Source organism: Anthonomus grandis, chromosome 3 (assembly GCF_022605725.1).
Source record: "Anthonomus grandis grandis chromosome 3, icAntGran1.3, whole genome shotgun sequence".
NCBI classification, from domain to species: domain Eukaryota; kingdom Metazoa; phylum Arthropoda; class Insecta; order Coleoptera; family Curculionidae; genus Anthonomus; species Anthonomus grandis.
The window spans coordinates 40367850-40944565 of NC_065548.1; the positions used below are offsets into that span (position 1 = coordinate 40367850).

Consider the following 576716-nt stretch of genomic DNA (forward strand, 5'->3'; position numbering starts at 1 on the left):
TGTAAAGGTGGGTGATTCTAGAGTTGGCAGAAAGGAACGTTTTAGGTCTACTTCCCCCACTTTTACTACTATTAGTACTACTACTCATTTCTGTGAAGAAATGACAGGAAAGTGGAGGATGACTCCTAAATTGCTTAAAGATAATTGATTTACTGACAAATATATATTTTTTAATAGTTCTATTAATAAACCTAACTATAGGTTATGTTTATTTCAAATACGCTAAAACAAATTATTATGACTATGACATAATAATAAATAAACTTTTTAGGAAAGGCTGTGTCGATGGTTCTTGCGTTAGTGTTGCGTGACCCAAAAAGCTAAATATAAGACAAGTATACATCGCATATTATTGGACTTTCATTAATTAATGGTAATTTTAATAGAGAACTATATTTGAAAATATTTGATATCATTTGTCTTCTAATAGTTGAACCCATAGAAAATCAGTTAGATACTAATGGAAATAGGAACCTAAACGAAGATCTAATATATTTTGAAAAAGATGGGGAACGAAACCTCACATGGAAGAAACCTCACATTGTTTTTTCTGTGAGACAATATTTTAACAATATATTTCCAGATTAGTAAACTCGAAGAAAAGATCCAATAGAATGGCCACCAAGATCAGCACATCTAACACCTCTCGATTTTTTTTCTAAGGTCAGCTTAAAACACAACCAGATTCCGTTAATGACCTTCGTCAAAAAAATCAACAAATTATAACAAAATAAACATTTATTCTCAGAACAGTATTTCAAAATATACGAAATAAGTAGAAGAAGATTGAATTTTTGTTTTGCTTAAAATTGAATGTGTAAAGTAGGTTAATAAAACACACCGTTTAGTTTGGTTGTCATCTATTAATTAATTCGTGTTTGATTATAATAATCGTTACATGTATTCAATATTGCTGAGTAGCAATGTTCCACTTAAGCTATTGCCTAAAGATTCAACAAATATTAGAATAACTAATAATGTACAGTGTGTTCCCTACACCTACCCTTTTTTAGAGAATAAACTTCACTAGTGAAGGAAATTCTGATTGTAAAATCTAAAAACTAATAAGTAAAAGGTGAAAATACAACATATTTATACAATCTTAAATAATTACATAATTAAAACAAAACCAAACCATTTTTAAAGTAAATAAATCCCCATATTTTAAAACGAATGGAACGTTCTTAATAGTAAAATAAATAAAATATTTATTGACCTATATTTCTATGGTATGCTAAACTCATTACCCAAATATAAAATTATAAACAATAGAAATCGCTAAACATTATTGTTTACATTAACAATTAACCATTAAGTATTTGTTTCCTAGAAGAAACTTCTTCTAGAAAATATATTTATTTCACAATATATCAGTTATTACAATAGAATGATATTATTTAATTATTTCAAAAATTAAACTATAGCTATATCTAATACAAGTCTTAGTACTCAACACCTAGATGTAAAAACATCTGTATGTGCGTAGTAAAGTTTTCTAATAATTTATTACATTTATTTGTAATCTTATTCTACACCGTGAAATCCAAAACAAAAACAATTCTACTATAACAATTTGCATATACAATCAAAAGATTAATAATGTTAACATCATAGATCTCTTAAATCTACCCAAATAGACATAAAATCACAATAACTAGTTCAAAATCCTTACAAATTGATGGTGATTTTCAAAGATTACATTTTTTGTTAGTAATTTAAATCTTTTCATTCTAGAACATATTTTTACCTGGAAGTATAACACTATTTTGTTGGGTTGCACTTTGGTGTCTTTGTGTCCTTAATTCTACACTGATACTTAAACTAAACAATATTTACACCTATAATATGCTGAAATAAACATTTTTACAGCGTGTTATTATATGGTTTTAGACGATTTTGATGTACCGTCATTTGCTTACCTTTATCATTTTTAATATCGCAATTAACACCATTTACCTTGACAACAGTATAAGGTCCTTTGAACCACGGATCTAATTTTTGTCGTCCTTCGTTCGTAAGTAATACAAGATCACCTGATTTAAGAAATAATTCTTTTGAATTTTTAGTGTCGCAAATAGCTTTGCGATTTTCCTTTGCCTTTTCCAAATACTCTTTAGCTCTCTTATGCGCAACTTGCAACCTATACCTAACTTCTTGATGATGCGCATCTATATTATAAAGAGGATCTACACATGATCCGTTTAGGTTTTCTGGTATATTAACTTTTCTACCAAACACTAACTCGAAAGGTGTATAGTAATAATATGTACTGGGGGTTGTGTTGAAACAAAATGAGAAAAATTGTGTCCATATATCCCAGTCTGTACACGCATCATTAACATACATCCTCATGAACTCATTAAGAACACGATGATTTCATTCACATCCGCCTATAGACTGACTATGATAAGCGGTGGACATGTTATGCGTAATGTTGAGTAGTTTAGAAAGGCTTTGAAATAGTTCGTTCTTATATTCTGTCCCCAAATCTGTCCTGTTGATTTTCATGGGTCTATATACAAGAATAAACTTTAAAAAAACTCTGGACGCTTCTTTATTGGGTATTGGTTGTATAATGACGTATTTAGTTAGTTCGCATTGTATTGTTACAGCATAAGCAATTCCTAAATTCGACTTTTGGAATGGACCTATAGTATCAACACAAACTATGTCAAATGCTTTTTGAGGCGTTGGTATCAACACTAGAGGCTTCATATGTCTCGCGGTTGCTTTATTTATTTGACATTTGTGACAATTTTTACAAAAATTCACGACTTCATGAGACATTTTTCTCCATTTAAAAGAAGACGTTAACTTTTTAAGCAAACGTTTTTGTCCACAGTGACCTCCGAACAAGGGGTCGTCATGAATTTTTTAAATTAATTCGTTTCTTTTTTCTTTGCTTGTTATCAATTCCTGAGAATTGCAAAGCACAATTGTAATATTTTGTATTATTTCATTAACTTTTTCTTTAAAATCATTTATAGTGCACCTTGTAAATATATTATCATTCATATATAATTTAATTTTTGAAAACTTGCAATCACCAGCCATTTTTTCTAGCTGAGACAATATTTGCTCTAATGCAAAATTATCGTTAATGATTTTCAGTTTACCTTGAGCGCTCATTTTTCCTTTATAACTTATTAATATCTTTATATAATTTTCATAAATTTCAAATTTCAGTAATGGTAATTTAATGACGTCAACGTTATTTAATGTCTCAAAAATTTTAGATTTAAGAATATTCTCATTGCATAGTTGCTTTTTTGTATTATTGTCCTCATTAAGTTTTATATTCATTGACCTTGTTATAGCAAAAACAGAACTTACACAATAAATTTCTTTAAGACTATTGATGCTTATTCTTGACAATGCGTCCGCACTGACATTATCCGTACCTTTAATATATTCAATATCGAAATTAAACTCTTCTAAATCTAAACACATTCGTGTTAATTTAGAACTAGGATCCTTCATAGAGAACAAATAAACTAATGGTCTGTGGTCAGATTTGACTAAAAATTTTCGACCATATAAATAGCACCTGAAATACTTAATAGCCCAATGAATTGCTGTTAATTCTTTTAAAATTGTTGGTTTATGTGATTCTCCTTTCGTGAAACTTTTGGAAGCATATGATACAGGGAGCTCAATTCCATTATTATTTTAGCATAGTTTAGCATAGCACGGCACCGCATGCAATGTTTGATGCATCGGTCACCAATATGAATGCTTTAGAAAAATCTGGGTATTGAAGTATTGGATGACTAATTAAGGAATTTTTTAGAAGATTGAATGAATTGTCGCATTCATCTGACCATTCGAACTTAGCATTTTTCTTTGTCAGCTTGTTTAGTGGATATGTAATAGTTGCAAAATTAGAAATAAAGCGGCGATAATAGTTGCAAAATGCGATGAATCGTTTAACCTCGTCCGATGAAAGGGGAGTTGGGTATTTGCTGACTATATCATATTTTGATTCGTCGAGCAAAATACCTTTGTCTGTTATTTTATGTCCCAAAAAAGTTACCTCCTTTCTGAAAAAATTACATTTTTGTGGTTTTAATTTTAAACAATATTTCCTGCAAGTGCTAAAAACATCCTTTAAATTTTTTAAATGATGATCCTCAGAACAGCCAATTACAATTAGATCATCCATGTACAAAAAAGCCTTTTCTGGAGTGATACCTGCAAAAGCTAAAGACATCATTCTTTGAAAACTGTTTGGACTAACAGATAATCCAAATGGAAGTCTTGCGAATCTAAAAGAACCTGCATCGCTGCTAAAGGAAGTAATGTCACTTGATGTTTCATTAGGAGGAATTTGATAAAATCCAGACATAAGATCTACAACCGAAAACCACTTAGCTCTGCCGAGCTGATCTAAAATATTGTCAATATGAGGAAAAGGAAATTTATCTGCCACAAGGGCCTTATTAACACAACGAAAGTCTATACATAATCTCCTAGCTTTTTTACCGTCTGCGCTTTTTTTAGGTACTAATAATACCGGACTATTATATTCCGACACCGATGGCTCGACAATGTCATTACGTAGCATTTTCTGAACTTGCATATTTATTTCATCTTTTAAAACTTGTGGTTATCTATAATTTTAAATATACATGGGTCTATTACTACATACTTTTAAATCTTGCTTATAAAAATTATTCACCGTTAACTGATCCATTTTTAAAGCAAATATATCTGAATATTCCCTACACAATTCGAATAGATCGGTCCTAACAAAATCTGGTACATCCTGATTAATTTCAGACATAAGTTGAGTATGTCGGTTTTTAGTTTCCGCTTCAATTTTATAAATATTAAATTCGTGTAAGCTAATTGTTTTCAGCTGTGGTGATTCAATATGTAAACTACTAGAAGTTGTGTTTATTATTTTGACGAGTTGGTTTTCTTTCGATACAATTGTTCTTGCGATAAACACTCTTGACACAATTTCCTTATTAATCACCACGGCATCCGATTTCAAACTTTAATTGATCAACATGTCTAATTACTTCGCACCTAGGTGGAATATAAAGAATGTTATTTTATAAACTATCAAAAATAGGAATAATTTTTATTGTACAATTTTCTAATTTTAAAGTCATGATCCATTGCGAATAATCTATGACAGCATGATATTTAACCAAAAAATCTCTCCCCAATATTCCATCACTGGGTATTGGAAAGTCATCATTAACTATGTGAAATTGATGATTAACTGCAAATTGTTCAATAAAAATATTTGTCTTGGTAGTTCCTAAAACATTTGTTATTCTATTAGTTACCACTTTTATTTTACCTAGATTGGAACAATTTAATCGTTGATCAACTCGTACCTTTGTTTTCTTAAAGACCGATATATCTGCGCCTGTGTCTACTAAAAGAGAATTTTGCATTCCTGTCATTTCAATATCCAAAAAAACAAAATTTGACAAGGACAAGTTAAAGGAATATACGTTTTTTACCGATTCATCATGTCCCCTAACACACGGTCCTGCTGGGGGTCCATTTGGTTTCCCGAATCGTTTTCATTGGTCATAACGCGCACGTTATTTCTGGACGAGTTATTGTTATCATTGGAATAGTTATTTCTGTTAAAGTTATTATTTCCCCGATTATTATTGAAATTATTACCTCCACGGGTATTATGGTTGTTGTTACCATTTCCACGATTACTATTGTTGTTAAAATTTCCACGATCGTTATAATAATTATTGTTAAAATATCCATGGTTATTACCCCTATATCTTCCCCGATTTTGATAATAGTTATTATTATCCTGTTGGTTTTCAAAATCATTTCTCGGGCTGAAATTTCTTGGTTGGTTAAAACGCGTAGAATATCTGTCCGTCTTGAGATGAAAGATACCATTGCTATTGCTTGCGGCCGTTAAGGAATTAACAAATTTGGTCATGACCTCCTGAGTGGTCGAAAAAGTCCCGACTTCCATGATGAGTTTAGCTCTTTCATTATTTGTATTTTGAGTAAGTGCACGAATTGTAGTTTTAACCGTGTAATTTTCAGCCACTTCAGAAGGGACTCCTTCATTTACATATGCTTGCCAACTCCTCAATTTCCAAATCGTAGGTTACTTCATCTTTATTGTTTTGTTTACAATTTCATAGTTTTGCTGCTAATAAACGAGTACTTTCTTTCTTTATTCCCGTCCTAAGTTTAAGTATTATTTCGTCTAGAGTTCCCTCATTAGTTATTAAATCTCTAGCTTTACCGGTCAGACGTGTTTTTACTAACGCTACCGCATTATCACGAAAGTCATTTGAGTTTTGTTTTAGCAACTCTACCGCATCTAAAAATGATCTAAGGTTATCAGGTGAACCATCAAACGAGCTCGGAAGAAGCTTGCTTGCAAAGTTTAAAAATTCAATTGGCGTTAAAGGCATTGTTTCCGTTTCAGTGTTTATCTCAAGATTTACTTTTTCTTCTTCGTCTGTATCGTTTGATTGTTTCTCCTCAACAAATTCCTCGACTACGACCGATGGATCTATTTTTCCAGATATATTAACGGGTACTTTATAATTTACTTTTAAAACCGTAAACGCTCTAATTACCTTATTCCTAACTTTATTAAATTGTTTTTTGCAAAGGCTCTGCTCTAAGAGATCGAAAGAGTCCCAATGGTTGGCAAGAAAAACGCTGAATTCATTAAATAACTTAACTAACTGATCGCGAACATCATCATGTATAACTTTATTTTTAGGTATCTCCTTTTTTAAAACTCGTTTCGCTTGATTTACGATATCCCCATATTGTCTTACTAAAAATAAATTTACTATTTCATTAGATGTATGCATCTATTTTGTATATATGTTACAATATAAGGATATTTAGATTAAATCGATGATAGGCAGCTAAATGATATAGGTACACAAAAAATCGACTTACATTATATTTATTACTGCTACACTGGAACCCACAAAACTTATCACCTTCATTATCACTTTTTCACTTACTTCACTCACACCATTTTCCATTTACGCCATTTCACTATAGTTTATACAGTTTTTTTTTTATAAGTCTTTTCTTTTAAATGTCTTAACTCGCGGCTATATATTTCGATTGTCTTTACATTGCCGGATTCACGGTGACTTTACTCAAGTCTGTGTTCGACACGTATGTAGATACTTGTGCAGTCAAATGTCTTCGGGCTTGGTTTTTCATCCTCTTATGATAAGCTCTAAGTAACCTCATGACTAGGATAGCAAATAAACATGCAAGGATCAGGTACATAACTACTTTGACATCCTAAGTAATATTATACTCCTGTTCTTGCACAATAAAATTAGAATTTACAACACCATTTTCTTGTACTTTTTGCTCTGTTGATTTTGATTGACCCATAAGGCTGATAAACTGATCAGACTGTTTTAATTGTACCCATAATTTACCGACGCACACCCGATTTTACCACTTCGCCTTTAACTTTCATAAACTTTTTTTAACACTTTTTTTATATATGGTAGTTTTTCTTCCCTTACCTATATAATATTTGTATCAAATTTAATTTTTCTAACTTTTTTAATTTTAGAGGTATTTGCAAGAAAATTGACACCCTGTATGTGAGGTAATAGATCCCAGATAACGCAAGACATGCTAGAAACAGACCATTTAAGTACCATTTTTGACCCAGTGTTTAGGACATTTTTCGTACATTCTTGCAAAGATGCTGCAAATAAATAATTTTAGCTATCAAGTTTCTGACTAGGTGTCGTCGAAAAATTATGAATAAATAATCTAATATAAAACCACTTCACCACAACATTTCGTTTAAATCTCTACTGATATATTCCAAAACTATCCCTAAATTATATATTTAAATAGAGCCATCGAAATTATATAGTTATCTTTAAATTATTGTAAAATGCAAATCCTGCACTCTCCCTCCACTTATTCATTAAACATTTAGTTATTTAAAATTCCCAACTTGTTTCGGACACCACTGTATTTAGAATAACTAAATGTTTAATAAATAAGTGGAGAGAGACTGCAGGATTTTCATTTTACCTTAACCCACTAACAAGCATGGACTATTTCTTCTTTTTTAATTATTGGTTGAAACTAAAAGACATCAGATTTACGTTGGCAGTACTGGCTGTAATGAAGCTATGAACGGGTCGTAGGCGGCAGTTTTTATCATCTTAACCGGCTAAAAAATATCGAATAGAAATATTAATCTATGGTTTAATATTTCAGATTTTAACGGTGTAATATCCTGTCATTTAGTTTCCGCGCTTGTGAATGAAATTAGTTCTAGTAGTTATAAGGACTTAAAATTCATCTATTGCTTCTGCAGGTAGGTAACACTTCTTTATTAATTAGGGGTGTTTTAAGATAAAAAAAATATATTTATGTAAAATAGGTGTAATTTTTGTTATGTGTTGTATTGTTAAAGTATATATAAAATACATTTAATGCTGTCAACTAAAGGTAAATATTTACAAAACGGTTTTCAGCTTTTTTACCAATAAAAGGGATATTTCTTGTTTAAGCACTTTGTGTTAATTATAAAGTTCATAAATGTGCTGGCGAAAACACGAATTGGCCCTTTTTTATAAATGAAAGTCCTTTTTTTTAATGAAAAAAATAATCAAACTTACGGCTCTTAAAGTAAATGACCCTCTTGAGTGGCTTAAAATCATATTTTTGGGGCACTTATTCACTAAATGACAATATATTTTTCTCGATTTTTCCTAAAATATTAGGTCTTACTTTCATAAATACTCTAGAAAAATGTAGACAAGCAAAAAGTTTTAAGTAAAATCGGCAAAATGGTCGTTCTGATTCTATCTATCTCTTTTCTTCTTATTATAATTATAAAGGTGTAATTACAAATGTTTTACATTACATGGCTATATGATTCTAGACACGCCGTTAAAAGGCGCATTTGCCATGTCCCTTTTGGTACTTTTAAGAATATTTTCTCTGGGTATATAAATAGAGTAAAGCACACATTAGAAAAAAAGACAATTAAAAATAAACTCAAAGTAGTAAAAAACTATCTTGAAATATATAATTGCTGAGTGCTTTTTAGAAAAAAAAAATTTTTTTTAGTGATCACTAAAAACACCCAATCGTTGAAAACTGGTCTATTTTTTAGTGAACCATGGTATGTTGATAAGATCTACATCTAACTAACTATCTACTAACTCTAACACGTATGGTTCCTTTTGTAGAGATATTTGTATTAAATGGATCACCGATAATTCTACAAAACTTGGAGAACCAGGAAGAGTTATAGAAACAGATGAAGCAAAATTTAGAGAAAGAAAATATAACAGAGGAAGAAGAAAGGTCATGTAGTGGGTTTTTGGAGGCTTCAAAGGGGAAACCAGAAAGGTGTTTTTTGTACCTATTCAGGATAGGACTCTCAAAACCTTTTAAGAAGTCATTAAACAATGGGTAATGCCTGACACTACCATATTATCAGATTGTTGGAAATCCTATGAAAAATTAGACCAGGAAGGATTTGAGTATTTTACTATCAATCACTTAATTAATTGTGTGATCGTAGTGACCCGTACTTAAAATGTAGAACGAACGCGGAAAGTTCGACGAATAATTCCACTATATAGAAAAAAAAAAAAATAACATTTTGATGGATATTTAGCAGAAATTTGTTTAAATCAAGTAATTTTTAAGACACTGATATTCACAAGTTTTTTATTGAAATTGGTATGATATATCCACCTGTTGTTTAGTATAATAAAATAAATAGAAATAATATTATAATTAAGAAAATATATATTTTTTTTATTGGGTTGGGCTATAAGTTAGTTCTCTTTTAGTTTAATAAAAAAATAATTACTATAATATCTTCACATCTTTAGCATATTCAATGGATTCTACTACGTGTGTATTGCTCATATGGACATGATTCAACACAAATTCATTGTAAAACTCTGTAGTGCAGTGATAAACTTTTCGTTTTTAAGCGACGGCGACTATTTTCTGGATCCATTGCGAATAATCTATGACAGCATGATATTTAACCAAAAAATCTCTCCCCAATATTCCATCACTGGGTATTGGAAAGTCATCATTAACTATGTGAAATTGATGATTAACTGCAAATTGTTCAATAAAAATATTTGTCTTGGTAGTTCCTAAAACATTTGTTATTCTATTAGTTACCACTTTTATTTTACCTAGATTGGAACAATTTAACCGTTGATCAACTCGTACCTTTGTTTTCTTAAAGACCGATATATCTGCGCCTGTGTCTACTAAAAGAGAATTTTGCATTCCTGTCATTTCAATATCCAAAAAAACAAAATTTGACAAGGACAAGTTAAAGGAATATACGTTTTTTACCGATTCATCATGTCCCCTAACACACGGTCCTGCTGGGGGTCCATTTGGTTTCCCGAATCGTTTTCATTGGTCATAACGCGCACGTTATTTCTGGACGAGTTATTGTTATCATTGGAATAGTTATTTCTGTTAAAGTTATTATTTCCCCGATTATTATTGAAATTATTACCTCCACGGGTATTATGGTTGTTGTTACCATTTCCACGATTGCTATTGTTGTTAAAATTTCCACGATCGTTATAATAATTATTGTTAAAATATCCATGGTTATTACCCCTATATCTTCCCCGATTTTGATAATAGTTATTATTATCCTGTTGGTTTTCAAAATCATTTCTCGGGCTGAAATTTCTTGGTTGGTTAAAACGCGTAGAATATCTGTCCGTCTTGAGATGAAAGATACCATTGCTATTGCTTGCGGCCGTTAAGGAATTAACAAATTTGGTCATGACCTCCTGAGTGGTCGAAAAAGTCCCGACTTCCATGATGAGTTTAGCTCTTTCAATATTTGTATTTTGAGTAAGTGCACGAATTGTAGTTTTAACCGTGTAATTTTCAGCCACTTCAGAAGGGACTCCTTCATTTACATATGCTTGCCAACTCCTCAATTTCCAAATCGTAGGTTACTTCATCTTTATTGTTTTGTTTACAATTTCATAGTTTTGCTGCTAATAAACGAGTACTTTCTTTCTTTATTCCCGTCCTAAGTTTAAGTATTATTTCGTCTAGAGTTCCCTCATTAGTTATTAAATCTCTAGCTTTACCTATCAGACGTGTTTTTACTAACGCTACCGCATTATCACGAAAGTCATTTGAGTTTTGTTTTAGCAACTCTACCGCATCTAAAAATGATCTAAGGTTATCAGGTGAACCATCAAACGAGCTCGGAAGAAGCTTGCTTGCAAAGTTTAAAAATTCAATTGGCGTTAAAGGCATTGTTTCCGTTTCAGTGTTTATCTCAAGATTTACTTTTTCTTCTTCGTCTGTATCGTTTGATTGTTTCTCCTCAACAAATTCCTCGACTACGACCGATGGATCTATTTTTCCAGATATATTAACGGGTACTTTATAATTTACTTTTAAAACCGTAAACGCTCTAATTACCTTATTCCTAACTTTATTAAATTGTTTTTTGCAAAGGCTCTGCTCTAAGAGATCGAAAGAGTCCCAATGGTTGGCAAGAATGGTCTTTATTCAGTTACAAAAAAATGTATAAAAAAACAAACGGTAATTCTTGGAAAATATTTTCTGATAATCCATTGCTCAAGAAGGCCAATAATCCAATTGTGGTAAAAGTTTATTAGAATTTACTGGTGATTTTACTTATTCATTTAATACATTTTTTTCTACAGAGAGCCCAGCAATTAATTAGACAAATATATAACACATGACATCAAAATGGGGGAACAGATGGATGTTATATACCTGGATTTTAGCAAGGCTTTCGATCAATTGAATCATAGTTTAATTGTTGATAAGCTTAGTAATTTTGGATTTTCAGCTGTCTCTCTTCAATTGTTTCGCTCATATCTATGTGGTAGAAGTCAGTAGGTGGAGTTACAATACGGCGAAAAGTGAAGCTCCTATGATGTAGTTTCTGGTGTCCCGCAGGGATCTGTGCTTGGACCGCTACTGTTTAACTATTTTATTAACGATATTGGTGATAAATTAGATTACGATTTTTTACTTTATGCAGACGATATCAAGTTATATAATAAAATAAGAAATCTAGCAGATTGTCATAGATTGCAGTATAATCTTGACTTGGTAAATGCTTGGTGTGTAGAAAATGGTCTAAAGTTGAATGTTTCTAAATGTAATGTTATGACATACACCAACAAATTAAAACCGTTATTATTTAACTACGCTTTAAATACGAATACATTAATACGCACAAATTCTTTTAAAGACTTGGGAGTGTACTTTGATACCAAACTGTCTTTCTCATACCATATTGACACAGTAGTCTCAGAAGCGTCAAAATCATATGGATTTATTTATAGAAGCACTAAGGATTTCAGAAATCCAGATGCCATAAAAACATTATATTTTGCATATGTACGATCGCGATTGGAATATGCTTCGGTGATATGGTCGCCGGCTTAAAATGTACACATTAACAATCTAGAGCAAGTGCAAAGGCGCTTTTTAAAATACTTATGTTTTAAGTGTGATAATGTATACCCACCTCAGGGTTTTCCATATGATGATCTGCTCCAACGTTTTAATATTTGTTCCCTAGAAACTCGACGAACCTTTTCTGATCTTATGACATTGCATAAATTACTTAATTATCTAATCGATAGTCCGCCATTAGTGTCAAAATTATATTTTTTTGTGCCTCGTCTCAATAATAGACATCATACCACGTTTCATCTCCCTACTCCTAGAACAAATCTACTTAAATTTTCACCAATTTATACCATGTGTAGTATTTACAATAATGATGCTCATTTTGACATTTTCAATATTACAAAGGAAGCCTTATGTCGCTCACTTGAACACTAAGCCACAAGTAACCTGAGTTTGTATTAAGCTATTTTTTGTAAATAATATAGCCATTTCCGTTAATAAAAATTGAGGTTTATAGTCAGCACATTAGGTTTTGATTGTTTTTGTTACTTATTTTCTATGCCTCTTATTGCTTTTTATGCAATTTTTTAGTTAGTTTTAGTTAACTTAGAAGATTTTTGTAACAAGTTATATATACATTTTTCTTAATTAGCATAAGTTATATTTATGTATTTGAAGGTCTTTCCTGCCTTGTAGATGGGTATTTATTTACCTGTAAGGCTTGTATTGTAAAATTAATAAATAAATATAAATGAAGCGTATGAGCTTAATATAGCTTCTAGGGTCGCTGGATACTTGCTACACATGCCGCTAGTCTGGAAGCTTATTTTAATCAGAAAATTACATAAACATTATAGAACTCAGGAGACGGTGATGTTGTTATTACGGAAAAACATCTCTTGCTATTAATTTATATTTATTCGAAAATTCTCATTTTATTTTCCACGTGTACTTCTCCAACACTCAATACGGAGCAACCTAATACGCGCAAAAATGTCAAACAAAATATGAACGTTCCCCTACCATCTAGCAAGTATGCGTCCTTCCGCTATGTACACGGCCATATGTGTGGCCATACATGATATTTAATTTAAGTCGTCAATTGAACGCTCCGCTATCCTCACCGGTCTGCTGCGCTAACCGCCTTATGTGTGGCCTTACACGAGTATTGCAATTTATTTTTTAAAATACATTATTTATTAAAATATTTCGGAATATGTTGGATAGATTAAAGTCAAATTTGACCTACTTTTATTATTTGGAAGGAGTAAAATAAATATGATATTTATTTTACCATTACCATTAGATGGTGCATCATGCACAATATTGGTTGACTAAAAAATTGTCATAACTTTTTTGACATCCCTGTATGCACACTTGTAAGTAACTATCCAGCATTTAATTTTTGCCAAAAAAGTATACGAGGCTGGGGTAAAAAATGTTCTGGTTTAATAAATGTATTGTTTATCTATAGGCGCGTACAGATGTGTGTAATTCAACGTGCAACGCAATAAGCAATGCAATATGCAATATAACAATAGGTATTTATGTCATTGCTGCAACTTTCTCTGCAAATAAATGTATCTGTATTTGAAACGAACATGTTGACCAATGAAATTATCCGGTCGGGCTCTTTTTTTTGTTTTAACGTGATGTTTGCTAGAAAAAAGCCAGCCTTCGAAAAGATATCATCGCTGTTATTTAAAACTCAGCTATTTAATAAAAGAAATGGTACGGAGTTGTTTCATGTTTTAAAATCTCAAGAAATATGTGGATAATATAAAAATTATACTTTATATTAGGGAAAAAAACAATTAAGGTTTTTGAGAGGTTCTGTTTACAAATACAAAATAAAAAGTTTAAATGTAACTTAAGTTACATTTAAACGTTAAGAATTTAAGATAGTTGCGTTAGATTTGTGATTTTTCTTGTACTTCTTTAAGAATTTCATTAAAATTTACGAAAAAAAGTAATCCTCACTTAAAATGGGATAAAGTTTTAATTAATTTGAAATAGATGCATGCATTTTAAAATATTCGTTTTATTATTATACTCTTAAATCTTGAATCTTATAAATCCTAATATCATCAAAATGATAATATTCATTTAAATTTTTGCTTGTATTTTCTTAACAAATTCAGTTAAAAACACTTTTATTTTCTTTCTATTTTTACTATTATGACTTTTACTTTCCTTCTGTAAAGTGTTTCCACATTAATAGGTATAACCATTTATAAAAATCAAAATATAGATGATTTTATAAGGGTTTGTAATTAGCAAGGGCTTATATAGTAAAAATAAACTCATATTATTCTATCATAAACAACACAGACAAACGACTCGTATGTCACTTATTGATTTTAAGCTTTTAATTACACTGATTGGACCAAAAATAGGAAGATGTGATTGATTTTGACATTCTATCTCACAAATCATTCCCAAAGTTTGTTTGACAATAATTGGTGCTTTGAAAGAAATTATACAGGTAAGTTTTTTTAGAATTTTATTTAATTTAAAAAGTAAACCACAAAGGCTAACAAAGGTCTTTAGAAATCAACAACATTAGTAAAGTAATGAGAACGTTCATTTAAAGAAGGACTTCTAGAATAAACGAATCATGTGAGTCAAATGAGTGGATTGATGCAGCCGGAGATGGTTCAGGTTGGGATGCCAAGACTTGATAGGTATTGGGTAGTTCTGAAAAAAAATAATTTAAAATATGAGGTTGGTGTTAAGCTGTGTTGATAATATTTTGGTTAAAAAAACCTTGCTCAGCCTTAAAAATTATTTCTTTTAGTGCTTTTTCTACGCGACTCCTAATATTTCGTGGATAAGTCTTTAGCTTTCTATCAACCAAATTGGCAAAATGCTTATATTCGCCATCAGAAGAAATCGTTGGTTCATTCTGAGAAGTTGACGAATGTAAAACTCCAAAAGCCTGGGATAATTTTTCCATGTTTTGCATTTCTAATATTTCTTCTGCAAGTGTCGGGGATCGGGATACCCAGCATTTGATATTTATTGCTTATTTATATATGTACTCTTGCTGGCTAAATATGTTGTTGAATTATTATTAATATTATATGTATTTTTATTTTTAATAATTTTTTGGGAAATTTGTTGTTTTTGTATGTAGCTATTTATGCTAAATAAAGATTATTATTATTTTGTTATTCTTTTCGGTCCTTTTAATAGTGGAATGAGAGAACTATTTGGTTAACTTCTTTTATTATCGAAGACATATTTTCTTTAGCCTGATCATCGTTTGTAGTCTGAAAGAAAATTATTAATGTTAATTTCGAACTTAGAACATCGACAGACTAGAATTACTAAACCATAACTTTGAGTTCAACATGTGCACAAAGACAAACAGGGTGTTTTGTTTACACAAATGTTCATCGATTCTCTATTGTCAAGTCAAGTGTAGAGTAATTTCTTGTCGAATAAAATATTTATTGAACCCTTAATAATTCAAATTCAAATTCAAATTCAAATTCAAATTCAAATTTATTACTCATTTTGGTTATATTATAACAATTTTTAACTTAATTATATTCAATAATAATAGTTAACAGTCATTGTCTTTAACATACACCTAGATGTTGTAACATCTGTTTGTGTATGCTGAGAAATCACAAAATTTTAGTAATAATATAAAATATAACTAACCATAATCTACAACTAAACAAAAATTCTCCAATAAAATTTCCCTTCCCAAAACTATTTAAAAAAATTAAATTTATCTATATTTGAATAAATAAATTTTCTACAGACCTTACTAAAGTTTTTAATATTATTTATATTTTTTAAGCTGTTTGGTAAGATGTTATAAAATTTCGCGGACAAGTATCCTAAAAATCGTTGCCCTATAGTTTTTTTTATGTTTGGTATTTTTAGGTGTCTGTTTATATTATTTCGGGTTGTGTAGGAATGACTAACATAATTCTTGATTTTTTCTGATTTATGTGTATAAATGCATGTTGACAATATGTAAATTGAGCGTATATTAAAAATTTCTTCAGAATATAATTGTTGTGTAGGAAATCTTTTTTGTTTTTTGTATATAACTTTTAAAATAAAGTTTTGTACTACATTAAGTTGTTTTAAACAATTCTTGTATAGACCTCCCCAGACAATCACCCCATACCTTAACAAGGACTCAACCAAGGATTTATAAATTAAAATTAGTAGTTTTTCATTTAAGATATTTCTCAAAATATGAAATCGATAAATAAGTTTACGGATGTTTTGTGTTAATTTTAGAATGTGTTGGTCCCATTTTAAATGTTTATCCACAATGATACCCAGATATTTAGTAAATGAAACTTCCTTGATATCAATTAATTCAAGTTTAATTTGTTGAAAGCTGGGGCGATTAGCAGCTGTTATAGAAAATGCAATATAGTTTGTTTTTTGACTATTGAGACTTAATTTAAAAGAATCCAGCCAGTTCTTGACTGTTGCTAGACCAAGTTCTGCAGTTTTTTTTGTGTCTCCCCAAGAAATTCCGTGAAACACCGCAACCGTGTCATCTGCATATGATATCAGTGACCCGTCATGAATTTTAAGATTGGTAAGAGCGTTAATATAAGTTATAAAGAGTATAGGTCCAATAACTGTTCCTTGTGGAATTCCAATTTTTATATAAGATGGTTCACTAATCTCATTATTTATTTTTAAAGACTGTTTTCTGTCCCCCAAGTAACTTTCAAAGACCCTTGACACTGGACCTCTAATACCATAAGATCTTAAAGTATTTAGCAAAAGCTCATGCGGTACAGTGTCAAAGGCCCTTGCTAGGTCCAGAAACACTGCCAAACACTTTCTATCATCATCAAAAGCCTGATTCACTCGCTTTGTTAATTCGCAGACAGCATCGGATGCGCTGAGCCCCCCAATGAAACCAAACTGATTTTGTGTTAATATGTTATTTTTTTGTAAATAGTCAATAAGTCTATCTTTCAAACATTTCTCGAAGAGCTTGGAAAAATTATTGATCACACTTATAGGACGATAGTTACCTATTTCACATTTATCACCTGATTTATATATTGGAGTGATTATTGATACTTTAAATTGAGTAGGTACTGTTCCTGTTTTAAATATTAGGTTGATAATGTGAACCAATGGTTCAATAAGGTAAATATGAAATTTTTTTATAAATTTTGAGCTAATAGTATCTATCCCAGGCGCTGAATTGTTTTTTAACGAAAAAATATGTTTAATTATTTCATTCCTATTAGTTGGTTTTAGAAACATTGAAGATACACTGTTATGATTAATTTTGAATTGTTTTTTTGGTTTTTTTATTTGGTTTTGCATATTTACTCCTACGTTTATAAAATACTGATTACAAAAGTTTGCCATGTCTTTGTTATTTGAAAATTCTTTGTTATTATTTTTTATTTTTATTATGTCATTTCCTTTAGTAGTAATTTGATTTGTAACCTCATTTATAACCTTATACATTTTGCTCATATTATTCTTAGATTCCTCAATTTTTGTTTTGTAATAGTCATTTTTACATTTATTTATTATTTTACCCAATGAGTTTCTGTATGTTTTATATTGTTGTTCTTTTTCCAAACTATAATTTTTATTCAATTTTCTTTTCATTTTGTCCCTATTTTTTATTGAACATATAATAGCAGCAGTTATCCAAAGTTTTATTTTTTTAATTATTTTTTGTTTTAATATTTTTGTCTCTTCACAGCTTTGTATAATATGTTCGACAACATTATAAAAAATTTTGGTTGCAATTTCGACATCATTAATATTTAAGATAGTGTTTTCCCAATTTTGTTTTATAAGTAAATCTTTTGCCTTCTCATTGTTTAATATTTTTATAGTTTTAATTTTTATATTATTGGAAACATTACCTGCCCGAACCTCGTCTCTAGCAAAATTAAGCAACACAGGATAGTGATCGGTAACGTCAGTTTCCAAAATAAAAGAAAGATGTTTATTTTTGTTTTCCAAAAATTTTTTTTTAAGGAAAATGTGGTCAATACAGGTCCTTGATGTTAATGTGACCCGTGTAGGACCCGTTATAAGGGAGTAGAATCCGTAAGACATCAAGAGAGCTAGGTAGTTATTTGTATCAGCTGAATTTTCAGATAGAGTATTTATGTTTATATCTCCCAGAAGTATTTCTGTTTGGTGATTACATTCACGTAATAAATAATTTTCCAGGTCATCGAGAAAAGACGATACTACCGTCGAGGGAGGTCTATATATACACGTTATGCCATATTGTATATCAGTTATAGCTAAAGTTATCCTAATCAAAGTAATTCCCGACCTAATAAGTTTTATATTTTCTACTTTGTTTATGTTTAAATTATTTTTTATATAAACAACCACCCCATCATTCTGGTTACAGTCTTCCCCATTATAATACATTTTAAAGCCCTCTATATTAAATTCATTACCAACCAATTGCCATGTTTCACCCAAAACAATAATGTCGCAGGATATTAAATTATATGTTTGTAGAAAAACTATCATTTGATCAAAGTTTTTTTTTAAACTTCTTATGTTAAAATGAATGATATTAAAGAGTTTGGAACCTATGTTAATTTTTTTGCTTACATAATCACAGTCCGTACTTTCTTGATCCGCATTATCTAAAACGTCCAGTTCTTGTAGCACTTCTACCTCTTGCCTATTATTTGCCATAACTTCCATCATAGTCAATTTTGTTTTTCAAAAGCGTGATTTGATGTTCAAAAGACGGACAAGTTTTGTCGTTTGCGGCATGATTTATATTGTGCTCCAAATTAAACTTTGCGTTTGCATGAATACAATTGATGCATTTTTTTTGGTTTTTTGGGCACTCCTTAACTGCGTGTTTCTCCGAACAATACTCACAAAAGACCTCATTCGGACATTCCGTATTTTTGTGAAAAAATCCTTGGCATTTAAAACATCTGGGTACATTTATATCTTCAAATACTGGGTAACGCTGCCATCCTATATATAGTTTCTTTACTGCAATTAACTTATGAAATAATTTGGCTGAACAATTTCCGTAGATAGTATAAGAATCTTTTTTTTTATTGAGTTTAAAGAAAGTTATTTCTAGGTGGTCCATTGCTTCAATAAAATGATTTTGTTCCCGGATTCTGGCCTCTACAAATTCACTATTTAAATCGTCTTTATCATTTATTTTATAGTCAATTATCTTGAAGCGGGGATTTCTTAGTTTTGTCACCTCTATGTTGTAGCCATTCAATTTTTCTTCTGCTTCCTTTTTAAGTATATCTATATCATTTTTTCCCTGGCATTTAACTAGAATATAGCCGTTTTTTGTACTTTTTATACTATTTACACTAATCTTTAATTCGGCAGGATTTATCTTCTTTCTCAAGTCTTCCTTTATTTTTTCAATGTTCTGGTGTTTTTTTGGCCTAATAATAAGGCTAGGAATATTTGTTTGTTTTTGATGATTTAATGGCTTTTTAAGGATATCACTGTATTGTAAGGAACTTAATACATGAGCTTCACTTTTACTGGATTCAAGACTTTCTATTTTTGGTTGTAGTAGGGCAATTATTTCTTCTTTGCTTTCTATTATTTTATTTTTATCCTCTATTGTTCCTTGAAGAAGTTTGTGAGGTTTAAATCTTTGACATTCAGTGCAATCAAATCTTAAAATTCTCTCACCTTTTAGTTCTAGGACCTTCACTTCCGATGCTGACAAATTCCCACAATTCTTACATATTCCTTTTCTTCATGTGTCACATTGGAAAAGTGGTTTAATTTTAGTTTTACACACATCACACTCCATTTTTAATCAGCTTTTTATTTTTCGTAAAGTTCAGTAGTAAAAATTGCTAGGCGCGGCAACACCAACAAACCAAACTAATTTTTTAAATTGATATTCCCTTATTTTCGTTTGCAGTTGAGCCCACTGTAAATAGGGACATTAAGGGACCTAATTTTTCAGGCTATTCTCAGTTGTGATTGTCTGGAACGGCAACACTGTTACTCTATAATTGTACTAGAAATTGTACAATTACAACTCAACTGAACAACCACAATAATACAGTCCGAAAACAGGCCCAGGAGCCTAGCAGAAACACCTGCATACCATATTTATCTGGGCAATCCGGTCAACAATGGAAAGAATTTTAGCACGATACACACTTTAACTGGCCATCAAGCTTCTTTTGTGAATATTAAAGAGCACAAATGCACAATTTGCTTATCAACACTTCCACTAAAACTGCCGACTTTCAAATTTCCAATGATGTAATACTCAGACATTAAAACTTACTGTGAGCGCAGGAAAAGCACAAAATATGGAGAGCAAAATATATGTATAATATAATTGATTTCATTGTTAAATGTTCATTGGAAATAGAAAGTGGACCAGAAAATGCTACATCCTGCTCCGGCTTGTATTTCTTTTCAAGTTAGATTATTGATTATGGCATGTAAAGAGCTAACTACTTTTTTGTTCCTTTAGTTTCCCAGCAATTAAAGTGAGTTCCTTCTTGTTTTCCTCATGGGAATCATAAAAAGGAATTTGCTGTGTATTCTATATAGCAATTTTTATGCTTTGGATTTAAATTGACATTCGAAGTTACAGTCGATCACCAACTCTCGATCTCAACGCTCGATTGTACCAGTAAGTCATTTTCCCTTATTTTCCTAGAAGTGCCCCATTAGGCGAATTTTGTTATCGCATTTGCATTATTTGCCTACTTCAGAATTAGTGAATTTTTCTTTTTTTTTTTATTTGGAGGCTGACAATACTAGATCATTCTTAGTTTGCTGGGGATTGTAATAATTGTCAGCGCACGTTGTCTTTAGAATGTTTCCAAATTTTATTCTCTATAGAGGATAAAAGTTGATATTTAAATATTTGGACTCTTGCTTGGAAACCGTGATTCCACCCGGAAAGAGATTTTATTAGTTAGATTAGATTAATACCCAGAAATTTAGACCAAATCCACTCCGTCACATTCCTATTAAATCAAACAGTTGCATGTTTTTGGTAATCCTCGTTGGTTTGCGAGGTAAAACTAATGATTTTTTTGTTTGTTTTATTTTGGTTTTTTAATTCATCCTGGACTTCAACTTAGCATTTGGGTATCACCTTTTATCTTCCTGGATACTAACATAGATATCTGATATACCTATCTTGACTGTTAGTTAATTTGAACTCTGGGCTCCTTTAGATTTTCATCACTAGGTCAACTAATCATGGATTCCTATTTCATTTCGCCAGTTAAATCGAATGATGAACTAAGACTTAAGCAAAACCCGTTAAATCCCTTTTGAAATCGATCTTAAAGTCAAGTAAATAGAGCAAAACCATATAAATCCGCAAAATAAAATTGCGATTCATACTTTCCTTTTTGTATAGAAGTTAAAGTTTGACTTTGTGTTAAGAAAGTAAAGAATTTACATGTAACCATAATAATAATTACGTTTTTATTTTATTTCTTTACAAAGGAATGTAATTTAAAAAAGTCCTATTTTTTTTACTTTTTTCTTGTTTGTAGTAAAAAATAAATGTGTGAACATATATTATTGTTTTATTTTTTCTTATAAGTAATTTAAATAATATTTTCATAAGTTCACGCATACCCTATTAGCAATTGGAATTTTATATAATGCATTTATTTGGATTTGCCCATCATATTACCCTTGTAGTAGTAGCACACTGCAGGAGAGGTAGAAACGGGTTTTTGCATAGTTAGATCAGTTAAGTAACTAGTTCTAACTAAATAAATAACGTTTTATTTTACCTTTTTTATCTACCTATGATTTCTTTTTATAAATTAATACTGTTGATTGAGTTTATGTCTCGGCTTTGCTTTATGAAGTGTACTATAACTACAACCTAAAAATCTACTAATTTTATTATTTTTGTAATCCTTCTTTTTTTTATTTATAAAGCGGTTTTTTTGGTTCCTCAAATATTGCCACTATACGTCTTTAAATGGTCTCTCTGTATGTAATTATTAATACAAATACAAGCGTAAAGTTACATACTTGGTCATGTGATAAATAATATAATAGTCGTTTATTAACCAGTCAATTATTTTTAAACTCAAAACTGCTTGAAAATTCCAACAACAAAGTGAATGACATTTGTATAATATAATATACTAAAAAATACATAATTAGATATAGTTCTAAAATCACATAATTCCATTTAACCACTTGTGTACAAAAGTGACTTTCTTTTCTAAGTTAACATTTTAAATTAAAACAGATTAAAACTTTAACGCATATTATACGCTTGACATAAAGGTTTAGCTGCTGTGGTGCTCCAATTCAAATAACGGCAGTCATAAATTAGTAAATTATGCTTTGGCTCCCCGGTTTGTACATTTTGAGTGGCAGGGTATAAACAAACATTCGTACATATTTAATTATCGACCCGTGTTTAAAATCTGACTAAGCCACTAGCTGCCAAGTTTGATATTAATCCTCTACCAGATTTTGTAATAGAAATTGCAACATAGAGCAAATGAAATATTTGTGGAAAACAAAAAGTAGTTTCAAATCATTTCATAATATGTATTTATATAAAGTATTAAATGCAACAGATATTCTAAACAATGCACATGAACGACATGTTTGCTTAAGATTTGTAATAGAAATATAGCTTAAAAACATAAGGAAAAAAATTAGATTGGAAACTTAATAATTGATTAGTTTTAATTAAAAAAACAACTTAAATGCTTTCGAAAAAAACTTTATTACTCTTAATTTTTTTTTGAATTATATGCTTTATTCTTAATATGGGTATTGAAAAACTTTGTAATACCGTGCATTTCAACCTCTAGAGAGCCTTGGAGACGCCATACTTGCCCGTACTGTCTATGACATTGGAGATATGTTGTTGAGGAATATTGCGCCATTCTACGCGGGGTTCGGGGTGCTGCCACTGCCCTGCAAAGGGAGTCATGTCTTGCGATAGTGCAGGCCTGTCAAACCGATTGACGCCTTCCCATTCCAGATACTCATTTATAGCTCGTGTGCGGTGAGGCTGGCGTTATCATCCATAAAAGCTGAAGCTTCACCAACAGCTCTAACCATACTGGGACATAAAGGTCTAGAATTTTCCTCATGTATCTGCCACCAGTATAAATTAATTTTGTGCGACCATTAGACATGATACCAACTCAGAATATAGTACTTCTACCTGCAAAGGGTGGTACGGGATGTGCATGAGCAAACTGGTCAGCTCCTGTTGGTTCCTCCGTACCTGTATCCGATGACTATCCTGTATCAAACAAATTCTTGTTTCGTCAGCAAAAAAACCAGTTCAGAGTTCCAAAATTCTGCAGGTATAGTGTGCTTTGGTGCCCAATGTAGTCGACGAACGTTGTGGTCAGTTTGTAATTGGCATACTCTTAACGGTCGGCGATGCCTTCAATCTGTTGCTAGTATATTTGAAGTACTGGTATTGTCATTGTTATGTTTATTCGGATGGTTAAGTTCTTAGGTAACGATGATTAGTTACACGCCAGCATGCAGAAACCCATCTGGAATTATACAAGAGCTTGTTGATGCTGGTCGGGAAGAATGCCACTTCTATGCTTTAGTAACCACAGGTACTATTGTATTATCTATCTTAACCACAAAGTTTTGATAAAGATGTTCTGTTATTTCTATTGAATTTTAGAAATAAAAGACACGACTTTAAAGCATTAAGTTTCAAATTATGAAATAACATTATAAATATATGTAATATATACTTATGAATATATGTAAGCTATTTAAATCGGAATTAAACAATCTATATGAGTGTAGTAAGGAATTTAATGACAACGATATATAAATTTGAGAATAATCTACATATTGTTGCAGTTTGGCATGATATATAGTTATTTTTATATCAGCTATATATAGGGTATCTCGCGAGAGACAAAATTTGACTAAGTGTTTTTTAGGTAAATCCAAGTCGAAAATGTCCGATGTACTTGGGTTATTTTATTATTATGCCCAAAACTAAAATGCTATAATAAAAATTATCTTAAGTATGACGTTCTATCAATATAAAATAGGACGAGTGCCATGAATACTTGTTTTTCTTTTGTTTGTTGACGAGGATACTTCTTTCGTTTATTATTCTGTTACAATAGTTGCGTTAGTTTCACAGAAATATGCATAAATTAGTGTAAAAGATGTAATACTGAATAGTGCTGAATGGTCACCATCAACTAGTGTTCGCAGAATATCACGTCGCACTGCTTTCACCCGAATGACTGTATGGAGAACAGTACATAACTTTGGTTTATACCCATTTGATCTGCAATCAGTCCAAGCTCTGTAACTCACCGCTCTGGGCCCTCGTACGTAGTTCTGAAATTAGCTCATGGCATGTCGTAATTTGGTAGATAACATTTTGTTCACTGATGAAGCTCCATTCAACCGAGATAGAGCTAATAATTTAAGGAACTCCCATTTTTTGGCAGCTTGAAAATCTCTATTCAACAATCAATCGAAATTTTTAACATAATTTTTCGGTTAATGTTTGGTATGGTTTTTTGTGGTTGTTTGGAGATTAGCTAGTCTGATCTGTCGTTGGACATCTGCAATTTACCTTCTGTTCTTAGAGGAGAAACTCTCTTATTGTTAAACTATTATCCGATTCAAAGAAGACAACAAATATGGTTACAGCATGATGGTGCTCCGTCCCACAGTAGTAGAAATGGAACTGAATTCTTAAATAAGACTTTTCCTAGACGTTGGATTGGGTGCAGGGGCTCAGTCCCCTAGCCTCTTGAATTTAATTGTTGAACAGAATTCCATATCTTGAATTTAAATCCTTTACCAGATTTATACTTAGCTTGATTATGCTTGTGGGGGCATATGAACAGTTTAGTGTATGCAGAAAAATTACATACCACGGCTGAACTGCTTCGTAAAATTAATAATATCACTAACTTAAGCTAGGAAGGCTATTAAATTTAAATCATATCTTGGTAAGGAAGCATTTGCGGAGCCATGTTCATAGAGCAATTTCGACTCGAATTTACCAAAGGAACATGTAGAGAAATTTTGTTTCTTACCTCCCGAGACACCCTGTATAATAAGAATGATAAGGGTCCTAAAAGCCTGAGATGCTTCAATAGTAATAGCAATAAATTTAGATTGGACCAAAGAAATTTAATTTAGCTAGTAGCATGACTTATAGTGCAAATGCCTTACTTAAAAACACTAAACATACGGTTAATTGTTTTTGTTCTTTATAGTGCCTAATATAACCCATACGATTTACAAGTCAGATGGTTGTACTAGACAAATAGTTTGAGGGTTTAAGAAAGTCAACATTAAACCCACAGGTATGCAAGGTACTATCTAAGGCTAAAGGTTTGTATTATAAATGCGACTGATATACACTCCCACGCTGCCTCCTCTTCTAATAACTTTGTCCGTCATTAGTAGCTTATAACCGTTATATATCTCTGATTTATACCTCTGAAGATTTTGACTTTAGACAAGCCATGTTATATAATAAGGACAAAAAAGGTTTATTGACTTAACAACAAACTTAACTGCCTTTACAAATTATGGTTAAGTTGAAATTTTCACATTTTGAAACAACTAAAAATATGCAGAAATGGTTTTTGTATACCAGTCTTGTAATTGTAGTGTTCATGTTGCAAAATATGAATAAGAAAGAAGATTTTCCATTACTCAAATTTATTTTTTTAAAAAGGCTGAGATTTCCTAAAGAACATAGTACATTTTACGCAGTCAAATTAGATAAACATCAAAAAAGGTGTCATTTAGATGTTGAAGAAAATATTATGGATTTGGTTAATAATAATCCAGAAATAAGCACTAAAAGAGTAAATAATCTCTTAGATGTGCTCAATATTACTACCCTTATCCACTATTATTATTTCTTTCACATTCAGTTTTCGAAGTGTTATTTTCCCTGAAAATTTTACTAAGATTTGATCTCTATTTTTTTTTTAATTCTAGTATTTTTAAGTTTCAGGTAGGCCATCATTAGTAAAGATTTTAGAAGATTTTAAAGATAGTAGAGAATTTAGTGACTTTTTAAAATTCTGAACATGTATTATTTTGACCAAATCACTTCAAAAAAGGATTAAAAGAGACTCCTTCCAGATGTGTGACCTAGAAAACGACCAAAATAATAAAGCAACACTTTCGAATGTAAAATAAGGCTTTATTAGAAACCCCGCAAAAGAATTGAAAAACTTGGCTGAGGCTTGCTTCAGTCAGAGAATTTAATTATTCTCCCCAAAGGTCGTATTTACATGAATGAAAACTTTAACAATAAAAAGCAAGTCTACTTTTTATGTCTAAAGTGATGCAGTTCCCGTATAGAACGTTGCTGACTAGAATATCCTTAATGACGCAGATTGTGGATACATTTTTAACGAAGTCAGTTAAATCCTTTACTTATATTTTTTATATTTTTTATTTACATTTTAGAGGGTGCTTTATTTTATGCGAATAAATAGTAACAACTAGTTAGGTATATAAAAATAAAATACCTTTTTTTTATTAAGAATTAGCAAGTAAAAATTATTAAAAATTGTCGGGACCGTTCATCATGTGTCTCTTGCCATTCGTCGTTTCCTTAGTCGCCCTCTTGCCCATAATTAATTATTAATTACTTATATTGACTTTCAGCCTACACTCGTGCTAATCTGTTGTTGCTCTTGTTGTAATAACTTATTTATTTTGATGATTTATTTAGCTTCCTTATTAATTAACTTTAGGTTGATGGCTTCTCCCACTCTTGGCTTCTTTTGTCAGTAGCTAAAGAGACTTGCTAGAATGGATTACTGGTGAACTGGACAAAAATAGGTTTGTAGTATATATTTATTTGCAAAAACCTTCGATACCGTGCTTCGTAAATTATTTGAGAAACTTCAGAATAACTGTACAAAATGGGCTCTCGTGAAACTTGCCTTAAACGTTTTTGTTTGCTGAAGGCAGTGTTTTGATATACTCTGCTGAAAATGAGGATGATTTAGAAAGAACTATTAATATCGTCCCAGTAAAATATAGTATTCAAAAATTCAGGGCCGAGTCTAGTGTATTTGCCGCCCGGGTGCAAGAGCTATACTCTATTTCAGAAGTGTATAGAGCAATAAAATGGGGAATTCCGTTCTGTTTGGCTACATTTCGTGGTAGTTCATAGGCGCAGGTACTTATAATATTTATGAATTTAATTTTCACGGATTAAATGCCTTTATTTTGAAAGAGATTAAATACTAAATAAATATTTTTAATCCTTTTGTATAGGTACCTATCTTTTAACGCTTTGTAACATGCAAAAATGGGGTCAGGTAATATATACAGACTATAAATACTTTTAAATCATATTTTAAACGTTAGTAGTCACTGCTACGCTGTATTGTAATCACAATATTATTATCCCAATATTTAAAAAATGGAGGTATTCAGTCCAACGAAAAGATGTACTAAAAATTCTCCACTATCGCTGAGTGAAAAAGTTATTATTTTAAATGTACATGATTGCATAAAACACGATTACCCTAGTTTTACTGTGCAAGAAATTGTTGAAAAATGTTCTCGAATGAGTGGAATTGGAAAGTCCACTATTTTCAAAATGTTGCGGGAAAGAAAAGTAGCAGGTCAAGTGGAATCTCCCAAGCAAAAGCCAGGACGACCTACAAAAGTCCTTGATGAAAATGCTAAATGTATAATTCGAAGAAAAGTTCACTCTTTTTATTTTAAAAAGGAAATACCCACCCTAGACAAAATTTTAATGGAGCTTGGCCGAGATGACAGTATTCCGTTGATAAGTAGAAAACTTTTATGGAAAACTTTAAAAAATATGGATTTTGCCTGGGAAAAGCATAACCGCAAAGCACTTTTACTGGAGAGCGACGAAATTGTTTGTTGGAGACGACAATACTTGAGAAGTATCAAGCAGTACCGCAGGGAGCAAAAGAAAGTTTTTTATCTTGATGAGACGTGGATTAACGAAGGTTATATAGTCCAAAAAATGTGGCAAGACAAAAATATAACCAGTGCTCGCCAAGCTTTCATAGAAGGCCTGTCTACGGGTATTAAAGTACCTTCGGGAAAAGAAAAAAGACTTATAATCACACATATTGGAAGCGAAGAGGGATTTTTAAAAGAAGGTCTGCTAACCTTTGAGTCGACTCGCACAGAAGATTACCATGAAGACATGAACTCAGACGTTTTCGAGGACTATTTTGGTGAAATGATAAAATTTCTTCCGGCTAATTCGGTGGTGGTTCTGGATAACGCATCATTCACGAATAGAGACGATTCACATCATCATTCGAATAGAGACGACGCCAACTTCAAGCTGGAGAAAGCAAGAAATTATCGAAATTTGATAAAAAAAGAACTGCTGGCAATAGCAAACTTACACAAAACTCGTTTCATGAAATACGCCGTGGAAGATATAGCCGAAAAATATAATATAACTGTAATGCGCTTACCGCCATATCATTGCGAACTAAATCCTATAGAACTGATATGGGCGCAGGTAAAAGGATTTGTAGCAAGACAAAACACGACTTTTAAAATGAAAGATGTTAAGCTACTGTTTGATCAAGCCATTACGGAAGCGACACCAGAGAATTGGCGAAAAGCAGTCTAGCATGTAATTAAGCAAGAGGACAAAATGTGGGATCTTGACAACCTCATCGATCAGACAGTCGATCCTTTAATTATAATGTCAAGAGGTGATGACAGTTCGTCAGATGACGAAGAAGACTACAATCTATTATAATTTAAAATTGTTATACACTGTTCAAAAAGTGCCAGATCCAAAAGTGACATTTTCAAATGTTTTACTCTACATATTATGTTCAATAAATTTGTGAAAAAAATATATTATTCCATTTAAACAAAAGTAACTTTCTAAAATAAAATAGCATTTAAGTACATTAATTATAAGGTAAAAAACAAGTCCCAGTTGCACGCCTTTGGCGAACCGTTTTCAATGTTTATCAGTGGGTAACAATGGGCAAAACTCATAAATTGACCCAAAACCGGGTGGCACTACCTGCAATCAACGAACAGAAAGAATTTTACATTGAAACTAATACCCAACTAAGGTAGTGGCATAAAATATTGGTGGATCACCAGGTACCACTTTTGCATACCTAATGAGGTTTTATTGCTCTACACACTTCTGAAATAGAGTATAATTTTGCCGCCCCTTCTGCAGTGATTTTTATAAAAAGTGTTTTAAAAAATGCTCTTACCAAAGTACAACGCTTAAAAAAAAGGGTGTAATAAAAAAATCATATTGAATTAAATTCCAAACACACATATATAAATCAATATATCAATATTATCTATACAAAAAATATACATAAAAGCATATATTATTTATTTATATAAGTATTTCAATATTAATATGTAATTACATCGATATAAACATCTAAAGAAAATATATTTTACTTACATACTAATTTAAAGAAATTAAAAAAAAGTAATTAGAACCCTGGTTTAAATGCTAACATATACTTTTCTTGCCTTTTTATATGCAAATTCCCTAATTAGGTCGGTAACATCTAAATTAGAAACGATGTCTTCCTCAATACTTATTATTGATAAATTTGATAGTCTTGATTGGCTCATTGTGAATCTTAAGTAGTTTTTTTACTAATTTTAGTTTGGAAAATGAGAGTTCCCCATGAGCTACAGTGCCTGGCATTGTTAAAAATATTCTTAAAGCTACGAATAAATTTGGAAATATGCCTTTCAAATCGTTAGCAACCAGATATATTAATATTTCTTTGGCCGAGAAAATATTTCTATCATTAATGTAAATTGATAATATGTCGATTTCATTATAGAGGTCCAATCCATTTATGTCCATATTTTTTGTTTCAGGGTCAGTTAATTTAGCTTCTAAATTCTTACAATAGGTCATTATTTCGGGTTTGGAAAATGCTTTCAAATTGTTTAAAAAACCAAATAATTCAATATATTTTTGTAAATCGTGAAATCTCTCAAATCCAATTTTGAGGTTGAAATATCGAGAATATTTAAAAAAAAATTACTTTAAAATTTATTTCTGGAGATTGGATTGGCTCATCCTTGTGTTCATAATCAAAAAACGTTTTTTTTCCTTGATCTTATTGAGTGAATGGCTGGAAAGGAAATTTCGGCATCTACTTTTTCCGCAATTTTCTTCAGATTCATTTATCATGTCTAAAAACCCGTTTTCCGATCTCAGTTGTGTCAAAAATAATTTGATTTCTTTTAGCATCTATACAGCTTTTGGTAAAATAATATTAGACTTTTGCAGTGTTTTGCTTACTATATTAATTTTTGCCAAATGTACCAAATAACTAACGAACAAATAAATTTAAATGATTTTATTTTATTTTATTTATTGGGGACATTGCAATATTCTTTGTTTCATTATCTCTGCTTTCATCATTAAAAAGCGTAAAAAAAGCATCATACACTTTTTCTAACTTAAATCTAAGAGTTTTTATTGCCTCAATACGGCTTTGCCAGCGGGTATCCGATAAGGGCTTTCGTGTTAGCCTGGGCAGCTCTTTTAAGAGAGCATTCCATCTGTAAGTTGAGGCCGAAAAAAGACATATATTTTCTGAATAGAGCTAAAAAAATTAGTTACTTCTAGAGAGCTTTTTGCTGCATCATTAACTACTAAATTCAAACTATGGGCGTCACAGGTTACAAAAAAGGCTCTAGGATTAATATTTAATTGTTTTTTGTAGGCCATTCTGCTTGCCTTTCATGTTTGCTCCGTTGTCATAGCCCTGAATATAATGGTAATTCGTAACAATAATGATAATTTGTTCTTGGTGACGAACGTCAGGTGTACAGTCAAGAATAATTGAGAAATATTTGCATAATTTTAAACATTCAACAATACACTTTTTTACTTTTTCTCCTATTAAAAAAATCAATTCATTTTGTATTTTATCTCCCAAATAATGCCGCATTTTATTCCAATCTTTTTGGACTCTATCAATATGTTCGGCCATTACAGAATCAAATTTTGCAATCGTCTCAATCTCAATTAATTTCAGGAAATTACCGTTACCCTTATCAAATAGTTTTTGATTATTACCCCTAAAAGCTAAATTTTTTCCAGCTAAAAACTGGATAACAGATATTATTCTCTAAAATCTAAGTCCATCTTTTTTTTTCCATTTGAAATAAGTTTTGATTGGTAGAGTCTATAGTTAACCCTTTTTCTATTGATTTTTTTAATTCAAGCCATTTCCTAACACTTTCAAAATGCCCCTTACTGGTTTCGTGTCTTTCTAAAGTCCGAGATAAATGTCACCAGTCACTACAGCCATTCCCCTCATTAAAACTATTATCAGAAACTTTAAATAATTTACAAGGAAAACAGTACATTGAATCTTTAGATTTTGAGTAAATAAGCCAGGTTCTAGGAACTTTTTCATTGTTAGTTATTTTTTTTTCAAAGTAAGCAGCGCTAAAACATCTATTTAAGTTATTAATGGGATAATTAATATTTTTAATTTAAACAGGTCCTATTCCTAAAATAAATAATCTAATATTATCCGTTAATATTTCGGCCCAATATGCTGGATCTTTAAATCGTTCTTCATTTACCTGAATAGCTTCAATGTTCTTAGTTTGCATATTTGCTGGCGTATTGGTCGAGTGATCATCTTGTTTCAGTTCATCTCCTGATGGTTGTTGATCTCCATCATTTGGTTGTTCTACATCGGCATCGGCTTCAGTTGACGTCAAAGGTTGAACATGCCGGCCTTTGGCTTGTTGAAGGTTGAGGTTGTGCTGGTTGTGGGTTCGTTGATGACGCAAAAAACTTTTTTAACGAACCTGCTAATCGCCTGTCATCTTCCTCCTTTTCTAGCTTCCTTTTTCGGTATTGGGAACCAGAAAGCCTCTTTCGACCATCAGCCATCTAAATCAACAAATATCAGACATTACTTTTTTCAATGAAAAATTGCTTAAGGCATGAAGTTCTAAATATTTGGAAGATATTAATAAAATATTTTAAACTTACCGTTAACAACACAAACACAATTTTTATATAAAATGTATTAAAAAGAAACACTAATCGACAAGTCGCTTTAAAACTCGCAAATTAAAATAAATTAAAAACAAAAGGGTGGGAATAACTAAACATTACACCCCCGCTTATTTCTGCAGCTCCAAAATACATATTATTTATTACCCAAAAGTATTGAAATTCCACAATAAATAAATTTCGAGGAATTAATATTGGTGGTACCACAAATGTAAATAGCTCCGCATTTAGCTTCATTTAGCTTCCGCATTTAGCCGCATTTGCGGAGCTATTTACATCTGTGGGTGGTACTTTAGGCGGCTCTTTTAATTACGCCGCCCTTATAACATCATCAGCACCGGCGCCGCCCTGGCTGAACCCACCATAATTGCGGTGCTATTGTTTTTAGTACCTGGTCCTGGTACCTATTTATTCATCTGTATAGATTATTATTATTATAGCAACGATTCGGGGAATAATGCTCGGTTTCAGTAAACATTGTATTCTGTTGGCGCCTTAATTATAAGTTTTAAATTTTATAATTTTTGTTATTCATAATTTTTTTTTCATTACTTGGCGCTTTTTTATTTTATTTTTCGGATATTTTGCCGCTCCAAATGAGCGCCGCCCGGGTGCGGCAAAATAGGGGTATACGCGGTTTAAAATTGCCTCCAGCTAGCCCACGAGAGTGGTGTGCGTAAACCTTACTAAATATGTCTTTATAAGCGCCACCTGCCTTACTACCCTCGTGCGATGATACCCTTACCATCTTGCTTTAATATGGCCCTGAATGTGGCCCCGAACCGAAAGCAGGAAAATCTCTAGATAATTTAAACCACACCTAATTTGGATCCGCAAAAGGAAATATTAAAAAGTAATCCGTAAATTCAGCTTTAGTATATTGACAAATAACCTAACCTCTAATTATCAAAGTCAAAGTTCCAAATATGAATGTGTCAAATGCTAAATAAAGAAATGGGTATTATGATAAAATGAAATTTATAAGTTTTAAAGTTCACTAGAGTTTATAAAAGCAATTTATAAAAGACAAATCAAACAATAACAACCGGTGGTTTATGGTTAAGTAAATATGGTACAACTTATACTATACCTCGCATATACGTATATACTCAGTTCCGAACAAAGATTATAGCAACAAGGTGCCTCAAAAATTAAAGTAAACTTGTAAATATATATGCGATAAATTACTCACATAGTACTAACTATGGCAAAAATAATGTGTGTGGCCTTTGTTTTACACTTCTAAATGGTTATATTATTCTGTAATACCTGTGGTCCTTGTTCTCGCCTTGTTGATGATTATTATTTGTCTTTATTAGGTTTAGAATAAAAAATTACCGTAAAGGTCTTGGCGCCAGTTGTTTTGTAACTCTTGTAAGGTCTGGCATAAAGTGTCAAAAAAAAGTTTTTCTTTGGCTAAATCAGCGACATTAACTGTGGCAATAAATGCGCTGACCGTGAAGCAATTTTTTAAGATTAGTCGTTGCTCATTTTAAACCAACTATGCGAATATCTCTGTAAAAACGAGTTATATCAAAAATTGGGGGAATAAAGTAACGATGAACTTAAATTTTACTTTGGCGATTTTGTTTCTCTCTAAATCCGGCATCAAAAATAGGACGCTCTATTTAAGAGTAAAAGTAAACTACAATGTTAAATTTACCGGTTTTTATATATAAGTGCCAATTATATACCGCTTGTCTTAAGAAAGTGGTTCGCTCCTATAACTTTTTTAATTTTTAAGTTGAAAAAATTAAGTTTTGTAGGTGGGTGTAGCATCCAAATTGGGATTGGCTGACGTATTTAGTTATTTACTGTCAGTTCCGGTTTAACCGGAAATGATCCTAACTTTCTTATTTTAAATAGGACTCCCTAAATTTTTCACCATATTTTGATAGGAAATTACACTCAACTTTTGACATCTAACCTTTAAATTATTTATTTTTTTAAATTTCAATCTAGAGTGCCATGAATATTGAATAATTTAAAATCGTTAATCGTTAATCGTAGTCCTAGAAAACTATAATTGACTCTCTTTTGTTTTTCACAGCTATCCTAGATCCATCTAAAGTTTGCAAAATCGTATTTTCGGCTCTAACTCAATTTTTTCAAATAGAACTAGGGTGGCTTATTACTATAGTTAAAAAGTGTATTATTTTAGAAATAATTTGGTACAAGATAATCGATAGTAGGTACCTTCAAAAAACTAGCATTTTTAAAATTTTATTATTTATCTGTTGATATTGGATTGATCGCAGCACCGCCGTCGCGTCACTGTCGACTGTAGTCATGCCTGACTAACCCAATAAAAAAACAAGTTAATTATTTGTCAGTTGACATGTCAAATAAATTATTAAGGCACAAAATGCCTACCTATTTGATGCTGGCAAAATTGTCTGAATAAGGTAACTGAACCAAATAAGGCCACCTTAAGACGTAATCTTTTTTTCCCATTAACATTATTTACCAAAGCCAACAAAAATCACAAAAGCTAAAAGTATTCTGCCACTATTACTTAAATATTAACCACTTATTTGTTTATTTTTTATAAAGTGATGGTTATTGCGTAAAAGGAAAAGGCTTACCATTGGCCTTATTTGGATCACTATGTCCATAATAAGGCCACCATTCAAAATAATTTAAATAATATAGAATTCATTTAGAAAAATATTTTTTATTAAGGGATGATAAACGAACAAAAAATGATAAACTAACAAAAAATAAAACTTCAACTTTTTAAGTAACTTTAACATTCTAAAAAATAATAATAATTTAAATACATGATGGTAACTCAAAATGGTCTAAGACGAGCAACGAGGACAAACGAACTGCAGCTTTTCTTCTTTGGTTAGACCGACACACGCTTCGTGCACATAGACGGAGCATAAACAGCATTTGCGCATGTCCAATACCTCATCTCTGTCGCAAAGGAAGCAATACCATGATTCTTTAGCTTCGTTTTTCTTTTTACCTGATATTTTATTCATTTTCATGTTACCCTTTTTAAAATTTGTTGCAGACAAATTCGTTTTGCCTTTTTTGGAGTTTATGGCAGACAAATTCGTTTTGCCTTTTTTGGAACTTGTGGCTGACAAATTTGTTTTGAATAAATCCCTGGTAACAAGTTGAGCAGATGAGTTCAATGCTTTGCGTCTAGGCTTATCTGAGGTTTTGATCTCAGGAGTTGGGAGTAAATCCGAGAAACTGGAAGAATTCAGTAAGTCATCCGTAGATGGTTCTGGTGTAGGCTCTCTGTCGGTATTTTCAGGCCAGTGTGAGCATGATGGTTTTGGTTCCATATGTGGATTATTAACTTGCTGATAATTAGCAGGTGTCTTATTTGGTCTAAGATTTTCTCGTTGCTCTTGTTGATTTTCTCCTTGATTTCTCAAAATCGAGAGCGGCAGGACGTCGGAGTCTGACCATTCGGAGTCATCTGTTAGAGGATTATCTTCCTCTGCTTCTGCTCTCTCTTGAGATTTTTCTGTCAATAGACTAGGTGCAAAGGCCGCCTCTTCAATAGCATCCGGATTGAACGGGTATATCCCTGTTACTCGAAATCCGGACATTAAATTTTGTGGTGACATTGCTTTTGGCCAAATTTTACTAAGGATGTATCCAAATCTTCCTTTCGTAATTTTTCGATCCGGTTCACGCATCCAGTAATTTAAAACCTCCTCATCCCAAAACTGTTCGAATGAGCGAAAAACGGATTTATCAAGAGGTTGCAATTCATGGGTAGTATTACTTGGAAGACATAACAACGATATTTCAGCAGCATCAGCAACTTCAACAATACCGGCATCTAAATGGGAGGCAGCTCCATCAAACACCAACAAACAACGCCCAGGTGCTTTAAACTTAGAAAAATGTTTTACCCATTTGATAAAAATTGCAGTGGTCATGCTTCCTTTAGCTGTCATTTCTATGACGGATCCTGGAGGCATAGAATCAATCCATTCAGGTTTTTGGCGAACTCCTTTAAAAAGTATCATAGGCGGAATAGCTTGGCCTAAGGCATTTCCACACGCAACCACGGTCACATTTTCAGCATGCTCTGGTGCAATTAGATGCACCCTTTTAATCCCTTTCCTTGTGAGGACTTTTTGCTGGTGATGCAGCGTCAAACGGCACCCTTTTTCGTCCATGTTATAAATGCATTGTGGACGATTAATTAAAGAAAAATCTACCAAAGTCTTCCGAAGTTTTTGAAAATAATCTGTTACGATATGTCTGTTTAATTTTAGTGCTCTTGCAGGATTTAAAGCTTGTGCTTTTCTTTGAACAACCTCTGGATGTCTTTGATAAAATAAATGCATCCATTTTCTTCCAGCCATCCTCGTAGTTTGAGAAAATCCGTGGTTAGGAGAATGTTCTTCGGCAAAGGAAAATACACTTCTTCGAAGAACCCTTTGAGTGAGTGGCATTCCAACTTCTGCCAACCTAAAAATTCGTTGACACAATTCGCGTTCTTGTTCAGCGTTTAACAAGCTATAACGCCCCAACTTTTTCTTTTTACTTCCAGTTGCAAGATGGTTTCGTAGAGTCCGGCGAGGGATTCTGTATTCTCTCGATGCTTGCAGTACGGGCATGCCATAATGAATAGCTTGTAAGGCTTGCTGAAGGCTTACTTCAGTCCACAAAGCTCGTAATCGAGGCATTCCTAAAAAAAAACATTACAATTTGGCATCTTTTTTTTTTCGAAAACACTGATCCTAATAAGGCCACTTTTCGATAATTTGTAAAAAACGTATTTTAAAGGAAATAACATAAAAACAAAATGTAAAAAAATTCTAGAAATGTTGTTAATCCATGACAAAAATTATACAACATACCCAGAATCATTACATATCGGAAAAAATATATGTTCCAAATAAGGCCATTATGCCTAATAAGGCCAATTAAACATTTTCCGTATGGCCTTAATAGGAACATCATAATAAATTAATAAACACATGTCTAAAGTATAAACTCAGTAAAATATTTATTCTGTACTTACTCTGTTGCTTTCGTAACTTCTAAAGTTTTCTCGAAAAAATAGTACTCGTTGCTTGCACACGTAGAACGTAAATAAAAGCATCAACATGCTAACCTCAAAGTTATAAGGTGACAGGTGGGAAAATGCGGTCGCGCATTTTTCGCCACCTAGCGATGGGCGGGGGAATTTTGCTTTTATTATGAGTTCGCATTACAGTTTTCTTTTGAAATGTTTTGTAGGATGTAAATAAATATTTCAGTATTGGGCACTAGAGGGCACTGGCCTTATTAGGTACATGGCCTTATTTAGGACAGGTACCTTAACTATTATTATTGAAAAATGTCTGAATAACTCGAATTATATCAGAAACTGACACTGACCGTAAGGTGAGAGTCCTCATTTATCGTTAATCTTGGATTTTTCATAGATGTTACGCAAATGCTACTAAATGCTAAAAAGTCACTACAAAATCTATTTAAAACGGAAACAAATATTTCAATAATTCACAGCAATCTTTGGGTTTTTTAATTGGGAAAAACTAGGTAGGTATGCGGCACTAAACTGTTTTTTTGAAAATTCAAACTTATTAGAATTACCAAATATCGATTGTCTAGTATCAAATTATTTGTAAAAAAATACACTTTTTAATTATGGTAATGAGCCACCCTGGTTTCATTTGACAAAAATGAGTTATAGCTGAAAATACGGTTTTTCAAACTTTAGACGCATCTAGGAAAACTGTGAAAAATAAAAAAAATAAAGACAGTCAATTATATTTTTCTAGGATTACTTGATGTAAAATTAACGATTTTAAATTATTCATGGCACTCTAGATTGAAATATAAAAAATTAAATAATTTAAAGGTTAGGTGTCAAAAGTTGACATATGGGGTACTATTTTTCTTAGAATGTCATTTTCTATCAAAATATGTCAAAAAAATTGGAGAATCCTATTTAAAATAAGAAAGTTAGGGTCATTTCCGGTTAAATCGGAAGTAACAAAAACAACTGAATACGTCAGCTAATCCCAATTTGGGTGCTACATCCACGAACCAAATTTCATTTTTTTAACTTAAAAATTAAAAAAGTGATAGGGGCGAACCACTTTTCTAAGACACCCGGTACATATTTATATATCACTACCTGCAGACGGTACTCTGTCACTACCAGCAGACGGTATTTTCTTTTCTATATATATATATATATATATATATATATATATATGTCTCCTGGTGAAATTTTCGACTATTCATGGTAATCTAGGTTTGGACAGTTTGCCGCATAGAAGGAAGGTGACGGACCTGACTCTGTTTTATCGGTATCATCACGGTAAATGCTTCACATAGTGTGACAGGCAGATGCGACTCATAACTCTCGAGTGCATCTGCAAAGGCCTAGAATGTCGTTAGATCGGGACTTCTTTTCATGAAGAAGCGCAACTCTGTGCAAACACATGAAACACGTTTTAGAACAAACATGGATATTCCGTAAGCCTGGAAGCAGAAAAAAAGGAAGGAATGGTACCTGCTGACATGTGCTTTTGTTTATTGGCTTTTTCAGAGCAAGGCAACCAAAAGAAAAGCGGGAAAAAGAGATCATGACCAGGAGCGAACAACCAATATGTGTAATCAGTTTAAATACGTCCGGCATTAGAGGAGAAAATACTGCATCTATGCTAAGGATACATAATCTGCCTGTGTGATAAAGCTTTTAATACAACAGTTCGTATATAGTAATTACATTTAATACTGTAACCTATTTGTATATTTATTTACTCTTTTCATTTAGTCTTCATGCTTTGTTTCTGCTTCTCGAATTACCAAATATTTCGACAAACCTTTTTTTAATTAACGTTCCAGTCTAACATTCTTTTAAAATTATAAATAATGTAATGACTGCTATGGACTTAAATAAAATTTTGTAAAGCACATATTAATTTTATATATCTACGTGGAAACATACTTTCAGATATATTAAAAAAAAATATATATCAAAATTTTAGTTCAGTAAGTTAATAACTATTCTAGAATGAACATTCATACATATAACCGATCTAATATGAAAATATACATAATAAAAATTTGAAATGATGAAAGCTTTGAACAAAAGCTTTTTTTCCATTTATTCAAAATTAACTTAATGCATCAATATTTTTTGTTATCTTAAGAAAAGAAGTAATTTATCAAGAAAAATTTGCGACACGTATGATGATAAAGGAGAGTGCGGCATAGCTTATATTTTGGTTTGGTTCGACTAGCTCGTCATAATTTACTCTGATCGAGGAAATGTGACCTGAAAGAAAAAAAAAGTAATATCGATTTTTGTCAACGTCAAGACGTTGTAAAACGAAGCTTCGCTGCAAATTTATTGTGATATTTCAAGGCACGTCTCACCTGCATTATGTTATATACTGAATAAAAGCTTAGCTGCAGGAGTCGGCTATATTGGAAAAGTCGATTATAAATTCTGCATTAAATATAAATACTTTGATTTTTTTTAAATTATGACATGCATTAATTTAAGTATTGTTTCTTATAAATATTAAAGAGAACTGAAGTCTGCATTACCATAACTAGATATTAAAAAAAATACTTCAATTAAATATATAATATTTCCATATTATAAAATATTATAACCTTCTTCTCTTTTTTGGATAAGACATTATTTCAGAATATAGTGAACTTTGATTTTTCTTCTTGTTTAGGTGCATAATAGGTTAAGTTTATGAAGTTTTCTAATGCTTTTTGTTAAAGGATGGCTGGAAAATCTCTTTGGTCACCGGGGCTCCAATTAAATTATTATTTGGGGAGTCGGTCTCAAGATTTATAGTTTGAGATATTTTCTATTGTTATTAATTTCTTTATTTGTTTTTGTCTCAGATACTCTGAGCAATTTCTATCGGTAATTCTGTATGTGTTGGTGCAGTATGCACAAATTCGATGGTTCTCTATACATTCCTCCTTTTTAGGGTTATCGGTATATATGTGGTACCTCTTATGTGTTTTCTTTTAAAATTTATATCATAATAGTTTGTAAAGGGGAATATTGGTCTGAGATCAACCATGACTCTTCTAGTGATTCTTATCATCTCTATGATTTTAGCTCTCGTTTTATCCTTCGGAGTATTTTTTCTCCCGTTACTTCTGGAAATGCTATACCTTTAGCCGAGAGCCATCTGGGATAAAATTGTTACTCTTAACCCACTTGATTCGGTCCTCACTACTTGACTGAATGAAATATATTTGCGTAATGTGTACTTACTTAATATGGGGACAAGTACTTCGCGGCGCGGTTGGCGTATACAACATCTCAACCGGCTCGTCGAGTACTCTCACATTACCTATTACACCTATTCAGCTACTAGTAGAACGCTACATACCGCCATGTCTTGCGATATACTGGTTTTGTAACGCGTAATCAATATAGTAATCAATGTACTAATCCTGTTACAAAGGAATATTATAATGTTACCTATAGCTCAGTTCAGAGATCTATTTGAATCTTTGATATGCCGCGAATAGTCCGTGTGCCGGTGTTGCTTGTAATGTCACATGACATGCATATTTAAATCGCAAAATTTTATGTGAAAAGCGTCATAAAGTAATATTCTAAGCGATATTAATTTATTCCATTAAATAAATAAATGTTTTAAGCATTTTTTCGGAATTTATACATTTGATTCGTAAAATTTGACTACATGCGCCCACGTACTATTTTGTTAGACGTCTGACCTCAGTAGTCACTCAAGCGTGAAAAGTTGCACAGGTCCGGCCTTAAAATATATTTGTATTTAAGACTTTATTATTCGGGATTTTTGGGTTTAGTTTTATTAAGTTAGAAATTGAATATAGTTGATAGCAAGATAATATTTAATTCAACTATAAGATTTAAGTACGTAAAATAAGTTTAACCAAAAATTTTAATTTAATAAGTTTAGTTTTTAGCTCCATCAGTGGGGTGTTTATAACAAGTGATGAGAGAATATTGAGATTTATTTTTACTTGGTGGTGATTATTAATGGGGATTTTGGCTGCCATATTCAATGTCCTTTATTATTGTTTTTTTTTTAAATTAATATATATTATGATATATTATTATAATATTATACTCATAAAAACCCCCCTATTTATATTTAGTACCAACTTCTTTTGATAAAAAGTAATTATGTAGTCAGAAAATTGAAAGTATATTTTTTAAAATTTTTTTAAAATAAACTTTTACATTAAAAATCATCTCTAATATATATCTAAGATAGCTGTCTATATCTTATGCATGTAAAAGACACAAGTTTTACTTATAAAAAAGATACACACTTTACATCCTGTAATATTATTAATTTATTTGCCTCATATTTAGTTATTGTGCATATTAGGAGAGATTAGATGAAAATTACTAAAAATAAATGCTTATACTAAAAACTAAAAATCTTATACAAAACACTACATTTACAAGTATACTAGATCCTAAAACTACAGTGAGGATACTAAATACTTTTATAAATTTAACCACTCATTTGAATCTGGTCCAAAGACTTAATACAATTTTCTAAATTCTGTTTTTTTGCCTTTGTTCTTTAGCAGTTTCTTCCATTAAGGAAGGAAACAGTTTCTCTGTTGCCACTATGGATTCCAACTTCATATCGCACATCAAAATATGGATACTAAAGCATTATTTTATATATACTTTATTGTGTCGCTGAAGGACAAACTGGGGCAGTAAGCTGAAGAAAATAAAACTTTAAACTTGTTTAATTAATAAAAATAGGGTTTTCTTACTATAGCAAAAAAGGGACTTTTCTCCAGAGAATGGAGGAAGAAGCAGTCTTTATTCTGTCGCTAAAAGACAACAGGGGCAGTAAGTTGTAAAAAACAAATTTTTAGACTTATTTTTTTAATAAAAACAGTATTTCTCTTACCATAGCAAAAAAGGGTTTTTCCCAGAGAATGGTGGAAGAAGCAGTCTTCATTGTATCACTGAAGGACAAACAGGGGCGGTAAGCTGTAAAAAACAAAATTTTAAACTTGTTTAATTATTGAAAATATGGTTTTCTTACTATGGCAAGAACGACTTTTTCCCAGAGAATGGAAATCATACATCAATCATAAATGTTTTTTTAATTTTCTTCAAATATTCTATACACCAGCTGACAATTCCATTACAGTAGCTCTTTTGTTAACCATCTTAAGCTTAAATCCAAGTTTTATCTGGTATCTCCGCAAGGTTGAGACTGAGAAATGTTTGTTCCTTACCGATAAGGTGATTTTAATCATCTCTATGGTCAGAACCTCATTGTTTTATATGTAGAATATACACCTTTCCTTAGCAATTTGGCAATATCCGTGTCAAGTCCCTTTGATTGTCCTGCATCTTTCCTTTTTATTCTGTCTTTAATCCCTTTTTTTACAGACGTATTGTACTATAGCGAACCCCTGTTAAAAACGTTTTTTGCAAAGCACTACAATCATTTGTGAACTGAGGATCATTCCTTAGATTGTTATTGACAATAAGATAAATTTGTTTGGCGTCTGTACCTAAAGAATTACGTTTTAAAACTGCTTGATTTTCCCCTGTAGCTTCTACTTCCCTTGCTTCCTCAACACTAGAACATGAACTATCAGAACTATGTGAGTCTAAATTACTGTCCAGATCACTCTTATTATTTTCATCACAAATGTTATTGTCTTTTTTGTGAACCCAGGGTCTCCATAAGCCCACACAAACACTATCCTCTTCATTTGCCAAATTTTCCTGCCTATTTTACCAGGGTCGAAACATTTTAAGGTCTTTAGGTATAATACCAAAACAAATCCACAAACACAAATAAAAAAAACACACTTCCTCACAGTAAAAACTTCAAAAAATTTAAACGAATACAGGCCAAATTCTAAATTCCCCACATTCATAAACGTGTAAAAAGCAAAACCGGCAAAACTCATTAAATAATAATACCCTCACATGAAGGGGGGCCCAACTATTAAAGGTGATAGACCCATCCAACAACTATTTTAAAGGCGATAGACCCATCCTTAAAGATCTCTTTAAAAACATGACAAAAGTAATACAAAAACAGGCCAAAAATTTATTTGGGTACGGCCCCGTAATCTTCAAAATCAGTGGGATAGGGAGAGATACAAAATCACTTGCACAGGCTGAAGTAGGAATCGCCAGAACGCAGGTGTTTTATCTTTGTTTAATAGACTGGCTAAAAAGAGGTGACAAGTCTGTGAGTGCTGGAAGTGTTTAAAATATTTTTTAAGATCCTTGGATTATAGTCCGCGGTCAATTTTTTGATATTATTTTCTTGTGATAATATTTTCTTTCTAAAAATGGACATTTTCCAAAGAAAAATAAAAAATATAATAAAACATGGGGTTTTACATATATTTAAAATGATGTCATCGATAAACAATATAAAATTTTGCCATTTAAACATGTATATCATGCGACAATAAATACGACATAGGCGCACGGACTAGTTACTGCGGCATCTGCGACACATCAAAGATTCTAATAGATCTCTGAACTAGACTTTAACTCGCATGTTACAGATATGTCAGTATGGCACATTTAACCAATTCGAAAATATTTATTTATCCTCAATATAACATTTTAATATTTCTCAGATATTAATAAACTCTATTACAAGAAGATTACGGATTGCCGCGTTCCAACCTCAGTTTGACATTTGAGTGAAATTAGAGAAAGACTTATGGAATGACCAATCATAAAACATGGCTGATCAGAGTTCAAGCATTCTGCAATAAATTCTCTTTTAAAAGATCTAATAAAATTTGCCCAAGAAATAATATTAAGAACCGCTATCATGGTTATTTATTAGATCGAGAAGAAATTATTTGCATATATGATAATACTCACATCTTCAAAGGAATTCGAAGTAATCGTTTAACTAAAAATTTATATTTCAGGAGAAATAATACCAGGGATAAAGCCATTATATCCGGAAAATGGTATCAATGAAATTCCTAAAATTTGTAATAGGAAAACTAGAATTGGTCGTGCCGCAATAAATTATATTGCTGAATTTGTTTTAAAAAAAAATCTAAAAATATTACCACTTGTAAATTTTGTTATTTCAACATAACCAATATTACCAAAAAAATTATTATGAGGACTAAATAACATGGGATTAATAAAACATGGATGATTTTATGCTTGGTCGTTCGCGGTTCCTGGTCGAGTTGAGTTTGTTTCCATCATGTTTTACAGTTTCTCGGGCACTTTTCTGTTTATGTGTCTCTATTTCTGGATTTTTGTATTGATTAGCCGCCAATCGACGTCTGTGCCATATCAGCTGGTGAAAGTTGAGGTTATGTTATATAAAGGGTATTTTAACTAAACATGTTTAAATTTTTAGCGATATATTATATCCTATAGTGAATATAGTTTGCTTAATTGCTATAGTACCGATAAAACAGTTAAGTAGAAAATTGTGTATCTGATTGTAATACATAAGGTGTTTATTTACACTTTATATAAATAATATAAAAAGATGGGGTAGTTTTTGAGTAAGATTTTTAACTTGGGTATTTTCAAATATCAGTTTTCATTTAATAGCAAAAGAAAATTGACAGGCGATTTGGATTTGAATCTATAAAGATACGGCAATCTAAAATCTTTATGAAATTCATAACTATCCAACATTTATCAAAATTAAACAAAATAACAAATATTATGATCAGTTGCTTTGTAATTAGGATGGTATTAATTAGGATAGTATTAGCTGTTTAAAATTTTTAACAGCTAAAATTGTATTAACATTTTTATGACGTTAATTAAAGAGATATGGAAAAACATGAGACACTTTGTCATAATCACTTTTTAAGCTCTTCAAAACAGCGTTCACAGATTTTCCGTTCGACGTTTCGTTTAGGAGAAACCATGATCAACTTTATTTTCTTATATTCTAAAATACTAGAAATGGGCACCTTTATTCTCCATATAATATTGCAGATTTTTTCTCAAAACTTTGCCACATGATCTAAAGTACTTTAAGTGATTTAAAGGCAATTTACAATTCTGTTCTGTAAATCGTTTTAGGCAGTAGGTTCAGTTTCTGGTTTAGGTTTAGATTTTGCTTTTTAGGTGGCGTTAAATAAAAAAGTCTACAGCTGATAAACTTGGCGATCGTAAAGGCCATTCAATAGCCGCTCTTTTCCTAATCCATTATCCTGGAACCGTCTGATCCAAATATAGTCGAACGCATAATGTGGTGAGGCACCATCCAGCTACCTACCTCTCCTCAATATATCTAGCATTATGATTTTTCGAAGCACACAATCACATCCTTTTCTTTAATTTTTTGAATATTACGCCCACTAACACCCGTTCATTTTCCAAATGACTGGTCCTTCACGTAGGATTTCCATTAACAATGCATAGAATGGTAACTTCCTTACGGAATTTTCAATATTGCATTTGCGATTCGCAACTGATCTATTTTCTAATAACTTAGAAACAAGTTCTAGTGCATACATTGGTTGCACCCTACTGTTCTCATGTTGCATGTTAAATAGTCGCCGTTATTTTAGCACATACATTATTTACAAAAAAGTATTTAAAATTTCTACTCCTGATAAAAAAAGTAATTTCACAAATATTTTAAATACAATTTTTAATTCAAAAATCAACAACAATTTTTTTTAATCACGTATTTTTAATTATTGATTTTCATACAATAGCGAAACGTAGACGCGATTTGGATTTGAATCTATATAGAGATGGAAGTCTAGAATTTTATTTAAATTTATAAAATTCTCACCGTTTATTGAACAAAGTAAGTATTTAATTTTTTTTTCATGTTCGAATAGTTTTTCTAACATCACATTAGTTTGGTCTAACATGACATTACTGTCTCATAGCCATATACCTTCAAATGAGCGTAGTTGCGAAAATTCGGCACTCGCGAATCTGTCTATATTACTTTATAAGTATATCGCGCAAAAGGTATCTTAAGTATCTTATCAATATCTTAGGAAAAATTTAAGAAAATATATAATTGTTCAATAAAATTATTGCATAATTCATTATTTAAGTCGATCAGAGAAATTTTATGAACTGTAAATCCCGGGAATTTGTATGGTTTTTAACAATATTTAATAGCAGTTTATTAACATTTTTGTAAAAAACAAATATCAAGGATATAAATAACTTTTATTAAATATACCAAGATGGAATAGGTATTATTAGGTTTCAAAGAGTCGCACAAGGAAGCAAAAGAAAAATATATAGAGGTTCATTTCAAGGAGAAAATTTAATTACTTTACGAAAGAGCAAAATAGGTATAAAGAGAAAAGACCGTGGCTGCAGTAGAGTGCGGCGTGAAGAGGTGGTTATTATGTGTTCATGCGGCAACGAGGATTTTAAACGTACCTTTTATAAAAGCACGCTGGTTTTCTGTAAATATTGTGGTAATTTACCATTTTATGTTGACTTTAAAGCTACTCTTGCTCTAAAATGGGTAAGTGAAAATATTTTTATTCATATTCGCTTACCAAAGTAAAGAGGACTTAAATTATTTAGAAAATCCGATTTAAATATAATAAATTAAGATTTGTCGTGTGTTTCAACTTTCTCGTGGAGCAATAATTTGAAATAATCCTATCAAGTGTTCTTTAGTGTGTTTTTCTTCATAAAATAAGAACAAATATTCAACTGTTTGTGGGAAGAACCCAGTTAAAAATAGTTAATAACATTAAAAATTTTTGTGTAATTTTCGAGAAAGATTTGAGATTCAAAATGCATATTTTTAACGAAATGAAAATATCTCATTTTGCGCTTAAACCATTGTACGCTAATAGAAGTATCATTAATAAAACTTCAAAATAAGAAATAAATTATGCGAGTGTTTAGTACTTTCTATTATGAACTGTAACATTGTTTATGTTCCTTGTTTAGATAAAGCCATCTTGTATCGTTTGCAGAGAATTCAAAATCAGTGCTGCAGATTCATTTTTACTTTAAGAAAAATTTGTAATCTTGGAAAGTTGTGTGTAGAGAATCTTTATTTTCATCAGTTGACCGTTTTTGTGCATCGATTGCTTGATACATCGTCCCCTGCTTACCTTCGTGAAAAATTCAGTTTTCGGAAGAGATGTGCACGACCTCAATCTAAGATACATAAGTAAATGTTTTCTTTTTAATTCTATTTAGGTGTATAATAAACTTCCAAATTTATTTGAGTGCATGTCCATTACTGGTTTTAAAGTAGAACTAGAATCGCATTGTCTCACGTTATAGATGATCTTCTTATAATTTCAAAATTGGGCGGCCGTCGAAATACGACGCCATTTGTACGTACGAGTCCATTGTATTTAAGGAAGAAGAAGAATAATTAAAAAAAAAAAAATGTGATTTTTTTAAAAAAATTATATTTTTGCTTATTTTCCAACTTATAGATTTCATGGATCTCACGGGTTTCCTATTATCTTTTTTTATTTTTTTATAACTGCTAATATTATCTTTTTTATATATTTATTATTTGTATATTTGAATATTTATCTTATTTATTTATTTATTTATTTATTTATTTAAGTACAAGGCTCTTCTACAGATAGACTAAGCAATCCAATAACAGGAAAGCACAAAGTATCTTATGAATTTAAATACAAGTAAGCGCTCTGCCAAACATTACATTTCACCAAACCTAACAAATACACCAAGCAATATAAACCTAACTAACTTATTTAATAGTATCTCTTATAAACAATAAAGAAGCATATATACATATGAATAATGACAATAGGGAAAAAAAGGACAATATTTATCGTTTTTTACGAAATTAGGTAGAATTTTTTAAGTATCACTTAAATGAAGCCATACTGGACAAAAATATATCATTATTCAAATTAGTTTCTTGAAAATTATTAAAACTGCGGGAGCATCTGAACAATGGAGAGTTAGACAAATAGTTTGAAGAATATCTTGAGATGCTAAAGGTCGATCTATTACGCAAAATATAAGGATTAACGTTGATATGTAAATTTTCCAGACAGAAAGGGCAGTCTATTAAATTATTAATAATTTTATAAATCAATATTAAATCAAAATTGTTTCTAAGACTCTCTAAGGGCTTCATACCATAAAATTTTAAGTTATCATAGTAAGTAAAAAAATGTCTCTGTCTATTAAAGCGAAAATTTACTATATTTACAAACTTTCGTTGAACTCTTTCAATTTGGTCAATATATTTGTGATACATCGGATTCCAAGCCACTGTCGCATATTCTATAGTAGGTTTAACGAACGCATTATATAATAATATTAATGGTGATTGATTACTAAAACTCTTTGTAATTCGAGTTACAAAACCTAGATTTTTTAGAGCTTTCTGAAAAATGTTTACTATATGAACGTCGAAGAGCAGTCTGGAATCCAACGTCACACCTAAATCCTTAATAAACTCCACATACTTCAGGATAGTGCCCCCGAGATAGACATCACATTTGTTTTGTGTTTGAGATAGTTTTCTGCTAAAAAGTATAGAATGACATTTTTCTGGATTAATAAATAATTTATTTAAGATACAGTACCTTTCAAAATTTGCAAGATCAGATTGCAGGGCACGAAAATCTGATACCTTCTTAATTGTTGTAAAGATTTTTAGGTCATCTGCATATGCAAGATATCTACAGGTAGAGAAACCTTGACCAATGTCATTTAAAAAAATTGAGAACAAAATCGGTCCCAAATGAGAACCTTGCGGTACTCCTGAAGTTACGGTTATACAAGAAGACTTTACTCCATTTACAACAACGTACTGAGAGCGATTTGTTAGATAACTTTTAATGAGTTTGAGCAGGGCCCCGTGCACACCGAAATTCTCCAACTTCACGAAAAGTGTAGGATGATGTACCTTATCAAAAGCCTTGGAAAAGTCGGTGTACACGGCACAAGTTTCCAGACCACTATCTATACTTTCGTTTATACTCTGAATAAATGGTATTAAGTTGGTTATTACCGATCTTTTTTGGAAAAAGCCATGTTGGTTAACATCAATAGCTTCTTTGACCTTAAAGAATAATTGTTTTAACAGCAAAGATTCAAAAAGTTTACCAAAGTGACTAAGTAGGGAAATAGGCCTGTAATTCCGTACATAAGTTTTTTCTCCAGATTTAAATACTGGCACAATTTGAGCTGTTTTCCAAATATTAGAAAAAATGTCTCTGGATAAACATTGATTATACAAAACATGCAAAGGCTCGCACAAGCTAGGACAAGACTTCAAAAAAAATGAAGGAAAACCATCTGGGCCAGGTCCCTTTTTAGGATCCATAGATATAAGTGCGGACTTAATGTCATTTATATCAATATTGTCAACTACAAAACATTCTTGACATTGACTAGGCTCAATTAAAGTTGGTGTATCAGAAGGTTCAAATACTCCACTAAAATACTTAGAAAAGAGTTCACTAATGTCAACACAATTCGAAGCTTCCTGATCATTAAATTTCATTTTTATTGGTAAGCTTTTAGTGTTTTTTTTTGTTATGAAAAAATGACTAGAAATATTTAACGTCTTTGACAATGTTTATTTCTGTTTTATAAATATAATCTTTGTAATCATTGTGTATATTAATCTTTACTTTTTTGCGTAAATTTGAAAAGTTGTCGTAATCAGATTGTCTTCGGTACAGTTTCCACATTTTATGTGCCTTTAATTTATTTTTAATTAGATTGATGGCGTGTTTGGAAAACCATAGAGGGTATTGTCCCTTATTAATCTTAATTCTAGGGATGTGGTTAATAACAATGTTATCTAAAACTGTATAAAAACATGCAATGTTAATATTTACATCTTTAGATAAAAATAATTTGTCCCAATGAGTAGAAATAATAATTTCATTGATAGTGTCGTAATTGGCTTTATTAAATTATAACTTGGTATATGAATTACTAATAATGTTTTTCTCCGACATTAAATTAACACTTATATCCAAAGACATGTGATGGCTATCTTCAGGCACAAATGGATCCATACTTTTATTTACAATAACTTTTGTAGAATTAGAAATAATAAGATCCAGAATTTTATCACGAGCATTAAAGACGTGATTAAATTGCTTTAGATTATTAAAGTAAAAAGCATCAGAAAATGTTTTGCTGCAAGGATCAGTGGCGTTGATAGGCAATAAATCCTTAACATTCGGTTTTTGTGACCATATTAAATTAGGTAGATTAAAGTCACCCATTATTAAAAAATAACTATTAATATTAGTGCTTATAATATTTTCTAGTTTAGACAAAAAGTTTATATGGTTATTTACTGCCGCATGAGGTAGAATATAAACAGTGCATAAAAATAATTTTCTGCCCCCCTTTAAAGTAACGCTCACTCATATGTCTTCGATTATTGTGTTAAAATTACACGACTTAGAGACAAGTTCCGTGTGGTATAAGTCACAAATCGCCAATAAGACACCGCCACCATCACTTCTGCCACTAATGTTAGCGTTCCTATCAAGTCTAAAAACGTTATAGTTGTCAGGAAACAGCTCCGAGTCCAGAACGTTGGGATTTAACCAAGACTCGGTTATTGAGTTACAGTCGTATAGACAGGTGCAGGCAGACTGATAAAAGTCTACTGTCTTTGTCCTAAGGCCTCTGGTGTTTTGGTAGTAAATAGAAATTGCTGAGACGAAGTCATTAAAAAAAAAGTTGTAAGTTGCCACAAGAAATTACAAAAGTACTAATTAGAAGATATGGTTTATAGTGATGCTAGCACGGAAGACAGAGTGTGCTCATTAATAATATTAATGGCTTTGCTGTTCTCGTCCCTCTTTATGAAAACTTTCATTTCTTTCACCCAGCAAAATTTGAAGTTAGAATTTTTACAAAATTCCCTAGCTTTCTTGTGAAGTTGCTTATAGTAGGGTGAAAGGTGTTCGTTAACAAATATTTTTGGGCCATGTTCAAATCCTAAGTCTGTTGCCTTTAACCCGTGATTTCTTTTTAATTTAGCGGCATTAATAAATTTGTTTCTTTTAGCTACGGATGAGAATTTGACCACTATGTTTTTGGGTTGGGTTGAACTATTTGTACCCTTAGCATATCTGGCAACCTTATGACATGACACGATATTGTCATCTCGAATGTTACTCCCAATGAAAGAACCTAACTCCTTTACGAGAGTGAGGACGTTTTCCTGTTTCTTCTCGGGAATGCCACATAATTCAGCATTATATTTACGACTATCCTGCTGCATTAATTCAATTTGGGACCTCAAAGACATACACTCCTTACGCACTTCGATCAATTCGTGCTGCATGTTCCCCACAGTCTTAGATAGAGTATTTACTTTCTCCATTTGGGCTGAGAAATCGTCTATTTTCCCACTAAAAAAGTTTAGCGAGTCCATAAATCCCGACTGAGCTGATTTTAAAGCCGCTACATCAGACATAATAAAGTTGGCCTTTTTAAGGAGCTCCTGGAGAACCTTTTCATTGGCCCCCGTAGAAGCGCCAACGACCTTGGTGTTAGTAGCAGAGCAGTCCCTGCAAAACCATTTAATTCCTGAGTCCGGTGATAAATCATTGATGGTCGCCGGAAGCCTGACGCACTTGAGATGAAACAGGCGGCCGCACTGACTTCGACAATCGATGCCCGGATTTGTTCGATTGATAACAGTAGAATAACCGGAACACGAGCCGCTAGGCATGGCGTATTGAAGTAGATGATTTTAATAATAATATAAGAAATATCGATTATAACTTAAGTTATTGCTCACGCCCTCGCCGGAACTAATTTTTAGACACTGTTACGATTCGAATGGTGTAACTTATGGTTATTATTAAGTAGGTACTGTGTGAATATAAAAATGCCAATAAAGACCGGAATAATTGTACGCGCGTCTCGCTTACTCGATGTACTCGAAACTATTATTGCTATTATCTTTTTTGTTCAGGTAACTATAGGTTCAGTTGATTAACCCTAGGCTAGACTTTACCTTTGTACATTTGGGATAATAAAGACATTATTTAATAATTTATTTATTTAATTTCTATAACATACAGCTGAATACTTTTCAACTTTGATAGAATAAACAGAAAGTGCAGTAGTACCGTAACAAGTGTTATTTTCTGCTCCCATATTTTTTAACAAATTTAGTGGCTTATTAACGTTTTATAAGCTAAAATTGGTATCGTTGTAAAGCTGTTTTTTCTATCTATAAGCAGAGTGAAAAGGCATTTTTCTGAAGGACTGTTTTCCCTAGGAAAATACCAAAGTACTAATGCTATTAAAATAAACTGTCTATTAGTGATAAATACCAAGGTCCATTGTTAGGCAGAGGATTAGCCGTTGGAATTTGCTGAATTCTCGCGAAGTGCTGAGTGTATGTGAATAGAGGTACGGATTAAAAGATATAGGTTGTGTAGTGGAGTTGTGTGTGTAGGATGTTTTGTTTTGAAATTTGACTGAAATAAGATCTCTGTCAACATGTCGAGCAGCTGTGATATTTGTTCAGTCAAAATTACCAGCACACGAAAAGTAATTAAATGTCTAGGAAGGAGCTGTCCTAATGTATGTCACCAGAATTGCCTAAAGGGACATTTAGATGATTGGAAATGTAAATCATGTTCTTACTGCCTATCACAAAGGGATCTTTTTGAAGAGATGCAGAAAATTTCCAAGTGAAGAAATGGGAAAATCGATCGACTTTTGTCAAAGCTCAATTGAAGAAAATAATAGTTTAATAAAAAAAACAAGACAAAAAAATCTCAGAATGTTTGGATAAAATAGAAGCTCTTCAGAATAAATGTATCCAGCTGGAAAAAGAAAATATTGCCCTCAAATCGCTCCTTAATGATCAAGAACAACATTCAAGATCTAACAGTGTTGATATAGTTGGCGTCCCTGAACTAAGGGATGAAAATGTAATCTCTACAGTCGCTAAGATTGTCAGAGCCTTAAACGTCAATATTGGGGTCACATAGATCACTAATATCGTATAGGGGAGGTCCAGGAAGAAAAACATGAACCTCGTTCCATGTATGTGAAGTTCATCTCAAAGATTAAAAAGGAGCAGTTTCTTGGTGCTAAAAAAATGAGACGGGATCTTTGTGTGGGCAATATATGTGAGGGTGTGTAGGGGGTTCACGCGAAAAAACCCGTGTACATCAACGAATGTCTAACAAAGTCTAATCGTGCGTTGTTTAAGAAGTGCCGTGACTATAAAAAGAAAGAAAACATAAAATACTTGTGGGTGAGGGATAAAAAATGTGTATGCGAAAAAATGACACTTCGAAGAAGTTTGTAACCTATATAGAAAATTCATTGATTGATGTTAACTGAAAATGAAGGTAAATATTTAAAAATTTACTATCTGTTCTATTCTTCTCGTCACCTCAATTTCACTTTATTGACTAGTTTAATACTTAGTTTTTTATTTAGTTTAGTTCTATAAGTTATATTCTTAAGTGCATTCAAAGTATCGCTTCTTGCTGTTAATATTTTTTTGTTTTACATAATGAATGTTGAGTTGCCTTATTGCCTCACCTCTCCCTATAATATTTCCTTACTTGCTATTCTTTACTTTTACTACAAACCTGGTACATACCCAAATAATACGTCACACGCAAGTACCGAAAAGACTGACGCGGGGAATCGAGGTGAAAAACACTCGGTACTAGATCGTCTTACTGTTAATAACCATTTTTACGACCAGTGTTCGCGCGGCCTTCCGCAAAAACTTCCTGTGTTATCCTGATCCTGACTGACCCTTAGGTAAGTCTTGTTACTTTTAATTTAATTCAATCACTTTTATATTTTTCGTGCTAAGTCAGCAGGTGGTGGTGTAAAACCGTCCAAAGGTACATGAACCATTGCAACCTATAAAATTTACAGTCTATAGGGTCTCAATTGATTAGAACCCTTTTCTAATCAATGGCACCCTTTTAAACACACTTATCAAAACTGTCGAGGTCTTAATTCTAAGTTATTTAATCTTAGGCTATCAATCTCTTCTTCAGATTATGATGTTATTGTCTTGACGGAGACTTGGATCCAGCCATCTATAACCGCGAGTTTATCGATCAAAGATATATAGTTTATCGAGAAGATCGTGACCTAATTCGATCAGGTAAAGGAACGGGAGGGGGAACCCTTGTCGCCGTCAACACAGAAATATCATCCCAACTGTTACCTATATCGTGCAATAATAGTAAGATAGAGGATTTTTGGATTAAATTATGTTTTTCTTCTCAAAACTTGTATTTATGTAGTACTTATATACCTCCAAGGATGTCATATGACACTTATAGTGAATTTTTTGATACTGCAGAAAGGTATCTACAAGGCCAAAATAATAAAATTCTTATTTTAGGGGACTTTAGTAGATGTAGAAAATAGGAATATTTTTAATAACATAGAAAGTAGATATTTACAAATGGTAAACCTGTTAGACTTGCGACAACATAATAAAATTCTTAACAACAGAAATAGGGTTCTTGATCTTGTTTCGAGCAATTTTTCTTTAACTTTAAATAGAAACGACTCTCCTTTTATAAGGGAATATCCGGATCATCCCACTTTGTTTTGCAAACTTGAATTTAGCAATACTTCTAAGGGTTATCACCGACGCGTTTGTCTCGCATTTTTCTAGTATTGTTTAATCAAATCCCTCTGGCTACACCCTGGATTTTACTCCGGCGGTTCCTCTGACAAATGCGATTTTGTTCATAAAGGGTATTATTGTGGAAGATATTAGGGTTCCCGTAAAAAAATTAAAACCTAAAAAATCGGTCGGGCCAGATTAGATACCACCCTATATCTTTAAAGCATGTATTGATTTTCTAACTGAGCCCTTATTAATAATATTTAACCTAATATTGGAAAAAAAAATGAATCCAGATTTATGGAAAACCTCAAAAATAGCTCCTATATTTAAAAGTGGTGACAAGGCTGATATTTCAAATTATAGACCTGTAGCATTAATTTGTTGTCCAAGCTAAATTTTTGAATCAATATTATATAACAAATTTAAAAATCTCATCCATTCTTCTCTAAGAGACCAACATACAAAATTAACGAAAAACAAATAAAAACACAAAGTCACGGTCTCACAACATGTAATTAAACGGGCTACACGTGTTTCGCTTTAGTTAGAGCATCATCAGGCCTAAAATAAAAATACTACGTAAACAAAACTAAAAACTTACATAAAACAATAAAAAACCTTTAAAAGCCATCCACACACTTCACAGTACATAAATAAACAATAATTTTAAGTTTATAAATTGTACAAAGCAGAAATTAAAAAAAAAAACAAAGTGGAACGGAACAACATAGACTCAACGAGAATCGAACGCGGTACAACAAGGTTATAAGTATACATTTTTTTTCCAAACATTTTATTTATTTCCTATAAATTACATTTCGAACTTAATTATACTACTTATTCGTTACTACTTAAATAGAATAGAATTCTTAAATATCCTGCACGCAGGCAGGCGTGTTATTAAGAAAAAACCCCTGGGAAGGGGGACCGTTGTTATGGCCTTAACAATAGAAAAGTAGCATTCAACCAGTGCCGATACTGTATCCCACCGCCTATCTAAAAAGATTTATGAGGGAGCTTCCATTGGTGGTAAGCGCGATGCTCTTAGCACTGAGACGCAAGTAAGCCGCGGGTTGTTATCAGGATGCGTGATGTTTTTTGAGGAAAACTGGCACGAAAAACCTCATTTAAATTAAAATCAGGTACCTCGTAGCAAAAAAGGTTATGCCCAAAGCCTTTCAAGGTAAGTTATTCTACTGTAGTCTAATGCAGCAGTAGAATAGAGCCAGTAGCAAGTGTGGTACGATATATCGTGGAGTCTATTTAGATGGTTGTGTGTTTATGTATCATACGTTTGTGTAGTTTCTGTGGGTTTAAAATTGTGAGTGGTATATTGAGGAGTGTATCTAGGAATATTGCCAAGGTCAAGGAACCCGGTAATAAATTGGTAATCTTTTATATATTGGCCCATGTTTTATGATTTCCTGATTATTAGATCTAATGTTTGTGATATTTTGCGTCATTTCCGACCCCTGCACGGAGAAGGTGAAGAATTTTTCTGATATATCGTTGATATAGTCAGAGATATATTCCACACCACTACCCTCATGCAGATCGCGGATCCGCGTGTATCTGTCCGCTGATAAGACGCCCCTCAAAATTTTATTTTGAAAAATTTGAAGGCGCTTTTTTTGCGTATCGGATATAATGTTCCAGACTGGAGCGCCATACGTTAAGCAAGGCCTGATTACTTGTTTATAGATTAGCAATTTATTTTCTGGGCTTAGGGGTGATTTAGGACAGATTAAGGGGTAGAGTTTTTGTTGTGCTGCAAAAGTCCTTTGCAGTACTGAGGAGACATGGGGGATAAAGGATAATCTTTCATCAAGCATTATTCCGAGATACTTTGCCTTTTTGGAAGAGGTTATGGGAGTGTTTTTTATGACAAGCGGGGTTATTATACGGTGATTGGTACGTTTTCTAGTGAATGTTACGAGCTCAGTTTTTGTTGCATTCACTGTTAATTTCCACTTTGCGTAGTAGGAAAGAAGTGTTGATAAATGGTAGGAGAGGGTTTGTTTGGTAGCTTGGGCGTAGAAGGACTGGGAATAAATAGCTGTATCGTCAGCGTAGAGTGCTATTTTGGTGCTTGGAAATTTGGGAATATCAGATGTATACAGATTATATAAAAGAGGGGATAGGACCGTACCTTGGGGGACGCCGGCTTTTAGGTGTTTGGGAGTTGAAAGACTGTTTTCTATTTTAACTTGAAAGGTACGATCTTGGAGATAAGAAGCGATTAGGGATACAATGTGCAAAGGAATATCAAGGAGGGCAAATAGCTTGAAGATCAGGCCATGGTGCTACACTTTATCAAAAGCCCTTTCGATATCTAGAAGCAACATAGTGGTGTTCATCTTTTTATTAAAACCATCAAAAATGTCTTGGACAATGCGTGTGGTAAGCAGAGTCGTGTTATGTCGAGGCCTAAAACCAAACTGCTCCCTCGGAAGTATCTTTCTGGCTTCAACTACAGTGCTGATTCTGTCCAGGAGAATCTTTTCAGTCAGTTTGCCCATGATGTTCAAAAGGGAAATAGGGCGATAGGAGCTAGGCAGAGATGGATTTTTGCCGGGTTTGGAAAATAATATGACTACAGCCTTTTTCCACTCAATGGGAAAGTGTTGCAGTCTTACTATTGCATTAATAATATACATTAGTTGTACAAGTGGTTTTCGTGGTAGAGACTTGAGAAGGCGATACGGAATGCCATCGGGACCTGGTGCTTTGTTATTGGGTAACCGGCGAAGGTATTTGCGTATTTCTCTTGGAGAGGTTATTAGGTTTTGAAGAGTATGTGGTGGTATTGGAAATTTCTGTACACTAAAAGTGGCGCCCGTGTTGCTGATTTGCCTTTGTCCGTTGTTGATGTCAGGTACCTGACTATGTATTTCCGCCAAAAAGTCTGCGAAAACTTCGGATTTCTCTAAATCTGTTATATAATCCCGTCCGTTATGTGTAATTGTCGGGACTTTTATATTTTGTTTTTGCATTCCTCTTGCAAACTTCCACAGGGAATTATCCCTCGGGGTAAGTTTTCGGAGTTTTTCTGTCCAACACGTGTTTCGGTGAATGGCAATTTTTTGCCTTATCGTGTTGGAGAGATCCAGCATTGCCTGTCTGTCTGTTTGTCGCCTGTAGTATTGCCAAACCTTCCTAGTTCTGTTTCTGGCCCTAATAAGGTCTAGAATTTCGGCAGGAAGATTTTCTTGTTTGGGCCTTTCAGGAACTTTTTTGGCAAGTCTAGCTTGTAATGTTTGTATATTGTTGGTGAAAGTCTGTACTTCCTGCTCCAACTGAGCAATTGTGGGTATATCACCACTAATATTGGTCATACCATTAAGTTGTTGCCTGAAAGTTTTATAGTTGAAGTTTTTGTAACTGTAGATTGTCCGTTGGGTGTTAAATAGCCCTTGACCAAGTTTCCAGTCAATGACGACCGGTAGATGGTCTGAGTTAAGATCATCGACTGTAACGGGGTCTGTTAGGTTTCTAAGTCCTTTGTTTATAATTAAATCAATGTAAGTAGGTGTTGTATTATTTAAAGGGTAGTGCGCAGGTGAGTTTGGGCAAAGTAGTTGTAATTGGGGTTGGTTCTGGATAAAATCATAGAGGACAACACCATGTTGGTTGTTTCTATGATTTTTCCAGGCTTTATGGCGAGCGTTTAAGTCCCCAAGAAGTAGGGAATTGTATTGTAGGGAAAAAAAGGGTGAAAAGTCTTGTTCTGTAACTAGTTGAGAGGGCGGGAGGTACGCTCCACTAATCAGCACGTTGCCTTCCAACAGAATTGAAACATGTTCTATAGACGTGGTAAATTGACGCATGCGTTTGTAAGCGTGCTTAGTGTTGATCAGTATGGCAACACCGCCCCCCCTCGCGTGCTGTCGGTCAGTTCTTTCCACCTGATAATTTCTAATTCTCAGGCGATCGACATTGCGCAGTCGTGTTTCGACTAAGATGGCTATGTCGATATCCCGAGAACCTACGAAATGAATGAATTCGCTTTGCTTCTCGCGTACTCCATTGCAATTCCACAGTAGAAATGTGAATATAAATAAAAGTAAAAGTGAAAAATTTGCTTAGATATTGAAACTGGGTAGTTTTTCCTCAAAAAACACCCTGCTTGCATTAAACTTTTCCATTTCAGTTTTGCAACCCCGCAGCATACTCACGTAACAGCAGATTGCATCATGTAGGCCATCTAGGTTTATTAAGGATTGAAGTTCCCCTAATGCATCTTGAATATTGTGCAGTTTATCTGCGGTGACGGTTACAGCATCGGCACTAGTTGATGCCATATTTGTCCGAGATATTAGAGTATCAGGAAAGTGCCTGTCGTAATCGCGCGTTGTTATAAGTATAAGTGTAAAACCTCTCGGTCATACGGACCTAATACTAAAACAACTTAACACGTTAGCTATGTAAATTAAAGAAAGTGACTACAAGGAAAATGTTAAACGATACTTAGCTAAATTAAATTGTTAAAAATTAAATTAGGTCAAAAGTAAACACGTCATTAACACACACGAGAACAGGACTCTTTTTAGCTTTTGTAATTTCCATTTTTTCCAGACCTAACTAATTTTCTTAGTTTCGTAAATTCCTTACACCCTAACATTTCATTCACAATCGAAGAAGAAAAGGATGGTTGTTTGTCTTTTCTTGGCCTTCTAGTTAAGAAATGCAACAATAAACTTATTTTTGAAATATATCGTAAGCCGACTACTATCGATAATGTAATTCAGTTTTCTTCAAATTCTCCCTACTCATATAAATTTGCCTCCTTTAATTCATTTTTCTATAGATTGTTTAATATCCCCTTGTTAAAAGAAGCTTTCGCTAAAGAATTGAATATTATAAAACATATTGCTCTCAACAACAGATTTCCCCTTCATTTAATAGACAAAATTTATTACAAATTTTTAAATAAATATAAATTGACCTACAATATTGTTCATAATAACAACTCAATAAGTTCCTTTAGATCATTGACCTTTTTTGGTTCTATCTCCGTAAATTTAGTAAGATTCTTTAAATCCCTTAATGTAAAAATCGCGTTAAAGACAGTCAATAATTTAAAGAACCAATTAGTCAGTAGAGTGGACAAGGCAGGCATCCTTTCTAAATCGGAAGTTTACTCTTTAAAATGTGACGATTGCAACGCAGTATACATTGGCCAGTCTGGAAGAAAAATCTCTACACGCATTAAAGAACACGTAGCGCTTTTTGAAAAATTTAAAAATACCAATGTCAGTGACACCAAATCAGCGTTTGCGAATCATTTGCTGGCCTCTACTCATAATTTTTCTCCGGGGGTGGGAGCTGAAATGCTCCATGAATGCCCTAAAGGTAAGAAGCTTGACCTTCTGGAAAAAATTGAAATTACAAAAGCTAAAAAGAGTCCTGTTCTCGTGTGTGTGAATGACGTGTTTACTTTTGAACCTAATTTAATTTTTAACAATTTAATTTAGCTAAGTATCGTTTAACATTTTCCTTGTACTCACTTTCTTTAATTTACATTACTAACGTGTTAAGTTGTTTTAGTATTAGGCCCGTATAGCCGAGAGGTTTTACACTTATACTTATAACCTTGTTGTACCGGGTTCGATTCTCGTTGAGTCTATGTTGTTGCGTTCCACTTTCTATTTTTTTTTTAAATTTCTGCTTTGTACAATTTATAACCTTAAAATTATTGTTTATTTATGTACTGTGAAGTGTGTGGATGGCTTTTAAAGGTTTTTTATTGTTTTATGAAAGTTTTTAGTTTTGTTTACGTAGTATTTTTATTTTAGGCCTGATGATGCTCTAACTAGAGCGAAACACGTGTAGCCCATTTAATTACATGTTGTGAGACCGTGACTTTGTGTTTTTATTTGTTTTTCGTTAATATTATATAACAAAATTTATAATCATATAATCGGTGTTATCACTGACAAACAGTACGGTTTTATGAATAAGAGATCAACAGTCACAAATTTAACCATATTTTTGCAAAAGCTGAATGGCGTGGTTGACTCTGACGGACAGGTAGATGTTATATATACCGATTTTTCTAAAGCCTTCGATAAAGTCAACCACGACATTCTGTTAAGAAATCTAGATTGGTTTGGCTTATCGTACGATCTTCTGCAGTTGCTTGCTTCATTCTTGCAATCAAGGATACAGTATGTAGTATATAGAGGGTGTGCATCTCGAAGTTTTGTCGCTTTGCCAGGGGTGCCTCAGGGGTCTAACCTGGAGCCATTGTTTTCTTATGTCTTATCAACGATCTACCATTGTGCTTAAAATATTGTGATGGTGAAATATTTGCCGATGATTTTAAATTTTATAGAGCAATTAATAGTATTAAGGACTGTGAACTCCTTCAGCATGACCTGAATAGAGTAATACTTTGGGCAAAACAAAACAAATTATATTTTAATGTTGAAAAGTGTATTACAGTAAATTTTTCTAAAAAAAAGTGCCAATTAATTACAATTATAAAATGGGTACTAATGTTTTAAAATGTAAAACAGAAATATAAGACTTGGGAGTTGTTTTCGACAATAAGTTGCATTTCGATGCTCATATTAACACAGTAACTTTACTAATTTAAAGACCATTACTAGTCTCTATAATGTCTATGTTCGCAGCATATTGGAATATACCTCGATTGTTTGGTGTCCATTCTATTCGGCTTACGAACAAATGTTGGAAAAAGTTCAAAAAAGGTTTTTGCGGTATTTGTACTGTAAAAAACATGGTGTGTATCTGATGGATATATCTTATGAAAACCTTTTGACATAATTTAAATTAAAAAAAAAAACTTACTTCCAGAAGAACTGTGGCCTGCTTGTTGTTTACACATAAGACATTCATAATAATATAGATTGTTCATTTCTTCTCGAAAAACTGCTGTTAACGGTAAATATTCATAACAATAGAGATTTAGGAACTTTTTATATAAAAAAACAAATACCAATTTAGGTAAAAAGTCGCCCATTTTTCGAATATCCAGTGCCGCCAACCTACTATTTCATATTGACATATTTTACGAACATTTGGGAAAATTTTGAAAAAATATATCTAATGTAGAATATTTTTAAGTTTTTTTTTCTTTTTGTTTTTTTTAAGTTACCTATTGTATTATCTGGGGGGCAAAGAATCTATTTTTTTTTAAATTTTGTAATATGTAGTGCTTACTTACTGTGCTTATTAGTCATTAAGGACCAACTGTAATCATTTAATGGACTTTGTGTCTGTAGATTGCATAAATGAATGAATAATTAAATTATTTAATTTTAAATTAACATAAAAAAAATACAACAGGTTGAATCTAAAGTTATACTAAAAATGTCTCTTATACGAACAATATAGTTTTGTCTAAATTATGCTTTCGCTGCCAAAACAATATTATTTGATGTTTCTGTTTTTTTTTTTAAAGTTTAAAAAGTTTTAAATAAAACAAATATCATATGGAACTCCTACTCAAAACAGAACAAGTAGAAGTAATAATTTTTGAATTATGTGGGTAGGGGTCATCTTTATTTACATTTTGTTGTGGCTATTTAACATATATATGCTACATACGAGTATTTTATTCTTAATGGTGACAAAATATTATTTAATTATATGACTAACAAGAGTATCAATAACACTAAATATGATTCTCAGTCATTTACCTGAATGTCAATTCGCAAAAGTCAATTTTTTCGAATGACTACTTTTTCAAATTGCAATTGTCCCGAACAAAAATTTTATCGAATCACTGTAATCCTGAAAAGAATTTTTTCCTAAAGCACTATTTTTACGAAAATAATGTCACTCAAACTCTTAAATTACTCGGTGGTCAATAGAAATAAGCGTTTTTCTTTAAACAAACGAAAATAGTCAACTAATTTATTTATACTCTTAGGAAAACACGATCACTCAAGACTAAAAGAGATATTTATTTTTATTGTATTTATTTACAATCATTTGAATTTTGCGCCAATATTCCGAATCCTTTTTCATTGTACTGAACTATCGGGGATAAGCCTTTTTATATATTTAGCTGAACGCTATTCTAGATGATTCTTGCTAACCTTCTCCGACGTCGTTCGGTGTGATTCTCGGAGAATCAGCCTCCCTAAGCTCATTTCATTCTAAAATGATTTCAAAGAAAATGAATATCGATATTGGCAGAAAGTGCCTCTCAATTGGATTTCTTGGGGAAGTAATAGCTTAATAGGGAGCATAACAGTACACTAATAGGCCTGAAGACCACTTTTAATATCCTGCGACTCGTTCTCCAGTCCAAGTTATCGAGTCTGCATGCGAGCTTGGGCATTTAAATTTCTCACATACTCGACCAAACGTCGTTATGGGTGGGCTTCTAGTCTGACGCGTCTTTGGAAGCCAGGGAAAAGATCTTTCTACAAATCTCTTTATCGGTTATCTTGAGTGCTTCTCCGATTCTGAGGTTAGACCGACGCAGCTATTGAATTTTTTCCAGATAGTTGTAAATCTACACAACGTGCCAAAGAATTTTTAGCTGAAGCAGTAAGAAAGTCTTGTTGCACTTTGCAGGTCATGCTGTACCGACTCTTTTGACCATTAGAATGATAAGCGATGAATCCATCTAATGCAAAATCCGATTCTGATTGGATTTAGTTGAGTTAAATGTTCTTCAATAAATGGGGATCGTCGTCAATTCGCTGGCACATCACTTCACAAAATTGAATTCTCCTATCAAAATCATCTTCTCCGAGTTCATGAAGAATATGAATTTGATAAGGAAAGAACTTATTTTTTTTTAAACTTTATGTACGGAACCAGTAGAAATATTTGTTAGTTTTGCGGCCTTTGGTATAGACAAAGTTGGATCCATAGCAAATTGTCCTAGTACTTCAACTTGGCATGCTTCATCGACAACTCCATTTTCATATTTTTTCTTATTGCAAATCGATCCCGTCTCTTCAAATTTTCGTATTAATTCTAATACGTATTAATGGCTCACGTTTTTATCTTGATACCTTTCATTAAATGCTCTCGCGGTTCTGCGAGCACACCGATCTTGAGCTCCATAAAGGAAAATTATTTCTATTCTTTCGGCTAGCGTATACACCATTTTATTAACTCACTGTTTTAACTAAAATTAAAAAAATTGCACGCGTCAAACTGACAGTTTTAACAATAATAAATCGCCTGCTTTTTAAACGCCTTAAAAATGTAAGGTATTGCAGTGTTTTTTTGTACCTATTAGGTAGGTTTCGCAAAAAATATAAGTGAAATAAATACACATACAAAATTATAAGACTGCAAAGATTTTTGCAAAAAATTTGAAGACACTCTTTTTTCTCGCAAATAACGGTACACATTCTTTACTTAAAAAAATAAATAATTTGCTTAAACTAAATGTACTGTTTGTTACCACACATTTTAACTTCTAAATTGCTTGTATTTTTTTTGATGATCTATTATAAAAAATGTAAGAATTTTAAAATGACATAGGTACCACACTAAAAGTATTCATTTAAAATACCAAAGTTTGGCGTAAATAAAATATTCATTATTTCTAGACATTTTCGCTAACTATTTGCTTACACATTTACCGATGTCATTTTTTTTGGTACCGTTGAATAGAGAATTTTACGCTGCTTACTACGATGTATTACACGATGGGGGTTCCTATTTGGTTCTATTTTTTTTTTTTTTTTTTTTAAGATAGTTATTAAGGGTGGATCGTTTTGAAATGAAAGCACTGTATAGGTAGTTTGTTTAAGTACATAGAATGTTACAAGGATTTTTACTTTCCATTTTTATACATATTTTGTTGTTTTTTTTTAACTGCTTTGCATGTGCAGAAGTGCTACTTCACCATATTTTTATTGATAAAATTCTTTCCTGTAATTGGATGACAAACCTGTTGGAAATAAATGCCTTTTTTTATTAGCACTTTGTAAGGCACACTTGATGACAGACCCTTCCATCTCTTAGTGTCATAAAGCCAAACCAAGTCACCGTTGTTGTACCTCTGGTATTTCATATTGACGTCATAGACTTCTTTCATCTGATTGCTGGCGTCTTAAATAAAAATGCGCACCCATGTCTTTGGTGGCTAGAGACTACTTTGACCAAATATCGATTAATAATCCTATTCATTCGATCCACCATACTATCTGACTGCGGTGTATTGTAGTTGTTCTTGTTTTCTTGATTCCAAGTTCCAAGTTGTTCTTTTGTAATTTGGAATCCAGCTTGTTCTGGAACAAGCTCTAAGGATTCCAAATTTCGTCCTTGTAGCTGGATGTAGCTCCAGAGGTACTATCGATAGATCCATTCTTTTATTAAGATGTCGGCGATAGTAGAAGTTTGCTGCTTTGGTAGAGGATACGGCTTAACTAATTTGCTAAAGTAGTTCATTACGACCACGATGTAGTTATTCTCTGTTTCTGATTCGGAAAACGAACCAGCAATGTCAATAGCAATCTTTTTAAAGGGAATTCCTACGTTGTAGACTTTGTCTAGCTAAGAAAAGGTACAGCACGTGTTGTTCGGCTCGATTGCGCAGTAAATTTGTTTACGCCGCTGTCAAAGCAACGGTATCGATCGCCCCCATTTGCATATAAACAGTGCCGTTGCGTTAATTCTTATATTTGTGTTCTGTGCCTTTTAGTGTTTATGTCTTATTAGAGTGAATAATTTTTATATTATTTTTTCATAGTTATTTTTGTTTGTAATTATGGCTCCAAAAGGGATTGATGTGAAAGGAAAGGTTTTACATAGCCAAGCAAGAGAAATTATTTATAATATTTCCAAATTTATGGAAAGAGAAGCAATGGAGGGAATTCAGATCTAATTAAAAAATTACCGGTATGTATTAATTTATCTAATATTTTTGCAGGCAGCTTATTCTAATAATTAATTAATAAAATTCTTAGGCTATTGATACTTTAAAACATTAATAATTAAAATTAGTGTTTTGTTTAAGTACGTAATAATATCACTTTGAGGATATTTGCTTTAATTTCATCACAGTTTTTTTTTCATTTTTAGAGAAAGAATTTTGGCTAACTACACAAATTGGCAAAAATTGCCTTCAGCGAATTAAAACGGAAGGACAGCATGTAGATAACAACCTGGCCAGTACTTCTTTTGGAACTCCAACTCATAAAAGCGTTAGACCCAAAGGAGTCATAAAAACATTGTACCCCGGAGATATTGAAGAGATTAAAAGATCACTTGATGAAAATGTATTATTTTTTAGATGACTAAAGAGAATGGAGGACCGGTTTTTTAAGACTCGATATCTGCAAAAACTTTTTTTTTCAGGATAGGTGCCTACAAAAAGGCACCTATCCTGAAAAAAAAAGTATTTTTTCTGTATCAACCTAAAACAGATACATGCAAAAATGTAGTTTAAACTTTTATTTATTGAAAAACAAACAAATGAAAAGAAAACGTAGTTTTTTTCAAAAGTCGACAAGTACAAATGCTGGTTCTGTTGACAGTCAAAACGAACTTTTATTGTATTTTCTTTGTGACTGTTTAAATGTTTAAAAAATGCCTTTGCTCTTATTTTAGGGAATACATACATTGTGCGTAGTTCAGTTTTTATTTAGCATAATATTTTGGTTCCTTTTATTTCAAAGAAAAATTCTCTACAAATGAACCATCTGGTTTTCCAAAACGAAGATTAAAGTCTCTATAAAATATTTTCTTATATTTAGACAAGGAACACTTTAAGTTTTTACGAGCAATAAATGCGTTCAACATTTTTTGCTTTTTTTAACAACTATTAAGTTCTGGAGGCAAGTTACTTCTCTTACATTTTGCGCGAAAGTAATGACTTTTCCTGCATATGTAACTACTTATATACTCTTTTATTCCATTAGTTATGTCTTTATCAGTTTGCTTTTGTATGCGCTCGCCCCGTTTTTCAATCAATAGTTGTCCCGCCAAAAATTTCTTAGAAATAGCAGCAAGTCAATCTTTGCTTGCTCCTAAAATATGCTTAGCGTTATGACATCTAATAAAACAGAATAGGTTTAAAATAGTTACCAGTTTCATATTGAAAAGTAGATAGGCAAATGGGCATTTTTCCCTTGCGAATTATAACATATACTTTACTGAAATATGTCTGTTCCTCTTTGGGCTTGAATCATCATTGACTATAACTCTTCTTTTCAGAATGTCTATACATTTTAATAATACTGTATCTTATGCAATCTTCTTTTGGTTACGTGAATAGGTATATTATTTCTCTCAAAGCCAAATTGATTTTGTTAAACCTTACCTATTTAGACATAAGTAATCTCAAGAAATACCTATTCAAATTACAGAAAAAATAATGGAAACCACCGTCCGGTATCGAAAATGCCAATATGTAAAAAGTTGACCCTTGAGCCTGGCGTACATGACCAATGGGCAGAACAAAGGACAGACAGATACGAAACTCACTTTAGTCAGCGAGAGAGAAAACAATCTGTACGTAGATTCCGTGTATTGTCGCTTCTACCTGTGGAATGCTATGGTTGATTTTCACATGTAGAGTCAAGATGTAGCCGAAAAGCTATTCCGTGCATCCCTTGATTCCGATTCGGGCGAAGTCTTTTTTGTCAACAAGTCTTTTTAGGCATAATATCCATTCTAAAACAGTTTGGGTAAATTTTAGGTATTTTTATATTGTCTCTACTTTTTTTACGGATATTTTGTGGTTATGATTAAAAAGTTTGCTTATGTTTATAATTTATTAATTTGAAGTAATTTATTTTAAAGTGATTTTTTAGAGTTATTCGTAAGTTTACTTTTTAAAATTAAAACATGAGAGTTACTGAGCAACACTGGGAAGTATTCCTTAATATTTGTGAAAAACATCCAAGCTTGATTACTGGAAAATTCAACGCCTTTTAAAATAAATATCTGTAATTTTATTAAAGCCAATCACGTCCATATATGTAGAGTAGAAGTACAGGTAGGTATCCAAACTTAAATTATTCTTTTATTAAAGTACTATAAAGAAGTGAAGTTTAAGATACCTCAACTTACCAATATATTCCAGGAATTCACTATATTTATATAAAAAACATTCTTCGCATTTATAAGTTATAATAATTATGACATTAGATTTTCCTTAACATAATTCTTATTGTACCTATGGGTTTTTAATTAAAGGCAAGAAAATAAGACCATGTATGAAATTGGTAATAATAAAAATCTATTTATTAAGTCAAAAGTGTGACATGATAAGACTAAATTTAATTTAGATCAATAATGTTAATGGTCATTAAAATAAAATATGATAATTAAATCAAGGTAATGAACAAAAGTAGTAAGTATTGATCATCCAAATGTCATATTTCTAATACATAATTATTTTTAAAATAGTTATTCATAATGCTCCTTCTGATGGCTTCACCTTGCCTAAAGATATTTGCTTGATGGTCATTTTGGAAATCATCATTGTTTAAGTTTTCTTCACCTACCAGTTTTTCATTCAATTCAAAATTTGCCACAATACTTATGTTATGTAAAATGACACACGCATTTACAATTTTTCCAACTTTAATAGGTGAATACCTTAGAACTCTTTCTCGCAATAAGCACCCAAATCTTGATTTTAAAACTCCATTACAATCTTCAATACAATTTTTCGCTTGTTCATGAACATTGTTGTATCTTCCTTCTGTGGTATTTCTGGCTGGATTCTTCTTCTGGAATCATGTAGTCACATTTAATCCCAAAGTCATACTCACAAACCTTTAAAAAAATAAGAAAAGATAATATACAAGTAACTCCTTTAAAAAAATACGATGATATGTAATATGTATTTGTCAGATCAGTCAAATGAAGAAAGCAGAAAGATTTTACATGAAAGCTTTCTGGGCGGTTTTTTTAAATAGTAACAATTTAGAAGCTATTTTGCTTTTAGGCTTTACAAAAATATTTATGCTTTTTAAGATATTAACTCTTGAAACCCAACTTTTTTGCTTTTTTTTAACATGACATAAAATCAATCCAGCCAACAGCTTAAAATAATAACCAAATGGTTTGACTTACTTAAAATTTTAAGTACCTACTTACCAACTGTATATTTTTTGAATGGAAATGTTTCTTGTTTGGGTAATTATGCTCCTCCTCATGTGGTAGTAATATAGCAACATTAGTGCAATCTATTGCTCTCAAAATATCTGGAAAACCAGTTGCTTTCATAAACTTAGCTTTTATTTCCATTTTTTCTACCATGGCTGCTGGAAATTTTACCCATGTAGCTCCCAACCTCTCTTCGACAGCAGTTGTAACTGTTGGTATTGTTCTAGATGTAACTAGTTGTGAGAAGCATATATTAAAATTTTGCCCAAGAGAATATTGATATTACCCCATAGCATAAAAGTAGAGAGTGGCAAAAAATTTTAAAAGTGCAGGAACTGCCACATTGTTGTTGGTGATATCTATATCTTCCACAATTGCATTATAAACATACTGGGCTAATTCTTTATTATATCTAAAGCTCTTTTTAAAAATAGTATCGTTTAGATCAAAATGTGTTCGCTTCCTGTCTCATTCTCCTCCTATCAAGATAAAATAACCTAATTGCTGCTTGGTGCTCCTCTCTTTGCAGTGTAAGGATATTATTCATAATAACAGGAAATATCTAAATAAAAAAAGGAGCCTTTACTTCACATGAAAAACCATAAACTTATTCTTTAAAAATATAAGCAATTATATCCATTAAGTCAAGGTCAATTAACATTAGCTTGTTGAGAAATTGTTTCGTCCAATATTATGTATCTGAAACAACATTTTACACTGCTAGATTTTGAGCTATCACAATTTAATGATTAACTGTATATTATTTACTCTTACCTTTAATGCGAATTAATAATTCCTGATATTTTACTATTATTAAAACAAACGAAATTACCATCAAATTGTAAAGCACGGAAAGCAAACATTCCAATTTAATTTAAACTGTTAAAGACGTTATTGGGAAAATGGGTCGTATAAAATGTTAAATCACCAAAAAACCCATGGAAAGTCGTGTTGATTAGACAAGTCGACACGACTCGACGTGTTGTCTTTGAGTCGTGTAGAAAACGGTACACGAAATGTCAAAATATCGAAAACGACATGTTGCCTAGATATCAAGGGTACACGGAATTTGCGCCCTGATTCCAGTGAATTGTGTTAAATTAAATTCAAAACCAAGAACAGCTATTGCCATCTAGGAGTTCACAAGTTTCTAAGTCATTAACCGACTTTAAACTAGATATCATTATTAGTACTACCCATATAATATTCAATTATTACATTGTAAAAGCAAATGTACTAATTTTTAATGTTACTAAGAATATTACAAAAATATCTTGTTACTGAAACACTGTTGAGTCATATTATGCAAACTTCGAGTCAATTTATGGTAATGATGCCATTATTGATGAGATAGTGTTAATCCAGAAAAGGGCTCTGCGTCTGGTTTTGTATTTGAACTACCCAGACAATCACACGTGATAATATCGTTATAATAAGCTCACCAAATGACGAGAAATGACGAGTTACATCACGAGAGTATCACGTAAAAATGACCTCCTAATGTCTCAGACAAAATACGTTATATTGAACACGTCAGTTTAACGTATTTTCATATAACGGAAAATGAAGTCATTACTACGTAACGTTTTGGGAACATGAACAAAAATTAAAAAAGTACATTTATAAACAAACGTTTTTATTTAGAAATATTCGATTAAAACAAAAAAATAAACAAAATATTAAAACATTCTAAACTCAAAAAAATGTACTTTCACATTTGCTTCTAAAGCAACTCCGCCAAGATACCTGAACTAAGTACTGTACAACTCGAAAATAATGAGGTTCAAATTAGATTTAAAATTCTTAAAACAAGCGTGAAATTCTATCATACAATAATTATTAATATTATAGGTGTTACACCAAATATATGCACTATAACCTTAATATTAAATTTTGTTTTTTGTTTACCCCATTATACTATGTATAATAGGAATAGCAACACAACCTTTTTGCCTAAATGGTAAAATAAAGCATTTGCCAAAATTGTCATTAATTGAACATTGAGGGATAGGGGTATGAATATAAATCAGAATAGCTAATAAATTCTTTTCCAACAACATAAAGTTTATTGCCGTGTGCTTTTAAAATGTTATGTATTTCAACAAAGGCCTGATATACTTTTAAATAAATTGTTATACTATGGTTAAGACTACCACAACCAGAATCTGCTCTTAGGTTAGGAAAGTAAGGTGGTCTTTTTAGTTTTTTGCTAGGCTCCTCGTCCTCACTGGTAAAATCTGACAAGCATCTCTTAGCTTTTAACCTTTTTTTACACGTAATGTTTTAAAGTCCAACTCTGAAGATTGTATATCTGAAGTTTCCTCCCACTTCTTTAAACTCTTTCTGGCCTTTTTCAGGATGTCTAAATTAAATATACTTTATCACTAACAAAACATATGACAATAGTTAAAAAACTAAATGTATTATCATGGTACAAACACTTTTTTTGTTGGTTTTGGGGAACAGGCGAAAAACTGTTCTCAAAAATATTTTTAAATACTTATTGAACAGATATATACTGATTTACTTATGTATACATAACAAATTAGTAGGTTAACAAGTACACACCATAGTAAAAAAGCAATCTTTTGATAGGATACAACTTCCAAGGTTCATCAGGTTCTTCGGCATTAGTAAGAAATTTATTAAAAGGCCCTCAAGTTTTATAAGGGGGCCAAAAAGTATGCCTTTTTGTAGGAGTGAGCCATTTTGAGTGAACCAGAGCTATTTCACTATTTTCGAGAAATTCTATTCTACACCTGCGTAAGCCTCCATATTCACTACAAATAGAAATAGAATATTTTAACAGAAACCACTTTTTGCTTTTATGATATTGTTTGGTTATGGTTTTCTTGCCAATAACAAACCCTTATTATAACCCTCCTTAGAATATCGGGTTCTATTTATTATAAAAAAGAAAAAAAATGAAATTTTTAAATTGCACTAATTAGTAATTTGTTTAGATGTTACTTCTAAACCTAAATTATGTTCTTAAATAATTCATCTTTCCTGGCGCCATATAATTGCAATAAATATATTTTAATTAATTTAAAAAAAAGTTACAAATGTTTACGCATGTACTGAAGTCATGGCGTGCTTAGTTTCTCGCCTAGACTGTTCGATTAGTCCAGTGGCTTGGCTTGTAGAATTGCATTCTAAGGGTCTTGGGTTCAAACCCCCACAATAGCAATTTTTCTTGTAATTCTTTAAGAAAAGAATAAAAATAGTTGAGCAAAATAAATAAACAATTGCATGTCTTAGTAAATTTTGCTGAAAAATTTTCGCCGCAAAAAGAGCTTTGAATGTTTTTTTTTTTTACATAATATGCGTAATAGTTTATTTGTACCTAATGAAAAATAATTAATTTCATAAAGTTTTATTATAGGTAAAAATGACAAAAAACGTCGTCAAAATATCGTTATTTAAAGTACGTCACTCTGACGTTATTTACTTGACGTCATTATCTCATGTCTTTTTAGTGATTTTTAGACCACTGACGAGTGGTCACGGGTTATCACGATTTAATGACGTTAATCTGACGAGCTCTTGCTAGCTGGGTAGCAGCAGTTTTGCAGGGGACTCTTTCGGCAGCATGAGTTATAATCATAAATATTTGTCTTTCACATCACTTAAATTGAAAAGAAAGTAGTTTATATTATGTTTAGGTTTTTCAAGGGTGATACTCAGGTAGCAAGATGACGTTAGACGTCAGTGAAAGAAGTCTTTATGCCGTCCTGATTGGGCATTTCAGGTTAATTAGCGTCTAACTTTCTGGTCTTTAAAATGAGTTTCTTTTACCACAGGTAAATATTGAGTTTTTTTTATTACATAATTCATTTACAAAATCAAAATTTTAAAGTGAAAAAATAAAATAGAAAAGACAATGTCGATAATTCTTGCACTATATTCGCTGTACAACAAACAGAAACTAAAGCGGCTGGGTTTGTTAATCCCAACCCAAACCCTAATGGGGTTAACTTTCAGTAATCTATCAAGTGACTTAAACTAAAATATATAACTGGTGGTACAGGTGGTGCTGGTGCTGGCTCCACCATCGGTAAAGACCGACGACCGGCATTACCGACAATCCGGTTTTATAATTGTTTGGTGTTGTATTTCCTTTTTGTGTTCTGTTTTTATTTCACGTTTTGTGTATTAAACATGCTTACCATCTTAGCAAATAGCCAAACAGCCCACATCTTTTTTAATATTTGTACTTGCTTCTGCCATGTGTTCATGCACATGCTGAGCGGCCATATTGTGCAATAAAACTTATTTATTTTTTATGGCTTTTTGCAACAACAGTCCCTATAAGCCTCGTTTGTTGAAGGAAATCATCCTTTTAACGGTTTCTTATTTGATTTAATTTAATTAGATTTATGACTTGAGGAATCTTAACTTAAGAAATAAAAGCATTCATTTCTAGTAGTATGCCTTGTTTTATTTATGTTACATATAATTTTTTATATAAGTAGGTATATGTAAAAAACTACAGTGTTTATAAAAATATGATATATTTACTACTTGATAGGTATATTTGCCTGAAATATTATAAATATTAAAAGTTGTCAGTATATTTGGACCGAATGTTTCGTTCGTGGAAGAAAATTAAGTGAAGAATGTTTGTATTATTTTGGTATACTTACAAACGAATAAATAATTATATATTTGGATTTTAAGTAAGAATGCTTTTTTTTATATTCAAGAAATCCTCAAAGTCTTCAAACGTCATTCTATATAAATATTTGACATCTTCTAGGCGACTTTTTTCATTTCATTTAAGACGTCTTTTAGCTTTTATTTATGACATCTCGGCGACGTCTCTTAAGACGTCATTTTAGATGTGACAGTTGTACGTCACGTTAGGGTCATAAGGACGTCAAAATGACTCGTTATATAGACCAAAAAGTACGAAAAACGACCTACTCAAGGCGTCATTTTGCTAAAAAATAAATAATTACAAGACTTCTCCCATTTAAAATAATGTAAATAAATTATTGACTAGAAACGGTGTATCACCGAAGTAATGAACATTTTATGATAAAGTACTATTGCTACCTATATAGCATCTAACCGCATATAGCATATGTGGTAGACGTAAATTTTTCTTTTTAGCCCAGTTTTAAGCTGTAATTTTAGTGACTGTACGATTAAGCATAAATATTATTTCAGTGGATAAATGTAATTGAGCTGATATGAACTACATTTGTAGAAATAGTCCATACTTGCAGTGGAGTCGTAGATTAAGGTGAAATGAAATCCTGCAGTCTCCCTCCACTTATTATAACATACTGAGTATGTATCTTAGCATACTATTCGGTCCTTGTCAACAACAGAATGTAAAGAAAGAAAACTAAAAATAATAAAAATAATAAAAAAACAATAGTAATAAATAGAGAGTTTTTTGGCATGGAATCAAACCCTGGGGCGCTATATCTGATACCAATTTTAAACCTTTTATCCTCTGATGATAGACACCACTGTGTCCGAAACATGTCGGGAGTTTTAAAAAACTGAATGTTTAATAAATTAGTGGAGGTAGACTGCAGGATTTTCATTTTACCTAAATTACATTTATTGATATCTTTTATGAATGAATAAGTCTTTTAGCTGAAAAAGCAGGAAACCGCTTAACTCTCTCTATTTATACTAATAGTCAGAGTCCAAACGTATGCATTACAATTAATGTTTTATTGCGTGAAAACAAACAATCGTGTAATTTCACCCGGCACAGTTGGGCACGTTACGAAACTAATGTAAAATTTAAATTTTCCTGTGCGCGGATTATTGCTTGCTAAAGTGATATTCGCAACATTTTGGAACAAACATTAATATAGAAGATTATATTAAAATCCCGGCTGATTACAAAAAAATACGTGCAAAATTAATACGTGATTACTGTACAGTCGATTGATACTGTACAATATTGTACATCTATAAATGCATTTAACGAATAAGGTCAAACCAAAATATGGAGAGAAAAAATCTTAAACTTTTGCAATTATAAAGAGGCCTGCAACAGTGCGTCGGCCTTCCATAAAGCGTAAAACACGACTCTCTAACGTCTAAATATTTTTTTATACGTGATAGCGCATGACTGGAAAATATTTTGAAATATACAGGGCTTCAAAAAATTGGGGCGATATAAGCGGCATTTTTTAAAAATGAAGTGTCATTCTTTTTGTTTTATTTTTGGGCCATCTTTGGCTATTTAGTATATGCGCTAAATATGACTACTTTGGCACGCGCAGTTTGACTGCAATAATTAAAAAAAAAAAATAACCACTAAGTCAATTAAATTCATCATGGATTGGGTATAACTTTAACTTAAACGGTTTCTTTTTGTCATATACAGGGTACTCACATTTATCATTTAAATTTTACGAATTTCAAAGTCATTTTAAAATTTTCAAATATTTTTAATGCATTTAAAGAATTAATAAATAACTATATTTTATTATGTATCATATTACCTATCTTTAGTTGTTTTTAAAATATTCACGATAATTATCTGGAGATATAAAATGTTTAAATAAGAACCAAGAAATATGCACTCTTAATAAAATAGATAGATATTTTAATAGTATTTTTGGTTGTTAAGCAAAATATTTCGATTCTTTTACTAAATAAATTTTTGAAATTTTTTGTTCTGACATTTTTGATGACAATATGATTTTTGTGTGTTTATTATCAATTAAAGATTCAGTGATTTAAATTTTCGTAACTTTATTTCTAAACGAAGTTTTGTTCAAAAGATTTCTAAACGAAAATTGCATATAAAATGAATTTTAGCACAGATGAACTTGTTGACATGATATTTGTGTTGTGTTAATTTGAAAAGAATTGCCTTTTAGCCTCTCGAATGTATGGGGCGCGTTATTCTGATTGGAAATGTCCAAATGAAAAATCTTTTAGAAGGTTATTAGCGAGATTCGTGGAAATAGGAAATGCTTGTTAGCCAAAGGTAGAAAGAATGAGGCCGATTACTAATCAGGAGCAAGACTTATATATAATAAACGGTAATTAAAAATCCTCACCTAAGTCAAGCAAATATTAGAAGAGCAGTTGGAATAAGTGAAACATTAGTGCAACTAATTTTAAAAAGGAACCATTTTCATCCATATCTCCTCCATGAACATCAAACACTTTTTGATAGGGATACACAATACCGATTTGAATTTTGTACTTGAAGCAGAAATAAATTACAAAACAACTTATTTACAGATGAGGCAACATTTTACAAAAATGGATCAGTAAATAAAATATAATTTTCACTATTATTCATCCGAAAACCCCCATTCCATGCGACATATTGACTACCAGCATAGGTTAAATTACCAACAGTAAATATATGGGGTAGAATTATTGGAAATAGTATTGTAGGTCCCTATTTTTTTAATGGTCATCTTAATCAAGAAATGTACCTTAAATTCCTACAAAATTAACTGCCTAGATTACTTGCCAATGTTCCATTAAATACTAGAAACCGAATGTGATTTTAACAGGTCAGAACTGCACATTTTTCGTGTAAAACTCCACAAATGTTACATAAAGTTAAAAGAAGTTTTTAGGAACGTAGTAATTTATGTTTTGAATAATATGGAGGACATATTGAACACTTGATTTGATAATAAGAAAATTATTAGTATTTTTATTATACTTGGTTAATTATTATCGTAAATATTTAAAAAATGACTAGAGTAGGTAATATGTTTATATAATAAAAAATGCCCATTTATTAGTTCTTTATTAAATGCGTAAAAATTAATATTTCTGATAGCAAGAAGAAATAAAATGTTGTATTGATTGTTTACGCTTTTTTGTAAAAAAAATGTTTGCAGTCAAACTGCGCATGACAGAGTGGTCATATTTGCGCATGTGCTAAAGAGCTAAAGATGGTCCCAAAAATAAAATAACTAGAATGGCGCTCCATTTTAAAAAATGCCGCTTATATCGCCATACTTTTTCGAAGCACCCTATATATTTAAAAATATTTTGCAGACATGCGCTGTCACGTCCTTAAAAATTTTAAGAGATTAGAAAATGTTAACGCTTGTTTTAGGATTTATGGAAGGCCGACGCACCCGTGTTGCAGGATAAGATATACCGTGAGAACATTTGTTTTGGACACAAATAATACACTTTCGGCATATTAAACAACGAACTTGTTTTTGCGGTCTTAAATTTCACCCTATTCATGACTCGATCGGGTATTAACATATAACGAGTAAATTAGATTTACTAATAGTCAATTCTATATTTCATAAGTCCATCCCAGAGGCATAGCGGGCGTGTGTTTCCGATGTGATCGTGTCACTTGAGTCCACTCGTAGTTCAGAACCCACGATAAATTGTAGGTATAAAACGAAAGAAGGAAACACATGCATGCATTGATAAATTTTTCTTATTTTCTGGTTTAAATAAGTGTTGGAGTAAGACTTTCTAATCAATTTGATCAAAAATAGGGTATCTCGCAATGTAAAAAACAACATTTCAGTACAAGTTCTTAAGGTAAATTTAATTAAATTCGAGTCGAAAATATTCTATTCTCTAAAGATCGATCGGCAATCTCGCTTAATTTATGATGATGATGCGTTGGTGTTTACCTTAGACCATTATTGTAAACAGGTATTTTCACAAGGATAAATAATTTTAGTTAAACATAATTTACAAATAATTTAAATTGCATTGCAGTTTTCGTTTTACTAACATTGTTATATTTAAAAAAATATTCTCCCGATTTACGGAAACATGTTAATAGGACATTTTCAACTTCTCTATAAGTCTTCAAAAGAAGCAACCAAGAAAATCTATTCAATTATAAATTAAGATTCTAGCATCGGATTACTAGAAATGAAATTGAAATATCTTAGATGTTAGTCAATCAGCTACCAAATGCACCCATATCATTTTTACTATTCAGCAATGCCACTATTTAAGTATGATGAAATTGATTAAAACATGCTAGATTTGGGGAAAAATCTTAGGGTTTTATCTATTTGGTCGGATTCAAGATTTGATGATTTAAAGTGTAGCTTGTGGAGGTTGTTAAATATTTACTCTATCAAGCCATCAGCACATGGAGATTATTAGACCGCGTCTAAACTTGCAAAATCTATCAATCAAATAGTTTACAGGATTGGCAATCATTTAGATAAGACAGAAAGCCAAAAAGTTAAAACAAATTTTCACATGCTCCAGGCAAAAATCTTTGTAAATTAATTATTATGATAAATTTAAAAATTGAATAATATGAAAACACATGATATAATTAAAAAACGGAAAATTTGTTTTTGTTTTAAAAAGGTTAATTAAATATGTAACAATCCATCTAATCTGACTAATTACCACAGCCTTCGATACATATTAACCTTTCATGCAGCCCGATAGTCACCTTAATAAGGTCAATGCAATGAGTGAATACACATAAAATATAAATAATTGATGAAAAAAAACATTAAGATAGAAGTTCTTTTTCTAAATTTAAAAGAGAAAGAGTGAATTTAATTATTGATCGCAATTATTGAATAATCTTAAAATTTTAAAATAATAAGTAAGTGCTGTCATCATAGGACTACTTATCATTTAATGTGTATAAAACTAATTTCATTTAAATTGAATATATTATAATAAAATTAAATCATTTTATTACGCCAAGAAGAAAGGATCTCTTGCCTCTTGTTTCCAATATAATTTATCTTTATTGTCAAGGAGCTCTTTTTCATAAATTTCAAGATTAGGATCAATCGAATCTTAGTCATTAACTACTGTAAGGAACAGAGCATCAGAAAATATATCTTCTTTCCCTTTTCGATAAACTACTGCAAAGTTAAATTGTTGAAAACTAGGCACCAATGACCGAACCCGTGTATGATTTTTCTCTCAGTAGCACTATCTTTGTGTGACCTAAAATTCTTGAAACATAACACATAATTATATTTAAGGTTGTCTTAAAACGTTGTAACAGCATCAATGCTATAAGAGAAAGTATCAGTTTGCAAATTAATTTCTCATCAAAATTTGGACAATCTAGAATTAGAGCACAAATTAGAAAATTTTTAGTTTTTTATAAAGCTTTTTCATAGCTCTTATTCCAGTTAAACTTAACATTTTCACAAAAAGGAATTGTCATAAAAGTAAGAATAATTAAGAAAAAAGATGGAATACATTTTCCAAAACCAAATCTTTGCTAACTTCGAACGTATTTGCCAGTTGCAAAATCTATATATTTAAGAGATCAACTCCTATGCATATTTCTTATCATTGAAAATAGAAAGCTATATTTTAAATTCTCATTGAACGAATGGTACTCTCGGTTTTAAGTACAATAAAGATCTTTTGAGGAAAAAGTTAATATTTAAATAATTCTAAAATATTAATTATAATATCCCATTGGAACATTTACACAAGGTAAAACCTAAAGGGGGTGTTATACACATAGGTCCCCTAATGAACCCGTTGTGCCCCACTGAGTATTATCAGTGGCCAATAACCCTGGAAAAAACTGAGGAAAAACTAAACCACAGGCACTCTGTGTAAAAAAACACGCTGGGTAAACTGTGCGTGTTGATATGTTAACCTAGCACACGTGAGCATAGGGCGCTAATAACGTGGTCTGTAGTTTCTTCCTAACAGCAACGGAATTTCGGGTTATCCACAAGAACTATGGTTTAGATATGACGGCTTAAAGAACGGTTAAAAGACCTGTCAGTAACCGAATTTCGCCGGTCCATCTATGAGCGGCTTAGTCTGCCTCAGGTCAGGTGCTTTCATTTATCTCCGAAGGCTCCACTTGTCCAGCAGATTTTTTATTGATACAACAGCTTCCGATATACTTAATAAAAAAGTAAAGAATTTTGGTCATCTGCAAATAGTCTAAATGTATCTTTTAGAAATAGGGTGTTTATTGTGCCTTTAGATATAACAAACTCTTAAATATTTAATAATCATGTTAAAAGCCACAATACTGTTTCTGATACCACTTCTGATGGCAGAATTATTTTTTATAATTATAATAAATATCCCTGCGTAAATACCGAATTGAATTTTTAATTAATAGATACGGACATAGGTGATCAAATAATAGGCACAAACTCAATCGATTAAGATTGTGTATCAGTTAGAAATTTGAAATTATGTAACCTATTGTAAAAAAAACATCGAATGAATATTTTAAATACATGCGTTTTAGAAAAAGTATAGCCTGATATTTGAGAAAAAAGCGATAATAAAACCTAAAAGGCCTAAAGTTTGCTATCTTTATGACTCAAAAACCTTAGATATATTAGTTTATTGCCAGTAATGCTAAAAATCATTGAGAGGCACATCTACAAACAATTAATTTTTTTTACAAATATTTACAATATAAATTGGGATTCTGAATCGGGCTTTGTTTCAGATTTTAGCACAATTATTTACACAACTTATTTATTAATATAACGAACGATATAAGAGCAAATAAGAATAAATGGGAGATCACCTATTTGTATTTATTAAATTTTAGGAAAGCGCTTTATACGGTAAATCATAATATACTACGATCTAAACTTAGCTGCTTTGGGCTATCAAATAATTCAACTAAATCTATGGAGAATTTTTTAATCAATAGGTCACATTGTGATTCAAGTAAAAATTGTTTGATTTAAGATAAATTGGAGTAATTGAAATGAAATGAAATGAAATGAAATGAAATGAAATGAAATGAAATAATCTTTTATTTAGCACTTGGCTACTTATATCTAATTAACAGAAAACAAAAAATCAATTTTGATTGCGTAAATAAACAAATAGTCCCCTATTAAACATATGTACACTTGGTGCATTCTTTACCTCCTCAGGCAACTTATTAAACATGCACAGTCCCTCGTAAAACAAAGTTTTTTGTAACGCGGATGTCGTTACCTGCCTAACGTTAAAGTTTTGCTTAGATCTAATGTTATAGTTATGGAATTGTACTCTTCTTTTTAAATAAACGTTGAGATACCCTGGCAATAAGTTATTTTCCATTTTATATACGATAGAAAGATTTGCCTTTTTTATGTTCTGCTCAACATTTAACCAATTTAAAGAATTTAACATGTCTTTAGTCGGCACATATTTGCTACAATTCAATAATACACGCATTATTTTATTTTGCTGTATTTGTAATTTTTGTATCTCTTCTTTGTTGCAAGAAATCAATAATGAACTACAATACGTGAAGTGAGGTAAAATTATAGTTTTGTAAATTAACATTTTTGACCATTTAGAAACAACATACGATATTCTATTAAAAAACCCTACTTTTTTTCCTATTTTCTTACATAAATAATTTACATGACTTGAAAAATTTAATTGCGGATCAAGGATTACACCTAAATATTTCATTTCAGTTACAAACTCTATAGGTGAACCATTTATGAACAAAGACAATCCTAAATCAAAAAAATATTTACATTTTGTTACTGATCCTACTACCATACATTTAGTCTTTAAAGAATTCAGTTTTAATCTATTTTTACATAACCAATCATACAACACATTAAGCTCACTATTTAATATATTTACAATTTCTAAATAATCTTTTCCAGAGACGGATATGAGGGTATCGTCTGCAAATAAGTGTATAAAATATCTATTTAATATCCTATTCAGGTCATTTATATAAAGAATAAACAATAAGGGCCCCAAAACACTTCCTTGGGGTACACCCAGTACACTTTCCTTTTTTTGAGATACCCTATGTCCTATTTTTGTCCTTTGAAACCTGTCCTTTAGATAATTATCAATCCAACTTAGAGCATAATCATCAATACCATAAAGCCTCATTTTCTTTAAAAGAATTCTACGATCAATGGTTTCGAACGCACGCTTAAGATCTACGAATACACCAAGAACTATTTCACCATTGTTCATTTTCTCTCTCCAATTTGTACATACATACTGGATTGCAGATTCGCAGGAATGTTGACTTCTGAATCCTGATTGTCCCTCAAACAACAAATGATTTTTCTCAAGATAATCCCTCAATTGATTACAAATTATAGTCTCTAAGATCTTATCTACAGTTGGTAAAAGATTTACAGGTCTAACCTCCGAAGGAACAGTTGGTTTATTCACTTTGGGGATTGGAATTACAACGCTAGTTTTTAGGTCATAAGGTACCTTCCCAGTGACTATTGAAGTGTTAATTAAATATAGTAGAGGATATCCAATCACGTCAAAGAATTGTTTTACCAATTTAACATTTAAACAATCATCACTTGAGCCTTTGTTTTTTAAACCATATACAATTTTTTTCAACTGTGAAATATTAATTGTTTTAAATTGAGAGAGTTTTGATTTAATATTTAGGTCTGGCGCCTCCCAGTCTCTATCCTCTATACTTTCAGAAACTTCATTTAAAGAGTCCAAAAAAAAGTTGTTAAAGTTTTCCTCTAATAAGCCGTTGTAATTTTCAAAATTTAGCTCAGTAAACCGCTCACTGCCCTGCTTTTTTGTTCCGACTAAGTCCTTTAAAACTCTCCACATTTTTTTACTGTTCCCTTTGCAGTTGTCAATAATTGCCACTGAAAGCAGGTTTACCCTAAGGGCCAATTATGAGGTCGCTCTTGTTTTCTCTCTATGTAGCAGATATAAGAAATGTGGTTACTTGTGCTAGTCTTCAACAATATGCTGATGGTTTCCAGTTGTATGTATCGTTTTCTAAAAATAATATACAAGAATCTCAATTAACCTTTAACTTAGATTAAAAATAAAATGAATCAATGTGCATCTCAAATATTTGTTGGCAGAATTCTTTTCATTGGCAGCAGCATCAATAAAATTAAGCAAATATAAAATAATTTTATTGTAAAAATAAATGATATATTTTATACCCGTGGTTACTAAAGCTAGGAATCTACCAAATTTAGGTATTTATTTTAATAGTATCCTCCCAACCCATATTAGGAAAAAAATTGGCATACAAGCGTTTAAAAAAATTAAACCACCTAAAAATATTTTGTCGTCTAAAACCAACATTTTCCACACTTTGTCTTAGTTTTCATACACTTTGTCGTATTCGAAAAATTGAAACACTTTATTTAAAATGACTTGTATAAGGCAGGAGTATTCATATCACACTAGACTTCAAAATAATTATAAAATACCCCATCATAAAACAGCTAACTTCAAAAAATCTTTTAATTTTGTTGCAGGTCAGCTATGGAATGAGCTTCCAAAAAGCGTTTATACAAATAATTTAAGTATAGAAAAATTTTTTGCTCCTTGCCACCGGGCTGCCCCCTCGGCCGCGGTATAAGTCCTTATTTGCTTATATTATCATTTGTTATTACTAATGCTATTTTTTAAATATTTAATAAATAGAAACTTACATAGCCGTTTTGCAAATTCCAGTCCAGCAAGAGAGGCTGCCTCCTTCATTTCCAGCATAGCCTGAGTGACAGGGCACCCAGACAAGCTAAACCCTGCAGTTCATCTTCACCAGTTTCTTCAGGACCTTTATGCACTCTCAGTACCAGCTTGGAGATCAACTTTTTGGCAGTTTTGGCCTTAATGGAAGCCTTGCTTCCTGAGCATATTGATACGACTCTACGGCAGTATCCACATTTTGGGATTTTCGGCACATTAAAGACTTCAGCCTGAAGGACAGGACCGTGCTCTTCCACCAAGTAGGCCCTATTGATTTATGAAGAGCCCAGCACTAGCTCTATTGGTTATTCGGGAGCCATCTCTATATCCAATGTAGGTCCACTGGCGTCTTGCTACGCCACAAACCATAAAATTATAGGTCAAAAAACCCTTGCAACCCACACTGACTTAGATGCCATACAGTCACGGCCCATTAGAACGAGAGGACTGTATGGCCGGCTTGTGATTAGATTTTTGCATATTTTCATAACCAGTCTCACTAGACCGTAGAATGTCCAAGACATATAATAGCCTATGCGCAGTCCTCATTGCCTCGAATAGCACCGCAAAGCCAGAGGCGGAAGGCTCAACAAAGTTTCAAGGGCTTTAATTGTAGCCGTTCCCATGGAACCTTTAAGATATAGTAAAACATATCAAATATTTTTGCACTAATTACAAAGAAAAAAAGCATTTCCTGTAGGCATGTCAGTATGTCTTAAAGTCGAGAAACGTTTATTCCAACTTTATATATTTTACTTTATCTTTTCACGTATTAATTTCTTAATTGTATTGAACAATAAATTTAAAAAAAAATCCCTAAACTCAGCATTTATTAACTCATTGCAGTAAATTCCGATATTTTTTATTAAACAAATCTTCCATTGCACTTTAAAACTAAAGATAAAGAGATAAAATGTACTTACTTATCAGATATGCAGGAGTTTCACATAGTTTACTATTTTTTTCAATTAACATTTTCTAGACCGATTTGTCGCCACTACACTTTTGACAGATCTTCTGAAGTGAAGTTGAACATTAATTGATTAATTGAATCAGTAAGTTTTTCACTAAACAAACTTTTAGTTTTTCCTCTGATGATATTCTTTTCCTTACGAAAAGGACGACAAAAAGATAGAAAAAAAGACTAATAAGTTTCTAAAGATTTTCGGCCATATTTTGAATATCTTCGAAAAGTCAGCATAAAATTCACAAAAACGTCGGAGATTGGCATTAGACAGAATAGATTTACATTAAACCAAACTACATTTGTCTCAAGTAAAAATCTGTATTTTATTCCCGTACAAGTTGAAGTTTGTAAGGACGAAGTTTGAGATTTTGAAGTACCCTGATAAAGTAAATGTCTCAGACACTCCTGATTTTATATTTAAGTCATAAAGTTTATTTAGAATAGATTATTGCATCGCATCATTGGTAATACCACCACATTTCTCTACATTAATTTCAAACAATTAATAAACCCTGTTCAAAAAATACTATTCCTTAAAATGCAGATCAACGAACTAAATATACAATAGGCGATTAAATACGAAATTAAAATAGAAAAAGCTTGTATGAAAAGCATGTTTGCATTTTTAATGTTTGTTTTTATTCTTCTATAATAATTTTAATTATTTTGGTCTAACCATATTTTAGTAATAATATTGAATCATGATTTTTATCCTTTTTTAGGTTAAGAATCTGTACATCTTTTCACCAGTGTCTTGTAGAAGTTTGCAGGTGAAAGAGTGATTATTTAATAAAAAACTCTTCTTATGAAAAGCGGATCGGAAGTACCACTTTTATTTTGTAAAGTAGACAATTATTTATATAACCAGCGTGTTCTTTTTAATTTGTCATATTTAAAACTGAACTATATAGGACACTAACTAATGTATATTATAAAGCTCCCAAAAAAGGAAAAGTATAAAAGCAAATATTAATTCAAAGTAAAGTTGAATAATTTAAAGTTGAGTTTTAAAACTCAATATATAAAGTTTAATGCACCTATGCACCTTTAAAACATTAAGCGTCTTAAATAAACAACTCCTATGCAACCAAATTAAATAAAGCAAACAGGCTTCGTGCATGACCCGGTCGATTAAGTTTCGTGTTACGTGTCGCTAAATTAACCTTGGAAATGAGCGATCATTTTATTTTATGTGTCGTATCTGTATTAGATCGCGCCACAAAACAAGAACCTGACTGGAATAATACCAGCCCTTCAAATAATAACACATTATTTTTAAGTTAGCAGCAGCGGCTTTTTTTATATTTTAATGATTTTGCATAGAGCGTTATGAACGTTTTTAATTATAAACTAAATTATGTCGTCTTGTTTTGCAGGCTCCATAAAAACTATGAAGAAAAGTAAATTTTGCCTTAGCATATTAGTTTGATCTAGAAATATTTTATCAACACGTTTTAGTATAAATTATTTATTTATTTACATTACTCAACAAAGAGACTCCAATAATAGAGTGGAAACGATGTATATAAACATGAAGTCATCTTATCAAAATAAAATTAATATTACAGATATGATAAATTATTAATAAATATATAAAAAAAAAGTAAACAAGATAATCCAAACTAAGCGAATTCTTTTAATTTCGGCTAGGCTACTGTTAAATATGTCGCATTGATTCTGTATAGAGTTGTATGTATTGCAAGCTCTACGTATACGCGAAAATTTTGTAATGTTGGTTCAAGGTATTGAAAGGTAAAAACTTTGAGAATTGCGAGCTGATAGCTGAGGAGTGTGTAAATTGAGAAGTTGCAAGATCTCTTTTGTATAAATGGCATTTAATTTTATTCTCGAACCGACGAAAGGTAATAGTCATAGATATATTATGTACATTATATTAAAAAAATTATTTTAACATTATTTTTAAACATATAAACATAAAATAATAAACACTGAAACTAAAATAAATAGATAGAAAATAAAAGCAGAAAAATATATGAGATTATGTTACGTTATTTAGATTACTTTTTTTAATTACCTTTCTAGGAGTGCCAAATAGCGTAACCAATTTTCTCCATCTGGAAAAGTCTGAAGTGTAAAAAATCAATACACTCGTTGTCTCATGTTAGTTGTTAGTGATATATGAGGAAAACTTAATAATAAAAATATGTATCTTCCCCGTTTCTTGTTTTGTTCAAAATTATGTTTTCTTTACAAATCGTAATAATTTTTTTGGTTATTTTAATTTGTAACGTGGAAGTTACTCAATTTCGGTAAATTTGGTTTAATTTTTTTTTGGTTCCCCAATTTTATAAATTCTACTATTTTTTTGTAACTTGCCTCCTCCCCCTCTCCTTCACCCCATTGGTTGTATAGCTTTACTCCCAAGGATAAATTGCAGAGAATCTACAGTGTGACCCATTTGTTTTCGAGTCACCCTGATAAAAAGTTTATTTTTGGTGCGATTTTGCTCGTGTTTTTTTTTAGATGTTAGGTCTAGAAAAACTGCATTATTATAACAAAAATAAATTCTGCCATGCAAATTCCAAGGCCTACTAATATCAGTTTTTAAGGGCAAAATTTTAGGAAACCATGCTAGGCATTTTTTTAGCAAAAAATCGTGTACACCACTGGATTCGGCATCCCCCAAAACGGCCTTATACCAAATTTCACCAAAAAATATTAAATAATAACAATTTTATGATAAAAAAAAAGAAATGCGCTTTACTTCTAAATTGTCTCTAAAAATTATTGAAATATTGAACTCTATTGTATCTAAAAATTATTGAAATATTGAGTTGTCACATTTGACATCTAACTGTCAAAAGTGGTAATAGAACGTGTTTAGATAGTATTAGTAATCTTGGAAAATTTAAATTTAAGAGAAAAAATTGAAATTGTTCGTCTTGTTGGTGGTAACACGCGTTCGATGAGAGAAGCTGCCAGAGAATTTAATATTAGGCATCCTGATATACCAGTAAGTCTAAGTACTGTGCAAGTTGTTAATAAAATTTTTAATGAATCTGTTTCGAAAAATCTACTTAAAAAAAGACATAATGGACGGCGTGGGCTCAGAAGAAATGAAAATTACATTTTGGAATATTTTAACGGCAATCCTCGAAGTAGTGTCAGAACGGCTAGTTTGGTCCTTAACATCCCCAGAGAAAGTATAAGAAGATGTTTGCAAAAAAATTACATAAAAGCATTTAAGCCAAAATTTTTGCACACTTTAGAGGATGGTGACCAGGCAAGAAGATTAGAATTTTGCTATTGGCTTCAGGGAGAATATTTAAACAACAGAAACTTTCTAGACGAAATCGTTTTTAGCGATGAAGCCACTTTTACCACAAATGGCGTAGTCTCCAGTCAAAATTGCCGCCACTGGTCCGTGCAGAATCCAGAATTTATAATAAATGCAAAGAGACAGTATTCGCAAAAAATTAACGTTTGGTGTGGAACACTAAGCGACAAAATTATTAGCCCTTTGTTTTTAATGATAATTTGAATACAATTGAGTTTTCTTGAGAATGAAATTTCGAACGCATTAGAAGATTTACCCTTAAGATATCACCTTAATTTGAAGTTTCAATTAGATGGTTATCCTGTCCATAATGCTCGTTTAGTAAGAGACTGGTTAAATCAACATTTTGAAAACTGTTGGATAGGACGAAACAGTCCTTTCGTTGAGTAGCCACCGAGATCCCCGGACTTAACGCCACTCGATTTTTTTCTCTGGGGCTTACTTAAAAAGTGTACAAATCAAGACCTCAGAATTTAGAAGATCTACAAGTCAGAATAATCCAGGTTTGGTCAGAAATTACTGCAGAGCTTTTTTTTAGTCCGTAAAGTTATTTTAAATGTAGGCAAAAGGAATGTAATATGCATAGAAAACAATGGTGAATTAGTAGAAATTTCAAAAATTTAGTAGCGGTTAATTTTTAATTTTTTTGTTTGTTGTTTTTATTTTATTTGTATTTAGTTTGGAATTGTTATTTGCTTGTATTATCTTTGTTCAATTTGTTTTTTTCATGGCTATCTACACATTTTTAAATAAATGCATAATTTCCCTTTTTATTTTTTGTTATAAAATTGTTATTACTTAATATTTTTTGGTGAAATTTGGTATAAGGCCGTTTTGGGGGATGCCAAATTCAGTGGTGTGCACGATTTTTTGCTAAAAAAATGCCTAGCATGGTTTCTTAAAATTTAGCCCTTAAAAACTAACATTAGTAGGCCTTAGAATTTGCATGGCAAAATTTTTTTTGTTATAATGATGCAGTTTTTCTGGACCTAACATTTAAAAAAAACCCGAGCAAAATCGCACCAAAAATAAACTTTTTATCAGGATGACCCGAAAACAAATGGGTCACACTGTATATATCTTTATTATTTATTTTAAATATATTTCTGTACGACCATAGCCAGAAAATCTCAAAATCTCCAAAAGAATTCCAGCATGTGGATTAAGATTAAAGAAGAAACGAGTTAATTTCAGTTAAATTTCATTTGGCAGGTAGTGGCTAGCCAAGGGGGTTGTAGTATATATAGGTTTTCGGTGACCAATAAGGCGCTTTGATCAGAGAAATGTTGGAGGTCTCATCATTTTGACGACACTCTTTTCTGGACAAAGAACTACGAGGTCGTCAGCAGAGTCCTGCGTCTTTAGGCTTGCCCTATTTAGATCACTAATTACTTACTTTATTTTAATTTCTGCATAAAGATCATGTTTATCATTGCTTCAGTATGTAGCCCTAAATAAGGCACGCCTTGAATAATTTGTATAATATGAGTATGTATAATTCGTATTGATAGAGGTATGTAATGAGCTATAACTTATTTATTCCCGGAGATTGAACGGGGGGAAATAGGAAGCCGAGAACAGGATTCTGAGATCATTTTGCCTGGAAAGCAAGTGCGCGCTGCGCCATAACTTTTAAGGTTTCTCGTTAAGCGCCACAGTAACATTAGTTGAGTACTAGGATCAATGGAGAATACTATGTAGAAGAGTGCAACCGAAAATGTAATTTGTTCATGGGTTTATAATTTATTAAACAGATTATAGAAATATGCGATAAAAGTACAATCTAGAGAGGGAGTGTAAAATAGGTATCTTATATTTACTGTGAAACCCTCCGGTATCGCCAAAGAATGAAAATAAGTGATCGGAAATTAGCGGTAGAAAAGAGAGGAGTATATTAGAAAAAGGATCAAAAGTACGACCTTTTACGGTGGGCCAGCTAATGGTCATATTTAGGCTTTTGGCCTGTTGGCTAAGATCAAGTAAAATCTAGTTATTACCAGACAAGTGAGTTTTTACTTAGGCACATGGTAGAGAAAACAAGGATGAAGCTCATAATGTGTTTCTTTTTATTTTAATATTGTATTTTTATGACTAATTTTATAACAGTATATCTACACTATTAAAAATGACTTTATTCCTGAAGATAAGTTAAATTTACTAACTTAGTAATTTTTTTTCTTAAAAACTCTATAGTCTCTGGCTACGCATAAGTCGTTTTTTGTAATATTTTAAGAATTAACCATAGTAACAGGTAGGAGCGCCATTGATAGAGATTAGAGCTTTATAAAAACACATAATTTAATAACAAGTACAACTTTTACAAATAGTAAATATAATAACATGTTTTTCTATGAATCTCACAAATTTCTTTAATTCCCTCTGTGATATTTTAAAACCGATTTAATCTACAGTAAAAACTGTTATTAACTGGTTATGTTAACTTAAAAAAAGAATGTAATACATATATTTATTTTAAAAGTAATTATATTGCGAAGGGCTTTTGTTGCTTTTCTAAGGCATTGATATTAGTGGCACCCGAGTCGAATTTTACTTTGGATACCTCATTTTTAAACCAGCCTTACAAGCAATAGTTCAGTGGTGTAAGGTCTGGAGATCTTGGAGGCCAACTAATAGGACCACCGCTACCAATTCATAGCCCTAGAAAGTCTTCGTCCAAATATTGTTGAACCTGACGAACGAAATATGCGGGAGCTTTATTGTGTTAAAAATACATTTGGATTCTGATGTTTAAAAGAACTTCTTCTAATAAGGCTTTTAACTTATTTCGCAAACAAAAATAGCTTTCTCCTGTGAGACAATCTTCTGACATCTGTGGGCCAATTAAATAAGTATCGACCATACCACACCACAGGTTTATTAAAAACTTGTGCTGACAATTAGTTTCGACTGTTGCGTTTTCGTCTGATCATATATGGGAGTTTTGAGTTTTATTGATGCAATCACGGGTAAATATTGCTTCATCGGTAAAATCATCTTCATGTGCGATACAACAGGACGATTATTATTTATCCAACCATAAAATTGCATACTCCTAACATAATCCTTCACTTGTAGGTGCACTACACGATGTACATGGATATATAGATATAAGCCTTGGTCGTGGAGCATGTTGATTACTTTCTTTTGTGTGGAATGATTAATTGAGTAGCAATTCTTAGTGAGCTGATCGTTGCGTCATCTTTTACCAAATTCAGAATATTTTTTATTTTCTCAAAATCTTGTCGAGTGGTTCGTTCAGATGTTAGTACTGAGCAAAGTTTCGGTTTCGCCAAGTTTGTTAAAAACTCTGACAAATACGTTTTTGTCCGGATTTCCTTAGTATATAAATCGTCGATAAAATACCTAAAGAGTATAAACAAAAATCATATTTGCATATTCTAAGTGTAACATATTCTAAATGACCTTAATCGAATAAACTCGAAAATAAACGCGTAGAATACACTGACACTGACACTAATTCATGTCATAACAACAAAACGGACCAAACAATCGATACCTACAACTAGAGATGGGTTGTTATTTAATGATTTGTTATTTTTTAACTATTATTCCTCAACAACATTACGCAACTGTTGTCGCTCGTCTAAAATAACAGGTATAAAATAACTATAGAAGTTGAGATATGCAACCGTTTTTAACCTTGTAAACATGGTTGTAGCATAGCAAAAACTGAATGGGAGTACATGCAGTTCGTAATGAAATTACGTTCTGCGCATGCAGCCGACCCGGATTCAATCCCTAAACTTTTTAATAATTTTCTCAATAATTTTTAAATCCGATGGTGAACTTAAAGTTATTAAAATTGAAATAAAGAGCATAGTTGTCAAAAATTGTAACTAACTTTAATAACCTGTAAAATAAGGAGCAATTGGTTACACAAAATAAAAAACATAATTACGTATAGGAAAAAATAATATCTAACAAAAAATATAGAAACTTGAACTCAAAATATAAAAATAATCGGTATAAATTCGTATTAATCAGTCAGGATTACACTAATCGTCATTTTGATTAATGAACATAATGTTTTTTACCTTTGTACTTGATATTCTATTTCGGCGATCGCTTATAATTTGCCCCGTTTTAGAAAATATTCTTTCACAAGGTACAGATGTGGCTACTGTACCAAATTTTAATTTTATTAGTTCACTTAGGAAGGGGTAGTTATAACTATTGTTTTTCCACCACTTTAACGGATTTTCGGTACGTTCTAATAATGGCTCCTCCAAATATCTTTGAATTTCAATAATGGCACGTGCTTGTGACGAATGACTCGGATTTATATTTGCAGCTTTCTTGTCAAATGAATTCCAAATTGAAAACGGTTGTTGTGTTTCCGAAACCTGTTGCCTTTTTTCTTCCAAAGTGATGTTTTTTTCTTGATTTTTTTGCTCTATTAATGCGGTAATTGCATTTGTTGCGATCTTTGTTGCTTGGTCTCCAATTGACTCGCTACTGAATCCAATATTTTTATATCTCGGATCCAAAAACGTACTTAACAGAAGAGTGGAACTATTTTGCAGAGTCCTGAATCGAGTATCGCGGCTCTCAAGAAGCTTGTACAAAACACCTTTTGTCATATCAGAAAACTGACGTTTTCTAAGATCTTTGTACAAATCATATAATCCATTAGAAACCATGATAACGGATGAAAGCGTTACTTGTTTTTCTGTGCTCATAAACACGGTCGTTGATTCAAAGGGTGAAAGTATTTGAATGAGTTCATCAATATACTCGAACTCCTGATTTGTGAGCATTGGCCAGTTTTCTTTTCCTAAAGCAGCTAATGTAGTTCTCACTTCTTCTTTAAGTTCCAGGAATCGTTGAAGCATATAAAATACAGAATTCCAATGAGTCACTACAGATTGGATCAACTTTTTCGGAGTTTTACCATTTTGTTTTTGATAAGCATTTAACTTACACTTCGCAACTGCACTTGTTTTGAAGTGTGAAACAATATTAGAAACTTTAGCAACAAGCTGATTAACAAGTTTTGTTGGATTTCTGTTGTTCGGATTGACAAGATTGACATGCATCCTGAACAATTAAGTTTATTGTATGTGCTAAACAACCTAAACATTTCCATTTCAATTCATCACTTATTGCCTTTTTAATATTAGCCGCGTTATCCGATATGACTAATAAAATTTTACTTTCGATTTCCCATTCATTAGCGATCCGTTTGAGGTCCGTCGCGAGATTTGTGCTTCTATGGCTCTCACTACAAGGCCCAACCTCTAATAATACTGACTTTACTTCAAAATTTGCATCAATAAAATGTGATGTTACGGCTATAAAGCCATCATTATTAGAGGACGTCCAACAATCGGTGGTAATTGTTACTGCCTGGGCTGTTTTAGGTTTTTCTTGTGCCTTAATTAACACTTCTTCGAACTTCGCTGGAAGTAATGTATTCGATAGAGTTTTTCTACTGGGAAGACAATACGATGGGTTTAGGGCATTACAAAACTCTTTAAAACCTGCATCTTCAACTATCGAAAAAGGTTGAAAGTCCTTGATTATTAATTTTAGGAGTATCATCAATGCTTTTTTTTGCGAAAAACCTATCTTTTTTGGGACGGAAAGCACAGCTTGTCTAAACTTTTTTGTATGCTTTTCATTTATATTAGTGTTGACTGATAATGCAACAGATGAAATAGATGAGGCAGGTGAATCAGGGCGTGTTGAAGTAGTTGATGCGGTGAATGAACGGGTGCTGATGACGTGGATGGAATAGAGGCAAAAGCGGTAGATACCGTTGATTGTAAATTACTACTGGATGAATATGAAGGAAAATTATTTGAAGTTGTTGTAGAACCATTTTCCACTAACTTTATTGACGGATGTTTTCTTTGAAGATGTTGCCTCAAATTACTTATAGATGATTTGTAAGATAACACTTGACGAGTACAGTTACATCGGGCAACAATTTCATCCTTTGGTGTAAAAAAATTCCAGATGATTAATTTTTCCCCTTTAGAAGGTTTTTTGCCTCACTTGACCTGAAAGACAAAAAACCTAATTTTGAATTTTGTCTACAAAAATAAATGAACTAGTTTCTAGAATTCTTGCAATCATTGCAATTCATTTTCCTACAGCCCACAGAATCGTTAATAAATAGCGGAAAAAAAATTGCTCTTCTATGTTCTATATTCCATGGTCGAATTCAAGAGCAGGGAAATTAAAAAGTCTTTTAAAAATTTGTTTTTAATTTCTCTGGTACCGGCGTTAATTATTAGAAAACATAAATTTTCTTATACTATCTCTTACCTTTCCATTTATTACAGGTGAGATATCTAATTGTTCTTAAATTGGATAAGTTTCTAATAATTGGTTCAAACAAATCATTTACTACACTCACACTAACACTCAAAAAATTTACTATTACGAAATTTAACTAGCTTTTAGCTTTAGATCTCACAGCCCATATACACAATTCGTGTTTTGTTTTGACTAGTTTGACGTTTGCCGGGGAATTACTGCGGTGGGACCCATTGATGAGGTTGTGTGCGAAAACAATGATTTTAGATTTTATTGCTAAATAACGCTATTAAAATGGAGGTTTTTATTGAAAACCAGAACTTTTAAACTTAAGTTCTAAATGTAATTTTTTTAACTAAAAGGGTATTAAAACAAAATTATGGGGCATTATATTCAAAAAGTATAGTATACATAACAAGTAAATATCAAAATAACAATAATAACAGAAACCTGTTATTTTAAACGGTTGTGAAAAAATAACAATAACATTTGCAACTGTTATCAAAAAATAACAGTTTTGCCCATCTCTACCTACAACCTTTTTGATAGGAATCGGTTAACTATTTAAAACATTGTAATTCCACTATAATTTAAAAATAAATGAGAATCGGATCGGAAGAACATATGAGTTTTTTAAATTATTTTTATGTGTACAATACTCACCTTTAGTGCGTTCCTCCCAACAATAATATCATACCCTGTATGACAATAATATTGCATCAATCTCTAGACTAATGCAATAATCAAATAATCAATGAATCGATTGATACAATAATAAATAGGTGTCCCGTTAAAATATTTTTTTTAATTACTTAACAACGTGATGTTTAATTGTTTTTCTCTTTTCACTATGTTACTCAGGAGAAAAAATGCAGTAATTTGCTGATCTAACTATTTTTATGTTTTCAATAATAAAGAAAATAATAGTATATGTATAATATAAAAATTGCGATATATTGCAAATTGCAAAATTATGGCTGAAAGTCAGTGCTTATCATATACTACTGATTTAGATTTCGCTAATGCTGTATACCATAGGTAAGGCTCAGCAGCAGCTTGCTGGTTTAATGATTTACGTTTCTGTGCTATAAATATTTTTTTAGGCTACCTCAGTAATTATTCAATACTGATGTTCAGTCGGTGTGGTAATCTCTCATAGAAAATAAAGATACAGGGTGGGTTTGCAGAAACTGCATCGATGACTGCAAAATGCATTTTTGTACCTCCTTCCTAATCATCCTGTATTATTGTTTCTCCAAATATTATCCAACTGATGATAGACATATTTAAATTAACGAAGTTGACATCTACATTCGATACGACCGGAGATGCCAAAACTATGTTGCCGAATGTTCATTATTTTCCTGTGTATAGTTTTCATATATTATATCGATGCATTTCCTGAAGAACCACCCTGTATAATTATATTAATAGTATATCCGAATATTATTATTAACTTTATATTATTAAACTGCATTTAAAATTAATACAATATTATTATATTGCTGACGGTTAGCATCTAAAAAATAGTAGAAAAAACATATTGCGTCCAATAAAATAATTGTTATTAATGATGAACCCCAGGCGTATGATTTTATGTTTAAACGCAATATAATAGTGTGAAGAATTGTAAATAAACTAATTACCAGAAAAACCTAATAAAAAAATTACTAGGTTATCGTAATGAAATTATAAGCTTTAATATCCAAAATTTTAATGGTAATCCTTTCAGAGTTTTAACACTTTTAGACAAAGCTTTAAGCCACGTAAGTTTTAAATAATGCGATCGTTCGAGGTATTGTATATTTGTAATTTGTATAAATATGCAATACAACATTTTTGGCTTGGCTCTTGCTAATATGATTTGCTAAAATACATATAGTAGTAAGTAATGATTAGGTAGTAACGAAAAATATCGTTAATTGACGTAAAACAGAGCAAACTTTATTTTTAGTAACTACCTCAATAAATAATATCTACTTGTAACAATAAGTTCCTTCAAAATAGTAACTCCACATAATACCATATTTTTAAGGTTAAGTAAACTTTTAAGTAAAGTCAAAAGAAATAAAAGAAATGATCTAAAATATTAACCATAAATAAAATTAAAAATGTGTATATTTTAAAAGTACAGAACTCTATCAGCTCATGTATTTTCATAGTCCCTATATCGGTATATCGTATTTGTGGAGCAGCTATAAAGCTTATCTTCAGCTCGCTTCAATAAAATTCGTCTTTTCCGTCAATTTCGTAAACGCTAAATTCTTACGATATAGGAATTTATAAATTTTCGATGGGACGTGGAAGTATCTGCTAAATGCCAAAATGTTAGTTTTATATCCTTATATTATACGAGTATTGCAGCTTGCATATCGTATTTTAATATTACTTACTAAAGAATACTGGCCATTTCCGTTTAGGTGTTTCACACATCTAGTTAATGGAATTTAAAAGGTTAGATACTTATTAATATTTTATCGGATAATAATAATTATATTAATAATAATAATAATGATTTTGATCCATCTTTTTGGATATTAAATATCCAAATGGTGCGTCAATGTCCATTTAAAAGTGAAAAGTGGTAATATCATCACTAAAACAATAAAAATACAAAGAAAAATTTTTCCTGGAGACTATTTACGTTTATTATGGTTCTGCTTGGGTCCTTATCCATTGATCTAGCTTTTAAATAAACGACTTGTTTGCTGCCTGTTAGATCATGAAAAAAACATGAGGATTACTCACTTACCAGTTCTATATAGAAGATCATTACTTTATGCAATAAATCTAGTCTAAATGACCTTGAGACTAACCTGAATAAAGAAAATATTTTTAGCTCTCAATACTTATGCGCTATCTGCTATTTTATACTCGTCCAGTATAACCAAGTGGTCACCAACAGATTAAAAAGAAATGGATAGAGAAATTAGAACACTACTTACAAAACATAGCTATCACCACTCGCCAAAAACTGTTAGGGTATATTTACCAAAATAGAAAAAAAAGTTTTAGGAGGACAGAAACTTTTAGCCTTTCAATCTATCTAGTGAGTCGCAAACATTTATTAGATCGGTAGTTGGAAGAGGAATGGTCCAGCAAAGCGCTGCAAGGTAGGTAGGTGCTGTATCCTGAGAATTAGAAAATTAAAATCGCAACCCTGCGATTAATAATAAAATACCGCGATAAATGGACAAAGTTGTTCCATTGCTGACCTACAGAAAACACAAAATACGTGAAAACAACTTGCCTCAATATAAATGCAGAAAATCCAAAGAAGCAATAGGAAGTATTCCTATAATCGTGGAATATAGTAAGCTTGCACCGACGAAATATTTGGAAAGGCACAGCAACACATATAAAGTATATCACAAAGCATTAGCACTCTCTGCTTTAATAAGCAGAGGGAGTAGTAACTTACACTCCAAAACCAGAGCTTCAGAACACTGAGTGTCCCAGTACAGTTTAAACTCTACTGGGACACAACAATAAAAACAGACAGAACAATGACACATAACAAACTAGACGTTATATTTATTAACAAGGAGAAGAAATCAGCTACAATTAAAAACTTCATAATCCCACTGAAAAAAGAACCCACAGAGGGTATATACTGAAAAAAAATCGAGTTTAAAATAAAGCATGTATACAATCTGAGTGACGATACGATTATTTCACTGGTAATATCGGCAATCAAACAGAATACAAGTCAAAATATAGTGTGACTGCATACCTCGTGGAAAAAACAGTGTAACACTGAAATTTATAAAAAAATTAAAGGGAATAAGGAAGTAATCGATAAGAAAGAAATAGCAAATATCTTTAATAAATATTTCTCTGAGATTGTTGAAAGACTATAAGACAGAAAAGCAGTAAGGCCGGTACCTGCCTTACTCAAAGCAACTATACTGAATTTAAGATTTCTTGAACTAACAGATGAGATGAGACGAGTGATTATATTAGTTTGAATTATATTAGAGTGAATATTACTGATACACTGAAATTTAAAAAAAAAACAGGTTTAGATAGAATTACTACCAAAACATTCAAAAAATTTAAGAAACAGAGCGCAAACCCTTTTATATCATTAATAAATAAATAGGATGTTTGTTGTTGAGATTTTTTTTAATATCTTTGAAATAGTTTAACTAAGCCAATATTTAAAAAGAAAGAACATAAAGAGGCTGACTAAAAACCAATATCGCTTATATTAATTACATCTAAAGTTATAAAGAAGACGCAGTTTCATATCTCTAATAAGAGATATAATATTGCGTATATAATCTCTAATAAAAAAGTTAATTGCGTTTTTCTAGACTGGGCTGAGGGTTTTGATCCGATACGATACTGGGTCTGATACTACTCAACATATACATTAATGGACTCTTAGAACTGGGACGTATGTCGCGACGTCTCGTCTTTTCTGGATAAATCTGTCATATTATATAAGAGAGACTCTTGGAAAAAGGTGAACGAATTACCAAGAGATAACTAACCTTGTTAAATAAAATATCTCTTACTATTAGAAATTAATGGCATTCAGTTGTAATAAAAAGGACCAGTGTGTAATAAAATTAAAAAGTGTCCAGGGTGATATTTTATGGAATAGGCCAGGAACATAAGATACCTAGGTCCGACATTAATTACCCAAAATAAGTTATTCATATAAATAATTCGGCTAGAAATGTAAGATATATTTTTTGTACGTTTAAGCAACTGAAAAAGATTCTAGAATTAGCACTATTTGTATTCTACATACTCTAATTATATATAAAGAAGAAGGGTAATTATCTTAAACATACTAAATCCTTAGAAACAATACAGAAAATATTATTGAGGCATAACTTACTCCAAAGACCTGATTAATAGGGAGTCTGTGATATCTGATATTTGACACTTGTTAGATATAAAAAAGAAATAAAGACTAGAACATCGCAAGAACCAAGGTCACGAACAACAACATTGCAAGGCCAAAGATGATCAAGTTGATTTTTGAAGCCATACATATACAGATAATATGTATTAAGGAATGCAGGTCAATTCACAGTTTTACAAGGCAGTGGATTTTTAGTAGGAAAAAGTAGATTTTTTTAATTCAATTAAATTAAGCAAAAGATATTAAGTAATTTTTTAAGTATTCTATATGTTTGCATATAGAATATTGTTCCAAAAATTTGCAAATTACGTTTTATAATTTGTTGAAGTGTATGAATATATTAATAATTTCTGTATTTAATGTTTTTCTCAAATTATGTTGCAAGGTTATTTTATTTTAATATGTTAATTAGTATTAGTATTAGAGAATTGTGTTACATTGTATCATTTAATTGTTTATAGGTCAGACTAACTTGCATCTTGACTTTGATTTTTTTATTGTAATATATTTTGTTTTCTTAAATTTTATATTTAATAAATTGTAGCAATACTTTCCAAAATCATTCTTGGTTTTGATTTAAAATAGTAAACGCCTGTACTAGTCTTAGGATTTCTGTTTGTTTCTGTAAAAAAATATAATTAACTGATGTATATGTAAAGCCTGCACCAGAAAAATATTTTAGAAATACTTGAATCTTCGCGCAATATTTTGCGAAGTCTTATTAACAGTAATACAGTTTCACCATCAAAATCAGACGCTCATTAACGTCGTAATAAAAAATAACGACGCAGCCCACAAAAAGCATGCGTGCGCGTTGCCATATTTCGCTTTTAAAATAACTAACTAAGCCTGTCTATGCGTAATGATCGATTCCCCAACCTATAGTAGCTGCCCGAGAATGCAAAGAATTTAGAAGAAGTAAAAACCAAGAATATATATCAATCAATATTATTTAACTTTCTAGAGTTAAGCAGAAGATTATGTTCAGACGTTAATTTTTGATAGAGTTGATGATATCGATGGTATAACGAATAGAAAGTAAGGAGCCTAATATAAATTTCTGTGAAATGCAAGGTTTATTTAAGGTTACATCAGACGATTACCCACCAATTTGAAATTTGAAATCTATTTGACAAATAAGAACCTAGAAGCTTCACTAAAGTATTTTGAAAAGCATCAAATTTTAATTTTGAGCAGAGCAATCAAGAGTCTTGAATGTTTTGGAGAGGGTCAAAGGTACCAGAATAGAGACAAGACCTTATTAGGATGACAATTTTATCTAGCACTAAAGCCAATACGGAAGCTATACCGTCCTTTCTAACTATCTACATTGCAATTAAATATGCGAATAAAGATTATTATTATTTATATTCCCTTTATCATAATATAATCATTTATTTGCTCATATAAAACTCTTTCAAATATTTTAGAGATAAGTAATTCATCGATTGTGAGTGATAAATAGTGAATGAGAAGTGAGTGAAAGAGAAATAATTCAAATGTAAGTCGAACTTTTCTTAAAGTTTGGGACAAATTGTCTAAATTTGGGTAACTTTCCAAAACATGATCATATTTTCAAAGAGAGTTATTAACATTTATTTTGAAGCCTTTGTAAAGTTACCCTATTCTTAATAGCTACTAAATAGCAGGTAATACTCGTTGCATTTCGCAGAAAGAAATAAGTGACAAAATAAATGAATCTCAAAGTCTTAACTTAATTGGCGCAGAAAGTATCTTTGTGCCTTTTCTAAGCCTTAGGACAAATAATAAATAAATATACGTTTATATAAGTAGAATAGCATTTATTTGCCAGACTTTGCCAGACTTTTTAATTTTCATTTCTTTAATATTGCAACTTTGTGTGGTCTGAGCAAAAGCCTTACTTATATCTTTATTTATTTATGTCTTACCTCAAGCTTAGAGATATGTCTTTCAAAAGATCTACTAAATTGTTTTTTGAAAATTACAAATACTGATCATAATGACTCATTACAAAAATATCAATTAGGCCCCACCAAATATTAACAAAACATTCACGCTGAAAATATCATTCTTTTGGTAAATATGGATTTTCATGGGTCTAATGACGATTATTTCTTTAGTTCAAAACTCCGTGCCTAGTTAATGTTGCTTTGTCGGTAAATAATATCTTTTCAGGCATATAGGTTTTTCGATTCCTTTAATTTGTACGTTTTGGCAAAACTCTAATCTAGCTAGTAAATCTTTGGGCAGCAAATTTTGAATATGCGTAAAATGGTAAGAGAACGATTTTTCCTTTAAGAAAAATATTGAGAAAGCAGATTTATTGTTTGCATAGATGCTTTCAAACTATCTTGGGATTTTCCACAGTACAAACTAAAAGTTAATCTTGTTGTACCGGCATACTTTTGGGTCGCTCATTAGCCCTGTTTCGCCTAACTGATTAAAAATTCTTGAAAAAAATGCATCGGTCTGGGATATCTCTATTGAGGTAGAACTTTGCATACCTTCTTCCTATAAGCACGACTACTTTAATTTATTTGTAAATAAACGCAGAGGATATCTCTTGAATTAAGATTAGAAAACTTATTAAGTCGAGGTGTTCTTATTATATAAATATTTATACCAACAATAATGTCAACATAATATAATTTGCCAGAACAGATATGTAAAAGAACAAGTTCTCATTGCGACGTATTCTGTTTTCTTCGCATTCATGCCAAACTTTGTTATTTGCATCTTTTTCTAAGAAAGTTTCGCAAGGTTTAAGATACTGACTTTGACTAAGAACATGTTCTTTACGCGGAAATAACTACTCTTTTTAGTCGAGGTTAAAATATGTGTATGCTATGCCTGTTAAAAAAAATGCAGGTGTTCAATGTTTAGTTCAATGTCTAGTTTGTCTAGGAACTAGATTCAAAATAATGCCAAGCCCAAATTATCGTAATATTTTTTAAATTAAATAGCTGTTAAAGAGTTTCATTTTTAACAACCTCTAACTTTTTAACAACTAATATTTGCCCCCACATTTATGAAACAAATATTTTTATATTAATCCCTAGTATCACCTATTGCACTCCAGCGGAGAAGTTATTAAGTTATTAGTTTAAGGGATAAACAGGGAACAAAAACAAATATAAAAAATTTTTGGACCTAAATAATACGTTTGTGGAGAACATTTTGTTTTTTTTTCAAAATTAATTTTAATTATCCATTTGTAGCGTTTTATTTTTTTGGTTGCTTTTGTAATTTAATATTGTCTGAAGATAGTAATGATCGCGGCATCTAGTGTAAAGTGGCTTAATGATATTGTAAAAAAAATAAGAATTCCTAGATGGCGTTAGCTGTTCTTCGTTTTGAATTTTAAGCAATTTACTGGAATCAGGTTGTTTTTTTTTCTCTCTCTGACTAAAGTGATTTTACTATCTTTCTATTATTTGTGATTGGCCACGTACATCATGCTCAAGGATCAATTTTTTAGGTATTGGCATTTTCGATACCGGGCTGTTGTTGCCATTGTTTTGAAATTTAAATACTTTCTTTTTTGGGATTAGATTGATTTCCGTTGTACATAATTGAAATCCAGCGCTCGAGAGGATTTTAGTGACTTGTTCCGAAAACTTTAAAGTAATTTCAGTTCACTACTAGTTGATTAAAGGTAATCATCAATATAGAATGAATTTTTGATTGACTCACGAGCTTAGAAATTCATCGACTACTTAAAAAGCAGTATACTGCGAGATATGGCACTGAAGCCGTTTTATATGTAACTGTAGTCCTCAGGATGGAACATTCAAATTACGAGACAGTTTTATTACTACCCAAAAGTTTTTATTTTATTTCCAACACGAAGATGCTAACATCGTTAGTGTAACACGTCTGGAGAGTAAAATAGAGAGTTTTAGTTAATGGTAAAACTCTCTGGTAACTTGATATGTAACTGTGTTTAACTCATAGACTTTTAAACCATTTGCTGAGTTTGGTTGCCCAAAAATTCCTTAATAACATCGCTACTCCTTTTGTATTAAGATCATTCGGTTCATTTTAGAAATATCCGCTCATAACAAACTCGTGCTTTCTAAAGTGAAGAATAATTAGAGATATATCATTTTGCAGTGTTGAACCTGCAGATTCAACACCTTTTAATGATTTACCTGAGCTTATTTTTACAGAAGCATCAAAATACAAACAAATAAATGCAAATAAATAATATATAAAAATATGAATGCAAATCAATAATAACAAATAATAAATACAAACTGCATAATCTATCAGGCAGTAACTAACTCCTAGAAATGGATTGTACTCTTTACTACGTAGTTGAGGGTATATGTTACGTACTGGTGATACCATAGAAGTCTGACATATGTGTCCTAAAGTGACTGATATTTTCGTCAAAATGGTTGTATTTTTCCTTAAAACAAGAATTTTTATCTAACCTTCGCTCTTATAAACATTATCTCTTTATTTTCCTGCATTTACCTAATTCCTGAAAATTATCTGTAAAAACTAATAAAACAATTAATATTTCATCGGCATCTCGCTGCAAATTATTTACAAAATTTGTCTCGTAAAATTGCTCCTCATCGGTTATTATCAACCTGGAAATATTTTTCTGAGAGAATTCGATTTTCCAGAACTTAAATACAAGTTTATTTAGAAAACTCTCCTCATTACAAGTGACAGAGAAACAACTAATTGACATCTGGATACAACTAGACAGCAACAACAACGCCTCCAAAAACAAATTGAGAACACATTAATAAAATAAAAAATAAAAATAGGGATATGTAGAGAATAAAATTATATTTAATTTAAGGCATTACTCGACCTCTATTTCCATTTAAAAAATTGATGTTAGGGCTCTGGGGTTCGAGGGAATGACATCAAAGAAACGCAATTTCTGTCAATAAATGCAAATATATAGGTAAAATGCTTAGTAGCGTGGACAAATCAAATTTTCGTATCTGCTCCGCCACTACTACCGTAGGGGTTCTATTTTGAATGTACAAATAGAAGAACTTTTTTACCAGAGGCAACCGGATCAGTCTAATTTTATTCGGATATACTTTAACCAAAACCCTGAGCTACTTTACCTTTATTTAGGCTCGACTGCAACTAGCAAATAAAACACCAAATAATTACATTTGTGAGAATATTTATTTGTTATAAAATAAATATCTTTGTAGTCACCCAATCAGTGTTAAAATAAGAAAACTGGGGTGTATTTCAACAAAAACAAATAATCTTAAATTTAAGTCATGCGCTCATCCATTCATGCTTTTCTTAACTAAATTAACAACAGTAAAATTATTAATATAGAACAAAACAAATTATCAAAAATATCAGCAAAGTTTGATACCTTTTTTTTACATGAATTTGGTATCAAGTTGTAATTCAATTTAATTTAAATATAAGGAGAGCGATTGAAAAACTGTCTCTTTTTTCTATAACACTTATTGAGACACTAATCCACCAGTACTCTAGGTTTAAATCAGGAAAGCAACACACTGAATGTTTTTGTTTTGTGGGTACTTTACATTAATTACACGTAACTTTATGAAATCCGAATAGATTGGTCAGCCATAGAGTACAATAAACTTAAAAGGTTACCTTGTATGGTTTTCTCACCATCGGAACCCAGAACAGGTAAGTATCAATGCACAGATACCACGAGCAGCAGCCATCAACATCAGACACAAGTAACGAGACAGCGTCTTACGTCGTCTTATGTTATCAATTGGTTTAATTACCGAGCCAAAAATAACTATCATACAGATATTTTTGCACACAAAATGTTACTTAAATTGAGCACACTTCGCATAAAAATATATAGGTTTAATATAAAAATCGTTATCTTAACGATTAAGAGCAAATAAAATATATAAATTGCAATTTTTCTGCAATTAGAGCAAATAATTGTCACTCGACAATTTGTGGCGAGAGGAAAATTTGAGCTAGAAACAAGAGCGATGTGTCTTTAAGCGAGTGTGAAATGTGACTGTCGCGACGGGGGACGGGGGCTGTAGTCAATCGTTACGTACTTGTCGGCGCCGCATCTAATTTGCCCCGATTTCGGGAATTTGGCGGTCTGATTGTGTTAAAGAGGGACGAACATACGCAAAAGATTTCTTTGTCTAAAACACAGTGGCGGCACAATTTTATTTGGGGTTTAACTTGTTTGGAATGTGTTTTCCAAACACATAGAATATTGAAAAACTAAAATTAGTAAAAAACAACTTTGTTTGAGTTTAACATGTGCTTAGGGGCAAAGGGGATGTTTTGTTTACAAACATATTCACCGATTCTCTGTTCTCAAGTTTAAAGACATTTTCAAAAGAAGAAATTTTCAGCTTCATATTAACACATATTATGTTAAATTAACTTGTGGTGCTAGATTTTGGATTCAAAATAAAAGGTGAAGATAGACATGTAAGCGCTTAAATAACATCTTTAAAGCAAAAAAAAAATTATTAACATTCTTATTCCTAAATCCGCTTTAAATTTTTTTTTGTAAACTATTACGATGATAAAAACTTTTGCTGTAGTATGGAAAACAGCAATTAAAGCCGATCCTTGAAGAAGTAACTATCGATACTTTTATAACATCACATCATAGGGGAAGCGTCTTCATAAAAGTAGAATATAGGATCGGTAGAAATAAACCTAAATAAAAACTCATTAAGAAATCTATAACAATTATAAATAAGTTAATTTCCATAAAAATGCTTCTTATTAGATAACTATCTTTACTCTAAAGAAGTACTTTAAAAAACGCAAATAAGAGTTCCTAAACGGTAATAATTTTTATAATTTAAGGGCTAATATATTATTAATAAATATTTATCATGTAAATGTTTTTTGATGACTTCACTGTTAAAGATTTCTTGTGTCGGTGGAGTCAACAATGCGATGGAGCGGCTTTATTTTAATATACGTTTTCTGCATTCATTTAACTTTGAATATTGACTTTTTTATAGAGTATCTCATCACATTTTATTTTAAAAAATGCTTCGTTTTTTATTAAAGAGGAACAGTAGTATTGTTTTGTGCCTGTCAAAATAAGTGACACATTTTTATGATATTATAAAGTATTTTTTGCCATTTCTACATAAGCATTTGACATCATTGCATCAGAAATATTTCAAGAAAACAAACTGCCCATAGCTCCACGGCAATACTAATTCTAGCCTTTCAATGTTCTAAGATAAAATGCGATTTTCCACTAGTTTAAAAAACTTCCTATAGCAAGAGATTTGTCAATAAAACAGGGGTATTATCTAGTAGAACGAGAAGGCGAATAGTCTGACGGCTAAAGCTATCTGTAGATGCCACCTTACAATTTAATTAATTATTTGAAGACATTTACTGCATTTATTTTCGAAAAAGCTAAACTTAAACAAATATTTTTATTTTGTTTATAAATTATGGAAATACAAGTCTGAGATTATTAAAGAAATTAATTTTTATAAAAGTAAGTCAAAGTAAAACTTACAGTCACATTTTTCCAGATCATTTGGTGTCAGTATTAAATTAATAACTTAATTAGGCAAACGTTTCTCTTTAAAAAGAAAAGTTCTTGCTAAATTGTGTATTCATCACTGACTCTTTAAATTTGATGCATACTTTTCAATATTGCAATACAAAGCAAATAATTCTATATAGATCTGGAATCATATATTTTATATTTATATCTATATAAAAAAAAACAAAATTAAAATCACTTTAAATGTCAAATAAAAAGAGAACTAAAAATAAATTGAAAGGGGTTTACCTTAAGAACAAAGTATTTTCGCGATTCTATTTGTGAGAGATGCTAACAGTTAAAAGCCGAGAAACTGACTTAAAAGTTTAAAAGTTTAGACAAATGTATACAGTCGGGATGATAAATGTGGAACAAAAAATTCAAACTTTTTCGCCAAATAAAATGCCTTTTCTTTTAACGTTCCTTTCTCGCGACACAATCCAAACTTTTCTCATCAGGTGGGAAAACTGCGCCTCTTGTATAAATCTTTGATATTTTAATAAGATAGTAGCCTAAGTTCTTAGAGTTTTTTTCCAATAAAAAAAGAATTTATAAAGTTCTTTTATGGTGAACCTTATAACAAAAGCTAGGACAAAAACTAGAATATTTCAAGAATTGATAGTTTATAGAGACACATAAAAAATTATTTTTATTAATACTTTAAAGATTTTAAACAATTAAAATGTGACAAATTTATTAGGAAATTGATTAAGAACTCAATATTTCTAACCAATTATTAATAATATAATATATAATTAAGAATAAGTAGAAGCTAAGAATTTATTATCTTTTTAATATTTAATAAAAAATATCCTTTTATTTCGGTATTTAGCCTTTTAGCTACTTTGGCCAATAAACAAAAATAAACACCGTCAAGGATTTTGCCCAAATGGTTCAAGACCTTGTAATGGGATTTTAATCCTGGAGTTCGAAGGTCAAAGGTTTTTTAGTTAAATTTTAGTTAACGAAGCTTGGATCTTAACACTTTCAATAATAAAAACAGAAACAAAATTGCCAGCAAAGAAACAAGGCAGTTGTAATCTTACCTTTAGTAATAAAAACCACTGACCTGAATTAAAACTTTTTAATGTAATCAAGTCAAAAACGCCACATCTCTTTACTAAATGGTGTGAAAGGAAGTTATAATCGTAGAAATAATCAAAGCGTACTTGTAGATTTCGAGGAGTGTTGCATTGCCACAAATAAAGAAAATATTTAATCCGTCCGATGTTTAAACTATGTTAAAAGTAAAGGTCGTTCCGCTACAACCTAAAAAATTAAGTGATAAGGCATTATATATTTTAAAAGAACTGATATGAAAATGCTGGTAAGAGAAAACCCGGGGGATTCATGTGTAACTGAATTCAAGAATTCCGAAAACTTTGGCAGCTCGCACGTCCATCGGCAATAATTTTTATTGCAATAAGCATGCAGAATACGACACAATTTCCTCATGTACTTCTCAACCGAGTTCACCATCCTCAGGAATGACGAACTGAACAAAACTGCGCAGTTTTGTCCCTAAGAGCCAAAGAGTATTCTTCCAAAAGTTGGCGGTAAATTGGGTTCCGTGTTTTAACGGAAATTTCAACCCTTAAAAAATCAGCTCGGGTAAATGATCCTTAAAATCCACTAAACTTGTTCGAAAACATAATACGCACAAAAAACACCTCACGTCTCCAATACTACCTCTTCCTACCTTAACCATAAATGGTTTAGTAGATGTTCTCAATCAATCCCAGAAAGTGAAAAGTCGTGTTCTTCCCCAAGAAGAAACGCGCACCTCCGACTCTTCTTAGATGGAGAGACTCCAAACTCCCCTTGGTCAACACAAGCAAAATACCTGTAATCTTTGACAGAAAACTTTCATGATCTCGCTACGCCAAATTCCAAGCACGAAAGCCAAGAGGCTTTCAAACACTTATGCTCTACTTCATACCCGAAACAAGCATTCCTTTTAAAACGAACCTCTGTCTATTCAATACCTACGTCCGCGTCTTCATTCACGTAGAGACATTGAAGTCACTGAGCTTTAAGGCATATAAATCACAATAACAAGCTAATCTTCGACTATAATGTCCTAAAGTTAAACGAATACCCTTTTAAGGCGATACAATGACATCTTTCGAAATTAATGTCCTTATGAATTGTTAATAGATGTTGCTTTTTACTTCTTTCAGAGGTAATTACACAATTATACAATCATCGATCAGACACCTTTATTAGAAAACTCATTGTATTGTAATGTAATGTAATGAGACAGTCTTTAAAGCCTACGAGTAGGGCTAAAGAAAGGTTGGTAATGTGACCAATTGAGACGTTAGCCTTAGACTTTTCAAAAATCGGAAAGGATTTCTTAGTACCTGGACACAGTTTTTGGTTTTCATGTCTGGTTCTGTTTTTAAATTATAAATTTAGATGGTCTGAATTTAGAATTATATTCTGAAATTTGGGACTAGAATCAAGAAAGGGATGGTATGATAAGTTAAAACGATATACCATAACAACTATGACATAAAAGTTTGTCATGAAAATGTATTCAAATTTCTCTTTTAAGGTTCTTTCACCAAATATCAAGGTCAGGTACTACGTTACATGATTTGAGAGAAATATACTGAAACAAAACAGGTGGTTAGTGGGAACCTTGGGGTATAAACAACTTTAAAATAATTCTTTTTGACACTTGCCCATACAATTTACATATTAGATGCGATAATTTAAATATGATTCTATGAGATACTTGGTTGTAGTTTTAAAAGGTTGATACCTAGAATACGCCTAAAATTCTCCTTTCACATGCTCATAAAGTTCTGGAATACTGCCAAGTTAGATATGAAAGATCTTCGCTTGAAAAATACAGGTCCCTCGACAATCTAATGGTTTAAATAGATTAGTTGCCATCGGTTTAAATATCTTGGGAATTATTGATATTAAGGTTACTTTACGATAGTTCAAAAAAGTCATCTTTTTCCATAGTTCGGAAAATGTATCTTTGTTAAAAGGAGTGAAAAATCTTAGAATGTAACCGGTCAGTGCATCTATAAAGAATTTGGATTTTTAAGTGTTGCTGAAAAGGAATTAATAATAATATTAGGCAAATTCTTTAAAAGCAAAGTAGGTTACATTTTATTTATTATAAACATTAATAGTTGGTTGCAATAATTAATCGACCTAGTATAGGAGCTATTTGCAAAATAAGCTATATCGCGGCTCGTGTCTAATTAGATAACTGTGACGCTGTTCAATTGCTTTTTGTATGGAAATATTTTTCAATTCATTCAATAAATAGTTTTAGATGGGGAATCTTCTTTGTTTTACTTGCCCTTAGTACCCGGCTATTCCTTATACTTATTGGATGGTTATGGATTAAGGTAATAGGACATTTCGTATTTGCCGAATGTGTTAAAGAACACATGTTAATTAAGGCTTTTGTTTACTGTCTGAAATAAATATACTTTTTATCATATTATCCGAAATTCGGTGGTCTTTTCACATAGTTTATTTTTGTATCTAAGCAGTTCTTTAATTCGAGAATTTCTTGAGCAACTTATTACTGTCTGAGAATTTTCTAAATAACGTAATAAGCCTTAAATGAAGCATGGAGTCAATATCCGAATCTTCAGTAATCAAAGACAAGTCGATTAAGTCTGTTATCTCTAGACCATAGGCATAATCGTTTGAGTATAGTTTTCGACTCACGATGCTGATTTATCACTGTAGGTATTTTCTCTTTAAGTCTGTCTAGCCCGTAGCAAAGAAAATAGATCTAAAATTCCACGTTAATTTTGACAACATATTAGTTAACTTTTAAAGACCTACTTTCTGCATCTTTCTTCTAATGTTCAATAAAAAATAGTTGTTTGTAGCAAAGTAGGTATTAAAATATTTATTGATTTAGAAAATATACATTTGGTAATTTAGTACGGCTGTGCTAGTATATACGTACTGTTTTGACAGACTTTTCAATAACATTATTATATATGCACTATAACATTCATATTCTGTATACCCAAGTGGTGGTTTTTTGATACAGCATACCACAGCTGTATGCAGTTATAATTTATGTACTTAAAGTTGATCACACTGTATACTATAATGTATTTGTAATAAGTAATTGGTGTAAGTAGGTTAGTGAGATTGTTATTATATTGTCATTCCTAGGTTTGCACACGGTGGAATGTATAAAAATATTTTGAAAGATGCAACCGCACCTAGTAACATTTTATGTTGGAAAATAGATAGTTTCTAGCTTTTCTTGAAGTGGCATGTTTCATTTTCTTTTACTGGCTTGAATCCCTATATATTACACAGCGTCTAAGTTAAAGCTTTATTTGCATAAATCTGCGACTTATATACATACTACAGATTACCCTATAGCCAAAAGTAAATTCAATTCTGGTTAAAAAATCGGGAAATAGAACGATCAGAAGCAAACTTGTTCAAGATCGTCAATCTTTCAAGGGCAGTATGACAAGCGACACCCTTCTACTCAAATCATATGTCGTTAAGATCAAAAGCTTTTTAATAAGGCACAGAAAACGACCTCTGAACGACCTCTACCAGATCGTATCGTATGTTTCGCATCACTAGCCGAACCAGTATTTTCCAATTTTTTAATTATATTTTTCACAGTAGATAAGTTAGGGACATTTTTTTGACCGAACATTGGACGCATTTTACCAATAGGGATAATTTTTTGTATATCTAATTAAATATTTAAAAGTAATATAAAACTTTAAACAAAAATATAACCTGCATCTATAAATTATAAGATAATAATATAATTGCCATTGCCAAAACTCTCTATAATGGTGATTGATTAAGTGAAGGTTTTTCAACTTTAATCAATTACTACCCTGTTTAAAAGTCATGAATAAAAAAGCATCGTTTTTTATTTGCGGAAAAATTATGAAGCTATTGAAGTTCAAGGTATGAGATTCATTAATTTTCATCACGTTATCGAAATTAGATTATGAATATTAGCCGGGCACCGCCGATGTTAGGCAACAAAATTAATTATCCAGTAAAGTTTGTTTTAGCTTTACTTGAATAGAAAGTCTGGCATATTTTAGTTTTTTGTAACAGTTTTTTAAACTATTAAATACATTATAATCAGTTTTATTTAATATATATACAGGGTGTGACATTTTTTCCTTGAAACATGTGTTCTAACATGCAACCCCTCAGAGCTACAGACCGCGCAAATTGCTTAAATTGAAAATCACTTATTTGGAACCGTGACTACAGTTATGTGTCAAATGTCCTGAAAATTTACCACTCTCTGTTTTTTGGTTGCTTTTTTAAATTTGCTTCCGAAAAATTGTGTAAATCTAAATTTTAGGGGAGGATTTAGGGAAGTTTACTGTTCTAATGACCTCTATCTTATGTTTGCAATGAGAAATTTAAAAATCTAGCAACACCATCTCGTTAGTCCTAAATTTTTGTCCTTTGCCTTTTTTCGATACAATTAACTGTTTTCGAGAAAATCGCTGGTAGACGAAAGGGGAGCATTATTAACCCCGATCAAACTGTTAAATAAGAAAAAACAAAGTACTAAATCAAATTAATTGAATCAAAAAAATGCAAGAAACGAATTAGGTTTTTTCATGGCTAACTAGATGGTGTTCCAGATTTTAAGAATTCTTACCGGAAACATAAGATATAAGTAATCAGAAAAAAATATGCCATCTTGAATTTGGGTTTACACCATTTTCAGGACCAAAAATATCATGAGAACCCAAAAAAAACGGAGACTTTTTAAAAGATTAAACCCATAACTATAGTTACTGGTCGAAATAATCTATTTTCTTCGAGCAATTTGCGCTAACTGTAGATCTGAGGGAGTGCATTTTAGAACACATATTTAGAGGAAGAAAAAGTCTTATTTTGACGCCAAGCTCTTATAAATACATACGCTCAATACGCTCTTAAAATATTGTTGTATTTGAATTTTGTTACACCCTGTATATATTTATTTATTTATTGGCTTGAAAAAAAAGCAATAATAAAAACAACTTAATAACACTAACTTAACATAATTGACAAGAGAAAAAAACTAATTAGAAATAAAAGAGACGACATATACAGGGTAGTCCATTTAGATATATGCACCCACATTGCTCCGAAAGTAAGCGAGATACAGAATAATATTTAAGACCAAAGTTGTTCAGGACAGAGGAGAACATGTATCTTGTAGAAGTCATTTTGACCTTAAAGTCGTTTTAAAAATATCTTTTATTAACAAAAATGTCAAAAGGTAATATATCTGCAGAGCGGTTTTTAACAATTACCAATAAAGATTTAGCCATTAGGCAATAATAAATAAAATATCCACTTTCAAATATACTGACAAATTTTAAAATACATAACATTATTTAAAAGTTTTGAGCACAGTATAAAAATGTAAAAAAAAATTTACATATCACAAAATAATATATCACAAAATTACTACAGACTGACTCATCACAGCTTACCACTCCTGATTAAATCATTTAATTTCTTTTTAAAATAGGGACAGCTTAATGTTTCAAGATTCTCAGGTATTTTCTTGTATAAACTAGCTACCTGATATATGAAACACGACTTGAAAAACTCTGTATTATGCCTGGGAATATTCAAACTATTTTTTCCCCTAATATTTACTTCATAGCATTCACCACGAAGCCTAAAAAATTCTGCTAAATAATTGGGTTTAGGATAGTGATTTTATGCACCCATATGCACTAATTGCCGTTACTTTATGTTGGTTTTGAAAAGCTCCACAACATGCTGACTGATATGCTCTCTAAGAGGTACACATCTGACTTATCTGGCACAGCTGTTTTGAATTTTTTTAATTCAAATTGACTATATTATGTGAGATATGGTCCATAGAGAGTGTCTAGGTTATCAGGAATTAAAAGAATTAGAGATTCTGTAAGTCTTTTTTTGGTTTCTTCAGGGAGAATGTATTTGTATTCGTGAATTGATTTTAATTTAAAATAGACCTGTCTACATACATTATTAATATGAAAATCAAATTTCAATGGTTGGTCCATGTATAATCCAAGATTTTTTACTTTTTTCCTGCCAATCAACCACACTTCCATTAACATGTATAATAAGATTATCAGTTTCTATATTGATTTTGGAAAATAAAATTGCAAGTTTTTTTTTAGGGTTAATCAACAATGAGTTATGCTCCGCCCAATTAGAAATGTTGCTCAAGTCATCATTGATTTTTGTAATCGCTCTGATCAGATCTTTAGGTTCACATAAAGGAAGATGTATCTGAATATCATCATACATATGGTACAGGCAATTATTTATAATATTTTCAATATCAGAGGTGAAAACTGAAAACAAAAGAGGTCCATGAATGGAGCCCTGAGGTACCCCAGTCTCCACCAGCTGAAAATTGGACATAAGCAGATTACCTAGTTCTGCATGCAGGCGAACAGCCTGGTTTCTCTTTGTTAAGTAACTCTCAAAAAAACTATTATACCCGATATTGCAATATTTTAATTTTGCCAGTAGAAGATTTATATTGAGTGAACCAAAAGCTTTTGACATATCAATTAAGACTGTGAGGCAGCAACCACCCTTATCAATAGTTTGTGTGGTGTCACTTGTAATTTTAAGCAAAGCAGTAGAGCAGCTATAACCTTGACGGAACCCAGATTGGTACTTAGGTAAAATATTGTTCACTTCAAGATATTCGACCATTTGTGATTTTACTATTTTTTCAAGTAGCTTTGAAGCCGCAGGTAGAATGCTGATTGGACGTAAATCTTTAATGGTTGGATTGGTTTTCTTAGGAATAGGGGTGACTAAAGCTTTTTTTCAAAGTTCAGGTACAATTCCCATTTCCAAACAGTAGTTAATTATATTGGTAAGAGGGGCTAGACAGTGAGGGGTAGACAATTTTAGCATTCTTGCTGTTATGTTGCCAACTGCATTGCTTTTTACTTTATTAAGGCTATACAATATATCATCCTGAGTTATCAGCATAAATTTAAAAGGTTCACTAGCAAAGTTATTATTGTGAAAATTTATTAGTAAGTTTTCATGTATGGTAGTTTTAGGGATATTTGTTAAGAACACTTTATTAATTAGATCTAAATTAATTAAATTTATAGGCAAGTTAGAGGGTGTTTTTTGAAAATTTTATATTTTTTTTTATTTTGTCTCAGAACTCTTTGCTATTATTTTTATTATTGAAAGAAAATTGTGAAGAATAAAATGCCTTTTTTTCTTGTTTAATTGCAGATAATAAATAGTTTTTAAGATCTAAATAATAAATTTTTTTTTGAGAGGTGGGGGAGTTTTTAAACTGTCTGTAAAATTGTAACAAAAGTTGTTTAAGTTACGATATTCTAACTCTACTTGTGGGAGCTTCGGAGTGGCTATGTCAAAATAGCAGTAAACTGCTCCATCATCAGTGGAGATGGGATCACACGGAACCCCACTATTCTTTACCAATTCAGGGTTACTGACAAAAATTGAATCCAAAGCTGATTTTGTTGTTTTCGTTATTCTTGTGGGACTGTCTATTAGCTGAGTAAGGACAAAAGTATCTAAGATTTGTAAGAGATAGTCATAGTTCGCAGTTGTTCTATACATAACATCAATATTCAGGTCTCTTGTACATACGCAAAGATCACAGTCTTGTAACTTTTTAGGCATAATATCATAAAGAAAAGTTAGATTTTTATAGGAAACACCAGGTGGCCGATTAATAACTCCTATGACTATGGAAAGTTTATTTACTTTTAGTTGTACCCAAAGTGTATCAATTCCATTTTGCAGTTGCTGAATCTCAAGAGTTTTGGGTCTAAAACTACTTCTCACATAAAGACCAACCCCTCCCCCTCGCTCAGTTCGGTCATTATAAAAAAATGTATAGACCTCGATGTGAAATACTTGAATGTCCATTTCTGGGACCAGCCAGGTCTCAGAAATTGCAATAATGTCAAAGTTTCCAACATTTATGAATTCCCTAATATCCATAAATTTGTTGGACATTGATCTGGGATTAATTGTGATCGCTTGAAGACTAACCAAGTTTCTTTTTGATTGAAGTTGCTGGAAACCTGGTACCTCATGTAAGGGCGGCATTGTAGGTTGAGAAAATGGTTGACGCTGACTCATTCCGGTCAAAAATCAGCATTCATCACTTTCTCTTTCTGTCTGTGAGGGACCGAGACCTTAAAAGAACTCTTAATATCATCTTTTCTGGTGAGAACTTTTTCTGTGGAGCTCCTGGTAATACCCTGAAAGTCAAGGTACTTCTTTATGTCATCTTGAGTGGTATCTGGTTTTAAACCGGTTATGAAAAACCAGAAGTGATAAAGGCTCTTTGTCATCCCAGGTTCTACTACCGTTAATGGGGTCTGGTCATTTTTCCTGGCTGCTTTGGTCCTACTTTTTCCTTCTGTCCAATTACCTTTTGAGTAGGTTTTTGTTAAATATACCACTTCTTCGGTATTCATAACAGAGTCTGTTTCTCATATATAATTTACTTCAACCTGTTCGTAGTTTTTGGCCAAGTTTTGTACCCTCTTCATTATATTATGTGATTGTGCCTCAAAAATAGCACTGCTAACTGCTTTTGAACCAATCACTTGATTTTTGTTATGGTTAATACCACTGTTTAGATTCTCTAAATTGGCCCCATTGACTTGGTGCTTTATTACTCCACTAGCATCTGAACTACTGCTACCGGTTGTCACCAAGACCTGTGTACTGCATGTCTTTTGTTTATTACCCTGATTACGCACATTTTCTGTAGTTGAAGCTATCGTTGGTTTGCGGGCATTTGACGCTTTATCTTCTGTGACCATGATATTTTGCTCCATTGCAGCGCGAGTTTGGGAGCCAGCTCCATCTAAACTCACTTCAAAGACATTGTTTACTTTTGGGTCTTGCATGACCTTTGGTACATACACATTTTTGTTTTTTTTTTCTTCAAGTGTAGTAATGAAGGTTTTTGCAGGTCGACTGTATATTTTAATGAGGAAAGAAGCTTTTTGGAGATGTCGTACTCGACAACTAACCCCGTAATTCTTAAAAAACATGATTGGTGATATATTCCTTCACACACACAACAGTTTATTATCACTGTTTTCACATTTGATTTACAATATTTAGTTATTTACACTTTCAAGCATCAGCGTCGGTCGAGTCATCTTCTCCGGGCGCCATCTTGGATCGATTTTCAGGGTTTTTCAGGGTCAGAGTAATTTTTCCTAAATGGGTCCCATATTTTCTGTATCGGATTCGAAAAGCGTCACAAATTTTATGTTTATAATGATATTTCGAACTTTGTTATCGTAAACTTAAAGTCAAATTACAGAACGGTGTTTATTAATATTTCTGTTTTAATTATACATTTTAAAAATATTTTAGCAGGTGGATCAACCAGAAATATTAGGTTAACCTTAAGCATCTTGACCTTGAGGTCAATTATCAAGGTCATTTTCAAGGTTGGAATGATTTCATTCATTCAGAACTGACGATGTGGACATAGTAAGTTCTGTTTCCTTTAGGGTGCTTGATTAGCGTGAGTCCCCTTGCCTTTTTAATAGTTTCATAAGGGTTATTTAAATTTTAGGTTAGTTTGACAGTCCGACCCTAAGTCACTTGTTTTAAAAATTTAAATATGACAATTGAACATCTTTAATGGCTTTTTATTTTCCTTAAACTCACCAAAGATCAACAAATGTAGATCAATTTTAATTCCAGTACAAGACAATTTTTAAGACAAGTTATAAGCATCAGAAAATATGTTTATCTTTTATAAAGACTTACCAACTTTAAAATAGGCCGATATCTAATATAAGCTATAATCTAAAAATAACCTAATCTAGCCCCAAAGTTAGGTAGGACGCCCATATATGGCCTTATATGGCCTCAATGAGAAGCTAAATTTGCTGAACTTATTCACCCGATCACCCCACATGATCAACCCTATTAAAACACAATTTGTCAAAACAACATTTAACTGCTCTTCATTATCTATTGCCCTGGCAGCTGCCTTAAATGCTGCAGTTGCTAATAGCTGAGACTTCTTGTCAGCTATTTATAAATAGCTTAAAAAATCATGGTATAAAACATTGTCAAAAATGTTAGCAAGTGAATTGAGAACTCTAATAAGGCTATAGTTATCAACTAAAAAATTATTTTCTTATTTAAAGACTGGAGTAACCAAAGAAAATAACTAAAAATAATTTCTAATGCAGTGCACAAGATATTAGAACAGCTCTCATAAATATATAAGGATATCACCATTGCCAGTGATTTTTTTTTGCCATTAACTTCTTAATGGGTGCCTAAGCCTGATGACTTGTATTTCAGAGATAGTAAAAGGTTACCATGACCACTAATAGTATGTTATAGCATACCTCAGCTGGACTTTCAGGGTTTTAACCGCTTAATCCTAACAATGATCAACTCGGTAACTACATAACTAACAAAAATATTCTGAAAAATAAAATTGTTGATTTTTACGTTAAGAAGATAACTTGTGTCATCTTGTATGATTGTAACTTTTAATGATGAGTAAATTTCCAGATGTCTATGATTTTCAGATTTCACTTCCGAAAAGTGTGGTTGAAGAAGGGACCATTCTCCAGCCACTCTGTTCTTTCTGGTAGCCGTAACTGCTTCTTCATTTTATTAACTGTGTGAATGTCTGTGTGAGGATGGCCTAATATTAAGATTATTAAAATCAAAAACCTGGGTTTTATTTAATCTCAGATCCAACTCATTTAGTAAGAAGCATAAAACATATTTGTGTTATAAAAAAACAACAATCTGTTTTCGATTTTAACTACTTTTATTATTAGCATCATCTTCACCATTAAATATTTTGCTTTTTCTCAAAGGTATACTATTAGGAAAAAAATCAGCGACTGGTCGCTATCTATAAATAAGAGGATAGCTTTGTAAGCTGTTATTGAAAACTAACTTTCCTAGGCCTTATGCTACTGGAAAATGATTGTTTATCGATAGTAACAACATATTAAACCAAACGGTCGATGACAATTTATTCTTTACGACTTGACCTCATTTAATTGCTTACTAATTATTAAATATTTTGAAGTTAATACTTTATTTTTTCTATTTCAGATTGAGATAAGATTAAAATTAAAAATGAATTTAATGATTCTTCGTAAAACTCTTAATCATTTTCAAATCTAGTAATAAGGCTATTTTGATTTTTTAATAAATCCTTTTTTTAACCCATAAAATCCCTCTCGACGACAAGGATTTATTTCGCTACACAAAAGAATAAAATACAATAATTTTATGGTGGTGTACACTGACTAATCTACACATCAAAAAGTCGGCTTTTCCTGGCAGAAGCAATATTTTCTTTAGAAGATGTAATCTAAAATACGTCTTGTGCGAATTCTATATAAGTAAAATGACAAGGCGTGCCTTGCAAGATTCATGTTACAAGAGAAAAAGGATTATGTTAAAAGGAACATAAAAAAGTACATTTAATGATTCGAAATGGATGGATTCTGGATTACTGAAATAAAACTGGCGTGTAAAAAATAATTGGAATTTGTGACTTTTTATTATTCTTGGTGAGTGAACGTAAAAAATATATTTATTTAAAAAAATATATAGTATATTAATTACTGAAACGTTTTTTCTTAAATATGAAATGTGTTTTATATTTCGCCTCAATAATAAAATTTTCATGTAGATAGTCAATGAATATTAAGGTGAGCTTTCAAACTTAAGCTAAAAAAATATTTTTTAAGTATCAACAGTATATTAATTGATAAATTATATTTTATGTAGTATAGCAGCAGTGGTTGAATAGCTTTGCCGATATCCAAATCAAAGAATACCTAATAGACGAGTATTTGGAAGAATTTTTAATCAACTGACAGCAACAGGAGCATTTTCAAATGCTTCTGTCATACATCTGACCAATATGTAATACTGAATAGTGTTGAACGGTCAAATAGTGTTCGGAGAATATCACGTCGCTTTGGCTTTACTCGAATGATTTTATGGAGAACAACAGTCACATTTCTACTACTATAAGACGGTGCTCCGACTCATAGCAATGGCGGCTTTTCATTAAGATTGCAGATTTGCGCAATCCCGAACCAAAAAATAAATACAAACAAAAAAAGGAAAAAAAGAAACATATTTTCCTTCACCTTACGTCTTTTGTGATATTTAATTAACCACCTTCACCAAAACATCATAAAAAAAAAACAGTAATTTTTGTACTACGTCACATCGGGTGGCGGTGTGCACACCAAATGCAAACCGCTGTAATATATTATGGTGCATAAAAAGTTGCCTACCTCGGCGGAGGCGACTAAATTAGCTTTCATAAGGTGCATGTGGTTGCAATAAAAGTGCAAACCTTGTGTATTTTATAAAGCAACAAATACCAAGAAATCTTATAAAATCTGATCATTTAGTTTATAGCGCAGTGCTGCGTTATTGTGTTAAATTAATTAACTATTTCATCTTAAATTAATTAATATAAAAAAATTTTAGTTTAAACAAGTTTTAGTAGTAAAAATGATCGGTGCAAAGTTTAATCGCAAAGCCGTGCAAGAAAGACACCAACATATATTACTCAGCGAAACCAACAGGGAGATGGAATATGGGAAGCCATACTAGAAAACGACGAGAAGCTGAAAAGTTTAGGAGAGGCCAGCCATATTTATTTTACGAAGAAATATTTTAACCAAATTAATGTACTTTATGAAAACCTTAAAACCTATATGAAGACGTGCAAAAAAGCAGAAGAGGAGAAGGAGACGAAGCAGTGCTGAAAAGAAAAGAAGTAGTGATCCAAGAATTTCAATCCTGATTGAAGAAATTCAAAATGAACTTCGTAGAAACAAATCTACAACTCGATATGAATTTTTAAAAGAAGACACCAGACATCAATGGGAGCCCATTCAGCAACTTCACAACGAGATCCTCTACAAAGGCACCACCAGCAAAGAATACTTCATCCCACACTTCACAGCCCACCGCCTAGTCAAAAGTTCTTACGATAATATTGTGGCGCAGCTGGAAGAAAAAATCAAGGAGGGGCAGGGTGTATTAAACAACACATCTATTTCAACAATGAACATGCCGACATTTAGCGGATTGTACGAAGAGTGGCCCACATTCGACAATCTCTTTACAAAAGTTATCCATCAAAACAACAAGTTATCAAATGTACAGAAGCTCCAGCACCTCAAGTCCTTTCTTCGAGGAGAAGCACACAACACCATAAGACATTTACTCACAACAGATGGAAACTACGATGCCGCATAGAATCTATTGAAACAGCAAAATCAAAACAAACGACTCATTGTGTCAATTGTGTCAAATGTGTTGGTGGACAAGATCTTCGAGTTCCCGAAAATTATGAACGAGTCAATACATAAACTTAAACAATTATATGATGTCACCACCGAATGCTTGGAAGGCATTAAAAATCTAGGCTTTGACACTTATCTTGGTATCCAATGGTAGGAAGAATCATATCCAAAACAACAAATCCCAAAGAAATCTAGTATGCCAACTATGCAATCGAGGACACTCTATTTGGCACTGAAATTTATTCCTGTGCCAATTACTAATGGGTCGAATGAAGATAATAAAAGACCATCAACTATGTGCCAGATGTTTAAGCCATAATTCGAGAGATAGATGCACCAAGATAAGTAAGTGCAGAGATTGAAATAGGTATCACCACACTTTACTATATAAGGACCGGCACGCCACGTCGAACGCTGGAACAATGAACCTCACCTCAAGACCAAATAACTACCAAAATAACAGCGTTAGGAGAAATTACGAACCTAGCTATACGCCCAGTACAGTCAATCCAAAATATAATGATTCTAACACAAGGAGTCCTAATTCAAGAAATCACTCTCAGTCACTCACCATGCAGCTGAAAAAAGGAAAAAAGAAGTTCTACTGGCTACAGCACTAATCCAAGGTAGAGCAAACGATGGCACGTCTTATTTACTAAGAGTACTAATTGACCAGGGTTCTCAGTCTTTATTCATTACTGAAGAAGCTGCACAAGCTTTAGCATTACCAAGACAAAAAATACGTGCCGAAATATCAGGAGTCGGCGACAATGAATCAAGTGTTTTCAAGTCAAAAGTCGAAGTTCAATTACGGTCAAGATTTCCCAGCAAGTACACACTCACGACTGAGCTACTTGTGTTACCCAGGAATACAAAGGCGCTCCCCACTGAACTGTTAAGCGAAATAGACCTAAAAGAATGGCAAAATACGATTCAAGCGGATCCTACGTTCAATCCAACAGGACTCATCTACATACTATTAGGAGCAGAAGAACACCAGAAAATAATACTGGAAGGGCTCAACAAGCAGAATGGACTTATAGGGCAGAAAACAGAATTTGAGTGGATCATCTCTGGGACAATGAACATCAGTGAAAAAACTAAACAACTACAAATAAAGAGCATGGTATTAAAAACAAAAGAAGAGAATTCATTAACCAAATTTTGGGAAATAGAAGATTTCACACATCAATAGTAGATCAAGCCAGAAGACCAAATGTGTGAAGAGTTCTTCTAAAAAACAATAGCAAGAAACAATGGCGGAAGTTACACCATTTAAGGAGTTGCTAACATTTAAGGAGTACCCAGCTCAAATAGGGGAATCAAAGTCTCAAGCCATAGCAATATTTCAACTATTAGAGAAAAATTCACGAAAAACGGGAACCTTTACGACCAGTATAGAAAATTTATGAAAGACTACCTGAGGCTCGGGCACATGAAGAGATTGCCGAGATATGCGAACAACCAAGGAAAAAACTACATACCCCACCAAGCTGTCACAAGAGAAGATAGTACAACCACAAAACTAAAGGTAGTATTCGACGCATTATGTAAAACAACCAACCAGCAGAGTTTTAACGAAGCAATGCATACCGGATCCAGGTTACAAAACGACCTAGCAGATATCATACTACGCTGGCGAAAACACCGAGTTGGATTTATAGCAGAGATAAAAAAATGTATAGGCAAATAAAAGTGAACACAGCAGATCAGGAATACCAACGGATCGTATGAAGAGAGCATCCAGACGAACCATCACAAGAATTCTGATTGACCACAGTATCCTATGGAACAGGCGCAGCACCATTCTTAGCCATAAGAACCCTACACCAGCTAGCCTATGACGAAGAAAGAAACTTTAAAAAGCACCGAAAATTCTCCTGGAAGATTTTTATGTCGATGACGTACTCTCTGGTGCCAACAGTATCACAAAAGCACATGCACATTACAATGATTTAATTAAGCTGCTAAAATCTGGAAAGTTCACACTAAGGAATTGGTCCAGCAATTCCAAAGGATTCTTACAAAAAGTTCCAGAAGAATTAAAAGAAAAAAGCACCGTGGAAATTGGTCAAGAAGAGGTGAAATAGCCACTAGGAATATTATGGACTCCAGCCGACGATAGCTTTTACTTTAAGGTCAATGCAACAACAAGAACTATCAACACTACGGCAAATGCTGTTAATAATTGCAAAGATATTTGACCCATTAGGATGGTTAGCGCCCTTTACCATTAGAACAAAACTAATTATTCAGGATCAATGGTTACAATAATTAGCTTGCGATAAAATTGTCGAAGGAGAACTCTACAAGAAATGGCAGATATTTCAAGAAGAAATGAAAAGCATTTCAAAAATCCGAATTCCAAGATGGATTCAATACGACAACAAGGAAATTGAACTCGTAGGATTCTGCGACGCATTAGAAAAGGCATACGGTTCAGTAATCTACAGTGGAATAAGAACTGGAAATACAACTAATATTACTATGCTGCAGGTAAATCTAAAATAGCCCCAGCAAGGAACCGAATCACCCTTCCAAAACTAGAATTATGTGCTGCAGTATTACTTGCTAAGCTAATGGACAAAACGAAAAAGGCCCTCAAAACAGATTGCTCAAAAATCTATGCATGGACGGATCAGGTTAGGATGGATTAAATGAGATACTACCAGATGGAACACGTTCGTCGCTAATCGAGTCTCGGAGATAGTGAAACTAATACCACCTCAGAACTGGAACCATGTCAAATCTCAAGACAACCCAGCTGATGTAGTCTCAAGAGGTATCGACATTATCGCTCTCAAAGAATTACAATTATGGTGGAAAGGACCAAATTGGTTGTACACCAAAGAAGAATGGCTAAAAAATATAGGAATTCCCAGAACTGAAGACGGGCTAAAGAAAACCAAATATCATCAATCATGTGTCACCACCATACAAAAACAGGTATGGAGTCGTTTTTCATCAATGACTGAAATGCTGGGGATGCTTTCAATATGCAGAAGAATGAAAAAAGGATCTCCAAGAAGAAATTTATCTCCAGAAGAACTACAGACAACATTGGAAACTGTCATCCACTGCGTACAAGATTTAGAATTACAGAGGAAATGAAACTACTCAAACACCGCGAAAACATTGACAAAAGGATTTACCTACAGAACCTGCACCCAATATTGGATCAAAATGGAATGATGCACGTAGGAAGAAGGCTCAAGAATGCTAATATACCATTCTATCAAAAACATCCACTCATCATGCTCAGAAATTGCCATCTAACAACGCTGAGCATAAGAGATGCCCACGAAAAAACATTACACGGAGGTAACCAGTTAACCTTAACCTACATCAGACAAAAGTTTTGGATCATGCATCAAACGAGCAATTGCAACTATGATAAATAAGTGCATAAGATGCATCAGATATAAGCAACAAGCAGCGCAGCAGATAATGGGAGACCTGCCAAAAGAACAGGTCACATCATCACTCCCCTTTTCTCACGCTGGAATCGACTACGCAGGCCCGATATTTGTCAGAACAATAAAAGGGAGAGGTCACAAATCATACCGGGAATACATAGCGATTTTTGTGTGTATGGCAATTAGAGCAATCCACATTGAAATAGTAAGTGACATGACCACCGAAACCTTCGTGGCAGCGTACAGAAGATTCACATCACGAACAGGACAATGTACAGATATATACAGTGATAATGGTACTACGTTCGTCGGAGCAGCGAATCACATAGAAAACGAAATAAGAAAGTTAACTGAAACCCAAGAAGTTCAAGACGCTATCAGCACCGCAGGGACCAGATGGCATTTTATTCTGCCCACCTCACTACACTTTGGAGGACTTTGGGGGGAAGCCGGAGTTAAGTCTACAAAATATCACCTATAAAGAGTCATTGAAAAAACCACATTAACATTCGAAGAATCGTCAGCATTGGTATATCAAATAGAAGCGTGCTTAAACTCTCGGCCACTTTGTGCAATAAGTGACACTACAGACACTGAAATCATACTTATGCCAGGTCACTTTCTAATTGGGGGACCACTAGTAGGTCCATGTGCCTGGTCCGAGACAAATAGAGACGGCCACTGTATGTCTCAGAGATGGAAATTAATCCACAAAATGAAGAGGGATTTCTGGAAAGTATGGTCCACAGAATATCTAAGTAGGCTACAAATGCGGTGCAAATGGAAAGAAGAAAAGTCAACCTAAAAATTGGGACAGTGGTGCTAATCAAAGAAGATAACGTTAATCCATCAATATGGCCGTTAGCAAAAATAACCAAGGTGCATCCGAGTGAGAACAACAATGTTCGAGTAGTCACCCTCCAAAAAGGAAATACTGAAACGAAAAGGGGAATAACAAACCTAATCCCGTTGCCCTGTGAAAAAGAACAAGATAATCGACAAACCGTGCAGGCAGTACATAGCAATATAGCCATTGCAAAGAAAGGTCCAAACATTCAGAGTGGTCGACGTCCAAAACATGGAATTACACTAGTACACATTCTACTATGTGTTATATCTATCATGCCAACCGGTGCAGCAAACTACACAATCAAGCAACCAGCTAAAAGTTTATTTATCGAACAGTTGGAAATCTCAAGAATAGAGAGAGGAGAGTTCAGGCTTTAACACAACGTCAACTAAAGTCGAATTGATGATGGCAGTGAAAAAAGTCTCACAAGTAATAGGATAGTTCCAGAGCTTATGCGAGAAAGCAAAGCAACTTTCGACAGCAATTAAGTGTCAAACCTTTGCACACCATCTCCTAGATAAAAAGAAATAGAATTGCTTAATAATGGAATATTTGGAGTTCGCCGCAAAAGAAGAGGCCTATTTGGCCAATTTCTAAGATCAGTTTTTGGAGTAAACGACGAAGTTTATAAGGACATCGACAGCCTGCAAACCAACCAAAAAGAACTAATCCAAGCCTCCAAACACCAAACCAAAGTAAAGATCTCTGCCATTTCACAAATCAATGAAACAGAAGTCTTATTGGAACAGCACATAAATCGCTTTCAAAAAGAAATAAGCATGGAAATTGTTAACAAGATGAAAGGATACAAGCGCATAGCAGACAGCAATGAAGTTAACATCTATATTCTGATGGTTTATCAGCTGGCATCTAACTTCATCACTGAAATAAGTGGTTAGTACCTGAATCCTTTCCAGATACTTTTCGAACAAGGATCGATATTTAACATCCTGTCACCAGCCCATGTTCACAATATCCTTCAGAAAGCCAACGCGAAGTTACCATCCCATTTGAAAATAAAGCAGATACCCATAGGAATATCGCTACAAGAAGAAAGAAAGGAAATTGGCAAATATGTTCACACATTTTGCCATTGAAGATATTTCCAATTTCAACCTCATGAAAGTATATCCAACAGCCCTTCATGTTGAAAACAATTTCTACTGGTCTCTGGAAATACCTAATAAGATTCTGGCAGTCGACTACAACAATCAACAGTACTTCGAGCTGTCACACGATGAATTAACAGCATGCATACGCCGAAACAACAAATACATGTGTTCCAAATTGTGTTATTGACGAAATATATCTACGACATCAAGGGAAGATCAAGGGTGATTATATCTTACTGATATTTTTGTATATCTTGAATTTATAGCTAAAAAAATCCTAATAAAAAAGCTAAAATTTAATAATAAAAGAATAAAACTTAATAAAAGAGTGGATCTGCTGATCTGGTGTATCTTTGGAGCTAACTACTCCTATACGTCTCGTAATGCTAGGCTCTCTAGATGGATGTCTTCAAGAGGTTTACATATGATGTCAATGCCAAAGACCAGAGGTACAACAACTGTGACCTGGTTTCGCTCTATGACCCTAAGAGACGCAAGGGTCTGTTACCGAAAATTCAAACATACTAGGATGGGATATACAAAGTGCTGGAAGCTATTAACGATATTCTTCACAAAATAACAAGCCACTGAGGGGTAAAGCTCGAGTCATTTACTTTAACCGACTAGCTCTTTATTTTAAAAATCAGGAAGACTGTGCCAAATCCAACCAGGGTTGGATTTGACATTCAAGAGCTGCGTCGGTCTAACCCCAGAGACGGGCATGCACTCAAGATAACCGATGTGGAGACTGATAGAAAGATCTTCTACCTGACTATCAAAAATGAGTCATACCAGAAGCCAACCTATGAGCACGCTTTGGGACGCTGCGTGTTCTCTAAAGAAGGAGTTTTCTGACTTTATAAATTTTTCTGAAGCAGTTCAGCCCTGGTATGTGAATTCTCTCCACACAGTAAACTCTTTATATGTCTTCACGACTAACAGTACAAAGGATTTAAATTCGGTGAGCGGGGAAGTTGCTTTGCGCATTATTGTAATAAAAATTACGCATTATTGCGCATTTTATTTAAATATTCAGTCACAATTCTACTACTATGAGCCAGTTGCGGCTCGTGCTTTACAAATATGGAGGTTGAAACTTTAGGGGCTAGTGATCATAAATGAAAGATTGAAAAGCCAGTCCCTGCGGAAACGGAAAAATTTTAGTACTACTAGACTTATGATTATTATTGGATTGGTGGACTGTATGCTTGAACTTGTCTAGATAAATCATTATCATAAATCATTCTTATATAAAATAAATAACTTTATTAATCAAAATTGACAAATTAAAATGAAATTATTGTTCCGACCCGCGCATACATAGTCGTCGTTCTAGTCTAGCTTGATGCTTGCTTCCTACTTCGTACTTGGATGCTGGGCTCGAGCCGAACTCTAAAAGGAAGAGGACAACTCTTCTGAAAATTCCTCTTGATACATTCATTGCTTATGAGAATGGAAGCAATGCGGGAAACTCCATAATTACCAGGATGAAGTTCGACGATTCGACCAAGTTTCCATTCTGTAGGGAGTGCTTGATCATCTTTGATTAGAACTAGAGTGCCCACAGACAACTGGCCTCGGCTAACTTTCCACTTCTGTCGTTGTTGCAATTCAGATATGTAGTCTTGTTGCCAACGTCGCCAAAAAATGTTGACAAATCTTCTGGACTTCAACTAATCTTGATAAACGGTTGTCCTTGATGTCTTCCAAATTCTCATCTGGAGCAGCTATGAGGGGTCTTCCAATGAGGAAGCGAGTAGGGGTTAACGGGATTAGGTCATTGAGTTTAGATGAGAGAGGACAAAGAGGGCGAGAGCTTAAGACAGCTTCGATTTGAGATAAAGTAGTAGTGAACTGCTCAAAAGTACGGTGCGCATTTGCAAGGACATGTTTTAAATGATACTTGACGCTTTTTACGCTGCTCTCCCACAAACCCCCCAGATGTGGAGAATATGGACAAATAAACTCCTTCTTTAATTGCAGTTTCCTTTAAATCATTTCGATATGATTTCAAAAATGCTTTTAGCTCACGGTATGCTCTCACAAATGTTGTGCCGCTATCACTTACAATTTTAGAAGGCTTTGCTCTTCTTGAAACGAAACGCCTTAAAGCTAATAGAAAAGAATTGGTAGTTAAACTCGACATAAGTTCAAGGTGCAATGCCTTAGTGGAGAAACACACGAATACTGATACATTTTTCTAGCTTACAAGCACGAGACTTACTTAATCCCTGTCTCACCAAAAACAGACCTGCATGATTAAGTCCACTGACATGAAAAGGCGGAGAGGGAACAGTGCGGTCGCGCGGTAAATTTGCCATGATTTGCTGTAAAAAGTCAGGTTTAAATCTGAAGCATCTAATACATTTTTTGACCGTACTTCTAGCTAAATTACGTCCTGAAACTGGCCAAAATTCGTCTCTTATTGAGGACAACAAAGCTTGAGGTCCAACGTGGAATAATCTAATATGTTCATATGTAAAGAGCAATTTAGTGAACGGATGATTTGAATGTAAAAGTATTGGATGTTTTTTGTCTGGTGAAAACTCACAAAAACCTAATCTGTCTCCAACACGAATAAGTTTATCCGAATCTAGTCGCTATCGCTTATAGAACGTTTTTCGAGTAAACACAAAAATTTGTCTGGAAAAGATTGTCTCTGTGCGGCTTTGATTAGACATTTCTTGGCAAGATTTATTTCTTGAATACTAAGCGGACCTATATCTCTATCAGAAATAACCTTAAGACAATTATTTTTAAATCGCAAGATATATGCCGTAACGTAAATTAAACGAGAAAATTGTGAAAACCTTTCGAAAGGAAATGGGTCTATTTTAGTTACTGGTATAGCAGTGATTAAAAATGGTTTTAACTCTGGTACAGTATCCACCTTAGTTAACGAAGTCGGCCATTCATCAGGAGGTGCCTTTAAAAACTTGGGTCCATGCCACCACATATCTGTTTCTAGAATTTGTTGTGGACATAATCCTCGTGATACGTGGTCGGCTGGATTTTCTTGGGTCGGTAGTACATGCCTCCAGTATTGATTATTAGCTAGATTCTGAATTACTGCTACTTGGGTTCCTACGAAGGTCTTTAACAAATTTGGACTAGTTTTGATCTATGCTAGAACTATCGATAAATCGGACCAATAAAAATAATTTTTAAATATTATGGTTAAAGATATCTTGACCTTATTTACTAGACGAGCAAGTAATACAGCTGCACACAATTCTAACTTGGGTTTGCTTAGAGTTTTGATAGGTGAAACTTTGGATTTTGAACATATAAGTTTTACGTGTACTTGATTATTTTTATCTAAACTGCGCAAAAACAAAAATACGCCGTATGCTCTCTCCGAGGCGTCAGCAAAACCATGTAACTCGAATATCTTTGCCTCTTGACACGCCACATGTCGTTCGATCGTTAGCTTGTTTAAAAGAGGTAAGTCATCCTTAAATTTTCGCCACTACTGAGCTAGATCTACTGGTATGTGTTCATCCCAGGACACTTTTGTGGACCATAATCTTTGCATTAGATCTTTCCTATAATAATACAAGGACTTAACATTCCTAAAGGATCAAATATGCGAGCGATGAGAGACAACACTGATCGTTTTGTATGGTTCTGGTAATTGTGTACATCAAAGCAAAATGCTAACTTGTCGCTATGGCAGGACCAAGTCAATCCTAGAGTTTTCGTGGTTTCATTTGGACCGAATGTTAGTATGCCGCAAGTCTCGTCTTTGGTTTCTATTCCATCTAGCACCCGTGAGGCTTTTGAATACCATTGGCGTAACTCGAAACAATCACTTTTCAGAACACGAGAAATTTCTTGACAAATTTGGTTGGCATGTTTAATGGAGTCAGCACTAAAAAGTAAGTCATCGACGTAAAATGATCGTTTGATAATATTTGCAATTTCAGGATTGGAGTCGGCACATTCGTTGTCTAACTGGAATAAACAACGAATTGCCAAATAACTGGCGCTAGCTTGCCCATAGGTATCTGTTTTTAGGGTATAAGCTTTTAATACTTCTGTATGACTTTCTCGCCATAAAATCTTCTGAAGTTTTCTTTGTTTTGGATTTATAAGTACTTGTCTGTACATCATTTTGCAATCGGCAGAAACAACGTAACGCTTTTCCCGAAATCTTTATAATATTGAGAAAAGATCGTCTTGCAAAACTAGACCAATGTGTTAAATATTATTAAGAGAGATTCCGTTACTTGATGGTGAACTGGCATTAAAAACGACACGAAGTTTCGTTGTTAAGCTATCCTTTTTCAATACTCCGTGATGAGGCATGAAGTATTCTATCTCAGAGGAACTAGTATTCAAATCCGTAACTGTCATGTGATTGAGTGATTGGTACTCCTGAATGAAACTAACATATTGGACTCTCAGAGACTCATTTCTCAGGAGCCTTTTCTCGAGGTTGTAAAACATTTTCTCCGCTTGACTGTTTTAATGGTAGATTTACTATAAATTGACCTTCATGATTTCTAGTTTATATATGAAAATATTCTCTCACATTCTGCTTCTTCGCTAGATAACGGCATATCTTGATTTAACTTCTCAACTTCCCAAAATCGTGCCATTAAATCTCGCAAATCTTGGTTGATACTTAAGTTGCACGAAACAGCCATCTTTTGCTCTTTGGTATAGGTGCTTCCTACTGGACCAGCTACGACCCACCCAAGTTCAGTTTCTTGAAGCGTACTTGCTACCTGACAATCGACCTGCCTTTAACAAACGCCAAAATAATTCGCACCCAATCAAGAGTTCGACTGGTTTGTTGAATGTCTCATCGGTGAGGTGTAGAGTGTGCGGAATTTTAAATGAACTTAGATCAATCTCAAAACCTGGAGTAATATTTGTGATTTCTGGGAGAATATAACATGTTAATCTTGCATTAAAATCATTGCATTAAACTTCATTGAGGGTATTGTCAGCATGTGGAACCTGGGATAGAGACTCGCCTTTATCCTCATGTAATAAAGTATTATGCCATGAATGACATTTTTTGCACGGACCTAATTTACATTTTTTGGGAGGATGTTGACGCAAACAATTTGTGCATAATTTAGCCTTGTTGACGAATTCGATCTGCTTCTTAACAGATGTTTTAAGAAAATCTTCGCAAACATAAATCAAATGATCTTTCTTGCAAAAGTTACATGAAAGAGTAAAACTGGAAGATACTAGTGACCTGGAGGCAAAACGTTGCTTGTTATCTTTTATAATTTTATGTTTGTTTTGTACTCTAGAGTTTCTAAAAAATCAGCTCGATTTGTTAGAAATATTTTTAGATCTTCTAATGTAGGCGTATTCGATGTAATCGAATATTTTTCCCATTCGCTTACCGTATTTTGATCAAGCTTGGACGTTACCATATAAATTAATAATAGATCCCAATATTTAACTACTTGATTCAATTGCTCTAGCGACCTAAGATGCTTTGATAAATCTTCTATTATTTTTCTAATTTTGACTGAGGATTCCCTTTGAATGTTTTGTAGTGTAAACAAAGCTTTAATATGGTTATGAATTAGTAATTTGGAATTATTAAAACAATTGTTTAAAGTTTCTTAAGCTACGGTATATCCATTTGACGTAAACTCAATTGATTTTAATACTTGCGCTGAACTGCCCTCTAGAAAAGCCCGTAAATAATGATATTTTTGAATTGCTGATAAGGACTCGTTTTCATGAACCAGTGATTGGAAAGTCTTCTTGTACTCTAACCATTCTTGAAGTAACCCGTTAAACTTTGGTAAAGGAATTACTGGCAATTTAACTCCACCCAAATCAAAATTTCCATTGATAGATGACCCACGACTAGATCTTGCAGTTGAATGCATTGAGTGTATTGACTCTGTGTCTTAGTTTTTAGCAGAAAATCTCTGTCATTTTTATTTGTAAAATAGAACAATTATTAGAATCGTCATAGAAACTTATATGTTAATGCGCAAATACCTTGAACCCTAACACTTGATGGAAATAGGAAAAATGAATTAAAAACGACTCACCATGTTTAATTCTTCTTTCTTGCCCCTTGCACTACTAGTCAAATACCTGCTGTCCGGTGCTTATTAACCAAAACCCACGCTTGGCTGCTTGCTGGTGACGAAAATAAGCCGGTGTTTTAGAAGGAAAATTACTGAATGCACTGGTTTTCCTTTATCTTGTTGATGCGGCTCGTTAGGACCATGATTATTATTGGATTGGTGGACTGTATGCTTGAACTTGTCTAGATAAATCACTCGGTTCTTGTATAAAATAAATAACTTTATTCATCAAAATTGACAAATTAAAATGAAATTATTGTTCCGACCCGCGCACACGTAGTCGTCGTTCCAGTCTTGATGCTTTCTTCGTACTTCGTACTTGGATGCTGGGCTCGAGCCGGTTGTTAGGGATCGTTGCTAATAGCAACGGACGGAAAACTGGTGCGACGCGTCGGTTGCAATATTGCCAAACTTAACACAAAATAATATAATACATAGTGTTTATTCACTGGCGTAAACAACTTAGAATATTAAACTAGTGCTATATTGTCATATCTATAACTTATTAAAAAAGAAAATCCTCAGCAAATTTATCAAAAACTCTTTGATTAAAATCAGGAATTCTTTCGATAAGATTCCTTTCTTTGGAAATCATTGCCAAAGCTGAAATTCTTGACTCATGGTATTCTGTAAAAAAGTTTTTATCCTCTTGGGGATGCTCTAGAAAAGCACGGTTCTGCTTCTTTATAATTAATTTATGTTATAAAATAATGCCTCATTTGGATATTTTATTTAGTAAATTTCAAACCAGGCAAATTGACGCTACTTTTGCAAATACCTATATATTATCTTTTAAAATTAAGTTAATAGAGATTAGGAAAGTTCAAACGATGTAGGCTGAGTCAATGACAGTAATGAGTCAATTCCGCGAAGTTAAGGAAGTATGTAAGAAAGACATTAATATTTGCCGAGGAAAGGAGCGATTCAGTTTTACTGGATACTAAGTTGCCGCTAGTCTTTTTTTTTAGAAAAGTATAACCAATATAATATTAGTTTTCCAGAACTAAAATTTAAATAAAATGTTACCCATTTTTCATAGAGCAAAAGCTCCGAAACTAAAAGTCATTTATGAAACACAAGAATTTAAATCAATCTCGGAACTACTTGTACTCTTTATAATATAATAATATATGTCTCAAAATAAAAATACTATAAAAGTTTTAAAAATTTTAATTATCATCCGATGGTTTCAGGTGATGCAGAACCGTGCTTTTCTGCCTTCAAGAGGAAAGGACTGAATATTTAAATAAAACGCGCAATAATGCGCAATTTTTATTATATATAATATGCAAAGCGGCTTCCCCGCTCACCGAATTTAAATCCTTTGTACTGTTAGTCGTCAAGACATCTAAAGAGTTTAGTGTGTGCAGAGAATTCACATACCAGGGCTCACTGCTTCGGAAAAATTAATAAAGTCGCAAAAGACCTAAGTAATAACCACCGTGTTATTGGGAACACACAGCGTCCCAAAGCATGCTCATAGGTTGGCTTCTGGTATGACGCTTCTGTGATAGTCAGGTAGAAGATCTTTCTATCAGTCTTCTCATCGGTTACCTTGAGTGGTTACCCGACTCTGGGGTTAGACCGACGCAGCTCTTGAATGTCAAATCTAACTCTGGTTGGATTTCCCACAACTTACTGTCTATGTGGTTTTTAAAATAAAGAGCGAGTCGATTAAAGTAACTGACTCAAGCTTTACCCCTCAGCGGCTTTTTTATTCTGTGAAGAACATCGTTAATAGCTTCCAGCACTTTGTATATCCCATCTTAGTATGTTTGAATTTTTGGTGATAGACCCTTGCGTCTCTTAGGGTCATAGAGCGAAACCAGGTCACAGTTGTTGTACCTCTGGTCTTTGGCATTGACTTCATATGTAAACCCCTCGAAGACATCCACCTAACCGTTCTTAGCAAAGTTTTACAGGACTGTCGTGAAAATATCGTACCCGAAGACACCGGTTGCACAAGCACATGAGACGTATAGGAGTAGTTAGCTCCAAAGATACACCAGATCAGCAGATCCATTCTTTTATTAAGTTTTATTTTTTTATTATTAAATTTTAAGTTTTTTTAGATAAAATTTTTATTAGGTTTTTTTTACCTATACATTCAAGATATACAAAAATATCAGTAAGATATAATCACCCATTATTTAAATTATGACAGTCGGTTTAATAATTCTTGGACACCAAGTGTCTTAATAAAAAATTTATAGTTGTTTTAACTTTTAATTAACATGTTGTCCTTAATATTGCTTCATTAGAACCAATACTATTACCCTTTAAGAATCATCTATCTAAATTATCAAATCTTTGCGTGATAGGATTTCGTTCATTAATAACACTATACGCAGAGAGATCGTTTTGGACACGGAATTATAGGCATGGGGTCTTATTTATTCCATTGCATTTCGACCTGTGCTAAATTAAGCCATGTTTTATACTTTTGATGCCTACAAAGGTGTTATCGAGGGCATTGCCTGACGGCCTCCGGAAAAACGGGGAGAAGATTTATTTGGTTAAGTTGGTTACTTAGCATAATCTACAGCAATGGAAGTTTTTAATTTTTTTTTTAATTTAATTTTCTAAACAACATAAATAGATAATATTAATAATATTATACTAATATAAAAAAATAATAAAAAAAATTATAACTAATAATTATTAAGTTTTACACTAAACTTAACTGTAAAGGATACGTTAAAAAAAAGCTTTTTTTAAATTCTCAATATGTACCTATCTGCTATTTCATATTTCTTTGGTGTAATCACGTAGTCACCAACGGATTTAAAAGAAATGGATTAGAACACTACTTACAAAACATAGCTATCATCACCCCAAGACGAATACCGCTAGGGTATATATTTATCAAGATCTCGAGGAGGAAGACGTCCGTGCAGAACTATCATGAAAAGGATGTTAAAATATAAAGAAAACACTTTCTTACTTAAAATATATCTGCGCTCTGAGCAATTTGTTCAGAAAACGGAAACTACGCGCCTTTAAATCTATCCAATGAGTTGCCAACAACCTTTAAATCAGTACCAGAATTGGAAGAAGAGTGGTCCAGCAAAACGCTACATGGAAGCTACCCTTTAAATCTAAAAGAAAATATGGCCTACAGAAAATTTCTAATACGTAAAAACAATTTCACTGATAATAAATGCAAAAAAACAACAGAAAACATTCAGCATATAACGGCGGGATGTAGAAAGCTTGACGGGCGGAGTATTTGGAAAAACAAAATAAAATAGCTAAAGTGTATCATCAAGCATGAGCATTGACTACGAGTCTAATAGCACAGGGAGTAGAAACCTATAAATGCACTCCGAAACCAGTGCTTCAGAATACTTCAAACTCAAAGAATTCAAACTATACTGGCACACAACAATACAAATAGATAGAACAGTAACCTATACCAGAAGTTGTGCTTAATAACAAAGAGAAGAAATGAGCTACAATTATATGTATACTTCATAATACTACTGGGTAAGAAAGTTGACAAAAGGCATACACTGAGAAAAAGAAAAATGTAAAGATCTGGTTTTTAAAATGCAAGCAATTATAGCTAGCAAGCCTTAAAGATACAAAATCATGATAGACAGCCCCAGGAGAATAAAACAAGAACAGTAACAAGAAATGCCAAAGAAAATTAAGAGCTTGATACAAAAAACCCTTCAGTAAACAGGCACTTCCTAGTCTAAGTTCCTTCCATAAATTAGCACTTGTTTCTTGAAAGCGGCAATATGATTTTAGCTGAATACGTTCTTCTTACAGCTACAGCATTATAACACCAATACTTAATGATCTACAGTTTTCAAGAACAACACAGAAAATAGGAAAATGCAATATTTAAACGCTCAAAAAAATGTTTTTTCGAAGACTTAACCATTCTACTTCGAACCAGAAGAACAGCACATAATTATCTTAAAAAGACATTGCGAAATCTGGAACTGCTCATTCAAAACTTCACGTGTTTTCATTATATGCCAGACAAGACTTCAGGCAGTTCATTTCATTATATGCCAGAGAAATAATGAAATGGAGCACAAACCGTTCACCGTTAAAGAAGTTTCTAATATTATTAGGTAACTACATAACTGAAAAGCACAAAAATAGATAAGAGATTCTGATATATCCCGATCACATTTAAAATTATTGAATAATTAAACTGTGGTAGCAAACCACCTAACTGTCCTGTTAAATAATGTCCTTTTAAATCCACAAAATATGTCGAAATTTATCAGTCAAGATCTATCAAAATTTAGACCTGCTCCATTGTCTGAAAAGAACAACCGTTTACCGCAATCAGGTCTATCACAATAAGAAGAACGTTTTTGCTATTATTATAGAAATACTTTTATTTAAGTTTTTTTTAATTATATTTATTTCATAACAATTTAAAATAATGTAATATAGAATAGACTCTACTTTACGGGCAGTCACAGAAAATATTACCAGTACCTCTCGAACACAGAAGCAGTCGAGTCGAGTCGAGTTTTCTCAGTTTTTTACAGACAATCAGCTACTTTTCAGTCAGTGTTATCAGTCAGTTTTGTACATAATTTTGCATTAAAATTATTATCAATCAAGAACATTGTGTATTATTAAAATACGCAACATTTTGGCGACCGTGACAGGACAGAAACAGCAGATTTTTCAAGGTGTTCAATTGGATTCATTTGCCGTTTGTAACCCGCATTCTATCAAAGCAGCCATAGTTGGCTCCCTGCTTCGACGCTAGGCTGGCGGTCGCGTGGGGGACGACGGACATCGACAGAGCGACGTTCGAAAGATTTCAGCGGGCAAGCGGTGATTGGTCGGATACGAGTCAGGTGATCAAGCAGCTCAGGTGGCGTGCGCCCCGCGACGAGGCTATTTGGTTGGTTAGCAAAGGACAGAAAGCGCTTCGACGCCAGGCGTCGCGTTGCATTTGTATCAGGGAATCTAAAGTTCGTTCCATGAGATAAGTTGAGGTATCCTTTTTCCGAATATCCTATTTACCCTTACATGTTTTGATTGGTGTTGTTGTTAGTATTTATTTATTGATTTGTTTGATTGTTGTTATATATTTTTGCAGGAATTTGAGGTTTTCTATAACATATTTATTTCATTTTTAAATTAAAAATGGCAGACGAAAATACTTTAAAAGTCAAGAAAACCTCTTTAAAAAGTCAGTTGACAAGATTTTGTAATTTTGTTGATAATTTAGACACAGATCGAACGAAGGCAGATCAGCTGCCTACCAGATTAACAAATTCAAAACAATTATTATCAGATTTTCAGTTAGTTTGTATTCAGCTTATGGCTTTAGATGATTCACAGAATTTTGAGAATGAGTTAGATGATTTTGAAGACAGATATTATAGTTCAGTTTCTAAAGCGAATATTTTAAATAAAGAGTTAAATGAAAATAATGAACAAGTAGTTAATAACTCTACGAATTTACCAGTGTCACAAGATGTAAAGCTTCCACCCATTGATTTGCCTAAATTCAATGGAAACTCAGAAAAGTGGTTGCAGCTTTACGATACTTTTACCAGTTTAATTGGAAATGATCCAAATTTGAGTAACATTAAAAAATTTTATTACTTGAAACCATGTTTAACAGACAATGCTGCGGCAGTGATTTCTTCTCTGGAGGTTACAAATGATAACTACAATATTGCATGGGCAATTTTGACAGACAGATTTCAAAATAACAAAATGATTGTGCATTCGCATGTTCGTGCTTTGTTTAAGTTACCGGTTATGCAAAAAGAGTCATTTACTCAACTCAGAAAAATGATTGATGAGGTTGATAAAAATTTAAGGGTTCTAGAATCTTTCAAACAGCCAGTTAGCGAGTGGTCAACTCTTTTAATATATTTATTAACATCTAAATTAGACCACAATACCAAGCGACAATGGGAGTCAGAAAATGTTTCCAAAAAAGCACTTCCAACATACACAGAATTTTTAAATTTCCTCACACAGCGTTCACTTCTTTTAGAAACGTTATACACAAACAGTGACAAACACACTAATTTCTCTCAGCAACAAAATCCTCACAAGCCAACTTACAAACCCAAAATACAAGCTTTTAGTACAAATAACCAGAACAGTCCACAATATAAATGCTTTTATTGCAAATAATTACACTCAATTTTCTTTTGTAATAAATTTTTACAAATACCAGTGAAAACAAGAGTTCTTGAAGTGCAAAAATTAAAGTTATGTTCAAATTGTTTGAAAGGAAAGCATGACATTGACAAGTGTATATCTAGGGGTTGTAAACTTTGCAGCAAAAATCATAACACTTTCCTACATTATCCAAACACCTCAAAACCACAATCAGTTTCACAAGTAAACAGTAGTAATACCAATGTTACTCTAGAACATCAGGAAACATTTGAATTTAAACCAGACATACCAGGTCCATCAAATCAGTCTTTTCAATCAGCTACACCTGTTGTTCTCAGTTCAAATACGGCAAAACTTACTTAGCAAAACGAGGTTTTATTAGCCACAGCTCTTATAACTATTGCAGATCGTTCAGGTAATATGGTTGAGGCAAGGGCATTACTTGACTCAGGTTCACAATCTAATTTCAACAGTGCTGATCTTTGTGAAAAATTAAATCTCAGCAAAATTTGCATAAATATGCCAGTATCAGGTATTAATGACAAACGAACTTTGATAAACTATATAGTTACAACTTGCATCAGGTCACAAGTATATTCTTATGAATACAAAAGTTCGTTTTTAGTAATTGATAAAATTACAGAAAATTTGCCTGTAGTCAGGGTGAATGTAAGTGAATTTAATGTCCCAGAACATATCATATTAGCAGATAAAACATATTTTATTCCAGGAAAAATAGATATTTTACTCGGTGCTTCTATATTTTATGATTTGCTATATATTGGACAAATTAAAATTAATAATTATTCACCAGTTTTACAGAAAACCACGTTAGGGTGGGTAATTACAGGGAATGTACCTTTTATTAGAAAAAATGAAAAAACAATTTGTAACGTTGCTCTTAATGACATTAATGAACAACTCAGGAAATTTTGGGAAAGTGAAAGCATTGAGACTATTAAAGGTATTAACAGGGAAGAGGAAGAATGTGAAGATGAATATAAAAAATCTGTAATTAAAACTAAAGATGGACAATTCGTTGTTCCGCTTTTAACGAAACCCAATATTCAGAATTTGGGAGATTCTTTTCAGAGAGCTAAAAATCGGTTTTTCTATCTTGAAAGAAAATTAAATAAAAATCCAGAGTATAAAAAGTTATACACACAGTTCATTGACGAATACTGTAATCTTGGACATATGTCACTTCTCACAGCAGACGACTTTAAATATCCGTCATACTATTTACCACATCATGGTGTGTTAAAAATGGACAATACCACAACAAAATTAAGGGTCGTCTTCGACGGATCAGCAAAAACAACTACCAATTTATCATTAAATGATTGCTTGAAAGTTGGACCAGCTATCCAGAGTGATCTTTTTTCTATTTTAATACGTTTCAGATTTTTTAATGTTGTTTTAGCAGCTGACGTCGAAAAGATGTACAGACAGGTTTTGATAAAGGATGATTATCAAAATTATCAAAGAATATTATGGCGTAAAAATAGTTCTGAAGATATTCAACGTTTCAAGCTTAAAACTGTCACATATGGAACTGCAAGTGCTCCATATTTAGCTATAAGAAGTCTGGTGGAAGTAGCAAATGAATGTGAAACTTTATTTCCAGAAGTAGCATCAGCCATTAAGAAGGGATTCTACGTTGATGATCTTTTATACGGCTGTGACAGTGTTGAACAGGCTATACAATTAAAACAAAATTTACATGAAATTCTTGGAAAATCAAAGCTTATCCTAAAAAAATGGATTTCCAATGAGTGTAACATATTTTCAGATACAGAAAAGAATCAGACCAATGTAGAATATTTTATTTCTAGTAAAGAAGAAAATAAAACCCTTGGGGTTTATTGGCATTCTGGTCATGACAATTTATTCTTTAAAATTAACAGTTACAAGGAAAATAACAAAATTTCAAAAAGGTTTGTCCTTTCAACTATCTCACAAATTTTTGATCCTTTAGGTTTGATAGGACCTTGTGTTATTCAGGCAAAAATATTGCTCCAGAAATTGTGGAAATTAAATGTTGGATGGGATGAATCTCTTCCTGTGGAACTTCATACGAGTTTTGTTTTATTCATGAACCAGTTAACAAACTTAAATAACATCAACATTCCACGTCACGTTATACTATCTCAAAAAACATACTTAGTATTACATGGGTTCTGTGATGCCTCAGAGGCAGCTTACGGAGCTTGCGTTTATATTATCAGTCAATATCAAGACAAAAAACAGAGTAAATTACTTACTGCAAAAAGCAAAGTAGCACCATTAAAAACGCTAACTATTCCAAAATTAGAGTTATGCGCAGCAATAGTTTTAACAGACTTAGTAAACAAGATAAATTCTTGTTTAGATATTGATTTTAACAGGTATACCTTCTGGACAGACTCAACGATCGTTTTGCATTGGACAAACAGCGATTCTCATGTTTGGAAGCCTTTTGTTTCTAACAGAGTCGCTCACATTCATGAGGGTTCTAAGATAAATGAATGAAGGCATGTTCCATCCAAAGAAAACCCAGCAGACCTTATTTCTAGAGGAGCCAACCCTGAGGTCTTGACAACTTCTTCACTATGGTGGAATGGACCTTCCTGGTTATTGAAAGGTGAAGCAAAAAGCAAAAAATCTTCTCACCAGAAGAGATTCCAGAGAAAAGACCTAAATATCAGTTATCAGCTCATATCAAACAAATTAAATCTTTTGATCTTATGCAAAAATATTCGTCAATAGCAAAATTGCAGAGATTAATTGCATTAATCTTGAGATTTAAACATAATTGCTTAAATAAAACCGAAAGGCAGTATGGCTCACTTTCTTTAAAGGAGCTGGAGTTTAGCATAAAATTAATTATTAAGGTTGTCCAACAGGAATGTTTTTAGGCAGATATTTCAGATATCTTAAAAAACAAAAATGTTAATAAAAATAGCAAACTATTGCCTCTTACCCCCATCTTAGAGGAGGGTATTCTCAGAGTTGGTGGTCGTATCAACAACACAAAATTTCTAAGTTTTTCTCAAATGCATCCTATAATTTTACCCTCGGTTCATCATATTACTACATGTTTAATTCGGGATGAACATTACAAAAACTTACATGCGGAACCACAATCATTATTAGCCACATTGCGAACAAAATACTGGATTTTGTCAGGTTTAACAATAGTCAAAAAGGTTTTGAGAAAATGTATTGTTTGTTTTAAGAATAAACCTATTTTAATTAATCAGTTAATGGGTGATTTACCCGAGAATAGAATCACTCCTGCTAGAGCATTTTTACATACAGGCTTAGATTACTGTGGCCCTTTTCCAGTTAAGGCTAATAAATTACGCAATTCAAAGGTTATCAACATTTATGTGTGTATATTCGTTTGTTTTAGCACGAAAGCTACTCATTTAGAAATCGTGTCAGATTTAACTACTGAGTGTTTTTTAAATTGCTTAAAACGTTTTATAAGTCGTAGAGGTAAACCTTTAACTCTTTCATCAGACAATGCAACAACTTTTGTTGGTGCAAGTAATCAACTAAAGGCCATGTATGATTTTGTAAAAACTTCACAGGCTGACATTAATAATTTCTTGACAGTTGAGTCCATCAAATGGAAATTTATTCCTGCTCGATCTCCACATTATGGTGGAATCTGGGAGGCAGCTGTGAAGTCATTTAAATTTCATCTAAAAAGAAACATTGGTAATTATGTTTTCTCATTAGAGAATTTTGCTACTTTAACAGCACAGATTGAAGCATGTCTTAATTCCCGACCTTTGACTCCTTTATCTTCCAATCCAACAGATTATCAAGCACTAACCCCAGGACATTTTTTAATATTTTCCCTATTGACAACCTTCCCCGAACCTAGTCTAGTAACTTGACTTACGTGAAGTTACTAGATTGAACAACGTTCAACACATGACGCAAGTACTTCAACATTTTTGGACAAGGTGGACCACAGAGTACTTAGCCCAGTTGCAGTCAAGAACAAAATGGAGAACAGCTCAGACACATGATATTCAAGAAGGACAGTTGGTGTGCCTTAAAGAGGACAATTTACCTCCTCTCCAATGGAAACTAGGACAAATCAGTGAAGTGCATCCAGGCAAAGACAATAAGGTTCGCGTAGTGACGGTTAAGACATCTAATGGTGAAGTAAAACGTGCGTTATCACGAATTTGTATATTACCAATAGATGTATAATTGTAAGTTAGTATTAATCTTAGTTTTTAAGCAGTAGCAATATTCAATGTACTTTAATTTGTTGTAAATACGTGTACTATTAAAGTAATTGTTAAGTTGGTAATACATATCATTGAAACCGTAGTTAACTGTTTCAAGGCTGGCGGCATGTTGTAGAAATACTTGTATTTAAGTTTTTTTTAATTATATTTATTTCATAACAATTTAAAATAATGTAATATAGTATAGACTCTACTTTACGGGCAGTCACAGAAAATATTACCAGTGCATCTCGAACACAGAAGCAGTCGAGTCGAGTCGAGTTTTCTCAGTTTTTTACAGACAATCAGCTACTTTTCAGTCAGTGTTATCAGTCAGTTTTGTATTAAAATTATTATCAATCAAGAACACCTGTGTATTATTAAAATACGCAACAGCTATTTATATCAGATCCGAAGCTATATGATTATCACTGTACTTAGGCTACACAGGGTAGACAAGCGCATAATTTCCTTTTTAATGATCAATATGGCAACTTAGCGCACATAGATTGGCGTCTACTTTCCCACTGATTACAAAACAACTAAACAACAAAAATTCGAATTATATATAAATATAAATATTAAATCAAATAAAAATATGGAGTTAATTTTTTATTTCTGCATAAACGTTGGCATTTATTAAAATAGATATATTAATTCAGCAGTTATATATGGTTGTTTTCCTCTCCAATAAAAATGCATTTAGTTCATTTAATAAAATAAATATTAAAATAATTGTTTTGTTTTTGTTATGTGGTAACGATTTATGTAATCTGATAATAGTCAGAAAAAGGTTGAAATGCATAATACGTTTTATTCTATTACCCAAATGCATTTTATATTGGGATGAACGACAACCATACACAAGGTGTTTTATTAAGGGTGGCGTGATATCATATCTCAGCAACGAATATTACAGAAACTTACAATTAGTTAAAATTGCTTCATCATTCCGTAAAAGCAAATTGGCCATTTTTCGTTTCTTTTAGTTAACAATAATATTCAGACCCGATCAGTGTCTGAAAAATTTTGGTATATGATTAAATGATAGATTCAACTTAAAATCTCTTTATAGGCCACTCTTCAAATGCAGCTTAGGTTCCCCTTTACGAAACTCTGTACCACAACTTACACCTAAGTCTCAAGCAATCATCCTTCCAAAATTTATAATAATTTTATCTTAATTTCTTAGTATACATCTTTTTATTAGCAGTGAAATAGCAAAATGCAACTTGCCAGTTATAGCCACGCCGAGTAATTTATTAGATCACTAAATTTTAAAACTTTAGATAAAACTCTACAAAGATACAAAACTTAAAAAATCTCTCAATGATCAATTATAAGCTCCTTACAAATCTAACAGTTATTATAACGTTATTATAATGTCTAACTATATTCAGACGGCAGAAGCAAAATCTAATTTTTATTATGTCTCAAAATAATAGTCGGAAAGCATGGCCCATGCTTAGCAATCTAAATATCCACTCTGCAGATTGAACAAAACGGAATTTACCTCATCACGTTTCTGATCCTGATGCTATCAACACTTATTTTGACATTTTTTTCAATTTGTAAATAACAACTGTCATAATAAAATTTTAAAAGTTCTAATCTTTTAAAAGCAACTTATAAAATATTCCTTAAGCTAATATTAATACAGAGTTGCATCTCTATCTTCCAACCCTAAAAAATTTCCTAAATGTCGTCTTTGTAGCCAATCATCGAATATTTTCTCTCAGTGTTCTCTATTTTTGGATAAGTCACCACAGAAATATTTTAGTTATGTAAAACAAAATCATGCATCTTACTCATATGCTTAAAGATTGTTCTTCGACTTTTAACTGTCACTACTGTTGCTCTCTTTTCGCCATTTGTTTTCCCACGCAAAATAGTACAAAACAAATCTCGACTCCATAGTCATATCACTGCTAAAGTATCTCGAATAGTGCTAATATTTCTCGGCCTAGTTCGCAACACATCCCAATTCCTAATAAAGACAAATTAACTATGCAGATGCACGCTTTAAATATTTTGCATCTCAAATTACTGTACTTCTTTCAACCATTTACTCTAAAATTCTAGATAATCGAGAAAATTTCCAGAAGAGCTACAACGTTGCAAAATTAAAATTAGGTGTCAAGGATTTTATTATTCCTGCTTCAGTGGATAGGTTTCTCGAAGCTATTGTGTTTTCGCAGGTTTTAAAGTCAGGTTCTATTCTCTTAGAATATCTTTTTAAATACCTCTTTCCCTCCTCTACAAGTAATTGAGCAACAATAACAAAAGTCTCATTTTTCTTCTACATAGCCATTTCTTGATCAAATTCTTCCTTAGGACATTGAATACACTAGATTAAACATTGGCTGTTTTAGATTTAGCGCACCATCTACCCAGGGATCAGAGGAGATATTTTGTTGATAAGCATGCTTCTCACGTTGCCAGTGATTACTCAATTTTAACAATAGAAAAAAATTTTATAATAAATTTTTGTAATTAGCAAATTTGAAGCATTATTTATTATAAGGCAAGAGAAAGATTAAAATTCATTTAATAACCAAAACTAATATGTACTATTTTAACAGTTATCACTAATAATAATGAATATTTATAATTTGGTTTCTTTAAATCGCCAAATTTCTGCACAGAATGGCACTGCTGTAAATTTTGGCCGGAGATAGTTTCTCAATAAAGGTATTTGGCAACTGCGCTCGTTGTTTACCTTTGGATGGTGTACCTTTCGTGTAGTACTACTATTAAAAGGATATTTTAAGTGCGTTTTTTTTATTAATAATAAAATTAAAATCTTCCTTTTTGATAAAAATTTTAAAGAATGAGAAATCACATATTTTGGGAAAAAGAAAATTGAAATCGTTCCTTTCACAGGTAAGTTAGCTGTCATCTTTATAGCTTATTGTTTGCTAGTAGATTGGTATTAATTAACATCTCAATTTTTACTTATTAGTTAAACTGTATAGATTGTTTTTCTGATGATTTATGGAATATTACCATTTCTGGTACAAATAAAACACCAAAACTCTATTGTTGGCTCTTATTCACTCCTAGCGTAAGCCCTTACACTACTACTAGTGCTAGCGGTACAAGCCAAGTAACAAGAAAAAGGCGCTAATATGAACCTAATAGATTGATTTGACCCGTAGTTCTTAAGTTTTCATCCCTTAGGATTTTGGTTTGGGGGTAGAGGGGGTATATTTTAAAAGTAAAATATTGAATTGTAAAATATTGGGGTATATTTTAAAAGTAAATACATCTAGACAGGCGTGTATAAAATGGTTATCGCTTTATTTGTACCTTCGTAAGGCAATTCTAATGTCTGAATACACATTCACCGGCAGACGAATTACAGCACCATTTTTCAAAATGGCGGCGAAAAAAGTAACATTTGTCAACATCTCCAAATGTTAATGTGTTTGGTATCATTTCATAGGTTTTTGAGGTCGCTGAATATGTTTTTAATGGTAAAAATACGATTATTTACGACCTAAGTATGTAGTAAAATCTATGAAAAAAACGAGGTGTAGAGTACCTATCTATGCGCGCAACTTTCCGAATTCAATTTGCAGGTTGCCGCTTGCATAGTATAACATTCTGCGGCGCAAATGAGATCGTTGCTCAGTTTTGTTTGTTTTAGAATTATATGCAGAGTGTTTTTAGTTTAGTTTGTTAAACTTATACTTATTATGTGTTATTTTCTACATAATAATTAAGATTTAGAAGTAACGATAGATCTGTTTATCTATACAAGGTAAGTGGTGCGTTTTTTTACGATTTACGTAAAAATAGGATTTATAGTGTTAAGTTTTCATTTAGTTTATTTAGTTCATATTAATTCATGTTCTTTTATCACTCGCTATTTTTTCTTTAGTTAAACTTAATGCCTTTGGTTGACTCACCTTGTTAAGGAAGTATTTCATTTGTTTAAATAATTTAGTTTTTTGTTTGTTTTGAGGCCTTAAACAGTGCGCGTTTCATTTTCATTCGAGCTCTAATAGTCAAATAGTTTAGAGTCGCGACTCAACACCGAAAAATCGCTAGCGTGAAAGTGTAGATAATTCGTAAATCTCGGCCACCGATAATAAAAGGTAAGGTCTCACAACAGCTTTTTCCAAGTTTTTAGTTAATCTCATTAAGTGTTTACAGTCCACTAAATTACCTTTTTTTTCTTTTTTTTTCATCGTGAGTTAACTAACTTTTTAATTTTATTCTTTTATTTGAACTCAGCGCATTTAATCAACATTATTTTTGGTCACTTCGAACCGCATTTTTTGCTATTCACACTTTGGCCTTTTGAAAATTAACTTATAATTTTATAGAATAAACCGCCCGTTAATTCAATCATATAGGCTTAAAAAGTACAATTAATTAGTTGATTAATTTTCTTCTCTTTTTCAATTTCAAAAATACATTGCATTATTCATTTTATCTTTAGTTGGTTTGCGGTTTAAATATCGATCGCAAACATTTCATCGCATTTTCAAGAATTTATAAAGTATCGTTTAAATCAACACAGGTCGTTTTTCAAGTTGAATTCTTTTGCAGGATTATATCTAAAGGTAAACAGTGCACATATTTTTTTCTAACGGGTTTCATTTTTATATTGGTTTTAACAGGGTGTCACAAGTACATTCATTGGAGTTTTTTAATTGTTGCTTGTATTGTATACGCAACATCTTTCTCGTTTTCTTATAGTCGGTCTAAAGTCGGTCTTGAGACTCCGTTTCTTGCCTTGAAATTTTCTTCTAAATTCATTTAATTTCTTCTGTTTTCTTCGTTTTTTTTTTTCGGATATAGTAGGATGTCCGATAAACTGAAAAGAGCCAAAGTTCTTAGACAAACTGAATTTAATCGTCTATCGGATATTCTTAATATATCGAGAAGTGCTAAAGAAGACACTTCCCAACACATAATCTTTAAATTGAGTTATGATATTTTGGAATCAATTAGAACTGCGTTTTTCAAGCAGCATAATGTTGTCATTAGTTGCATTCTAGATGATGAGGATCAATTCACCAAACAAGACGCGGTACGAAGCTCATTTGAAAAAGATTTTTGGTATATTAAATCGATTTATTTTGAGCTGTTTGGAGAATCATTGACTACAAATATTTCGTCTTCATCGTCTAGTAATCAGTCCCATGTAACACTGTCAAAATTAGAGATTCCATCCTTTTCTGGAAATATTACACAGTTTGCCACTTTTAAAGATATGTTTGATGCTTTGATTCATAATAACAGTACTTTGCGTAACATAAAAAAATTTAATTATCTTTTGAGTTTCTTACGTGGTCAGCCTCTGACCTTGATTCAGAAGTTACCGATGACCTCTTTCGAGTTAGCTCCGAGTTACCTCCATCATTTCAACAGCTTACAACCTATCTACATAAGCGTTGTGCCGCTCTCGACAATGTTTGCTCAGCCCTTCATGAAAAAGATAAAAAATCACTTAAGAGAGAGGAACGCTTCTCAAATTCCAAGGTTACTCTTCTAGGCACTGAGCAATTTAAAACTAGCAGTTGTGTTATTTGTAAAACAGCACATTCTGTTTCTCGTTCTCTTATCTTTTTAACAAAAACTCCTAATGATAGATACCAACTTGTAAAATCGCTGAAAATGTGTTTAAATTGCCTAAGTAGTAGTCATTCTGTCAAAGAATGTAAATCGCCGCATGTTTGTCATAAATGTAGACAAAAACATCGTACCTTACTTCATTTTGAGAGAAATTATTTTTCTGGTAGTAGCAGCAGTACTACACCACCCGCACTCTCATCAACCAGCTCCATCCACAATGATCAACCATCTAGCTCTCAGGCGGACTCCAGGTCTACCAATTCTTCGCATCTGGTAGCGAGTAGCCTTAATAATTATAATTCTAGTAATGTGCTGCTTTTTACGGCTCTTATAGATATGTTAGATGGGTCAGGAACATTTCAGAAAATTAGAATATTGCTTGATTCTGGCTCGCAACTTCACTTTATCTCACAAAATTGTGTTAAACGTCTTGGACTTACTTCCTATAAGACGCCTTGCTCCGTTTAAGGTATTGGAGAAGCTCATGTACAAAACTGTGCAAAAAGTGTATTTACCAAGATTCGACCTTGTAATAAATTCACTCCGAATTTTGATTTGGAAGCTGCAGTTCTTCCAAAAATTTGCGGGCTATTACCTAGTCATCCTATTTCTACCGCAAACTGGCCTCATTTACGCAGCGCGTCCTTGGCTGACCCTTTCTATGATACTCCTAGCTCTATTGATGTATTAATAGGTGTTCCATTGTTTCCCTATATTTTACTGGAGGGTAGACTTATTGGTGACTATAATGAGCCAGTGGGAATTAACACTGTTTTGGTTTTATATTGATGGGTAAAACGGTTTCCAACTCTTCACCTGTCGCTACACAATCGCTTCTCTGTTATCAGGCATCAGTTAATGATACTATGCAGAAGTTTTGGGAAGTTGAAGAAGTACCACATGTCAAAGTTTTATCTCCTGAGGACGAGAAATGCGAAAATATTTTCCGTAAAACTACGTATCGCAATCGGGATGGCCGATTTGTGGTTTCCTTGCCTTTCCGAGGTGATGAGCCTATTTTTTATGGAAGTAGAGAATTAGCTCTTCGCAATTTCTTATCGTTAGAATGCAGGTTACAGCAAAATCTGAAGCTTTATGCAGATTATGCTGCTTTTATAAAGGAATATTTAGATCAGAACCATATGGAATTAGTATCTTCAGATGTAATCCCAAAAAAGTCGTTCTATATTCCACATCATTGTGTTTTAAAGGATTCAAGTCCCACTACTAAGCTTCGTGTCGTATTCAATGCCTCTGCCAAATCATCAGATGGTATGTCACTTAATGATCATCTTCTGTCTGGTCCGAAATTGCAAGCTGATATTTTTGCGTTGCTTCTTGGTTTTAGAATTCATCGATTTGTTTTCCTAGCGGATATTCGTCAAATGTTTCGGCAAATTATCGTTAACCCTGCCCACACTGATTATCAGAGAATTGTTTGGCGCTTTTCTAAAGATCAACCTATAGCTGATTACCGCCTTCTCACGGTAACGTATGGACTAACATGCGCGCCTTATTTGGCTATCAAGTCATTGTTTGTTCTGGCTGAAGAGGAAAAGGATAATTTTCCTGAGGCCTCGCAAATTATTTTAAATTCATGCTATGTTGATGATCTAACTGGAGGTTCATCAACAATTGAAGATTCTAGAAAACTTCAAAAGGACTTAGTACTGATGCTGCAGAAAGGAGGGTTCGAACTTCGAAAGTGGTGTAGCAATGATCCTCGCTTGCTAGCTGGTTTACCCCCTTCTTATTTGTATAATGAGGACATTTCTCTGAATTTTGATTCAGAAAGTCCGCTAAAAGTTTTAGGTCTTTATTGGATCTGACGTGTTTCAATTTTTTGTTAACTCTGTGGATAGGGGTTGCACTAAACGCCTATTGTTATCTAATTTGGCAAAAATTTTTGACCCACTGGGCTTTCTTTCACCTTTAACGTTTCTCGTGAAGTTTTTAATTCAGCGTTTGTGGAATTTAAAGTTGGATTGGGATGCAACGCCTCCAAATGATATTCTTAATCTTTGGAAACAATATGTTAGAGATATTTTAACCCTTCCTAGCCTCAAAATTCCTCGCCTACTATTTCCTTATTCTCCTGTTGAAACTTTGGAACTACATGGTTTCTGTGATAGCTCCGAAAAGGGTTACTGTGCCGTTATTTACTTTTGTAGTTTACTACCTAACGGTCAGGCAACCACTCGTTTTAGTTGTGCAAAATCAAAAGTTGCACCACTAAAGACACTTTCTATACCACGTCTAAAACTTTGTGCGGCCGTGCTTTTGTCTCGTTTGCTATCACATGTTTACGATATTTATAAAACATCTTTTGTTATCAATAAAATATACGCCTGGAGTGATTCTACAATAGCACTTTCTTGGATTAAAGCCTCTCCGCATCGGCGGAGTACTTTTGTTAGCAACCGCGTTTCTTTTATCCAAGAAAGATTACCTTTATCTTGTTGGCATCATGTTTCATCTGAGAATAATCCAGCCGACCTCGGTTCTAGAGGTTTGCTCCCTATGGAGTTATGTAATAGTTCGCTTTGGTGGGCGGGTCCTAGTTTTTTAATTAGCTCAACTCGCAACTGGATCCCCTTCATAAACACTCCTTTAACTTCACATGATTTACCTGAAGAAAAGAAAACATGTCTCTCAATTTTTTATTCTAAGGGTTTTCTGGATAATCTTATTTCAAGGTTCTCGTCGCTCGATAAACTGAAACGCATTATGGCCTATATTCTTCGCTATAAGCATAATATTTCATTGCCCCGCGAAAAATATGAGGGTAACCTTACTTTGGTAGAACTCCACAATGCATTAATGCTTTTGGTTAGACATGTTCAGTCGCAAACCTTTTTCTCGGATATAATGTTAATTCAAGGAAATAAAATACCTTCGAAAGCGTTTAGAAAATTGAATGTTTTCCTAGATAGTGCTGGGATACTACGTGTCGGTAGTAGACTAAAACATTCTTTAAGTTTTAACAATAACTATTCCGCTCTCCTACCCAGTAATCACGAGTTTACAAGGCTTGTAGTTACTTTTTTCATTTAAAGTATTTTCACGCTGGTGTGCAGAGTGTTCAGTTTCGTATTACACAGCAATTTTGGATATTGTCATCTAAAGCCGTTATTCGTCGTATTCTTGGTAAATGTGTTAGATGCTTTAGATGTAGGCCTCAGTTAATTCAACCTCCTATGGGTGATTTGCCTGCATCCCGCGTATCACATGTAAAACCTTTTCTTCATACCGGCGTTGATTATGCTGGTCCATTCAATGTCATGATGTCTCGTTACCGCGGCTGTCGTACCAGTAAGGCCTATTTATGTTTGTTTGTTTGCTTTGCGACTAAAGCTTTGCATTTAGAATTGGTATCCAGTCTATCTACGGAGGCTTTTTTAGCTGCTTTGAGACGATTTGTAGCTCGCCGAGGTCGCTGCCAACATTTGTACAGTGATTGTGGTAGCAACTTTATTGGTGCATCCAAGCAATTAAATAATTTTATGTTAAAATCCGCCGCATCTGAAGGTATAACATGGCATTTTAACCCCCCCTCTGCGCCCCACTTTGGAGGATTGTGGGAGGCCGGAGTGAAATCTGTAAAAACTCATTTATACAGAGTCATTGGTATGCAGTGTTTGACCTATGAGGAGCTAAATACTGTATTGGTTCAGATTGAAGTAATGATCCCAATGATATGACTGCTCTAATACCGGGTCATTTCCTGACCCTGGAACCTCTGGGTGTTCCTCCTGAATTGGATGTCACCTCACTTCCCGTTCGTCAATTGGATCGTTGGCAAATGCTTCAAAAAATGCACCAAGATTTTTGGCGTCGTTGTTCTGGTGAGTACTGGCATACGTTGCACCAACGTGCTAAGTGGCATAAATCCAGTGGTAATCTTTCACCAGGAACTTTAGTTTTAATTCGCAATGATTTGGCCCCTCCTCTGCATTGGTCAATGGGCCGCATAACTGAGGTACATCCAGGTTTAGATAGAATAGTGAGAGTTGTTACTGTTCGCACTAGTAATGGGACTTTAAAGCGACCTGTGGTGAAGCTCTGTCCTTTGCCACTTTAGGAGGACTGAAAAATGCAATGCATTTTGGTGGGCGGTATGTTAAGTTTTCATTTAATTTTCATTTAGTTTATTTAGTTCATTAATATGAACATGTTCTTTTATCACTCGGTATTTTTTCTTTAGTTAAATTTAATGCCTTTGGTTAACTCACCTTGTTAAGGAAGTATTTTATTTGTTTAAATAATTTAGTTTTTTTTTGTTTTGAGGCCTTAAACAGTGCGCGTTTCATATTTATTCGAGCTCTAATCGTCAAACAGTTTAGAGTCGCGACTCAACACCGAAAAATCGCTAGCGTGAAAGTGTATATAATTCGTAAATCTCGGCCACCGATAATAGAAGGTAAGGTCTCACAACAGCGTTTTCCAAGTTTTTAGTTAATCTCATTAAGTGTTTACAGTCCACTAAATTACCTTTTTTTTCCTTTTTTTTCATCGTGAGTTAACTAACTTTTTAATTTTATTTTTTGTTTGAACTCAGCGCAATTAATCAACAATCTCTAATAATAATGAATATTTATAATTTGGTTTCTTTAAATCGCCAAATTTCTGCACAGAATGGCACTGCTGTAAATTTTGGCCGGAGAAAATTTCTCAATAAAGGTATTTGGTAACTGCGCTCGTTGTTTACTTTTGGATGGTGTACCTTTCGTGTAGTACTACTATTAAAAGGATATATTAAGTGCGTTTTTTTTTATTAATAATGAAATTAAAATCTTCTTTTTTGATAAAAATTGTAAAGAATGAGAAATCAGATATATTGGGAAAAAGAAAATTGAAATCGTTCCTTTCACAAGTAAGTTAGCTGTTATCTTGATAGCTTATTGTTTGCTGGTAGATTGGTATTAATTAACATCTCAATTTTTTATTTATTAGTTAAACTGTATAGATTGTTTTTCTGATGGTTTATGGAATATTACCATTTCTGGTACAAATAAAACACCAAAACGCTGTTGTTGGCTCTTATTCACTCCTAGCGTAAGCACTTACACTACTACGTACTATATTTACCTAATATGATGCAATATTACCCCATAATTTGCGCCATAAAAACTAAACTAACAGCAAAGCATGTTTACTTTCCGAGAAAATTCCGGTCGACTACATGCTGCTGCCGCAAACAAAATTAACTCTGACTAAATTGACGAATGGAGGAAGATGAAATCTGATTGGTTGATTATTGGGATGTCTTCGTTGCACTGATAATTCCATTGGCCCGGTGAAAGTTAAGGCACTTACAGGTGCACGCTCGGGTATGCGCTTAGCATTTCGTAGGTTAAAAATTTATTACATGTTTAATTAGTATCACAACAGTTATAATATTATAAAAGACAAACCAAATATTTCTAAAACATCTATTGAGTATGGGATATCAAACCCTTTTTCGCTTTAAGTATTATTAGAAATATGTAGTTAAGTATATTATTATAATCTGGCAAATTTGTCGCTTATTTGAACCAGTAAATGCCGCAAAAAAGACAACGGAAAGTGGCAACAATTGATACTTCAAAAAATTGAAAATTTGATTTGACATCATTGTCGGAGAGATGGTGAACTCAAATACCTCGCCTATGGTTTTGCAGCTAGGCTTATTCTAGGCAATCAATGTTTTACAAATTCTTCATAAGTTTTGGGAACTAGAATCCAATCCGACTAGAACTTACATATCGCCAGATGATCAAAAATTTTAAAATATATATCAAATCATAGTCTGCAAAAAAGAATCGGGTCGTTTAGCTAATCGCTTCTTTTTTGTCAAACTGGGAGTAATTTACGACCTACATATTCAATTTCTTAAAGATATTATTATTCTGTAGTATTTTCAGCTGAAACAAAGCAAATATATCTACAAATTTTATTAACCCTTAGTCATAGGAATTTTCAAAAATTGATTTGGCGTTTTAAGCCTTTAGAACCTCTTTAAGAATATAAGTTTAATACCATGATGTTTGGCATATGTTCAAGTTCTTTTTTGACTATTTGTTCGATTCAAGACTTGACCTCTTGTGAGTGGAACAAATATCCCACTGCATGTGAGATGTTACGTAATTAAATCAATGTTATCAAATATTGTTCTCCCTAGATATATTTTCACTAATAATCGTTTAAGTTGTTGTTATTGAGCCAAATCGGCAATTTATAAAGGGTATTTTTCCTCGTTTCACCTTCGAGAATTAAAATATTTCTTCCATGTTTCACTAGACTATGCAGGGTCTATTAATACACCTTTAGGCCGATATCGCGATATCGGCTATATTTTACATCGCCTATATTTTACATTTTTGTCTATTGTGCTGTAAAGGCAGTGCACATTAAGTTTGTATCGGATCTGTCTTCTGATGCCTTTAAAGCAAGTTCTCGACGTTTTGTCGCGAGGCGCAGTCGCTACTCTTAGTATTTATATTATATTAGTATTAGCGATTGTGGCACAATTTTATTGGGGCAATTACATAAACTTTCAAACCAAGCCTCTGAACAATTACCTAATTCTTCAATCTATCAGATGTGCCTCATTTTAATGGTCTGCAGTAGAATCAGTGAAATTTTATTTATTTGTCATAATGGGAGGTCAAATATTAACTTATGAAGAACTTAATACCTTGCTCACGCAAGTAAAATGAATACTTAACTCTCGTCCGCTTTTTTTGAAAAGTTCTGATCTCAACGATCTTATCCCAATAACATCTAGTCACTTCTTGACCATAGAACCCTAGGGTCTAGATCCTACGTGTTCTAGCCCTGAACATTAAATTAAACAGGGTAGCAATTAATCCAACGTATGATTTTTTTTAACAAGATGAAGAGATAAATATTTGCATACACTTCAGGAACGTGCAGACACCAAATAAAATTCAATTAAATAGTGCTTTTTAGAAATTAAACTAAACACCCGATGAGTAATTCACTCGCCGGAATTGTTGAGATCACGGCATGATGGTCATATGAGAGTAGTTACTGTAAGACACAAAATAGACTTTTTTGTATTAAAAATTTTATTTAAATTAAATTTGTTCTCGATGTTGATTACTAAAACATTTGTTTTTGTGGGTGAAAATGTCGGTGCAAAATTTTTTAAGTTAAATTTTTTAACTTGCTATGATAGAGAGCGCATAATTTTACGTTTCCAAATTTGTAAATGCATATTTTTGTTGGTATTACAATTTATAAGCTTTCGCGACAACACATTTTTACTTATTATTCACTTGTACGTCAACCGATTTAATTTTTATTATTGGTTGAATAGACAAATTTAAAATCTATCAAAAATACATAGAATTGTAGTAAATTTATAGCTATTTTTTGTAACAATCACACTCCTTAACGGCAGAGATTAGAACAATTAAGCAAAAATTATTTAAAACTATTTTTCCTGTCTACTTTTATTAACCAATTTTTTAATTCCTAAAATATATTAACCTCTATCTGGATTCCTTGAATAATGTAATGCGCGTGATACAGTTTGCGTGTTTACAGATGATAATTAAAAGACTTGAATATGAGCTCTTCATATAACCATCAGTACTTTTGATAATATAAATATTTCAAATTTGGTATTTTTGAAATATTTTATTTTAAGCTAACGACAATACTAATAGGCCTATTTATTTTCCATTAGATTATTATTCACTGTCAGGCCTCTCAGTGTCATTAATAAGGGGCAATTGTGTTTTATTTTTGGGAAAGTCATAAAGCTAATGATTTTCCCATTCTTAAATCCATTAATTTTCGTTTTGTAAGGGAAAATAGATATCGACTGCTAAACGTCGACTGGTGCTGGGGCAAGAATTGATTACCCGGAAGATTAGACCCTTAAAAAAGCAAAATATGCAGATTTATAAAAAGCTTTTTCATATTTTTTACGAAAAAAATATATTGTTAAACATAATTATACATAACATGTATAAACCTATAAAAACATGCATATAAATAAATAAATAAATAAATAAATAAATAAGTCTTTATTTCCAACGGTCACCCACTTACAGGAAATGCAGAAAAAAAAATACATATCAAAACAATAATAACAGAATAAAAATTAAATGCAAAAAAACAAAGTAGTAAAGTAAAACAGTTAAAACTAATTTAAAGAATAAACAAAAAGAAAAGAAAAATAAAAAAAAAGAACCACACTTGTGGTTCCTGCCACACTTCTAAATAACAAACAGCATTAGACAGGTACTTACAGGTTGTAATACTAGGTTATTGATTGAGTAGCCTCAGCACAGAAGATAGCGTATCAACAAATAGATCTATGTTGTAGTTACAAAGCGTATTAAACAAATTACATATGTAAAAAATCGGAGCTCTCTTGAAAATATTGTTTAATGCTCTGTTGCAATAAAAAGTGCGAGAATTTCTGGAGTTTATCCTTGGGACAATGTACCGAATCTGATTTAAGAGTGAAATGCAGTCTATTTTGTTGTTTACTAGCTTATATAAGAAAGTTATAGCCGTTGTCACACGACGATCGAGTAAGGTTTTCATATTGAACCGTCCAAGCATGACATTTTGGCAAGTGCCTCTGGCTGGATAAACGCCATCTTCCCTATAGTGCAAATACTTTATAAACCTGCGTTGTATATATTCAACGTTTTTGATTTCAGTTTCATATATTGGATGCCATATAAGTGACGCATACTCGAGTCTTGAGCGTACAAAAGATTGATATAATAATAGTACCACGCTGGTATCGTTAAAATTACGACAATTTCTAATAATAAACCCCAAAGACCTGGATGATGATAGTACAATATTCTGAATGTGGCTTTTAAAGTCAAAATTTTCATCAAACGTTACACCCAAATCCTTGATTTCATGGCATCTTGTTAAGGAAGATTCTGTATATGGTAATCATATTGTATAGAAGTTTTATTTCTACAATAGGAAACAAGAAAACATTTTGATACATTAAGAAAAAGTCTGTTATTCTGACACCAGCTATTAATACTATTTAATACTTCTTGAAGATGTTGGCAGTCGGCTAAACAGTTAATTTTAGTGTAAATTTTCAGATCGTCGGCAAAAAGCAATTTATAACAAGAGATGATTGATGCGAGATCGTTAATAAACAATATAAACAACAAAGGACCCAAATTTGCTCCCTGGGGAACTCCAGATTTCACTATATATTGAGAAGAACGAAAGCCGTCGATCTCGACAAACTGCCTACGCCCATTGAGATACGAGGAAAGAAAACTTAACAGACCTGTGGAACAGCCCAGATAATCCAGTTTTTTTAATAAAATTCTGAGATCTACCTGATCAAACGCCTTCTGAAAGTCCATGTAAAGGACATCTACCTGACCTCTAGCATTAAGCGCCTGACACACATATTCAGAAAGACAGCTCAGGTTTGTGACACATGATCTCTGCTCCACAAACCCGTGCTGATCGATAGAGATGAAAGATTTAACTTGATTGTACAGTTGTTTATGAATACAAATTTCAAAGAGCTTGGAAAAATTGCATAAAATAGATATAGGTCTATAATTTCGAAGCTCCGACTTATCGCCCTTTTTAAAGATTGGTATGACTCGCGCTATCTTCCAGCAAGAAGGAAATATACCTGTGCGTATGCAGAGGTTAAAAATGTAAGTCAATGGTTTCGCCAATGCCGCAATACAGTCTTTCACTATGAAGCTCGGAATAAAGTCTGTACCGCAAGTTGACTTGTTTTTAAGTTTTTTGGAGGCTTCAATAATATCAGACTCATTTAAATAATTTAAAGTTACATCACTTTGACAATGTTTTAGTGTAGATGAAGTAAAGTTGTTAGCGTCAGACTCAATGTAAACACTCTGAAAAAAATTGGCGAAAGCATCAACTATCGATTGTGGATTCGAAAACTCATCGGCACCATCCCTTATAATACCCGGTATTCTAGAATCGCCCTTCCTCATTTGAATGTACCTCCAAAACTCAGAACTATCCCTGCAAATATTCGTTTCTATATTACGTAAATAGTTATTATATGCGTTTGTTTTTACTGTTTTGAGAGTAGTTCGTATGTTTTTAAATTTATCATAATGGTAGGTTGTATTATATCTTTTATAATTCTTGTGGGCTGATTCTTTACTTTTAATTAACTGTATGATCTCTGAGGTAAACCAGGGAGGATACCGACGCCTTCGATCCTTCCTCAAAGGTACAGTGTTCTGAAACATAACGTTAAGAGAGTTATATAAATGGTCACAGGCTTCGTTGACACCCAAACACTTAAACAATTGTTCCCAATTTGCATGCAATATTGAATCGTATAACAAAGGAAAATTGGCCCTTCGAAAATTGAACGTCTTGGGTGCATTTCTGCATAGTTCAAATGATGGTGATTTTTCGATTTTTAAGTTATTAACATAGACGAGTAGCGGGGGGTGATATTGATCAACCCTCGAAATCGGCATGTCTGATTCTATGACCGTACAGTCAACATTCGAAATTACCAAATCCAGGGTTCGGTCAATAATATTTTTGACATTGTTTAATTGCTTTAGATCTAAAATATTTAGAAAATAATTAATAAGTGCACATTTATTATCAAGTTCACTAATACCAAAGAGAGGTACGTTGAAATCACCCAAGACAATCAACTTCTGGTTTAAAACTGCATCATGCAGGCATAGTGCCTCAATAAAATTTTCCAGATAATCATAGGATAAAGACGGCATAAGATAAATTATAATTACACCAATACGAAAATGAGAGTTAATATTTAGTCTACACCCTACAATATCTATTAATGCAAAATGTTGATTTATATGGGAAAAGTCAATAGGCACAGCCCTGAGTTCCCCTTTGATGGCCAAGAGTACACCCCCGCCCCTTGCGACACTATGAGACTCGAAGTTACGGTCGGCGCGATAGACGTCATAATAAGTTGGAAACAGTTCAGAACTTGAGATGTCATCTTTTAACCACGTTTCAGTAAGTCCCACAATGTCACAAAAACCCGTAGATAATGAGTTATAAATTTCATGAGTTTTACTATTACAGCCTCTAGAGTTTTGATAGTATAATATAAGATCTTTGCTTAAATTCGTATCGGAAGGGGGTGACCTTATGAGTTTAAAGATACAATTCTAGGAATTCCTAGTACATATTTAATTGTAAGATCATGTTCACCCTGATCTACCCTAGCATTAAGTTGCGCCTTCACATCTTTATAATAACTAATTTGTTTGGGAGTTTTATCGTAAGATATGGTTACATTTTTATAATATTGCGAATCACGAAGTTTTTTGCTGTTTTTTATTAGTTTATGGATCGTATCTTCTCCTGGGAGTGACACTTTAATTGGTCGCGGTGTGTTTCTTCCAGGATCATATTTGCCCAACCTGTGCATATCGAAATCATTGATCTGAGTGTCGGGAGTGATTGTCTTCATTATATTCTTAACATCCTCTCGCTCTTTGCGAATTCTTTGTTCTTTACTTTCATTAGACGAGGGTTCCTTTAGATTAAATATGATCAAATTTCTCTTACGGATATTACGCTCGTTGACCTCCGAAATAATTTCCTCAAATTGGGCTGGTACAATGCTTGTAGGAGCGCCACTATTGGTTGAACTGAGTTCTCGCAATTTACTTTCGAGCTCAGTAATTTTGGCCATAAGTTTGGATGTTTCTTCCTGAATGATAGATTTAAAATTAGACAGATTTTCCATTCGGGTCTCACAGCGAGCGCAGACAAATTTCAAGGCCCGTGCTCTTTTCCTCGTAATGCGGGTATAGTCATCGGTTGATAGCCCGGCGCAGGACGCGTGCATGGTGCCTTTGCAGGCATCGCACTGAATTGCGTTGCGTGCCTCAACACGGCTGGTGCAGTTTGCGCAGTCCATGTATTCTACCGCTCGAGTAGATCGATTATTTGAAGCAGAAGAAAAATTGTGCACAGCGGCAACTCTGCCCGGTGTTCGGACGCAAGGATCCTGGCAGCAGTTCTTAGCTCGTCAAGTACAAAGTTCAATCGGCGGATTATGCAGTGTGTTATAAGGTAAGAATATGTGTTAAAAGATTAGTTTATTGCCTATTTACCATCGAATTCCACAGCTGTATGATGGTTTCTTGAAGATTATGCAGTCGGTAATAATAAATTCATCAATTAAAGCAGTAAATCGATGATATTAACCAGGAGAAATTTGTAAACAATACTTTACGATTTGTTGCCGCGTTGCCGCTATAAGTACTCGTAAAACGTGTTGTAATAATGTAAAAAATATATATCTATAGATAATTAATATCGTATATCTTTTTAAACGTTTAAATATTGTATGGAACCCTTTTAAAGCAAATTTAAAACCATTAAATAACTGTATTGTAATGATATTGGTAAAACCGTGACCATTATCTGTGCCTTGTCATTCCGGAATTATCGCGGTTACACAAGTCAGCACATATATCGGTCTCTGGAGTCGCATGGAAGGTTAGCGAATCTTCCCGAACCATGGTCTGTCGAGTATATAAGAGTATAGAGCCCGTGCGGCCGGGAGACAAGGTTAGGTAAGAATATCGTCGCAATATAAATAGATATAGATAGAAATAAATAAATTTTAGTAGCGATATAAATTGATATAAATAGTAGTAAATAAAGACAGTCTAAATTATCATTTCTAGAAATTTTAGGGGATGGTGTTAAGTTAAGTTTATACATAAATCAATTGACTATTTTTGTACATCGAGTATTTAAATTCACACACAACAACCGGATGAAAACGCTACATTAGTGCCAGGTGTGAGGTATGAATTAGCATTGATTAACTGGACATTAGTGACAAATTAATAATAGTAAACTGAAATAAATCGGACTAGATTGTGTGAAAATGCCAAAGCTGGTGGATTTAAAAATTGCTGAGCTGCAAAGGGAGCTGGAGTAAGGAAACTGCAATGAAAAATAAAGCGGAATTGCAGGAGCGGCTTCCTAACGCTTTAATTTTGGATGAGTCTGAATGACCCAAAAAAGCGACATCGGTCAAATGTTGCAGGGCCTAGAAGCTAAATTGCATGAAGAGTTGAAAGTCGATGATAAAGTAAAGTTGTAAAACAATTCTAAACCTAGCCTGCCAACCTAGAAAGACAAATTGCTAGAAAATACTGCAAAGTGGGAGAAAATTCTCCAAAACTAGAAGAAAACTCTGCGACACTCACCAGTTTAAAAAGTAAACCTTAGGACAAGCTAATAGAAGCTTATTCTAGGTTGAAAGAAAAGATTCAAAAAAAATAATGTCAATTTAAAAGTGGACATCAGAAAAGATTTCAGAAAACAAGAATGAATTAAAAGAAGAAATTCTTTAAATAATGAAGGATAGAATCCAAAAAGTTCAAAACAAAATCGCATAATTTGACAATCCTTCAGCAGTAGACTATAAGAACAAGCTTAAGCCAATATAGAATCTGTTGGGCAAATGTGCCATAAACCGTCTTAATTTAATGATACTACATTATGGAATATTTATCAGCGTCTGACATAGACATATTTCAGGTGTGACTGAACATAACGCATCTCTAAATGCCCCACCAGGTGGTTGTAGATTCTTGAGCTTCGGACGACGTTCCTTGTAAGATAGTGGCAGCATCTCCTCTCAATGCCAACGTAACACATGGAGTAAAATTACCTTTGCATCTGTAGTAAGTCACCTTACGGATGCCTCATCTTGGAACACATTTTGCATGTCAGAAAAACCGTTTTTTTAGGCCAATGATCTAAATTTTTTCTTTTTATGTCTGGAGTAAGCTGGCTGGATATATTGTCAGTTCGCCTGCTGTCGTTCCTATGTTTTGTCATCAGATCTTTCGCTTCCATATTTTCGCTAACGTTTAGTAACGATTTGATAAGTTGATCTCTTAACTGAAAAAAGCTGTAACTTTTAGGGTTAAGAATACAATATTTACGATAGATGTAAAATGCGTTCCATGCGCATATATATAAAAGGTGAAAAATTTCTTCCATTTGGGAACATAAACTTGTTTTTTGCGAACCGAATACAGTTTACCCTTTTTTACTTTGGGGGTAGTGTAACAATATTGGCAACGCCATAACCAGCTGTACTTTGAAATTCCGGAATTATCACGATGATACCATTGAGCGAACCGCACAATATTTCTGCAGACGTGTAGAAGGTTAGCCAATCTTTCGAAACAATGGTCTTTCGAGTATATCAGGAGCCCGCGCCGCCAGGAGACAAGTTCAAGTAAGAATATTGGTGCGATATTAAAATCGACATAAAAAGTAGTAAATAAATACAGTGTCAATAAATATTTCTAGTAGTCTTAAGTAATTGTGTTTAATAATATAAGTGCGTAAATAAATCAGTGGACTATTTTTGTGCACCGAGTGTTGTACTTCACACCTACCTAATAAGTAAAAATGCTACAGTATTATTCTTTTTAATAATGCCATAGGGTGATTTTGAATTTTATGGTAATTTGTCTTGATTGCTAAGGTTATTAGTAATACTTCTAAATATTTTTTCACTACCTTATTAGGCTAGAAGGTTTTAACGTAACATACATAAGAATATATGCATCATCTTATATTTATTTTAAGTATTTAAATAGGTATTGTTATACATTGGGCTTATTGATTATTTTTATTATGCTATTATATACTATTTATTATGTTTCCTTCTTCTTCTTCTTCTTCTTCTTCCTCAAATACAATGGACTCGCGTCGTATTTCCAGGGCCGCCCAATATTGTTGTTTATGGACCTACAGTTTAACGTGGGTTCCGAACCATGTCATGTCAATTATTTACTTACTGATAAATATTAACAGTTTTAAGTTTTAACTTATCTTTTGTATTTTATTATTCATTCAAAGTGTAATAAAGCAATTTAGATAGTTTACGAGTTTCATTTTATTTAGTGCATTAAAAACTTAATATCTCGAAAAGGGTTATTCGTAGCGAGATTTTTGACGTACCTTTTTTAAGCAAAAAGCTAGCAAAATGCATATTTAAATATCAAATAAAATCATGCCAACCTCAAAAAAGTAACGGAATTAAAAAAAAATAACAAAATGTTGTTGATGGCGCCCTCTATGACTTTTGAAAAAAAGGTAAATTTTTATATTTTCCATAAAAAAAGTCAATATTCTAAAAAGTAATAAAAGCAAAAAAAAATGATAAATTTATGGGCAACATTCAAAAAAATTACATCAAATTTACCATCTTAGTTGTCTTTGACTTTCAGACCAGGAAATTTTAACTTAGCCTCATTTTTTTTTTAAATCTGCTGTTAAATTATTTACCATTATTTATGAGACATCATATATATACCTATAAGAGAAAGCTAGATAGTATTCCACAAACCAAAATTATAAACTTTAAGTTAATATTAAATTGATATATAACATAATCTAATTTTGTCAGTATTGTTAATTTTTGGGTTCTGATAATGAATTAGAATTTCTGCCATTTTCTGGATCATTCATAAATAAATTGCAAAAAAATAAATTATGCTACTTTGCCAATGTTAACCGATCTTGTTTCTTTCATTTTCCAATTTGGGATACGCTGTATATATAAAACATTACAAACCAAATTTGTTAAAGAACTTTAAAAAATATCTTCTATCAGTGAATGAAACTATTAACAACTCTGTTCTGTTAATTTGTTCATGTAACAAAAGTTAATTCAAATTATCAGTAAAAGAGAAAGGTTAATCGTGAAATGGCGTGCTTTTTTGTTGTCCCGATATCGGCCACTAAAAATTCAGCATATTAGTCAAGATAAAGATTTACCCTTTAAGGGAAAAAGCAAATAAGCCTTTTATATCACTTCTGTAGATCTGTTTTTTGTTAGTTAGGTAATTATAAAAATTATAATTTACGGTAATAATATATTTTTTTAATGTAAGTACTTTTTTTAGTTCTGAAAATGCTTTGCTAAAGTTTGTTTTTTTTTTGCTTAATTAGAATTTCCTGAAAACTTCGTCATACAATATAGCTATTTTCCCATAATTATACTTGCGTCTACCACAACTACATCTTACAATCTGTAAAAAAAGCAAATACATTAGCACATCTATCTTATTTTAATTAAACCTTGAAAACAACACATTGCGGCAACAATTAGACTCGCTATATTATTAGCTCAAGAGACTGACAATAATGAGCTTAGAGGTAAGACTAAGAGAGAACTGCAGTAAGTTTGGTTAACAGCACTTTGAAATAAAGTTGTGATGAAATCAAGTCTGCTTTTAGGAACCAGAGTTAATTCTTGTAAAATCTTATAAAGGATGTTATTTTTTACATATTACAATACATAAAAAAATATTTCATAAAATATTACATAAAATATTTCATATTAAATATATAACACATATACACGATCAAAGTTATGGATACTGCTTAAATAAAAATGCGTCATCTAAATAAAGAGTATTAAAAAAAATATATGTGTGGGAAGTAAATAGTTAAAAATATCTTTTAATTTTTGTATCATCTTAAGGTAAATTTTCTAGAGATTTCTTCCTTGCTGTGACCGGTCTAATTAACCTACTTCTCAGTTTCGATTCTTTAAGGCATATACATCAAAATTCTCTACATATATTTTAAGAGCGTATTCCTGAGGTCACAGTAAGACTTTTTTTTCTTATAAACATGGGTCCTAAAATGCACCCCCTTCAAGCTACAGCCATCGCAAGAAATGTAAAAAAAAATCGATTTTTTAAAACTGTGTCTACAGTTTTGCATCAAATTTAACGAAATTTAGAATACCCCCGTTATTTTAGGCGGTCTATTTACTCCTTATCTTAAAGAAGGCGTAAAACTAATTTTAAGGGGTAATCTGAGGGGGTGCACACTTTTGACCGCCAAAACTTTATGTGTACATAATTTTTTTTAAAAATTAAGCTAAACCAGAATATGGGCCATATAAAAATCTAAATTTTATGTCTTTTGCATTTTTTTGATAATACGAATAGTTTTTGAGAAAATCACCGATTAATAAAAGGCTACCAATAACGTAATAATTAAAATTTAAACAGATAATATAAAGTAGTAGGCTGTGACTATTTGTTTTAGCACATTTTTTAAGCGGCACGACATTTAACAATATATAGGTAGACTAATTGTTGAAACTTTGTTATTGAGGTTTTTTCAATAAATTGATGAACAATTATTTACATTAAAGAATGACGGTTTATAAAAATACAAAAATTGGTTAAAAAATTATTTAACATTTGTTAACATAATAATTAATTATTTTTTAAATAAACAATAAACTTCTGAGAAACAAATATTTTTTTTATAAAAAGTGCTCGAAATGCGCACCCCCCGCTGCAATACAAGCCTCCATTCGTCTTCTCATAGATTGTCTTACTCGCTCTAAAATTCCGGGAGTATTTCTTATTGTTTCAAAGACATCAATAATTCTTTGCCTTAGGACCTCGAGCGAAGGCACTTGACCAGGATTATAGACGAGGCTTTTTACATATCCCCAGAAAAAAAAATCCAGAGGATTGCAGTCCGGGGAGCGTGGAGGCCATGGTATTGGGCCTGCTCTACCAATCCATCTCTCAGGAAACACAAAGTTCAAATAGTCACGCACTGTTATACGGAAATGAGGGGGGCACCGTCATGCATAAACCACATGTTCGCTCGCACATTTAAAGGTACATTGTCTAGTAAACCATTTATATGGTGCTGTAGAAAGTCTAAATAAGTGTCGCCAACTAAAATTCTAGGAAAAAAGAAAGGACCAATTAACTCATCTCCCACTAAACCTGCCCATACATTAAGGCTAAAGTGCTCCTGGTGGTGAGATTGCCTAATTTCGTGCGGATTCTCTGCTGCCCAAACATGCACATTGTGAAAATTCACCACCCCTTCCCGCGAAAAATGAGCTTCGTCTGTGAATAGAATACTTGATAAATAATTATTATCTCTCGCACATCTCTGAAGTAACCCCTTGCAAACTGTAAGCGCCTTGGGAAATCTTGAGGTAGCAAAGCTTGAACTCTTTGAATATGGTATGGATACAAGCTATTTTAGTGCAAAACCCGCCAGACAGTTGCATGAGAAACATCCAAATTCTGACCTATTTGTCGGGTACTTAGGCCAGGATCGTCGTCGATGGCATTCAAAATTTGCTCCTCTGTCACTGGGTTTCGTGCTTGTTGCGGTCTGCCTGCATTGTTCCTGGGGGTCCGAAAACTACCGTATTCCCTAAGATGCCGATGTGACTCTGAAAATGTTCGTACATTCGGGAGTCGGCGATTAGGAAACCTTAACTGATACAATCTTTGAGCTTCATACGCGTTACCATCAGCAAGACCATAAACAAAATGAATGTCTGCAAGATGTTCGAATGAATAACGTTCATTTTCCATTTTAGCAATGTTAGCCTCAAAAATAAAAATGTCAACATTTGCGAAACACAGCCTACTTTCTAAATTTATTCTTTGATTTTTAATTTATGATATTGCTATCCTTTTATTCACCGGCGATTTTCTCAAAAACTAATAGTCGTATAAAAAAAAATGCAAGAGACCAAAAATTTAAATTTTTGTATGGTCTATTTTTTGGTGTAGCTTCATTTAAAAAAAAAGTGTGTACACATAAAATTTTGGCCGTCAAAAGTGTGCATCTCCTCAGTTTACCCCTTAAAAATAGTTTTACGCCTTTTCTAAGATAAAGAGTAAAAAGACCGCCTAAAATAACAGGGGTATTCCAAATTTCATTAAATTTGATGCAAAACTGTAGACACAGTTTTAAAAAATCGATTTTTTTTACACTTCTTGCGATTGCTGTAGCTTGAAGGGGGTGCATTTTAGGACCCATGTTTATAGGAAAAAAAGTCTTATTTTGACCTCAGGAATACGCCCTTAAAATATATGTAGTGAATTTTGAAACACCCTGTATATTCTTTTTTGGACATTTTTATAGTGTCAAATTTAACAATAATTTTTATTTAAAAACTCTTGTGTATATAGAATGAGTTTCATATAAAACATATATACAGGGTGTTCAATTGACAACTTCCCACCACGGAGTTATCGAAAACCAGTGTTTAAAAAAAAACGCCGAAATACGTCAAAAGGTTTGTCAAAGGGGACAACTTTCTAACCTAAAATTACTTCACCCTCTGTCCCCCAGGGTCATCCCCTTAACAATTTTAAATGGCAAGGGGTATCGAGTAATAGCTTGTTTAAAAGGTCTTTCGAAGTCTTTTATTTTGACGTTTGATTTTTTTAAATCGGTCGATTCGTTTTCGAGAAAATAAGAAAAATCTTTGTTTATGTTAATTTGTTCAGATAAAAATGAAAAACATGAAAATATCAGTTAATAAGTGTTAAAATGTTGCCCGTTTTTGGCCAAACAATGATATAGGCGATATTCAAATTCCTGACGGACATTTTCAAAAACATGTTGTGGGATATCATGGCAGCTATCGATGATGCGTTGACGAAGTTCATCCAAACTTTCAGGTTGGGGAGTAAACACAATAGATTTCAAATGACCCCATAGAAAAAAATCTAACGACGTTATGTCAGGAGATCTAGCAGGTCATTCTATAGGCCTCCTTTGTTCTATCCATTTATCTGGAAACTCATCATCTGAAATATATTCCCAGCAAGACGGCGCTGCTCCTCAGTATGTTCTTCCCGTTCGGCAATGGCTAGACGACGAGTTTCCAGAAAAACGGATAGGGCGAAGGGGGCCTATAGAATGGCCTACTAGATCTTTTGATATAACGCCGTTAGACTTTTTTCTATGGGGTCATTTGAAATCTATTGTGTTTACTCCCCAACCTGAAAGTTTGAATGAACTTCGTCAACGCATCATCGACAGCTGCCATGATATCCCACAACATGTTTTTGAAAATGTCCGTCAGGAATTTGAACATCGCCTATATCATTGTTTGGCCAAAAACGGGCAACATTTTAACACTTATTAAAATAAAAACTGATATTTTCATGTTTTTGTTTTCTATCTGAACAAATTAAGATAAACAAAGATTTTTCTTATTTTCTCGAAAACGAATCGACCGATTTAAAAAAATCAAACGTCTAAATAAAAGACTTCGAAAGACCTTTTAAACAAGCTATTACTCGATACCCCTTGCCATTTTAAATTTTTAAGGGGATGACCCTGGGGGGCAGAGGGGAAAGGGGGACCTTTTGACGTATTTCGGCGTTTTTTTTAAACAGTGGTTTTCGATAAATCCGTGGTGGGAAGTTTTCAAATGAACACCCTGTATATATAAAAGTTAAAATGGCTCGAGATCTCATTAGACGCATAATAAAGTTTATTCAACAAGCAGGGGTTGAAATTATTATTACTTGCAGGATAATAATAAGATCGTGCCAGTTATGTATTTAAAAACTAAATACGAGTTATATATTAATATATAGAAAACGTACTAAAAACTCATACAAGTGGCAGGTATTTAAAATTCTCTAGTTTCTTAAATATATAATCAAAGAAAATAACGTATATAAGAATTTTATTGAGGAAGACATATTGGGTAGAATATTAATTATCGAGAGCTATAGGCTCCCAATTCCCCTATACTAACGCGTTAAAAAAATCTAATCAAAACATATCAAAATTCATACATGTATGTTAAGGGTATTGTAGTGTTCGTCATAATTCTAAGACCGATTTCCCAAGGTAGTATTTGTAAGAATGTTTCCCCGGTGATGCGGGTAAGATTAAGGAATTGGAAGTCAGTTGAATACGGAATAACTAAGAGGACAGTTTACATTTCCTTTGTTTTATTTATGGCAACTACTCTACGGATAAAGGAAGCAGGTATTTAGTGAAGAAAGGGTAAATTATACAGGTATTATAATAGCAGACCTGACTGGAGCCCTAACTACATCTGCATATCTCAGGCGTTGTGCCCAGTCCGCTGTGCCCTAGTTGAACGTGACGGAGGAAAACGGTTACGATTTTATACCAGAATGCGAAAGAATGAACTTATATTTTTTTTTAAATTCAACTTCCTTTAAAAAAGATCTTCTTTTTTTAAGCTATTTGCCATTCACCTTCATACAATAGTAAAGCAAATGTGCAAAATGTTCCCGCAAACTGTGAGAATATGTAAAATTACATATGTGAAATGTAATTTCACATATTTTTGGCAATAATTATTAATGCGACTCCGTAAACCTTCAGACTACTAAGGATTCAGACTACTTCCAGATCTTATTTCACCTTTGTTTAAAATATTGAAATAATTATGATCGTGCTGTCAAATTGTGAGTATTTATTGCTACTTCTATCTATTTTTCTTTTAAGTCAACTTCATAAGATTAAAAACGCAAAAATATGGAAATAATCTCAAAATTGTACGATCAGATTTTTCAGATATTTTGAATTGGACCTTTTTTGCATTTTCTACTTAATTTTTTTCATCAATAATAAACAATAAACATTCGGAGTGCACTTAAGAGTAAGCTTTTACTTAACCTGAAGACTTATTTCACCAAAATATCTATCTAGTCTACCCAGCCTAACAATTCGTTGTCCTGAACTCACCTGTACAGGTCTTTTGCGGCTGTGGCATTTAGTTCTTTTTGGTATAGTGTGTCATGTCCTTAGATTTGTTGGCTTCTGTGATACATCCCTTCTTAAGTTCAAGTTATCTATTACCCAGTTTTTAGTCAGGTCAGGTCTCCCTTACACAAACTAATTCTATCAAGGTCTTCCTTAATTGTCCTGTGTCCCATTCAAAGCCCTATAATTATTCTCAGTTTATTCTTTATGAATGTTAGCAGATTTGTGGCGATTTAATTGTATATTGAATATTTTATAAACATCATTCCCAAAAATCGTTCAATTGAAGATTGTTATCCCTCCAGTGCCGGATGATCATGGTACCGTAAGTAGGTGGTTCAGGACCCAATATAAAAGCATGCAGACGCGTTCTGAATCGAGCATATGATTAGATGACGTTGTAAGCTCGTTGTCAAGAAAATGACGCACCGACTTTTTAATTTCGAAAGGTAGAGGCTTTAAATGGGTAAAAATGATTGGGAAATGGTAGTGACGATATGCCGAAACTTTGAATTTTCCCAATATGTGCATATAGAATAGTCTTTATTGAGCCGGACAAATTCATCGCGTTTTGTTGTTTTCAAAATTTACATCTTTAAGGGCAATGACTGGCAATGAAAGAATAATGAGATGACTGTGACTGTAAATCGGGCATCAAAACAAATTAGGTTGATTTTGTACAGGATAATGAGTGGAAGTAGGATGGTAGCCTGGAAGAAGGATAATATTATCTGGCAACAATTATAAATACGTTGTATTTGTCTTGTGACGTTACGGGCTATGTAATTAGTTAATTGTTGAAGATATGGGGATAATTTTAAACGATTTTTTAACAAATTATTAGGATAATTAAAATAAATTTAAATATTAATAAATATATATTTCTAATATACAGAGGGTATTGATGTTCAGGAACATTTATAAGGATGATAATAGAATAGTAGTAGAAATATATTTTGGGTTTTAAAGTTTAGGGCATATTATATAAGGAAAATAATAACTATATTATTAGTCATAGTAATATATAGGGTATTTTAAAATTTAAGGTCTGGTTTAAGGTCTAAGATAAAACGAGTTAATTTCCAAAATTGTGAATTTTACGTCACCAACTTCTTTGCTATTTGTTCGATTTGCTTGAAATTTGATATTTGGGGTTGATTTAGGATTCAATTAATGAATTTCGACAGATAATTAACATTTGAGTTACGGATCACGTGAATTTTTTGCTATTTAAATTACGAGACAGTTTTACTGCTGACCAAAACTTTTTATTTTACTCTCCTACACGTAACGTTTCGGTAACGATGTTAGGCGTGTTAAGAGTAAAATAAAGCGTTTTGGTTAGTGGTTAAACTTTTTCGTAATTTGAGTGTCACACAAGGTTCCAACCATAGGATTATTTTTTGATATTGCTCTGCTTGGGTTGATATTTGATATTTTGGGTTTATGCAATGATTAAATTTTGACAGATAGTTGACATTTTAGTTCCATGTTACGTGACTACCATAGTTTTTTTGCTATTGGTCCGATTGGGTTGAAATTTGGTATTTGGGATTTATTAAGGATGCAATTAATAAATTTTGACAGATATTTGACATATAACACACTCTGCTGACATGCAAAGCTATATAACACGTTATGGTTCTTTGAACCATGGTCCCCTCTTTCCTTTGCGGCTCCTGTTTGACCTCCCTCTCCTGGACTAACCAGTTTTAAGCAGATCTGATAATTTGCTGTTTTTTAAAAATTTCCTTAAATCTCTTCACTGACAAGACCTAATGATTTCAAAGTGGTCCCCACAGACCCAAAGTAAAGAAGCGAAGCGACTATATTTGTTTATATATCGCTGTCTCTGTTGAACTTCCTGCTATGTAAGCACATTGGTTTTGAAGGAAAAGATTATCAATTAAGGCTTTATTCTTAATGTATCTGTTTAGCAGTTTATTGAGTGTCTTCAGAGCAAATAACATTTTGCTGCCTACTTTAAGGAAGTTTGAAAATGATCTTTTTTTTATAGATAGATAGATGTTTCTAGGTAAGGCAATCAGAAATAATTCAGCTAAATTTTTTTTTTCTGTACTCTTTTATTTACAAATTTAATTTATAGTGCATCTTTGTTCATGTTGCTTGTGTAAGTCTAGCACACCCTGTGGTAATGCCTCACAATACTTCTATTCTTTTATGATGCTCTATTCTCTTTTCTAATCTGCGTATTTTATTTTATCAAGAGTTTTCTATATATCTCCTACCTATCAGAAATTTTTACCTTACTAATATTTATTTCTTATTGTCTTTATCATCTTTTTAACTTTTCGTTCCACCAGGTCCTTTACCTGAATCAGTTTCTTGTACTTTTTGGACAGTTATCTTCGTAACACTTAATGATACGATTGTGTCTATAGCTAACTTCTCCACACGGTCATTTAATGCTCTCATAATATCTCTTAACTTTTTAACAACTTGCTAAATTACTAGATGCATTTAGATTTACGCCATATACGAGTAGCTCTCCAATCGGATTTCGGTAAGTTGTGGTTTTTCCGCCGAATACGGTTAATGTTGAAAGAGATGTATCTATAATTTTAACAACTGTCTTCAGTTTTTCATAAAGCTTAATATAAAACCTTGATGACGAACATTTGAATTATATGCTGGGATTAGCTCAGTCCCTGAGTCTTCAATTTAACTATAGTAGCTCTTAGCTAGTTAAACTACATCATCATTGTATATTCCAGAGTTTCATTTTATTCTCCGAAGGCTCCGTAAAAGACACCCATTAGGTCCAATACCATTCATACTATTAGCACGTAAGGTATAATATCTTGAGATTTGAGAAAAAATACTGGAGCTATTACATATAGGTTGTTTGCTCCTGTTCGTGATTACTTATATTTTATGGATGGCATAAATTTAATAAAATCGAATTAAAAGAAAGATTAATAAAGAATTAATTCAATAAAGGAAAAGGTGTTCTTTTAATATCCTCGAACATGTCGATTTTATTTTTGGATCGAGCATCTAGCATCAGTAACAAATATAGAGGGTGTCGCACGAAAGTCGAAAATGCATAAATATTCAGGAAGTTCTATTTCAGAAAAAAAATCTATCACACTGTATATTTACATTTGATTCACTCTGTATATTAATATTTCCTGTTAGAATATGCTAAAAAAATACGCTTCTCCCTTTTAGTGAATTTATCCGTTATTAAATCACAATTCTGTATTGATTAGGTACACACAGGTAGCTTATGTTCACACATTTTTGATGATTTTCCGCGTTAACTTCTTTTTTTTAGGACTATATAAGCTTAGGTGGTATGTCACAAAAATATCTTGTGTTTGTGTCGTGTAAATACTGCATCTTACCTCCAAAATCTAATATCCTTTAATGCCTCCGATTAGAGGTTTTATAGGAAGATTTACTATTTATTTTGTTCACTCCTGTTTTTAATCCCTTATGCATATTTTCTCTCTTTCTTTGGTATTTTAGTTGCTTTGCTCTAAAGAAACCAATAAGCAGAAACACGTATGGGGAAGTACAGCCAGTTTTCTACTCCGGACCACCTAACCCGACAAACTTATCCCTTTTATCATATAACTTCCTGTGCTTAAATTTTCTAAACTTTTAAACTTTTTTATAATTGATTATAACAAGGTATCCTCAAATGTAAGTAAATTTATCTAAAAACACCTAGTTAAGTGTTTTTATTCACGAATCATAAATAATCCTCTATCGAGATCCATATTTGTTTAATTTAACAATATATAACTCGTACATAATTAAATTTATATCCTGACCTCCCCGCTCACCAGATTTAAACCTTTTGGAATATTACTTGTCCCTAACCTCGCGAAGACTCCTTTATGAAGAGAACATTACATATAATCCAAAAAATATCCCTATAAAAGAATAATTTTTATATTTATTCAACACTATTAAAGTTTTCTTTAGCTTTGCTCGCCAAATTCTAAAACCAAATTGATAAATCTTTTAAAAACAGAGAAGGAAAAATCATTTTCAAACATTATAAATCAATTCTCCAAATATAATATCGAATATCCGAAGCAGGGCTTCGTAGTAGACATCAAAACTACATATTACCGAGCTCGGATTCGGAAATATATTTGTTTTACTCAGCTTTTCTGATAACTTAAATGAAATATGATGTTTTCTTCCGCCTCTGGTGGTTTAAAAATAGGTTTAAATCAGCGATGGGACGCCGAAATTGATGGAATACACTTGATGTAGCTCTGTTGTGGATAACCAATATATTGCATGGCATTTTTGTGATGGAAAAACACTATGCTCATAAATTACATTTATGTATTTCGTATTATTTTTGAACTAAAATTCATAGAACATTAACAATATATTTAATCATTACAAAATAATTGCAAAGCTTATTACTGGAATTTAAAATATTAGGCTTTATTTTTTTGTATTCATTGTAAAAAGTGACAAGATCTTAAAAAAACATTTATAACTGTCGGAATAATATAATTCTACCTATACCTGCATCCATCTATATAAATATCACTTAGGCTTGACGAGTCTTTCAACTAAACATAGTTTACTCAAGCTCATGTTGCATTCTTTAAGAAAAATATATAAATATTAAACTCAAATACAGTATAAAAACAGTATAAAAACATATTTATTATATAGGAGCGTCTGCGACTATATTATGCACGCCACGACGGGCCCGAAAAATCGTGTTTTTTTGGAAATAAAAATTCATATCTTTGGCTGTATGGCTAGCGAAACGATGAAATTTGGCATAGGGTCTCTCACTACATTGGGCATGATGGATCCGTAAACGAATTTTTTTTCGGGTACCATCAAACGGAGCGGTACTGTCTCAAAGTCAAAAATTCGTAAAAAAATTGGTAAAAATCGAGTTGAAATCGAGGAAAAATCGAAAAGACTTCGTTTTATAAGAGATTTAACATACTTGGAGCTTTTTTTGTAAAAAAATTATTTTACGAGTTCTGGCATTTTCAGTTTTTTGGAATTTTCTGCCAAACGATACTTATTTTGGGAAATTTTTTTTTTCAAAAAATAACTTTATCTTTTACCTTTCATATGCCATATAACCGAAATTTTTGGGAACCATACAGGGCGAGCAATAATGAACTTTACCCATGAAGGTCCGACTCAAAAATCACATTTTATTTAATAACTTTTTCGTACTGGCACCTGGACCATTTATATTCTCAGGCATTAAATACTTTAATAACCCCATTATTCGTGTAAAATTACAATCTTCCAACTTTAATAGGTTCTGAGCAATTCGAATTTTCGCGTTTAATTCATTTGCCGCGTCCCTGTACATGGTGAAAAGATCAAACAACATCTAAAGGATCCGAAATTTTGTTTTACAACACATACTAAAATTTCAGGATTCCAGCGATAGTACAAGTACCCGAAAAATGCGATTTTATGAAAAAAGTACATTTTTTTGCGTTTTTGCAGGTAGTTGGAGGTGTCAACCTAAACTCTAAAGAAATGGCTAGTGGGAACAATACTTTGACGCATGGTGGGTAAAAATTTTTTGCTCGTGACAGGTGGCCGGGACTTGGTTGGGTTTTTTGTAAAATTATGAATGAAAATGAACCAGAAACGATCAGGGAAAGGAAGCACCGAATTAGAAAATGAATGGGCTTTCCGAATCTGTGCATATCAATTGGGGAAATTGTGTATTGCGCCCAGGAAAATTCGGCAAACATTTTGACGTCTTCGAAAAATGCCGTTTTTTTGAAAAGTCAGTGGTTTTATACCGGGGTGAGACGAAATGAAATTTGCCTGATTATTTTATTAAAATTATTCGAATATATACACGGGTCAGTCGTAATGATCTATTTAATTTAAAATAAAAATTTAGATATTAGGTGAGTTTTTACTATTTAGTTTATTATTAATATATGTTAATAATTCTTAAACATTGCTTTTGGGTTATAAATAAAATTTTTTTGAAATTATTGATTTTTAAGGTTAGTCGAGTATCATAACCTTTTTGGTATTGGTGCGATTTGGTTGAAATTTGGTACCTAGTACCTATTTCGGATAAGATTAATAAATATTTACAGATATTTGACATGACTATGTTTTAAGGTCACGTGACTATCAAAACTTTCTTCCTATTTGTCCGATTTGATTGAAATTTGGTATTTGGGGTTTATTTAGGATGCAATTATTAATTTTTCACAGATATTTGACATTTGACTTCCAGGTCACGTGACTATTGTAACTTTTTTGCTATTGGTCTGATTGGGTTCAAATTTGGTATTTAAGCTTTATTTAGAATGCAATTATTAATTTTTGACTGATATTTGACATTTGACTTCCGGGTCACGTGACTATTGTAACTTTTTTGCTATGAGTCCGATTGGGTTCAAATTTGGTATTTGGGCTTTATTTAGGATACAATTAATAAATTTTGACAGATAATTGACAAATTATAGTTTAAAGTCACGTGACTTTCATAATTCTTTTGCTATTGATCCGATTGGGTTGAAATTTGGTATTTAGAGTTTTATTACGATGCAATTATTGAATTTTTACAAATTTTTAAATTATTGCGTTTTTAAGTCACGTGACTATCAAAATTTCTTTCGTATTCGCTCGATTTGATTGAAATTTCCTATTAGATTATATGTATATATTTATAGATAATATTTTGTATTACCCTATTGCTTTTATCTTAATTAGTTAAATTGTTTCTTAGATTTGCCTTTGAAAAAAAAATTAAAAAATTATCGGTTCGGTATGATTTAAAGGAAACTTATCTTCTTTCATAATACTGTAGCATTATTATAGATTTTGAAAATTTTTGTCATTAAGCTTTTTCATTACTTTTTGAATGGTCTTTGGCCAGAAAAAAGAAATTTTGAATTTGGAGCATGTTTTGAAAAAACTTTCATTTTGGGCCGGATTTTGTTTGAAAATCGATAAATGCAAATAAATAGGTTTTCTGTTCATTTAAGAGTCAAATCGATAATAACCTTTTTGAAAGGTATCCTGAAGTAGTACAAGATAGAATAATAAAAAAATGAAATTTTTCCATAGGGCTCTTATTAATTCGATATTTATGAATTATAGTTTTTTACAATTTTCTCTAAATCTGTAATAGCTATAATCAATTACTTTTAACACTCGAATACCTCGTAATATTCCCTAGAACTTTTATTTAAGACAAAAAGTTGTCAGAGTTATAGTTTAGTTAGAAAAAAATAAAAACCATTTTTTCACAATTTTTCAGGCCTTTCGATTTTGGAGCAAAAAAATTTATTTTTTTTCTTAGGTTTTTTTTACTGCCAACTTAGGGCTGACATTATAATTTGTCAGTTATCATTTTAAGAAAAAAAAAGCTACCGTGGGGAAAAACGAGTTTTCTCTCATTTTTTTTCAAATTTTTACTAATATCTCGACTTCTATAGCTTCGATTCAATTCATTGATGGTTTTTATTATTCCTTATTATCCTCCTGTTAATTCTTTTGATATTTTATTACAATTGCCTTTCGAAATAAAACTGAAAAATTTAAAAAATCGACGTAAAAGCCCGGTTGTCTTATTCCTGTACATAGGCTCTTATGGAACCTAATTTTTCCCTTTATATTATGGCACTCGTATAAATCGTGAAAAATTTTGTCATAAAGCTTTTTTATTAGTTTTTGAATAGTCTTTAACCAGAAAAAAAAAAATTTTGAATTTGGAGCATATTTTGGAAAAATGGTCATTTTGACCCCGGATTTTGTTCGAAAATCGAAAAATGCAAAGAAACAGGTTTTCCGTTCACTTTAGAGTCAAATTGGTAATAATCTTTTTTAAAGATACTCTGAAGTAGTACAGGTTAGAAAAATAAAAAATTGAAATTTTTCCATAGGGCTCTTGATAATTCGATATTTAGGTTTAATAGTTTTTTCCAATTTTCTCCGATTGTATAATAGCTAGAAACGATTCGTTTTGACAGGCGAATACCTCTTAATCTAGCGAAGAACTCTTATTTAATACAAAAAGTTGTCAGATTAATAGTTTATTTATAAAAAAATAAAAACCATTTTTTTGAAATTTTTCGTGGGTACACACACCCCTTTCGATTTTCGACCAAAAAAAAAATTTTTTTTTCTTGGGTTTTTTTAGTGAAAATTGCCAGTTTAGGGCTAAAACTAAAATTTGTCATAAATTATTTTAAGAAAAAAAATGATACCGTGGGAAAAAACCAGTTTTCTTTTGTTTTTCCCACATTTTTACTAATATCTCGGCTTCTATAGCTTCGATTCAATTCGTTGATGGTTTTTTTTATATCTTATTCTCCTCCTGTCAATTCTTTTGATATTTTAGTACTATTACTTTTCAAAATAAAAAGAAAAATTAAATCAAATCGACGTAAAATCCCTGTTTGTTCTATTTCAATAAATAGACCCTTATGGGAACTTCTCTCTGAATTTGGTATTTATGGTTTATTTAGGATACAACTAATAAATTATGACAGATAACTGACATTTGAGTGTCAGCCTAGGTCACGTGACTACCGTAACTTTTTTGCTATTGGTCCGACTCTGTTCGAATTTGGTATTCAGGCTTTATTTAGAATACAATTAATATACTTCGACAGATATTTGAAATATAAGACAGTATATTGACTCACAATACGACTATATAACAAATTATGGTTCTTTGAAGCATGATACCCCAACAACTGGTCCTCTCTTTCCTCGGCAAGTAAACGTTAGCCTCCCGACTCACCTAAGTACACCTGATAATTTTTGTTTTTTTTTTTTTAATTCCCTTATGGCTTTTCACAGACAAGACCTAAAGGTTCCAAACTGGTCCCCACGGACCAAAAGTATAGGAGCGAAGCGACTATACTTGTTATTAACTCCGAACACTGGTTCGCTCTTTTATACATTACATAATTATATAGTGTTTTTTTTTGTTAATTAAAGGAAAGAAAACGCAATACTTTTATAAGACATTCGATATTTATCAGCAAGTTTGTTGAAAACTGTGTGGGTCAACCTTTTATTTACATATGTTAAATACTTAGCGCATAATTAAAATTAAGACTATGCCTCGATTATATTTATAAAACCATTACAACAGACTATACAGGCTAATAAATTGAACCGCTATTTGCTGTCTCAACGGCAGGTCTCATTTTGCTGTGTGACTGACTGTATGCCAAACTGTTAAACTTTAAAGCGCTATTATTTTTTTTTTAAATTATTATTACTGTTTATACTTTCAAAGAGTTGATATTATTAAATGGTTTGTTAAAGGCATTTCGGTAGCCACATGTAGCCTTTGGCCGTATCCCAAGTGTTGGAGACGAACTGGGTGTGGACCATAAAACTGTTACCCGTATTAAAAATATGGGTACAAACGTTTCAAATATTCCAAAAATCTAGAGATATTTCCCGAAGAGGAAAATTGAATTTTGTGAAACCACGATGAAAAAAGCAAATATATGTATATACACACTTTACCTTCATCAAAGGTAACGTCGTACTGAAAAGCAACGACGTTGCAGACGAGTAGCAGGGCCCAGATGCATGCGTTAACGTTGCCGTACGCATCTCTCTAAACATAACGATCGATTCCGCAACCTTTATATACATATAGATTCAAAAGTTTTGCATTAACTTGTTTTTATACCAAGAAATTTTTTAGGGTCCGCAATTTTTTTAAGGCTTATTTATCAATGTTTATCTTTCGTATTCGTCGCCTATTTGTTGCCCGACAAAAATGTTAACAATATTTTTCTTGTAAGTTTTCCATTTTTGGTTCTATTATTAAGGTCAAAACAGTTATATTTTGTGAGTATACGTGAAAAGGTGCCTCGTTAAGTGAGGTTGACCGTGCAAGAATAATATATTTACTTGAAGAAGGCTACTCTCAAATTTGTGGCTGATAGAGTTGGAGTTTGGCAAAGTGATTGGAATTGCACTTGGAATCGTTATCTCCAGAACAATTATCTTGAGGATAGACTGAGAATCGGCAGGAAAAATCTTCTACTTTTCGCAGTTGTAGGCACAAAGCTATTAAGACATAAACCTTATCATAAAGTAACTCCACAGTAGTGTTATTATTACCATTAGATTCTAAAATTCTTCAATCAATATTAAGAAAGCTATCATATAATAAACTAAAGTCAGCTTTTTTCCAGTTATAAAAGGTATTATAAATTTTACCACTATTTAATTTTTTGTCTGAATTGTTTTTGAACTTAATCAATAAAGATGGATGGATATCCTCCTGCTCAATTAAAAAATCGTAACATCTTTGCAATATGCAAAAGTCACATCTAAACGAGATCTATGAGCCTCCCTTGGTTATTTTTAACAATATTTAATTGCTTTCAGTCAAAAGATCCTACGAGATTAATCAGAATATTCACCCTATAGGATGAGTGTGCACCTTCTTTACATAGGATATATTCTAAAATATTGAAATCTCCCAAAATTATTTCCAAAAACCTCGGACTTAAGTCCCGGTGGAATGTAAATTAGTATAATACAGAGGTTACAATGAGTAAGTATAATTTTTACGGCTTTAATGTCAAAGAATCGGAACAGAAAAAGTTTATTTAATTGCCAAAACAACACCACCTCCTCTATTCGCACTAATCTCAGCATAGTTACCAGCGCAGCGATATACTGTGTATTCATTAGGAAGTTGGTCAGAATTATAAAACCCATCATGTAGCTAAGACACAGTAATAGCAATCACAAGTTAGAATGGCATTGAAAAATGTTTTGGTTTTCGAGCAAAGTTCTTTAGCATTTTAATATACATCTGGTGCTGCTTCTGGGTTGACTGATTGCCACTGTTCACCGTTGGTTTAAAAAGAGATATTTTAGAGAAGTGCGAATGAAGAGCCGAATGATCTTATTTGCTAAAGAGTGGACCCGAAAATTTCCGATTTATATTTTCCATTAATTTGTTTATATGTATAACAATCATATTTCCATACAGCATGATACTAACACTAGTTTTACAGTACTTGCTAGAGTGAACCAAATTCTTGCATTTATATCAACATATATTGATATTATATTCATAAAGGTTGAATCATAGATATGGCCGCTATCAAGACCAACGACAATTTGTTCCTAATTGGTTATCTGCTTAAAAGTGACTAGGTCTAACTGTAAGGCAGCCTAAAATACGTTTCCCTCTTTCTAATATTTTCATTCTATCTGCAAGTCTAGAACCGGTGGTGATAAGCTGTCCTCCGGCAGCAATATGTTTGACGTGTTGAATATGTATATATTCGTCAGCAGGCTTGATGTATTTTAAAATATCTATTCTCGTGCGATTATTATCTTGCTCCGCGTTCTTAAGTTTTATGATAAGTTTTGATCTCTGGTTTTTACGGCATCCGCATAAATAGATCTAGAAGGAGGTATCTCATTAGGACGAAAAGCAGAGAGTTTTTCATAAATAGTCATCAAGAATGAGTCTTTTACAAATGAAATATTTAGTTAAATAGACTCTGTAATAGTCATCCCAATGCGCTCCACAGTCAAAGTACAACATGACAGACAGCGCCATATTAAACTAGGAGCAGATGAAATTAGATGTGCTGCTTCACTTGGTATGGGCATGAAGTCTATGTGATATCATTTCAGGTAATACCCAGCACAAGAGATATATAGCTTACTGCGATACAATCCGGCTAACGTGTTGCAAAAACCACACAAGGGCCTATTGTATCTTTATAAGTTTGCAGCGGTGTGAGATCACATTTAATTTTTTTTTATGTTTGATATAACAGGTAAGTGAAAACAGATCACTCACCCTGTAATAGCAGTCCTCGAAGATATTTCAGAAAGAGTTTTAAGACTTTTGATGTGGAAATGCAATTAAAACTAGCAGTCGGAGCATATTTTTGGCTTATTCCGAATTTAATATAATATTCTATTTGGTAGACCAAAGAAAATTCAAGAGTTAAATATTTGAGAGGGAGAAATCTTAATCTTGTATCTAAAGCATTTGATTATATGGATGATCATAGAATACTGCTGTCGAAACTGAAGAGATATGGTTTTTGAGGCTTAACCTTGGAATGGTTCGTGATAACGTTCCTTACAGGAAAGGTAAGTTTCCACTAGAGTTCCCCAGTGTTCTGTCTTAGGACCACTACTCTTCCTATCATATATTAATGACTTGCGACTTCTAGCAATAAAAGGCAAAGTCACAATGTTTGCTGCCGACACCACCATTTTATGGCATTAGAGGAATTTGACAGATCTTGAATTGCTTGTGAACGTTGATTTTAAAACAACTAAGGAGTGTTGTGATGCAAATAATCTTGGTTTTAATTCTTCGAACACAAATGTGTTGAGTTGAGTGTTTTATGAATAATGTTGTATTAAACAATGAGCCTATTATAAGGCAACAAATTTTTGGGCTAAACAATTGATGAGAGGCTTAAATTTCAAGACCATATTACCAAGGTATTAATAATTATTGTAATGTTAATAAATATTTATTTTTTTATTTTTACTTAATTTAATAAGTAAATATATTATTTATTAACTGAGTCACGACTGGTTAGCCAATATTTTTTTTAAAGTTTATAATCACTTAAAGTTCTTTCAGTTATATGGTGCCACGGGACTACTTCAAGATTAATCTGCCATTTTGCTGTGAAAAAAAATGAAACAAGTGAAGAGAGTACTGTATGTCAAAGTCTTAAATGTATGTTACATACTTAATTTGAAACATCTGTGAATCTACTTAAACAAAAGAAAAAGAACTAGAAAATGAAAATTTTGAATTGAAAAATGTTAATAATATTACATCGTGATATAAAGTCGAAATTCAAAATGCAGCATTTAATTTACATTTTCCATTGCCATTGCACTGACCCCTCATCAGTCATTACAAAAAATTAAAACAATTTTCCTATATCATTCGATATGTCCACGTTCGCCGTTCATATGTTGGATGTGCTCAAGATATTGTAAGTGTGTCTTTAAAATTATATCCGCCTCGAACTCTTACAAAATTGTGCAGAATACTGTATGCCTTTATTATTTTAATAGATAGCGGTAAGAATACGTTCAGTGGTCTATGGAATATTCTGCATTTATTTGTTAAGATTCCAAAGCCGCTTTTCACATATCTTCTAGTCCTACTCAAGTGGTAATTAAATATATGCTTTTCTTGATCTAATATTTTTCCGGAGTATGGGCGCATTAGATGATGGTGAGTTCCAAAAACTTTATCACCAATGAAAACATATGGAACACTTTGTTCTCCATATGGTAGGGATTTTAGTTTAGGAAGAAGTAGTGTTTTGTTACATATGTTTGAACCAAAGTTGTAATTCCTTGAAAATTGTTAAATCGCAGTCTTTTCTATATGCTCCAATACCATACAGTGAATATCATTTTACCAATGTAAAATGATATTCACTGTCGATAACAGCAAGCAGAACAATTAAGAAATAATCCATATAGTTGAAAAAACAACGATCCACTATGTTCAAGTTTATTGATTCTGATATGTTTTCCATCGACTGTGCTGACACAATGAGGGAAATTAGTTTTGCTTATAAAATCCGTTGGCAATACTCTTCAGACTTTGTTCTGTGAGTGGAGGCATACACTCGAGACGTAAATTTTCCCACACAACATCACAAACTTCATTGAAAATTCCAGAAATAGTAGACATTCCAATTCGATAAACATAGTGAAGGTTCGTAAAAGTGTTTACTTGTGAGTTACCAGTTGCAAGGTACCTAAAAAAACTGAGCTTGAATATTTATAAAATTAAATATTTCATAAACTCAAATGGAAACTCATGAACCCATATCTTCGTTATATCCCCTATAACAACAAATACCACGTCTTGTATACAAAGTAGAACATCACAAACTAAATAAACATTTACGCACAGCTCATTATTTTTTTTTCAAAAATGCTTGGACATGTCGATTTCCGTTTCGAGAAGAACACTAATTTATTTTTAAACAACGTTTATACTTACAGTGCTCTAGGCTGAGGTGGTGACACCAGTAAAAATCTTAAAAAATATAAAGTAGTTTGAATGGTACCTCATCTTCATGGTCCTACTCCAACTTACTATTCAATACCGCTCAGATATGAACGAGATTTTATGAGTTTTTAGTGTTTTGCTTGAACACAAAATGTACATTCCGGCCATCCATGATCGCCGCGTAAGGCCATCATGGCTAAGTGGACAAATATTCGAGACCGTGATGTAAAGTACCTAAAAAAAGTTGAAGAAGAAAAGAGAACTGGAAATGCAGCAAAATCAACTACGAAACATATCTACAGTGAACAGTTATGCTTCTTAAAAAACACAAAGAGACCACAGATAGCTTTTTGTATGGATAGTGAGACTAACAACACTGCCAAAGAATGAAGATTACCATGGAAATCCAAACGTTGTCACGACTGATGATGAAATATTTCGTTGTTTACTTTACTTTCAACCTTCCCAGGCTAGAAAAACACAAAAGCGTGTAGATATTGACAAGATGGCCTTACAAAAACTGCAAAAGCCTGATGACCGGCATCTCAATTTCTTTAAAGGCATTCTTCAAAGTCTTCAAAGCTTCAACAACACCGAAACAATAACTCTCTAAAATGAAGTCTTGCAGAATCTGCAAAATATCTACAGATCTCGATCAACTCCTGAGCATGTATCACGGTCTTCATATCAGCAATAAAATGTCCAATCCCATCCTTAAAGTTACAGCAAGTCGTTCGATTGATGAGATGGCATCACTCATCTTGCTATTCTCCAGTAAAGGACCCAGTCGATTGTTAAGTTCATCGAAAATTGAGATCGACATCCGAAAGTAATTAAAAAATGTTCTGTTGTCGAAACGAAAATGCCTGCAATTGACCTCTGAAGATTTAAAAAATACTCCCACGTCTTTCTTCTCCGTGAAGAATTTCTACTTTTCAATTTTTCGCGGTTGTCCATAATGTTGAAGCAGATACTGCTTAAATGCACGGCTATAAGCCATCGTAAATTTAAGACTGCATGCGGCATTGTTCTATGATATGCACGACACGGCGAATGGCATAAAGTCTGATCGTCTGAAAGAGGCCTTAGAGTAATTTCTTATAGCGAAATCCGGGAAAAGATGTAGCACGAGTGCGGAGCCAGGGCAAAATTTACAAACCATTGGTGTAATTAGTGCAGGTTTGTGTAATTCATTGGGGCACTAAGGTGACACTTTTTGCCCTGAATGCACCCAGTTCTGCATGAGCTATGGGAGCGTCGAGCTAGTTCCTATATCGTAAGTAGAAAACACGGCGGTTATTATTTATGGAATTTGATAAATAATTGCATATAAGCGAAACCACCGTCTATAGATTACAACAAGTCAGACCACTCAAGCGGCCCTGAAATCGATTGCCCCACCCCCCGTTCCTCACCTCGCCATGCATCGGCTGGGTAGAACCCAGGTTTAGTTTTCGCAAGTACGTTAACTTGTGTGCATCCATTTCGCGAGAGAGTTTTTGCTTGTAGCGTTTTAGACAATAATTTGGTTACAGTTCGGTTTGTGAATTTTTGGTGGCTTTAAGTTGTTATTTACATAAAGTGGCAAAAGGTTTTTTTTATTTTGGTTTTGTTTTTTGAACTGTTTTATAATGGCATATGCTGGATACTGTTCCGTTCCTAACTACACGGTTCGTGTTAACGAAACTGCAGTTTTTCGATGTTCGAAGGATCCAGTAAGGTAAGTTGCAAATTTGAAATAATCTTGTTTAATATTTATAATATTGGGTTTACATTTATAAGAATGAATAATAATTATAGGTATCTTAAAAATTATAATAACTAACTATAGTCATCTCCTAATTAATTCTATATTGTTGTTTTTAATAATATATAAAATAATATATTTTAAAGAAATTATAATTTAAAGGTTGAGGATTTTTCAATATATTCCACATAATTTTTTACCTATTTATAAAAATATATATTAATTAAATAATAAATAAATTAGGCCTTTATTTTATACTCGGCAAAGGGCAGCGATGCTGATTTGTTTTTTTTTTCGTTATTATTTTTATTTTTGTCTCTATTATTTTTCTTAAAACATAAATAAAGTGTGATGTTTTAGTTGGATTAGAGTTATATTTTAATTTTTAAAATAATTAAAGTGATCTGATTTTGTGACTGTGTAATATATGGTTAATATGTTGCACGTACTAAATTTTATTTTTGTATATCTATTGCAGGTGTCAAGAATGGAAAGAAAGTTTGGGATTTATTGGAGAACATAAATATGCCAATTTAACTCCTGAAGAAGCTTTTAGTTGTATAAGAATATGCAGCTTTCATTTTGATGACAATAGTTTCACTCCCTCAGGAAAACGACTATTAAAAACAGCTATTCCAAAACTGACAAGGGAATACCGTCATATTATGGGTTTAAGTATATAAAATTTGTACAAAAGTTAATCAACTTTAAAAACATTATATTTTTGGTTTTAGGTCAAACTTCTGGGATTAATGTGTATAATGAATAAAATGATTATATTGTTTCTCCAGCTCTTCCACATCTAATAGATGAATCAACTCAAACGGATTCTCAGTCAGGTATTCATTTAAGTATATTAATTTACTCTTTTACTGCCAATTCTTAAATATAGTTTAAAATATTTAAAAAAATTATTAAAGAAAAAAAATTTGCTTTTTACAAAACCATAACAGTTAATGTTAGTGCAGTTTCTAAATGTGACGCATCTACCCAAACTGGAATTTATGAAGAGTTTGCTCAAGGTTAAAAAACACATAATATTAATTATATAATTATATTAATTTAGCTTTTATTTTAGATATTTATTGCCAAACTCCACAGCACTTATCACAAAATTCACCGCGAAAACAAAGCTTGAAGAGAAAACTAGAAGAAATGCAACATTCTTTGAAGTGTAGGGGCTGGTTAAATGTTGATATTACAACGTCAGATATGTTGCAGTTTCTAGAAGATAACTATCCGGAACACTCCACCATGCTGATTAGATATCAATTATTATTGCTTGATAAAGTCAAAAAAGGTGCAAGATATTCTGAAGAGTTTAAGCAATTTGCTCTTACATTATATTTACTAGGACCAAAAGCCTATAAAAAATTATCTAAGGTTATAACGCTGTCTTCTATAACAACCCTTAAAAGAATTACCCAAAGTTGGAGCATTTCTACCGGTTTTAATGATTTTGTTTTTAAATCTTTAGAATTAAAAGTGTCTGTAATGTCCGATAAAGCAAAAGATTCTATTTTATGTATTGATGAAATTTCAATTAAGTCAAATCTATTTTTATAATCATTCTAAAGATACAATAATTGGATTTCAGGATTTACCTAATAGTAAGTCTACTGATATTGCTACCAGTATTTTAGTAGTAATGGTTAGAGGAATTGCTTATAATTGGAAACAACAATTCGCCTATTTTTTTTCGCCTATTTTTTTGCCAAAAATAGTACTAGTTCAGACAATTTAAAAAACATAATATTTGAGTCGATTCGAAGATTAAAGGGTATAGGTCTTAATGTTATAATTTATAATAATATTTATACGTTGGTTAAAAATGATCTTCAATTGAATTGGGAAAATCCAACATTTTTTGTTGATGACTCACCCATATTTTATTTATTTGATGTGCCACATCTATTGAAGTCTACTAGAAATAATTTTTTTCCTATATTTTTCTTTTGGAGAACGGATTGACAAACAAATATTTTTTAGACAGCATGTATAATCTTGATAAAACAAAAAACTATAAATTGGCGCCAAAACTCACCAACGAACATCTTAATCCCACAAGATTCCAAGCAATGAAAGTGAAATTAGCTGCTCAAATATTTAGTCATTGTGTTGCAGTTGCTATGCAAACATATATACATTTTCAAAAGTTACCGGAAGAAGCTAAAATTACAGCGAATTTTATTGAAAATATGAATCAGTTATTTGATCTCCTTAATTCTGGTAACCTACAAAATAATCATGCTTTTATGGGCACTTCAAATCAATTACAATTTTTAAATAAAATGAAATCCCTTTTTGCAAATTTAAGGCTTTTAAATGAAAATGGAAAAGACGTCACCAGCTCCGTTAGATTTATATTTGGGTGGAGATTAACAATTTCGTCTATTATAGGGCTATGGAAAACTTTAAAGGAAAAAAACTATTCATTTTTACTTACTCGACAATTAAATCAAGACTGTCTTGAAAATTATTTCGGATAAATCAGAAATGCATGTGGAAGTGCGAGAAATCTAACTCCCATTTAATTTTGCAGAGCATTTAAGAAAACACTTGCATTAAAATTGTTTGACCCAACAGAAGGTGGCAATACTCTTGAAGATGCTGCCGACATATTGATGGCCGATTTATTAAAAAAAGCAAGTTTTTTGCAAAATATAAAAAAAAAACAAATAATCATCAACCGGCGTTGGGAATTCAGAGTGATGATTACCAAAATTTAGGTACTGTAGAGGGTAATGCTTTAGTGTATGTCGCGAGATATTTAAAAAAAAAATGTCATTCATGTGATATTTGTGTAGGGTTTTCTAATTCCTCTGAAAGCAATAGTTCTACTGTATTTTGTGAACTAAAGGCTTATGAAGGTAAGCAAAGTTTATTTGGTGGTCTAAGAGTCCCTCCTAAACCATTCATAACATATTTACAGTCTTTGGAAGACATTTTTATTTTATATTTTAATCGTTTTTCTATAGAAAGTATTGTAGGATATAAGCTTATGCATGAATTTTTAAAAATCCCATTTTTGCATCCTTGTGAAAGCTTTCCAAAGAAATATTTTATATCTCTTTATACTAGAGTTAGAATCTATTATACTCTAAAATTTGCAAATAGAGAAATAAAACGTCAATTGCAAAATAAGGAAAACCATTAAAAATATTAAAAAATTTGTAAGGTAACTGATTTGTTGGGTAAATTCTGATCAACCATCTCTTTTAAATTGTTTATACATTTTATAAAATAAAATTGAATTCGTCATAACTGTTCGTACGTGATAAGACAGATTGATTATCATTGCCATGGGCAACTTAATTGTTTGTTTGTTGACAATATAATGCCAGATCATTTTTTTCAATATACATTTTTAAAAAACCGGGGTTAAAATACGTTTCTCATTTAATGAAAACGAGTAAAAGTAAATGAAAGCTCGTTGCTAAACTTAAATAGCAGGTTATAATCCCTCAGGATGGATGATCAGAGTATACTACTTGTATAAATATAATTACCCAATAATAAAGTAGTATGTATTTCATCCCTATATGTTAAATATTTTGTTCTGTATTTTGTGTTTTACATAGAAGCATTACAATCTTAAAAAATAGTTTATTATTTAATTTATCCCCCTAATGTTACTGGAATAGTTTTAGCCGATTTTACAACCTATTATCCCAAACCAACGCACCCCACTTCTTTCTGTCGGCCACCAATGTCGGCGTTTAAGACTCGGTAAATTTTGATAATTTAACATATTTTATATATATTTACTATATCCACAAATGAATACAAATTATATAATTTACAAAACTACTTACTTAGCGCTTATTATGATACTTGTTTGTTATTCTTTTGCGCTTTTGTATTTTTAAAACGACCTAATTCAAAAATTAAAATAACCCATACCGTATTAAAATTATTTTATATTTTTTAGTGCGTTTAATTGTGTTTTTTAATTGTTTATTTATTTTAACTTTAGATTTATTTTTTGAATATTCATCTCTAAAATTTCAACAAATATTAAGTAAAAACTTGTATTTTTTGATAAGCCTCCTAAAAATGTAGCAAATTTAAACAATTCAACAAGTAAGGTTTTTTTCAAATTCACTTTTTATATATTATATTTGACTTAAAAGGCAGGCATTTTGAATCCGCCATATTAAACGCTTCCAATTTATTTAAAAGTTCAAATTCATTAAACTGATCAAAACTTCTAGATACACCAATTTTAGAAAAGGGAAACTCAAAAACATTTTAAAAACTGTCCTTGTTATCGAAAGCCAAGCACCTACAAAATTTGAAAACAATCTGACAAGTAGAAGTTATAGTTTAAATAGAATTCTTAGATTTGTTATATACATACATACAAACATTGCTACATAAAGGCAAAGAAGTGAAGCTAATATAAAAAATGTGTAAAAACGTTAATAATTAAGAAACACTGTCATATAAACACATTCTATTCCAGTCCTATAAAAAAAGTTCTTATTTTATGACTTAAAATACTTCTTATGAATACTCCTCGTATAAAAATAATCAGCGCGTCTCAGAATTTGCTTTCATCGATATTTACGATAAACCCTGGTAAACGCTCGTACGCAGCAAACAGCGGGATTCAAGGTCAATTTTGCTTTAACACGGGCGGTATAGGAAGTGGTCTGACTTGTTGTAATCTATAGACGGTGGCGAAACTAAATTTTAAGAGAAGGTAGCGTAAAACATAACTTCAACTAACAACAGGCAACTTTTAAATTTTCTCCTTAAGGCTTAAGCCAAAACCATTGGCAATGCAACAGTGTGGCTTTTTCCCTGAACTGAACCAGTGTCGGTGCCGCCCTAGTGCCACGTTTTTTTTCCAATGGATTTCGCTATTAAAGTTTAGACTTTGATATTGCACAATTTGCTTATCATGCACTTGTGAAGTCTCACTTGAGCTATGGCATATGTTTTTGGTGTTCATGTGCTCAATATAGGTTTAACTCACTGTTTATACTTCAAACTAGATAAATTGGCTTTCTGTCTAGAATAGAATATTGTGAGTCATGTTGTCTTATTTTTATAAAATATAAAATTTTAACAATTTGTCCCTTATGTCATTTATTCATTCAAGAACGACTTTCTGTACTCCGTGATATTTGTATTTTTATTAGGATTATTTTACCTTATAGCAAGGTTTTGTCAACAACTCTGTTTGTTGAGAGAAAGATAAATGGATGTTTTCAGAAGTGCTTATTTGTCATTGGTCATTTCCTGAGAAATTATATTGTGTCAGGTCAGATACGTTCTTATATTCACTTATGTTCGAAAAGCCAATCGTTATTGGTTATTATTTGTAAAAACCGATTCAAAATAGGTAAAAATACACAGGATGTTCTATGGAACATAGAACATCCCTTAAAAAAATATAACAATCATTCTTCATAACTTTGTGGGCGAGCCTGTATATTTGAATTTATTACCAATATGTAGATTTTTAATACCCTTACATTTTTTATATAAGACCTTTTTTAATAACCCCTATATATTTTAAAATTATCGAAAATTGATAATTTTTTCCAACCCAACCCAACCCTATATATAAAAAGTAATAGATATAAATAATAAATAAACTATATCGCTAATATTTTCTCCTCAAGAAATAACTGGTTTTTAAAATTTGCACCCAACTTTTTATTCTAAGCCAAGCTCCCTTGAAAATAGTATATTTCAAATTAATGCTGTATAAATCCAGCAGACGAGGATTTTGACATGCAACATTATTCTGACAGGACGTTACAAGTAGCATAAAGTTTATTTCCCTAGTGATAAAGAAAGACAAGTTTACTTTTGCTGAATAAATGAATATTTCTCTGGCTAGTGGTAGGCTTATTTTAAATATAGCCGCGTCATTGCCAACAAGTTTTAAAACGTAATTCTGAAAGAGTACTGACGGTTGATTTATTTTATTGATGCACAGACAAATTTCCATGAACCAACACATTCTGAGAAAAGGAGTATATTGGTATGATATTTTATTATAAACTTAGAAACACTCCCTACTAATAATTTGCACCCAAGAATAGAAAAATCTTTAAAAAGTCTTAATAATATGGACCTTAAAAATTATTATTAACGTAGCTAACAACGATAATTTGTTAAAAAAAGCTAAAGGAAATATTTATTATTCTGACGAAAAATGGCTTTTATATTAATTTATATTATTCTTGTAAATTTTTTTTTTGTTAACTTAGCATTTTAAGAGTTATATTTTCTTAACTTCACGAAAAGATTATCTAATTAGCAAAAAATACAGAGAAAAAAACCTTAAATTAAAAAATACAAAGGGCATCATAAAAAAATATTAATGAAGGAAACAACGAGAAATAAAACAGTTCCATGATTAAAAAAAATATTTAATTGCCAAACTTAGTTTTTTAGAAATTAGATATCTTTAAAAATAATATATCAAGACCAGAAAAAACTCAGAAAAGGACTGCAGAAGAGAATAAGGATATAGAGAATAAAAGAGACCAACAGACAAAAAGATAAGCTAATAAATAAATTCTTCTTAAAAAACACTCTTTCACCCTAGATCTTTGGATACTTTTACTAATGCAGTTGAATTAACTACAAATGAAAGTGTAGAAATTTATTACAATTTGCAAACTGTCGGTGGCAGAGTGCTGCTCTATCATGCAAAAAGGTATACCTTCACCTCAACCCCAAGAATGGAGGCCATGCTCCAACAAGAACATTCTGAAGGTGCCGGAGGTACCTAAATATAAATCTAGTAGAATAGAGGGTGGCTGACCAGAGTGGTAATTGACGCTAATTTATACAAGCAGCAAATCTGAAATAGCATACAGGATACCATACAAAACAATGACAATCTACAGGTTCTACAGGTGAATAAAGACTTAGTACTAGCCAAAAATAGTAGAAGTTTGAGAATAGCAACTTGAAGTTCTCATCGAAAACAATGAAAAACTTTTGTCCATAATACTCCTTGAATTTATTAAGGGAAACACAGCGTTTTTAAACCTACAACATTCAAACAACTACAACTAATATGCACACTGCGGCTACTGCTATTATCAACATATTGTGGAGTTTTTACCTGTTCATTAGGTGTGAATCAAAACATTTGATGTACAAAAATAGTCAACTGATTTATTTACATGTGTACACTTAAGACTACTAGAATAATTAATTTACACCTTATTTATTTAATAACAATTATGTCTGATTTAAATATTGCGCCAATATTTCGAACTTCTTTAACTAAAGTATTAACTGTCTTTGGCGATTTATACTTCCCGAAAAAAGGTCTAAACGACATTCTAAACGACATTTTTTAAAAATATTCTACATTTTTTGGTAGCTTTAAGTATTTATGCATAATTATATAAAATTGTTTATGTTAGCCGGTCAAGGGGTTTGCGATGGATTTTAGGCTCACGTTTGCTATAAGTTCGTAAGGTCGTAATTAGTAAATAGTTAAAATTATGATTACGATGCTCACCTCAATTTGTATAATTACCTCGAATTGTTATTTTATGATTCATATAAATAGTTGTTAATTTTTGTGAATAAACGAGTATTGAGTTCTACACCCAGTAGTCTCTTATTTCTTAACCTACTACGGCCAAGCCACCTTGTCTTAAACCTATGGTGAGGCTGCTATAGGGTAGTAGGGAAAAAAAGGTTTAGGGAAAAGCCCTAGATCTTTTCACTAACCTTCCACGCATCTACAGAGATCTCCTGCGGTGTGCCCGCGTTAATCATTCCGGAATGACGAAGAATAGCTAGTATTTGGAGCTTTGCCAATATCACTACACTGAACGCTCCTTAACTTTATTTCATCCCGAAATGATTCCAAAGATGATGAATGTCGATATCGGCCGAAGGTTGATCTCTTGCAACTGTATTTCTTGTAGAAATAATAATCAGGGCTCTTTTTGATGAGGGAAAGTATAATAACACACTAGAATTTGCACGCCAAGAGACCTAAAGGACTTCTAATATTCTCCGAATCGTCCTCCAGTCCTAGGTATCGAGTGTGCGAGTTTAGGCTCGGCTTCTCAGATCCTCGGCAAGCAACTCTTTAAAAGAATATAAATCGTTCCAAACGTCCTTATAGGTTGGTCTCTGATGTGACGCCTCTTGGTAACCAGGTCGAGGATCTTTGCTAGTCAACTATTTTCCGCCGCAAGAGTCCATCCAGATTAGGACTATCTGGATATTGAGATCTCTTGGTCTTTTATAAGAAACCCATGTTGCCAAGTATCATCGACAAAAGTGATTTTGATAAGTGAGCATCTTTCTCTTCTGCCCACTGAGAATAATTGGGATGTGAATAGGGCCTCCTTGGTAAATCGGTATTTCCTTAGATTCTCCCTGCTCGGTATTCAATCTTAAAATCAAACTTCTGTAGCTTCTCTATCCATCTTGCCACTTAACCCTCTAAATTTTTAAACTAAAGAAGGCATGATAAATTCGCAGCAAGAACCTCCTCTCATAGAGGTACTTCTTTTTTTCTCTGCCCAACTTTTTCTTCTTGGTGATTGGGACAGCACGGCTCCTATGCCTACATTGCTAGCGTCAGTATCTAGTACAAATCTTCCTTTAAGTAGAGGATAACTAAGGATAGGTCACTAGCTTGTCAGAACCGCTTGTCTTTTAGGTGATCGAAAGCTTTTTGGCAGTCTTGGGACTATTGGACTTTCCGTTTTCCTTCTGTCAGCTTGATTAATGGTTTTGCGCTGTTGGAAAATCCCTCCACATAGCATCGGTAGTAAGTGCGTAATCATAAAAAAACTGTGAGGCTTGCCTTTGGAAACTAGCCAATCTTTGACAGTCTGAATCTTTGCCTTGTCAACCGCAACTCCACGGCTGGAAACGACGTGACTTAAATACTGCACCAAAAAATGTCATTCTTCTTCAAAGGACTGAAAGATGACATTTTTTGGGCTTAGCTTTAATCCAAACCTTGTATCCATAGGAGCATTTCTTCTAGATTTTCGCTCTGATCCTCAAATAAGAATTTTCCTACCACAATAATGCATACCATCAAGTTAACCAGACAACACTTAGTACAAGTCTCGTATTCTTCCTATCTTTAAGGGCCAACTAAACTTGCCAGTAACCACTTTTCAGATCTAGCATAGAAAAGAGCTCCGATCCAGCCAGTGTGTTCAAAGTGTCAGCGGAAGAGGATAGCTGTTCTTTTTAGTCGCAGTATCTACCGGAAATCTACATAAAATTTGGTTGAGCTGTCCTTCTTCTTTCTCAGTATCACGGGTGAACACCACGGCTAGATGCTTCTATGATTCCTTTCTTGACCATAATCTCAACAATGTTGTTAGCCTCATCTCTCTTGGCCAGTCTTCGAGCTATCTGCTCAAAGAAGGGCAATGAACGGGTTGACGATCTAGCAGGACAAGGTTCCGTTAGCCCTTTCGTAGGTCTTAAGCCGTGTCTCAAAATTAGTAAAAACAAATTTCCCAGGAACTTAATAATTGGGCACGGGAAAAAACAAAGAAGAATTGAAAAAGAATAATAAAAATAATAATAAATCGTCTTTTATTAGATACCACAAAATACATAAGTAAGTAGTATAAAACATGAATTTAATATTTTAATGGTATAAGTGCAAGCAGTGGCGAAGTCTAGCTGCAGTAGCTATTCATACTCATACAGGGGATTAAAAAAAAAACGTGAAAGACTTGGTGGGAATCCATCCTAACTGAGCATAACTGCCTAAAAATGTAACTTCTTAGTATAAGAGAATGTTCGCTCTGTTTGAATCGCGGTACAAGAAAGGAAACCACATATTAGGAATATGTGATAAGTGGAATTGCCTGAGAAGAAAAATTATTGGAGCAACGATACCCTAACAGGAAAATCGTACTGACTGACTCAGACAACGTGCAAACCTTTATTTAAGCATTTTTTAGGACGGCCGACTCAGTGAAGACCTTGCATTGGAAATGGGGGGTTGTGGTGGGTATTTTTTGTTTGGCGAAAGGGACTTTTACGCCTACTTGCCATGCTCTAGGTTCCTCACCTTTACACTACTACTACTACTACGGCGAATAATATCCCTTAATTTTTTATCAGTCTAACTATTCCTGATAAAAAAAGGCGACAGAGACGACCCTCTTTCTTACATAAAGATCTACAAGAGTCTCTTAATCGAACACAGATACCTAACAGCTCTTCTTTTGATCCATATTAAATAATTATTTGGTACATGAGCCCCAGAAACAAACTGCATATTTCTGGCGGGCTTTTTTGATGATAGACCTGTTCACTTTATTAAAAATTATCAAGTAATGATCGCAAAGCAATTACTATATATTTTGGAGATAAGCTGTTTAATGTAGATTTTAAATTTTAGTTTCTTATATCCAAGAATTGACACATATTATCCAGTACATCATTATTATATACAGCATAAGTAATGCTACTCACGCGAGTGCATTTTAAAATTGACTAGAAAAATTTTTTTTGTTCATCTATACTTGCCATCGACTATTAATTCAGACACAAATGAGGATTTTTAAAAAACTATTGAAATTACAGAAAGTTCGCAATAATTTATATAAGTTGGGTATATTGTATATTGCAAAAGATAGTTGTTATGTTATAGTATTAAAATTATAACTTACATATAGGATAGGTATACTTATTCCTTACATTCAGACAGTGAGTGGTGGCGCGTGCGCCATTATTATACGATATGAAAAAAGACGTAAATGCAAAAGTTGAATAGCGTATATCCCAAATAGTTAAAAAATACTTACATTAGTTAGACTAGTTTTAATTTAAGTAATTTTTAACTAGTGTAGCTAGTTAAAAATTACTTTTTAATTTTGCAGGGATATCGCAAAATTAAAAAAAAAGACAAAAACATCGTAAATCCTTAAGAAAACATCCTGTTGGTTAAAATCAAATTCAGTTGGTATTTTTTTTAATATTGTTATTTGGCTTAGGAACCTTATTATTTTGGTGGATAATAAAAATAATATTGATGCTAAACCAAATGTCATGTAAATCATAATATAATAAATAGTGATGGGATAATTTAAATTAAAATACATTTCAAAATCCGATTATAACAAAAACAATTTGACTTTATTGCCAGAATTAAAAAATAAAAAATATTTTAATTAAATATTATTGCGATTAGCGGCAAGCGATTCGGTTTTAGAACTTTAAGTTGCCAATTCTAATTACGAATAACGAGTAATAAATGATGAATGACGAGAAATTAGTCGCCTTGCGATAATGCAAATGCGTTCTCCAGAATTATTATGAATATAAGTAATTTATAATTCAAATTATAACTCGATTATTGAAATTATGGTAAAAAAAATGTCGATCTCATTCAACAATTGTGTGACATGTGATTTTTCATAAATTGTTAATAATTAAGTAAATTTTTCTATATTGAGCAATAAAAAAATACATAAAATATAAAAGTATAATAATTCTCTAGTTTATTTTCTAAATATAAATAATAACCGTAATTTATTTAATAATCTGTACATGAGTTTCATTGCAGGAGTGTCTGCGTCAATAATTTCTAAACTAACGCTTCTTTTTATTTCACTTGTTTGATCCCTTGAGATTTGAATTTCACAACCAAGATAATTGGTTGGTGTACTTGTTCACCAGAGCTACTTCTTCATCACCAATGAGAGCTTACTCACGGGGAACTGAATTTGTCATATATTTAGTTTTTCAGTTATTGATTTTTTGACCTTCGTCACATGTCTTTTATAGTTCTTGCAGCATAACGCATAGCACATCTTCAAGGTTATCTGGATAGCAAAGCGTAGATAACTTTCAGGTTTATCAAAAAAAAACTTTAGATCTTAGATAACCCCATAGATAAAAATCCAATGGTATGCATTACATTTATTAATCATTATTTCGCAAAACTCTATTCTGTGGATGTGATAATTTGCAATAAGCTTCTGAATTAAATAAATTTTATATGGATGCGACTGATCTACAGCAACTTGTCGAGTTGATTTATGTGGCTTTTCTTGTAAATTGTGCAAAATATGTAACAATTTTCATTTGGTAACATCTTCAATTTTGCTTACTACCGAATGTGTAATAGGCCTCTCCGGGTACTTATTATTAAACAGATCGCAAACTTTGGCCTCTGTTCGAGTCTTGTCGCCATATCTTACCATCATCAAACTTTTAATTCTTTGTTTTTCAGTTAAACGCGTTATACTTTTAAACTTTGCAACTGCACTTGACAGTTACTGACATTTTCGTAAAGTAATACATACTGTTTCCATGCGATTAAATGGAGACAAGGTATCAAAAATTAAATATACCTATTAAAAAACTATGAAAAATCTTGTTTGAATATGCTCAAATGACCCAAACAATTGCAAATGTATTATTAATGTTAGTATTACTTATAAGACCTGGTATACATAATATACTTAAAATTTTATGCAGAATTCAAAAATTGAATAAAAAATATGTGTTTCGATTAAAAAGATGGTCGTTTCTTATTTTTGGTTCACCCTGTATACATGAATTCATCATCAAAAAAATCGACGTGTCCAAGCGTTTTTTTGTGAACACACCCCTGAATTTAAAATGAATTTGTTCCAACTTGCGCGTCCACTGTATACTTCTTGTACCATTCCATTAACTTCTACACTTTGCCTCTTACTACTAGATAAAGCTCATTTCTTTTTTTATAGTATATTTTGCTTTTAAGCTTTTGGGGTTTTTTAGTGATTTGCGAATCAATAATAATTTTCTTTTGTACCTGCGAACCTCCGTCTTTTTCTTGTGTTTCTTCTAAATTGTTTGTACTCTGGCTGACGTCATTTATTTAGATTTTTTCAGCCTCTTCAACACCACATTAATCATTGATTTCCCGAAAAGTAAAGAATGCATTTGATTAAAAACTACATAAAAAAACTAAATATATTCAAAATTACAAATAAGAACTTTATTTTATAATAATAATAATAATAATAATAATAATAATAATAATAATAATAATAATAATAATAATAACGTTTATTATTTACCATGGAAATTACATAGAATATAAACTTACAGGTGTATTCAATAATTGAGGTAAATAAAAGCCAATGTATCAGACTCCATTGAAAATGCAGGTTCTGTTCTACCTACATAGCTACAACATAAAAAACTTTTTAAACTAAACTACTTTTTAAATAAAACTAACGAATTAAACTAACAACTAGATATAATGTACATACATTACATCTAGGTAGTTGATGATTTGGTACAGATTACAAAAATACAACAATTAAATACGGAAGAATATATCTAAAACTAGCCATTCAAGTACAATTTATAAACAAGAAAAATGAAAAATAAATCTTCTAACTCTAATATGCATGTTACTGATTATCTAATAAGATTTGCCTTACTTTTGTTTTGAATCTATAAATGGAATTCGAAATATCAGTTATATCGGGTGATAGCGCATTAATGATATGAGAAATATTATGAGAAGGATTATATTAAGAGAATAATTAAGAGAAAATATTAAGAGAATGATTTTTTGAAAAATTGATTTTTGTGTTTAGGAATAGTTAAAGATTTACTTCTTAAATTTAAGTGGTGAATGTCTGTCCGAAATGTAATTTTGTCGTATAGGTAGGGAGGACTGCGGTATTTAATAATTTTATAAAATAGCACACTGGAATGCAGCTTACGTCTATTAAACATATTAAGCCACTTAAGATCATTAAGCTTATGTGATACATGACCTCGCCTATTAATACCATAAATAAAACGAATACAAGAGTTTTGCATTTTTTGAACTCTATAGGAGTCTTGACCATCTAGACAAGGTCCATAAACCACATCACAATGATTAAAATTTGACAACATAAAGAGTCGCATAGCTCACGTTTAATATTCAGATCTAAGTAATGTCGATGAGGGTACATGGTTTTTAGAGCACAATACGACTTTTTAAGATTATTTGATATGTGTCCACTAAACTTTAGCTGTGAATCGAGTGTTAAACCCAAGCTCTTGGTGCTCTCAACTACTTGAAGTTTTTGATGTCCAACAAACAAAGAAAATTCTTCATAAATAGTCCTTATTTGAACGTTACTTCCAAAGAGAATAACTACACATTTTTTAGGGTTTAATTTTAACATATGCTTACTAGAGACTTTAACAAGTGCATCAAGATCAGCATTTATATGGTTCAAAGCAGTTAAATAATCAGAAGGTGCAAAGGAGTGATACAACTGCGTATCATCTGCATAGAAGTGATACCTACAGTATTCAAGATATTGAGAAAAGCATGTTGTATAAATACTAAATAGTAGTGGCCTCAATATACTACCTTGAGGCACCCCATTAAGAACTGAAAGACGACTTGAAAAGGTTGCATCAATTTTTACCATTTGAGACCTATTACTTAGAAATGACTTTATTAAAGCTATAGCATGATTTGAGAATCCTATGTAGTGCAGTAAGGCTACCAATATTTGATGATTTAAAAAATCGAAGGCTTTAGTAAAATCTAGCAATACCAGAGCAGTGATTTTGTTATTATCTCGGGCACGAAAAATGTCATTGGTAATATCTGTCATTGCTGTTGCGCAACTATATCCACTGCGAAATCCAGATTGCTTAATGGGTAATATTGAAAATCTATTAATATGGTTCCTTATTTGTACATCCAATACGCGTTCTAATATTTTAGACATAGTTGGTAGCACACTAATGGATCGAAAATGTGTATGGTCAGTAGGATTACTTATTTTTGAAAGGGGTAAGACAATGGCTTCCTTCCAACAATTGGGAAAATAGTTAGTTTCTAAGCATTTTCTAGTGCGTTTAAACTGCTGAAGAGCTGCATCTCTTAATTTCTGCATTTTCTTAATATTCTCTGTAATCCAGGGTAGGAAGGGTTTTTTAGGCAATGTAATTGTTTTAAGAGGAGCGTGAATATCAAATAGGCTAGTTATAGCATTGTTAATAAATACGACTTTTTGATTAACATCAACGATATTGTAAACATTATTAAACGGTATCGAATGAAGGTCATTTTTAAATAGGTTATAGTTTATATTTTTTAGATTTCTAGAAATGATAGTTTTTGGTTTATAATTTAATTTGGCCATTTGTATCTCACAATAGACTACGAAGTGGTCGGAAAAATCAGAACAGATAACACCAGTGCATTTAATTTGGTCATAATTAGTGACTATTAAATCAATTAGGGAAATAGAAGATTTCGTGACTCTGGTTGGCTCCGTTATAACTTATTTTAAATTAAAGGGCTCAAACATCGAAACTAACTTTTTAGTGAAAAGATTATCGCATTGTAACATATAATTGTCCTCTATTCTGTTTAAAAACTGCTGAATATTCGATCTAGGTGGTCTATAAATTATTCCAATAACAAAATGTTTTTTCTTTATTGTAATTTTTGCCCAGATACATTCTAAAAACTCATGACTCTCAGAAAAGAGAATTTCAGTTTTAAATTGATTTCTAATATAAAGAGCCACACCGCCCCCGCGGCCATACGCCCTATCGCATCTTTTTAGGGTATAATTATTTAGTTTTATACTATTGTTTGGTATATCTGGATTTACCCAAGTTTCAGTCACACCAACAATGTCGAAATTATTGTTGAAAATGGTACTTAAACTCATCCAAATGCGGAACTAGTGATCTAATATTAATTTAAGAAATACGTAAAGACATATTGTACCTACCCTAAACAACTATTTGAAGTGAGACAAAAGAAAACCAGAAAAAAAATCTTTAAACTAAATACTTATCTTAAAACTAAGGTTTACTAAACTAAGACTTATTCTGTTCACAAAAAATAATGTATACCTTTATTTTGTTTTTTTGCTTTTTGTTCCTTTTTCTAAACTGGAGGTAGAAGTGGTTCTAGCGGCAACAGCTTTGGTAAGAATACGATTTAAAACCGTAGGAGTGCTGTTTATGACGATTTCCTGGCTCTTTCCTGATTTATCTTGATTCTGATTAACCCTGACTGGTGGAGCTACCTGGGAGGTCTTAAGTGGTGATTTGTCCTTTTCAGTATTGACACGGGATGGCGTTAAAGGTGCACTATTGTTACGAGTTAGCTGTTTCTTATTTATAAAGAATTCTGAAAAGGAGACCTCGTCAGCCTCTATCAGATCGGTTACACTAAACACTTCTTCGTTAACTATTAGTTGGTTTTGTAATATTTTTGCCGTGAAACCTTTACTTTTGGCTAATTTAAAAAATTTGTAAATAATTTTTTGCTCTTGCTGTTGTTGGGCAGTTAGATCATTGGCAATTGTAATCCCAGTACCCTTTAATTTATATAAGTTCTTCAGTACCGATTTCTTATCTAGGAAACGAGTAAACCTAATAATAACTGGTCTATTGGCCTTTTCTTTTTTGCCAACTCTGTAAATATTGTCAATACTTTGCAGATTTATTTGGACTAACAACGTGTCACTTAACAGTTGATAAATTATGTCTTCCAAATTATCTTCGTTTTCTTGCAGTCCAAAAACGATAACTTGATTCCTCTTACTGGATTGTTCAATCCTTTGCAATTTTTTACTAACTTCCAATTTTTCCACTTCCAGTTCCAAGATCCTATCCTCCAAAGCTTCTATTTTTTCTTTAAAATTCTTTAAATCATCCTTTATAGTCTGCACATCTATCTTAATAGCATTACTTTGCAGCTTCATCTCTTGCAATAGTTGAAAGATTTGTTCATTAGTTATGGGAGACATTTTGCTTTAAAAGTACTCTAAGAACTAATTCGTGTTTTATTTCAGACTTTTTAAAGTCAAGAAAAATGGAATAAACTTAGCAATGACCTCAACAAGATTCAGCACTTTCTATATAGCATGAGTGCAACATGTAGGAGGGAAAGCATATTGTAATCGAGGCACTTACATTCAGTGAATTTTTCAGCTATAAAGGATCTTTCAGTGTAGTTCGTTTTGCTGTTGTTGATGCAAATTATAATTTTTATATTCAAATGTTGGTTGTCAAGGACAAATTTTTGACGGAGGTGTTTTTAAAAGTACGCTATTTTATAAAATATTGGTTGAAGGAAAACTAAATTTTCCAAAAAAATTTGTCTTCTTCTTGAACGGGAAAAAATTCTTATATTTTAGTCGCGTATGATGCGTTCTCCCTTAAACGATGCATTACGAAACTATATAGTAGCCATCAAAGGATATAGAATGTGCCTTCAATTACCGAATTTTACATACTCGGAGAATAGTAGAAAATTTATTTGGCATTTTAGCATCTGTGTTTCGAGTGCTTCGCAAAGTGACTTTGGCAAGTATTTGTTTGCATAACTATCTAAAATGTGTCTTGTCGAAATATTTATATAATCTAGCAGGAAGCTTTGATACAGAACATATGGTATTGAGTTATTCTAGAAGATGCCGCATGGAGAAAAGTTCAACAAGCTACAGTTATTTTTTAATCTAGAACAGACTGCACGAAAATTATCTGTAAAAGCTATGGAAATAAGAAAAGAATTTACTGAATATTTTGTGTATGAGCAAGATTAAGTTTCATCGCAGTTAAAATAATAATTGATTAGGAAAAAATAATAAAATGTATAATGTATAAATATGTGCATTACTAATTACACATAAAGAAAATATTTACCTCTATGTTCGTTAATCTGCCTATATTGTACTTCATTTTGGTTTATTTTTATCTTTAAAAAAAACTTAATAGTGAATATGCAAATCACTTTGAAACAAAAGTTTTTCTTGTTCCGGATTTGTTTAATAACTGGAAATTTTTGTATTCTCTTTGGTAATGGCTGTTGATGTTTTTTATCTTTCTGTCTCTCTCCTGTGAAAAAGCATCACATATTGTTCCGGCTTCCTTTAAGGCATTTGTCTTTTTATAATGATTTTTATAATCTGGGTGTCGGGCGTCCAATTAATTACATCTTCAGTAGTTCAAGTAATTTACACATATTTTGGACACTCCATTTTATTGTTTTTCCGGACGTAGCAATTTCTTACATTAGGACAGCTACGAATTTTTATTTTGAAATACTTTTTGTCGAATGTGTACATACTAGACCAACTAAGTTGCTATAAACTCAGACAAAACATCAATACTTTGATCTTTACCACCAAGCGATGGGAAAATAAAAGTTTACCGAAAACACAACAAAACTAAATTTTTGCTAAGTGTTTCCATTCTGTTGGCCAATTGTTAAGAAATATAAAGCTGTTTATAAGACGGCGTCCACCTCTTCCTAAGTGATAAACATTAAATAGTTGCATACAAAAACGAAATATAGTTCATTATATTTTTACATAAATTTGTATTAAAGAAACTAGACATGTTAAATTGAAAATAAAAAAATTCTCAATCGACAGCTTTATTAATATATATTATGAAATAATTTTAAATTTAAATTTATTCTAAGTGCAGATATCATAATATAAAGCAGGTATTTTTTTTTTATTAATAGTAATTTCTTATTTATAAATATATGAATATAATATACAATATTAAAACAATGTTTTTGCAACATTTCTTGCAGTCTTAGTTTTAAGTGAAAGTACGCTTTTTATGATCAGATATTCAGCTTTTACTTCGAAGTCAGATAAATTCTTTATGCTTTACCTTTATACTTTTTATAATGATATCCAGTAGTAGAGCAAAGGGCAATTTTCGCTAAAACCCCATAAATTCTTAAAAGCAGCCGCAAGTGAAGCCAGAAAGCACCTTATCTTTATATTAAATTTTTAGATGTCGTATACCACCGAGCCCGTATTATTTCCCTTACTTTACTTTTTCTCACAAAGACGACTTCTTCTTCTAATAAGCAATTACCAAGAGAGTAAAACGAACGGAAAAGCGAATAAGAAATTAATAGTAATGCTTTTTACAGTTTAAAGGCATTAGAAAGCATTTGTTGGTTTCTTTAAAACATACAAAAAAGTTTAATTGAATTAATTACGTCAAGTCTAAGGATAGACAAAGATTAGTTTCACACAATAAGCTTTATATTTTCTTTTATACAGAAATTTTTATTTCCTGGATAAAAGTAGAATTAATTTTGTACAGTATTCATAATAATATGCTTATTACTGATAATTCGTTCAGTCTTATTTAGCAGCAGAATATTTCGAAGTAGCTCCCTAGGTTCATCCTGGTACTATTTGGCTGTAAAGCTTCTATACAGCATATGAACATATGAACATTTATGTTCTAACAATACCCAAAAAAGTGTCACTAGGGCAGTATTGCTCTTGATAACGTACTAGCCTAAAAATTTAGTAACTGCAAAATAGAATGAAAGTAGAATTCAAAGACTATATAATTTATCTTATAATAGAATATATGAAGTCTACTCCCGTAGAATACGCTTTTCTGACTGGTAAATCCAATATTTAACAAAGACTCCTAATTGTGAATAAGGTGGTTGGATAGTAATTTTAAGTCTACATAAGTTATGGTTTAGTAGTCACCAAAAAGAGGACAGTAGCCAAACAGCTTGAAGAGGTGATCTGGTATACAGATGAACCAAAAAACCACAAAGGTATGGGTGCTGAATTATTTATTAAAGGATCATTATAGAAAAATGTAATGAAACTTTCTGAAAAAATTCTTTAACACATATATCGGCCTCAAATGGAAATTTGCTTGAATCTAGTTTTAATGCCGTCTTTTTATGCAGTTCGAACTTCATAAAACCGCCAAAAATGTTTCTAAAGCTATGTCTTTTAATTAGTGTCAAAAAATGAAATAATGACGAAATCCGAGGTTCTTTGCAGCAGCGTGAATTTTGGGCATCTTTTATACTTGACGAAAGTTTTACCTTATTTTTATCAGATTTTATGTTAAAGATAGCACAAAAAAACAAAAAAAAAGAAACAATGTTGACTTAATTGTATTTTTTTTTTGTTTTGTGCTGCTCTGCTCATCATACGAGAACGTTAGTGCTGGTATGGTATTGACTTGTGAGTGCTATTTCATAGCGTCAGTCGTGGGCGTACTAGTCTAGCTATTTCATACGTAATAACTACGTATAAATCAACCTTATTTTGTTTTCAGAGTGAATAAGAATTTGAGAAGTTATAAAATCGTATGGAAGACAAAGTTTTAAACTGAAGTTAAAAATGGTGCTGCAAAATAATATTTTAAAAATAAGCTTACGATTACTGCGGTCTATTAACATTTAATAATTACATATAAAGGTTGGTGCAACGATCATTACGCATAAACAGGTTCTGAAAATTGAAATATGGCAACGCGCATGTATGCATATAGTGCGCTCCGCTACTCGCATACTACGTCGGTAATTTTCAATACGACGTTAGTAAGCATCTGACTTTGAACGTCAAGGCGTTTTTTGTAATGAAAATAAAATATATAAATGAAAGATAAAAATAGAACAATTTAAATACTATACAAAAATAAAATTCGTTTTTTTTTAAGAGTTCTTAAGAATAAACGTAACAAAAATTAATTCTTACTAAATAAAATGCTCAACAGACAGACAGACCTTTGGCTAAAGAGTAAGTTAACGTTTTATACAAGCCATTTTGTACTTCCAATAGAGTTTCTGGTGAAATGGAATTGGAACATTTAACAAATTTCTCTCGCAACTCCTTTGAATTTGTTGGCCTCCTAAATTCATGTTTGTCAATGGTCTCTTTAAGAAAACCCCAAAAATAAACTTTAAAATAAATCTAGAAGGGCATTAAAATTACCAGTTCCACTAATAAAATGGTTAGGAAAAGTATTTGTTTAAAACTCTTTTATCATAACCGCATTATGAGTAGGACAGCCGTCTTGTTGAAGATATATTTTGAAGGCTTATCGTAGCACACCGTAAACAAATGAAACATGGTTATGTGGTGATTGTAACGAAAATAAAAAAAAATTTCAAATATTAAAATTATTGCGTAGGCAACTGAAGTTTGCATAATATTCGTTTTTCATAATCTCAATAATATTCAAGTATTGAATACTATACAAGGCATACTGTTCCGTCAAAGCGGAATGGTTACTTATTTATATATATATTTTTTTCTTTATTAGGTCTTGTGTTTAAATATAATTAACATGAGCTTTATTGGTTTTAAATTCTAATCTTATTCTAATTACTTTCGCGGCCTTTTATCGCGTCATAGTGAGACAGCCTTATTCTTTGACCGAGAAGAGTCGCACGCATCACCAGGTAGTACTGCACCGAATTTGATGCAGTCAGGAGAAGCGCATAAACCTTGAACAAAATAGGTTGCTCTCAATATACACACATATTTTTCGCGAGTGAATTCCAAAGACATTAAGTGCCGGCACGTCTTTAAGCAAAACAACCCTCCGGAGGTGAACCTGTGGGACAAGCAGTTTGAATTGGATAGAAAAAGAAGCGACAGCAAGGTAGGCCACCACTTTAATAGGGTTGTCTTAACCGTCGTTATATTTCATTCCACCTATAAAAATACAGTCCACTATTCTAATTTTATATTTCTCCAACATTTTTGGTCACTTCGATCGCGGATTTGGATTTAGGATTTTGATTGCATACCTACATTTCAGCAAAAAATTACATCCAAAACGTGTAAGAGCATACAAAATTATTATTCGGTATTGCTATGTTGGTAAACCTCATGTTAAAATTGTTTAAAATTTTGGTTAATTATAGAAATTCCATTCTCGAGTCAATCGGACAGTACCGTCTATCTATCTCTCTTCTCACATTTAGCGTCTCAACGCGTCGATAATTGCATATCGCGTCAGTTGCAGCGCCGCTGGTCCCTCGTCCGTCTCTTATTATATTTTTACAGAGTGGAATAGTAAATCAACTCGGTTTCGGTGGCTTTACTTAATATTATTTCCTCTCTACGCCCGGACTTATAATTTGGTTTTCGTTGTTGGCTTGTCTAGTAATATTACTTTACAATAATATTGCTGATAAAATAATAAAATTTTTTATTGACTTTTTGGTAAAAGATTTGGTAATTAATCTTATTACCCCCAAATATTAAACCCCCTGGTTTGCCAAATCTTCTCTCTCTCTTTCTCTCTTTGTGATACTCATAGGCGATATTTGCCTCTCTCCTCTTATATATGTTATTATTTGTAATATTACTCATAATATCTCGCATAACTCCCTCAATTGTTTTGATTATATATTGTGACAGTTTCTCTTTATTTGCTATACCTTCTCAGAAATTTGTTGCAATTTAGTGTATCAAAACAATTTCATTTATATGGTCTCATCCATTTCTCCTTCTCTTTAATGCTTTTAATATCTCTTGATCTCTCTATATCTCTGCTCTTGCGTGAACAATTTTATAACTAATTTAATCAACTATACCCTTCACGCTTAACGTATAAAATAAATATACAAGAATAAATCCATTTTTTTGAATCTCTGAGTTTATAGCTCTATATCAATAGGTATAAGTAGCTTGGTTAATTTCACCTTATTAAGCAATTTTTACTGTTTAATCAAAATAAGAAATATAATAAACCCCCTTTCTCATTTTGTCTAAAACTTTGTTTTTTGCTCAGTATTGCTTTATCTCGGATTAAAATATTTAAATCCAAATTTAATTTTTCTTCTTTCGCTCACGTTAATATGGCTGATAAAAAGCTAAGAGGCCTTATTGCTCAACGCGATAGTGCTGTTAGCCGCTTAGAAGAAATCAAAGTAGTTGCTGATAATGCCATTAATAATGTACGCCTTCATACACAGTTAAAAATTCGGGTCAAACACCTTGAAGGGATTGTTACTGAATTCAATAATCATCACGCCTCCATTTTAAATATTGTCGCTCAGGGTGATGATGATGATTTGGCGAATCAACAGGCTATTCGCAAACATTTTGATGAAAATTTTTATTCAATCCAAGCAACTTGCTCTGAATTGTTTGATAATACTGATCAAGGGGCAGAAAGGGCAACCCCCAGTCATGTTAAATTACCTAAGCTGGAACTAAAAAAATTTAATGGCACTATAAAAAATTGGAAGACGTTTATTGACCTCTATGATTCTATTATTCACAATAATTCAAGTCTTTCCAATGTAGAAAAATTTACATATCTTTTAAATTCCTTAGAAGGACCCCCCCTAAGCATTGTTCGGTGTACTCCTTTAACTGATAATAATTATAACATAGCTTATAATACATTGAAGGGTAGATATGAAAATAATCGATTAATTTCGGTTAGTCACTGGCGTGAGATTGAAAAGACTGTGAAGCTTTCTGATGAGCATGATGCAAAATCTCTTCAAACCCTATTAGATACATTTACTGAACACTTAACTGCAATTGAAAATATGGGTCACCCTGTCTCACAATGGGATTTCGTTTTATTTTACATGCTATTTGATCGCCTTGATTCAAGCACAGCCACGAGGTTCGAACTTGAGTGTGGTAAATCTCTAGACGAAATTCAAAATAAACACAAACATTTTGAAATTTTATTAGACTTTCTTAAGAAGCAGTGTATCGCATTAGATACCGTCTCAAGCTCTTTTAAAGATGTAAAGCCTAGTACTTCTAAATATATAAAACAAACAGCAATGCCAAAGAGAACTTTTGTTGTTAGTGCTGCGTCATGTTACTTTTGCCACAAAAATAATCACTCAATTTATAAATGTTCAGAATTCTTAAGTAAAAATTCCCACGAAAGATATAAAATTGCAAAAACTAATAAATGGTGCACCAATTGCTTAGGTTTAAAACATAACTCGTTTAATTGCTCATCTCGTCGCCGCTGCGAAAAATGCTCCAAGCCTCATCATACCCTTTTGCACCATGACACCTTTGAAGCTTCTCAGCCACCTGCCGTTGAGCAGGAATCTTCTACAAACTGTGAAAACAGATCTCAACCTGTTGCCTTGACCAATATCAAACCATACAAAAATACTGAAAGCTCTGTTTTATTGGCCACGGCACAGATTCGGGTTCTGGATTCCCAGGGTCAATTTATCAATGCGCGAATCTTATTGGACAGCGCAAGTCAAGTGAATTTTATTACAAACAAATTATGTAAACGTTTGGGCCTAGTCAAACGACCTCTTTCCCTGTTTGTTAAAGGTTTAGGTGACACTGTCTCAAATGTCTCTCATGAAGTCACATGCACCTTCACGCCTAAAGGTTTTACAAACCCCAAATTTTCTCTAGATTTTGCCATAATTCCAAAAATATGCGAAAACCTTCCCTCTTCAGATTTACCCACAGATTGCTTCACTCAGTTTTCTCATCTCGAGCTGGCAGACGAAAGTTTTAATGTTTCGGGTCCTATTGACATGTTGGTTGGAGGTGATGTTTTTGGTTTTCTTGTGAAGCAAGGCCAGATATCGCAGTCCATAGATAAGCCTGTCGCTCTAAATACTAAGTTAGGGTGGATAATTATGGGTCGTGTGCCTCACCAGGAATCTATTTCTCGCTCAATTCCTAATAGCCTTTGCGCTACTGTGGGCTTCACACTTATGGATATCGTTAAAAGATTTTGGCAACTGGAACAGATCCCTAATTACAGTCCTCATTCTCCTGATGAGGTTGCTGCAGAGGAATTTTTCCAGAGGACACATCCTCGAAATTCCTCAGGAAGATACGTTCTTCAACTTCCTTTCAAAAAATTGGAACTGCCAGTTTTTGAAAATACTCGAGATATTGCTCTGCGCAGATTTTATTCTCTTGAGCGGCGTCTGGAGTCTAATCCCGAGCTCCATGATGAATATCGCGCTTCTATGCAGGATTTTCTTGACACTGGACATATGGAAATCCTACCCTCAAATATAGATATAAAAAACTCTTATTATATACCCCATCACTGTATTCTTCGTCCGGAAAGTTCAACCACGAAACTTCGTGTTGTTTTTGACGCCTCCGCGAAGGCCGCAAATAATATTTCTCTCAATGACACTTTGTTAGTCGGCCCCAAGCTTCAACAGGATATATTTCACTTGCTGTTAAAGTTTCGCATCCATGCTGTTGCATTCACTGCTGATATTAAGCAGATGTTTCGACAAATTCTCATAGATCAACCCTGTAGAAATTTTCAAAGAATTTTATGGAGGTTTTCAAAGTCTGATCCTGTGAGAGACTATCAACTGAATACCGTAACCTACGGTGTAGCTTCTTCACCCTACCAAGCTATTAGAACTCTCACTCAACTTGCTAGGGATTATAAGTTTAAATTTCCTAGGGCATCTGAAGTCTTAGAGAATGAAATATTCGTGGATGACGTAGTTAGCGGTACTGATTCTATCGAATCAGCTCTTGCCCTTCAGCAAGAACTAATTTCGTTGCTTTCTCTTGGTGGCTTTGAATTGCGAAAATGGGCGAGTAATACGCCTTTATTAATATCTCATTTAGACACCTCTTTGACACAGTTGAACCCCCTTTCCTTTGATAAAGAGACTGATTCCATAGTCAAGATTTTAGGCTTGCAATGGAATCCTCTTAGTGATTCTTTTGTCTTTAAAATAGAATCTATAGTAAAACCATGTACAAAAAGAAACATTTTATCTGATTTGGCTCGTATTTTTGACCCTTTAGGATTTCTTTCTCCTGTTACTGTCTCTTTGAAAATAATTATTCAACAATTATGGTCATCTGGACTAGACTGGGACCAACCTGCTCCTAACTCTATTAAAGAATACTGGTCTTTATTTAAAGAAGGTATTTCTACCCTATCGAGCCTTTTATTACCTCGAAAGATTATCCCTTCCCAGATGAAATTGTGTGAGATGCACGGCTTCTGCGATAGCTCGGAAAAGGCGTATGCCGCTGTGGTCTATTTTCGCATAATTACTTATGATGATAACGTTCAGACGTATTTGCTATGTTCTAAGAGTAGAGTAGCTCCTCTTAAAACAACCTCGATTCCAAGGCTAGAGTTGTGCTCGGCTGTCTTATTGGCAGATTTAATGTCATCAGTTAAAGAAGCGCTTGCTCATTCTATAAATATTTCGTCATTGTTTGCATGGACTGATTCCACTGTAGCTTTAAGCTGGATAAAGTCTTCTCCCCATAAATGGACTACTTTTGTAAGTAACCGCGTATCGTATATTCAGGAAAAATTATCTGCGGATTGCTGGGCTCATGTTAAGTCGGAAAATAATCCCGCTGACTGTGCAACCAGAGGTCTTCTTCCCTCCGAGTTACTTCACCTCAAAAAATGGTGGGCTGGACCAGAATTCCTTACGTCTCATCTTACTGAATGGGTTAATGATCCCTGTATACTTGACGATAGTATAGACCTTGAAAAAAGAAGGATTGTTTTATTGACCTCGACTCCAGTAGTTAGCTTCTGGGATAATTTGATATCCAGATTCTCCTCTTTATCAAAGATTATTCGTATTGTTGCATATGTTTTACGTTTCTGTGCATATGTAAAGGCTCCAAAACTCGTTGACAATAAAGGTCATGTAACATTGGCAGAATTGGATAGAGCTCTCTTACTTTTAATCCGAGAAGTTCAGAAAGTTTCATTTGCTCAAGAAATGGCAGAACTTTCGAAATCCAATCCTAATCTAACAATATTACCGAAATATATTCGGAAGCTCTCTCCTTTTTTAGACAAGGATGGTGTTCTCAGGGTGGGCGGACGATTGAAGCACGCTTCACTTTCTTATAATCATAAACACCCCTGTCTATTGCCCAGTGATCATCGAATTACCTCTCTCATCATTGAACAAACTCACATTAAATATATGCACCCTGGTTTACAAACTACCCAATTCCTACTCAGTCAACGCTTTTGGATTCCTTCTTCAAGAAGAATTATTAAAAAGGTTTTGTCTTCCTGCATGCGTTGCTTTAGGTGTAACCCTTCATCACAAATTCCTCTTATGGGTGATTTACCGTCCTTCAGAGTAAATCAAGTAAAATGTTTCACCAAAAGTGGTGTGGATTTTGGAGGGCCATACTTAATCACTATGGGCAAGCATCGTGGCAGCAAAACTTGTAAGGCTTATATTTGCCTTTTTGTCTGCTTGTGCACAAAGGCTCTTCACCTGGAACTGGTTACAGAGCTATCAAGCGATGCCTTTCTGGCCGCATTAAGGCGCTTTGTTTCTCGCCGAGGTCGTGTCACAGACATGTTTAGCGATTGTGGGACGAATTTTGTGGGTGCGTCAAAAGAGTTGATGCAAAATATGCGTAATGCATCGATCCACGAAGGCATAGTGTGGCATTTCAACCCCCCTTCAGCCCCAAATTTTGGTGGAATTTGGGAAGCTGGAATTAAGGCCGTAAAGGGCCATCTACATCGCGTAGTTGGTTCGCACATCCTCACCTATGAGGAGTTTAATACTGTCTTGACCTCAATAGAGGCAATCCTAAACTCTCGACCTCTCTGTTCATTAAGTAGCGACCCTAATGACTTAAACCCTTTGACCCCTAGTCATTTTTTGAATTTTGAACCCTTAAATACCTTCGTTGAATCCGACCTAACAGAGATTAAATTGGGTCGTCTTTCGCGCTGGTAACTTATTCAACGTATTCACCAGGATTTTTGGAAGAGGTGGCATAATGAATATTTACACACCCTTAATCAGAGGTCAAAGTGGTATGATACAAGTAAAGCCATTGAAGTTGATTCGTTGGTATTAATAAAGGAGGATAATGCTCCACCCCTTTCGTGGTTGTTGGGTCGTGTAATAGAATGTTTTCCAGGCAGGGATGGCATTACGCGTGTTGTAGCGGTAAAGACGCATAAGGGGATACTGCGCCGTCCTGTCTCGAAGTTATGTTCATTACCGAACAATTAGTTTTTCCTGCGGAAAATTTATATTTCGCGTTAGAATTCATGCTTTTTTTAATTTTTGCTCTTTTTTTTTACTTAAAATGTGGGACATTTTAGGTGGGCGGTATGTTCCGTCAAAGCGGAATGATTACTTATTTATATATATATTTTTTTCTTTATTAGGTCTTGTGTTTAAATATAATTAACATGAGCTTTATTGGTTTTAAATTCTAATCTTATTCTAATTACTTTCGCGGCCTTTTATCGCGTCATAGTGAGACAGCCTTATTCTTTGACCGAGAAGAGTCGCACGCATCACCAGGTAGTACTGCACCGAATTTGATGCAGTCAGGAGAAGCGCATAAACCTTGAACAAAATAGGTTGCTCTCAATATACACACATATTTTTCGCGAGTGAATTCCAAAGACATTAAGTGCCGGCACGTCTTTAAGCAAAACAACCCTCCGGAGGTGAACCTGTGGGACAAGCAGTTTGAATTGGATAGAAAAAGAAGCGACAGCAAGGTAGGCCACCACTTTAATAGGGTTGTCTTAACCGTCGTTATATTTCATTCCACCTATAAAAATACAGTCCACTATTCTAATTTTATATTTCTCCAACACATACTACATTACAAAAAGCCGCTTAAGTAATTGCTTCAATCAAAATTGAAATTGGTTAGCGAGCTGTTGCTATTGGATATTACATACGCAGCGGTTCGCAAAGTGTACCAACGCTATGAGACTGAATCCTTTCATAGGCGACCTGGAACAGGCAGCAACCGCTTCGTGATGACCGCTTTATTGTTTCAACAACATTAAGAAATAGTCACCTTAACGCCGATCAAATGCAACGACTTCGTGAGGTACGAGGAGTGGCACAGTAAAACGAAAACTGCAGAAAAATAACCTGACCCCTAAACCACATGCGATTATTATAAAACTTATTTGCTACTGCTTAGCGATAAGCAGGCCTAAATTTTACAAAGGATCATCTCTGTTGGACTTTGGAAAAATGGTGATCTTAGCTGTTATCAGATAAGACCAGAATATGCCTCCATGGTAGCTACCGAAAAAGGAAAGTGTACCGAAGATTAAGAGAGTGATTGCTATTTTGAAGAGCAAAGTGATGGAGGTGGTTCCTGCGTGATCTTGGGTGCAATATCTATAGGAGTACAACCGACTCTGAGTTTATTCATAAGGGTGACCGTATTCACGAAACAAGAGTTTTAATGGCTGCTAGATAAATCGAGGAGATTTTAGCAATTCATGTGGTGCCTTACGTCGACTACGTTAAAAACGAAATTACCTTTATGCATGACAATGCGAGGCCACACACCGGAAGAATCGTGCATCGTGAAGATTATATTGCAGAAGTCAGATTTAGGGTTATGTAGTGACCGCCAGCACTAACCTAAATTTGACTGAGCATTCATGGCATCTAAAACAAAAAATTCGAGATCGACTTTATACACCAAACTCGATCTCAGAGCTTATTTTTACAGTAGAAGAAAAGTGGCTTAACATCCCACAAGAAAAATAGCAAGTTGATTAATTCTATGCTCTATCATAGAAGAGGGTTACTAAGGCAAGAGGAAGTCATACCCATTATAAAAAATTAAGTGTTAAGTTTTAAATTGTCACTAAACTTATTTATGTTGAAAATAAAAAAGCTTAATATGCTTAATGCAATTATTTCACTATGTTAAACATAGGTAGTGGAAATAAGTTTTCATAAATATATACTCACAATAAAGCATATTAAATTGTCATTCGAATAGCATATTTCTTTTTTGATATTTTTTTTAAATATAGTCAAAATAAAAAAATTACAGTGGGCTGATTTATATGCACATAAGTTTATATCGTAAAATCTGTATTATTAAGAAAATTGTACGTATGCGCGGTCACATAAAAAAATAAACTGTATAGTTTAGAAAATCAGCAAACCGAACTTTGTTTATTTCTTTGCTTTTAACAATGCAAAGAAATGAAGCTTAGTACATGATGTAACAGACTAACGAGGTATATAGGCTTTAGTCATTAAGCAAGCTTGTAGCTGTATATTTTACCAAATACATTAATAATCACAACTAACAAGTTAGTATAAATCACTTATAATAATTCTCGCAATTATATCTACGTTACTCTAACTATCTGCTAAACGATCGATTTTCATTCGGATTGTCCGCTATAATTTACTAAACTTTTGTAACTTTTAGAATTTATGAAACTTAAGGCCAACTAATTTCCAGTAACCGTCTTAGAAATAGCTGCAAAAGAATTTTAGTTAATGATTAGCTCTTAAGATAGAGAAGTTAAAAAGTAATAAATCCTTTACTTAGCAATATTGATTATAGTTTAGGATATAAAAATAAATGTTGTATTTGAATAGAAAGAGATGGAAAAGATAAATAACGTCTTATTTAAGTTTTATTTTCAAACTTTTGTTAATTATCTTTAAATTGGATACTATATGAAATAGAAAGAAAGAAGAAAGGAAATGTACTATATTACGTAAGAATAATCTTGTGTACAAGCATCCTACAAGCCAAAAAAACAAAACAAAAATACAATTTCAAAAATTGACAAAACAATGAACAAAATTTAAGACAAGAAGACAAAACTTTTGGAAGATACTTGAATTAAAGATAATTAAATAAAACATTCAATTACTAAATTAAGGTAAACTTGTTGACAAAACTAGAGAAGAAAAAAGGAAAAAAAAACTTTGGAAAACTAGGAACTTGCAGCACTTTATTTTGCAAGAGGGAATTTTCGTCAAACATCAGACCCTGAACATCGCACTTAAACCCCATAATAGACGTCTTTCTTACATCAAATACGAGCCTGTTGGAAGCACACCACCCTGATAAAATCTGAAGGTCTTTAAGGATACAAGGATAAGTCTTAATATAATCAGAATTTTTACGGCTCCATAGTATGATGGTATCATCAGCAAACTGAACCACCTTGCCCTGCAGTTTCAATGAACTCAAGTCATCCACATACAGTAAAAATAACGGTGGTCCCAACACTGAACCCTGGGGAATGCCGCATTTTAGGGATCTAGAAGCAGACAAACGCCCTGACACTGTAACCTTCTGAGTACGATTTGATAGATAGGACTCAGCCATTGCAACGCTACGCCCCTAAAACCATATTTATCGAGCTTAGATAACAGTATTCCATGATCCACACAGTCAAATGCTTTGGATAGATGACAAAACACTGCCGCCGATATCTCTCCAGAATTCAAGGACACATAGACGCTCTCCAAAAAGCTAAAAATAGCATCATGAGTCCCTTTACCGGCTTGAAATCCAAACTGATTTGCAGATAAAATGCCATTATGATGTAAAAAGGACAAAATTCTGCTTTTTGCAAGTTTTTCAACTATCTTAGAGAGGGTAGACAAAATAGAAAAGGGACGGAAATTACAAGGCTGATCCAAATCTCCACCCTTATGAAGAGGGATAACCACTGCCTCTTTTAAACATGAAGGAAAAATGCCAATATGTAAAGAATTGTTTATGGCAGAAACTAAAGCATTTAAGGCTGAATTAGGCAAAAAGAGTAACAACCTCGAAGATATCCCATCAGCTCCAGATGATTTATGGTTTTTTAGGCGTTTTATTTCATTTTTTACTTTGGTAAGATCGACAAGATGAAAGAAAAATGAATGCTCAACCGACACTTGGTGAAGATATTAATATAAGGGATCAATGTTACTACGAATGCCCTTGAGCAAGATTACAATACAAAAGAATACAAAACAAAATTTTAGTTTACCGAATTTTTCTAAGAAACAAGATCATTAATACATCGGTTCTACTACTAACTTAGCATAATTTGGATTAAAAATGATAAAAGGAGATCATACGTAAATTAGTTATTTTAGATGTGGAAATGAACGACCTGAATATCTTAAGGCAGCTATTAAGATTTGTTTGGAGATCATTTTGGCTCACATATCTTGTACTTATAATATTAATATAATAATGAATGGCTCAAGCTACTATAGATTAATACTTATGTTCATTTTGTGGGCAGAGTCTATAAAATTAGGCAAATCTAATTGGAGATTAACGAATAGTACTTTCATAAATCTTAATCAAATATTATTTTAGATTTTAGATATGTTTTATTTTTTAGTTTTATTTGTAAATTTTCAAGCTTAACAAATTTTAATTTTTAGTCATCCAAACTTTAAAAAAAAATTAAACCACTCACAATAAATTTTATTCCTAATAAATGAAACTAAAAAAATAAATGAGATCTTTGTTAATATTATTCTAAATTGATTGTGAAATAGTCAATACTAGTACTAGTAGTAGTTTGAAGTTCATACTTATCACAGGAGTGGACGGTCACGCAAGGTTGTGGTCCACAATAAAATGCATCTTTAAACTAATGTATTATGCATTCCGAATATTGTCATAGACATTATCAGATACAGAACTATATAAAGGAACTCTTGTTAACCAGGAATAATAATAAAATCGAATTCGATATATACAGGAAACCATCCACAACTGACAACATCATACAATTCACTTCTAATTCACCACATACCCACAAGTTTGCTTCATTTAACTCTTTATTATATAGGATGTTTACCCTTCCTCTATCCAAAGAATCTTTTTATAAAGAATTTAACATAATAAAGCAGCTTGCAGTTAATAACGGTTTTCCACTTTCTACCATAAATAAACTTTTTTTCGTATACATGAATAAATATAAATTCTCCTACCACATCTTACACTCCAATTCTTTAAATCTTAACAAATTCAGATCTTTAACATTTTTTGGTTCAATATCTCTCCAACTTGCAAAACTCTTTAAAAATAATCTTAATCTTTCAATAGCTTTTAAAACTACAAACACTTTGAAAAAGCACTTGATAAACACAAAGGATAAAATGGAGCAAACTTTAAAATCTGGGGTGTATTCTTTGAATTGTGGTGAGTGTTCCGCTGTGTATGTTGGTCAGTCTGGTAGAAGAATTTCCACTAGGGTAAAAGAACATATAAGTCTTTTCAACAATTGTAAGGACACCGATATTCAAGAAACAAAGTCAGCCTTTGCAAATCACCTTTTATCGACTGGTCATAACTTTTCGGTGTCGGATGATGTAACTATATTACATAAGTGTGGAAAGGGTAAAAAACTAGATCTCCTCGAAAAGCTGGAGATTACAAGAGCTAAAAGAAGCCCAATATTAAATTGTGTCAATGATATCTTCAATTTCGAACCTAATCTAATTTTTAATAATCTCCAATAAAAAAAAATTTTAATCTTGTCTCATATAACGTAATTACTCGCATGCTACATCATTACCCCGGTTTGGCGATAAGTTATATGCTTCGGACTTTAGATCCAATGGTCTCTGGTTCGATCCCTAAGTCTTTTGAAAAACCTTTTTGTATATTTTTTCTTTCATAATTGTATTTGTTTTCATTCTTTATAAAATAATATGTAAAGAATTTACTGGATGTGATATTTGGCGTTTTATAATTCATATTTTAGTCAATAACGATACACGATGGTATAAACTTATTTTATTTTTATGTTAGTGTGAGTCAGTATGCAGTTTTTTGTATTTATATATTATTATAGGTATGTCTTTTCTGTTAATTAGCGTTCTGCTCCATATTATTTAATTTTGTTAATTTTACTTAGGTCTGATGATGCCCTAATGCGGCGAAACGCGTAACCTTTAAATAGACGCTTGATTATGAGACTTGGACTTTGAGTTTACTTTCTCCTCCCCTTTATTTAAAGGAAATCACAGTTTAGCCTTCATCAGATACAAAATTGTACATTAGTTGAATTACATAGTACATTAGTTTAAAGATATTTTCCATTTTATTGTGGAAAGAACGACAACCTTGCGTAACCTTTAATCAATATTATTTGAATATCCACTTACTTTAATAATCCTCCAAATATGCCTTTTCAAATTAAGGAACTTTTTATATTAAAAAATTTCAGGTCAAAAATTAAAGCAACGATAATTGCTCTTAATTTTCCGCTAAAAAATCTGCTTTTCTGTTATAAAATTAGTGAAAGAAATATTGCCTCTAGTTAATAAATGGAGGTCTGTGGGTTTCCAGATTTCTCTTAGTCTTTAAGTCTTAAAGACCATTGGCATTTATGTGCTTAAAAAAAGAAGTTGTAATGTAAATGAGCCAATTTAGCTCAATATTTATATTGCCAATTTTATCTAAAATCCTTGACAACTGCATTACTGAAAAAATTTCGGAAAAAATTAGTATAAAACAGCCTACTACCTAATTATAAATTTGGCATTGAGTCAGGACCATGATATAATAAATACTGCTTCTGATATAATAAAAATAGAGTATCATATTTTCTATATGATCAATTTGAAAATAAGATATGTAATTACCAACTTTATGGCGTTAAAATATGGTCAATATAGTTATCATTAAATACAAATAATTAAGTATTACTAACCCACGTTCACGGGACGACTGCTGTTTTTTTTTTAAATCTGCTTTATTTATTTTAAACTTTACAAGTTATAACAATCAAACTATTTTACTTACAATATCTTTAGATATAACTTTAGCTACAATATAAATCAACTATACCATTCTATATGTTTAATATTTTCAGATACGTTGTTAAATGCTTTACTGGCTTGTCCCACTACATTGTTTAGGCTTATATTTGTTCTTACAGCCACCCCATAAATATTTTCTTAACATTTTGTATTACAGTTATGAATAGTATTTGACATAATAATATATACATACAATTTGTTTGAGTGCCATAAAATTTTATGAATTATCTTTACTTGTTCTAAATTAAATATAAGATCAATTTTTCGTATCTTCCTTTTTCATATAAAGTATCTGACTACCCAGTCTATCATATTAAAACATTATTTGCAAAATTTTATTTTGCATTGCTTGAATGTTATCAAAATTAGTTTCTCCGCATGTTCCCTATATTGGAAGCAAATATAATTAAACAAATATAAAATATTATTTTATATAGCAGTTATTTATGAAACAAGTGTAAAAAATGATCCTTTTTAATAGTATGTAATGCTCAATTTTCATGAATAAAAATAAGGGATTTTACATACAAAATTTTGTAGTGTACGAATTTTTTTATCTTACACTAGTGTGTAAGTTGAACCTGGCTCCTATAAATAACATATAAGTGTGAAAATCAAAAACCACCTCTAAACCGTGAAACTCGATAGATTTCGATAAAAGTTTACTAAAATTGTGTGTAAAACTAGCGTCCCGTTGAAGATTCCTTTATTATACTACCCAATAGTATATTTGTTTAAATACTATATTAGCAACCTGTTCTGTTATGAATGTGTTTCTATATTGGAATAAGTGGCTAAATGTGCAAGGATAAGGCCAAAAAGCGAAGAAACAAAAGATTTATTGGTTTTGCGTGATATAAATTATTTCCAGGAATCTTTTTTTCTTCCAATGTTGCTGCTTGCACAAAATCTTTGCTCCTATTAAATGTATGTTGTATTTTGCTATTTATGATTTGAAAATCTTGCCTGTTCTGATACATTTTTTTTTATCCTTTTTTTTAGTGGTCTCTCCTATGTATGACTCTTCACATTCATAGGGAATTTAGTATATAAAGTGCTTGGTATCCAGTAAGCATTTTGATTTGGTCTTCGATACAAAATTTCGTGTGGTTATTTGAAGTGAAGGCAGTGTTAATGTTGATTTTTTTGCCAATTTTCCTATTTTCTCTTTCCTTATTATTTCTGCTAAATTCCTAATAGTTGTCTTAATTAGTTTGTTTCAATACCCATTCTCTGCTGTATGTCTTTGGTGATTTTTTCTATTGCCCTGTTGAGATCGACGTTGTTTGTGCATATTGTGGTAGCCCTTCTAGATCTTAATGATTGCTACCACTGTTGAACCAGGACGCTTGAAGTTGTAGTACGGGTATTGTTCTGTGTGTGTTACTTTGCTACCTCAGTTTTTACTTTATAGGAACATTTAAGAAGGGGAGTGCTAAATCAGTTTCCAACTCCGTCGTGAACTTAATGCTTGGTCTAATGTTATTAATATGCTCCAGAAAGTTTACTAGCTCTGTATCGCTATTGCACCTTTACAAAAATCTTCAAAATCACAAAAAATTTATCTTCCACATATCGAAGCCACACCTTGAGTTTGGATTAAGATGTCCCTATAGCGAACTCTTCTAACTACTTCATGTATATCTAGGCAATTACTAGAGATTTAAGTTCTGAGCCCATTGAAAGTTTTTCCTGGGCATAAAACCTATCTTTGAACTAAGAAGACAAACCTTCAAAAGGTGCATCACTCCCTCCAGTGGCCTTATGCAAATGTTAGGTTTAAGTCGCATTTCATTTATTATTTGGGATAGTAGGATCTTTCATTATTTTTTTTCGCTTAGCCAATCTCTCAACGCAACCTGAATTATTTGGCGGTTTGCGTTTATAAACATTTTGGAATCTTGAAAATTGTAGGTATTTTAAGCATTGCCATGGAGATCTTCGAATCCTCCCTCAGGCATCACAGAAGTTTATTAAGTGAGATTTTCTTTTTTACCCAACTAAATTATATGTGTAATACAATATATCATACATTGAGCGGATTAGAAAACGGGACCTTTTACATGCAAATCGGATCTATAACAACTAAGTTAGGGCAACTGACAAACCAATTTTTGGAACCTTTTCTGTAACTTCTATTTATGTTTAAAATATATCTTTCTTTCTCAATAAAAATATCTTTCTCAATAAAACACCCTGTATAGTAATTAATAAAGCTTTTAAATATAATATTAAATAGAACCTGCAAAACTACATGAAACAATTAGAGCGTAATAATTATAAATCCCTACTCGGAACATTAATTATCCTACCCCAACCATAATCTCTTTCTCTTTGAAAAGTACAAATCTCTAAATAAAGCGCTAAATATATTTTAGGCACACCTGTTTCTATTTCATTGCCAAATGTGCCCTTATGAATATTTGTTAATTAACTACATAGCGAAATTAATAAAGGATAATAAATAGTGGGTCTAGTGTTTTAGTCTAGTTGTAAGTAAAGTTCGAATTATGCAAAACTTATTAATTGGTATATTTTAAAACAATTTTATCATTGATGGACAGATGTTAAACTCGACCACTTCTCAAAAAGGTTTGAACTATACCTAGCAAGTTATTCATTAAAACAAATCGTTCATCTTGCTCAAAAACACTGTTGCAGGTTCTAGTTTAATAAAAACTTAAAATAAAAATGCAGTGCCAAGAAAATTATAAATAGGTATTTTAAGTGATTAGACGATAAATTTTTTATTTAAATAATATTTTTTATAGGTAGATATTTTGTAAACTATATATACTAAACGTGTATAAATTAATAAGATAGTTATTTATGTAACAAGTGTGAAATGTTACGTTGTTAATGGGAAATTGCGAAAAAATGACAATTCCCATGAATGAATTTCCATGAAATTTTTTCTACAAGCAAAGAAAGCATTAAAAAAAATCAAAAATACTAAATTGCTTTCCGCATTAGTGCATAAAAAAATTACTTTAGGCACTAGTAAAAAGCAAAACTTTATGAATCGCGGGAAGTGTGTAAAGTGAGTATTTTTTGCAAGATAGTAGAAAAAAGCCATTATAAACATTGTAACAATTTAATATAGGATTTTTTGATCCTAAGACGACCTGTAAGTACTATATCACACTAGGCAACTTGGTCGCGCAACCGGTTGCTCAACACTGGTCTCTCGGGTTATTTACTGGGACAACCAAGTCGGGCAACCATAAGCGATTTTGGATTTAAAGAGAAAGAGTTGTTTCACTTTCAGTGTCAAGATGTACGTTGAAGAGGTAGCTGTTTTATTATATATGAGGCGACGGAAAAACCTGTTAAAAAAAAGAAACAAAGATGCTGGACTCATCCGGCCATTGCTATATGCACTATTTGTCCTTAGTTTGAGGTTAGCAGGTTTGGTTGCCCAGTATTTTACATTTGCAGATGACACTGCTCATTTGTATTCAGACAATGACTTAGATGTTTTAGTTAATCAGGCAAATAACGATCTATTTAAATATAGTCAATGGCTGCTCCAAAATAACTTAAAAATTAATTTAGATAAAACGAAGTACATATTGTTTAAACAAAAAAATAAAAAAATAAATCAAATAAATATATCTCTAAATAATGTTACACTAGAACAAGTAAGTAGTATAAATACTTGGGTCTCATACTGGACGAAAAACTTGGCTGGAATCCTCATATTGAACATGTTTATGACAAACTTATACCTTTTATGGGAGCACTCTACCGCTGTAAGGATTTTCTCAGTATTTCAGCTAAGTATCAAATATATAATGCGTATATTTTGTCTGTACTAAGATATCTTATTCCGGTGTGGGGCACATGTCCAAATACTAACTTTCAAAAAATTAAAATCTTGCAAAATAAAATACTTAAAATCCTTTTCGATCTTGACTACTTTATGCACACGAATGATTTATATAAAAAGCTAAAAATATTGCCCATTGGAAAAATTTGCGAGTTGGAGCAGGCCAAATTAATTTTTAAGATTTTACATAGACTACAAAAGTCCAATCACACGATTGTATACTCAAATGACATACATTCATATGAATTAAGAAATAATAATGTTAGACTAAATAATGCGAGAACCAATATAGCTCTGAGAAATCCTATTGATGAAGCTTCACAGGTATTTAATTCTTTGCCTTCTGAAATTAAGCAGGAGACCTCTTACTACAGATTTATTAAGAAGCTCAGGATCATTGTTAGTAAATATGAGGATTGATTTTTGAATGTTTAGGTGTTATCAAAATTAATGTAATGGTTGTAAACAAAGCTACACGTGTTGCGGTTTAGTTATTAATGAAACTCTGGTACCAATGCTATAAATGCATTGTTTAAGATTTTATCATTTATATTAGCTTTTAAAATCTGTATTAATTTTTATATAAATTCGTGTATTAATTTTTATATAAAATTGTAATATCTTGTATGTAACTTATTGCACTGTTTCTCGCACAATGCCTAAATGTGGGTTCCAGGGTTATGATTATTAGCCTTTATTAGGGCACGCAAAGAAAACGCAGCTTTATATCGTTAAGCCCAGCTTTAGTATTGAAAGATAAATCAATGTCATAATTGACAACTAATTTAATCTATAACCTCAATTCAAAAAAAATAAATACAAAGACAGTAATGCTCTAATACTTAAGTTATAATTATGAAATTTAAAATTATGAGAAAGAAAATAAAGTAAAATTTAGCACTTAATACATATTCAATTGTACATCTGATAATACCTCGCATATACGTATATACTCAGTTCCCAATTTCAAACCAAATCAGTGATGGTGGTTATATAAACAATTTTGCTAAATTGAATTTAAAATCTGCGATCATTTCTACATATTAATTCAAAAAAAAAATAATCTATAAATTGCGACGAACCGATAAATGAATACCTGAAGAACCAAGCCAAAAAGAAAAAGGGGCTACCTGAAATTCTGAGTCTCTCCGACTGGTAGCAGGGCCCACCTGATCTGAATGGGGCTCCTTTGTTGGCAGCTATACGTTTGGGTCAAAAGAGGCAGCAGCAGATCGACCAGTTAGGATGCTTCCAGAATGTCTAGCAGGTAGTGGAGGGCAATCGGTATTAGGTGTAGCCGATTGGAAGGAATGCAGGTTCCGGAGGTGATGATCCAAGCGACTTGATGTGGTAACACGTGGAGTAGCAAGTGAGGTGGAAGCAGTAACAATAAAAATGCAGCAAAAGCAGAAGCAGAGGATAAGCAGAAGGTACAGGAAGGCCTAAAAATGGGGACCACACATGAGGTTCGACATGGCTGTCAATTTTATGGCATTGTTGTGTGGGTAAGTAAGTTAAATTTTATAAAATTGCTCTCTGAAAAGTTGGATGCATTGATGTTCTTTTGAGTTAAACCGAAAAGTATGCAAATAAGAAATTAATTAGATGAAAAAAATAGGAAAATGACTTAGGCATGTAACATGTGCTAACTTACCGAAGATGGAATGTGGCCTTTTCTGGGGTTTATTTAACACAACAAAAACAAGGAGCCCTATAAACTCTTAGGCCTACTTAGAAAATCAGCAATTAAGCTATCCTAGCACATACTAGTAACTACAAAAAAAATTAGGCTAAGATAGGGTCTACCTTTTCACATCCGCATTAAGCGAAACTATCTGTCATACTCTAGAACCAGATAAAGAATGAATCTATTAAAAATAGGATTGTCAGTTCCCTCCAAATTTTAAGGAATGCATTTATCTGTCAAGTACCTAGGTGTTGACATGCTGGGTTTAACTACTGGGTACTATCTGGTACCAACATTGGTTTAAGTAATTTGCAACTATGGAGCAATCTATAACTTGAGGCCATGGTTTAGCAACAATAATTTACAAAAAAAACTGACAGACCAGATTGACATTAACATTCTTATCACTATTGATCCTTATGATTTGAACAAAATAAACAATTAGTTAATATGTGCTCAGTATTCATTAAAATCTAAAATAGGCCAAATTGACCTGCAAGGTAAAATCAATGCAAAATCAATGACAGTTCTTAATTCTATTCAATCAACAAAACAATGAAACAATATCCCATATCATTATTTACTTTCCTCATCCAATAATGGTTTTCCTTGCGTTTCAGATCGGGTATGTTAGGAGGGACCATCTTAACGGTATCATATCTGTGTAGTATGTATATTTATGTATGATTTTTAAATAAATTATTTTATGAAACTATGGTTGCGATTTACTTTATCTTGGTAAAAAAAATTAATAAATCAATTAATATATCTGTTGGAGATTAAACCTGTAACACACCCCTCCTTCCTGAAAAGGAAGTTTACCTGAAACTTGCAATGGAAATTCAATCCCTAATAAAGAAAAACTAATCTAACTAAATAACTAATAAAAGAAATCCTAACTTGAAAATACTTAATATAATACAACATTATAAGAACCCTCAAAATAACTACAAAGAAACGAATCTATTATAATAATTAATTTACGCTGACTTATAACTTAGATACTAACATTAGATTTGATCTTGAACGTTATTATCAGGTGGATGTGCCTTTAAATCTTTAGCATGCCAAACTCCACGACAGCGGCCTGTCAAGTCCGAAACTTCGTAGGACCATGGAGAGAGAATTTTGCTGATCTTGTAGGGCCCAAGATATTTAGGCGCGAACTTTGAAGTAAAGTTTTTGGCAGCATTAGAGATAACATAATTTCTCTGCCATACCTCCTGACCAAGTTGAAAACGCTCATCGCGATGCCGTAAGTTATAACGCCTACTACGTTGCTCGCAAGCCCTCTTCAGTCTTTTCTGAACATCGACAAATACCTTTTCCAATGGTTTCGATCGCAAAGTTGGATCGGAATCATTAGGGTTAGATGGAGAAATTAAAGTCGGGGTGGGACACAGAAATCGAAGTTCTCTACCAAAAATTACAAAGTTTGGGGTTAGACCCGTAACTTCGTGTCTTGCTGATCGGATTGCACATCCTGCCTTAGCCAAAATTAGATCCCACGTCCTATGATCCTCATCAACATAGCTTGAGATGATGGTTTTTAGAACACGGTGGACACGCTCTACAGGGTTAGCCTGCGGGTGGTAATTAGCAGTATAACGTATTTGGATACCATACTCTTGCATTTTATTTTGGAAAGCCCCACTACGAAACTGAGGTCCATTGTCGGCAATGATTCTATCAGGGATTCCGTAAACCAAAAGTACATGGTCCTCGAGCCATTTTAATATACTGCTGGCGGTAGCCACTCGTAAAGGAAAGAAGAGAGGATACTTACTGAACAAATCATATACTGACAATACGAAGGAATATCCAGAACGAGAACGAGGCAAGGGACCCACAAGGTCTACACTGAGGATTTGCCAAGGTCTAGTCAGGGTTGGTTGTGGACTAAGAAGGTGGCCAGAAGAGACTTTTTGAAGAGGTTTAGTCCTTAAGCAAGTGTGACATCGGGCAATATACCTAGCTACGTCACACTTCATATTTGGCCAGTAATATTTCTGTGAAATACGGGAAAGAGTCTTAAACACTCCAAGATGACCACAGGTGGGAGGATCGTGATGTGCCTTTATGACATCAGATCGTTGATTTCGTGGTACAATCTGCAACCAAGCATCGTCAGGATTATCTAAAGCGGGGTATTTTGACTTAGTGCGCTTATAGAGCTTATTATTAGAAATCCACCATAGTGGGTACTTAGATGGTTGCTCTTTAACGCGTTTTAGCATGCGGGAATACCACTTGTCGATCAGGAAAGAAGAATCGTTCGTTGACATGTCATTCAGAGGTGCTACCTCATCTACCACTGGTACCGAACGAGATAATGCATCGGGGACGATGTTGTCTTTACCCTTACGATGAACTATGTCAAAATCGTACTGTTGTAGCCTTACAGCCCATCGAGCAATGCGACCAACAGGATCTTTGATTGAATTAAGCCACTTCAGACTATAGTGGTCAGTTACCACTGTAAAATGGCTACCTTCCACATATGGTCTGAGTTTTTCGATGGCGAAAATGACAGCCAAACATTCCTTTTCTGTTGTGCTATACCGACGCTCGTTTTTGGTAAGAGACCTACTTAGGAAACAAATAGCGTGCTCTTCGTCACCTTGAACCTGATAAAGGACAGCTCCAAGTCCAAAATCGGAAGCGTCACATTGGATAATAAAAGGAAGATCAAAATCTGGACATGATAAAACCGGTGCGCTGACCAGTTTCTCTTCAATAGTATTAAAAGCATTTTCACATTCAGGACTCCATACAAACTTTACGTTCTTCATGGTCAATGAGGTCAAGGGAGATACTATCGTGGAAAAATTAGGGACAAACCTCCGATACCAAGATGCGAGTCCAACAATTCTTCTAATATCAGTAACAGTCTTGGGGGTTGGGATACGCAGAATAGCTTCAATCTTATCGGGGTCCACCAGTAGACCGGAAGAATTAACAATGTACCCCAAATATTTTAACTCGGGTTTACAAAAGGTACACTTCTCTCTGTTAAGAGTTAGACCTGCCTTAACGATCCTCTGTATGACCTCACGTAAAACACGAATATGTTCCTCGAACGACGGGGTGGAAATGATTACGTCGTCAAGATAGACGAAGACGTATGGCTCCAAGTCAACACCAATAACAGAATCGATCAGTCTTTGCCACACTGCAGGGGCATTAGTCAACCCAAAGGGCATACGGGTAAATTGGAAAAGTCCTCTAGTAGGGACTGTAAATGCAGTAAGAGGGCGAGATTCTGGTGCAATAGGTATTTGCCAATACGCGGACTTAATATCCAACGTACTAAGGAACTTGGCATCTCTTAATTTATCTAAAGTGGCAGAAACAAAAGGTATGGGATAACTGTCTTTGATGGTTACACGATTTAAAGCGCGATAATCGACACAAAAACGCCATTCGCCAGTTTTTTTCTTAACCATTACTATTGGAGATGACCAGGGTGAAATAGATGGTTCCACAATACCATTGGCAATCATTTGTTCCAATTCAGTATTGACATCCTTTTGAAGGGCACGGGAAAGAGGATAATAGCGCTGTTTGATAGGTGCTGAATTTGTCCTGATTTCTAGCTTGACCAAATTAGTACAACCCAATGTTGAACTCATGTTGGAAAAGACATCCTCGATAAGTCGATCGAGAGTTCCTTTTTGTGTTGGAGTCAGAGTATCAACGGATTGAATTGCGGCAGTTTCGTGACAGTAGTATGGAGCAACATCTTTGAAATGCCATTCCCCAGTGTTAAGGTCAGGTATGATCCCCATACGAGTCCAAAAATCAATACCTAAGATCAAGGAATGGGGTAGGGAGGGAACAACCAAAACATCCATAAGGACTACGCGAGTGCGAAGCCTCATAGGTAAGGTCACAATTCCTTTTATTGAACATTGTTGTCCATTGGCTACAGTGCACTCAGTGGCCTCAGATTGTTTAAGGTTGCAATAAGTAGACAAAACAGACCATCCGGCAGAACCAATAATAGTTCGAGATGCTCCACTATCAAGTAAACCTAATAGTGATTTTCCAAAAATGTCTATGTGCAGATAAGGACGCTCATCACCTTTGGCATGTGCCAAGACGAAATCAAGGACGGCAGAAGTACGAACATGTTTGGATAGACTAATAGCCGATTGCGATTCAAAAGATAGGCAAGAGGGACGGCCTATGCTCTTGCCGATGTCTCGTTTTTTGAGCATGTTGGACAAGTCTTTGCACTAACGTCTCTCTTTCCGCATCGGAAACAAAAGAACGTTTTGGGCTTAGAACATTTACGAAAACGATGTCCGCTGTCACCGCAATTCCAGCAGGTTACAACAGAAGAAACTGCATCTATAGAAGTTGAATAAGCCGAATGATTATTAGGAATAATCGGCTTAACATCACTAGGCTCTGAATAAGACTCAATTGACGCTACGTGATGACTGGGCTTTCTGTAAGCAAGTTCAGGTTCTAATAGCTGTCTAATGTTTGTGGGGGGTGGGACAAATCTCTGCACTCTGGCTTCGGTCTCTTCAATTGCTCGACTTAACCTAGTCAACTCGTGAAGATCATGGATTTCATGGGTAGCAAGCCTACTTTGAATATAAGGAAGTAAATTTCGACGAATAAGGTTAAGTTTGACTGATTCGGAGGGACTTTCTGAAAGTTTTCGAAATAGACTCTCCATTGCAACAATAAACGTAAGGACGCGTTCTTGTGATCCTTGGGTGCGCCTACGTATTTCATCCCACAAACCATATTCATAGTCATAAGGCCGAAAGGAATCTTCCAATTTAGTTACTAAATCATCCCAACTGGCAAATTTATTGGTACGATACCAAAGAAGGGCATCGCCAGTAAACAACTCTGGTGCAGACCGGAGTAACTGCTCCTTAAGTACACCTCGAGATAAACGTATTTCCTCAACTCTCTCTAGAAAGTCGTTAACACTAGTCTGTCCATTAAACTTAATATTCCATCGAAACACATCATGTGTATGGTATGAGGGATGCGATAGTTGTCTCGGCTCACGCCCGTAAGTTCGATTCGATGTGTCCGTCGGAGAAAAATTTACTTCTTCCAAATGACGAACTAAGTCGTTGATTGGTATGGACTGGGACAAGTTGTCTCCATGAGCTGTGGAGTTTGCTGGAGGAGATGCATGAACCACGGGGGGTCCAAAACGAACCTGTGATTGACGACTCATTGATTGAGACTCATTTGCTGAACTCACTGGATAATAGTTAATTTGACTTACAGGAGGTTGTGATATAGGATTCGAAGATATTGAGGACTTTGCATTAAGTTCATTTCCGGAAGACTGAAAGACTCTGGATCCGTCGCGCTGCATGAAACGACCATAGAAAGGTCTTGACTCAGATGTACTTGACGTTCTCTGCTGAGGATTAAAATAAGGACAACTGCTTTGAGCAAGCTCCAATAAATCCTGGAGTGGAGGTCTAGACTGTTGTGTCAAAGACGGATTGGAAGTAGTCCCATAGGGTACTGCATCGCTATGAGATTCAATCTGAGGCAACTCCCTATTAATAGCTGAATGTGCAAAGGACGTAGAAGTACCAGACTGGAAATTATTCAAATGGATCGACTGCTCTGCAACCTCGCATTGTGAAGTCGATGCGGCAGCAACATTGGAATTAACACGTTCCGCTTCAAGTTCTTCAACAGGTGTAGATTCCTCATCACTCAAAACAATTAAGTCATTTGAAACTACTAAGTTGTCTCCTGTATTTAAGGATTCATGGGGTTCGTGAGATGGAGTGGCTCCTGTTACGGTAATGGCTGGTGGTTTGTTGGCATAAGAGCAAGAAGGCATGATACCTTGAGAAGCAAGATTAAGATCACCAAAAAGTTTAGTGCATGAACTTACAATCTCATTTTTTAAAACCGACTCTACTTCTGACACAGCATGGACTCGATTGATACGCTGGTACAAATGCAACAAGAGGGTATTAATCCGTTTGGATTCTCCATCACAATAATCCTTTCCGAGAGTCTTAATATCCCGTTCAATAGATATTAATTTACTGCGACAAAGGCAAAGCTCACTATCTGTGTCGAAGGCAGTGGAACTAGGAGGATCAATGTGTTTCTCCCGTTCCAACCGCAAGGACTCACGAAGACTGGTCCGTTTTTGAGCGAAAGAACCGGTTAATGGGAGACCTCGAATGTGTAACTCATATTTTAGTTCCTCACCACCTAGATAATTAACATCCATTTCAAATGTCAAAATAGAGGGACAAAAAAATATATATATTTATAGATATATTATATATAGTTTAATAACGTTAATTAAATAAATAAGCTAAAAAAAAAATTAAAAGGAAAATATGATTAAGTATCCAAAGGACACCCCCACCCTTTCCTAAGAAAGAAAAAAAAAATAAAAAAAAAGGAAACAAAGTCCAACAGCAAATACACTACGTATAAGAGCAGTTAAGACTATAGTTATATTTATCATTCAGACCTACTAATAAGAAGTAAGAATAGTCAGGTACTTCAAAAAAAATAAATAAATAAATTTAAAAAAAAAACAAAAGAAGTCTTAAAAATCAATCAAAGGTAATACCAGTAAATAAGCTTATTATACACACTTACTACAGTAATGCGCATGAACAGATTTAAAAAAAAATCAAAGAAAAAAATATAAAAAAAAAACAAAATATTTAAAAACTTTTCGATTATGTTAATCACTCATAATTACTTCAACAAATAGATGTTCGCATTAAAAACATTACATAATCAAAGTTCCAACAATTTATCCAAAGCAAATCAAACTATAATAAAAGAAAATGAAAAAGAAAATATATATCTCTATGATACTTTATAAAGTACTACTTCTTCTCGACAATACCTCTATTCAAGAATTTAAAAAAAAAATGTTTTTCCTTTTCTTCCCTTTTCTTTCTTTTTCCTTTCCCTTTCTTTTTTCACCTTCACACCACCCTGTAATCCTATAACACTTGAATCATTTATCCTTCCCTACAACACCTGAAGATATTTCCTTGGTTTTTGGTAATTGGTCACCAACCTAAATAAAATTTGATAATTCTCTTTTTTTTTTAAAATGAGAAGAAACACTGAACTGATGAAAACGTCAAAAAAATAAGAATGGTAAAGTCAACCTTCTAAAACAACTAATCAAAATTAACTGCTAATGTTTAATATAATCAAAAGTTATTAGAAAAAAAAAAATTGGTAAAGCATGAACTGACACGTTAGGCGCCAAATTTATTGCACTGTTTCTCGCACAATGCCTAAATGTGGGTTCCAGGGTTATGATTATTAGCCTTTATTAGGGCACGCAAAGAAAACGCAGCTTTATATCGTTAAGCCCAGCTTTAGTATTGAAAGATAAATCAATGTCATAATTGACAACTAATTTAATCTATAACCTCAATTCAAAAAAAATAAATACAAAGACAGTAATGCTCTAATACTTAAGTTATAATTATGAAATTTAAAATTATGAGAAAGAAAATAAAGTAAAATTTAGCACTTAATACATATTCAATTGTACATCTGATAATACCTCGCATATACGTATATACTCAGTTCCCAATTTCAAACCAAATCAGTGATGGTGGTTATATAAACAATTTTGCTAAATTGAATTTAAAATCTGCGATCATTTCTACATATTAATTCAAAAAAAAAAATAATCTATAAATTGCGACGAACCGATAAATGAATACCTGAAGAACCAAGCCAAAAAGAAAAAGGGGCTACCTGAAATTCTGAGTCTCTCCGACTGGTAGCAGGGCCCACCTGATCTGAATGGGGCTACTTTGTTGGCAGCTATACGTTTGGGTCAAAAGAGGCAGCAGCAGATCGACCAGTTAGGATGCTTCCAGAATGTCTAGCAGGTAGTGGAGGGCAATCGGTATTAGGTGTAGCCGATTGGAAGGAATGCAGGTTCCGGAGGTGATGATCCAAGCGACTTGATGTGGTAACACGTGGAGTAGCAAGTGAGGTGGAAGCAGTAACAATAAAAATGCAGCAAAAGCAGAAGCAGAGGATAAGCAGAAGGTACAGGAAGGCCTAAAAATGGGGACCACACATGAGGTTCGACATGGCTGTCAATTTTATGGCATTGTTGTGTGGGTAAGTAAGTTAAATTTTATAAAATTGCTCTCTGAAAAGTTGGATGCATTGATGTTCTTTTGAGTTAAACCGAAAAGTATGCAAATAAGAAATTAATTAGATGAAAAAAATAGGAAAATGACTTAGGCATGTAACATGTGCTAACTTACCGAAGATGGAATGTGGCCTTTTCTGGGGTTTATTTAACACAACAAAAACAAGGAGCCCTATAAACTCTTAGGCCTACTTAGAAAATCAGCAATTAAGCTATCCTAGCACATACTAGTAACTACAAAAAAAATTAGGCTAAGATAGGGTCTACCTTTTCACATCCGCATTAAGCGAAACTATCTGTCATACTCTAGAACCAGATAAAGAATGAATCTATTAAAAATAGGATTGTCAGTTCCCTCCAAATTTTAAGGAATGCATTTATCTGTCAAGTACCTAGGTGTTGACATGCTGGGTTTAACTACTGGGTACTATCTGGTACCAACATTGGTTTAAGTAATTTGCAACTATGGAGCAATCTATAACTTGAGGCCATGGTTTAGCAACAATAATTTACAAAAAAAACTGACAGACCAGATTGACATTAACATTCTTATCACTATTGATCCTTATGATTTGAACAAAATAAACAATTAGTTAATATGTGCTCAGTATTCATTAAAATCTAAAATAGGCCAAATTGACCTGCAAGGTAAAATCAATGCAAAATCAATGACAGTTCTTAATTCTATTCAATCAACAAAACAATGAAACAATATCCCATATCATTATTTACTTTCCTCATCCAATAATGGTTTTCCTTGCGTTTCAGATCGGGTATGTTAGGAGGGACCATCTTAACGGTATCATATCTGTGTAGTATGTATATTTATGTATGATTTTTAAATAAATTATTTTATGAAACTATGGTTGCGATTTACTTTATCTTGGTAAAAAAAATTAATAAATCAATTAATATATCTGTTGGAGATTAAACCTGTAACAAACTGATGGCTAATAAATGACGTTTTCAAAAAAAAAAAAAAAAAAAAACATCTCGTTTAATTTCCGGAGTATTTCACACGTTATATGATACTTAAGAAAGTATCCTGTGAAATTCTTTAATTATGTTAGAATGTCGGTATCGTCATTTGATGAGTTATTAGCTTTGTGCAAGGAAGACCTAACAAAACAGGACACGATCTGCGAACGTCTATACGGCCTGAAGAAAAGCTTTTTGTAACTTTAAGGTAAGTATTATACATAGATACAAATATACAGAATCTCTAGAATTCAAATTCAAATTCAAATTCAAATTCAAAAGACTTTTATTACCACTTAAACATTGTACATAGAAAATTACATTTTTTTTATTACAAGAATTTACACAATGCTAAGAGTAATGCGGACTGAACTGCGATTATAAAAACAACCGATAACACATACACGGGCTAGCGCGCATGTGCTGCTCAGACCGTTAAAACATACTAACCTAATTACAACTAAAAGAAGAATAAAGACTTTCCCAATTATAATTATTAAGAAAATAAGTCATTAAACCCTAAAAACATATAAAAGATAAAAACAAAAAAAAAATATAGTGTAATAATTTACTATATCAATTACATTAATGTAGGTACCATCTGTGCAATAGACAGAGAGGAGGAAGGGCGGCAAAAAACACGAGCCGAGGCTGGAAAACCAGGGCAACACGACGCAAAAATGAATAGATATTCCAAAATGAACCATTTAAAATTTTATTTTTATGCCTGCAAGATCAACAAGACCAGTGTTGATTTAAAAAGTAAAAATTCAAAAATAATATGGTTGCAATTAAATAAAAATAATTAAATTATATTTTTAATAAGAATTTGATGGCGTGAATTTGTTAAAATGCCTATGTTAATTGAGAATCAAGAAGAATTTCTTTAACATATGCAATAAATTTCTTTGGTGAACTATTTTTAATGTATTCCGGTAACCTGTTCCACAAATGAATGCCTACATACTGGAATGATTTTTTGAAACCTGATGTTCGATGAAATGGAATTCTAATTAAATTTGGATTTCTTACATTGTGTATATAATCATGGTGAAAAAATAAGTCTCTTAAATATGGCGGCTGACCTGATTTAATTATTTTGTAAATTAAATTATACATATGACACTTCCTTCTATTTCTCATATTTAATATAAAATGTGAATTTAGATAAGGAGTAATGTGGTCTCTATACGATATATTAAAGGAAAAACGCATACAACTATTTTGCAGTTTTTGCACCGTCCTTGACAGAGATACGGTTAGTGAGTCGCCATACACAATGTCCGCATAATCCACCAAAGACAGTACAAGCGAATTGCAAAGCAAATATTTGGTGTTTGATGGTAACTGATTTTTGTATTGATATAAGTTTTTTAAACGACCGTAAGCAATTTTAATTTTGTTCTTAATGTGGGAGGCAAAGCTGAGATTTGAATCGAATATAACCCCTAGATTACGTTTTTCCGCAACGGTTGGTATAACTGTTCCATTAATATTAATTTTAAAATTTTCCATGCAATCTAGAAGATGACTTTTATTTTGTGAAAAAAACATTGCACATGACTTTGAAGCATTTAATTTGAGGTTATGGTTTTCAGCAAACAAAGCAATCTGATTTAAGTCGGCGTTAATTTTATTCTGTGCCACCTGACCGTCTGACATTTTAAAAGAATTATAAATTTGGGAGTCGTCAGCAAATTGGTGCAGCTTAGAATTTTCGATGCACTAATTCATATCAGCAACATATAAAGAGAAACGTAAGGGGCCTAACATGGAACCCTGAGGCACCCCTTTTTTAAATGACAAAAACCTTGAAAATTTAAATTCACCATCATTCACCGTTCGGACACAATGTAACCGATCTTTAAGATAAGAGCTAAAAAAATTTATGGCATTTGCCGAAAAACCATAATAGTGCAGTTTTGCCAAAAGCATTTGGTGATCTATGGTATCAAATGCTTTACTTAGATCTAAAAGAGTTAGGCAAGTTATTTCCTTTGAATCCTCTTTAAACCTGATATCATTAACAATACTGATAAGACTTGTTATAGTACTATAAGATTTACGAAATCCTGACTGGCAATCAGGAATAATTTTTAAATTATAAACATAGTTAGCTATTTCGTTATATACGTGACGTTCTAAGATTTTTGAAATGACAGGCAGAATACTTATTGGCCTAATGTCTTTATAATCTGTTGGACAAGGTATTTTTGGTAAGGGAATGAGTATCGCTTTTTTCCAATCATCGGGGAATTGGTTTTCTAAGATGCAGAAATTTAAAATATTGACTAATGGCTTAAGACAAAAAGGAAGACATAGTTTAAGATCTCTAATGGAAATTCCATCACCATCTATTGCATTTGACCCTATTTTATTTATAATATCGACAGTTTTATTTTCAGTTATAAGACTTATATTAAATTCCGTCTCAAAGTGACTAAATGTATTTGAATTATAAAAGTTAAGTTTTTCTAATGATGTTGAATTAGTAGGGCCCACGGTGTTCGAAAAAAAATTATTTAAGTCCTCGGGTAAATTGAGATTTTCAGGAATAGAGTCAATCTTTTTTTTAGTAAAATTAAGTTTTTTTGCTTTGTTCCAAAATTCTTTACCCTTTTCTGTAGACATTTGCTTGAAAAAAGTAATTTTTTCGTGATTAATTGCGTGTTTAGTATAATTCTTTAATTGCCTGTAATATGACAAATTCACGAGAGTTTTTTGTCGAGTATATTTTTTCCGAGCTTTGTCTCTTAATTTAATTAGATGTTTAATATTATTAACTGTTTGGAATTTTTAAAAGTTTATAAATATTTATCACAGTATTTGAATAATCAGGGCCATAAACAACTTTTATGTAACTCATCAATCTCATATCTCCACGGTTGATGACATCCTCATGTTATTTATTTTTATCTTGGACGAACAATTTAAGTAGGTATCAATTATATGTTTCTCTGAGTTCTTTTCGCTTTAACTACGAATACAATAAAAAACTAGAAGAATATACTTCTACAGTAACATCTTTATTCAAAAAATCAAAAGGTTTGGTTAAATTAGTTAAGTAAAAAATCAAATAATTAGGCAATGTACATGATTGAAGCAACACTAAAGATTAAAAAGTTCTATAATACTGTCAGAATTACTTGAATGTGAACCAGCTTGTGATATGTCTGATTGAGAGTGGATAGAATCGGTAGGAGATAAGAGCGGCTGAGTAAACTGAGTTTGATGATGACCTGATTGGTAGCCATGCGGTATTGAGGGCTTTTGATATAACGGTTGTGAGGCTTCTTGACTTGTCATTTGTTTGACTGATGGCGAATCTGTCAATAATGTTAGGGTTGTAGTCGAGCGCTGTTGGAAACTATGGTGTCCTTAATAGCTTTGAAGGACAGTATTTTATTTTGGCCATTGATTAGTTGATTGAGAATTGGACTGAGTTAAGTACCCGTAATCATATGTCTTCGAAATATTATTGTGTTGAAAGCTAGAATTTCTGCATTTATTCTCTGTAGCTTCATTTAAAATTGTTAATATTTTTATCTTAGTTGCCATTTTCCTTTCCTCAGGTACCCTTTTTAAAGAGCCAAGAAGAGATAAGAGAAACATACGATCCTCATCAGATTCTTCTTGTAACTGACGCTCGCGAGAATCTATGGATTTTTGTAGTGTTGATATTAACGGGTCATTTTCTTTTTCGAGCTGCGTGCCTAATTTTCTTTTTATTGGTCTTTTTGCCGATCGATCAACTAACACTTTCCCACCTTCAGAAACCTGCTCCTGATGAACTTGCTCCTCCTGTTCTGGCGTTTCTCTAATAGCGGTAACTTTTTGTAGAAACTGTAACTGCCTAAAATACAAGTACTTACTTTTTCGATCAGCTCCAGACCCAGACTTTTTTTGTTTTAATCTTCTCACTTCTCGAGTATAGCATGATCTCAAATCTTTCCATTTTTTTTGCAGTGATTGACCTAAAAAAAATTCGAAAAATTACATTATTAAAGATTATATTTAAAATTCTTTCTATTAAATACTACAAAACAAAGTTAATAAATGTGCCACCAAAAATATTAATCGACGTGCGCGAGCATTTTTTCAAACACGCCCTGATTTACCTTATATTGAATTTGTTACATATTTTTGCCGTTCACTGTATATTCTAAAAATATATTTTAATTACAGATATCTTGGGAGTGGCTGCTCGTTCATGGAAATCCATTACTACTATCGCCTCAGACATTCAACAATAGGTTCGATTATTAGGGCTGTATGCGGAGCGATATGTAGGAATCTAGAATCCTGTTTAGAACTACCCAAAAATGAAGATGAATGGAAATAAATAGAACTTGGCTTCGAAAAACATACTAACTTTTCACATTGCATCGGTGCCATAGACGGAAAACATATAAGACTTATTAGGCCGACCGATTCTGGATCACTATACTACAACTATAAAAATTACTTTTCTATTGTTTTGCTAGCAGTTTGTGACGCCAATTATAACTTTATTTACGTCGATGTGGGTGCCTATGGCAAGAGTAACGACTCAGCAATTATGAAAGATACTTCGCTTTACTATAAACTCAATAACAGCATGTTAAATATTCCTAAACCCATAAGTTTATCAGAAAATTATCAGACACATTTTCCGTGTGTTCGTAGGAGATGAAGCTTTTCCTTTACAAGTCAATCTTATGCGTCCATACGGAGGAAATACTCTTAGTTATAAAAAGAAAATTTTTAACTACAGATTATCTAGAGCTCGACGATATATAGAATGTTCCTTCGGCATTTTATCTAATTAGTGGAGAATTTTTCACAGACCATTAAATGTGACTATAGATTTAGCAAAAAACATTGTTAAAACATGTTGTATCTTGCATAACTTTGTGCGCGCTCGAGATGGATATTCTTTTGATGATACTTTGCAAATAATTGGTTTCGAAAACTAAATTGTGGAAAGGGAGTTAACCAGAGGAGGGCGAAGTGCGCTTGCGACCCGTGATGCGTTTGCCGACTATTTTAGTTATAGAAATATACCTTCTTGGCAAAATAAGATGATTCAATAAAATATAAAATGTGTATAAAAACTTACCCAAGTCTTTCTTTTCGCTAATATTATGGAGTTCTGCACCTCCAAAAATATCTACCATTTCTTCCCAACTCTTCTTTTTTAAGTCGCGATTTGAATAATCACTTGATGATGAGTCCCATATTGACTGGCGATTATGAATTTCAATTATGAACCTTTTCGTATCAAACGCCATTGCTTCAGGAAATGAACAAGTCCAGAAAAGAAAAAAAGATCAGCAAAAAACTTCCTTGCTCAAGACCGGATTTCAGGCAACTAATCGCGAAGTGTGACAACGCTCAATATACAAGCATGCATTTTCACTACTCGCAACCAGACGCGCGACCAGGACTATCGGGCGACCAGACTGATCACAACGATGAGATTTGGCTGATCGACCGACTTAACTAGTTGCGCGACTGATTGGCAACCGAGTGTGGCAAGCTCCATATAACTGTACGTAATTTCACTGGTCGTACAACCCGTTGCGCAACCAAAGTTGCCTAATGTGTTATAGCACTAAGGCTTGACAACAAAAACTTCCAAGAACTGTGATTTTATTTACTGATTCAAAATAAACGCTTACAGCATTAATATAAAATAATATAACAGATAGCCATAGTAAAATACAAATATGTAAAAAAAACACTATTAAATAAAATAACAATATCATAGGAAAATAAATATTATCATATTTAGAAATATAATAATCAATAACCATTATTCTTATTGGGTAGAATTATTCTTGTATATATACCCAACTCACAGAGAGATTTAATTTATCACGGAAAATCTTTTTAATTTCTTGAAAAACATCAATTTGAAAACTTTCAATGCAAATATATCTCTGAAACTAAAAAAGTTAGAATAGCGCACTTGGGTACAAATGTTATACAGGTAAGGGAAACAACACCCACCATATTTGGTTATAGGGTGAGTCAGCCCTTGGGCACGATGCACCCCAACCCCAAAATTTTCAATGGCACCACCCCTTTTGTAATACCTTAAATTTCCAGTGTTATTGTTTCCATACTCCCTAACCAGAGCATGTTCTGTGCGAATTTGTAGAAGAGTGCCTCAGTGCCAATAAGTAAGCCTAGCCTTGATTATGCCTGATATAGTAAGCATAGCTAGATTGAGTTAGGGTTTAACACGTTTAGTGTGTGAGCTGTTAATCCACACCGATGCACAGTATTCCTTTATGGGGTACACTAAACCCAGCACTGTCAATCTTTGTGTGGGCACTGTAGATCTGGCATAATACACTATGTGATGCCGTATAGCGTTTGAAGTATATAATTACGTATTCTGAGTTCCGCAGCTGTCTTTATAAGGTGTTTCTTGCAGCTTACCGTTCTGTCGAGTATGATACCTACATATTTTAGATTCATACTGTGACAGAAGTCTGCTTTTAAATTAGTAGTTGGGTTTGGTTGGGTTGGGTTGGATCACGATCCTGTTGTTAGTACGATACTTTTATCTTTGCGGCAGTGGGCTGCAATCTCCAGCTGCGAAAATATCTCCTAAGAATAGCGAAGTCACTTGTTAGTATTTGCTCACTTATCTCAAAATCTCTATGACATGTAGCGATTGCTCAGTCATCCATGTAGCCAAACTTTCACCAATCCTTTTAGAAAGCCATTATTCAGCTTCATTTTCGCACTGGTCATGTCTTGAAAAGTTGACTTAAGTATTGTTATACTCTTTTGTTGTTATTCTTGTCTGTTTTGTTACTTATTAGTTATTTGATTTTGAGTTGTTATTCGATTATTTTATTTTAAAATAAACACCCCTTAAAAAAATACTTGATTTCCAAGCGTATATACTGATTTTTAATATGTATAGTGTGTGCGATGAAGAAGCAACTTCGAATGCCTTTAAGCTACCGTTGAAGAAAAAGTTGAGTAGAACTACCATATATATAGAGTCCGTCAAAGCGTAATTAAAAAGATACATAAAGAAGATCAGGAGAGAAATAGAACTAATCCCAATAAAAGCTTAGCATTTCCGCGTAAGCAAAACGAACGGTGCAAAACTTTTACACTAAATTAAAACAGGTTAAAGACTAAAAAAATTTTTAATTCAGCTACAAGATAATGGATTTGATATTTTCTAATTCTAGAGAAAAAAACTCTTAGAAAATTGCTTATAGCTAATGGTTTTTTCTGGCGTCAAAATAGAAGAAAATTATTATTAGAAAAACCTCATATTAAATACCGAAGGTATATTCACGGCATTAGATGATATCGCGAAAAAATCGACACATTACAACAGGTATCAACTAATTTATACAATATTCAACAGGTATGTTGAAGTAATGGATAAAAAATTAAATAATTTGTCTAATGTTTAAAAGTGTTTATATATTTTCTTGCAGGTCGCCTTATTGTTGTACATGCCGGATCAATTGATGATTTTATTGAAAATGCTTATTTAGTGATAGTTTGTTTTTAAGGCGAGCCAAGCTTCAGGAGACTACCATGGACAAATAAATCGGGAAAATCTCACTAAGTGGCTCAATTATGGAGAAGTTCGTGCCTAATATTCCTATCAACTCGGTTATGATATTGGATAATACACCGTAACATTCGATGCAGGAAAGCAAGAAACCTAGGAGATCATCTCTAAAACAGCATATGATAGATTGGCTATCTAAGAAAAGTATATAAAAGCCCATATTTTAAAATTACGTTCTTTTTACAGTTTATTAGTGTTATTATTATAGGAACTTTAATATGACTTTTTTTACATAGGAATAACACATGATCCATCAGGCAAAAAACTTGAGTTGTTTGAAATCATTCAAATGCACAGGCCTCCCAATGACGAAAAAATTACGACATTGACAATATAATAAAACATATGGTCTTAAGAACAATGCCATACTTGTGCAAGTTAAACCCCATAGAAATGGCGTGGTCTCAAATTAAAAATTATATTAAAATAGGAACGTAATCAGGGACACTCTAAAATTAGAAGAGGTCCTAATCAAAGCAATTGCACAGATTGGAAAAAGTTCTACCAACATGTAAGGAACATTAAAGAAAAGTACAGATTATATGATGGAACAAGTTAAACCGATAATAATATAAGGTAATAGTGAAGATAGATAGTAACATTAAGAGTGAAACTGAGAGTAATAGTACTAATAGTTAAAATGAGATTGATGGGATTAAGTCACTAATTAGTTATTCCTTATATGTATATTATTAATATCGCTTGCTTATAAAATAAAAATATTTTTGTCTAAAAGAACAATTTAAAATTTAAAATAAACAAAAACAAAAACAATTTTTTAAATTTTTAAAAAAATTAAAATTTTTATTTTTAATTAAAACTTCAAAAACAGTTTTAAATAAAACAAATAAAAATTTAAAAGTTTTTTTTATGCATAAATATGTAAGTGTATATACATTTCATTCATCAATAAATATAATAATAACTAATGTATACAAAAAAAATATGAAATTATAGGTAATCTCAATAACAAAAGTTAAATATAAAAAAGAAATAATTCGTTTTTTTTTATAATTATATTATAATAAAAATGTACCTTACCGTATCTAAAAAATAAAGCAATAATATTAATAATAATATAATGCAACAACGTTTAATAAGAAATTAACACAATACCTTCCTATAATAATATGGATCTTGGATAGTTAATCTTCTTGTTGTATGGTGAGTTATATTTATTGAATTAAATACATTAATAAGTTATTCAAATTTTTGAAAAATAAAGAATAGTATGCCAATGAAGCTGTCGTATTTACCTCCCATCTCACCTATACCCCTGGGCTTTAGATAACTTTGTAGACCTTGACAAGAAAACTCAAAACTGATGAACATGAACTCCCTCGGAAACATTAAATGCAAGAACTTAGAAGAAATTATTAGAACTTAAAACATAAAAATAGAAGAAGGTTGTTTAAGAATAAAAATAGCACTGTCCTGGTTACAGGAACCAATCTCGATCAGATGTATAGCAGGATGCGATATTCTTTTCCATTACTAAGATGTTTCCAGAATTATCGCGGTTTTTCTATTAATCGGTTCTTTGTGTTATGAAGATAGATTAAATAGCAAATACTTTGAATATACTTGCATCGCTGTCTACAGTCTGAAAAAAAACAATGATAACAGGCATTTAAGTATGTTTATAATTCCTATGATTTTTTTTATATAAATACATGAATGGAAATAGATAGAGATAATCAACCGCTTAAAAAGAATTAGTTTAGAATGAGCGGCGTACGAGAGGCAACAAGATAAGCTATCTAACTTTTTAAGAAAAACCTACCAACAAGTTTGAAAAGTCAGGTTCATGACCCAGGAGTACTACCGGTTATGAAATATGATGCAAATACTTAGAATAACTAAAAATACCATGGCCAAACTAACATTTGCTTAACGGAAGATAAAGAAAAGTTTGAATGTAAGTTTCATACCCCGTGATAAACATAGAACATACATTATATATTCATCACACTTAAATGGCGATGGGTCAAGACATATGCAAGAAGGATAGATAATAGATGGACAGTCAAAGTCATAAAAGAGGGTTAAATGATAAAGGGATAGGATACAGCATCTACACAAAAAAAGTATAATATGCTTGCCGTGTAATGCAACCTCAACCCAAGTTCATATAGTTTTAAAGAAAGAAGGTTGGTGGAATCTGGCATCAAGTATTTTTGCTTATTGGCTTTTTCTTTAGCAAACATGTGTCTGCAAGTTCGACCTTTTATTTATTTCTAATTTTATTATTTTTCTAATGGGCTATCAAAATAGATGCTTAGTTTTAAAAATAGTTGGAAGCGAATTTTAGCTCTAAAAAATGAGAATTTTGTAAAAATGTGTTTCAAAAAATTTATATTCTCATATTCGAGCAAAACCTAAATATATATTTCGTAATGTGCAAATAAAAAATTAGCTTTGTTAGTTTCCCAACTCAATGCTAAGCAACAACTATGATAGCGCCTGCGGGATCCTGTTTCACATAAGTCTCTTTCATATGTAGGTAGTTTTAATTTAACTCACTAGAAACATATTTCTAAATTTTTCAGGAACAAATCGAGTCGTTAAAAAAAACTATTAAATACCTTTTATATAGCGAAAAGCTCTGCCTCGCGCTCTTCATTAAGTTATACTAATTTTATCATTGTTTTTCACTATACAAGCATTTAAGAAATATGTCATACCTCGTTAGAGTAAATGTCGAAAAATGAAGCTTTTATCTAATTATGTACATTTAAATAAGCGATTAATATTTTGTATCTGAAATATTGTTAATATTAATTCCTTTATAACAGCTTTGATACTGTTACCAACGCACTGCGACGCGACGCGACGCGATGTCTAGGGTCGGAGACGTGGAGTGTATTTTGGCGTAACTCATTGTTCTTTTAACAAAAGCATGAAATGACTATCCGGGCCGTTAATAATGAACTTCTTTTAGCTTTTTAATTACCATGTCACAGACTTTTAATTTTTCCCCGGGGCTCATTTATAGTAACTCTATTGTGTAGCGACGTAAAATGATTTATTAATAAGGAACAGAACGGCTGAGAGAGTATTAGTATCAAGGTAGACTTTTTACGACATTTGGTTTTTTCTTCTTTTTTAATTGCAAATTAATTTTCTAGATCTTACGTATTATAGGCATTACCTAATCATATTTACTTACAATGTAACTCAAGGATATTCACATTACTCAATAAGAAAATAATTTACACTCAAAAATATATATTTTTTTATAACTGCCTATTTTCTGATATTAATTCTTATTTAATAACTATCATAATAACCATCCATCTACACAAACAAAAGTAGATAGGATATTACCTCGGAACGATTATTAAAGCATAGACTGCTAAGTAGATATTATGTGCTGCCCATGCCCACCGTTTTAAGGGCGGCCATATACGTAACGGTTTACCTGTACGGTATTGCTTTAGTCGGTTTAGTAGTGGCGACTAAATGTTTTCAAAAACAAAGAAAAAAACGCAAAACCTGGTGTAAAGACTGGCTTTTGAAAAGGAATGACTACACCCACACAAAATTACTACAAGAATTAAGTTCCGAACCAATGGATTACCGTAATTATTTGCGGATGAGCGAGGAAGTCTACCAAAAATTATTGTCAATGGCAACCCCTTTGATTAATTAACTTGAACAATACAGTTATGAGAGCTGCAATTTCCGCGCATGAAAGATTGACAGCTACCCTAAGATTCCTTGCAACTGGCCGGTCTTACGAATGTTTCAAGTATTCTACTATAATATCGCCCCAAGCTCTTGGTAAAATAATTCCAGAGACAAGTGAAGCTATATATAAAGTGCTACGAAAGGACTATCTTCAGGTACGTACAATAACAAATAAATATAAATTAAATTATTTTTTTTTGCCGTTAAGTTTTTTATTTAATGCCTCTAACGAAAAAATTACATACTAGCATCAAACTGCGAGAAATAGGTACCTGCTAAACTTGTCTGGCTCGTACAATCTGCCACTGTTGACTGTGTACCTTGTTCATCATAATTAGAAGATGGCGAGACATAGGGTATGCTGGTGTATGAAGAAGGGTTGCTCATGGGACTGCTCAGTATAGGGTTCGAATACTCGGGATTATTATATGATGGGTATAATGGCGCATTAAGCATGCCAATTTCCGCGTCAAATAATATATCATTAATTATTTTCTCAATCATTAAACCCTGATGGTTATCCAGAGATCTGATTATCATAGCAATGCTTTTACCGAAAAGGTCATAAGGATCTTCCTGTAGCCGAGGCTTCTTGAAATGATCACGTACTGAAACTAAAACATTATTCGACAGTTCCTCATTTCTTCTTTTCTTTGACAGATTAGGTCTTGACACAGGAAGTCGCGCGCGTTCGTTGGAGTCATTACAGCGTCTATTTTTACTTGACCTTGCTTGTTTTGAACTAATCTCGTTTTTCTCTGTGGTTAATGTCACTTCATTCACGCAAGGTATTGGGGCTGGTTCCTCGATCATCACCTGCAACCGATTTTTTTTGTATAACAATACAGCACTAATAGCAAACAAATTTATTAACTTCAGCTTAAATAGGCATATAATGTTAATAAATTTAGCAAATTATAATTATAAATTTAGGGAACACACAAATGATGTTTTTTTTTCAGTTTCCTGATTCTGCTGAAAAATGGGAAGGACTTGCAGGAATGTTTCAGGAAAAATGGCATTTTCCACACTGTCTCGGGGCCATGGATGGTAAACATATAAATATGGTTTCCCCAGGTAATACCGGATCGTTCTACTTTAACTATAAAGGCAGACACAGCATGGTACTGCTCGCAATAGTGGATGCTACATATCGGTTTCTCTTAGTGGATTTTGCAACTAATGGTCGAATTTCAGATAGAGGAGTTCTTTCAAATACTACATTTCATGAAAGATTGATCAGTAATAACCTCAATATTCCAGAGCCTAGCAATGTCTCCGATAATTTCAAACAAATTCCATACGTGTTTGTGGCCGATGACGCCTTTCCCCTACTAACGACTTAATTTTGATTTTTAATTACCGACTTTCCAGAGCAAGGCATGTTGTGGAAATTGCGTTTGGAATACTTGCATCCAGATTGCGTATATTCCATACATAAATCAATTTAGAACCGAAAATCATATCAAAAGTAATGATGGCAACGTGTGTCTTGAATAATTACTTGATGCAACAACAACCAACCACTTATGTGCATCCAAATAATACATATCAGGAGAATTATGATGGGGAAGTTATATGCACCGGCTTGGATACCTCCGAATCAAACATGATCGCATTGGAGCGTCAAAACCAGGGAAATTGGAATTCTACTGCTAAACAGTTAAGAGATAAATTCAGTCCATCTATGCCCAGCCGTAGGAACTACGGTAAATCAACACATATTTCCATGAAAAAATGTTTTGAACAAAATTTAAAAAAAAAATTATGTTCAACAGTTTTGAAAAACAAATGCGATAGCGTCAATTTTTCAAGCTCAAGTTTCATCAATCAAGTCAATTCAAGCTGTCGGATACTTTTTCGATAGAATCAATAATATGACTGTTAGGAATGATATAAAATTTCAATCTCTCATACAAGATGGTAGACAACCTGCAAGGGGTTGATGATCGAAAACTTGAATTTAAGCTTTTTATATAATATCTTAACGACAACAAACAAACTTCTTCTTACCCTATGAAGTGCAAATAGAAATACTAAATATTCTGGACTACTTGTAGAGGTTTAAAACCTTTCTAATTCAATTAATAACCTAGATACTGTTGGAATTTTAGAAGTTAGAGCCATTTTAATATTTTTGTAGCCGAAAGATGTTGCATTTTGAATTTAGTTGCTGGCAACCGATCGGAGGCCAGCTTCACACAGGTTTTTAGTAGACGTCCTTCAAAACTAATCAAGTTTCACGGCTTTGAAGTAGCTTTTAGTTGTTACACTAATACCTTTTCAGGAACAATATTTGAGGCATAAATAAATGTATAAAAAAATAATAGTGTGTAGAACTGGCATATTATCGAGCTTTCCTGGTTTTTAACTATTTTGACACTGTATATACTAGCCTAAATTACCTAAATTAAAACGAAAATATATAGATTGAGTTATGCTTTATAATATTCGCTGCTAAATTATGTAACTACCTGAGTTGGTGGAGTAATGATCAAGTTGGTAATTAATGCAATCCCTAATAATACCCAAGAAGCTTACAAATTACTTAATACATTTACTTTACAGATAAATGAATATAGAACATTTTATTTCAATTTAAACTACAAGAATTTTATACTTCACAAAGACAATTAAAGTCTTATGAAATCTATCACTTTATGAAATTAATTTAATTATTCAATGATTGAGATTGACAGTAAAGAATTATTAATTAATAAGTAAACAATATTTACATACTTTACTAAAATCGCCGTCCCTCGGGTTCCTTAGTTGGTGGGCTGCCTCATGCTCCGTACTCTCTGAGTGTAACAACTCCCAGGAGAAATTTGCAAAAAAAATGCAATTATTGGTCTTAATTTAGTACAAATCTAAAAAAATCTAAGAAACAAATAACCCTTATAATACATCTCTATATACAATTTGAAATAAAATACACTTACCCTGAATTAACAGGATTTTCAATTAGGTGACGCAGATGAAGAGGATTAAAACGATATAAAGTCGAACATTGTCTAAACGACATTTCTTAAATATTTTACATTTTTTGGTAGTTTTAAATATTCATACATATTTATATAAAATTGTTTATATTAGCCGGTCAAGGTGTTTGCGATGGATTTTAAGCTCACGTTTGCTATAAGTTCGCAAGGTCGAAAGTAGTAAATAGTTAAAATTATGATTACGATGCTCACCTTGATTTGTATAATTACCTCGAATTGTTATCTTAAGACTGATATAAATAGTTGTTAATTTTTGTGAATAAACCAGTATTGAATTCTACAATCAAGTGGTTCTCTACTCAACCTATTACGGCCAAGCCACCCTTGCCTGTAAACCTATAGTGAGGCTGCTATAGGGTAATAGGGAATAAAAAAAGGTTTAGGCAACAGCCCTAGATCTTTTCATGGTCCTTCGAGCTTTTAATTGAACCAGGAGCAGCCGCTCACGACGCTGTCTCCATCTACAAAAGGAGTTGCCGCCCACGACGCCGCCTCCATCTTCAAATTAAACAAAAGGAGTTGCCGCCCACGACGCCGCCTCCATCTTCAAATTAAACCAAAGGAGTTGCCGCCTACGACGCCATCTCCATCTTCAAATTAAACAAAAGGAGTTGCCGCCCACGGGCGACGCCGCCTCCATCTTCAAGTTAAACCAAAGGAGTTGCCGCCCACGACGCCGCCTCCATCTTCGAGTTAAACAAAAGGAGTTGCCGCCCACGACGCCGCCACCATCTTCAAGTCAAGCCAGGAGTAACCGCCAAAAAGAGCCATTTCCATCGTCAAGTCAAGTCAGGAGCAACCGCCAAAAAGAGCCGTCTCCATCATCAAGTCAAGTCAGGAGCAACCGCCAAAAAGGGCCGACTCCATCTTCAAATGAAAGCAGCCAAAGCAGACAAGTCAGTCAAAGCAAAGCAGCCAAAGCAATCAAGCCAATCGAAGCAGTCGAGCCAATCAAAGCAGTCAAGCCAGTCAAAGCAGACAAGTCAAGTTAAAACAGTCAAGCCAATCAAAGCAGTCAAGTCAGTCAAAACAGACAAGTCAGTCAAGCCAAAACAGCCGCGCCCATCATCGAGAAAGCAATGGAAGGAACGAATAAAATTGCCCTCCGCCAGCAGGAGCTAGCGGGAGAATTAGAACAACTTCTAACCAATGTAAAGAAAGATTCAAACTCAAGAAAAACATCAATATATATTACTCAGAGAAACCAACAGGGAGACAGAATATGGGACGCAATTGTAGAAAATGACGAGAAGCTTAGAAAAATCGGAGAATTCAGTCATAGTTACTTCACGAAGAAATACTTGGACCAAATTAAGGGATTGTACGATAATTTAAAAAGCCATTTGAAGACGTGCAAAAAACCAGAAGAAGAAAAGAAGACTAAAGAAGACGAAGCAATACTAAGACGAAAAGAAGTAGTAGTCCAAGAGTTTCAATTTTTGATTGAAGAAATTGAAGAAGAACTCTGCAGAGATAAACCTACAACTCGCTATGAATTTCTAAAAGAAGACACCAAGAATCAATGGGGTCCCATTCAGCAACTTCACAACGAGATCCTCTGCAAAGGCATTACAAGCAAGGAATATTTATCTGCCCACCGTCTAATTAAAAGGTCATACGATGATATTATAGAGAAGCTAGACGAAAAAATAAAGGAGGGCCAAAATCTATCAAACAACACACCCATCCCAACAATTAACATTCCAACATTCAACGGACTGTACGAAGAATGGCCCACGTTTGACGATCTTTTTACCAGGATAATTCATCGAAATGACAAATTATTAAATGCACAGAAGCTCCAGCACCTCAAATCCCTTCTTCGAGGAGAAGCACAAAGCACTATCAAGCACCTACTTGCAACAGATGGAAACTACCCCGCAGCATGGAATTTATTGAAGCAGAGATATCAAAACAAACGTCTCATTGTATCAAAATTAGTAGACAAGATTTATGAGTTTCCGACAATTACGTACGAATCAGTGCCAAAACTTAAACAACTGTATGATGTCACAACCGAATGCCTAGAAGGCATTAAGAATCTAGGCTACGACACGTCATCGTGGTACCCGATAGTAGGAAGAATAATATGCAGAAAATGGGACCAGGAAACGACAAAAATCTACGAGCAAACTTTAGAAGACCCTCTAGAAGTCGCCACACTAGAAGACATTTTAGAATTTTTAAAAAGAAGATTTCAGTCACTTGAAGCACTCAACTCAGAAAAAAAAGATAGATTCCCAAGAGATCAAGTATGCCAACTATGCTACCGAGGACATAATATTTGGCGCTGCAATCTATTTTTGCGCCAATCACCAATGGACCGAATGAAGATGATAAAACATCATCAACTATGTACCAGATGTTTAAGCGATAATTCGAGAGATAGTTGCACCGCAACAAGCAACTGCAAAATCTGCAGTGGACCCCACAATACTTTACTACATCAAGACCGACAAGCCACTTCAAACGCAAGAAATGGAAACTTCACCTCAAGGCCACAGAACTACCAAAACAGCTTCAGGAGAAACAACGAACCGAACTTCAGGCCCAATATTGTCAACTCTAGATACAATGAATCGAACACAAGAAATAACAATTCAAGAAATCACCCCCAAAGCACTCACCACGCAGCTGAAGAAAGAAACAATACCGATAAAAAAGAAGTTCTACTGGCTACAGCGCTAATACAAGGTACATCATACGACGGCACGTCCCATTTATTAGGAGTGTTAATTGATCAAGGCTCCCAGTCGTCATTTATTTCTGAAGAGGCTGCACAAGCATTAGCTTTACCAAGACAAAAAACACGCGCCGACATATCAGGAGTCGGCGACAATGAATCGAGTGTTTCCAAGTCAAAAATAAAAGTCCAATTAAGGCCAAGATTTCCCAGCGACTACATACTCACAACAGAATTGCTAGTATTACCAAGGATTACGAAGGCGCTCCCGAGTGAACCGTTAAACGAGATAGACGCAGGAGAATGGGAAAATACTATTCTGGCAGACCCCACATTCAATACAACGGGACCAATCGACGTACTACTAGGAGCAGAAGAACACGGGAAAATAATACTAGAAGGGCTCAAAAAACGGGATGGACTAATAGGATAAAAAACAGAATTTGGTTGGATTATTTCTGGAACAATGATCATCAGTGAAAAGAGTAAACACCTACAAATAAAGAGCATGATATCAAGAATAGAAGAAGATAATCAACTGACCAAATTTTGGGAAATAGAAGAAGTCTCATGTCAACAGCAAATCAAGCCAGAAGACCAAGTGTGTGAGGAACTCTTTCAAAAAACAATAAAAAGAAACAAGGATGGAAGTTATACAGTGAAGCTGCCCTTCAAAGAGTATACACCGCAATTAGGAGAATCAAAATCCCGAGCCATAGCAAGATTTCAACAATTAGAGAAAAAGTTTGTAAAAAATAAGAGCCGCTACGACCAGTATCGACAATTTATGGAAGAATACATAAGGCTTGGGCACATGGAAAGAGTGCCCAAATACGCCTATAATCAAGGAAAATATTACATACCTCATCAAGCTGTCACAAGAGAAGAAAGTACAACTACGAAACTTAGAGTAGTCTTCGACGCATCATGTAAAACAACCAACAAACAAAGTTTAAACGAAAACATGCATACCGGACCCAGATTACAAAATGACCTGGCAGACATTCTACTACGCTGGAGAAAACACAGACTTGGATTTATAGCAGACATAGAAAAAATGTATAGACAAATAAAAGTGGATAGTGCAGATCAGGAATATCAAAGGATTGTCTGGAGAGAGCATCCAGATGAACCACTACAGGAATTCCGATTAACCACAGTAACATACGGAACAGGCCCGGCACCATTCTTAGCCATAAGAACTCTTCACCAACTAGCTCAAGTTGAACAAAGAAACTTTAAAAAAGCATCGAAGATTATCCTGGAAGACTTTTATGTTGATGACGTACTTTCGGGTGCTAACAGTGTCACAGAAGCATATGAACTTCAAAATGAACTAATAAAATTACTAAAATCCAGTAATTTTACACTGAGAAAATGGTCCAGCAATTCCAAAGACCTTCTACAAGAAATCCCAGAAGAGCTAAAAGAAAAGAGCACTGTTGAAATTGGTGAAGAAGAGGTCAAGAAATCACTAGGAATATTATGGAGTCCAGCCGATGATAGCTTCCATTTTAAAGTCAATGCAATAACAAGAACCAGCAATACTAAAAGGCAGATGCTGTCAGAAATCGCGAAGATATTTGACCCATTAGGATGGTTAGCACCCTTTACCATTCGAGCAAAACTAATCATTCAGGATCTGTGGCTTTAAAAATTAGCATGGGAAGACATTGTCGAAGGAGAACCCTACAAGAAGTGGCAAAAATTTCAAGAAGAAACAACCAGCATTTCAAAAATCAGAATTCCAAGATGGATCCAATACGACAACCAAGAAATTAATCTGGTGGGATTCTGCGATGCGTCCGAAAAGGCATACGGTGCAGTAATGTACAGTATACCGAAAAGTGGAAATGAGATTAATATTACTATGCTACAGGCCAAATCCAAAGTGGCTCCAGCAAGAAACCGGACTACCCTTCCAAAACTAGAACTATGTGCTGCCGTACTACTCGCTAAATTAATGGACAAAACAAAAAAGGCCCTAAAAATAGAATGCAAAGAAGTCTATGCCTGGACAGATTCAATGATCACACTAGGCTGGATTAAAGGAGATACTACGAGATGGAACACTTTCGTCGCCAACCGAGTCTCCGAAATTGTGAAACTAATACCAGCGCAGAAGTGGAACCATGTCAAATCTCAAGACAATCCAGCTGACGTAATATCAAGAGGCATGGTAATTACCGCTCTAAGAGAATCAAAATTATGGTGGAAAGGACCGAATTGGCTGTGCAACCGAGAAGAATGGCCTATAAACAGTGAAATCCCCGAAATTGACGAAGGACTAAAGAAGATCAACTGTCATCAAGCATGTATAACTACACAAGGGGAGGATTGGAGCCGTTTTTCGTCATTGACTAAAATGCTACGAGTTCTTTCAGTATGTAGAAGAATGAAAAAAGACTCTCCAAAAGGAAATCTAAGTCCAGCAGAACTAGAATCGACATTAGAAGCCGTTATCCGAGGTGTACAAGAGTCAGAGTTTGCAGAAGAAACCAAAATACTTAAGCAACGTAAAAGAATTGACAAAAGAAGCAAATTACAAAACCTATACCCAATATTGGATCAAAATGGAATTATGCGTATAGGAGGAAGACTCAAGAATGCTAATATACCAATCGATCAAAAACATCCAATCATATTGCCCAGAAATAGCCATCTAACAAAACTCATCATAAGAGATGCCCATGAGAAAACATTGGCCTACATTAGGCTGAAATTTTGGATTATCAATGCAAAACGGACAATTGCAACAATGATAAACAAATGCATAAAATGTATCAGATATAAGCAGCAAGCAGCACAACAAATAATGGGAGATCTACCGAAAGAAAGAGTCACACCATCACCCCCGTTTTCTCATACTGGAATCGACTACGCAGGCCCCATATTCATCCGAACAACAAAAGGAAGAGGTCATAAATCGTACAAGGGATACATAGCGATTTTTGTGTGCATGGCAACCAAGGCAATTCATATTGAAATAGTAAGTGACATGACCACAGAGACTTTCCTGGCAGTATATAGAAGATTCATTTCACGAAGAGGACAATGCACAGACATATACAGTGATAATGGAACCACGTTTGTCGGAGCAGCAAATCACATAGAAGACGAAGTACTAAAAATAACTGAAACACAAGAAGTACAAGACGCAATTAGCTATGTTTTATTTATGTTTTGTTTAGTTATGTTTTTTTCTATGTTTCAGAGATGGAAGTTAATTCAAAAAATGAAGAAGGACTTCTGGAAAGTATGGTCAACAGAATACCTAAGTAGACTACAAATGCGATACAAATGGAAAGAAGACAAAGAGAATCTGAAAATAGCGACAGTAGTGCTTATCAAAGAAGACAACATTAACCCAGCAAGATGGCCATTAGCGAAAATAACCAAAGTGCACCCAAGTGATAACAACAAAGTTCGAGTAGTCACCCTCCGAAAAGGAAATACGGAAACAAAAAGGGCAGTAACAAAATTAATCCCGCTACCATGCGAAAAGGAACAAGACTATCATCAACCCGCAGAGACAGTAAAAAGCAATGTAACAACATCAAGGAACCAAAATTTCAGCGTAGCCGACATTTAAAACATGGAATTACGCTATTAAACATCCTGCTATGTTTCACCATTTTTATGCCAACAAGTGGGACAGCAAACTATGCAATCAAGCAACCTGCGAAAGGCCTATTTATCGAGCATTTGGGAACATCCAGAATCGAAAGAGGAGAATTTAGGCTTCAACTCAATATCAACAAAAGTCGAATTGATGATGACAGTAAAAAGGTCTCACAAGTAATAAGTCGATTCGAAAGCCTATGTGAGGAAGCAAAACAACTTTCAACAGCAATAAACTGTCAAACATTGGCATACCATCTTCTAGATAAAGAAAAGGAGATAGAGTTGTTTAACACTGGATTATTTGTTCGCCGCAAAAGAAGAGGACTTTTTGGCCAATTCCTAACATTGGTTTTTGGAGTAAATGATGAAGTTTATAGGGACATCGACAGCTTACAGTCGAATCAAGAAGAACTAATTCAAACTTCCAAACACCAAACCAAAGTAATAATCTCTGCTATCGCGCAGATCAATGATACAGAAGTAAAAATGGAGCAGCACATCAATCGGTTCCAAGAGAAAATAAGCCAAAGTATGGAAATCATCAATAAGATGAAAGGGTATGAGCGCATAATAGACAGTAATGAAGTTAATATTCATATCCTTATGGTCTATCAGCTGGCATCAAATTTCATAGCTGAACTAAGTGGCTACTATTTAATACTGTTCAAGATACTATTTGAACAAGGATCGATTTTCACCATCTTATCACCAGCTCATGTACACAAAATTCTTCAGAAAGCCAACGAAAAATTACCATCTTACTTAAAAATAAGGCAGGTACCCATAAAGACATCGCTACAAGAAGAGGGAAGACAATGTGCAAAAATTTTTACACATTTTGCCATTGAAGATATTTCCGATTTCAACCTCCTGAAGGTATATCCTACAGCTCTACACGTTTAAAATAATTCCTACTGGTCTCTGGACATACCTAAATGACATTTTGGCTGTAGACTACAACAATCAACAATACTTTGAGCTATCACACAATGAGTTAACAGCATGCATACATCGAAGCAGCCATTATTTATGTTCGCCGACAACAGTAAGGAACATAGACGCCAGTCCAAATTGCGTCATTGACGAAATATATCAACGACATCAAGGGAATTCTTGCAACATAACAAAACATAACCTCCACACGACTATTTGGAAACAGCTTTTGACTCCAAATACATGGATGTTTATCTCTCCAAATCCCATAAGCATCGCAATCACGTGCAATGGCATACGAGAAGAAATGGTATTAAACACCACTGGTATAATTCAATTAACCGAAGCATGCATTCTAAAAACAAAACAAAATAATATAATTGCAAACCGATTTGATACCGTTCCTGTTGTTTCTAGTTATACAAAAACATCAACATTTATTAATGTCAGCGACCTACACCATACAGAAACAAACACAATCAGCAGTTTTTCGAGAGAAGCCGTGTTCAAGGTATCAGATGACCTGACTAACCTTTCGATTGACGAGCAGCGACTAGACCAGCAGCTGAAAGACAAGATATGGAAGAAGATCACATTCCACTCCTATACTGCAGGGGGCTGTACTATACTGATCATCATCCTAGTGTCTTGCGTATTCCTATGGGTTATTAAAATTAGACAATACAAGCAACGAGAACCCAGACATAAGACCAGAGAGACCGAGATGGTAGAACTCCGACCCTTAAACATTCCTCCAGCAGAAAGCAGAGAGAGCGGGGAATATGTCTAAACGACATTTTTTAAATATTTTACATTTTTTGGTAGTTTTAAATATTCATACATATTTATATAAAATTGTTTATATTAGCCGGTCAAGGTGTTTGCGATGGATTTTAAGCTCACGTTTGCTATAAGTTCGCAAGGTCGAAAGTAGTCAATAGTTAAAATTATGATTACGATGCTCACCTTGATTTGTATAATTACCTCGAATTGTTATCTTAAGACTGATATAAATAGTTGTTAATTTTTGTGAATAAACCAGTATTGAATTCTACAATCAAGTGGTTCTCTACTCAACCTATTACGGCCAAGCCACCCTTGCCTGTAAACCTATAGTGAGGCTGCTATAGGGTAATAGGGAATAAAAAAAGGTTTAGGGAACAGCCCTAGATCTAAGATCTCTAGAAATTTTTCGAAAATATTATAATCGGATAATACCTGGAAACATTGTCGATTAAATAAATCCCACTACATTAGCGGATGATAAAATTTATTCCTAAATTTTAGCAGATAACTTCAATCCGACATTTCTTAATGTTCGCACTTCGCTTTCCCGCACCAAAAAGAAAGACCAGGAAGTGACAATCTATCACCGTCAGTCAATTCCCCCTTTAATACTCATTAATAAACAGAAGATCTGACCCATCAAAATATTAACATTAGCCTCAGCTCATACTGAAGCTAGCGCAACCTTGCATAACCATCATTACCATAATCAAACTCAGTAAGTAAAAAAAAATCGATGATTCACCATACACATCATTTAATTCAATAGGAAGCCTTTATCGGTGAGACATCATTAGGGAAATAAAATCTTAAATTTATCGCAATACATGCAGCTACCCTGACTTGCCGTGTTCTGAATGAAACGTCAATGTCCAAAATTAGAATGTCAAACATAACCTGTAAGAAAGTGACAGTGACATGTTAACTTCTGAAAAATCTATAATGTTTATTGTGTTTGTTTTCTCTTAATAAAATATGGAAAGAAATTAACACAATTAGTTCTTATATTTCCTAGAACACTTCACAAATGGCTATGATATTTTCCATCACACAAGACATTCTCTGACTGCTGCCTGCTAGCGTTGATTGAAAAGGGAAAAGATGCGCAAATACTGTATAAAATTTCGTGACCGCGGCAGCCAGCCGTTCTTTGCTTTATCTAGCAATTTAGAAGCTAAGAGGTGGCGCCCCCATACGTAGGAATGATGAAACTCCCTTGGCAGCCTTGGTATTAAAAATTACCAGACATAATATCGCAGAGAAATGGGAGTTTTCGTATTGCGCTATTTCTGTTTGAGGACATATTCGCATATTCCATAGTATAAATTTGGGAGAAAATATTGAAAGGTTTAGTTTCATATTTTGTTTTTTTTTTTCTAATTTTTAAGTATAAAATCTAATAAGTAATATAAATTTGTTATTTTTAAAAGTACAGTATATTATAGAGGTTGCCTACATTTCGGCAGAACCAGAGGCTGTTATTTTTTTTACAAGGTGCAAAAATATACATATGGTAAATCGTTTTAAGCTTTTGGGCCTACGGCTTATAAATTAAAAAAAAATACCTTGAAAAAAATTAACCTTAAAAACATATATAGGGTGTTCCGTTCATCATGTTACAAACTTCTATGGCAGATAGAAAACGTCAAAAGAAAAACAAAAGTTCATATAAACATGGGTCCGGAAAAGCTTCCTCAGGGAGCTAGAGCTCTTTGAAAATAACCTTTAAAAACTAGTTTTTTTTTAATAGCTCTGGAACTACTTTAGCTACTGCAACCAATTTTGGGAGGTAAATTATTGTTAGTACGTTTATTCTTTTGAACCTACGAAATAAAAAAAATATTTACCAGGGGCTTCAGAATCAGGGGAGTATTTGGTAAATTTGGGCCCATTTCTTTAAGACTTTAATTTCTGCCCGTTTGGGTATTAGATTATGATGTTCCTATGCTTTTTACATAAAAAAGGTGCTCTTAGTAAAAGTCGGTAAATGATAAATATCACCGTTTTTGTGAAAATTGGCGAAAAGCAAGTTATGAGATACAAAAATGAATTATCTATTATTATTAATAAACAATTAAAAAAAAAATCTGGCGTAAATATAAAACAAATGTTTAAAAAAAGTTAAGGTAGCCACTTTATTAAATTGGTACTCAAATTAATTAACTGTCACTTTAATTACCTTGAGGCATAAAATGTTTAAATGATTTTAAGTGTACTAAAAAACCAACAAATTAACAATTTTAGAAACGTAAACAAATTTTATTAAAAATTGGTATTACAAAAATAAACTTAAAATATTAATTGCTCAAAATGTCGGCCGCCACGATCGATACATTTATTGTATCTACGCGCCATATTAAGGTTGACGTGGTTAAAAATATCAGGCGTGGTTTGGATTACTTCAGCGGCTGCGGAAATTCTGGCCACCAGGTCTTCTTTTGACTCAACTGGAGTTTCATATACGAGACTTTTCATATGCCCCCAAAGAAAAAAATCTAAGGGTGTCAAATCTGGTGAGCGCGCTGGCCAGGTGACAGGGCCTCCGCGGCCAATCCAGCGCCTTCCAAAATTTTCATTTATAAGCTCGCGGACAATAAGTGGAAAATGAGCTGGCGCTCCATCGTGTTGTAGCCATAAGTTTTGGCGTATATTTAGGGGCAGATCATCTAATAGTTCTGGCAGTACATTTCTTAAAAAAATTAAATAAATATTTCCCGTTAAATGAGGAGGCAACATAATTGGACCAATTAAGCGTTCTCCAACAATGCCGGCCCACAAATGACCGAAAACTTATGTTGATAGCGGCTAAAATGAATACCATGGGTATTCATCATCCACCAAGGGTTTTCCTCACTTCACACGTGATTATTCTTAGAATTAAAAATGCCTTCTTTTGTAAATAAAGCCTCGTCAGTAAAAAGGACATATTTTGGAAATTGAGGTTCTTCTGTACACCGGTCAAGAAACCACTGGCAAAAATTCACGCGGGGCCTAAAATCATTGGGTCCTAATGATTCCACCTTTTGCAGGTGGTAGGGCCGAAGGAGCTGTTCATTAACAACGTTCCATACCCTAACATGATTTACATGCATCGCATCAGCAACTGCTCGAGTATTTACTGATGGGTTATCTTCAAATCGCTGAAGCACTTCTTCCTCAAAATCCGGGATCCGGATGTTCCTTTGCGCGCCATTATCTTGGCGTTTTATTTTAACAGAGCCAGTCTCCCTTAGCCGTTGATTGACCCTTTCAAAAAGTGTGTGAGCTGGGATTCGCCTTTCGGGAAACCACTCTTCATATAGTCCAGAAGCAGCTCTACCATTACATCGAACTTCCTCATAAATTAAAAGCATATCGGCGTATTCAGCAAATGTGTAATCCATTACTTAACCGTAATAAAAAGGGAATTAATATCATGTAAAAAATACTGACAGTGGCAATGAATTAGCATTATTATTATTAAAATAATTAATTCAAGATACAGCATCATAGTTTGGTTTTAGTCAATTTCCACAAAAACGGTGATATTTACCGACTTTTACTAAGAGCACCTTTTTTTATGTAAAAAGTATAGGAACATCATAATCTAATGTCCAAACCATGTTGGGACAGAAATTAAAGTCTTAAAGAAATGGGCCCAAATTTACCAAATACTATCCTGATTCTGAAGCCCCTGATAAATATTTTTTTTATTTAGTAGGTTTAAAAGAATAAACGTACTAACAATAATTTACCTCCCAAAATTGGTTGCGATAGCTAAAGTAGTTCCGGAGCTATTAAAAAAAAACTAGTTTTTAAAGGTTATTTTCAAAGAGCTCTAGCTCCCTGAGGAAGCTTTTCCGGACCCATGTTTATATGAACTTTTGTTTTTCTTTTGACGTTTTCTATCTGCCATAGAAGTTTGTAACATGATCAACGGAACACCCTGTATATGTTACTCACCTTTAGATTGACTTTTATGTTTTATAGGGTAAGTTTTTAGCTGAAAACTTTTAAATGTATTTTTTTTAAATCTAAAAATGTCTATTGTAGATTTGATAAAGGTCAAGAATATGAAGACCGAAACGTTATTAAAATTATATGTTAACAGAAGCAAGATAAATTTTATGTTTTAACAATTACCAATACCCAAGAAAATAATTGATTTCAAAAATACATAAGCAGCATACATAACCCAAAAACAGTCCAACCCTATATATCCAACCAAAGAAAATGGTAAAATTGGATTATTTTTGGGTTAATATTCTGGTTTGATAAATAGCATCATATTTCTTAAATTGCCCGGGCATTGGGCATTATGAATAATCGCCATGTAATTACATTGTTCATATTATACGAGCCCCGTCCCACTTCAGTTGGCCCAATTGAAAATTCTTAATAATTTCTGTTTAAACACCAAAAAAAAAAGACAAATTTTATAGTGTTATATAGTTTTAAACAAATAATAAGCTTTACTTACTCTATAAACACAACAAAATGGGAAAGTAAACTCATTTATATTGAACATATATTTATTTTTTAAAACAGTCGCAATTCTTTGAGGCATGGGGTTTATTAAGTTCTGATACTACCCCTGATTAAAACTATCCCAAATTTCTTGCTAGTTCTTCTAATTTTAGAGATAACACATAATGTTTATATGAGATACTTTTTGGTATTGTAATATTGTGGAATAAAGATTCGATAAAAGAATAATAAATTCATTTTTTACTAAGCGGGCCAACTGAAATAAGACGGGGCTCGTATATATTTTTAGCAGAAAATTTTACATAACGAAATAATCATAAATAAATGGTAGTAAAAGTATTTACATATAAAGATTATTTAAACAATCTTTATCAATATTTTTTATTTTATTTGTTTAAACATTGACTGAAGAGGCAAGATTTAATTTTCAATCATTGATTAGATACGATACGTATTTTGCTACGCGGCTTCTTAGAAGTTTGTTTTTCTCTCGTTTGCTGGTATTTTTCAGTTTCCCATTTAAAAAAACTAAAAGAATTTTCAAAAAACTAAGAGAATTGTTTTTTCTCTTCCTAGTATTAGTACATCCCCGATAAGCACACTCGTTAATTTTGCTTGAATTTGACATAATTCAAAACAATAATAAAACAAAATAATACGCCAAACATGCAAAAACTCCCTTAGACGATGCTGGCGAGCTCCGCTAAACAATAATGAGACACAAACGGCAAAAAGATTTCCGCGCGCGTTTGAGCGTGGCGCCATCTACCCGCCGCGCGCTTTTTGGGTCACGTTTTTGCCCGTAAATATGCGTATCTTCAGGCCTCTTCAATCAACGCTGCTAGACAATACTGATGGAATTGAACAATTGTGGAAATTCAACACTGAAGACATACAACAACATCAACAATAAAGACATGAAATGGTATAGTGCGACAAGTTACCTGTGTATCAAATTAAGAATTAATTCAATATTTATAGAAGGCATTTATTATTTATTTCATGCTATCACTCTTTTGTATTATACAGTGCATTCACTTTGTACTTTATTTATGCAGAATAAATGGTTAAATTAAATATAATGTTTTCTATTTGTACTTATATACTTATAAACTTATATTAATATTATAAATTTTGACTAATTAAATGCATTTTATTATTGACCAGTAAATAATTTATGATTTATGTGAAAAAGTAACCGTAAGAAAATATATTTTTCCTACTACCCAAAGTATTCACTTTAGACACAGGACCTTATTATACGAGTATTTTACCTAAGTCGATGTGTAAAAATAAATGTGGTAAAAAACGAGGAATAGCAATATAAAAGAATTAACACTACTTTGGATCTTATGAATTTCTCCGATCTATGTTATTTGATAATGAATAATCAAATTAATATACAGGTTGTCCCAGAAAATATGGGAAAGTAACCTACGAAGACACGGCTGGAAATCGGTTTTTCTTGAATGACTTTTGAAGTACTTGGTATAAGTTAATACAAATTTCACGTGATTAACACTACTAGAGACCTCTTAAAACAGAGTCCTTAAAACACATTTACCAAGGGCGAACTAGATTGTACATTATAGTGCTTAAATTTTTAGCATACATGATAAAGACTCTAAAATAATAAATACGGATAGCTTGAATTTTAAACTAAAGAAACCATTTTAAAGAAAAGAAAATAATTAAGGAATCACTGTTTTATTTTCATTAAAAAGAACCATTATATGTTCTTTTTTTCAGCGATGCGACAGTTATTTAAACAACAAAGAAATTTAATTTTAAGTTATTTAATCTGAAAAAGTACATGTTTTTAAAAATGCAGTGTGGTTCTTAGAAAGGCTCAGAAGGGGCGAGAAATACAATGAACTAAAAATGGACTGTTTTTCTGGAGGGATTTCTAAATGGATTTTGACATACCTTTAACTACTGGATCTGCAGGTGACCGCGTGCGTGATTTCACTAAATCATTCGGACACTTTGGCCGTTTAAAAAATGCGGCCGAGTATCGAGAGTGAGGGATTTGGCAATACTCGATTTGCTTTTGTCTTACTGCTGGTTGTCCAAAAATTATTGCCTTGATCTTTCGTGTTGGGAGGGGAAAAATATTGGTACGTAAAAGAAGGAATATTCGAACATATTGATATAAAAAAAGACAACCAACATAAAATAGGTGTGAGATTAGGTGCAGTTTGCAGTATTAAACTTTAAATAATTTTAAGTAGAGATGCTTAATCTTTTTGTCAATAATAGAGACGGTAAATTTAGTTGAAAATATTTAAAAAAATAAATTATTGATTTAATCATTAGAGATCAATACGATACATAAACCTTAACAAAATTGTTTGAAAAACTATAAACCTATGTTTTTCTTAAAACGAAAAAAAATCTGAAAAAAGAATATAATAAATAAAGAAGATAATAATTCGAAACAATTAATTAAAAACTTTATAAGTATGTTCAACTTGGACTCCGTGAGGTCTGATACACTCGCGGGTATGACGAATCGTGAGCTGCTGTACTCGCCACAACAATCCCGGATTGTTCCTTATCACATCACAATGAATTCTGATTATCTGTAAAAGTTCCTCCCAAGCATCTACAGGAGTTGAATACACCAACGTTTTGAGGTGACCCCATCATAGGCAAAAATCCAATTGCGTTAGATCGGGAAACCGAGAAGGCCAGGCAATGTATCCTCCTCTACTTATCCAACGGTTTGGAAAAACATTAATCAGGTGGCTTCTCACAGCAACGCTGAAATAATGTGGGGTTTTATCATGCATAAAATGCATGTTTTGGCGGATGGCAAATGGAAAATGCTCTATTAAATATAAAAGACTGTTCTAAAAGAACTCCAAATAAAGTTCTCCATTAAATCGTGGCGATAATATGAATGGCCCAATCAAAAATTGCCATTGATTTCTGCCCAGATATTAATTAATTGGAACTAATGTTGATGATGAGAAACAACAGCGGTATGAAGGGCTACATATATGCATACATGCGAGTTATGGAAATTCACAATACCATTTTTGGCAAACCCTGCTTCCTGGATAAAAAGAATAATGCTAATGAGGTGTTGATTAGTTCGCTGCTGATCTAATAGCCAGTTCGCGAACTGGATTGTACGAGGAAAATCTTCAGGAGTTAGTTTATGCACTTTTTGAAGATAATATGGGTATAACAGCTCTTCTGGAAGCACTTTAGGTATATTGTCTTTGGTGTATTAAGCTAAGTGGCTAATTTTCGAGAACTCATTGAAGGAGTATCAGCGATAGCATCTAACATATTTTCCTTCAATTGTACCGTACGTACTCCTTTCTGATTAGCATCAGTACTTTTTTTCCCAAAAATTCCTAAACTTACAATAAAGAAAGTCAATAATATCACCTTAGTAAGTGGAATCACCTCATTTGGTTGAAATTCTTTTGATTTGAAATTGTGTGATTAGAAAATCTATTTTTATACCACCTTTTTGACAATACATTGCAAGATGCTAGATCTTACTTAAGATGCACATCTGCATGCTCAATAAACGAAAATTCTTAATTAAAATTAAAAATTATTTACATTCTTTGTCAGGTATTTTTCAGAACCACAATGCATTTTTTAAAACATGTACTTTTTTAGATTAAACATCCTAAAATAGAATTTCTTCGTATGAATAACTGTGTTTAATTCGTTTTTTTTCCTCCAAAATGAATTATTTGATCGATAATTAACAAGAGTTCCTTTTCTTTGGTTTAAGGTTTACGCTATTCATAGTTATTATTTCAGAGTCCTTATTATACAAGATGTTAAACATTTAAGCTTTATAAAAAAACAAATTTAGCACGAAAAGTAATAAATGAGAACAACGATAGGTTTATTAGAATGTCGGGATATTCCGGGAGTCAGGAAGCAAAGACCAAAGAAGGCACGATACTGTAGCGTTTTTCCCGTTCTTTAGATGTGAATTAAAACAGTCGAAAAAGGTCAACAAATATATTTACACTAGTGTTATTTACTTCAGCATAAAACACGATCCCTCACGACTACTAGAAATATTTATTTTTACTGTATTTGAGCTGTAAAGGAAAAATACGCGTCAAGATTTTTTTTGTATAAAAACAGCGCCACATACAAAAAAACATATAAGAGGTATTTGGTCACAAATTGAACGAGGAATTCAAAAATTATTTTTAATTTGAAATATCTCAATGGCATACTATTGTTTTCTTTACAAAAATTCAGATCATTACCCGTATGCGCGCCTTTTTAACAAAAACTTTAACTAACTAACATTTGCAGACATATGTTTTTATAACTATCCTTATTTTTCAATGCTGAATCACTCTCTGAAGTTTGTCGCACTTATTTACTAACACCCTGTATATTCAGCTCAATGGTGTTCTGGACGATTCTCGCGAGCCTTTTAGACGTCGTCCAGTATGCCACCAATCATTCCGGAAAAGCTGGTTTCTCGGTGTTTATAATTTCGACAAATAGGAGCCAAAACAATCTTTTTTTAACATATACCATTAATAAATTTTAATTTTCAAATTGTTTTCATATTTGACTTTGATATTTATTATGCACTAGCCCGTTAAGTAATTTAGTACAGTTTGATCGTTTTTAACGTTTTCTTTCGTAATAGGAAATATTTTGTATGTTACGTGCATAAAATCCTCTTATTGATTGATTCACTATACAATATCGAATTTCTATCCTTACTACTTTGTCGTACTATTCTTAGTAAAATGAATCTATTCATAAAATAAAAATTACCCAAACAAAAAATCTTTAAAAATTTCGATTTCAGATAAATTTAAAAGCCAAGCCCAGAATCCCTATACTTAAAAACTTTTATGAGAAGTAAAGTTTGGCATTTTCATAAGTAATGACCTAAAACTCAATGGCCGATATAAGAGATTTTTCCATCCAGCTTGGTTTTATTAAATTTTTGCTGGAAAGACGCAAGGTGCTAACGAAGTTTTTTTCCGGGACTTTGAGATTGGAAAGGATCTAAATAAAGATATAATTTTTTCCTATGTATAGTAGGAAATATTGCCTAGTTATTGAATTTAGATATGGTAATACAAGTTTTAATCGTTTTAATCTATTATATATTAATTTTTACTCTACATACAGTGCTTTCATTTCAAAACGCTCCACCCTTAATAAGTTTCTTCAAAAAAAAAAAAAAAAACACGTCAAATTAGATATACAGGGGGACGTTTAATTATACATTTACTGAAGTTCTGTCAATCACCTCCTCACCCCCAGCTAACCTCACTTTAATATGTCAAATGGGAACCCCTATCGTGTGATACATCATAGTAAGCAGCGTAAAATTCTCTATTCAACCGTACCAAAAAAAAATTAAATCGGTAAATGTGTAAGCAAATAGTTAGCGAAAATGTCTAGAAATAACGAATATTTTATTTACGCCAAACTTTGGTATTTTAAATGTTTATTAATAATACTTTGAGTGTGGTACCTACATCATTTTAAAATTCTTACATTTTTTATAATAGATCATCAAAAAAAAAAAAATACAAGCAATTTAGAAGTTAAAATGTGTGGTAACAAACAGTACATTTAGTTCAAGCAAATTATTTTTTTTTTTAACCCTGGAATACTATCGCTAATACTATTGCTACGTAAAATTTATGTATATATTAAAATACTTGAAACATTAAACTCTTAAAAGGATTACCTAGCAGAAAATAAAAGAATTGAAAAAATACTGTTTTTATAAATATATATTGAATATAAAATTTATAAACGTGGATAAAAAAGGTAGAAAAAAACTAAAAACATTACTGACATATTTTAATTTAAAGGTCCTCAAAAATCGGTTTTTTGCATTTGGGACAGTAGGTAACTGTCATAGGTCTCTTAGCTGAAGGACAAGTTGAATAATTTTTTCTCTTTGGTTATCCTCTGCAATAGGTTCTATATATTTTTCTTGTTCAGTCATATATAAGTTTGTCTACATAATGGTTTTTTCCGCTTGCCAAATAATATTCTGAAAATATATTAAATACGAGTTAATACATGCCATGTTAATCATGTTATAAAAACAAAAACTCAAAGGTCATCGTCTAGTTTTACGGTTAGTATAACATATTTTGGCACATTTAATCAAAGGTATCAACTGACCCTTTAGTTGAGTTGTAAGTTTCTGTAATATATGGCTTTTTTAAATCAGGTTTAATTTTTCCAATAGTGGTGTGCATTCTGGAAATAAGATTTACTGTTTTATTTTGCTTTGCTTTATATAAAACTAAAGTACTTTTGTGACTATATACAAAAATTGTAGTTCCAACTTGTCGTTCATTTTTATTTTCTTTATTATTTGTAGTGGCAGATGGGCTTTAATCTTCCGAATAGTGCCCACTACCGTAAGACTATATGGTTTTGCTACAAACCGATCTACTTATGGCACAGACGTAAACCAATTATTCATGGTACGTTTCTGTGATTCAATGAATAGGCTTCTTCAACTAATGGTTTACCATATGTATTTGTTGATTTACCCAGATATGGTGAGGCGTTGATTAAATATTTCGTCGCCTCATCACAAAGCATTACAATTTTTAGACCATACTTGGACAGTTTATTTGAAATGTACATCCTGAAAGGATATTTTCCTCTAAACCCTACTAATTGTACGTGCCTGGTTTGTAACTTCTTTTACGCAGTCAAAAATTCAAAGCGTCCCTTGCTTGAAAAAGTTTTATTAAAGCAAATTTTTGTTGATAAGTGGTTGTCTTTTAAAGCAGCAGAAAGTATGTATGGACCCAAAAGCGATTTAAATTCCACCAGATTTATTTCAGATACAGTTTATATATATATTATATTTATTGATGCCACTTTATAATTTTTATTTTGTCTTTTGTCTAATTTCCTGATTTGTGTAAAATAAATAAGACTTTGTTTAAGAGTGTATCAAGGAAAAATCACTGAAAGTGTGTAACTGGTTGTAGCAATTACTTAGCCTCTTCTGTTGGATCTGGTCTCACATGATCAATATTTATGGATGGTATTTTTCCTCTCTTTTTAGGTTAAGTTTTCCACATACAACCATTTTTGCCTAGTAAATTTTTAACCTGTGGAACAACTATGCAGTCTAGAGTGAGTAACTTCATCAGGCGTTACTAGGTTATCCTAAAATAGGCATTACAATATATGTGTATATATATCAAAAAGCAAAAAACAAACTTACCGAAGTACCTGGGGTAGACAACCTAGCTTGAACAATATTAGAGTTTTGACGTCTTTTAGAAATTTGAAAAGTACCTGGCTAACAAAATGTGTGTTTCAAGTTATTCTCATACATTTCCTCAATGTCGTTCTTACCAGGAGCAAAATTAGGATCGGCTACGCTATCGTCAGAGTCACTACCTAACCACTTACATCTGTTAAACTTTTTTGAGATATTTTTTGGTAATCTAATACTTGCTATCTAGGCTATATCTAATGCTTATCACTATTACCACGTCAAAATTACATCCTAAATAAAATACGGTTAATACTATGGCTACGTAAAAAATACATGTCGGCTTTTAGAAATTCGGCTTCAACCAATACTGTAAATACACAGATCAAATTAGTTCAGGCGTGTCATACTCCTGATAGACCGCTCAAAGCACTACTGAGCGCCAAGGTGGGAGAAGGTAATAAAATTGTAGTGACACGCTAAATAGTACTGTCCGCACGTAAATATTACGTACAATGGCATTCCAGGGTTAAGTAAAAAATGTGTACCGTTATTTGCGAGAAAAAAGAGTGTCTTCAAATTTTTTGCAAAAATCTTTGCAGTCTTATAACTTTGTATGTGTATTTATTTCACTTATTTTTTTGCGAAACCTACCTAATAGGTACAAAAAAACACTGCCATACCATACAAGGCGCTTAAAAAGCAGGCGATTTATTATTGTTAAAACTGTCAGTGTGATGCGTGCAATTATTCAATTTTAGTTAAAACAGTGAGTTTATAAAATGGTGTATACGCTAGCCGAAAGAATAGAAATAATTTTCCTTTATGGAGCTCAAGATCGGTGTGCTCGCAGAACCGCGAGAGAATTTAAAGAAAGGTATCAAGATAAAAACGTGAGTCATAAATACGTATTAGAGTTGATACGAAAATTTGAAGAGACGGGATCGATTTACAATAAGAAAAAATATGAAAATAGAGTTGTCGATGAAGCATGCCAAGTTGAAGTACTAGGACAATTTGCTATGGATCCAACTTTGTCTATACCAAAGGCCGCAAAACTAACAAATATTTCCACTGGTTCGGTACATAAAGTTTAAAAAAAATAAGTTCTTTCCTTATAAAATTCATATTCTTCATGAACTCGGAGAAGATGATTTTGATAGGAGAATTCAATTTTGTGAAGTGATGTGCCAGCGAATTAATGACGATCCCCATTTATTGAAGAACATTGGTTCAGTGACGAATCGACTTTTTTTTAAATGGCCTGGTGAACAGACATAACTGTAGATACTGAGATAATGAAAATCCGCATGTTTTTCGGGAAGGCCATACCCAATATCCCCAAAAAATTAATGTTTGGGCAGGAATTTATGGGAATGAAATAATCATGCCATTTTTTTTTTTAAAAATTTGACTGGCGAAATTTATTTAAACCTTTTAAAAAATGCAATATACCCTTCCATCATCCAATCTATGGAAAATCAAGTAAATCAACATGGTGCTATATTACTGAATGAAAATAATATACATTTTCAGCAGGATGGAGCTCCCGCGCACTACACTTTGGTACTTGGAGAGTGGCTTGATGAAAATTTTCGAGAAAAGTAGATTGGCAGACGTGGTGCAATCGAATGACCTGCGCGGTCTCCGGACCTAACCCCACTAGACTTTTTTCTTTGGGGCTACTTAAAAAGCAAAGTTTATAAAATCCCACCTGAGAGTATTGAGAATTTAAAAAATAAAATATTTCAAGAATGCAGAGAAATTAGCGGGCAGACCCTTGCCAATGTTTGTAAGGAGTTTGAAAATAGGCTTTTTTATTGTCTTGCTAATAACGGCGCGCATTTTGAACATTTAATAAAATAAATTTGTTAAACTAATTAAATTTGTTTTTCTACCCTACCGATTTACACTTTAATTGCTTCTTGGTCAATCAATTTTATTTTTTCTTACAACCATTGATAGCATAATAAATGCCTTTTAAAATAATGTATCACACCATGGGGTAGCCATTTGACATACCAAAGTTTGGCGTTAATAAAATATTCATTATTTCTAGACATTTTCGCTAACTATTTGCTTACACATCTACCGATTTTATTTCTTTTAGTACCGTTGAATAGAGAATTTTACGCTCCTTACTATGATGTATCACACGATGGGGGCTCCCATTTGACATATTAAAGTGAGGTTAGCTGGAGGTGAGGAGGTGATTGACAGAACTTCAGTAAATGCATAATTAAACGTCCCCTAAATATCTAATTTGACATGTTTTTTTTTTTTTTTTTTTTTTTTTTTTTAAGAAAGTTTTTAAGGGTGGATCGTTTTGAAATGAAAGCACTGTATAGATACAATTTAAAAACTTTCGATGCTTAGATCTGAGAAAGCGAAAAAAATCGTAAATAAATACAAGAAAATAAATCTTCATAATCCTACACAGCACTGGCATAGGTAAAGGTCTTAAAAGATACCTTTCAATACTGCGATGAAAAACTATCTTCGATGTAGTAGCTTTCTTCTTCATTAAATAACCAATACTTAATCCAGTTAGTATTGTATTTTTCATTATAAATTTAATAATTATTTAAAACATTCTAATTATTATAGTAGCATTATTTTTAAAGCTCTTAAATATTTAACGTCTGTAATATTTGTTTTTACTAAGACATAGAATAAAATAGTGCAGGTGATAGTGATACACTGAGAAAAACAGGTTAACTAAATACGTTAGCTAATATTTTAGAAGCAATAACTCTAACCAATTAAATATTAATTGCATCCTCTTAATAACCACAACAATCTTAATTAGCGATTCCTATTTCATGTAAAAATATTTAAAATTTTGAAAATCAGTTTCAGTGCCTGTTAAGAAAATAGATCACAAATTTTTTAAATACTTAGTAAAAACTTAGTTACCACAATTTGGTTTCGTTAACGAACTGCTAAGTTGGCTTTCGTGTATATTCGTCACAACATCTGGTCATGATTCAACCAATGGAATATCAACAAACGGAATAGGAATGTCAGTACCCCTTCCAAATATACTACCTATTTTTCCACAGCTCCTATTTGAATATTGGTGCAAGCGGTATTCGGTACTCGATTGCTTTGTTTCAATAAATATTCCAATAATCAAGATATTTTATAGTGTGATATATTTATTAAACTCTTAATTATCACATATTTACATTTTGCAATCAAATTCAATCTTTCTATCACATTAAAACACTAATTATACTACTTAATTTTGACAGGAATTATTTAATAGAATCGAAAAAGTATTAAAATTAGACCAGAAATATTGCTTTCTGCTTAATTTTTCTTGTCAATATTTTGTAAGTATTATTTATGTTGTACTTCTTTAGGCGTGTTTATAGTTTCCAAATAGTTTTTAAAAATTCTTGTGAAGTATTAGAAGTCCCACTTTACATTGACTTTGTCTAGACTATATATAAATCGACTTTGACGTAGTCAAAGAGCTGATTTATTTTGTTTTGTTTTTCTCGATGTTTAGAAATTGTTTTGGGGGCTAAAATGGGTATTTTAGCTTATTCTCTCAATTTCCTCTCCAAACATTTACTATCTAGGATAGCCTAATAAATGGTATGGAGAAATCGTCTTAAGAATTGTAAATAGTTGTTCATCTCTAGTCCTTAAAAATATAGTATTTTTAGTTAAAAGTACCACCTATAGGGCTCACTATTCTCTAAACTATCCTCTTTTATTTTTATTTTATAGCAGTAAATTATTTTTTATTTTCTTTACATACATATTTATTTCTAGACAGCGGCAGTAAAAAGTCTAGTGTTTAATTTGTAATGATCTTAATCACCGCGAATGAATCAGCTGTTTTCGGCATTTGCGAATCATTTCGATAGCCTAAGTGGCGGGCAAACAGCAATATTCAATTTTTATTTACACGTGATATGGAGAATTACAGCCATTTGCCGCGAGCGTAGCAATGCAGCACCTTAACGTCTTAACGTACAACCCAAGATTCTCTCTCTCTTGCCGTATTTCGTACGTGAACAATGACAAAGAGAAGGGGCGTTGCCGAAGTTAACAAAATTGAAAACGCTTGATTAAATACAAATATGACTTAACATAATCGCCCCTTGAAAGGCTGGACTTCAATTAAAGAAAACAAACGATTTAAACTAAATAGGCTAATTAACTACTAATACTAATAAATAAATTAATTAGCACTCTAACAGTCTATTTAAGTCTATTGAGTTCACTCTGTTGGCAACAACGCGAGTCTGGTGATGCTTCTCTTGAATAGACCACCTTTAATTTTTATGGTTACCACACGAGTGACATTGTCCTTTCTAGGGTGTAACTGTACAATAGTCAAAGGCCAGCACATCGGAGAAAAATAGTCTTCTTTAACTAGTACCAAACTGCCAATATTGAAGTCAGCACCAAATTTGCTGTAAGTGGTGAACATATTCCTTCCGCCAGCGAGACCAGTAATGCTGTCCTATAAGATGAAGATGGCGGTACCTCCTGACAAAGTTGGTCTTATCATCCAACAAATTTCGCTCAGGCAATGCTGTGAGCTCGTGACCAACTAAAAAAATGGGCCGATTTGATCGCTTGCAAGTCATTGGGATCGGATAATAAAGGAACAAGCGGCCTTGAATTTAAAATTGCCTCGATTTGGGTGGTTAAAGTATAAAGCTCCTCGTAATATAACCGCGTCTCATTCATAATACGTTTTAAATGATGCTTGCAGGACTTTACTGCTGCTTCATGTAGACCACCGAAATGTGGCGATGTCGCCGACATAAAATGCCATTCAATATTAGAGTAATTTATGTAATTCTGAACAACCTGCGAATCAATTCATTTCTGATTTAAGAGTACATCGTTATTCGCGCCTAAAAAATTAGTAGCATTGTCACTGTAAACATAGGAACAAACTTCTCCTGAAAACGAACCTTTTTAACATACTTAAAAAACCACCACTAGTCAAATCAGTAATAACTTTAATGTGAACCTTGTTCGATCTACCCTTCTTATCTTTTTATTCGAATGGTCCTGCAATAATCCACTGCAATAGACAAAAGCGGACGTGATGAAGTGACCCACGATGATATTCAGTTTTGCTTTAAAATATGGAACGCATTTTCTAATATATGATTTTACCACTTGCTTGCCTTTAAGTGGCCAGTTTCACTCCGCGTGCGGAGCTGTATATCTCTGTGCCAGTATTTTTGCCTTACAAGAGATATGCATGAAGTTCTATCAATACCGGAATGAAAGGTACGTTTATGTTCGCTATCAATAATAAGTTGTCTAATAGTATGCTTGGCGGGAAGAACTACGGAATGTTTTACGTCATAATTGTTTTGAATTCCTTAATCTTCCACCAACCCTGATCATACCATATTGATCGATAAATGGTGATAAAGCTTTAAGCTTACTTTTTTTGATACACATTGCTTAAGCTCAAGCTTATGAAGTTCTGATGAGAAATGTTGATATTATACTAACTTTATTAAAGTTAATTACGATCGATTTAGTTCAAAAGAACTCAACCTTCCATCGAATCGCTGCTATTTCGAGAATTTCAGTTTATTAAAGAATTTTAAACAGTATGCGACGAGCCGTAAAGTTTATTCAAACTCGAAATATTTTCAACAAATTGTGTATTTAAATTATCTTGTACAACAAAAGCTATATCTGACCGTTTTTTAATATCAGGCACATAATCCCTTGAACGAGTAAAATTAGAAACAGTCGAGAAACTAGGCCCGTGAAGCTATAGTTTTGAGCCAATTAAATGTTATAATTGACCCGCCGGAAATTATATCAGCCGGGTTTTCTTCAGACAAAATATAATTTCAATCTGCAATATTTGTTAATCGATGAATTTCTTCCCGATCTGCAACGAATGTGTTCCAGATTCTAGGCTCATTTGCTATCCAGGAAAGCACAATTGTGGAGTCTGCCCACAAAAATGTTTGACTTATTTCAAGTTTTAGAATTAAGTGACAATTTGCAATTAATTTATCTAACAATAAAGCTCCTAAAAGCTCTAGGCGTGATAAAAAAAAAGGATTTTAAAGGACTTACTCGGGATTTGGTGCATATAAGTGACTTTCGAAATTAGTATATCTGCATTTTCTTCACAAAACATTTTATACATTTTTTTGAAACTTAAAGTTTCTGGTAAGTAGTATACATTTGGATTACCTCTGCGAAAATAATGAGACTATCGACACTTAAAAGATTTTATATGATCACGAAGAGTAGTGTACACTCTTCTGTCAGTTTTTCGAGGTGTATTTGCATGATGACCCCGTCTGTCCTTTGGAGATTTTCCTGTTTTTACAAGACATAACCTTATTCGTCGCAATCTTTCTTTTGAGATTCCATATATGCTACAAAATGCTTTGGCACACACCAGCACTTCATTGACTCTATCTCTTATTTTGTATTTATAAGAAGCTAGATGTTTATGTTTTTGTAGTAAAGGCTCATCCACAGCATCTTCCACTTCATGATTTTCATTATCCTGTGGCATATCTTGATGTCTTCTACGACTACGTCTTTGCCGTGGGGGGCCAAATGATATTAATCCTAAAAAAATATATTATAAGATTTACTATTAAAGCATATTATGTTATAATATCTATTACCAGCAAGATGACTGTTCTGGGCATCTTTAGATTCGAGCATATTAAATTTGGTTAAAGTGGTATTTGTTTTATCTTCTGTAATCTTCTCAAAGCATTTCAAATGAGCACATCTATAAAATATGTGTTATTTAAAAAAAAGCTATAAAATATATACCTTAACTCATAACTAACCTGTAATCTGGCCCAGTAACTCTAGCAGGCTTGGCTATTCCTTTATTATTAAAAAAAAGGTTGACCTTTAACCCTGGCTATTTTATCCAATGTCCTTTTATTGATTTTTGGCTTCTTTTTTTCTGGTATTTCAGTATTGTTCGCTGGATTTTGTCTTTCATATTCCATATTTGTGATAGTAAATGTTAATTTGACACAAGACACGTTTAACCAACAATAAACACTATTCTAACCTAACTTTGTATAATATATCGTTTCTCAAAAAAACAACACTTGTCGTTGACAAGTGTTGTTTTTATGGAAAACAAATGTTGACTAATGTCGTTCTTATGGAACCGACGATTCTTTAAACGCATTTTAGATGGAGATATGTGCATTTTACGGGAAATCTAAACATCAGAGAGCAGCATTGAAACATGTAGAACGCAACAGCGTTGCCAACTCAATTTCAATAAAAAGTGACTAATGCTGTTTTTCCCAGAAACCCGTCAATTATAAAGCCTATAGCTAAGATAGTAGAGCCAAAGGAAATTTCAGATTTAAGACCAATAAATATACTGCCAGCTAGATCTAAGGTCATTGAGAAACATATTATATTTTATAATCAGATATTTAGTTTTGCCGAATCTTTTAATATAATTCCGGTTTGCCAATCTGGATTTAGGAAAAATTTTAGCATTTCGACGGCTTTAGTAAACATATTAAACGACATAAGAATTAACGAGGAACAAAATCATCCTACTTGTATGGCATTACTGGACTTCAGTAAAGCCTTCGATACCATAAATCACGAATTATTATTAGCAAAATTACAATTTTTTGGTGTGTCATGAGGGTATCGATTTTCTAAAGGATTATCTACATAATCGATAGAGTTGTGTGGTCGTTAATCAGGTCTCCACATTTGCTCAAAGACTACCCCAGGAGTCGATACTCTCACCCCTGCTTTTTTCAATATATGTGTCAGATATGCAGGAAACAATAAAGTACTCGAGATTATAACAATATGCTGATGACTCCCAAATATACATACCTGTGAGCTGCGAAAATTTAAATACAGTTCAAGAAAAACTGAATTTAGACTTATTAAACCTAAATGCTTGGGCAGAGAATCACAACTTTAAGTTGAATGCCACTAAATAAAAAAATCTGATATTGTCGGAAAAGAATTTATTAAGGGAAAATATAAAAAATACCATTTCTATTGAAATAAATGATACAAAAATCCCAATAGTAGCAGAAGCAAAAAACTTGGGTATAATTTTCGACCAATCCATGGGTTTCGAATCCCATGTTAAAAACAAAATTAAAGCTGCATATCTAAGATTAAGGCAGCTTTATAAAATAAAAACATTTCTCATCCCAAAACAGAAATATCAACTTTGTAAAAGTCTGGTTTTGTCTTTGTTCGATTATGGGGACGTAATTTATGGAGATTCCTTATCTGTAGGTATCAAAAAGGCTATTCAAAGAGTTCAAAATTCCTCCATAAGATTGGCATATAACATTCCATATAGACATCACATAACACCGTATCTTAACGCTAATCAAATTCTTAATATGAATAATAGAAGACTACACATGCACATGTTTGTATACAGAGTCATAAAAAGAGGACAACCGGAATATTTAAGACACCAGCTTCAAGAATTTGTCCATTCTCATGCAACTCAAAATAACGATTTTTCTGTACCTATCCACAGATCAGCAGCTTTTAGGCGTTCTATTAAATTTGTTGCTGTTCAGATGTGGAAAAGTCTCTCTCAAGAACTAAAGGAATTACCTCTCCAAAGCTTTTTTAAACAAGTTAAATTAAAAATATTTTTGGGTCAAAATAATAATTAATTTTGCTTTTTGTTTGTTTTCTTATATGTACTTGCAAAAAAAAACAGTTTTACGTGTCTCCCACTAGTCTCGCCTGTTCATCTGCATTTCTCTGCATGCCGGTCCTTCTTCTCGCTTTCTCGCATCAGCGCTGCCTCCTTATCTAAGCTGGTATCCCCATTCCCCATTGAAGGTCTATACCTTCATGAGTGTGCATTTCTTTTTTTTATTATTATTTTTCTTGATTTTTTTATGTTTTTACATTCCTATTGAAATATAGGTCCTTTTAGTTTTGGCTCATAAATATTTAAAAAGTATTTATTGCAACTGGAATGTAAATAGTTCTTTAAGGTCTTTAAATGGGTTGTCTCACTTGTACTACAGTTTACTGATGGTGCAGGTAAGCGGTTGTTTTAATTGAGAGACACTCCTATTTGTCATAATAAAATAAATGAACACAAAAATATAACTTCATTATAAAATTGAGAAATAAAATCTTTTTGTATTTGTATTTGTATGTTATCCCGAGTCGTAGTTTGTTTAAAATGCTTCTCACATTCCATTTCTTCAGCAGACAGTAAGGCTCGTGGATTTACGCTACTTGATTAAATAGAAATGTGACTTAACATATATGTTATAATAAAATGCCATAAGTGTGTAAAATCAGTTGACTATTTTTTTGCAACGAGTGTTTAATTTTAATTTACTTCTAAAACGTCACTTCTAAGCTTCTTACGAATGGTAAGAATGTTATAACTTCTTCTAGTGCGATTATAGACAGCTGAAACGTCGTTTTCTTTTAGGAGCCTGGTTATCGGTTTGAAGTTGGACGGAGATAGAATTATGTTGATTATTTACTGATGGCTAACGTTTTTTTATGTATGACTATTTTTGATGAAATTTTTCTATGGGGGTTTTCATTGGAATTATTTTTTATTTGTTTTTTTTTTAGAGAATCGCCAATATAAATTGTTTTTATTTGACTGACGATTTTAAAATTGTAACCACGCAAATCTTCAGAACTTATGGAAAATTTTAATTGGGCTTTTTAAATTTTCATCACTCTATCAGCTGCGTTTTTCCGATTTTAACAATTGATTTGGGCAATATTACTCCTGTAGTGGCTTGAACCCTCTACAAGAAATCTGGCGACTGATCATTTACTTTAACTTATAGCAGTGTAACACCAGCTGCTTTTAAAGCAAATATATTAAATATTTTCGATGCCTTAGAAGAAAGAAGGCTTTGGAAACAAAATAGTAGTCTTATGAATTATGAATTATTTCACGGAACACATTGTTAATAACAGCTTGTTGCATTTTAAGTTATCGAAATTGTAATAACGTGAAGCAGATGTATTTGAATAAATATCCCGAAAGATGGCAGCCAAACATAAGAATCTTAAGGAATTAAGTTAGATTGCAATATTCCCGATAAAAACTAAGTAACGTATTATTAGCTGTTACCAAAAATCGTGGTTATTCAACACGGGAAATTGAAAATAATGCGTAATCATTAAATCCATGGCGTAATTTATTTTAAAATACTACAAGTTTCGTCCGTATATATACAGATTTTGTCAAGGACTAACACCCGGTAATGCAGAGAGGCGTTGAACATTTTGCGAGTAATACGAGAAAATGACAAGATAATGAAGATTCTCCTAACCAGATCACACTGGTCTGGGCCACAGAAAATCCTTGTTTGGTGAAAGAAGTACAACGCCAGGTGCCTTTTAGATTTAATATATAGATCGTGTTATCGTGAGCTACGTATTACCCAAAATAATGGTAACACCGCTTGGTTGCGGCTTGCAGACCGCGTCATTTTTCGTTTTTATTTTTTGAACCGGGAGTCAGCAGACCTCACCTTGCTGTGTTACTGCACGTTGCACTAATAATTTTTGGGCGTTATTTTCGTGTTTTTTTCACTATGGCTGTTTATACCCCTTCCGAAAGAGTTCAACTAATTAAATAGTTTTATGGAGGCAATTCGGCAGTACAATGTAAAGATTTGTTTTTAGTGACATTTGCGAATAGACCGATTCCTTGTGCAAAAACGGTTTTAAATGTAGTTACAAATTTTGAGACATCTTTTTGTCTTCAAGATTATAAAAAATGCCACACAAAACGTCAAGAACCACCTGTTGAAGTGGTCCAGGGTATAAAACGGCGGGAAGAAATGGTTTGAAGTACCCTAGAACTTGATTCGACACGGTCCACTAGAAGTGTTGAAGAGGAACTGGGAATGAGCAATTAAACTATTGCTCGTATGTGGAAAAAATATGGGTAAAAATGTTTCAAGTATTCAAAAACTTAGGAAATATTTCCTGAAAAGGCAAATGAAAACGAATATTTTTTAAAAAATATTTTGTTTTCTAATGAATCTTCTTTTCCATTACATGGCAAACAAAATCCTTCTATTATTCGGTATTGGTCTCAGGAAAATGAGCACAGAAGTTTTTAAGTTTCGTATCCAGTATCCTCAGAAATTGAATGTTTGGGCAGGTATTTTGGGCGACAATGTTATAGGGCCGTTTTTTATTTATGGCACTTTAAACGCCCAAAAGTACCTTGAGTTGCTGCAAAACCAAGTTCTTCCTGCCATTCAAAGCCTACCTGATGTAGAACTGAGATCGGTTTATTTTCAGCAAGATGGCTGTCCTGAACATAATGCGGCTAGGGTAAAAGAATTTTTAACAAATACTTTTCCTAACCGCCTTATTAAAGGGACTGGCGATATAAAATAGCCTTCAGCCTCAGATTTGTCTCCAAATGACTTTTATCTGTGGGGTTACCTTAAGCAGACCATTTACAAGCATGAATTTAGTAGGCCAACAAATTTAGAGGAGTTGCGAAATAAAATTGTCGAAGGTGACAATTTCATTTTACCTGAAACTCTTTTGGAGGTGCGAAATAGCTTTTACGATAGGTTAAGTTTCTGTTTAGCGAAAGAAGGCGGTTTATTTAAGCCTTTTAGTTAAAAAATGATATGTTGTTAAGCTTGTTTATTAGAGTTTTATTTCTGATTTTTTATTATATTTTTATCAGAGTTAATATTTTATTTTTTATTAGAATAACGCTTTAATTTTCATTATACAAAATACAGCATATTAAGCATTTTAAGATTACAATTCTATGCGGGTTTTACACATTGTCATGTCTGTAAAACCCACATTAGCATAAATATTTTAAAAATGCCTGAATTTTTTGCGTAATATTTTGGGACATTTTGTCGCCAAATGACGCAACTCGCATGAAAGTCAGATGTTTACTAATCCCGTCCTCGGGCCGGCCGGGGTGGTGCTCTGTCGCAGGCACTCGTACACGCGCGACGTTGCAAAATTTCGCCTCTATGCGGTTTCCTATAAGTAACGAACAAAAACACGATCTGTATAGGTTGGTATTGTGACAGGAAGAATTTTAGGCCATTTTATTTACCATCACAATTTGAATTATGAGCGTTTCCTTAAATTACTGCAAAACGATTTAGTGCAACCCTTAATTAATTAGTCTCTTGCAAAAATTTGAAACCACTGGTTTCAACAAGAATGAGCTCATACTGCCAGACTAGTTAGGGAATATCTATCAACTAGATTTCCAAGAAGACATATCAGTACATATTTCAAAACGCCATGGCCAGCACATCTTCATGACATTACTCCTTAGATTTCTTTTTTTGGGGGTATGTTGAAAATTACGTTTATAAAAACGAAAAAGCAAATAACAACTTCGAATATTGGTGTTCAAAACTCAATAATATATTGGAATTCACTACAATAGGATGATATTTCTGGTAAGAAAATAAAGGTAATCTTTTTAAACATCGACTGCCGACGTAGATTTTTTTTATTTTGTAATTTTTTATGTGTTATATATTGGTGTGTTTGTTAATTTTTTTCGAAATTTAGTTTGTTTTTCGGATATTTCCAGAACTTCTTGAAATTTTTTGGATTTTAAAGCAACATGTTACTGAGCACCCAAAGTCACAATATTCTTTGAATTTAACCAACTATCCGAATGTCTTACGGTTATGGAGATCCTCGTACTGGCCCTTTTTATCTTGGGTACGTTATATACAGGCCGATGGGGGCAGTATAATTTTAACCTTAATTTTTGGCGTTTATTTATTCTACAGCAAAAGCATAAATAAAAAAAACTGCCGATCAATAAGTAAATTTTACTCAAAGTCAAACTAAGGTAAGCAGTAATTCCCTTGCAATAAAGTTCATTAATATCTGGGCAATATTAAAATGTTATATTAAGGATACACACATATTTTGGATCGGTTAATGATATGTTGTACGGATATATCTGTAATATATCATATATGTAACATTTTATTATTGCATTGTAACAGGATTAGTATATTCTTTGTATGTAAATGATAATCAGTGCAACTTAGCATACCACAAACTAGAATATAGACAAAACTTACCATGAAGAATTTAGCTAGAAGAACCTAGCCCATTATTGAAAGTTTACTAGCTAACTGTAAAAACTACCTAGACCATAATCTTTGGGTAAACAAAGCAAAACCAAGAATATAGTTAGAAAAATGTTCTAGCAATATGTTAAGAGAATAATGTTCTTCTCCACAAAATCAAATATACAGGGTGATTCAAAAGTAAGCGGCATCCTTTCAGGGGCGTAATCCTTGTATAAAAATAAGGCAAAAAGTTCATATTAATATGGGTTCGAAATTGCTTCCTAAGGGAGCTGCGCCCCTTTGAATAGGACCCCTTGAAGACAATTTTTTCTCTATAACTTTAAAACCCTTTAGAATTAAATTTTGAAAATTGGTGTACTGCATAAACATTTCGTTGTGAATAAGATTCTAAATTCAAATTTTTTAAATTTAAAAAAAACAGGTGCGTCACATGGGGGGTTGGTAAGGGTAAAATATCCCTTTTTCTTTTACTCTTTAGGTTATTGTGATTTTGTTTGAAAATTATAAAATTTTAGAGTCTTATACGTAAAAAAGGTACTTTTAGTTCAATTCGATAGAGCGTACCATTTACGAGAAAATCGACTTTGAAAATTTTCTGACTGCGTAAGTTTTTTTTTTTTTTTTTTTTTTTTTTTTTTTGGGTCGGTGGAGAAATTCTTTATGAACACTGGTTACGAGGCGCCGCCCCCAGTAGTGTGGGACTCAGTGTCGAGTCTGTTTCGTCCTATACCCACTAAAACTCCACCGCTGGGTGGTGCCTTGTGGCTCCCTACACTGCGGTCTGCTAAGAAGCAGTCCTATTGTGTCCCATATGTTTAGTCCCACAGATTCAATTCTGTAGCTTCAAGGAAGTCCAGGATTGTGCCCAGTGGTAGATTTCTTATACCCTCTGGTGCGGGTTTCTCTTCCCCCAGGAATGTTGCCCTGGTTTGATTAAATGCTTCACAGAAGCACAGTATGTGAAGAGTTGTTTCGTCCTCCTCATTGCATCCCTTATTTTTTCTTTATTATTGCGTATGTTTAATACATAATAAAATTACTGGATACGCATTTAAAACGAAGTTGGCGGTTGTTTTTTGATTTTTGGCATTTAAATGACTGATAAATGTTATTTTAAAATACAATTTACTTTGTCAAAGTAAAATTAGTTTCATAGAGTGTTTTACAAATTACTATTTATTATTAATAAGAAGGACATTGCCTTTGTTGAGTTTGGTACTTTCTGTTTCTAAGTTTAAAAAGCAAACATGGATTTTACGTATCAAGAACAAGCTGATATTCACATTATGTTTGGAAGAGCATTTGGTAATTGTGTTGAAGCAAGACGATTGTATCATGAGGCATTTCCTAATCGACGAGTGCCACACCGTACGGTTTTCGCAAGAGTAGATCGTAATTTAAGGGAAACAGGTAAATTCAAAAATGTGAGTAATATCGCATAATATCTACTTAAATTTTGCTTAAGGAACATTTCAAAGACAGGAAGTTGTTGGGCGACCAAGAAATGCTAGAACCCTAGTATTAGAAGAACGCGTGCTAGATCGTATTGAAGAAGATCCATCTTTGAGCACTCGCATCATCGCAAATCAAGAAGGGTCCTCTCAGTCAACCGTATGGAGAATTTTGCACCATATGTTACTCTACCCTTATCATATTCAACGGGTTCAGGCTTTGGAAGAGCGAGATTTCCTTCCTCGTGTACACTTCTGTAATTGGCTAGAAGAAAACCGCGTTGCTTTTGAAAATTTTGTGAAGAAAATTTTATTTACTGACGAGGCCGGCTTCACAAGAAACGGAATTTTCAATTTCCACAACAACCACCTATGGACAGATGAGAATCCCCATGCTACGGTACAGAAGGCACATCAGCAGCAGTTTAGTTTAAATGTGTGGGCGGGAATAATCGATGGGCATTTAAAAGGACCTGTATTTATGCCGCAACGACTTAATGGACAAATTTACACAATTTTTTTACAGAATGAATTACCACAAATATTAGAAAATCTACCACTATAATTACGAGCACAAATGTGGTTTATGCACGATGGTGCTCCCCCACATTTAAGCATTCTCGCTAGAGAACATTTAAATAATGCCTATTAAAACCGCTGGATAGGTCGTGGGGGTCCAGTGCCATGGTCACCACGGTCTCCTGACCTAAACCCCCTTGATTTTTATTTATGGGGATATCTAAAACAACTAGTTTATTCCCGCCCTATGCCCAATATTGATGTTCTCGGGCAAAGAATAGAGGAAGGATTTCAGACAATTAAAAACAATCCAAGAATTCTACCACGTGTGCACCATAATCTAATAAAAAGATTAAGAGCTTGCCGTGACGCGAATAGTAATAATTTTGAACACTTTCTATAAATTGTTAAATAAAATGTGAGTAAAAAAGTGTCTTTTTTGTCGATCGTAATGCGAATTAATTTTCATCAATAAACATACGCAATCAGAACATTTTCAAAGTCGCTTTTCTCGTAAATGGTACGCTCTATCGAATTGAACTAAGAGTACCTTTTTTACGTATAAGACTCTAAAATGTTATAATTTTCAAACAAAATCACAATAACCTAAAGAGTAAAAGAAAAAGGGATGTTTTTACCCTTACCAACCGCCGCATGTGACGCACCTAAATAAAATTTGAAAAATTTGAATTTAGAATCTTATTCACAACGAAATGTTTATGCAGTACACCAATTTTCAAAATTTAATTCTAAAGGGTGGTAAAATTATAGAGAAAAAATTGTCTTCAAGAGGTCCTATTCAAAGGGGCGTAGCTCCCTTAGGAAGCAATTTCGAACCCATATTAATATGAACTTTTTGCCTTATTTTCATACAAGGATTACGCCCCTGAAAGGATGCCGCTTACTTTTGAATCACCCTGTATAAAAGGACAAGAGGCGCTTGTCCTTTTATATACTTCTGGGACCACATCTGTAGCAATATAATATAGGTAGACTTTATATAAACTTTCTCCCCCACTGAACAAATAAGAGTTAGTTTTCTCGACCTAGTCTATCTTCTTAGTAAAGTTCATCCTAGATTAAACTGTAATTACCGAATACCTTTGATAGCTGATCAAACATATTGTAATTTTTTTTAAGCATAATACATCTTCTCTAAATGTATTTGCTGTTTCGCATATTTATTCTAAATTTATGCATTTTCCTCTTTGATTAATTTACGTTAATTTATATTCTGAATTGTTATCCAAAAATTCCACTAACTTTTTTATTATAATGTTAAATGTTAGTATTTTAAGAAATTTCAAATTGATAATAATATACAATTATTTTCTTGTCATGATTGATTTTGTTTCTTTGTGATAGATTGAAAATTCTTAAGTCCCTATGCAAGAATTAATTACTTCCTTTACTTTTAACATTATTTCTTAACTTCTAATTAAATAAAGAACATTTCAAAGTTTTAGACTGAAATATTAATAAAACTTGCAAAGTTTATCACAGCAACAATCTTGTTAAATACTTTACTTACAAGTGGGGCATAAATTTTCATTAACTGAGAGTTAACAGCGGTGGCGGCAACGTTCTTAGTAGGTAAGTAGATAATTAGAGTAAGCCATCAATTTCATTAGAAAATCTTCGTGGGTAGCGATAAATTTCGAGAGTGGAGAAATTGGCAACGTCAAAATTTAGATAGAACATATTACATTCTACTCGCTTAAGGTACCCTAAAAATATTTACAGTGAAATACTAGATAATTACTTTCTTGTTAAGTGCTCATTTTGTAAATGTGACTTTATCATTTTATTTCCACTTTAAAAATTAATATTAAAATTTTAAAAATTAATAGGAATTTTGCTGTTAATTCACTATTTTATATTAAAAAACTAAATAAATAAAAAAATTAGGAAGATGTTATTTAGTTGAAAAATAAATCTAAATAAATTAAATTAATGTCACTGAAAAAAGTTGATAAGTTAAAGGTTCAATTCATTAACTAGCTTTTAAACTAAAAACTTCAGTTTTGGGTGCAAGGATATTTAAGCTTCTTTTGCAGGTAACAGGGCATCCTGGCTAACTAGTTTAACATTTTGTTTAAGTTTCACTCATTACAATCCAATAAGTAACTTTTAATTTACCAGAAGTAGGCCTATACTTGTTTACGCCACGTAAATTTATCTAGTTTTTGTATTCGATCTCTGGTTGCAGAATCTTAATAAGATCTATAAACTGAACGTTTAAGTAAATTTGACACAGGCTCGATTAAAACGCGTATTTAACTCTATAATTATATCAAAATTCTTTGTTGTTTAGGGCACTTTTTCATGTTGCTGTTTATTTCATATTAAAATCTTTATCTCTCTATATTAAAAATCTTACGATTACAATTTATCTTTACATGTAAAAAATCTTATTTTATGTTATTTAGTAATTAGAAAAATATACATTTTGTTTTTAAAAATCTTCAATCCCATTAATACCTATTGAAAAGTTTTAAATCTTCTTCCGAAGATGACGCTAACATCGCTAGCGAAACACGTGTCAAGAGTAAAATAAAGAGTTTTGCTTAGTGGTAAAATTGTGTCGTAATTTGAGTGTCACACCAAAGGTGCCAACTATAGGACTATTGGTATTTTGTGTATCGGGTTGTTATTTATTATATGTTTTAGCAGTCAGAAGACAATTTGTCATTATTTAGAAAATTACCAAAAAAGTAAAAAAAATTATTACGAGTGGTTAAACTTAATGAAATTTAAACATTTTGGTTATTTTTAAATATCAAATATTCTTTCTTCATGTAATTAACAAATATTTGTTTTTACCTCTAACATAATTTTAAACTAGATTTCCAAGTTCTTTGTATCTTTTACCATCATCCAGAAATGTTAAAGTTTAAATTTAACGAAAGCGTTATCTTTATTCAAATTGTAAACATATCCGTAAACCTTTGGTTTACTTATACGAATACAACGTATTGAGGCGTTTTTCTCACATTAAATGATTATTATATTAAAAGATATTATATTAAATGATTAAGTCATTAAATGACTCAACAATGAAATGTGTTATAAAACCAATCTTTTAGAAAAGCCTAACTATGTATTGTATGTCCTTATTAAGACCTATAAGGCATATGTATTATATTAATTTTATAAAATAGGCCTTAGTTCTTCTGGTTACTGTACCAGGGATTAAGTTACACTAATATGATTCTTAAATAAAATTAGAATCTTAATAGAAAAAATTTAAAAAAAATCACAAAAAGTTACATTTAGTTGCTTTTAAATAGAAAATGGAAATTTATCCTACATATAACAAAAAAATTAATAGAAAATAATAAATGTAGAACCGAAATACATATGTTAAATTATTAAGTAAACAACATCATTTTAATTCTTATTTGCATGCTAGATATTATACAAATACAAAATCATAGTTTTTAGATATAGGTATAGAATATGAAAAGGTCAGCTATTAGTTACAAAATTTCTTAACTTTACCTAATTGAAGATTATCCGTCATTGCTATTATTTACGCGAGTTAAATTCAGATATCGACGAACGGTCTTTTAAAAAAACTTTTATTAACACAAAAGGGCCTTAAACTAGGTGAACAAAAATATGAACAGCAAGGGTATTAGCCGAGGCTTTGACACAATATTAATGTTAACGATATATTACCAGCGATTCCTTAAATATAAAAATAGTCCTAAGCTAAGCATATTATAATGTAATATAAACAATTAATTGTGGTTTGAGGATATGTCTCGCGAACCACTTCACCGCTTAATATTTTGATATAACACATTTTAATTTTTTTAACAGGTACATTAAACATTCGGACATTTGCAGACTTTAGCACCTGGATTTAGTTTAGATTTTAATTAGAATTTGACTTTAACAACATTCACACTAGATATTCTTTGATTTTGACATTTTATGGTTTCTTAAGGTTTAATTAATAGTTTTAGCAACTTTCTGGTAAAACAAGTTTCTACTTTAGTACCTTCTTTTGAAAGAGTCGAAAAACAAGAATGACTGAAAAAAATAGTTTTTAGTGCCCTAGAAGTGAATATAACTTCAAGTAGAAGTGTTGAAAACGAACTGAAACCATAAATCAGTATTAGAAAAAACCATGGATAAAAATGTTACAAACATTCCAAAACCAAGGAGATATTTCATGAAAATTAGTGGGGAAGAATGGCATTTTGTAAAACAATAATTAAAAAAAAATAAAATTTTTGTACTAAATATTTTATTTTCAGATGAATTTTTTTTCTATTACATGGGAAAACAATACTTCTATTGTTTAATAATAGTAGTTTTTAATTCCGTACTCAGGATCCTCAAAATTAAATTTTTGGGCTGGCATTTTGGGCGACTATATTGTAAGGCAATTTTTAACTGATGGTTCTTTAAACGTCCAAGAATACCTTAAGTTTATGAAAATTTCAGTTTTTTCTGGCATTCAAATCCTTCCTAATTTAATCCTGGGATCGGTATATTTTCCACAAGATTTCTGTCCTGTCAATAATACGGCTATGATATCAGAATTTTCAATAAATACTTTTCCTAACCGTCTTAGAGGGACTGGCGATATTAAAGGGCCTCGTAGATCTCCAGAATTGTCCACAAATGACATGGAAATTGTCTTCAGGAGACCGCACGAAGCCCACTAGATAATTAGACTGGATGTGGGAATGGTTAGATACACTTGCAAATTGGTCTAAAGTTGTGTTTCATATCTTGGAAATTGAATATTATTATTCCAGATATATAAGCAAGTCTTCGTGAGGATCTTTTGTTATTTATACATAGGGCTACAAGAACCACTTAGATATGTATCTTAAGGCGTGTAATATATAAAATACTATATCACAAAAAGTAAATGTACCAAGTAACTCCATAAGATCCACATTAGAGTCACCCTGCGAGCTTCGTAATGTGAGTATGAAACTTAGGTTGCTGTCAATGATGATCCCAAGAAACCTTCCTGCAGTGTGTTGTGCAACTTGTAGACGCGCAAGAGTAACATATTCCAATGTTCCCTCAAATCTCAAAACTTTAATCTTCTAATAAAGAAAGTTTGAATCGAACCATTGTTTAGCCTGCAGAAGGTCTGTAGTTAAAGTATTAAAAAGGGACTCACTATTAAGACAATGCTAGAGAATCGTGGTGTCATTGCCAAATAAGGTAAATTTTTCCTTTATTACTATATAAGTATTAAAAAACTAGTAATGCCGGTATTTAAAATTTTCACTAAGCTTAGTAGCTTATGTAATCGTGTTGCTGCAGTCGACGTGATTAATATATTCTATAATCGAAAAAAAAATTAAATGATTTGTTAGTCAATAATTTCTAACATAAATTTTAGCCCCTAGCCTCAATCCTCTTCTGATTCCCTTCAAGAATTATTTTGGTATCCCACAAACTAACAAATAAATAAAGGTTTCCAATTTAATATAAAGTGGATCTGACTGTAAAATTTAATTTTTTTTGTGGAATTAAAATTTCCAAACTTTATAACGGCTATTCTACTAAGAACGTTTTACTTTTGTATCTAGAGAAGTATGACTCAATCGCCTGCGGAAAAAAATTTTATTACGAAAGAAACGATGAGAAATTGCTAAATATTATTTTCAAATTCATAGAAAGGTCGCAAGACGCAATTTCTCTGGCAAATAAGAAAATAGGATTTTTCGGAAATTTCATATTTCTTTTGTTTGTAACATTTTGCCCTATCTACTAAAATAAAGCGGTTGTGGAAGGTTAGATCTCCTTTTATTTAAATGTTATTCATTTGGAACTGGGTTAGTTTTATTGGTTTTAATCAAGCGAATATTAAACGACCGAGCTATTTATACAATAATATTATGATTTTAAATATAATATGTATTATATATATTATATATAAATATATATAATATAATATAATGTGTCGTATAATATATAATAAAATAATTGTCGCTATCGACGGTACTATTTGAAGAAATACAAACTTATTATCAGGTAGCGGTCTGTGACTAATAAAACTCATTTGTTCATTCTCAATATTTCGTCCTATATTTTAGTGACTTTTTCAGGATAACCACAATTATTTTATTCTAATACGATGGGTTTTTATCGAGATATTAGTATTTCATATGGACACCCAACTACAAGATTGATGAAGCAATGGTCCAATCTAAGTCAAAAATTGGCCAATTTTAATAGAAGAAGATGCAGAAAAGATAGTATTTTTCCTAGTCATATTAAGAACAGTAGAAAGAATTTGGAGGTTGCACTGTTTACAGGTAACAATATGGTTTTAACAAATAAGGTTGACTGCTTCATTAAAAAATTAAGTAAGCAAAAAATTTAAATCTTGAAATTAAAATAACTTGCAATAGCATTTCAAAAACCAAAGACATTCTTAAGAATTTAAAAGAAAGATTAAAAACAATTTTACCGAATACTGTAATAAATGAGGTGGATAAAAGAATGAAACAAAGTTTTAATAGGATTTTCAATAAAGTTAAAGGAAATAAATTTACTTAAGTCCAATAAACCTAAAGAGTCAAACTTTGAACAACAACCTTTATCTTTAGACAATGAAAAATGGTTTTTGAAATATAAGTAACGTTGACATCCCCAGGGACATATCAAATTTTTTATCTTTAGGGCCAAAACTTAGCATGCCGGCAACAAAAAAAGAGATAAAATTCGAAACAATTTTGGAAGATATAGAAAACATTATTGAGTAAACCCCCAATAATTTAAAGGATGTATTAAGAGCTAGAGCGACTAATATTGTAACGAACTATTATTATTATTCTCAGAATCTACCTTCATCACCTTTTAAGGCGACATTCAAAAAAACTGCAACTTTTTTAAAATAAAATCCACAAAATATATAATTTTGCAATCTGACAAAGGTGGATGCACTGTAGCAATGAATAAGGAAAATTACATCCAAAAAACACCAGAACTACTACAAGACAGTTTTGACTTACAATCAACTACCGAGGGACCCTACCACCTCCATTTAGATAGCACACAATAATTTAATAAAATCACAAAGAAAAAAATCACTGATATCGAAGCATCAGTGATTAAAGTGATAAACATCAGTGATCAAATCCTTAACAATTTATAATGCATCTTGTCCTAAATTGTATTGTCTTCCAAAAGTAGACAAACCTAATATTCCACTACGTCTTATTGTCAGCTCCATTAATAGTATCACATACAACCTATCAAAATTTCTATCCAAAATTTAAAAAATTGCTTTTGAAAACATAAATAATTATAATATAACAGATATTTTCACATTTATAAATGCTATTAACGGTTTTCATTTACCCAATGATCACATTTTAATCTTCCTTGACGTGGTTTTATTTACAAACATTCCACCGGATCTTATCACAAAAATATTAAACGAAAAATGGGATCTTGTAGCACCTCACACTTCATTATCGAAAAATAATTTTTTTAAAATAATCAACTTTACTTTTAATAATATTTACTTTAGTTTTAACAACAATTTTTATAAACAAATTTTTGGTACCCCAATGGATTCACCAATAAATCCTATTTTAGCGACTATTGTTTTGGATTATCTATTAGACAATACTATCCCCAACTTACCTTTTATCATACCTTTTATTTATAAATACGTAAATGATTTAATTTGTGCTGTTCCCCCTGATCAAATTGAAACCACATTAAATTTGTTTAATTCTTTTATTTGAAAATTACAAAAACAATAAAAATAGAAAGAAATCGAATCTTACCTTTTCTTGACACAAAAGTTATCCGGACTGATGATAATACAATTATTTTGGACTGGTATCAAAAAAATTTTAAATAAACTAATCTATAAGTTTACACTCAGTATAGTAAATATTTTCTTAACTGTGAATCGCGGGACCCAACAAAATTTTTTTAAATTTTTTTAGTAACGAAATCACTAGTTGTGTTTGTTATTACCGGCAGACAGTCGCATTGCTTAATGTCTATATGTATATAAGAATAATTATAATATTAAAAAAAAATTTTTTCGTTTGTTTATGTGTGAGATGTTCAACTGACTCTGTGTTGTTCTTATTATCCTTAAGTTATACTTATTGTCCTTTTGTTTGCAGTTTAATTAGCATGTAAAGTTCTTCATTCGCTATTTCATCATTTTGTTCTGTTCAATTCTTTTATATAATAACATACTTTTTTACTCTCTTGTAGTTTCTCCTGATAAAGTCATGAAAATATAGGATGAAATGTTGAGAATAAATAAATGAATTTTATTAGGTACAGACCGCTACCTGATAATAAGTTTGTATTTCTTTATATATATATATTTTTTTAGAAAGTTGATATTTTATAAAAGTGCGCATTTTTTTAAAATAGTAGCTGCGTCATAACTTATAAAAATTGTGATATTAATAAAGTTAGTTATGTAAATTAGTTTATAGTTAAATAAAACTCTAGCTCCAAAAATATAGTAAAAATCATTTATACATACACAATGCCACTTTTCACGTAATTATTTAGGGATCTCAAAGAACCAAGATGGAAACAAAAAAAAACAGGATCTTAGATTTACTAAAAAAAGTCAACATACTGAGACATAAAGTTGAAAGAGAAATCACTGATATCAAAACTAAAACTGCATACATCAAAACGGTTTAGAGGACAAGGAATAGAAATCGTTTTATTTCTTACGATTTTTTTTATTTTTGTTGATACTTAACAAATAGTTTAACTTAAGTAAGGCGTATTTATTAAATTGAAAAATTTATTTGGTACAAGTTTTGCTGCCAATATAGAAATTATTTTAATTGTGCATGCAAAAGTCAATATGCAAAGGCAGTATGCAGTCAATATATAGTAAGAAAAGTTTATAAAGAACCGGTGACATCAACAGGCGGCAAAATCCGCGCATCTCGTTATTCTATCGATCGGGTCAGATGACTATGTCGAGGTCTGAAGACAGTGGAGGCGGCACACTTGTTAAAATTATTAATATTTATTTGTACTAGAGTTTAAATAGCCCTAGATTTTTAGTAGGTATAGCTAGCGATATTATAAGTGCGTTTGATTTAGTTGAAATAGCAACTAAGAATGCATATATTTGCATTAAATTGCTCCGATATTCGTTTAAAAAAATGTAGATAGATTAAAATTATATTTTTTAGCATTGTGATGTGCCCATAAAAAATGTAATAAAAAATAGTTTTACTTACAGGAGGATGCAGTTCGCTAATTATTTTTAAAACAGGACTTCAAATAGGTAGCTGAAAATTATTCTTTATTCACATTTTTTTTAAGGATTAGGTATTTTAAACGACTTGTGTAAAGAAACAAATTGGTATAAGCTTAAAGTTTTATTTTATTATTTTACATATTATATATTTTTATTCACTATCAGATAGTGTATTACAACCTAAATCAGATTCATCCGATGGAGACCATTCGATCTCTTCATCAGATGAGCCTGTATTTACTGTAAATTTTAAAAAATCCAATGCTTCATCAAAAAGGTGATGACTTTCGAAATATTATTTTTTTATGTTGTTTATATGGTTGCAAATATTTATCCACTCATCATTCAAAATTTCCGCAATTTTACTTACCTTTTACAATAAAAATTGGATAGTCTAACTAAAAAAACTATAGTCTATGTCACTATTATACTTTAAAAAGAAACACACAACAAATTTTGAATGCCTTATAACACGATTAACTCACTTCCCATACGAGACGGCACTGAGTAGGCCTTCAGGCTACGTCATAGGCTTAAAATCCCCGGCAGGTACAAAGAAACGAAGTACGGCGGCTGCTTTGTTCTTGCGGTTTCTTTAATAAGAAGCGAGAGAAAATATATTGCGCTCGTCTTTTCTCTCTGCCACCGGATTTTCTATCGATTTTGTGTTGAAAAATGGGTTTGTGCGCATATTGAGCAGCCGGTTCTTTATAAACTTTTCTACCTATACAAATCTAAGACACAGTTACGAGCTGTTAGTATGATACAGAAAGCGTAAGATGGCTCTGCAAAATAATTAGCGTGTCTGTACGTGGTCTCTTAGTTTTTATCAAATAATTGGGAGTAAAGTAGTAAATAGTGGTAAATAGTGCCTGAAAATTGTATTTAATAATAATAATAATAATAATTCGTTTATTAGGACCAACAATATTAACCAAAAATACAGAAATTTCAATGCAATATGTCCTAAAAGGCTCCTCAGACACCTTACAATAGAAGTGTTGTAAGGCACTGCTTAAGCCCAAACACAAATAAATTAAAACGTTTACATTTTTAAATATTTAGAATCTAAGGTAATCATTACAAAATAAGGTAGAGTAACAAAATTGAAATAAACATAATTAAAAATAAATGCAAAATACAAAAATACATAATGGCCAAAGCAAACACATAATTTAAAATCATAGAACCATAAAATACTTAGTATAAATTTAAAATGTAAAATAGAAATACAGAGATATAAATAGAAACACAAAGCAAAAACAGCAAACAAAAACACAAGAAATCAAAAAAAAAATACAATAACTCAACACGTAATTTAAAAACCATTTTTCAAGAAATCACAGCTATTTAAGAGATCCAGTTAGACAAGCTTACCCCCATAATTCAGTTAGAGCCTATTTGTTCAACAATCAGAATTTGTTTAAGTCGTTTTTTAAAGTTCAACAGCGAAGTGTTTGAAAATGACGGTGAAAATAGGTTTATAGTTTTAGCCGCACAATATGAAAATGATCTTTTAAATATTTCTTTTCGATGTCTAGGTATGGACACTTTATCATTAAAACGCAAAGGTCGATTACAAGCATCAACTCTAAATTCAAGTTTCTCAAAAAGATATCCTGGTTTTTTTTGTTTTAAGAATTTTAAAGCAAAATGTATTCATGTGTAGTTTTCTACGATTGTACATGTTAAGCCATTTTAATTTACGTAAAAACGGTGAAGTGTGTTCGTATCTACGGACGCCATAAATTAAACGTAAACATGAATTTTGTACTTTTTGAATCCTTCTAGATTCAAAACTATCAAGACAAGGCCCATAAATAACATCACAGTGATTAAAATGGCTTAGCACTAACGAATCACATAGCAATAATTTAATATCTTCTTATAAAAAATGACGACTAGAATAAATAAGACGGAGAGTTGAATAAGCTTTTTTCAATTTTGAAGTTATATGTTCCCAAAACCGCAAATCACTATCTATTTCCAATCCCAAACTCTTGGCATGTTTTACAGAAGGTATATTCACGTTGTCAATTTTAAGACTTAGGCGCTCCTGGGCAACTTTTTTTGACACTTCATTACCAAAAATAATAAAATTTGATTTGGCAGGATTAATTCTTAAATTATGATCAGCGGAGGTTTGACAAACTCTCTGAAGGTGAAGGTTTATATTCTCGTTAGCAATGTCGACTTCACTTATATTAAAAGAATAGTAGAGCTAAGTATCATCAGCGTAAAGATAGTAATTGCAAAACTGAAGACTCAATAAAATTATAAGTATAAATTGTATAAAGGAGAGGACCCAATATGCTTCCTTGTGGTACCCCAGCAATAACTTGAAGACAGTCAGAAAGCTTGTCCCGATACATAACCTGCTGTGATCTATTTGCAAGGTATGATCTAATAAGCCATGCAGATGACATACTAAAACCAATGTAATGCAAAATTGACATGAGAATATGATGATTTACCATATCAAAAGCCTTACTATAGTCCAATAGGATTAAAGCACTTGTTTTCCCGTCATCAACCGACTTAATCAGATCATCTGTAACAGCTGCCATTGTGGAGGAGCAGCCGAATCCTGGGCGAAAACCAGATTGCTTTGAAGGAATGATATCAAACTCACCAATAAATGCTCTCACTTGACCTTCAAGTACCTTTTCGAAGATCTTCGACAGGGCCGGAAGAATGCTTATAGAACGCAAATGATTAAATTCAGTTGGTTCATTAACTTTAGGTAAGGGAATTACATATGCATGCTTCCAACGCTGTGGAAAATAGCCAATTTCAATGCAGACATTAATAATATGCGTGATGTAAGGAATAATACGAGGGCAACAAAGTTGAATTAGGTGGGCATTTATTTGATCAGACCCAAAAGCTTTGCTTTTAATGTCAAATATAATTTTAGTGACTTCTGCCTCTACTACCGGTTCAAAAGTTAATATATTTGTTATACCTTCCTTAATGTGAGTACTATAAAAGTGAATTAGATCATTATTTAACGGATGAGTAACCTGTGTTGGATTAGCAAAAAACGAATTTATATTGTTTAGGTTTTCAGTTAAATGTTTAGGAATTTTATTATTATTCTTTGATCTTGTTAAATTAAGTTTCTGCAGCTCTGCCCATTTTTCCTTCACAGTTGAAATTAAAAATGTATCCCTCAAATAAGCCCTCTTCTCTGCTCTTATAGCCCATGTTGTATAATTTCTCAATTCTTTGTACCATAGTACAAGTATTTTTTTAAAGATGGCCATATCCAAAAGTAAAGCAACAAACAATGAAAAACTAATGCAATTTAGAAGCTGGAGGAGAGATTAGAAGAAATGCGGGCAACATTCGACAGCCAACTAAAATAAAGCAAAAAGACTTCAACTCTTAAAGTAGAGCTAAATCGGTATCTACTGATTTATCTGAGGACACAAATGTAATAAATTCAGTAAAGAAACAATTTTTACACTTCGAAAGAATAGTCATTGGTAGCCTAGATCACATTCAGTCGAAGATACTACATTTAAAAGTTGATACAGGCAAGTCGTCTCTACAAATAAATAAAAACAGTAAAAAAACATTACTAATTAATTAAACTTTAATAATATTCAACATACAGAATCAAATATAAATACTGATTTAAATAATATTGCTTTTTATGCACAAGAATACAATTTAAAAAGTAATCCCTCTGAATCTCAAGTGATGGTCTGTCATTCAAATTATCAGAATAAAGAGTTCGTCAAAGACAATTTAAATATTAAAATCAGAAATGTTTTTATACCAATTAAGGATTAGATAAAAAATTTAGGAAGGTTTATGGACTGCGAACTAAGATTTAAAAGTTATATCAATAATAAATTGAAATTGGCATATCTTAGATTAAAAAATATTTCACACTTAAAAAAATATCTTCCATTAAAAACTATATTTATTTTGCGCAATACAATATTTACTTTGCGAATCCTTTGTAATCTCTCTCTTTGATTATGGAGATGCTGATTATACTAATTCGATTTCTGGTGTACTTTGTAGAAAAATTCAAAAGTTACAGAACTCATGTATGCGATTTGCTTACTCTATACCTATAGACACAACACATTAAAAGACATACAAAAGTAATTTTATTCTCTTAATAGACCTATTTTTATTTTATCAATTAGTTCTCAAAAAATAACTGTTCTGATTAAACGTGGCTGACATTTTTCGAAAATTTAAATCTTGCAATTTTGTTGCCTGTATAATTTTTTTTTAAATTATTCACGTGTTATCTCTAATGAAGAAAGAAAAATACATTTTGAAAATTCAAGTTATTTTGATAAAAACGTCAAAATATGCTGCTATATACCTGCGATATTTCGACACTTTTGTTGGTTTAATTGTTTTTATTTTGATATCGGTGTTCTGTTACAGTGAGCAATAACAAAGAAAACACGAAGTATTTGATTATTCTAGTCCTGGTGATATTAATAAAAAAAAAACAAAAAAATTTTATAAATGGGTTCAGATTTCTTGAATTTGTTAAAGATCTCTTTTGTTTGGTGTTTACCTACTATGATAGTAGTATTTGTATGGGTGTAAATATAGTTTTACTGACAATACTAGATATTTTTTATCTCCGTCAATTATTAAATAACCCATATTCAGGTTATCTCTTATTTATTTATTGTAGGGACTATAACGTCATAAACATGGTTTTATGAAAAGAAATATCCTTTTAACGAGAAACGACTACTAGCTTTAACTACAAACAATTAAGAAATTACACTTGAATGAATCTTTATTTGAAAAGAATACAACTACAATTGTACAGTAGAAACTACAATACAACCTATGTTTAAGCATCGTGAAACTAATGGGAGAAAAACAACTTAGTTTGTTAATAAGATGGTTATTAAACATAACACCAGTTATAAAATGCTACGTAATAAATTAATTACAAAATATTATGACCTAGTGGATAACATATATATTTTTTTAAATACTAAGAAGTAATAAATCAATTACAAAAAAATTTACTTAGTAAAATAGGGATAAAATATTGTAACTATTTAAAAATTAAGTATTTTTTAATATTTGTTCTTTTATTAAACGCCAAAATACTAACACATAAATAAATAGTACGAAATAGGAATAAATACAATTAGTAGTGACAATTAGTAGTAGCTCCACTAAGCTAGGCATTAGTTTGCAGGCCATGTGCAGGCATGTATGCCAATATGGATTGCCAGTGTGTAGATTGACCCCATCCCAAGATATCATACATCATTGGACTCTGAAACATACCCATGTACGTAATTCTACTAATGTCTGTTATTGTGTATAGCATTATTTTTCTTAGTAAGAAGTTGACACTTTCTAGTTTGAATAATAATATATGTGGTATAAAAGAGAGCTCCTTATCCAACATAATTCCTAATAATTTTGTTTCGTTTTCAATTATTAATACTTGTTTTTTTAAAGAAAATTAAAAGTGTATTGCTTTGTTTAGGTTAAGAGATAAAGAATTTAAGACAAACCAATTTTCACATGCATGCATTGTTGAGAGTTGTGTCATGTGCTTGTTGTAAAACTTTATGCGAGTTATAATATGTCTTGTCTTCCGCAAATTGGATGCATTTTCCAGACTCTGGACAGAATTGTTTGAATAAATGATGCATAAAATTGGTCCAAGTATCTATCCTTATGGTATCCCTCATAGTACCGTTTTTGTTGTTGACTGTAAGCCATTTGTTTCCGTGACTTGTTGGTTTTTATAGAGATATGATTTTAGAAGGTTGTAGGGAGTTTCCCTGACCCCATAAGCCTCGATTTTATTTAGTAGTGTCTTATGGCAGACGCAGTCAAATGCCTTTGAGAGGTCGCAGAACGTAGCCACCACATATTCCCCCCTCTCTAATGCATCGACCAGGTCCGCCACAAGGGTAAGTATTGCACTGTTTGTAAATAATGTTTATCCTGAAACCAAACTGTGTGTTGTAATCCTAACTGAGTAAGCTAGTTCTACTATTTTAGAAATAGCGGATATCGTAGAAATTGGCCTAAAGTTATTTAAATCTGTTTTTTCGCCTTTTTCTTTAATAGATGGGTGTGACTCTTGCAAGTTTTAGTTTGATTTGAAATATTTCTGTAGAAAACATATGTTTACAATTTTAATTAGTGGTGTTAGAATGCCGAGCCTTAGTTCTTTAAAAAGTTTGTTGCTATGTCGAAAGATATCTCTGGCAATGCTATTTTTGAGTTTTATTATGTATAACCTGACCTTTTCTTCATCTACTGCTGAAAGGAATAAACTATTTTGGGCTGAGGTATGGTTTTTTACAAGATCTATTGCGTTTATTTTTTATTGTAGTTTTTTTTCTGCTATTTGTTTAGAAACGTTTATAAAAAAATTGTTGAATTTATTTGAATCTATTTTTGAGAAAGGCATACATTTTTTTTGTAAGTTAAAAAAAACTCGCATAGCCTTTTGTTTTTACAATACGCTTCGCGTATTGTAAAAACGCATCAAGAAAAAATGGTGGAGGTTCCGACTTGCGACACATAAACGCTAATAACTTTTGTTCTATGGCGAATTTTTTTTTCTAGTTTTCACCGTTTTATGTGGGAAGGTTAAGGCTACGTGATGATGTAAATTTTTTTTGGCCACGCCGGGCGTGGCAAAAAACCGCTTTTTTCGCGAAAACAGTCGGTGCAGCAACTTGTGGAAAACTGACTGAGCCGAATTTTCTGAAACTCATTGACGTCAAAGGCCTTTATGCAAAGCAACTCCCAAAGGGCGCTTTTTAAGATAAACCCTTTAAAAGTCGGATTTTTCTGTGAATGAATTTTGAACTTTTTGCGCGGTACCTCGCGGACTTAAACGGTTATGGGGCCTAAACGGTAAAGTTTCCGACAATGCGGACAAAACAGCCCTTTTCTACGTAAATGTAGCTTTCTTTTTTGTTAAAACTATTTTTTTCAAAAAGAAACTCCTTCCGAGATAAACGAGCTCAAACTTAAAAAAATTTTTTTCCAAAAAAAAAAAAGTGAATTTTTCGAGAAATGATTTTTTTTCTACTTCTAAAAAATTTCATAATTTTTTTTTGTTTACATCGTTTGAAAGCTTAACCCTTTAGGATTAAATAGAGGTATTACTCATGGCGCTAGGTATTATACAGGGTGAGCTGTGTTAACAAATATAAACCCCTTTTTGAGCCTTTTTTTGACCGATTTTTTCTATTTTTCTTAATAACTCTTTATTGACGACACCTAGAAATTTCAAACTTTCAGCGTTTTAAGAACTTTTTAATTCCTATTTTTCGACGTACTTTACAACCTTCTACGTAGAGTAGTTTTTGCTCTACACCTTTTTTTAACTTTGACGCTTAATACCGGCATACCTATGACACCTACGAAAACCATTTTTTTTCTGAAATCACCGGACACTATCTGGCTATAATCCACTAAAAATTCGGCCCGTTTGCGCTACGAGTTAGAGTAGGAAAAGCGGTTTGAGAGAAGGATGGAGGATGTCTGGCAACAATTATAAACGCGTCGTGTTCGTCTCGTGACGTCATGAGTTATTTTATTAGTGAATATTATTAGTATTATGGGGACAATTTTACGCGGTTTCTTGATAAATTATTAGGATAAATAAGACGAATATAAATATTAATAAATATATATTTGAAATATACAGAGGGTATTGATATTATGGAACATTTATGAGCATAATAATAGTACATAAATAGAATTATACGGGGGGTTTTAAGGTTTTAAGGCATTTATAAGGAAAATAATATTTATAATAATAGTAATATTAATCTACAGGGTGTTTTAAGGTTTAAGTGCATTAATAAGGAAAATATTACTTATAATTATAGTAATCATATTATAAAGGGTGTTTGAAGGTTTAATGACATTTACAAGAAAGATAATATTTATAAAAATAGTAATAGCAGCATAAAGTTAGGACAAGGTATAAATATCTGGAAAAAAAAATAGTAATAATAGTTTTATTTTAGTTAGGGTTCTTTTAGTGGGGGTTGCTAAATTGGTAATAAATTTATATTAATAGTTTATCAATTTAGAAAAAAAAGACATTGATGCGGTGTCAAAAAAAGGTGTATTTTTATATTTTTTTTACTATATTATTGAGATCACGGCTTTCATAGCTTCAATTCAATAAGTTGATAAATTTTTTTATTCGTTTTTTTTTTCTTTAAATTTTTTTTATTTTATTATAATTGCCTTTTAAAATAAAAATTAAAAAAAAAACAAGAAACAAACCACTTTTTCCTATCCTAATACATTGCTTCTTATGGGACCTGATCTTCCTCTTTAGATTGTGACACTCGTATGAATCGTGGAAGAATTCGTCATAAAGCTTTTTTACTAGTTTTTGAATGGTCTTTAACCAGAAAAAAGAAATTTTGAATTCGGAGCATATTTTGAAAAAATGGTCATTTTGACCCCGGATTTTGTTCGAAAATCGAAAATTGCAAAGAAATAGGGTTTCTGTTTATTTTAGAGTCAAATTGGTAATAACGGTTTTTAAAGGTACTCTGAAGTAGTGCAAGATAGAAAAATAAAAAATTGACATTTTTCCATAGGACTCTTGATAATTCGATATTTATGTTTTACAGTTTTATTCAATTTTCTCCGATTCTATAATAGCTAGAACCAATTCGTTTTGAGGCGAATACCTCTTAATATACCCAAGAACTTTTATTTATTACAAAAAGTTGTCAGAGTTATAGTTTATTTATAAAAAAATAAAAACCATTTTTTCGAAATTTTTCGTGGGTATTCCTTTTATATATTCCCCTTTCGATTCTCGCCCAAAAAAAAATTATTTTTTTATTGAGTTTTTTTACTGGAAATTGTTAGTTTAGGGCTTACTTTAAAATCGACCAATAATCATTTTAGGAAAAAAAAATTGTACGGGGGAAAAAACCAGTTTTCTTTTGTTTTTTCCCACATTTTTACTTATATCTCGGCTTCTATAGTTTCGATTCATTTCGTTTTTGGTTTCTTTTATTCCTTATTCTCCTCATGTCAATTCTTTTTATATCTTATTTACTATAAGCTTTTAAAAATAAATTTGAAAAATAAAAAAAATCGACATAAAAACACGGTTGTCTTTTTCCAATACTCTAATAAATGGGACCCTCTTTTTCCTTTATCTTGTGACACGGATAAATCGTGGAAAATTTATTTATAAAACTTTTTTACTTAATTTTGAATGGCCTTTAAGGTAAAAAAATACATTTTGAATTTGGAGCATAATTTAAAAACGTAAATGAAATTATCTGCATACTATGGCGAATACGCCATAACGTTCGTCAGTACAACAGTGTATTATAATTGAGGACTCTGTTTTAGCGTATTTACCATAGATGGCGCATTATAATAAAATAAGAAGGTATCATTGAATATTGCTTATTTTTATACGAGTTACTTGAGAGCGGAGCGTATTGTAACACATCATGGTTCTCTGAAGCATGATACCCAGAAATAAGTAAGTAATATTTCAATGAAATTTATTTCTGATTATAATAGATAATGAGACCTTCCCTTTTCTCTCGGTATTTACTATAGATGTAAATTTTTTCGAAGTACTAAAAAAAGAAAAAGTTGGGTAGAGCACCATGCCGAGACTAAGGTTGAACTCAGAGCCTTATGAGGATACAGCAGGTCTCTTCCCCACTGCGTGTTTAGGGCACTCCTTGGATAATTGTGGAGATTTTTTTTTGTAGTACTGACAAAAATTTTAAAAATTTCTACTGGTCCCCACGAACCAAAGTAGACGCTTCGCGTCAAACAAGTAGACGCTTCGCGTCTACTTGTTTTTGGAGTTAATAATTCTATGTTGTTTACAGACTTTTTCTGTTCTTTAAGTTCATGTTTATCTGGATTCCGAGCCTTTTTTATCGGCTCAGTTAGGGTTAAGTTGTTTTGTTTTGCAAAACGAACTTGGAATAATATATGGTTTCTTAGAGTTTGTAATTTTTTACTATACCAAGTTTTAGTCTTATTTTTAGCTAGAATAGTTTTTTCTTAGGGGTAGGTAATTTTCCAGTGTAGTATTAATTATTGAGAAAATATTGAAGACTTTCATTTACATTACTAAACTTTTCTAGCTTTGACCAATCATGTTCTTTTAGTGATTTTACCGTCTTTTGGATTGCTTTAACCAAGAGTGAACGATATGTTATTTGTTCGGTTTCAAATTGTGGTTCAACTGGGGAACTCTGCCACATAGTTAACAATCCCAAGAGGGTCTCATAAACAAAAATCTTCCAACACAACTCTACAATAAGAAGATTTATTAGTTATACAGTTGTCTATACATGATTTTTTTTTGAGACTTTTTTTCCCAGCCTAGTAGGGCTGTTTACTAAAAATTCTAAATTATATAATTTCACTAGCCTAATAAAACTGTTTGTTACATTTGAGTTTCATTCCAATAAATTTACATTAGAATCTCCATAGATATAGAATGTTTTATTTATTCTGTATAGAATTTCAAATAACTGTTCTAATTAATTAATAAAGATGGTATCTCCTGTGGGCGACATATAGAAATATACCACTATACTAGTAGATTGACTATTGTTTATATAAGTTTTCTTGGTTTACCCTATTTGTTTTTATTTCTCTTTTTGTGTACAGTAGAACGCCTCCATATTTTTCTTTTCGGCAATACTGGTTTCCAATGTTTTATCTTTTCATGTTATGGTAGCTTACTAAATTGTATGTAAGCCAGTATTCACAAAAACAAATTATGTCAAAATTTTGCTCGTTGCTTGTATATTTCACTTCATCCAGTTTGTGTTAAAGGCTTCTTATGTTTTAACAGTAAGTTTTTATTATTGCGATTGAGGATTCACCGCCGGTGATATCGTCATGTTGACAAAAAACCTTGATACGACAGCACCATTTGGCCATACATCTCTACGCCAAGCTTTTCTAGAATTTTTTTGGTTGATAGTAATTTTAAATGATGCGTAAATTTCTGGGTGCTTGGAGTTGATATTTATTCATATTACCTATGGAAAATGCTTTTGCAACATCGACCTAAAGTCCTCTGATGTGGTTTCTGGTTTTAACCTAAAGACATGCAGTATTTGCTTGCCAATATATTGCTTGCAAATACTGCATGTCTCCCATGTCAGTCTATATCATCCCATGTAAATTTTAAGGGGGTCAATTATTGGCTTTCCTGTACATTTTATAGAAAAAATGTAAGACAACTTTTTGAAGAGACCAATCTGGCAAACCCTTGTGCAAAGTTTCAAAAAATTTTAATAAGCGAGTCTTAAATTAGTCACTTAAATGTAATTGCAAAATTAGAAAATTTTCGGTACATGGGGTTTCCTATGTTCCGCTCGGCGACGCACCACCCGGTAAATGTTTTAATAAGTTGCAATAATTCATAAAAAGTCGACGTCGAGCCTTCGTAGAAAATAATGTTTTTAACAGCTTGCCAAATATTTATAATCGAGAGAAAATACATCAAGAAAATTAGTGTTAGATGAAAAAGAGTTTTAAAAGATGAAATCGAGGTGTGGATGAAAAACCTGATAATAAAAAACCTCTGACGAAAATAGATAAAATGCTCTGTGCACCAGAGCTACAAGAAAAATAACGTTTTTGTCTTTAATACATAAATGTATAGGCCCGTTTATACGAATCGAAAATCCAGGAATGTCTAGCATAAGGGAGTCATAAAAAATGAAGACAGCATTAAATAGGGAAAACATATAAATTTATACAAAATGTGAAAAAAAGTAACGGAAGAAACTTGTAAAACTAAGCAAAATCTTATTAAATTTTCAAATGAAAAAACAAAATGTGACATATAAAAAAATATGCCTAAAAAAGATTTTAATGGAATAAAAATAACCATTTGACAAAACTACCTACAAAATCCAAAAACGAATTGCTGCGACTAGCCCTCAACGAGTTTAAATATGAGAATGTCTGGAATTAATTAAGTATTATATATTTTATAATAATAAAAACAATAAAATTTATAATATACATTGTTTAAAATTTAAAATTAAATGTTCTTATTGCCGTGTCATAAAAAAATTCAAAAAATAATTCTTTATCATAAAAAATTACTTAGACTAAAGACCTAGACTGAATAGACTTATAAGCAAAAAAGTCAAAAACAAAGTAAACAAAATAATCGACATATCCTTTCTGTAATAAGTGAGCAAATAAAAGTTTTGTAGAACCGACGTTTGAAGATATCTAAGATATGAATTCTAAATTGTTACGTACTTACTATGGTAATATACATAGTAATAAGTTGTACATATTTTGTAGTTTACTTTTATTTATCAGTAGTATTTCACTTGCAATATTGCTTAGTTTTGCGGTAAAAGAGGTAAAATGTTTTGTTTTTGTCTTGCAATAAAAATGCACCATAACATACTTAACTTAGTGGAAAACAATATGCCTTACACAAAAACCGAAATGCTGTTTTTAGATTTAGTTGCGAAGTTTTACAAATAAAAATAAATATCGATAAATAAAAATGTTTTGTATCAATATTATTATTTAAATGGGTAATAATTAAGACTTTATAAATTCACAATGCGTAAATATGCATACCATACCCAAGGAATGCGACTTACTATAATAGACCAGGAGGCAATTCCCTACCTTAATTTTAAAGTCCCACTTTTTTTCGGCACGATGGTACTTTACTGGGATCCTTTTTTCTAGGCATATACCCAGGCAACCATAGAATGACGTATGACGTCAAAATATGGCCATTTAATGACGTAATCAGCAAAATGCCTTTTTTGTGACGATAACACATATAACGTCATTTGAATGACAATAAAAAAAGGACTTACAATAATGTTTCTAGAATTTTAATTTTGACGTATAAGAGAAGTTAGTGAATCCCTGGTATCAAATGAGTTTTATTGTTATTAAGGGATTCACTCACATTAACAAATAAGTTAAAATCCAAAAATCTCATCCATTATTCTCTAAGAGACCAACATACAAAATTGACGAAAAACAAAGAAAAACACAAAGTCACGGTCTCACAACATGTAATAAAACGGGCTACACGTGTTTCGCTCTAGTTAGAGCATCATCAGGCCTTTAGAAGCCATCCACACACTTAGGTATATACAGGGTGTTTCAGAGTTGTGGTGCCAAAACCTTAGGGGAGATTCCGCTCAGCAAAATAAGAAAAAAGTTTATATGAACATGGGTCCGGAAATGTTTCGTTTCCGAGATACAGGGTGTCAACTTTTTTCCAAAAATTAAGTTTTTTATTAATAACTTAGAAATGCGTTAGTCGATTTTATTGAATTTTTTACAGTTTATTTAAACCATTATCAGACATCTACTGAAGTAATTAAATTCGATCCGAAATTTCCAGGGGCGTACCAATAGAGCAAGTATTTTGTCTTTTTGTAGAAAAAAATATCACCCTGCAACTTTTTTGCGGTTTTTATTTACTTATTTTAAAAAATCCACTAAAATACAACTTTTTGGTCTCTTGACTTTTTTTAGTGTCTCAGTTCATTCAGTCTTAGTGTCGCTTCGTTTTTGAGAAAAAATTGTAAAAAATGTATCAAAGTAAGTGTTTTTGTTTACAACGCTCTGCATTTGTTAAAGTTTAAATTTAACAGTGTTAGTTCTAAAATACCTATCTTGGTAGTTGGTGGTGAAAAAAAATGGAATACACTTTTGCTGACCTAACAGATATGCTTCTTGTGTATGGTGAGGCCCGTTGCAATTCTCGAGAAGCCGAACGAATTTATCGTCGAAAATTTCCCAATAGGCGACATCCCAGCAGAAAAATATTTCCAAATATCGAAAGGCGAATACGAGAAACTGGTACATTGAGTGTAACGCGGCCTGATGTTGCTCCCAGAAGAACTGCCCGAACTGTGGCTGCCGAGGAGGAAATTTTAGAAAGAGTGGAAAACGCACCATTCGTTAGCACTCGTGAAATAGCTAATGCTATGGGAATTGGACACAGTTCAGTCTGGAGAATATTGCATGAGCAGCTGCTGCATCCTTACCATTTGCAAAAAGTCCATGCATTGATTCCAGCCGACTATCCACTCCGTGTTTTTTTCTGCTAGTGGTATCTTCGTAGCCTTATAAACAATCCACAGTTTAATAGGAACATTTTATTTTCCGATGAAGCGTTGTTTACCAGAAATGGATATTTTAATAGCCATAATTATCATGTTTGGCATGAAGAAAATCCTCATGCAACGCACGTTACAGGCCACCAGCATCGTTTTCATCTAAATATCTGGGCAGGAATTGTAGCTGATCAATTGATTAGCCCATTTGTATTACCACCGCGCTTAAATGGAGATGTTTACTTAGATTTTTTACGCAATACTCTTCCAGGACTCCTAGAAGAAGTTCCATTAAATAGCAGGCAGCAAATGATATTTCAGCATGACGGTGCACCGGCTCATTTTTACCGAGAAGTAAGAAACTATTTGGATGAAGCTTACCCTGGACGATGGATAGGTAGAGTAGGACCCATTGCATGGCCTCCTCGCTCACCAGATCTTACATCTTTAGATTTTTTCCTTTGGGGTTACCTAAAAAACCTTGTTTATGCTACCCTCGTGGAAACAGTGGAACAATTACAGCAAAGAATTTTCGATTCTTGTCGGACTATTCAGAACACTGCAGGTATTTTCGAACGAGTACGACAAAGTATGGTGAGACGGTGCAATGCTTGCATCGAAGCAGGAGGTTGTCAGTTTGAACATTTATTGTAATTTTGTTATCAGTGATTACTTTAACAAAAATGTATTCTCGTACCTACTAAGAAAATTGAGAAATAATGTATTATTTTAGAGAAAATTTTATTTGATGTTTTTTTTTTAGTTTTCAAAAATAAACACACTGCGATACATTTTTGGATAATTCCTAAGCATTTTTATTTTTCCTTATGGAGTTCAGAGACGTGCCGTGGTGCCGTATTGTAATTTTTTCTCAAAAACGAAGCGAGACACTAAAAAAAGTCAAGAGACCAAAAAGTTGTATTTTAGTGGGTTTTTTAAAATAAGTAAATAAAAACCGCAAAAAAGTTGCAGGGTGATATTTTTTCTACAAAAAGACAAAATACTTGCTCTATTGGTACGCCCCTGGAAATTTTGGATCGAATTTAATTGCTTCAGTAGATGTCTGATAATGGTTTAAATAAACTGTAAAAAATTCAATGAAATCGACTAACGCATTTCTAAGTTAATAATAAAAAACTTAATTTTTGGAAAAAAGTTGACACCCTGTATCTCGGAAACGAAACATTTCCGGACCCATGTTCATATAAACTTTTTTTCTTATTTTGCTGAGCGGAATCTCCCCTAAGGTTTTGGCACCACAACTCTGAAACACCCTGTATATTATGATATGTACTATTAATTTATATCCTTTAATGATAACTGGCCTATATTGTGATGTTTTATAATCTATTACCACCATAATCTTACAGCATTTCCGTTTGCCAATTGATAGTTGCCGGATTGGTCTTTCTAGCGTCTTTATAATGTAGGGCTCAATCGTAATAACCTTACTCTGATATTGGTTTATACGTTTTATTATGTTTAATATTTATGCTTTGTATTAATTGTAGTACCTTTTGTATAAATAATTGTTGGAACATGTATATTGTATTTAATTTCATTTAGAATAATAATTATATGATTTATTATTTTTTTAACATATAGCGCGGTCTTATCATATCATATCGTAATTAAAAAGAAAATAGATATAAATAACATTGCATTTTTCGAACTACAGTTTTATATTTACAAGAAAAGGGCTATTAAATTTTTATTATATGTAAATGACGAGTGAAGTGTTAATGATTAGCCAGCGGATATACCTATTTTACTAAATTTTAAAGCTCTGTATAAAACATTTAGGCTCATTAGAAACGCAATTAAATATTTACAGAATAGGTCAGCAGAAGCATCACTAAAATGTTGTCAGTAAAAACATCTTTAAATGGTCAGTAATAGACGTTTCATTTACGTCACCTAATAACATTATTTTGATGGGACTTATTAACGTGATTTTTGTACTCCTTATGAAATCATGTAAAAACGTTATTATAGTCATTTGCTGACGTTTTTCGTCACGTTTTTAAAACGTTATTTGGTTGCCTGGGTATCAATGACTTGCTATTCTGGAATGACCAAATAATAATAGTATTAGCGCTTCATTTGCCGCTTCTACAGTTCTACAGGAATAAAACGTATAGCAGAGCAAAAAATGAACAAACCGTGATTATTTAAATGTGAATTTTTAATAAATGAATTAGACAAATCATGAAATTAGTCGTTTGGATGGTCATAATATATCCATCTGGTGTTTTTTTCTAAATATTTCGGAACTAAGGTCCAAATTTAATTCGGTATTCATTTTATTCTAAGAAGAATCTAAAGAAACAAGATACATCAGCAACCAAGATTCACATATATTAAAATGTAGGTAATCATTTCGCTCCTTTATTATAATATATACAAAAACATTCTATTTATTATTCACATTATTGTAGTCATATTTAAATAAATAATATTACAGACAATGGAATTTATTAAAGTTTCTAAATTAAAAAAGATCTTAAACAACTAACTATAAATTCAGATATTTTAAGGTATACATATAAAGAAAGGAAGTGATGATTGCATAAATATTCAAAAGGGAAGCGGTTAGCTATAGAGCCTGCCCGTTATGGAAATATCTTTCGCTTATTTCTCTCCATCAAAGTTTCAACTGCGGAGTCCTTATTTCCCCAAAGCTGAACTTTCTATTTAATTTTGAAGCGATCGGTTATTGAGGAGGACTTAGGATGAATAAAATACCACTGATGAGTTTGATTTTCAGTAATATTATTTCCGAAACGATTATTCAAATCATATAATAATAGCTAGAGATAAAGAGAATAAATGGCATTAGTTAGATTTTTAAAGCTATGGAGCATTAATCTATATATAAGTAAAATGTTACAGTCAAGTATTAAAGTCATTGGGAAAATAAGCTAGGAGTCGGGTAATCAGGTTGACTCTGGTTAATGCGTGTAAAACAAGTTTGATTTAAAAAGTATTTTTTGTTGGCTGTATTTCTGGATTTTATATTAATATAATTATTAAATTCTAATCTATCCTTTAACATATTCTGTTTTAAGGTCTACCTTTAAAAAGTCTGAAATTAGTTTTATATTACTTAATATGTAATCTTGCAGCATCATATCTTTCGCTTCTTTGATCATGCGCTTTACGGGTTATTGTTGGGTATACTGAAAACTAGAATGCCACCGACAAAAATGGTAGAGGTTCCGACTTTCGACACATAAACGCTAATAACTTTTGTTCTATGGCGAATTTTTTTTTCGGGTTTTTACCATTTTATGTACGAAGGACGAGTGTATATAATGGTAAAATTTTTTTCGCCACCTCTACCTCCAAGGGATGGGCGTGGCAAAAGACGGTTTTTTGACAAAAAAATTTTGTTTAGGTCGTTGTGGAAAACTGACTGAGCCGAATTTTCTGAAACTCATTGACGTTAAAGGCCTTTATATAAAGCAGCTCCCATAGGGCGCTTTTTAAGATAAACCCGTTAGAAGTCGAATTTTTCTGTGAATGATTTCTACGTAAATGTAGCTTTCTTTTTTATTTAAATTATTTTTTTCAAACACATACCGCTTCTGAGATAAATAAGCTCGAACGTAAATTTTTTTTTCGAAAAAAAAATTTAATTTTTAAAGAAATTATTTTTTTCCTACTACAATTTTTTAAATTATTTTTTGTTTGCACTGTTTGAAAGCCTAATCCTTTAGAATTAAAATGGAGGTAATACTTATGTCGCTAGGTATTATACAGGGTGAGCTGTGTTAACAAATATGAACCCCTTTTTGAGCCTTTTTTTGACCGATTTTTTCTATTTTTCTTAATAACTTTTTAGTAGCGACACCTAGAGATTTCAAACTTTCAGCGTTTTAAGAACTTTTTAAATACTATTTTTCGACATAGGCTACGTAGAGCAGTTTTTGCTCTACACCTTTTTTTAACTTTGACGCTTAATACTTGCACACCTATGACACCTACGAAAACCATTTTTTCTCTGAAACTACCGGACACTATCTGGCTATAATCCACTAAAAATCGTTTTTCTTTAAATGTTACCGCTTTTCCGCAAGGTGCTGTTATTTAAGAAAAACCCCAAAAAAAAGCCGTTCCAATCAATCAGCCATACCACAGAATAAACGATCTCACAGAAGCGAAAGTTTGCGTCGGCTCCTTTGATATCCGTGAACTAGTTTTTTATAAGCCCAACTGACAGATGCACCCGGCGCAAATACACTGAGATATCTCGTAAAGTTGTAGTAAACGCATACACCGTATACAGTGAATTCATCTTATAACGCAATATTAGGCATTTGACTCCAATACGAAAGTTGCGTTAATTTTAAAATGGAACATAGGAAATATGAAATAAGAAATTTAATAATTTTGATTTTTTAAAATAAAAGGTTTATTTAAAATTTATTTTGCTTCGTATTTTCCATAATATTCATACATTAAAATTCCTATGTTCCATTTTAAAATCAACGCAAGTTTTGTATTGAACACAAATAAATGTTGTTTCAACTATGTTGAAACTATCTTGCGTCATAAGATGAATTCACTGTATATCTAACTCTCAACAAAAACAAAACTGCTCTTATTTTCTAAGTTTAGGTAATTAAATTTTATCTATTAACAGATATAAATATGGCTTCTTCGTCTTTGATTGCACCTATGATGATGACCTCGCAGCCTTCCTTAAAGCCTTCTTGTGTGACTAGTGCTTAGTAAAATTGCATTAAGCTTTTTTTTATGTTATTAAAGAGTTGATTAGATTTTTTTTTTCTAGATCCAAATACCTCAAAGGACCGTTTTAAAAATTCCCCTCCTTCTGAGAAAAAAACGCTAAAAAACCTAATTTCGCCTACCAGCTGCACCCAAACAGAGGAAGCGTTAAGCAGAAACACTCCCCGGAAAAAGAAGCTAAGACTTAAAATCAACCATATACGGAGGAAGAATAGAAAACTTAGTCTTAAAAAAGAAGCATCAACAACCAAAAACTGGAGCCTTGAAGACTTTAAGAATATATGCGATCATTTTCTTAGCAGGACCGTGTCACAAATTGTCAAAACACATGCTGCTTTGAAGGATAAGAAACCATTGGCAAGAAGGTACACTCCAGAAATAAAAGAATTTGCGTTAAGGTTGTATTTTTTGAGTCCTTCAGGATATAGATTTCTGAGCAAAATTTTTACTCTACTAACAAAAAGGTCTTTACAAAAAATGACTAAAACAATATCTTGCAATCCCAGCCTAAATAATGATTCAATTTATAAATCTTTGAAAATTAAAGTAAACACAATGCTACAACAAGACCGACATTGTATAATATGCATAGACGAGATGTCAATTAAATCCCAGCTTTGTTTTGACACAGGATATGACAAAATTATTGGATTTGAAGATCTAGGATTTGAAGGAACGGAAGGTGTTATATGCCAAAACATCTTGGTTATTATGGCTCGAGGTCTCTATTCGGCGTGGAAGCAACTAATCGCCTATTTTTTTATTGGGACCCAATTAAAAGCAAAAAAACTGCAAGAAATTATGGCAAGCTGTATAGAAAAATTGTCTAACACTGGATTAGTTGTTGAAGGCATTGCGAGTGATATGGGGTCAATTTTTTTAGAATTAGCAAAATTATTAGGCGTTACCGAAGACAACTCAGAATTTGACTTGGATGGCAAAAAATTGGTTTACATTTTTGACCCTTGCCACTTAATCAAGGCAACAAGAAACAATTTACTTAAAAACTCTTTTCATTTTGACAATAAAAAAACTTCTTGGTCATTTGTTAAAAAAATTTTGTTGAAGAAGACAGCAAAAAGTTTTACAGATGTGCAAAACTGATAAGCTCACCGATTCTCATATAAACCCTACAGGTTTCGAGAAAATGAAGGTAAGGTTAGCTACTCAAGTGTTAAGCCATTCTGTAGCAAGTGGCATGAACACCGCATTATCCTTTAATTTACTTTCATTGGATTCTGTCGGTATAATTGAGACAATAACTTTATTTAATAATCTTTTTGACATCCTAAATTAATTTTCTTTGAGACACCCAAACAAATTTAAAAATGTGTTTGATGGCTCTGACTTCCAAAGAAAATTTTTGACAGATATCAAAAAGTTTATAAAAGAAATCAAAATAATAAACAATGATATCACATCTAAATCCTTTGGAAATGATATAACAAACCAAATTAAATTTAAAAAATGTTGGATAATAACAATTAACGCAGTTTTAAAATTATGGGGAAAACTGTCGCAATCAGATTTTAAATATTTAAAGATGAAAAGAGTTAACACCGATTGTTTAGAGATTTTTTTCGGGTCCATCCGACAACAGAGCGGAAATGTTGTAAATCCTACGCCAATACAATTTAAAAGGGCTTTTCGGAAATTATTTTGTCAAAGTTTTTTTCACTCTAACTATATGAATTGCGAGGAAGATTTTGATAAAAATTTATTGGACATAAAATCGACAAATACAACCGATGTATTTACCGTGCGTCCAAATCATAAACCTGTAAAGGCCTTGGTCCTCCCACATTACAGTTATAGAAAAGAAAACATAGTTACCGAAAATGCATTTAGTTACGTTTGTGGGTACTTATTAAAAAAATCTTTGGAAGTTCACACATGTAAGTGTTGCATTGATTTTGGAAGAAACTGCGAAAGTTTAAATATTAATAACATGCTTATTAATTTTAAAGCTTTCGATAAAGAAAGAAATGTGTCTGGAGGCTTACAAACCCCTCCCAAAGAGTTCGTTCACTATATTTTTCAATTAGAATCTTCTTTTAGTGAAAACTTTGATAAAATTTGCAATAAAATAGGAATTTCCAATTATTTATACAGTGTGACCCATTTGTTTTCGGGTCACCCTAATAAAAAGTTTATTTTTGGTGCGATTTTTCTCGGTTTTTTTTTAAATGTTAGGTACAGAAAAACTGCATCATTATAACAAAAAAAAAATTCTGCCATGTAAATTCCAAGGCCTACTAATGTCAGTTTTTAAGGGCCAAATTTTAAGAAACCATACGAGGCATTTTTTTAGCAAAAAATTGTGCACACCACTGGATTCGGCATCCCCCAAAACGGCTTTATACTAAATTTCACCAAAAAATATTAAATAATAACAATTTTATGATAAAAAAAATAAATGCGCTTTACTTCTAAATTGTCTCTAAAAATTATTGAAATATTGAACTCTATTGTGTCTAAAAATTATTAAAATATTGAATTGTCACATTTGACATCTAACTTTCAAAAGTGGTAATAGAACGTGTTTAGATAGTATTAGTAATTATGGAAAATTTAAATTTAAGAGAAAAAATTGAAATTGTTCGTCTTGTTGGTGGTAACACGCGTTCGATGAGAGAAGCTGCCAGAGAATTTAATATTAAGCATCCTGATAGACCAGTAAGTCTAAGTATTGTGCAACGTGTTAATAAAATTTTCAATGAAACAGGATCTGTTTCGAAAAATCTACTTAAAAAGAGACATAATGGACGGCGTGGGCTCAGAAGAAATGAAAATTACATTTTGGAATATTTTAACGGCAATCTTCAAAGTAGTGTCAGAACGTCTAGCTTGGTCCTTAACATCCCCAGAGAAAGTATAAGAAGATGTTTGCAAAAAAATAACATAAAAGCATTTAAGCCAACATTTTTGCACACCTTAGAGGATGGTGACCAGGCAAGAAGATTAGAGTTTTGCTATTGGCTTCAGGAAGAATATTTAAACAACAGAAACTTTCTAGATGAAATCCTTTTTAGCGATGAAGCCACTTTTACCACAAATGGCATAGTCTCCAGTCAAAATTGTCGCCACTGTTCCGTGCAGAATCTAGAATTTATAATAAATGCAAGGAGACAGTATTCGCAAAAAATTAACGTTTGGTTTGGAAAACTAAGCGACAAAATTTTTGGCCCTTTTTTCTTTAATGGTAATTTGAATACAATTGAATTTTTGAATTTTCTTGAGAATTAATTTTCGAACGAATTAGAAGATTTACCCTTAAGATATCACCTTAATTTGAAGTTTCAATTAGATGGTTGTCCTGTCCATAATGCTCGTTTAGTAAGAGACTGGTTAAATCAACATTTTGAAAACTGTTGTATAGGACGAAACAGTTCTTTCGTTGAGTGGCCACCGAGATCCCCTGACTTAACGCCACTCGATTTTTTTTCTGGGGCTTACTTAAAGAAAAAGTGTACAAATCAAGTCCTTAAAATTTAGAAGATCTACAAGTCAGAATAATCCAGGTTTTTTCAGAAATTACTCCAGAGCAAGTCCGTAAAGTTATTTTAAATGTAGGCAAAAGGAATGTAAAATGCATAAAAAATAATGGTGGATTAGTAGAAATTTCAAAAATTTAGTAGCGGTTAATTTTTAATTTTTTTGTTTGCTGTTTTTATTTTATTTCTATTTATTTTTGTTAGTGTATTGTTTGTTTTTATTTGTATTTAGTTTGGAAATGTTATTTGCTTGTATTATCTTTGTTCAATTTGTTTTTTTCAGGGCTATCTACACATTTTTAAATAAATAAATGCATAATTTCCCTTTTTATTTTTTGTTATAAAATTGTTATTACTTAATTAATTTTTTGGTGAAATTTGGTATAAGGCCATTTTGGGGGATGCCGAATCCAGTGGTGTGCACAATTTTTTGCTAAAACAATGCCTAGCATGATTTCTTAAAATTTAGCCCTTAAAAACTGACATTAGCAGGCCTTAAAATTTGCATGGCAGAACTTTTTTTTGTTATAATGATGCAGTTTTTCTGGACTTAACATTTTAAAAAAACCCGAGCAAAATCGCGCCAAAAATAAACTTTTTATCAGGGTGACCCGAAAACAAATGTGACCCATTTGTTTTCGGGTATAAACTATATACTATATAAACTAGTTGAACACATAGATTTTCAACATCTTTGTAAACATTTCCCAATAGAATATCTTAAAAAGTTGTTTATAAGATTAAAAATATTTTATACCTTAAAATATAATAATAGATGTTTTAAAGTCAAAAACACAAAAAAAACATCAGCAGTGAGAAAATTAAAAATTTTACGTCATGTATAAACTTTTTATTTATTAAAAAAAAAAATCTAAAAAAACAAATGTGGTGTTGTGTATTAAAAAAAGTTAAATTTGTAAGTATTTATACATATGTATAGGGTATTTGGCCGACGGTGTGCCAAACTTCAAGCTAAAGAATTTTAAAGATTATAAGAGGCCTCATCACTCTTAATAAAGTTTGGCACACCCCGTCTACCAAGCACTGTATATGTAAGTACATACACTATCTATTTTATAATATTTACATACTGTCATACTGTACCCAATTTATATATATTTATGTGATATTATGTATAGACTTAATTTGTACCTATATTTATCCAACAAAAATAAATTTTATCGATTAATAAAAAACATGTTTTTTAGTCCTTAAAAATCATAATGGACGGCGACTATACAACGTATAATACCTTTTTAAAATATGGACGTATGTGTGGTACCTACATATGTATATAATAATACATACATATATCTTTTTATATATAAATATATAAAAGCCGATGATACCTACTCTTAAATGTGTTGTGTTTAAAATATACGAGAAAACATACCTGTGTATAAACCTTCCAGCTAAAATTTAATTTAAAAATACCTACCTATGTACCGGGTGGCCAACTAAGAATGGACGTCGGCGATATCTCAGGCCCTAATAGTCGTAGCGCCTTGAAAAAAAAAATTTTGTAATAAAAGTGGCCAAAAAAAAAATGCTGGAAATTATTTTGAAGTTTATTGGTCAACCGCTAGAGTGCGCCACAGCTTCTTTAAATCTTAAAATTGCATTTTTGCCAAAAAACGTTTAATAACGTACACCTCAAAATATTATATTAATATTCTGGGAAGATTTTCTCACAAAAAAGTTTTTACAAAAATTTCTGTCAGTTGTCAAATAAAGTGGTGGGGGGCGTTTTTAGCTTGAATAAAGAAAACAGCTGAAAATCAGGTATGACTGGACCGATTTTTTTTAAGCATATTTTTTTTTAAGTCTATTGTTGCCTTATTTTTTCAACCAAAAAAAAATTCAAATTACTTTTCCTAAAATCCGCTAGAGGACGTTGACTTGTGACTCACTCTTTCTGACGGATTATTTCAAAAACCTCCAATGCAACTATATGTATTTTTTTACGTCATTAAAAGCGGGGAAGAAAACTAAAGAAACTGGTGAAAACGGCACTTCGATATCATTTCTTAAACAAAAGTTATAAAGAAAAGTGTCCCTTCGAAAATAAAAATGACGAAAATGGCGATAAACTCCTATTTGCTTAGACAAACTGAATAAACTCCCATTATATAAGTATTTTTTTAAACAAACAAACTCATAGTACTCTTTTAGAAAATCCGACATACAGGATTGATCGTTATACGTTTATTTATACAGGGTGTTAACTAAACCAAGTTGACCAAATGGGCCTATTTCGGGAAAACTGTGCATAGGAAAGTTGAGTTAGTAGGCTATGGAAACAAAAGTGGCAGGTAACCATGGAAGCAAAATATGTAAATATTTCAGTTAAATGTCATTTTAGCGTCTCTTCTTGGGATTGTTAAAGCGTTTTTAAGTCTCGCTAATAACATCCAATAGTTTTCTTGTTAGTTCGCCGTATTGTGAACTTTGTTTTTCCAGTTTTCCGTGTTGTTTCACTTTTTCGTGTTGTGCCAGTTGTTCATATTGTTCCAGTTTTTCCTGTTTTGTTTCGGTTTTTTGTGTTTTGTTCAAGTTTTTTGTTCCTTAACTTTTTATCTCTGTTTTTCGTATTGCTTTGTTTAACAATGCTTTACACAAACGAAGAGGCGTTTGACATAATAGGTACTTATTTTGAATGTATGAGAAATGCCACAGTTGCTGCAAGGGTGTATGCGCATCAGTATCCTGATAGACGCCATCCTACTGCAAAATTTTTTCTTCGAATCACACATCGTTTGCGAACGACTGGAAACGTTCGGCTGCCCGTGTTTCGGAGACAACGCAGGGGACGCACCGAAGACAACATAATAAATGTTGCCTACGTCGAGTTTAATCCTCACTTAAGTACTAGAACAATAGCGCACGACCTATGAGTAAGTCGAACTACTGTTCAGAATATTCTCAAGGAGTACAGGTAAGCGATCTTTTGGATATTAATCTTCACTATACGCGATGAGACTTAATTTTCCCAACAAGAGTTCATTTTTTGATGATGATGCTTTAAATGTAAAATGAATTAAATTTTACACGAAAAGCACCAGATTGGTCATCTTGTTCCAGGTTTCATCCATATCATTTAGTCCTGCATCAAGAATTAAGTGCACAAGATTTTGACCGAAGTCTAGACCATTGTCACTGGCTTTTGGGTATGATTGCAGAGGATCCTCAGGTGCTTTCAAACATATTGTGGACAGATGAGGCTACATTTCACAGCAATGGAGGCGTGAATCTCCACAATATTCATTACTGGTCACCAACGAATCCGCACTGGATGCGAGAAGTCCAGCATCAAGGCCGTTGGTCTTTAAATTGTTGGGCAGGAATATTAGGAGGTCGAATTATCGGCCAACAGCGCACTAAATGGTGCAAATTATTTGCAGTTTTTAAGGGAAGAATTGCCAATTTTATTAGAGGATGTGCCACTTGAAATTCACCAACGAATGATGTTCCAGCACGATAGCTGTCCAGCACATTTCGCCCGAAATGTTCGGGAGTTTTTAGATACTACCTACCCTGCTAGATGGATAGGACGGGGCGGTACCTTTCCATGGCCGGCTAGATCACCGGACCTAACGTGCCTGGATTTTTATTTATGGGGTGGAGTTAAAGAAATTGTTTTTGCAACAAGACCTACGAAGCTACAAAATATGATTGGCCGGATTAGGGATTGCATGCAGACTCTCTCATTTGCTGAGGTAGAGACTGCAGTTCTGTCTACCGAACAAAAGATGATTCAGTGCATAAATGATGGAATGCATTTTGAACATTTGGGGAGGCACTAAATAAATTATGTGTATAATATATTATTTATTATACCACCTAAGATTTCTTAAAATTGTATGTAGAATTTAAATATCAAATAACATATTATAGAGTGTTCTATTTAAAATAAGCAAGTTTTCATCTACATCCGGTATCATCAAAATTGTTACAAGTGTCAAATTATTTTATTGTTGTATCTTTAATTAACTTTTCTATGGTATGGTATGATGCCAAATTTTCAAAACTTTCCTATAGAACAACTATAAACTGTATGCACAGTTTTCCCAAAATAGGCCAATTTGGCCAACTTTATTTAGTTAACACCCTGTATAAATAAACGTATAACGATCAATTCTATATCTCGGATTTTCTAAAACACTACTGAGTTTGTTTTTTTTTTTTTTAAATACTTAGTTAATACGAGTTTATTCAGCTTGTCTAAGCAAATAGTAATTTATGGCCATTTTTATCACTTTTATTTTCGAATGGACACTATTTTGTTAATAAGTTTAGTTTAACAAGTGATATCGAAGTGTCGTTTTCACCACTTTCTTTGGTTTTCTTCCCCGCTTTTAATGACGTAAAAAAATATATATAGTTGCATTTGAGTTTTTTTAAATAATCCGTCAGAAAGGGTTAGTCACAATCATCGCATAAATTGATTTTTCTTTTAGTTGAAAAAATAAGGCAACAATAGACTTAAAACAAAAATATGTTTAAAAAAAATCGGTCCAGTCATAGCTGATTTTCAGCTGTTTTCTTTATTGAAGCTAAAAACGCCCCCCACCACTTTATTTGACAACTGACAGAAATTTTTGTAGAAACTTTTTTGTGAGGAAATCTTCCTAGAATAATAATATAATATTTTAAGGTGTCCATTATTGGAGGTTTTTTGGCAAAAATGCAATTTTAAGATTTAAAGAAGCTGTGGCGTCCTCTTGCGGTTGACCAATGAACTTCAAAATAATTTCCAGCATTTTTTTTTGGCCACTTTTATTTCAAATTTTTTTTTTCAAGGCGCTACGACTATTAGGGCCTGAGATATCGCCGACGTCCATTCTTAGTTGGCCACCCGGTACATATGTATATGTATATTGTTAACATATTAACATCACACAAAAAGCAGACTTTTTCTCAGCTAGTGCCTTACTAAAGGCAAATATTATTTACCATTATCATAAAACAACTAAGACAAAAATTCCATTCCAAAACAAATTAAAAGTATACTAACCTACACCTCTATCGTGTATCAAAACTATCAAATAACAATTTTTATAAAAATAATAATTATTATAATTATTCTAAAAAGCAAATTTTGTAGTTTGCTCCCGTATTATATAAATATAACCATTTTGATTTTAAAAATAAAAGCATTTCGTTCAGTGTATGCGTTTACTACAACTTTACGAGATATCTCAGTGTATTTGCGCCGGGTGCATCTGTCAGTTGGGCTTATAAAAAACTGGTTCACCGATATCAAAGGAGCCGACGCAAGCCTTCGCTTCTGTGAGATCGTTTATTCTGTGCCGATACCCCACGTGGGCGACGACAGTTGTACCCGTTAGAATGGGGGTAAATGGGAGGAGCCTGAACGAAAAATCGGTTCGGTAAAAAGGGCTAGCCTTCGCTTCTGTGAGATCGTTTATTCTGTGACGGGAGCCAACGCATGGTACAATCACAGAATAAACGATCTCACAGAAGCAAAGGCTAGCCCTTTCTACCGTACCGGTTTTTCGTTCAGGCTCCTCCCATTTACCCTTATTCTAACGGGTGCAACTGTCGTCGCCCACATGGGGTATCGGGTCATAATTAGTGTATTAGTACGAGCGTTAGTGTGTATATTTGCGATATTTTATAATTTGCCGTTTTTTATTTTATTTTTGTTAAGTAGGTATTACACATTACCTTGTTTTGGAGTTTAACTCTGTGCTCTGTGACTTTTTGTTTTTTCTTTAATTTGTGTTGTGCGAAAAACTTAAAAAAAAACATTAAAATGCCAACTTTCTGTGCGTATAGGGGTTGTTTTGCCAAAAGCGTCGCTGGAAAAAGTTTATTTTCGTTTCCTAGGGATATTAGAAGGTGAGCAATAACAATAATAAAAAAAGTAGGTATAGAAAAGTTACATTATTATGTATTATTCATTATTAATTATGGTTGTTTAAAAGCTTTGAAAAGTTCAGAATATTCCCTAATTAATTTGTCGTGTCATGCAAATAAATACAGAATAAACATTATTTAATTTAATAAACATATATGTATATACCTAAACCATATGTATCTATGTATGTGTACATACGTGCAGGTACATAGCATTGCACATAGATAAAAATATTAAGGTTGATTTAGGTATACAGTATTTTTATGTGACAAAGAATAATGACTTTAATTTTCAATTATCTGTCTTTTTATGGACTGGTTTACCCATGCAAGTGCATAATATAGTAGTAGTAAAAACCCTTAAAAGTCTTATATTTTGTTTCAGACTATCACAATGGACGGCGACTATACTACGTATAATACCTTTATAAAATATGGACGTATGTGTGGTACCTTCCTATGTATACATACAGTGCGAACGTAAAGGTTGGAATAAATTCATTTAAAATTCAGGGGTATGTTCAAAAAAAAAACGCTTGGACATGTCGATTTTTATTTTTAACTGCGGGTTTTCTTACTATAATTTTATGTATACAGGGTGGCCCAAAAATAAGTTACGGTCATCAACGTATTTTTTTTAAATGTAAACACCTATTTTTTATTTTAGATTTAGGTTCTACATCAAATTCTAAGTACATTTCATGTACCATGTCCTATACCTAAACTCGACCGTTGACGATTGAACACAATAAAAGGCTATTTTTGGAAGAGTTATTTATATCAAGCAACCTATCAGTTATTGTTTGGTTATTTACATTTGTGGTTGGTGTTTTTGATTGTTAACTTGTTACAATTTGTTGTCATCAAATAATTTTGAGTGAATTTAGTTTGATTTAGATGCCTAAGCAAAGTTTTGCTTGTGTTAAGTTTATCAAAAGATAAAATTAAAATTTCAAAAAATGGTACGTCTTAGTGAGCGAGAGCGAATAGAGATTTTGATGATGATTGGTTATGGAAACAGGATGCGCACTCAGATGGAAGTCTGTGAAATTTATCATGCCAAGTGTCCTGATAGGCCACGTATATCTCAAAGTACTGTCAGTAAAATAGAACAGAAATATCGGGATTTGGGTCATGTCAGGGATAATTATACGAAAGGTCGGTCAAGTATATCAGAAGAGAAGCAACTAAATGTTTTGCTGGCAGTTGAAGAAGATTGCCATAAAACGACTCGCAATATTGCGTTAGAAAATCAGATATCCCAGACATCCGTCGTTAAGTACATATGTATATGTATATTGTAAACATATTAACATCACACAAATAGCAGACTTTTTCTCAGCTAGTGCCTTACTAAAGGCAAATATTATTTACCATTATCATAAAACAACTAAGACAAAAATTCCATTCCAAAACAAATTAAAAGTATACTAACCTACACCTCTATCGTGTATCAAAACTGTCAAATAACAATTTTTATAAAAATAATAATTATTATAATTATTCTGAAAAGCAAGGACCAATATAGGCCTTAACAAAAAAAAATCCTATTTGAAATGTAACTAGTTTTTGTAGTTTGCTCCCGTATTATATGAATATAACCATTTTGATTTTAAAAATAAAAGCACTTCCTTCAGTGTATGCGTTTACTACAACTTTACGAGATATCTCAGTGTATTTGCGCCGGGTGCATCTGTCAGTTGGGCTTATAAAAAACTGGTTCACGGATATCAAAGGAGCCGACGCAAGCCTTCGCTTCTGTGAGATCGTTTATTCTGTGGTACAATCGTACAATATAGTTAGCGGTCCAGCACCCTATGGAAAAGTATAGGGGCAAGGGCGGGGTCAACAAGCCTATGGTCGCGTCTCCATGGCAATGAAAACGGCGATTTTCGCCCCTTTTTATAATCGAAATTTAACTACTAAAACCAAATGGAATCGGTCCAGAATTGATGTTTATCTGTTCCTAAGGCTTTATACTATTTTTCCATGTACAAATCATAACGTAAAAACCTTTTTTTATACCCTAAAACATCGTGTGAAAATGGTTGATTTTGACGTCTACGCGCGATTTTAATGTCGACTTTTACGGCGGTTTTGACAACATGGCGTCAACGTAAAGGAATCGGCTCGGACTTACTTCTTAATTTCATTGATAAAATTCTTAAAATAGCTCAGAACTTCCTGAAATTGGTATGGAATTATTCAAGAGACTCTGGAGAATCTGAATATAGGCATATCTTTTACCAAATCGTTTTCTTTTAACCGTGATAATTTGGCAAAGTTTTGAAGTTTTAGAATTTACCGTGTATTATTATAATATTCATGCGACACAGTGCCTATATAAGGCATTTTGCTAGACAAAAATTACAACACAGTGGGTCCTAATGATAAAAAAAAATCTAATCGGGATTTAATATGTATTATTATTTTATATGGATTTTTTTTTACTTTTTTGTTACTTGCCCGATTTAATTGAAATTTGGTATTTGAGGTTTATTTAAGAAATAATTATTGATTTTTAACAATTTTTTTAAATATTGAGTCTTAAGGTCACGTGACAATTAAAACTTTTTTTCCTATTGGTCTGATTTGATTGCAATTTGGTATTTGGGGTTTATTTAGGCAATAATTGTTGTTTTTTAACAAACTTTGAAAATCTTGAGTTTTAATGTCACGTGACTATCAGAACTTTTTTCCTATTAGTCCGATTTCATTGAAATTTGGTATTTGGGATTTATTTAGGATATTATTATTGAATTTTAATAAACATTTAGTTAGGGTCACGTAACTATCAACAATTTTTTCCTATTGTTCCGATTTTATATAAATTTGGTTTTTGGGGATTATTTAGGAGATAATTATTTATTTTTAACAAAATTTGGCCATATTGAGTTTTAAGGTCACGTGACTATCAAAAATTTTTTCCTATGAGTCCGATTTGATTGAAATTTGGTATTTTTGATTTATTTAAGATATAATTATTAAATTTTATTAAACGTTTGATATATTGGGTGTCAGAGTCACGTGACTACCAAAACTTTATTCCTATTGTTCCGATTTGATTGAAATTTGGTTTTTGGGGTTTATTTAGGCTATAATTATTGAGTTTAAATAATAAACATTTGATAAATTGGGTGTCAGGGTCACGTGACTATCAAAATTTTTTTCCTATGAGTCCGATTTGATTGAGATTTGGTACTTGAGGTTTATGTAGGAAATAATTCTTGACTTTTAATAAGTTTTTACCAAATTAAGTTTTAAAATAAAAAGCGTACTATAGTAATAAAATAAGAAGGAATCATTAAAGACATCATTCAATATTAGTTTTATTTATCCGAGTTACTTGAGAGCGGAGCGTATTGTAACACATCATGGTTCTCTGAAGCATGATACCCAGAAATAAATAAGTAATATTTAAATGAAATTTATTTCTGATTATAATATATAATAAGATCTTCCCTTTTCTCTCTGTATTTACTATAGATGTTAATTTTTTTTAAGCACTAAAAAAGTTGGGCAAAGGATCGTGCCAAGGCTAAGGTTTGAACTCAGAGCCTTACGAGGATACGGCAGGTCTCTTTCACACTGCGTGTTTAGGGCACTCCTTGGATAATTGTGGAGATTTTTTTTTGTAATACTAACAAAAATTTTAGAAATTTCTATTGGTCCCCACGGACTAAAGTCTACTGGTCTATTAGATGTATTTTATTTCGTTTATGTTTAATTGTATCTTGCCTTATTAATATATTTTAGAATTTCTAAGAGCTGACGCAAATCGAATACCTTACTTTTTTGAATAAAGGTCGTTACAGAGATATGTTTCACATTTTTAACAAAAATTAATTATCTAAAACTATTTTTAACTGTTATAAGATTTTTTGGATATCCTTTACAAATACCTCCCCAGCCAATAATAACGTAAGTTAAATAACTTTGAATAGAAGATGTATATAAAACTTTAATTTGTTTAGTATTCGAGAGCTCTCTAAGGTAGATGGAAAGAGCAGTTCTATTAACTTTTTAATCTCATAACCCATTTAAATAGATTATCACTTTTGATAAGAAGATTATATTTAAAAAAATATAAATATCAGAAATATAAGGTTATATTTATTTTATTTTATATTTAAAAGATTTTGCTTCTGCTTTTACGATATATTTTGTGATGTTAAAAATTTAACTGCATTCTGCACATGTTAAAATATCTGGAGGTGAGAAGGTGATTATTAATAATAATAATAATAATAATAACGTTTATTATTTACCATGGAAATTACATATAATATAAACTTACAGGTGTATTCAATAATTGAGGTAAATAAAAGCTAATGTATCAGACTCTTGCATTGAAACTACAGGTTCTGTTCTACCTACATAGCTGCAACATAAAAAACTTTTTAAACTAAACTACTTTTTAAATAAAACTAACGAATTAAACTAACAACTAATGAAGTAAACTAAACTAACTACTAGATATAATGTACATACATTACATCTAGGTAGTTGATAATTTGGTACAGATTACAACAATACAACAATTAAATACGGAAGAATATATCCAGTACTAGCCATTCAATTCAATTTATAAACAAGAAAAATGAAAAAATAATTTTTCTAGCTCTAATATGCATGTTACTGATTATCTAATAAGATTTGCCTTACTTTTGTTTTGAATCTATAAATGGATTTCGAAATATCAGTTATATCGGGTTAGCATTAATGATATGAGAAATATTATAAGAGAATGATTTTTTGAAAAATTGATTTTTGTGTTTAGGAATAGTTAAAGATTTACTTCTTAAATTTAAGTGGTGAATGTCTGTTCGAAATGTAATTTTGTTGTATAAGTAGGGAGGACTGCGGTATTTATTAATTTTGTAAAATAGCACCCTGGAATGTAGCTTACGTCTATACAAAAAAAAACATAAGATATGCAAAAAATTATACAAATATACTTCATAGAATAAATATCTCGGAAATACTGGATTAAATTTCTAAAAGCATAAAGTATATGGCTAATATACTTGTACTTATTTGTATATTACAGAGCATAGTCACAGCTCAGCAGAGTCACTGATGTAACACACGTTTTCTTTGTTGCTCTTCATCTTCTATTCTGTTTAATGGTTTACGCTTTTTAAATGCTTAGTCACTTCTGGATCTAAATATAAACCAATTATTCGCCATTATTATTCTATTGCGTTTACTGTAAGTTACACGAGTTAACGTCTGAAAGCTACAGGACTGCCGCAATAAAAGATATAAAGATGGTAATAGGATTTAACAGAGAGGAAGGTGGGGAAAACGGAGGTGATAAGAAGACCCTCTCTTATTTTAGGGATGGTAACGATCATATGTCAACCAGGCGGGCAACCCGCAATGTCTCTCCGCTTGAGAATTTTAGGCAGGAAGTTTTCTGCTTATCCTCTTTGGCATTTAACTTTAGGAGATAGCACAACCTTTAAACCCAAGGTCAACCAGAGTCCTAGACTGTAAGCTTCCGGATCACTGGTTCGCGATTGAAATGCTGCAGCGAGTTAGATGGCAGTTCTTTAACGAGCAGATTACTATGAGAGTATTCAGGGTGTCAGTGTAACGGTTACACCTTCAAGGGCTGATGGGTTTCATTAACATAAGCTCTAATAACTGGAACTCCTGGAACCTCCACTCCATAACTTAATGGACCTACAAAACATACTCCACTTAAATTATACGCCGCTGCCGTAAAATAAGTTAGTGTCGTAGATGGAAAAGAGTAAACCGCACTGTTTAACAGCAAGAATGCTAGCAGAAATGTATTCAGACAGCTCTCAACATATTCACCGATACCTAAGCTGGTATAGGAATACCAAAGACCTGCATAATGACGTCCAGGAGGCTGCAAGTTAGATCACTGATCTAGCTCGGCTACAGGAACATCACAGCGGTTGTTCTGGAATACAACTTAATTTTGACGAGTTTAGATTTTGCGCAATTTTTCCGTATGGAAAAATGGTTTACTTAGTTCAAAATTAATAAAGGTTATTTTTTTCCAGTAATTATTGGGTGGGTCGAACCAACGTTTGGGACTTGGATCGGTCAGGAGGTGATTAATATAACAATCTTGACATGCAACTTTACAGAAAAATCTGATTATTGGAGCGTATCAAAAGACATTTTTATGTTGTACCAGAAAATGAAATGATTATGAATAAGATAAACTCGGACATGGGCTTATACCGCTGTTAGGAAATCGACGGGCCATGGACTGGACGACCTACGTGGTAGGTCTAGTATAAATATTTATGATGATCAGTGATCCGATATTCATCAGAAGGCGTTTGGAAATAAGGATAAACGGATAAAAACGGTTATAAAAGAATAAAAACGGAGTTAAAAGGATAAAACGAATTAGGGATTGGACTCAATGAAGCCTTTGAAAAATAGTGCATCCGTAGGGTGCCATGGTAAAATAAATTGTCTCAATCGCCTCATAAAGGGAATAAAGGAGGGCGGACCCAGAAGGCTTATCTGACGTAAGAGGGTTTGGGATGTATATCATTAAAAAGTAAAAAAAAAATTCAAGATTGAAGTTAGAAGATGCAAAAGAATATGTCCTGTCAAATCTTCTGTCAATTCTTGTTCTGTGATAAACTTGATTCGTTATCTGATTCTTCCAGGTTGATAAACATAGCAAACGTGAAAACATGGAATTGTTTGGGCTGAAGTTACCAATAGTACCGTCAAATAAGCTGTCGGTGAATTTTGTCAAGGCAGTCGCATCTAACATGCAGCAGTCGGGTTTGGAAATAACCCTTCCTTACCTAAAGTTGATATTATTTTTTTGGGCCTCTCTACAGCAGGTCTGGGATACGTTTTACAGACTTGGAGATGTATATTGTGACGAATTGGTATGTATAATGTGTGGTTTTATCAAAACGGGAAGAAAGGACTTTAGCCTTGTCGAGTCTTACAGACCCATTAGCTTAACATACTTTCTTATTAATAACCTTGAATTTTAAGGCAGTGGGCAACTGAAAAAACTCGCCTTAGCGCTTTCTTCGACATTGGCGCCATTAATAAGGCAAAAACTAATATTATTTGTGAAGCTCTACAGCCTAAAAATACTCTTAACTTTCGTGGTCAGTTATGTTAAGGCATTGCTGGGAGAAAGAATCGCCAGCTCAACTTTCTGATATCACAAACCGAAATCAGAGTCAGTGGGTACTCGGATATGCACGGAAAATGCATGTCACTAAAGTTCTGGTGTCTAGTTATAGACGAACTTCTGCGACTAAAGCAGGAGTATTTTAGGGGAAGGTCTAGGCTAATGACAGTTTTGACTAGAAGAATTTCTACTGAGGATTCTGAGAATGCTTCGGGCATCCTATGTGGGAATTAAAGACGAAAAAGCATGGAATGGCAGGCGATCAGGAAAGGCAAAGCTTACGTCCATCGCTAAATTAGTCGAAAAGGAATCATCACTTTTAAGCACATTTCTCAAATCCTATTTCGGTATCGGAAAAAAACTTAGAGCTTCTCAAAATCTGCTGTCAATAAAAGCAAATGCAGCTGGCTGCTGATACGGCATAGTCGGACTTAACTGGAGTCATTACAGGTCACCATAGGTCCAATCAGTATATTAGATAAATATTTAATTCTTAAAAAAACGTGCAAAATGACACTTGCCCACATATTTTGGTTTTGTTTGGTGTTATTTATTTAAGGGATCAAATATTATTCCTCTTCGCCAATAATTTGTAAAAATTACGTTAACTATAAATGTTGATTATGTGTTGTTTTTATATATAAAATTTGTAATGGTAATAGAAAGGCTGCTGCAAAAGAATATAGAAGACGATTTCTAGAATGAAGAACTATAAATAACCAAACATTTGCTGCAGCGTTTAATCCATTACCTGAAAACAATATGTTTTCACTAAGCATTAATAATGCTGAAGGAGTAGGTGCTAATAACGTAAGTGAAGAAGAGAACATTAATTTCTTACTTATAACGTGACTTCAGACGTGAAGAGTCGATTAAGGGGACTGCTTGCCGAGATTGGAATTTGCTAAGTCATCAAAAAAAAATTTTAAAACGGTATTTACTAGTAAAGCTCAATTTATAAGGGATGGGTTTAACTTTAGAAACTCAATGATGAGCTAAGGATAGAAACTAATGATAAGGGAAAAATGGTAACTTATATTTAGTATGTTTGGCAAGTTCTCAAAATAAGTTTTCAGGACGGCCCAATAAAGGATCATTTATTTAAACCCTATTTCCTCAACAACTAGAGAAATGTAATTCAAATACGATGGAGTAGCTGCATATTTTGGAAGCAAGTTCCAAATTTTTTCAATCAAAAATTTGTCGATTAATGGATTAGGTACGAAGGTCAACTTTCTTAGTCAGCTAGATTGATACACATTAATCTAGCCGACTCCATCCCATCATGTAAGCATCGAAAACAAAAAATGTTTTGTTTTTTAACAGAAACAACGATCAATAAATTAAATACATTTTGATTCCATTGAAATTCAAGAAAATCCTCAAAAGAAAATTGTTTACCACTCGATTGCAAACTTAAAAAAACGTGCACAAAAATGTTAAAAAGCAGGTGTATTCATATCGCTAACATTTTGTATGTCATAGCTGGTAAATAAAATAATACCTACTAACTAAAACTTTAATTTTTTATAATACTTAAATGAAAACTAATTAGAAAAGTTACCGTTTTAGTACTTTTAGTAAATTTTTTTTTGTATTTGCTTTTGATGACATTAATATTTAGTGGAATTAAAGGGTTTCTTTTGATATTTTTAAGTTTAGGAAAAAGTTAAAAGTAACTATAAAAAAAATTGAAAAAAGCCGCATACACAGAAAAAAAAGGATACTTAAAATAAGAATTAGACACTTTATTTGAGAAAATCTAAGGATTATATATCTGCAAGAAGATAAAAGTTTAATTTAAGAATATTATATTTTCAATTTCAAGATATTTATAGAATTGGTTTAAGTCGACAAATAACTTATTGTGAGAATATATTGAAATTTCATTTGAGAATATCATATTCTTGCAAGGAATATTTTTTTCTTTAAAGCGATGAAATTTAATTATTTAATTCAAATTTATTTTTTCTTACATTGAACCATTTTGGTAATTTGTATTGAAATGGTCATATTCTTAATTTAAGTAATTCTACTGTTAACAATAAATCTATGAACATATCGTTTTGACGAATTGCTTCATCAAACCAAAAATATTTAAGACTAGCTACAATGAGTTATAAATTCAACTTAAAGATGTGAAGAATTGCTTTAAACCGCCTGGCAAATTAAATTGAATATTAAATAGTATTAAATTAAAATGTTTATGGCTTGTTATTAATATTTTTTTATTCGATTTAAATAGGTTAAATATTTGAAATGAGTAATATTTACACTCAGTTGAAATAAATTAATAGTTTTATAGTATTTAGTGCTGTGGTATTTATTGGGTTCTTTTTGAATTAAAATAAAAATACCAAAAGGCACACACTTTCTGGTAGTTTTATTTTGATAGCAAAAGAACCCTATAAATTACCACAACACTAAATAACATAAAACTGTCAATTATTATTTCAACTAAGTGTAAGAATTGCTATAACGTATAAAACATTCAACCGTTTTATTATTTTATGATTTAGGTATTGCAATAAATTACTATGTATTTACCTAATTATTGTTCGGTTAAATTCTGGTAATAAATTAATAGAACAGGTTCTACGCAAACATAAGTTTATTATCCAAAAACAAAAACCTACATACATTATATAGGAACAAATATTACTTTAAATAAATGTAACAAAAACAGTAAACAAAAAAAACATATTCTGTGTATGTTTTTTAAATATAGGTACAATTTTGTCATAAAGTACTCATACAAAATGAAACTGTGAACAAATATTATCCAAAAACAAAAACTTATACATACATTATATAGGAACAAAAATATCATTTTACATTGCAACAACAACAGTAAACCAAAAAAAAAACACACATTTTGTGTATGTTTTTTAATTATAGGTACATATTTATCACAAAGTACAAAGTAGGTACTCATAGAAAACAAAAATGTGAACAAGTTTATTTCCAAAAAAATTTTAAACAATCCTACTAAATACTTACAAAAAAAATGGTAATAATATTATTATGTAGTACATATTTCAAAAAATAAAACTTTAAAAGAATCTTCTTTTGAATTATGATAAAAAAAACCACTACATACTACAACAAGAAACTGCACAATCTTCTGTTATAACATTCACTACGTCAGAAAAATTTGAGGAGTTCGCCTCAGATGGTAATGATTGTTCAATCTCACTGACTGATACAGTGGTTGCTGATGTTTCTTTCTAAAAATGTATATCGTTTTAAACAGTTGATTTTTATTTAAAATAAAATAATTATCATTTCTTTAATTTTATCAAGAATTTTAAGTCTGGGCCCCACAAGAGGCATTAATTCCTTCAAAACCTCTTCATTAAGATTTATTAATTGATCCTCATTAATTTGATTTGCTAGAAAAAATATAAGCTGTTTAAAAGACATTTTGTGACACTAACAGTGAGGAAGAAAACTAAAAAACAGAAAATGTTAAACAGAAAAGAAAACTAAAAGTTTATTTATTTAATTGTGTAAATTGAATGGTTGACATTGAGAAAAATAATGCGATAATAATGTGCAAATGTGTTTATTAGATTGTTTGTTTTGTGATGTTTGCATTGCAAAGTTAAATGCAATTATGCGATAAAAATAAAGAAAATGCTGAAGGGGGATTTAAATTCAAGGATAATACTATTTATTATAGGATTTAATAATAATAATCAAAAGTGGATAATACTGGAAAATAATGGTGTTATATTCTAAAGGGATTTATATAAAGAGTCGAGAGTATATTAAGAAGCATCTGTGACACAGTTGTTAAAATGTATCAACAAAGGCAAGTTTTTTGGTAAAATTGATATAAAAAGTTATGAAAAAAGCAAGCCCTTTTCCAAATCTTAAAAATAACGAAATTGTAATAAAAATGATTTTTAAACAAAAGTAAAAAGTTAAATAAAAGTCTTTGTTTGAATATTCTTTCGATAGTATCGAGCAAAAAAAGTCATATAATCTGTTTAAAACTTTATCAAACGTATATACAGATTTAAAAATAAATATAAAAAGTTACTCGTAACAACGGCGGAAGCTTTTTATTGTCTTTACAATGGCGGGTTTCAATAAAGACTAAACGTAACTAAAAAGAAAAACGGAAACTAAACCAGCGAGGAGTGCCTTAAAGGGAGTGAGTGTCACAAAATGACTTATAAACGAGTATCATACAGTATTTTTTCTACCTTGTGACTTTGTAGCCAAAAAAAAAATCTAGGAAAGAGGAAGGAAGGCGACGTATAGTAAACGAAAACGTTTACTATACGTCGCCGGTAGGTTAGGTCAAACGTGCGATTCACATACAATCATAAATTTACTTAATTATACGTACTAATATTAAACTAGACTTACTTTTAAACACTTCGATAACTTCCTCTGGTAGATTCCATTCTCGCAAAACACTTTCCACGCGCTGATTTTCCATTTTTCAGAGGAACAACACAGGTTGCACGCCACACACCACTCAACGCGTCTATGATCTATGACTAACACAGAAAACAAAGGGAGAAAAAAAAAGAAGAAAAAAGTCCTCATTTTGTTTTCTATGATGAATAACAAGAGTACAAGAGGCAAGTAGGGTACACGTGGCGTGGTACGCCGGCGTTGCCATTTTTGAGATGAACAAAAATTTCATTTGAGAATATATAAATTTAATTGAATACATTGATTTTATTGTAAGAAAATAAATATTCAAAGCAACAATTTATTTTCTTCAAACGAACCGGGTATAGTTTTCACTTGATTAATAGAGTATTTTAAACTATATATACGGGCTTTAAAGCAATACTATATATCTTTCTAAACAATAAACTGATTTATTTAAATTAATTAACTTGAAAAGCTTAAATTGAACATAACATTTACTAAATTCAAGATTATAATGACTTGAATTGATACCTCTATTATTCAAATGGGACATTTCACTTGTTTTTATTTGAGAATACATTTAATACAACTAAATCTATGAAATATTTTGATTAAAAAAGTATTCTCTTTTTAAATCTGTATTTTAAATATTTTGTTTCCTATTTATAAAGAACTCTATTTCCGCAATTTAAGCCTATTTATTTTAATTAGGAATGTATTATTCTTGAAAAAATGAGAAAATTTATTTACTTGTTAGGAGTAATCGTTTTTTTCTGTGTATAGTTTTAAAACATTGTAATAATATACTTTAGAAGACAGGAAAGGAAATATGCTTAAATGCACAGACTGTAGCTTAGATATCATCTAAAAAATAGATCCCAGCAACAGCACTTGATAATGTCAAATATATTTCTTATAATCGAAATTACCCGATCTACAACAAAACAAAAAGAGACAACTGCTGTTTATTTTTTGATTTTTAATTTCCTTAAAGCCCAATTAAAGGTTATGTTCCAATTTTAGTCGAAAAACGGAAAACTAACCCTAGTAGACAATAAACGCTAGGCAAGTTAAATTGAGTCGCCTAGTAAATTTCCCAAAACCATAAAAGTTAACGCGCGGTTGCGAAGTTGAAATTTCTAACAATAATAAAACTTAAATAACCACTTCTACTTTTCTTATATCTCAGGTGAAATACTGTTATAGTAAGTGAAACAACTTTTCTTACAGTATATTGGTATTAGTACAAAACTTTTTAGGTTTTTATAATACCGAACTTGTGAACTGGAAACACTTATTGAATAGCAAAACTTTATCCATAATATGTTTTTATAGGTTTCAAAACTTGTAAATCCTTTTATTTTATTATTTTATCTTATATGAAGCAAATTGTAAATATTATGTCCTTAAAGTAAATCTATTATCTTTCACACGAACGTACAAAATAAATCACCTGTTTTATGTAAAAAATTTACTAATATTTTTTGTAAGATTAATAAAATTAGTTTTTGTTAATCTACTTATATTTTCCAGAAGATGAAAAAATATATATTTACATAGATAACTAGCCCAATTACAAAACTGCTGGATAAGAAACCGTAATTTTTTGTTCCATTTGACGTCATCCATTAATTTGCCATCATTTAGTTTGGCAATCAAGATTTCTACAAGCATGCACTCTCTAAATACTTTTTAGGCCTATGCCAAATAATAACCTTCAGTTAATCGCAATCTTAGCCCTATTTAACATTATTTAATATAGCTACCATAGTTGTCTTTAAAAACACTTTTTATTTCGATATATTACAACTTGATTGAAAGATGTGTTCGTGAATGGCATTATTGCAAGTGCTGCAAAAATTCACATATTCAAGTGGCCAACTCTTTAAACTCTCCAAACCAAATTAAATTGAAATTTAAATGCATAATATAAATTCCAACTATACAATTTTTCACGGGAGAACTCTATGAAATAAGTATAATTGATGAATTATTTTCCACTAATCATTTTAAAATCTGTATTTAAAGGGGTCCAATAATTAAACCTATATTAAAAATAAATTATTCAATAGGAAAACAGAAAACAATTTAACAACAATGTAAGTTAAAATCGTTTTGTTAAATGAACCAAGAGGTGTATTGATATTCTTTATTTTCATCCTAAATTTTTATTTAAATAAGGCTTGCAAATAATTCAAGGATTGCAATTTAATATTGAAAAAGTGCACAATAATAAATAAATGCCCTTAGCACTGGCTTAACTTGTATTGTAAATATTTTTAAGAGCTAACTTTTAGCAATATCAATTCAATGTTATCGGGATTTTACTTAATTAAATTTACAATTTAACTATATTCTATATATTTTCCAGCGTCCCCAATTGCGGCTGTTCATTTAGTAAAGTGCCTATTTTTTGAATAGCCCCGTCCCATCAATAGATTTGGATCGATAGTAGTTTAAGTTAAATTTATAGCCAATATGTAATAGAAAAATTGTAGTTCATTTTTTACTTTCATTATTGTAAAAGCTTTAACGTAAATGGATTGCATGCAATCAGGCTTTGATGCAGCGTTTACTTTTAAAAAATATTAGTAAATGTAAACGCATGCATAATTTTTCATATTATTATGAAAATGTAAAAACGTAAATTATCCTTCTAGTTTTTGTACTATTTTATTCATATTTTGTAGTTAAAAGTTGATTTGTAGGGTTTATTTAGAGTTCTTCTTACGTTTGGTATTATAATTTCATCATAGTGTCTAGTTTTTAAAAAGTTCGTCTTGTTGCCCTATTTTGGCCTCAATTTAGGTTATTTGGGTTATATTATTGTATCCTTGTATTTTAAAATTTCTAAAATTTGTATACTTGCTTGTTTTGACTATCAGTATTCTCCTAAAATTATTGGTCTCTTTTGGCAAAAACAATGAAAAAATTCTAAATATTTCACACTGTTCCATCGGGCTTTAAAAAGGACGCGCTTCGTGAAATTTTGTTCAGTTTTTAATTGTTTCGTCAGTTTTTATTTTGGAAACAATAAAGCGAGAGTCAAGGCAAGTTAGGTTAGTCTTTTTGACGTTGCCAATAAAAATGTGTTCCCGAATTTCGGTCCAATATGAATATTACATTAACAACAAAATGAAAAAATTTAATATTTTTTTAAAATTATAATATTAAGTTGTCGGTACTTGGCAGACTAGAATCAGACCTTTTCTCTTTCTTCTGCTTTCTATCTGTCGATCTCGGATTGCTGTTCTTTTTTCGAAATGTCTGTATGAAGTCTGGCTATTAAATCGCAGTCTCGCAGAAAAACAAGCCTGCGTTGGGTAACTAGAAATCTTTGTAACCAAAAACAGGAACAATGTATCAATCTCAAATTTCTCGTTAAATTGAAAAAGACTTTAGCCGAGTGCTATAAATTATTGCAACAGGCCTATGGGGCTAATTCTCTATCTCGTGTACGTGTTTTTAAATAATATAAGCACTTTAGTGGGGACGAAGAGACCACTGAAGATGACCAGCCCCCAGGTCGCCCTGTCACTGTTTTAATTCCAGAAATAGTGACCAAAATTCACCAAATTGTGCGTAAAGATCGTCGAATGACAATCCGGATTATTGCCGAGGCTATAAACGCTGATAAAGAAACGGTTAGAACAATTTTAAATGAGACATTACACATGGCACAAGTCTGGGCGAAGTTGGTACCAAAAGTTTGCCTCCCGAACAAAACCTCTTGCGTCAACAGGTCTGCTTAGATTTTCTTGAAAGGTTAGAAGAAGATCCTGGACTGATAAAAAGATTATTACTTGCGACGAAACGTATATTTGTCAATACGATATTAAAAAAAAGCGGCAAGGATTTAAAGACGCCTGAATCGCCCAGAGTTAAAAAAGCAACGATGCCCAAATTAAAATTCAAGGCAATGTTGGCAATTTTTTTTTGACATTAACGTTATTGTGAAGACCAAATGAGTTCCAGAGGGTTAGACTATCAACCAGACTTACTATTTGTCAGTCTTTGCACTTTCCGTTTCTTATGAACTCGTTCTCGAACACTGCGAGTTGCGAAACAATTGATTAATTGCGAACATTTGATATATTTTGCATAACGCGCTATCTATGAAGCCGTATTTGATCAATAAACGCACTCGAACACGCATCGTACTCGCCAGATTTGGTACCATGCGATTTTTTTTTGTTTTCGAAAGTAAAATATGCTTTAAAAGGAGTCCGATTTAAGTCGATTACAGCGGTAAAGCGACAGAGTTTTTAAAGACCTCACCAAAGAAGACTTTCAGCACTGCTTAGAATAATGGAAAAAATATATAGAAAGGTGCGTGGTGAGGGGAGGGGATTGAAGCGAAGCACTTGAATATACAATAATTTTTATAATAAAACCATTTTTCGTAGAGGTATTTTAAAGGTAATTTAAATTACCTTTAGGTTATAGCATTGATATTGTCCAACTGAAAAATGGTTTCGAGAAAAGAAGGAGGAAGGAGACCAAAGTTACTAAAGAAACCGACCTTTTCATGCGGAATAAACGGTTAAAGACATCTGAGTTTGAAGTATGTCGAGGATGATGGCGAGTCTAGAGAGAACGAGAACTATTGAATTTTGGCCACATGTTAGGTATGCGCGATCGATGGTTAGTTTCGAACTGCAGCTGGTAATATTTGGGTAAGCCCGATATTGCCTTTATTGAAGTCCAGGTAGTGACATTTGTTGGCTCAGAGACTTAAGGTCATTCAGACTCTGAAGTGAGGTTTATTCATTACAGGCTCACTTATCTCGGCTGGTTAGAAAATATTTCCGATAATCGAGGTATTTAGCGGAGGCTCGATAGGAAGATAGCTCCATCGATTAAACAATCGGCAGACCAGCCTTTCATTTTCTAATAGCAGCGGACATTTCCTGCTAGTAAGTATATCTCTTATGTCAACCTTATTATTGCTTATTGGTTTGATAAGTTGGCAACGCTTGTCTATATTTTAATCAATTCTTTATATATGTATTTTAATAACTCAGACCTGTTACAGTTTACATGCCCACACAATTTACATAGTCACATAACTGCCTCTCTGCTATCTATTGCTGTTCTGTGCAAAAGGCTTAATGAGCTCAATGTAAATGTTACCTTGATATATAAGCCTTGAACTAAAGTTAACTAGGCACTGTCTGGTTGACTTCTTGTGCTCCAACGACCTTGAACGAGGCATTATTTCTTTTTTGTTAATGATATAGAGGTCAAGTAGTTTCAATGTTAAAAAAATACAATGTCATTACGTACTAGGGGTCTTGTTGACTTCAAATATCTCCAATTTTACAATATTTTAAAATTTCAAAAAAAAAAGTACTTTGAAAAGAATAAATTAAGAGAAAAAATTTGCGGATATTTCCCATAAGATGCTAAAAGATAATATTTAATTCCTTTAAAATATGCTCAAAAAAGGGGTCTACTCTAGTCTAATAATTGATCCAAACTCGTTGCTATTGATAATTACATTGTCAATCTTTTGTCATATGGACTCGCAGTTACCAAATTGTGTGTCTTCTATAATAAATATAATTATGACGCTCAAGGTAACTTGTAAGAAACAAACATTTAAAAAGTGATATACATATATACATATATAATCATTCAAACCTCGCCTATAGGAAATAGTCTATGAACGTAAGCGAGAGGACACATATGGAGTCCGCATGAGACAGACAGAGGGCACAATACATGCCGTTTCCAAATTAATATGTTTGGCAACACTGATATTTCTGCCGTACGGATCTCCGCTCGTTCATCACGAGACAATTTTTATCCCCACCACACTGCACCGCCAATATGAGATTGCATTTTAAACGTTTAACGCTATTTTTATTCCTAGATTCCTGCTTAATCAGCAAAGATTAAATTTAAAACCGCTCTCTATTCCTTGTTAAAATGTGTTCTCTTGAGGAAAAAAAGCAAATTATTAAGTGGTATTATGCCGGCAGTTCTGTCGATAAAATATCAGGCACAATTGCATTCACGTTCGAAAATCGGCCCATGCCCGTACGCAGCACAATTTTTGCAATTGTCCATAGGTTTAAGACCTTTGGGTGCTTGCAAAATTGCAGGAAATGCTACGCAAATGAGCAATCCCCTGTTGTTAGACCGCTAGGCGAAGAAAGGGAGCTTCGAGAGGTTAATGTTTGTGCTGCTGCTGAAATGAACTTTCCTTGCAATAGTACAACCATTGCCAAAGAAACGGGTATTGAGCCTTTAAGGATTAGGAGAATAAAAAAAAAAAGTACAAGTGCTATAAGTTGCAAAAAACCCAAGAAATTTTCCCACAGGACCATGAGAAATGGATGGAATTTTGCTATGAAGTATTGGAAAGGGCAAATCGGGACGAAATGTTTAATAGTAACATTTTGTTTTCAGATGAGTTCTCTTTCTCTATTTGTGGTAAACATAATCCGTCCATTACAGTGGGTTATTCGAGGGAAAATAAGCACATAAGCATACCAACACGTACACAATACCCTCAAAAGGTTAATGTATGGGCTGGCATTTTAGGTGATTCAATTATAGGCCCTTTTTTATCGATGGAAACCTTAATGCCAACAAATACCTTAATCTTTTGAGGGATGAAGTTCTTCCTTCTATTCGAGGGCTCAATATCAATTTAGAACAACTTTGATTTCAACAGGATGGTTGTCCCGCTCATAACGCATTAGTGGTACGTCAACTTCTCGTAACGTCTTTCCCTGATCGAACAATCAGTGAAAACGGTACTATTAAATGGCCTGCCAGAAGCCGCGATTTAGCCCCCAATGATTTTTTTTTTGGGGATACCTAAAAGAACAAATTTATAGGCACGAAAATGAACGGGCTACTAATTTAGAAGAGCTTTGTGATAAAAAATTAGGCAAGCATTTAATAGTATCTCCATTGAAATGTTGTCGAGCACGAGAAGGTCGTTATATGATATTGACGTACTGCACTGCTAAACAGGGTGGCCTTTTTGAACCTGACATAAGATAATTTAAATTTTTATTTAATATTATTATTAAACTAAATTAAATCAAATGAACGCCTTAAGAATACTGACAGGTTTCGGCTTCGGGCTTCGACGGGGTCCGCTGCTTCAAGTATGTTGTCACAACGTTGCCAGACCTACCGCGATATATTATTCCTATAGGCGAATTTAGAATGATCATATCTGTATAAGATATATATATATATTTTTTTTACAATTTTCTTGAGGTATCGGTCCTATCTTATCTTATTATATATATATATATATATATATATATATATATATATATATATATATATATATATTTACATTTATTAATATTATGCTGTACGAAACTTGGATGTTAATTTTGAGGAAATTTGGTTTCAACAACGGATAAACGGATGTCCCGCTCACAACGTTAGACAAGTGCAGGACTATTTAACAAATACTTTTCCTGAACGCCTTATTTCCACAAGATACATACCGTGATCTCCAGATCTGACGCCTTGCGACTACTTCATATGGGGCTATTTTATGAAAATTTTTTACCAACACCGACATGAAAGAGCCGTTAATTTGGACGAATTGCGGCTTAGAATTATTAATATTTTCTAGGTCCATTACACCTGAAATGTTAGGCAATGTACATAGAGAATTTTACGACAGGTTGAGATACTGCCTGGAGCCCAACAAGGCGGTGTATTTGAACACCTTATTAACTAATCCATTTAATTAGAATTATTATTTTGTTTAAGAGTTATTTTTCATTTTATTTTAGAATACTGTATTTAGTTTTCACCAAAGGTTTTTAAGATTTGAGGATAATAAAGTTGTTGTTTTGACTCGTTTTCTCGACGTCCTAACACAAAACAATTTATCTCAACCATCCCATCCCATCATATCCCATCCTATTCCATCTGATCTCATCCCATCCCGACCCAACCCATCCCAAATGTTCAGCATATTCTCTCGTAAATGTTTAGTACACGGGGGGGGGGACATAAGCTTTCGGCATAAGCTTAAATCAACTTACCCATCTAATCCATCCCTAAACATCCTAATCCAATTCAATCGAGCCCAACACACTAAAAACAATATGGAAGGAATAAACAATTCTTTAAACAAGGACCATGTATGGCAACGTTGTCACCTCGCGGCGTTCTGTCAAACGTCGAATACGTCAATAAAAAAGAATAATAAAAGCAAGATCGAATGGAATTTTGTTTGTGTTATTTATATAAAAAATAAATTTTCTTTGGAGTTAATTTGAAATAAAATATCCCATATTTCATATTATTTTTAATTCGGACCGAAATCTAGAAATTACTAAAATAATAAATAATACATTACAGGTGTCTTCGGTATGGGTTTCACAAAAATAACGTACTTAATTACAAGGAAAGGTAAACACGATTTTTTTTTAATAATATGTAAACAACTTTATGCAAAATTTCATTAAAATTAAATGATTTTTATAAAACTACAAAATGCTTAATTGGAAAAAAAATAAAAAAAGTAAACCCAGCAGAGTTGAAATACAAATCTGGTCGTTTGGCTCAGGTTAAAAAACGGAGATACCTAAAGTCGACTAGAACCACGGACCAGCTTCTTCGTAAGGCCGAGTGTTTAAATCCACTAAAAGACAGTATAAAAAGGTACTTTGGAGTTCTAAAAGGTATTGAGAATACAGCGTCTGCGGCATGTCAGTGCAAAATACGATCCAAGAGACCAGGTGCTAAATGTCGCTCTCACTGGACCTTCCCTAAAATTATGTAGGTAATTAAGTAATTTTATGAATAATACTTTTATTGTAGTTATCGAATACAAGTCATTTATCAAAAATTTTTTTCCTAGAAAAGTTTGGCCCATTTCCGGATATTTAATTAATAGTTAACATAATTATGGTTTTATTAAAAAAATTGAACTTCACAGTTTTTTTTTTGTAAATAAACTTATCTGCGAACAAATTTAATCGCGTAAGCCAGCTTTAATTTTTTCTTATTACGTTCCAAAAGAGAGGCTTTCATGTCAATTAAAAAAGAATCCCTTTCGAGGTTTGGCGGAAAATGATTAACGCGCCCCTATTGAGTTTTTCCCACTGGAGCCGTTAGTTCATTTCATTTAGAAAACCTTACGTGATTAATTTGCTTTAATACGGCACGAAAGTTTTTCTTATAGATTAAATATTATTATAAAAACGTAAATACTTTAATCTCATAGGTAAAATTCTCATAATTTTTGTACTAATTTGCTTTATTTCATATTTTAAATTGGTTAGTTAAGATTATTTAGGTTTCTACTTATGTTTAGTATGATAGTGTTACCTTTGGGTCTACTTCCTAGAGAACTTCTTATTATTTAAGGTATCATTTGAGCCACAATTTAGAACATTTTATTGTAAATTCTGGTAGTTTGAATTTTCTAGATTCTATGCACTCGATTGTTGCTTGAAGTGTCAGTATTCCTTTAAAATTACTGGTCCAAATGATCCAAAATATTGTAAAATGTTTCATATAAGAAATAAACCTGTATGTTTTTTATTTAACTGTCAGTTTACAAAAACTTTTTGATGAATCTTATTAACGTCTTATTAAAAAAAATCTAGATGTATGTTGCTAACAGAATAGTAACCTGGGAAATACTGGTTTGGTACAGCATCTAATTAACACTGGATAAAATGCCCCGATCAATTTTCTTAACAAAAATTTATGAATTATCGTTTAAATCAACACAGGTCGTTTTTCAAGTTGAATTCTTTTGCAGGATTATATCTAAAGGTAAACAGTGCACATATTTTTTTCCAACAGGTTTCATTTTTATATTGGTTTTAACAGGGTGTCACAAGTACATTCATTGGAGTTTTTTAATTGTTGCTTGTATTGTATACGCAACATCATTCTCGTTTTCTTATAGTCGGTCTAAAGTCGGTCTTGAGACTCCGTTTCTTGCCTTGAAATTTTCTTCTAAATTCATTTAATTTCTTCTGTTTTCTTCGTTTTTTTTTCGGATATAGTAGGATGTCCGATAAACTGAAAAGAGCCAAAGTTCTTAGACAAACTGAATTTAATCTCTCGGATATTCTTAATATATCGAGAAGTGCTAAAGAAGATACTTCCCAACACATAATCTTTAAATTGAGTTATGATATTTTGGAATCAATTAGAACTGAGTTTTTCAAGCAGCATAACGTTGTCATTAGTTGCATTCTAGATGATGAGGATCAATTCACCGAACAAGACGCGGTACAAAGCTCATTTGAAAAAGATTTTTGGTATATTAAATCGATTTATTTTGAGCTGTTTGGAGAATCATTGACTACAAATATTTCGTCTTCATCATCTAGTAATCAGTCCCATGGAACACTGCCAAAATTAGAGATTCCATCCTTTTCTGGAAATATTACACAGTTTGCCACTTTTAAAGATATGTTTGATGCTTTGATTCATAATAACAGTACTTTGCGTAACATAGAAAAATTTAATTATCTTTTGAGTTTCTTACGTGGTCAGCCTCTGACCTTGATTCAGAAGTTACCGATGACAGATGTCAATTACACAACCGCTTATGAAATGCTAGTTAAGCGATATGAAAACCCTCGTTTAGTTGCGGCCACACACTGGGCAGCTATCGACAATACCCCCAAACTCACAACTGAGAATCCTGCCGAGTTAAGACAACTTTTGGATACATTTTCTGATAATCTTGCTGCATTAGGAAATCTAAACTTTCCTGTAGCTTCATGGGATTTCATTTTGGTTCAGATGTTGCTTAAACGCTTACATGTTTCTATTGCTACTGAATTCGAATTGCAATATGATTCACATACTACTCCATCATTTCAACAGCTTACAACCTATCTACATAAGCGTTGTGCCGCTCTCGACAATGTTTGCTCAGCCCTTCATGAAAAAGATAAAAAATCACTTAAGAGAGAGGATCGCTTCTCAAATTCCAAGGTTGCTCTTCTAGGCACTGAGCAATCTAAAACTAGCAGTTGTGCTATTTGTAAAACAGCACATTCTGTTTATCGTTGTCCTATCTTTTTAACAAAAACTCCTAATGATAGATACCAACTTGTAAAATCGCTGAAAATGTGTTTAAATTGCCTTAGTAGTAGTCATTCTGTCAAAGAATGTAAATCGCCGCATGTTTGTCATAAATGTAGACAAAAACATCATACCTTACTTCATTTTGAGAGAAATTATTTTTCTGGTAGTAGCAGCAGTACTACACCACCCGCACTCTCATCAACCAACTCTATCCACAATGATCAACTAGATGGTTGATCATTGTCTCTCAGGCGGACTCCAAGTCTACCAATTCTTCGCATCTGGTAGCGAGTAGCCTTAACAATTATAATTCTAGTAATGTGCTGCTTTCTACGGCTCTTATAGATATAGAGCTTAGATGGTTTGATGGTTTGATGGTTTGATGGTTAGATGGGTCAGGAACATTTCAGAAAATTAGAATATTGCTTGATTCTGGCTCGCAACTTCACTTTATCGCACAAAATTGTGTTAAACGTCTTGGACTTACTTCCTATAAGACGCCTTGCTCCGTTCAAGGTATTCGAGAAGCTCATGTACAAAACTGTGCAAGAAGTGTATTTACCAAGTTTCGACCTTATAATAAATAATTCTTCCGTATAAATCCTTCGTAATAAATTCACTCCCAATTTTGATTTGGAAGCTGCAGTTCTTCCAAAAATTTGCGGGCTATTACCTAGTCATCCTATTTCTACCACAAACTGGCCTCATTTGCGCAGCGCGTCCTTAGCTGACCCTTTCTATGATACTCCTAGCTCTAGTGATGTATTAGTAGGTACTCCATTGTTTCCCTATATTTTACTGGAGGGTAGACTTACCGTTGACTATAATGAGCCAGTGAGAATTAACACTGTTTTTGGTTTTAAATTGATGGGTAAAACGGTTTCCAACTCTTCACCTATCGCTACACAATCGCTTCTCTGTTATCAGGCATCAGTTAATGATACTATGCAGAAGTTTTGGGAAGTTGAAGAAGTACCACATGTCAAAGTTTTATCTCCCGAGGACGAGAAATGCGAAAATATTTTCCGTAAAACTACGTATCGCAATCGGGATGGCCGATTTGTGGTTTCGTTGCCCTTCCCAGGTGATGAGCCTATTTTTTATGGAAGTAGAGAATTAGCTCTTCGCAATTTCTTATCGTTAGAACGCAGGTTACAGCAAAATCCGAAGCTATATGCAGATTATGCTGCTTTTATAAAGGAATATTTAGATCAGAACCAAATGGAATTAGTATCTTCAGATGTAATCCCAAAAAAGTCGTTCTATATTCCACATCACTGTGTTTTAAAGGATTCAAGTCCCACTACTAAGCTTCGTGTCGTATTCAATGCCTCTGCCAAATCATCAGATGGTATGTCACTTAATGATCATCTTCTGTCTGGCCCGAAATTGCAAGCTGTCCTGTGATATTCGTCAAATGTTTCGGCAAATTATCGTTAACCCTGCCCACACTGATTATCAGAGAATTGTTTGGCGCTTTTCTAAAGATCAACCTATAGCTGATTACCGCCTTCTCACGGTAACGTATGGACTAACATGCACGCCTTATTTGGCTATCAAGTCATTGTTTGTTCTGGCTGAAGAGGAAAAGGATAATTTTCCTGAGGCCTCGCAAATTATTTTAAATTCATGCTATGTTGATGATCTAACTGGAGGTTCATCAACAATTGAAGATTCTAGAAAACTTCAAAAAGACTTAGTACTAATGCTGCAGAAAGGAGGGTTCGAACTTCGAAAGTGGTGTAGCAATGATCCTCGATTGCTAGCTGATTTACCCCCTTCTTATTTGTATTATGAGGACATTTCTCTGAATTTTGATTCAGAAAGTCCGCTAAAAGTTTTAGGTCTTTATTGGAACCATTCCTCTGATGTGTTTCAATTTTTCGTTAACTCTGTGGATAGGGGTTGTACTAAACGCCTATTGTTATCTAATTTGCAAAAATTTTTGACCCACTGGGCTTTCTTTCACCTTTAACGTTTCTCGTCAAGTTTTTAATTCAGCGTTTGTGGAATTTAAAGTTGGATTGGGATGCAACGCCTCCAAATGATATTCTTAATCTTTGGAAACAATATGTTAGAGATATTTCAACCCTTTCCAGCCTCAAAATTCCTCGCCTACTATTTCCTTATTCTCTTGTTGAAATTTTGGAACTACATGATTTCTGTGATAGCTCCGAAAAGGGTTACTGTGCCGTTATTTACTTTTGTAGTTTACTACCTAACGGTCAGGCAACCACTCGTTTTAGTTGTGCAAAATCAAAAGTTGCACCACTAAAGACACTTTCTATACCACGTCTAGAACTTTGTGCGGCCGTGCTATTGTCTCGTTTGCTATCACATGTTTACGATATTTATAAAACATCTTTTGTTATCAATAAAATATACGCCTGGAGTGATTCTATAATAGCACTTTCTTAGATTAAAGCTTCTCCGCATCGGTGGAGTACTTTTGTTAGCAACCGCGTTTCTTTCATCCAAGAAAGATTACCTTTATCTTGTTGGCATCATGTTTCATCTGAGAATAATCCAGCCGACCTCCGTTCTAGAGGTTTGCTCCCTATGGAGTTATGTAATAGTTCGCTTTGGTGGGCGGGTCCTAGTTTTTTAATTAGCTCAACTCGCAACTGGATCCCCTTCATAAACACTCCTTCAACTTCACATGATTTACCTGAAGAAAAGAAAACATGTCTCTCAATTTTTTCTTCTAAGGGTTTTCTGGATAATTTTATTTCAAGGTTCTCGTCGCTCGACAAACTGAAACGCATTATGGCCTATATTCTTCGCTATAAGCATAATATTTTATTGCCCCGCAAAAAATATGAGGGTAACCTTACTTTGGTAGAACTCCACAATGCATTAATGCTTTTGGTTAGACATGTTCAGTCGCAAACCTTTTCCTCGGATATAATGTTAATTCAAGGAAATAAAATACCTTCGAAAGCGTTTAGAAAATTGAATGTTTTCCTAGATAGTGCTGGGATACTACGTGTCGGCAGTAGATTAAAACATTCTTTAAGTTTTAACAATAACTATCCCGCTCTCCTACCCAGTAATCACGAGTTTACAAGGCTTGTAGTTACTTTTTTTCATTTAAAGTATTTTCACGCTGGTGTGCAGAGTGTTCAGTTTCTTATTACACAGCAATTTTGGATATTGTCATTTAAAGCCGTTATTCGTCGTATTCTTGGTAAATGTGTTAGATGCTTTAGATGTAGGCCGCAGTCAATTCAACCCCCTATGGGTGATTTGCCTGCATCCCGCGTATCACAGGTAAAACCTTTTCTTCATACCGGCGTTGATTATGCTTAGCAACTTTATTGGTACATCCAAGCAGTTAAATAATTTTATGTTAAAATCCGCCGCATCTGAAGGTATAACATGGCATTTTAACCCCCCCTCTGCGCCCCACTTTGGAGGATTGTGGGAGGCCGGAGTGAAATCTGTAAAAACTCATTTATACAGAGTCATTGGTATGCAGTGTTTGACCTATGAGGAGCTAAATACTGTATTGGTTCAGATTGAAGCCCTTCTTAACTCGCGACCTCTTACACCCTTTAGTAATGATCCCAATGATATGACCGCTCTAACCCCGGGTCATTTCCTGACCCTGGCACCTCTGAGTGTTCCTCCTGAATTGGATGTCTCCTCACTTCCCGTTCGTCAATTGGATCGTTGGCAAATGCTTCAAAAAATGCACCAAGATTTTTGGCGTCGTTGGTCTGGTGAGTACTTGCATACGTTGCACCAACGTGCTAAGTGGCTTAAATCCAGTGGTAATCTTTCACCAGGAACTTTAGTTTTAATTCGCAATGATTTGGCCCCTCCTCTGCATTGGTCAATGGGCCGCATAACTGAGGTACATCCAGGTTTATATGGAATAGTGAGAGTTGTTACTGTTCGCACTAGTAATGGGACTTTAAAGCGACCTGTGGTGAAGCTCTGTCCTTTGCCACTTTTGGAGGACTGAAAAATGCAATGCATTTTGGTGGGCGGTATGTTAAGTTTTCATTTAATTTTCATTTAGTTTATTTAGTTTATATTAATTAATGTTCTTTTATCACTCGGTATTTTTCTTTAGTTAAATTTAATGCCTTTGGTTGACTCACCTTGTTAAGGAAGTATTTCATTTGTTTAAATAATTTAGTTTTTTTTGTTTTGAGGCCTTAAACAGTGCGCGTTTCATATTTATTCGAGCTCTAAGTGTTTACAGTCCACTAAATTACTTTTTTTTCCTTTTTTTTCATCGTTAGTTAACTGACTTTTTTATTTTATTTTTTTTATTTGAACCCAGCGCAATTAATCAACATAGGCATCTAATGAATCTCCAGTTTGGTCGCATGCGGTGTTTGCTAAGATTTCGCTTATTTAATTTAGGCTATTGCCAATAGAATAAATATTAAAAGGAAATATTTTAATTGAATTCGCATGAATAAAAAATTATGCTATTAAGTGGCACCTAATGATGCCTGGTACGTATTGATGTAACAGAATGCTCTGAATGACCCAAGCATGCGGCGCATGATATAACTGAATGTAACATATATTTTGTGCGAAACATTCGGAGTATTTGTTGAGTTTCAATAGTTCCCCGTATTCCGTCGACAAAATAATTTTGTATGTTCGTCGATATGGATACAGATGTTGTGACAGTAGCCACTGCTACTTTTTTAATTATAGGTGCATTAATATAGGTGTTAGAAACAATTAAAATAAGATAAGACAAAGAAAGGTAGAGCCAAGACGCCTCTTTTTGCAATGTAAAAATATGATCTTCCTCTGGTTACCTAGGCTTTGTGTTTGGCGCAATGTCCTAACTAGACAAATTTGTTATATTCCGCGCGGAGCATTTAATTCGCTTAGGCCATTCCGTTGCAAATCAATAAACACCATAAGAGTGGAAAATATAGAGAAAAAGATTGTGCGATTTATTTTTTTAAACTTGGGACAATAATAGGGTAAAACGATTTTAAATGTCTTATACCAAAAAATTTGGAGCTGCTGGTGAAAAATGTTTAAAGAGCACCAATTAACTAAAACTTAACTAGTGCTCTGCATCAGCTAATAACCCATCCGTTGTATACCGGATATCTTTGATTTCATGCCCCGCGGTTTGTAGATAAAACCGCATCGAAAGGCGGTTGCACTGTCGCTAAAAATAATTTACTTTGCTCTTGCAGAAGACACTAATTTAAAAAATAACGTGTCTCAAATAATTATTAACTTTATTAAAGCAAATACATTTACTGACCCAAACAAGTTTAAAAAAATTGTAGCTTCCTTTCTGTTGAAGGACTAGACACAGGAGAACTCATATGAACTAATGAAGCCAATTTCATTGCCAGGAAAGGTAAAACGTTCCGAAGTACAATGTGCCTAGAGCTTTTGTTCTGAAATAATAAATAGATTTATAGAATTAGGTAATAACAAATACTCAACATTTACCTGTTGTAAAAGAAAATCATTAATTTTAAAGATTGCAAAGTAGGGGAGACCGAGGATACATGGGACAAATTTGATTAAATGATCTCTAACTTTTTTTCGAAGAAATCTCTATCCATAAGGTTTTATTAATGTAATAAACAAACTTTTGTCATAATATATTACTACATACCATTATCTAAATAAATTTAAAAATATTTTTAAACCGGGATCAAAAATTTTTGGTCATTTGTCCAATGTATCCCCTGCTCTGGGGTAATAATGGACATGATATGGGGATATTTTGGACATTCATTTACTAATAAAGACAAAAAGTCTTAGAGTAAATATTTATTTAGGAAGCAACAAATTTTCAACTTATATTTAAGTTAAACTAAATTCTGTCAAATCTGCGTTGAAATAAATCGAATCTTTGAAACGAGGACGCCTGTCTTCAATACCTTTTGGAAGCACAGCTATTACTTCTCCAAATGTTACAAAAGAAGATTCTTCTTCTGTAATTTTGAAGCGGTTTGATGGAATCATTCTTTTAAAAAATCGAACCTGAAATCCGTCGAAAAGTTTTCGTTCTACCCGAGCAACATAATTTCTTCCAGAAAATGGTGTTTTTCCCAGAACTTTGACAACAATGAAACCGCCTTTTTCTACATCGTGGGTATCCTGAACTGTCTCTTCTTCTTCCTTCCACTCTGAGGAGAAATCTTTTGTTAGTTCTTCATTTATCTATTCATCACTAGAGTCACTTTCTACTAGAACTTTTCTCTTAATCTCCTTAACCTTTTTTGGAGGAGGCTTCTTTCTTGCCAATAATTTTTCTTTTTCTGGAGTGTCAGTAACTATCATACATTTTCCTCGTTTTCTTCCTTTTCTCATAGGTTTTCGGGGTTCCGCCTGTGGATAAGGACTTATTTTGTCTGATGTAATAAAGTTAGATATATTTAAAGGACTTTTAGCAGTCCCAGTAACGCTAGTGCTAGGACTTCATTCGACTAGGTTTCATCGGCAGCGCGATTTCCGTCAGTGGCTGGAATTAGGTTTTCATCTAGGTTTTCTGTTTCGGCGAAAATACAGCTTCCACCAGATTGATTGGTAATGACATCTGGAGCAGGTCGATCTGAAACTGACGAACACAAAAACTCGTGTTCTTGAAATATGTCCCGATCAAAAGGAAAAATTCCACTTTTACGAAAGCCAGACTTTATATTTTCTGGTGTAGCAGCACGATCCCAGGCCTTTGAGCATAGCTCCGCAAGTGAGTAAATAGAAAGAGTTTCATTTGGATGAGTCATCATCTAAGAATTGGCAGCTTCGGAAAAATATCTCTTGAAAGGTCCAAAAACAGATAGGTCAAGAGGTTGTAATTTATTTGATGTATGCGGAGGTAAGGTCAAAACTTCAATACCATTTTCTTTGCAAAATGTTATGCCATCATCACTTAAATGAGATTCATGGTTATCCAATATCAGTAACACGGGGTTATTTTTATTACATCTGATATTTCGTTGGAAAAACTGAAGAACTTTAATAAAATTATCTGTTGTCATCTAGCCAGATTTAGTCACAAGACCCATAGATCCTTGCATAGCTCCAGACATCCTGCGGTGCTCGTCAAAACGTATTCTGGGAAAAATCCATACTGGTGGTAATGCATTTCCATTTGCAAAAATTATTCCAATTTGGGTTACTAGCTCACCGCGTTCTCTAGATGTTACTTGCCCTATTTGCTTTTCTGCCTTTTTTCCTACAATTTTTTCAACAGGCGGTACTGTAGTAACCCCTGTTTCGTCTAAATTAAAAAATTGGCTTGCCTCATAGTTATGCGGGCTGTAAACAGTTTTGAGCTTGCCAAAAAATTCCCCAACAACTGTTTTGTTAAACGCCGTCATACGAGCAAGAGATGTTGCTGCCGGTTTTCGAATTGAGAGTTCTGGATTTCTCCTCAAAAAACCGGCAAACCACTCCTCGCCAGCCATTGCTTGTGTTGCCCAAGAATCCGGGATTAAAAGCTTATTTCGAGACGCAAACTAAAATGCTAGTTGTCTAGTTTTTTTTTTGGAGTTAATCCATAGAACATAGATGAACATTTGAGTAAATATTCAGCTAATGCTTGTTCTATTTCTGGAGAAAAAATTTGACGATGTTTAAAATTTGGTTTTAAAGATATATTTTCTATTCCCTGTTCTCTAGCCCTTTTCACATAAATAACTAAACGAGACTTAGTAACATTATACCTCTCCGAAACTTTTCGCAAGCTACCAATATTATTTAAGACATCCTCTACTGCTCTTCTTAGATCTCCTTCAGGGAATTCCCTGTCGGTTTTCTTTTTATACTCTCTCACCATCTGAAATAAAAAAATAAATAAAAAAATAAAAACATTCTGGGGATACAATGGACAATAGGGGATACTATGGATATCCATCCATTGTATCCCCCATTGACCCTATAGTAAAATTATTCTTTTTCCTAGAAAACTAAACAAGCAATTTCAATTATTTGTTTCTTATAACCATATTCTATAATGCACATCACCACTAAAATAATTAGATATTAAAAAGTGTTGCATAGAAAATAATAAATGGTTACATTACTTACAGTAAAAGTTACAAACAGACTGGCTGAAACAGGAAAATATCGATAAAAATAACCACACTCAATGCTTGCTACCTTGCGAATGCCAAACGATTGTTCGGAAGGTATTGCATTAATTTACCATATGAGGGTACTTTAAATACATATTAAGCGGGAGTTTTAAACATGTCCATTCTATCCTGGTGTCCATTGTATCCTCGGTCTCCCCTAGACGTTATTGTGACGAATACAAACGAACAAACTGAAATAACCAATCAGGATGACATAAAGACGTCAAAGTGACGTTGCTAAAATGACGTCGCTTAATGTCATCTTGTTATCTGAACATTAGCATCTCCTGCTAATATCTATACTTTCGATATTATTTTATATCTATATATCTATACTTTTGATATATTAATATTTATACTTTCGATATTTATTATTGATAGATATCAGCGGTGATGCTAATGTTCACGTTCATAAGATATATACATATAATATTTATACTTGAACAAATATAAATAAAGGTCATCTCAATATGTAATATATATACATAGAACGTACAAGACATTTTTTGCACTTTCTGAACTTTATAGGTATATACAGTGGATGTCGCATGCTATGTGGGAACTTTATCCTGGAGGAACCCTGGATAATGAAAGAATCCAGGATTTGTTGATTCATTTGTACCTTAAATGGTAGATGTAGAAAGCCAAGATACTTGTATTAGTTCAAACAATACAAATTAAATAAAGTCTTTTTTTAATAAAGACAATTGTTTGTTTTAAAACATATTTCTAATATCAGTACTACAAATTCTCTCAGAAAAGTTGAAGTACAATGACATTATTTTTAAGTAAATAAACATATTAAGTTAATCTGAAGAAAATGTAGGCTTAATGAATTGGTAGATGCAGATTAGAAAAAGGGTAAACGAGTATACTGCCTTTACCTTTAAGATCTAATATGCACCCTACTAATAATGAATTGATGAAATGTTTAAAATCATAATACTCCATACAGTTCTACGGCCTAGTAGAGGTGACGGTTGGTTCAGGGATGGTATACCCCTCGAACTTCATATTAGCATGTAGTAATTAGGTGTTCACTCTATTACCAAAAGAACAATATAAGATCTGCATGTTGTTAGAGATGGGGCGGACTAGTCTATATACTTTTTCTCACTCTTAAGAAAGGACTGTTTATTGTTCAATACAATATACGTCAGCCCACCTAGGTTAGCTCGATTACTAGAATATATAAGTTTGTTTAGTTCCTATGTTGTTGCAGTATTGGATTCTTCCTCAGAAGTAGCTAATGTGTTTTACTTAATTGCACAGTTATAATAAATTCTTTTTGCACAGTCTGCAAACTATATTTTGAAATCTTTTGGTTTCAACAGTTAAATTGACAGGTTATATTCTATACATGTTTGTCCAATTTTCGAATGTACATTCAAATTCAATTGCACAGTCTGCCGGTGTTACAATGCTAAATTAGATTTGTATAAAAGAAATTTGTTTTTTTGTACAAATTTTGTTATAATATGTGAACATATTTCATACTTAAAAACTATTTATTTTAAACCTTGTGCACTATGAACGTAGTAGGAGGAAACACCAAAGTAAAATTTTAAAAATTCTAGCACATGTTGATCTTCTATAAAATTCTATGAGATTCGCATGACCCAAAGGCGAAAGACCTTTAGCTTAAGCTACATGTACATTAATGTCTAAACTTAAATAACAGTTTACAGTAATAATGCATTACACAAATATAAAAAGAAAATGTATTGAAAAGAATAAGTATTAATAAGACTTGTTATTACTAAGTGTTTTAATCGAGTACTCATAGGCTGCGACATTAAGTAGTTTTCTCAATTTGGGCGGGCTTAGAATTCGAATTTCCTGTGCTTTCTTTGAAATCTGTTTAGTTAAACGGAATGCCAATAGAGTTAAAGCTCATAAATATCAAAATTACTTCTAATTATTGCACCTTTAATAGAGGGCAAGAACTTCTTCCGGTTAACAAGTTAACTCCCAGTTCTATATATTTTTGTGTCTTGTGAACAAATATTGTTAACTGATTTATTATACACTTATTACACACGTACACACTAAACATATCAAGACTACTAGGAAGATTTATATATATATTGTTTTTATTTTCTATTATTTATTTCGCACCAATACTCAGATTTAAACAGAACTAATCTAGCGGCAAAGGATCGTAACAATACAGCGTGGACCAAAATGACGAAAAAGTTTAACAATCAGGTGTCTATAAATAATTTGTCCCCTACTTCTTTACACTCAGAATAGCACAGGGAAAATGAAAAAAGTGCGTCTTATAAAATCTATTTTGTTTCATATAAAAATATATATAAATAAAAAAAATATATATAAAAATATACAATAACGAACTTCTCAAGGCAGGGGTAAAAAATGAGCGAGAATTTGAAAAAAAAAGTAGTCTAGTAACATAATTTAGGCCCATTATGTTAAACAAGGCCGAAGTCAATTGTTTTTTTTTATAAGCACTATGTTATGATAATTTTTCTATTTACAATTTCACCTGCAGAAATGATTTGCAACTATGTATAACATGTTTATTTAAATTCATTTCAAAATCATCGGTTTATCAAAAAACATTCGGTTTCGTATATATATTTAGTAGTAAATTCGTAATTCAAAATTCTGTGATAATACGTCCATTTTGTAGCAGAGCGCTATGTCGTTAAAAATACAAGTTTTGCATGATAGCTACTTAAAGTTCTATAAATGCTTTCACTACGAGAGTTTGTAAGAGGTTGAAATATCTCTGGAAATTTAAGTTCTCATTAAAAAAAAGAGGTTTAATCATGTAGGTATATTACCTAATCAAAATTTAAATCCAAATCTAACTTGCGCTGGTATATTGGGAGATGCAATTAATCGTTCGCTACTATATCGAAGGTAGCACTGTAAAGTACTTTAAAAAAAAATTGGGGTGGCTGGCGTAAACTGGTAAATAAAAACAAGTTAGCCATTACGTTATTTTGTACGTTACATTTTTTTAAATCTTCTAGAAATTAATATATAGTAGATTTCTCTCTAACAACAAAGCCATGCTAAAACTTACTAATCTTATATATAACATGATCATAACTTTATAACGGACGTTTCGTTAAATTATAGTTTTGTTTAATTATATTATATGCAAATGTATTATTTATAACAATCTTTTTATACTATCTATAATATTTAATATTCTATTAATTTTCAAAAGTAAATAAGTCAATTTAGCTACTACTAATTTAATACTCAAAAAACTATTGTGTTAGTCGTACTTAACTATGCCCTGCACAATCACAGCTTGTTATCTCTGACCATAAACAATTTTTATCAAACCTTACAGGGATGTAAATACAGGCCTATTTTATCGTATATTGCTAAATATAAAAAGTTGTTACAAAATAAAGATTAATTTAAGAATTTTGTAATATAAATTAATTAAAAATATAATTTATTTAAAAAAGGTCCCGCAACTGTAATATTATTCTATTAAATCTCTTACTACATAGGCTTCTACATGGCAGTATTGTTTCAAGTCATTTATATTTTTCTTATTTAAAATCAATTTGATACATTTCTACGAAACGCATTTTGTGTAAATTATTTATATTAACTACAAAAAGATTCCCTTTTCATACTTTTACGGATACTTTTATTATCGTTTAAAGTATAAGAGACATCAAACTGTAATGTTAAACCGTTTTTCTTTGTGCGGGATTTTCTTGCATAAAGATTGCTTTTCTAGAAATGGCATATCCTTACCCAAATCACTATCATTTGTAGGATAAACGTCTCTTAGTTCTTTTATTTCATAATAAAAATGAATTCAGCAGATGCAATTTAGTAAAACCAAATGAAATGGCAATTTAAACGTTTTTTTTTTATTTGACGTCTAAATGTTTTATTATATTTAGCATAACTTTTGAAATATTTCAAGCAACTTGCTCTGAATTTTCAATACACTTTTTGGGTATTAAAGTATAGCTTTAAAACAATAGTTAGATTTAAGTGGATTGTGACCCAGGTAACCAAATTATGTCTCAAAACCGTGACAAAAACGTTAGCAAATGACTAAAATAACATTTTTACATGACGTCATAATGACTATTAAAATCATGTGAATTAGCACCACCAAAATAACGTCAGTTATACTCTATTTCAGAAGTGTGTAGAGCAATAAAACCTCATTAGGTATGCAAAAGTGGTACCTGGTGGTCCACCAATATTTTATGCCACTACCTTAGTTGGGTATTAGTTTCAATGTAAAATTCTTTCTTTTCGTTGATTGCAGGTAGTGCCTCCCGGTTTTGGGTCAATTTATGAGTTTTGCCCATTGTTACCCACTGATAAACATTGAAAACGGTTCGCTAAAGGCGTGCAACTAAGACTTGTTTTTTACCTTATAATTAATGTACTTAAATGCTATTTTATTTTAGAAAGTTACTTTTGTTTAAATGGAATAATATATTTTTTTCACAAATTTGTTGAACATAATATGTAGAGTAAAACAGTTGAAAATGTTACTTTTGGATCTGGCACTTTTTGAACAGTGTATAACAATTTTAAATTATAATAGATTGTAGTCTTCTTCGTCATCTGACGAACTGTCATCACCTCTTGACATTATAATTAAAGAATCGACTGTCTGATCGATGAGGTTGTCAAGATCCCATATTTTGTCCTCTTGCTTAATTACATGCTGGACTGCTTTTTGCCAATTCTCTGGTGTCGCTTCCGTAATGACTTGATCAAACAGTAGCTTAACATCTTTCATTTTAAAAGTCGTGTTTTGTCTTGCTACAAATCCTTTTACCTGCGCCCATATCAGTTCTATAGGATTTAGTTCGCAATGATATGGCGGTAAGCGCAGTACAGTTATATTATATTTTTCGGCTATATCTTCCACGGCGTATTTCATGAAACGAGTTTTGTGTAAGTTTGCTATTGCCAGCAGTTCTTTTTTTATCAAATTTGCTGCAAACGCAATACCTTTTGCAGTCAGCCAATCGATAATTTCTTGCTTTCTCCAACTTGAAGTTGGCGTCTTCTCTATTCGCCGTGAATGATAGCTTGCGTTATCCATAACCACCACCGAATTAGCCGGAAGAAATTTTATCATTTCACCAAAATAGTCCTCGAAAACGTCTGAGTTCATGTCTTCATGGTAATCTCCTATGCGAGTCGACTCAAAGGTTAGCAGACCTTCTTTTAAAAATCCCTCTTCGCTTCCAATATGTGTGATTATAAGTCTTTTTCCATTTCCCGAAGGTCCTTTAATACCCGTAGACAGGCCTTCTATGAAAGCTTGGCGAGCACTGGTTATATTTTTGTCTTGCCACATTTTTTGGACTATATAACCTTCGTTAATCCACGTCTCATCAAGATAAAAAAACTTTCTTTTGCTCCCTGCGGTACTGCTTGATACTTCTCAAGTATTGTCGTCTCCAACAAACAATTTCGTCGCTCTCCAGTAAAAGTGCTTTGCGGTTATGCTTTTCCCAGGCAAAATCCATATTTTTTAAAGTTTTCCATAAAAGTTTTCTACTTATCAACGGAATACTGTCATCTCGGCCAAGCTCCATTAAAATTTCGTCTAGGGTGGGTATTTCCTTTTTAAAATAAAAAGAGTGAACTTTTCTTCGAATTATACATTTAGCATTTTCATCAAGGACTTTTGTAGGTCGTCCTGGCTTTTGCTTGGGAGATTCCACTTGACCTGCTACTTTTCTTTCCCGCAACAATTTGAAAATGGTGGACTTTCCAATTCCACTCATTCGAGAACATTTTTCAACAATTTCTTGCACAGTAAAACTAGGGTAATCGTGTTTTATGCAATCATGTACATTTAAAATAATAACTTTTTCACTCAGCGATAGTGGAGGATTTTTAGTACATCTTTTCGTTGGACTGAATACCTCCATTTTTTAAATATTGGGATAATAATATTGTGATTACACTACAGCGTAGCAGTGACTACTAACGTTTAAAATATGATTTAAAAGTATTTATAGTCTGTATATATTACCTGACCCCATTTTTGCATGTTACAAAGCGTTAAAAGATAGGTACCTATACAAAAGGATTAAAAGTATTTATTTAGTATTTAATCTCTTTCAAAATAAAGGCATTTAATCCGTGAAAATTAAATTCATAAATATTATAAGTACCTGCGCCTATGAACTACCACGAAATGTAGCCAAACAGAACGGAATTCCCCAGTTTATTGCTCTATACACTTCTGAAATAGAGTATAGGTGACGTTAATGGGACCATTAGTAATTATTTAAAGGCTTTTTTACTGACGACATTTTAGTGACGCTTCTACTGACCTATTTTTTATATGTTTAGTTGCGTTTCTAAGAACTCTAAGGTTTGTAAACAGAGCTCTCAAATTTGGTAAAATAGGTATATCTGCTGGTTAGTAAGAAGCTTATATAATAAAAATGTAATACTATTTTTCCTGTAAATATAAAACTAGTCCAAAAAATGCAATATTATTTAATGCGACATTTTGTTTAACGGACATATTTATATCTATTTGCTTTTCACTATGATATAATTTAATTTTCACTCATAGGTGAACATTAGAACCGGACGACCAGAAGAACTTAAACAAAATGTAATTAAATATAAAAAATTGCAAGGTTAGGTACTTTTTTATTTTAAATTAATATTATTTTTTTATTTTTTATTCTTTATTCAAGTATTCATAAATCACCTTCTTGAAAATAAAACTGTTATTTCAAAAGAGGTTTTACTGTTAAAGACTAGTGCGGTTGCATGTTAAAAAAGTAAAACAATATTCTACCACAAAATTAAATAAAGTAATCGCTCAAACTATTATTTATACAAAAGTTACTATAATCAATACAAAGCGTAAATATTAAACATAATAATGAGTAAAAACCAATATCGAAGTAAGGTGTTTACGATTGGGCTCTGCATTATAAAGAAATTTAAAAGACCAAACCGGCAACTATCAATTGCTAAACGGAAATGCTGTAAGAATATGGTGGTAATAGATTCTTAAATATCACAATATAGGAAAATTATATTTTGAAAGATATAAATCGATAGTGCCACATTATTTACACCTGCGTACCCTCGAAAGTTTACTGCAATAAATATCACAAAACAAAAATTTACATCAAAACGCACAAGTGCACTAACGATGCCGCGCCGCCGCCATCATGAACGCCATCCACAAACTTAGAGCCACGTGACAACGCGGAAAAGGCGCATTGTTGTCAACACTTCATTATCATCAATTCCAGGCATTTATAAATTATGGAGTTTAATCACTAATTAATTTTTTTTGCGGGAATGGCTTATTCTATCCATAAATTTAACCTGTCCAGAAAGTGGTAACCGCTAAATAATATTTTTACTATTTTACTACACGCCACACTAAATCGAAACTAAATTCACTAAATCAAGCTAGAAAATATCAAATTTGGCAATACAGAACGCCATGCTAGTAAAAGGCAGGTCAATTCTATACTTAAAAAAGTAAACCTGGTTTTAACTTATTTTATTGTTGTCAAATGATTTACTCATTAACATATTTTGACGTCATACGTCATTTTGTGGTGAGAACAATTCAGGGTATCTATACAGAAAATCTTAAAGTTAAGCAAATCTAATCTAAGCAGAAAACCTAAAAAATACAGGGTGGAAAAAAGTTGCGCAATCAAGTGCCTATAAATAACTTGTCACCTATTTCTTTAAACTAGCGAGGGATATACAGGGAAAAAAACAAAAAAGCTCGTTTTATAAAATCAATATTATTTATTATAAATTGATACAATAACAAAATTTTCAGGATGGAGATAAGAAATGAGCGAGAATTTGAAAATAAAGTAATCTAGTAGCATAATCTAGGCCCATTATGTTAAATAAGGCCGTAGTCAACTGTTATTTTTTTTTAGAAGCACTATATTTATATGATTTTTGCATGTTCAAATTCACCTTTAGAAATGCTTTATAACCATGTATAACATGTTTATGTTCGGTTAAGATAAATTACTTAATGTAACAAAATCCATTATAAAATTATTTATTATCTTCATTTTTAATACAAACTCTATAAACAACAACACACCTACAAACAAATTACACCTAAACAGTTGTAGTGAAGAAAATAAACATAAATAAAAATGCTAAAAATAGAATTTTAAAAGGCTACCATTTTGCTATGGGGAGAAGCACAGATGTAAATAGCTCTTTACATCTGAGCTATTTACATCTGTGGGGAGAAGTAATGACTTAATATTCTAGAATCATAAAGCGTTAAGTGGGAGCTTTCAAACAATGTATCGAATGACCCCCCTTTCCAATAAATGTTATTTTTCAAAATGGCGTCATGCCGCCATTTTAAATTTTACAAAATAAGCTAAGAACCAAAGACTAGTATTTAGGTTAAATGATAAGTGCCTAATTTCGAATTTGTATATAAACGCATTCAAAAGATAAGAGGGAGAAGGAGGCAATTAAGAGCTGCACTGTATAATATACTTTCTTTGAAATCTAGCGGTAGTTGACTAGTATATATTTCGTTAAGATGCATTTTTAATCATTTCGATTTCGAAATTTCGATTCGAATTTTTCTAAAATCCACTTTTCAAAGATGCTTTCCTTAAAAGCTGTTAACAAGAAGCAATATTGCTATTACTTAATTTTTGAATTATGTACAAACTAATTACAGACGAACATTTAAAAGGGCTCACAAAAAAATGCATGCAGCAATTTGAAAAATTATTTTTTAGATACTATGGCATGTAAATATGCAATAAATCATTTTATTTAATACATTGGGATAGTGTAACATAGGCCATCCATTAAAAATATATCGCAAGGCATAACGGTTAAGGGTTTTTCTTTAGAAATTGTTGTCAAAATAAAATCATAGTTGATAGTTTGAGAGACAACTTTTATTTTTAAAAAACATACGAAATCATCAATCTTCCAGCCAAGGAAAGTATTTCCCATTATCTTGGATTAACCGTACTATTGTCCGAAAAGTGCTATCTTTCCTTATTTCAAAAAAGAGAGATACAGCAATAAACCCTCGACTTCAAGACCTATCAGACTTCTTCCTTCGAACATCGGGGAAAAGTGCAATCGTTAATTCGTTATCACACATACCACAATTCTGTTCGACATACTCCAGGATAAATTATAAATGACTAGCCATTTTCCTCAATACCTAATCAAACTAGTTAATTTTTTTTTTTGATCTTTTCATCTGTGTGCTAAAAATGTTGTTTTGAGCAATCGGCCTATTGGAGTTCCCCAAAGTTCGTTATTGTCTACCCTAACATTTAGGGTAGTTAAACATAGTCTCTTCTGTAAGCCAAATCTGTGCTGAGATATATATACAGGGTCCCTCCGATTATGTCGGCACTATTTGTATCTTTAATAATATTGTTACAAAGTTGCCTTACTTGAAAATAATTTTTTTAATAAAAAAGTTTATTTACATGAAAAGCCTTAACCTAAAAATAACACAATTATAGCGATATTAATAATTTTGCCAAATTTAGATAACTTGGCTCGGATTTTTTTGAAAGCAAAACAAAGAAATCATTGTTTGAATAATAAAATTACAGTAGCCATAGTGTTAACGCACAACCATGAAGATATAATAAGAAAATGTAATAGTGGACTGTATTTTAGTAAATGATATGGTTCAAAGGAATTGTACATTATATACACACATGGTTTTAAATGTTTGAAGTAAATGGCACTTACCAATGGTCTTCTGTCTTCACTGTAGATAGGGACGTCCCTTTATATAACTACCAACTTCATAAGCCTTGCTCTCACAACCAAAAACAAATTAAAAGGTCCTTATTTTAGGTTTCGTAAAATTGTTAGATCCGGCACTCACGTCGTTCTTACCCTGATTGCTAGTCAATTGTCTCTGCTTCTTACCTTGCTGGTAAAAGTGCCCAGAATATACCAAATATGTGTAGTACATGCGCAATTAATAGATTTTAACAATTATGATTTAGCGGTGCGCTAACATTATCGGCCGCCAAAACACACAGTGTTTTCAGTGGGAAAAAATATACTCTCGAACAGAAAAATAAACAACAAACACCAGCATATTGTATACCCATGTAAAACTAAAAATATAAAAATAAAATTCTGAAATTACCTATTGAAAATTCCCTATTAAATGCCCAAATTCAATAGGTAAGACTTAAAGACTAATTAAATTGTTAATTTTCAGGAAGAGGACACAGTTTAATAACTGGTCTCTTAAAATTACCCACTGAAGTTTTAACCGTTGCAACGCGAATTTGTCCGTTTTCACCGGGATGCAGTTCAATAACGCGACCAAGAGGCCATTTTAGTGGCGATTTTAAATCGCTCTGAATCAAAACTAAAGCATTAAGTTTTATTGGAGTAGACGGATTTGACCACTTGTGGCGCTGTTGCAGGGTGTTTAAGTATTCGAAAGAAAATCTGTTCCAAAAATCAGCGTGTAATTTTTGTATAAGTTGCCATCTAGACAGCCTATTTATATTCAAATGACTTAAATCGGGGTCTGGGATTCCAGAGTTTAGAGGCTCGAGTGTTAGAAAATGAAAAGGTGTTAAGGGTAAGAGATCATTAAGATCTGTAGATTGTGCCGTAAGAGGACGTGAATTTAAAATGGCCTCGATTTGACAAATTAAAGTTGACATTTCTTCAATAGTCAGTTTTTGATCTCCAACCACTCTTAAAAAATGGGATTTAAAACTCTTAACTCCCGATTCTGCCAACGCGTTGAAATGAGGTGAAAGAGGAGGCCCAAGGTGCCAACGAATTAAAAGTTTCTCTGAAGCTTCCTTGGAAAATTCTACAAGTTGATTTTTAAAACCTATAAAATTACTGCCCTGATCGCTCCAGCAATCAGTTACAGTGCCACGTCGTGAAATAAATCGGCGAAAAGCCGATACAAATCCTTCTGTAGATAAGGTCGTTGTAAGTTCCAGATGAATAATTTTATATATTGTGCAAACAAAAACGCAAATATATGACTTAAAAACCTTTGCACCGCGGTAACGATAGGGAGTTACATAAAACGGACCACAAAAGTCGATTGCTATGTGAGAAAATGGCTTTAACTGATTGATTCGATCAAATGGTAAATTTCCCATTGGAGGGGGCTGATATGGTTTTGGTTTTGTTTTAAAGCAAAGTAAACACTTTGATAATAATTTTTGTATAACATGTTTAGCAGAAATCCAGAATTGTTGTAGTAATAAATGGTGGAGGGTTTTTAGGTCTGGATGCAAATGTTGGTTATGGGTATACTCAATAACTAGGTTAGTAAAGGGATGAACTTTTTGTAATAGGAGAGGATGCTTGGCAGAGTAGGGTAAGTCTGAATTTTAAAGACGTCCACCCACACGCAGCATTCCTTCCTTGTCAATAAATGGTGAAAGTTTTCGATAAGGTTTTGGAATAGGAACATCTTTATTTAGTTTCGAAATAAGATCAGGGAATGACGAAGTTTGGACATGTTTAATTAAGACAGAGTAAGACTTCCACATTTCATCTGGACTCGGATTTTTATACAATTTTGTAGTATTTTTCTTAAAATTCATTTTTACTCTGAGACAATATGACAAAATGCGTTGAATTTTAGGTAATGACGAGAACTTATTGATAAGAAGATCCAAAGTATCATTCTCAACAGTCGTCGTAAAAACCTTGCGTTTTTCCTCCATATTTACAGCGCTAAAATCCTTTTTTGGAAGATCCCTTACACTATCGAGCCAACTACTTTTTGGATGCCAAAGAAAAGCAGGGCCCTTCCACCACAAATCATGATAGATCAATTTAGAAGCTGTTAAGCCTCTGGAAGCACAGTCAGCTGACTTAATAGCTGATGGAATATAATACCAAGATGAAGAGGGGATTATTTTTTGTATATGATTTACTCTGTTTCCGACAAAGGTCTGCCATCTCTCTGGAGGAGAGTTTAACCAGGCAAGAACTATTTGGGAGTCAGTATAGGCATAAATATTATTGATGGTAATATGAGTAGAAGAGGTGTGTATGACAAAACTCACCAGATTGCTTAAAAGAACCGCGCCTAGTAATTCTAATCGAGCTAGAGTTTGACGTTTTTAAATTGGTGCTACTCGAGACCTTGCGCAAACCAAAGATACAGAAATTTGATTACCACCTTCTACCCGAAAATAAACTACTGCGGCGTAACCTTTGTTAGACGCATCACATATGGCTATGATGTCACAAGATCTGTTTGCAAGACTAATTTGCCTTGGAAGTTTAAACTCTGATAACAGGGGAAGTTCAGATTTTAACTCGGTCCATAACTTTACTAGAGGTTCTGGAGGAGTATCATCCCAATCTATTTTTAAGAGCCATAGTTGTTGCATAATGTACTTAGCTAATAATAAAATAGGACAAAGAAGACCTAAAGGATCAAATATTCTTCCTATGACCTGCAAGATAGTACGTTTTGTACATTCAGATTCATGTGGTTTGTATTAATAAGTAAATATGTCACTTTTTGGATGCCATTGAAGGCCTAAAACCTTGATAAAATTTGGTTGTTCTTTGTCAAAAGAAAGAGACATTTGGCGGTCAGATTCAGGGACTGCAGCTAATAATTCTGGACAGTTTGAGGCCCATTTGGCCAACTGAAATCCACCAGATTTCAATAAGTCGATTAGCTCCCTTTGAAGATCAAGGGCTGAAGAAATAGAAGGGCTAAATCCGAGAACATCGTCAATATATGTATTTTGTTTTAAAATACGACTTGCATTGGGAAAGTTTTCCTTTTCGCGTTCTGCGAGTTCATTAAGGGTCCTTATGGCAAGAAAAGGTGAGCTAGACACTCCAAAAGTAACTGTATTGAGTTCATATTCGCGAATTGGATCCTTTGTTGAGAATCGCCACAAGATTCTTTGAAATTTTCTATGTTCCGGGGTTATCATGATTTGTAAAAACATGCGTCTTATATCGGCTATGAAAACTATCGGATAAAGATGGAAAATAAGTAATAAAGAACTCAAATCGTTTTGTAATTTAGGAACAGGTAGCAAAGTGTCATTAAGACTAAGACCTTTAGGACCCTTTGCCGAAGCATCCCAAACAACACGGAGTTTAGTGCTAATACTATCCGGTTTTAGTACACAATGATGTGGCAAATAACACGAAATATTTGGTTTGGGCAAGTTAAATGGAATAAGAGTCATATATTCATGATGAATATATTCATTTATAAAATCTGAGTAAGAATTGTATAATTCAGGATTTTTTATAAGTCGGGATTCAAGAAGTAAAAATCTTCTGAGGGCTTGAGGATAAGTATTTCCTAGGTCTGGTTCCGATTCTTTAAAAGGAAGGGATACCATAAACCGACCAGTAGAGGTCCGTCTGACAGTTTGGCTAAAAATCAACTCAGCCCTTTGATCATCCCCTAAAATTAAAGGAGCGGAAGGAATTTCTTCAAGTTCCCAAAACTTGGGCATTATTAACTCAAGAGGTTGAGCTTCTGAGTTGTGAAGAAAATAAGAAGTCGTTTTCGAGGGATAAGAATTATTGTTTACTTTACCCAAAACAATCCAACCGAAGACGGTCTTAATAGCCGTAGGCTGACCAACTTGGCCAACAATTTTCTTTTCTTTGAGTATCTCAGTAAAAACTTTGGCCCCTAATAGTAAATCAACTGGACTAGAAATATAATAGGATTGATCAGCAAGTTCAAGCCATTGTAAGTGTTTCCATTCATCGTTTTGTAAAGTAAATGAAGGCATGTTCAAGCATAATTGTGGTACAACAATGGCTTCAAAGGACAATAAAGGATTAACTTTCCACTTTGGTTTTATGGTACAATGAGCTATGCCCTTTGAAGTGAAGGATGACATTTGATTTAAACCAAAAATTGAGGTTGTAAATTGACGCCTTGGAAGACCAAGACGGCGAAGACAGATTTCTGAGATAAAGCAGTTTTGACTGCCATTGTCAATTAAAATTCTTATGGGTTGATAATTCCCTTTACCATCCAATATCTCTACGACAGCTGTAGCTAGAAGAACAGTACCTTGAATAGCAAAGGTATTACCACAATGGGTATTTAGATTATCGTTAGTTTGGTGGGTTGTGGCAGAATTAGTAGTAGAACAAGAGGGTAGGTTTGAAGCATTAGGTTCAGAAATATTTTTAGACATATGAATTAATGTATGGTGTTTACCATTGCATGTCTTACAACGATATGTTGAAGAACAATTTTGAACAGAATGAGATGGGTGTAAGCAGTTTAAACAAAGTTTCTTCTGCTTAACAAATGAAAGGCGATCTTGCGAATTTTGTTCTGCGAATTTTGTGCATTTTGTAAGTACATGTAAGGCATTACAAAGAAAACACTTAATATTAGGATTAGGTAAAGCATTGTTATTAGATACGTAGGCTGAAAAGGCAGTGGCAGGTTTATTATTGGATTTGAAACTCGGGTATATATTTTGTTTGGTATTTGTCCGAAAATAAGATTTGTTGGATTTATTAGATATAGAATATTGCAAAGACTCTTGCAAAGCTTTACATTTATTTTCCAAAAATAAATATAAATTCTCATATTTTAGAATTTCAACTTGACTAAATTCTATTTCAAAACTTGTTCTTGTAGCTATATCTATTTTCTCTAGTAGAATAAAAAACAGTAAAAAGTCCCAGTTTTTTGTTTGAAATCCGAGAGCATTCAAGACTGCTAAAGACTCTGAAAACGTATCAATCAAATTTCTTAGTTCTTTCGAGCTGTCATTTCTTAGTGTAACTGACATTATTGCATGAATTGCATTAGAAGCCATAAGCCGTTTATTTTGATAACGACTGATTAATTTATTGTATGCGATATTATAGTTATCATCTGTGATAGCAATGCCTGTTAACAGTTTCAAAGGCTCTCTTTCAAGAAAAGAAAATAAATACTGTAGTTTTTGAACATTGCCTATGTTATCATTGTCGTGAACAATTTGGTTATACAAATCAAAAAATGTTGGCCAAAATTTCGGATCACCCTTAAAGGCAGGCACACTTAATTTATGCAATTTAGCATTTGATTCAACTCGAACAACATTGGAAGAAGATTGATCGGTTAGCAAGCAAAGTTTGTTGTAAATTATTTTACATTCGTAATAATTCTTCACAACATCTTTCTGAATTTTGTCTTGAGTTTTATAATCCTCATCAGAATCTTCTGGGATTGCCATAATGACAGAATTATGGTACTCTCCAAATTTTTCATAAATTTCATCCAAATCGGTATACCTAACTTTAAAGTGCTCCATATATTGCGGACTTTTTTCAGACTCTTTAGCGAAACGATGACATTCAGCTATGCTATTAGTAAGCACATCTCGTTTCTGAATTGCCTTTTTTAAAGACATTTTTTTTCTTTAATAAAAATTTTTTTATTTTAATTTTTCCCTAGTTTTTTTTTGATAGCTATACCTACTTAAATTACCATAAAAACCAATAATCTAAGGCTATAATAAAAATAAGTCACTTGAAAAGTACGCGAAAAGAAAATAAATAAGTTTTGGGATCAAATCTGCTACACTATACTAAAGCTTAAATTCAGAGCCTCGCGGTGCGACTTGACCGGAGTCGAGACTGTGAAATGCAGTAAAACGCGGGACAATTTCTGCCGCGGGATGGTAATTTACTCGTCTAAAATAAATTTCAATGTCACTGACGAGCGGTGATCGGTTTTTTGAGAGACATTCACAAAGGATCGGAAACGAACGAATGACGAGTACCGGTGCGCGCAGCGCTTTGAGCGGAGTACGGATTGCACTACACACTACGTAAAATTTTTAGAATAGATTTGAAAAAAAACTTGTTTATATGTTTTGGAGATTACAATTATTATTTCTAATTTTTTAATTTTTTTGTTTTTTTTTTTTAATTTTATACGGTCGAAGGCACCAAAATGTTAACGCACAACCATGAAGATATAATAAGAAAATGCAATAGTGGACTGTATTTTAGTAAATGATATGGTTCAAAGGAATTGTACATTACATACACACATGGTTTTAAATGTTTGAAGTAAAGGGCACTTACCAATGGTCTTCTGTCTTCACTGTAGATAGGGACGTCCCTTTATATAACTACCAACTTCATAAGCCTTGCTCTCACAACCAAATACAAATTAAAAGGTCCTTATTTTAGGTTTCGTAAAATTGTTAGATCCGGCACTCACGTCGTTCTTAACCTGATTAATTGACACATAGAGATTTAATAAAATAAATAAATAGTGACAGTTACACATTAGCGAAGTTTGTGATTTTTGTGAAATCTGAATTAGTAAAATGCCTTTTACGCATATTGATAAATGTGATATGTTAGAATGTTACCTGGTATATCGATTTCAGGGTCGTAGCTTCCAAAACCAAAGGCACTTTTTAATTCTCTATAAAAAATATATTGAAAATGTAAGTAATGAAAATGTGTTTAAAATAACTAGAAGTGGGAACCAATTAATAGTAACCGAGGATGTTGAAATTTCTATTTTGAACCTCATATAGAAAACTTAACGGATATACCGGATATCTCAAAAATATATCGACAGACTTCAAGGGGTGGTAGGGGACCTCGGATCTCGTGTTGGCGAGACTGGAACACTAAGACGTCCCGATCCTACAAACGTACGCCGGTAATTTTTTTAGTAATTTTCCCAACGTTGGATTGGAAGAGAAGGTTCCGTTGCCTAGCCCGCACGTTCTCCTGGTCTCAACGCCCTATATTCTTTGAGGCTATCTGAAAAGTTTTGCCTACGAAATATCTGTTCCCAATGAGAAACATCTGCTAGCAAGGATAATGGCTAGCTGTACCCTAGTAGAAGCTATTCTCGGAATGTTCCAAAGAGTTCGCGACTTAATGAATCAACGGTGCAATATTTAAGTTGAAGAAAATGGTTGGGATTTTCAAATCAAACATCCGGTATGAAATGTTTAAAACTGTATAATTTGGAGCGATGAAGCTCATTTTTTAAATAGAGGTATGTTTTACTGTAAAAAATAACTCTTCATTTTAATAAAATATTTTCCTTACTGATCCCAGGAATCCTTAAAATCAGTTTAGTATAAAGGTTTGGTGCGGCTTAAAAAGAAGCCATAATAGGACCTGTGTTTCATGATGACATGGAAGAAGATATATTGTCCTTTGAAAGACAATATATCTTCTTCCTGGAGAGACGCCACCAAATCTATTTCCAACAGGATGGAGCACCACTCCATCATTTAAATGATTTTTTGGTCCTCTAGGTCACCAAACCTAACTTTGAAAAGACTTATTTTTGAGGTTACATAAAGATCGAAGGTTATAAAAAAATACAAAACTGATAACCTTTAAACACATATTAGGCAAATAAATTTATCCATAGATAGAAGATCAATGTTAGAAACTACAAGACGCATGCTTAAGTGTGCTCAGAAATGTATTGAACAAAATGTGTTTACTCATTTATTGTAAATTAAGTAGGTTTACTTGATGTTATTTGTATATTTCAAAGCCAACTTGTGTAAATTTAGTAAAATTATTAATATTGCTATGACTTTGTTATTTTTAGGTTATTAGTGTAAATTAATAACTTAAACCTTTTTCTATTTTCACCATTTTAATCAACAGAAAAATTCCTACTACTACTGCCGACAGTACTGCTTATATCTTAAATATTAACAGAGATATCAATAGTCCTATATCTATTATCTTATAATGTTTATTAAAATATAATACTTTTTTTATGTATAATTTATGTGGATAGTCTAGATAAGATTATTTTAAAATATATTACTAATAATATCCATTTCTAAACACATAATTTTACGTTTACTTTGTAATAAAATGTTGTTTAAAGGAAGCCGATGGCCGTAAAAGAAAGCAATAAAAGGGTTATTAACTCGAAATTGCCATTTAAAATGGGAAAGCAAATAAAGCTTTTGAAATTGTTCGAGAAATTACAAATAAACAGAGGAACGAGCTTAAAACCATGTCAATTGCGAATTTTACGGGCCATTGGACAGTAAGAATGACATGTATTACAGATTTTTATAACTGGTAATTTTGTAGGAGAAGCATGATATAAAAGGTGGCTCCTTAAATGACGTAATATGGTTGAAATTAAATTATAAATAATACTAAAAAACAAGTGAAAAAAAAACTTAATTTTTTTTTTAATTCCCGACATGTTTCGAACACAGTGGTGTCCAACATCAGGGGATAAAAGATTTAAAATTGGTATCAGATATATGCCCTAGGGTTTGATTCTATGATAAAAAAACCTCTATTTATTATTATTATTGTTTTTTTATATTATTATAATAAATTTTATGTCTTTATATTTTGTTATAATATAATAATAACATTTTGTTGTTATTCGTAACAAATAAAATAAAAAAACAAACAATAAAACAAATAAAATAAAAAAAAATTCACAATTCCAAATGAAATAATAATTAACTGCTGACCATCGAGCCACCGAAGCAAGATTAGTATAACGCATTCCCAGTTACAGCTACTTGTTAGATAATATGAAGCTTTAAATTATTTATTCCAGTTGCAACATTATTTGCAAACTTCCATATTGCTGGTAGTAACTAGTATGTATACGAATAGCGTTAATCTGACTAATTGACAAACAATAAAAGTAAAATATTAGTTATACAGGATATCCCATAAGTAATAGTAAATAATTTAACAACAGATTCCTTTTAAAAAGGAATGAGGTTAACTTAAATTTTTTGTCTCCGAAAGTCAAAGACAACAAAAATAATACAACTTTTTTTTAATTTTAGGCATACATTTATTACTTATTCTTCATTTTTAACAAAATTTGAACCATAAGCTTTTTATATGGATAATCTTAAAATAACCTAATTAAAATATCATAGAGGGCGCCACCAGCAACAGTTTGATTTTTTTAAACTCCGTAACTTTTTAAGCTTAGCATAATTTAATTTTTTATTTAAAATATGCATTTTTCAAAAAGTTTTTCTTGAAAAAAAACACTTGCAATGATTAACTCTTTTCGAGATATTTACATTTCTTAAGGTTTTTAAGGCACTAAAAAAAAATACATTCATAAACTATTAAAACTGCTTTATTACACTTTGACTGAATAAAATACAAAAGATAATAATATAAAATTTATGAATATTTGCCAGTAAATAATCGACATAACATCCATCTGTCTCTATATATTTTAAAATTCTTTTACTAAAAGATTCTGCGAAAAGATCTGCCGAATTTAAAAAAATAATTATTTATTAGGCTCAACACGAGTAAATATGTTTACCATTAATTTCATGTATCCCCATATGCAAAAATCTAACGGGTTAAAGTCTGAGCTTCGTGCGGGCCAAGGTCTTCGATTTCCACGTCAAACGCAATAAGTAACAATAACTAATAGAACTAAAAATAAACAAGCAATAGTTACTACATATTATGTAATTTTGATTTTTTGGCATCATTTATTAAAATAACTGACAAGAACCTAAATCCTGATAATAACAATGACATAGTAATTTATCTTGTCAGGTGAAGTAAGAAAATTAATTTTTATATTAAGTGCATTGAAAACTTTAAATGCCAATATCTCAAAAAGGGTTAATTGTAGCGAGATTTCTGAAGTTTACCTTATTAAAACTGTTAAACTAGGCATATCTAAACAAAAATTAAATTATGCGAATGCTAAAAAGTTACGGAGTAAAAAATATCAAAATGTTGGTGGTGGCGCTCTCTATCATATAATTTTAAAAAAGTTGAATCTTAAGATTATTAAATTATACGAAGCTTATCACCCTATAACTTAGTTGTCTTTGACTTTGTCTTGTTAAGGAAAATTTAACCTCAGTTTTTTTAAAAAGAAATCTGTAGTTATTAAATTAATTATTCACTATTATTTTTGAGACGACCTGTATATATAGAGTGAAGGAGGTATAACTGCACAGTTTGGTTTGAGGGAGTAGTTTAAATTGGGGTGGCATCAATGGGATTGCTTTTTATAGGGTTAGCTCTATGGAAAAAAACACATCTTTATCCAATACTTTCGTAAACTAAGTACCTGACATCTAGAAGGCTTCCATATATTATCAGAGTGCTCTAGATGCTGATATCGTTATATATATGAGCAGTGATGTGTGGGCATAATAAGTGGTTCCCTTTCAAATCAGTTAATAAAATAACAATTTCCTTATTAAGTGTGATTTGAAAATCAATGGGTATCATAAAAAAAAACATAAAGCTTTGCAAATGTCTCTCGGTTTTGACATTCTAAATGTAGTTTTTACAATTTATGCATATTTATTTAAAAAATATAGCCGAGTTTAGCCAAGAAGCCAAGAAGTAGGTCAATATAGAATTTCTGATAATGATGGCATAAAGCCTGCTAGGTATTATTTCTTGCAGGTTTATTCTATCGCAGAAGAAGAATCTTCAATAAATCTCTTGGCATTTGAGAGTAGAAGATAGCATAAAATTCTGCTATCTTATACTCCCCAAGGCTTTTTTTTATTGATAATTTATGTAAAACAGGTGCAAGTTATGAATACTTTTTTAAATATCTTCAATGTTTTTGATTTTCAACAGTTAGTAGAAACAGCTCTGGATTTATTCTTTGTTAGTCATCCTAATCTGGTTAAGAGCTCCGGTGGAATGCTGTGGGATGAATCCTTTTAATTCCCAGTTATTTAGACACGGTATATGGGCCATATTCTATGAAATATAATTAATTTAAGCTACAATAAGTATAAACCAGCTGTGCTAGATATGCTCCACTTAGGGAACAACACATATCAATCAGCTCAAGAGCTCTAGAAGCTATATGATAAATAACGTCAACAAGTGGTTTTTCCATGGTGTATGAAATAGTCAAAGCTTTAAATCCTCAGTATTTAGCTGACCTTAATAAATTTTGTAGAGACCAACATAAAGTTATTTTCAGCCGAACAAATATTATTAATATTCCCAGATATAATAAAAAAAAAATTTATCCCTGTTTTCGATACCAAGGAGCAGCTATATATAATAAAATACCTGAACATTTAAAAACTTTGAGCTGTCCGTATTTTAAAAAAAAGTTAAAAGGCTTAATTGAACTGAAAAATCAATGTATGTAACTGCTTTACTGCTTATAAACTGTAAATAGTACCTAAAAGACATGACATTATTTTTGGTGTAATAATTAGTTCTATTATTATTATTATTATTATTATTATTATTATTATTATTATTACATGTCTGCTGTTTTCAGTTTATTATTTGGAAATTATTAAAAACCACTATGCGGATCTGATACCGAACTTGTATATGAGTCAATAGTATGTCTATTATTATTAATATTATTATTGTCAGATTATTTCATTATAGTTTCAAACAATTATTTAAAAAAAAATTACTCGTATGTTCCCTAATGACCCTGGTCTATTGCAAAATTTTCATAATTTCCATAGTAAAAGGTATTCTATAATCCATCGACAACCAACCTGTATATAGGGAGCAAGCGAAATTCAACTAAGAAATAAATAAAAACATTTTTTTAAGGGCAAACTTATTATTCTAGATCCAGATATTTTCTTGATAATAAAGCGAAGGGCATTAGCAGATAACAAGACGTTTACACCCAGTACCTATGAGATATGCGTTTGCTCTTTATCCTCATTTAAAATTATCCCAACTTTCCTTAACAATTTATTTATACAAGATTTCTATAGAGTAATTATTATACGACATACTCAGTAAACAAGGCAAAATGTAATTAAATACCTAAAGGAAAAGTCTATCAAAGTTTCACTGCCTCTTTAAGTTTTAAGATCATCACGCGATATTCCCTGTTTTCGGCTGACTCATTTTTAATTTGCCGCCCCTAATTGAATTTGGAATCAAGTTGTTTGACAAGTTATTCCCAACAGCTCTTCCCTTAACTGAAGGTAATTTATACCGCGGAAGTTTGCGGCTTACTTCCGCCCTAAAATTGTTTACATTTTCGATTCTTGTTACCTTGTTCTAATCGACAATACTAACAACATTTCCGCATTACCTGAAAACTTGTAATTATTATAAACTAATATATGGCTCTAAAATATAACGTCGAAGTTTTATTTATGTACATGCATCATATATACATATATATTTAGTAAACATATGATAATGTTTGCACATTAATAAAACAACTTGTTTATTTACATAGAGTTTGTTCATAATTTTTTTAACCGATTTTATTATAATATATTTTCTATCAATGGTGGATGGTGACTATGCTTTTAAATAAATGTATATGTAGAGAAACAATCAATGTTTTATTTAATAAAATTAAATGTAGCTGATTTATAGACGATCAAAAATCATTTTTGTTTTTCTAATATTATTTTTGTATTATAAAGGATGACGGGAGGTCACGTAGAGCACATGAAATATATTTTTATAGAGGAAAATTTAAAAACGCTTTCCTTATCATGATGATTACGTCATCACGCAAATGGTATTAGCACAGATGTAAATAGCACATCTGTGGTATTAGTTTATAGCTTAGATATAGCGCTTAAAAACAGGCACTGTCACGGTAAAGTAGGCGGAGGAGGGGGCACCTCATCTCATAAATAAAAACTATCGTCTATCGGCCAGGCGGGGAGCCAGAGATGTCTCTTCTAAATTTAATCTAAATTCATTCAATTAGCCACCGCTTGTATTTTATTGCATTTTTTCCTTTCTCATTGATAGACGAAATAAGCCAATTAAAGTTCACATTTCAAAATATTTAACTAAATAAATTGAGTTGAGGATTGGGATTTACAAAGTAAATCGTAAAGACCAGATGGTCGTCCTTGTGCCAAATTAGATATTCAACCACTCAATATTCGACATATTTTACTCTTACTAAAGAGTTGAATGGGTGAGTTTGATACGTCCAAAATTTGACCAATTAATCTGAATTTAAATTAAACAACACCTAACTAAAAAGTTTGAAATATTCATGAGCGCCACCGAATTTTTAGACAAAAGGCCCATGACGTTATTCAAAAATTTGCTAAAAAAAGGACAAAAATACGGAAAAATATAAGTCAATGGATGTTATTACAGGTTCAACAACATTTAATGTTATGAACTATAAATAAAAGTCCTAAATCAAATTACACTTACAAATGACTACTGATTTACTGACTAAATGATTACTAATAAAACTCATTTGTTTATTCACAATATTTTGTCCTATATTTTAGTGACTTCTTCAGGAAAAACTAAAAAACAAAACAAAAGAGTAAAAAAGTATATTAATATATAAAAGATTTGAACACAACAAAATGATGAAATGGCTAATGAAGAATTCCTTTACATGCTAATTAAACTGCAAACAAAGGGACAATAAGTATAACTTACAACCCAGAGTCACTTTAACATCTCACACATAAACAAACATAAACAATTTTTTTTATATTATAATTATTCTTATATACATATAGGCACTGAGCAATGCGACTGTCTACCGGTAATGACAAACATGACTAGTGATTTCGTTACTAAAAAATGAACGAAAATTTCGTTGGGTCTTGTGATTCATAGTTAGAAAATATTTACTATACCGAGTGTAAACTATTGTATTTTATCTTTGTGCATTCTTTCCTCTATTTTTCTTTCCGTTTTATTTTTATTTATATAAATTTCTTTGAAATGCCATGTTTAAATAGGGTTTTTTTTGGTTGGTTTGTGTCAGATTTATAGTTTAAAGAGTGTTTTGTTTTATTTATGTAATATATTTCCGAAAAAAGGCGGCTTTTTTAGTTATTTTCTTGCTTTAAAATTTTAACTTGATTATAATTAAATTGATGTCCTATTTTTTGAGAATGTTCAGCAACTACGCACGTGTTTTTTCCAAGTTTGTAGTCACTTTTGTGTTGTGTGATTCTCTGTTTTAACCATTGAGATATCTGACGAACGGAACAACCTTGACATTCTAAACCGGGGATTTTGTATATCACATTGCTATTAAAAAGAGTAGGAGTCTTATCTTTAGTTTTCGAGAAGAGATTTCGAGTAGTTAAGGTATTATATTTTGCTATTTTAATGCAAGGGATCTCATTAAATCAGCGTTATGCTTAACGTTGAAATTAACTAACTAGAGTTGTGATTTGGTGCAATAAATCTTTATTATAAGATAGTGTTTTATATTTTAACTGAATATTTTGGGGTTCAGTTGGTCCGTCAAATATATTTGAGTTATAGATTAGTTTATTTAAAATATGTTTGGGATAACCATTGTTAATGAAAATATTGAAAAGTTTCTTAAGATTGTTCTGTAAGAATTTTTTATCACTAATATGCGTTACCCTATTTTTCATAGCGATTATTGTGTTGTATTTCTGGTTCTTAGGATGATATGAGCAATAATTAATAAATCTGCCTGAAGCTGTACTTTTTTGATACTAGTCCAAAATAATTGTATTATCATCAGTCCGGATAACTTTTGTATCAAGATACAAAGGTAAGATACGATATTTTTCTATTTCTAGGTAAGATACGATCCTTTTCTATTTCTATTGTGAATTGTAATTTTCGATTAAAAGAAATAAACAAATTCAATGTGGTTTCAATTTGATCAGGGGAACTCATCTACGTATTTATAAATAAAAGGTATGTTAAAAGGTAAGTTGGGGATAGTATTGTCTAATAGATAATCCAAAATAATAGTCGCTAAAATAGGACTTATAGGTGAACCCATTGGGGTACCAAAAATTTATTTATAAAAATTGTTGTTAAAACTAAAGTAAGTATTATTAAAAGAAAAGTTGATTAGACTTAAAAAAATATTTTTTGATAATGAAGTGTGAGGTGCTACAAGATGCCATTTTTCGTTTAATATTTCTGTGATAAGATCCAGCGGAATGTTTGTAAATAATGAAACCACGTCAAGGGAGATTAAAATGTGATCATTGGGTAACTGAAAACCGTTAATAGCATGTATAAATGTGAAACTATCTGTTATATTAGAGTTATTTATGTCTTCAAAAGCTATTTTTAAAATTTTGGATAGAAATTTTGATAGGTTGTATGTGATACTATTAATGGAGCTGACAATAGGACGTAGTGGAATATTAGGTTTGTGTACTTTTGGTACATATAAATTGTTAAAGATTTTGCTTCCATATCAGTGATTTCTTTCCTTATTTTGAGTGATTTTATTAAATTATTGTGTGTTATCTGAATGGAGGTGGTAGGGTCCCTTGGTAGTTAATTGTTAATTGTTAGTCGAACTGTTTTGTAGTATTTCTGGTTTTTTTTGGATGTAATTTTCTTTATTCATTGATACAGTGCATCCACTTTGTCAGATTGCGAAATATATAGTTGTGGATTTGTTTTTAATAAAGTTGCAGTTTTTTTGAATGTCGCTCAGGGGATGTCAACGTTACTTATATTTAAACATTTTTCATTATCTAAAAATAAATATTGTTGTTGAAAATCCTATTAAAACTCGGTTTCATTCTTTTATCAAACTCATTTATTACGTTATTCGGTAAATATTGTTTTTAATCTTTATTTTAAATCCTTAAGAATGTCTTTGGTTTTTGAAATGCTATTGCAAGTTATTTTATTTTCTAGATTTAATGTTTTTCTACTTAGTTTGTTAATGAAGAACCTTATTTGTTAAAATCATATTGTTACCGGTAAACAGTGCAAACTCCAAATCCTTTCTACTATTATTAATATGACTAGAAAAAATATTATCTTTTCTCCAGCTTAAAAGGAAAATTCTTCTGTTCATTAAAACATAGGACGAAATATTGAGAATAAACAAATGAGTTTTATTAGTGACAGACCACCGCTACCTGATAATAAGGTTGTATTATTTCTTCAAATAGTACGGTCTTACAATAGTACGGTATATATATATACAGTGCATTTTTTTTAATCTCGGGTCATAGGGTTTTACGTGTAATATTTTCAACCCCATGTTAGAACCTGTTCTATTTAATCGATAGGATTGAAACTTGGAACAAGTGAAGTTTAAGTTAACAGACTTTAAAAATTCCATTATTTTGCAAAAAAATTTGCGACAAACCTATTTAAAATACGTTTTTCTGATGAAAAAGTTTGCTTTTTCTGCACCTCGTAACCTTCATTACCTTTACACTTCAATGCAGGTAGACAAATATCTGACAGTGACACAAAATAATTTTTAAATTGCTCCATTGAAATTGTTCAAAAACTCCTTAAAATGTCGATTTACACTACGGAGGAACGTATTGAGATGGTTTCAAACTACATTAGAGGAATGTCGGCGCAAGAAGTGGTAGATAATTTTGCCGTGTCTTATCCTAACCGTCCCGTCATGTCTAGATCAACTGTACAACGGGTTCATGAAAAATTTATTACGATTGAATGCATCGCCAGTTCTGACTTAAAATGAAAAAGAACCGAAACTGTAGTAGACGAAGAATTTAAAATGGAGGTATGCTTGGCCGTTGAAGAAAATCCAACAAATAGTCTTACTCAGTTTGCTGAAGTTACCGGAAAAAGTAGGAGTAATTGCTATAAGGCAATTAGAAAAGAAAAATACAAATCGTTTAAAGTTAGAAATGTTCAAGAACTCTTGCCTAATGATTATTTTCTAAGAATGCAGTTTTGTAAATAGTAGATAGAACGAATTAACAACGACCCCACAATTACAAACAAAATACTATTTTCAGATGAAAGTACTTTCTGTACAAATGGTACAGTCAACAAACAAAATACTCGAATATGGGCGCGAGAAAATCCTCACGTCATCCAGGAAACGCATACCCAAACAAGACAGAAACTTAACGTGTAGGCAGGAATTCTTGTAGATCGAATAATTGGACCATTTTTCATAGAGGGTAGCCTGAATACTGCAAAATATTTAGAATTACTTCAGGTGCAGGTCATTCCCGCATTAGGAAACGCTGTTCAAAATGGCAGGATAATTTTTCAACATGATAAAGCCTCCGCTCATAGTGCAGCGACTGTTACCAAGTTTTTGAATGCCACGTTCCCAGGACGCTGGATTGGACCTTTTGGGCCATCTAAATGGCCGGCGCGAAGCCCCGATCTTTCGCCTTTAGATAACTTTTATTGGGGCTATCTATCATCGAAAGTGTTTGATACTGTTAGAGGGCAGACTCAACAATATCGAAGAACTTCGTAATAGAATTATCGAGGCTTCGCGTACCATTACTCCCCGGCAGCTCCTAAATGTTAAAAGACATTTCTACAACTGTCTGGGCTTTTGTTTGGCTCAATTTGGAGGTCACTTTGAACAATTTATTTGAAAGGTTTTATTTGTTTATTGTTGATTTTTGAAAATATATTTTTGAGATTTTGAGGAAATTATTTTGTGTCACTGTCAGATATTTGTCTACCTGCTTTGAAGTGTAAAGGTAATGAAGGTTACGAGGTGCAGAAAAAGCAAACTTTTTCATCAGAAAAACGTATTTAAAATAGGTTTCTCGCAAATTTTTTTGCAAAATAATGGGATTTTTTAAAGTCTGTTAACTTAAACTTCACTTGTTCCAAGTTTCAATCCTATCGATCAAATAGAACAGGTTCTGACATGGGATTGAAAATATTACACGTAAAACCCTATGACCCGAGATAAAAAAAATGCACTGTACTTAGATATATTATTATACTATATTTATACATATAAGATTAACTTGCTTTAACGCGCTTGTGCGAGTATCTGCACTGATATTTTAGTTAACACAAAATAGCGCCTATTTTAATCATTTAAATAGTTTGTAAGTAATCAAGGAGAATGTGCTTAGAGTTATACCAGAATAAATAAGGAGAGGTATGAAATTTCAGAGCCAGATTAGGTGAGTAGAGTTTCTTTTTCATTTTGTATTTATTAAATGCAATATTAGCGATTTACCGCATATTTAAATACCTTTCTATTCAGTTCAATTATTTCACATAATATCAACCAGTATTACTTGCAATAAAATTTTACACAATATTTTGACATATTTCTATACTAAAATATTTTTTTCCTAACTTACAGAGAATAGTAATCTCAAAATCTTGATCATGCTGTGTATTGTATAATATAAATTAAAACTTTATTCTCATAAAAATAAAATGTAAACTGATAAAAATTAAATTTAAAATTTAAATACTATATGAAAATAAAATAAAATCTCCAAAAAATAAAGTTAACAAAAATTAATTCTTTAAATAAAAGGCTTAAACAAATAACCTTCTTTGGCAAATCAATAATTAAACCTTTTATAAAAAATATTTCGTACTTCCTAAAGTATTTCTATGAAAATGAAATTGGCACATTCAATAATTTTCATTCGTAACATCTCTAAATTTGTTGCCCCACTAAATTCGTGTTTGTAAATAGTCTTTTTAAGATAACTCCACATATAAAAGTCATTTGAGGATAAATCTGGCGATCTAGGTGGCCATTTAATATCGCAGGTCTGACTAGTACGGCGGTTAGGAAAAGCATTTGTTGAAAATTCTTTTACTGTAACCGTATTATAAGCAGGATTTTTTGAAAATATACTAATCCTAGGTCTTAATCAGGGAGCTCAGTTGAATAGCAGGAAGAACTTGGTTTTGTAGCCACTCATTGTATTTTTAGGCGTTTAATGTACCTTCAATAAGAAATGGTCCTAACATATGGTCGCTAAAAATACCAGCCCAAACAGTAATTTTTTGAGGATACTGACTACGGAATTGAAAATTTCTGTGCTCCTTATCACAAAATCAATATGGAACAACAAAAGTATTATATTTTCCATATAATGCAAAGAAAAATTTATCTGAAAGTAGAGTCAGTCACCGACCATGGCGGAGACCGGAGGTGCATCACGCGAGTGTCACCGTTCTACGTATTATAAGTGTAAACAAGGTTTTGATGATATTAAGGGAATTATCGAGTGTACAGAGTGTAATGAGTTTTTCCATGGAAAGTGTGAAAATGTTGATTTAAGAGGATTCCACTTAAAGAAAACAAGTTGGAAATGTAAAACATGTACTGACAGTAGTAACAGACCTGAGAGATCGAGGAAAAGAAGCCGAGTTGAGGATCTATGCATCGACCAAAACTTGATAGATCATATGAATTGTACCTTAGACCTATTAATCAGTAAAACTAATGCACTTAATGAAAAAGTTGATACACTATTGGCTGAAAACATCAGCCTTAACGAAGAAGTTGCATATTTAAAAAGTATGCAATTAAAAAATAATATTGTTGAAAAACGGGTGTCTGAGAAACCATCATATGCATCGATCACCCAAAGTAAGGTCCTAGTTATTAATCAGAAGGGCGCGATTCCAAAGGATATCAAAAAAATAAAGGAAGATTTAAAAACAAAAGTAAATCCAACAGACATCGGAATCGGAGTAACACTGTGGAGAGCGACAAAAAAAGGTGGATTAATCTTAAACTGTGGCACGGAAAAAGAAATTACCAACATCCAATCGGAAATTCAAAGTAAACTTGGTGAAAGCTATAGTGTTGATAGACCCAAAATGTTACAAAGACGTATTAAAGTGGTAGGTGTAAATGAAAATGAAAATGTGAATAGTAACAGTGATATAATAATAAAGGTAATTAAGCAAAATGATTTAAATAATAGTTCAAAAAATTTTAATATGAGGGTAATACGGCGAACAAATATTGTTAGAAATAGATTTAATTTAATATTTGAGGTGGATGAAAATACATACAGTTTGATTATAGAAAGAGAAAGAATAAATATAGGATGGAATCGCTGTCCTGTGTTCGATGAATATGGCATTATTATGTGTTACAAGTGTTGTCAATATGGTCATGTTAGTAAAGACTGCACACAGAGCAAAGTTTGTCCAAAATGTAGTGAAAATCATAACAGTAAAGAATGTAATAGTACTCTTGTTAAATGTTCAACTTGTATGTTGTCAAATAAAAAATATGGCTTGTCTCTTAACATTAATCATGTGGTTTGGGATAGAACTAATTGTGAAACTCTTAAAAGAATCAAAAATATTCAAAAGGGTAAATTTATTAAATAGCAATTAGATTCTGAAATCTTAGGTTCAAGTGTTATATATTTTAATTGCCAGGGATACTTAAATAATAAAGATAATATTAATGTATTTGTAAGTGATTGGCAGCCACAGCTTTTGCTTTTATCCGAAACTCATGTTTGTGCAGATATTGATTTGTGTGAGTTGAATGTCGATGGTTACCATATTGAACAGTGCTTGACAGATAATAAAAGAACTGGAGGAGTCATGGCATTAATAAGAAGTGATCTCAAATATAAATTAAAATATGTACAGTGTGTTCAAAGTTATGTATGGTGTCTATCGCTAGAATTTTCATTATCAAGAGTCAAATATCTTTGTACTGTTTTATATCATCCACCTCAAACTGAAAATGCAAAGTTTGTGGACTTTTTTAATGATTATCTTGATCAGGTTAGTGCGTTTGAGGGTGTCAACATTATTGTAGGAGACTTTAATTTTTATTTACTTAAACCTTCGTTTTATGGTGAAAAAATTCTATCTTCTATATACTCAAATGGTTTTTCTCAAATTGTTGACTCTCCTACTCGTATTACAGATAGAAGTCAGACGTTAATTGATTAAATTGTAACAAATAATGCGAATTTGTCATTTAAGGTTCATTTAACACTCAAGATAAGTGATCATTGTATTCTGGCTGTACATCCTGCTCTGAAAATAAATGAAAACCGTGATGTTCGTATTAATCGTAGGAGGTGTATGAAGAGCTACAATGTAAACCAACTCCATGATTATCTTTATGATACTGAATGGACAAATAATAGTGCGGATGTGAATATTTTGGCAAATATTTTTGTTGATAGTATCACAAATATATTAAATTCTATGTGCCCAAATAAAACCATTGTTCTAAAACAGAAATATTTGCAAAAAGATTGGATTACGTTTGATATCCATGAGAGAATGAATGTAAGAGATAATTTATATGTTAGGGCTGTTGTAGAAAAAGATGATGGAGTATGGAGGGAATACAAAAGAGTACGAAACTTAATTGTTAATCAAATTAAAAATGAAAAAGATAAATATCTTAGAGAAGTTATTGATGAAAATAAAAAAAATCCACGTGAAATGTGGAAAAACCTCAAAAAGTTACTTCCTGGAAAAAATATTTTATTACCAAATGAAATTAAATTTGATGACCAAATGATTTCAAATGAATTACAAATTGCAACAAAGTTGAATAAATATTTTATAAATAGTATAATTGATATTATCAATATTATTCCAAACTATTCTCTCTCTTATGACACCTTTGTCAATTCCCCTAATATTCAATATCCGGAGTTCTCAAATTTTAAAGAAATATCCCTAACTGAATTAAAGATAATTCTGAAAAACATGAAGAATGTCGGAGGCAGAGAAAACGGAATTTCAAAAAAGGTTTTGTGTGACGTATGTAGTGTGGCTGGAAATCGACTTCTAAATATAGTAAATACATCACTCTCAAGCGGAGTATTTCCAGAGGCTTGGAAAGTGTTAACAATAATCCCTGTACCAAAAGTACTAAATACTATTTCCCACAATGGAATGGAATTCAAAAAGGAATTAAAATCACTTTTATTATCCAGGGCATATTATAGCCTTGACCATTTTTTTAATGATACCTTTTAACCTGTGCTCTGGCATCATTTTAGTGTTTTAGTTTTGTTTCCTGTTAAATAATTTAATTTACTTCTTCTAAATTCTGTTTTATTGACAGCTTTACTTATTTTTTAATGAAATTTATCAAAAAGATGCTTTTTTTCTCAATCTGTTTTGTTATGATTAATTTTGGTAATGTGTGTAAATTTTATGGTAAAGTTTTTAAGATGTTATGTTTGTTTGAAACTGAAATTTAAAGTGAATTTGGAATTTTTTAGTTTTTAGGATGCTTGTACACAAGATTTTGTTGTCTTACGTAATATAGCACATTTTCTTTCTTTCTTTCAATGAGTTTAGACTAATAAATACCGTGGAGGTTTATGAGAAAGTGTTAGAAATTGCTGTGAAAGAACAACTACAAGAATACTGTGATTCTAACGATATTTTCGTGATAAATTCAATCAGGTTTTCGTGAGCGTCACTCATGCGAATCTGCGGTAATTAATATATGCGATACCTTCTTGAAAGAACTGGATAAGGGCAACTTTGTTCTGGCTGTGTTTCTCTATTTTAAGAGAACATTCGAGACTGTAAATAGAGCTAATCTGTGAAAAAAATTAGCAAAGATGGGTATTAAACATAAAGTTTTAATGTGGTTTAAATCTTACTTACAAAACAGGTCGCAAAAAGTCAAGTTTCAAAACAGTGTGTCAAAATTACTAACAAACGAATATGGAATACCTCAGGGAACTGTTTTAGGTCCCCTGTTATTTTTGTTATATATTAATGATATCGTGAATGTTATAAGTGGTTGTAAAATAGAGCTTTTTGCTGATGACACTATGATTTATTTAATCGGAAGGGATCTAAATGAAATGCAAATAATTCTTAATAATGATTTATCTAATGTATTTAAATGGCTTTGCAGTAATAGTCTTTGTTTAAATACATCAAAATCAAAATTTTGTTTATTTGGGAAAAAGAGCGAATTAATGCACCTCAATGTGAAAGATATTAACATTGTGGTAAATAATGAAAAGATAGAATATCAGAGTCAAATTAAATACTTGGGAGTAATATTTGATTGTAACTTAAATTTTTATGCACACGCTGATTACATAACTAGAAAATTTTCCAAAAAAATTGGTTTCATTGCAAGAGTAGGAAAACAATTATCAATGGCTACAAAACTATTACTGTATAATAGCATTGCAGCTCCGCATCTTGAATTTTGCTCAATAATTTTATACAATTTACCAATCTTTAAAATTGAACAGTTACAGCTTGTACAGAACAGAGCAATGAGAACTATTTTGAAATGCAATAGATATACACCAATCGTAATGATGCATAACGTTCTGAATATGTTGTCTGTTAAACGAAAAATTATGTTTAGCATCTATGTTTTTTTGTATAAAGTTAAAAATAATATGTTACCATCATATATTTGTAAGAAGGTGAAGTTTTTTAGAGATGTTCATCATTATCAAAATCGAAACTGTAACACTTTCATACTAATCGATAGGTTTAACTCTAACCAGATGTTAAATTCTGTCCTACAGAGGGGCTTACAAGATTTTAATAGATTACCAACAAGCATAAGAGACTGTGATTCTGTAAATAATTTTAAAAGGCTGGTTAGGGCACATATATTGTCCTAGGATTTTTGTTACCTTTGTCTAATTGTTCTTTTTTATTTTAATTTTGTTTGTTTTTTATAGTATGTTCTTTAGGATCACTATTTTAGTTTAACACTTATTTTAAGTTTAATTTTAGTATGTGGCTTGAATTATTATAGTAAATATATGTGTAGATAAATATTGTAGTAAAGTGAAAACAATGATGAGGTGTTTGTGGGTGGCAGCAGAGCTGTGTTTGCTATCCATGGAAAACCGGGATACTGAAAAACTATTCATGGATTAACCGGGATTTGACATGGTCTCTCCAAAAAAACCAGGACACCCTGTATTCGATCTATTTCACCAGCCCATAGGTAATTAACCTTATGACCGAGATTCACCTATTGGCGTAACATGTTATGGTTATATGCGAGCACTGCAAATTTAGATTACATCAATTGTTTTGTTTAGATCCACATGTTAATAGTAACCTCAAGTGTATATGTATATTATATTTTTTACACAATAAGCGTATATTGAATAATTTATAAGGGTATATTAATAATTAATTAATTAATAATATTATTGTAAAGTTAGTAAGAGCGCTTTAGGTTTATGTATGTGGTAATTTTTAAAAATTTCTGAACCAGTTTTGGTGGCGGGGTGCTTAGGTCGCCGTCATGGCAATGTTTAGACGGACCGGAATATTGCGGTATTCCTTGGATTAACCGGGATTATTATATATTATTATTATTAATATTTAAAAAATCTATTTTCATGTGCTTTTTTATAAAATTCCATCCTTCGCCACTGGTCTTCAGGAAATATCTCCTGATTCTTGGAATATTTGAATTGAAACATTTGTACTCTTATAGTATCTCTCCAACACAAGTTCTACTTGATCGTGTTGAATCCACTTCTAGGGCACCATAAACCATTTCTTCCAGTCGTTCTGGCTCGTGGACTCTTTTGATAGAAGATTCTTGCATTTACAACAATCTTGAAATAAAAGAATGTCTCGAAATTCGAAACTACTATTAAAATTTTTTCGCAAGGAACAGGTCTATTTTCTATACTATTTACTGCTAAATTGCCTCCATAAACCCAATTAATAGTTTGAACTCTTTCGGACGGAGTATAAAAACTTATACAAGGTTGAGAAAAAAATAATAGCACTATAAAATTGAACAATGCAGCGTTCAGTCACACAGCAAAATAAAAACAGTAAATACTTATCAGACGATCGGAAGCGACTACTTATCGACGAGGGGAAGAGGTGTTGCCATTATTTTGGATAATACGTAGTCTTTACTTCATCAACCTGTATTAACATTATGAATATCTTATATGAATGACGTTTAATTATGCATTTACTGAAGTTCTGTCAATCACCTCCTCACTTCCAGCTAACCTCAATTTAATATGTCAAATGGGAACCCCCATCGTGTGATACATCATAGTAAGCAGCGTAAAATTCTCTATTCAACGGTACCAAAAAAAATGAAATCGGTAAAAGTGTAAGCAAATAGTTAGCGAAAATGTCTAGAAATAATGAATATTTTATTTACGCCAAACTTTGGTATTTTAAACGAATACTTTTAGTGTGGTACGTATATCATTTTAAAATTCTAAAATTCTTACATTTTTTATAATAGATCATTAAAAAAAATACAAGCAATTTAGAAGTTAAAATGTGTGGTAACAAACAGTACATTTAGTTGAAGCAAATAATTTATTTTTTTTAAGTAAACAATGTGTACCGTTCAAATTTTTTGCAAAAATCTTTGCAGTCTTATAACTTTGTATGTGTATTTATTTCACTTATATTTTTTGCGAAACCTATCAAATAGGTACAAAAAAACACTGCAATACCTTACATTTTTAAGGCGTTTAAAAAGCAGGCGATTTATTATTGTTAAAACTGTCAGTTTGACGCGAGTTATGTGAACATCTTCCATGGTCACTTCCAGCGAACCCACGGAATTGCCGATGTCAGCATTGTCCCACGACCATGAATATCGCAGATTATAAATATATGTACTTTTGTGTTTTACCTCATTCTTACTTGTTCTGTCAATAGTAACGTAAATCCGTATCTGTAATTTTTCTTGAATAAAATTTGTTTTTAAAAAGAAGTTGTGCCGATCCCTTTATCTAACTGGCGCAGTCGGTAGGATAGTGCGGTGGTGTTTCGTCCCATTTGAGGTTTCAACCCTTCAGCGCTATCCAGAACCTTGGATCGACCCAGATATCTGGAGACGACTATAAGAGCAGTAAGAGTCGGGGAAGAAGAAGACTACGGTAAGTGCCAAGTCTTTTCCTTTCCGCCCCTTTTGAACCCTTTGTTTGAGGATTTCTAGGGATATTTTTAGGGCTGTGTATTGCACACACAATTTTAGTTTTAATCTGTGTATCGTTCACACAATTTTTTAATTGTAGAGCTGTGTATTGCACACACAAGTTTAGTTTTAATCTGTGTATCGTTCACACAAATTTTTAATTTTAGGGCCGTGTATTGATTATACCTTAGTTTAGTTTAAATTGCGTATGTAAAACGCATTCTTTCCTTTTTTAAGGTTTTTTGAAAAAATCTTTTAAAATAATTTTTGATATATTTAATTTTTGGTAATTATACAGATAATTACATATTTTATTTTTAATTATTTGAATTTTTATGGTGGAATTAAAAGTAACCACCGATCAACTTTTAAATAGCCTACTCAGTATTACTAATTCTGAGCAAAGCTCATTAACTACTGTAAAAATGCCTGAAGAATTCAAATTCGATCTTTTCAAATCTCGTCTTGCAAACATTAAAAATTATGACGGCAATGTCGATACACTTTCTAAATTTATTTTAAGAAGTGAAGACTTAATTAATAAGTATAAACCCTTAAATAATACTGAACTGAACCAGCACATATTCGAGTGCATTCAAGAAAAGCTTATCGACAAAGCTGAAATAATGGTAGGTAGAAGAGTAGAATTAGATAATTGGGATAAATTAAAAACTGCCTTAATTCAATGTTTTTCTGACAGAAGAGATATTGATTGCCTTGTTCAAGAATTAACTAGAGTTCGACCTTATAAAAATTAAAGTTTAATTAATTTTGGACAAAGATTACAATTACTACTTAGCAATGTAATTCAACGCGTGAGCAATGATACTTCACTGTCACCCGTGCAAAAAGTATGTCAAAATGAGTATTATAAAAAAACAGCTCTAAATACATTTATTGCTGGTTGCAGTGGCAGCCTAATGAATATGTATATGCCTAAATAATATGTATTTAAAGAAGCCTAATAGTCTTGAAGATGCCATAGCTTACGTCAATGAATTTGAGAATTTTGAGAAATTGTATGGAAATTTTCATGAACCTAGACCAAAGTTGCATCAACTCCAACATAGAAGTCACCAACAAAACTATAACCCTAACCATAATCTCTATCCATATAATGCCTACCATCAGGCGCATCGAGTACAACAAAATGTACCACAAAATGTTATACCCAAATATCAATAGCCTTCACAACCTGTGAGCATTCAACCCCAACAAATGCCACCTCAAAGATTCCCAACAAATCAAGAAGTATTCGGCACGCCCAAGAATGTGTTCCGGCCGAACCAAATTCCAGATCATTAACTTCCAAAGCCCATTCCAATGTCGACAACTTCTAGAACCCATTCTCATAATTCTAGGCAATATAATAATTCCAACAATTTTAAAAATTATAATCGACAACCATATAACTCTGTATCACAAGAGTTATTTAACTATGAATCCCCAGACACCCCTGAGGAAATAGAGTCTTCTCAACCCTATGAGTCTAATTACCCCTACTGTGAAGAAGAATCGACCGATGTATATCAAGAGACCCCTAATTTTTATCAGGATTCTCAAATGCACCCACATAACTCGTTTTTAGAAAATCAACATTTTCGGGAAGACAACCCCGAAAACATAAAAACATAATAGAAATAAATTATTCCTTTTGCAACTCACTTCCCTATGTGGAAGTTCAAAACCCCAAAATGAAACTATTAATAGATACCGGAAGCTCAAGATCATTTTTGGACCCTGCTATTGCGGAAAAGTTTTATTCACACTGTATATACCATACAAATAACGTAATTAAAACTGCTGTTGGCAGTCAAAAAACTAAATTCCAAGCCTCTATTCCATTATTTGTTGAATTTGGTATACAAAATAATATTGATTTCGTATTATTTGACATCCACAATTTTTTCGATGGAGTTTTAGGGATTAATGACCTAAAAAGGTTAGGTTTAAATATCGATCTAACAAACCACAAACTTATCGGGAAAACCTTAGAAATACCCTTTAAATATAGACAACCCCATGATGTAAAATTTTCAGTCAACCCCTATGAGAAAATTGTAAAGCGAATACCAGTAAATATATTTTAGGGGGAAATTCTAACAAGACCTTGTACTTGTAATAACTTGTATTTTCCACAAATTTTAATATTTGCAGAAAACGGTTTCACCCCTGTAGAAATTCAAAATCATACAGACCAAACTGTTTCTATAACAGTGTCTCAACCTCTACTGGCAGATTTATTTGAAGAAAATCAATTCGAAATTTTCTCAATCGAACATTTCCAAAATTCATTTTCCAATTTTAAAAACCCTGAAAAAATAAATTCTTTGTTATGAACTTCTCATTTAAATAAAGAAGAAAAACACCTTTTATTTAATTTGTGTAATGAATTCTCAGACTTACTTCTGAAACCCAGAGATCAGCTTTCAATTACATCGAAAGTGCAACATGAGATAAAAACCACCGATGACATACCGGTTTACACGAAATCTTATCGCTATCCTTACATGCACAAAGCGGAGGTGCAACGTCAGATAAATGAAATGTTAGAAAAAGGAATTATTAGGTCATCAAGTAGTCCGTGGTCAAGTCCTATATGGATTGTTCCCAAAAAAGAAGACGCATTGGGAAAAACTAAGTGGCGTATTGTTTGTGATTATAGGAATTTAAATTCTAAAACAATCGATGACAGGTACCCCATTCCCAACATCAATCATCATCTTAGATCGTTTAGGTAGGGCTCAATATTTTTCCACCTTAGATCTCGCCAGCGAATTTCATCAAATCCAAATAAAAAAAGATTTGATTGAAAAAACTGCTTTCTCTGTGAATAATGGGCATTATGAGTATTTAAGGATGCCATTTGGGCTGAAAAGTGCCCCTGCCACGTTTCAAAGGGTCATGGACGAGGTATTAAAGGATTTGCAGAATAAAATCTGCATGGTATATATGGATGACATTATAATTTTCAGTTCTGGATTGCAGGAACATATTCAAAATTTAAAACTTGTTTTTTCAAAATTGGGGGAAGCTAATTTTAAAATACAAGTAGATAAATGTGAGTCCTTGTGTAAAGAGGTAGAGTTTCTAGGGCATGTAGTCACTCGAGATGGTATCAAACCCAACGATAAAAAGATTGCTGCGATTCAAAAGTTCCCAATTCCCAAAACGCAGCGTGAAATCAAATCTTTTTTAGGCCTTGTGGGTTATTATCGAAAATTCATCCATAACTTCGCAAAAATCACTAAGCCACTTACTAAATGCTTAAAAAAGAATGAAAAGGTCCAACATTCAGAAGAATTTATTAGCAGTTTCAACACCTGTAAAAATCTTTTAACATCTGCACCCGTAGTAGCATACCCTGATTTTTCTAAGCCTTTCGAAGTAACGACAGATGCATTAAATTATGCTGTTGGTGCCATTCTATCACAGGAAAACCACCCCATTTGTTATGCCTCCCGTACGTTAAACTCTGCCGAGGTGAACTATTCGACCATCGAAAAGGAGTTGCTTGCCATTGTTTGGAGTTGCAAATATTTTCGGCCATATTTGTTTGGCCATAAGTTTACCATCCACACAGATCATAAGCCTCTTCAGTGGTTGTTTTCCCTTAAGGAGCCTAACTCCCGGCTCATAAGATGGCGTTTGAAGTTAGAGGAGTTTGATTACACTATTCAATATAAAAAAGGAAAATCTAATCAAGCAGCCGATGCACTTTCCCGAAATCCCGTGAGTGTCAATGCTGTTGAAACTAAATCTGTCTTAAACAACCCTGGTGATGTGGATGAAATAGTGTATGATTTTCTACAAAATCCAAATGAACTCCCAAACTTAGATGATTCCGAACCTGGACGAAATCCTTCTTGAGCCTAATTCTCAATCTCGTCGAATTAATATCTTATCAGATATTACAATCAGGCCTGCTCAAACACAACTGTCTTCTTAAGCCAGCCTCATCGAAGAAAGTTTAGAAAATCTGCCAAAATTTACTATAACCCCAATATTTCAAGCCCCTTCTAAAACAAGAGTTGTTAAGGAAATTAAATGCAGTCCTAAAGACAATCCTTCAGATATAACAATTTTCCCTGTGGACCAGCCTCCCGATCTTCCTAATATTTCTGATGATACTCCAGAAATTACTATTACTCCATTAGAACCAGAAAACCCCGATCAATCAAACGATATCGAAACGGCCCATACATCTGCCGAAAATCCAATTTTAAATCTACCTATAACTGAAAAATCTCTGAATACCTTTAAAAATCAAATTATTATTACAACTGGAGATACCCAAGATATTTAGCTAAAAACGGAAAAAATATTCGAATAACAAACAATGTACGTAACCGTTTCAGCAAGAAATCCAACACCCAATTTTATTGACTTATTAAAACAATATATCGACCCCAAATACACCTATGCTATTTATTTTCGTAACGACAAATTAAGCAAACATTTTACGGTAACATTACAAAATTTATTTAAAAATTCCTCTTTTAAAATAATCTTATGTTCCAAACTTTTGGAAGATATTGTAACATCAGATGACCAAAAAGAAAAACTTAATTTGTCTCGCACCACCAAAACTTGTCACAGAGGAATAAATGAAATGAAAATGGCCCTCTTATCAAAATTTTATTGGCCAAAAATGACAATCGATATTAAAAATTTTGTAAATAATTGTGAAATTTGTTTAAAAAATAAATATGATCGAAATCCACCTATCATTAAATTTAACTTGACCCCGGCAAGTTCAAAACCTTTCGAACACATCCATATGGATACCCTTAAAATTTCAAATGCATGTTTCTTAACCATAATTGATTCCTTCTCGCGGTATGGTCAAGCCTACCCCTTAATCTCATTAACCGGAATTTCTATAATAGAAAGCCTCTTCCAATTTATAAGTCATCATGGTTTGCTCCAGAAAATAATTGTAGACTCAGGTCCTGAATTTAAAAATAAAGAAGTTAAATATTTTTATAAACTCTATAAAATTGAATTACATTTGACCACCCCAAAAAATAGTAACAGTAATTCACCCGTAGAACGGTTTCATTCCACTTTAATCGAACATTTTAGGTGCCTAAAAGAACAACACAGTCATTTCACAGCTGACCAGCTGATAAAACGTGCCGTATTAGGTTACAACAACTCTATTCATAGTGTAACAAAGCATACACCTTTCGAGATAATAAAAGGCCATATAAATAATACGGATCCCTTTGACTTAAGCGACCACGTAATTATATCTAATTATGTACAGTCTCATAAAGATAACACGAAATTATTATTTAGCAAGATTCAAGAAAGGAATGCGATGACTAAGGAAAAGGTTATAAATAAGTGTAACGAAAAGAGGTCAGAACCCCCGGACTTTTCTCAAGAGAAAAATGCTTTTATAAGAACAAAATTAAGAAATAAAAACATGCCAAAATTCAAAAAGGTCCCCATTAAATCTCAAAGTGGTATTTAAATATTCACTAAAAAAGGTTCCTATCATAAAAATATTGCCAGACTTCCAAAAGTTAAAAAACGAAAATCTTTGCAGGAAAATCAGAATGAAGAACATTCGACTCTTACTTTACCTGTTTCAATTACTAGTAACAACTAATTCCTATGATATTCAATTAACTCCTATCAAAAATCCTGTACTTCCTATTTATTTAGGGGATGTAAAACTTTTCTATACTAAACATACATTTCTTCATTATGTTGATATATTACCTATAATTAATCAGTTAGAAAATATCCAAAAGTACTTTAATATCATAAAAAATCAAATAGAAAAAGTAGATAATAGTAATCTATCTAATATAAACCCGATATCTTACCATATTCTGTCTGAAAACTCTATTTCTAGAACTGAATATTTAATTACAAATGCAAAAGAAAAAGCTCTTAATTTGTATCCTCATATTAGGGAAAAGAGAGGTTTAATGGACATAATTGGAAAAGGTCAAAAATGGTTATTTGGAACTTTAGACGCTGACGATGGAGAACGTTACGATCAAGCAATTAATAGTCTTCTACAAAATCAAGAAAATGTTATGAAATAACTTAATCTACAAATTTCGTTACAGAAAAGCCTTATAAATAACTTTAATAAAACTGTTTCATTCCTTAATTCCAACCAATTAAAATTGAAAAGAAGTATGGAAAGTTTTAAACGTGCAAGTGAAAATAAAATAAATAACATCAATAATTTTTTAGTGTTTCAAGGCATTCTGTTTCAAATTAATTTAGATTGTCAAAATCTTATTCATTTTGTAGATAATTTAGAGGACGCCATTATATTTGCAAAACTAAATGCTTTACATGATAGTATTATATCCACCTATGAATTAGAAAATATGATGGGCTATTTAAAATCAATTTATAACAAAAATCAGTTGTCAACCTTTAAGAACCCAATTAATTATTATCAATTTTTGGGAACTCAAGTAAGTTTCTCTGATAACAAAATAATTTTTGCTATTCACGTACCAATCTTGAAACCTCAAACATATTCGTGCATTCGCCTTTTTCCTATAATCCAAAACTCCCAATTAATCATCCCTAAATACCCTTACTTGGCATGAACGAAACAAGAGGTCCAGTTTAAAGCAACCGATTGCCCATTCCTGGAACATGCCTTTTACTGCAAGGAGGAGTTCTATCCACGTGATGACTGCATCCTCCAAATCCTGGACAATGCGAAGCCCACTAGTTGCCAGATAATTAAAGCCCATGTTGACGAACCTATTGCTGAGCAAGTAACTACAGTCGAGGTCCTGATTTTACCCCAGCAAAAAGTTAGAATTACCACCCAGTGTAATATGGATCAATCGTTCGATCTGGATGGACCCACTTTACTAAAGATGCCCAATAACTGCACTATCTAAGTTGGTCAAAAGAAATTTAGTAATAATTTCAAGATCCAGTATGGAAAGCCACTCGTACTACCTGAACTACAAATAGTAAACTTTTCTGATCCTTCAACTGTTCTGAGGAGTGAAAACTTTACTGAAATAGACTTCAATGAAATCTACCAGCTCTCGAGACAAATCAATCAGCTTTCACCCGTACAAGAAGTTTCCCAAGAACCTGTCCAATACCAGATGCTATCAGTAGGTACCTTAGCAATCCTGATCTTGGTACTACTCATCATATGTCTACTCAAAGGGAAGACCGCTATCCAAAGATGCCAGAAAAAGACACCAAAGGATGCGGAACGAGCAGCCCCAAATCCAGAAAATAGCCCTATTTTCTGACTTTAGGAGGGAGGAGTTATGTGAACATCTTCCATGGTCACTTCCAGCGAACCCACGGAATTGCCGATGTCAGCATTGTCCCACGACCATGAATATCGCAGATTATAAATATATGTACTTTTGTGTTTTACCTCATTCTTACTTGTTCTGTCAATAGTAACGTCAATCCGTATCTGTAATTTTTCTTGAATAAAATTTGTTTTTAAAAAGAAGTTGTGCTGATCCCTTTATCTAACTCGCGTGCAATTTTTCAATTTTAGTTAAAACAGTGTTAATAAAATGGTGTATACGCTAGCTGAAAGAATAGAAATAATTTTCCTTTATGGAGCTCAAGATCGGTGTGCTCGCAGAACCGCAAGAGCATTTAATGAAAGGTATCAAGATAAAAACGTGAGCCATAAATACGTATTGGAATTGATACGAAAATTTAAAGAGACGGGATCGATTTGCAATAAGAAAAAATATGAAAATAGAGTTGTCGATGAAGCATGCCAAGTTGAAGTACTAGGACAATTTGCTATGGATCCAACTTTGTCTATACCAAAGGCCGCAAAACTAACAAATATTTCCACTGGTTCCGTACATAAAGTTTAAAAAAAAAAAAGTTGTTTTCTTATAAAATTCATATTCTTCATGAACTCGGAGAAGATGATTTTGATAGGAGAATTTAATTTTGTGAAGTAATGTGCCAGCGAATTGACGACAATCCCCATTTATTGAAGAACATTTGCTTCAGTGACGAATCGACCTTTTTTTTTAATGGCCTGGTGAACAGACATAACTGTAGGTACTGGGATAATGAAAATCTACATGTTTTTCGGGAAGGCCATACACAATATTCCCAAAAAATTAATGTTTGGGCAGAAATCTATGGGAATGAAATAATCGGGCCATTTTTTTTGGAAGAAAATTTGACTGGCGAAATTTATTTAAACCTTTTACAAAATGCAATATACCCTTCCATCATCCAATTTATGGAAAATCAAGTAGATCAACATGGTGCTATATTATTGAGTGAAAATAATATACATTTTCAGCAGGATGGAGCTCCCGCGCACTACACTTTGGTGGTTCAAGAGTGGCTTGATGAAAATTTTCGAGAAAAGTGGATTGGCAGACGTGGTGAAATCGAATGGCCTGCGCGGTCTCCGGACCTAACCCCACTAGACTTTTTTCTTTGGGGCTACTTAAAAAGCAAAGTTTATAAAACCCTACCTGAGAGTATTGAGAATTTAAAAAATAGAATATTTCAAGAATGCAGAGAAATAAGCGGGCAGACCCTTGCCAATGTTCGTAAGGAGTTTGAAAATAGGCTTTCTTATTGTCTTGCTAATAACGGCACGCATTTTGAACATTTAATAAAATAAATTTGTTAAACTAATTAAATTTGTTTTTCTACCCTACCGATTTACACTTTAATTGCTTCTTGGTCAATCAATTTTATTTTTTTTTACAACCATTGATAGCATAATGAATGCCCTTTAAAATAATGTATCACACCATGGGGTAGCCATTTGACATACCAAAGTTTGGCGTAAATAAAATATTCATTATTTCTAGACATTTTCGATAACTATTTGCTTACACATTTACCGATTTCATTTTTTTTGGTACCGTTGAATAGAGAATTTACGCTGCTTACTATGATGTATCACACGATGGGGGTTCTTATTTGACATATTAAAATGAGGTTAGCTGGAGCTGAGGAGGTGATTGACAGAACTTCAGTAAATGCATAATTAAACGTCCCCCTGTATATCTAATTTGACGTTTTTTTTTTTTTTTATCTTAGGAAAGTTATTAAGGGTGGATCGATTTGAAATGGAAGCACTGTATACATATTCCAATATTGGCACCACCAATCTGTTAAAAAGATGCAGAGACAATTCAATGTCAAAGTTTTTTTTTATTTCTTGCGATAAAACCTGCAATCCTTTGAGCATTGTCAATTTTAGCTAGTCAAAGGATAACCCTCTTTATTTTTTTGTTGTTATATTTGTAGTCATATTAAAATAGGTTCTTAGTCAGAGTGAAAGACATACAGGTACATTTGCATAGATTTAAACTAAAAAAAATTGTCTCACACCAGATCGCTACGTTACGAATATCATTTTGACGGGTCTCAGTCTTTAGTCGAATTAATCAAATAACATTTGAAATCATCTGGAAAAACTACACCCATGGCGTCCCTAAGACACTATCCCATTTATGGCAGCCAAGAAGAGAAGAGGGCCAAGATTAGATTCCTGTGGAACACCCGAAGTACTTTTGCATACAACAGATTTAGACTCTCTAACCTCCATATATTGAACCTCAACCTCAAATATGATTGAAACAGTAGTATGAGATATGGCGGAACATCTAGATTTCTTAGAGATTTTAGAATTACACAATATTTTACTCTGTCAAAGGCTTTTTCCATATCTGTGTATATTACATCAACTTGTGATTTATTATTAATAGCTTCATGTACAAATTGCCAAACGTTGTAAAGTTAGACAATTTGAAACGATAAAATTTTGCCCTCAGTTTCTCTGAATATCCGCTCAAAGATAACCAATTCAAACACCTTCGAGGCTGCACACATGATACTTCAGGAACTCCATCTGGGCCTATAACTTTATTACCTTTTAATTTTTTAATAGCATTTACAATTCCTATTTCATTTATTAAATTATCACAAAAATGTAAGGCAAGGACAGTCTGGGAACAATTGATATCGACATGATTAATAAAGCCGGATTTAAAGAAAATGAATATAAGTAGTGTTGTTAGGAATCATTTCTTGAAGAACATCAGTATAACATATTATTACTATTATATGTATAAGGCATTGGGTCTGGCATGAAAGACTCTTAAATAAACTGGTTTCTTATATTTTATCACCATTTCTCATTGCTTGGCTTAGAAATTTCCGCGAGAAGCGACCCACTCTTGATATCGTTGATAAACACACATCGCAAAGGTTTTGAAATTAGCGCTGGTGTCACTAAATGATCTATCTTGTTCCCTGCGCTCTGCCTGTTATATATCAACGACCTTCTCGACAAGACATCTAATTCAATTAACACCTTGGCTGATGACAGTATATTGGTGTCTCAAATTGCCCCACCAGAGACTTTAGTTGACTCCCTACTATAGCGTCGCCAAGTAACAACTATTATTGTCGACCTAAACATTATTTTGGAGTGAGGTGAGTGCAATCTGATTATGTTTAATGCAGCTAGGACTCAGGCAGCTGTTTTTACAAAAAATGCTACCTCTACTGCCCCAAGCTTTATTATATGCGCTTACTTTGACAAGCTTTATTATATGCGCTTACTTTGACGCTTCTTCGTCACGGTAAATCACCGTAAAGTCTTTTTCCTAACTTGTTTTTATCATTCGACCTAGAGCTATACACGTAAAATCTACTCGACAGGCAGATACGACCTATGAATATCAAGTGCATCTGGAGATGCCTAAAAGGTCGCTATATCGGGACTCTTTTTTTATGAAGAAGTGTGAAATCAACTCTTAAAGCACGTCTTTTCCGAGTATTATAAGTTGCAGAACTTAAAAAAAATATACACAGACATCTTGATAGCACTGTCGCTACTCGTGATTCTCGACTACCACAAGGGTTTGCCCTTTTATGCCAGTCCATTCTGTATGACAAAAGAGAACATTTAATAAATAGGATGAGAATGACTGACTGTATACTAACACCTCTATAATTCGACTTACATTTTCGTCCTTGTCATTTTTGTATATGGGTGACAAAAATCTTATTTTCCAAAAATGTTAAAACTGGCGCAATTAATTTCCATACTTTTTAAAAAGTCTGAACCGTATTTTTTAACATGATAAATTTTTGCTTTCAAGAATAATGTAAAGTAATATATTTTTAGGTTAAAATGACAGATCAGACTTTTCAGTGTTTTTTCGTGACGTGTAAAGAGGCGTAATACAACTATGCTCTCATGAATCTGTAAAAACATTTAAATTTAAAGAAGTATTAAAATGCTTGTAAAGAGATTTGACCAAACTAAAACACCACATTTTAATAGTGTTAGAATATTGTCAGCATCTGGCATTTGTTTACATCAAGTTGTTACAATTTATTTTTCGTTGCATTTATGTCTAGGTTAAAAAAAGATAATTATAGATTTAATTTCATAGATAATCTTCGATTCAGTTATAAGAAAATGAGATACCGACAGAACCGAAAACATTTTAAAGTGCGGACCGACAAGAAATGTTCAACTCATTCAAAATTATTTGATCCAATATTTAAATAATTTTGATATATAATTAGGTTAATAAAAATCGGGCCCTAGATATCTAAAAATAATCAACATCAAAGCACGAACACAATCGGAACTTCCTGTTATTTGTTAATATTACAGTCTATTATTTTATATTTCTTTCAGGTTTGTAATTACATTTAAAATATATGTTTTCAAAAGATCTGCTTATTTAACTTTATTAAATATAAAGAGCCATGATAGTAATTTTCGACATTTCCTTTTAACTAAACGACTTTGTTTAAGTTAACTTTTATTTATATATGATATATAAAACTAAGACGATTCCTTTAGAGCTATAAAAGTAACCCAATAAAATGTTCGTATTTAATTCCGTTTTCTACTTAGCAATAAATTTTATTTTTATAAAAGACACAATATTATCAGAAAAGGGTCACATAGTATATTGGATAATTCACACTCTATCAGAAACACCTGCTTTTACACGTTTTTCCACCAATTGCCTCACATTATGGCACAGCTTGAGCTGGAAAAATACAATAGAGTAATATTATTGGTTATAAAATGTTACAATGGGTATTTGTTTTTATTATGGTTTAGAAAAAAAAAATGCAAAACACTTAGCTTAATAATCATTTGAAAAACTGAAAAACATAGAATGACTAACGAAATAAAAAAATTATTTAGCTTCTTCGTTATACACGTTTTCGTGGATTAATACGTTATTGATCATAAAGGTGTTTTTGGTGTTTAAATATAATGGGATAAAAAATTTGTAAGTAAAGCGCAAAAATGCCTTTGAATGATGTGGAAAAACCTCAGAGCGAGACAAAAAGTGAAAAAAATAAAGAATATATATATATATATATATATATATATATATATATATATATATATATATACAGGGTGTCTCACGACGAATAGACGCGATCGATATTTCGGAAACTAATTTTTCAAAAATTTTGAAAATTTGGCAACATGGCACAGTCGATGGGGGCTACACAACTAAAATATTTTGACAGTTGTGACGTTTCCGGTTATACCGGAAGTAGGTGTCAACTTCGTTATTTTAAATGGAACATCCTGTATATTTTTACTTTTTTGGCTTTTACGTGAAATTCTAAGTATATTTTGTGTATAATGTCCTATACCTAAGTGTAACCGTTTTTGACATATTTTTAATTTCATGTGAAAAACTATGTTTATAAGCCCTAACATAATTACCGATTACTCCCTTTTAGTAGCTTTTATTTATTGGTTAGTTTTGGTTTTATTTTAGAGGAAGGACCACTTTAAAAGACTATTTTAAAATTTGGCTAAAAAAAAGATACAGGGTGGTCAAAAACTAGCATTAAAAATTAAAATGAAAAAATCATTAAAAGTCAATTTTTTTAAATGGAAACCCCCTATTTTTATAATTTTTTCATAAAGATAATTAAAAATAAGGTTAACTTTGTATAAGGTTATCTAGTCCAAAAATTGATAGTTTCCGAAATATTGGCAGTTTAAATTTGGCCTAATATTAAAAGCCGTATAATAACACGGCTCAAGGATTGTTGATTAGTTGGGCATGACGGTTGTCATAGTAACCGCTAGAAGCGGCAGTAAGACAATGGATTATATGCATTAAATTTATAAGTTACTTGCTATTTAAGTTTTCTTCGTAAAAGTGTAATTTAATTAAAAAGTGTACATTTCTGTTATAATCCATTATCTTACTGCCGCTTCTAGCGGTTACTATGACAACCATCATGCCCAACTAATCAACAATCCTTGAGCCGTGTTATTATACGGCTTTTAATATTAGGCCAAATTTAAACTGCCAATATTTCGGAAACTATCAATTTTTGGACTAGATAACCTTATACAAAGTTAACCTTATTTTTAATTATCTTTATGAAAAAATTATAAAAATAGGGGGTTTCCATTTAAAAAAATTGACTTTTAATGATTTTTTCATTTTAATTTTTAATGCTAGTTTTTGACCACCCTGTATCTTTTTTTTAGCCAAATTTTAAAATAGTCTTTTAAAGTGGTCCTTCCTCTAAAATAAAACCAAAACTAACCAATAAATAAAGGCTACTAAAAGGGAGTAATCGGTAATTATGTTAGGGCTTATAAACATAGTTTTTCACATGAAATTAAAAATATGTCAAAAACGGTTACACTTAGGTATAGGACATTATACACAAAATATACTTAGAATTTCACGTAAAAGCCAAAAAAGTAAAAATATACAGGGTGTTCCATTTAAAATAACGAAGTTGACACCTACTTCCGGTATAACCGGAAACGTCACAACTGTCAAAATATTTTAGTTGTGTAGCCCCCCTCGACAGTGCCATGTTGCCAAATTTTCAAAATTTTTGAAAAATTAGTTTCCGAAATATCGATCGCGTCTATTCGTCGTGAGACACCCTGTATATATATATATATATATATATATATATATATATATATATATATATATATATATATATATATATATATATATAATACTTATCAATCAGTTTTTTGGACTAGTTAAAATATAGAATTTAAAAAATATAAATGCATTTTATTACCAAATTTGTTTGCTAAAGCTAATTTCATATGGACCTATGCTAGTACTCCCTTTATCCTATTAGTAGGCTGAAAAATTATTAATACATAAAATTATTTAAGTTTTAATACATAGGCATTGCACATAGTATGTCCGTCCAAGCTGGAGCAAACTAGAGGAATGATATACAAGCGTGTTTTTAGATGAGTTTAGATTTTGCCTATTGCCCCGCGAAGAGTCCAAACAGCCAGGCGTCAAAAAATAAAAGCTTTTAGAGAATTTGCTATTGAAAAAGAAACAGCCCTTATAAATAATATAAGTGATGGTTTTATTATTTTTCAAACCAACTAAATGCCTGAAGATCAATAAAGAAGTTCTAAAAATGTTCGCTATAGGTATTTTACCTATTGTACGTTTTTACTTTAGTAAGGTTTATAATTTCTTCGTCACTTCTTTTATCAAAAATGAAAATTTAAACAAATTTATAAATAGAATAACGAATGAAGAGTTGGTCGAAAAGCATTTTGTCTACGGTTTATGTAATAGCAGTTTATTAAGTTACAGAATTTCTTATATGTAAGTTCCAGATAGAAAAGTCTTCATAGCCCTTTTTCAAAATTTATATGAGAATAGAGTTTTTTAAACCGCTCGTGGACCGGCAGACAGATCATAAGCAAATTATAATTTGTTTATTTATTAATTTACAGACCTTACCTATTTTTACAAAAATAGCATAAATTACAATGTTTCATTTCATCTTAACCCATTCATAATTAGTGATGTTTTATGCAATCAATATTTGATATTCACATCCTATCACTACCACAGTCGTTAAACAAAACAGTATTTATAAATATTAGTAATAAGAAAAAGTAAAAAACATATATTAACAAATAACAAAAAAATACAACCAATTTCTTATTTAAGTATCCCAGATTGGGATTTACCAGTCCACATTAGTTACAAATCTTACAAAAATGAATTATTAATAAATTTATATACAGGGTGTCCGGAAGCTAGATGCAATCCTTTAAGGAGGTGATAGCTGACTTAATTTCAAACATTTTAAGCTAAATATGTGTAGGTCGAAATTTGTTTATAAATTTTTTATTGCAATTTTTGCATTTTTCTCAAGAAATACCAAAATTTCACACTTAAATGGTAATAGAGCGCAAGTTACAATTAGTATCGGAGTTTCAAAGTTTATTTTGTTTTGTCTAATGTGTATTAATAAAAATACGATCAATTCCATGCTTACGTGTAAACTTATAGAAAAAATAGAGACATTGAAACGCCCTTTATTTTTAGATATCACTCATGCCGATGCCTGGCCAATTCTCAGAATTATGGCGTCTTTTGTGCGGCAGGTCATGTAAACAAAAATTATTAGACTGAGACCTCTTATAAGCCTACTAAGCATTAGAGCCCCGATTGTGGGGTTATTTTAGGTTTTAATGTTAAACAATTTTGTTTAAACTATTTATTGTTCATATTCAAAATGCAATCCATTATTTCTAATACAGGCACGAGCCCTTTTTGTTACTTCGGTGGTGGTTATTCTTATGGTCATATCTTCTTTCATCCTGTCAAATGCTTCATTTATTTTGCGAATCAACTCTTCTCTTGTTTCTATTTCGGTGGTGTATACAAGCTCCTTTGCCCGGCCCTATATGAAAAAATCCAACGGAGTTAGGTCAGGCGATCGAGGAGGCCAAGGAAAGGTTCCGCCTCTACCGATCCAACTGTCCGGAAAACAGTCGTCTAAGTAATTCCTGACAGCTAAGGACCAATGCGCTGGACAACCATCTTGCTGAAAGATTATTGGTCTTTCTCGTTCCAATAATCCAGCTTCGTCTAGAAAAACGGGGATATCATTTTGTAGAAAATTTAAATAGTTGGCACCATTTAAATTCCCTGGTAGAAAATGTGGCCCAATAATAGTCCTGCCTATTACTCCGGCCCACACATTGACCGAAAATCTGTTCTGAAATGATTTTTGTTTTTTCCAGTGCGGATTTGCATCTTTGGCAGCCCATTCGTGGAGGTTGTGGAAGTTGGTAATACCCTCCCTAGAAAAATTGGACTCGTCTGTCCACAAGATACTTCTTAAGAGTAACGGGTCCTCGATGTCCATGTTCAATAAAAAGCAGCAGAACTGAATTCGTCTTGCAGGGTCTTCTTCTTGTAAGCCCTGCACCCCCGTACCATGAAAGGGATACTGTCCATCTTTCTTCATGGTCGTCCACACCTTCCATCTAAAAAGGCCAAGGTCTTCAGCTACTTTTCTGACGCTTGTAGTAGGGTCTGCGGGAAAAGCTTCCAGTATTTGCTCCTCAATATCTACATTATTATGGCCAGGGTTGACTCCACGTGCCGGATTATTCCCAATGCCAACTTCAGTAAGACGGCGAAAGGTGTTTTGAAACACCCTGAAATTTGGTAACCTCCGATCTGGATAACGTTCCTGGTACAAGCGTCGTGCCAAAGCTCCATTACCGTTAGCGCGTCCATATGTGAAGACAATGTCAACGTACTCTTGGTTGGTAAATTCCATTTTACAATACTGTTTAATAAAACGGACAGAAACTCGATTTAAAAAACAGTGGTGCAGTCAGTACGAAGTTGATAATCTTACAAAATTAGAGGCGAGAGTGAAATTAAACAACAAGAGGCTAAAATCACACGTTTTTATTTATTAAGCGACTACCTAACTTGTAACCCCCACCCCAAAGTATCTACTAGGTACCCCTTACCCTATAGAATGTAAAAAAATTAGGTACCTCTGCTTAATTTTGTTTTTATCACTTTTTATTTACCTGAGTATTTACCTGAACTGTCCCATAATAGAAAACCAATCCAGTAAGTTTTGTTTACATGACCTGCCGCACAAAAGAGGCAATAATTCTGAGAATTGGCCAGGCATCGGCATGAGTGATATCTTAAAATAAAGGGCAGAAGCTAGGCATATTTTTAGAGAGGTTTGAATGATGAAAGCATTTTCATAACAATTATTTAAACATAAAACAAAGCATTTTTATTTTAACTCCATATTTTTTTTTTACGTTTCAATATCTCTATTTTTTCTAATAAGTTTACACAGAAACTTGAAATTGATCGTATTTTTATTAATATACATTAGACAAAACAAAATAAACTTTGAAACTCCGATACTAATTGTAACTTACGCTCTATTACCGTTTAAGTGTGAAATCTTGGTATTTCTTGAGAAAAATGCAAAAATTGCCATTAAAAATTTATAAACAAATGTCGACCTACACATATTTAGCTTAAAATGTTTGAAATTAAGTCAGCTATCACCCCCTTAAAGGATTGCATCTACCTTCCGGACACCCTGTATATGAATTATATAATGAATTTATATTAGGAATTACAATGATAAAAAGCTGGAAAAATTTAGCAAAGCGCCTTGCATTTTTATAAAAATATTGTTTAAGAGATGTACTATTATTTTCCAGCCTGGCTGATCTAATAATAAAACTATTGTATTCAATATTTGTTGCGCAGGGAGGGCAAAGGAGCCAAAGGAGGTTAGCCTTGTATTTTTTGTAGGTATTGACACACCTGTTAAATAAAGCAATTCTGCGGAATTTATAGACATAGTCAGAATTATATTTAAATTTTTTAAATCCTTCTATTCTTGACGAAGAAGAAGAGAAAAAACACAGAAAATCTGATACAAACTTTGTTTTCATAATGGTAATTGTCAGAAGGATCAATTTTGTGTTTAACTGCTAGGTATTTCAAGACTCTTTGTTGCACCTGTTCCAACCTGTAAATATATAGTGTAATCTTAACAACCAACCTAAAAAGCATGGCAGAAGCTATTCTTTTTTTGACGAATCCACCCACTTACCCAATACGGGCAGAACATATCCTAGACCTTTTTTCTTTTCAAAAATATTTAAGCCAACTCAAAGATTTAGATCATTTATGGCCGCACTTCACAGTCTATCTACAAATTGGTAACGGCAACCTCCTTCCCTCGGCGGCTGGGGAAAAGCTTACTGGTGACATCAATGCTCTCAAGTAGGTTTTTTTTTAACAAGGCGTCTCTTAATGATCAGATGAGAGGCCGCAACTGTCTACTCTAATTATAAATAATCCATTCCGTAATTATCAACTCTAGAGGATGTAACGCAGAATCAAGACCATGCTAGATGAGATGTGAAAGGTGAAATCTGATGAAGTCGAGAACTCCATCTAGGACAACCCCAGGAAGCTTGCAAGAAATCTCATTACAGAGGCAAAAAAAGCCATATCTTTTATGATATGTCACCTTACGCATTAACAACTCCATTCACGATCCGTAACAAACGGTCGAGGTCTTCGCGGATACCCTTGAGGGCTAGATCCCTCTAAACCTCTCAACTGATCCCGCTCCCAATATTTTTCTAAAACTGAGAATCTTCCTTTAAAAAAATATAACATATTGCTTTCTCTCATTTATTTTTTGCATGTCTTTCTAATCTGTTGCCTTATTTTAAACAAAAAATTACTTTTATTCATCAAAAATTGTCGTGACTGAAGCTTCAGTGAAAGTAGAGCTGCAAGGGCTGTTTGATAAAAACATCGTCTTTTGTTAACAGTATATTTAGAATTTCAAAAGTTTCTTTAATTACGGCGACAAATTTAATACTAATTTGAAAATAGAAATTTAACGCCAGCTAGGGATACATTTTGTACAAACAAAGATTAGATGACAAAACGTCAACATTTTTCGTTTATATCTTATTTCCGACCAGTTGCCTTTAAATTATTTTGTTAAAAAAAAACCGAAATTATTTAAAGTATTGATAAAAAAACAATTGGGTAAATTATAAAATGCTTCTTATAATGTTCGAAAAGTGACTAACATGTTATCAGACACAGATTTAGCGTCCTAATGCGTTATTTGTGAAGCCACACCAAAGGAGAAGCAGTATTGGAAAAAGAACAAAACAATAATAACTATCGATTTAGCTTATTGGTACTTCATTGCTGGATACAGTTTTTTCATTGTTTACTATAAATTGCTTATCATTTGCCATTAAACGCAAGCAACTCCTTTTAGTTAAAAATCAAGAAGAATAATCTGCCTGACAGCTAAATCCGTTTTGACTTAGACCTGGGATTGCTTTTTGAATAGCCTTTAAATTTTTCAACTTTTATAAGAGTCTTTATTATATTTTTATTAAAATAACGCTGTGATATTTATTATGCAATACAAAGCATAATAAACATTTTGAGATTCCCATTCTATGTAGATCATACACTGACGTATATAAAGTCTGCACTAGAAATTTATTATAAGAAAATTATTATAGACATGCCTGACCTTTTACGTTACATCTTATAAAATTTTTTTTAAATACAGGTATATCAAAGGGTAACTAAAATAGTTTCGGTCATCCTCCACTAAATTTATTTGAAAAACCAGTTAACATTAAAATCACATAATTATGTGATTTTAATGTTTGTGTAGACCCTGTTTAGTCACTTTCTCGTGCATCTTAATATGCCCTTTTTATTTATTGTTAGTAATATTAACGTTTGACCGTGCCAGACGCACTGTGGCTTTTTATGTGTTGTGATGAAAACCCTCTTTGTATGTCCCTGATGATGGACATCTTATATGTCCGAAACATGTAGGATAACTGATTTTTCAAATAAATTTAGTGGAGGATGACCGAAACTATTTTAGTTACCCTTTGACATATTAACTCCACTGCAAGTATGGACTACTTCTTCAACTATACAGGTATAGCTTAGGTGAAGTTACTTGGTCAAGCTACAAAATTGAATATGTACAAAATACAATCATATACGTACTACATACTACATTCTATATATAATAATAATAATCATAATAATGACAAAAATAATAATAATGTAATTATTTTGTAAATCATATAAAACAATTTGATACATAAATATATATAATATTAATTTTATAATTGATTTACAAAAGAGAGCCAAAAACAGTTAAAAAAAAGATCAAGTCTGACTCCAAAAACAAAAAAAAAGAATTTAAAAACAAATATACAGTTGAAAAATATTATATACTACCACTGTTGCCGGCAGAAAACTAAGCAAAACGTACAAAAAGAAATACATATATATACATACATATTATAAACCTTGATCAAAGCATCACATAAGACGTAACCAAACACCATGCTACTAAAGCAGTAATTTTACCTTTTTTTAAAAGAGCCCTCCGATAAAGCTTTTAGATCTATAGGAATGTCATTATAAGGCTGATAAAAGTTATAAGAAAAAGATCGCTGAAGAAGACTGGTCTTGTGAGGTGGTGGAGTAATTAACCCTTTAAATCTTAAATTTAAGTTATGAACGTCTGTTCGATATTTAATCTTCTCTACCAAGTAAGGCGGACACTTATTTAGTATAAGTTTTTGAAATAAAACCAACGAATGTAATTTGCGTCTCTTCGCCATGTCAAGAGGACAACTTTTGACATAAAAACCATTTAAAAAAATGCAACTTTCTAAGCGGGGATGACATCCCCTATTTTTTTTAAAATGGGATGGGGGAGTCAAAGGGTATTTCTTTTAAATAGTCTTGTCATTCCCTATACAACGCTGCTTAGTTTTTAAAAATCGAGTAACTCGTTCAAGAAATATGGGCTCTTGAAAGTTAAACAATAATGTGTCACGAAAAATGCAAAAAGCGATTTAATGCTTACCATTTTAATCAAGTAAATGATCGAAGTGCTATCCACCAACGTTCAAACAGTGATTCAAATTATCTTCAAACCGTTGCCGAACGTTTCGAAGCATTTGCGGTGTCACTTCGCGACATACGTAAATAATTCTTCTCCGCAGCTCTTCTAATGTAGCAGGTGGGGTTTTGCAAACTACGCATTTTATGTGTCCCCACAAGAAAAAATCTAAAGGACCGAGGTAGCCACTCAATTGCGCCCCTTCGTCCTATCCAGCGTCCTAGAAATCTATCATTTAAATAGTTGCGTCCATTTAGTGAGAAATGTGGAGGAGCTCCGTCTTGTGGGAAAATCAATTCCTGATCATTGTATGCGCGGTCCTCTTCTATGATATCTGTCAGAGCTGGGTCAATGGTATATTATAACAAATCTAAGTACATATCGCCTGTTAAATTTCCAGGGAGGACAAAAGCGCCCATAATGAAATTTCCAAAAATACCAGCCCATACAACTTCTGGGGGGTTGTGTGTGTGTTTCGTGGAAAATCCTTGGATTGTTGTCAGCCGAATAACGGCAATTGTGGCGATTTACTAAACCATTTAGGAAGAAAACACTCGTCCGAAAAAACATACATTAAATATGAAATTATTATTGTTTAACGCTCGCTCACTCATAACTTCGCAAAACTGCAAGCGACGTACAAAGTCGTCTTCATTCAATTCTTGCACTAAGTGAATTTTATAGGGATGGAACTTGTATTTTTTCAATACCCTTTCGACACTTATTCGAGACAAACCCATTGCAATGGCGAATTGTCTTGTTTTTAACGTACTATCCATTGCAACTTCCCCCAATATTCCAGTCTCCATAGCTTCATGAAACCCTACATTTTCAATATTCCTCTTTTTGTTATGAACTGAACCTGTTTCGCGAAACTTTGCAACCAATTCCCGAACAATTTTCCCAGAGAGACGTTTCTCGGGATGCCGTTCATTAAATAAATCCGCGACCCGATTTCCACACTCATTTTTTTAAAAAAAAAAGCTCAATATTCTCTACTCTTTCTGTAATCGAGTACACCACAATTGATGATAAATTTAAAGGTTCAACAATTTTTAAACACTTTAATCACAAAACAGGTATTTAGCAAAACTACTTGACGGTACTCTTCCACAATAGCTATAAATAATAAGGGCCCATTAAATGCCTTTCCGGAAGTATATATCCGTGTCTATCAACTATTTTAATACAATTTCAATTGCTCTATTTACAGTTCACTAAATAAAACTAAGATCTAGTCACGACACTTGATCATGAATTCTACAGTTTCTATTTTATATTCAAAACTAATTCTATATTAAAAAAAATTAATACTTTCAGAAAATCAAAAAAGAGGATTTTAAGTGGAGAATAGGTAGTTAAAGTGGTTAATTATCGGCATAATTTGTACATTTTATGTCTTAATTGCTGCATATCGTGACTAAAAAATTAGTCCCAAAAAATGCTAGAATAATATGGAATATAGCCGAGTTCTCCTTAACAACACTGACCGGAAAATAATTCGAATAACTTTGAAAAATCTAACTGAACTTGAATATATTAAGAGCTTGAATATATTGAAGTTTATCGTATTACAGTTTTGTTGATATTATCATTAAAATATTTAAAAAGTATATGTATTTCGATAATTGTCTATGTTTTTTTTAAAGACTTATACTTAATACAGAATTTATACATTTATTAACTTGTAAAAAAATAGAAACTAAAAATATATTTTTTAAATTCTTGAACACAGTAATTTTTACAATGAAAGATAGTTTATTTCAGAAAGACTAAGCTGTTAGTTAATTTTAATTTTCCCTGAAGATACCTGAAGATTCCCTGAAAGATACCTGATAAGTAAGATTAAACTACATCCCACTCATGAACAAAAAGGTAGATATCAAAGTAATTGAGTAATTTCTAATCTTTCTAACTAAAGAGAACCTAGGACAAAAATCCTTAAATTACTTGGGTCTAAAATTCTTTAGCGTCCTACCAGATCATGTGCGAATGTGCATATTATATTTGACTGTAAATATATATATTTGACGTATATTGATGCGCGACTCGTAAATAAATTATTAATGTATAATTTATTTACGAGTTGCACATTAATAAACGACTGTCACAAAACTCGAAGAACTAACTCACCCCGATGAACCGCTACGCGATTCTTTATTTTGTTATGTTTGTTTTTGTATGTAAGATTGATTTAGGCTGATATTTTGACTATATGACTAGTTTAAAATAAATATTATTCTTATTTTTTTTTTATTTATCATGGGTGCTATGGTCTTGTTTTTAAGTAATACCGAGTGTACACAATTGTTGTGATAATATTCTTTTTAATGTTATAATACTTTATGCACTATAAACATATTGTTTTTTTTTTTCAATAATAGTATTTCATTCAATTAACTTCAATCACTTAACGGTTTTCTTTCTATCTCCATTCTTCTTCTTTGTGTTTGTCGCGAAAAGGTGGTTCCTATTAAAAGACAAATTTTTCGTTGAGATTCGACGCAAAAAGGGTATACTTTGGCAATAAAAATGATGAATGGCACCTTACCTTTGGAATTTCTGGATGTGAGTGTCGCAGGGATCCCTGATTTCCTCTGGAGAACTTGACTGGATTCTGCTTGTTTCAAAGCATTCACTTAGATTAGATTTTCTTAAAAACAATGTAGACTTTTGCGGAAAAGAACTTGCGAAGAACTACTTTTTGAGAATTACTTTTTTAATAAGCTTGGAGAGAGAGACGACTGGTGGCGCTTCAATCGCAAGACTGCTAAGTCGTCTGCGCATCCAGGTGCCAACCAAGTATTGCCAATGTATAAATATAAAAATTTAACTTTAGACGCGGGAAATAATTGTTGCAGCGACAGTGTTGTTATCTTTTGCTATTCTCTGGATGATGTTTGTTACTGTTTTACAAGGCGACTCTTCGTAGTTGCTTCAGCTGCAAGGCCTTTATTAATAATATTATTATGCATATTAGCCAAAAGGCTTACAATCCCTCATAGGAGAACGTTCACTTAAATCCCTATCAGAGGGATTAGAATCTGGGAGAGCCCTTTCTAAGTTATTGGGCCTGTGGGGACAGTTTGCGATGGTGAACTGCAAAATTTTTTGAACAATCCGAGACGTAGATAGTTCGAATTGTTCGCCTTCTGTAACTCTCTATAAATATCCTGAGTCCTAGCTCTTTTGTGCTACCCATTAGGTTCCTTGGCACAGCTCACGTGATTGACAATATGAGTGTTATAGTCCTACCTCTCGCCATTTGCCTTTATCAATGTAGATACGACATACTTCTAGATCGAGGACATTTTTTCGGCATGTAATTGAAACAGACTCTATTAACGTGTAGCAGTAATGTAAATGTTAGAAGCCACAAGAAAGTCAAAGCACTCTTTCTCTCTTATAGATAATATTTTTATTATTACACAATGTAACTTTCAGACTTATGTATTAAACACGACTTTTTCGAATATCGAAAGTCGGAAAATAAAATAAAATTGTCATGGCAGCTCATTAAAAGCATCACAAATATAAAAACAAAAATATTGATTTAATTGAGGCATTTGCTAAGAAAACTACTAATCCCCTGGAAATTAAGAGCCTAATTAACTTTTTTAATAACTTATCTTCCACAAGAAAACCGTAGGTAGATCAAACCCACTCATAAAAAAGGAATAGAGATGTTAAACGGTACTGTCGTCCTATCTCATTACTATCCAACAAGCAAAATTTTCAAAAGCGCTATAAATAACAGGCTAATTTAATTTTTAGAACGTAATAAAGTAATCACCGGAAGTCAAAATAGTGCTAGAAAGGGTAAGTCGACCATTCGTGCTATTTATCGTGCTATGATATAAATACTAAACTCACTAAATGATAAGAAAGAAACTATAGGTGTGTGCTTAGACCTTTCTAAAGCTGTTGATAGTATAGACCATGAAAAGCCAATTAAATTGGATACGTTTGGTGTAAGGGGCATTCCACTTCATCATACTGGGAAGGTAGAACGGAGTGTTGTGTGAGTAGATTCTCAAAGTAAAGAAATATTTTCCAAAAATGTTAATGTAGCAAAGGGTGTTCGCCAGGGATCAATTCTGGAACTTTTGCTGTATATTTTTTATACAAATGAGCCGCATGATGTTATTGGGGAGCTACTGTACTTTACGCAGATGACATCACTATCGTATTTAGTCATGAAAACATGGAAATACTCAGAGAAAGAGTTGAATCAGTACTTAAGTTTGTTGGTTCGTACTTTGAATTCAATAACCCGCTTTTAAATGTATCCAAAACTCAGTGCGTACTCTTTAAAAATCGAAAAAATATTAATTAATTTTTCAGTTATATTAATTTCAGTTAAATTGATTAAATTTTTAGGTATTATTGGAGATCAAAGATTGGATGAGAGAGCCCATGTTGGGGGAAGTGGTTACTGGAAAAACACGATTTTACTATGCCCTTAGAATTATCATAGGCAGAGTCTGTGTAAATGCCGCGATATCGGCATATCGCGAAAACATGAAAATATCAGTTTTTATTTCAATAAGTGTTCAAAATGTTGCCCGTTAGGGTTTGCCAAATCTACAATTCGTTTATAATTTAAAACGGAAATTACCAACATAAACAGCAATTCCGAAGATTAGACGTGGAAAAAACTAAATAACAACCTGAATTTTTTTCCGCATTCTTTTCATCACACTTCACATCAACACAGATATCCTGGGCGAACTGTATTTATTGTTATACCTGCTTAGTTATTTATAGTTGCTAAGGAAAATAAAGAATTTATTTTGCCGTCAGTTACTTTTGTGACAGTCTTGGAATAGTGAAAATTTATTTGGTGAATTGAAGATTTTACTTCCAAAATGGTTTACATACTAGCCGAAAGAGTGGAAATTATTCTAATTTATGGTGCCCAAAATCAATGTGCTCGGCAAACTGCCGTCACGATTAACGCCAGACATCCGGAGAAGATAACTTCGCATAGGTATGTTTTGGACCTTGTTACTAAGTTTACTGAAACTGGACAAGTTGAAGTTTTGGGTCATTTTGGAATAAAACCTAATACTTCATTACGCAAAATTGTTGCTGCCACTGGTATTTCATTAGGCTCTGTTCACACAGTTACCAAACTTCATAAATTTCATCCATTCAATATGAAAATATTGCAAAAGTTAACCGAAGACGATTTCGATAGGCGAGTTGAATTTTGTGAAGAAATACAATACAAGAAATACAAGTAAATTTAATAAACATCGGCAATAAATACATAATGCCCCCAGCCCTCAGGAGCTAGTACGCTGTGCGAGGTCTTGCTGGTATTTTTTTTTGGAAAATACCAAATGACTGAAGCGATTAATGATAATACTATTCATGTAAAGAATATCTGCTTCAGCGATGAATGCACATTTTATCTAAATGGATTTGTTAATAAGCATAACTGTAGATATTGGAGCAATGAAAATCCTCATGCATTTGTAGAAGTGCATACCCAGTACCCTCAATAAATTAATGTATGGGCAGGCATTTTAGGAAATAAAGTGATTGGGCCATTATTTATTAACGGAAATTTTAATGGAGACATTTATTTGGATATGTCGGAAAATACCATCAATCCGCTTATCACTGAATCCATTGAACACCAAATCGATGATGATGGAAACCCTATATTTGATGAGACTGAAATATATTTCCAGCAAGACGGCGCTCCTTCTCACTATGTTCTTCCCGTTCGGCAATGGCTAGACGACGAGTTTCCAGATAAATGGATAGGGCGAAGGGGGCCTATAGAATGGCCTGCTAGATCTCCTGATATAACGCTGTTAGACTTTTTTCTATGGGGTCATTTGAAATCTATTGTGTTTACTCAACCTGAAAGTTTGGATGAACTTCGTTAACGCATCATCGACAGCTGCCATGATATCCCATAACATGTTTTTAAAAATGTCCGTCAGGAATTTAAACATCGCCTATATCATTGTTTGGCCAAAAACGGGCAACATTTTGAACACTTATTAAAATAAAAACTGATATTTTCATTTTTTTTTGTTTTCAATCTGAAAAAATTAAGATAAACAAAGATTTTTCTAATTTTCTCGAAAACGAATCTAACGATTTAAAAAATCAAAAGTCAAAATAAAAGACTTCGAAAGACCTTTTAAACAAGCTATTACTCGATACCCCTTGCCATTTAAAATTTTTAAGGGGATGACCCTGGGAGGCAATGGGTAAAAGGGGGTGAAGTAATTTTAGGTTGTAAAGTTGTCCCTCTTGACAAACCTTTTGACGTATAACGGCGTTTTTTTTTTAAACAGTGGTTTTCGATAAATCCGTGGTGGGAAGTTTTTAAATGAACACCCTCTATATAAATATGTATATATTTTAGTTCAATTATATTAATCATTTGTAAACTTTAAAAACAAAGAATGTTGTCTCATTTTCTTTGAATATACCCTTATAAATTTCTTAATATAAAGAAAGGAAGTGGTGATTACATAAATATTCAAGGGAGCAAACTGTTAGATATAGATCTAGACCGATATGGAAATATCCTTCGCTTATTTCTCTATTACCCACTGCGGAATTTCAGCTTCGGAAATTGCTATTCTATCGAACTTTCTATTTAATTTAGATATGATTAGTTATAGAGGTGAAGCTGGGATGAATAAAATACTTTTTAATAACTTGAGTATTTCAGTCCCTTTTATTTAAAAGAAGACCGTTAAAAGATTGGTGATTTTACGAAATGGATAAAAATGGTTTTATTAAAATTTGCTCTTGCATAAAAACGAACTTAACAACTTTTAATTTGAAGATAACGTGGATTAACGTGGATTTTTAAAATATAATTATTAAAAGGCAAAAGGATAGTTTTTTTTCAGTACTTTATAAAAAGCAAAAGGAACTTTTCTCTCTTTTTCAAAAAAGATGGTACTTTTTTGAAAAAGAGAGAAAAAACCTTGGGAATCCACCAATAAGAGAAAAAATCAAAATATGTAAGCAGATCTAGTGTCTCTAGTTTTAGAGAAAAATACAGCATCGCCTAAGAAGCATAAACTACAGAAACCTCGACAGAAGCCATAAGACAAAGACAAATATTTTCATGAGTTTAAGAAATTATACCACAGTATTCCAGGCAGAAATTGCCACTATTCAACACTGTACCTATAAGCAAGGAAATAACCAAGACAAAATATAGTTAACTATTCATACAGCCAAGCAATTATAAAGGCAATGAGGTCAAATCCAGGCTTGTAAAAGTCTGTTCGAGTGTCAAGTTGCTAAGGCCAAAAACCGGGTCATAAGACAACAACTTAGCGTTTTGAATACTATGACAAGGCAGGCTGAAAGGTTCATTAAAATTTACGAGCACAATATTACTACAGATCTTTTGAACTGCAACTGGAAGGTAGGAAAATAATGTTCGGTTTGCTTACAGGCCACTACAAACTAATGAAATAGCTGGCATACTTAAAAATCACAAACAATATTCTTTGCCAACTATGTTAAGAAGACAAAGAAAAACCTAGTGTTACTGTAAAGCATTATGTAGCTTAGGTTTGAGAGTTTCATTTTTATTTTATTTTATTTTATTTTTATTTTATTTATTTACACCACATAAACAGTTTACAAAATCCAATTATTTAGTGGGAAAAATATCATAATTACAACTTTAAATTAACTATCCAAATACAAAACTAACGTACAATGAATAAAAATAACAATTTAATGAACTTAAACTACAAAGTTTACATTTTTAATATTTCTAATGCTGCAGCTAAATATGTCATACTGGCTCTGCACAGCATTATATATATTCCCAGCTCTGCGCAAGGGAGAAAATTTAGAAATATTAGTTCTGGCTCTTGTTGAGTAAAAGGTAGGAGGATTTCTTGTTAAGACCATTGGAAGGTGAAAATTCATTCAGAAACATTATTAACAAGTCTGGTGAGTCGATCAAGTGGAAAACCGATCATGTGGAAAACCGATCTCCGGATACACTTTGTCACATTTAAACCAGAGATATTTCAAAAATTTTCGTTGGACATTTTCGATATCTTGAATATGACATTGATAAAAAGGAGACCAAACTTGCGAAGCATATTCAAGAATGGTTCTAATGAGCGAAAAATATAATGATTTTAACGTAAATATATTGTTAAAACGCTGTGTATTATGAATAATAAATCCCAAGATTTTATAGCTTCGGCTCACTATAATCTGGAATATGTGGAACAAAAGATAGACTGGTATCGAATGTAATCCCCAAGTCCTTAAACACCTCTGATCTAGGAATAGGTACATTGTCTATAGAGTATTCGTAGTGTATGGGATTTTTCTTCAAAGTATATGAGATCACAGTGCACTTGGCAACATTAAGAGGAAGATTGTTGTTTTTACACCAGGTTTTTATGAGGCTAAAATCATTTTGAAGTACAAGGCAATCAGATATATTGTTGATTTTAAAATATATTTTATTATCATCAGCAAACAATAGACTTTCCACTTTAAGATGCTTGAACATATTATTAATAAATGAATTAAAAAATAGTGGCCCCAAAATTGAGCCCTGAGGTACACCAGATATGGGAATTATTTTAACCGAGGTAGGACCATAGCACTTAACATGCTGTATGCGTTTTGTTAAATAGGAAATAAAAAAATTATTTAACCGTGTGGAAAAGCCATAATATTGATCAAGATTATTTATGAGAATGCTATGGTCAAGTCGGTCAAAAGCCTTAGAAAAATCGGTGTATATCACGTCTACTTGATAATTTGAGTTAATTGAGTCGGCAATAAATTTGGTTATAGTAACTAAATTCGTGGTAGTTGATCTACCCTTCATGAATCCATGTTGGCGAATATCAATTATATTTTTCATGCGTGGATAAAGTATAGAATGCAGAGTTCGTTCAAAACACTTTGAAAAATTATTGATAATAGTTACAGGCCGATAGTTTTCAATTTTATTTTTATCATTCTTTTTATGTACAGGAATAATTTTTGAAACTTTCCATAAATCTGAAAATGTTTCTGATTTTAAAGACAAATTAAAAAGGACTGTTAGGGGCTTGGCAAGTACGTGTGCAGAATCAGAAATAAAAAACGCTGGAATCTTATCTGGTCCCACAATACTTTTAGGTTTGATTGTTTTTAAGGCACATAATACTTCTTTTTCTGTAAATACTGTTATGTTACTTGTGTCGGCATTACTATTGGTATTATTTTCCATATTAAGGGTATGTGTAGAAGTGGTATATGAGCTTTAAAAGAATTTAGCAAATGCATCAGCTATATTTTGGGGCTTAGATAAAAGATTTTCATTTGTATCAGACATATTCTAGGGTAGAGTATTATTGCTTTGTGAACTTTGAATTAATTTCCAAAAACTATTGGAATCAGTAATCAAATTGTTTTCTAGTTGTGGACAGTAATTTGTGTATGAAAGTTTAATATTATTTTTTACCTGACAACGTAATTGTTTAAAGTTATTTAAATCTTGCTCAAAGCCATATGGCTTATAACGCTTCCAATGATTAAACTTAACTTTTATATCTGAAATAATCTTCAAAAATTGATTGATATATATCAGCACCAAGCCCAGGTGGTATATACATTAAAATTATATAAATTAAAGCACTTTTTAATAGTATTTTTATCTCTACAATTTCAAGTTTATTTTTAAGATCATCTGGGAGATGCATTCTAATTGTCGAAATGGCATATTCTTGTTTAATTGCTAACAGAACCCCACCGCCCCGATTCTGATTTCTCTCATCATAGTTTCTATCACACCGATGAACAAAATATTTATATATTTATATTTATCTGAAAATAATTCCGAGTCCAAAATACTATTATTCAGCCAAGTTTCACTAATAGCGATAATATCAAACTCACTAGTAAGTACGACGTTAAAGAAATCTTTAGTTTTTGATCGAAGACCCTTGGTATTTTGGTAATAAATCGAAAGGTTATTGTAAGAATGTTGGTGTTGAGAATCAACTAAGTCGGTACTATTTAAATCGTGTAATGAGACAACATTGACGGAGAACCACAATAAGTAGAGGGGAGCTGGTGTGACTTTAATTGCTACAGAGTAGAACCGAGGATATTGGCTACGTATTTCTTATTAGCCTCCTGAAATGAATGGCAGACAGAATAATTCCAAACAGCGTGATTTATATCTATATCTAATTTATATTTATTCTTCAAAAAAGAACAATTACTGCATTTAAATTGATGTGACTTAGCTTTACAAGACTTAACATCATGAGACCCTGCACAAAGAGGACAAATTATATTATTTTTGCAAAATTTTAGCGAGTGACCAAAATTATTACACTTAAAACATCATGTGATATGCATGGAATCATATACACCGCAATTATGCAAGCCAACAACGATTTTACCATGCTCTTTTAATCGCATAAATGTGACACTATCTAGCCGCAGATCAGCCTGATAAATATTGTTATTATTTTTTATAGGCCATACTTTCGTAACAGTTAGGTCAGAGGTATTATTAAAAAAATATTTGTTTTCTGATTTCAAAATAAATTCTAAATCACTATTAGAATAATGCTGAGCTAATCCGACAATACGTAAAATTGGCATGGCTGACTTCAGTTCTCGTACATCGTAGTCTGTGGAAAGTTTTTCCGCAGTGAGATTTTCACCCAGAAACATTCAGGATGAAAAATGTGCACTCTCTGGATCGGTAGTAACGAGAATTCCCCCACCAGCTACATGTTTTACTTTATTTATTTGAATATTTTGGTCAGCTGGTTTAATGAAAGTTTTGGAGACTATAAACTAGAACCAAGCAATGCATGAGTCAGTTGTCACGAATTTAAAATCTAAATCGAAAAGACGGACATAAATCAAATCTTTAACATAGTTATGAGGAGCTATAATAAACCTCTAAAGGTTACAGTAGCATCGAACTTTTGCCTAATAAACCAACTTTATTCCTTTAATCTAATCTCATTTATTCTGACGTATTTACTTTGATTTAATGTTCGAAGCTGTAGGGTGCAACATTTTGAAATGTTTCATATTAAGATACTCCCCTTTAGATAGAAATTTTTATGAAACTTAATACTTTGCATCCACCGCATAAAAAAGTCTGAGGTATAATTCTCCTTCTAGCTAGTCGAACTTAACTGGTACATATAGTCTGGCAAGTGGATCTGAAACAGCGGCAGGAATGTGGGCCAAAATATTCGACGTTGCCATGTTTAACCTCAAAACGTAATTGTGCGGGACTTACTTTCTAATAATATGCAATATAAGATTTTTTACAATCACAAGATATAGAGGGTAAAATGTTAAGAATTATAATCTAAATAGTTATTCCATTTTGGCTTTAATACGCAATTGTTTTACCATTAAATATGGTACAATTAAATGTTTGTCCAAAAAATAGATCATGTTTAGTAAATCTGGCAATGTTACGTTACACCTCGCAGCCATTATGAACCTGAACGCTTGTGATTGGTTTCCCTCGTCGCACGTGTTTTTGTTATGAATTATTTCGACAGTTCATTGGACACCGTCTTTGCCACCTGTTTACAATGCTTGCTGCCGTTTCAAAACATTGATTACTATTGAAGGGTGGACAGTGGCGTAGGTTTTATCATTGATTTTTGGATTCCGTTTATTTTATATGTTATTTATTATTTTATTTTATTTGTGGCTATTAATTAAAAAAAACTGATATTAGTGTTGTGTAATTATACCTATAAATAGGTAGTGTAATTTTCGTAGGTTTGGAGTTTCACTGTTTTATTACTTACATGAAATACCTAATATTTAATTTTTTAGTTTGTTTTTTTATTGTCTACATATATACGAATAATAAAATTTATTATAATGAATAAATTCACTGAGGGTAAGATCCTTCATAGTCAAACGAGGGAAGTGATAGCAAACGTTTACAGGTAAGTTATAATAATTTAATTTAAAAAAAGTGAAATACATTGTGCCTCTTAAAAAAACAGTAGTTTATATTATATTTTATTGCTTTTTGTATACCAACTATGCATTCAAAATATTATTATTAGGATTTGCGATGAAGAAACTGCAAATAATTCGATGAAATTGCCTCTTAAGCGTAAGCTTGATCGCGTTTCCCTTTATACCGGAGTCTCCGTATTATCTGTGAGAAAAATTCACAAGGAAGATAAAGAAAGGCAACAAAATAACCCTGATGAAATGTTAGCCAGTCCAGGGAAAAAACGGTCACGGAAAACTGTCGTCGAAAAAGATGACTTAATAAAAATGTTAATGTAAAATTTTAAATTTGACTTTTTAACTATTTGAAAATGACTTTGACCAGATTTTACCTGGAATATAAAGTGGTTCCGACAACTAGAAAGTTGTTAAGAAACGTAAAAGAAGAGGCAAATTTTTCTTATTCCAGGGAAAGGCTTAGGCTTTTATTAAAGTCAAATGGCTTTTTTTGGCGTAAGTGTCAAAATAAGAGGAAAATTTTAATGGAGAGGCCCAATATTCTTTCCTGGAGATACAAATATCTTCGCGAAATACGAAAATATCGTGAAGAAGGCCGAAACATTATTTACTTGGACGAAACTTGGGTGGATAACGATTTGACGTTCAAGAAATGTTGACAGAGCGATACGGTTACTGGTGTTTTAAAAAATATTAGTTCAATGGGTAAGCATACAATACAAAACAGTATGTATAAGTTACAGTCATATATTTTTTTACGGGCAAGGACCCGTTAAATTTGAGAAATATATATCTTTTAAATGATATTTTAGGTCGGCTAATAATTGTTCATGCAGGTTCCGACAAGGGTTTTGTGGACAATGCCTGTTTAATATTTAAAGCCGGATTGGCCACAGGTGATTACCATGTCCAAATGAATAGGGAAAATTTTACTAGATGGCTTCTCCCAAATATACCTGCCAATTCGGTAATAGTGTTAGACAATGCTCCTTATTATTCGGTGCAGGAGGATAAAACCCCAACAAAATCTTAATAAGGTTAACTAAGAAAGGTAGCTATAACAACTTAATTAAGCCTTTTGAACTGATAAATTTTAAATATATAAATGTACCTAAATAATATGTACATACATGGTGAGCTAATGAAAACTTTCCACCCCAGTTTCTTCAGATATTTTCTTTAAAAAAAATTTTTTGATGATCGTTTTTTGACTTCAGGCGAACAAACTTATTTAGTATTTTTAATCCCTTAACTCTAACCCCCATGCGGGGGTGACTATCAACCCCAAAATCTTAAATAGGAAGGGGTGTCGAGTGATACCCTTACCATTTAAGATTTTGGGGTTGATCGTCACCCCTGCGTGGGGTTAAAGTTAAGGAGTTAAAAATACCAAATAAATTTGTCCCTTGCAGTCTAATATCGATTGGCAAAAAAAATTTTTTTTAAGAAAATGGCTGAAAAAAATGGGGTGGAATAAGGTTTATCCTGTATATTATTATGTATTACATATACTATATGTAGTCACGATGCAAGTGCCAGAAAATTTGATCTTTTCGATTTGGTTTTACGCCACAAACCACCTGGTGACCAAAAAAATTATATAGTAGATCGGATTATAAGGTCCCATGGGCATACTCCATTAAGAACACCGCCTTATTTATGCGAGTTAAACCCAATTAAATTAGCTTGGGCAAGACTCAAATTTTTAATAAGAAGTCGGAATACTACTGGCAATTTTAACATTACAACCTTAAAGGAGGTTACTGAGGATGCTGTATCCTCGATTTCCGAAAATGATTGGCAGAAATTTTGCCAGCACGTCAGAACTGTGGAGGATAAATTCTGGGAAACTGACCAAATCATGGAAGAAATCGAGCCCCTTGTCATCACAATAGGAAATGAGGACAGTGACACTAATGGCAGTAGTAGTGAAGACGATAGTGAATACGAGGCTGAAGGTAAAGAGAACGAGCTCGCTTATTTCACCAGTGAAAATAAAAACATGTTTAAGTGAAGTGTGTGAGACTTAAAAAAAATATTAACACAAATAACAGTAAACGAAAAATTAGATAAGTTATTTACCTTATATTTTTCTCAAATTACCTTACTTTTTCGGAAATACCAAAAAGAGCGAAAATTTCGCATAAAAAAACATAAAAATTCTCGTTCCTAGTTTAGCCGAACTTTTATCAATGCCAAAACGCTTATGCTGTTCGTTTTTTATAATCTATACCAGGTGGCTCATTTTAGTCGACGTTTGACTTTTGTTTTGTTTTTTTTTAACGACCTTCAAAATACAAGTACTATTGCAGTGACGTGGCCTCCTGTGACCTTAGCAACTTTTGTTTGAACTTTGTTTTTAAATTCGGCTTAGCAACAGAAATATTTGCGTGCGACCCTGTATACAGGATGTTCCACAATCAACGTCACAGGCTATAACTTTTTTATTTTTAAGTATATTTTTTTTTAAATATATTTTTAATAGCTATAGGATCACTACCCAAAATTACTTAAAAAAACTACCCCCGACAAATTCATTTTTGGGGGATGTATTTGTTGGGGGTAGTTTTTTTAAGTAATTTTGGGTAGTGGTCCTATAGCTATTATTTTTTTTTTATTTTTATAGTTAAAAATAAAAAAGTTATACATGATTGTATAACAAAAAAAACTTATTTCTAAAACCATAAAACATACAAATGAATAATTAATTAGGAAAATTTATTTTAATAAATTTTAAAATTATTTTCCTTCAATTGAATTTAAATATTTTCACATACCACACGCCACTGTCCATTTTATGAATGAAGTCGGCCATGTTGTCTCCACTACTGCATTCCCCTTACCATAGGCCGAAGTGTTTCAGATCCGTCTGCCACACTGTACTAATAACTTATATCTCGCAAAGTCCAAGTCTTTCTGATTCCGACCCATAAGACCTAACATAAATTATTATATGTAAAGCGTAAAAGCATTTAATTCTTAACTGTTACTAGGGCTTTTTATAAGTAAGTGTAGGTAAGAATATATTTTTAATACAAGATATATAATAGCAAGTGTTTTAAACTTCTAAATATTTCAAAAATTAAATAAAGTTTATAACTATTTATTTGTTACTTTATCATTTACATACATATATTTATTCCTTTATTTAATTATTGGTGCCAATAAAAATTAATAAATAAAAAAAAATACCGTCGTAATGTTATGTTGACACCAAGCTATATTCTTTAACATAATAAAATGAGTTCGAAAATTTACCTGGGGCTATAGTTACGAATACGTACAGAGTTTGGTATTTTAGTTAACAACGTTGAATTTAATTTAAGTTGCATATTAATAACTTTTCTTTCGAGGTAGCGGCTATTTACTCTTAAAAATCATAATAAGAACATTTTTGGAAATGTAATGGAGTTGAAAATTAACTAATTTAAAAATCTACATTGTTAACAAGATTTATAAAAATTATTTGGCACCACCAGATTTCCTTTAGATTTGTTTCCTTTTAGACTGGGCGTCGTCTAGACCTAGTGAGTAAACATCCACTAAATCGTGAATTTAGTTAAAGTAGCTTATGTAAAAATCTTATCCGTTATACTATAAAAATAAGATTGTATTTCAATACTGAGATATCTTATAATTTAATTGCTTTTAAGTTTCTGCTTTGTAAGTCTTAAATTTTGGGTTTTATGGTTATTGACAAAAATAAATAAAACAAATAGTTACAGTTCACAACGTATAATAACTGGCTACACATGTTTCGCTTTAGATAGAGCATCATCAAAACAAAATCAAGTCTAAACAAAATATGCTAAAAAATTTTTAAAAGCCATATCACAACAAAAATATTTAGTGGCAGCTTCCATGTTTGCCTCAATATTTTTTTGCCTGCTTTCTTCGGCTATCAGTCTCTGCGCCTCAGTGTCAAATGGATCCGCATTTATCATTCTCAGTCTTTGTTGCTCCCTGTCCTGTCTTGCTTGAACTTGTTCCCTCAGTACTGAGGCGAAGGTATCAATATTTCCACTCAGCAGAGCATCAGCTAATCTAGGATTATTCTGTTTCAATAAGGCTAACTGGTCAGGGTTAGCAAGAAACATGTCTCGGATTAAGACAGGATCATCCTCACTGGGTCTGTTGGTTGTATTTGCCGGTCTCATGCTGTTTGGGACTTGTATACTACTGAAGTCAAAGCTAGAAACAGAGGCATTCTGCTCAATATTACTCTGAGATCTGGAAAGAATATGTTGTAAACAAACCACATTTCCATCACCAATTCCATGATCTTTAAGAGACTTTTTGTTGTTCATTAAAGGCATCCCATTAAATGCAATAACTATTTCAGTCGCAGGGAAACTCGACTCAATCTCACAAAATGCCTTGAAGTTTTCCAATTCCAAATCTTCAGAAACATCGAGTACAAATATGAAGTCAGTAAGTGTGGTCACTGTTACCTTCATTTTGATTTAAAAGTGCTTTTTAATGTACGCGAGGTTTAAATAATTAAAAATATTTAGGTTATCATTATAAAAATAAAAACGAAAAATTAAAAAAGGAAAACGCAAAAAGCCAGTGTAAACGTCGAGCGAAAGGCAGAATGAATCAAATACAAGCAAGCTTATTGAACAAACCAGCTTCAAGACAAAATTGCAGAAAATATGTCCAGGGTAGACACAAACAGAAAGCTAAACTTATACAAAGAAATTCTTATTGCAACCTAAGGCAATTAGCCAATCGTAATTCCCATAAATGGTCCATATTTTGGGTTTTTCTTTGTCGTGCTTCTTTAAACAGAGTGTCTGTTATACTCTCTCGACTCATCGAGAATCGAATCCGATACCGCAAGATTTGAAGTATGAGTGTAAAACTTTTGCTCTGTCTAGTCTTAATACTGAATGACTTAAATATCATCAAAAATTATCCAATGTGAGGTGAAGATTTTTACTATACATAATGGTAGGAAAAGGATAAAAAATACTAAACTAAAATGTTAAAAAATAAAAAAAAAACTAAAATAGATGCTAACAGAGAACACTGCTTAAGATTGCGTAACATGTTTTTAAAAATGTCCGTCAGGAATTTGAACATCGTCTATATCATTGTTTGACCAAAAACGGGCAACATTTTGAACACTTATTGAAATAAAAACTGATATTTTCATGTTTTTGTTTTCTATCTGAACAAATTAAGATAAACAAATATTTTTCTAATTTTCTCGAAAACGAATCGACCGATTTAAAAAAATCAAACGTCAAAATAAAAGACTTCAAAAAACCTTTTAAACAAGCTATTACTCGATACCCCTTGCCATTTAAAATTTTTAAGGGGATGACCCTGGGGGGCAGAGGGTGAAAGCGGGTGAAGTAATTTTAGGTTAGAAAGTTGTCCCCCTTGATAAACCTTTTGACGTATTTCGGCGTTTTTTTTTAACAGTGGTTTTCGATAAATCCGTGGTGGGAAGTTTTCAAATGAACACCCTGTATGTAACAAGTGCAAAAAGTATGTATTTATTGCACAAAGCATAAAGTTTCAGAAATTTCCTATTTTTGAAAACCTTTCTATTTTTGGCACTTTTTATTTATTTACTATTTACTTTTAAAATTTTTAATATCTAAACTATGCATTGTTCAATAATTGTTGTAAAATTTGTAAGAAGTATAATTTTTACTTTTCGCTCTTTGGAATGGAATCAGTCTATTTTACCTACATTATACAGGAAATAATTTTTAAGCCTTTTTTAATGGTGACAAAACAACACTACACTTTCGCTAAAAAAAGCGTCGAAGCACGTCAACTGAGAAATGGATACAGGTTTCCAAATGCATTATTAGTTCTTTGACAAGTGGTATAGTATTTTTTTTTACAATTTTAGTGTGTTTTTTATTAACGTCAAAAATACAAAACGAAAAAGTTACATTAATGAATTATTTTTTTTTAATTTATCCACATAAGCGTTTTGGGTTTTAGAGTAATTATAGTGTGTCAGGATAGGTGAATTCATAGATATAGATGACACATAATTCCCTAGTTCCAGTCTTCTATTTATTAAAAAATAGATCTAAGATATATTTTTCAAGAAACTAGAGATTTTACAGTTGAAACTACACTAAACCTACCAAGATCGGAATTTGCTTAAAATATTGCAGGAGACCACATTTCTTATAGAGAAGACTAATGTACCACATAAATATATGAATATTAATTTTGTATTTTTTTTTTCAAATTCTGTTACATATTTATATATTTAATTGATTAAAGTTGATTTTCTTAATTATTTATTTTAAAATAATTTATAAACCGTTAAACTCTAGCTCGAGCTGCTAGTGAAGGTGCTTCGTTATTTCTGAGGTTGTGTTCCTCACCTTAATTATCATCACCATTTAATGCCATATTACCACTTTTATTAATTTTTGTAATATTGCAGAACATTTAAAAATAATGGAAACTTTTTCGAATATATAAAATAGAGTTTTTAGGTCACCAGTTATCATCGGAGGCTGTAAAACCTTTACCCTAATATTTCCAAGTTGTTAACAATTTTCGTGCATTTAAAACTATTGGTGAAATTCGAAGTTTCTTAGGATTAAAACTTGTTGGTAAATGGATGCCAAATCCTGCTACTCTTACAGAACCGTTGAGGAAAATACTGCGCTTAAAATTAGACAAACATGCAAATATTAAAAAATTTTGGAAAGTTGATCATGAAAAATCCTTTATTATCTTGAAACAAAATAAATTTACTAAATAATAGAACCTTAGGGTATTATAATCCAAAAGACATAACACAAGTAATTGCAGATACAAGCCCAGTAGGTTTGGGAGCGGTATTACTGCAATATATAACGGCCTTAGAATAATTGCCTATGGAAACGAAAGTCTTACTGACTGTGAAAAACGATATTGCCAAATGGAAAAGGAGGCTCTAGCATTAGTATAGTAATTGAAACATTTTAGCATATTTACTCGAGGTAATATTTGGGAAAAAATCTAAATCTTGCGCTGGAATAGAGCGTTGAGTAATTCGACTTTAGTCATTTGATTTTGATGTAATTTACCAACCAGGAAAAACCAATATTGCTGATATATTGTCCAGACTGTGCATGCCGCAATAAAATATCACATGATTAAATAATGAAATAATCGTTCATCAAATAGTTGAATACTCCAGACACAAAGCATTAACACTAAGAGAAATTGATGAACAATCTTTAGACGACGTGGAAATTCAGAAAGTCAAAGTAGGAATACATCAAAATAATTGGGATCGAACCGTTTTAAATTATAAAGTTTTTCATACAGAGCTTTGTTTTTACAAATATATTCTGTTCTATTACAAGGAAATAAAATTGTAGTACCTGTTAAACTTAGAAATCCAGTATTAAGAGATGCACATGAAGGGCATCCAGGAATGGTAGCAATGAAGCAACGTCTGCGAACTAAAGTCTGGTGGTCGAAAATAGATTATGACGCTGAAAATATGGATAAAACTTGTCATTGTTGCACTTTGGTTTTCGCGCCAACTTTGCCAGAACCAATGAAAAGAAGAGAATTGCCTTCAGCACCATGGGTAGAAGTAGCGATCGATTTTATGGGTTCTTTGCCGAGGGGTGAGATTACCTATTTATTATCGTAGACTACTTTAGCAGATATAAAGAAATTAACATCATGCGAAATATAACTACAATAAACACTACAAAAGTCTTGGAAGAAATTTTCTATAGACTGGGTTTTCCCCTTCCGATTACGGGCAATAATAATTGTAATAATATATTGGCTCCAGCAAAAGGGAGAGGTAGAAAGACAAAATAAGGATATACTTAAAAGTTTAAAAATTAGCCAAGCCACTAAATCAAATTGAAAACAAGACATGCTGAACAATATGATCATGTGTAAAAGTACCCCACATTCTGTGGCAGGCAAAACACCTTCAGAATTATTTTTTAACAGGCAATTTAGAGATAAAATACCCAGAATTCAAACACATAATATATCCCATAATATATTTTTGGATAAAGAAGTTAGAGACAAAAATCTGATGGGAAAAGAAAAAGAGTATAATGACAAAAAACGGAGAGCAGAAAAACGTAATATAAACATTGCAGACAAAGTGGTTGAAAAAATTATAATAAAAGAAAATAAAACATCCCCTACATTTGACTCTACACCACATGAAGTAATCGCAAGGAAAAATAGTGACATACTGGTCAGAGACAAAACAGGACAAGATTACAGACGAAACACTGTACATTTAAAAAAAGTGGTTGACCAATGGTGTAAATTAATAGTTAAGAATTGTTTGTTATAAAGTTTATTTTAATACATATATATCTTAAATACCGTTTATTGTAATTTTCAATTAATTTCATTATATTTTAATAGATTACCTTTATAATTATTATTAAAGTAGGTGTTTTGTTGTATTTTCGATTATGTTTATATACAAATATTGTAATGGACTTATATTGCAAATAATTAAATTTTTCACATAATTTTAAGATTTAATATAATCTAGTTATTATTGATAGCCCACTATTAAAGGTTGATATTGAATTTAGCACATTTCGTAATATTTATAGTTATTACATTGCTTAAATATTACAACTACATAGATATACAGGGTGTTCATTTGAAAACTTCCCACCACGGATTTATCGAAAACCACTGTTTAAAAAAAACACCGAAATACGTCAAAAGGTTTGTCAAGGGGGACAACTTATTAACCTAAAATTACTTTACCCCCCTTTCACCTTCTGCCCCCCAGGGTCATCCCTATTTCTGGGCAACATTTTGAACACCTATGGAAATAAAAACTAATATTTTCATGTTTTTGTTTTCTATCTGAATAAATTATGATAAACAAAGATTTTTCTAATTTTCTCGAAAACGAATCGACCGATTTAAAAAAATCAAACGTCAAAATAAAAGACTTCGAAAGACCTTTTAAACAAGCTATTATTCGATACCCCTTGTTATTTAAAATTTTTAAGGGGATAACCCTGGGGGGCAATGGGTGAAAGGGGGTGAACTAATTTTAGGTTAGAAAGTTGTCCCCCTTGACAAACCTTTTGACGTAATTCGGCGTTTTTTTTTAAACAGTGGTTTTTCGATAAATCCGTGGTGGGAAGTTTTTAAATGAACACCCTATATATAAATTTATATGCAGAGTTACGGCTTAAATTATTTACTGTAAGACTCGATTTAAAATTATGTAAAGAAAGGGATGTAGTACAAAAGCATTCAAAGTCCTAAAAAAGAAATAAATCTAAATAGTGTAAACTATAACTTAGAATGATGAAATACTGTTCAGTACCCCAAATATTTGTACCTGCTGGGGATTGTTGTAAGGTATTCGAGATATAGTAAGTGAGTAAACATCGCCGTAGGGTCTTATTTCGAATATACCAAAGGATTAAATAATTTTAAAGCCTTATAACACGAAGATATTATAATATCAAAGCGTGATTAGCTGGAGTTGAGGAGATGATTGATAAAAGAACTTGGTTAAAGGATGGTTGATATAAAATGAAAGGACTTTATGTATTCCTTCAGCGTATTTCATCGTGCTAAAACCAGTCAGAATGAGTAAAGGTGTATGTTGAAGTTCGCAGAAATATTGTAGCGACATATTTCGCTTGTCATAACAAATAGGACGATGAGATATAATATACAGTACTTTTATTTCAAAACGAACCATCATTAATACCTACTTAAAGAAAAAAAAACTGGTCAATCCTTTAATTTTCATTTTTTTGCTAGTGTTGAATAGACATTTTAATGCTGCTTACAATGATGAGGTTTCCCATTTAGTGTATCAAACAAAGGTTAGCTGGAGGTGAGGAGGTGATTAACAGAACTTTGAGTAAAAACAAAATTTGAAAATTGAGTGCCCAGCTCTCACCGATTTTGACTGATGGTAATGGAAGAGGTGCGTTGCACATTTACCAAGAACGCTTTCCGCAGCGCTTCTTAACAAGTCGAGGACTATTTGCAACATTCAAGATACCTACATTCGAGATTTGGAGAGACTGAATTATCACGAGTAAAATTTGTTATTCATCCAGATTATTCATGGCAATGAAACATTGCCATGAATATGATATAATATATATAATATATGATATATAATTTGTGGAAGCCTCATAATGTGGGCGGAAAAGCACGCACAGTGCATGTACAAGCATGGAAGAGGAAATCTTAGCGCAAATTGACAAATTTCCTTCCATAAGTAACCAAGCTGTAGCGCACTCGTTGCGAATAAACCATGTTCGGGTATATGAGGTTTGACACGAACACAGAAAAGCCAGGCATATCAGGGAAGGGTGATTGGCAGGAGCGGTGAGGTTTAAATAGAGGAAGAGTTATTACAAAGGATTGTTACAGCTGCTGCTGAAATTCAGGAAATTGTGGAAGCTTTTTAACGTGTGCAGAAGGAAATGGCACCACGCTGTCACGCTTGCAATGAAGCAGGTGGTCAAAATTTGGAACATCTTTTAAATTAAATTTATTTTTTTAATAAACTCTTCTAAATATTCCTTGTCATTTACCAACACGGTTTCAGGTACAAACCTGTTTCTCCGTGTCAGAGGTTGGATACCACTGCACAGACCTTAATGCGCTATTATCACTGAACGCCTATGGGTTAATAAGTAAAAAGCATTTGTTTTGGCGAAATCTACTCATGCTTATATTTTGGCACAATAGTTTCGGAACAACTGTATATATCGAGTGACACAGGAAAAAGGGTACACTTAATAATTCTTTTACTCTTTAAGATAAACAAATGACATTTATAGATTAATGTGATTGTTATAAGAGCATGTTTTGACATATTCAGTTATTTTAATAACGTATCACTTCCTGTTTAATCAAAAATGACATTAACCTTAATATTTTAAATGAGACTCTTGGTATACTATTACGTATTTCGATAGAAAATAATATTTTGAGAACAATGATGTTGCATTTGCTACTTTTTGTGTTAAATTTTATAATAGGGTGCCATGAATGAGTTAAAAGTTTTAATTTTCAAGTAATCACGCAAAAATAAATTTTATTGCATTTTATGACTTAAATCTTTTACTAAGTTAATATTTACGTATATTGGCAATAAATAAAATGGGTATAAAATCGTTATCTATTTCCTTATTCCTGTTATTCGAAATCTCGAAAATTGCTTGTCGTTTTTACAGCAATTTAATTTTATCGCTGAATATTTATAAAAGGAAATTAGTATAAATATTAATACTTATAGTTTTAAATATAAATCATGAGATCTAAAATAAAATAATTAGTAGTGTTACGTATATAAAACTAAAATAGTTAATACTAACTTTATTTATTTTGTTTATAAGTATGCCAATAAAAATAGATATACTTTTGCGGATGTCATAAGCCCATATAATTTTATGCGTAACATACAATTTTTGAAATAATAATCCAGATATATCAAATATTGGGAATATATATGTGAACAAATGCTTTATTGTTATAATTTTTAAAGCATTTTGGAAATAAAAAGGAAAATTCATATGATCCTTAATGCAAGTATTACCTTAGACTTAACCGTTTTTTCGGTGGATTGTTCGGCAAATAAAAGTAGTTTGTATTTATTATATTTCGTCTTATTGTTAGCAGTTATATTAAAAATTGTGCTTATACAACACTTCTTAAAAACTTGTTCTTTTAACTTTATTTTTATAAGTGGAGATGAAACTCATAAAATCGAATTCATCTACTTTTGTGAAAAAGTTTAAATCTTTTTTAAGCTTTATTAATTAAAAGATATGGTGTGGACTTTTTCTTTATGTATTATCGCGTCTTATTAAGAGCTATTTTTTAGATAGAGAACAATGGGTAAGCATAGATGGTTTATGTCGAATTAAACGTGATTTGGTCTGTTTTCATTTAAAATATGTTTCACTAAAACTATGATAAAATACTGATCAGACTAAAAACGCATGGAAATTTCTAGTTGTATAATATTTCTTTTTTTTCTTAATGACCAAATATTTGCACTCGTAATCGTTTTTGAAGGATTATTGCAATGAAACAAATTTTCTATCGTAACATTCTTAAAATAAAGATATGGATTATTCTAATTATGCTTACTTTCATTAGAAATTGCTTAACAGAATAATAAAAACATCACAAATACACCAAAAATGCCCCCTCCTGCTAATTCAGGACATAGGTATTCCAGAATTTCTCACACAAATGAATAGAGTACAGGGTGTCCTGTTTCCTTCAAACCAACAAACAAAGTGAGGGCGAAAGTGATATGTGCGTACTCGCCTCATTTTGGTGTTCCCCGGATCGTCGTTCTGCTGATTAATGAGATCGAAAACACAAATTCTATAACGAGAAGAAAAATAGCGTTGCTGTAACGGTTTAAAATTACTGTTACATTAAGTGCTATTTTTAAACAAAAATCTCTTATTTTTACCCAATAAGCTTCAAGAATTCTTATATTGACTTTCACAAACATTTTATGAATGTCAATATAAATAAGCTAATAATTTAATTTTAACTAACCTAAATGGTGCTTTCTAAATACTTGTAGTGCGGCTTAGTTTTGTGTGGATCAAGAGCGGATCCTATTTGATACTGTTATTCTTATTTCAAGATAATACACTGTTAAATTAATACTCAATGATGTTACTTGCTAAATTTCATTCATGTAATGTAATGTAGTGCAATGGGGCCTAACTCAGGATGGCCTTTTGCACTGCAACCGATGTTAATCTATTGTACTGCCCTGTCCCTATCTATTCAATGTGTTCAAAACAGGATTAGCTCCTTCAGTGAGAGCGTCAGCAGATTCTCTCCCCTTAGCATATATGTGTGTAGAATCCTGTGTCTCTGTGGCCCAGTGCTCCACAATTTGCAGTTACGTGTTTCATCGACTTCTCTTCCTCACCGCAGAATCTGCCGTTATCTGTGTCGGATAAGCCTATTCTGTATAGGTGGCCATTGAGGGTGTGATGGCCTGTGAGCGCCTCTACCAGCGTTCGTAGGCTTTTCCTGGCCCATCTTGGAGCTAGATCCGCCCCATTCACCGTCGAAACTCAGGAACTTTTTAGAGTAAACCAACTCATTGGTGTCATTCCAATGTCGCGTCATCCATAATAGAAGAGTTTCTCATCCTTAAGAAACACTTTCCATTATAGGGGCGCATACTTTATATAGTGATTCTATTTACAGGATGAATGTCAAACTTTAAATTAATTCCTTGCAGTAATAATATTTAATAATTTTTTTAACTTATACCTCTATTCAAGCCTTTAAGTACATAAAAGTATGAAAGTATACAGAACATAAAAGTGTTATGCGCCCCAAAATTCCCAGTTTTTATTTAGATCAAAATTCTTATATCTTTGTGCTTATTTGACTGGACTATCAACAGTAGAAATAAAGCTTGTACGTGTTTTTAAAATCTCGCCAGAGTTTCTAATTTTCCGTATATCTGATGCCATTAATAACGACATTTATTCCCCTCCGCTACTACTTATGAAAGTGCCGCAATAAATCTCGTATTTTGGGTAAAAGCGAGGAACAATTTTCCTTCTGATTCTCGCAAGAGAAATTTATGAAAGAAAAGAAAACCCTAATTTCATTTATTGCCTATAGCAGTAGTAACTTTTTTTATGAAAACAAAAAGCAAAAAGAATAAGCGGATTTTTTAAAGAAATATGTGTATAAAATAAATGTTATTGTATGTTTTAATTTTGTTACATTATTAGATAGTATTAAATAAAATTTTACTTCATTTTGTTATTTTGCTGTCAAAAAAAAGTTAATTATATTATGTACTCAATTGCAAAATTAGCTTAATTTTGAAAAGGAATTAACGAAAGAGTTAGGAGATAATGGTTGACAATGGTAGCGCTTTTAGAGTCACCTGACTATCGCTGTAGATTTTAATGGTTCTGTTTTCAAATTGCATTTGGTTAAGCAATATTAAACAGATTTCAATGACATGTATTTCCGCTTAAAACATTGTTGAATGTTTCCCAAAGCAGGTAGATATTTCTGTCCTTAGGTTAGTGCAATATATTCCATCTCCTACACCAAAATTGGATTTGGAGCCGTCTAAATATACTCGGATAACCGATTTTCCTAGTTCCATCCGTTTCTGATCCCAGTACACTCGGTCTGGTATGTTGACCGAGTATGAACTTGAGTTTAATATTTTTCTTGGAATTAGGTCTAATGGCATACTAAGTGTACTGTGATTGCACACCTTCTCAACCAGTTCAGTTCATTCTGTCCAGATTTTGTTTACCTAGATGCCATTCATGACATAGTGCAAGCTGTAAGTAGTTTTTATGATTTCTCCCTGCAGGTATATGTGCAAAGGGGTCAGTCCCAGTAGTAGTTCTTTGCCTCCGTCATGAGCAAGCAGGCCTGCATTTGAATTTGCTGTTAAATTTGGTTTTGGTCAGTTGTTGCTTTGACTCACTACACCACAGAGCCGTAGGATATCGTAGGTCTGATGACCTGTGTGTATAACCATTGCATGTATTTTGGGTTCATTCCCCAGGATTTGCCGCATATCCTGCGATACTTCTATAGGGACAGTTTTGCTTTTTTTATTGTTTTGTCAAGATGCGAGTTCCATTTAAGCGTCGTATCTAAAGTTACCACAAGATATTTCGCATCCGTTCGCATGCATTTGATGGTTCTACTCCTCAAGATTGTTGGTTTGAGTTCGCCCCTATTTTTTTTCTGGTGAATGGCACTATTACTATTTTTTGCAGATTAATGGACATTTCTTCTATCTCTCGCACCATCTAACAATAATGTTCAGCATTTCTTATAGTACTGTTAAGATTACTTTCTTATCTTTTCCTTTTAACAAGGTCACCAGCTTGAACTTCAACTTTCCACTGTCGAATTATGGCCAATAGGTCATTAATAATTAGCGACCACAATAGAGGCGATAGTACTCCTCCTTGCTCGCAACCCCGCGCGTCCATAATGTGCACACGTTTGTCCTGTAAAATGATCGTTATTCTCCTATCACTTAGCATAGCTTTGATCTAGTTCCAGATAAGAAATCTGACTCCCCTTGCTGCTGTCGATTCATAGAGATAGTGTATTGTTGAAGGTCCCTTCTATGTCTAAGAAGGCTGCAACTGTCACTTCCTTTTGCTTCAGCGAGTTACTGGTGTTCGTTATTGCAAGATTATTGAAAGCGAGGTCTGTTAATTTACCTGCCTGGTAGGCGTATTGCTGGAGCGGCCCTTTCTCGAGCGCTACTTCTGTGATATGTCTTTCAATAATCTTTTATAGGGTCTTCAATAGAAAGGATGTCGGACTTATTGGCCTGCGCGAAGATGCCTTGGCAATTGGTCGCCCGACTTTCGGTATATATATTACTTTGGTAGCTTTACAGCACGTTGGAATGCTAGACTCCCTATTCTAGACTGGCTCTAAGTAGTGCTAACAGGTGGGTTAGTTAGGTACTGCTAACCAGCTCAACTTGAAGAAGTGTCGAATAGATTAATAGCACCTTTGTGTGATGCAGATGATGAAATTACGGTTCTGATTAAAATGCAGTTTTCTTTAGATGGTCGCCGGGGTTTTGGCCCAGCGTTTTCTCCAAAGTGATGAAGCAATTCGAATTTGGAAAAGTATTTTTAATAATAAAAGTCTTGGAAGCCATTCAACTAATTTATTTAGAATAACAACCCGATTAACAACCAAAAATACACACGAGCCAAAAAATATATTTTATTTTTTTTAACCTATATTTTTAAATCCTTAAGCCTCAGACACACAATTAACAAGTATGGCTTTTTCCATTTGTAATAGTGGTTGAAGGTGTTTAGTGTGCTTTAACATCCCCCCTCGCTAAATACCTTCAACCCCAAAAGAACCTTAAATCTATTAAAAAATACATTAGGCAAACCCTTAGTTAAAATATCTGCTTGTTGATCTTCGCTACTAACGTAAATTACAGATATTATACCCTTATTATAATAGTCACACACAAACTTAAACTTAAGATCAATATGTTTGACTCTCTTGTTATTTGAAGGATTTTTAACAAGGGCTATACAACCTTGATTATCTTCAAAAAATGTTACATTACGAAAATTAAAACCTAAATCTTAAAATAGTTTCTTTAACCAAAGTCCATCACATACAGCAGAGCAAAGTGCTACTAACTCAGCTTCTGTAGTTGACAAAGTAACACAGTTTTGTTTTCTAGTAACCCACATCAATGTATTACCGAACACTTTAAAAGTATATCCCGTCACTGATTTTCTATCACTTTTATCGCTTCCCCAATCCACAAAACAACATAGAGTTTTATCACTTTCATTTCTTTTATATTCTAACCCTATATTTGTGGTACCTTTTAAGTATCTTAACACTCTCTTTAAATTAATCCATACCTGCTCAGATGCTTTGTCTTGAAAACGACTAAAATAATTAACACAAAAGGAAATGTCAGGTCTACTACCCAGCATCAAGTACATAAGACATCCTACTAACTCTCGGATAGGCTTCTTAGTATTATCAGCTTTAGCATTATTGTTACAAATACTAATGTTTAACTTAGGATCGATTGGCAAATTTAAAACTTTGCAATCATGCATATTAAATTTTCTCAAAATTTTATCAATGTACTTTGACTGATGAATAGAAAGAAAGAAAGAAAGAAAGAAAGAAAATGTGCTATATTACGTAAGACAACAAAATCTTGTGTACACGCATCCTAAAAACTGAAAAATTCCAAATTCACTTTAAATTTTAAACAAACATAACTTCTAAAACACTTTACCATAAAATTTACACACATTACCAAAATTAATCATAACAAAACAGATTGAGAAAAAAAGCATCTTTTTGATAAATTTCATTAAAAAATAAGTAAAGCTGTCAATAAAACAGAATTTAGAAAAAGTAAATTACATTATTTAACAGGAAACAAAACTAAAACACTAAAATGATGTCAGAGCACAGGTTAAAAGGTATCATTAAAAAAATCGTCAAGGCTATAATATGCCCTGGATAATAAAAGTGATTTTAATTCCTTTTTGAATTTCTTAACTTCTAAAATTTGTCTGATACATAGAGGAACATGGTTGTAAATTTTTTTGCTGAGGTATATAAGTGAGTTCTTCGTGAGGGAGGATGTAGGGATTGGTAAGGGAAAATCGTTAACCTGGCGAGTCATATGACCAGTGTTAGAGGGAGGTTTAGGACATTTATGAATAAGAGTAGCTGTTTCTAAGATAAAAAGAGAAAAAAGAGTTAGGATTTTTTGAGATATAAAGAGAGGTTTACAAGAATCTCTTAACCCAGCGGAACATAGGTATCTAACTGCCTTTTTTTGAATCACAAAAATTATGTTTAATAATCCCTTGTTGCTTAAACCCCAAAAAGGCAAGCCATAAGGAAGGTGGGACTCGATAAGAGAAAAGTACACTGAACGCGCAACTACCCCTCCCAGCTCATGCCCCGCCATTCTTACTGCAAAGCATCCAGAGGATAATTTTGATGCAAGATTTAGGATATGATCTTCGAAGCGAAGGCGACCATCAATGGTAATACCAAGGAACTTACAGCTTTCTTTGTTTTGCAAGGGGGAGTTTTCACTAAACATAAGGCCCTGAACGCCACACTTAAATCCCATAATAAAGGTTTTGCCCACATTAAATACAAGCCTGTTTGCAGCACACCACTCCGATAAAATCTTAAGATCCTTAAATAAAGAACCTGGGCTCTAACATTATCAGAATCTCTATGATTCCATAAAATGGTGGTATCATCAGCAAACTGAACCACTTTGCCCTGCAGTTTTAATGAACCCAAATCATTTACATAGAGCAAAAATAATAGTGGTCCTAACACTGAACCCTGAGGTACTCCAGTTTTAAGGGATCTGGAATCGGATAAACATCCAGATACTGTAACTCTTTGGGTACGATTAGACAGATAGGATTCCAGTCATTGCGATGCCACACCTCTAAAGCCATAATTATTGAGCTTAGACAGCAGTATTCCATGATCTACACAATCAACTGCCTTGGATAAATCGCAAAACACTGCCGCCGCGGACTTTCCAGAATTTAAGGACACATAGACACTCTCCAAAAAGCCGAAAACAGCGTCATGAGTCCCTTTTCCCGTTTGAAATCCAAACTGATTTGCAGATAAAATGCAATTATGTTGCAAAAAAGATAAAATTCTGATTTTTGCAAGTTTTTCAACTATCTTGGAGAGGGTAGATAATATAGAAATTGGACGAAAATTACAAGGCTCACTCACATCTCCACCCTTATAAAGAGGGATAACCACTGCCTCCTTCAAACATGCTGGAAAGATGCCATTATGAAAGGAATTGTTTATGGCAGAAGCTAAGGCATTCAATGCTGAGTCAGGCAAAAGGAGTAGTAATTTTGATGATATTCCATCAGCTCCAGCTGATTTATGGTTTTTTAAGCTTTTAATTGCATCTCTAACATCAGTAAGGCTAACAGGATAAAAGAAAAAAGAATTTTGAACTGACACTTGTTGAATATAATGCAAAGGATCAAAAGAGAGTATTCACATCCTTGAGCAATAAATGAGGAATATTACAGTAATAATCATTTAAACTATTTGGTCTTACTTCTGGTTCTGAAACTTTCTTGTGAGAATGCCTGAAGTCATTTATAATTGACCAACATTCTCTCTGCCTATTTGAGGACATATTCAAGCGGTCACTATAATATTTAACCTTAGCTGCTTTTATCGTCTTTCTATATAGACTACGATATTTCTGATGATAAAGAATAAAGTTTGCATTAGTTGTAAACTTGCACAGCTTAGCCAAAAAACGGAGGTTTTTAGCTGAAGTTCTGAGGCCTGCTGTGACCCATGGTTTTCTATTTTTCATTTTAAGCCTCTTTTTAGGAAAACACTGATTGATCTTGTCACATAGCACATGAAATAACAAAGTAAACGGGTCAGGAGCCATTTCAACTGCATTCCAATTAACCAAAGCTGCAGTAGAAGAAAAAGCATTAAAATTTGCTCTGCTGAAAATTCTTCCTATATAATGAGATAAAGGAAATACAGTGTTGCATGGAATCCTAGCGAGAATGGCTTCATGGTCAGAAATACCAGATGAGAGTACTCTACATGACACATCATTTAAATATATAAATTCTCTTTGTCACGATCATACAAAATTTCCAATCCTAAAAAATCCTTTAAAAATCCCCTATCTTTTATAACAAATTTATTCACTAGTTGATCTTTAATTTTATTTAATAATATTAAATCCTTTCCTGTTAAAATCATATCATCAACGTATATTAGTAAATGTATAGGTTTAGACTTATACTTTAAAAATGTAAAGACAGTAATCGCTTTCTGATCTGTAAAATCCAATAGTCAATAGGAAATTGTTAATTTCATCGTTCCAACATCTGGATGATTGACGTAACCCGTATAGCGATTTATTTAATTTTAAAACTTTAGAGTTTACTGCTTTAGTCCCTTCAGGAAAATAAATATATACATCATCAGTTAAATATGCATTTAAAAACGCTGACTTCACATCTAGCTGTAAAAAATAAAATTGGTTTTGATTGCCTGTTAACAAAAGCGCTCTTATTGTAACCAATGTTGCAACTGGTGAGTATAAATCAATATAATTTTCATCTATTTCTTGAGCAAACCCTCTGACAACTAATCTTGCCTTGTACTTGTCTTCTTCTTTATCTTCCAGAATTTTATGTGTAAATAGCCACTTTGTGTCGAGAATATTAATGTCTTTTGGTTCTTCCACCTCTTTCCATGTGTTATTATCTTCTATTGACTTAAGCTCTCTCGCTACTGCATTAAACCACTTATCTTTGTCCTTCCTGTTTTCTATATCTGTATATGAATTTGGTGTATTTTCTATGAAAGCATTGGCATCAAAAGCCATATACAACTCATATTCTTCATATTTCTTTGGTATTCTTACAGATCTTTTATGTTGTCTATTATCCTCTGTGTTGTCATAATTTTAATTTGCCTCATTTCTTTCTTGATAATTATACTCATATTCGTCTGAATCATGGTATTTTGTTATCTCTATCATTTTGTCTGTTCTATTTTCTCTTTTGTTGTCTTGTTTTTCATTGCTTTGTAATTCATCTTGAATTCCTTCATTACCATTCACATTTAATATTAGTTGTTCCTTTTTAAAATAAAAAACTATTTTCATCAAATTCTACATCCCTACTAATAACTAATTTTTGTCTATCTAAGCTCCAAATTCTATAACCTGTAGGTGCATAACCTAACATGACACATTTTTCTGTCTTGAAATCAAACTTAGTCCTTAACTCCTTCAGAATATGCCCATATGCTGTACAACCAAATATTTTAAAGTTACTTATATTTGGTTTGACACCATTCCACATTTCGCATGGAGTGACATTACCTAAGTTGATAAACCTCTATTCATTACATAATTGCAATAAAATGTTGCTTCACCCCAAAATTCCTTAAATAACCCTGAATCTGCTAAAATAGCCCTAGCTCTCTCTACAAACTTCTATTTTTCCTTTCAGCTTTTCCATTCTGTTGTGGGGTATAAGGACAAGTATGATCTAAAATTACCCCTTGTTCTTTATAATATTCCACAATTTCCTTTGAACTATACTCCCACCATTATCACATCTTAACTTTGCTACTTTATTATTTAAAAACTTACTCTCAACCCACCTTTTGTATTCTTTAAACTTCTAAAAAACCTCATCTTTACACTTTATTAAATAGACCACTGTAAAGTTGGAAAAATCATCGATAAATGTAACAAAATACTTGAAGCCATCATGTGTCTCTGGTGTAATAGGCCCAAACACATCTGAATGTATAATCTCTAATAACCTACTACTCTTTGTTCTCACCCCAAATGGAAATCGAGTCATTTTCCCTTCAAGACAAGGCTCACAAAATTCTACCTTTTGACAAACTATTTCTTTAATTATACCAGTAACCATTTGTTTGTTTATTATTTCTTTAAGACCAGAAAATCCTATATGGGCATATCTTCTGTGCCATTTCATAAAATTAGAGTCAATACTTTCCACATTAAGACACTCAGATGGCTTTATTACTTTAAAAGAAATCTCATACAAGTTTTTCCTATACCCTGTTGCTATTATTTCACTCTTATAATTCTTAAGTATAACCTTAGCATTTTCAAAAATTACTGACACATTATTACTTTCTAATTTTTTCACCGACAGTAAATTTTTTCTTAACGGTGGTACATAAAAAACATTCTTGATATTACATTTTACATTTTCTGTGCAACTCAAAACAGAAATGTTTCCTATGCCTATTGCCTCTAGATAAGTATTATTCTTAGCTACAGCGAGTTTAATAGGTGTTTTTAATATTAATAAATCAGAAAAATTATGTTTGTTGCTTACCATATGGTCCGTGCACCCTGAGTCTACATAAAAATGCAACTTGTCAACATCACTTAACCCAGATTCCTCTTTACCTCTGTCAACCATAAAACTAACTGCTTTTTGGTTTTCTTCCACATTTGCTGCCTCGTTTGATTGATGGTCACCTCTTGAAATATCCTTATCCGCATAACTGCCATGAAACTGCCCTCTGGGTTGGTTGTAGTGCCCATATTGACCTCTATAGCCTCGATTACTCCATACTGGTCTTGATCTGCCTGTATGTGTACCTCTGCCGCTTTGAAACCCCATTCTTTGTCTTTGATTGCCCCCATCATATGTGTTGCCTTTTGTACATTGCCTTTTGAAATGCCCTGGTTGCCCACATTTAAAACAATTGCCATGAGCAACAAATGCTGTTGAACCACTCGCCACAGATCTTGCAGCATTACTTAATGACCCAGTTAACTCTCGTTTCTCATATTCAGCTAGTAATTTAGACTTTACCAACTCGAAACTTAAATCTGGAATATTTTCTAGCACTGTAACAACTGTCTCAAAAGATGAAGGTAAACTTAAAAATAAACTGCAAATCACATCCTCCTGGCTCATTTCAGTTCCTGCGTCCTTTAGCTGCCTAATTATACCTTCAAATTCTTCTATAAATTTGCCTAAACTATCAGTTTCCTTCACTTTCATTGACAATTTTCATTTTTTCTTAAGAAATATTTGTCCTAGTAAACCCTTTTTTTTATATTATCCCTTTAAAACTTGCCACATGTCATATGAAGAATTGCATGCACGTAAACTTTCAATCTGCATGTCATTTATACATTGAACAATCAAGCATTTAGCTCTGTTATCCTTCTTTACCTCTTCGGGTTTCTCTGGATCTATCTCTTTTTCTACACACCCCCTTACAGCATTCTCCGCCAAAATTAACTCCATTCTAAACTTCCAATTGTGATAATTGGTTCCATTTAACGGCTCAATAATGTATTTACCTGTACTAGCCATTTTTACTTCGACTTCAGACGCCTGCAGTTTTAAACTTCACCCTAGACCGGGACTTTTTATTCTTTCAGATGTATTCTTAATCCGCCAATTACAACTCTCTGGCAAACTGCGAATCTGGGCCCATAACCTTTTGATAATAAAAGTCTTGGAAGCCAATCAACCAATTTATTTAGAATAACAACCCGATTAACAACTAAAAAACACACGAGCCAAAAAATATATTTTATTTGTTTTTAACCTATATTTTTAAACCCTTAAGCCTCAGACACAAAATTAACAAGTATGGCTTTTTCCATTTGTAATAGTGGTTGAAGGTGTTTAGTGTGCTTTAACAAGTATGTTTGTGCCAGGACTTCAAACGCCTTTCGTCTGCCATCGGGGCGTCCTATCCTGTTCATGTTCTCTTCACGTTCCCTTGGAAGCACCTTGTAGATCCGTGCATTGCGATGCATTTTATTAACGTCTTCGCACACCCTTCTCCATAAATCTATATTAGCTTGATGTACAGCCTTATTATAGTTGTTTAAGCTGTACTCATCTATGGGTCTGTTACCGATAGGAATATCTGTAATTTGAGCATGACGGCTCCGATGACACCACCCAGTTGACCTTACTGCCTGATATAGTGATTTAGTTTGAACTAATAGTTAAATCTAGTACCTCTTTTTTTTTCTTTGTAGTGATAAAGGTTGGCTCATGCCCTGTATTATTAATTATTGTTAGTCCCTCTCCAAGTATATAATTGAAGAGAGGGTCACCTTTTTAATTAATGTTTGTGCAACCCCAGGCTATGTCCCGAATATTTGCGATGTAGTACGACCCACTTGCGCGTATCTATTCCTCGGTTCATGTATCTAAGATGCGTTAGCACCTCACCTGGACTTTGCCGTCGTCCGGAAGGTTGGCCACGCAGATATGAGGTTGTGGAAGGTTTGCTCCTATCACGAAACTGAGCCTAGCTCCCTCCCTAGGTTGAAGAATATGTTTCCGTTTTGTCATCCGCACAAGTGCGTTGTAGACTGTACTCAACCGAGTTTGTACGAACACCCGTGGAACTTCACTTGTGAGGCACCCTTAGACACTGATTGAACCGCTCTAAGTTTTGCTCTCTGGAGAACAGATGACCAGCGAGCAGGACACTTACCAGATACTCGGAGTGGATTATCCTAACTCGCGTGCCTCCGGCGACTGCTTTGTACGACGGCTTGCCTGCGCTCTCCCTAGGTTTCACCTCGCGCCCTGGGGTGCTGCTTTCAGAGCGCAGACGCTTGCCACTGTCGGAGGTTGAGTTAGGCTGATCTCCCTCGACCATATGGGAGCCATCAGCGACCGTCCGTTCGGCAGGACGAGGTCGAGTCCCCCTGACGTCCCCGGAATACTCTCTGCTTTTTTTAAGGACGATGGCAAGGGAGTTTTATACTCTTTGCATTTGGTCACAAGCTTTACTAGGCGTTTGCGTTGCGCCCCGTTAAGTTTCTTCCAAAGGGAGGTCGGAGCAACACGGTAAGATAGCTGCTTCCTTGTATTAAGCCCAGTACCCCAGAAGCCGCGCCCCAAGAGAGGAAAGAGGAAAATAGCAGTCTTAGAGAAGGAAAATCTAACTGTGATTAGATATTGACCAATTATTATAGTGGTTAACAGAAAGTAGAAACAGCAGAATCACATCCAAGCATATTAGAAGTGGGGTGCGTTCTTAGTCCGAAAGCAGCAAGCGCCATCGCGTGAACGATGCTTTCATGGCTCGCATACCCCTGATTCTTATCAGGGGTACCGCGCAGTTTTGACAGACCAGTGTGTAATACGTCGCTGCCTAGAAGACCCGCTACAATACCGTTTACTATTACCCGATTGAGCAAGCTCTCCACAACCTCGAATTTATAGTGGAGTAATTTTCTTAGTTTCATGCGATATGTTAAATTTTTTAGTAAAATGAGGGCTCTTTTATTCTAGGCACAATTAATATATGTGGCTTGTTACATTATATAAAAAAAAGAAAACTATTGGGAAGCATTTGTTATATCCTTAAATTCAAGCAGCCAAATTTCAATCAAGTTCAAGTTATTTTAGATTCCAATACCTACTGCTTAAACACTTGATTTTTGAATCTTTATTACTAGTGGTAAAAGTTTAGATCAAGTTATATAATAAAGTTACTTAGTTCAAAATATTTAACTAAATAAATAGGGTTGTGATTTTTTTAAAGAAAATAAAAGCTTAAACACCTGGAAGATTGTTGTTGTGCCTAACTAAATTAAGAACTGAACTACTCAGTATTTAGCGCTACTCACGGGTCAGTTTGTTACGTCCAAACGTCCAAAATTTTACCCGTTCATGTTGATTAAACAAAAATTAGAACGTTTGAAATATTAATGAGCGCTATTGAATTTTTAGTCAGAAGTTTTAGGACCGTATTCAAAATATTACTGTAGGAGAAATATAAAAATAGTGGACTGTATCTTTAATTAATTAATGCATAAAAAAATTAAGACGACGGCCAAGACAACCCCAAAATAATTTGTGGCTCACCTTGCTGTCGCTTCTGTTCAGGACTGCTCCTCCAGGTTCACCTCCAAATATTTGCTGGGTTTGACGGTGTGCCGGCACTTATAATTTTTGGAATTCACTCGCGTGTCTTTATATATGGAGAACGACTTATTTGGTCAGTAGTTTATATACCAATGCTAATGCTGCCAGTTCCCATCAATCCGGATCGATGCAGTACTGGACTAGAGGTGCGTGCGACTCTTCTCGGTCAAAATTAAGGTTGTCTTACATATGACGCGATAAAAAGCCGCGAATAATGATTTAGCAAAAAAAAAACTAAATAAATTGTAGAATACAACTTTAGATATTAACAACGATCAGTATCACGACGAAGCAAAGCTCATGTTAAATATAATTATATGAATATTGACAATAAAAAAAGAATAAAAATAAATAAAGAAATGAGTCTTCCGATTTGACGGAACATACCACCCACCTAAAATGTCCCACATTTTAATTAAAAAAAAAAGAGCAAAAATAATAAAAAAAAGCATGAATTCTAACGCGAAATAGAAATTTTCCGCAGGAAAGACTAATTGTTCGGTAATGAACATAACTTCGAGACAGGACGGCGCAGTATCCCCTTATGCGTCTTTACCGCTACAACACGCGTAATGCCATCCCTGCCTGGAAAACATTCTATTACACGACCCAACAACCACGAAAGGGGTGGAGCATTATCCTCCTTTAATAATACCAACGAATCAATTTCAATGGCTTTACTTGTATCAAACCACTTCGACCTCTGATTAAGGGTGTGTAAATATTCATTATGCCACCTCTTCCAAAAATCCTGGTGGATACGTTGAGTAAGTTGCCAGCGCGAAAGACGACCCAATTTAATCTCTGTTAGGTCGGATTCAACGAAGGTATTTAAAGGTTCCAAATTCAAAAAATGACTTGGGGTCAGAGGGTTTAAGTCATTAGGGTCGCTACTCAATGAACAGAGAAGTCGAGAATTTAGGATTGCCTCTATTGAGGTCAAGACAGTATTAAACTCCTCATAGGTGAGAATGTGCGAACCAACTACGCGATGTAGGTGGCCCTTTACGGCCTTAATTCCAGCTTCCCAAATTCCACCAAAATTTGGGGCTGAAGGGGGGTTGAAATGCCACACTATGCCTTCGTGGATCGATGCATTACGCATATTTTGCATCAACTCTTTTGACGCACCCACAAAATTCGTCCCACAATCGCTAAACATGTCTGTGACACGACCTCGGCGAGAAACAAAGCGCCTTAATGCGGCCAGAAAGGCATCGCTTGATAGCTCTGTAACCAGTTCCAGGTGAAGAGCCTTTGTGCACAAGCAGACAAAAAGGCAAATATAAGCCTTACAAGTTTTGCTGCCACGATGCTTGCCCATAGTGATTAAGTATGGCCCTCCAAAATCCACACCACTTTTGGTGAAACATTTTACTTGATTTACTCTGAAGGACGGTAAATCACCCATAAGAGGAATTTGTGATGAAGGGTTACACCTAAAGCAACGCATGCAGGAAGACAAAACCTTTTTAATAATTCTTCTTGAAGAAGGAATCCAAAGGCGTTGACTGAGTAGGAATTGGGTAGTTTGTAAACCAGGGTGCATATATTTAATGTGAGTTTGTTCAATAATTAGAGAGGTAATTCGATGATCACGGGGTAATAGACAGGGGTATTTATGATTATAAGAAAGGGAAGCGTGCTTCAATCGTCCGCCCACCCTGAGAACACCATGCTTGTCTAAAAAAGGAGAGAGCTTCCGAATATATTTCGGTAATATTGTTAGATTAGGATTGGATTTCGAAAGTTCTGCCATTTCTTGAGCAAATGAAACTTTCTGAACTTCTCGGATTAAAAGTAAGAGAGCTCTATCCAATTCTGCCAATGTTACATGACCTTTATTGTCAACGAGTTTTGGAGCCTTTACATATGCACAGAAACGTAAAACATATGCAACAATACGAATAATCTTTGATAAAGAGGAGAATCTGGATATCAAATTATCCCAGAAGCTAACTACTGGAGTCGAGGTTAATAAAACAATCCTTCTTTTTTCAAGGTCTATACTATCGTCAGACGTGTAAGAATCGTTAACCCATTTAGTGAGACAGGATGTTAGAAAACCGGGTCCGGCCCACCATTTTTCGAGGTGAAGTAACTCGGAGGGAAGAAGACCTCTGGTTGCACAGTCAGCAGGATTATTTTCCGACCTAACATGAGCCCAGCAATCCGCAGATAATTTTTCCTGAATATACGATACGCGGTTACTTACAAAAGTAGTCCATTTATGGGTAGAAGACTTTATCCAGCTTAAAGCTACGGTGGAATCAGTCCATGCAAACAATGACGAAATATTTATAGAATCAGCAAGTGCTTCTTTCACTGATGACATTAAATCTGCCAATAAGACAGCCGAGCACAACTCTAGCCTTGGAATCGAGATTGTCTTAAGAGGAGCTACTCTACTCTTAGAACATAGCAAATACGTCTGAACGTTATCATCATAAGTAATTATGCGAAAATAGACCACAGCTGCATACGCCTTTTCCGAGCTATCGCAGAAGCCGTGCATTTCACACAATTTCATCTGGGAAGGGATAATCTTTCGAGGTAATAAAAGGCTCGATAGGGTAGAAATACCTTCTTTAAATAAAGACCAGTATTCTTTAATATAGTTAGGAGCAGGTTGGTCCCAGTCTAGTCCAGATGACCATAATTGTTGAATAATTATTTTCAAAGAGACAGTAATAGGGGAAAGAAATCCTAAAGGGTCAAAAATACGAGCCAAATCAGATAAAATGTTTCTTTTTGTACATGGTTTTACTATAGATTCTATTTTAAAGACAAAAGAATCACTAAGAGGATTCCATTGCAAGCCTAAAATCTTGACTATGGAATCAGTCTCTTTATCAAAGGAAAGGGGGTTCAACTGTGTCAAAGAGGTGTCTAAATGAGATATTAATAAAGGCGTATTACTCGCCCATTTTCGCAATTCAAAGCCACCAAGAGAAAGCAACGAAATTAGTTCTTGCTGAAGGGCAAGAGCTGATTCGATAGAATCAGTACCGCTAACTACGTCATCCACGAATATTTCATTCTCTAAGACTTCAGATGCCCTAGGAAATTTAAACTTATAATCCCTAGCAAGTTGAGTGAGAGTTCTAATAGCTTGGTATGGTGAAGAAGCTACACCGTAGGTTACGGTATTCAGTTGATAGTCTCTCACAGGATCAGACTTTGAAAACCTCCATAAAATTCTTTGAAAATTTCTACAGGGTTGATCTATGAGAATTTGTCGAAACATCTGCTTAATATCAGCAGTGAATGCAACAGCATGGATGCGAAACTTTAACAGCAAGTGAAATATATCCTGTTGAAGCTTGGGGCCGACTAACAAAGTGTCATTGAGAGAAATATTATTTGCAGCCTTCGCGGAGGCGTCGAAAACAACACGAAGTTTTGTGGTTGAACTTTCCGGACGAAGAATACAGTGATGGGGTATATAATAAGAGTTTTTTATATCTATATTTGAGGGTAGGATTTCCATATGTCCAGTGTCAAGAAAATCCAGCATAAAAGCGCGATATTCATCATGGAGCTCGGGATTAGACTCCAGACGCCGCTCAAGAGAATAAAATCTGCGCAGAGCAATATCTCGAGTATTTTCAAAAACTGGCAGTTCCAAATTTTTGAAAGGAAGTTGAAGAATATATCTTCCTGAGGAATTTCGAGTATGTGTCCTCTGGAAAAATTCCTCTGCAGCAACCTCATCAGGAGAATGAGAACTGTAATTAGGAATCTGTTCCAGTTGCCAAAATCTTTTAACGATATCCATAAGTGTGGGGCCCACAGTAGCGCAAAGGCTATTAGGAATTGAGCGAGAAATAGATTCCTGGTGAGGCACACGACCCATAATTATCCACCCTAACTTAGTATTTAGAGCGACAGGCTTATCTTATCTATGGACTGCGATATCTGGCCTTGCTTCACAAGAAAACCAAAAACATCACCTCCAACCAGCATGTCTATAGGACCCGAGATATTAAAAGTTTCATCCGCCAGTTCGAGATGAGAAAACTGAGGAAAGCAGTCTGTGGGTAAATCAGAAGAAGGGAGATTTTCGCAAATTTTAGGAATTACAGCAAATTCGAGAGAAAACCTGTGGTTCGTGAAACCTTTAGGAGTGAAGGTGCATGTCACTTCATGAGAGACATTTGAGACAGTATCACCTAAGCCCTTAACAAACAGAGAAAGAGGTCGTTTGACTAGGCCCAAACGTTTACATAATTTGTTTGTAATAAAATTCACTTGACTTGCGCTGTCCAACAAGATTCGCGCATTGATAAATTGACCCTGAGAATCCAGAACCCGAATCTGTGCCGTGGCCAATAAAACAGAGCTTTCAGTATTTTTGTGTGGTTTGATATTGGTCAAGGCAACAGGTTGAGATCTGTTTTCACAGTTTGTAGAAGATTCCTGCTCAACGGCAGGTGGCTGAGAAGCTTCAAAGGAGTCATGGTGCAAAAGGGTATGATGAGGCTTGGAGCATTTTTCGCAGCGGCGACGAGATGAGCAATTAAACGAGTTATGTTTTAAACCTAAGCAATTGGTGCACCATTTATTAGTTTTTGCAATTTTATATCTTTCGTGGGAATTTTTACTTAAGAATTCTGAACATTTATAAATTGAGTGATTATTTTTGTGGCAAAAGTAACATGACGCAGCATTAACAACAAAAGTTCTCTTTGGCATTGCTGTTTGTTTTATATATTTAGAAGTACTAGGCTTTCCATCTTTAAAAGAGCTTGAGACGGTATCTAATGCAATACACTGCTTCTTAAGAAAGTCTAATAAAATTTCAAAATGCTTGTGTTTATTTTGAATTTCGTCTAGAGATTTACCACACTCAAGTTCGAACCTCGTGGCGGTGCTTGAATCAAGGCGATCAAATAGCATGTAAAATAAAACGAAATCCCATTGTGAGACAGGGTGACCCATATTTTCAATTGCAGTTAAGTGTTCAGTAAATGTATCTAATAGAGTGTGAAGAGATTTTGCATCATGCTCATCAGAAAGCTTCACAGTCTTTTCAATCTCACGCCAGTGACTAACCGAAATTAATCGATTATTTTCATATCTACCCTTCAATGTATTATAAGCTATGTTATAATTATTATCAGTTAAAGGAGTACACTGAACAATGCTTAGTGGGGGTCCTTCTAAGGAATTTAAAAGATATGTAAATTTTTCTACATTGGAAAGACTTGAATTATTGTGAATAATTGAATCATAGAGGTCAATAAACGTCTTCCAATTTTTTATAGTGCCATTAAATTTTTTAAGTTCCAGCTTAGGTAATTTAACATGACTGGGGGTTGCCCTTTCTGCCCCTTGCTCAGTATTATCAAACAATTCAGCGCAAGTTGCTTGGATTGAATAAAAATTTTCATCAAAATGTTTTCGAATAGCCTGTTGAGTCGCCAAATCATCATCATCGCCCTGGGCTACAATATTTAAAATGGAGGCGTGATGATTATTAAATTCAGTAACAATCCCTTCAAGGTGTTTGACCCGAATTTTTAACTGTGTATGAAGGCGTACATTATTAATGGCATTATCAGCAACTACTTTGATTTCTTCTAAGCGGCTAACAGCACTATCGCGTTGAGCAATAAGGCCTCTTAGCTTTTTATCAGCCATATTAACGAGAGCGAAAGAAGAAAAATTAAATTTGGATTAAAATATTTTAATCCGAGATAAAGCAATACTGAGCAAAAAACAAAGTTTTAGACAAAATGAGAAAGGGGGTTTATTATTTTTCTTATTTTGATTAAACAGTAAAAATTGCTTAATAAGGTGAAATTAACCAAGCTACTTATACCTATTGATATAGAGCTATAAACTCAGAGATTCAAAAAAATTGATTTATTCTTGTATATTTATTTTATACGTTAAGCGTGAAGGGTATAGTTGATTAAATTAGTTATAAAATTGTTCACGCAAGAGCAGAGATATAGAGAGATCAAGAGATATTAAGAGCATTAAAGAGAAGGAGAGATGGATGCGACCATATAAAGGAAATTGTTTTGATACACTAAATTGCAACAAATTTCTGAGAAGGTATAACAAATAGAGAGAAACTGTCACAATATATAATCAAAACAATTAAGGGAGTTATGCGAGATATTATGAGTAATATTATAAATAATAACATATATAAGAGGAGAGAGGCAAATATCGCCTATGAGTATCACAAAGAGAGAAAGAGAGAGAGAAGATTTGGCATACCAGGGGGTTTAATATTTGGGGTAATAAGATTAATTACCAAATCTTTTACCAAAAGTCAATAAAAATTTTTATTATTTTATCAACAATATTATTGTAAAGTAATATTACTAGACAAGCCAACAACGAAAACCAAATTATAAGTCCGGGCGTAGAGAGGAAATAATATTAAGTAAAGCCACCGAAAAAGAGTTGATTTACTATTCCACTCTGTAAAAATATAATAAGAGACGGACGAGGGACCAGCGGCGCTGCAACTGACGCGAGACGCAATTATCGACGCGCTGAGACGCTAAATGTAAGGAGAGAGATAGATAGACGGTACTGTCCGAATGACTCGAGAATGGAATTTCTATAATTAACCAAAATTTTAAACAATTTTAACATGAGGTTTACCAATATAGCAATACCGAATAATAATTTTGTATGCTCTTACACGTTTTGGATGTAATTTTTTGCTGAAATGTAGGTATGCAATCAAAATCCTAAATCCAAATCCGCGATCGAAGTGACCAAAAAATGTAGGAGAAATATAAAAATAGTGGACTGTATCTTTAATTAATTAATGCATAAAAAAATTAAGACGACGGCCAAGACAACCCCAAAATAATTTGTGGCTCACCTTGCTGTCGCTTCTGTTCAGGACTGCTCCTCCAGGTTCACCTCCAAATATTTGCTGGGTTTGACGGTGTGCCGGCACTTATAATTTTTGGAATTCACTCGCGTGTCTTTATATATGGAGAACGACTTATTTGGTCAGTAGTTTATATACCAATGCTAATGCTGCCAGTTCCCATCAATCCGGATCGATGCAGTACTGGACTAGAGGTGCGTGCGACTCTTCTCGGTCAAAATTAAGGTTGTCTTACATATGACGCGATAAAAAGCCGCGAATAATGATTTAGCAAAAAAAAAACTAAATAAATTATTATAAATAAATAAATAATATATAATATATATAATAATATAAATAAAATATTATAAATAAATAAATAATATAATATATATAAATAAATTGTAGAATACAACTTTAGATATTAACAACGATCAGTATCACGACGAAGCAAAGCTCATGTTAAATATAATTATATGAATATTGACAATAAAAAAAGAATAAAAATAAATAAAGAAATGAGTCTTCCGATTTGACGGAACAATTACTAAGAGGGCAAAAATATGGAGGAAATAAGTAAAAAGGCAAATGTCAAGCCAGGTAAAATGTAAATCGTAGTCTGGCATAATTTTAAAAGAAAAAAATTCTCGCAAACCAATCACAGTTTTTAAAAACATGGTTTAGTCTTAAATAAACCCCTGGAGTTTGTTATAAAATCCCCTTCCGTATGAAATTATGGTTCCCAAACAAGAATACAACTATACCGAAATTTCAAATGTAATTGAACCACTTCCATCCTCTATAAAGGGTAAAATATACAAAAGTTCCAAAGACAACTTGCAATCACAGCTACAACTTCTAGCCAACTGAGAACGGTTTAAAACATTAACTTCTTCCAAAAAAAAAATAAAAAAACCAAGATTTAACACAAAACCTGCATAGAATGCTGAATTAAACCAATAAAGCAAAGAGAATAAAATTTTCTTTTTTGGGGAGAATTTCTATGGGGAAAGCAAAGAAGGAACTCACTGTCGATTTTTCTAATGATACCTTTTGACCTGTGCTCTGACATCATTTTAGTGTTTTAGTTTTGTTTCCTATTAAATATTCTAATTTACTTCCTCTAACTTCTGGTTTATTGACAGCTTTACTTATTTTTTAATTAAATTTATCAAAAAGATTTTTTTTTTTTAATTTTTTCAATATGTTTTGTTATAATTAATTTTGGTAATGTATGTAAATTTTATGGTAAAATGTTTTAGATGTTAAGTTTGTTTGAAATTTAAAGTGAATTTAGAATTTTTTAGGATGCTTGTACACAAGATTTTGTTTTGTCTTACGTAATATACCATTTTCTTCTTTTCTTCCTTTCTTAATTAGAGGGGAACTAAAAAGAACAGAATTTTAACTCTATACATGGAATTTTTCCCTATGTTAAAAATAACATATTTGTAGCTACTTCTCAAGAACTCAAAAACCATCTGTAATTTCAAGAGAACCCCTCAAATGATTTCACAGTGAGAGAACCAAACCAAAAAAAAAAAATTCTTGTTGACTTTTTGGTTTGATGAAACGATCAATTGAACTCCTAAAATAGGCTCTAAGCACTGATAAAAATAAAATAAAATATTGCAGCTTAAATATCACCTTAGACCTAATAAAATTTAACTTAAAGAAGTACCAAACAAAGGACAGGTACGCAAAAAAATATACAAGAAATATCATCGGAATAAGATACAGCATTTTTGGTCCAGATATTATTTTCAATTAAATTATGATACGAATAAATAATTCTTATCTTCAAATTATTTTTTTTTAACCGGTCAAAATACAAACGCCTTATTTATTTCACACTATAATTCTTCGAAATCATATTATTTAATAAACAAAATTATATATTGCAAAAATTGCAGTCTCCTTCTGCAGGCACTTGTTACTGCATAACTTACTAAAACTTTCACATATATACACAGAAAATAGCTTACCTTTTGAAAAAACACTAAAATCTTGTATTCGACATTGAAACCCTAATATATTCTATTTCCTTAACTAAATATAACTTTTAATTAGGAATCGCAAATTGGGAGAAGGAATATTTATTATTCCAAGTTAACTTCCTCTAAAGAAATAGCTTAAATTAAAAGTTATGAGGTTGAAGTGAGACAAGAATCTAATTATAAATTCTTAGAAATTGTCATATATTTTTACTAAATTAAGCTTAGTCGCTGAACTTTAACTTTATGCTTGATAAAACCTTAAAAATTAAGCCTTTTAGGTATTTTTAATCTCAGCTTTTAAATGCCCTCTCTATTTCTATTGCTTGTAGGATTTAGCCGATGTTTCTTAAAGAAAAATTAATATTTTTGCTTCATTTACTCTTTTTTTAAATATATTTATACCTGAATTACTTATTCATTGCAAGCAAAACTTTAGATTTGCTAATAAAATAAAGACCCTTGAAAAGTCTAAGATCTATGAGATTAATTGTAATGATTGTGATAAGAAGTAAATAGGAAAAATAAGATGATTTACTAAAGACAAATCTGTGATCAGTGTTATGGTCTGGGTTATTTAAAATGTCATATTTAAAATTCATCATAAAACTAAATCAGGCTATATTAAAAATTTAAAGTAATTTCTTGGAGTATAATAAATTCATTAAACTTTTAGTAATATTATTAGTTTCCATTTGTAATTATTTATTAGCAATCAGAAATAGACTAAAAATACTACATCCTGCTCTAGTTTTTCTTCCAAATGTTTTGTGTGCATTGTCCTTCTTTTTTTTTACTTCTTAGGTCTGATTATTGTTGTTAATTTTCTCATCTTGCTCTTTGAACATTTCTTGTCTGAGATCAATTGGAAAATCATCTTAATTAATGTGGATATTTTTTGATATCTCGAATCCTTGAAAACTAGCTATAAATATGGTATTTTTAGAATAGGAACAATTATCATGGATATAACTTAACATCATTTGGGCTGCGCTCTTTTGTTGCCACCGAAGTAAATCGAGTTCCTTTCTTATTTTCCGCATAAAAACCGTGGTTTTCCACGAAAGGATTTGTGAAGTAAAATAAATAGCCATAGTCATTGGTTATATTTGAATTGAGGGTCGGTGACAGTTAACTGATGCGTCCTAACCTAAGGCCGATTATGAACGTTGCCGTTACACCGGTTTTCATTTTTTTCTGTCACGAGTTCATCCCATTTTTTTGTTCCGCCATTTGTCTTTCATTGATTTGAGCAATCCATGTGGTTTGGATTTCAAAAAAAAGAGATTTCGAACGTCTTTTGATGGTCAAAAAAAAAGATTCTAGAACGTCTTGAGTCCGTTTGGAGGTTATAATTGTGCCCGCACGTATCTTTGGAATTTTCAGAAATTTAACCCTTTATATAGGATAAAAGTGATTCAATTACATTTGAAATTTTGGTGTAGTTGTACACTTGTTTAGAACCGTAATTTTGCCCAGGGCTTATTTAAGATCAACCCCACTGTATCACATACCTTAGTGGCATGTTTTTGGTAACCCTCATTGGTCTGCGATGGTTTCTGTTTGCAATTTATATTTTTGAATTTTCGTTTTTAATTATTTGGTTTGATTTCTTGGTTTTGTTGGAATTATCCTAAACTTCGGTCTTATCTTCTTAGATTCGGAGATAGATACTTGATGTAACCAGCTTGACAAATGATTAAACTCTGGACTTTATTAAATTCTTATGACTTCGTTAGCTCTTATATGGATTTTGAGATATTGACATACTGCCTCTGTAGCGACTAAAACACGTTACAAGAGAAGCGGATACTGTTGGGTATGTGACTACAACCCCATAGCAGCTTAACCGCACCTAAGTACCTAGTCGATAAATAGTGTTTACTTGTCATTGCCTATCTTCAATATCTTTTGTTTACCTAATATTCATTAAATTAATACCCCCTTAGTTTATGCCCACACTTCTGATTTATTAAGTATAAATAATTTATTAGGTCGATCTGTGAAGCTCGTATGATCATACTCGCTACGAACTAAAGGGTGTTACTACAACAATGTAATTTATAATTTGTTATCTTTTTGATTAAGTTAATCAACTGATACTCATAGCAACAGTAATATAAACCAACAGACATATATGTATGTTCTCATGTATATATATATATTTGTAGATGTTGAGGGTGTAAACATTTTATCCATTGATTTTTATTTTTTCGTATTTTTGTCCTCTTAGTAAAATTTTAAATAATGCCCTGGGCGTTTGACTAAAAATTTAATTCGTTAATATTTTGAACTTTCCAGTTAGTTTTTGTTTAACTTAAACTCAAATTAACTGGTAAAATTTTGAACGTAACAAACTCACCCCTGAGTAGCGTTGAATATTGAGTGGTTGAATACCTAATTTAGTTAGGCACAAGAACGGCCGGATGGTCTTAAGATTTACTTGGTAAATCACAACCCTTAACTCAACTTATTTAGTTGAATATTTTGAATTGTGAACTTTAATTGGTTTATTTTGTCCACCAAAAAGAAAGTAAAAATTGCATCAGATATACAAGCGGTGGTTAATTGAACTAACTTAGAATGAATTTGGATTCCTTATTACGTAGCATTGGCACCGAAGTGTAACAAAAATTAGTTAACCAGTTTATAACATAAGAAAATTAGATGCATACGAAAATTTAACAATATTAAAACAAAAAACAAAAAACCATTCTTAACAGGGATAAAGGTCCAATCACTTAGCCAATTGTATAGTTTATTTAGTATTTAAGATTTGCTCAGTCAGGCTTTATTATATTTTTTGCTCTATTACTTACATCTTTAGTATACAAGCTCATTTGTAAGTAGCTCTAGTTTAGCTTTAATCTTTTACAGAAGATGCTAGCATGTGCCCAGCTGTAAAAAATGAATTTTGGTTATTGGTAAAACTGTTTTGTGATTTAAGTGCCACACCAAAGATTCCAACCATAGGACTAGAAACTTGGCAGATTACAATTTTTTACCCTTCAGACTCTGTAATGCTTAACTTTGAAAGGCTTATGGAAAGAAAAAACTAAATAGTATTTACTTGATCAGCAGACTTTAAAGATTCATTTCAAGAGTTTAAAGAAATAATAATTTTAACTTATCCAATTCTTGGATATTCAATTATTTTTTAAACAGATACCAGCAATGTCAAAATTTAAACTATCCTATCACGAAAATATCAGGATAGCGAGCAAGTGATTATTTTTGTAATCAAAGCCAAAAAGAATCTATTTTGTAACTAGGCTAGAGATGCTAGTAGCAGCAAACATAGAGCAACAAACTCATTAAACACTTCCATAAATATTTATATAGTCAACGATTCGTTCTTAAATTCATACTGACCGTACTCTGAAATGGCTGCTATTCTTCAAAACCATAAAAGACAATGGCTACAAGAGTATGATTTTATAATAAAATATAGAAAAGCATTAACATATCCTTAAAATAATAAACCATCAACATTATCGAAATGCCTATGCCTTGTCCAGAAGATCTTGAATTGAAACATGTCATAACTTTTATTTAAAAAAAATGAATGTAAATCTGTAATTTATTGAAGAAAACTCACAGTGGATTGCAGGGGACATTTTGGAGTGGGTGAAATTATAGCAAAAGTAAAAGAAACTATTTGGCACAAATTATGGTAATTTTGTAACACTCAGAAATCAGCTACCAGTATCAACCATACATTTTCAAAATATCATATTGGAAACTCAAAAAACTACTGCATATTTCCATGTTTATTTTACTATAACTTTACTAATATAATATTATAATAGTTTCCACTTGTTATTAAAGTTACAGCATTTCTATATTTCCTAAATAAGTATTTAATATTTTAACTAGACCAGCTATTACATAACCTCAAAAAGTGTTTACGAAGATCTTCATTAAATAAAAGAAATAAATAAAACAATATGTACTTATTTTCTTTAAACTCTTTAAAGTAAACCTATTTGTTATCAAAGGATAATTTTCTAAACTAAAATTACCAATTAACTAGATAATTTCTTCAAAAACATCAATTTAAAACTCGACAAGCGAAAAGCCAAAAAAAAGTAAGCCTAATCAGAGCGCTACTGAAGCCGCGTTTTAAAAGTGAGATAGTTAAGAGATTATTTTTCGTGTTTATTAATATTTTAACTTAAATAAGTAACGATGCCTGTGTGATGTTATAGTAGTAAGCCTTCGAAAAAGGCAACTTTTCAAGTAATAGTTTAAACCTCAAAATGTAATTAGATGAAAAGTGTGATCATCTCAGTAGCAATTTGTATCATTTGATTGTTTTTTTAAAAAACCTCTATTACTTAAGAAAGCTTCTACTCGATAATATTGGGGTAGGTTTTAACATTATTTATTTAACATTATATTTTCTAATTAAGAAAGTAACCATTTTTTATTTAAAGAAAGAAAAAAGTCATACTTACAGTGGAGTCGTAGAGTAAGGTAAAATGAAAATCCCAGTCTCCCTCCACTTTTTTATTAAACATAATTCTGGTTTACAATTTACAACATGTTTGGGACGCGGTGTCTATCATTAGGAGGTACTAAAAGGAAAATGGGCTTGAACAAAGAAACAAGACACAGAAAAGACTTTAAAATTAATATAAGACACATAAGTGTTTAAAATTGGTACAAGTTACACATCCCGGAGTTTGAGTTGATGCCAAAAAACGTTTATTTTTTTTATATATTCTATCGTTGTCAAAGATGAAAATAGACGGCAATAATTGGATATTGTTAAAGAAAATACTAAACTCGAACTTATATAACATGTTGTTAACTATAAACAACTATGTTGAGAAGTCCTAATAGCATCAGGGTGCCTGATGGTGTATTACAAACATTTTTGGTGAAAGCAAAAGGAAAGTAGCGAGGTGTAATATGTATGACATAATTATTGTTTAATCTTTAATTAAGGAATGTAGTCCAAGGTATGTAGGTTAGTATGGTGTTCTAGATTGTCAAGGCAACACCAATATATTAATAATTTATATTATGCTTCTACATAAAAAACAGCACGTAGACGCTGCGTAGTTAAGGTTACTAGTTTAGGATTATTTTAGACGTAAGGCAGTTGTAAGTCAGATGCTAATAAATGTATAGAAAAAACTACTCTAACGCCTTCGATTTACCATGAACCTTTTCCCAACATCACATGGCGATCCTGCTGGCGTTATTATAGTAGTGGTAAATAATAAATAAATTAAGTTAAAGTAATTTTTTAAATGTGTATAAGTGTTAGTACCGAAGAAGATATTTGGTGAATATCATGGGAACCGAATATTCAAAAGAAGAGGTAATTATTGCCCAAGCGGTTAACAGTGGAGGCCTAACCAACAACCCCAGTATCGCAAGAGCCGCGTCATGGTCACTCAAAGATATTTTAGGCCTAGGAGTGCTGATATTGGCGATTTTTGTCATAATTTATTTCTGCTGGAACAGATATAATAAATTTTTAAAGCAGAAGATACGGAGAGAAATAGCTCTAAGCCAAGAGCGTGTATAAGTGCCCTTTTGATGACATTAGACCGATTCCGAAGAGCGGTCACAACATGCGAACTTCAACTGGTTGTATCCATACTGGAGCCAGCATCGTGGGAACGCATTAGTGAGGCATAAAGCCGCTAATACGCACCGAGGGATGAGAGATGCATGGAGAACCAGGAGCTAAGGTACCTTTTGGACGAGCTTAAAGTATTTTATAGGAACTTGAATAAGGATCCATTAGATAGGCCTGATAATGTTAAATATAATAGGGGTAAGTTGGACCCAGTTAATAATTTTATTATAGAATTTGTGAACATAAGAGATAAATTTAATAGTGTTACTCATAAAGAAGAGGTAATTTCTAAGGCTAAAAAATATATTGAGGGTATCGAGTCTTATTTTTCCGCCATCGATAAAATATTACAAAGTAGATTAAAAACGGCTCTAGCTGAACAAACAGAAAAGGCAGAAAGTAGTTCAGATAATTTAAATCCATATTCAGAGGAAGCCAATTCTGATTGTCTGGAAAGAGTCGAAATCATGGGGGAAAAATTTGATTTGAGATCCGCTGCATCCCTTTTACGAGTAATGGATGGCACAGAAAATACGACTAAAATGTTAATTGATGGCATCGAGTTATATGACTCACTGCTGGAGGCTAATGCAAAACAATATTTAACTAATTATGTTCTTAAAACTAGATTAACAGCTAATGCTAAAATACGCTTCCAACGATCTTACGAGTCTAACGAGTTGTTAGTACGTGCTTTAAAAAACAATTTCCTAACTAAAAAGTCTGCTGCGGCATTATCCGTCTAATTGAGTAATGCTAAGCAAGGTAATAAGTCTATCGAAGAATTTGGTAGAAAAATTGAGAATCTACTGCTTGATTTGACTATTACTCAATCGGATGGTAATGACGGGGCTGTAGCGCTTTTAACTCCAATTAATGAAACACTTGCCATTAACGCATTCGCAAACGGCCTACAAAACACAGAATTACCCACAATTATAAAAGCTCGGAATTATATTAAGTGACGCTATTTGCGGTGCTAAAGATGAGGAGGTTACTAGGCAAGATGGTAACTCGCGACTTTTCTATATTATGAGAGGTAGAGGTAATAATAACTCACGGGGTTATAATAGAGGATTTTCTCGCGGCCGAGGGTTTTAAAATTCTCCAAATAGCTATAAGAGTCCGGCTCAAAATAATTATATGAATGGTTTTCGAGGGTCAAGATATACAAGGACTTTTCATAATAGGGGTCGAAGTAGAGGATTTCCTAACAATAATTTAAGGGAAAATAATAGAGCATATTACATTCAGGAAGATAATGTACTTACGGATAGCGCAACACAGGCTGATAAGTTTTTTCGTGCCTAAACAAGAACAAGAGTCAGTTATTCTTAACGTAAATGGCCTAAATTTTATACAAATTTTATACAATAGTAAACTTCCATAAGGGTTATTTTTAGTGAACATGTTGACAAAAATGAAAACATAAATACAGGAAAGCAAATAAAAATAAATGGCATTTCAGGGTCAACGTTTTCGCAAGGCTCTGCAAACATTTTATTTTACGCTAATGATAAACCTATAAAACATATTTTTCATATAATGAGTAGTTTTGAAAGTGGAATGCACGGAGTTTTAGGCTCTGATTTTTTTCAGACATACAATGCAAAAATAAATTATGAGAAATTTGAATTAAGTATTCTTTATAAAAATGATGTAATAACATTGCCAATGTTTTCAAAACAACAATTTTTTATTAAAATACCAGCGGGGTGTGAAGTAATTAAATATTGCTGGGTAGACAAAAACGAGGACTGTGTTGTTTTTCCCGAGGAATCAGGTGAAGGTATATTAATCGCAAGTACTTTAGCTAGACCCGAATATAATATGATACCAATCAAAATATTAAACACGCGAGACACTGAGGCGACTTTAAAAAATGTATGTCCGAAATTAGGAAATTTAAGTGAATATGAAATGTGTAGCTTTACAGATACAGGGTGTTCTGTCAAAAGAGTTGATAAATTGTTGGACTTTGTTAATACGGATCATCTTAGTAAAGAAGAAAAATATGCGGTACAAAAGATATGTGCTAAATATTCCGATATTTTTCATTTAGAGGGTGATCCTGTTACTACGACCAATATTTACAAACAGAAAATTCGTCTTAAAGCAGACGCATCCCCAGTTTATGTAAAACCTTATCGACTGCCGCATGCCCAAAAAACTGAGACACATCGACAAATCGATAAGATGTTACATGACGGAATTATTGAGGAAGCTAATTCAGAATGGTCTGCGCCCGTCTTAATTGTGCCCAAAAAAGCCGACCAAAATGGAAAAAAAAAGTTTAAAGTAGTCGTAGACTTTCGACTGCTTAACTCTAGAATAAGGGACGATGAAAAACATCCTTTGCCTGCTATTGCAGAAATATTAGATTCGTTGTCGGGAGCAATGTACTTTTCGCACTTAGATCTTTCGCAGGGATATTACCAGGTAGAACTCGAAGAGACTAGTAGGCCATATACTGCTTTTACTACTAAACGGGGACAGTACCAGATGACAAGACTACCTATGGGGCTAAAAATAAGTCCAAGTGCATTTTCAAAGCTTATGACAATCGCAATGTTGTTGTTATCAAAGTTGCTTTGTTTATTTAGATGACTTGATTGTTTTTGAAAATAATTTAGTAACTCATAATAAAAATCTTGTTAAAGTTTTTGATAGGTTAAGAAAAGTGAATTTAAAATTAAATCCGAATAAGTGTCAATTCTTAAAAAAAGAAATTTTGTATTTGGGACATTTAATATCGGAGGAAGGAGTTTTTCCTGACAAAGAGAAAATTCAAGTAATCCGACAGTATCCCGTACCCAAAGATGTAAACGAAACAAAAAGATTTGTAGCATTCGTTAACTACTACAGAAAATTTATTCCTAATTTTGCACACATTTCTTTTCCTTTAAACAATTTAACTCGTAAAAGTATTCCGTTCATTTGGAATACAGATTGTCAAAATGCATTTGAGAAGCTTAAGTCAAAACTAATAAATCCACCAATTTTACAGTTTCCAGATTTTGCCGAGTCTAACGAATTTATTCTAAGAACAGACGCTTCAGGATTCGCGGAGAACACAAGCTTCATGGAGAACATAATAGGTGGCGCGACTAACATAGTGATTACTACGTTGTGAAGAAATGCAATGGATCAGTACCATATAAAAAGAAATTGTAAAGGGAAATACCGATGTATTAAAAGACTATGAAGAGCTAAGACACAGTAAGTTATAAAAGTGATTACAAGAATAATGTACTTGATCATTAACACAGTAATGGTGATTGTTTTGTGTAGCTTTATTTATTTGTAGTATTTCCAACAGATCAAGTTTATTGCTTTTGTGGCAGAAATATAAAAACTTTTAGGCAGTAGCTGAATTAAAAGTATGGTTGTTAGTCTAAACATGTCTTGAAAAGTTAGATTTGATGCTCGTAGAACAAATATTTTGGTTCTTGCTCTTCTCAATCTCCCTACAATATTCATTGATACTGGAGCATTCCTTTCGACGCAAGCAGGTCGCCTTTTTCGTTGCTTTCAATCCCTGTAAGGCTTGATGCCCAGAATAGCTTGACATCAAACTCTTCTCTCGCTTCTAATATATTTTTTCTCGTACTTAATGTGGTGTAGTCTTGATCTGTGTTCTATCCAGATATAGCATCTGTCCCCACCATACTCTCGTCAGGCTCTTCATTACGTTGATTCCCCTCACTGCATTTTTGTTAATATGTGTATTATAGCTAATATGTGATGTCCAGCTAATAAGGTTGTCAAAAGTTACCCCTAAATATTTATATTGGTTATCCCACTTTATTATCTTGTTCTCTATTGTCAACTATAGTAGAATGTTTTTTTGTAAAGAATAATGAGTTTTTTCATGTTAATGGAGATTGTGAGATTGTGTTGGCTTAACTATTGATGGATGCCAAAAAATTTCCTCTCATGTCATTTCTGCATGTATCTAGTTTTGATCGTCTGGGAACTAATAAAATATCATCTACAAACCAAAAAATGTTACATTTGCCGAAATTGAGTGCATCCAATTTGTGCATGTATTTATTAAAGTCAGTTCGATTTAATTAATTTTAATTTAAATTCCTGCAATATTTCAGTACTTGTATACCTTACTCCTGTTGTTTGTCCGGTATTTGATGACATGACATATTTCTATTTTTATAAACATTTTAATAAAATTTAATACTTGGCTGTTTATGTTTAAATTATTTAGGTTTCTGACTAGAAATTAGAGGTTCCAAACCACAAATGTTTTCCTCCCTTTGTATAATTCTGTGGTTCGGGAAAAGCAGTTTTAAAACTTAAGCCTTTACCTTTTCTGAACCTATTCTATAAACTGCTTAGATTCATGTTAATTTTTGTTTTTGATATTCTATTCTTGCCCTTATTATACTTTCTAAAAATTTTGCTATGTATGAACTTGATGAAAGTGATCTATAGTTATTATAGTATATATTCTCGGTTCTTTATTAATAAATACAATTTCCAACAACCAACAAACACAACTGGGTTTCTCCCAGTTGTGTTTATTCAAGGAGAACCCCAGACTGTTGAGCATTGATATTTCCTTATAAGATTGATGCTTCGTTAAAGCTGTTGTCGATGTTGGTAAATTCACGTTTCGATTGTGTCATTCTTGGGGCAATAAATATATTGATAAAATTGATGACTTTGTTTATCAGCATTTGTACATTTGGTGCTAGCTGTAAATTTGTTGTTATTTTGCCCAAGATGTACATTATGTGATTGTTTAATATGCCTTTTAATTAGCTTAATAATTTCTGGGCTTAAAAGTTGATTACATTTTTTGTCTCGGCATCTTTGACACTCTACCATTATAATTCCAGATTATAATTTTTGTATGTTCATATTTGTTGTTTATTCTAGAGATGATAATATTTAATTATTGAAAGTAATTGACCTAATTTCCTTATTTGGTTGGTTGCTTCAATTCCATATTACACTTTAACTGTACATTATATCTTCAGCTTCGATAATTTGGATGTAGCTATGGACTTTTTTAAAGGCTTTTTGCCTGGTTCCACTTACCTCCATCTCCTCCAATTATTTTTTGATGTATTGTGAGAATTCCGTTGTTCCGAAGTTCCGTTACGGGTTTTTGTCTTTGTTGTGGCAGAATCTGTTTTCAATCAATCAATCAATCGGATATATTACATATAAGCTTTTACAAAGTATGTGTAATAAAATCCAATAATTATAATCTATCTCAGTACATTTTAAGGTGCACCTAGGTAACCAAATACCTGTATGTGCAAAAAAATCAAAAACAATTTTATAAAAATAAATATTTAAACAAAATATGTCCCATCCACTAACTATTGCAAAGTTTCCATTTAACACCCAATAAATAATTAAACATTAGAAAACAAAAATCCTTCACGATCATGTATGAATGCCTAAAGCTATGAAATATGAAAATTAATTAACAGTAAGCAGTTTTTTAAATACATGTAAATGATAAATGATAAACATAAATGTAATCCCCAGATATTTTACAAAATTTTTTGACAGCTTTTGTATGTCTAATATATGGTGGTAATAAGTTGTACAGTTTGGGTGCGTGGTAAAAAATTGATTTTAATTTCATAGTAGTGGCAACAGTTGGAATTGATAAGTGTCTATTTATATTTAATCTAGTCTGATACTGATGATTAACAAAGTTCTTAAATTTATTCGACTTGTGAGTATATATACAGAGCGACCAACAGTATAATGTGCGTACATCAAAAATATTTCTGAAATAAAGTAATGCAGTAGAAAATCTTTTGTTTTTTTTGAAAATAACTTTTAAAATGTAGTTTTGGGTTACATTTAAAGAAGTCAATGTGTTTTGGTATATCCCACCCCAAAGAATTAGACCATACCTTAGTAGTGATTCCACAATTGCTTTATACATCGAAATCAAAAGTTGTTTATTTAATATTTCCCTGAGCACATAAAACTTGTATATTAGTTTTCGAATATTTTTTGATAGTCTAAGGATGTGGTGGTCCCACTTTAAGTGTTTGTCAATATAGATTCCAAGATATTTTGTAGAGTGAACTTCATGAAGTTTATCCATAAAACTATCTATGTAAATACTATTAAATGATGGACGGTTTGCAGCTGTGAGGGAAAATGCTATATAAATAGTTTTAGTGATATTTAATGATAATTTAAATGAGTCTAGCCAGTGTTTTATTTTCTTTATACCGTTTATAGCATGTTCCTTCACCAAATCCCATGTTTCCATCAACATTGACATCAACAAAATATTTGTTGCAAAAATTTGCCATATCCAACTTATTATTAAAACTAGAATTATTGTTAGTTACGTTAAACTTAAAATCTTGGTTACTGTTTGAATCTGTTACTTCATTTATTATCTTATATATTTTTTTTAGGTCAGTACCACTAGACTCGATTTTGGCTTTGTAATAATCCTGTTTACATTTCTTGATTAACGTGCACAAGGTATTACGGTAACTATTAAAGGCAGTTTTGTTTTCTAAATTGTTATGAATTAGTAGTGTTTTTTTCATTTTGTCCCTCTTTTTGATACTATTAATTATACCAATTGTGATCCATGGTTTTATTTTTTTATACTTATTTTGACATAATTTTTGGGTTTTTGAATGATTTAATGCTTGTGTAATAGTACTATATAAAATTTCCAATGCTAGTTCTGGATCATCATTGTTAAAAATGCTTTCAAAATTTTGATTATGTATAAAATTTGTTAATATGGTATAATTTATTCTAACTGTATAAGAATTTACCTCCTCCTTGTTTTTTTGCAACCCAACTGTATCAGTAATATACAACATGGTGGGAAAATGGTCAGTTATGGCAGATTGAATGACAAAGGAAGAACAATTAATCTTAGAACCATTTTTTCTTCTCAAGAATATATGATCCAGACAACTAGATGAGTCAGTTGTAACCCTAGTGGCTGAGTTTATGGTAGAAATAAAACCGAAGTGGTTCAGAATAGCCTGGTATGTAATAATTTCATTATTGTTTTCATCAATAAGGTTCAAATTTATATCCCCTAACATAATGTCAATCTGACTGGTAAATGAATCTGTAAAGAAAGTTTCGAGATCCGAAAGAAAATTATGTGTATTAGTAGAAGGTGGTCTGTATATACAAGAGAGTCTTATTGAGTAATTGTTTACTTTAAATTTGATACTGGTTAATGTTACTTTTGATAGGGCAAGCTCAATATGTGTTACATCGTGTACTAGGTTGGACCTAACATAAACAACTGTGCCATCATTTTGATTAAAACTTGCATTATTATAGTACATACAAAACCCATCCAAGCAAAACCCATTAGCATTCTCTATATGCCAACATTCTGTAAGCACAATAATATCACAAAAGTTAAGCCTATAGCTTTCAAGAAAACTAACTAACTGATCAAAATTTTTTTTTAAGCTACGAATATTAAGATGTAATACATTTATAATCTTATTATCTAGTTCAATATTATTCCCCAATAAATCACAATTTAAAATAGTTTCCTCCCTAATGTTATTACCTAAATTGTCCAGGTTCTGTAGAAGTTCAATCTCTTCTCATGTGTCAGTCATTGATAGATCCATAATCGATTTTAGCTCTCAAAACAGATAATAAATATTGATAGGAAGGACAGTCCAAATCATTAGCTTTATGGTCAGTCTTATAATTTAGTTTGTGTCTATTGTTGGTGTATTGTTTTATTCGTATTATTTTGTGATATGTTGTAAGTTTTGGACACCTGGCCCTTGCTTCCTTATGTGATAATTTATCGAAGATCGAGCAGCTTCTATCTATTGTTCGATGGTTCTGTTCACAATAAGTACAATAAAAATCTTTTTTCGTGCATTGTTCTATAATATGTTTTTGAAAGCATTTTTGGCATCGTTTTTGGCTTTTGCGAAACTTCGATCAAAGTGTCCATATTGCAGAAAGTTTTTGCACTGGACTTACGTATATATTAATTTGTTTCTTAAAATAACTGATATTTGAGTATGTTTTTCCCTTTAAATATGGTCACCATTCTTCTTCTATTTATGAGGTATAGGTGAATTGGTTGAGTTGATAGGTCTTGGTGCTCAGCCCCCTCTTTTTCTGGCATATTCCTCTTTTTTTCCCATGCTTAGAAAAGTGAGGTTTTGTGATTAAGCTGAGACATTTAGGTCCTGATGACTCCTGTTAAGTCAAAATTTTTATTTTTTAATTTTTGACAAGTTCATGCTCGAAATGTGTCAGTTTTGGCGCCAAATCAAAAAAACCTCTTAATAATATAAACTTATACTACTATCATAACTATGTTGCGTAGTCTGGTTGGGACTTCTGTTGCGTTATCGTTGATATCGCCTTTTGTTTTCCAATTTTTTTCGAAGGAAAAAATTTAATGGAGTTAAGCCAGGGTACCGTAAGACTTTTTTCTTGAGGGTACGGCATACATTTCACATGGAGGCTTTTAAAGAAAATTTAAGAATATAAATACTTTGATTAAATAAGCAAACTTTTATTAGAAATATTTTTTTGGATACTCTTAACAAGCCAAAAAGCAAAAATACGTATCGGCAGGCCACCTTTGTTTTATCTGCTTCCCATCTCACGATGTATCTCGAAAAACCTACCGTTTTGTCATTTAATCTCCGCGCTAACTTTCTTTCTCTATTGTTTATGATTCGAAGTGCTGAGGAAATAATTTTCTGAATAAAAAACTCTTTGTTGTATATGTATGTTTCAATTAGTTAGAATTTAGAGTTTAAATTAGTGATAAACTGTTAAGTAGTATTTGAAATGTTAGAAGACTGGTGTTAGGCTAATTAGGTTTTTATTTATATTTTATATCATAAAAAAATTGTATTATATTTGAAATAAATATCGACAAAATCTCCACGAACAGAAAATCCTAAAAGATCCGGGTAGTATCAATTTATTTCATTCATTTCATCACCATTTATCATTTATTATTCTATATACTATAGCTATTTTTCGAAATACATTTTAAATTTGTATGTTGACGCGGACTTATAACTAAATACTTACTACTACTAACTAATGCTACTTATAACGACGGATAACTAAATATATTTAAAAATGAAAAGCGTACGCTTTTCTGGTAATTGGATGTTTTTCTTGTATTAAAAGTGTAATTTTTAAATTTATTGGTTATTAATGTATTTTTTAAGTTACCCTTTTCGGAAAAAAATGAAATACGTGCTCCTCAAATAAGCATTAAAAATTAAATATTTTTTATTTAGGACATTAAACTACTTTAATTTTTTTATCAGTTTTTAAATCAATTATAAATGTAATAATAAGAGAAATATCTGTATACTTACGCAAATAATAAAATATGTGATTTGCGTTTTTTTTAAACTGGTTTAGCTTCATTCATATGTATATATAATATTTTGTATGTATATATTTTTTTTGCTCCTATAGTAATATACGAACCGTAACTCTCTCTCTTTCTATCTCCAGTAACTCATATCTCTTTCTAAACTACCGCTCGCCTTGCGCAATCACACTTTTCATAATGCTTTTGTAACGCATTCGCCAGCTAAAGGTGGCCTTTCAATGATTGCGGCATCGACAGGGTGCTGCTGCGACTGGCGACCAATGCGATCTGTCGCATCTGTACCAGCTTTTCCACGACTGCGACTTGCGCAGCCACGACCTGCATAAAATTGTTTAAAAGCTGCTTTTAAATCAGTTTGTGTGCGACTTTTTTGGTGTTTATATATATTACAATGAATTCTACGTTGAAGTATTGCAAGTTATTACTGGAAGAGGAAGAAGATGATGATGATTTAATTCTACATCACTTGTTGTTGAAAAAAAAAGGAAATCCGTTAAGGAACTGTATAAATCACGTACTCGTGAAGGTTCGTTCAATATTCTCATTGAAAGGCATTTAAAAAATAACGAGGAGATATTTCGAAAATACTGCAGACTAAATTATGACCAATTTAATTTCGTACTTAGTTTGGCCAGTAAGGACTTAAAACCTCGCACTGTAAGAAAATCCATAACTCCAGAAGAAACACTTTTTATACACATTAAGGTAAGTTCTTACAATTTAAGTCTAAACGCTATTGTAATTTACAACTTTAAAAGTACTGATTCAAAATCTATTTTATCATCTGCTTTATCTTTAGCTCCTTGCGGACAATCGGTGCTAGTTTGGGGCGGTAAAAAACTTTCTGGGGACTGCATCGGTAGAGAGTTAAAAGGATTAAAATTTGACATATCTGTATGTACTGATAGAGGACTCTCACGTGGAAACGGAGTGCTAGTAGATGAATGCATGCTACTTGATCCACGATAATCGTAATGATTATTATACTGTACCTTACTTTGGACTGCTAGTAATTCGTACTTACCGACGGTATTATAAATATCCCTTTTGGCTTCTACCTGTAGAGAAGGCGACAATGATTCAAGCACCGATTTAATGTGTTTACAAAATGAATGAAGGGGACCGTCGGTTGATGCTTGCGACTGTTGAAATATTCCTCGGAAAGTTCCTTGTCTTTGTTCCTCTCTTTTCTTTAGTAGCTCTATAATCTCGTCGTTACTTGAGTCCGGCTTTCTTTTTTTGTGATTGAGTCGACGCGTACCTGTAGTTGAGAGGGAAACTGCACGGCTGAACTTGTGCGAGTCGTTGCTGCTGCAGCTATAATTCCCACATTTTCAGCATTTTGCGATGACAACTGAGAATTTGTTTGTTCAACCTCATCCACGTTATCTGTCATTTCTGTCTCGCCTTCATTTATATTAGTAGTACTTAATCTCTCACGCGAAACTTTGTCAAGAAATTTCTTCATTTAGGTACCCTTTGTTCTGCTGATGACCCTGTCGGCAACTTATTTTTTCGCTTATACTGAAAGTAGCTATCTCTAATATTGCGCCATCAAAATTAAAAACTTACCATTTAAAAAATTGCTATAATAAGAATAGGCTTTTGTTTTTATTTTCAGGTTTCTGGCTACGGGAGAATCTTTCGAATCATTAGCATTTGCTTACCGCATTTCCGCATGCCACATCGGAAAACTTGTGAAACTAACATTATAAATATTGAAAAAGGTTTTACTTCCTTTATTTATGCCTGTACCAAGTGTGACGGATTTTAGTCGCATTATAGCGGATTTTTTTACAAAATGGGACTTATTTTGGTGCCATGGATGGGAAGCATATCTGTTTGAGATGCCCAGCGAACACCGGATCTTTGTATCATAATTATAAAGAATATTTGTCTTTGGTCCTATTAGCAATCGTGAATGTAAACTACAAATTTATTGCTGTAGACGTGGGTTCCTATGGAAACGAAGGAGATAGTGGAATATTTAACAAAAGTGCGAGAGGAAAAAAAATCGCTTCTGACAATTTTAATGTACCGGCTGCCAACAAACTTCCTAAAAGTAATATTGTACTTCCAAATGTTTTAGTCGCGGATGAGGCATTTGGGCTGGATACGTATCTTATGAAACCATTTTGCAACAATGACGCTAAACAAAGTAGACCTAAAGCCATATTTAACTACAAATTATGCCGCGCTAGAAGAGTTACAGAAAATTAATTCGCGTTACTAAGCCAGATCTTCAGAATATTTAATATGCCAATAGCTGTTGTTCCTGAAACATGTGATAATATTGTCATGGTTGCTTGTTACCTCCACAATATTTTACGAGATGCTTATCTAGAAAAGAGTAATCAACCATAGTGTAGTAAACACTAAAAATATCGAAGCAGATTTACCGACTGAAAATTTAATTCCATTAGCACGTGCGGGCGGATTTGCAAATGCAGCTGGTTTTCTTGTGAGAAACAAATATTCGCTAATTTCATAACTCAAGGATAAGTATCATGGCAGGACGAAAGAATAAATCGAAAAGAGTAAAGTGAACTGTATAATACTCGTATACTTGATTAATATAAAATATAAATGACACCTACCTGTTTTGTTTATTTCTGCTACAATTCCTTGTAACGAAGTTACAAGATTTTGTCTTTATTTTATAGTAATAAGGGTAAGCCCAGGCAGTCTTTTATAAAACAACATAGATAATTTTGCTCCGTTAACATTTTAACCTCTAAATTTATAATTTACATAACAAAAAGATACATTTTAAGCTTTACCTGTGAGTCATGAGGGGTTTATAATTGTAAACATATATAAAGAAACCAACTTAAAGAGGTTTCTAGCTTGATAGTATCCTGGAAAGGTTTGATTTCTTATAGGTTATGCCTAGTTCTCCGTTGACTATGTTGTAGTCTCTGGCCTTATTGTTTTCAGCCCTGGTTGTTCTTAGGATAATAAAGAACCACAAATGCCTAAAACTGAGAGGGTTTTCATTACTATGCTTCCAGTTTTCCGGTTGTTTACATGAAATTTTCCTTTCATGCTGTTGCATTGTTTACATGTTCTATTTTGCAAGTTTCAAGGTTTACCTACCTTGGAAAGCCCTGTTAAATGAAGGGGCATGCCCGGTGTGGCAAAATATTATATAAATCATGATTCAGTTTCCCGCGGTTTTCCTGAAAAGCCGGTTTTCTGGTACACATGTGGCCAGCTTTTGTCCCGCTGTGTTCACCTAGAAATACCCGGTTTTGAGAGCTGAAACTAAGTTTGTTTACCATATAGGGTCATAGCCTATAAATCCGTACCTTTTTCACGAGGAAAAACTCTGTTTTCATTAAGTTTTCCCAATTGCATTTTTATTCAACGATTGGTTCCGAGGATGTTCGTGAGTCGTCGGCACCCAAATTCCTGCGATGGGTATAAAAAAGTTCCAGGTCCACCAAGGATACACATTCGTCGCAGTAACGTCGTACCATACCTTTCGAGCGAAGTACCAGTAATTTTTCCATATTTCAATACCGTTAAATTTTAAATATTTACGTTTAAATTTGTCTTGACGTTGACAGTGTGAATTGGGTTAGGTAAGAGCCACCTGTTGACAGTTGACCGGCCGCTTCCAAGCTCGCGTATTAAGGTCTTTATCGAATCCGTTGCTATTGATATCGTTCCGTCCCGTTCCGATTTATTTAATTTTAAAACTGTGGTTTGGATACTATCTTTCTTCGTGTTTTGTAGGGCAGGCAGCAGCGCGTTTTTGTTAAATTACTACCTGGACACTATCTTTCTTCGTGTTTTGTAGGGCAGGTAGTCAGCGGGTTATATTAATGAAATTATCGTAAAATTATCCGCGTTACGATATTTTAGTTACCATTTTTACAAGCTCGGAAGACGGTGGTATTTTATGTTTCCGCTGTGAGTTTTTATCTGTGATTAATTATTAGAATATTCATATTGATTCCGTTCCGCTTTATGAACTTTTAAAACTGTGGTTCGGACACTATCTTTCTTCGTGTTTTGTAGGGCAGGCATCACCGCGGTTTTGTTAAATTACTACCTGGACACTATCCTTCTTCGTGTTTTGTAGGGCAGGTAGTAAACGGGTGATTGAACCAACATTTCATTAGTTCCGTTCGCGAAAAATTACATTCTTGTTTGCAACCAGATAAACACTCACTGCGGATTTATTTTGTATTTAATTGATAATTTTTATTGTTGACTTTTTATTTTCTGCTCTGTCCGCGGCCGTACTGTTCCGTTTAATTGTTTGATTGATAAAAACTACTGCTTGGACACTATCTTTCTTCGTGTTTTGTAGGGCAGGCAGTAGCCGCGTTTATTATTACTTGGCTTCTCAAGATGGTGAGAGACGAGTAATAACCGAGTCCGTGATGTCATAATTACTATTCGTATAGCAACAGAGCAGAGGTAAATGTTGACCGATTGATTGAGATTGCTTCGCTTGATTGGTGTTGAGTTTCCGGCTTTGCTGAACGAATGTCATCCGTAACCGCTTGTACAAAACATCATAACCCCGTCCCTTAAATCATACTATTTTGCATCATTAATAGAGTGTTGAATTTTCCGGTACATTTTCCCAAATAACTGCCTCTGCTTAATCATAGAAATTGGTAATGGGGATTGTTAGATTTTAAAGACACTTTTGTTCATTTAGTTTTAAACAACCAAATCTGTTACTTATTAGTATTTGTAATAATAAAGATTAAGAGCAATAAGATCTCATTCTAACCGGACAGTCTACTTTAAATCTTTACCTGGTTTCTCCACTGTCTAAAGGCTTACCCGAGAGGCTAGAGGGGACTCTAAGCTCCTTTAATTACTTAGAGTAGCGCCCGGGGCATTTTGTCGACTTTTTCTCCTATAACTGTAATGAAAAAGTGAGGGGGGTTGACGGATACCCTGCGACGTCAAAGGTTAGAGAGTGGACATATGGCAAGTACGTAAGTACCCCCCGCTACATCCTTTCCAAATATTATCTCGATATGCAGATAGACTGCAATCATAAATTGGTGGATCCTTAGCGACATATTCAATTAATTTTTTATCATCTTCGTTCGAGAACGGGGCCATTTCGAAACACAAAATAGTTTTGTTCTTTCAAAATGCGTGCGTCGTCTACGAACAATGCGACCGGACTGCTCCTAGAGCAGTTGGGTCGTACTGCCGCGTTGATTGTCTCTGTCGCATTTGTCGCGGTGGGATGCTTTGGAAAGAGATCTATATAAATAGATTAAAAAGATGCCCATACGACAGTTCGCATTACCGCAGCAATCGCATCGGTCGCACTGGCCGCGACGATCAAAAGGCTACCTTTACCCCCATCTCAAGCATGCGCAAAGAAGAACTAAAGCTGAAAACGAACATCCTCCATCTTTCCTTCCAGACGAAAAAATAGTTGCTGTTATAATCTAAGAAAAGCAGTACCGCATGTACTAGGAAAATTAATCAGATGTTACATATTAGCTATTTTACATTCTGGAATATTCTTAAAAGGCATCTTCTATACATCTGCTATATTCACCATACGCAAACACTTTTGCCCGATAATTTTCCAAGAACTGTGGCTTTGTATCATTGGTTGTAATGGTCCGTTTACACGCTCATGCAACTTTGCACAAGTCAATTTGTGCATGCAAATTTGTACAAATTTGACTGAATTGGGAAGCGGTTTGGACGCTCATGCCATTTGCGCCAATTGACTTGTTTAAACAATTTTGTGCAAGACAGTTTAAAAACAGCAGAACTCCGCCATAGACTAGTTTGCCTTCTGTCAGCTGTAAAAAAAACTACGTTTCGAATTGTTTATTTATTGAAGTTAATAACATCTGGAAATAAAAAAATATTGATGAGGTGTTAATTCTTGGTACGGTTGCAGTTTGTGTTATTAAAAATAAACTTAAATTAAAGGAAAAAAGAAGATGGTCCAAGCCTTGGTTGCTAAAAAGGGATCTGCTTTCGCACACCAATTTAATTGCTGAATTACGCAATGAATCCGAAACATGTGACGCAATTTATACTGTATTAAAAAAACAATATTTAAAGGTAAGTGTAATTAAGTTTCTATATTAACATATTATGTTATTAACTAATAATTATTCAAAGTTGTGCGTTGATGTTGGGGTAACTGTTGTAAGTAGATGGAATGTTATATGACTGTTGAGCATTGTGTGGAACCTGTTGGTTTTTGGAGCTTGCTGAATATGCAAAAAACAAATTCGATTTAAATTTCCTAATTCAGCCTCATAGAACACATCGTTGATTAATTTTTCAGCATGAATAGCTTGTTGTGGAGGGAGGTCTCTTAATTTTGATGCCCATGCTTTTCAAATTTCACTAAATTTATCAGTATTAACTGTCGGCTGTTCGTCGGCTTAAAACGTTTTCCAATTACTTCCAGCACTTCATTGCATTTGTCATTGCCTCTTCGGGATGCTTGAGATCGCCTGGATGTTATTTGTGATGTACTTGAAGATGAACATAACGTAAGTGCTAAAGATACATCGGGAGATTGTGCAGACTCAAGAGTTATTGATTCGTTGTCAGAAACCTGCAAAAAAAAACGTTGTTTAACAATAATGCTTAATTATTGTATATATCTCCCAATTTTTATTAATATTTCTGCAGTCATAAAAAATTTACTTGTACTTATATACACTTCTTATATTAGGTTTTATGTTAATTAATATTTATATATTTGATTTCAGTTCCCCACCAATGCCACTGAATGGAAGAAAATATCAAATGATTTTGAAGTTAGATGGAATTTTCCTTATTGCTTGGGAGCTGTAGATGGGAAGCATGTACAAATTGAAGCCCCTTCTGGAAGTGAATCATATTATTTTGATTATAAAAAAACTCACAGTATTGTTTTAATGGCGATTGCTAATGGTAATTACGAATTTTTAATGAGTTATATCGGAACTAACGGCCGAGTTTCTGACGGAGGAGTAATCGATAATACTATATTTATGAAAAAATTACTAGAAAATAAATTAAATTTACCGGGAGCAGAACCATTAGGTGAGGGTGAAACACCATTGAATTACGTATTTATCGGAGATGAGGCATTTGCTTTAAGGTCAGATTTTTTAAAGCCATACAGTCAAAAGGATCTTGATTATGACAAAACAACTTTTAATTATCGTTTATCCAGGGCCAGAAGAATCATAGAGAATACATTTGGAATACTGGCTAACCGTTTTAGAATTTTTCATGCCACAATCAACTTGCAAGTTGTTTTAGCTTATTGTGCACTTCACAATTTTCTGCGAAGGAATTGTTACTGAAAATGCTACAAATGGTACAATTATTCCTGGTTTACGAACAGACTCAGATGTTGGATTATCAAAGAGGTCATCAACAAAATCTCACTGCCGGGGCAAAAGAAGTGAGAGAACAATTTAAAATATACTTTAACAATTCTGGAAAAGTATCCTGGCAGGATGCAATGGTATCTAATTAGATATTAATCTTAATTATTGTTATTGATACATAATTTACAACGATGCTTTATTAAAAATTATTTAAAAAATACGTATGATTATTATACTTTACACTGAAAAAATTACATTACTAAAGTTTAAAATCGTTAGAATAATTAAAATTGACTTTTTAAAACCACTAAGAAAATCTTGTTAAATTGAATTAGAGTTGTATTTGTTTAAAATTTGGAAATGTTTAATTGCACAATGTCTAATGTGTCAAAATGTAGCCAATGTAACAAGATTTTTTTTAGTTAAAAATAACAAGACGTCTAGGCTGAGGCCTATTTAATACAAATTTTAGTAACAGTTTCTAAATATTTAGTTAATACTGCTAAACATTTTTTCAATGTACTTACCTGCATATCTTCAATATTCGATTTTGTTATTTCTGGGAGTTTCCTGATGCCTTATAAAATTCATCATTTCATAGTACCATACCATAGAGTCCAGCACTTTTTTTAGTTCCTTCCTGTATGTGGTACGTAGCGAATTAATTTTTTTCACAACACTCTCTCTATTAGCCTCTGGGTTAAAGGTCTGCAGTTTCTATTAAAATTTAGTAGGCTTGATTTTTTGCATTTCGATCACTATATTCCTTACTCTTTACTTTCCATAAACACGGAAACGATTTATATAGCTCGATAAACTCACGAAGATACTCCTTTTCTTTCGACATTTCGGGTGTCAACAATCGAGACAAGCCCGCAACAATTAACAATAAAAACAAAATTACCACATAAAAACACCTAAACCTTCGTACTTTTTTATTGCAAGCTCATAAAACGTATCAAGTTACAAATAAACAAACAGAAACACGTGTTTACAAGTGTCACGACACTACTCCGCATGCGCCAAATTGAACCGTAGGCGCGATTATCGTTCATACGCTCATGCAAATACACAAACTTTATGCAAATTTTCTGCCAGAACAGATTTTACTCAAGCCACATTTTTTGGCTTGCGCAAACTCCATGCTTTCGCTTACATGCAACGATTTACTTGCGCAACTTTGTTTGTACAAGTCAATTGGCGCAAATTGCATGAGCGTGTAAACGGGCTATAAGAACGGATGCACGCAAGCACTCTTTATCAATTTCCTCATATATGGAGTGACGGAATAGTATATTCTATAAGTGCAAAATAAGCAAAATTCTAAACGAGTAGAGAGGTTTGTTGCCCGAGCAGTTAGGCGAGAGAAACGGCTCTTCGAGTGTAGAATTGTCTATTTCGCACATGTTATAGACTATACTTTTTCTTCGACTAATAAAATATCATATATCAAATATGATACATTATACATCAAATAAAACAACAGGGTGTCCCAAATTTAAGTGTAAAAAATTCAAAGATATAATGTCAGTAAAATTAGGGTAAAATAGCGTAATTTAATACTTTTTAAAATTTGAGTGTTTAATAGGAATATCCTAGAGGAGCTCTAGGATATTCCTCTTGTCTTCGACAAGCTCCCATAATTTATAATATCACAGCAACCTAAAAAATTAGTACATTATATACATGTTTATGGTATTTTAAAGATCTAGGATATGTGGGTAAAATATGTCTAAATACATGTATGTATCTTTATAGCAAGATAAATATAATCTGGAGCATTGTTTATAAAATGGTTTACTTTTTCTCCAGTTAATATCTTTGATTTTTTTCCTCGATAACCATCAGATTGTTTTTTCAAAAATGCTCGTAGCCTGGCATATTTTGATATATTTATATTGTGTTTAATGTTAATTATTGTTCTAATTATTGAATAATATACTTTCCATAGTGTTGAAGCTTTATTAGACTTAGCTAACTGACTAAATTAGGCGAAAATCACATTTTCGGAGAACGAATTAGCTCTTTTTAATTTTCGCCATTGCATGAAAGTGTCATATTGTTTAAGGTATAAATCTTTCGATTTGTCAGGCAACAAATTGCCAGCAGTCGCCCTCGCTAATTCTACAATTTCCGGGAGAGTAGCAGTGAAATCAAAATCGCTACTGCTTCCAGTATCAGTCACTAAAAAGAAATAAAGCTATAGGAATAACCAATGAAATATTTAAATATACACTTACTTCTTTTTAATGTATTGGCCAATATTTATAGAAGTATTTTTCTTAGCTTCGGAATGTTTGGATGTCAAAATGCATAAAAATATTACACAAAATACAAAGTTGAAGATAGGTTAGGATGTCAACGTTTCCAGGTTGGGTTTAGATGCACACGGAATTACGGTTCCGTTGTGGCTTTAATTGATTGAATGTATTCATCGTACTATAAAGTTCCGTGATCACGGACTCGTGTAGATATGTGTTTATTCGAAGTATGCCGTGGCTTAAAATGACATAACGGTATTAAAGTGACAACGGGAAAAATTAATAAGGGTTATATTTTTAAATCTAGTCATCTTAATTCAAGATTTGAAGTATGACTTTTAGGTGGCGCCACAAGTATTCATTTCGTAACAAGTGCGAGAATGAACTTTCCCGCACTTGTTGCGAAATGAAGCCATTTCTTTACCAAAAACTATATCGAAATGTACCAATTTTGTAATAGTCGTAGAAAAATCCATATTCTGTGTTAGAAGGCCGTCATCAACACCAGCTTTCGCTTAATGTATGACCCGGAATTATTGAAAATTTTTTAACTGGTCACTTTTTTTTTACCCAAAAAATTGTCTGAAGAAATATATTTTGGATTTTCTGAAAATTAATTTCTAACACTCTTTGAAAAAGTTCCTATTCAGCTGAGACAACAAATGTTCTTTTCTACAGGACGGTGCTTCAGCACATTTTTTTAGTGGTTCAAGTAGTATTTCCATACATATCCAGTCGTTGGGTTGGTCGAGCAGGTACCGAGCCTTGGCCCTCACGGTTTCCCGACTTAAATCCACATATTTTTTTTCTGTGACGTCACCTTTTACATTTGGTATATAAAACTATAATTGAAAATTATAAGGAATTGCGAAGTCGCATTATAGCTTCTTGTAGTATAAAAAAACTACATATCTACATATCAATACTTCAGCACATTTTAGTGTAGTTGTTGAGCAGTATTTAGATTCTAAAAAGGATCTGATAATATGGGTAGTATCACAGATTCGATATGATGCAGGATCAGATGATAAGTATTTTCGGGTACTTTAATTTTATTAAAATTTTCTTAAGGTTTATATAGGGTTTTTGACTTAAAACTCCGCACGCCAATAACTCCAAAACAAAAGAAAAATTTAATTAGAATGTTAATATATCCTTAACAGCATCGACCTGATTTACTTACCTTTGACGAGTCTTCCTATGTGTACATTATCTCTTTGGCGTTTACAAGCTCCAAGCTTTATCCTGATATTATTGCTAATTTTATTGACTAGTTAGCATTAGTGTTTCGAGTTTTTTTTAAATCATATTATTTTATATTATCCATTTATACCCTATCGATTACATTTTTATCGAGAAGTGCGGGTATACATGATCCAGTTTTAACGGATGCGGTAGAAACGCTGCGGTACCGCATTGGTACAACAACACATAGGCTTAAATAGGAGGCAAAACGCAGCTTGCTACAGTAGCATCGGACGACGGGATGGTCCTAGCCAACACACGTATTTAAATGTATCGCGATATACGTTCCGGTTGTAACCCGCATTTTTAGTAATTTTCGCCTAAATTATTACAATAAATATCTTGTTTTAACATAGTTATTAATTCGCCAAATTGATTTTTTAGGCATTCTGTAATAACTGAAAAACTTTTCATTGTACTGCCGAATATTCGTATAAAATTTGTCATTTTTTTTTGATAGGATGATGGATGATGACGGATGCCTTCAATGGTTACGTTATACTGGCTCTCGCAAAAGATCTTCTGCTTCAAGACCTCAAATAATTTATAGCAATTAAGACATTATCTCTCTATGAAAGTCTTGAAGCCATTAAATTTTGGAATTTTTTTAGTGCATATCCGTTTGCAACGCAGTGTGTATCGCGAACCTTGAAAATCCCACACCATCGAGGTTTTAAAATTTATATAAAAGGAAACATTAGGTGAGCTAACATATACATAAAATGTGCATCCACAGTACAAGAAGTACCACATTTAAACATTAAAATGTTAACATAACTAACAAACAAATTTTGAGATGTGGAAAAACATTTGGTAATTTGTAATGTGGTACTTTTGATGTAGTGTTTTTTTTGTATTTTTACTGGTAGCCAAAGTGCAAGATTAGCTTATTATCCAAATAAGGATAAGGGATATAAATCTTTTATTTATTAAAATAACAGATTTCAATCCCATCATCAAAAATATTAAAAGTTCTAATTTATGTGTTTAACTATTTGCTGCCCTAGTATTACATAGTCTTATGTTACAAATTACCAATTTTGAGAAAATCAATATTACAAAAAAGCATTTTAAATCTACTTTAAATCTATCAAATGTGTGCCTTTTAAGTTCATTTAATTTTTGATGATTCTTATAGCTAAAAGGTATATGGAATAAAACGAAAATCTGCAGATTTTTGGTTTTTTATTGGTTTTATTTATTTAAACAAAAAAACATAGGGCTCCGAAATTTTTACGAAATTTAAAAAAAAATTAGATATTGGTAACATAGTACTTTGTACCTTCAACTTAAATGAAATTAACTCGAATTCTAAGGTTTAAAAGAATGCACTAAAACCCAAAAAAAATGAAAAAGTATTAAAAATATTAAAAACTTATACCTAAATACGTATACCTAATATTTAATTTTTTGTTTGTGCTTACTCTACTAAAAATGGTCTCATAATAAGCTACGTCATTTTTTGGCATCCAGTTAAACATAGATTTTGAAGCATCTACTTTGTTTTGTGCAAGTGTTACTACAGAATCATTCTTTCTCAGTGTTTCGGGAAATATATCTTCACTAAGACTTTCTGCGGTAACATGGCATTGACGGCGACGACCATTTCTTAATCTTAAACTTAAAGATTTATATTCAGCATCAGAAAAGTAGACCCGATAGTTTATTTGATAAAACGGTTATTTGTTAAATTCTAAACCAATCACCTTTAAAAATGGAACAGATTTATAATTCAATTTAGCGGAATAGTGATTAAAATCAAAAAAATCTTGTTCCCTTATTTGAAAAATGGTATACGGTTTTTTGGAATTAACTTTAAGAAGTATCCTAATTAAAGAGCAATAGCATAACTCATCAAGCTATTATGATTTTGTGGGACGCAGCTATCGCTCCACAAAATTAATTCTTCTAATAGAGGATAATACTCTGTAATCCTTTTAAGAATTTTGTAGACAGCGCTTGCGATGTCATGACCAGAACGGCTATGAATAGCTTCCGACCAAATTGCACAATAAACTTTTTGGTGCACTGAAAAATGTGCAGTCAAGTTGTAAAAGTTAAGTTTGGACTTATAAAAGAAGTTTTTTACGCCACCCTTTAGGCAAGTTAAAACATTTTCTATTAAAGAATATTATATTTTTCTTTAATTCAACTTCGGCACACAGATCACATAAATCTTTTATTGGTTTATTAAAAGAGTAATTAAACTCGGTACAGAAAATGTCACGATATTTGTGAAATTTCACGGGAATTAGACCTTTTCCTGCTACATATTCTTCGTATAGGTTATAAATTTTTTTAATGGACTAGGTATATTCTTTTGGTTTCTGCCCGGCAATAATGACTCTCTATTACTGAAAACATTTTAATATGTTTTTTTTACCAGATTTATCGACTCTTCAGGAATACACTTCTTTTTATGTTGTCCCTGTGTAATTTTATTGAGTGTGTGCGAACTCGTTCCATGATTTTGGACGGTATATATGGGTTTATGGCTTATACCTAGTTTTCCACAGTAAAAATCTTTGCAGACCTGTATTCTATTATTATTTAAAATAAAATAATAGCCATAAGTATTATTTTTTCTTGAATTTTCCGATTTTTTTCCCTTTCTTCTTCTTTCAACTGTACACTTGGTTGTCGTATTTAATATAAACATTCTCTTTTCGTTGGCATCTAGCTTATAATAGTTTGAACAAATTTCTTTTCTATCGTCTTCACCTATTTTTGTAGCACACTTAAAGTAACGTCTATTCAAACAATCTTTTTTTGTTAGAACTTTTCTAGCAGGACGAAGCTTTTTTCTTGATGACACGTATTTCAGTCCCCTATCATATTTTTCTATTCGAATATTTTGTGCCCAGGATTTCAAGTTCCTAGTTCTTTTACGTGAGAGCTTTTTTTTAGTTTTTTGCACCACTATATCGGGCTCTATATCTTCATTTTCAACAAGGTGTTGTACGGGGCTTTCGACTACGTGATTATTGGGCCGATCTAGGGGATCATCCACTAGATACTCCCTCGGGGTTTCTAAGGAGCTTTGTATGGGAGGTTCTATGGAAACTTCGTCAGGGTGGTCTATGGAATGTTCTAGGGAGCGGTCCTGGGAATAGTCCGTAAAATGTGCCTCAGGGTTAAGTTGGGTTGGGAATAACTGCCGATCTACTGCACTGTAAGGTTATTTACAAATTTAATAATGATGATACCACGGCCTTAAAAATAATAAGTAAGAGCAAAAAGTTACCTGCAAATTTTCTCTTTCTTGACAATGCTTTTATTGTTTAAACCCTCATTAAACTCAGGCTCAGAGTCCGAAGTCTCCGGTTGACAAGGAATATCAATTTTCTTGCCCCGTATTGTAATGCTAAAAATATTCGAATACGTATTCTTGGAACTATAAAAAAAACTTGTCTTACACCTACCTTATGTGTTTTTTAGACTTCTCTAGGTGGTTTATATTCTGCATCTTTGTCAAAATCATAATCATCACAAATATCAGATCCCTTATTACTGCTATTCATTTTTGATGTCAACAAAAAATACAAAAAAATACACGATGTTACTCCGCAAAATATAAATAATACTGAAAAACCTAACCTTAAAAATACAAAATCACACGAATAACACCAAAAATTTAGACTTACAAGGGTGTATGTTGCAACATAGTACCTTGTTATACTCAAACACCAAAAAAAAATTAAAAAATGAGTATATCATAGGTGTATGTTCAACATAGTATTATGTTACTGAATTTTGAAATTTTTAGGACATACACCTTGGGTTTTATTATGATTCTGAGATTACTGTTTGCTTAATTTTAGTTTTAAAAGGTTCTATGTATACCTTATTACACATAGAACTGTGTTATCCCAAAATCTAAAAATTTCCAAATTTGTTACAAACAACCTTTGTAATACTAGGGCAGCGTATTTTGATAATAACCATTTAGGGTAAATATAAAATGTATACATATAATTGAACCACCAGTTAGAAGAAGGAAATAAACCCCAAAACATGGCGAAACTACTTTTTATCAGAAGTTGAACTCCTAAAGCATGGCGCATCCCTCAGCGCTAAGTAGGGAATAAACACCATAAAAATAACAGATATTAAAGAGTGAAATATGCGAGAGTTTTAAGAAAGAAATAAAGTCCGGAATTATTTCTTTCTTCAAACTTATGGTTGGATCCCGTTATCAAGGAACTTTGTGGCGTTAACTTTACAGTGTTACTATTTTGCCAAGAGTTTGCAGACGGTAGCTCAGAATTGGAAATATTGGAGGCTTGGGATTGTTCGAAGGTTCACTTATGAGTGGCTATTAAAGAATATAATCTTAATTATAACTATTAAATAAGAGGGCGCCACTTAGTTTTTTTTTTATAAATGAAAGAAAACTAAGAAAAACACTTGGTATATAGGTTTCAATTAACAATTAAATGACCCTGGATAAAGTAGATTTAAAGAGGCAAAAAAAATATCTTAACAATACAACCAAATTATATTTACATCAAAGATATGTACACACCTCATGTTCTAATCTGATAAAAGTTAATAATTTGCTATGAATTAAAATAATATGAATAATGTTGATAAGATTAAAATAAATTTGACAAAAGTAACATTTAAATTATGATTTCGCTACTAGGTAGATTTCAGCACTTGAAAAATAAATTGCAATTATTAAAATGTTTAGTATATATTTGTATTACGCAGGGGAAAGTTCATGAACGTTTTTACCTAAGGCATATCAGTCTTAACCGAGTTATATCTACTTAACTACCAAAAAAGGTATTGAGAAATACTGAACAAAAAATAACTAAAATTATAGATAAGAAATTGACATTAAATTATGATATTGATTAAATATTTGTAGCAATAAATTGAAATTAAAGATATATTAATAAAAATTTAAATAAGTGAGACAAATCTATGGTTAGTAATATTTAAATAAATGGAACAAACTGGCCTGTATATTCCTCCAAGAAATGAACGGCTAGCCTTCAAAACCGAGGCTGTGAATGTATGCCATTTGTAGCTCAGCTGTCTGGACTGGGAATCTCTAATACTAGTTCTAACTCTGGCTCCAGCTCCACCGCTTTTAGCAATTTCCCGGGGAAATCAAAAGCCTGCAGCCATCAACAATTGAAGAAGAATAAAGAGGAAAATGGAAAAGTAAACCCCTTGCTAAGTTTCATTCTCTATCCATCAAAATCTTGGGCATCCTGCACCAGAATTATGAAATAAACGGTTCCGTAACGGAACAAAATTAAGGACTATAAATTACAAACCATATTGGCCACTTCCTGCTTCATAAACTTCGGAAATAAAAAACTGGCCTTTTACGTGTGCTCCTATCAGCAACACGGGAACAAGTCCTCGAAAAATGGATGCAGTACCGACTAAATAAGTAACGACCCCACCTCTCGCCTGAGCTGTCAATGTCAGCTAATCAGAGAAAAAATTAATTAAGACCAATAAGAAAAGTGACGGACCGTCATCAGAATGCATGAATAATTAAACCAGGAGAGTGATGCGTTACAGTAGTAATGTGTCATTGTCAGTGTGAATTTAAAGAAATATGAATAAAAGAAGTTGACTAAAATTATTAATATAATTATTGAAATTAATGAAATATCAATGGAGCGTTGGTGAAAATAGGAGTAGAAAAATAAAACGCTGCAACTTCACGTGTTCAATGCCGCTTGTGGCTGTCAGAACAGGAATAATACCCTGATACGCTTTATGCTCATGTTGGTTTCAATTGGACCATTCGATAAAATATACCAGTACTTTCTTGTGCGTGGAAATTCCGTTTTACAGTGTGATCGAAATTTCGGAACAGCAAAAAGACTTATTAGAAGGAAAGATAAGATTTAGATACTAGAGGAGTATAATATAATGATCTCTACTGCTAAAACAAGAGGATTTTCAGTAACAGAAATCACCTCAGAATGTATATTTGACTATAAAAAAATCTGGCGAAATTATTACAAAAAAAGTCGGTGGAAAAAAGTTGTACATTTATGATTTCTAAATATAAATATTTAGAGTATTGATCCTCTCATAAAGGCTACGTTTCAGATAGCAGTACCTAACAGCTTTAGAACAAATAGATGGCCTGCTGAGAAATAGGTTTATTCTTGAAAAAAATAGGGTGACCCCTGCATTGCCTACTACCAGAGCATACACTGCAAAAATACCAATTAACCAGAAAAAAATGGAAGAGGTTCAGAAAATCATTCAGTATATTCCAGAAGATAAAAAACAATTTTATGAGAATATTCTTACATGGCCAACTACTACTGCCTCAGATGACACTATTGCGGAAGAAGGATAGTTTAACAATTTTTTGACTCAAGACTCAAGAATTTAAATTGATTTTTTTTATAAGTTATCTTGAATAAAAACAAGTTTTTTCATACTTTTTTGTGTCTTTTTTTGTATACATTCCTTAAAAAAAAGTTGTAAGAAAAAATACATCCAAAACTTTCTTATCATTATTTCTAGATAACTAGAATCAATGAATGGTTTCTTTTAATCTTAATTCACCTAAATAAACTATCCTTTGTAGTAGATCTCATTATTACATAAGTAAAAAATAAAAGAGAAGAAATAAATAGTTTTTAGCGATTTCCCAAAAATCTAATTTTTGAATTCATTTCCTTCTTCTAACTGGTGGTTCAATTATACAGTGCTTTTCTTTGAAGTCCCCCCCCATTTATTTTTTGAACGGGTCAAAAAAAATTTTTGAAACTTGGCATAAGTAAATTGGTCTATAGATACTATTTTTCACTGTAAACTAGGAAGTTGTAAATTCCAAGATGGCGGCTGGGCGACATCTTGAGAAAAAATTTTAAATAGAAAGGGGGGTCGTGTGGTACCTCATTTTAAAGGTCTCAATGAGTACTTTATAACCCTGAAATATTAGACCCATATCTTAACTCGTTTCAAAATGGCGGCCTAATAAAAAAGTATTTTTTTTTATTTTAACGTTTTACATTTTTATGATTTTTGAATAGGTAAAAATCAGTGTACGAAAATAAATGCGTCACTATTTTATTTTGACATAAAAACGACAGTTGTAAATGTCAAAATAACACATAAGCGCCATCTTGAATAAATGCATTAAATAGAAATCTTGTGTTACCTCATTTAAAAGGTTTTATTGAGTACTTTTAATATTTATTACATGGACTCGGTGGACTCCGTTTTGACCTGTCTAAAAGTAACAGCCAAAAAAATACACTGCATATAAAGTAGATAAAGACAAACATTTAAGTATAATGTAGACTTGCTTAGGAAAAATGTTAGTTTGGCATCCTGAAAAATTAATATCATCAATATTAAAGTCCATACATATTCAGTCTGTGCCTTTCTGCTATTAATCCATACTCTTTAATACTTGTTCAGACTTTTCACAAATAGCAAATATCGTAATTTATCAAATAAATCACTTTTACCACCTCGTTCTATACTTGGAAAATCACAATTAAGGTTATTCAAATATATTTTATCACTAACATTTACTAGTTTTATAACAACCACTTTTAAAATTTTAGTTGAATTAAAATTTAACGAATTGCAAGTTAAGTAATTAAATACACAACGCTGACAAAAGCAAACCCAACCTCACTTTGTTAGGATTCGTATGTGGCGCCATTCTTCAAAAACTGCTTGATACGATATGGAGAAGCGAATCTGAATGATCACATACAGGGTGAGAATTTGAAAACGACTATTATTGCCTCTACCAATGATGTATGAGTATGAAAATTAGGCGAAACACGTCAATTTATATACTAAGGGGGAACACATTTTTAGGCGTTTGTTGTCGTGTAACTTTCAACCCCCTGACCTCCCACTGCTTTAAGATTTTAAACGGCAACCTCTATTTCTTTCACCATTTTTGTGTGCCTTATAAAATTCTACATAAACTGCATTTATTTTTTTTAAATTGTGACTTAACCTCACGAATGAGTGAAATGTAATATAATATCTAATTTTAAAACGGATTACATTCATTGCCGCATAACACTCCGTTAAAAAATGATTGTACCTATCAATACTATACATTCCAAATTCTCTTATTTATTTACATTTCGCCTTCGATATCGGCACTACAAAACATAAATCGTTTTTGACAAAACAAAATTCTCGTTTTGCTTATGTCTGCTATGAAATAATACGGTCTTGTTCTTTTCCGACTCCTAGTGTTCATTATTTGTTTTATGTTCTTTTAGAATCAGTGAAAAAATCTGTAAAAATTAATTTCATAGATAATTTCAATAGTTTTCAATCATTAGTGTTGCAGGTTGTTACACTATTGCTGAACGCGTAAAAATGATTTTCATTTATGGAGCTCAAAATCATTGCTTTGCAAGAACGGCGGCTATATTCAACGAAAGACGTCGTGAAAGAAATGTTAAGAAACAAGTACACCCATGAGTTAGTAGCTAAATTTGAAGAAACAGGATCTGTTGGCAATAAAAAAAGGAATCAACCAAGACTGCTCAATAAGGCCGCTCAGATTAAGGTTCTTGGTGAAGTTGCTATGACTCCCACTACGTCCCTTCGTAAAGTAGTCGGGAAAGTATTGAAGCTTCCCAAATTTTATCCATACAAATTCGAAATTACTCAAGAATTAGATGATGATGATCCAGACCGACGTATTGAGTTTTGCGAAATTATGACGGACAAGACTATTAGTCAGCCCACATTAATAAATAATATCTGTTTTAGTGAAGAATACAATTGTTACTAAATTCAAGTCAAGCAACACACCTGTCGTTATTGGAGCGACCTCAATTTTCACATTATCAGAGAGGGACATACGCAGAATTCTCAAAAATTAAATGTTTAGGTGGGTATATTGGGCAATAGCATCATCGGTCCCCTCTTTATCAATGGAACTCTAAATGGTGAAATATATGCAGAAATCTCAGACTACTAGAACTATAGAACCTCTTAATTATGAGTTGGAAAAGCAAAGAGACACCAATGGAAATCTTGCTCTAGATGAGCATTTGCTGCACTTCCAATAGAACAAAGCGCTTTCACATTATGTACGCCCAGTGAGAGGGGTTGGATAACCATTACCCAGAGCAGTGGATTGGTAGGAGGGGACTCATACAATGGCCATCTACGTCACCAGATCTGACACCGCTAGATTTTTTATAATCACTTAAATTCTATTGTATCCAAAACCAGATTCACTTTAAAAATCACAAAAACAATCCCAAAACCAGATTCAATTCTAAAATCAAACATCAAAAAAATTTTATAGGAGCGTCCAAGAACAGTTTGAATACCGGCTGTAGTTGTGCTTGGAGAAGAATGCAACCGATTTTGAATAATTTAGAAAGTAGTAAAGGTAGGATTTCCAGTATTTCATTATCATTATCATAATTTTTTAAGGTGTTGCGTTATTTAAATATACATAAAATGCATTTCACTAATTCAGGACATTGAAAAAAAAAATTAAATGCAGCCTATATATTACAGTTAAGTTTATAAGAAACACTATAATAGTAAAAGAAATAACGGTTGCTATTTAAAATTCTAGGGGTATGTGCACTGAGGACAACGGGTTGAAAATAACAGGACAACAAATGCTTCAAAATTGTCCTTTTGATATGTAAGTTGACGTATTTCGCCTAATTCTCTTACAATCATTGGTAGAGGCAATACTAAATGCTGTTCATTTTCAAATTGTAGCCCGGTATATTCCGTTCACATCTCCTATTTTGTTTTTCGACATTCAATCTGTTTATTTTAAAAATTATTAAATTTTAATGTAATTACTGGCCGTATATCTTGCAAGCATTTCAGCCAGTCTGAGCACCTGTTGAGAATAACAAGTAAAATTAAAGCTAAGCTGAACAAAATGAATATGAGTGGAATCGAATCAAAAATAATTTGATCAACTTCCAACCAATACCGGATCACGAAAGCAGATTATGTCATTTAATAAAAAAAATATATAATACTAAAATGCCAACAATTTCAATCTTAAAAAGAAATATTTCTATAATTTTTCGTTTTTTCGGTACAAATTTTTGACTATAATTATAAATCTAGAGCTGTAAAGCTACCTGCTAACCTGAATACCTAATATGTTCCGAAAATCTGCAGTCCATAACCGTTTGTTTTTGTGTAGATGGTTTTCCCCTAGGATTTCGTTACTTTTCGGTGTAACCATTTGATTAGAAGAGAATTATTATATTAATTATTAAATTATTTTGGTAAAAGATTCTATTTTTAAATTAAAGAAAACTTTTGTTTTTAAATTCGTTTTATATTTTTTTGTTTGAGTTTCATACAAATATTGGTATTTGTAAATATTTACAAATACGTAATAATATGTGTCTGTCTCCTCAATTCGTTATCTGTAATAGTACATGCTTACAATGTTAACAATACATGCTTATATTACCATTCTTTTTTGGCATTTTATATTATTGTATTAAAAAAACATACACATACAATTTTTAACATCTAGGTTATATAAAAGAAAATTAACGTCAAACCTAACGTGAGTAAACTGCCACTAATTACTGTTTCATGTGTGAGCAATATAACCTTTGTTTTATATGCATTCAACTCGATGCAGCCGATATTATTGTTTAATTAAGATAAGAAAAACCTCAAACTATAAAAGTTGAAATGTGAACGTAAATTTCTTTTTATAAGCCAGGTACAAAAGTATCTAAAGCACGGAAGTAGTAATTTCGGCATTTTACTGCTCTGCCTACAATTAAATTTGCAATATACTCAACTAAAATTGGTACGTTATGCGTTTAACTTGACGACCAGTTTCCATTGCAGTTTTAAAACGTGCTTGAGCCGAATAGCTTTAGAAGCAGGGCATTTTCAATTCTAAAAATTCACCAGCACACTAATAAATTAATATAAGATCTTGTTTACTTATTTATTTATTTACAAAGAGTTCTTTTTAAGTCTTTTTAGGATTTTTTTTTTTAAAAAGCGATATATGATTTTGATAACATTCTACTATTTTAGATAACATTGTCAATAGTGGCAAAAGTAGAACCGAATACATTCGGAGAAAAATTATTTAAACTTTAGTAGTGTATTAAATCGTCTTAATTTAAAAATAACGAAGGAACGTTTTTCTGTTTACTTTCACATTTTAAATTTAAAAAAAAAGCTTATAATTTCATACAATTAAAGTAATACTAATGGATTATATATAATTTAAGGCAATAAAAATTAAACATTTATTAAATAAATACTGTGAAGTAGATACACTTTTAATTTAAAAAAAGAGTTGTGTTTTCACATAAGTAAAAGTCCTACTACATAAAAGGTAGTTTCTACCAAAACTTGAAAAGTACTTTCTAAAAAAGAGAAAAAAAAACCTTTTGGATAAGGTGGGCTAGGGGTTAAAGCGTAAGTGAAAACAAGTTAGGTATTACATAATTTTGTTGTCCTCTTTTCATTAAAGAAATCGCTTGCTTAAAAACCCTGCCTTATGTTATTTAAAATATCTTTATAAGATATTTGAGAGCGTCTTTAAAATATTGATAGTTAAAATAAATCGTATAAAGTTAATAATAGTTCGTTTATAGTGTGGGTCACTTTGATGCCATCTTCGTTCCACACTTTTAATTTATTTTAAAATTTGTTACATTGTTGAGTCAAATTTCATTTTAAGCTTGTTTTTTAGGCTACTTTTACTTTTAAGCTCTACTTTTCTACCTTAATATAATTTAGACAGTATTAGTCAATGAAATAGTCGCGTCTTACGACCAAAAATAAGAGGATATGTAGCACATGAAATCTTGCAAGAGAGTAAAAAATATATAACTTAGAACAAAATCACCTTCGTAATTTGTAAACACCATAATAAAAAAAATCTGCCCGATTTAATACTAGAATTACTAAATAGATCTCTCATAAGTTAGCTATTTTGTTGGATATTACGTCACTATTTAAATAAGCATTCACACGTTCAATATTCAACATACTCTTTTTATTGAAAACGTCAAATTACAAAATTCCGGATCTGACGCTCGTTGACTATTGTTTAATTGTCTTCAAGGTAAACAACAAAAAGGACTAAGATAACATCAAACACGGTCGCTCGGAATGGTTTCTTAGGTTTTCTAGCCAAAAAGCGCAAAAGGCGTTCTTCGCGGTAGCTCTCCGAAGTTCTGCTTTGTTTTATCCGGATCTGTTGCTTAACAAACTGGCTTATACTTTAATCCTTAAACTAAAGCTTTTGAAATACTTTTATGGTGAGCAATCCTATAGCATGGTTAGTTATTTGGATCTCGAAGTCCGGCAATAAAATAACTTATAGTGTTAGAAACCGATTTATAATTTCTTCTATTTTCAATAAATTCTAATATTCGATGCCCGGTTTACTCATTTCAGATAAGAATTCCTTTCTGTTTAAAAAAAAAGAAGAAAAGAACCTGCGAATACCCACCTTAAAAATGCGGATCGCAAGCGGTTGTACGAAGATCACCCCACTGGGGAATGATATCTCGACATACTTGTATTAAACGCCGTCTGTATTTATCAAATTTACCCTACTTCGATAAGTGAATTAATATTATATATTTTTAGGTAATTTAGTGATTTAACTTTGAAAATATACTGTAGTGACTTTATTTATTTTTTTTATCTTTTTTATCCAACATCAGAAGTGGGATTTATACTTCCTGCCCACTTTTTTTTATACCGTAAGTACTAAAATGCAGTATTTGGTTTTTTTTATTTTTCCTGTTTTGCTGGCATTTTGTATGATGTATTTTGTTGTCAACTCAAACAGAAAAATTAGGCTTAAAATTATAAATATGACCAATTGTTGTTAATAATAAGATATTTAGGATAACAAGCAGTTTATGAGAAATGAAGTCTTTAATATCTGTATTCAACGGATATTTCTCAAAAAATAGACATAATGTGATTATCCTTGTTATCAAAAATTCCGATCTTGTTTCTGGAATTTAATCCTAAAGAATTCATTTTGTTTGATAGCATTGTTGGTGCTTATTGTATTTTTTCTTAAACTTTTTCTGCTTAAATATGATAATTAAATTAAATATGATAAATATGATAATTTAAATAGGAAAACATTACAAGCGAGAGATTGAATTTTTATTTATTTTTTGTTTTATCTCTTAAGAAAACCTCTGAGAATGGAGTAATTACTATCTCAATTGATAAGGGCCATAAAATCTGAAAAAACAGCACCAGAACAAATTGATCTACCAGTTTTTACTAAACTGGTAGATCAACAGCTCGAAACTACTGACGCAAGAAAATGGTTTTCTGAAATATCAGATATAAAAAACGAATTTGAATGAACTGACCAGCAGACTTTGGTTAGGGTAGGTCGATTTTTAATGGGAGTGTCAAAAACATGGTTTGAAATGTGGTCGCCAGAAATAAAAAGTTGGGAAGCGTTTCAGCGCGATTTTGTTGAAGCTTTCTCTCATAAAACAAATTTGAGTCCTTTACGTTTAGAAGCGGCAGAGTTTATCTCAAACTCCTGTAACGATGCTTACGTTTTCCAAAAGGCAGGTATGTTAAGGAATTTGAAAGCTAATTGGGAGGAAGCTGACGTCGTAGAATTAATTAAACACGGACTAAAAGAGCAAGTTGTTTAGACTGCAGCGACTAATTTAAACTTTCGAAAAATATCGGAATTGTTGACTTTTTTGGGCACTATAAGAAAATCTTCACAAGCAGAGAAAGCTTTGACCTCAAATAGTTTAACCGCCTCTGGGGAGCCATTAAGGAAACGCTTTCGCGAAAATTCTCGTGAACCTTTTTAAAAAGATTTTTCAGTAAAAAATTTTATTTCAGTAAAAAGCCAATAAATATGAAGAAAACTTACGAGATGGAAACCCTAACCGTAGTGAACGTTTTAAAATTCTTTCGTGTATACTTGCTGGATATTCGGTTCACTTTAGTTACTGATTTTAATGCCTTAAATCCCATTTCAACAAAGAAAGATATTCTTCTCAGAGTTGCACGTTGGTGGTGCTACATGCAAGATATTGACTTTTCTATAGTTTACCGGAAGGGCAGTTCTCTTCCCCATGGAAACTTTTTAAGTCGAAACCCGGTTATAGTGCGCCGCTTGGATGCTAAAGAAAACTGGATATATGTAGAACAAAGGGGTGATGCTAAAATTCGACAATTAATTGTAAGACTCGAAAGAGGACCGACAAGATATTCACTTAGGGATGGTGTGTTTCATTATGCTATTACGACTTTTGATGGAATATCTATGAAACCATTTGTTCCGAGGCAAAGTAGACTTGGCGTCTTACGTATTTTCCTTGACGAACAATGCCACATCAGAATGGACAAAACTATTGAATCCATTAGAAAACATTTTTGGTTCCCAAAACTACGTTCATTTGTTAGAAAGTACATTAAAAACTGCTTAATTTGTGTAAACAAAATCAGATCTAGAACCCTCCAAGGATTTATAAAAAATGTAGACAAACCTACTGCACCAATGCAACTTTTGCATATAGACTGTCTTGGACCAATAAAAAAAAACCTCCGAAGGACACACACATACTCATGTTTTAACAGATGCCTTTTCGAAATATTGCTTGCTCAAATCCTTAAAAATGTTAAAAGCTGATGAGACCAGACTTGCATTTTAGAATTTTATTTCTTTATTTGGAACGCCGCAACAGATTATCATAAATGCGGGCACCAACTTTAAAAATCTAATAAGCCTCCCTCAATACTTAGATAGTTTTGGAATAGCTTATCATTACACAACACCAGATGTGCATCGTTCTAATGGACAAGTAGAACGCTATATCCGCACAATTATGAATTTCATACGCGTGGAAATAAGGGTTAAATCAGATTGGACTTTGGAAGATACGACTTGTTTTAAACTTAACTCTACAAAAATCTACTCAAACGGCACCCTTAAGAGCTTTGATTTGGACTGATAGCTCAACCTCTTTGATTCAAAGTTTGCTTAAAAACCTAAATAAAGACCTTTAACCCACCAGAAGTATAGAGTTAGACCGTACAAGAATAAACTTTGATCTAACTAAAAATGCTTTGATCAGTGCTAACCAAAAGCATCGTAATAATATTGAGTTTGTCAAGGAAGAATTTGTATTGATGCACAGAGACGATAAAATGCATCAAGGAAAACTAAAGTACGAATTTCAAGGCCCATTTGAAGTCATGGATTCTACTGCTGAGGGTAGCTATGAGCTAAAACGCGTTGGAAAGACTGAGAGAAGAATATGACTGATTTGCTGGATATTCTAAACAACGATGAAGAAAAAGATAATAAACAGATCAACAATGATAGAAGACTGGTAAAATACTCTGTAAAATGTAATATTTATGACACGTGTTAGAAATATAAATGTTGAAAATATAAAATGTAAATGTTGATTTAAATAACACTTAGTAGTATTATTAGTGCGAATTAAATTAATATTAAAGTGCTGAAAGCATGGACGCTTTGCACTGTTGTTAATGTTTAAGTGTTGAAAGCATATACGCTTTGCACTATTGTCAATGTATAAGTGTTGAAAGCATGTACGCTTTGCACTGTTGTCAATAGGAAAGTGTTGAAAGCATGGACGCTTTGCACTGCTATCAATGTATAAGTGCTGAAAGCATGGACGCTTTGCACTGTTGTTAATGTTAAAGTGTTAAAAGCATGGACGCTTTGCATTGTTGTTAATGTTAAAGTGTTGAAAACATGGACGCTTTTCACTATTGTCAATGTATAAGTATTGAAAGCATGGACGCTTTTCACTGTTGTCAATGTATAAGTGTTGAAAGCATGGATGCTTTATACTGTTGTTAATGTATAAGTGTATATGTATGTGTATAACGACTAAAGGTTAAAAATGGGGTACTATTGTATTTACATTTTCTTTTTTTCTTTTGTATTTACAGCATCGATGAGGAAGCTATCACATTTACTGAAGGCAATGTTTTATAAGCACATTCACAAAGGTGGGCTTATAAAACAAAACGAAAGCGAAGCCTGTGTCAGAATTGACCGTATTAGAAACCGATATATAATTTCTTTTATTTTCAATAATAATATTCGATGCTCGGTTTACTTATTTCAGATAAGAATTCCTTTTGTTAAAAAAAAGAAAAAAAAGAATATGTGCATACCCACCTTAAAAATTGGACCGCAAGCAGTTGTACAAAGATCACCCCACTGGGGAATAATATCTCGACACACTCGTATTAAACGCCGTCTGTGTTTATCAAATTTACCCTAGTTCGATAAGTGAATTAATATTATTTAGTTTTGAGTAATTTAGTGATTTAACTTAAAATATACTGTAGTGAGTTTGTTTCTTTTTTTTTTCATTTTTATCCAACAATAGGGATTTGTATTCGAAACCTCATTGGGGTAAAAAATTAAACCAGATTTACTAATTGAGCAACATCAGCTTCAAATGGTTAAAGACTTTTATCAGATGGTTAAAGACTTTTATCAGAAAGTAAATCTTATAGATTCCAGTTAGACCTGGTACACTTGTTGTGGATGCGCTTCACAGTATCTCATTTTTAAAGTAGGCACTGCACGAAATATACATGCTATGATAGGCGGTTAGATCAACCGAATGCTGAACCATAGGAATAAAGAGTAAGCCTCGCAAAAAGCACCCTAGTTGCCTTCACAAAGGGAGGGAACTAGAGCCCTAGTGCTCTTTGGCCAATACCTGCGACTCAGAGATGAAATCAAATATCTAGGGTCAGTCCTGGATAAAAAACTTAAATTACGTTATAAATAATACAAAGAAGGCCACGATCACTTTTACGCACTGTAAGCGAAAGATAACACTTAAAATTGGAGTATATACAACAATAGTGAGACCCATCATTACATACGCACCACCAATATGGTGGCATGTGATAGAAAGGAGAACTAATATTCAAATACTTAACAAAAACACGAAGAACAACCTGTCAGGGAGAGAAAGGAGGAGCGTCAATGATACCAACTATTGCCCTAGAACCTAGAAAACCTGACAAGGCTAAGCCCACTACAACAAGTAGTACTATCGAGTGGTTCAACGATTATAACGAAAGTAAGAAAGAATACCGATACAGAATTTGGACGTGTGGCACTAAGAACGAACAAAACAAAAGTCGCACAGCTAGACAACCCTTTGTAAATAAGGAGGAAAACAGACGGGAAAACACGGGGAACCATCAGTTACCTGGCTTAGGCAAGATGGCTACTCATTATGGTACACTGTGTCCATACGATCTAAGATCGAACTAGGAACTAGGAAAGAAACCACATTCTATGCTACTGCAAAGCATTTAATCAGGCCAGGGTGATAGTCCAGAGTGAAATCAAACTTTCACTAGAGAGGATAAGATATACACCACTGGGCAAAATACTGGACGTCTTAGAAGGAACAGAACTGAATATGTAGAAGTAAAGAAGTAAATCTATGGGGCACAATAAGACTGCAACAAAGCAGATGCCAGTGCAGAGAACCTATTGGTACCATCCTGATTTTTAGTGAGTAACCGGGCAAGGAGTCTCAAATCATCGGGGAATTAAGAACTGCCGTTCATAAAAAATTTCTTTGCCAAAAAAATAGTACGCACAGGTCCTTTAAAATTAAGTTAATTTTCAGATATTACCATTCTTACTATTTCTATAGCTTTTCATCGCATAGCTTAAGTTTAATTGCCTTTTCTTCGTCATCCCAACGGTTTTTTCTAGCAGCTGCCTGGAACTAATTCAAGTTGGTACTCAGTGCTTCCTTGCCGTCAAATTTTCGTTGCTTCAGTTTAATCACTTGAGTGCTTGCTTAAATGCACATTACTGTAAAAGGGGTGTTATCAAAAGTTCCCTGCAAAATTTAGGAATGGATTTTCTCCGTTTTTCTCATGAGTAGATATATAGCCAGCATCGTGAATTTGCCCCCTTGGTAGACGTATTGTTGTAGATGCAAACACTTATTTCGATTTTTTTCTTTTCCATATCCGTCAATCTGTCTCTCTATTGTTTTCTACAGAAGACTAATAAGGCTAATTGTTCGGTACGATTTGGGGTCTGTGTAGTTGCTTTTTCCTGGTTTCGGGTCTTCCTCTTAATGGTTATAAACGGTCTTTGGACTGTACCTTGTACAGTTGTGTGTATAACATCCTCGCAGAGACTCCTCCAGTACTGTCTTTTAGAGTCCCTAAGTAACTTTTTCTACTTCCTTTGAGCTGCGTGGAACGCACTCTAGTCAGTGGCATGCTTAATGGGATTTTCTGCCCTGTGAAATTTTATGAAATTTTAATAAAAAAAACGTGCAAATAGTTCAAAGACATAAACCTTTTGAACTTACTCAAGACGGAGATTATGATATTAAAAATAAGAAATTTTGTATTTACACTCACCAGAATCTGACGGTCATGCAGTTAATAAGTCATATGCGAATAAATTGGTGTCCGATCTAAAGATATTGTAAACGATATTCAAAAATATAGTCAATCTTTAGACCAAACAATTGCCGAAGTAAATACTTTTATTTCAAGGGAAAAACCCAGTGCTGCTAAACATATGTCTACTAAAAAGTATGTAGATGATTCAGTGCTTGCAGCAAAGAATTATCTCAGAAAAAATATAAAGCAAGGTGATGAAAATTTGAATAAAAGCATGCAAATTACATTATCTGATTTGTCAAAAAGATTGAAGAATTTGGAGGTAGCGTTTAATTTGTTCAAAAATGTACAAGGTCCGCAATCAACTATAACTCTACAGAAGAAAACGAATTCGATTGCAAAAGACATTCCTCAAACAGCCTTTGCATAATGTCAGGGTGTTTTTCTGTGCTGTTGTTTCACCAGGCATTCTTAGTATTTGCTGCTCTTAATTTTAGTAGATAGCTGCCCTCGAATGCAACGGCTGTGTACTTTGCCGGTATGTCCACAAGGCGATTAACTAGATCTTCTCGAAAGTGAGCCTAACTATTGTTCCTCAGATTTTCGTACGCGGGCGTATGATGCCGAACATGTTTCCCCAGCTCAAATAGGATGTGCCTGTGATTCGAAATTGCGACCTGAAGGGACACTTCATTAGCCAACAGTTCACAGTGATTGATGAACACATCATAAGATCGATGACTGATTGGCCTCTATTACAGTATAACGTGAGGACGCCGCCCCGATTAAGTAGTTCTAGGCCGTTTGAGCACAAGATGTCAACCAGGGAGTGGTCCCTTGAGTTATTATCTTCGCATCATCAAAGACCGTAATGAGAATTAGAATCAGAGCTCATGAGTAGGGGGAGTGTAACCCAAGTCTGAGATATTGTATTATGTAGAGCAGGCTAGCAGATCCTTCCCTCCTTTTCCAAACCTTTTCATATCTATTCATATATCCTGTACTTACTGTTGTATTGTTTTCAAATAATTTAAGCGCATGTGGAAACTGTTCTTTGACGACCGATAAACTTAATATTATCATGAAATTATATAACATAACCTAATAGTTTATGCATCTCCTTCATTAGTGATGGCCATATTAAGTAATCGCTATTATTTTCCGTATAAGAGTTAAAAATGTTATGTTTTGCCTAATCTAGCTGTTATTAAAGAGAAATTCAAATTAATAAATTTATATGTTGTCCTTAGAATATTAAAAGGCAAAATTTAGCACTAACTATGGGCAGTTTGTTTGCTTGCAACACCTCTAATTCAACGATGCGAAATCATAAAAATTTGTCACCTGTTTTGATAGGCACAAAGCAATACTATGTTCATTTTTATTAAAATATGAAGCATTTTTTATTAAAATATGATAAGATATTCTATAAAGAAGTCAATATTCAAAGTTAAATTAATGCAGATATCTTCAATTAGAGAAAAAGACAACAATGTCGCAACGCCGCATGAACGCATTGTTAATTCCACCGACATAAGAAATCTGTACCAGTGAAGTCGTCGAAAAATATTTACATGATAAATATTTATTAATAATATATTATGCTTTAAATTGTAAACAATATTATCGTTTATGAACTATTTATGAGTTTTAGAGAAAGCATTTTATTATATTATGCAAATAAAGTATTTTATAATTAATAAAGATTTCTTAATAAGTTCTTATTTAGGTTTATTTCTATGAACCCAAATAAGAATTCTAAGTTCTTAAGGCCGCTTCCCCCATAATGTGACGTTATGAAAGTATGGATATTTACTTGTAAAAAAATCAGCTTTAATTTTTTTTTTACACGCTGCGGTACAAAATTTTACCATCGCATACCAGAGCAGTTCAAGAAAACACTTAAATGAGACCATTTTCCTTTTTCAACCAAAAACTAAAGAAAAAGCACAGAACTTGCCGAATGTAAACAAAGCCGTTTTTTCGTATATCCCGCATTTTCGTATTTTCCGCATATTTCGTAAGATGACATTAGCTTTTGCTTGCGGTGTTGCCAATCCAAATTTTTTATATATGTAAATAAATTTTGTCTTTGAATATGTTATTTTTGCGCTTCGAATAAGATATATCTATTTGTACTTTTTTTTAAATCCAAAATTCACCACCAATAAGTTAAAATTATATTATCATATGTGTTAATATACAGCTGAAAATTTCCTCTTTAGGATATATGTGTAAATTTGACAACAGAAAAATCGGTGGATATTTTTTTAAACAAAAGGCTCCTCTTGCCCCTGAGCACATGTTGAACTCAAAGAAATTTGTTGTTTACTAATTTGTGGTCTTTCAATGTTCTTCAAGATGTTGTCCAATAGGTCCATATTTTAAAAATTAAATTAAATCTAAGACAAAATTGAACCGTGTTTTTCATTATAATTCAATACTCAAGATATTTCTAAATAAATACAAGAAAGCTAAAAAGATAAAAGTTAATCGGGCACAAAGAACAGAATGAACTTCCTTTAACTAAAATAAATTTTTCCGAGTAGACAATTTCTTACTGAAAAGTAATTTAACTGCAATAACAGACTTTGGAAAGAGCCAGACTCGGCTCTATACTCTGCTATAAATTAATGGACAGGGCTAATGTAACTTCCTGTTTCGACTGAAACTATAAAGGCCTACTTTCTAAAATATTTTCTTAGATAGATTTTAACAGTTTAAATATTGTTATTAATGAATTTAGTTTGATGTTCAACAAAAAGTTTGAGTAAATTTATATTGTTCATCTCTTAGTAATATTATATTATGAATTAATAATTTGTAAGGTGTACCTTGTGTGTTAATAATACATCAAATACAGTACTTTATAAAATCAATAAATATGATTAAATAGTTTGATGAACACTGGTATTTAGGTATAGAAATATAAAAAACATATATTTGTTTTCTTAGTTTTATATTATATGTATGTACCTCTTTTGAGGTAGATAAACTTGTTTAATTAAGCTAGTAAAATCATTTATAATTTCATTAAAAATATATATACTAAAAATTATATCAAACAGGTTACTGTGATATTATAGATTTCAGCTATAAGCAACTCCTAAATACTTTTTCCTGAAATTTAGATCCCGTACCAGACCTTTTTAAATGGTTTTTATATTCAGTAACTTAGATGTATTTTATTAATTCTTTTCATTTAATTTAGTTTTTATTTAGAGGGTTAAACTTATTGATTGTTATTGTTGTTGTTCCCTTAGACATACCATTGTTGGTTTAAGTTAGATTTGAGGATTTTAAAAAAATAATAAAATTTAAAGTCGTAAACCTTCTCATGCCGTTTTCGATGGGCTACTGTGCATAAATATATCAAAGATAATTTTTTAATTTTTTATTCAAAGAAACCTTTAATTAAAATTAACGAATAATCACTTATATAGCGAAATTCTTAATCAGCATTAATTTAAGAGTGCGTGTTACAATTATTAGTATTTAAATCAGTAAGAAATTGGTCTTATATTTAATTTTCGACTTAAAGTCTAAAATAGAACAAAAGTCGGTTACAAAAAATGTGTCCTCAACAAAATTTATTTAAGCAAAATTATACGGTAAATCGACAAACTGGCTATTAGACCCCTGTAGTTGGCAAATGTAGAGGAAGTTACATTAGTGGTGTCCATTAATTTACCTTCGCCACAAAGCCCACAATGCCTCTTTCCCAAAGCTCTATTATTGCAGTTAAATTACTTTTTGCTAAGATGTTTAAGAAAATTTATTTTGTTTCAACTACTGGTGGAACGTATTTGTTTTCTTTTCTTCCCTCCCTCGATAGACAAACTTACCTTTATTTTAAAAACAAATATCTTACATCTAAATTAAATAATTTGTGACATTTGAAAAAAATATCTGTTAATCTAAAAATGTATGTTCTGTTAAAGTCAAAAATGGTCACATAAGTTTAACAACATTTATCATATTGAACAGGTATTTTGTTTTCCATCTATATCCTAAAAAGTTTTTTTTCCTACGGTTATCTTTTCCATATAATACATATATATATGGCATAACTTTTCATTAACAATACTGAAGTATTTTATTCTTTATTTAAAAAACAACAATTTTTTCCTTTCTCTGGAAAAACAGACATAGTCTGTCCTAGGGGACCAACTGGCAACGACATAATAAATTAATTTAATAAATTATTACTTAAAATTATTGTTCTCCAACGACTAAAGATACTTTTTGAGTCAACGCGAAGTTCTCGTCAGCTTATATAAAATTAAACAGTTTCAAAAAATGAGAATATAGTAAATTATAATTAAATGTTTGGCGAACAAATGGTTGATTAAACCAGTGGTTAATAGAGGCCTAAAACATACATATATTTTAATTTCTTGTTAATATTATAAGAAGTATTAATAGTGTTTAGTTGCTACGGATTAAGCCAGTGGCATATTTAACGATAAAATTGATGGCCCCGAACAGATTCTTCTTTTGGTGTACCAGGTTCTCCTGATGTTGGCAATCAAAATGACGAAGTGTGCTCGGTCTTCGGCGAGTCTAAAGAATTGTTCTGTGCTTTAAATTCCGGTCCACTTTCTAAAATTCCTTAACCGCGAAGCTTGTCTTCTACCGACTCCTATGCTGCCTTCTATCTTGCCGTTTAATATACATAAGTTGAAGGATATAGCATCGATCGCTTCTAAGTATGTGACCTGGATAGGATAGCGTCCTAAATTTAACTGTTGTTAGTAATTCGCGGACGGCACTTGCTCTACTTAAAACCGCTTCATTTGTCTGAATAGCTTCCCATGGATATATGTAGCCATATTTCAAATGCTTTAAGACGATTAATGATTGCTACTTTGAAGTATCGTTAAGTAGTATTAGTGTCATTAAGTAAGCTAAGTTCAAGTTACTGCTCCATACAACACTATAGTCCATATATACCAAACACACTTAAATCAAAAAAGTCATCACTGGTTTTCGAAGATACTGATTTTTAATCCATGTTAAAATAAAAACTCTAAATCTGCAGTATCAGTTATGGTCTTTACTGTACTCAAAGTTATATGATTGACCCTAAGTGTCAATGATCTTGTTCTTACTTCTAAATCTGTCACTATTTGGGTACTGATGTTATTAAGACATCCATAAAATATATGCACAAATCTTTTAACTTCAGATAACTCTTTGAAATGTTTGCTAGTTTTTTTGATACGTTTATTTCAAAATTTAACCTTGACTTTCCAATCAGCATAGAGTTGTATTACTATTTCTTTTGCTTCTTCGTAGTTTTCATCAAATTCTCCCAACTCGATAGTTGGGAGTCGCTTCAAGTCTAATTCTGAATTTTTTGTTATTCTAGTCAGTGACACTATAATTTCTTTTCTTTTGATAATAATTTCTATCTTTTAATACTATTAGCGGAAAAGGCGTAATCCTGCTAGAGCAAAGCATATATTTTTTACCCGTGATATTGCACCTGTTAAGGCATCATTGTGGACTTTAATCTATGTTTTTCGCAATACCAGTCTTTTTTGGACCCCGTTGTAAATACCACTCATTGAAGATGCTCCATTATATCCTTGGCCTCGATATTTTAAATGCTTGATTCTCATTTTTTTCGACTTCTTTGAGTATTTCTGATTTGCCATATTTATCATTTTTGATTTATAGGTATCGAAAAACCTGACTCGTTTGATGAACTGCTGTCTATTATAATAGGAATAAACGACGCTTCTTTTATATCTTTAGGTATTTTTATATCTTTTGGTTCACGGTTCTTGAAAGCAGTCGGATTAGCTAAATTTGGATTTGAGGGCTAAGATAACGTATCGAATTCTCCTGATTTCTAAAATAGTTCTTTCAAAACTGGGCCGTAGATTGCAAGTAATTCGATAATCTATCTAAAGTTTCTGATTAATATAGCTACGTTCGTTGAGTGTTCATTTCAGTTTTGTTGGTTAACTGTTAAATGAACGGGTGAAAATCGAGAATTTGTTTCTTAATGGCGAGGAAAAAGTTTTGTGGGCTAACACGAACCATTAAAAATTATAAATTTTTTTTTTTAGATATCAAAGTGCTATTAAAAATGTCCTTTATCGTTAAAATATTTTATTCCAAGCAATCGTGACCATGCAAATCACTAAAAATTTCGATTTCTTATATCAGATTTCCAGCAGAATCAGTCTGGTTATTTAATAATTTAATCCGAGTTTGTTTTCCTTTGATGAATATGATTACTTGTAGAACCTTTAATTTCTGCATGATTGTTGTCAAATACATCTTTTTTTTTGTCTTTTTGCAGCAGCTTTGGCTTCGGCTGTATTTTTCCTTTTTCGAGTACCACTTAGATGAAAACTTATGATTCATTCAATGTCGTTAAATCGAATTTATCACTAATAATTATATATCTCACATTTTTTGTATATGCGTCTTGATCATCTTGATAGAATAATAATCAACTTACTATACAAACACAACTTACAATTAATACAACTTACAAATAATATTGCCTACAAGAACAGCTGTGTATAATTTTAATTTTTAAGCATATTCAATAAATTTGGTATTACAAATTCGTCATTATAAAAATCGAGAGTATTCATAGTGATTAATATTGGTATAGTCTCTTCTAATTTACGGCAAACTCGATTATATTAACTTATTACTTAACAATATTTAAAAGTCGAAATTGAGATAAGTAATTTCTATGTATATAATTATGCATATTTGATATGCATACAATCATTAATTCATACATGACCAGTTCTAACTATGTAATTATAATTACAACCAAAACGTAATAATGAAACAATAATCTTGGTATTCAAATACATAAAAACCAGTGTATTTTTTGCAGTCGATAGCACTAGCAATGGTAGTTGAATAACAGAATAAATCAGACGATTAAATAACTCCAATGAATGATTGTGTTTTTGTATAACGTTTTGTATAACAAACGTAATTGTCAGTGACGAATACAATAACAAATTATTGTGTTTAGAATAGCGATCGTCAACGTAAACAAATATGATTTACTCTCCACGTCATGCAAAAGAGGAATTTACGTGTAATTTTATACAAATTACACTCCTCTCTTCAAATGAGTACACGTTAATCATAAATAAAACCATCACGACCATCTTGTCGCGATGTCAATAAATGAGACTGAATGAGACGTTACCAGCAATCAGACGACACGTAAATTTTTGATACCTAATAGTCTATTAGTATCTAAATATGGGCATAAAGGCTGATTTAAGGGAGCAACTTAGATGAAAGGTAGAAAAAGAAAAACTATATTATCAATTTTCTACATATGTCCGCTCTTTAAGAAATAAATAATTCAATAGAATGAAAAAAAATAATTTCAAAAGAAAAAAATATATAGGGGCTACTGAAAGTTGTAAAGCTACTAAACTATATATTTACATTAAAAAACCTCCAGTAAGTGGTAAAAAAGAATAACTTACTAAAGCACTATAGTGTAAGTATATCAAAATAAACTACAAAAAATGCTACAATTTGGCAGAACCCCAAGATGCAAAATAACTTGTCTAATTATTATCGTGTATCGACCAGACTGACAATTAATAAAAAGTGCCGTTGCAATTTTTGAAATCGAAAAGTCAATTAATAGGTCAAGCACGATATACATCATTCATCGAGCATGACCATGAACGAGTCACAAATAGAAAAATTACCTTTAAAGAAAAGAAAAATAGACAATATAAATGAAACAAAATAAGACAACAATGCGAATCGAAATGCGAATAACGAACTTTCTATTCCTTTGTTAAGATATTTGGAAGACCGATCACTTCCCATTAGTATCGTATGTTCAGAAGTCGCCAGAAAACAATCTTTCGTCAAGTTTAGTTTATGTCCCGCCTGAGCAATTAACTTCAACACCCTTTCTAGCAACGAAAGCCCTTCAGCGATGGTTTTCAATGGACACAGGACGTCCTCTATATACTTTAGCACCGTTGCACATGTTGCATGCCTTGTAACATCTTATTTACTATCCTTTAGAACATAGCTATTTCGAAGGGAATACGCAAATATTCGTAATGGCCATCTGAGGTTATAAACAAAATTTTATGAATTATTCAGATCTCGCATTTTCGTCATCTGATTTTTTTGAGATCTGACTTAATGCCCTTATCGTCTTAGTCGCCACAATTTTCCTAATACTATTTTCCAGTCCACCCTTCAGAATCCTTTCGATTACCCTCATTACATTGCTCCGCCATTGCAAATCTATGGTCTCCCTACAAAACCAACAACCAACTCATTCTAAACTAAAACTAATCCACTCAAAACAAATATCGATTTTTATTGCCCCTTACTACCGCGCTCGTACACACCGCGTCAATTAAAATTAATAATTTACACAGCTAAACAAACCCGAAAAATCACTAATATTAACCAACGCCAATCAACACTCGATTTGTATCACCAAATACAGCGTGAAACCGCCTTTTGTGAGCACACGAGCTCAGATCGCACTTCTGAATTATTAAACCAAGTTTTTACAACCACCAATTTATTTCTCCAACACCAAATTCACACATTAAAAGATATAATAATAATCGCCCGCCACGCAATATACATTCTCCTCTACTCCTCACGCAGACTGTCCGCCGTCTCCCCGCAATCGATTTCACACTATTGTCACCCGGTGGTACGCTAGTGCCGGACTCAAGAGAAATTCATTGTAATAGAATATTTGGTTCGGCTCAGGCTTAAAAGAAAATAGTGTAGGTAATAGTGATAAGTCCAAAAAAGTGATCTTTTAAATATTAGGAAATGGTAATTTTGTATTCGTATGTTTTAATTTAAAAGGCAAAATATAACTCCTATTAGAGTTACTACAAAGGAAATAATTCTTATTTATAGTAAAGAGGATCTCAAGCAAGCTAAAGGCATCTAGTAAATATAGTAAAATGTAAATCACATATACATTCGCTGACTAGTGGCAAATCAAGAAATTGGTATTGTCGCAAATAAAAAAAGGGATGGACTAAGATTACTAAACGAAGGCACATTAAAGCACTCAGATAGTTTGCAATAAATTTTAGTTTATCGACTCGGCAGCTACCGCAAATAAATGACTCCGTGAATTTCTCAGAAGAATACTTACATTACATACAGGGTGGCCAAATAAGCGAGGTAAGCGGCTGTATCTTATGAACTGTACATCGATCCATTATTTTTTTTAAACATTATAAAATTGGCCATGAGAAAATTCTGGAAAATATTTTTAAGTTCCGTATTTCACCGCTAAACGGCGAAACTATAAGTTAATTAAGAAAAACATCTGTTTTTCCAAAAACTTACATATTGACTTTTAGGAGGGAGTAGGACTAACTTAACAAAACTAAAAAAAATACAAAAATTTTGATACTTTCGCACTCTTAAATAATACTTACAGTATTATAACTTTTCAAGTTATCTTTAATAAGCAACTTTGACCCTTGTAATTTTCGAAAAAATAAAAGTGCTTCGGTCTGGATTAATATTTTATTTACAACGGAACAAATATGCTTATAACTAATATGACCACAATACCAGACAGAAGCTTTTAAGACCTTTAATTAGATCAATCTATAATTCAGCAGATTTTGACACATTTATGAAAGAACAACTTTTTATTTAGTATTTTACCGACTTCGGAATCTGGTAGCCTCTAACGCATCATATTTATGGCATCGTATACCTCTGGAATGTACGTTGAGAAACGCCAACTTGCTGTAGTTTTGAACGTCTATGGCAAGTTTCTTTAAACCAATTTTAGAGGTACCATAGGTCGCAAGGAGATGCCAGTAAATTTCTAATTCAAATTCTTTATTTAGGATTTGTTAAATTAGGATTGAAATTTATTTTGCATGTCAATAATTCCTCTATTATTGCCCTTACACCTAATAGGCTTTTTTTTAAGTAACAGTAATATATACACTTAGATGAATATTGTAAGTTGCTTCTTTAAATCTGTGTTATAATTTTAAATGTTTTTCTTACGTACTGTCAAAAATTATTAGGAATTTTTATATTTCATTCCGAAAAGATATTTCTCCAGGCTCTAAAATGAACTAAAATAAATTTTATTTGACGTTCAAATTCCAAGTCACTGTGTAAAATAATAGAGGGGCTTATATGAAAAAAGGATTTGTCTTAGAATCATCTTACAAATTTAACCATAACATGAAAACCTAAGATTTAGTTGTGAACCCTAAAGCAAAGAAAGCATGTTTAATCGCGCAATCTGAGAAACGAGCGATTTCGTAATTTGTCTTGCGGATTGGGGGACAAATCTAATAAAGATTAATGAAATAATCCGTGAAGGACGGAAATTAAAGGGTATTACGGTGAAGTTGGTATCAGAATTTGAAGCAGACTTATATTTAGACTTCAAGTATGTTTTTGCTTTTAGCACAATTTTATACATCGAATTAATTATTCTTATAATAAATTTGTTTTCAGATGTTTTCTTATTGATGTAGTAATTAAGTAAATCGAGTTTTAAAAATGTATCTTGAGAATATATCAACTTAACAAAAAAAAGTAAAGGTCAATATTTTTGCGGCAAAAACAAAAGAAATAACTTGAGCATAAAAAGAGTTCTCTTTTCGAGCTAGTAAGCCCGTACATAAAATATGTAGCACTTTCCTTGAACTCAAGGTAACATTTTTCTTACTAAATGAATTATTGAAACAACAAAAAAAAAATCATTACATTTCAATGCGAGTTGCTTTATTGCCATCTGGTGGTTCTATTTTTTCAAATATATTTATTTAAAAAGAAATTAAAGTCATTTATTAAGTTGTAATTTAACTCAGTTACACGATGCTGTCTGGAACTTACTTACGCTAATAATATTTATTATATTATTTTTACTTCAGGAACAAACTCTTTTTATTGACAATTTCAGAATACAACTTTCACCTGACTCACGTTGACTGTTGTAAATTTGTTTTCAAGATCAACAACAGAACTGATTAAAATGTCAAGAAATGCGGTCTCTTGTGAACACATGCCATCATTTTAAAATGCTTAAAAGTTTCTAAATAATAGTAATTAATAAATAATTTTCAGATGGTGGACAATCATGTCAAGAGAAAAGCAAGCTAGTATACAGAGAAAATTTAAACTATTAAAAACTAGACCTTACAGTTTACCTGTAGGTAAAAAATATATTAAACTAAACGTAAGTAGAATTCTAAATAGATTTTAAGTACAAAATAGGAGCAAAACAGTATAAAAATATATTACAATTTGTGGTGCTTGAGCAATGACTCAACGATTTTGCAAAAAAAAAATTTGCTTAGTAGAAAGGGTACGGTCTAATAAAACATTTAAAGACAAAAAAAATTTTGAATGAACCATATTTTGCCCTAAAAAAATAAAACAAATTTCTTACTAAAAGACGTCATTTTCAAAACATTTTTATGCGAAAGCTCCCCAAGATGTCAATTTTGCACGGGGATATACGGCAGTGTTGCCAAACTAGACAAAGGTCTATAAAGTTTAGGTAAAAGTCGGCAGTTATTAACAAACATAGTGGAAAAAATAAAGTCTTTGTACAAAAAAATCGACATGAAAATAGAACTTTATACAAAGGAAACCAACTGGTCAAACACCTTTATGAAAGAAAATAATATTTGAAAAAATGAAAGCTTAGAAAATAGCTTCACAATTTGAAAATCATTTGAGAGTTATTTATAAACGTTAGCGTTTCTAAATTAAAGGACGCGATTTGATAAACATTTTTAAAAAAGTGTGTTTAATTGTTTTATTTTTTTTATTTACTGTAGGAATAAAGTAAAAATATTTTAGATCTATATAAAAGTATTTAGTCCGCGATAATACTCTATAGTATACTTTTAATATTTGTACCCATAAGTAAATAGAAGTTTTTGTGTGTTGTTTTAGTGACCCAGTGTAATTTTTTTAATTGTTAAGGGTTTAGTTGGATTTGTTTCAAATTTATTCTTAAATTGCCAACATCCAAAAGAAACATCAAAGCTTTTCGTTTAATGTTTCGTGTGATGACATCAAATAATTTTAAAATTGCTTTTGGATTTAGCTTTTTTTTGACTATTTATCCTACTAAACCCTTAAAAAAAAGTAAATAGAAACTTAGGAAAATCGTGATCCATATACAATAAAAATTTTCGTTTTTTTTTGTTAAAAAATGGCTGATCGAAACATTTTTTTGCTTTAATTTAATGGATTTAAGGTAGGCTTCCTAAACCTACCAAGAAAAAATTAAAAATCCTTGGGTCATTGCCCAATCACCCAATTTGAATAATATATTATGAGGTACAGTCAACAAAATTGAAAATGTTCCTCGCTCCGTGGCTCTTTACCCTTTTACACGTAATTTAAGCACAATTTGGCTACACTGTATGAATGAAGAAAGTATAGCGGCATTTTTCGGAAATAAGTAACGGGGGCTGATGCGGGGGCAGATTATGCGATCGATCCCATTATAACATTTTGTGTAAGGTTACCATTGTAAATTTTAAGATCTATTTTTAAGGAGGGTTTTTCCATATTAATTGGCGGCACGGGGATGCAGGTAAAATGTATAAGGTGGTAATTATAAATAAATTTGATGGTAAGTAGTATGTACTGTCTTTTGTGTTTATAAGTGCCTCGAGTGTATTTACGTGTTTAATTTTTTTTTTTTTAAAGTGTTTTATGTAATATTTTTTCATAATGCCAAGATTGCCTGGACAGAGGGAGAGTACCATGGAAATTCGTACTAGAATTATTGTTATGCATGAGATGAGTGCCACCTTACGAAAAATAGCAATGGCTACGGATCTTTCAGTAAGTTTTTTTTTGTATGCATTTCATTTACATTTTTTGTTAAAAAAAATCTATTTAAACTAAATTATGAAATTTGTCAAAAATCTTCAAAAATTCTTCAAAAAGGTTTGTTTTTATACGGAACCAACTTTTTTTGATATCCCGAAATAAGCTAATCAATTTAATAGATCAAAAACGAAAATTATTATCTCATCGTCCCGGGAATCAAAAAAATAATAAAATAGAATAAAAAAGATAAAATAATCAATATATAGATAAAAAAAATATAAATAGATAAATAATCAATCAGAATAAAATAGGAGTGATTTTAAGAGTAATTTATAATTTTTTCAATAAATATTTTATTTTGAAAAATAGCTGAAAATTACATATTTTAAGTTTAATTTATCGATAGATATCTAAAAAAGTTTTAAAATTTACCTATATTTTTTAACAAAGAAAAATATACATGTTACTGGGTCTATCAAAATAAAAAATGTTTTTGTTTTATTTTTAAAGTAAAATCATTTTACATATGATTGATTGTTTTTTTTTGAGGTAGTATTTTTTAAATCCAAGCAACCCTTATACAGGGTGAGTTTTTTAAAGTGTTGCAACGCGATATCTTGAAAACATTCAAGTTTTTTCTAAATATTAAAAAAAAAGTAATAGTTTTTTTTTAGATAATAAATAAATTTACTGCATTAAATTTTACATTAAAAAACCATACCCTAAAAAAAGTATTAATGGGTTTAAAGGTTTTTCGAAAACGGTAGTCGAATGTAGTATAGATTGGGGATATTTTGAATTTTAAATTTAATATCTGACTCACTACTGCAGCAGTTGAGGGTTAAGGGGAGTGGCCCTATCTGTATTATTATTGTATTTATTATTATACCTGTGAATGGGTTTTTTTATGCCAAATTTAAGCTTTACCTCGTTAATTATATTTATTCATATGTATATGCATTTTACAATATTAGACTGAGCATTGACATAAGTGAGCTTTGACATTCAATAATAATTACGGTAATTTACGAAAAAGAAGAGAAGAATTCTATCGCCTGCTTTTATTATAATTTAAAATAATTTTGTCTCTTCGCGCCGGTTGTTATTTTTAAATATGAAGGTTTTATAAAACTCATAGCAAACATTTTAATCTGAAATATTTTCACTTTGAAAACTTTGTCAATATTTTCGCTTTATTTGCTTTTCACCAATATTAAAAAAAGTTGTCATAAAAATATATTTTGACGTAACGCTCTGAATGTTTTAAAAAAACACCAACAAATAATATAAAATTTTATTATTGTTAAGAGACGCTGTTATTGCTTTTTTAGAATCTACTTTATTCTTAATAATAAAATGTTTACTGCAATTTTTTTTTATGTCTATACATATAAGCCACCCCTTTGCTAAACTGTTGTCACTAACCTAATATTATAATAGATATCTATTTAATTAATTAATACTAATTACTGCATTTGCTTTTAAACAGGTCAAACAAGTTAGACGCTGGATCCAACGTCAAGAGGCAGAAGGGCATGTAGAAACCAGACAATATCCTGGAAGGCAACCTGTATTGACCGAAAATATGAGAGAAGCTATTGTTACCCAAGTAAGAAATAACCCTTTCACAAATAGCCGGGTGGTCAAAGAAACCATGAACTTGGATGTTAGTATGCAAACAATTAGGAATACTCTTCGTTCAGCTGGAATAAATTGTAGACGACCAGTCAAAAAGGCCAAATTAACGGTCGACAACGCAGAGCGAAAGCTTAGGTTTGCTCAAGAAAATATTGACCGAGACTGGTCAAATATGGTATTTACCGACGAAAAAACGTTTTCTTCGGACATAAGGTCCCATCAATAAGTCTGGAGACCTACAAGTACCAGATATGATTCCCATTATGTCCAAGAAACTGAAAAAAGCGGGAGAATAACATTTTCATTATGGGGTTGGATGACCCAAAATGGACCCGGAATCTTGGTAACCACGGCACCCCGAATGAATTCCGCGGACTATACGTGGACATTTTGGAAAATTCTTTTTTGCCTTCATACAGAATATTATATGCGGCTGGATAAATATCCTTTATGCACGATAATTGTCCTATTTATACCTCCCGTATGGCGAGAACATGGTTTGAGCATGGTTTGAACATCTACTGAAAAATGAGTTCCGTCACCCCTGCCTATTTATACACGACTAAACTCGATCGATACTCTATACCCTACCGCCCGCCGTTGCTACGCTACCCCTTCCAGTCAAAAGCCATGTTGCCAAATTGTAAGGCAACGAAATCCGAGAGCAGATGCGAGGGACATTTTCAAATTTACCGACTGTACATAAAGAGATTTCTGTGTGTTGTGAAATTTAGAAAAAAAAACATTTATGATTTTCCAGGATTATTGAAAAATTGCTCTCACCTATCATAATTTATGTCCAATAATTCGGGTCCCTCACAATTTAGCATTATGATTCAGATTGTTGAATTAAGTTGTGTGAGGATTCAAAAGAAAGTACTAATCTTTAGCCAGTCATATTTGATTAAGCTGACGCAAATGGAAATAACATATAGCCTGGAAATAACAATTACTTGTAATGTTTTAAGCAAAGTATTTTTGATTAGTTAATTTTTTTTTATATATTAAGATTTTCACTAATAATAGTTCCAATGATCTTAAGTGCACGTTTAAAAATTCTTTATTTCACAATTTTTTATGGTAAATAAACGTAGCATATTTTATAATCATTAAAAAAATAGAAAAATATGGCTGGGCTATATTAATACTTAGCTTGTTGCGCGAGTGTTTTTTGTTAAATTTTTCTGTCTGTGAGACCAATAAGTTAATAGAGGTAAGTTATTAAGGAGTAAAATAGAAAAAAGCACTAAATAACAAATAGGGAGAAGAATAAAAAGAATGAGACATAAAACATTAAAACCTAATCAAGGTTATAAGAGATGACCGGAAGAAAAAAAAATGAAGAGCAAAATAGAAAACAAAAAACCTGATAGAGACTTACGGTGAATATGTATTTTCAATTTATTTTCCGGGTAATCAATTAGAGCGTACCAGTGACGAAATCTTTTAGCAAACATGTTTTATACGTCATATAAGTCTTATGGTTGGAACCTTAGGTGTGGCACTCAATCACGAGAAATTAAAACTCAGTTTAAATGTTAAAAAATGGCAAAAAAACTATAAAGATATTAACTAAATATACAAAACCTTTACAGAAGTTTATAATGGGCAATGTAATATATTTTGTCAGCAAGTAAGTAGACTGTAAAGAATCATATAAAAAAAGGCAAAAAAACGCATTGCATATTAGAACATTAAAAGACTAGAATCAGTAAACAACAACTTTGTTTGAGTTCAACATGTACTCAGGGGTAAGGGAATGTTTTGTTTACAAAAATATTTATCGATTCTCTGTTGTCAAGTTTACTCACATTTTGAACAGAGGACATTTTCAGCTTTATATTAATACAAAATAATGTTAATTTAACTTATTTGTGTCGAATTTTAGTAATTAAAATAAAAGGTAGTAAAGTATAATAACATCTTTAAACAAAAAAAAAATTAAAATTTATTTAAGGGCAAAAGTTTTTTGTTTTTTCTTTCGTTTGAAAATGTCCGGTTAAAAAAGGAAAAAGGTTTTAATTGAGTGCTTTCGTGAATTGTTACGATGGTAAAAACTTATGCCCCATGATGGAAAATAGGCGACTTAAGTCGATCTTGTCACATGCAAATAACCATATTTTCATAACATTATGTCAAAGGAGAACCGTAATCATAAACGTAGAATATGGGATTATAAAAATAAACATAAATAATAACATAACTATGAAGTGTGGGTAAAATACAGGAATATTTATATTTTTAAATTCACACAAGGCCCAAAAATTATTAAGTACTACTTTTATATTATTAGACAGTTTTTAATAATAATAATAATCTTTATTTAGCAAAAAAATGCTACATGACATATCAAAAATAAAATATAAAAAAAACAAAGCTTGTTTAGTTTAATTTACATCCATATACACACACACGTAATTTCACAATCGATGTTTAATGTTTTAATTTGGTTGCGCTCGGGTCGGGTTGCGGCCTTATTGACTCAGCCAAAATAGTGCGGTTCCACGCTGTTTCCATGGCTGTACGTTTTATCCGGGTTACCAGGACAATGACGACATCCCGGCAACATAGAAACACACCACCCTAGTGCGTCAGACTATGACCTAGATATGGATGCATAGAAACTAAATATTTAAAATTAAAGACAATTTTACAGTATAATAAAGAATACAAAACAATCACTTACATATTACCTATTTACAGAAAATAAAAAAAATAATAAATAAAAAGTAAAATAAAAATCTGTCATAATCGGGAAAAATTACATTTTTGTGGTATACTAACATAAATATTTTGTTAAGACGTATTCCCTTAGTAGCGTTTTGAAGAGGTTAACACTATTACAAACTTTTATATCATTTGGTAATTTATTAAACTCACTGAAGCCTTTGCAAAGAATAGAATTTAGGAATTGGTTGGTATTACATCTATTTAGTAAAATAAAATCAGTACAGTTGCTTGTGTTATAATTATGGACGTCTCAAAAAATTGGTAATTTATCAGTTTAATATTCTGCCAAAAGACCTGGTTTTAATTTAAATATAAAAAAATTAAAAGCAATCCTTTGTTGAATAGATAACATATTTAAAACATTTAACATAATTTTAATAGGTGTGTATCGGTTGCATTTTAAAATCGTTCTCATGGCTCGATTTTGAATTTTCTTAATTTGGTTGATTTTATACTGAGGCAAATTATATAATAATATTGAACAAAATTGTAAATAAGGAAGTGCAATGGCATTGTATAAAGAAAGTTTAGCATAAAGTGATAAATTTTGGCCTACTCTGTTTATAAATCCGACCTTTTTTGAAATCCAATGAAATCCAGTTTTGAAGTTTATGAAATCCAAAGGCGATACTCTTTTTTAGCTTTAAATATTTAAAAGAAATAATATGTACAACCAAGTATTTCTGAATCTAAATTTAGACTTTTTCATTACTCTCCAAAGCATTTAATTGCATCTGAAAATACTTGATATACATTTTTATTGTTTTTGCAGAAAAATTACATATTAATATATTAAACATTTGTATTTTAAATATAGTTATTAGGAAATCTATAATAAATATAAAGTACTTAATTTCTATAAAAATGCTTCTTATTAGACCTTTACTCTAATGAAGTACGTTTAAAAAACGCATAAAGGGTTTACTACCGGTAATATTGTTTATACTAAAAGCATAATCTAATATTAATGAATATATTTTTTGACGATCACTGGTAAAGAGACCTTGTGTCGATAGCATAAACAAAGCGATCAAGTGGCGTTACGATGTTGTTGCTTTTTTTTCTAATATACGTTATGTATATTTATTTAACTTCGAATATAGAGTATCTATATATCTAGAGAATTTTTTCATATTTTATGTTAAAAAATATAGTTTTTTTTTTGTATTTTATTAACAAACGGGAATAGTAATATTGGTTTGTGCCTATTAAAATAAATGACAACTTTTTATGGTAAAATGTGTTTTTTTTGCTATTTCTATAATGTTAATGCTAGCCTTTCAATGTTTTAAGATTACGCTTATCTCCAATTTATCTAATTCAAAATCCAGTTTTTTATTTGTAGCTGTTTTTTCCCAAAAATTAAGATTAAGCGAGAGAGTAAAGTAAAAGTTATTGAATACTTCCATAAATATTCCATAAAGCCAACGATTTATTCTTGGGACTGAATTTTATTTATTCAAAAAAAAACACATTCTCCGAAATGGCTGTTTAAATTTTAAAAAAGTTTACTAGCAAAATTCACCTTTTCATAACAAAAACGTTTTTTTTTTGTAATTTTGTATCAAGAGAGCATTTTGATTTTAGGTTTAATAAAATAAATTAACTTTTTTATTGCAGAATTTTCTTTTAGCTTGTTATTACAACCCTGAATGTGTCGCATAACCCAAAACTGTCATTATTTTTTATTTTAATTTATTTTGGGTTTCACTATGGAACAAAACTATATAAATGTCAAGATTTCATTGACTTACTATAGCAAACTGACAGTTTATATAATTGTGCTTATTTTACGTTTACTATTATTTTCATTAATCACTTTACATTTTACATTTAATTAAAAAAGTTTCTTTATACAAACAAAATTTTTTCTAAGTTAATGCGCTCTTTTCGTCGGGTTTTCTACGATTAAAGCAGTCTGAAAAAGCTGGAAATTAAATAAAGTTGAAGGCTAGGAAAGATTGCCATCAGCGATTTACAATGTTTCCTGAAAAGGGTACCAAATATAAGTTTATTGATATAACAAATTAAACTGTTTATTGTAATTACTATATAATATAAATTAATGGTTGGGCGAGCAAAAGGTTGGTAATCCTAACGGTTAGATCATATATTAAAGCATTGACAGTTTGCGTGCGGGAAAGTTACTTCCGGATCCAAGAGTTAGGATCATGATTTCTTCTGTAAACATAAAAGATTCTTTGTATTTTGGAGACATTATTTATTTTAAATAATAATAAAACAAAATTTTATTTATTATTAATATCAATATTAAAAGTAAAACGTGCCGAATTCAGGTGTTGCTATACAGAGTGTTTCAATAATATTGCAAAAAAATGTAGGGGGAGTTTCCTTGCTTAAAAATAATAAAAAAAGTCCTCATTAACCTATGTCCGCAAATGCTTAATTTCTAAGATACAGGGTGTTACACTTTTATTTTTATTTTTGTTTTTTCTTAATAATTTTGGTAGTTATGCAAATATTTGAACGAAAATTGGCATTTGCGAGTTTTTTGATATGGTTGAAATAATTATTTTTAAGTAGTTTTATCTTGTAATAGGTGTAGTAATAAATGTAACATAGATCTAGGACATATTTTAACATTAGTCTAAACAAATTGTATTTAGTTATTTCCTAATATGTAGGACAGCTTTTGTTATAGGTTTACTTTAGGAATAGTTATTATGAAATATTATTTAATATATTCTAGATAGTTTATGTCTGAGTGTGCATGTTTGATCTTAGAATGTATACATCGTATGATTGAGGTAATTAGGTTCCAGTTAGGAACTAGTTTTGGGTAGAACTAAGAGAGTGCTACTATTAAAAGGTCGATGTTGGACAGTTACTTACGAACGCTGTTATAGAATGTAGTAGTAATTTTCCTCAAAGTGTTTTTTGTTCTTTCTTTCCGTGCGTAGAACTGCTTACTAAAATATACCTTAAACTGGATATTACAATCTATTATTTTTACGAAAAAAAGTTTTTGGTCAAAGTCGCTACAAGCCACCGTTTTCGAGATATTCAGACATAACATAATGAATGCATTACATTTTAAAAGTCACAATAATTGTTTTTTTTTAAGTTGTGTGAAATTCCTTTAAAAAATGTAAATAATAAATGTAAAAGGAATGTTGTGTATAACAAATTCCTAAAGGTAATAGAAATACTAAAAAAAATATGTATGAAAAGGCATGTAACATACATATATTTAGTACTCATTTTTCTATTAAACCGAACGGGTTAAATAATTGTTAAATTTTTAATTTTTTGTAATAGTTTATACAAATTATGAGATGTGCGATATGCATTTTGTTTATGATTTCGCCAACGGCAATTCATTAGCATCCAGGCGTCTTTATAAGGAGAAATATCCTAATCGTGTTATCCCGCATGTGTATTTTGCCTGTCTCCATCAACGCCTTTGTGACACTGGAAGTTTTCAACCACCTGTATATAACTACTGGTAACACGAGACCGCACACAGCAGCAACTCCACGAGTAGAAGAAAATGTGTGCAAAAAATCCTGCAACAAGCACTAAAAAGATTGCTTTAAACCTAAATGTAAATCCTCCTGCGGTTTTTAGAATTTTCAAGAAAAACTTTCTATACCTTTATCATATCCAGCGGGTACAAGCACTATTATCTACTAATTTTCCATTATGAGTAAATTTTGCCGTTGGATACAACAAAAAATTGGCGAAAACCCCCAATTTTTAAGACGAATATTATTCACGGATGAAGCAAGTTTTTCCAGAGAAGCCATAATGAACTTTCAGAATAATCACCTATGGGCGGATGAGAATCCACATGCAATTTTAGAAGGCCGTCATCAACATCAATTTTCTCTTAACGTATGTGTTAGAATTGTTGCAAATTATTTGATGGGGCTATTCATTTTGCCCTTGTGGCTTACTGGAGAATTTTATCGTCATTCCCTTGAACACGAATTGCCCATACCTTTGGAAAATGTTCCATTGTAGTTAAGATTGAAAATGTACCTTAACTGCCATTGGGGTCACCTTAAACATTTGGTTTATACAACCCCAATAGATACTGTGGAAGAATTACGAAAACGCATTGTCGCATCCTGTGAAACAATTATACACACACCCGGAATATTTGAACGAGTTCGCCAATCGATGCTTCATAGAATAGAGGCCTGTATTGCAGTTAGGGATTCACATTTTGAACAACTTTATAACTTATGTTCCAACAAGTGGCTTTTTTAAAATTAGATATTTGTCGTAAGAACTTTAGGTAATTTTTTGTCACTAAAATAAATAATTTTGTAACAAAAAAATATAAAATAAAACTTAATAAAATACTGACATTAAGTTTTAAAAGAACATTAAATAGTGAATAAAAACTCCAAATTCCATATTTAAAACTGATGATATCTCGAATCTAAAACGGTAAAATGTAATGCATTTATTATTTAAATTCCAAAAATCTCGAAAACGCTGGCTCGTAGCGACTTTGGTCAAGATATCTCTTTTACGTAAAAATGATAGATAAATAATTTCATTTGTAAAAAAAAAATTAAACTTAAACGAAAAATAAGACTTTAGCACCCTGTATCTTAGAAATTAGGCATCTGTATCTTAGAAATTAGGAAATTAGACATATATTTATAGGGACTTTTTTATTATTTTTAAAGGAAACTTCCCCTGAATTTTTTCGCAATATTAATGAAACACCCTGTATAGTCGAAGATTTTCCGTCTCTACTAAATGTGGCATTTTATTTGGTTAATGTTTGGATGCTTAATGCTTTCTGCCCTTTTATTTGGGGTTTTTTTATAGTTAAAATTTTGTTGCAAAGATTCTCTTTTTGTCATTTCAGAATTTTCTACGTATCCCTCCGCAACAGCGGTAAAGTTCCACCAGTCCGGTTTCATGGTATTTCTATCTCATTATTTTATTTCTATTACCTTATTTTTAACACGGCATGCGGGAAAGAGATAGTTTTGAAATTTAAATTCGCCCTGCAAGGAATATTTGGCACTTAGTTAAATGTAGGAAAAAAATTAAATACTGCAATGAGGTAACTTTACATGTGGTTTACTAAACAAGGCCCAAAAATTATTTAATACGATTTTTATTTTATTAGACAGTTTATCAAATTCAAAGACAATCTCTTTTTTGGTTTAAATATTTAAAAGAAATAACATGTACAACCAAGAATGTCTAAATCTAAATTTAGGCTTTTTCATTACTGGCTGAAATAAACTTAGATAAACCATTTGATTGCATCTGAAAATAGTTGATATAGAATTAATTTCTACTCTAATCTGAAGGCTTTAATGTATAATGCAATAAGGTATATATGATGTATTACACTGAGTTACTTATTTTATTGGGTATTAAGTCACTTCACAGCAAAAATCATTTTAAAAATAACTATTTCACATGCTCAAAAATCCAAAATACCAAATACTCAAAATACCAAAATAGGTATCATTATAGACTTGAGTTCATATTTCTTTTAAATACGTGAATAAGTCTATTTTCTTCTTCTTTTCAATTTTTGAGCGTGTGAAATAGTAATTTCTAAATTGATTTTTGCTATAAGTGACGTAGAGGAGAGTCGCCTAATATCGGGAGGTTTCCTAATTTGGGGAGATCTAAAATTTTAGACGGTGAGGGTATACGACTAATCGCACACACTCTATTTTGTAGAGTATGTCTGGATGCCTACACTGCAGGAATGAACACCTGTTTTATTCAAAACATGAAAGTGTGATCCCAAGTTATCTGAACGTAAATATTTATAAAGTTTATTCGTGTTTATAAAGTTTATCGATTTTCATTAATAACTACGGCAAGGTAAGTGATTAAGGATTTGTTTTTTTATTGAATAATGCTTTGTAGATAAAATATTGACGTTTATTTTAACTAACTTTTTATTATTATAAAAAGTTAGTATTTATTTTTTGAAGTTATAAACCTTAGCGGACTGGGTCTCCTATTACGGGGAGTTAAGGGAGTCCTAATTTGGGGCTCCCCATATTAGAAACCATTTAGTAATGTATTGCAACTAAGTATGTCGTTTTTTTATTTGCAGATGCCAAAACGAAAAACATGGAACCCTGTTCAAATGAAGGCGGCGGTACAAGCTATGCGAAATAAAGAAATGGGTAGCTATAAGCTGCTATAAAGCATCTCGGGTCTTGAATGTTCCACGGACAACCTTAGAACGTTATGCTATAAATAAAGGCACTTCTCCTGATGAGGTAATTAAAACCAAAATGGATAGAAATCCGATTTTACCGCAAGAATTAGAACAGGAACTGGTTGCATATTGCCTTGAAATGGAAGAAAAATATTTTGGTCTTTTGCGAAGAGATTACTATAGTTACATGCATGAACCCCGCGGGTCACTTCATTCCTCCACTAGTGATATTTCCGCATAAAAATATGAAGCAAGAACTTATGGACGGAACACCCCTAGGATCGATTTATGCCTGTCACCCTTCAGGATGGATCCAGTCGGAATTATTTACCGATTGGTTTCAAAATTTTTTAAAGCATGTAGAGCCCACAGCAGATAATCCAGCTGTCCTGGTACTTGATGGTCATTTTACACATTCCAGAAATATTGAGGTGATTTACCTAGCTCGCAGTAATCACGTTTACATAGTGTCCTTCCCTCCCTACAGTTCGCACAAGATGCAGTCGCTAGATCTTTCTTTTATGTCACCATTTAAAACTTACTATACACAAGAAATCGAAATGTGGCTTCGAAATCATGCCGATCTGGTTTACCAGATTGGGCAGCTTTTTGGCAATGCTTACTGAAAAGCGGCGACTGCTGAAATCGCTGCAAAAGGCTTTGAAAAGGCGGGCTTGTTTCCCTGTAATCGCCATAAGTTTGGATCACACGAGTTTCTTAACACAATTGTTGATCAAACAGTTCCAAATCCACATATGGAAACTCTACAAAATGATCCCATTCCTGATGAGAATTTAGGAAATCATCCAATAGTGTCAACCTGTTCTACAGAGGACATATCTAAACCTGGTCCATCCGGCCTACAATGTCAGGAGTCTTGTTCTGGTCAAAATCAGTTAGACAGTCCCGCAATACCGGTAACTCATAAACAACAGAAGTTTGTTATTTCTAGCGAAATAAGCCCTGTGCCAGTCTTAAATCCAGGCAAACAAAGTGCCTGTTCCGGATCAGCAGAACATATTACGGGGACGCCATATAAAACGTATTTGGAAGAGTCACAAAACAAGAAAACTAAACAAAACCCAAATATCAAAAAAAAAAGAAAACTGTAGCTCCTATAAAACCAAGTAAGCCCAAAAAGGGGAAAAAAGTTGACTTTTCAGGAGAATCATCTGATGAAGAAGGCGAAGCCCAATATATGGATGACTCTGCAGACGACCCAATGTCTGATGAAGATGAAGATGCGGAGTGCATTTACTGCAGTGGTCTTTATTCAGATGACCACGAAGGTGAAGACTGGGTTCGCTGCACAGTATGCGCGGATCTTGGTCCTAAAACCGTAGTGGTGTTTAAATGCCCTACTTGCGGCAGCAAAAAAAAAAAAATTATATTTTGAGGACTTAACCATTTATCGCGTCTTTTGAATTTATTTTTTTATAAGAAAGTTGTTTTTTAATAAATGTATCTTAGTAGATGTTAAAGTTATTTTCTTAAAAACAACATCCATATTTTTTTAAATACACTTTGCAACCCATTGAATTGATCACTTGATTCTGCAAAGGTGTGTGTATATGAAAGTTCGACCTCCCCAATTTAGGTGCCCACAGGTTCGTAATTTGGGGAGATGAATTTTTTTTACATAATAGTATCACTACCCCAATTTAATTAAATTTGAGTGTTTTTGTACATATATCATCTGTCCTGGCGTAAAATAATATCACAACGAGATTTTTCCAATTTTGAACATATCATGCAATTTTTTTACTATTTTCAAAAAAAAACCTCCCCATATTAGGCGACTTTCCTCTAATACCCAATAAAGAAAGTAACTCATTATGAATCCGCTACAACAATACAGATTTTATTTATGTATTAGACTGCCAGTACCTTTTGAACTTAAATCAACAGAAGAAATGTATCAGTCTTTACTCCCATAATTCTTTAGATTTAACTTATAATTTTAATTGCTGTTTCGAGGCATTCCACGTATGGGCCAGATGAAATAGGTGAGTTTGATTATTGATAATTTGCAAAATTTTTAAATTCGTTATCTGTATTTAAAATGAAATTGACGTTACTGAATGTACAGCAATTAAAACTTGACAGCCGACGAGGGAAATGCGGCATAACATTTAAAAATATGCGGTGCAGTAATAGTGCTGATTTCTTTCTAAAGAAGAAATTCAACTCTGAAGGATAAATGGCATTGTAGTTACAAGAGTACTACTTTATATTAAAACATATAAAAGGCAAATATTACCGAAATGCCAATGCTTTGTCGTATAAATCCTTCAGTATTAGATTTTCTTTGTACTAAAATATATCTTAAAAAAAAGAAAAAACAACAGCCAAAGAACATATATGATAGTGCCTCCTTGATAGCGTTTTCCGGATATTGTTGAAGCTATTTACGGCATAGACGAAAAATATCTTGTTGCCTTTAAGCCTTTGGGTAAAACCTCATCAAACTAGAAGAAAAGCTTTATTGGTTGAATAATCATAAAGATGTTAAAGGCTAGTGCGGACAGTGTAGAAAAGTATCTTAGCCTGGGGGCCAAGAACCCGAATCAAAGGAAAATGATGCATTTTGTTGCTACATCTTTTAAATAACTTAAAAGCAAATTGAAACGCGAACTCTTGGTCTCAAGAAAATTAACATGAAAAATTAAATTTAAAACAGACAGCATACATGTTTCGTTTTAAACAATGCATCGTCAGACCTTAACTCTGTACCACAAAGACAATACATACACTAATAGATGTCCTGTTATCATTTTGCTAGCAGGACTGAAAATCAATGGTCTTGTTGCTGTGGATAACTGTAATCAGCAGCTTGTGTTTACTTTTTTCCAAATTAAGAAGCAAACAGAGTGGCTAAAGTACAAGTCGAGATTTGGTGTCACAGATATTTCAGCAAGTATGCCAGTCTTGAAAAATTAACAAGATGCGCATAACCCTCAGTTTGATGTTATGGAATAATAAAGGCATCCTAATCCAAAGATGAAATTGAACTTTTATAGCTTACTTGAGGATTGTTTATACTTGTAAACAGGGTGTCCCGAGTGTAAAAGTTAATATTTTAACCGCCTTCACCGCTTTATCTTTAACACCCCGTATCTTAAAAACGAAGACGTTTTGGACCCTACTTTATATAAAATTTTAACTTTATTTTGGGTCATAGAATCCGTGGTTAAAATATTTACTTGTAATTTCGTGATACTTTGAATGACCTTATACTTCTCTTTGGCATATAATTCTTCTATCTACCAGCCTACTGGAAAAAGACTAGCAGAAGTTGTCTTCAAAAATAAACTTTTCCTACATTAGGATATTAGTACTGGGAATACCAACAAAGCCTTAAGAAGTGCGTCAACCATTTAGAAAAGAATTTGCAGATAATCCATAAACAGGAGTAAGGTAAACTTCACCAGGAATGTAACAAACTGAAATTACTTGTAAGTTGAAGTCCATTCTTGGAGTGGCTATAATATAGCGGGTTGGAAAAAGCGGGAAGACTTTTCTCCACAAATGAAGGACAACTATTATGTTTATTTCTGTAGAAAAGTCTTCCTGCCCTTCCCAACCCGCTATAAAATGAAATAAGGTAAATAAAGGGAACTCTACGGCTTTTAATGCTAAGAACAAAGTTTGGTTCTATAATATAATATAAACTAGCCGAAGGGCAAGTTATCAAAGCTTCAGAAGAATCGGAAATGTTCATTCTATATGTTCAACAGAATAAACGATGTAGTGACAAAGGAGATGAAGGTTGTAAAAATAATCCTCATCATGTCTCAGGTAAGGCCAACTTTGACTCTGTAGGTCATTAATCGAGAAGATCAAACTTGGGGAGCAAAATTATAAAAATGTGAAATCGATACTTATTTTCATAGGTTTGTTCATAGTTTGTTTTGATTGTTTTGTTCCTATTTTTTACCTTAGATTTGTTAGTAAGTTTAATAACTTCACCTATCGGATCTAGTTTTTGTTACGGCCCTATTTTAATAATTTAGTCTTATATAAGTTATTTTGTTGCAAATCCATTTAGTTTAAAGATTCCTGACTGTTCCTGGGCCGTATCTCGGGAACCGTTTGTCGCATGACTTAGAGGGTAAAAAAAATTATTAGGTAAGTCGCGTATAAAGAATCGCTGAAAAATATTTACGTTATATATTTAAGTTCTAAATATGACCACCAGAGGGCGTAACTGTCATCTTAAGTTTTAAAATTGCATTTTCTTTAAATTACGCATAATAAACAAGACTTTTTTTTTCATATTTTTAAAGAAAACCAGTTTATGTATCATTTTTGTAAAAAACAATATATTAAAGGTTATTTCAAAACAACGATGGTGGAGGCGTTCAATTCAAAAAGACGTTTCTTGGACAATAAGAATAAATTAAACTTTAATTAATTTACTTGAATCCTTCTCCACCAGGAGGCTATTTTTGACATCACGATCCAAATCATAAAAAAAAAATTAATGATATGACGTTTTCTTTATGAAAAAGTAGCCAAATAATATCCAAAGAAGCCAGTAAAAACCGTTTTTTAAAATCTCGATCTCAACATTTAATACTGGGAAAATAAGGTTAATGGATTTTTGAAGACCAAGGATCGCGCGAAAGATTTCCTTAAATTAATAAAAATATAGCTAAAAAAATATAAATCATTGTAAAATATATATTATCAGAATATATGTTGCTCTAGAAGCACTAAAGGCATCCTGAACTTATTAAGTCACCTTAATATTATGAATTGAAAAAAAAAATAAAAATATATATATATATTTTAATTTTTTTAATTTTTAATAAATATATATATTAAAAACCCGTTTTTTAATAAGACCATCAAATGAGAAAAAAAACTGATCTTATGGCGACCCAGGTGTTGAAAATTGCCTCCGTTATTTTGGATTCGCATCTAAAGCCGCTGAGAAGTTGAAAGAACAGTGGTCTCAATCTCAACTCTTGGGATGTTTAAGATGGCATTCTTAATTCTTGTAATCATATCTTCGCGGGAAGGTGGCCATTTTGCAAAGGATATATTCTTAAGACATCCCTAGAGCTAAAAATCAAAACAGGTTAAATCGGGAGACCTAAAAATATTCATTCCAAAAGGCAACGTTAAAAAATTATTGTTTTAATTACTTCCCTTATAGGCCAAAATAGGCTTTCTCTTCTGATCTTATTGTCAGGGAAGGTGTAGTTTCTCGATATTTGGCCTAAAATTTCCAATTTTCACGTCTGTCATTTGTATTTAAAATTCGAACTTGAATCTCACAATTGTCATTTGCTCTTACATCAGTTCTAGCTATAAATACACCTTCACACAATTCTTGGGATAATACAACATAATCTCCTCTCACTCCAATAAAAATTGATTTATTTATTTCGCAACGAGATGGTACTAAAGTAAAAATATAATCGCTTACCCATATTATAAACACAAAACATAAACTTTTCGTAATCTATAAATGCAGAATAAGAACTATAGAAATCTGATCCTAAAATGTCGTGAATCGTATCATCAAATCTATCAACATTATGAAATTATGAAGAATTAAATCCTTGCATATTTTTCTGCCAATTCTAGCTGAACCTTTCGATAAAATTGACCCAGATATACCCTTAATTTTTATTCGTTTATTTTTGTTTTAGCCCCTGTGTCGCATAAAAATCTAAAATTTTTCCTTTCATAATATACCTGTATAAAAATTAATACCATCTAAAGTAAAACATTAAAAAAAAACTCTATTACTCTAATTATATCGTTTATTCGTTACGAAAAAGCTGGTTTCGGCTTATATTTTAATTTTCAATCTTTTCCGCAAAAAATGCTCGTGCGGTTAATCCTCGCCTGCGAGAATTACTTGAAGGTGAAAAACCTCGTCCGCGCCAATGCCCTCGATTATATGTATTGTTATTGTTGGCATTATTATGAAAACTATTTTGCTGACCATAGGAAGAACGATAAGATGATGATCGGTCAAGGTTTGTCTGTCTGTAAGTAGGTCGCGATGGATTAGTAAATCTACTGTGAGAATGATATCCTGCACGATGGTTTCCTCTAAAATTTGAATGCTTCCTTCCCCTGGAGTAAGATAAAGTAGTTTTATTGGAGGAACTGGAAGATAAATTCTTCTCCTCTTGTGCTCCCACGATTACATCTTTAAATTTTTCTTAATTTCGTGTCTCAACAATTACTTTTAAATAATTATTTCTTAAACCATTAGAAAAAAAAATTGATTGCTAATTTCTCATTACCATTATGTTATATATTTAAGAAATTTTGATCGCTGTTAGATTCAGCAATTATTAAGCCAAGAAATAATTGTTCATCAGTTTTTTCAAATTGTGCTCAATTGAACGTCCTTCTTGTTTAGTGTTGTGTAATTGTGAAGCAAGAGAAGTCGCTGATTTATGAGAAATTAACTAACGCTTCATATCATCAATTAAACTTTTAACAGTTGGGTAGGATTAGATTCTAACTTTATTTTTGCGGATTGAGATAATTTAGTTTTTAAATCAAATTGAATTAAAAGAGCTTTGCCTTCGTTATTTAAACAACCAGCGTAAAAATCAATAGCATCGATGATCGAATTGTTTTGTATTACTTTCTGTACCGTCCATTTTAGGTAACATGGAAGCGGCGATTTTTAAACCAACATTTTCCCCTCGTTTGGCATGTTACTACAACTTCGTGACCTATCAATCTGAAATAATCTCTGCGAAAGAATATTCCTTGCCTCTAAAAACTTGGGATCTTAATAGCTAATATAACGTTAAGCTTTTAAAACATCATCAGGTAAAGTTATGTGTATACTATATTGTTTTTTAAGTATAAATTAGATTTTCTCTGTATTAGTTAAATCAGTCAAAAGTTTATTAACCCTATCAGAATTTTTGCGCCTTTACTGACTTTCTTTAAAAAGATTTGAATTAAACTGTTCTAACCGTTTATATATCTGATGGAATTTACTTAAGTCTACCTTATTATCGTTCCCCATAAATATTTAAACTAATAACCTAACTAATGTAATTAACGGATAAAAAAATCTATCACTATACATATATAACAGAACCCCCAAAAATATATATATATATATATATTTATTAAAAATATATATATAATAAAATAATTTACTTCTTTTTCTCCTTCATTTTCTTGGTCCATTTAGATTCCATGACCATTCCATAAAACCTACGACCTGCATGCAAATATATGAGCTGCTGACTACCGACAATTTCACGCTTTATCTCCCCTCGAAGACGTTTCTTCATCCTTCTGTACCACCAAACAAGTACAAGGCATAGAAGAATTGACCCAAAAATAAGCAGAATTACATCCCAGTATGCAATACTCTGCTTATTGTCAGTACTCGTGGCTGAAGTTTCTCCACCATTTCCTGATTGGGCTATTATCACTTCCTTTGGTTGATTTTTTACTTTGAACTTAAGCATTTTAGTTGAACTACTCATTATCGAAGTTTTTAGTTTTAAGATTTTTTTAGCATCTTTATTAACTAAAAAACGAAAAACTCTACAGTAAACCCATTACAACCAATCTAGCATAGGAGAAAGACATCGAGTATTGCTTAGTCTATTTGCATACTTCACTAAATTACGTTAAGTCAAAATCTATACTATACCAATAAGTTCATTTTCATTATAATTGTACTTATAATAAAACTATTTTTACAATATTTGCTATATACAGGGTAGTACAATCGCAAATACTCAGAATATATCGCCAGCATATTAAATGCTTTCTGGTTAGAAAAGATTACAAATTTAAAAAAGTGCTCTTTCTGAAATTTTGAATGTAAATACGGCAGAAAAATTTACAAATTACTTTACGTGTTTCATTTATGTAATTTGTTTCATTTTACAAGGTCTACCTTAAACTGTAGGGTGCTTCTCTGAACAAACTTTCGCGCCATCTATAAATACCCGAAATACTTCAAAAGTTGTAAGTAAATGCCCTTTCGAGTTTGGTTTCTTTAAATTATTTCACATTATAATCATAAATTTACTAATGCTATTATTTTCTTTCTCAGATACAATGAATAAATATTTGGGTCGTTACATCAAGATCAAGGATAAAAAATCTGTCAATGACTATCAGCGTCCGTTAATGACGTTAATGAATTTAGATATAGTATACCTATTTGGATTATTTTTATTTTTAAACTAAAGGTAAAAATTTCGAGATTAAATTAAAGTGACTTAATAAGTTCAGGATGCATTTAGTTCCTTTGGGGCAACATGAATATTCTTATGGTATATTGCACAATTGCCTCTTTAATATCTTATACATTTTGTAGCTAAATTTTTTATAGCTTTAGGAAATTAACTGCGCGATCTATGGACCTCAAAGATCCATTAATCTAATTTTCCCAATATTTTAGGTTAGAAACGAGATTTTAAAAAACGGTTTATAATGGTATTTTTGAATATTATTTGGCTACTTTTCCATAACGAAAAAGTCATATCAATTATCCTTTTGTTTTTTTGATTTTTTTTAGGATTTTGGGTCATGGTGTCATAAATAACTTACTGGCGGAGAAAGATTTAACTAAATTAACTGAACTGGTTGATTCTTATTCCCCAAAAAGTGATTCTTTCAACGATATCTACTAAATTTGTTAAAATCGGTCAAAACGTTAAGAAGTCACCATATTTGTTTTTTAATTAACTGATTTTTTTTAAGAAAATGATAGATAAACTGGTTTTAAAAACCTTTTAAAAATGTGAACAAAAAATGCAAATTATGCAAAATTCAGAAAAATTGCAATTTTAAAATTTAAGATGGCAGTTTTGCCCCCGGTGCTTATTTTAAAAACTTAAAAAAAAATTTCTACAGATTTCATACACGATTTACCCATGAATTTTTTTTACCCCTAAGTCATAGGTCGGTATATTTAGTCACCCAATAGTTGTTTGGCTTACCTATCAGTGTCCTCTTAAAATTATTGGTCTCCGTCAGCAGAAAAATTATAAAATATTCTAAACGTTTCTAAATTATTTTATGGACCTTTAAAACAGACTAAATTTCGTTATATTTAAAACTATTTTTGTTGTTTATCTTGGAAACAAATCAAAGACAGTCAAGGCAAATTTGTCATCTTAAGCGTTGATAATAAAACGAGTAGGGTAGGGTGGGCCGCTATGAGACATGGGCAACGATGAGACATCTTTATATTTCCAGTCGTTTACGCGATAGCCATCTATCGGTCGCACAATATACTATCCTGTAAGCGCATGACCTGAATATACATTTTCTCGCGCCGCTGGATCAGTCGTCTTCTAGATTTTATGGAAAGTGCACGTGGCGAGGTCGATTTTTTTTTTCATGTATTGTTTTCATAAGTTTTTTTTGAGTGATCTATAAACCCTAAAGGTAAGACAGTTATATGCATTTGTAAATTGACCTTTTAGCTAATTTTTAAATGTAACTTTTAAAAGACAACTTTAGTTTTACTATATAATAATAATATTTTTTCCTAAATATACAAATGGGCCACAATAAGACAATTTATTTGGGCCACCATGAGACAGTGTCTCATGGTGGTCCAGAATGTAGTAGTGCATAACCTAGTGTGTACTACTGCTAGCATATTGTTTTACCTTTGCAGATGTCAAAAGGACGAACAAGAAAGAGCTAAAAAGGAATCTTTAAAGAAGAAAATATGAAAAGAGCGGTTCAGCAAGTTTTAGTAGGAATAAATGGAGTTAAGTTGTCTCTTAGGAAAGCTGCAGAAGAAAATAATTTATCGTTTCAAACGTTGCAAAGTCATGTTAAAAAAGAACAAAATAAAGCCAATCCCAATGACATTGTTTCAATGAAAAGCAATTATAAGCATCGCGTGGCTTTTAATGAAGAGGAAGAGAAGGATTTAGTCAATTACATTATTAAATGTTCGAAAATGTGCTATGGGAAAACTAAAAAAGATAGCCGTGTTTTGGTATATGAGATGACCCAAATTAATAAAAAAAACATTCCGTTATCTTGGAATAAGAATAAATCTGCTGGTATCGACTGGTTACAGGATTTTTTAAAAGACATGCAAAAGAATTAAGCATACGTCAACCAGAAGGATGTAGTCTTTCAAGAGCAACTTCGTTTAACAAACATAATGTAAATTTATTTTTTGACAACCTTGAAAAACCGTATAGTCGGTCTGAGAAGTTTTCTGATAGTACACGGATTTATAACCTAGACGAAACTGAAACAACAACTGTTTAAAAACCAAAAAAAGTTCTGTCGTCGAAAGGTATCAAACAAGTAAGTCAATGTACTAGTGGAGAACGAGGAGTTTTAATTACAACATGTTGCATAATAAGTGCTACTGGTAATACACTGCCCCCAATAATGGTGTTCCCCAGAAAAAAAAAATTTAAAAATCATATGTTAAATGGGGCACCGGCAGGAATATTAGGAGTGGCTTCTACTTCAGGTTGGATGAACTCCGAATTATTTTCGTGTTATGGAACATTTTATTAGACATAGTGGGTTGTCCAAAGAAAATCCCACTATTTTAATCATGGACAATCATGAGAGTCACCTTGGGATTAAAACTCTGAATTTGGCTAAGAACAATTGTGTTGGAATAACATTCGAACGGTCTATGACTCCGTCCAATGTAAAATCAGGCTTCAAGAAGGCCGGAATTTACCCTTTTGACAGAAATGTCTTTACGGATGACGATTTCCTGTGCAGCTCTGTTACCGATAGAGAAATTTTAAATATTAACAATACAGAAGTTTCCACCGTGGATACTTTAATACTTCATTAACATCATCTAAAGTAGCTCAGACAGTTACGAATGATACACTTAATGATCAGTCACCAAAATTGAAATTGTTTGTTTATAAGCCCAGAAATATTTAAGGGATACCCAAAAGCAGGAATGAGAAAGGTTTCTAATAGTCAGCGTAGAAAAATTACCAGCTGCATTCCCACTGATACGCCTGAGAAAGATATGTTTGAAAAAAAATACCAGGAAAAAATTGAAAAAGACAAATTAAAAAGAAAACACAAGGATGACAAACAAAAAGCTGCCACCCGGAATTTATTTGCAAAAAAAAAGAAGGTTGATTTCAATGATATATTTTCATCTGAGGAAGATGGAAGTTTATCTTTTACCGACTCTGACCAGAATTCAACAGACTGGATTCCCGAGGCTGATCCTTCAGCATTTGAAGAAGTGGATCGAAATCTCAATCCTGACGACTTTGGATTAGTGTCATTTAGTGCCAAAAATGATAATATATTCTATGTTGGAAAAGTGATAAATCTGTAATGTTCCAGCAATGAAGTAGAAGTAAAGTTTTTGCGGAAGTCGGTAAAATTCAGTGGACACTTCGTATATCCTTTGGGACCTGATGTGGGAATGGTTCCTTTAAATGACGTTAAAATGATTTTAGCGCCACCATCTCATTTAGGTAAAACAAAACGTTTACAGGAATATCTAAAATTCGAAATTCAGTTTAGCAATATAAATTTACGCTAAAGTTCTTTTTTTACCAAGAAAACCAAATGATTGTTTGATTTTTGGCATATTTTACATTGACAAATCTTATATTTTTGTGTTTTTTTCGTTTAAGTACATACTTTTAGTTGTCAAATAACCGCCATTTAATAAAGTTTTGTAACAAACATGTTTTTTTCACATATGTCTTATGTCTTATGGTGGCCCACTTTTTTGGCCCTCCATGATACATCTTTAAAAAAATAATGTTGTAAAATTCACTCGCAAAACTATTAATTTGAAACTTTTTTAATGTTTTGTTTTAAGATTAACATGACTATAAATATCATTCTTTAAAACCTAACATTTACACAAAATTATATTTTTTAATTTAAAAAAACTTTTTCCGTCTCATGGTGTCCCACCCTCCCCTATGTTTCTGACATAAACGTGTATCCCTGGCGTTAGCTTTAAAGAAAAAAAAAATTAAAGGAACTCTATGAAATCTGTAAAATATTCTACTAATATGGATGCAGTTAACTTCTGTTATAATCTTTTTTTTTTAAGTTACATTTTTACAACTTTTTTTTAAGCAAAAAATATTGTTAATAATTATTCATCTATATTTTTCTTTTTACTATTTCCAATACCGATGAATCAATGCAAACTTTTAATCTTGTTAGTTCATTGCATTCTTAGACGTTTTCATAACTGATATGCGCACCGTGTCTCCTCGTAGTCGAGTTTGGCCAAACCAATAATTCAAGATCATTCTGCGAGATTGCAAATAATTCAATTTCGCTCCAAGAGCTTTTCAGCCCATCTCTTAATGTCATCTTATAAGAAATATATTCTGGAGTTACACTTTCCGCACTAAATATTCACGAACGAAAATGCTTCCTTTTTATCAAATTCGTTCTAGGAAATTTACTTCGGGGTTTGTTAAAGAGCCCTTAACGGACCGCTTTCTAATTTAAAAAAACGTGTAAAACGGGCACTGGGGTGGAAGATTCAATTATTTTTTATTTGCAGTTTATTAAAAGAATTGAAAGAATGGAAAACGGATCTGCCATCGTTAGTTTACTTTTTCAACAATATTAAAACGAAATCCGTTTGAAATTTGTAAATTTAATCAATAAAGTAATAAAACTGCTAATGATAAGTTATTATACATGAAGTGTAGATACATTCAAAGCCTTATTTTACAAAAGCATTAAGATGTAACCATAGATATAGCATATATAATAGGATATAATATCTATGTTTAAAAGTTGCCATTAATTAAGGTGGTGAACTTTGTGAACGTTTTTTTTAATAACTATTTTTCCTCTAAAAACATCCAATACTTTAGTTCTTTTAAAAACAATGTACTTTCAGGTAAATAAAATATTAACACTTGCAGAACCCAAAAATTTAAGACCCATAAATATTTTGCCTGTGATTTCTAAAATTTTGGAATAAATATTTTGATAATCGGATAATTGTTATAAAAATGATATAATTCCTGATTGTCAATCCGAATTTAGAAAGCAGGATAGTACTACATCAGTACATCTTATATTATTATTTTAGTAACTGAAGTAAGAAAATGCCCTTTTTGTGCCCTTGTAGCATACTTTATTTTCAATTTCGTGTTGGTTTTTAAAATAAAGAAATAACTAAAGAATAAAGAGGTACATATGCTAAGGGCCGCTTTTAGGTCTTGAGAAATATGGGTTGGCCATGATTTTTTTTTATGAGATCCATATCTTTAATTTGTGAATGCGATTCAGTTTTGTCTGCGTGTTTTCCGGTTTATGCAGTTTTTAATATATATTCATATAACTGTTTAATTATTACACAACAAATCACCAACAAACTTTAATTAAGTATAAAAATTAATAAAATCACCAATCTTTTTTTTCTTATTTATACACGGTGTCCCGTAAATAGTGATCCAAATGAAAACTCCTAATAGATTGGACTATTTCCAATCAGAATAATCCAACATAGCTCTAACGAAAGTGTTACGGTTTTCGAGATATTTTGATTTTTGCGAAATTTTAAGAAATACCTACCTGTAATCAGTTTTTTTATGGTGTGTCACTAAATGATATATAGAAGAGAATATATAGAAGATAAATCGCAATACCAATTTAAAATCAATTTATGGACAGGTATTAATAATGGTGAAATTATAGGACCGTTTGAGTTGCCGCAAAATCTCAATGCTGAATATTATCTCCATTTTTTGCAAATTTTTTTTCTCCTTATCCTTTTGGAAAATGTTCCTTTAGACATTCGCAGAAATATGTGGCTGCAACACGACGGATGTCCTGCGCACTACGGTGTACAAATTTTTTAAATGAATCCTACCCTAACCGATGGATCGAACGTCTAGGACCTATACTGTGGCCCCCACGGTCACCTGACCTAAGTCCTCTTTGATTTTTTTTACTGGGGATGCCTCAAAGAAATTGTATACAGGAGACCCATACAAAACATTGAAAATCTGCGCGAGCGCATCCAAACTGCTGCTCAAGAGATAAATAGAGCTGGCCACGCTCAACGGATTAAGCGATCCTTTATAAGAAGGTGTAGGACGTGTATAGCAGCAGGTGGTGGCCATTTTGAACACCTTTTGTAAAATTGCAAAACACAAATAAACCGAATTAATTTACATCGAAAAAAAAAACGATTTTTTTTCACAAAATAGTTCTTTCGGCATTAAAACAACCATTTTTTTTTGAGGTTAACAAAAAGTTTAAAAAGTTTTTGTCTTTAATACGGCATGGAATAAATAAAGTTTTTACGCTAATGGGCACCAAGATTCTATTATTATTTTATTGCGATATAGGACTTCAAACTTTTTGAAAAGAAAAAAAAAATCCGATATTGCAATTTCAAAAATTTTTCCTGTGAAAAATATTTGCATAACTGAAAAATTTTAATACGCATCATAAAGCGCATCTTCGGCAAATAATATCCAACCAAAGAAATTGTGATTTTTTTTCATTTAGTGACCACCATAAAAAAACTGATTACAGGTAAGTATTTCTTAAAATTTCGCAAAAATCAAAATATCTCGAAAACCGTAACACTTTCGTTAGAGCTATGTTGGATTATTTTGTATACACTAAATTTGAATATAGTTATTATATTATTGTGTTGTTATATTATAATTAACAACTCCCAAAAAAATAAACACTTATGCGTTGAAGCTTTTAAGTAACTAATCTAAATACAAAATATACATCCAGAATATTTGCTTTTGCCAAAGTTACATATTCAAGGTTAAATTAAATACAATGCAAATCTACGTTTATGAAATATTAAGAAAGTAAATCTCTTTCAGAGAGGTTGGTTACAAGTTTTGTTTTGAATAATAGTAATTATAAAGAGAGGATTTATTTAAGATATTATTATAATATAATAAAGTTACATATACCAGAGCTGTTAATTATCATTATGTGCTTTGACGAAATTTCTTCTAGATTAGTAAAAGACCATCATGGCTTGACCAAGAAATTTACATATGGTATATGGTAGGAAGGGACCCTTAAGATGTTAGGAGGAGCTAAGCAGAAATTAGCCTACACATGGTAGATTTGCGGTCTTAAAAAACAATGAAAAGAAATCACATTTTAATCTGTTTCATTCATCAGATTTCGTCAGAGAAAGAACCAAGCAGTCAATAATAGAATTTGCTGGACTCCAATTTCAAGAAATAATCAAACAGAAGAGATGACAAATATTACCAAAATACCACACTACCAAAAGATTATTATTCTTTCCTTATTCCTAACTAGAAAGCAAACATTAAAAAAAACATAAGTCATCCAACTAAATGTAAAAAAAAGACAGCATGATTGTTTACTCTCTGAGAATATGATACTATATCAACGGTTAACTCGATCTAGAGCTATCTTTTAATGAGAATGTAATAAAAAACAACTACAAGAATCAAAATGCTGCACCTTGCTCAGAAAAGACAAAATATTAATTATGCAATTTATTAATCTTGTCTTTACTCATTATTTGATCTTATCTTAATTTATAATGATTCACTGTTCAACAAAAACTCCAAAATTTTATATGCGTTTTTTCCTTATAGAAAACATATCACTCTCTTGATAAATGAATTCTCAATTTTGTCGATGTCAAATGGGAAAAGATATCTATTATTTTGTTTTATTAATCGTATAATAAGGACTAGCAAACTGTCCTATTTAAGAAAGGTCTCCTTATTTATCAACATAATCATAACACTAGAACTTATCTTAAGTTTAGTGACTTTTAGTGTATTGTGCATTGTGTATTGTGCTAACGACTCTTTAGACTCGTTAGCACAATACAGCAGCTTTTTTAATGTTCATTTAGCTTTGTTTTCACAAAAATGTGGAACAGTTTATCAGGATTTGTCAAAGAACATTTATATTATACCTTAAATCAATATTGTTGTTGCTAGAATAAACTCTTTGGTTATTTATTCATTGTTATTTTTATTAAAAGAAGGTAATAATTTGTAATACACGAACTTATAAAATATATAAATTAAAAAGGAAATATACCTTGAAATATGTCTACTACTAAGCTATGCAATAGTTTTATGCCGTTCTAATATTAACACTTTTCCGTTGATTGAGAAATTGTGAAGATGCGCGATATTACGGGCGAAAACGTGCCACTAAAAGCATACCGCGGATAGATGGCTATACTAGCGCGGGAGCGCGAGATTGCTAATATTATTAAAAACATCAGTGGAGCCGTATTATCGGTACTGAACGCATTGGAAGGAGTTTTTGCACAGCGTTTTTTTGCTATTTTATATTAAGTGTCTTGTGTGTTTTTTTTTGATATTTTAATTAAATTTTGTTATGTCGAGCATCAAAATGAATGCTTGTGTGTACCGTGCATGTAGTAGCATTCGCAAGAAAAACAATAACACGGTAAAATTTTTTAAATTTCCTGTAGCAAGGCCGGAAATACTAGCGCAGCGGGTGCAAAACTGTGGCGACGAGAAATTTTTTTTAATGGATGAAGGGGATCTTAAAGATAGACTTATTTGTGAAAAACATTTTGTCAAAGATCAAATTTATGTTAGCGGTGGAAGATCGTTGCTACAGAAAATGGCTGCTCCTATATTCTGGAAAGGTAGGGTAGGTCTATTAAATTCAAATAGTTATACAAATTTTGATAGGTAGGTACCTAGTTTACATTTCAAAAAGTTTATTTATAGGTTTATATACCTAAACTTTTTGAAATATAGGTAAGTAAAGGTAGTAGTCTTTCATTTATGAAATATACCTATATTAATATTCACTAGGTAGGTACTTATAGGTATTAACTATCTGGCTGTTTTTTAAATATGTAAATGTATTTATGATGTGTACGTAGTACTTTACTATACTTACAACCTACTAGTATGTCAGTATGTAGCAAGTATGAGCTTTTTTTTTAAAGGGTTAATAAATTTAATAATATAGGTAAAAATTATTATATCTAGCATTTATATTACCTATGCATAGGTCCTTACATAGTACCGTTATGTACATTTACATAGCTATACTGGGTGGGTAGGTTCAAACGTCATTAATTTTAATATGTGGATAGATAAATAAAATTAAAACTTTCATGATAAAATTTTTCTCAAAAATGTTTAATAACATAATCACAAAGATACAGGGAGTAAAAGTAGAAAATAAAATGGTTTATTTGAAAATTAAAAAAAAGCTTTCATTTTAAATTTTTTTAATGTTTATAATGTAAAAGCTTTTTTTTATTTATTTATCATAACTTTAAAACTGCCAAATCTATTTTAATAAAATAGGCGTCCTTTATCGACTAAGGACCAACTTTCATTGAACAATTTAAAAAATGGGCTGGAATATTTTAAAACCATCGAAGTTTTTGAAGACGGCAAAAAAAGAAATAATATTTAAATGGATTCATATGGACAATCAAATCAATACTTAGTTTATGGGAGCATCTTCAGAGTTTTTCAGAATTTAATTGTAAATATCTTATAACCGGTCATCTAAATCAAGATCCGTTGGAAAATTTTTTTTCGGTGGCTAGAAATAGATGTGGATACAATCCAAAACCTAGTATTCAACATTTTAGAATTGCATTGCAGTCCAATATCAACATTAGGTTGCAAAAGGCATTAGAAACCGGTAATTGTGAAGAAGATTTTCAGGAGCAACTAATTTTAGATGACTTAAGAGAAGAAAAAGAAAATACAATATTTTCGATGGAATTTCAAAACTTACCAGCAGAGTTTGAAGAAGGCAATTTTCAAGCATCTTCATCGACCACAATTTCTAATGCACTTTTAGAAACACATTAAGAAGGGTCATCATCACCTGTATCTAATGAGGTAACACTAGAAACCTATTCAAATGTATATGTTGCAGGATATTTTGCATATAAGATTTTACAAAAAACAAATTGTAAAAATATTTGTGAAGATTTTTTAGTACAGAGCAACAATGCTGATATAAACGACGAAAAGGAAATATTTTTGTTAAATAAAGATTATGCAAAAGAAAATTGTGTTTCCTGCCTGAAAGTACCTTCAAATGAATTTTTAGAGAACTAACCCAAATGTTAATAACAAAATTTCACACTTATTTTGAATATTTTAAACTTCACAATGGTGTAATGAAATCAATTTACTTAATGAAATTAATATAAATGTTATTAACTTATGTCCCGAACATATTGAAAAATTATTAAAAATATTAATAAAAACAATGCTTTATAAACAAATGAAATGGGAATCTCAAAAGAACGTCAATGACAAGAAAAAGGACCGCCAATCTAAATCTATTAAAAAGAAAAATAAACCTCATAGAAAAATAATAATTTTATCAAAGAATTAATAAGTTAATTATTAAAAAACTATCTAAATTATTTACAAAAAAAAAATGTTTGAAGGTATTTTTTTATACCTACAGGTCATCATAGCCTATGTATACCTATGAAAAAAATAGAATCTATCTAATCTTTCGGGTACTTTGCATAAGAACCCCACGAAAAGGAGAGATACGTAGATATTATATGGAGTAGAACATTTTTTCATTTAAATTTATTTTTGTTTCCAATATGCAAGTGCGATATATCTTTAAGAAGGCAATAAAAAAGCCGATTTCTTGACATAAAAAATACAAACTGTAATAGGTACTAATTTATTTTTTTTATGATTTTTTAATAATTTAAAACTTTGGCCCAAATCTTCATTAAAATGAGCTAATATTTTCTAAGCTTACAGAAGACTTTGGCTAAATAAGCAAATTTTAAAACGTAATAATAATAATAATAATAATATCATATTGTGCGACTTAAAACAAACAAATTAGTATATTATTGTGTCAATCGTAAAAACTATATTATGTACAACTCGGCCAAAGTAGCTTGGCGTCTGAGATGCGCTAATAAAATTATTAAAGATACGGTATTTGTATGGTACAAACCATTGTGCACATCAAGGTCAGAGGCCAAGCTACTTTGGCCGAATTCTAGGTAGGTATACATATTTATATTCATACAAAAAATAACACTAAACCCCAGTATAAAAATTGTTTTATACAGTGATAAACCGCGCTTCGATTCATGAGAAAACAATTTGATTATGCATTTGCTAAAACTCCCCTGGGTGCCCGATATCGGTTTTCTTTCAGCTGAAAGTGAATCGAAATGAGAATTGCCGCGCTTGGCCGCTAAGCGTCGCTCAAAAGCAGCAAGTCCCTCTCGTTCCGCGCGTCCCCGGCCCTCACTACAGACGGGCACGGTTTAATGCAGGGCATTTACGTATCTTCCCAATTTCTCAATCAACGACTTTTCTCTTTCTCACGTCTCCCTTACTATCAGCCGGTGCCATAAGCCACTTAACACACAGTATGTGCACTTATGTACAGGTTGGGGAAATAAAGATTACGCCTTGTCCAAAATAATGGCAACAACGCTTCCTCTTGTTCATGAACTGCCGCTTTTGATCGTCTTATTCGCTGTTTTTTATTTAAGTTATAATTAATTATAAGTATTTTTTTAAGAATAACAATAATATCATCAGCATGCCTTATTTTGCTATGTGTTTGTAGGTTGCACGTTGCACTATTGTCAAGTAATTGTTAAAACGCTATTATTGTTTTCTCAACTTATAATAGCTGTTTGAACTACAGCTTCGGCAGTACTTTGTAAAGATTTGTTTTTTTTTAAATCCTTTTGCTTTCAAGGTTGTGATATATATTATATGCCACAGTAAGGTGCAATAACCTTCTACCGAAAGGGGCAGGGGCAAGAGAAACTGGAAGAAATAGTTTGTAGTGGTGGATTTAACAGGATCAAAAAGAAATGTTTGCATATGGATTATGGTCAGTCACTAACAGTCTTATGAGACTGTTACCAGTATTTGGAAAAAATATAGGTACAAATGTTTCAAATATGTTAAAAGTCAGGATATATTTTTCGAAGGCCGGACACGAAGAATAGAATTTTGTGAAAATATGATGGAAAAAGCAAGAGAAAATGAAAATTTTGTACGAAATATTTTATTTCCAGATAAATCTTCTTTCCGATTAATTAAGAAACACAATCCTTTCGTTATACGATATTTGTCTCGGGAAATGTGCGCAAAAGTTTTAAGCCTTTAAATACACTCGCTCAAGAAATAAGATCAACAATAAAAGTTGGAGTGTAATATAAAAACTGAGACTGGTCAACTAAACTTATCGTTTTGTATAGGAATTCTTAGTATGTTGGCATTTACCAAATAGAAGTTATCTTCATTTTACTATTGGTCGACTTCTGCTCTCTTGACAAGTATTTGAAATAATTGGATGTTGTTTGTCATGCGTTGTTCTTCTGACTGATTTTTGTATTTCTTGAGAAACGGTTGGATATCTAAAGGCAGACATTGTAGCTGAGTCTTTTATGTAAGGTAAGGCTTCATCAAAGAAATAGCTAGCACTTTTAGAAAATTTCTCCTATATTTATGTTGGCTATTTATAACGCGATATACAGGATCTGAATATTTATGTCTGATATATGTAGAATTGAAAAAATAAAACCGAAGCAACCTTTTTGTTCTTCTTGACACAGAATAGGTACTACACATTTTATCGACTCCCTCCTTATGTGGATTTAATGTCTATTATTGAATCATCGTCCACGGATAAAATTAGAACAACGTATTTATTTTTTAGGTACATATGACACTATAGCTATATCTTCTTGGAGGTCTATTTTTATTTGGAAAAATCTTTAATGGAAGCTCTCTTTTATTTTTTTCATGGTTGCTATCATTGTCACTTTATCTTTCGATATATCATAGCTAAAGGGGAGCTTGTATAACAACTACCAAAGGTAAGGTGTCGGTTTCTTCCTTTCCAAGACTGGAGTAACCAATGAATAATATTAGATGGAGTATTTGAGTTTTAATTGGTGCCCTCTGGCTGATATATATCTCAAAGTTTGTAACGTAGAAAGTTTGCGCATCACATAATATAAAAGCCTTCAACTCACATTTTTCTGGTTTCTTGGGATGTATTGTATAAAACTACATCTTCATCTAAAAGGTATTAGCCTTTCGTCAATGGTTGTCATAATAACTCCTTGCTAAGGTGTTACGGTTTTTTATAATCGAGATGCACTTCTTGTGCCTCTTTTATTATATTATGTTGATTATTGTAATCTATATTTTTTTCTGGCAAATAATTTGTTATTATTTTTTCTTCCTTTAAAGTCTTTTACATTTAAAAAATAACTAAATTAAGCTGATTAAAATCGGAACCTGAAGTTGACGTTGGACAAGCCTCTTTTGCTCTCTCAATCTATCCACCGACAAAAAAATTGGTATCTGGGTAATCTCAAACATATCTAAAGAAGTGCGCCGGGAATCCATCTTGCATAAACCATTTAACTTGCCTTATATAAAGAGGAATATTATTTAAAAAAATGTAATTTAGTTTGAAGAAAATCAAGGTACAGTTCGCCCAATAAATAATTACCGCTTATGCCACGCGCGACGTTAGATAATAGATTAGATAAATTATAGTTCCTGAAATCTAATTCTTTTGCAATACTAATGACGGATAGGACAAAAAGCCTTTTTATGGCCAATGTAAGTAATTTTTAGTATTTTTTTAATTACTAAAAGCAGATAGGAGGATGCCTCATCCGCAAGTACTGCAGCGTCTATCCCAGAATGGGTGGCTGCAAACAGCGCCTGTCCCAAATTGGGCGGCTGAAGTAAAACGCCAACTCGCCTGGCAAGCTTAGAACATTGAAAGGCTGGAATTAGCATTGTCGTGGAACTATGAGCAGTACGTTTGCTTGGAACTGATGCAATGATGCCAAATGCTTATGTAGAAATGGCAAAAAAACATTTTAACAAAAATGTGTCACTTATTTTGTTTTTTTTTGTGATTCAATTCAAGTATTTTTTTTTGTAAACTATTATTAGTTCGTTTTAAATATGAAATCCTAGATAACAAGAAATATTTAATAAATTTCGTCTAATCCTGTTAATATCATTAAAGTTTGCAAATTGCCAACTAATTTTAAAAAGTTTCCATTTTATTGCTCATAAATTTTGTTATTATCAACTCTAAAACTCAAACTTGCACTCACCTGCTTAAAATATAACAATATAATTTTTAATTTTAAAAATTATTTATATTTTTCCATGGTTCTCAATTGACCACTATTTATTCTGTCTTCGTCATATTTGCATCTCTGGCTTGGGAATTTGTATGGGATTTATTTTTCTGTACCATGCTCCAGAAAGTTTTCTGGGATTATCTGACATGAACGAAAAAAAATTAACATAAGTTGTGATGCTTCAAAAAAATTTGTTTTCAACCCGGCTAGGGGCTGTTTGAAAAGATGCCCACAAGCTGTAAAAATTGGTGGATTATAGAATCTTTTGCTCAATTACCTGTCAGTCTAATCATATTGACCATAAAAATAAAATAACAGCTTTTAAAGAGGAAATTAAGTCACTCGAGAAGAAGATTAAAGCCGAAGATAAGTATCTTAAAAGGACAAAAAGAAATAGTCAAATATTTCAAGATTAGGTTACTATTGCTGCGAGACGGTTTGTCTTTCATACTGACAAATTTAACTTGCGAAACAATATGCTAGACGCAAAAATTATGGAAGAAAAAAAAAGGAAAATAGAAATTGCCACTTCTATACAGTCAGAAACTAAAGTCAGGGAGCTGTCATATGAAACAGACATAAGAGATTTTTAAGAAATAAAAGAGAGTATGTTTATATCAGTGATACAGATTCAGTGGATTAGTAAGCGAATTTACAAGTAATGAATTTGTTATTTGATATTGATTATATTTGATTTGATTTGATTTAAGGCTTTGTTTTTTCATTCTATATTTTATTATTTCATTTTTTCAAGTTCAAGAACTTTCTTAAGTATGTGAATAGGTTTAATGAATACCAAATTTTGTTTTTAGGTGTGTACAATAACTGCTCGTACGAGACAAAAAGTTACTGAGATTTCCCAATCTGTATTAAATGTTCAGTCAATAAGATCAAAAGCAGATGACCTGCAATTGCTTCTAAGTACCTTAAACAATCCTTCAGTTGTATTGCTAACTGAACATTGGTTAAAACCAGATAAGCTAATCTGTATTGAAAATTATTCTATACTTACTCTATTTTGTATACCAATCAGATTACATAGGGGAACAATGATACTTGTCCATGACATTTTGTGACTAAAAAGTTGAATTTTCAGGAATTTAAATATAGTGACTTTATTAAAGTGGTTTTAGTAAAAAAGCGATCTCCTCAGATTTTTTAAATTTGTATATATTGTGTATCTATAGTTCTCCATATGCCTGTATTGTATAATTTTTTTTTGAGGTTGGAAAATGTTCTAAGCCCCTTACCTAGTTGTACATATGTTATTGTTGCTGACGGTTTTACCATAAATTATTTTGACAGGAACCAACAGCCAGTTAAAACCCTTAAATATTTACTTATTTCACTTAGCTTAGAAATATTTCATCTATTCTGGACTCTGTTCTAATATTGAAAAAAAAAATGCTCTTGCTCGGTATAAAATACTGATATATCTGATCACGAGGCTGTCATGGCCAATTTTTTATTGAAAAAAATGGGGTTCTATAAAAGATGTGGCCGCCTTTTTTCTGGCCTTAGATTTAAGAAGCTTTGAATAAGTGCTTGGGTGTGGATTGGATGCGAGTTTGGGATGAAGGGAACTTTCTGTTAAAGTTACACCCAACTTTTGGAAATTTTTAAATATATATTTTCTATGTTAACTTTAATATCTAAGCCAAAAAAGTCATGGATGACTAAAGGCCTAAATACAGTCGCTAGAAATATATAATGTTTGAACTAAATAAGAAAATATTCGCTTCGTAATCCCTTTTTCATTAGAGTTATTACAGTCAGTATCGTAATATTTATCAAGAAACCATAAAAATAGCTAAAATTAAGTAGCCACCCAATAAACAAAAAGTAACATGGAAAATTATACATTCACTAAGAAGAAAAGCATTTTCCAAGAATATAAATTCAAAATTGAGTACAAATAATATTAATGCTTTTTATTGCTCTATAGCAACTCAATTTGCAAACATTGTCACTGATGCTACAATGAATCCTTTGATATTTTTGCAAAATATGTCAGTTTATAATACCTTCTATTTCTTCACAGTAACTTCCTTTGAGGTTATAAATTCATGAACTGAGATAAACGATAAAAATTCTTCTGGCTGGGATGGTATTTCCATTACGATATTTTTAAATCTTCCCATTTTGACGATGTCAATATTAGTCAATAGTATTAATGATTTATTTTTACAAGGTGACTTTCCAGATTTTCTGAAATGGTCAGTTGTGGTCCCTACTTTTAAACAAGGTCAGTATATTTCATCAAATTATAGACCAATTTCACTATTGTCTTCTCTGACAAAGATTGTAGAAAGACTTCTCAAGAAAAAAATGGTGAAATTTTTGAAAGTTAATATTGTACTTAATAGCTACCAGTTTGGGTTTCAGCCATCAAAAAATACCAATGATGCAATCTTTCATATGTTAGAGAGACTCTACCTAAAGTTAAACGAGAAAGAAACGCCTGCGTAGTGTTTTGTGATTTGACTAAAGCCTTTGACTGTGTGTCACATGAAATTCTACTGCAGAAGCGTGAAGTCTATTGCGCCAGGGGGTTAATACTATAATGGCTCAAATCCTACCTGTCAAACAGAATTCGGAAATTTATTTTTGAGGATAAAATATCGGATGAGTTTGGTGTATCGGCAGGAGTGCCACAAAGTTCTGTTTTTGGAGCACTTCTCTTTCGTATTTATGTTAATGATTTGCCAGCAATAATTAGGAATCGATAGTGCATTTCTTTTGCCAATGATACCACTTTGCTTTGGCAAAATACAGATACCAAGAAATAGTCTATCTTTTCACAAAGAGACCAGTTTACATCAAATGGTAATGAATATAGTAATAGCTTGTAATTTTTTAAAAAGCTTATTGTTTCTATTTCATTACAAAGGTTCTGATGATGCCGAGTATGGGAGAAACACGTGTAATCCTTTGACTTTTATCTTAATAAATTTAAAACCTGTGACTTGAGAGTTTGTTTCATTACTATTTAATAATACAGATGTAAACACGGATCTGGTCAACTTTAAAAAATGGTTTTGTAATTGTAACTGTTTGTCTATGAATAAAATATAAAAAATGGTGTAATTATGTGGTATTAAACATAGATCCTATTTTGACAGCAAACTACAATAAATTTCTGGGTTTGGTAATAGATGACAAATTTAAATTTGACAAATATGTAGACAATTATCCCTTAAATTGGCATCAGGATATTTTGCCATACGAACGATTAGAGGTAACTTTAACAAAAAAATAATAAAATAGGCTTATTTTGCCTTAATTGACTCTCATTTGCGATATGGAATTTGCTTTTGGGAAAGCTGCTCTGGGTATTTGTTTCAGGAATTGATTATTTTTACAAAAGTGTGCATTGAAATTCTTGTGCAAATGTGCAATATAGGATGTAGAGAATCTAAACCCAATTTTATATCTAAAAAGTTTTAACTCTAGCATCAATTTTTATTTTGGAAACTGTGTGTTTGACGCATAAGAAATACTCTTCAACTATTAGCGGAGCCTACTACAAATACTCAAAGTTCTCTGAAAATAAATCTTCCAATATCCTATTCACCCTTGACTTATAACTCTATTTATTACCAAAGTAAGAAATTATTTAACCATCTAGCCATTTCAGTTAGTGGATTAACATGCTATAAGCATTTTAAAAAAAGGGCAAAGAATTGATTAGTTAAAAAAACTTATTACAATGTTGAGGAATATTTTTTAGATAATTTTTAACCATATGTGTAGGAGTCTTTCTAAGTTTTTAGAGTAATTTTAATAAGTATAAGTTAATGGTTCTTGAAATTTAAAATCTTTAAATATTGTTATTTATAAATGATACTATGTTTACTACATTATTGTATACTACATTTATTTTTTGTTAGTTTATTAATATGAAGGCTTTGTCTAAAAAAATTTTGGGTTCTTCAGGTAATAAAGCATATTTTGACGTTGACTATACATCTTTAATCAACTTACCTTTCATATAAAAAACGTGGAGAATATTGAAACCGTTAAAAGACAGTTAAAGAAGCTGCTGATGGACAAAGCTTTGTACTCTATTTAGGAATTTTTTGAAGACATATTTTGAGAGGACAATGTGGCGAGTTATTTTGTTTTTATTGTATTTTACGTGTATTTGTATTTTAATAATTTGTGTCATCTTATTTGTGACATCTTAGTGTATGTATTCTCGTTTTTTTTTAATTTATAATTTATGTTATTTTTAAATTTCATTTTGTTTCCCTTAGATATATACGTTTTATTAATCTTGTTAAGAAGACGTTATATTTTCTATATAATTGCGTTTGTAATTTTTTTTTTGTTAGGGCGACTATCGTCGCTCCTTCGGCTTGCCATGCAAGTGTTCCGTCCAGCACCCTCTACACCCTTGGGTTGAAACGGTCCTTATCACCTCATCCGTAAATAATATTTTATTTAAAAACATTGAGTCATGGCATTTATTGCATGGTTATGACAGAAACATGCAAATTTCAAATTTTCAGCTATGCCGACCAGAATTTCTTTTTCTTAGTGCTCTTGAGTTAACGTTTTCGGATGCTCTGCGTTATTCTTATAAGATAAGAGGTATCTGCTTTTATTTATCTATTGTAAAGATTCTTGACAATTTGTAAATCAGGTAAAATTTTAAAAAAATTGATTGAGATACATTTCTGAATATCGTCATAAGGTATAAGGGCATATCCACTATTAAAATTTTTCCCGCATGTATATGCATACAATATATCCTTCATTACTGTGATTGAAAACAATATATATCTAGGCATTAGTGAAAAAATAATAAAAAATTAAATTTAATAAAAAAAATATATATAAACCTTAAACTTTATCACCCTGTATCGCAGTTAATTCAACTTTTAATTATAAGTATGGTTAAAGCATAATATTTTGTTTAAGAAAAATGTGTTTTTTCCATATACCATTAATTAGCGAACACCCATATATTATAGTAGAATACTTGAATGTTTTTCTTATATCGAAACTGGTAAATTGTATTCATATATCGCAAGAAGTGTTGGCTTAATAGCTGTTTTTTTTCATTATTGTCTTTAATAGCTTTAGTACAATGTCCAACATATTCCATTTAACTTGAGACAGCCTGAGTCGAGCGCAGAGTGTCTGCGAAAGGTTGGGATATTTCGAATTGACCCAAACATACCATAACATTATTACCATGATGATAAAACATATGTATAACATAATATCTGGGTAGTATTGTATGTCTTTAACAATAACAAATAAGGATAGCGACAAAACTAATAAAAGAAAATACTAACTCCAGAAGAAGAAACCTGTAGGATTTAAATCTGCTGATCTAGCCAGCTACAATACATTGTTTAATATAATTGTTCTTCAAGAAATTGTAAATACCTTTGGTTCTTTAGTCTAGGTGGTAACCTAACGGGTCCTATTATAGATTGGCCAATCCCTTCAAAATCCTGCTTCGTCCTAAAATAATAGTAACGAAATAAATCTATTGTCATGGTTAAACTTTCTTAGGAGCCACCTACAAAATGCTACCCTTGCGGGGTAATTATTTCTGCTGAAGCCATGTACTTTTTGCAGATGGTATGGATGGAGCAGTTGTTCTTGAAAAATGATAATTAATGTACATTTGGAAACTTGAAATTCTTAAGCTACATTTCTAACCCCATCAATAGGAGTTTTAGGAATTTTTAGGATTAGGAACGACCGCATCTAAAACATTTTTTTCAACTTCAGCTGTACGTACAGTTCTGGGAGCTCCAATATGTCAGCCCATATTTGGCGTAAAACTACCTAAAATTCAAACCATTTTACTACTCAAAATAAGGCTCCATTTTTTACCAGGTTCTCGTAACCGCTGGTGGATACTTTGGAAAGTTGTTGAGTTAGGCAGGCGTCTATTAGGGAATCTATCAGCGTACAATCTTGGTTGTTAATTATTTACATAATAATACCTATGATATGTTTATAATTTTTATTTTAAATTATGACAAATATTAGAAACCACAGCCACATTATTCAGATATTATGTTATTATACAAAGTAAGTTAATTATTATGTTATCAAAATGTTTTATCATCATGGTACACATAATGCATTGGGGGTTTTAAATTCAAATATCTGTAAAACTATTTACTTGGAAAACAGACACTTCCCAAGTGGACTTTTTTTATGGCGGAAATACGAGAAAGTGAGATTTTTTATTAGTTATTTTCTAGAGGGTAGCACAAAATGTTATGATAATAAAGGCTTGTGGGGAAATTTTGCTTAATATAGGAATAATAAGAAGTTACCTAACCTAAGGAAAGTTGTGTATCTGGCAAGGAGCAATTCTCCCCTATATGAGAGAAGATGGGATTCGTACTCACTCAGCACCTCTTGATATCTTGACGCCCTTTCATTGCAAATAAGGCGATGTCATAAGCTGGCGGTCGCTTAAAAAGCTATATGCATAGGTTTTAAAGACCTCCATTTAGCTTCAAATAACATAATCAGCATGGATAGATTGGATGGTTATTTATTTATAAGATGGTCAATATAAGGGTTCTAAGTAAGGGAGAAGTCTTAGGGAGAAGTCTTAGATAAGACCAACGAATTTGTAGTGATGGCGATTTGGCATCAAAAGTTGTTTAAATGAAGGGTATTTAATCTAGGGCAGTTCTTTGCTTTACAGACTTTTTAGATTTGAAAAGACTTACACTTCTGACAGTACACTGGGAATACTTTTGATTTGGGAGTATAGGTTATAAGAGTAACTGTTAATTCTAGTACGAATTATTTGGGGGAAAGGAGATTAGAAATAAATTGAAAGTTTTTTTTTTAAGATTGCGTTACCATAGTATCTCAATGATAAGGAATACTACCGTGGTATAATTTTAGATTAAACTGATTTGTGGATATCAATGTCGAAATGTGCAAGATGGTAATCTTATCTCTTTCCCTGAGCTCATTTCTTTGTTCGGCAGAATATTTCTTTTTTCAATGGTACGGTTTATTCTGGAATGAATGATTCTTTTAGAGGTGACTAGTAAGGGCTATAAGTCTATATCCGTCGACATAGAATCTAGACTTTGTTTATTTGTAAATGGAAAAGTATTGAGTTAATCTATGAGGAGAGGACGTTACTGGTACACCGGATGAAATTGCAAACACGGAAGAGTAGTGGATAACCGGAAAAGTTCTTTCAGATCAATCTCTTGCTAGTGTAAGAGCGGTTGGGACCTTATGATCGGTTAGAGATACGTTGTAGGAAATAATATTGTCGGGAGAATTGCTATCCCATTATGGGGATAAGTGGTTTGAGCGAGTTGATAGTTAAAGGAGCTTGAAAGCGGAAAGCCACTACTTGGGAGAATTCCAGTGAATTGTCGATTTATTAAAATCCATTCCTCAGTCATGCTATGGCCCTCAGAGGCTTGCATTTGAGACTTATTTAAAATCTCAGAGGATGGGGTATTTGGTTTTATGTTATCTATAAATAATAACCGTAATTTCTTTTTGGCGCTGTAATATCAGAAAAGCGGCTCCAAAGGTCAATACAAGAGATGGTACCGTAAAAGGAGAATATGTATGTGATAGTACCATCATTCCTAGTTTAGACTAAGTTATGACGATTGCATTAGATCTGCAAGCAAAGATCAAACTGGAGCTCAACAGCTGGTGTTTCTGTTGTTATGTACATGATTATAGTGAAATAGATAAACTGCAATGGGATCTAGGTAGTTAGTTTCTTGCACGAGAGCTGGGTAATTTGATGAGTATTTCGATTTCGGCAAAATGGGCCTTGACGCCAATGATGTTTTATTGGATTGTTTACGAAGCCGTTTAAGATTTTTTTCGTGATTTTCTGTGAAACTTGTGAGTGTCTGTTTCATTTTGTTGTCAGATATCGATTTGAAAGACTGTGTAAAGATGTTTGTTTTGAATTGGAACTTGATAATCTTGAGTGAAAGGAATTGGTTTCTTTATTCTGGGATACTCCGGATATGTTTGGCATTGGAAAGTGAAGGAGGGTTTTAACGAGATGGTTGCGAGTGGGGTCATAAAGAAAGATTTTGCTGGGGTTAGTAAGGTTAATTTTGTAAAGGAGGGATACGCTGGAAGGAATGTAAGAAGTGGTAGTAGACGAGTAGGAAAAGGAGAAAGAGAAGGACTTTGAAAGTAAGAAATGGGAGAAGTAGAGGGAGAAGAGTTGCTAGAGGAGAAATTGAAAGCGATGTTTACTTTTCCTGCATTTAACGTTGAATAAATCACCTCAGCTGCCACTATATAGACTTAAATTTTCGAGAACTAACTCAACAAATATTTCATTATATAACACTTTACCAACAAATATAAAAAACCTTTAAAAAAATTTAAAAAGACTGTCAAGCTATATCTCACAAGAAATGCCCTCTACTCGGGAGTATATGAAGGGTTTCAATAATGGAGGAAGAATCTTCGAACTATGACACCTTAAATAGAAATATATTTTTTTGCTTTATGATCAGATCTATTTTAATAAACTCTCGTGGTGCATTGTGATAAAATGTGTCTTGTTAAGTGTAACGTTTTATATTAATTTTGTCATATATGTTTACCGAAAAATAGCGTGATTTACACATTTTTGACCTGCTATAATTGTAATTATTTACGGTGTTATCAAATTAAGAATTTAATAAAAAAATGCTTTTCTTTTGAATTCTTAATTTTTATAGGTTTTGCATCCTTCATATACCTTAAAGAGTAAGACTGTTAACAGTTTGCACACTGGGTTGTAAGGGCATTCTTGCGAAAATTGATTAACTTTTGCATTTATCAAATAGGTGTCTAAAGTTTTGACAGTTAAAATATCATAATGGGTTTGGGATGAATAGTCTTACACCTATTCTCAGGTTGCTTACTTTAATTAGTTGTAGAAAGTTGAGTGTTCTAAACTTGAGAATAATAATGAATCAAGATGGGAACTCAGCAGGCTTTGACATAAACCTGACTGTTTGGGTACATAATGGGATAGGACTGTATGACAGAACGTAAATCGGGTACATGAATTTTCGTAAATGTAGTTTTTTATAGTTAAGGTCTCCGAAGTATTCTCACTAAACGACGACTAAAAACACGTAGACAGTATTAAAAAAAAATTTAGTGAATATCAGTGATTTTACCAAAATTTTGAGGCAAGCAGTGACACTTATTTGTGCACTAATAATGGGGCAAATAGAGTCAATACACAAGATTTCAAGTAGTAAAAACAAAATTTGTCACCTTGCTATAAATATTCACAGCAGCTGAAGTTTAAATTAAATAGACAGAAAAATTATCCAATAAAACAAAGAGTATATACATGTCAGCTAATCGATTAAATAAATTGAATGAATTTCTTCGTGAAACAAAAAGTCGTAAAGGGTAAACGCAATATAATTTTACAATAAGTAGGTATTTTTCTCTTTTTTATTTAATTCTGTAGAACTTCTAAGCCAGTACCTTTTATTTGACCAATTAATCACTGTCTGCGCAGAGGTAACTGGCCCAAAGTGATATAAGGAATATATGGAAATGCCCTACATACCCTTTTCGAACAACAAACCAGCAAGTTCTTCTCACAAATGAATAAAAATATGTAAGATAAATGTGCTTATAAACTTATTATATGGAAAGTTTAAATGTAAAAATATAAATATTGTAACATACTCAGGAACGAACTTATGTAGAAATGCACTTATATTCCTGGAAAATACTCCTTTTATAACATGGAGGGCGGCAAATATGGTCTTTATCCCAAAACCGGGCAAGAAAGACTACCGTCAACCAAAGTCCTTTATGGCAATAATCCTGACTTCATTTCTACTAAAGACTATAGAAAGGCTTATAGACAGGTATATAACAGAGGAGATTCTAATAGAATCGCCACTACATAGGAATCAGCATGCCTACATGAAAGGGAAGTCGATGGACACGGCACCTCACTCTGTAGTGAGCAAAGCTGAAAAAGCCATAGAGAACAAGGAAATATCACTTGCTTTTTTCTTTGACGTGGAAGGAGCATTTGATAAGGCAAAAACAGACACTATCTGCCAAGCCCTCCTGACCAGGGGCACTCCGGCTCATCTTATCAGGTGGGTCAAAACGGCGTTAGGAAGACCGGAAGATCAGTGCTACACTGGGAGACTGTCGTGTCGAGGCCAGGGTGAAAGGCGGCTGCCCGCAAGGTAGTTGCCTTTCTCCAGACCTTTGGTGCCTGGTGATGGACAATCTCCTAAGGAAGCAAGAACTTAAAGGATGCTATGCACAGATATACGAGGACGACGGACTAGTGATAGTCACGGGTAAATTCGTGAATACAGTCTGCGGGCGAATGCAAGTCGCGTTGCAGGATAGTGGAACAGTGGTGTCGGGAGACAGGGCTGTCGGTCAACCCCGAAAAGACCGAGCTCATTCTCTTTACTAAGAGGCGAAATTTGACAAGCTTTAAACCTCCCATTATGTATCAGACTCGCCTAACTTTGAGGCAGCAGGTCAAATACTTGGGAGTCATTTTAGACAGCAAGCTCACGTTTAAAACTCACGTAGAGCAGGCAGTAAATAAAGCAACGGCCCTAATACGGCGAAAAATAGGTACAAGATGGGGTCTTAAACCCCACGTTCTTCAGTGGCTTTATACCGCAGTCATACGACCGAGGATCTCGTACGGATCCGTGGTATGGTGGCCAGCCGTATTGAAGGTCACCAACGCCCAAAAACTGGTCTGCTTGGGAATTACTCGAGCTATGAGAACAATACCTGTTGGACCACTAAATATTCTTCTTGGGCTACCAGACCTCCCAGTCTGGATTGAGAGGGAGGCCATGGCGGCGTATAAGACGATGAGAGATAGCGGAGGGTGGCGCAATATTCACTTAGGATAAGGCCATATGAAGATTGCTCTCAGGATATGTAAAAACATACCAATTCTGACATCCAGATGCACTACAGAAAATGGCAAACTAAGGTTAAAGAAGGGGTTTCAAGTCAAAATCCCGACAAAGCAAGAATGATCAGCGAACCAAATTAAAGAGCCACGTGGTTTCCAGGCCTGGTATACAGATAAATATGAAAAGCACTAATTCAGCCAGAACCAGGGCCAGCTCAGCGCTAGTCCAGGAATGCAGAGACGCATTGCAAAGGCTTGCAGCACACAAGGAAGTGAGACTGAGGTGGGTCCCAGGACATCAAGGTATTGAGGGCAATGAGCGGGCCGACGAACTGGCAAGACAAGGTTCCGTTAACCCCTTCGTAGGCCCCGAACCTTGTCTCGGTCTTAGCAAAAAACAAATCTCCTACGCACTTAATAATTGGGCCTGGGAAAAAACAAGGAAGAATTGGAGAAGGACAGAAGGATGTAGACAGGCAAGAAAATGATACCAGACCATGACGGCTCTAAAGCAAGGCGACTGCTAACAAAGATCCGACAAAGTATCAAAGACTTGGTGGGAATCCTGACTGGGTACAACAGTCTAAACAGGCATCTACACTTTTTTGGTATAAGAGAAAGCCCACTCTGTCTGAATTGCGGTACAGGGGAGGAAACTTCATACCACATACTAGGTATCTGTGATAGGTGGAATCGCCTGAGAAGGGAAATTTTCGGAGCAGCGACACTCCAGCGGGAAGATCTTAAAGATCTAGACTGGGATAACGTGCAAGCCTTTATTAAAAGGACGGGTGACTCAGTGGAGACCGCGCATTGGGAGTGGACGCGTAGGGGGGGGCGGGTGATTCTGGGGTTGGCGAAAAGGGACTGCTCAGGCCTACTTGCCGAGCTCTAGCTCCCCCACCCTTACACTACTACTACTACTACTACTCTTTTTATTGAAATTATTAAATTATAAAACTTCCACCCGACTCGCGTTGACTGGCGTTTAATTGTTTCCAGGGTAAACAACAAAACTTACAAATATGTCATGAAATACGATTACTTATTAATTCTCAAAGGATAAGAGATCAATTTAAAAAAAAATAGTGCGCTTGAGACCACACCACTGAAGTAAAACTTCTCTAGCTCCATTCATATGTATATTTATGCACAATTTCCGTAACTAATTTCTTCTTAGTGGATGGTCCTGGAACCACTTTCATATTCAGAGTCTGTATTGCTTCCTGCCAAAATTTCTCATTATTTACCCGAAAATTCACAAAATATGAACTTTAAAATTAATTTATAAAATTGTTTACGAAACGAAACGAAATGAAATTACGAAATAATCTAGCAATTACCGTTCGCGTCACGCTATCAAACTCGCAAACATACTACTGACTAATATATATGTATATTCCATGCACTAGCTATGAGAGGAAGAGAGAAAGAAAAGTACGCGCGCACGGCTCTCTTGCTTCTATAGTAATATACGAACCGTACCTCTCTCTCTTTCTATCTCCACTAACTCATATATTCTTCTCAATGACCGTTCGCCTCGCCAGATCACACTTATCGTAACGCTTTCATAATGCATTCGCCAGTAAGTGGGGAGTAAGCCCCCAACTCCAGCGCGCGTAAAGAAGTTTTACTTCAAAAATATCCATGAAATAATTTGGAAATTCTTAGAAGTTTTTAAGATAATTTTGCCGATGGAGACCAATAATTTTAAGAGAACACTGACAGTCAAAGCAACCACGTATGCAAAATATAGAAAACATAAACTCATATGATTTACAATAAAATAACCTTAAAACAAAGGGCTCAAATGGGGTCCTCAGTCAGCAAAATGATAACACTAGACCTTATAGGTGAGAATATTAAACTAGAAAGTAGAAGCCTAAATAAACTTAACTTATAAACTTAAACTAATAACAATATCAGAATAATTATTGTATTTATATTTTCATAACAATATTAATCATAATATCGAATATCACCATTTTCAACCCAACTAGTTTTGTAATAAATGTGTTAAGCATTTTCCAGTTTTCTTGAGCAGCCTTTTGATGACATGGTCTATGGAATAATAGAGCATTATGCAATAGTTCATTAAACAACAAAAGCAGTCATTCGAACAGATTACTATACTTTTCCCAAGTCATTTGAGTTACCTGTGCCAAGCGCATTATTGCTGAGCTAATTGAAATGCCAATTTACGAATGTTTTTAAGGGATGATAAAAACAAAGTGTTAATGATATACTTTACCATATATTTCTCTTGTTCTCTGTCCTTTGTTACAGAGACAGTCAATCCGCTTAACGAAATGTAACTAAAATCAAATTTTCCGCTGTTATCCGGTTTTACCTCTGCATCATAACTGGACACATTTTTGCTGGATAGAACAACGTGATCATCTGTGATCAGTGACCCATCAATGCGACAAAACCCATAATCAGGAAAAATCTAAAAATTTGACAATATGATTAAGTCGGTATGTTAAAACCGACTTAAGAGAGTATGGTTATACCGGAAGTAGATGCCAACTTCGTTATTTTAAATAGAACACCCTATATAAACTCCTGGACAAAATTATCGCACCACTAATTATGTTGTCAAGAAAATTTAAATAAAAATAAATATCACTTAAAACAGTTATAATATCTTTTCTCGTATAAAAAGCAGAACTGGACAAAAACTATGTTTATGCTTTATCATGGAACATGCTGCTCGTGAGGAGTGAGAATACATCCGCAGGAAAGTTTTCATAATTTGATACGAGGAATGCTGCGTAGACTTCAAGCGGTCATTGCAGCTAGAGGTGGCAATACACGTTATTAAGAATTCATTATGGGTCTATTGTTTTATTTTTGTATCAAAATTAAAGTTAGTGAAAATCGATGCTTTTCCTTGTATTGAATTCAGTTACTCAAATCTCATTTTGTTAAATAGAATATAATTGTTTTTGTTAATTAATAATGCATAGTTAACAATGCTTATAAGTTTGCTTATTTTTTTATCTTTATTAAAAAAAATCTCTAAAAATCAAGTGGTGCGATAATTTTGTCCAGGAGTTTATTATTACATTTTTTAACTCTACGTGAGAATCTAAATACTCTTTATGTTATTAATGTCCTATAATTAAGTGTTACCGTTATTGACATTTAATTCTTTATCTAAGAAGTTTTTATATCCAATATCACTTTTATAGAGTATACAATATTTATCAATTATTCTTATAAGGAGACCTTTATCATTATATTTTGGTCAGGTTGTTTATTGAAGGGAATGAACTTTGCTTCCGAAAAAAACAGGTGGCCAAAAAACTTTATAAGTTAATGGTAAAAAACATTATAAATAAGGGCAATTTTGCATAATAATACGTTTTCCGAAAGTTTGTGGTTTTTGATTTATTTGTAACTTAATATTTTCCTGTCATTATTGGTCAATCTGGCCATGAGACGTGGCAGTAGAAAACACCCAAGTGACACAATTATGTCACTATTTTTCATTTGCAAATTGTCAATAAGAAATCGTGCCAAGACAATTGAAGTATGTGAAAATTATTTAAATTTATTTATTTTTAACGGAGAACATGACAAAGTTATTTCAAGGATATGTTTTACATTTGCGACCCTATTCCTATAAGAAACCATTACCAAATAGTGCCGAGAAAATAATACAAAACTTTAAGATTTGAATCCCTAAGTTTCAATGTCTAGAAAAATGACCAGAAAAATTAATTAGTTGTTTTTTAATGTTCCCCAGATAAAAAAATCATTTACTGTTATATCCGGGGAGCAAGACGACTCAAGATGTTGTTTATTATTGGCTATTCTATGATCGTAAAACATATTTAGCAGCTTATTATTGACAAAATGCCCATTATATGGAGGCGCCCCATAGTGTTAGTCAAAAACATTTCTAAGATCAGCCAGTGGCAAATTTTTTAGGTAGTTAATTTCTAAATTGTGCAAGATATTACGATAATGCTCACCTTAAAATTAAAATATAATTGGAAGAATTCAAAACTCTATCTTCACTTACTGTTTAAATTGTCTTTATAAAATTCTAAGGCCATGCTGTAATTCCTTGTGGGACAATAAACATTAAATTGCCAGGAATTTTTAAAAAATTATCCTCTAAACGGATGTTTATTTGTGTCACTTTAATTTTTCATAAGCGAATTTTGCTGATTAAAAACCACATATCGAATTTGAGCTCGTAGTCATAATGTACTAGTTCAGGTGATGTACTAGTTCTATGGCAAAAGGATAATTAACAGCATGTTAGAAATAGGTCAGATCTACAGGCAAGTTCTTGTATGCCGTTATCCTCCTCAACGTCGTTCTTTGAAGAAAACCGTTGATTGTTGTTCTTACAAGGGTCCACTGGCAAGAGAGCCACCTTCTGCCTATATCTTTTTCGGAATTATGTCAGCCGAGTATATAAGAAGCCGCGTCACCGCTGGGAGTCAGTCCAGAGTAGTAAAGTTTGTAATATTGGCGCGAGACCTAATTCACACCTAACGAACGGCAAAATCTCTGCGAATCCTCTCTTTCAAGTCGTCTAGATTATTTGGTCTATTAAGAAATACCTTTGACTTAAGGTATCGCCATAAAATAAGTCCATTGTTGTTAGGTCAGGCAGCCTAGTAGGTTCCATTCGATATGTCCTCTCCTTCCTATCCACTGATTAGGAAAGATTTCTCAGTCGCAGCATAGTGCGGACCATGTTGCAGGAAAATTAGTTCTTCGTTAGGATGATCTGGGTCCAATGGATTTGGGAATAAAGCTGTTATGCTGTTACTAATTCAAATTGGCGAATAACAATAATAGCATCGTATCAACCGGCAGCATTGTCGTTTCGCTCCGTAATTGCTCACAGTTTTAGTGTGTTAAGATTATTAGCAGAAATAAGAAATTTTTACTAGTAGTGCTTTGTAAGACTGCCAATCCAACGCCATATGTTGTTACTTAATTAGTGAACAGTAAATGTGTTAAAAGACCAAATATGTCTATATGTGTTTTTTGTGAGGAATCCATACCATCACGAAAAAAACTGCCATGTAGTGAATGTAAAAACGCTTCGCATATCAACTGCGTTCACAAGTCCGTCGATGTTGCCAATTTGATTTGTGAAGTAAGAGGTTTATCCTGGAAGTGTGATGAATGTATTTCAAAATGTATTTCCATTGACCAATCACGTTTAAAACTTCTCGTAAATGAGCATGTACAATCATCACTGGCTTCTATTACTGCTGCTTTTGAATCCCTAAAATCTGATTTAGTTACTGTAATCTCTGAGAAGATCTTAAGTGTCAAGTCGGCGACTACTGCACCGGTGAGCTATTCAAGTATAGCAAAAAATAACACTCAACCTGCTGTCTTGGTACTGCCAAAGAACCAAGCCCAGACCACTGAAAAGACCAAGGAAGATATAACCCATCGAATTAACCCATCGGAATTGAATTTACAGTTAACCAAAGTAAAAGCGGTTAAAAATGGTTCCATTGTCGTAGGCTGTAAAAGTCAGGAAGAAAACAAAAAGTTTAGATAGATGGCTCAAGAAAAGTTAGCTGATTCCTATGAAATTAAGGAGCTTCACGGAATTAGTCCTAGGGTTCGTATAGTAGGTTTTAGGGAAAATTATAATAATGACGAATTTCTTAATTTAATTCAACAAATAAATAAAGATGTATTTTTTTCTGAATCCATTTGTAATGTTTTTAAAATATGTACGACAAAAAAAAGCGACAAGGTATTTCAAGCTGTTGTTCAATTAGATAGAGCGACATATGATAGGATCATAAAGGTGGGCACTGTTTTTGTGGGTTATGATGCGTGCTCTGTATTTGATGGTGTTGAAGTAAATCACTGCTTTAACTGTAATGAATTTAATCATTCTTCAAAAAATTGCATTAAAACTCAAATTTGTCCCAGATGTAGTGAAAATCACTCAGTAAAAGAATGCAAATCTTCCACATTAAAATGTTCTAATTGTGTTAATCATAATTCTTATAATCGTGGCAACACTGTCAAATCGGATCATGCTGCTTGGGATATATCGGTCTGTTCGGTTTTCAAGAATGCGTGTGCAAAACTACGGGCAAATATTTTCGGCCAATAGCAATTAATCGATAATTTCATAGGTCAAGGTGCTGCTTCTGTACCTGCCCATCTAACGATTTTGAACTATGCTCCTGCATTGACCCCGCCCGTATTGATGGCGCCTACTGCGAGCAACCAAAATTATTATACTGCACGGAGTACCGGACTTAGTAAGCGCTTTTTGGTCTATTATCAGAATGTACGTGGCTTGAGAACAAAGACTGCAGATTTATTAAATAGCACCTCTGCGTGTTGGTATGATCTAATGGCGCTTACTGAGACATGGCTCGATTCGTCAATATCTGATGGTGAGGTGGTTGCGGCTGTGTACAATGTCTTTCGAGCCGATAGAGATTTTCTAAATCTCTCATTTTGACATTTTCAATATTACAAAGGAAGCCTTATGTCGCTCACTTGAACACTAAGCCACAAGTAACCTGAGTTTGTATTAAGCTATTTTTTGTAAATAATAGGTATAGCCATTTCCGTTAATAAAAATTGAGGTTTATAGTCAGCACATTAGGTTTTGATCGTTTTTGTTACTTATTTTCTATGCCTCTTATTACTTTTTATGCAATTTTTTAGTTAGTTTTAGTTAGCTTAGAAGATTTTTGTAACAAGTTATATATACATTTTTCTTAGTTAGCATAAGTTATATTTATGTATTTGAAGGTCTTTCCTGCCTTGTAGATGGGTATTTATTTACCTGTAAGGCTTGTATTGTAAAATAAATAAATAAATAAATAAATTGGAAAAAATCAAGATACACTTGTACCTTTAAAGTCTTTTTCTACAAAAAGATATCTATTACTCTTCCGCACACTATTCTACACTACACATTTAGTTTTTGGAGGGTGCTGGGTCTTCACCTCCAGTATCCAATGCGGATTTTCTTTTGCCCAATATTGACAATTTTGTCTGTTCACACAACCATTCAAACAGAACGTGGCTTCATCGGAAAAAAATAATATTTGTTACTAATAAATTATTATAATTAAGTTATTTTATTATTTGGTTATTGCATTTATTATTATTTAGTTGTTTTTTGTTTGGCGACCGTCTACAAAACTCATTTCGCCTATCGCAATAGCCATCAAATAATTCTTATATTGGAATTACTTTTTATGGATGATATTTCTTCTTTTTAACTATTCGGTACACCTCAGATTTCGCTATGTGCAAATTAGACTTAATCTGCGACAGAGGAGTGCATGGATTTTCTTCCGAAGTAAGCAAAACGTCAAGTTGTGCATTTTCATCTCGAGCAAGATAACCAGATTTCGACAGATCTCCTATACGACGGAATTCTCTAAATTTAACCTTTATTCTACTTACCTTTAACTTTTCACATATCGGAGGACGATCAGGATGAATTTCTATTAAATTACTGAGCAGCTTCTCTTTGAGTACGTATTCTATAACCAAGCCCAACCATGCACAGAATTTCAACTTTTTTTCATTCCGTTAACTTTATTATTGTGAAAACTGCAACTTTGCTTGTACACTGGATAATATCTGTTTGCGTAAAACTGTCATACAGTTTCCAATAAAATACACGGTCACCAGCCAACATTAAAAAAGCAGGAGAGATTGGAATTTTAATCTGTTCAGAAGAATTCTTAGCGATAGAGTGCGACCTTCAATTATAATCTTCGGCCGTGTTTTTTTCGATAACTGTTAACTTTAGGCATATAACATGATACATGAAATACCCGTAGCATTCCACGCGAAATTCAATAATTAAATAAAAAAAAGAGGTTTTCTTTTGAAAAAATGAAGTTGATAATCGAAATTTATTTTTGAGCAACTCTGTATATACAAAGTTTACGTACATAAAAGCGCAACTTAAAATAAAAATCGATGGGACGAAGCGACATTTTAATGCTACTTACAATGATGTGTTACACAATGCGGGTTTCCATTTGACGTATCAAAGTGAGGTTATCTGGAAGGAAGGCGCTGATTTCACGTGTTTTTTTCTTAGGAAGTTTTTAAAGGTGGTTCGTTTTGAAATGAAAGCACTGAATATTTATAAATACGTAATAATTTACTGGAATTTACATGAACTTTTTTTCCCTATTTATAAAAATTTAGAAAATAAGTATTAGTGTATTTTACTAACTATGCAAATAAAAAAATACCTATAATTATATGACACAAGTCTAACTAAATGATTTAAATATAACCACAAAACTGTAAATATGTCACTCCTCTTTTGTTAATCGCTACATTGGGGTTTGTTTTAATAGTATGTGCTTTAATCGCTACGATGCATTTAAATTGCTAATGTTTTAAATTATGGGTAATTTTGGTAAATATTTACTTAAGAGGCGTTCAAATCAAATCACCTTTAACTTATTTAACTGTTTAATGGACAACACGTAGATTCAATAACATGGCCAGTTTATAAATTATGTTAATGTCTGCAGGGTTTATTAAACAAACATTATAATGTTAAATCAATATACGGCAATCTCGATGTAGGGATTATAATAAATAGTATAACCATATTAGATATAAACATAGACCACGACATCGAAAAGAAATTTTTAAACGATCATTTTCTTATTGCATCTGTAGTAAAAAAATATATTACTGATCTTTCGCTAACGACAAATGGCTTCCGAAAATGCATGAAATCTAAGCTCCAGAATATTATTTAAAAACAGAGCAATGCATTTAAAAATATGAATTTTGGATTTGTTATAGGTTTTTATTTTTGTATATTCTCTTTTTCATTTTATTTATGTAAAAATATTTTAAATGTGTTTCCTGGATTTCTGTGCACTACTTATTTATTTTACTTACTATTAGATACTTTTTTGGATAAATCATTTTACTTTATAGGCTACAACAGCCCTCAGCTGCGTTGAAAAGCTGAAATTATGCCTTTTAATGCATTTTGTCTGTAATTTTTTGTTACAATGATGTTTTTTTTACAGCTTTGTAAACATATGTATATGTGGATTAATAAACGTTATTATTATTATATTTCTTTGATGAGATGTTTTAAAGTGTGTGTTTTTTAAATTGCTATTTGTTGAAACAAATATTTTAATTATATTTTAAAAGTTTTCTTTTGAAAATTTATTTATTTTTAAAAATCATTTTTATATAATATTACTGTTGGACTATTTTAAACTAATATTTTTAGTAAAAATAAAGTGATAAACGAGACAAAAAAGTTAAAAGAATACGAAGAATAAGACCAAAAAAAAAAAGATTGTAATGAAGCGATTCAAAGAAAAAAAATGTAATACCGCAATAAAAAAACATTAAAGGTAACCTAACAACCTAATTAAAAGTCTATAATTGGCTATTTCTTGAACGCTATAGAATCACAAATAGTACTACATATATTCCATTATTTCAATAAATTCTTATGAGTTTATGGAAACCTCCAATTAATTAGTCAATTTAGTTCTCCAATTTGTTAATAAAGAATAAGAAATTAGATTTGTTCAGATCTCCGACTTTGTTATTATAGTAATGCCCTTTAAAGTTATTTAAAATAGGTTAACGATAATCTGTGACCAGAAAGTAGAACCTGCCAGTTCCTTTAGTGAAGAACATGTTGTTTTTATTACTATGAATTACTTCAAAAAATGGCCCAATCTAGTAGTTTGTTAGAATACTTATTAAGCAGTATGCAGAAATGTTTAGCCCATTTCCAATCTGCCACTTGTATCTTGTGAGAGAAGTAGGACAAGTTTACCGAGTGTGGAAAAAAATTCGCGGGAAGCCTAAAAATATTGAAAATCCCTATGATAAAGAACGATAAGAAATAAAAAGTCTTCAATGTTATTGAGAAACAGTTTTCAGCTGATAACATCATTAACGCCTTCATCTCTTATCGAGGTACGTAGGAAAGTTTTTATCCTTTTTAACATGTTGAAGCATTTTTTAACTTCAGATGTTGATATGGGTGTGGTTACCACGACTTTTAGCAGTTTAATAGTTTCTTGAAAAGTGGTCTTCATTTTTTTCTGTAAAAGTACTTGCAATTCTATTTTTAGACAGGATTTCTTTAAGATTGGATAAACTTCGTTTAACTTCGGTTAACGTGGCGTTAACTTTACAGTGTTACTATTTTGTCAAGAGTTTGCAGACGGTAGCTCAGAGTTATTGGAGGCTTGGGATTGTTGGAAGGTTCACTTATGACTGGCTATTAAAGAATATAATCTTGATTATAACTATTAAATAAGAGGGCGCCACTTAGTTTTTTTTTTATAAATGAAAGAAAACTAAGAAAAACACTTGGTATATAGGTTGCAATTAACAATTAAATGACCCTGGATAAAGTAGATTTAAAGAGGCAAAAAAAAAAATCTTAACAATACAACCAAGTTATATTTACATCAAAGATAATATGTATACACCTCATGTTCTAATCTGTTAAATGTTAATAATTTATTATGAATTAAAATATGAATAATGTTGATACGATTAAAATAAGTTTGACAAAAGTAACATTTAAATTATGATTTCGCTACTAGGTAGATTTTAGCACTTGAAAAATAAATTGCAATTATTAAAGTTTTTTTGTATATATTAGTAGTACGTAGGGAAAAGTTCATGAACCTTTTTACCTAAGGCATATCAGCCTTAACCGAGTTATATCTACTTAACTACCAAAAAAAGGTACTGAAAAATACTGAACAAAAAATAACTAAAATTAAAGATAGGAAATTGACATATTAAATTATAATATTGATTAAATATTTGTAGCAATAAATTGAAATTAAAAGTATATTAATAAAAATTTAAATAAGTGAGACAAATCTATGGTTAGTAATATTTAAATAAATGGAATAAACTGGCCTGTATATTCCTCCAATAAATTAACGGTTAGCCTTCAAAATCAAGGCTGTAAATGTGTGCCACTTGTAGCTTAGCTATCCGGACTAGGAATCTCTAATAATAATAATAATAATATTAATAATAATCGTCTTTTATTCAAAAAAAAACAATAGATTGACAAATATTTCAAATGGAAAAAAAAAGGCGAAGTCTAGCCTAAGGCTACTCAAACTTAACCCTAATAAATAATAAATAAATTTCGGTAATCATACATAATAATAATAAGAAAAATAATATAAAGATGAAATATTATAAAGAAACAATTGTTCACACCAAAAAAATACTTATACCCAACACGGAGGAGATATAAAACTCACAACCTGCACCAAAACAAGACTGTACACAAACAAATACCTTTGTATGCAATCGTAAACAACCATCATGTTACCTCTGGAGCACACCATACTAGTGAGTTAAAAAATAGGAGCTCAACTGTTCTCTAAACAAATACAACCTAAATCCTGACTTAAACTTAGTAAAATTATAAAGTAGTAAATCATTGTTTGGCAAGGAATTACATGTTTTAATCGCATTATAAGTAAAAGACTTCTTGTATGTTCTTGTACTATGTCGAGGAATAATATATTTAAATTTATTTCTGGTATTTATATCATGGACGCTCAAATTGGTTTTAAATTTATTTTTTAGAGATTTAGATATGAATTTTGAATTAGTAATTAAACCATGCATAAAAAGACCCAAATGTTGAGTTCTACGATTTGACATATTTAACCAGTTCAACTCATTAATTTTATGTGATACGTGATCTGACTTTCTTAAATTAAAAATTAGACGAATACATGTATTCTGCACCTTTTGAATACGATATTGTTCCGCTTGACGAAGACAAGGGCCATAAATAAAATCAGCATAGTTAAAGTGAGAAAGTACAAGAGTTTCACATAACATTGCCATTAACTTGGTACCTAAAAGGTTTCTATTGGAATATAGTAGCTTAAGCGATGTAAATGACCTTTGTAGAAGTAACTTAATATGATCGGAGAAATTAAGCTGACAATCAAGTATCACACCTAGATTACGAGCAGAATTACAAAATGGTAATATTTGGTCATCTATTTTGATTTTAATATTATTTTTTAAATATTCGTTTTGATTTCTTTTGCCAAACAGCATAAGTTTTGATTTAGATGGATTTAGTTGAAGGCCATGTTTTTTAGAGAGATCTTTTAGGTTGTTTAGTTCATGATTGATAGTTTCGTTACAAGTAACAAAGTCTTTTGAAGAGAAGTGATAGTACAACTGGGTATCGTCAGCAAAAGCTTGTATCTTTCCGACATGAAGAGAGCTTATAAGTTCAGAAGTGTAAATAATAAAGAAAAGGGGGCCAAGGATAGAGCCCTGAGGTACTCCTGATAGTATGGCACTAGACTCCAAGTACACACCATTAACAAACACTTTTTGTGATCTGTTAGAGAAGTATGATGCGATGAGTGACAGTGAGTCGACGTCGAAACCGTAATATCTTAGCTTTGCCAACAAGAGTCGATGATTTATAGTGTCAAATGCCTTGGAGTAATCTAATAGTATAAGAATACTTTCAAGTCCATGATCCAGTGCCTCAATTATATCATCAGTTACCACAGCCAAGGCGGAGGATGTGGAATACCCCTTACGAAACCCGTTTTGCAATTCTGAGATCATACCATTATCATTTAAATATGAGTACATCTGGCTGTATAAAATTTTCTCCATTATTTTCGAAATGGCAGGTAAAATTGCTATAATGCGTAAGTCATTGAAGGTCTCTGGCTTTTTTGATTTTGGTAAAGGTATTCCTATTGCAGTTTTCCAACTTTGAGGATAATAATTTTGTTCTATGCAACTGTTAATAATATAAGTTATGTAAGGATCAATAAATGGACTGCAATATTTTAACATAGATAATGTGATTTTATCTGTGCCACAAGCAGTAGTTTTCATATTTTGAATAATTTTATGAACATCTTCTATAGAACACATGGAAAGCTTAAATTTTTTCAATGCGCTGAATTTGTTGTTTTCGTAAAATTCTATAGTTTCATCACAGTCGTTAGATCTGTTGTTAAAAAATTGAGAAAAATGCTGGTTTATTAAGTTTGGATCTGTTAAATTGGGTGATAACTTGCTATCACTTGAGCTTAGGACATTTAACGATCTTAGTGCTGACCATGTTTTTTTTATGTTTTTTTGTCTAGAAATAAAATTGAGATAGGCCTTTTTTTCGGATCTCAGTACAGAAACTGTAAAATTACGTAGTTCTTTGTACCGGTCCCAATCTTGAGGTTCTTTAGTACGCTTAAATTTTTGTAAGGCTTTATCTCGCTCCTTCATGACAGCCTTCAAATTTTCTGTTAGCCACGGAGCATGAGGTTTTGTCACTCTAAATTCTTTAAAGGGAGCATGAATATCAAAAAGTCTGTTTAAAAAATTAGTAAAAAGAAGTAATTTTTTGTCTATATCGTTCTCATAAACAATGTCCATCCAAGGCAAATTGTAGAGATCGGACAAAAAATCATTTAAAACAAAACCTTTAAAACAACGATACGTAACAAGTTTTGATAAAGGTTTATTAGATTTTAGTTTTAAGTCAACAAAAACGAGTCTGTGATCAGAGATTGTATCGGCAGAGAGTGTACCAGAGGATGCAACTAATGTGGTATCACTGATAAAAATTGGATCTATAAGCTTGCTTGAATTTTGAGTTATCCGAGTTGGTTCGTTAAGTATCTGAACAAAATTATATGAGTCAAAACAGTTAAGGACAACATTATTAAAATCAAAAAAATTAATATTAAAGTCTCCTAAACATAATACCACATCAAAATTTGGAACAACTTCAGATAGAATGTTATCAAAATCTTTCAAAAGAGGACCTATGTTTATATTTGGGGGGCGATAAAAATTACCAATGGCAATAGAAGAAGATTTTAGCTTTATTTTTAAAAAGATATATTCAAGTTCTTTAGTTATTGGGAAATCAAATATAATTAAGTCTACATCTAAGTGATCTTTAACATAGGCACCCACACCGCCTCCTCTACCATCTCTGTTTTTCATATAAAAATTATAGCCCGGCATTTGGAAAACAGATACATCCTGACCATTAGAAAGCCAAGTTTCTGTGACTAAAATAACATCAAAGTTATTTGAATTTACAATCAAAGTCTGAAAGTCATTGAAAGCTGTGTTTATTGAGCGTAAATTAATATGCGCTACTTTCATTTTCACGCCATAAAAATTAAAAAAAAAAATAAATAAAATAACTGTACTTAAACAAAGAACTCCTTTAAACTAAATATTAACGTAACAAACAACATCATTACATAATAAAGATGGCTCCAGAAGTATCTACCAATCATACGATATACAAAAATATATCAAGAAAATAATAAATCACCCCCAAGTACAGTTTAACAATTATGAATAAAAAATATTTATAAATTGATTATGATTGTATGTGGGCAATAGAAATATGCAGGTTGAGTAATTAACAATTTAAATTTTAAGTGGGTGCAGGTTTTAAGTAATATATGATAAATCCAAATAATAAACACAATTAATGTGAAGAAAATATAAATCTACGCCCTAGTAACTGCTCATATTGATAAATAATATATATTATAACTTTTAATTTACTGCAAAAACAAAAAAACCCAAAATTAAACAATTGCCACCAAGCAGTAATATTTACAACAAATAAATAATGTAGTAAACAATTGATCACAGTCCTAGCGCACACAAAATTATGTTATATTGGCATGTTAGAATGATTATTGTTAAAGAAAAAACGAAAATTGCAATAAATAAATAATAATATAGGTACTAAAAAAAAAGCTAGAAACCGTAAAATTGGAAATATTTAGCAGTATTAAATTTACTATGTTTAGCCAGTATACCTAAGTTCGTTAAAATTAACCTGATATAACTACACAGGGTTTGTTGTTATTAATTTTAATTACGTACGCTCGGCTGCAATTTATCTAAATCCTCAAGGCACTTCACTCTATGCACCGTGTCACCAGTTTTTACACAAATAACCCCGTTGTAAGACCATACGGATTTATAGGAAAACTTTTTTCCTGCAGCGGACAATAAATTCACGCCGTATCGTGTTAAATCTTCTTTAATTACAGTATTTGTGGATTTAAGAAGATTTCTATTTTTTAATACCGATTTGCGGACAGCGTCACTTGCAAACCGGATAAGTACTGACGGTGGTCTGCCGGTGGGATGCCTGGGAGAGATTCTAGTGCATTTTACCATATCAGTGTCGATGATATTTGGGACGTTCATTTTTTGGAATATGCCTAACATTTTGGCACGAATATTTTCGTTCTCTGAGTAGGATACTCCAAATACCCTAATGTTAAGGTTTCTGGAAACCTGCTCTTGATTATCAAGGACGCGCTCTATTCTTTGATTGGCGTCCTTTAAATTCAAAAGCTCCTTACGTGGGTCACTAATAATTTTATCTTGTTGTTGAAGACGCTCCGCAAATTTCTCTTGGGCAAGAGTAAACACTCTATCGACTATAGATTTGAGGAATTGATCCGTAAATATTAACTTAATATTGTCAAGATCGCTTCTTGATAACACCATTGTAAACAGATGTGCACCTTTATAACCTCACTTAGAAACTCAGAGTTTTATCCACTACTAGGAAAAAAAAATACGTATTACTTCTACAGATTCTTGTAGATTAGGATAGGAGCCTCCTTCGGGATTACTTATTTGCTCAATTGCCCCTGCAAGTAATACTAGCTCTAACTCTGGCTCCAGCTCCACAGCTTTCAGCAATTTTCCGGGGAAATCAACAGCCTGTAGCCATCAACAATTGAAGAAGAATAAAGAGGAAAACGGAAAAGTAAAACCCTTGCTAAGTTTCATTATCTAACCATCAAAATCTTAGGCAACCTGCACCAGACTTATGAAATAAACAGTTCCGTAAAGGAACAAGATTAAGGACTATAAATTATAAACCATATTGACCACTTCTTGCTTCACAAACTTCGGAAATAAAAAAACTGGCCTTTTACGTGTGCTTCTACTTGCAACACGGGAACAAGTCCTCGAAAAATGGATGCAGTACCGACTAAATAAGCAAGGACCCCACCTCTCGCCTGAGCTGTCAATGTCAATCCAATCAGAGAAAACATCAATCAAGACCAACCAGAAGAGTGACGGACCGCCAACAGAAAGCATGAATAATTAAACCAGGAGAGTGATGCGTTACAGTAGTAATGTGTCATTGACAGTGTGAATTTAAAGAAATATCGATAAAAGAAGTTGACTGAAATTATTAATATAATTATTGAAATTAATAAAATATCAATGGAGCGTTAATGAACATAAGAAATAGAAAAATAAAACGCTACAAACTGTCTCATAAAGCTATTTATCTGGAAAGGTTTTTTTATATTTAATAAAATGTTCTTTTATAAATAATGCGATAGCTACAAGATCTCTTGTAAAAGTAAATCGAATCCTATATATTTCAAAGTGGAATCATAAACTTTCAAGCCTCTAGTTTTTTATTCATTGAAATAGATCGAAACAAGGATAATGTCGTCTTTTTGAAGAAATAGGGTCATCGGTTGCTACAAGCTCCGAGTGTAGTGTGTCCATAACTGAATCGATTTCATTACAAATGTTTTGCATTGCATTTTCAGTTTGTAGATCTTATTTGGCTTTAACCGGGTTAATATTAATCATCTGTAGTTGCTTAAAAATTATTTTAACATGCGGCATGATTTTACTAAACACTGTTAACCAAAATATGAAATCTCTGTCCTTCAATCTAAGTTTATATGCACCGGCTTTCTCAATGGTGGAATTGAATTTTATATTTTTGTCGTTCTTTAAAATATCCCTTATTATTATCAGTTCATTTTGCTATTTATAAATTGTATTAACTCCATGCCATTGAAAATTCTATCTAGTTTTCTGAATTTTGGTAATCGTTTATGCGCTATCTCATCCAATATTTTTGTTCTTTGAGGCGATATGCGAAAAAAAAAACAAATCCAAGTTAAATGAGCAAAAAATCCTAATAGAGACATATTAACTAAAGCCACGTTGCTTATTATAAGGTTCCTTTGAAGTGTTAGCAATGTACACAATTTGCAAATAAATAATATTTATCGTTAATCCATTTTTGTACCCCATTTATACTACTGCTCATTACTGGTGCACTTTTAACTTATTTGGCGTGTAACTGACTAAAGGATCGATTTCATTTAAAATATAATTTTCTATTGAAATGGCGTTGTGTTCAGGTATAAAAATTTCCAGAATCTTTCCACTGGCTTATTTAAGAGAATATACCGTAAAAATAATTACTAATAGAAAGTTATTTGCAACATCTGTAGTTTTATCGGTAATTACAGCTTGATAAGTTGTTTTTTTTTAATTTCTTTAGCACTTCTTCACGGTAAACACCCAGCGTACAATCTGATAATTCATTTTGAATAGTCCTTCTAAGTACTGTTGCTTTGTCAAAGTGATCTTTAAAATTTTTATCGAATTGAGAACTAAAATTTATTAATTTTCTAAAAACTCTTTTATTTATGAATTCTTCTGACTCATCATGACCTCGCAAGGCTATTAATAACTGTGGATGAATTTGTTCATTTTTCCATAGTTTCAATCGATTTATAAATACTAAAAAGTACAATTTAAATTTGGATATTAACGACCCAACACTTTACTATGAATTCATGAACCTAAAACGTTAAATAAGTGCTTAAAAAAATTTCTGAGCCACACGCGTTTGTGCTCGGTTCCAACATATTTAATCGTATTAAAAACGCATCGGCGGCGTGACCTCGAGTAACCCTTACTAACATAGAACATAAGTATATAGAGAAGTGCGGGTTGCTGTGTTAACGCGAAGGGAAATTCGAATTCTAAGGCAGGCCCAACTGAAGAAAACTACTAATTGTCACAACCTGCGGGTACACCACCACTCGATTAAAACAGATTATCATCAATACTTGTCCTTCCATATTTCCTTTTTATGTTTCTTATATTACAAAAAAATATAAAAAGAATTTGCATAAAAAGAACCAAATTTCCCATATATAAATCCATTTTAACCAAGAGAACAACAGCTAGCTGATTGTGCAATTTAATGTAGTTTTCTAAAAAATTAGGCAAATATGTATAGAAGATAATCTGCAGATTTAACTTTTAAATCCACAAGGATTAAAAACCCTTCGTACCATTAAAAAATTACTTCAAAAAATGTCCTTAGGTAATATTGATACACATGTCATATATAAAAAAATATATTTCTTCAGTAATAATGTTCACTTAAATTACAGGTATAAAAATAAAACACGACTGCATGATTTTATATACACAAAACTATATTATTTAATAATCTGGAAAATAAAAATACAAGATATAAAATATACTAATAAAATATATAATTAACATTGTTAATTTACAATACAATACAAATGGTAATATAACAATAATAGTCTGGGACATGTTGGACATGTTCTGTTTGTGTACCAAAAAATAATAAATAAATACTTAATTCAATAATAAAAAAAAGTTTGAAAATAGCAAATTGTCTAAACCTCTAAATAGAATAAGGAGTATGAAAACCCCAAAATTCTATTTAAGTTATGATATCCTACATATCAATATGATAAGATCGGCAATTGGAAAGCAAATTGTATCATATTTAATTTTGTTTATTTAGTTAAACATAGAAAAAATATTGAGTGAAATGCAGTTTAATATTATAAAATAAAATAATAATTTATAAAATAAAACCTAAAATTTTCTAAAAAATAAACATAGAATAGCAAGTAACAAAAAATATATTTGTTATGCTAATGCAGAAAAACAAAGTATATTTCAATATATCTTAACAATAACTATAAAAATGAATTTATATAAAAACTATAGTATTTATGTAACTGACATAAGTCAACATAATAATAATAATAATAATATTGTTTATTGCCTCAGTACAAAGCATATATACATAGATAAAGTTCTCCAACTAAAGAAAAGTCATATTGACAGTCCAAAAAAGAAAAAATACAAATATTATTTAAACATCATACATCAATATACATAAATTAATTACATACCTATAAATTATTTAAAGTTCCAATTTACAAATACAACTAATTATCTAGTTCCAGAAAATTGTCCACCAATACGTAATATTTGCTCACTCAGGAAAATGTTGAGCCTTTTCTTAAAGATAAATATATTTGGGGCATTTCTTATATTATGGTGCAAGTGAATATAAATGTTACAAGCAATATATACTCTAAAAATCAACAATAGTTAATATAAAAATCCATAGATAGGCCATGCATACCAATTAATAAATTTCTGGTATAGTCTGCATTGGTTTGGGTCAAAAAATTCAATATGTAAATGCTGGCAAGCATGAAATAATAAAAGACAGAACAGTAAAAGACACTATATATATGTAAATGGAATATGAAATGTTTAACTAGTTGTTACACAACATTATATTTTATAGTAATAAATTGCCCATTACCAACATGATATAAAGTTGGCTAGTTTTCAGTGTACTCAAGAGTTAATTATTTTATAGTGCCTTTATTAGTACTAGCTTCATTACAAATAGTTGCACAGACCTTCATCCAAATAATTGAGTGCAAGTCTGTTAAGGACTAATCGGTCCACCGATATATATAAACACATCGCCGGCGTCAGTAGAATCGCGCATCTCACCGCGCTTGCGTTCATAGGAATATAAGTAAAACGACCAGAAGACTGTCGAGTCGAAGAATGGCTGACCTCTAAAATAGATGAGGAACTAAAATCCAAAGGTTTGCACCCATTCTCCGTCTCTCGTTAGTATAACGCCGACAGGAAACCAGTCTCAATGGTTCTAGTCGTACTCCCCAGGGAAGAAAAGGAAATCTTCCAACTTCGTGCCCTGGGTGCCGTGGTGATACGTGTTGAAGCTCAGCAAGCCAAAACATGCAGCACCCAATGCCACCGCTCTCAACTCTTTGGTCACGGTCAATCTCGTTGTAACGCGCATCCCAAATGAGTGAAATGCGGCAATGACCATTTATCGCAAGATTGCGAAAAACCGCTCGCTATTCCCCGACATGCGCCAACTGTGGCGGTGTCACTAAAGCCCGCGCGGCAGCGGCAGTCCCTCCCGTCTCCAACTTCAAGTGGGAACAACAAAACAATGCCAAGCTTGCTGCTCCAGCACTTGCTTTCACCCCGGCGCCACCCACCGCGCCCTCCTCCAAAACAGGTTCGACTCCCACTCAACATAAAATGTTCGCCGCATTCATGACAAACATGCAACAGCAGTTCCTACAGTTGATGCAGTTATTCACCCCTGCTCCTCAAATCGTTAAATGGCTAACGCCCGTCGTTTTCAACCTTCGCTGTTAAAAATCGCCTCTGTCAATATTAATAATATTGGCAGGAAAAAGGCGGAAATACAAAGGTTTCGCGAAGATGACGGCCTCGATGTTCTCCTGATTTAAGAGACGTTCTTAAAGCCCCAACACCGTTTCTCTCTAGCTAATTATAATGCCATAAGGAATGACAGGCTAGATGAGAGAGGTGGTGGGACTCTAATACATAAAAAAATCAGTCCACCACTTTCACTCCCAAACCCAGACCCATCTCTCGAATCTACTTTTGTTACTATGATAATATTCCCATGCCCACACAAGTCCGTGTATTGGATGAACTCTAGTCCGATCACCTTCCCATCTACATGGAATTAGGTTATCTCGAAAACAACCCCGCCCCTACTAGCCCCAGATTCTTCACAAACTGGGCTTCTTATAGGAATCACCTCCAATCTTGTCCACCAGTCCCCCCTATCAACGACCCCCCCCCTCCCTCGAAAACTCCATAGACAAGTTGACGCAAAATATCTCTGAAGCTTTATCATCAGCTAAGAGAAAGCTCCCAAGGAATTTCAATAAAACTTATATCCCAGACGATATCAGAGAGGAAATAAGACGGCGCAACCGTCTAAGAAATGTCGCTATAAGATCTGGCGACCCGTTAGTAAAGCAACAGTTTTACCGTGCGAATCGACGAGTGCAATCACTTCTCGAAGACTTTAACTCCGAGAGGTGGGAGCAAAAACTCGATGATATTGAAAAAAATATTGAATATCCTTCGGAGCTTTTCCGCCTCCCCAAAAATCTGGTTAAAGGGGGGAAGAAACCCCTCCCGTTCATTAACCACAACAACACCAAAATCTCCGATCCGCCTAATTTACTTGAAGGGCAATTTTCTCCTAACCCCCCTAAAAACCCTAAAATGGCTCTCAGCATCGCAAATGCTGTCCAAACAGCCCTTCAAGCTCCCACCGCAGCCCCGGTTCCCTAATTAACCCAAGCCGAAATCAGTGGATTAATCAAAGCCACTAAAAACAAAAAAGCACCCGGCGCGGATCGTATCAACAATCCAGCTCTAAAACATCTTGTCGATACTCAGGTTAAAGATATTACCAGAATCATCAATGATATATTTCAATTCTCATATTTCCCCACCCAATGGAAGTCCGCTGATATCATCATTCTTCCAAAAAAGGAAGAATCAGCAACAAACCCCTTGAGTTACAGGCCAATAAGTCTTCTCTCAGCATTGGGAAAAATCGCCGAAAGAGCTATCTTCAATCAGCTCACCACGTTCTGCAGCAAACACCAAATAATCTCTGATGGTCAATTCGGTTTTAGAACTAAACACTCCACCACCCATCGACCCGGCTTGCTTTCCACATTCTCTCAGGGGCAAACCGTGAATTGCACCCCGAAGCTGTTTTTCTAGACATAAGCAGGACCTTCGACAAAATTTGGCACGACGGTTTATTGCATAAACTAGCCGATGCCCTTTTTCCCGACTGCCTTGTAAAACTTGTCCACTCCTTTTTGACCAACCGATCCTTTCGTGTTTGTGCCGACGGTTTTGTTTCTAATCCTCACCCAATCAGTACTCCAATACGCGGACGATACCGCAATACTCACCACCTCTCCAAACAAACAGCATATTAAAGACAGGATTCACAGACACCTAAACTCCCTCCACTACTGGATGGATCGCTGGAGACTGAAAGTCAACCACAGGAAGACCCAGCTGGTGTTCTATTCAAAAAGGAAAAAAGCACCTGCTGGCCATCTGAAATGGGGAATCACTAATCTCGGCTGGTCCGTCCAGGCCCGTTATTTAGATCTTCGACCGCAAGCTGACCTGGGAAAAACACGCCAAGGCTCAAGCGGGCAAGGCCAAAGGCCAGCCCCTATACTCCCTGCTCCACCCCAAGAACAAACTATCACGCAAGACCAAGATTCAGATCTACCAAACGTACATCCGCCCTATTATCTCCTACGCCTCTCCCACTTGGGCATACATCAAACCTCGCCACATGCAGAGGCTCCAAGCAGTGGAAAACAGGGCTTTCCGGATTATATC

General features: G+C 32.5%; 1 protein-coding gene and 1 long non-coding RNA gene across 2 annotated transcripts; both read right to left on the reverse strand.

Moving 5' to 3' along the window:
* Window positions 1–274498: 274498 nt before the first annotated feature.
* LOC126734545 (uncharacterized) lies at window positions 274499–275375 on the reverse strand. The gene is made up of 3 exons (XR_007660079.1): window positions 275177–275375; window positions 275006–275115; window positions 274499–274946 (listed from the first exon to the last, which is right to left on the reverse strand). It is a non-coding gene; the product is annotated as an uncharacterized LOC126734545 (long non-coding RNA).
* A 145769-nt stretch (window positions 275376–421144) lies between these two features.
* Window positions 421145–424376, reverse strand: LOC126734657 (protein DDI1 homolog 2-like). The gene is made up of 2 exons (XM_050438357.1): window positions 423740–424376; window positions 421145–421260 (listed from the first exon to the last, which is right to left on the reverse strand). The coding sequence occupies exons 1-2, from the start codon at window positions 424359–424361 to the stop codon at window positions 421145–421147; spliced, it is 738 nt and encodes a 245-aa protein (XP_050294314.1). The 5' UTR covers window positions 424362–424376.
* Between the last annotated feature and the right edge of the window lie 152340 nt (window positions 424377–576716).

Coding starts and splice junctions, on each gene's coding strand:
- LOC126734657 (XM_050438357.1), bottom strand. CDS start 424,361: ATGAAGGTAACAGTGACCACACTTACTGACTTCATATTTGTACTCGAT. Junction 421,261..423,739: donor TGCCACTAAATATTTTTGTT/GTGATATGGCTT, acceptor AACCCCACGCAG/GGGTGACGATCAACCCCAAA.